Below are 576,716 nucleotides of genomic sequence, written 5' to 3' on the forward strand. Positions count from 1 at the left end.
CCAAGGGATTTCACTAAATTATTTCTTAAAAGTGGAATCCACAATTACCTCAAACAAAAAGCAAGGGCCAAAGCTACATCCCTGTAAGCTTCTAAATGCCTCCAAATACTGAGTGCTTATCTAACAGAAGAGTTCATAAAAACTGAGACAAATGAGTTGCCTCTACAAAAAAAGGATCAAGAGGTCTAGTGAGATGATTCACAGTTAAAGCCTTTGCCATGCAAACAAAGACCAAAACTCAGATACCCATATCCCATATAAGCAGCAAGAGGCCTAGCAACTTGTAATTCCAGTCTTAGAAGGCAGGCTGGTACTGAAGTAGAGGTGTATGTGCACAAATGCACACAGAAAGAGGGAGAGAGGGGTTCAAGTACTGGGTCAAGACTGAGAAGACTGAGTCGGACACTTGCCTTTGACAATTACAGGTATTTTTTAATTACAATTTTGTTTTGTATGCATGTATGGGGGAACACAGTACAAGTTGCAGGAGTTGGTTCTCTCCTACCACATGTATCCTAGGGATCAAACTCAGGTCTTGATGGCAAGTGTCTTTACCACTGAGTCATCTTTCTGACTCCAAACAGTATTTTTAAAGTTAAAAAAAAAAATTAAAAATTCAAAGCTAATTAAGACTGACCAAATGTGGTGTATATATACAAAATACTATCTGTTAAAGATTCAAATCTTGCAGCAAGAGAAATGGAGGACATAAGAGGAATAGCATAGAATAGCACCACACATTGTCACCCAGATTCAGAAACCACAAGTTGATCTCACAGACCAAGGCAGACCAGGGCTGAGGCTAGAATCAGAAGGATGAAGGAGGAAGGAGGCTGAACAAGATACAATTAGAAATGAAGATGTTCTTAAAACACTCTGGGGTAGGATAACGCTTTCCCTCAGTCTCCTGAGTTCCACCACGTTAGGGTCCCAAATAACACACAGAGACTTATGTTAGTTACAATGCTGTTGGCCAATGACTAGGATTCCTTATTTGCTAGCTCTGTCTTAAGTATCAACCATAACCATTAATCTATATATTTTATAAAGACTTATCAAGGATGCCGGCAGAATGCATCCTGTCTTCCTGGAGATCACATGGCGACTCTTGTCTTTACTACATTTCCCCCGAATCTTCAATTCCTAGCCCCACCTATCTTGCTTTCCTATTGGCCAACAGTGCTTTATTTATCAACCAATAAGACAAACATATACACAGAAGGACTCCCCCATCACAACTAGAGTTTATAACTCATTATATTTTTTAATGAACCAGCAAAGTTTGTATGACACATACTCAAGGAGAAATAATCTGATTTGGAGATTATACAATATATACATGTACTGAATTATCAAATGGACCCTACAAAATATGTTTACTTGTGTGCCAAAATGGCTTTTTTTTTTTTAAGAGACAAGGTCTTGCTCAAACTAGGGCTATGCTCAAGCTGCTCTGAACCTCTATTCCTCCTGCATGTACTCCCAAGTGCTGGCATTACAACTGGGACCACACACCTAACTTTTAAGTTTTCCCTGTTTATGGTGTGTGAGTATGTGCTTGCGCATTTGCATATGTCAGAGGTCAATTCCAGGGGCCCATTAGGAGCTTTCCATCTTGCTTTATGAGATAAGGTCTTTCACCAGGACCTGAGACTTGCTGATTATCCTAGTTCCTAGGCTGACTAGCCAGGGAGCCCAGGGACCTTCTGCCTCTCCCTCTCCAAGTAATGGAATTAAAACAAATTTATTTTACATGCATGGGTATTTTGCTTGCATGTATTTCTGTGTACCATATACATGTTTGGTGACCACAGAGGCCAGAAGAGGACATCAGATTCCCTGAAACTGAAGTTACAAACAGTCGTACGCCAACATGTGGGTGCTGGGAATCATACCTGGGTCCTCTGTGGAGCAGCCAGTGCTCTTTAACCACTGAGCCATCTCTCCAGGCTCCGTCATCCCCACCCTACCTTCTCAAACTCAGGTCCTCATGCTTGTGTGACAAGCACTTTACCAACTTCCTAGCCTCTGTTAAAGTCTGTTCTTGACAGCTCCACCTTGAGGGCAGGCTCACTGGAAGAGAGTGGCAATTCATCTTCCCCATGTTGCCTGCTCAGCACAATCCCTCAAAATTTTAACAAATCAAAACCTTGATTTGTACCATTATTAAAACTTTAGATAAAAAAAATTCCTAGTTGATCATTTATCTATTTGCAAAGAGGTGTAACATCATGCTGATTAATAAACTGACAAGGGATATAAGAAAAATATGAAACTTCTCTTGCTTATATTAAAAATCCTATCATAATAATTAGCTAGGGTTTTCTTTTACAGGGTTCTTTCTTTTTGGTCCTACATAAACCTGGGTAATTAACTATGCTAGAGCAAGGGTTAGTAAACATTTTCTTAAGGGGACATACAGTAAATATTTAGGCTTTCTGAACCTAGAAACAAACCTGGTCTCTGCTGCATCCACTCCTCAACTGTGCCATTCCATTTTCTCTGTGTATCCTACCATCTAGAGTGCCAATAAGTCAGGGGTCAGAAGAAGAATTACACATCTCATCTGAAAAGTCCAATTTTTTGGTTTCTAACTGGAAACAGAATACAAAAGGGACTGGAGTCCAGGCTTTTGTTTTGCACTACCCGTGTAATGGTCACACTATCCTTGCTCTTCCTAATTTGTGCAGCAGAGCAAAGCGGAAAGGACTGGAGAGTCTTTAAGCATTCTATCTAATTCAGAAATTCCATGTCATGTTACAAGTATAAAAGCGATTAAGTTGGAGCTAGAGATGGCTCAGAGGTTAAGAGCACGGGCTGCTCTTCCAGAGGTCCTGAGTTCAATTCCCAGCACCCACATGGTGGCTTACAACCATCTATCGTGGGATCTGATGCCCTCTCTGGCATAAAGGCTGACATGTAGATAGAGCACTCAAATACATAAAATAAATCTTAAAAAAAAAAAAAAGGCTATTGAGTCACCTCTGTGATTATTACAGTTTTCCACACTCAGGATAACAATCTGCACCACATTTTGAATACCAAAACCTTAGAACATTTACAGGCACTCTTAAAAAAATACATTGGGGGAAATTTATTATTTCGCTTGGACTAAAGTTTTTTCATTTTCCAAACCACTCGGTTTTAAATCTGTGAAAGTTCAGAATTCCTGACTTAGCCTTGCTAATCTAAAAAACACACAAACAACAACCAAAATCATGTATCTTTACAAGCTACTACTTAAGTCAGGACGTGGCTGTCAAGACATCCTTTCATCAGTCTTCTATTTCCTGAGCAACAAAAGTGGCTGTTTCCTGCTGCATTCTAATATATACAGCTTTGTCATGAAAGTTACCAAGAACGCACAAGCCAGAATTCTACTCACGAGGACTGCTCTATTTCACTGATTTTAGCTAAATGAATGTGTTTGCATACGTATCAAAATGTGGAATACATTCATGCTGATCACCAGATTACTGCTATGCTAAGCTATAAAGTAAATGCTCAGGATGGCAGAGACCATAGCATATATGGAGCTAGGCTTTTTAATGAATCATTTCATTGCTGTTTAAATATCAGCAAAATAAACAATCACCCCTTGCCATTTCAAAGGCAACTTTCAGTAAATACAATAGCTTCTACTCAAATATGCAAAGGTCAGGAAAGCCAAACAATTTACATTTAAAGCAGCAATTATGCTAGCTTTAACATAACAATTAAAAGGTATCTTAAAAGATATTTGAAACTAAAAACCTATTTCAAGAACTGAAAGCTTTTAAAAAATGCTCAAAACTAGCTCTGATAGAAAAGCTTTCCAAATAGCTGGTTACTATCAATTAGACTGCAAAATGTTAACCCAACAGAACTTGTAACATATACTGTATAAACCTGAGAATGTGGATAGCTATGCTGCATGCAAAGTGCCTGTCCTTCTAACTTAATAGTTTTCCTGTGGGGCTAAGAGATGACGGTGTATTGTTGAAGGAAGACAATTAAGTGATGAAGCCATTACCAGATAATTTGACCAACTTGAAGAATACAAAGCCTGTTTTCACTGGCAGAGTAGAGAAAACAGGTTCCCTTAGCTATCAACAATGGTACAACATATCTCTGTATGTGTCAAGTGATATCAAGGGCTTCTTATTTGCACATAGTAAATCTAAAACAACTAAGTCCACAAACAGAAAAGGCTAGAGCCTCAATTATTACTGGGAGATCTTTTCTATAAAGCAATGAAACTGTTGCTTTTAGAAGAGACTAATATTAAAGGTCTTGGTGTGTGTTTTATTTATTTAAAAATAAATAAAAATTTTAAAAAATTGCAAGTAAGGGGGACTGGAGAGATGGCTCAGTGGTTAAGAACACTAGTTGCTCTTCCAGCACCCAAGTGGTGGCCTGCAACCATCTCTACCTCCAATCTTAGGGGATCCAATGCCCTCTTCTGGTTTCTACTGGTACCAGGCACACACATGGTGTCCAGACATTAATGCTGGCAAAACACTCATACATATAAAATAGTTTTAAAAAATACAAGTTAAAGATTTGAAATTATGTATCTCAGTTGGATGGCACTCTCCTGGCATACATGGGATCCTAGGTTTGATTTCCAATACAACAAAAGTAAATTTAAAAAGTAAAAGCAAAACAAACAAGAAGCAAAGCTGAAACAGAAAAACAAGAAGAAAGTGAAACAGTATACAAAAAGACTGAAGTGAAAGCTTTTCATTTCCAAACTGAAATATAGCAATATTTTAAAAATATCTGGAGTTCTTTCAAAATGCCTTTTGGGAATGCCCCATATGACACATCTGTTTTTTGAATGGTGCCCTCACTAATCAATACAGGAAAGTAAGGCAGAGTCTCCTCAACACAATCTGTCATCACGAAGATCACTGATTTCTTTAAACCATTCTGGGTCTAGGTGCAGAGAGTGGATTTTGGAAACTGGTGGCTAGTATGGGAATCACTTCTAAGCCACCCATACACAGGAAGATTCGCTGTTTAGTAACTAAAACCATGAGGGCTGATGACATGAAAAGACAAACTACCTCAATAACAGCTCCCTGGCTAGTCCTGCTCACCTGAATGGCTGCGAAAGCCAATGCTGCCCAGATAACATGCATCAGGATCTCTTGTAGCTTCTTCACAACCAGAGCCTCACATCCCTGTAACACACAGCCTCGTTAGACCTGTTTCTAAAGAGAAAGCTGCAGACACACAAATTACTACTCATTGGCAGCAATGGCAATGAAAACAACTAGTGATTAGAGTAACTTATCGTACACAATTAAAGCAAAAGACAATGCATTAAAATATTTATAGTGAAACAAAATGTCATTACAGTCAAGTAAAAAGATTGAAAAGAAGTCTCCAGGGCAGTGACTAAATAATGAAAAGAACAGTTCAAACTCACCTCAGCGTAGAGGTCGGAGGGGTTGGCCAGGCTGCCATTGCAGCTTTTGGCAGTCTCTCTGCAGCAGCTAAGAGGAACACTCTGGTTTTTTGTTTCTTTGAACCAATCTGTATTTTCCCAGTCTGAATAGTTATGAATTCCACAACAGTGCAACTGGATAAGAGAGAGATTCCTTAGGTAACTTACGTAGGTGTCTGTGTTGAGCTCTGTGCACTACAGAGCTTTAACAAACTACTCCTGATCAGTGATCTCAGCAGAGCTCTCTACAGTGAAGCACACACCACATCTGTACAATCCAACCCGGAGCCACTACCCACATGAGGATGAACTCAGCACTTAAAATAAGGTTAGTATGAATGAAGAACTGGATTTTCAATCTCAGTGTAAATATGGCTGAGTTCTAGGATCTCTATGTGAAACCTATACTGCATAAGAGGTGGTTTCTGACCAAGGAAATGTTCCTATCTCTGGAAAAAGAAAAAAGAACGGGGCAGAGGACAGATATGCAGGACAGGAATGAATGGGAACCAAACTCAGGTGCTCTGCAAAATAGGACATGCTCCTAACCACTAAGCCATCTCTCAGTCCCCAAATACACCTTACACATTAAAATATCCAACTCTGAGCTAAGTATCATTTCCAATGGCAAAATGCTTAAGCTTTATTGAAATGTCTGTGACTTAATTTAAGAAAATAAAGCAACAAATAGGTATATATGATAGTTGAAACAAGACTGGCAAAAAGCAATAAACGGAGGCAGGGTTGCAGGAACACACTCTCGTACAGCTGTGGAGGTTCACGCAGCCCACATACACAGAAAGAGAAGAACTAGTTTCTGTGGACTCAGGCGCAAACAACCTTCAAGGAAGCTCACCTGTCTCTGTACATAGTCAATAGCACGGCTGGCAGCATCAGGGTTGGTCCCATTGTAGGTCTTATATACTTTCTGAATGCTTCGATCAACTTCATTCTCCACCTGAATCAAAAGAAAGATTCCATCCCTCAAAAGGGCTGCTCAAAGTAACATCAGTTACAGCATGTTTCCAAGTTGCCAGAGTACTCTGTACACTTACAGTAAGAGAGAGACTTCCTGCTCCAGTTAGATTCAAACTAGCAGCAAACAGTTCAGATCCACTAAATCACACAGGTTAATAGCCTTCAAAAAGACTATGCTAAAGAGGCTAGCAAAACAAGCCAGTCAAAAAGGACAAAGCAACTGTGCACTGGGGAGCTGCCCAACTTGTTGATATCAAATGTCTACAAAAATAATAATAGAATTTGTACTCGGCTATATCGAGAACAGAAGTTTTATAAATAAATGCTAATTAGTCTTAGGTATTTTAAAGCAGTGGCTTTGCTGAAATAAGTCATGTGTGAGTGAGTCACCATGGACAACATACCTTTGCTCTGTACACGTATCCCAAAACCACAACAACAACTTCTGTGACAAAAACCAAGAGCAGGATGAAGACAAACTGTAAGACAACATCGTCAAAAATTAAGTAGAGATTAAAATAAATAGTTCTAAACATTTTCTTAATAAGTGTTAAGCCAGGCGTTGGTGGTGCACGCCTTTAATCCCAGCACTCAGGAGGCAGAGGCAGGCGGATCTCTGTGAGTTCGAGGCCACCCTGGTCTACAGAATGAGTGCCAGTATAGGCTCCAAAGCTACACAGAGAAACCCTGTCTCGAAAAAAAATAAATAAAAGTATATGAGACAAACCTCTAGAAGCTAAGAAATGTGTTCATTCTGGTGCAGTTTTAAGAGGCAAGGCATCTACATCTACAGAACTTCACCCTCAATTCAAGAAAGAGACCCAGATGAAACAGCCCCCATAGTCTGACATGTGGTGAATGAAGTGTTTGTTAACTTACGGTGGCGAGTCCACATCGACTCTCCCGGATTGTAGCACAGCAGCCAATTAGGCCAATAATAAAAAGCAGGGCTCCTACAGCTATGATCACCACCGCAGGGAAGAGCGTGTACACGTCCTCAAAGAAGTGGTCATAGTCGTCATAAGTAATGAAGACATAGGCTCCCACATAGCAGAGAATACCAGCTGCCCCCTGTAAAAGCAGGAAGAAACACCAGTCTGAATGCCGTCACTGTAATTTTCCAACTCTTGTTTGGGTTGTATTTTTTTTCTTGTGTCTTGTGTATCCCAGCTGACCTTGAATCCCCTATGTAGTCAAGGATGGCCTTGAATTTCTGACTTCTCTTTCAAACACGGACCGTGGTGCTGGGGATCTAACCCAGGGCTCTGCACCTGTCATACACTCTACCAACTGAGCTGCCTTCAACCCAAGAGGCTATAGTCAAATGAGATTTTCCACCACTCTTAAATCAGTAAAGCTAAAACTTCCTGATTCATCATTTAAAATGCTTTTGTTATTGTTGTTTTTGAGACAAGGTTTCTCTGTGTTCCCCTGGCAGTCCTAGAACTCATTCTGTAAACCAGGCTGGCCCCAGAACTCAGATCCACCTGGTGGATTAAAATCATGAGTTACCACCCCTGGCAAAATTCTTTACTACATAAAATTTCAAATTTAGAAGAAAAAACCAAAAAACCAAACAATGACAAGAACTCACTTTAACTGTATTCTAAAAGTAGAGAAATGATAAAAGGGACAGAGTTAGAGCTTGAGCTCAGGCAAATTAACTCTTAAAAAAAACCTCTATTTAGCTTTCTTAATAAACTATTAGTAAACATGAAACCAAAAACATGTTGTCCTAGAGACAGTAAAGCAAAGAGCCCAGGCTTAGGCACACTACAAACCTTTCTCTGTCTACCCATTCTTTTTTGTTGTTGTTTTTTTAAGACAGGGTTTCTCTGTGTAGCTTTGGAGCCTGTCCTGGCTCTTGATCTGTAGACCAGGCTGGTCTTGAACTCACAGAGATCCACCTGCCTCTGCCTCCCAAGTGCTGGGATTAAAGGCGGGCGCCATTAACACATGGCCATCTACCCATTTTTTAACAACATGATCCTCAAACTCAGTAATCTCAAATGGATCTGAGATTCTACATTTCTAACAGGTTCCCACCAAGGCTAAGGCTATGGTTTGGGGCCGCACTTGGAGTCATGGGTACTGGAACACTTAAGAGGAAGGTGAGCACAGAAAGCCTTATTCCAGCTCTGGGACTCTTCTCCAGGGGAAACTTTATACATTCTCCATCACTTTTGGTTTTATGAGCACTGGGCCCCAGCTCTGTGCTTACTGCTTGCTACCTGCATATAGACAAGTAGGCACACAGTGCCAGGCTATGCTAAATTGTTTGTTTTAGGGGGCAGAACTTGCAGAGCTGTCACACAAGCATGATTACTTCATCTTTGAAAGACTAAACATATAAATCTTCAAACTAGCAAACAGCTTCCACAGTTAACATTAAAGATTACCATTCAATCCTCTGAACCTGAAAACTCAGTTCAGTTATGAAGTCTATTAGGTTCAGTATGCCTGGACACCACAGGTCTAATAATACATCATTACATTCACTGTCAGATCCAGAAAAAGGAGGTTCAAGTACTCATTTACACACTTACACACTTACACACACACACACACACACACACACACACACACACACACACACACTCAGTCACTCACAAGATTTTTTTTTAATGGGATGAGAACTTCAGGCAGTACTCTAGGTACTCCCACCACCTTATTGTGTGCTCGGTAAACTATTTTTCATAATTGAATGGATATACTAATTAAGAATAATAAAACGTGAATAATGGAGATACTATTTTTTAGATCATCTCTCCTCCACTGCTAGTTTTTTCTCTTTTCCTAGCTGCTTGTATTCTCACTCTCACCAAGGATTCCTTCAGCTCTAGGGTGCCGTCACACTTCATTTCTGCCTAAAATCCAGCTCACTTGCACTCAGCCTCTTTGCTGAACCTTGACGTCACCTTACTGCAGTGCTAGTCTTAACCTAGGCTGCCCTGAATCTTAATCCCAGACTCTCACTCTGCCCCTTGATATGTTCTTTATAAGAGCTATTGTTGCTAAAACTATGAACAGGGTGAAGCCTAACCGGTGCCCATTTTAGTGACTTACGCTGTTCTGTCTCTGGTTTTACATTCTTAAGACTCCATCACCTTTCACACATACTCTCATTTTACACCTCTGCTCCTGTGTGGGACTTTGTTTATGATCTAACAAATAAAGTTTGCCTGAAAATCAGAGTGCAAAGCTAGCTAGCCACAGAGGCCAGGTGGTCCACGTTTAATCCCAGCACTCGGGAGACAGAGGCAGTTCAAGGCTACCCCGAGCTACAGGAAATTGATCCAGTCTAAAGAGAAACAGCTCACATAAAGGTGATCTCAGCACTTTGGATCCCACACCTTTAATCCCAGTATTAGAGAAGAATATAAGGCGGGAGGACACAAGAGCTCAGTGCAGTCTGAGGAGCAGTGTGGTCTGAAGATGCAGTCTGAGGACAGGACCACCCCTTTGGTCTGATCGTTGGTAGAGGTGACAACTCTCTAGTGGCTAGCCGCTTTGCTTTTCTGATCTTCAGCTTGAACCCCAATATCTGTCTGTGGTTTTTTGTTTTCAATACCAGCTAGAATTAGCACTATACTCCCGTTTTACTAACTTGGATGCAGCGTACAGATCACCGTTTCCTCATGGAAGCCATTCTTAGCTGCTCACCCTTCAGCCATTCACATAGTGCCCTGAGCAAACACAAATAGGGCATTTTTTCTTTTTTTTACAATGGCTCAATTTAACTATTTCTTAATATATGTTTTTTACAATGGCTCAACTTAACTGTATTTCTTAGTATACCTCCAGGGCACAGATTTCGCCTGTTCACCTCTCAGCCCTATGTCACCAGACGTATCACTTCAAACAGTGCCTGGCACGACCAAGTATCATGTTTACTGAGAAGCCCTCACCATACCCTCCACCTCTACAGAAAGGACAGCTGGCTTTAGCTGGCTCTCATGTTTTCTCATCTGTCCAGTCAATGCTCAGTTCTCAGTTTACTACTCAAATACAATGTGGTAACTAATTCTGCTTACTGGATTCTGATAGACACCACCTCTAGAACACAATGTAGGTCATAGTCAGTAATCTACCATTAAAACAATGCTACACTAAGAGCTAATAGACCTGTTGAAATTCACCTACACATCTGCTTTTGGGGTACATCACTGTGGGATGAGAAAAAAGATGAGGCGTATGGACTCTGTAACAATGTCTTATCAAAACACTTTCTCAACTACACATACATGCTATATATTCACAAACATGCATATAAAATAACATTTTACTAAAGCAAATAATTCAGTCTTCAAACATGAATTAATCAAATTGTGCTCATTGCTTTCACCAAACTTTAAATAAGAACTGTTCCTATAGAGTTATTTCTTAAAAGGCTTGTGGGGGAGGGTTGCCTGTGTGGTGGCCATACTTTTAAGCCCAGCACCCAGGAGGCATAGGAAGGCAGATTTCTATGAGTTCAAGGACTGCCTGATATAAACAGTAGTTCAAGGTAGGTCAAACCTACAGTGAGACCCTGCCTCAAAATGAAGGGGTAGGGGATTAAGTGGAAATTGTGGCAAACATCTCAAAAACAAAACAAAAAGTTTTAATTAAAATGATTTTGGGAGGTGGTAGTGGCTGGAGAGAATATTGCACATACTACTTTCCAAAGGAGTTCAGTTCCTGTCACCCACATCTCCAAAGGATCCAACATCCTCTTCTGGATTCTGCAGGCCTGATCACTCGTGCACATATACTCAACACCCCCACTCCCCACGAACGCACATAATTTAAAAATAAAAAAACAACCAAGATGCTCAATGGTTAAGAACATACACTGTGTTTCCAGAGGACGACTAAGTTTGATTCCCTGGATCCAAACTGGGCAGCTCAAAACTGCCCATAACACCTGTTCCTGTCCTGGACAATCCAGTACCCTCTTCTGGTCTCCACAGACAACCACATCAAACGCATGTGTGCACACATGACACAATTAAAAATAAATCCCAGGGCTGGAGAGATGGCTCAGTGGTTAAGAGCATTGGCTGCTCTTCCAGAGGACCAGGGTTCAATTCCCAGGACCCACATGGCAGCTCACAACTGTCTAAAACTCCAGTTCAAGGGATCTCTCTCTCTCTCTCTCTCTCTCTCTCTCTCTCTCTCTCTCTCTCACACACACACACACACACACACACACACACACACACACACACACACACACAGAGAGAGAGAGAGAGAGTGAGAGAGAGAGAGAGGCAGGAAAAACACCAATGCACATAAAATGAGCCTTATATAAATAAATAAAAGTGTAAAAATAAATCTCTTTTTTAACTTTCTGTTTAAGTATAGTGTACTAACCAATTGTGTCATCAGGCCCAGCTAGTAAATGAAGTTTTAGCCTAGATAAATCTGAATCAAAATGTAACAAGAGGATACAATACTCAAAAATATTCAGCACGGGGCACTGAGGAACCACTTGTGTTTTAGAAATAAAGTGAGCTTTTAGCCTAAAGAGATTCCTATGAGACTCACACTTGGTATGTCTGGGAATGGGCCATGTGAAATGTCTCTTGGGCTGTCCCCCTCTCACCAGAGTGAGGCAGGCACTCCTCTGAAACTAAGCACAAGAATGTAGGAAAACAAACCAAAACTGGATGCAGAAAACCCAGTGAAAGGCAAGGTAAGTGGTCCTACCTGTAAATATTACTCATTATTTGAAAGATGACAGATGAGTCAGTCATGCTGCAAACCATTCAACAGGCAATGCTCACAGGAGAGGTGACTTTGTCTATTCTTCAACATCAGTAGGAAGTAATTTAAGAGTTAGACACACCAAGTAGATATTGTACTCCCTGATGAGGACAGTCTAACAGGGGTGCTTGTCTCTTTTAAATGATGTCTGGAAATACAGTGGCCAAGAAACCTAAACAATTCTAAGTATCTGCCTTAATGACATCCAACCATCAGCATAAAAAAAAAGAAAAATAGCCAAACAAGATAAATAGTAATTTGCATAGTCAGTTGCAGGGAGGAGCATAAGTAATTCTTACTAACGATGGGAACTTAGTAGTCACTCTGATTTTTAATGCAGATGGAACATTATTAGAAAACCTACATAAAGTTAACAGGTGAGCTTGCTTGAATCCCATTTTCAGGGTGGTGATGGAATTCCCAACAAAGCAGCTGCAGAGGAGAAGGGAGGGAGGAGGGTGCAGCAGCAGGGCAGGGCACTGTGGAACCTGGAAGCTGCTGCTGGTCACCGCTAAGAGAATCCGGGCCTATAAGGAGGATTTGTGCCAGGCAGTGTACTAAAAATAACTGCCCTTTTACAAGGTAAAGGGAAATTTAGGGGAAAGGTTGAGTTTTTTGGAAAAAAATCATTCTTTTACTTCACCCACGTTTTAAATTAAGCCACAGAAGTTTAAAACTTTAGGTGTTTTTCTGTTAACTGAACTGTTCCTCTATAAACTGGGCTATTACAAGTTTCAAAAGTGTGGCAATAATTCTGTGCTTTTAATCTTTCTCTACATCTACACAAGTGTGAATGTGTTCATGTAAGAAATTTCATTCTTACATAACATTGCTGCCTTGATGTTCACAAACCGGGGTTGGTGGGGTTTTTTGTTTGTTTGTTTTGGGGGGAGGGGTAAACTCAACTCTCTAGAGGAAAAAAAGTCCAGCCAATGAAATCCTAAAACCCACTAAACTATTCCCTCATTGTAATCAAGCACTCTGAGACCTACCTCTGGAAAGTGACAACTTAAAACTAAACAGACCTGTTTAAATTGCTCTGTTGTCAATTTATCCATATGGAAATTCAGAGCCATGACAATAGAAGCATCTCACAGAACATGTTGAATAAAAACAAGGCAAACAGAAGTCACTGAGGGTGTGGTGTGTCACAGAAACAGTGATCCTGTCTACAATTGCAAAAACGGGTCAATGTAGAGCAGGGTCCACCTTGACTTCCATAACCTCAAAGCCCAGAGCCTAATGATTCTGCTTCCCTGGATAAATTACTCTTTGAGAGTGAGTTTTGCCTCAAAGAATCAACTGATAAAGAACAGGGATTGGGGAAGAAAAAATAGTGGAGAAAACCTGGTGAAAAAGTGCTATGTACACTGAGCGTTGGTGGCGCATGCCTTTAATCCCAGCACTCGGGAGGCAGAGGCAGGTGGATCTCTGTGAGTTCAAGGCCAGCCAGGTCTCCAGAGCAAGTTCCAGGACAGGCTCCAAAACTATACAGAGAAACCCTGTCTCAAAAAAAAAACCAAAACAAAAAAGTGCTATGTACTCTAAACACTATAAAAAGCAAATTGAAAAGAAGGGAGAAATCAGAAATACTATATACACACACATATTTAATTCTGAGTTTCTTGTGCAGCCATATTAGATTTGTATATACCTCACTATTTTCCTGCAAGGAATTATCGGTAATTCTGTACAATCCATTTTTGAAAGAAACCTTCCTAAAACTTTACCTTCCTGTTGTAAACACTACCTTAGAAATCATGAAATCTTTGTCTCACTCAGGCTTACTGATAAAATGGCTCATGTCACTAAGTACAATTACTCGTCTATGTATTTCATTTAATCTCTTGCCACCTTTCCAAAAACAACAATAAAAAGACTATCCCGAAGACCCTCAGCTGTCTTTCAGAGATCAAGGTTACTTCTACATAAGACATTTTGAAGCTACTATGATAAAGACATCATTTTCTACTTGACATATTGGTCAATAATAAAGTAAAGCAGGATTCAACTTGTACCAGAGAGAGTACAAAAAAGTACAAAAGTTATGTTTTTGGAAAGCAATCCACAACATACACAAACTTCAGCATTTATACCTAGTAACACCACTTCTGGGAGTCTGTAAGTACACAAGATGGAAACAATGATAAGTACATTTGTCAAAACACCACCACAAAATGGCAACAAAAGCAAAAATCCAAAGCCTAAGAGGCATGCTTGCATTATAGCCTTGAAACACTGAAAATACAACTTAGTATGCTTATAGTACATTAAGGGAAAAACTACATATTTTAGCACAAAAACATTTGTAAGAAAAAGAAGATATTGTCTGAGTGATGAAATTATTAGTGTTAGGTTGTTTCTAATATGTTTAAGTGTTTATATATATATTTATACACCCTTACAGAAATATATTTAAAGTTATGTCTGAAATTAAGGCTGTACTGTTTTTTTTTCCAGATTATTCCTAGATCTGTCTGCCTTTAAACATATAAACTAGCTCTCTCTTCAATCCCTGTGCCTGTCAACTGCTCCCGTTTATCACTATTTTAGGTCTAACTTTGACTCAGCTGTTAGATATTTTCTAATGGATACTTCTTTCTGTACACATTCTTTGTCAAAGCCTACTTGGATTGCAATGTCAAGCTACTTATGCAATCAATATCACTGACATCATTGCCACTATTCTTAAATATTTTAATCCTTTTTAACTGTTATTTTGATGACATTAAAAAGGTCATGCTCCTCGACTGGCGTTGGTGGCTGGAATGCCTTTAATCCCAGCACTTGGGTGGCAGAGGCAGGCGGAGGCCAGCCTGGTCTCCAGAGCGAGTGCCAGGATAAGGCTCCAAAGCTACACAGAGAAACCCTGTCTCCAAGTACAAAAAAAAAAAAAAAAAAAAAAAAAAAAAAAAAAAAAAAAAAAAAACCATGCTCCTCAATCCTACTGTATTTTTACTTTTCATTTGGTTTTTTATACTCATTGTTGATCCAATTAATCCAGTGTATACCTACCTACCAGTTGAAAGCTCCAAAAGTTCAGACAGTAATGAAACTGGAGACAGACTAATGGCTACAGACAAACTGGCCATATTCAGACTTTCAGGCTCCAGGGGCCAGCTACAAATCATGGACTTTAAACTTTGTTTTGAGACCATTTTTTGCTTGAGCCCACTCTAACTGTAAAAAGTCAGTTATTACTTTGGGAGTCTGGAGTGCTTAAGCTTTATCATGTTAGTCTAGCTATGTGTTTAAATCAGTAGCAGCAACAATGTAAAAATGCATAATGTCAACTATAGTCTTCTTAGATTAAAAACAAATACAAAACCACAAAAATTTCTCATCTACTGACTCCCTACTGGTGTGAGCGAGGAGAGGAGGATCAGGAAGAAAAGATTTTTTTTCAAGCTAAATATTAGCTTTTATTATAGAAATTGACAATTTATAGTTGTGAAATCTGTTAATTATATGTTGATTAACAATTAAGATCAAATCTCTGAAGAAAGGCCCATCCGTTAATATAAGATATCCACCCCACCCGCAGTCCACAACTGCTTACTGACTGTATGATTTATACCTGTTTGGTGCCAAGTAAAATTGCGGAATTTCCTGGGAAAAACAAAAGACCCTAACTAGAATCAGATTCTATGACATAAAATTTATTGCAACACTTCAAAGAACAGTAAGTATTCTAAAAAAGATAAACATTCTTTTGTTTTGTTTTTGCTTTTCAAGACAAGGTTTCTCTGTGTAGCTTTGGCTGTCCTACAACTCTATGAAATCAGAGAGATCCACCTGCCTTTGCCTCCCAAGTGCTGGGATTGAAGGCTTGCACAACCACCACCCAGTCCTAAAAGATAAATATTATAAAAGAGATGGAAAACTTCATCCTCAAACTGCAATCACAGAACTCTCCTCCTGGCTCTAAGTTTTACCTAAATCAGCAGTTCTCAACTGGTGGGTTGAGACCCCTTTGGGGTTGGCATATCAGATATTTACAATTCATAACAGTAGCAAAATTACAAACAGTAGCAATGCAAATAATTTTATGGTTTGGGTTCACACGGCATGAGGAACTGTAGTAAAAGGCCACAGCATTGGGAAAATGGGAACCACTGACCTAAATGATTACCCAAGGTCACAGACAGGACTAAGAATGCTGCAAAGTCAAAAAACTTTTCACATCAAAAATAAAGAGAAGCTGGGAGGTGGTGGCGCATGCCTTTAAGACCAAGACTAGGGAGGCAGAGGCATGTGGATCTCTGGGTTCAAGGCCAGTCTGGTCTACAGAGGAGTTCCAGGGCAGCCAGGGCTACACGGAAAAACCCTGTCTCAAAAAAACAGGAAAAAAAAAAAAAATATATATATATATATATGCATCATCCTATCAACAAAGTTGAACCTCTTTCCTTAACAAACTGAAAAACTATTTTAATAAACAATCTGTTGGCTGAAGAAGTGTTACAACAACATAATCTTTTAGAACAGTCATACAGACAGAAGTTCAGGAAACAAAAGCAGATCAGCATATCCTATTTATATTTATATATGCCTCACACAGGAAACATCAAAACATACAATAGGGGTGTGTGCGTGTGCGTGTGCGTGTGTGTGTGTGTGTGTGTATTCAAGGAGGCTTGTGACAAGACTGCAAAACACTTAAATTTCTCTTTAAAATTTTTTTTATTTTAGAGTTGTCCTTTGTTTTGTTTTGTTTTTGTTTTTTCAAGACAGGGCTTCTCTGTGTTAACACTCCTGGCTGTCCTGGAATTCGTAAACCAGTCTGGCTTTGAACTCACTGAGATCCACCTGCCTCTGCTACCCCAGTGCTGGGATTAAAGGTGTGCGCCACCACAGCCCTGCAATGTATGGGTGTTATATCTGCATGTATGTCTGTGCACCACGTGTGTGCCTGGTGCCCACAGAAGTTAGAAGAGGGCATCAGAGTCCCTGGAACTAGAGTTTTAGAGATGGTTCTGAGGTACCATGAGGGTGCTAGGAACTAAGCTTGGGCCTTCGGCCAGAGCAACAACTACTCTTAACTGCTGAGACATCTCTCCAGCCCTTTTCACTATATGTTCTTAACCAACAGCATGAAATATAATCTCTATGTCTGTCCTTGGTGATTTTAACATGCCAAGTGTACCCTGGCTTTATGACCTAGCTGCAATAACAGGTGTGCAAATGTTCATATTTGCTTAACAAAGCAATTTTCCTTAGTTATAGACTTTCAAACAGGAAAGTACATTATTTTAAATTCAGGACACATTTTATGCAGTTTAACATCTTTACACAGATTACATCATATGAATAAATTATACTAGCACAAGCGCTGGACATTCTGGAATGCCTTTCTTCTCCCTACTTCACAAGTTGTTTTAGCATTACTTCTCAATTCAGATGAAACACGACAGACAAAACAGACACGAGATTAGAAAGTCTATAAGCATGGACAAAGATTTCTCTTATAGCCTCTGTAATGCCTAACATAAATATGTGCAAAGTAAATACCAGTTAAATAGTTTTTATGATAGGGTAGATAAAATAGTTTGTGTAACACAGGACTGGACTGAGCACCTAATAAACCTACCAGAGTGAGAGTGTGGTATGAGAAAGTATTGATTAAGGGCTGTGTAGCTGGTTCAGGGTAAAGTGTTTGAGAATCCACACAGAACTGACAAGTTCTGGTACTCTTTTGATGAGATGAAAGGCTGGCTTCCAGGAGCTCATGGGCTACCTAGTGTGGTTTATGCCATGGCAAACAACAAAAAGACCCTGTCTCCAACAAGGTGGGAAAGACTGACATCTGAGGTTATCCTCTGACCTCCAAAGGGGTGCACAGGATACAATCATGTGTGCTCATACAAAACCCAAAGACTTTGCTACACTAAAATTCTTCATCTGAACATGTTTCAGATGAAGTCTCTCCTGGGTCAGATCAAATGACTTCGTAAATTAAGAATCCTGCCTGACCTCAGTACAAAGGTGCATATTATACTGATAAACACTGTAACAACCTTCAAAACATAGCCTTTACTTCAAACCCACATAACCTTTAATAAATGCTCATGAATCAAGCACTAATACACTTATATTTAAAACTATACTACTCTACAAAAAAACAGAAGATTTGGAACTGGAGAGATGGCTCAGCAGTTAAAAGCACTGGCTGCTCTTCCAAGAACCGAGTTCAATTCCCAGCACCCACACTGCAGTCCTTAACTCAGTACTGGACAACCTCTACTGGCCTCCACAGGCAACAGGCATAAAAGTGTATAAACGTACATGCCGGCAAAACACCCATACACATAAAATTTTAAACCTTAAAAACATTTTAATGTTGCATTACCATTAAGACACAAATTGTACATCCTTTACACTTGTCAAAAATTATCATTTAAGCTATAAACCCCTAATATCCCAGGAATTTGCTGAAGAACAGGGTTTTAGAAGTAGCGGGTTCAGGCCAGTGCCACGAAGGCCGACTACCTTTGTTCCATCCTTAGGACCCCTATAGTAGGAGGAAGCAATTTCTGCAAGTTGTCTTCTGACCTATACACATGCATGTTGTGGCATGTACATATCACACTGGCAATCACGAGCATACACATACACACATACAAATAAGTTGTCTCAAACTACACTAAGTCTACATTAATAGTTTTGGCAGTCAGATTATTTAAAGCCCAAGTACTGGCATGACTATTTCCCTATTTCAGCCCATTGGGCAAACTGCCAAAGGAACCAGTATATCAAGATAAAAGGTTCTGCCAAAGCAATTAAACTTTTAACACCTACCAAAGACCAGCCAGTACCAATAGTGAGAAGGCAGTGTGAGCAAGTTGCCCAAGGAAATCTAAACTTGATAAGCTTGATGTGCTGAATGTGAAGAGGATCCCTCTTCCAGTCACGTATTTCTAGGCAGTATAGGGAGAGACCACCTATAAGAACACCCTCAATACGAACAGAAGAATGTACTATAATTTCAGGGCAAAAATCTGTTAACAATTTAATGTATTTCCTCCTTCATGATTTAAACTCTTAAAAAGATGAGCTAAACAGCACAGCTTAAGTGTCGGTACAGTATCTAACAATGTGAAAATCAGTACATTTTAGAGAAAAGAGCCTCTAATACTGTCTAACATTGTCCCTGAGCCCCATGCCCTTTCCAAATCTTTTCAAGTCACAAGTTCTAACACCACAGGCTCTAGCAATGTGAAGACCACCTGAGTTTGAACACTGGCCCTGCCACATATTGGGTGTGCTACCTGAACTCCCTCCTCTTGAATGCCCTCATTTGTAATATGCATAGCAACACTTCCAGTCAAATCACATTCAAGTAAGTTCTTATCACAACGACTGGCAAGCAGGAAGCACTCAACATTCTTAGAACTGTCAGATTCCAGTAGTTTGCCTACAAGCTAACACTGTCAGGAGATGTGCCTCCACAGCACTATATATTTTCCCCTATTTTCTGCTTGACTTCCTTCTCAAGGCTCACAAAAATTTTACTATTACTAACTCAGATAAAGGCATACTAAATAAACAGTATGATGCTGGCCTCAGCAAAACTCACTAGGACATTCACAATATAACTTTCACTGGAGTGAATATACTCATACAATTTCCAAAGATTCATAAGCACTCACTCAGAATTAAGAATTAACTGGTATTATATATGTTATTATATAATAAATCTTTTTGATTATTTAAAGAAAATGGCTCTTGTATTTTCAATGTTTTCTCATATTGACACATCTAGACTCTTGAGTATGAATGGTCTAGAAGTCACCTAATATTCTTCAAAACCAAATAGTTACTTCCATAAACCCACAAGGAATATCCATAATAATATCCACCTCAAGTCAGGTGTGGTGGCCCACACTAATCCTGGAACTTGGGAGGCAGAGGCAGGTGGATCAATCTGAGTTGGAGGCCAGCCTGATCTACATGAGTTCCAAACAGCTAGAGCTAATACTGAGACCCCCTCTCAAACAAGTAAAAAGAAGTAAAAAACAAAAACAGTATAAAGAAGTAAAAAACAAAAACAGTAAAAAGAAGTAAAAAACAAAAACAATAAAAAGAAGTAAAAAACAAAAACAAAGTTCTGTCTCTTAAGTATTTCATTAGCTACAAAGTGTTTTTCATTTGTGGATCTCTGAAATTTTTCCTTTTCAACAGGCATGCAATTTAAAGTATGAGGAACATCTGCTCTAAACTGGAAAAGAAACCTCAGGAATTCCAATGCCACACAGGTGATTTCAAGTAGCTCAGTCTGAGTCCAATCATGAGTCTCCAGCACAAACAACCACAGAGCTAAGTGCCTCATTATCCAGACCATCCTTTGTGGCAGTCAGGATATGAAAGGTTTTATTCTTTGTTAGGGGCAAAAGGAATAGGTAGATTCTTTCCAAAACATGTGCGTATTTTCCGAGATAGAAGCTGAATGGAAATGGGGGTGGTGGTGATGATACACTAAAGTATGGCCAGGGGAATTGTTCTTTGAAAGGTAACTTGAAACCAGCCTGAGGACATGGGGGTCAGTTGGGTCACAAATCACCAGTAGTGTGTGTGCCCATAACTAATAATTCATCAAATAATTTATCAGAAAACACCCAACACTTGTGAGTTATACTGCACTACACTACCTAAATTTCACTTACAATATCAGGGCAAACAGGTTTGAACCCTGTTCGACTGTTAAGCTGTTTTGTGTTCATTTTTTAAATAAAACAAAAAAAAATATGATGGAGGACATGCTTAAAAAGATTTTTCCTGGTGCAAAGTTCAGAAGGACTCAAGAGGCGGAGAGAGCCCAAGAACAGCAGGTTACTACAAAGTCCCTGATGAGATAAGGGCCACAAGATAGGGCGGTTGTAAACACTATCTCTGGGGTCCGGTACAAAAAAAAAAAAAAAAAAAAGCAATCTTTCATAAAAGTGAATCTGTTGCTTTATAAATCTCGTGGCAGCTGAAACACTTAAAAGGCTTTATAACTTCAGGCTACCCATCCCCACGACGGCGACTTTCTTGATCAAAGAAATGCTCTGCTGTCTCAGGCTGAATCCTTTCAGTTTTCTGGGCTGGTTACCAGCCAACCAACTCGACACAAAGAGCTCTAAGCCGAAATTCCTGGCCCAGGACTCAACCGGCGTCCCCGCGTAGCTGCTACACGACTTGGGGACTGCCACGGGCTCTGGGAGGGCTCAGACAAAGACAGTGGAACCCGACTCGCTGGGGAGTGTCCCATTTCAGGCCTGGCGTCCCGACAGACTCGGCACCGAGAGCTGAGCGTCCCGCACGCTGCCTCCGGCCTCGGCGACCCGCGGAACCCTGGCACCGTGCCAGCAGGCCCGAGGCCCCGAGACCTCCGGTCTGCACCGCCCTGGCCTCCGTCGGGGCCGGGAAGGACCCCAGCAAAGGGCTCCGGGGCTGCAGGACTCGGACGACCCCCTCGGCTGGCTCCCGCGCCCGCCCGCCCGGTCCACCCGCGCCGCGCAGAGGCCTCCCCGGGCCGGGGCCGCCCGCCAGCTCACCCAGAAGATGAGGTTGAGGAAGACCAGCACGGTCTTGGAGGAGGTGATGCCGCACTGGCCCATGGTGCCGGCGGCCGGCGGAGGCCCGGCTGGGCGAGCGGAGCGGAGCGGAGCTCACCGAGCGAGGCGGCAATGGCGGCGGCGGCTCCGCTGAGAACTGCTGGGCCCGAGCCGCGTTCCCGCAGACCCCCGCGCCGCCGCGCACCGCCCCAGCAAGCACCTCGCGGCTGCGTGCAGCCCGCCGCAGCCCCCCTAGGCCGTTCCCAGGCAACTAAGCCCCGCGTCTGCGGCCGCCTCAGCCAATCAGTGCCTAGGAAGCCGAGGTGGCCTCGCCTCTTAAAGGAACCGACGCCTCAGCCTCCCTTTTTCTGGCCTCTGACCGCCCTTGGGTGCAGATTCCTCTTTTTGGGAAATTCTGGTGGGCCAAACACTCCCCCTGTTTTATTGAGTTACTTTTACCCTATGATTCATAGACCACAGAACTCTGTCCTGTTAACCGCTCTTCCCTAGAAAGGCCCGCATCACATGGGGATTTTCGTGACCGCGTGACACCTAAGCAGCACTCCCTCTAAGTTGGGGAGGAATGCGGTGGACATCAATACACGTCTGTGGAGACTTTAGTATGCCAGAAGCTCTGCTAGCTCTGAGAAGTCACCAGAAAGGAGAGAACGCTAGCTCACTGGCAAGGCAGCCAGCCCACCCATTCAGCTCTATTCCAGGTACTACATTTTGGACTGACATTTGCAATTGCAGATACATCTTCATACATGGCGACATTTCGCTTTCTTCCCTCAATCTTGGATGAATCGTAACTATTAACACCTTTTAGAAAAACATTAGTATGTGTGCGCGCGCGCCCGTGTTCACGCTCGCACCCACAAGCATCCCACAGCACGGGGGTGGGGGGGGTGAAGGGTGAAGGTCAGAAGACCACTTATGGGAATCAATCAGTTCTCTCCACCATGTGGTTCACTGGTCATCAGGTTTGGTGGCAATGCTTCCACCTTCCCTGAGCCACGAAGGCCACAATTAACAGTGAGTGCATATCAGATTCTTTTAACTATTAGTTCATTGATGCCACCACCCCTCCCCCAGCTTTAGATGACAAGTACCACGACTGTCAGACCCCCCACCCCAGCTTTAGTACCATGACTGTCGGACTAATTTTACCAGTAGGGCAATTAAGTCTTAGAAAGGATGCCAAAATTGCCTACAACCACACATCCAAGAGTGATCTAATGCAGAAGTCACCTCAGCCACACACTATTCCTTCTGCCACAGTCCTGCCATTTACCCGTCCTTAATCATCTCATTTCCCTGTAGTCTCGCTGGTTCTTCATCTTCCCCAGGCATTCACAGGAATGTCCAAACACCTCAGCATCCTAGTTATATGCACCTTTCTCCAAGTGCCACTCTGCACATATTCTAGGTGATGCCATACCACAATAAGCAAGAAGACAAATTTTTGTTCCTGTGGCTTCCACTCCAGTAGAGGGAGACCATAAACAAAGAGGAAAGTGAGCATAAGATATGATGGTTGGTCTCAGACATGGAAAGTGGGCTGGAGAGATGGCTCAGTGGTTAAGAGCACTGGCTGTTCTTCCAGAGGACCTGGATTCAAATCCCAGTACCCATATGACTGCTCACAACTGTCTGTAACTCCAGTTCTGGGGGGAATATGGTACCCTTATACAGACATACAGACATATAGGTAAAACACCAATGCATATAAAATAAATAAATAATTTAAAAAAGAAAATAGTACAGAGTGACAGTATAGGCGTTGCTAAATCTACCCCTCCTCCTGAGGTTCCAGTGACAAACCCCAGTACATCTAAGCTCATTCTTGAGTTTGTGAGCCTTACCGAGCAATGGCAGCCACACTGGAAGGTCTGCACCCAGCATGGGTGATGACCTCCCCTCCTTCCCTACCTAGTCCTTCTCTAAGGTCACATGCAACTGAGGCAGAATTGCAAACACCTGTGTGGGAGGAGTGACTGAATGACCAAGTGAGGTTCCCACAGCCCTCCCCACTCCTCACTCTTTGAAGGCATGTCAACTGTCAACAAGTCCAACTGTGATGATCTTTTGTAATTGGACACAAATTACAGAGGACAGACCTGTACAACAGGAGGGTACACTTGGAGGAGAGTAGTCTGGGAGAGAACCATTCAAAGTGAGGAACAAACACGTGATAATTTGGAGAAGAGCCCAGAGAGAGAAAACGGCCAGTGCAAAGGCCCCAGGGCAAGAACAGAATCACTGTGTTCTAGAAAAAAGACCACCAGAAAGTCTAACATGCTGGAAATCAGCACAGAGAAATAAGTCAGCAAGACCAGGTCACCAAGCTGAGTGTGTGGTTTTGTTTTGTTTGAGACAGGGTCTCTATGTAGCCCTAGCTGTCCTGGAAGTCTCTATGCAGACCTGGCCCCAACCTCACAGAGATCTCCCTGCCTCTGCTGGGATTAAAGATGTGAGCCACTATGTCTGGGCCCAAGCTGTTAAGAAAAGATGCTCCAATCTCTGAGCAGACTAGTGACATCATCTGATTGAAAAATTTTAGCTACCTTTTTTGCCTCCCTGTGCATGTCCTAGTTAAAAGTTTTAAAAAGAAAACTCTTGGGTTTCTGGTAAACTTTGGATATCTTTGATGCACCAACCATTCATAAACCAGCCCCTCTATTGCCCTTCCTATTTCTCCTCCTTGCTTCAAACAGCTCTGTTGCATTTTCTTGTCCTTATCTCATCCCCTCCTAGTTACCCAAGGAGGTGACCCATCCATTCTCAGTCCCATGCTGCACCTCCATCCTATATGCTTCCTTCCCTATGTCTTCTTGTGCTCTGCCCCAGGAGAATCACCTGGACCACACAGACACACTTCATTAGACTCCCCAGGGTAGGTGTTAGGGAGGCCCTTGCTGCTGGGTCGCGTAACACTTCGAAGCCCCTAAGCATAGCAGTATCTCTCACATTTTAGAAAGAAAATCTCACTTAACACTTGATTCTCCCACTTAGTCTCCCTCTCTGCCCTTGCTTCGGTCTCTCCCCCCAAGACTCACCCTGCCCAGTGTTTCTGAATTCCCTGGGTGTGATGTTAGTATTCAGGCATCTGTACTGGCCTGCCCTTGGGGTCCTGACAGGAAATGTCCTTAGCTGCAACCGCTAAGAGCGCCACTGTACCTGTGCACATTCCCTCCATTCCCTTTTAAAAGGGCCCTGCCCACCTCCCATATCTCTGTCTCTGTCTCTGCTTCTCTCCCTGTCTCTATGTCTCCCTCCCCGCCTCTCTCTACCTCTCTTTTCTCTTCTCCTGCTCCTGTCCCCAGAGGCGGGTATCCCTCCTCCTTTTCCCCCTTTTCCCACTCCCTTTTCCCTAATTAAAAGCCCTCCATGTGAACTCGAGCCGCTTTTTTTTTTTTTTAATTACATGTGAGATCACTTGAGACTCAATGTTCAGATGCAGAGTCTGATTTGGGTTGTACATGTTTAACAACACCTAGGTGACATTGATGCAGCTGGACCACTCCCTGTAGCTAGTGGCTGTACATCTGGCTTTGAGTCCCATGCTTCCAACTTACTTTTTTGTTTGTTTGTTGTTTGTTTGGCTTTTCAAGACAGAGTTTCTCTGTGTATCCCTGGCCATCCTGGAACTCACTTTGTAGACCAGGCTGGCCTCGAACTCACAGAGATCTGTCTGCCTCTGCCACCCAAGTGCTGGGATTAAAGGTGCCACCACTGCCCACTTCCAACTGCACTGTGCCATCGCCCCATAGTACCATGGAAAGTGCCCTTGCCAGTGTTACCAGTGACAAATTACCCTCCCATGAGGCAGCCAATTTGCCACAGAGTTAGTCCTTACCAAAACAGGTCTTGAAATAAATCGCCATTGTGGAAGTGCTGGTAGGTTGAGGCCATTAAGAAGTGAGGAGGTGCCAGGGAGCCATGACACACACCTTTATTCCCAGCACTCATGAAGCAGAGAAAGGTAAATCTCTGAGTTAAAGGCCAGTCTGGTCTACAAAGCAAGTCCTAGGACAGCCAGGGCTACACAGAGAAACCCTGTCTCAAACAAACAAACAAACAAACAAACAAAACCCCCAAAAACAAAAGAGTGAGTAGGTCTTTAAGGGGGATTTCTTTTGAGTAGGTGATGATGGTGGCAGGGATGGAGGCCAACACTTCCCGTATGCTGAATAAGTGTTCTGCCACCCCAGCCCTTATTTAGTTTGAGATAAGGTCTCTCTGAGTTACACAGGCAGGTCTTGAACTCCAAGTCCACTGGCTCAGCCTGCCCAGTAGCTACGATGACAAGACTGTGTCACCAGACCCAGCTATTGAGAAGGATGAATGCCTATTTCTGTGAACCGAGTTTTTGTCTTGAGAAGAGGCTGCATGGCAAACTTTGCTTCTGACAGCGCTCACCCTTCTATTTCCTGCTGTGAGTTGGAAGAGCATGACATCCCAATAGATGGAGCTGGATATGAGACCACCTAGTCTTAAGACTCTCCAGCCTCAGGAACTGAGTCAAAAACAAACTGTTTAGCTAGGTGTAGTGGTGGGCCAGCCCTTGTGAGGCAGCAGAGACAAGAGGATTTTTATGAGTTCAAGGCCAGCACAGTCTATATAGTGAGTTTCAGGCCACCCAGAGCTCCCGGTGAGATGCTGTTTCAAAAAAGAAAGAAACATAGAAGAAAAAAATCCACTTGCTTTGCTGTATAAATTGCCCAGGGATGGGTATCCTGTTCCATCAACAAATGTCCTCCTTAAGGACATATATCCTGCATGAGAGCACACACCCTACACACCATAGAGCCCAGGTTCACAACAATGCTGCCGTCTCACGTAACACCATGGCCTCTTGGTGCCTCTGTTCTGTTGGGGAGGGCATGGTGCTGCTGCTACTGGTGGTGACGTTCCTCAGGGTTGCTGTGAGTATCAAGCTGGTTTCTACAGAGTTCCTGGTACACATGCTTCACAGCCAGCAGCATTCATCTTACAAGACCTAGCAGCATCAGACTCTACTGACTTCTCTGTTTTTGAAACTCACTCCTCTCTTAGCTTCTAGAAACACGTTTCCTAGTTCCGTGGTTGCTTCTTTAGCACCTCTCTTCCTCACCCCCCCTTGGACGTTGTGGTTTCCTGAAATTCAGGCTGAGTTCTTGGCTTTCTCCCCCGCCCCCACCCCACCCTGGAAAACTCTGGATGTGGCTTGATAGAAGTGTGGATTCTCTAGACTAGCCACACAGGGGGTCCTTTCTATCATTTCGTGTCACTGTGGCTAACTGACCACTGCATGCTCAGAAGAGATTCATTGGCTCACTCATCACATGTGCTGGCTACCTATGCTGCTGTCCCAGCTGTTGGGAGTACATAGCCATGAGGTGGTTAGGTCTGGGCCATGCCTCCTACCCCACCAGGAGCTTGCCATCCAGAGCAGATTCCACCCTATTATGTTCTGATTGGTTTAATCTCAGTTGGGAAGAGTGAGCAGGCTGTTGGATGCAGAACAAAGATACTGTGAAGGAGAAACTTGGCCCTGTACTCAGTAGTCTCAAATAGAGGCCCTCATTTCCACTGCAGTCTACACCCCCGCCCCCACTTGCTGAGTCTGAGAGTCAGCACTTGTCACTTCTCTTATTGACTCTTGGCTTACACTTTGCCCCAGTGAACTCCATCCTTGAATCCTCAGTGTGTGAGATAAAATTCCAGTCCCCTAAAGTAAGAGCCTCCCCCCAATTATAAAGCACTACTTGCTTGTAGTGATTATTGGGTTTATTAGACCAGCTGTGGCACCTGCATTGCACACAGACACGTGCACAAAATGCCTGCCTTTGAAGCTGCCCCACACTGGAACATCCTCCCCATTCCCCAGGACCCCCACTGTATGTTTGGGGAAGCCCAGGCAAAACCCCAGCATCCTACCACCAGAAAATGCAGGAGTTGCTGAGTCAGATGACCCTGCCCAGAAAGCTGGGCACAAGGGCAGGAAGAAAATGTTTACTATGGCAGTGTGGGCTTGGGAGAACCAGCTGCAGGTCCAGCTGTGAGTATGTGGGGCCAGCTCCACTGACTGGCCCCTAACCAAACTGTCGCTGTGGTCAGGCCTTGGCTAGTCTCTCTCCAGCTAAACTTCCTTCAGCTTCCAGTACTCTGGAAAATGATGTGACCATCTGGTGTACTTAACACAAACCCTCTGCCCAAGGCAGCAATGTCACCATTTATTTATAAAGAAGAATCTTGGCTGATGTGATGACTGATATTGAAAAATCCCAAAAGTAGAAGAAAAATAAATCAGCTACATATCAGAAAACAAAATAACTACTAACACTACCTCCCAGTCTTTTATCTTTTACACATTCTAATATTATTGTAATTATATAATTATATAAAAATGGATGTCGGCCAATGGCCTGCCCTTTAATTTTATTAAGTAGTAAACAGGCCAATGGGCACTTTAAAATTTTATTTATTTATTTATTTATTGTGTGTGGTGTGTGGGGGGTGTGTGTGTGGGTATATGTGTGTGTGTATGTCTCTGTGTGTGTGGTGTGTGTATGGGGTGTGTGTGTGTGGTCTGTGTGTGGTGTGTGTGTGTCTGTGTTTGTATGTGTATGTTTGTGTGTGGGGTGTGTGTGGTGTGTGTGTGTCTGTGTTTGTGTGTGTATGTTTGTGTGTGGGGGTGTGGTGTGTGTGTGTGTCTGTGTTTGTGTGTGGTGTGTGTCTATGTGTGTGGGGTGTGTGTATGGTGTGTTTGTGTGGTGTGTGTTTGTGTGGTGTGTGTGTCTGTGTGTGTGTATGTGTGTGTGGGGTGTATGTATGTCTGTGTGTGTATGTGTGGTGTGTGTGTATGTGTGTGTGTATGTGTGTGGGGGGTGTATGTATGTCTGTGTGTGTGGTGTGTGTGTGTGTGTGTGTGTCTGTGTTTGTATGTGTGTGTTTGTGTGTGTGTGTGTGTGTGTGTGTGTGTGTGTGTGTAAGGACAACCTGCTGGAGTCAATTCTCTCCTTCCACCATGTGAGTCTTGGGAATTGAACCCAGGTCACCCAGTTTAGGAGCTAACTGCTTAACCAGCTGAGCCATCTGGAAGACACTAGGGGCCCTTTTGACATTGAATCATGATGTTGCAAAATTCACTCTGAGACCTAGACAATCCATTTACAAGTGTTTTTAAGTGATAATGTTTTTTGAGTTTGTGCTGCATTGCATTCATGACTCTTAGCCCCACACGGGACATACCTGGTAGCCAATTGCTGTCTGCTACGCATCAGCATCTACCCTGGGACTCAGTAGGACTGAGCTGGCTTCTAGGAGTCCTTCGTCCACCTAGCCGCCGGTTTCTTCCTGGGTTTGTTTAGGCAGGTCATTTCCCAAGTCCCTGGTCCAGGCAGAGGGGAAAAAAAAGTACTCTAAACTGATTCTACATTCTGCCTTGATTCAAGCAGTGGTCTGCATTCATTACAGAAAATGTGAGAATGCAGAAAAAGCTCCAATCAGTGATCACTGTTGTTAAAAACTTGGAATAGGTCCTAAAAACAATAGCTGAGAGCACACTGATTGTTCCCAGTTCTTATGCATAGTTAACTGAGAAACTACCAATTTAGAAAAAAGGATATGAAGAGGTGTTAGGGGATTGGTAATATCTACCATTTGCATAATATATTATTCTTTGCCAATTAAAAAGCCTTAATGGATTTGGGTTTAAGATGCAGAAAATCACTTCACTTATTTCTTGGCAGTGGAAATGAGTATTGTGCTGTCCGTCACTATGCTGCTCCTCCTGGGCAAAACAGAAGGCTCTTTGTTCAGCTATTTTGCTAGCACAGTATCCCAAGTTCTTGAAAATTTTGTCCATTATTGGCAAGTGCCAAAACACAATAGGACTTGTTAATGTCTTTTGTGTCATCAAACATGGCGCAGATGCCGCTCAAGTTGTGGAACGAATCTTGCGGCTAGAGAAACACTTTTCCAGGAACTGAGAAATGAGTGGGACAGAGAAGCAGCTGAGATGGGATGACTCAGTGGGGTGGTAAAGAACATGAGTCCACATCAGCCTGCTGAGACTCGACTCTAGGTTTTGGCTTCTCAGCAAATTGTGTTTGACCTTAGCTAAGTCACATTAAACTCGCTGGGCCTCTGTTTCCTCATCTGAAAAGTGAGTAATATCATTTGCAAACGTTTTCTTCAAAAGGGGAATGAGGGAGTAGGGAGATTGCTCAAGGGGTAAAGTGTTTGATGTGCAAGCACTGAGACCTGAATCCTATCCCCAAATCCATGTACAAAAGGCAGGAGAGGCACACAAGCCCACAGCTGGGCATCAGGAGACAGCCGGTTTCCTAGCTAGCCAGTCCAACTGAATTGGTGAAAGATTCACCAATCAGTGAATCAGTGAGAGATTCTGTCTCAAAAATTAATGTGGAGAGTGATTAAGGAACATGCCATGTTGACCTCAGGTCTCTGTATACACACCCATACACGCATACATACACAGGCAGGTGCACACACACAAAATCTTAGACAGTTTTCTATTGCAGTGATGAACACCATGACCATAAACAACTTAGGGAGGAAAGGGTTTATTTCAGCTTACAACTCTCAGGTCACATGCTATCACTAAGGGAATTCAGGGCAGGAACTTGAGGCAGTAGCTGATGCAGAGGCCATGGAGCAGTGCTGTTTACTGGCTTGCTCCTTATTGCTTGCTCAGCCTGCTTTCTTAAAACACCCAGGACCACCAGCCCAGGGACAGCACTGCCAACAGTGAGCTGGACCTCCCACAGCAAACATAAATCAAGGAAATGCACCACAGGCCAGTCTCATGGTGGCATTTTCTCAACTGAGGTCCCTTCCTCCCAAATGATTGCAGCTTGTGCCAAGTTTACACAGAACTAGCCAGCATCCATGTGCAAGTACACACACACACACACAGTATTAAAACAAAAAAGGAATGGCAAGAGTCTGGCATGAGTGTAGTGTTCCATGCACATAACTCCAGCTACCCATGGGGGAATCAAAAATTCCAAGCCAGTCTGGGCAATTAAGTAAGAACCTATCTCAAAAATAAAATAAAATAAAATAAAAGGACAATGGTAATAGATGCAGCTTAGTGGGACAGCATCATGCACAAGACCCTGGGTTCAGTCTTCAGTATCCCCAAAAGAAAAGGGTGTTATAGTGACAAGAACAATACCTATTCCATACAAAACTATTTAATTAAAGAGAACTAAATATGTAAAAGTCCCAGTGCTGCTGAGAAGTCACTCATTGCCCAGAATTCAACAGGTCCACTGTATAACTAGAGTTGATCCATAGTCCGTATGGTTAAGATATCTTTATTCAGATAAACATCAGCCAAACGCAAGCCAGAGCATGTCAGGGGCAGCAAGGCAGCCAGGCCAGAAAGAAGGTGCTCCCATGTGCCTGCAGCCCCTTAAGAATCTAATAGGTGTCATCCTGACCTCACCTTGACCACGCCCTGACAGGCGTGGTCAGGCACCCCTTAGGTGGCCTGATTACGGTGTCTCCCTACACCACTGAGTTTGAGAAGTCGTTTTTTTTGTTGTTGTTGTTTTTGTTTTTAAAAAAAGCTTTACTTATTTTTATTTTATGTGAATTGGTGTTTTGCCTGCATGTTTGTCTATGTGAGGATGCAGATCCCTTGGAACTGGAGTTATAGACAGTTCTGAGCTACCATGTGGGTACTGGGAATGGAACCCAGGTCCTCTGGAAGAGCACCCAGTGCTCTTAACTGCTGAGCCATCTCTCTCTCCATCCCCTTCTCCTCCCTGCCCCGCCCCACCAGACAGGGTTACTCTGTGCAGCCCTGGAACTCACCCTGAAGACCAGGCTGGACTCAAACTCAGAGATCCACCTGCTTCTGCTCCCCAGCGCTGGAATTAAAGGCGTGTGCCACTGCTACCTGGCTTGAGAAGTCTTTATATCAGACATTTATTTTTTTAGCAAAAGTATTACTAAATTAAAACATATATTCAGGAAAGTCTATACTGTAAGTGAATAGCTTACTTTTTACCAACACAGTTATAAAAACACCACCCAGATCAAGAAATGGGGGGCAGAACCCCAGAAATCATCCTCCTTAGTCTCTCTCAGTCATTACCCACTAAGCAAGAGTAACCTCTACCCCCAATGTCAACACCAAAGGTCAGTTTCTGAACTTTACGGTGTGTGTACATATCCATGAGTATGTATGTATATGCATGTGAGCATACGTGTGCAGGTGAACATGAATGAGGAGGCCAGATGTCAAAGTCGGGTGTCTCCCTGAGTTGCTCCATCGTCTTCTTTGAGACAAGGTCTCTATTATACAGGGCTATCTTCCAGGCCAATCTGCCATCATCTTCATCAGATCAGCTTGACCCACTTGCAAAAGATTATTACAACTGGGGCTTGCCACCTGCAGACCCTCCACAAAGGAGGGACAGGGTCAGGTCATGGGACCCTTACCTGAGTATCCACCCACCCCTTCTAACCAGTTTTCTGCCATTCTGCCCTAACTGTAGGTGACCTCAAAGTCTCCCAGTAGGGGCTGGAGTATGTAGTAAAGGAATGGCTAGTCAAGAAATGGACTCCATCCACAGGGGAGTCATCACCCATGCTCTCCAGTATGGCTGCCTTAAGGTCACCTGTCAATCTATAAATAAGCCTAATAAACCTGGCTCCCCAGAGTGAATTTTGGTAGACTCAGAACTTATTTGTCACTGGAATTTCAGGAGGAGGGATGGATGTAGTTTTTTTGTCTCCTCTAGCAAGGGAACTTCAGCAGTACTCTCACACTAAACCGATTCAGCAGAGAAGCTGGCCAGCAAACCCTAGAGACCCTCCCACCTCCAGCTCTCCAGTACAAGGACCACACTCTCGTCCCCTGCACCCAGCTTTTCCCATGGGTGCTAAGGGTTGGAACTCAAGTCCGCACGCTGTATGGTGAGCACTTGGATGACTGAGTCGTCTCCCAGACTCGGCTTTTGACATTTTAGAAATGAAATCACTAATGAGCCATTTATATTCAACCTCCTCTATGCATAGCTATGTTTTACTATGTTCGTGAGATTCATTTATATTCTGCATGTAGCAGAAGTATGTTCATTCTTGTGAATGTTCACGTCCAGTCGTGTGCTTATATCACAGTGAATGCTATAGCTGGGGAACTTTGGGATTGTGTCTGGGTCTTAGACTAATTGGAGTAGGGATGCTACAAATATCTGTATCCTCCAATCATGAACAGGATATACCCTTCTAAAGCTAGGTCTTTTTAAATGTCTCTTGTAATGTGTAAACTTATACCTGTTCCATCAGATTTATTCCTAGATACGATAGCTTTTTTTGTTGTTACTGTAATGGTCTCAGTTTTAGAATTTACTTTGAAATTGTATCGGGTTAGTAGAAATGCTGTTGCTTCTGTGTATAGACAGAATAGCCAAGGACATTTGCTAAATTTTACTGATTTTAAAAATTAGTCTGCTGTTCTTAATTTTCTTTCATTTTTTTAAAAAAAACTTAAAAATAAATGAAGCTGTCATTAGGCTAGGTAATTATGTGCATAGAAAATAAATAATAGGGCTGAAGAGAAAGTTCAGTAGGTGAAGGTACCTGCTGCCAACCCTGACAACCTGAGTTAGGTCCCCAGGACCCATATGGTGCAAATTGTCCTCTGATCTACACATGCACATAGGCACGTTTATCAGGTGGAAGACTTTGTATAACATCCTGCCTTTAAAGCTGGGTGTGATGGTCCACACCTTTAAACTCACTACTTGGGAGGCAAAGGCAGGCAGACCTCTGTGAGTTTGAGGCCATCCTGGTCTACATATTAAGTTCCAGGACAGATAGAGCTACATAATGAGACTCTGAAAACTAAACAAACAGACAAAAGATACTTCCTTTAGCACTTGGAAAAATCTCATTGATGAAACCACATGACCTCAAGTTTTCTTATTATAAGGATTTTAAACAATAAATGAATGTTCCTTAATACGTATAGGACTGTTCATACTTTCTATTGTTTCAGGACAGCTAGAATTACACACAGAGAAAACATATGTCAAAAATTATTAATTTCCTTTCTTCTTTCTTCTCCCTCTCTTCCTTTCCTTATGACTTTTTTTTTAATAGACAGGGTTTTATTATGTAGCCTTGGCTGGCCTGGAACTCTCCTTGTAGACCAGGTTGGCCTTGAACTCACAGAGATCTGTCTGCCTCTGGCCCCCAACTGCTAGGATCAAAGGTGTGTACCACCACACTCAGGTGGTGGAATCTGCTATCTTAATGACTTTGAAAAGTACAGAACTCAATTATTAGCCATGTTCTTCAGGCTGTGTAATGGATCTCAAAAACACTTGGGAAGCTGAGACAGGAAGACAGATAGACAGTAAAGGTCAAGACCTGCCTAGGATGCACAGTGAGAAGTTCAAGACCAGTTTAGCAGTTTAGCAAGACTGTCTCAAAATAACAAATAGGCTGGGGGCTACAGAGATGGTCTCAGTGGTTACAAGCACTGGGTGCTCTTCCAGAGGCGCAGAGTTGGATACTCAACACCCACGTGGCAGCTTGCAATCATTTACAACTCCAGTTCCAGGGGAATCTCATGCCCTCTTCTCATCTCTGTAAGTACCAGGCACATACCACACACACACACACACACACACACACACACACACACACACACACACACACTCAAGCAAAACACCCACAAGCATAAAACAATTTATTTAAAAAAGAGATAGCGTGTGTGTGTGTGTGTGTGTGTGTGTGTGTGTGTGTGTGTGTTGTTGGTGTGTGTGTGTGTGTGTGTTTTGGTTTTTCGAGGCAGGGTTTCTCTGTGTAGCTTTGGAGCCTGTCCTTGCACTCGCTCTGGAGACCAGGCTGGCCTCGAACTCACAGAGATCCGCTTGCCTCTGCCTCCCGAGTGCTGGGATTAAAGGCGTGCGCCACCAACGCCCAGTGTATGTGTGTTTTTAATGGGCTAAAGATAGAGCTCAGTGGCAGAGTGCTTGGCTAGCATATACTCAAGTCCCAGTACTGGAAGAAATCAAATTTATTCTTCCTGCCCGAGCCCCTGTACCCTTTGATTGTCACCTCCTCCTTCCAGCCCCTAGTAATCACCATCCTATTCTCTTGCTCTGTAGTTTTAATTGCTTTAGCTTCCACATATAAATAATAGCATATGGCATTTGTTTTTCAGTGACTAGTTTATTTTGCTTACCAATTCTTCCCTGATTCTTTCCAATTGTATATATGTGCCACACTTCTTTACTCATTCCTGTTAGTGGGCTCTCAGGTTGATTTCATTTTTTAAAATTTCTTTTATTTATTTATTTAATGGGTATGGATGTTTAACTTGCATGTATGTCTATGCACCAGGTACATGTAGTGCACATAGAAGCCAGATAGAGGGCATTGAATCCCTGGAATTTCAATGTGAACTGGAGTTACAGACAGTTGTAAGCTGCCATGTGGGTACTGGGAATTGAACTTAGGTTCTCTGAAAGAGCAGCCAGTATGCAGGGATCCATGCAAGCATCAGGGAAAGGAACCATAAAGGGGCAAGAAAGAAAACTTGGTTCAGCTTGACTTAGGCTGGGTCAAACTTCTAGAGTGTCTGACAACAGATGGTTTATTGTCAGCATATTTAAACACAGCCCAATTTGGAAAAAAAGTTTCCATGCAAAAGCCATTTTAATTCCAGGTGCATAGTAAAGTTTATGGTATGCATAAATAGAAAGTCCTTTTCAAAGTACACGTGACCATAAGATGGGTTCTACTCTATAGCTTAAGGGCCTAGAATCTGGTGTGGTCTCTGACCAAGACAGCATAGATGTCAGGCAGGCTATAAAGTATGTGTGACAGCTCTCCTAGGATGTGGTCTGCTGAGCTAAAGATAAAGGTCTTGGGAGGGAGAGTCTGGGATAAACACTCTGGAGGATTTGGGTGAGGTCTGGCTCTACAGATAGCAAAGGTCACCAGGTCATTGACAACATCCATTCCCAGCCTGCTGGATAGAAAACAGCTATTTCCCCTTTTAAAAAGACAGCCCTGAATGAATAACATTCCTGGGCTTCCCTAGTGATCTGTGGGCACAAAGATCTTTGTGCTCCAACACCAGTGCTGTTAAGCTCGGAACCATCTCTGCACTTCCAATTTCATAGCGTTGACTATTGTGAAGAATGATGCAGTGGACACAGGATTGACATGTCTCTCTGACACGCTGGTTTCAAATCTATTGGGTAAATACCCAGTAATGGAATTGCTAGGTCACAAGGCAATTTTGATTTTGTATTTTGAGTCACCCCTATTCTCTTCCATGACAACTTGTATTGGTTTACATTCCTGCCAACAGCATACAAGGGTCCCCTTCTCTCCTGTGTAACAAGGGCCTCCCCAAGTCTCTGAGCATTCGTACTCCCTCCACTCCCCCTCCCTCTCCTCCAGCCTTTGGACATGATTCACACTTGGGCTAGTGAATTTTTACTGTCACTCGATACAACCTAGAATCAATGAGTAAGAGTCTTGGTGGGGAGTTATCTAGATCAGGCTGGCCTCTGTGTGTGTGTGTGTGTGTGTGTGTGTGTGTGTGTGTGTGTGTGTGTGAGTGTGTGTGTGTGTGTGAGAGAGAGAGAGAGAGAGAGAGAGAGAGAGAGAGAGAGAGAGAGAGAGAGAGAGAGAGATGGGGTTGTCTTAATTTTTAATTGATATAGGAAGAGCCACTCTGAGTATAGAGAGCACAGTCTCATGGGCTGAGCCCTGAACTGTGTGAGGAAAGCTAGCCAAGCAGAAGAAAATGAACAAGCAGGTAAGGATCCATGTGTCTCTCATGTCTCTTGACTGTGGATGCGATATGTCTAGATGCTTAAGTTCCTGCCTTGACTTGCCCTCAAAGATGGACTATAGCCTAGAGGTACCCTCAATGGCAGGCTGTAACCAGGGAGTGACCTCAGTGGTAGACTGCAACTTTGGAGTGACCTCAATGATGTACTATAATTTGGGAGTGACCCCAGTGAGGAGCTGTAACCTGGAAGTGCCCTCAGTAATGGACTGTAACCTGGGAGTGACCTCAGTGATGCACAGCTGTAACATAGAAGTGCAAGCCAAATAAACCCCTTTCATCCATACCATTGCTTTTGGTCAGGGTATTTCTCACAGCAACAACAATGAAACTAGAAGAACCTGTAAGTCCTCTCTTGACCAAAGCACCCAATCTCTTCCCAGTTCTCAGGGATCCTAAGGACCCCCATGCATTCTTCCATCAAATCACTTACCCACGGAACTATGAGCAGCTCTGGAGGAAGGATGTTTCCAAGAGTCTCTGTCTGCCATGCTGTTCCCTGCTAACCATGCCCACATCTACATGTGAAAAGCAGACATTACACCTCGCCCCTCACTCTGTGAAAGCCAGTAGCTCTCTTCTGTTCTCCAGGTCTAGCTCTGTTTCACTGAACATGGCAGGGAGTCAAGGCATGGTACCACTGGGAAAGCAAACTCTTTATTCTGTTGGAGCTGAAAGATGCCTGTTTTATCTGTGGAAGCACCCTGACCTTGGCACCAGGCTTTCCTGGAATCAAATTCTGGCTCCACACTTACTATGGGACCTTATGCAATTATGTAATCTCTCTGTACCTCACTTCTCTCATCTGGGAAATGAGGGCAAGAGTAAATAACTTGAATGACTGATGAAAATGAAAAGAGGTAACAAAAAGTATCAACACAATGCCTGGCACATAATAGATGCTCAAAAAATGCTTTTAAAGTTCTCAACATAAAGAATTTACAAGCCGGGCGTTGGTGGCACAAGCCTTTAATCCAAGCACTTGGGAGGCAGAGGCAGGCAGATCTCTGTGAGTTCGAGACCAGCCTGGTCTACAAGAGCCACAGAGAAACCCTGTCTCGAAACCTCCCCCCCCAAAAAAAAAGAATTTACAAATATCTGAGGAGGTAAGATTAGCCTACATTATTTAGTACAAACTGAACATTATCATGTTGGATTTCTATGTATTAGCTAAGAATAAGCTTGAGTGGATGAGATGGCTCAGCCTCCAAGCCAGATGATCTGAGTTCAATTCCTGCAACTCACATTATGGGAGGAGAGAGCTGACTCTCTAAGTTGCCCTTTGCCCTCCACATTTGTGGACCCATGCATATACACACACAAAGAAAGAAAGGAAGGAAAACAAGGCAATAAAACATGATGGGGAGACATGCTTCTGTGTATGTGTTTGTCTTACTGGATGATAAATAAAGTACTGTTTGGCCAATGAGGCAGCAAGTTAGGTGGGACTAGGAGTCAAGGAGGATTCTGGGAAATGTAGTAAAGAAGTGGTAATCCACGCAGGAAGTGACATAACAGGGAGACTCATTTGATAAACAAGGGCAAGAAGGAAGTCAGCCCCTTCTCTCTTCTTCCTGGTCTCTGCTCTGGAGTTGCCATGTGATCTACCGGCAAGAGAGGGTGCCAGCGGAAGGCATCCTCCATAAGTCTTATAAAATATATAGATTTATGATAATTAAGACTGAGCTAACAGATGAAAAATCCTAGTCTTTGGCCAAGCAGCATTTGTACCTTAATAGAAGTCTCTGTATATTATTTGGGGCCCTAACTTGGTGGGCAGAACTCGGGCAACTGGCGGAAAGCACCCACGTGGCAGTAGTGCTCAGGCGGCTTTTGGTAGAAAGATTTATTGTAACAAAAACATGTTAAAATAACCATTTGAAGGAGCTGGGAAGATGGCTCAGTGCTAAAGTGTTTGCTAAGCAAGCATCAGAAGCCAAGAACAGATCCTCAGCACACATGTAAAATTAGTCTGGGCATTGCTGTATGTGCCACCCCAGGTCTTATGGGGCAGAGACAGGCTGATTTCAAGGGCTTGCTAGCCAGCTAATGCAGCCAAATGATGGGCTCCAGGTTCAGTGAAGACACTGTCTCAGACAATAAGGTTGAACACAATAGAGGAAGGTATCTAAAGTCTGATCTCTGGCATACTCAGGATACAAGCATACTCAGGAGAGCATACCTACAACACACATGTGCCCACATGCAGGCACATTTGAAAAATATTTAAAGTTAATTATAAAGTTCCACAAGGAATGTAAGCAGTAGAGGGCTGGGGCTGTAGCTCAGTGGTAGAGCACTTGTCTCCTGCCCATGACACCCTGGATCCAGTGACTAGTACTGAAAATGAATCCTTGATCCTGACTTGTTTCATAGCACACTGAGCCACCCTGAGGCCACTGATAACATAGTGTTCTCGGTTTGTCCCTGTGCCAGCCACAGCAGGTAGATGGGGTGTTTACTTATTAGAGGAGCAAATGTAGAAGAGGGAGGGCACCCCCTATTGATCTGATGGGAGGCAGTACTTATGTCCTCACACAATGACCACTCCTCTCAGGTACAGGGACACACCTACACACTGGACACTGTCTTCAAAGAAGCACCCTCCCTAAGCAGTTGCCCTGACTCTGACTAATGGCCCCACAGTCTGGACAATGTGCCAAGGATAAAAACCGGGGTGGAGGTTAGAGAAATGGGTTCTTATTAGAGGAAGTGACCAATAGTGAAGGAATGGGGAGATGTTAGAAAGTCAGGAATATAGCTGAGCAGTGGTGGTGCACACCTTTAATCCCAGCACTCGGGAGGCAGAGGCAGGCAGATCTCTGTGAGTTCGAGACCAGCCTGGTCTACAGAGCTAGTTCCAGGACAGCCTCCAAAGCCACAGAGAAATCCTATCTCCAATCCCCCCACCCCCCAAAAAGAAAAGAAAGTCAGGAATAAGGTTTCTCACGGGAAATGAGGGTTTGTTTGTTCACGAAAGCAGTGTACAGAAGAACACATACCTGAGAAAGGGGTAAAAGAAGTAGAGAGACACAGGCCCAGGGGAGCCCTAGTGGCCAAGGGGGAGGTAGGGAAGTCAGGAAAGGACACTGCTCAGAGGCCAGGAGGTTCCTCCCGTGTTAGTTTCCTTTTCTATTGGTAAGTATAATAAAGCACCATGACTAAGGCAATTTATAGAAGAGTCTGGAGACGAGTCAAGATGGCAGCGGCTGCCGTTGCCCTCGGGCCTCTCCGAGGAGCCTGAGAGACCCAAAGAGGCTTAGAAGAGGAAGGAAGTGAGCTTGCAGAGCACACAATATGCCTGGATCAACTTTTTTTTTTTCAAAAAAGGCAGGTCTTTAGGGAAGATGCTTTTAAGAAGTGGTTTCGTGGAATTGGGGGGAAAAAGATGGCAAAATGGAGTGGCTCGCACTTGGCAGAGAGAAGCAGAACTAAAGATGGAGTGGCCTCAATGGGTGTAGGAGTCCCCGGCGGTGGACAAAGGAATATCGCCTTGCCTAGTAGGGTCAGTCCTCAGGCTGCCAGTGTATAGCATTGTAGATCCTGCCCCCAGACATGCTGTCCAACCACAGAATCACCCCAACTCTGAGCAACAACAAGATATCTGAGATGAAGAATGGCTCACTTTCCGGATTAAGTCTCCTCAAAAGACTTCTGTGGTCTGTGCTGCTGCTGGTAACCATGTTGATGTCCATGATTTGTGCTGCCTCAGGGGACCAGGTCAATGTCCGTGATTTGAGTTGCCTCAGGAAACTATTTCAAAATCCTTGATCTGTGCTGCCACCAGACACCATGTCCATGATCTGTGCTGCTTCCAGCTGCTATGGGCAAGGAAGCTTCTTTTGCAGTGGTATTGATGACTGTAGGCTCATAACAGAATGAGAGACATTGAAGGCTTCTGTGACAACGCCCCCACTCCCACCCCGCCCAGAAAAAAGAAACAGTCCAGACAGGAAGCTATTGAAGAGAGACCTTAAAAACTGATAAAGATGGGAGTGGAGAGGGAGTTAGGAGAAAGAGAAGGGGAGAAGAGGAGGGGAGAGGAGGACAAGAGGGAGCAGGAAGTTTGAGTCAGGGGAAGAATAGAGAAGAGCAAGAAAAGAGATACCATAATAGAGGGAGCCATTATAGGTTTAAAGAGAAATCAGGCACTAGGGAAATGCCCAGAGATCTATAAGGATGACCCCAATTAACAATCTAAGCAATAGTGGAGAGGCTACCTTAAATGCCCTTCCCCAATAATGAGATTGATGACTACCTTATATGCCATCCTAGAGCCTTCATCCAGTAGCTGAGGGAAGCAGAAGCAGACACCCACAGCTAAACATTGAGCAGAACTCCTGGAATCCAGCTGCAGAGAGGGAGGAGTGATGAGCAAAGGTGCCAAGACCAGGCTGGGAAACCCACAGAAACAGTTGACCTGAACAAGGGGTATCTCATGGTCCCCAGACTGACAGCTTTGAAACCAGCATAGGACCAATCCTGACCCCCTGAACATGGGTGTTAGTTAGGAGGCCTGGGCAATCTATGGGGCCTCTGGTAGTGGATCAGTATTTATCCCTAGTATACAAATGGACTTTGGGAGCCCATTCCACATAGAGGGATACTCTCTTAGCATAGACACATTGGGGTGGGGGGTGGGCTAGGCCCTGCTCCAAATGATATGACAGACTTTGAAGATCCCCATGGAAGGCCTCACCCTTCCTGAGGAGCAGAAAGGGGATGGGAATGGGGGGGGCAGGGGAGGGAGAGGGAACTGGAATTGACAAGTAAAACAAGCTTGTTTCTAATTTAAAATTTAAAAAAAAGAGTTAGAAAGAGATTTTCCAAGCAAGTGGACCCAAGAAGCAAGTTGGTGCAGTAATATCTAACAAAAAAATTTCCCATCACCTTGCATAAAGAAAACTATACATATTTTAAAGAGTTGTTTTAAAGTAAGTTGATGATTAACTGTCAGTACATGTTTTGATTTGTATAGCTAGTTAGTATACCTACATAACAGGGTTGCATTAACACTTCCTTGGGTAAAAAGGGTCACAAAATTAAAAAAAAAAAAACTGTGATAAAGATGCTGAAGTGTAGCCCTTCACAGCTGATGGCTTCTGGTGGGGGTGGGGAAGGACTCAGTCTTTTTTTTTAGGGTCTGGTCACTGGGAGTTTCACCATGCTCCAATGAGTGTATGGACAACACCAATAGGACTTGGTGGTTTTGGTGTGTGTGGCAGGGGAATGGAAGTGGGGGCCTGGGGGGAATGGGAAGCAAATGTGATCGGACTGCATTGTATGGGATTCCCAAATAATTGATAAAAATATTATATTGGGGTAAAAAAGAGTCTATGATTCATAGTTTCAGAGTGTTGGTAAGAGTCCATGGCCATATTGGTGGGAGCATGGCAGCAGCCTGGCAGGCATGGCACAGGGGCAGTAGCTGGAAGCTTACATCTTGACTCACAAGCAGAGAGAGAGAGAGAGAGAGAGAGAGAGAGAGAGAGAGAGAGAGAGAGAGAGAGAGAGAGAGAGAGAACTAGAATTGGTGTGTGCTTTAGAAACCTCAAAGTCCATCTCCAGTGACACGCCTCCTCCTACAAGGACACACCTCCTAATGCTTCCCATAAAGTTCCACTACCTGTGGACCAAGCATTCAAATATATGCAGATGTGACTATTCCCATTAAAACCACCATACCTTCCTACATTTCCATTTGCAATGATTGTCTTGACACAGAAGTTAAAATATGGCTCTTACATAGGCTAAGAGAGCAGGACACAGTCTCCCTCTATGAGTACATAGGAGAGGGAAGTTGCCTGCTTGGGTCAAGGCCTCTGGTGTTGCCAAGAACCCTCTGGCCATGGGTAAGGAGGATCCGTGGGACAAGGGGCCTAGCCCCTGGGGAACAAGGGATATTCTGAAAGCTCAGGTTTCTACAACCATCCACTAAGCAGGTACAATGATTGCTGGGAAAAGCAAAATAAGCTACATGGGCTGCAGAGCTGAGAAGGCTGTTACCAAGCTGAGCTTCCTGGGAAGCTTGGGTAGAGACTAGAATTCCCTGGAAGACAATGGGCTGTTGCCCTGCCACAGCCAAACCCAGATCTATGGCCCTGGCTCATGCAGACCCTGGGAGAATCCTATCTCTTCTGTGTTCCTGCAGAGGGGCCAGAACCATCAGGGCTGGTGTAGCTCAGTGGTAGAGTGCTTGCCTCATATGGAAGGCTCTGAGTTCAATGCCTAGCACTGCATACAGACACACACACACACACACACACACACACACACACACACACACACTTGATTCAGATTCAGTTACTTTTCCATTTTGCATGAAGTGGCCCAGCCTCACAGGCCCTGATCACTTCCCACACTAGCTTCCATTGACAGTTTTTGACTCCAGGGTTCCCAGGAAAACAGATCCCCCCCCCCACAATACACTTGGGGTTTATACAAAGTAGGCCTCCCTCTTTCTCCAAGGCTTTAAGCCCTAGGGGCAGTAAGGCCTTGCACACCTGACTAACATTGTATATGAGGAGTCTGCTGCAGTGCAGGCTGGCCTCCAGCTTGTTACACTGCCTCTGCCTTCTGGGTACTGGGACCATGAGTCCATGACTGACTTTTCCTATCTGTACACAGGATCACAGTCATCCCTCTTCCTCCCTCCTCTCAGCCCCAGGAGACTCTGGCTGTGCTCACAGCCAACTAGGCTTCTCACCTCTGAGCTCTGTTGCTCAGCAGAAATGAAGACTTCTGGGATTGAGGGAAAACTGACATTACCTAACAAATTCTGGCTCTTTAGCCTATGGAATCTCAATGGTAGAGAGCTCTGGTCATCGTGGTTGAAGTGGGATTTAAAATGCCTCGTGTCATGATCTGGAAAGAACTCCGGTATGGTTAAACGGCTTAGCAAGGAACACAAATACAGATTCCTGTTGGGCAAAAAGAGGAAGGGTAGGGGCTGGGGAGTGGCTCAGAGGTTAAAAGCAATGGCTGCTCTCCTAGAAGACATGGGCTGGGTTCCCAGCATCTACATGGAAGCTAATGACTGTAACTCCAGTTCCAGAGGATCCAATGCTCTCTCTGACCTCCATAGACACTGCATGCACGGGATACACAGATATACATGCAGGCAAAACACCATGCTCATTAAAAAAGAAGGAGGAGTAAGATTATATATTTATTTATATCTGCATCAAATAATGCTGGAAAAATTAACAAGGAATGATTGAAAGTGGCTATCTGTTAGAGACTCAAGGGGGCGCTTGGGACAGGTGTGGTGTGAGACTTTGATATGAGAAAAATATAAATGATTTTAAAAATTATTCTACAGTATCTAAATTGCATAGTACATAAACCTACTCAAGGAACACGCCACTGCAAAGATGAGTTAGAAAATGTCCAGTCTAGTATCTGCTAGGGCTCATGGCGTGGAAGGACAGTGGCTTCCCTTCTGGGTTCTAGTCTGTGCATCTGGCCTTCTGTCAACAGGCTCTGCTGCACTGGCAGGTCTGGACTTCTCTGCCGTTGCTCAAGCTTACCACTGACTCCAGCCCTGGGGCCAGAGGCATAACTCATTCCCCTGTCAGCAGGGCTGTGGGTGAGACAGTCTCAGTGAGGACTTGATACAGGAGGATTGCAATTGGCTTGCTTGGCCAGGCTATTGCTAGATGGGTTATTTAAAAGCCAGTGGCAAAGGCCTAGTTTGCAATGGAGACCCGTAGGCATGGGGGAGCAGACTGAAGGCACCCAAGAAAAAGAGAAAAGAAGATGAGACCAAGTTAACTATGGGGGCAGAAGATTTCTCAGCTTGCTGTGGGTCTCGTCTTTTGCTCTCTGGGCTTTAGTTTTCTATCTGTGGAGAAAAGGGTTTGGGTACTTAGTACTCTGAGGTCCCTTCAGTCTGTCAGTCAGCTTTCCATGGCAAATAGTGCTGACTCCATGCAGGTTGTCTTGAACATTAGCTAAACTCATGTGTAAAGAGCTTTGTCAACTGTCCTGTGGTGTGGGCAGTAAGGTGAGGTAAGGGCTAGTACATCTGTAAGACAGATGTAAACCCTTCCCAACCCCTATGTCAAGGTGTCTATGAGGGCACATGGGGCTATACAGCTCTGGGGTGGGGAACTGAGTTCCAGACTGGCACAGCGGGAGGCTGTGTTCTGTTACTTGTCACTGTGTGACTCTGTTGAAGGCCTTTCCTTCCGGAGCTTATGCTTTTTATCTGTGGGGATTCCAGTGTCCCGAGCAATCGCCTCGCCAGCAAGAACCACACAGGACATTCGGATCCTTCTGCAGTAAAGCTTTAATGCATCTTGAGAGGAGAGCATAAGCTTACCAGAGCGGAGACCCCGAGCCAAGAATCCCGTCCCCTAATAAAGGCTGGCAGCCGCCGCCTGGGACGTGTCACCCTATGATTGGCTGCAGCTCATCAGACCATATACGCCACGGAATAGGCAGAGATCAAGGAATGGAAAATTACCCAGCGCCTGCGCAATAATCTTGTTTACATTCAGTGCCTGCAGGCGCCATCATTGTAATGGAGAATGTAGGGACGGCTCCCTACATTCCAGAATGATAGGATCTGTCTGACAAGGCTGTAGTGAGTGTGAGGGTGCTTGGGTGAGACTGTGGGAGACCATTCCCAATCTCACCAATGTTGTGGAATATTACTTTAACGAGGCAAAGATGTGTTACATTTGTTTAATGAGGCAAAGATATGTTATATTTGTTTATGCTGTATTTGTTTAATTATATAAAGATGTGTTACTGTTTCACCTTGCCTGCCTAAAGCACCTGATTGGTCTAATAAAGAGCTGAACAGCCAATAGCCAGGCAGAGGAGGGATAGGTGGAGCTGATGGACAGAGAATAAGTAGGAGGAAGAATCTAGGATAGAGACAAGAGAGAAGAGAAGAGAAGAGAAGAGAAGAGAAGAGAAGAGAAGAGAAGAGAAGAGAAGAGAAGGAGATGCCCTGGGCCAGCCAGCCAGCCACCAGTCAGTCAGACAACCATGGAGTAGAACATACAGAATGAATGAAAGGTTAAAAAGTCCCAGGGAAAAAATGTAGATGAAGAGAAATGGGTTAATTCAAGATAAAGAAAAAAAAGCTAGTCAGAAATGAGCATAAGTTAAGGCTGAACCTTCATAACTAATAAGAAGCCTCCATGTAATGACCTGGGAACTTGTTTCAAGGTCCAAAGAAAGCATGCTACACTCCAAGTTCCCCACCTTGCTCTCCTCAGCCAGAGGAGGAAATGCTGTGCAGCTCATTAATTTGTGCACAAAAGGCCCTTGAGTGTGCTGGGAGGATTCTTCACCACACATTCCCACAAACACGATGAATCTGTAAAGCTCACAGACCGAAATGGTTTCAACCATGATCAGTTAAGGTCACTCACTGTCTTCCACTCCAACTTCTATGCCTGACTTCCTCTCATACTGAACACCATGGGTATTTTTCAGTCTAGCTAAATATAAATCTAAATTGCAGATGACTTAAAGGGATGGACTATGTAGTTTACAGTCACTTTTGTGTTACATTATTTCTGTGTATGTGACGTGTATTTGTGCACACACACACACACTCACAAATATATATATATATCACATGTGGGGGCCAGAAGGCAACCACAGGTGTTGGTCCTGGCTACACCAGGCTAGCTGGCACACAAGCTTCCAGAGATTCTCCTATCTCTTTGTCCCACCTTCCCTAGGAATACCAGCACTGCTGTACCCAACTGTATGTAGGTTCTGAGGATTTGAACTCAGGTCCTTAAACTTGTATAGTAAGTGCTTTACTCACTGAGCCATCTCTACCACAGCTGTACAGTTAAATTATTATTGGCCATTCTGGTTTGGAAATTGCTCCAGGTACAATCCCATCTTCTGGTACCCACCATGCCACAATGTGATGGTGCAGACCAGAGTACTGTAAGCTGTGGAGGAGAAAACAGGTTTGAAAGGTACAGAGACACAGGCTGGTCTATGGAAAATTCTTCACAGGATTCTCTTCTCATGAATGACCTGTCAAAACAGAAGCTCTCCTGTCAACAATGTATGTAGTAATGCAGTCTAGACAGTCACAAATGGATCATACATCTTGGTTCTTTTTAATGGGATTCATGTGCATGAAAATCTATCCGTGTTCCAGTGTCTATAGGGCTAGAATATTAGAGGCATCGTACAAGTGGCAAGTGCTTTTGTGTGTGTGAAGCTGGACGCTTCATGCATCCGATGTATGGAGCCACTTCTTAGTGTCACTGATGCATCTTGTCCTGATGAGGTCTGACAGTTCCAGATGTAATGACACACAAGATTGCCACCAACACAGCAAGACTGCTTGGGAAAAAACTTGCCCTGGTGGTGAGACTCCCACATGCACTCACCCATAAGTACAGTGTATGTACATGAGAGGGATTTCATTGCACAATTATGTGTTGCAAAGCAATGTAGTAGCAATTTAAGAATTTGTCTGAATTGCCCTGGTTAACGAGTGCCATCAATTTAGGGTATTTAAGATCGATGCTTAGCAAACGAAAACTTGAAACACCCTCAAGTCTTATAGTTCATGCATACAAGAAACTTAATGAGGACTCTCCCCAATTTGACAAAAATATTAAAAATATTTATGAGTTTTCCAATTAGTCATAAAGCCAAAGGAAATTTTGCTAAACCATCATTTATAAAATAGCCAATGGATTGACCATACTAGAGGAAACCTTGAATCACCCATAGTTTCTCTACAGGAAATATCAGTTTAAAAAGATGTGCCATATGATATGGCTTGGGCAGTATATGAAGCCACTGGCAGTGGGACCAAGATCTAACCAAAATGCATAAACTGACTTTGTGGAGCCCATTCTCTATGGAGAGATACCTTGCTCAGCCTAGACATGGGGCGGGGTGGGGGTGGGGGTGGCGGTAGGGGTTGGGGGTGAGAATGCTTTGGCCCTGCCTCAAAGAGGTGATGGGACAGATTTAGCTGATATTTTTAGGGGAGGCCTTACCCTCTCTGAGGAGAGGATGGGCTGTGGGATGGGGGGAGGGAGGGGAGAGTGGGAGAAGAGGAGAGAGGGGAAACTGGGATTGGAATGTAAAAATCAATCAATCAATCAATCTAGTTTTTTAAAAGTTGTGTTACATAAGGAGGTGACCAAAAGTGCTTGGCTGGAAGTGACAGCGGTGGTATTCTCATTATAAAAATGTTAGGAGCTGGTAGTGATGTATGCCTGCAGTTCAAGTACTAGGAGGCTGAGATAGGAAGATCATGAGTTCAAGGCCAGCCTAGGCCATAGGGAGAAACTGTGGCTCCAAAAGCCAAGGCTGGGAGTGTAGCTTAGTGGTAGAGAGCTGGGTCTGATCATCTGGCAGGGTACGTTAGGCAATAAATTATGCTGCTTATGAGTTTAAGTGTCTGCAGCTCCTGACTGTAACTTAAAATAGTCACAGTGTGCCGAAACCTCCTTCCTGTAAGTCATTTGGATATCTACTCTCATTAGAAGTATTTCTATCTGATTTTACATTGATAATTTTTATGATTTTCTTTGAGGAAGGCTTCTCAACTCTATAAGCTTAGAGCCTCATAAATATTGGGTCTACTGCCAATTCATGTCCCACAAGAGACCCCTGTCTCTCCAGCTATATCCTGCTGCTTGGGCCTCCTGTGGAGATTCTACACTACTCACTAGATAGCTGGCAAAGCTCACACAGTCTGAGCCATCCCTAAGCACAGTAGTGACAGCCTCCTCTAGAGGGAAGGAATCTGCTTGGGAGTTCCAGGTTACACACTCCTGTATTCAAGCTTTTAACACAGCCCCCACCTGCCCCACCTCACCCCACTCCACCCCTCAGCACTTCCAAGGACAAATGGTCTGGAATTCAAACTCTGCCCCTTCCCCAACCCCTCTTGATAACAGGGTTAAATTTTTATTCCTTTCAGAGTAAATCTGCAAACAGAGATTCAGGTTTGTGTCTGACCACCCAGGTCCATTCTTTAATGTTTTCAGTTTTCTTGTTGAGTCTCTGGAAATTTCCAGGAAGACAGGCATTCCCTCTGCAAATCGTCCTGTGGTCTGTTCTGTTTCCTATCAGTGTTTTTACCTCCTTTCCAGCCAGAGACTTTGTAATGAACTTTACATTTACTTTAACTTTGGAAAGTGACTGAGAAAATCGCCCTCAGGTCAGCCTGCTCACCCTGCTTGAGGGGCTAGGACAGCAGCTGCGGTGTAACAAGGTAAAATATCTCCACTCTTTCTTCAGCTGCTCTGGGCCACTCCCAAGGGTTCACTGTTCTGCAAACAATATATACCACAGTAAAATAAAGGGAAGGACTAGAGAAACTCGTTAAACAATATGTACATATGGGCGGAGCACAGTAGGGGAGAAAATACAGACAGCACACAGCTGTCTTGGCTGAGATTTAGTCCATGTTCGTGCACTCAGCTTTGGAACATGTTCCTGCACTCAGCTTTGGTCCTCAGCTCCCCAGCGCAGGGACCAGGACATCCCCTAATCTGCTTGCTGTATCTTTTCTTCATTCCACATTGGCCATTGTACACTGATGTTCAAGTCCAAATAAATCAAGATAGTCTAGGACTAGTGGGGCTAGCAGGCAGGGCGAGGCCTCTGTTGTCCTGACTTCCTCATTACCTTCTAAAAGTGCAGACCAGTGCCAACCTGTAGTGTTTCCTGCATGGGGGATGTGCCTGGGTTCACTCTGCTTGATCTGGTAGCCAAGAACCAGCACATGTGGGTGACTGCTTACGATGTGACTAGGAAAGCAAACTTGTAATTTGACCTAATCTTAATTCCTTTTTTCCCGTGATTTCTCAAGACAGGGTCTCTCTGTGTAGCTTTGGAGCCTGTCCTGGTACTCTCTCTGTAGACCAGGCTGGCCTCAAATGCACAGAAATCCACCTGCCTCTGCCTCCCCCGGAGTGCTATGATTAAAGGCGTTCACCACCACCACCACCTGGCTTTAATTATTATTATTCTTTTAATAAAATGGCACCAGGTGGCTCCTGGCTACCTTGCTGGGCAGTTCAAGTCTAAATCAGTCATTCTATACAATACCAGGCTCTCCTCCCCTTGGCCTGTTCCTCCAGCATCATGGACAGCACATAGTGGCCAGTTGGCAAGCTAAATTCTGTTCAGCACAGTTGCTGAGTGTCCTAATTTTGCAGCTTTGATCCCCTGGCCATCAAAATCTCTAAACCAGCAGATGTTGAGTTGGAAAACAACACCTTTTCAAGAAAACTAGGGGGCCTGGCAAGATTACTCAGTGGGTAAAAGTCCTCATGGCCATGCTTGATAACGCGAGTTTTATCTCTAGAACCCTCATGGTACAAGGAGAGAGCTAGCTCTTGTTTGTCTTCTGATTAATGCTCCCATAACAAATAAGTAAATGTTTAAAAAAAAAAAGGAAGCAGATTGAGAATTGATTGATTTCCTAGAGAAAGGAATGGGCCATAGGTGTGGCTAGTAGCAGATGACTTGCCTAGCATGTACAAGGTCCCGGGTGTGAGCCCCAGCGCTTGGCGGGTGGCGAAGAGTATTACCCTGCATTCCCACCTTCCTCATCCACATGCCACGTCCCAGAGGATGGTTATTTATCAGGCCATTCTACCCTATGCATATGATGGAACAGCAAATCCCAGAGCTGTCATTGGCCCTCTTGTGTGACTGTGAATTGTGTTCTTAGGAAAGAACAGTGTTGTATGGGTTGCTAAGATAGTGAGAGGTGTATCTGTTCACTTCCTTGCTGGTGGTGCTAAGAGAAGACTGGTGGAGAAAGACTTCATATTCCACTCCAGTGAATTTGCCCTTGTGAAGACAAATCCCTGCCCCTCAGTGCAGAAAATATGAGAACCTCACTGGTGGCAACAGAGAGACAGTCCAGTCTATCCTTGCATAGGTGCTCTCTGTCCCCACCTCTTGTTCCATACAGACAGAGAATGGTCTGTGTTAGCTGTGGTTTCAGTTTCAAAAGAGTGTGCCTATTATGCATACAGTAAGCAACGTAAAAGAATAAATCGTAAGAGGCAGATAGATAGAAACAGCTAGTAGATAGTGTGATGGTTTGAATAAGAATGGCCCCCACAGACTCCCATATTTGAATTCTTAGTCAACAGGGTGTGGCACTGTTTGAAAGGATTAGAAGCATTAGGAGGTGTGGCCTTGATGGAGAAGGTGTCACTGGGTTTCAAAACCCATGCTAAGTCCAGACTCTCTTTCTCTGTCTCTGGATCAGGATGTAGCTCTCAGCTACTGCTCCAGCACAGTGTTTCCTGCTGTGATGATTATGGACTAAGCCTCTGAAACTGTAAGCCAGCCCCAGTTAATGCTTTTTTTTCTAAGAGTTGTCTTGGTTCATGGTGTCTCTTCACAGTAATAGAACAGTGACTAAGACAGGTAGCAAACTCATCAAATAGGGCATTTACAACCTTAAGTAGAGATGACTGGAGTGGCCTGCCTGAGAAAGCAGGCAAAAGTAACATCAAATAAGGGACTTAAAACACCCAGCAGAGACCAACTAGGGAGGAAGCAGTCATCCTGGAGCTCCCAGTTAAGAGTCTCAACATTTACAGGATGGTGTGGGAGGCAGAGGAAGGTGGATTTCTGAGTTCAGATTTCTGGTCTACAGAGCAAGTTCCAGGACAGCCAGGACTATACAGAGAAATCCTGTCTACACACACACACACACACACACACACACACACACACACACTACACGTCTCTCCATCCATGAGCTTTGGGCCTCTGCCTGTGGAGCTAGATGCAGAACTCATTCAGCTCCTTCTCCAGCACTATGTCTGCCTGCATGCTGCAGACCCACCATGATAACAATGGACTAAACCTCTGAAATTGTAAGCCAGCCCCAACTAAATGTTTTCCTTATGAGCGTTGCCATGGTCATGGTGTGTCTTCACAGCAATAGGAACCTTAAGTAAGACACTGCCCACCTCTCTATTCCTGAGGTTGACATTAATTCAGGTACTGGGTGAGCCATCTTCTCCACCTGTTACTGATACTGCTTCCACCCACACTGGGGACTGTATGTAGCTCCTTTTCTTGTGTTGTGATCAAATGCCTGAAAAAGGCAACTTACAAGGAGGATGAGTTTGCCTTGGCTCAGCATTTGAGAGTCCTAAAGTCCATCACAGCAGGGAAGTCATGATTCTGGGAGCCTGAGGCAGCTGCTCACATTGTGTCTGCAGTCAGGAGGCTGCTCAGCTCACTTCTTCCTTTTTACTCAGCCCAGGACCCCAGCCCATGGGATGGGGCCACAGTTAAGTGTTCAACAACCCATAAAGCTCTGATACTGAGCCAACTTTCTTTCCTGGCCTTTCTAGGCCAGCATGAGTGCAATGGTCACACTGCAGTGTGGCATTTCCAGAGCCCTAGTGGGATTGTCACACTGCACTTTTGAGGGGTCAGATAGATGCAAACACTGCCTAGGCCTGTTCAACTGTGGGGAGAATCCTCCAAGGAAGCCAGAAGTGTGAATTCAGTGGAAATGTAAGGAGGGCATGGAGGTAGTGTGTGAACTGTTTCCACAGCTATGTAAGTGACAGGGCACCATGTCCCTAAGTGAACACACAAAGAGCTTCCAAAAGCAAAGACTTCTTTCTAGGGCAGCTTGTGCCCTAGCCTTCCTGTTTGTAGTTTTAATTCCAGAGTTCATTGTACATATGTATTTTGGTATGCTATCCCTGCATAAACATCAGTCAATCTTTATGTTCATGACTGTATCCTGGACAGTCTCTTTTCTTTTATAGCTATTGGACTCTCTGTTGGTTTATTGTAAAAGGAGTTTTTTTTTTTCTTTCCGAGACAGGGTTTCTCTGTGTAGCTTTGGAGGTTGTCCTGGAACTCGCTTTGTAGACCAGGCTGGCCTCAAACTCACAGAGATCCACCTGACTCCGCCTCCCAAGTTCTGGGATTAAAGGGGTGAGCCATCAACACCCAGCTTAAAAGGAGTTCTTAATTGGTCTAGATAATAAAAGGTTGGAGTCCGATATGGACGGAAATGCTGAGAGATCAGAGAGAAGGAGCAAGCCACAGCACACCTTACCTCCTAAGCATCTCAACAGAGAAGAGAGCAATTTCTCCCTGCTTATATCCTGTTTCTGCCCAGCTATGTCACTTCCTGTCTGTCTGTACAGACCACCAGGCCTCTATGGTTAGCTAGTGGCAAGCTCCATTCTCTGACCCCCAGACAAGCACCACCACAGTCTATTTCTTTTATTTAAGACTTATTTCTTTTTATTTTATGTGTCTGAGTGTTCGCTGCATGTATACCTGTGCACCGTGTGTATACCTGGTGCCTAGAAGCTAGAAAGGGGCACTGGATCCCCTGGAATTGGAGTTAACAGTGTTTGCCTACGTGTGTGTGTGTGTGTGTGTGTGTGTGTGTGTGTGTGTGTGTGTGTGTGTGTGTGTGTGTGTGCTCTATGTGTATGTCTGGTGCCCACAGAGGCCAGAAGAAGGTGTCAGGCCAGGTGGTGGTGGCAAATGCCTTTAATTCCAGCATTTGGAAGGCAGAAACAGGCAGATCTCTGTGAGTTTGAGGACAGCCTGGTCTACAGACGAGTTCCAGGACAGCCAGAACTGTTTCACAGAGAAACACTGTCTTGAAAAACAAAAACAAAACCAAACAAAGAAAAAAAGAAGGTGTCAGATCCCCAGAACTGGGGCTACAGTTGTGAGCCACCGATATGGGTGCTGGGAGCCCTCTGATTCCCCTGCTCTAGGTCCTCTGCAAAAGCAGCAAGTTCCCTAACTATTGAACCATCTCTCTAGCCACCAATTTCTCTACTTCCTTTTTTTTTTTTTTTTTTTTTTTTTGAGATGGACTCTCACTATGTAGTCCTGACTGGTCTAGAACTCTATGTAGACCAGGCTGGCCTCAACTCAGAGATCTAACTGCCTCTGATTTAGCTGGGCATGGTAGCACACACCTCTAATCCCAGCACTTGAGAGAGCAGGTGGGTCTCTGTGAGTTTGATGCCAGCCAGGTACAAATATTGAGTTCCTGGCTGACCTAAGTTAAATAGTGAGACTCTGTGTAAAAGTGGGATGTGTGTGTGAGACGGGAGAAATAGCTAAGTGGTTTAGAGCACTTGTTGCTCTTGCAGAAGACCCAGCTTTTATTCCCAGCACCCACATGGTAGTTCACAACCATCCAACTCTAGTTCCAGGGTATTTGTTGCCCTCTGATGTCCACCTGCACCAAGAACACACAGGGTGCACAGGCATGCATGTGGGCAAAACATTCATATGCATACAGTTAAATAAATTAGAAAATTCAAATCATAGCCAGGCGTGGTGGCTCACACCTTTAACCACACCTTTAACTCCAGCACTTGGGAGGCAGAGGCAGGAGGATCTCTGAATTCTAGGACAGCCTGGTCTACAGAGTAAGTTCCGGAACAGCCAATGATGTTACACAGAGAAATGTAGTGGCATCTTGCCTTGCCAGAGCACTTGTAGTGGTGGCCACACCCTTTGGGCGTGGTTTCCCATGCTCTTTTCAACACAAGAGAGTGCGCACCTGCAGCTCCTCTACCTTAAAGGAGTCACGTCCCCACCTGAAACCACGCCCAAAGGGTGTGGCCACTACTACAAGTTCACTGGCAAGGCAAGAAACTGTCTTGAAAAACCAATAAATAAAGGAAGGAAGGAGGAAGAACATTTGAGCCAGGATTTGCAGAGGCTGTGTCTTGACGTGCCCTGCATCCCGGGGTGGCTTCACATCTCTGGGGCCGCTGCTCTGCTGTCTTGAGTTTCTTTCTTACCATCTGGATTTAGTGTAGCTCATGTTTTGGTTTCTCCTCATTCTCCAAAATAAAATAAATCCTGTAGCCTACTAATTCCAAGAGATGTTACACAGATGTGTTTGTACACAGAAATATATAAATCAAAACAAAACAGTTGCTCAGTAAGCTTGTGAAATGCTGAGTTAAACCAATTTTTAAAAAAATTCTGATAGAAATAATACTAATATCGAGCGAGGATGTGGAATAACAAACTGCTGGGGTGAGTGCAAACATGTAAACAAATGCGCGCGTGCATACACACACAGTATGACCTTGTGTGCTCCTGTAAATTCTAAGTCTATGTGCTCATGAATGAGCATGTTCATGGCAAGTGCACACACATTCATGGCAAGTGCACACACACTCATGACAAGTACACACATGTTCATGACAAGTGCATTCATGTTCGTGACAAGTGCATGAATGTCCATGACAAGTGCACACATATTCATGACAAGTGCACAGATATTCATGACAAGTGCATGCATGTTTATGACAAGTGCACACATTTTCATGACAAGTGCACACATGTTCATGGCAAGTGCATGCATGTTTGTGACAAGGGCACACGTATTCATGGCAAGTGCACACATGTTCACAGCTATGCTCTTCAAAACAAAACCTGGGAAACCCGAGGTATTTACCAGCAGAATGATTCTATTTTTACAATTATTCTTACAAAATGAAAGTAATGAATTACTGACATACAGAAAGTGAATGGATTTTTCAAACACTATGCTTGAGTGAATAGGCCAGACCTGAAAGCCTACAGAGTGTTGTAGAATCCGTTACCAAGAAGCTTTAGGACAGGCAAGAGTCAGCTGTTGTTCCCGCAGTCAAGTGAGTGCAGGGTGGCGTGGGGTATGGTGAGGGAGAGTGGCGTGAGAACTGAGGTGAGTGCCGCCCATTTAGATGCAGGAGTGACTGAGACCGGTGTAACCTCTTGTCAAAATTCATTGAACTGAACACTTGAGATCTGTGACAGCACAGAATGTAAATTGTACAATGGAAGTTACTGTAAGACTCTGGGAGCGGTTGGCAAACAGACTTACTAGGACTTACTGGTAAGGTTTGCAGCTTAACCTGAGCCAGGCTTGTTGACAGGGTACGAGCAGGGTGATCCCTTCTCAGGCACAAACGGGGACCAGTGGCTCTACAAGAATGGCTGCTTGTTCTCAGTTGTCACAGAGTACCATGTGATTCCAGAGACTTGGGGTAGGGGTGGCCTGTCATGGGAACTGCTGCCTACCATCCACTTCCAGGGGCTGCTAATGGGGTTTTGGGAGTGTCTGTATAGGGGCTGGGCTGCAACAGTCAATATTAAGGGAAATTTCTGGTACCACAGGTGCTGCCTCTGCTGAGCTGAGGCCTTCTTCTGCTTCCCTTTGTCCAGTTTTGGGGTCCTGTGTAAGCTGCTCACACCCTTCACTGCCTCACAGAGCTGAGCTTGCTGCTGCTGAACTACCCGACCAGGCCCTACTGGGGGAGGCTGTGCTCAGAACCGCTTGGGTGGTTTGTAGGCTGTGCAGCAGTGATGGATTCTCATTTTCTCTGTTTTGAAACCTGCTGCAGAACAGCTGTTCTTCCAGTGATTTCCTCTTGTTTTTCAACACTGCTAAAGAGATGTTCCTATTTTTCTCTTTCTTCTGTTAATGCAACTGGTACACAGCAGGCACTTTATGAATGAATCAGGTGCCTGTAGGAATGAAAGATGTCTGAGAGTTTGTGTGTGTGTGTGTGTGTGTGTGTGAGAGAGAGAGAGAGAGAGAGAGAGAGAGAGAGAGAGAGAGAGAGAGAGAGAAACAGAGACAGAGACAGACAGAGAGAGACAGAGACACAGAGACAGAGACACAGAGAGAGACACAGAGAGAGAGACACAGAGAGAGAGAGACAGAGAGAGAGAGACAGAGAGCGACAGAGACAGAGACAGAGACACAGAGAGAGACACAGACACACACACACACACACACACACACACACACAGAGAGAGAGAGAGAGAGAGAGAGAGAGAGAGAGAGAGAATATGCAATATGCACCCATGTGAGTGTGAATGCCTGTATAGTCTGAGACCAGGCAATGGGAGGGACTGGATGAGGTTATGGGCAGCCAGTCAGGCAGTTGACAGTTGCCCCATGAAAGGTCCTTGCTGCACACAGGGATGACATTGCTGTGTGGTGGGGCTGACAGATGCTCTGTAGGAGATTAGGAAATAAGTCTGCATTTCCCCTGGGCCCTGATAGCATCAGTGGTTAAGAGGCCTGTCTGATTTCATTACAAATCTCTAGTTCCTAGCGCTGTGAGCTCAGCCTCCAGGCTCCCAGGTGTGGGAGGACAGCAGGCCACTGCAAGGGCATTTTGCCTTTAATTGTGGCCATTAATCTGACACCAACAGCTGGTCTTTCCTGCAGGAGAAGGGGAGGTGACAGGAAACCTGTCAATTGGGAGCCAGCTGACCCTGTGGCCTTGCTCTCCAGCAAGTTAGGGAGAGGGAGAAGTGGGCCCCTGTCTCCAGGGCCCCACTGTTCTGGCCTCACTGTTCGGGTATGGGTTTGCTTCCTTCTGGGATTTGTAGGAATCCCACGAACAGATCATGCTCTGCACCTATCCTGTTTTCCCAAGGACCAGCCAGTGTGGGGCAGCAGCTTTTCTAGTGCTAGCCCCTACCCCAGTGTCAGGAGTGTCCCTGTAGAAAGGGCAGGTATACCACATGAGAGGCAGGGTATAGTGAGGTGAGGTCTGGGGCACAACTAGAGAGACAGATGCCATGGTGAGGAAATGAAGAGGGGCCCGATTGCCTGTGTGTGTTTGCATGTGGGCCATAGGGAGGGTACATCTTTTTCTTTCTCTGTCACCCATAGAGCTCCACCCTGGCAGGTGTAAAAACCCAGAGATAGATATTGGGGTTCAAAATGAAAGATCAGACAAGCAAAGCAGCCAGACACTAGCGCTTACCTCTACCTCAGATTGAAATGGGTGATCCTGTCTGCACGAATTCTCAGAGGCAATATGCAGACTGCACTGCTCTCCACCAGGCCTTAGACTGCAATCCCTGAATTCCTGACTCCATCCACTCATTTCACTCCTGTCTTCCACCCCCCTAGTTCTGAGATTAAAGGTACAGGATCCCAAGTGCTGAGATCACCTTTGTGTGAACTGTTTCTCTTTTAGACGGGATCAATTTCATGTAGCTCAGTGTGGCCTTGAACTAACAGAGATCTAGTTGCCTATGTCTCCTGGCCTCTATGGCTTGTGACTAGCTTTATATTCTGAACCCTCAGGCAAGCTTTATTAAATCATAAATATCACCATAGGCAGGTTTGGGTTTAGTTCAGGGCAAGAACTTGCCCTAAAGCTCTTCAGCCAAGCACCCCAGGACAGAGTTGGGGGCAGATATCTATAGGAGTCACCCAGAGATCTGGTCAGAAGAGGGGTGAGCCAGATGGGGTCAAAGAGGAGGTAGCTAGATACAGGCCATGGAGGGTAAATAGGTCCCTTGTAGAGAAAGGGTGGATATGTGGATGAGGAAGGTGTGGACCCCCGAAGACCTCATAATGGCCCTTGAAGGGGCTGATGGAGATGCTATCTCAGGGGCCTGTAAAGAGAAGGGACTTGTCCAGGGTCACACAAGGAGTCTGTATGTTGGAACTAGGCCCTTCATGCTGTACAGGGCCTTTCATCACACAGAAGCCCAGCTAGGACCATTCCTTATTTTGTGGCATGGACAAGGAGAGATGAGACCAAGTCTGAGGGCCTTAGACACAGGAGGAAGATGTTTGATGCTGGGGAGACTTTTATCAAAGGAAAACTTAGAACCCTCCTCCAACTGCTCATTATAATGGGTAATTTGGGGGTAGGAATCAGGTGAGCCCAGTGTGAATATCGAGTACCCATTTACTTAGGGCAGATCAGATGGGCTGGGGCTCAGCAGGGAGAGCTACCACTTCCCCTTCCTAAGCAGGGTGATGCAGGCAAACTGTGAGAGGCTTCCAGCCTGTCTTTCTACACTGGTGTAGTGGGATCAGAGTGGCTCTTCTCACAGAGATGGCCTGAGGAAGTGCATAGGCAGCTTCCCTGGCATGAGACCTGGCTGCAGGAAGCCCCCTGAGCTGTCCTGGCTGCTGCAGGTCTTACCACTCATGACAGTGACCAGTGCCGAAGAACAAAACAGGCAGCTGCCAGGAGCTTGTCTAAGAGGAAGACCCTCCTCCCTCTTTGCTGCTCCCTCTCAGGACTTTCCTGGGATTCTGGGCCGGGACTGGTGCTACCCTGTAGATATGTCCAGCTTTCTTCCATCTCCGTGGTAATGAGCCGAAGAAGGAAGCCTGGACTCCCAGCCTCTCACCTGGCCTTTGTAGGCTTCCCCCTCTGGACTCCCTGCTACTGCTGTGGCCAGAGGGACCTTCCCCTTAGTGCAATCTTGCCACTGCTGGCCTCCTGTGGCTCACAGGTGCACCTGTCAGAACACACTATTGCCTCTGTCTGGAGTGTTCTCCACAGTTTACCCACATGGGGGAACTTGTATTTCTTCTTCAAAACCCAGCATGCCACATCTCTCAGAAGTTTTTTCATGCTGTTCTTTGGCTCCATCATTTCAAAGCAGCTTTCCTGCCCCCTCACGCTGCCTTCTCTTTCATGTGGGATTCTTCTGTTGTCACAGTTAACATGACCAACGCTGGCATTTTTTTTTGCAACCTTCTTGAGGACCAGCCTTGGGCCTGCCTGTACCGTCATACCCTGTCGTCATTTGTTAACTCAATTTGAATTTGTTTCTACTCAAAGATGCTGTGTGATGTAGGAGTTACTGTACCAGGGCCATGCTCTGTGCTCATTCCCCCTCTGAGCTGTGGTAGCCACATCTCTACAGTGAGGAAGCTACCAAGGTTTTCTGACCTGAGTTTCGGTCACTGCCCAGGGCCAGCTTGTCTACTGCACATTGAACAGAAATCTTGAGACTCTCAGCTGCCTTGCAGACCACCTGCCTCTCAGGTCAGCAGAGTCCGGGGATCCAAAGGAACACACAGCTTCATCTCTCACTGTGACCAGTACTCTTGGAGGGTTATGTGTGCAGCTTAAGGCTTCTTCCTTTTCCTAAGAACTGGCAGGATTTCACTGAGCTGGAATGGGAGGCCCAGGGCATGCTCTGATGATGCCAAGTAGGGGCTCCTTTGACTCTGAGTAAAGCAGTGGCTACATTTGTTACAATAAATAATAATGCAGGGCATGGTGGCACACACCATTAATCCTAGTTCTTGGGAAGTAGAGACAGGAAGAAACCTGTGAGTTCGAAACCAGCCTGGCCTGTATCATGAGTTCCAGGCCAGTCAGAGGTATGTAGCAAGACTCTGCCAAGAAAAAAAAAAAAAAAAAAAAAAAAAGAACATCTTTGCTGCATTTGTAAGATCACATTATTTGCACAAAAGATAAATTTAAACCACACAGACTTATAGGACAATATCCTCACTTACCTCTTAATTAAACGAGAGAGAAGCAAGCCAGGTCTGAGGACACCCAGCCCACTCAATTAATTAGCATTTATTACAATCAGAAAACAATCTAATTCAATTAAAATGTTTCCACAAAAGTAGTTTAATGACTTCCCCTGAAACAAAGTACATTCAACCATGATGTTTATTATGTCAAGGCAGTGTCACAAGGGGCTAAAATGCCAGCTTTTATGTGGGCGGCACTCACTGAGGCAGAGCACTCACTGAGGCAGGGCCAGGGAAAGTAGCAGGTGAGTGAGTGTTCTGGAGTGCAGTGTGGGTGTTGGGGGAATGTTTCTGGACTCAATGACCTTCTAACAACCAAAAAAAAAAAAAAAAAAAAAAAAAAAAGCAGCCCTGAGAGTTGCCTTCAGCCTTATTGCCATGCCACTGCAGCCTCCTTCTCCCTTCAAGTCCCGATTAGGCCTGATACTCCTCAGGGAAGGGTCATAATTGCAATCGGAAGGGGACAGGCCTGGGTCCATTTCTCCCTCTGATGTGCCGTGTCACCTTGAGCAGGAGGGACTGTTAACGGGGATTTCTGAAACCCAGCCAAGAGGCAACTTGGCAAGCTTGAGAAACTGCCACTCAAAAGCCACAAGCAGTTCTCTGACTCCCATGAGGTAGAGATCTGAGTTCATACTGCCTTTGTTCCAAAAATCCCTCCTTGGTCATAAAAACAGAAAGCAAAACCCACTTGGTTTGTCGTTCTGAGCTTATTATGTATTTCAACACTTACCTTTGCCCAGCACTAAACCTTGTTGGACCGTGTTCCTTTATCCCGATGAAACCCCCGTGGGCTAGGAAGCCCCGTGGGCTAGGAAACCCCGTGGTCAAGGAAGCCCCATTCAATCTAGGACCAGAGGATACTTGGGGACACAGGGTTAGTGGGGTGTGACCTTGGGTCCGAACCTGGGCAGCCATAGCTTCTCAGGAAGCTCTTCTTCCACCACAAAAAAAGCTCCCAGGAACAGGGAGGAGGGACTTTTGCAGTCACTTGACTGAGGCCTCAGAGTGATGTGCAGGGCTTTGGTGCTTTTATCTGAAAGATGTGAAGTCTTTGTCTCATGCTGTTTCCTGGTGTCAGCATCAGAAGCTGAATTAGGCCCCTCCATCCAGTTTAATTGCCCTGACCCAAACTTAACATATACACTGTCACCAGTGGTGAGTACCAGCCCTCAAGTGAGCTTTGTCCATTTGATAGATGATGGGATGCCAGCAATATGATCGTCATTTAAAAATAACAATAAAGACAGTCTGGGACACGGGCAGGCTGGACAGTGCATCAGTGGACGGTCATTCCTGCACTAGGACCTAGCAGGTCAGCTCTATCCTCCGACTGTCTAGCACAGCTGGTATTTATGACTGGAAACGCTACTCAAATGCTGTCAAGGCACACCATCTTAGTTTTTCATTTCTCTCATTTCCAGGAAGGTTAAACTGTCGGGTTTTCCGGGCTTGTCTGCTCTGCCTCCTGGTATCTTACGTTCCCGATAATTTACATGCCCTCTTTATAACTCAGGGCTTTAACCCGTAACTGTTGCATTTGTTCAAATACCTCTTCTGGTTGTTTACTTTTCAATTTGCTTTCTAATGTTTTCAGTGGGCAAAGGTTTATCATCTTCAGTCAAACCTATTGATCTTCTCTCAGATGCCTCCCATTGCTTTTTAGCTTAGAAAATCCTTTTTTGACACAAGATAAAACACATATTGACTTAGCCTTCTTTCTAGTTCTTAGGGACCCTTTCTTTTCTTCCCTCAGTGGCGTGTAATTCTGTTTGATCTATTTAGGTTTGTATTGGTCTACAGTAAGCAGAATACATACACATCTACACAGCTTCGAACAGCGTATTGGAGACTTTCTTTCCTATACAATGTCTTACTCTACATTCCACTTTGCCTGACCCGTCCCTCTAGGTTACCTATTCTGTTCTGTTGCTCTGCTTGTCCTTGTAACTATATGTGCTGGCTAGTTTTATGTCAGCTTGACACAGACTAGAGTCATTTGAGAGGAGAGAACCCCAATTGAGAAAATGCCTTCATAATATAGGGCTACAGGCAGGCCTGTAGGGCATTTTCTTAATTGTGATATGGGAGGGCCCAAAACATTATGGTTGGTGCCACCCCTGGGCAGGTGGTCCTGGGTTCTATAAGAATCTTAAGCAGGCTGAGCAAGTCATGAGGAGCAAGCCAGCAAGTGGCACTCCTCATGGCCTCTGCATCAGCTCCTCCGGCCCTACTCAAGTCCCTGGCCGCACTGCTTTCTATAGAAGTGAATTAAACCCTTTCCTCCCAAGTTGCCTATGGTCATGGTGTTTCACCATGGCAATAGTACCCATAAATACGATACTGCTATCACAGGATTTTATTCATCAAACATTTTTGAAGTTTCTTGAGTCTCTTAAATTCCACCAATTTCTATGATTCTTCTACTCATCCTTCCAAGTGGTTTGTAGAAGCATTTTGTAGTTTCTTCCTCTAGCCAAAAAAAAAAAAAAAACAAAAAACAAAACCAAAAAACAAACAAAACCCAACCCAAAAATAAAACCATTAAAAAACCCCAAAACAAACAAACAAAAAAAACCCCTACTGATAGTCTAAATCCAAATTTCATTAAGATATCTGAGAAGACAATCTGATAGTTCATCTCTGTAATTCTCATGGTACAGCTCTGAGAAGTTTTCTGGTTTCTTTTACTTTATTTCTTTATGTGAAACTTTTGAATTTCATTTTTTCAAATGGTGCTAGGAACCAAATGCTGGGCCTTGAACACAGTAGGTAAGTTCTGTACCCCTGGGCTATTCTTTCAGGCCCTCATATTTAACTATTCAGTCATGAGTCAGTTTGTGACTGGATGCCCAAAGCAGAAAGGATAATAAAATTCCCACATTATACCTATTACTATTTGTAGTGAGAAAGCTGTAAAGCACTCTGCAGAGCCCTGGCCATAGAAATATTACTTTTCTGTAAGTAGAATGCTACGGAGGATGTATGTGTGTGTGTTAGGCAAACAAGGAGATACACAGGCTGATAGTTTTATAGTCTTCATTGATGTCTGCCAGGAAGGGAGGCTTGGGGGGCATTTCTCACCACTACAGCAAGAAAGATGAAAAATAAGTTGGCCACCAGTTTTTTTCCTTCTCGTTGTGTCCAGAAGCCCAGGGGCCCTTGTAGAGGAGAATCACAGCAAGAGAATCTGTCTGGGTTGATGATTTGGGTTTATTTGTTGACAAACTTGGTACCTTCCACCTGTGGAGTAGGGTAGAGACCGAAAGTCTGCTCCATAGCTGTGTGTCACACCAATGCCTGGTGGTTGGCTGGCAGTTCAGCTGGGCCCTCTGGATCCACCTCTTCCTTCCCACCCGCTCTCTCTGCCATGCCAAGAACCCTTAGTTGGCCAGTCTCTCACTGGTGGAGTGTTGCACTCTTTCATGTTGCATTTGCTCAACTCCATGAAGCTGTGTTACTTTGTCCGTCTAAAATACCCGATTGGCCTAATAAAGAGCTGAACAGCCAATAACAAGGCAGGAGAAAGGATAGGTGGAGCTGGCAGGCAGAGAGAATAAATAGAAGAAAAAGAGAGAAAAAAGGCCTAGGAGTAAGAGGAGGAGGAGGAGGAGGACGATGACAGTAGGGGTCAGCCACCCAGCCACACAGTCAGCCACAGAGTGAGAGTGAAAGCTTGGGGCTCAGCACAGAGGTTTTTGGAAGAGGCTACTTGTCCTGTCTTTGGGAGGCCCATGAGCAAGAAGAGTCTCTAGGAGAAGCCAGGAAGCTCAGACCCCCCAGATGGGAGGAGAGGTGCCCATGACAGACTCTACACCAGCATCAGGCAGTGTCCGCTGGGCCAAGCCATGGAAACTGGGGTGATGACCACCTACTGCTACTGGAGTCAGCATGGGTCAAGAGAAGTGGGGAGGGGTGTGCCTGGGGGTGCTTACCTAGCATCATAAGGCAGAGAGGGGAGGGAAAGGAAAGAGGGGGACTCGAAGAGGCAGAAACCAGGTTATGAAGATATGGGAGAGAGGTTAGACACCCACACCGGCTGGAGTGGTGCAAGGTAAGGCTCTTGGTGGGCAGGAGAGTGGAAGGATGACTATAAGATCTGAAGTAGTTTTAAAAATTCTCTCTAAACTTAAACGATTTAAATTATGTACATGTGTGTATGTATATGTCTATGCATGAGGACAGGTACCTAAGAAGGCCTGGAGCTGGAGGTACAGGTGGTTGTGAACTATCTGACATGGGTACCAGGAGCCAAGTTTGGCTCCTCTTCAAAAGCAGTAAATGCTCTTAACTGCTGAACCATCTCCAGCCTTGCCTGGAGGTGTTTGGCCCTCCCTTTGACTATGGCTCAAGCACTGATGAATGAATTTTATTTATTTATTTATTTATTTATTTATTTATTTATTTTTTCGAGACAGGGTTTCTCTGTGCAGCTTTGGAGCCTATCCTGGCACTCGCTCTGGAGACCAGGCCTCAAACTCAGAGATCTGCCTGCCTCTGCCTCCTGAGTGCTGGGATTAAAGGCGTGCACCACCAACGCCCCGCCGAATGAATTTTATTTTTATTGTCCTAATTTTGTAATCTTGAAGCTTTTATTATTTTTAAATTATGTACTCTATGTGTCTGTGTGTGGGTGTTCCTGGAGATGGAGTTACAGGCAGTTGTGAACCAATGATGGGTGCTGGGAACTGAACTCTGGTCCTCTGCAAGAATAATATTAGCTGGAGAACATTTTTTCCCCCTCTGAGATAGGGTTTCTCTGTAGCTTTGGAGCCTGTCCTGAAACTCACTCTGTAGACCAGGCTGGCTTCAAACTCAGAGATCCACCTGCCTCTGCCTCCCAAGTGCTGGGATTAAAGGCGTGTGCCACCCCCCAGAACATTCTTAACTGCGGAGCCATCTTTTCATCCCCAAGTCCCTGGGTATGGCCAGCAGCTTCCACACACCTTCCAGAGAACAAATGAGCCATTGATTACTGGACGGTGAGTGCATATAGCAGAGGGTAATCTGGTGTTCTGAGAAGCCCTGTCATGCTCAGACAACCTGTTTCCTCTTAAAGAGTTTTGCACATTTGAGTTAGAGCTTAGCAACCAGGCCCCCGCCCAGTGTGAAATCCAATTTTTAAGTTTTAGCTGTAATTGCCTTGAGCTGCTTTTAATGACAACTTGTGATCTACCAACTGCTGCTCCTGGCTCCTAAGGTGCTAATGAAGCTCCTTCCCTTGTGGAGTGCAGGGTCATTTCGAAGGAAGCCTCATGGCTGGGGCTGGAGAGAGCAGGCAGCAAAGCGGAGGGCACGCTGGTGGGCTCCTCAGAGCGGCAGGGTCCCATGCATTCCACGTAGGACAGAAATCAGCTTCTCTGTAGCATGGGTTGGAAAGAGACTCTGCAGGAATGCTAATGACAAGTGTTAAGTGGCACATCTCCTCCAATCACCCTCTGCCTCCTTGGATTCAGGTTAAGCCAACGTGGACTGGCCTATTACCTCCAGGCCCTGAGTCCTTTCAGGTCTCCGGGATGGCTATTCATGTAGCATTGGTGTTAGGTCCCAGTCCTTGCACAGCATTCTCTGTGACCTCCAGGACCCAATGCCTACCTATGCCCCCGTCCCCAAGCCCATGCAGTATACAAAGCCTGTGTCCTTGGGCAATGTGTAGTCAGTTGTCTCTTCCTCCTGGATGCAGCCCAATTCATATGAAGTGTGTTCCCCAGCAGCATGACACCCAAGCCTGGCAGCTACCTTTCTGGATTAAGCCTTAAGAACAATGTTAGCAGATTCTAGCAAGTGGAAATAAGCATAAACATTTTGTGAAGACCATCCACCATGGCAGCAGTGGTGGAAGTTAGAGCTTAAGTTTGGTTAAAAGTCTACACGTTTGTACTTTCAGCTATGCTACTTCTTCAATAATATGGCAGCTGACACTGCCATTGCTGACTGCTGTCTTTTTCTGAAACCAGGTGGCCTGCTCTGTGACCTGTCTGCCTATTAGCTTGTCTGCCTTTGCAAGGATGTCTTGTGTGACAATGTGCTTTAAGGAACAGGCCTCGAGTGTGTGAATTCTGTAGATGTATAGGCTTGTTCCTGCACAGCTCTGACTTCACTGAAGAGCCAGCCAAGTCGGCTTGCTTGCAGGCCAAGCCTCTCTGACCAGGTAGCCTGTAGTGAATGGACACCAGGGGGCGATCTCACCCAGCAAACGGACAGCCATCTCCACTTGCTCTCCTTTTCTCAAATTAGAGACACTGAAGAAAAAAAGTGTCAGTAAGAGATGGAGCTGGGACACAGGGCATGCTGGCTAAAGGCTATCTATCCTTGCCTGTTTTAAGGACAGGCAGCCATCTTGGGAATGAGCAAGAGAACCACATCTGTAGCCAAACCCACACCAGCGTGTCACCAAGGACAAGTCACTGGAATGACATACACTTGAAGTCTGTTTTTTATTGTATATTAAACTGAATTTATTTACACAGTAACGTGAGGCCACAGAGTACACAGCAAAGTACCACAGCGAACCAAAGGGCGGCGCCACTGGTGACGTAGGGGACCTTGTTATTAATTTATACAACTGTAAAATGTGTAAGGATGGGGGTAAAACGCTGGAGGAAGAGAAACAAGATTTTCCAATACAGAGTGTGGGCAGTGTCGTGGAGAATTAGAGAGGTAAAGACTGCCATGATCCAAATCACTGGGACAAGTGACATGTTGCTTCTGTGTCTATCTCCCAACAAAACACCCTCCAGATAATGAACAGAAAACCCAGCCCAGTGTGTTCACACACAACTGTCTAGAATTGGTGAGGCATTGGGGGCAAGAAAGGAACAATTTGAGTGGGCTTCCTAAAGCTGTGTGGTTTAATCTTTCAACAACACTACACAGAAGCCATAGGGTTGGCTCAACATTTGAGTCACCAAGAGTTCAGACACACATACTAGCCACAAACCAATGGGCAAAGTGGATTTTCTGTACCATAACAATGTTCATAGCAAAATATATAACTCTGATTCTGCTGGGTTTAAAAAAAAACCCCAATCTCTATTAATTCCCTGAAACTTTCCCGATTTAAAAAAAAAAAAAAACAACATGGGGGTAGGGTAGGGTGGGAAGCAGGAACAGATGTAGAGGCTCTTGAAGAGGGAATGTAATATAGAATATTCAGAATGCACACCCCTGTAGCCCATCTAAGTGGGCAAAATTTCCAGCGGCAGCTGATGCAGAGGTCTCTAATTTAAAACAGCTGCAGGGGTAGGTGTTTGACAGCTGTGTAGCACCTTGGACAGTCTGGGTACTTTTACACATTAGGTGACGGTAATGCTGATGACAATTGCCTTCGCAGGAAGGTTCATAAAGATGGTACAGTGTGTTAAGAAATTTCCCAAGAGTTCTTTAGACAAACCTTTTGAAAGCACCTTCTTTTTAAGAAAAAAAAAAATCACCTCAAACCCAAGCTTTCAATATTACAGTCATGGTGTCCCCATGCCGACAGTCTGGGCAATAGCCAGTCACGGTGAGCAAGCTAGTTAAGAGTTCCTCCTTCTTAGATACCAGAGAATTTCACTCTGCTCCGGCTACTGCCACTCCCCTTACTCCCACCACCACAATCACCTTCTTTTTCCTATGTACACAATGGACTGCCTGAAAATAATAGAACTTTTTTTGTCCTTTTCTTTTTTGAGGATGGACTTACCAGTTGAATTACCCTGGTCATGAAATGTGTGCAAACTCCCTTCCTCTGGCATCTGCCACAGTTCAATCCCGTCATCTAAGAAGCAAGGTGAAAAGGCTTGGCTTCTTTGGTATAACCTGTCTAGGACCTTGCATTATGGCTCTTCGGACTTCCTTTGGGGCACTGGTTTTGGTCCATGGTGTCCCCACCTATTCACTGCTGTGAGTGTGGGCAGATGGACCCCAGTGTACACTTCAGCAGGAGTGGTACTTGGGTTTGTCTCAGCGCAACACTTTGGGCCTTTGAGGATATGAGCTTCAATGAGGTAAATCTAATAACCCAGTTTTATGGGCAGCCATCCTGTTCACTTATTAGGCTGGATCAGAATCTCAATCCTTATCCACTAGTGAGGGGAATGACAAGCATGCCAGAGCTGGCCCAGGGGGCTGAGTTCCTCTTGTTCTGTTTCCAAGTGTGTGTATGCTTTATATACTCACGATTACTTCAAATATAATGAAGCCTCCAAAATCCATCCCAGCTTTTGAGACTAGCCTGTATCTTTTCAGATGACTCTGGGTAAAAGCTAAGGGAAAATCCTGACTGCAGGTCACCAGCTAATGTCTGGTGATTTTCCAGTACTGGATAAATTAAACTTGGAAAGCTGAGTGTTAGCCTTCCATGACCTACTACTACTTGGGCTTCAAGATCTTTCATGGAACTTTGCGATAGCAGGAGTTTTTACTCTTAGACAGATCGATCTTCCTGGAGGTTTAGATTTCCATGTTCATGAATACACCCTGAGCTCAGAGGCAGAACTGGCACTTCTTACAATGGGAGGCTGCTCTGACTAGCTCTTGAGTGGTGTACTTCTCGGCCCTCAGCACTAGCAGTTTGGGAGTACGAGTGCACGTTCCCCAATGACGCATCCAGACCATCTCTTGAGAACAAATCCTGAAACCCACTGCCATCGCTTTGCCTTCCAATCTAACTCTGCTTTGGGGTTGGTGGTTTTCATGAATCGCATGCTGTTTTCCCACAGGTTTTGTTGCTCGTTTGCTCATTTAACTGCTGTCTCTTATGGTGAACTTTTGCACACTCTGTGGGTGTACACATCCCCAAAGGGCTCTCCTCTGTGGCACAGGAGGCTGCTGGTAGCCTAGGCCTTTCCAGGAAATAATTCTTCTTCCCATGGCTAGATGACTATGCTAACAAGGCACTCTGAGAGACATTTACTCTGGCCTGCTATAGCCACAGCTCTGTTTCTCTAGCACCCACATGTGCTGAGATTGCTCATGTGGCTAAAGGAAAAGCTCCAATAGGGGCTCAGTTGTTCAAACTCTTAACATAATGGAAGAATCTATGGCATAGACTTTAATAGAACAGAAAAAAAAAATCTGGTCAATGCAGCTGTTACTTGTGAAAACTTCAAGCACTACGCTAGTGACACTCCAGAATTCATAATATATGTATATATAAAAGGTGTGTGTGTGTGTGTGTGTGTGTGTGTGTGTGTGTGTGTGTGTGTGTGGCTGCAGAGGGTAGGGTTTCCTTCTAGTCAATGAATGGATTAAAATCGGAATATAAAGTATCTGTGGTAAAGTTATATTGACTGGATTTCATTATTTTGAGACATTCTCAGAGGACCACCCCCTTCCTGCCTAGAAATACAGTTCTCGTCTCTGTGCTGACCAAACCTAGGACACGCTCTTCCCTCCCCCTCACATTCTGCAGCCATCCCCCAGAGACAAGTCACACAGCCACCGTCTCCGGGAAGCCCGAGGCTCTTCTCTTGTTAGCTGGCTTTCATTTTTGCCCTTCACTAGTGTGGACAGTAAGAGACACATGGAAGGAAGAGCGCTCAGTTTAGCAGTGTGGTCAGACAGTGGTAGTGGAAGTGTGCGTGTGTGTTCTCCCGCATCGTGAAAGAAGGCTGGATCCAAGGTAACGGAAAAAAAAGAAAAAAAAAAAAAAAGAAAAACAAAAGGAAAGAAACCACTACTGACAGAACAAACAGAGGGGACTAGGGAATACTCTGCATTAAATATGTAACCTCATCAAATAGTCAACATTCAGATTTACACGGGAAGGCACCATGAGAGCGACATTGAGAAGGTATGTCTCCATTTGCAAACATTGTGGGAAGTGAAGGGCTGTGCCAGCTGATGTGGTCCATGGTCTTTATGCTGCCAGTTCAGTGCATAATTAGGCAGGGAGTTATGTGCACATGGGCTACGTAAGAGGAATCAAACCCCAGCCTGCCAGGCGTGATGCAGCCATGACTCATGGCTGCCCAACTCCATGGTCATGCTATCTAGAAGAGACAAGACTCTCTGTGAGCCAACTAGCCCTCTTTCCTGGGAGTTCGGAGTCCTAGCCAGGAACACAAGGCCATTCTCCATATGCAGCCTCACACGTATTATTCTCTTTAAAAATGCATAATAAAATACATTCACCTTTTTCGATCCTCTTTGATAAGGGTGAATCACATGAAAGGCTGTTAAAAATGTTAAGTCTAGAAATTTCCAAGGCCACTAAGGTGCCACCCAAGTAATACTGCACAATCAGTCTTGGCTTTAAGACAACCCTGCGCTGGTGGATTAGGGGCTCCCCGGGGTTCTGCACTGGCAGGGTATAGAGAACATGTCTGTCAACCCTGCCACAGGTTGCTTCCCTGGAGGCCTGGCCCCTATCTCCAGCATGTGCGTGCACACAGGCACACATGTGTATACGCTCACCATTCAAGTGACTCTTGGGATTTCAAGGTTGAAGTAAACAGATACTCACAGTTTTGAATAAAACAAGTGCATGAGCATACAAACACACACAGGTGGAAAGAACACTTGCTTCTTAGCGCAAGTATGTGCCACGGGAAGTAAGGTTTCTGTAGTTCTCACTCAGGTAAAGTTGCAACATAAACACTGTAATATACAGATTAAAAATACATACAAAAATTGCACATAATTATGGGAGAGCACAGGTCCCACGGGAACAGCTCTCAGCCATCCACTGCAGCCATCAGCCTTCCTGTGAGCTGAGCTCCAGGGCCACTGCAAAGTCTTAGGAGCACTCACTCTGGGAGGCAGTCTTTCTGAAAGAGACTGGCATCCTTAGGAGCAGGTCAGCCATCTTAGTGGCCTTCCCCTCCTCCCTTGTCTTCTGGCCATTCAACTAGCCAGCTTTGAGGTGCTTTCTGAGGCGATGTTAATGCTAAGTGGACAGCCATTTCAATTCAGAGATGTTGTCTACAGCATTTGGCAGGGTAGTTAATACTGGCTACTGATGGAAGGGAGGTGGCCAGTTACTGCTTGTGGGGGAAACTGACTCAGGCACCACCAGCCCGGCTGCCCTGCTGATCGGTCTGACAGTGGTCAAGAACAGTACTTTAAAGTCTGTTCCCTGAGGGCCCCTGGAGGATTGCACACACAAGGACATTATTTCCTCATGTCCTGCCAACTATTCATAAAATCTGAACTGCATTCCATCCTGCTGAGGCACTGGTGACACCACCTTTGGTCAGCTCTGGAATGGGCCACAGACTTCAGCAGGCTGGGACAGAGTAAAGGTAAAGGACAGCCAAGCAGTGGCAGTGGGGTTACGGCTGTCAGGCTGCTCTCTGTGCAGGGTACCTTTACTGAGAACAAAAAATGGAAATGGACGACCCATGATCCAACAGACAGGAATCTCTCCTCCCCCTTCACCTTATACCAGAACAAAGGCTTGTCTGTTGCCAGTAACTAAAACTAAGCAAAATGGCATGTCCTCCTGGGAAAGAGGCAGTTATTGATACTCTAAGGAAGAGGAAGCTGCTGTGTGAGCATTACTGGATGACAGCTGATATTGGTGACATGCACTGCTAGCTAGTTAGGAGAGGCAAGCGTCAGAGTTATGGAAGAGGTGGACACTGCTTACTAAGTTCACTCCACTGGAGCTGGTCCTTCATGAATGTGCATTTCATTTTTGACCCCGTATTTGTGGGGCTATTCAGATGACAAATGTTCCAAGGGAAGGTGATTGCACGGTTGTGCAGTTGAATTTCTGTACAGTAAGGAGACATTCGGCTTCTCACTGTGCAAAGCTGTGGATGACCTTGCTGAATGGCTCCCTCTGCTCGCGGACGAGGACGGCAAATTAGCGTCTCTCCTTTCCTTGAATTCTGAGTGAGAGCACTAGGACAGGGACATGAGGGCGACATGAAGAAGGTGGAAATATTTAATAAGAAGAACAATGTCCAGGCCACATTAACGGTGTTGCAGGATTTTTACAATATAACTCAGGGAGTCTGTAGTGGCAAAAGCCAGATATTGAGCACAAAGCCAATCCTCGAGGCTGATTCCCCCCTCTCTGTCCAGGGACTTCTCAGCAAACTTGATCATCAGCAGTGTGCGCTTGATGTCCAACCAGTTTTGGAGCAAGGCGTTCTTCTGTACTAGGGTTGTAGAGGTGGTGAAGGTTTGGAAGAGATCTTCCCGGGGGCCCCAGAGCAGACACTGGAGGATGCCTTTGGCGTCAGAAATGAGGATGCGTTCAGAAGGGTTGGGATTTAGGAGACAGCTAGCAAGCTGCTGCAGGCCCCAAGAGTATGGGGAGCGGAGAGGGATTCGAGGCAGATCTGTGCGTGTGTACTCCTTCTCCTTCAGCTCTGGGTTCTCATCAAAAGGGTTGGGCAGGTGTAGCATCTCATAGATGAGGATGCCTGTCTGGAATTCATCACACTTTTTATACTGGGTGGCTGTGATAATCTCTGGGGCAAGGCGGGACTGGTCTCGGAGGATCTGGGGATCCACCAGATGGCTCTTCTGCTTGGCCTGAGAGAAGTTGCTCACAATGAGCCTTGTGGGACAAGCCGAGGTGGGGCAAGGGTCTGTAGGTGAAGGGCCGTGGGCAGCTCCCCCAGGCTGGTGCTGGACAAGCAACAAGTTCTCTAGGCGCAGATCGCAGTGAGTGACATGGTAGGGCTTGAGATGCTCAAGGCCAGAACATAGCTGTAAGAGTAGCAGACACACTTGCCTCTCATACAAGTCAGGGCTCTTCCCATGATGGGCCAGGGAATCTCGCACAAAGTCAGCCACAGTGAGATGAGGAACCTCTCTGGTGATGACTACAACGTGGCTTCTCTGCTTCCTGTTCGTGACTTGTTGGTTCTCTTTCTGGGATGACTCTGTTTCAGAGCAGGACTGGGGATTTCCCCTGGCAGTTTCTGCTTTCACCTCTTCCTCACTGTTTTCAGTTTCATCCTCTGCCTTTTCAGGAGCATCAGGATCCTTCCAGGGAAGCAGACGATTAGGGACTTCAGCAAGGAAATGACCACAGTCCTGCTGGATATTAAAATGCACAGCCAGACTCTGCCGGACAGCCAAGCTATGGTAATACTGCTGAGATTCCTGAGTTTTGCTCTTACAGATCTGAAAGAGAGCAAGAAACATGACTTAAACTCGCTTCCATAACAGACTCGGGATATGCTGAGGATGGTTCACTGGAGGGTGGCTCATTAGGAATAAACAGTCGCATAGTGAAGTCTTCAGGGTTTTGGCAGCCAGACCTATGCTGAGTGGCCACTGCTGGTAGCACCCTTTGCCGTGGTGCCTACAGTCAAGGCTGTGCTCAGTACTTTATGTATACCACTTCCAGCGTTCACAGGAGCCCTTCCAAGTGGTCCAGGGTTTCAACCGTGGCACTGGGAAATTGCATGCACACACGCACAAGAATGAAACTTGACCCTTGTGCTCTCACCAGTTACAAAATCAACTTAAGATGAATTAAGACTTGGCCTCAAGTTATGACCTGAGGTTATAGAACCAGCAGAAGAAGGCAGGGAAAAGGCTTTAGGATGTTGGAACAGGAAAAAAAAATGCATATAAGACTCCAAAGGGATCCGCAACAAAAGCATAAACAGACAAATGAGATTACATCAAACTAAACAACTTCTGTACAACACAGTAAACAGTCAACAGACTGAAGAGATAACAATGGGTGATACATTTGAAACTACACATCTGATAAGAGGCCAATATTGAGAATATATAAGAAATTCAAAATAAAAAATAATAGCAACCAACCAACCAACCAAAAAAAACCATAACAATGACAAAAATAACTAAAACTCAAATAACCCAATTAAAAATAACTAGCAAAAGGCATACAATGGGATGGACACACACACACACACACACACACACACACACACACACACACACACACGGAAAGGCAAATCAAAACCATATGACCTCATATTACAATGGCTGTTACTGGGGCTGGATGGCTTACCAGTTAGGAACTAATTGCTCTTGCAGAAGACCTGAGTTCTGTTCCCAGCACCCATGCCATGAAGATCGCAACCACATATAACTTCAGCTCCAGGACGATCAGATGCCCCTGGACTCTGAGGGTGCTTGCACTTACATGTACACACTTCACCCCCCACATATACATAATTAAAAAGTAGCAAAAATAAATCATAGAAAAAAAGGAGAGCTGTTACAAAAAGCAAAGTGCTGGTGAGAGCATGCAAAAAAAGAACCTCATGCACACTGTTGGTGGGAATATAGAGGAGCACAGGCTTGTGGAAGACAACGGACAGCAGCCTCAAATAACGAAAATCAGAGTCACTATATGACCTCGAAAGCTCACTGCATGACCACAGGAAATGCAAATTATATTTCTTGTTGACTGGATAAATAAAATAAGGTATATACACATAAAAAATAACGACATTCTGTCATTTGTAATAACAGGTGGACGTAGAGTCATTTGCTGAGTAAGACAAGCCAGGCTCATATAAACCACAGTATGAGTTCAGTCAGCTATGGACCCTAAGGAATGGTCTCAGAAGCTGGGAATGAAACAGTGGCTACCAGAGGCTGGGGAGGGGAGTGAGGAAGGCCCCGACAACAGGTACAACAGGTTGGTGGCATGAATTCAGATGTTTTGTAGAGTATGGTGATTATAGATAATATGTAACTTATTTCAAAAAGGCCAGAAGGAAGGACTTTGAATGTTTTTTATCACCAAAATCTGCTGCATGTCCAGTGTATGTTTTTCTGAAATGGAAAGGATGAGGTCCAGATACATGTTAGCGGTGTTCAGAGCTGAGTGTGTTGCAATGCCAAAGCTTGTTCGTCTCCACCCTCCACCTAGCCAGGAGACAACAACAAACAGCAAAACCAATCTTCACTTACTTCCTGTAGAAATTTCTAGCCTGACTCTTTCTCATTTCCCATCCTCACCCCACCCCATAATACTGGGGATTGAAACCAGGGTCTTGTGCTCGACCAGCCCCACCAAAATGCTTTCTTCTAACTGGCCTGATTTTATACCAACGCCAGGCAGTAAGACCTTTCAGAAGGAATTCTATGAAGTAGGCATTACTAAAGAAGGAAGCTCTGATATCAAAGGACTATAAAAGCAATAAACAAATGAAATAACCCCAATGGGCTTAGAGAGGCCAACAGTGGAGATGCAGTCTACCAGTAAGTTCACAGACCACAACTGCCTACACCACACACCTCAGATACCATAGACTCCCAGTAGTATGTTCTCTTATTTTATGGATACTGTCAGTTTGGTACAGTGATATGGAAAAAAGGAAGTTTAAAAAGTTGTATTTTATCCATTTTACTTAAAAAAGAAAACTGCAACTCTCTTAGGAGATACAGATCGATGCCCTATTAGGAGAAGCAGCACACACTGATTCCTATTCATATAGATATTAAAAATAAAAGAAAAAAAAGAGCAAGGCAGTCTCCAGGGAAAACAGCATCTATTTCTCATTGCCTATGCTTACCATAATTAGAGACTTGTTATCACTGGTCCATGCCATGGAAGTACGTACATATATATCTACCGAGATAGCCAAAACCAAGGTCTTTCAAGTCTTCTGCAACATACTTACCTAATCAGTTTGAAAAATGCTTTATATTTATTTTTAAAGCAAACTTCTGGTCTTGAAATAGACGTCCTCAGGCAGAGTTCAAGTTCAAACATATATCTTTCAGAAAACATTATCTTTGGAAAGCTCTCAAAGTCTCCAGCACATGCAGTGTAATATATATCCTATATGCTCATCAATCACATGAATTCCTTCTATAATGCATCAATGGCAATCCTTCATGTTTATGTGTCACCAGGTATTTAAAGTCCTACACTAGCCATAATTTAGTTGTATGGGGGGTTAGATCCAGCACATGGTGCCATTAACTCATTGGCAGTTTATAACTTGCTCAGTATCATACTTCTTGACAAAATGGAGGTTCCAGGATCCCAACCCCTCAGTCTTTGAAAAGTCTATCAAATATCATCGAGCTGGGTTGAATGAGATTGAAAATTAAACTCAGTTGTCACGTTACAGAAAGGACACTCCCAAGGACTTAGCCCTGGGATTTAGCCTTGCTAATAGCTGAGTATCCTTGGGCATGGTCACTTAATTCCTCTGGGTCTCAGCTTGCCTAACGAAGCAAACACCACAAAGACTATGGAAACCTTACCTCACAGGCAGTAGGAGAGATTAAAGGGGATCAAGGAAATAATCTACACATGGCTAAGATACACAAATGTAATGTTGCTAACCAATCAGACTACTTGGAGATGTTAAAAAGGATGCAATCTTACAGAATCTTCATATTTTTTCAAAGAGAACAAAGAAAAAAAAATACTGTCTGATGTGTGAGAGTGTTCATGTCTCCCCTCCTTCTGTGCCCCAACCCCTTCTTTCCTTTAAGTTCTGAGTGCTACCTGCCACAGCGGGTGGGGTGGGGGTGGGAGTGGGGTGGTGGGTGGTGGTGGTGGTGGGGTGGTGTCTGACTGCTAGTCTGATGGAGGAGAGCTAATAAATGACTGGTAAAGGCTTTCTTTCCCTTCCTTCCTTCCTTCCTTCCTTCCTTCCTTTCTTTCTTTCTTTCTTTCTTTCTTTCTTTCTTTCTTTCTTTCTTTCTTTCTTCCTTTCTTTCGTGTCCCATGAAGAGTCTGGTCTGGACAGGAACTCACTATGGAGTCCAGGCTAATCTCAAACTTAGGTTCCCAAGTGTAGCTATCAGCTAAGGTCACACATTATGTTCTAGTCTTAGGAAACCAACCTACTTCTAAGAGAAAGTGGTTCAACCAAGTTTTTACTTTTTTCTATGCCAAATGACACTGAAAAAACCCCTCATCATCTGGTGGTTCAACATCAGAGGTAGAGGAGATGGCTTAACTGTGATATTCTAATTTTCTCTGCATGTATACACAGAGGTAGTCAGACATATTTTTATAAGGTCTTCCAAAGTTTTGCAAGTAGATAAGAACACGGATTCTACAACTAGAATTTATGTTTAGCTTCACAGATCAACCTGAGATAAAGAATCAGAGTGACTCGCAAAGAAGCTATGATAAATTGTTCTACTACTTTGGTTGCTTGGGAGGAAAATGGCCTGCCCAAAGAGCAACCCGAGCAGCAGTACTTCCTTATCTGTGCGTTCACACAGACAGGCTAGGGAATAATGGGTCAATCTAGTTTAAGGGCAAATGAAAATGAGAGAAGAATGGAGCATAAAAGAGAGGAAAGGTACTGGATTTTTAATTGGTTTATAACCATGAAGCCAGTTACAACCCAAACATGGACTTATGGAGATTTCCATAATAAGATTTCACACGATAGGTAGCTCATAAATCTTTATTATGGAGGCTGCAATGATGTTAATTTAGGCAGGAATATTATATTATTCTATGTACTACATAGTAGCCATTTTTCAAATATTAATAACTTGACTCCCTTAGATTAAAAAAAATACCTCAAAATGGTCTGACTTCAGATGATAAATTTCTAGTTCAAAAGTTATTTTGGAGAACAAACTACTCTTTCCAGAATAAATGGCCAAAGTTCTAACTGTCAGTGGTTTGTTTGTTTTTAAATTCTTCTACCCAGTATTTTCTCTACTCAGGGTCAAAGTAAAACGTTCAGTTTCTCGTTTTCATTTATTTCTTTTGAGCAGAATTCATATTCTTCCCTTCTAAAGGGCGGATGGTGAATAGGGGCATCTCAAGAAAGAGTCCTCAGAAGAACTATTCCCACAGGGGTCCTAGTCCTGTACCCCCAGTTCTGAAATGAAAACACAGCGGACGCAGAATGAAGATGCTATCCTATCTTCAGGAAGTTTCCACTCCCCACAAGAGAAAACTATGGGAAAGCATACTTAAAATGCTGCCAATTTTGGCTGATTCTTTGGTTGTCTGCATTTTAAGTGCCTGCCCTCCAGAGACACTAGAGGGAGCTGCAATATCAACATCCAGGCGCCTCTGCACACCACAGCAGAACAAAATCCAGTTGCTGAAGGGTGGCGCGTGTAGAAAAATATAGCATGGTCTGTCTGTCTGTCTGCTGCTGACTCATCAGGGGTAGTGATGTTGAGTTCATGTAACCTGATGAGACCAGCACACCCAGGCCAGGAGCCCATCCTGAGCACAGGGGCTTCACGCTCACCAGCTCACAGGGCACACCTGCTTGAGGTCCTCTCCAGAGGGGTCAGGGAACACCAAAAAGGACAGCTAGCTGGTTTGTACATGACCCCTGACCCCATCTTGAATAATGTGCTGGTGTAGCAGTTGGGGCTTGAAAGGAAAATGGGTACATGTTTGATAAAATACACAGGGGCGGAGAAATATCTGGTTGTTACCAACTAAGTGGGCCAACGAGTCTGATGATTTTACAGCATTTGTCACTGCAGCATCCTGAAGCAATCTGACAAAATTTCCAAATACAGGGATGGGGACACTTTAACCACTGACAAGTTATCTGCTGGAAAATGGAAAAACCAAACACAAAACCAGAATCAGGGTCAAATTATCCTCTCTCAAGACTTTCTTAGATCGGGGTCAAACACACAACACATACACAGCCCGGTCTCAGCAGGAAATCAAAGCTGGACAATGGTTCCTCGCACACAATCTGAAAAGATTGCAAACATTCATTTCAGTTCAGGGGCTCATTTTATGTGTTGCTCATGGCAACTGCTCTGCATACCTTTGAGGCAAATTTGTCATTATAAAGCATTTATGTTTGTAATAAGAATGTCAACCCAGACAGCTAACTTTTATAAAGTAGACTGTGGGGGGCTGTGACTGCACAGCCACATTATAAGCAGCCAGGAAGGAAAAGACACTCCCAACATGTGTCTCTCACTACAGACCCTTCCAGAATGTCCTCACTGTCTGGGACCTGAAAAGAAGACCTACGTCTCACTGCCCTTTTGGTGACAGATTTTACTCAGTTTAAGGAAATAGAGCAGAGACCGGGGGTAGGGGATGGCATGTGTATGATGGAGTTGGTCACTTGCTATTATCTCTTGACGCTGTGTCCCAAAGGTCGCTTGAACTGCTAAGTGTTCAGCACCACCTTGCAAATGCCACTGCTCCTGCATCTGCACTGTACCCCACAGTTATCTCCCAGAATCTTACACTGCCATCATTGGCCGATTATTTGTGTTGTCTTATCCTGGGAATTCCTAATATCTGGCACAGCCAACCCTGAACCCTTCCCACCCTCACTCTCTAGTCTTTGTTCCTGGCCAATGACTCCTCCACTACCAGGCTCAGCTCCCCATTTTCCACCATCAGGTTCACTCTGGATTTCTCTTCTACCTTTACTCCCTATGTCCAACTGATTTACAACTCCTATTGATTTTATCCCTAAACATTCTTTAAATTATTCTTTCTTCATCTCTGCTATAACTATTACCACCTTCCTAGACTACCACAAAGGTTTTTCCAATGGGGCTCCTTACTTCTCCTATGGATTCCTTTTAAAATAGCTTTTGCAAGGAGCAGAGCCATCTTTTTTTTTTTTAAATCTGTTACCACCGCCTATTTAGATACCTTAGCAGTCTCTTTACAGTTGTGTTTCCCACCTCTTTTCCAATTTGTTTTTACCACCTTGCTCTGTCTGTAGCCAGTCTTCCATTCTTGTATAACCCTTTCTGTCCAAGGCCCATTTTCATGCCTTAGGTGTCAGAGCCCTCCTCAGGTGTTACTTCTGATAAAGAGAAAGTGCTAAACACTCTAAACCTCTCCTGCATCTGGACATCTCTCTTACCATAGTTAGCTCATTTTTTGATCTGCCTTAAGAACAGACACTTGTACCTCAGGGTCCAAAAGGGAACAAGGCACATGGTACATGTTCATTTTACCTATACAAAACACCAAGAAAAAGCTACATTGAATTCAACATGGTTGAGCAGCTAGAGTACATGAACAGCTTTTAGGAAACAGACCGAAGTTGGCAAAGTAATGGAGAAGGGGCAATAGCAGACAAATCTAAGTAATCAACACTCACGAATGACCAGACTACACAATCAAGTAAAACTGGATCAATGAGAGCTGTCTGCTGAGTTGAGTCTGCCCCAGAGGCTCACTGACTTTGTACTGAACAAAACTACACAAAAAAACCGACAAGGCTCTTCATCATTCTACCCACTTTTCTATTCTTTCTCCCAAAGAAAGTAATAATTACAAAATGCAGGACTCTTCCCAAAATAGCCTACATTAGCTTTTATTTTTCCATTATGGGCCCAGTGTGCCTTCAGCCTACTTCCACTTCATCAGCAGGGAATCTCATTTCCTTTTCATACTATGCCTTTTTACAGTGCCTCAGTGAGCCTTCAGTGAGATGGATATTGTAGGGAATAAATTGTAGAGGGACAAAAATGAGAAACACTGAAGATCATACACATTATTCCATCTGTGCTGTTCTGTTGCAGAACACAGATGGGCAACTGCAAATGAGAGTAGGCAGAATGAAAACCTCAAGTTCTATTTGATACTGTAAGTATAGAGGTCAATTACTGTTGGACATTAATTCCTTGACCTGCTGAGCAGTGTCCTTTACTTCTAGCTAGAGGTAAGACCTCCCCAGACCCCTATAGGCAATGCTGTACAACAACATTCAAAATAGATGAAATGTTTAATATATGAAATCCTGTCTGGGTCCAAAGTACTAGGACTCCACACTGTTGAACCTGCTATGAGACTTGTCAGGTTGGCCAGGTATTTCAGTGCTTAAATTACTACAAAAACGTTCACATGGCTAAGAAACTCATTTGGAACCTAGAAGAGATATTTGAGAAGGTAACGGGTGTAAGGCTTTACCATTTGATTTGTGACTTAGAGTTTAGGACCCAGATTAGGAACTCAACTAATGTGAACCCCAACTTGTAATTCCCGCTATGTTCTCTCACCTCATTAATATTAAAGCTCTGACTTTTTTCAGATTAGGCAATTTATTTTTACTTCAAGTTTATATGGGTCCAAACTTCTTTTTTTCTAAGCAAGTTCCCAGCTGAGCATCTGACACGTCTACATGCATGGAGCCATGAAATGAGTGGACACTGACCTAGAATGGCTGGCTGGCTGTGTGTGTAGCTGGCCACCAATCCCCACTTCTGGTAATGTTTCAATGTTGGACATATTTGTGTTGAATTACGAAAGTGGGAATGGTTTCCCATCTAGATTTCTCCTTACTACTAAGCTAGTAATTAACTGTCTGTGTAGATAGTATGAGCTCATTGTAAATTCCTACTGATAACAGCTATTCCCCTTAATGCTTTTTCATTTAGTGTCTTGCTTTCTCAGCATCTACCCAAATAAGACAAATTGGGATTTGAGTAAAAAGTGCAATAAAAAGTGCCGGTCTCCACAATTCACCTCAACTTTATTGCAAGCTTTTAACAAGGCTGTGGTGTAGGTGGGAAAGCAAATATGCTGGCTGGGGAAACAGGAAAGTCCCCATGTCTACTGAGCTTTGTATTGTCTGGCCTTGAGAACAAGGACTTGCACTATCAAAAGAGAAGACACCCATCGTCTCAACTTTGGACTGCTGGAGGAAAACACTCAGAAAGTTAGTTGCATTTTTATATATGTGAAACATTGAGCATCTTCTTTAAGGTAACTTCATCCAAATTTAGCATAGTCTTTCATGGAAGCATTTGTTTGAAGATTATCTCATGAGATAAATGAGAAAAAAAAAATGAGACAAGGCAATAATCTACCAGGTATCCACCTCATCTCTTCTAAGCAAAAGGATTCTATGGAGAATTAGCTTCCTGATTCAAGTATAAATAGGGAAAGTCTGCTTAGGAGTCAGGGCATCTGTCATGAAACTGGTGTTTCTACAAATCTGACCATCCTCTCTGGCCTTGGTTTCCTTTAGTAAAGGATGATAAAAGCCCTAAACTGACTTTAGTCTACTAGGATGTTTGGTTAGTGGTTACTATGATTCTTTAAAAGACAAAGACAGCAATGGAGATTTTCACTTGGATAGCATGGGGGTTAGTTCAAGTTTAATTTCATGGTTAGTTTTATTTAGAGACCAGGGAAGTGAGGGGCTGGAGTCCAGCCAGTGTGTACAGCTCACCCAGACAGTCTGGTCTGCTGGGTGGTAGTCTGCCAAGACAAGAGAGTAAGAGAAGACATGACGGGGAAGGAAGGGGAGCTGAAAGTAACTGATGGTGTGGGAATTGACCATTTTCCTTTACTGAGACACTCAGCTAAAGCTGACTATATTCACCACCTCCCCATTTCTTACCCCACTAGCTTGCTGTGTTGGTATTTGCCCCCACTATTATTCATCGCATTTCCCCACCCCCCACAGTTTAACATTTTACTAATTCTTTGTGGATTTCACATCATGCTTCTCGATCCCACTCATCTCCCAGTCCCTTCCCATCTGCCCTCTTTCCTTGCAACCTCCCCACCCCCCTAAAGATAAAAGAGGACAAAATTTAAAGACAAGAGAAAGGTAAGAAAAGAAAAACCTCATTGTGTAAGCTGCAGTGTGGTGCGTCACATAGCCCTTTGGTCCATATACTGTTACTTGCAAGTGCTCACTGCATTGAGTTGCTGGTCTGGTTAAGGGGTCTGGTTTTTGCTACATCATCAATACTGGGCCTTTACTGGGGCTCCTCTTGGATATCCTGTTGTCTTCTATCATGGAGATCCTGTAACTTTGGGTCTGCAAAACCAGTCCCTTCATGTGCTCCAGCAGATCATAGATGGGGTGGATGTTGGGATGGGCCAACTCATAGCTCTGGTTTTGGGTGGTAGCTGGGTTGGTCAGCCTGCCAACTCTCCTTCTTCCACAATGCCAGGGTGGGCTCTCCAGTACTGCCCTGGCCAGCTCACCCTGTGTAGTAAGCAGCAAGGGGCGGGGCCAATTCTCCTGCTCTCATATCCTCGGGATTGGCTTGCCCACTCCTATACCACCAGGGCTAGCTCTACTGTGCTGCCTAGTTGGGGCACAGGGGACACTCTGCCTAGCGCTGCAACTGGTGAGAGGCAAGGCCAGCTGTCTCCTTCTAGCTACCCAAGGGATGGCGCTCCACCTACCACAGGCCTCAAAGGGCGTGGTGAGAACTTCTCTCTCTTGCCCACACCACCATATGGTAGGTGAGGGGCAGGGCTCAGTCTCTCACGCTTGCATTCTCGGGGTCGCCTCCCCCCACACCTTCATCAATGGGGTCAGCTCTACTGTGTTGTCCCGGGGAGATGCAGGGCCCATTTTCCCTAGTTCTGTATCTGGTGAGGGGCATGATCAGCTCTCTTGACTGCCACAGGTGGCAAGGAGTGGCAGGGGAGGGCATCTTTCCCTCTCCCTCACCACCACATGGCAGACAAGGGGTGTAGGGCCAGCTCTCCCACTCTTACGACCTCAAGGCAGGTTCGCCTGTACCTTCACCAGCAGGGTCAGCACTACTATGGCGGCCAGATGAGGTGCAGGGCCTGCTCTCCTGAGTGCTGTAGACAGTGAGGGGGGAGGGGCAAGTGGGGGCATCTCTCGCCTACCCACACTGTCATTACCAGAGACTGAACTCTTGTCTTCAGAAAGGCTCAAGCTCTCGGCCTGTGGGGCTTTGCCTTTGGTGACTACTGTTCCAATTGCTCCTGCTTTCAGTCACCTCAATGTGTGTATGCCTTTTCTCACATTGCTCTCTTCTACTAACAATAGAATACATCCCATTTACTCTGAACTAAATCAAGATTCTGGGGGATGAGTAAACCGTCTATCTAGGCTTCTCATTTCTTATGAGTCCCAAGCTCCAGTGTCTAACTTGCCTGTCATTTGCATGCTTCATAGACATCTCATCTTTCTGATTTGTGTTTCATTTAATGACACTGCCATTCTTTTGGGGTTGTCCTACCTAGAAATTTATGACTGCTGCCGTCATCTTACATCTAGCACTAACTATCCATGGCTCACACCTCCCCTCAGCTCTGAGCCACAAGTCCCTTCTTTTTCTCTGTCTGACTGCAGCATAGGTGAACTCACAATTACCTGGACTATTGCAAAAACATAATAGCGGCCTCCCTGCTTTCAGTCTTTTGGGTCTCTCCCACTAAGATTTTCTTCCAAAATCATTAATTTTGTATTAACCCCTATGTTTGAACCTTTATAATCTGACTTATTTAAGAGTTATTTGTGCTTTGTCTTCCCCGCTGTATTATAAGCTCTGGGAGGGCAAGGCTTTTGTTTTGTGCATATGTATTGCTATAAATCCACAGACTATCACAATGTTCTACACTGTTTTTTGAAAGGTCATGAAATATTTTATCAAATTCCCATTATTATATATTGTACTAGGTTCCAAGCATATAAGAATTAAAAAGCCATGGTTCTTTCAGTAGATGTCAAAACTAATAGTGGGTAAGAGACACATGAATGTTTCTTTGTTGTGTAATGGAATTACTGCTTATTTGTAAAGCATGATAATATTATGTACATATTAAATCCTGTAGTTTTTTTCTTAAGACAGGGTCTAGTTGTATAGTCTAGGCTGGCCTGAAACTCAAGATCTTCCTGCGTCAGCTTCCCAAGTGCTGGAACTAAAGGTATCTGCTACCATGCCCAGACATTCTGTAACCTTTTTCTCTTACAATGCCTTTATTATGGTTTGACTGTGACATGCCCCCATGGGCTCATGTATTCAAACATGGAGCCCTCAGCTACTGGAGCTGTTTGGGCAGCTGCAGAACTTTCAGGAGATGGGGACACAATGGAGGAAGTGGGTCTCTGTATGGAAGATATTGAGAGTTTATAGTCCAGCCCTGGTTCTGGTTCTAGATGCTAATCTAACAAGATATGAGCAAACAGCCTCACATTCCTGCTACCACCATTGCAAGCCCCTTCTGTTGTTATGCCTTCCCCCATGATGGGCTGGTACGTCCTCAAACTGAGAGCCAAAATAAATGCCTTCCCCTTTAAGTTCCTTCTGGATAGGAAGTTGGTTATAACAGTAGAAAACAGTAATTGATGGAGAAAACAGTGAGGAGGGGAAAAGCTGCTGTGAGGTACCTGACCAGATACCTCTTAGTCCTTTGGAACAGGTCTGGGAGGAATGTGGAACTTTGGAGCTGCAGGCTAGAGAAATCCAGGATTCTGTAAGCAGAAGTCAATGGGTGAGGCTGGTATAGAGTTTAGTGGGTCAGTCTGGCTGGGAGCTCAGGAGAGCAGAATGTGACCAGGCTCATGAAGTTTCAGAGGAGAACAAAGGGTTTATGGAGATGCCATTTATGTCACATGCTGGCAAAGAATCTGGTTATATTCTGGATATGTCCCAAAAAAGTGGAGTGAGGATGAATTCAAAAGTAATGAAGTCAATTTTATTGGAAATTTCAAGACAGCATAGAATATGGGTTATGACATGGTATATTTATTGGTCACTGGCTGAAAATGGTTAGAGCTGTGGAAAGGGAAGATAAGGAGGCTGGGAAGAGAGCAGCTCTCACTGCAAAGGAGATGAACACAGAGAAACTCAGCACTCTGCACTGGCACTCTGGTACTGTTTGGGAAACTGAAGCATGTGGGCCTCACTGGAGGAAGTGGGTAACTAGGGGGTGGACCTTGAGGATAACAGCTCAGTCCTGTTTCTAGCTTTAGTCTGTCTCTCTGTTTGCTCATGAGACATGAGCGAGTAGTATCATATTTCTGCTACCACAGCCACAAGCTGCCCCAGCCATAATGTCTTCCCTCCATGATAGACTGAAATCTCAGACAGTGAGTCAAAATAAGTTCCTTCTATCTTAAGGTGCTTCTTGTTAGATACTTAGGTACAGTGACCAGGAAAGCAATTAATGTAAGATTTAAGAATAAACTATGGTTGGGCGTGGTGGCATACACCTTTAATCCCGGTACTTGGGAAGCAGAGGTTGGCAGATCTCTGTGAGTTCAAGGCCAGCCTGGTCTACAGAGTGAGTTCCAGGGATATACAAATCTTGTCTTAAAAAAAACCAAACAAACAAATAAACAGAAAAAATAAACTGTTTTCTACTTTTCAAAGAGATACTAGACTTAGAAAGGCATGGACAAGGGCTAACGCAATGTAGCCAATATGTAACTAAACCATAAATTAAACCTAGTTCTTCTGACTTTGAAGCCTAATTCATAACCTCTTTCTCAAAAGGTCTCAAAAATTCTATATGGAAACCACTGTGGGGGATGCTGCTACAAATAGGGTATCCCAGGGCTCACTGCTGGCAATTCTGATTCTGTAGGTAAGGAATTGATAGGACCAAGGAAACGGTTGTTAGTGAGGATCCCTCAGGTAGTTATGGAATAGGTCATCTGTATGTAGATCAGAAAGCTGAAATTTCTCATTGAGTCATATTGTCTTCCAGGAAAAGGACATGCAGACAGAGGAAACAGCATGTACAAAAGTTGAGAAATACGAAGGAGGAGCAGTTTATAATTTATGTTAGAGGCTAGGACTACAGAGATGAGTAACCAATGATACCTAAGGGTATCTGTGCCTTTAGGAAACTCAACTAATACTCTACAACCAAAAATGCTCTAGTCTGCCCCATCCCCTGCCACTGAATATATCTATATCTATATATCTATATCTATATCTATATTATGATATAATCTTTTAACAAATCAAAATCACCTATAGTGGCCATCACTCTCACATAGGATTTGATTGTAAACTACTATTCTATAGGTCATTTTAGACAAAGGTGTGCTCAGACTATTCAGTATTCTATGACACTTTGCAATAAACATTCTTTTTTGTTGTTGTTGTTTGTTTTTTTGAGACAGGGTTTCTCTGTGACTTTGGAGGCTGTCCTGGAACTAGCTCTTGTAGACCAGGCTGGTTTTGAACTCACAGAGATCCGCCTGCCTCTGCCTCCCGAGTGCTGAGATTAAAGGCGTACGCCACCAACGCCCGGCCTAACATTTTTCATCTTATATAGTCTTTATAGTCACCACCTTTAATGGCTACAACATTTAATTGGGACAATGGACCCTAATTTATTAAACTATTTTCTTAATATCAGGAGCTTACTTTGTTTCTAATTTTGGCATCATCAGAATTCTTGAGTTTGCTACATTTTGTAGCATTCTTTTATAATCTTAAGAGAAAAAGATGCTTACATCTTTGAAGTAACGAGAAAGAAAATATCTAAGTATAGAACCCATCTAAATATTCTTAGGCTAATGTCCAATATTAAAGAATAATAATGAGTAACCTATAGAATGTGGACTACTTTCCAAGTACTGTTAACAACAATAAATTGCCTCATTGTATTTAAATGTACTCTATAGTTTATGAAAGCAGTTTCACTACATAGCCATGTGCATTATAACAATTTTATGAGTACGAATGGCAGCCAGCTTCTGCTGATGTAAAAACCAGAAAAGTTCCTTGACCTGTTTAACAATAGAGATAAATTTCAGAACATGGACCCCGATGACTCTAAAGCTCTTTATGCTGTATTACACTGTCTTTTAGTTTAAGATCAATATGAATAAAGCTATTCATGGTGAAGAAAAATTAGAATAAATGAGATAGGAAAACCTTCAAATTCAGTAAAAGTTCCAAGTTAAAACCACTCATTTTACAACAAAGACAAACATTGACATCTGCTATGGATTGAGCTGTCTCCTTGAATTCCTGTGTTGAAGCCCTAATCGCCAATATGACTGCAACCAGAGATAAGGGCAATAAGGAGGTAATTAAGTTTAAACAAGTTATGAGTAGGAGCCTGATTCGATGTCATTGTAGTAAAGAGACACCTGAAGGCTCACCTGCTCTCTCTGATGTCAGGCTGCACTGAAAAGGTGGCTGTCTACAAAGCCGTTAAAGCCTTCACCAGAAACCAAGTCAGCCACAACCCTGCCCTTAGGTTTTCCAGACTCCAGAGTTCGGAGAAAATAAATACATTTCTGTTAAGCTATGGAGTCTATGACAGTTTTTCTAGCAGCTTAAGTAAACTAACACTGTGGGGGGTGCCATTCCAACAATAATTAGGAATGTTCTAGAAGTAGCCTTAGGACTAGGTAGGTACGAAAAGCATTTAGAGATGCACGTTAGAAAAAGCCTGAATAAGCGTGAACTGATAGCTACGGCAAATATAGATGTAATATTTTTTAATGAAAAGGAAGAAGGTCATGGGGTGATGAAGAGATTAAGATTTTTGCTGTAGAGATGGTTCAGAGGTTAAGATTACTGTTCTTAAAAAGAACCTGGCTTTGGTTTCCAGCACTCATATTAACCAGCTCATAACCATCTGGAAATCCAATGCCTTCTTCTGGCTTCTGCAGGCACACACACACATGGAATGCACATAAACTCATGTAGGCACACACACACATCACTCAAACATTTTAAAAAAACTTTTAAAAGAGATATCAAAGCTGTTCGTCTGACTAAGGGTCCAGTGGAGCCCAGGATGGTCTCGAACTCCTGATCCTCCTGCCTCTGCCTCCTTCAGCAAATTCTACCAGAGTGTGCAGGAGGACTGAGACAGGGGAGGAATAGGGGAGATCAAGAAAGATGCCTTGATAGAGGGAGCCAGTATAGGTTTGGAGAGAGGTCTGGCACAGGGAAAATGTTAGGGGATTCACAGGGATGACCCCAACTAAGAATCTAGGCAGTGGTAGACAGGCTGCCTTTGATGCCCTTCCCCTATAATGAGATTGATGACTACTTTGATTGCCATTCCTAGAACCTTAATCCAGTAGTTGATCACAGCAGAAACAAGCACCCACAGCTAAACACTGAGCCATACTCCTGGAATCTAGCTTCGGAGAGGGAGGAGGGATGAGCAAAGGAGCCAAGACGGTACTGGAGAAACCTGCAGAAACAGTTGACCTGACCTAGTGAGAGCACAGAGATCCAAGTCATTAAACTGGGGAACCAGCATTGGACCGAACCAGGCCCTCTGAATGTGGGTGCCAGCTAGGAGGCCAAGACAGTCTATGGGACCTCTAACAGTGGAGCCAGTCTTTATCCCTAGAGCACAAATGGACTTTGGCAGCCCATTCCTCTATGGAGGGATACTACTGCAGCCCAGATACAGGAAGGAGGGCCTGAGTCCTCCTGAAGATGATGTGACAGACAATGATGGCCTCCCCTGGAGGGCCTCACTGTCCCTGGGGAGTTGGGGGGGGGTCGGTGGGGAGCATGGGAGGGCGAGGGAGTGGGGGGAATTGATATGTAAATAAGGGTGCTTCTAAAATAAAACAAAATTTAAAATATTTTTAAAGAAAAAGGTCCACTGGATAGGGCTGCTTCCTTCTAGGTATCAAATGATGAGCCTCTTCTTTAGGTTTGGAGAACTAGGGGGACAACAAATAGTGACGTGGGGTGGGAGAGCCTTTCTGGGGAACCATACGAGTGACAGAGTATCAAACGAGAGTATTGTTTTGAGACATATGAGTTAAGGGCGTTTAAGACTTGCTATACTTGGATTTGGTGCCCATCTTTCCTCCTTCTGATTTCTCATATTTCAGGATGGAATGTCTATCCTATGCCTGTGCACAACTAAGCTGTCTGGGCTTTACCAAGAACAATGTTGCATTAAGATGAATGGCACCTTAAGTCTCATCTGTATCTCATTTAGGTGAATGCAGATGATACTTTACATGAGGACTTTAGAGTTGATCCTTGGGAATAAGACTTTTAAGGTGATTGAGATATATTTGCCTGTGACAAAGATGAGTTTGGGGGTGAGGGAGTAGGGACTGGATCCTCTGAACTAAACTGTACCTCCTTCCAATGTACATGCTAAGGCTTTAAAGTGCAATGAAGCCATATTTGAAGACAGAGCCTACAAAGAAAGAGATACTTAAAATCGGTTACATGGTTGAGACTGGGACACAACAGGAACAGTGTCCTTTTAAGAAAAGACACCAGAGCATCTATCTGTTCTCTCTCAGTGACTCATCACGGTGTGAGGACTCAGAGAGAACAGCCCTTATCAGAAAATAACCAAGTCAGAACATGAGAGAATCAATTTCTACTGTTGGGCTATGGATTTCTCTTGGTAGTAGGAACCTTGCCTAGCACACACAAGACCCTAAGTTCTATTCCCAACAACACACACATACACACCAATTCTATTATTTAAGCCACTCAATCTATGAAATTTTGTTATGGCAGCCTGAAAAAGCTGACCCAAAGTAAATATTTTAATAGTTTACCATCACAGTGAATATGTAGGTATGGTCCCTTACCTTTCAAACTGGCTTCCTTTTGAAGTATTTTAAGAGGCCAGTTCTGCTCTAAATTACACAAATATGGAAAGGGATATATTGAGAAGACAAACAGTGGAAAGAGTTGTTTGGGCCAATTGTTAGCTTCTTTTGCTCATTTCTGCAAAAGCAGGGTTCTCAGAGTTCTTAGAATTTATTTCTTTAAGGTTGTATAATCAATTAGGTATTTCGGGAAATGCCCAGAAAGCCTTCAAAGAAACATTTATATTCAGCATTTAGTATAAAAACACCCTTTCCCAAACCTGCCAACAACTCCCTGTATATAATCACTCGCCACCTGTTCTTTTGAGATTGCTTTTGTATTATTACAAGCAAAGAAATCAATACTACACCATTGATTTAGGAAAGAGACAAGATTGCGTGGCAATAATACATAAGGTTAGTCAAGCCCCACTTCTCAATTGTTTTGAAAGAACAGATACTTTTATGCCCCTTTCTGAAATAGGTACTCATTCTGCATTGGTGATCTGTAGCAATAAAGACCCAAGATAGATAAGGTACTATAACCCCAATTGATATAATAGCGCTTGAGAGCTACACAGAATCTCAAAATGCCTTTTTGTACTCAATAGTAATATATTAACTTGAGTCCATATCTTCTTTCTGCAGTTTGTCCTTTGGTTTAATTTTAAAAGTGTGAGCTGCAGCAGAGGGTCAAGACAGTCAGCAGTGGAGGTGTTGCAGCTGCAGAGAGCCACCAGCTGAAGAGCTGGTCCAATATATATGTCTTGATAGGCAGGTGAGGCAATTGTTTACTTTGTCCATTAATTTACTAAGACTCCATCTGGTTCTTCTAAGCTAAATTAACATGAAAAAGTAATTTAGATATGTTAATGGGTTTTGAACCAATGACTAGAATCTGTAAAAGGAGGCGATGGGAATGGAGATTATACTGAATTTTGTGCTTCTAAAACCTGTCATTTGACCATCATTTGATGGTTACCTTAGTCCCATAAAGTACATGGCTTATCATTTTAAACATCTGAAACAAGAGGAAAAACCATCTTTGAGATCCAAAGATTTTTAACTCTCTTAATGTAGGGAAGAAGGCAAAAGCAGCTCACTTAGCCACACACTAGCACCAAAGACAGGTATTATTACTGACAAGGCTACAAAGTGGTGAAGTCAGGATCAGAAGGCAAATCTTTTGGAGATCTTAGTCCCTAACGTAGTTGGTACACTCATGAGACTTGTGAGTATAACCAGACAGGAATCCTTAATGTCAAGTGGTCTGTGTCTCTCAAAGTAGTGCACTGTCTGGAATGGTTGGCAATAAACAACAAGATAGACTAAGTATAGGCTACACAGCCAGAAATACCTGGGTTTTTAAAAATTATATTTATTGGGGTGTGTGTCAAAGTACTGGAGTCCACATTCTCCTTCCATTAGCTTGTCATCAGGCCTGTTGACAAGTGTACCTTTGCTCAATGAGCCATTTTGCTGGCCTGATAGCTCTACTCAAGCAAGTGAGTTATCTCACTGAGTAAAACCTTCCTGATATGTCAAATGGAGAAAAGGATTCTGACCTATGAGCATGGTGTGAGCATTAAATATTAGTTAACTTTGTCTATAAAAGTGTTTCCCAGGAAGCAGAGAAGTCACAGAGGAAGGTAAACAAGGATCTCTTACATGGTAGAGAGAAAGATGGAAACATGGAGTAAAAGATACACAACAAATCCTGCTTTTATAGGTAAACCACTGCAAACTGCCAAAGCTCAATGGCTACTTCTTTTAAGAGGAGTCTGAGTTAGTTGATATTCATTCTCAATTTGAAGGGATTTAAAAATATCATGGAAACATACCTCTGGGTATGACTATGAGGTTGCTTTTATGAGGGGGTGTTTGCAGGAAGGTTTAAAAGACTAGGAAAGACCCACCCTGAATGTGGCAGCATGTTCCTGGGCTAGAGTCCCAGACTGAATGAAAATGGAGAAAGTTAACTGAGCATCAGCGTTCACTTCTCTCCGTGACCAGCCAACCCACATACCTGCTATGTCTTCCCACCATGATGGACTATATCCCCTTCTACTGTGAGCCAAAATCAACCATCCACCCTTAAGCTTCTTGTTAGGTATCTGGTCACAGGATTAACAAATACATAGTCCTTCCAGACTTCTGCAGAATGGTTGTTTTCCCTATTCTCCTTAATGCCTATTTTTCATTTAAATAAAATACCGGTGTGTTAGAGTATACCTGCTAATACAGGAGGCTCACTCACTTTCACACAATGGAGGAACTGGAGGAAAGAAAGTGGGAAGGAAGAATGGATCCGCCTCAATAACAAGGTGCTGACTAAGATTAAGGTAAGGCTAGGCATGGTGGTGCACACCTTTTATCCCAGCATTCACACGGAAAAAGCCAGGGCTTCTCTATGAGTTTGAGGCCAGCCAAAGCTACATGGTGAGACCCTGTCTCAAAAATCCAAAAGAATGTTTGAAAAACTACTGCGTGGTGGTGGTGCACACCTTTAATCCCAGCACTCCCAGAGGCAGGTAGATCTCTGTGAGGTGAGTTTCAAGGCCGGCCTGGTCTATAGCATGAGTTTCAGGACGGCACAGGAATATACAGAGATACCCTGTCTTGAAAAACAAACAAACAAAGAAGATTAAGGTGAGATTTTCAGTATTTTCTTACCTTGACGGCATAGTTATTGAGTGGATCTTTTGCGTATGAGGCAGTGTAGTAAACTGCATCTCCAGCTTCACAGCATGGTTTGTCACTGGTTAACCTGAAATCTGACCAGCTGTCCACTCCAAAGCGGAGTTGGTCTTTCTGCCCAGCCATGAAGAGGTCTTCACATTTAACAGCCAGTTTCTTCAAGGCATCCGTGTGAAGGCTTCGGATTTTACCCACCACTTCCTCCCGATTTTCAAGTCCTCGATAAAGTGCTTGTCTCTGTGGCTTCTGGATACTTCGACCCTGTCTACAGGAGAGACCACGTCGGCTGGAGAGGGATTCCATACTGTTGGAAAATCTGTCCTTAACACTGAGAGTGGCTAAGCTGGAGATACTGTTTGCTGCTGAAGGAACAGGTCTCTCTTTGTGCAAAGGTCTCTCCAAGGAGTCATAAGTCTCAACGTCCAGTCCTTTGAGTTCACAGCTAATAGAAGACCCAGCACTGCTGGCATCCCAGTTGGGGTCAATATCATAGGTGGGATTAGCCACAACACAAAGACTACTTTCCATGTTTTTTTGAAGGTCTTTGGAGATTGGCTCTGTATTGGCTCGTATCATTTTCTTTGGCAGTGGGGGTGGTGTGGGTTGGGAAGCATTCAATACTTCTTGGTCTGTCTTCTCTCCAAAGGCAATGGCATCATCCAAAGCTCCCTTGGGATGCCGTGGATGCTTGGGAGGTATCATAGCTGCTCTAGATTGTCCTGCATTATTTTTAAAGAAAGAAGAAAAGAGAATTAATTGATAATTTCAATCTCATTTCATAATGGAAACAAGTAAAGATGGGTGAAGTAGGCATGGGGAATCTTAACAGTCAGTGCTTTCACTGAAAATGTGAAGCCAGGGAATGAACATCGAAGGTATGAATCCAGAGCTCAACTGGAGCAACAAATATGAATTATGTCTCAGCATTTCTCTGCCAGAGAAATGTGGCACTTGTCCAGGTGACGGGCTTTGTTTTAAAAAAGGAATCCAGATTCTCCAGTCCTGTCCCCAGTAATGCTAACATTCAAGACACAACAGTGCTAAAAAGGACAGACACTAGAAAAACCTGCATTGTGACAGCCAGATGACAGCATTTGTGGATCAAGAAAAATACTTGGGATCATTACTGAAAACAGAATTGAAACTAGCAATGGGACAACTGTACAGAGCCCAACAAAATATTATTCAGTTTCTTACAATATCATTCCAGTTTTACCTTGTATGTAGCACTTGCCATTACATATATGTACGTATAATGTATCCAATATTTATGTTTAGAGGGCAAAACACTAGGGTCCAATGATACTTTCAGTTTCTTACACAATGGAAAGAAGACACTATTTTTCTATTTTTTAAGTGTTTACTTATTTTTATTTCATTTGCATTGGTGTTTTTCCTGCATGTATGTCTGTATGAGGGCGTCAGATCCCCTGGAACTGGAGTTACAGACAGTTGTGAGCTGCCATATGGGTGTTAGGAATTGAAGTCAGGTCCTTTGGAAGAACAGTTAGTGTTCTTAACAACTGAACCATCTCTTCAGCCCATGACACTAGTTTTCATTTTTAGGTGGAAGCTCTGCCTCAGTTTCCCTCCTCCCTCTCCAAACCCCACCCCTCAGAAAGCCCGCCAAAGGGAGGCTCCTCTCCTTGAGATGGATGCTCAAGACCACGCTTACAGCATATTTAAGACCCTGATCCTAGCCCTGCCATTTAATTTTTCTCCTGCCTCCTCTGAGAGCTACCCAGGAGTTGCTTTGCTCTGTTATTTAACCTGATTTTATTAATTCGGTTGCATTCAGTTTATTGCATTGGTAGAGAAATCCACAAGCAGAGATTTTCAACAATACTTATCAAGTGTGTTTGCCAGTTTTTCATTGTTGTAATTAAGTATTGAGAGAACAGCTCTGGAGTGGAGACTTGAGTGCTTCATGGTTTCAAATGGTTCCATCTTTGGTTATTTGTCTCCTCTATTTCTGAATCTGAGACGAGGCTAAACAGCACGGGGGGGGGGGGCAGTGTATAGAGGTGGAGGCTGACCACATGACAGGAACAGGAAGCCAATAGGAAGGGGGGACCAGAGACCATGGGCTATGCCTCTAGGGATGCACTTCCTCTAGTCTTACCCCAAGGGCTCAAGCTGGACCTGGTCTTTGGGATATGAACCAAGTGTCTGCCATGTAAGGATGCTCCCAGCAGTCCTGTGGAGAGGCTTCCCATCAACAGCTGGTGTCACCTGGGCAAGCCAGGAAGTGTGCTACCTTCAAAGTGAATCCTCCAGTCCTGGTCAAGGATTCAGAGACAGCATCCTGTGTGGCATCCAGCTCCATTGATGAGTGACCCCCCTTGCTAGAGCCTCCCACCCAAATTGGCCCTCAGTTGTTTTAAAGATTTATTTTATTTTTGATTATGTATATTCGGACTGGGAATATAGCACAAGGGTGGGGTGTTTTCCTACCACAAGTAAGAGCTGGCATAAAAAACTTAAGTGTCTCTGTGTATGTTTATGTATGTGATTGTAGGTACTCATGGCACCTAGAGTTGGGAGATCCTTCCAGACTTGGAGTTGGAGATGTGTGAGCTGCCTGGTGTAGGTGCTGAGACAAGAGAAGGATGAACTCCTGACTTAGAGCGAGTGTATACAGGCCTAGGACAGAGGTCATCAGAAGAGCACTTGTTGAGTTTGACACTATTTTTCTAAACATAGAAATATATCATGAATCTTCCACAAAGGCTACAAAAATTAGTCATGTTATTAAAATGAGGCCTTTACTCAGGAGATAGAGGGAGAGCATAATGCCTGGTTATGGATTGCATTATGTTGTGGTCCTAACCCCTGGTATCTACGAATAGGTCCTCATGTGGAAATAGTCTTTGTTAATATGACAAAGTTGATGTTAAGGAAGGTCCTGATCAAATATGGCTAGTATCCTCATAAAAAGAAAATACAATATGAAGACAAATAAGGGGAATACTATGTGGTGACAGGGGCAGAGACAGAAATGATTGAACTGTAAACCAGGAATGCCAAAGATGGATGGCCATCATTAAATGCCAGGCAGATGTAAGAACAGATTCTACTGAGTGTCTCAGAAGAAGCATGGTTTTGTGGACAGAAGTTCAAGTCTCTAGACTCCACAATTGTCAGAGAATTAGTTTCTGTTGTATAAAGCAACCCATTTAAGGTACTATATTATAATAGTCCTAGGAAATAAATACATTTTGCTACTTTTAACCATACAGAGTACAGGCAAATGGGTTGTGTGATGTTAATACTATCCACCTGATCTCATCTAGAATCACCTTTGAACATGTCTGTGGATTTCTGTATTAGGCTAATGGGAATGGGCGGAACCACTCCAAATGTGGGTAGCACCATACCTCGGGCTGTGATTCTGAAATGAATAAAAGTGAGCCAAATCCTGCATTCATCTCTCTCTGCCTCCTGACTACAGATGCAAAGCTGCCTCCTATTTCTCCTGCCATGACTTCCCTGCCACGATAGACTGTCCAAACCTGTGAGTCAAAACAACCCTTCCTCCATGATCTTCTTCTGTCACTGTGTGAGGAAGTCAGAAATATAGATGCTTCTGAGGTACTAATACGTAATGGTTCGTTTTGTTAAAACCATGTCCTTGAAGAAATACCAAGGGCAAGAATCAATATACAAGGTGATTATAATTACATTCCATTTCTTACATATAGTACTTTGATCAAGAATACCTAGGAGTTTAAATAAACTACTACCTACGACATAAATATAGCAAACTGAAGGCTCTCCTTTCTCCACTAACAGCAGACAGCAGCATTTTTGTAAGGAAGAGAGCTGCATCAAACACAAAAATATACAGAGAGAATGTATGAGAGAGTGGGAGGTTCAGATAGGGAGGAAGAGGGGAGAAGGGAGGGGAAGAAGGATGACGTTCGGGGAGAAGTAGAGAATACATAGCTCTAGGGAGCACAGGTTTTTAAGACTTTACAGCTGGGATCTGGCTTGGCGCAGTGCTTGCCCAGCATGCACAAACCCTTGGCTTTGACCTTTATTAGCTAAATGACTAACTAAATTATCAGGAAGAAAAACTAAGGAGTAGACGGATTCACTGATGAATTCTATCAAATGCTTAGTATTAATTAAACCAAAGTATTACTACCAATCTTTTGCAAGCTCTTCCAAAAAATAGAAGGGAAGAGGGAACACTTTCTACCTTGAATTTTGTAGAAGCAATGTTATCTAGACAACCAAACCAAAGACTTCCAAGAAAACTAAAGATCAATATTACTTATGAATACAAGTGAAAAAAAAAAGACATTAGCAATAGAACCTAGAAACACTTTAAACATTATAAACCCATAACAAATTGGGTTCATCCAAAGAATGCAAGGTTGGTTTGACATCTGAAAATTAATCAGTATATTATGCTAACAAAATACAAAAGAAAAAACAATCTCACATGATCTTCCGAAATTTATGGAAAATGTATCTGATAAAATCTAATGCCTTTCCATGACAATACCTAACACATTTTCAACAGAAGGGAACATTTTCAGCCTGATAGCGTGTATATCAAACCAAGGGCTAACATCATACTTGATGACAAGAGTCTAGGTGCTTCCTTCCTAATGTCATTATTACGAGGACTTATATTATTCTCTCTTATACTTGAGCACTAGCCATGGAAATCTGGAAATAGTGACAACTACAACAACAACAAAAACATTCAGATTAGGAAGAAGTAAAACTATCCTATGTATAGATGATATGATCTTGTATTTTGAGAAGCCCAAGGAATCATATGAGTATTTATTAGAAGTGATATGCCAGGGCTCAGATGGTAGAGTGCTTGCATAGCATGCAAGGAGTCTTGGGTTCAATTCCTATAACATCACAGAACTGAATGTAGTGGAAAATACTTCTAATTTCAGCACTTGAGACATGAAGTCAGGAGGAACAAGGAGTCAAAGCTACTCTCAGTTACACAGTAAATTTGAGGCCAGTGTGAACTACATGAGAACTTGCTGTAAACAAAATGAAGAAAAGAGTATTATCAGTTTAGTGAGACTGCAAGATACAAGGTCACTATACAAAAATCAATTATAATGACTATTCTAAAACCGACATTAAGAAAATAACACTATTTGCAACAAAGAGACTAAAGTATTAAGGGATAAATTTAATTAAGCAAGAGTTGTATGCTGAAAACTATAAAACATCACTGAAAGAAATTAAAAAGTACCAGGATAAATGGAAATTAGTTATGTTATTAAAAATCAGTCACATTATTAAAATGACTAATTTTATGCAGTCCACTTAAGCTCATGGATCAGAGACTTTAATATTGTTAAGATGGAAATACTTCCCAAATTGACCTACAGATTTAATGTAATCCCTATGAAAATCTCAGTTGGATTTCTTGTGGAATTGATGTGGGGACCCTAAAATTCACATGGAAACATAATCGGCTTAGGGGTGGCCAAAAATAGACTAGCTCATTATAAAATTATAGTAATCAAGACTCTTGATTACTAGTAGCTACTATAGTAGTACCTAGTATAAGAGAAAAGATATAGATGAGTAGAATTGGTTTGGAGAGGCCAGAAAGAAACCTTTATGTTAAGGGGTCAATTGATATTGACAAAGTTTGTCCAAACAATTCAATGGAGGACAGAACAAACAGGGTTGTGACAAGTGAATCCATAATGCAAAAAAACAAAAACAAAAATTAAAGTTGGACTCCTGTTTCACACTATACACAAAGATAAACTAAAATGCATAACAAAATCTAAATGTAAGAGCTAAAACTATGAAGCTCTGTATTATTCACTTCTGGGAATCAAGCCCAGGGTCTCAAGCATGCTCTACCACTGAGCTATATCCTTACTCCAGAAATTTGACAATAGAAATAAATGGTTGCGTCCTCGAGTTGGGCAATGGTTAGTTCTAACACCTAATGTAAAAAGAGAAAACAAAACAGTTTGGTAAAAGTGAAAATAAAAACTTATATGCTTCAAAGTACATCTTCAAGAAAGTAAGAAAAAAAAAAGCCAGGTATGGTGTCACACCCTTGTAAATCTGGTACTCTGAAGGCTGAGGATAGCATTGCTATATAGCAAGACCTTGGATAGACACCAAAAGAGAGGAAGAAGAGGGAGGGAGGAAGGACAGGAGAGAGAGAGAGAGAGAGAGAGAGAGAGAGAGAGAGAGAGAGATATGATCAGGAGGAAGATGAGAAGGAGGGGAAATCAGAATAGGGGAAACATGTTCAAATGATGTATCTGGGAAGAAATTTGCATTTAGAATATATAAAGAACTCTCTTAAAAATCTTTAAAAATGGCCAAGAGATTCACATAAACATTTCTCCAAAAATGATATACAAATGGCCAATACATACATGAAAGATGTCTAACATCATTATCCATTAGATAATAATAAAACCCTGATACTTCACATCTACTAGGATCTTATAGTAAAAATAAAAAATAACAATAATAAAAACCACAGGCAAGTAGTGGTGAGGATGTGGAGACATTTGGATGATCATACATTGCTGGTAGGAGTCTAAGATAGAATGGCTGCCTTGGAAAACAGCCTGGGCGTTTCTCAAAGAGTAAAACAAAAGAGCCATCACGAGAGCTAGCATATGCACTCCTACAGAGATACCCAATGGAAATAAAACATGTCTATGCCCAAACCAGAACACATGCTTACACTGTATTATTCATAACAGCTCCAAAGTGGAAACAACACAATTGTTTACCATCTAATGAATGGGCAAACGATATGTGGTATAGCCACACAGTTGAATGAAGTTTCCCACTTCTCTCATATTGGGTTATTTGTTCCCTCTCTGGTGTTGGAGCACAAACCCAGTCTCATACATGCTGGGATACTGTGGTGCTGAGTTATATCCCTGGTCTTCCACACCCATCTGTAAAACTCTGCCTCTGGGGAGTAAGTGTTTAAGTCCATCCCCACCTAAAATTGATTGATGCTCAGTGATGCCTTGTGGATAGCGCCCCCCCCCCCGCCCCTCTCTATCTATTTATCTACATGTATCTACTCTCAGGTCATAGAATTCCCTACTGGGTTGTTCACTGTGTCTTATTTTTATATAGAAGATGAAGCAAGAATCTGGCTGAGAATGAGTGGCTAGGTAAGTAGAGAGATAGATGTAGATAGAAAACACCACCCAACATTTTCTTTTGGACTGCCATTTCTATCCATCTCTCCAAATAAGGTAAACCAGTGATAATTGTGGATGTGAGTAGCATCGAGAGTTCCAGAACTACCTTTTTTCCTTTAAGGATTATCTAAAGATTAGGGAAGTAAGGCAAGGTGATTCACAGAGTTCTTTAGTGTTTTTTAGGGAGGTGGAAGAGGACTGAGCATGCAGTTTGGTGCTACTTTAGGAATAAAGACTTTCTACAAGCTGGTCAAGGTTCTTTGTCTTATCTACCATTATTTCTCAGCCACTCTTCAACATGAATCACTCCTGTTACTGTACCTTAAAACTCAGCACTTCTGCTTTATTACAGAGACTGTGAACTGCCATGCGTGCTGTAGACCAGACCTGGGTTCTCTGAGAGAGGAGCAGATGCTCGCTCCTAACTGCTAAGTTATCGCTCCAGTCCACATTCTGTTCTTTTAACAGGTCCCCCTCTTTCTAATATTTATTTTAGATTTATGTTCAATGATATGTGTATGTATATGAGTGTAGTGTGTGCAGAGGTCAGAGACATCAGATCCTCCTTGGAGTGGAAATTACAGGTGGTTGTGAGCCACTTGATGTGGGAGCTGGAAACTGAACTCAGGTCCTCTGTAAGAGCATTCTTAACCCCTGAGCCTCTAGAACCCCTAGTTTTATATTTTTGCCTTAGCAAAGGCGTATTTTGTCTTTGGCCCAGCTCAGAACTTTTCTACTGACACCTTCCTACTCCATTCTCTGCTTCAAAATGGAAGGCTTCCTGTATTCTCTCAGCACTTCTGCTTTATTACAGTGTTTCTAGTGTTTTTGTATACTCTTTCTGAATCTCAGTGGTACAAGACAGACTGAACGGAAGGACAGAAAACCAACAGAACTGATCATTATTCCAAATGGACGGAGACAGCCAAAGTAGCAGGACATAAAATAATTCCAGGGCTCCCTCCTCCAGTAGCAGCACAGGATCTTGTGGGAGATACGGGAATTTTCACAAGAGAATCAAGAACTTAGCCACTCTAAACGAAACCAGGAGCATTCCACAGTCCTGTAAGTAGGTCAAACTACCTTCTAAATCTCAAAGTGCTTTGCATTTTTGTGCTTTATTTCCTCCCCAAAAGGGTGGTAGTGGTGGTGGGGGTATGTACACAAATTCCAATCATTTAGATCAATGTCCTAAAAGTTTGGTATCTTAGCTGCTTTTATTTTAAACGTTTAATCCTGTACATTCCCCTGAAGTCTCCAGGATCCAGACACCAAAGCTCAGTTTTCAGCAGCAGACGGAACACCACATACTCTACATTTTTGTGGCATACCAGCTTTCTAAATGGGAAGGGGAGAAAAAAAAAAAGACTGCTTCTAAATCTTGCCTTGCTATAGCTAAAAAGGTCCTCTGGACACTGCTTGACTGAGCCAAACTCAAGCCTTCCTCGATTCTTCTCTAGACTCTGTACTCTAGCTGTAATCTCTCTCCACTTAAATGTGCCTTCAGACGGGCAGATGAAGAAGGCCCTGTAGCATGTCACTCTGCAACGCAAATGATGATGAAAACGAAACAGAAAGGGAAAAATTTAATGAGACTAATTCATTAGGATTGAAAATGATTGACATAAGGTTCTTATAACTTATAGGAGTTGCCCTTTGACCACAAGTCGTTCCTTACTCTAACAAGATAGGAAGGCATGGTTTCCTGACCAACCTCTGCCTCCAGCCATTCCACACACAGCTCCTAGGACCAGCTTTTAATCCTGAGTGCAACTCTTCTGAAAAGCCGACAGTGGCTCTATTAGCAAAAGATGCACTGTTTGTGACCCAGATTCCTCTAGGAAGAAGCTTTCAGGAACCCCTCAGTACTGGCAATTAGCACAGGGACTCAGAAGGGTAGCCACACATCAAAGGAGGGCAGCCTCATGTCTTTCTCTCCAGAAGATCAGGTGTTTGAATGCTATGACAGTGTTCCCAGCACCTTACCTGGAACTAGAGTCAGATGGAATTAAACAGCTGTTAGCTAAATGGCAGTATTAAAGTCCCAAGTAACAGAACATATCTCCCAATTTAAAGCACAGTTTCCATTTTAATTCCCAATCTACACCGCATCTCAAAGTAAGTAATATACATGAGGATGGGAAAGGAAGGAATAAAGAGACAGTCATGTCCAAACACACACATATATATGGACTTTATAGACCAGCTTTGTCAGATGAACAGAGCCTCAAGTCACCTGAGGCCAGCAGGCTTCCAGAGCTAGGCAGAAAGGACCTCATCTGCCAAGTGTTCTTACTGTGCTGGGTGGGCTGAGCACAGTGAATGGAAACAACAACTGGCAAGCCACAGGGCACAACACTTCATGTCAAATAATAAAACTGGCTGACCTCCAGAGACCACTTGCATGTACCCTCAAATAGGTAGACCACTTTAAAGAATGCCAGTGGGTGTAGCAGCTGACAGGCCCACTGTTTACCCAGCCTCAGCACAGAAAACCTTCCTAAAGCCACAGATCATTTATTTAGGGGTAAGTTATCTATGTAATTTGAATACTGTACTCTCTTAACTAATTCTCAGATATGGGAAACTATTTTAAAATACAAATGCAACTAACTTAGGAACAAAATCCACAATTTCTTTTAATAGAAATAATTATACCAAATGCTAATTACAATTATAGGGGTTATAACAAATGTTCAAACAATGGTCAAAGCTGTCAACTTTAGCTTTATTTTAGTTTCAGATAATCTTAACTGCAATTCTTCTAGAAAATATTTTATGTGTTTTTTATTTATTTATTTATTTATTTATTTATTTATTTAGTGTGCGTGCGTGCCCATGCACACATATACACAGGTTTGGAGCTCAGATGACAACTTTGGATAGCTGGTTCTCTCCTTCCACCATGGGTATTCCAGGGATTTAACTTAAGTTGTCTGGCTTGGTGGCAAGTGCCTTTACCTGCTAAGCCATCTTGCCAACCCTTAACTGGTTCAAATAATTTAACACCACAATGTATGGAATGATACCTATTCACTAACTATTTATTGAGGAAATATGCATTGTATATTCCTAAGAGCTGGCATTTTGGATGGCTTACTCCATAACCACAGCATCAAGACCAGCAATATAATAAATGCCATCCTTTTATGGATAACCACCCTTCACCTTTAATACTGACAACACAGGCAGAATGCCTTTAGGTGTTTTGTGTTGGTGTTTGAAGGGTGCAGCTTTAAGCTCAAAGTAACTAAAATGAGTAATGTGCAACAGATTCTTATGGAGATCCTTAGGAGACAGAGGGAAAATTCATATAGTTCCTAAACTAGGAATTTATATATTAAGTCCAATATTAGAAAATCAAGCTAGATTAATAAAGCATATAAACTATGACTTGAAATCTCTTACATGAACTTTCCTGTGAACAGTCAGATTTCTTTCATCTGAGAATCTTCAAAAGTCAAACACAACAGTCATTTTTAGCTCATTTACTCAAACACATTCTTAGCAACTCCTGTGTGTTTTAGATAACATGCTAGGCTGTAGGGATACAGAAAGAGGAGCAAGCCAAAACTATGTGGAGTAGAGGGAGACTTGACTGAGCTTTTTAAAAAGCAATGTATAGAGTACTTAGTTACAAAGTGAACGAAGGAGACCTAAAGTTATCAGCTGGGTTTCAACAGGGTACAACTTCTTACGTACTTGTGATTCTAGCAAGAAAATAAAGTAGGCAGACATAACCAGTGATCCTTCTTCAAGACATTTTAAGGTACACATGAGAAACAGGAAAATATTAAATTTAATAAAAAGAGATACTCTATCACTTCTTTGGGAAATTGTTTTGGGTGCAGACATGCTGTGAAATCCAGATTGGGTCCAATGAAGTTAGTAACGGCCAGTTCATCCTGTGATCCATGTGATCATCATCCAGAGTGAAGTCACCATTATGTTGTGTGTCCAGCTCTAATGACCTACTTTACTCCCCTGAGACAGGGCCTCTCACAAAACCTGGGACTAGGCCGGCAGCCAGCAAGCTCCAGCAAGCTTCCCACACCATCCCTATAGCACTGAGGTTACAGGCATGTGTGGCTCAACTTGGCTTCTTATGTGGGTACTGGGGATTTCAGTTAGGTTCTTACTGTCTGCACAACCAGTGCACTTTCCCACTTAGCTATCTTCCCTGCTCCCCCTTGGGCTTCTATTTGTTTTTTAAGAAAGGGTCCCAAGTTTTCCAGACTAGCCTTGAATTACTGACCTCCTGTCTACTTCCCAAGTGTCAGGATTGTAGGTGTGGGTCAGAAGTACCATTAAAAATAAAAAGTTATTAGAGCTTTAAATCACAAACAATTATCCAAGGGGATAGTTTAAAACGTCATAAAGATGATTTTCTGAATTTCTTAAAAAAAAAAAAAAGAGCTCCAAATGCCACCTACATACTAGTTCCACCAGTGAAAACAGCAATAAACCCAAATCTTCAGCTTCGAGAGCTGATGGAATCAAACTTAACTATTACTCCTCCAAAGCAGAAAAATTAAGCATGTATCAAACCATACAAAGTCAAGCCAGAGCTGCTACTTAAGCACTTAAAGAAGGCTTAAAGCTAATTATTATTCTAGTTCTAACTTTGTCATGGATTTTTCATTTTTTGGTAGTTGATAAGCCCATAAAAATAGTTAAAGTGTAAAATCCACCAGAAGTTCAACAGCTTCAGAATGGCTGCACTAAATTCAATGAGATGGCTAGACATGAGTCTGGTTAATTTTGGTGTGTAATGTTTTTTTACTTGCAAGTCCCCCCTCCCCCTTTTATTTAAAAATAAAAAGAATGAAAAAAATCCCAAAGGAAGACTGGATAACATAGGCATCATATACTTATGACAAAGAAAAGAAATTCACCTGTTTTCCTCCTCCTCCTCGTCCTGGACACTGAACCCAGTGCCTTATGATTGCTAGGCAAGAGCTCTACCACTGAGCTAAACTCAATGGAAAGTCATCTTTTTCACAGGACATCTCGGATTTTTGGATTCTAAGTAACCATAATTTTTTAATCCTAAATTTTGTGACTGAAAGTTGATGATTCAAAAGTTCCGGCCTTGCAGGGAAGTGGTGCCACCCACCTTTAATCTTAGTACTTTGGAGGCAGAGGCAGGTGGATCTCTGTGAGTTCGAGGCCAGTCTGGTCTACAAAGTGAGTTCAATGACAGCCAGAGCTGTTACACAGAGAAACCCTGTCTCGAAGAAACAAAACAAACCAGAAGTCCCAGCCCTCCAGTGTTATACAAGAATTTAATGACCGAGGGTGTGAGAGTCATGAATGCCTAAGGCTCTCTGGACTCTAACTTGGTCCAGCCTTCCTGCCTTCCTTTCCTAGTCTAACAATGAGCTAAAATAATTAAACTTAATGTTATCACAGAAAAAAAAAAAAAAAAGAGAGGGAGGCTGGGCATTGGTGGCTCACACCTTTAATCCCAGCACTTGGGAGGCTGAGGCAGGCAGATCTCTTTGAGTTCGAGGGCAGCCTGGTCTACAGAGGGAGTTCCAGGACAACCTTCAAAGCAATATAGAGAAACCCTGTCTCAAAAAACCACACACACACACACACACACACACACACAAAAAAAAAAAAAAAAAAAAAAAAAAAAGGAGCTGGAGAGATGGTGTCTCACTGCCTGCTCTTCCAGAGAATCTAGGTTCAATTCCTAGCACTCACATGGCAGCTCATAACTGTCTGTAACTACAGATCCCCCCCCTCTACCCCCCCTCTCTTATCTCATGTAGCCCAGCCTGGCCTCAAACTTTACATTAGCTGAGGATGACAATGAAGTCCTGCGCTTTCTACCTCCACTTACCAAGTACTGGATTAAGGCATGTGCCACCTTGTCTCACTTTTTCTTTCTTTCTTTTTTTGAAACAGTCTTATTATGAAGTGCAAGTTAGCCTCAAAGTCACAGTTCTCCTGGTTTGGGCCCACAAGAGCTGGGGTTGTAGGTGTCAGCTGCCACACCCAGTTGCTAATGGAAACCCTGAAGAAGAGATGCCGTATGCGATTATTCCTAAAGACTGATACATTTTACTGAGGCCGTCATGAAAGAAATTTTGGCATAGCAAAAATATCTATAATATGTAATGCCTGATATGCTATTTTAGGGCACAAAGTAAGTAAAAACTTCATCTTATTATGTACTTGTAAAATACGAAAGAATGAGAAAAGTCCAATAAGCTATTCAACTATAAAATCTACTGAAACTGAAGTTAGAAAAAGACTTGAGGATTCTGTTCTGACTGAGTCTCCCAACAGGAGATTAGAGCACTTCTCCTATTTGTTTCAATCTTTTGGACTTGTTAATTAAGGAACCTAATATTTTCAATTTTCAAATATACTAGCTGATTTTTGGTATGTTTTTCCTTAAAGTCACACAATGGAGGAAAAAGACAAAGAAGAGAGATGAGAAACTAGGCCCTTCAGAGACATAGTCCAGTGGTTTCCAAACAGGGGCCAGCGGCTCATTAGAATCTTGCTGGCACACTATCTGCAGGTGGTCCATGCTGCTCACCTCCTCTTCCCCACAGATCGGCAGGAAAACAGTGACAAATCTCAAAAAAACTTATTCTGATCCAGGCTTCCTTTTCCAGAAAGAACGAAACTCAAGGAAGAAAGATAATTCAAAAGTCACTGGGAATTCCAGAGACAATGAGGAAAGTAGAGATCTGAGGACGTTTTTTGCAAAAATTCTGAAGCAATTCTGCTTAACCCTCCTTGGACATTCTCCATTACAGTAGGTCTGTGACACAGGACTCATACTTCTAGTCTGCTTACTCAAGCCAAAAATCCTGTTCTTCACATTATCCTACCTCATGTATATTTTGCCCTAAAATATTCCTCTGATTTGTTCACTGTTCTCTCTCCCCATCTTAACTTAGGCTCCCTCTTCTCTTTCTCTCACATAGTTCCATAGCAATGCCACCTGTTACCAAATACCACAGTCTATGTGTACCCATTTTAAATCATAAATGTCATCTGTCTTCTTGAAGCCTCTTGATGGGTCACTACCACAAATAACAAAAGGTCTAAGATTTCAACTTGAAATACATCTTCTCTAACACCCCACATTGCAGCAACGTTAAATGGCTGTGGCACCAGGCTATTTTGTATTTCACAGTTTTGTTCACTTATTGCCTGTTTGGAACATTCTCTTTTTCCCTCTGACAACAAGTTAAATCAGCTCAGGAATGATTTCTAGGAAGGTTTCTTTTGACACTCTTCTTTGTGTAACATCAAAAATATTCTGTGTGTGTTTCCACAATCATATTTATCACATTATACTGAATTCAAGTTCCGTTCTTTCTCTTCAGGTTGGCTCCTGCAAGGCAGGGATCACATCAGCATCCTTAGCACATGGCACAGGGCTCATGGTAGCAGGCATTTAAAACAAGCCTAGTAAAACTGGAATATTAGTTTTTGAAGTAAATGTAAATTTACAACTCCAAAGGTACAAGTTTTGATCCAGTACATAAAAAGGCAAGGTTTAAATACTTTTTATATAACATTTGCACTTACCTAAGTTGCTATATGTTGCACTGCAGGAGTTCAGGTCTATAGGATGCGAAGTGTCATCTTTTTCTTCTTCCCTTTCCAGATCAGCTGGGGGCAATGCTGGTGTGACCGAAGTGCCATCTTGCTTTACAAAAAGAGTTTTTGGATCCTGAGGAGAAAATTCCTCTGCCACTTCATGGGTCGCTCGACTGAAACAAACCAGACAGCTCATCAAATTAGAATTCAAAAGTTCTGTTAAAATTTAGATTTATAGGGCAGGGTATTGTGGTGCATGCCTTTAATTCCAGCACTTGGAAGGCAGAGTCAGAGGGATCTCTGTGAGTTCCAGGCCAGAGTTCCTAGTCTATATAGCAAGTTCCTGGACTGCCAGAGCTAACTAGAAAGAATAAATAAATAAATAAATAAATAAATAAATAAATATTAAAAATGAGATTTATGGAAGACATGTTTCCCGCTGATGGGAATAGCCCTATGACCATAGCAGTGGGTCATCAGCTGAGCAGAGACCAGATTCATACACTGGTGGAGGGAGGGTAGACGTAAATGGAGCTGGAGAATGAAGAGGCAAGGGACAGAACAATTAGATGAAAACCTAAGGCTTTCATACATGAAAGTCTAAATGCTAAATCTACAGTTTTTTTTACAAGAGGAGGGGTAACAAGATAAGAAGAACGATTAACTGGCTAAAGAGAGAAACACTCAAGAATTTAGTAAATCAGCTGGTGTATGTTTATTACGTTACTTAATAGTACTCTACTACTATAGAAAATGCCACACTTTACTTTACTTACCACATAGTATTTGCTACATGTTAAAATATTTACTGAGGTGTTCAGAAAGAATTAGGAATAAAACCGTGCTTATACTATGCAAATGAGGATGTCACTGTTTTGGTAAGTTAATGCCAGGCAGACAGAAGCATCGGTTTTCATCTATGTGGATGAAGGAGGGAAGTCAAATGGAAAGGAAAGTTTAACCTTTTGGCTGATCTCATTTATGAATATGAATCTGGAGCATACTGCTGGTCACGAATCAGTTAAAAGACCAGTCTTTCTTTTCACCCACTGCCAGCTCATTTACCTTTGGCTAACTCTTCCCTCTACCTAAACTATGTTAGTTCTGTGGCCATGAAGTACAAAGGGATCAAATGGTCACTAATTGCTGGAGCATAAAATGGATGTCAGCAAATCTCATGCTGCTGGCCAACGAAATACATTCAAATCAGATGTCTTTGAAGGTTTCAGGGTCTGAGAAGTATTCGGAGACTATCACACCTTCACCATATTCTTCATGATTTTTTTTATGGGCAAAGATACACGAGGATAAGAAACATTTGGAGTGGGGCAGCATATATGGGTGTATGTGCTTGGGACAGAGGATGACACCGAGGGTCCTCAATTATTTCTTTTACTTTTTTGAGACAGGGTCTCTCACTAATCCTAGAGCTCACTGATTGGCCACACTGGCTCTCCTTCTAGGGAACTACTAAATTTGACAGAAGACATAGGATGTTGAAGCATTAACATTTTTTCTCTCAAAGGAGGGATGATATTTTCACATCACTTTATATGTACTGCCTTGAAATTAGAAATGGTTTCTATTAACTTTTGCCTAGCAAAGAATATTTTCTTTCTCTTTAAGTATGTGCATAACTACTCAGTAATATCCAGTCTTGACATGAAGTAGTGCCTGAGAGTGTCTTGGAAGTGTCACTTCACTTTGTCTTTACTGAGGCATAGAAACCGAGCTCCCTTGTTACTGTCTCCTTATGCTGTGCATGTCATGAGAAATCAGCTTTGTGTAGAAGGCCTCGTTTCTGCGTTGATGACTAAGGCAGCCCATTGAGAAGAGGCAGCATTTTTATACAGATTTCCCTGTTGACTGCTTCTGGAGAAATTCGTTCCTGGCTCTCTCCTATCCTCAGGAGCTAGAGCCCATAATAGAACTTCCAGTTCATTGCACACTGATAGTATAAAGAAAGACCCCCTGGTTCTGCTGACTTGGAAAGAGTATTTCTGAAGTTGCATAGCTAGCAGATTTCAAGTCTTATATTTCTGTCCAGACATTTGCATAATTTTTATAATAAAGGATTGATAAGAAGGTACTCCTTCAGACTGCTCCCTTGTCTGCAGTTAATATATGTCCTAAAGACACAAATAAAGATCTTACAGAAGCTTGGTGGCTGGAGAGGCCATGAAGTTGGCACGGTACTTACCATGCAGGAAAAGGACGTGCATTCAGATCCCCAGAACTCATAAAAAGTTGGATACAAGGAGGCACGTGCCTGCAAGCCCAGCACCGGGGAGGCAGAGGAAAGCCCCCGGTCTTGCTGGTCCTCTCTGTGTTTGGTGGTACAGGTCTGTAATCTCAGCTACTTCTAAGGCTAAAACCAAAGGATTCCAATTCAAGGCCTGTCTGGGCTCCAGTGTGACAACAAGGCTAGCTCCAGCAACTCAGTAAGACTCTCAGAATAAAAGAAGTTCAAAAAAGGCTGAGGATAGCTTGTAGGAGAGTGATTGTCTAGCACTCCCTAGGTCCTGGGTTCAATGCCAAACAAGTTGTTAGGGGCCCCTAAGTTCTGAACTTGCTTTTGGTCCTTTTTCTTTTCTTGGAGTTAGTTTTTTTTTTTTTTTTATGTATTGCACACATGAATGTAGGCGTGCATGCCCTTGCTTGTGCAGGTGTCTATGGAGGCCAGAGGCTGATGTCAGCTGTCTTTTTCTACTACTCTCCACCATATCCTTTCTGAGCTTGGAGCTCATCGCTTAGGCCAGATGTGATCCATCATCCAGTGTTCTGGTTATAGTTCTGTGCTTGCCATGCTTGCTTTTCTACACTGGTGCTGGGGATCAGCTACTGTGAAAACCACTATAAGAGCAGATGCTGTTAACTACTGGGATCTCTGGGTCTGCTCCACATACATAATACAGAACTTTGCTCTAAGATTGTAGATAAACAAAACATAGATGCTAATAAAGCAAGAAATATCAAAGACTCACCCACTGTACTCACTCACACAATTCCCCATTGAAGGACATTTTCACAGGGTCTCTTCAAGTCTGTTAGCCATGCTCTGAAACCAACAGAGCAGAGGCCCCTGAGCTCTAAAGAGTTCCAAGCTGTACAAGCTATACCAAGGCACTTGAATCCTGCACTTCAGTAACACCCACTGCACCTTAACCTTTACTACAGGGGTTTGGTCTTGGAAATGTGCCAAATTACATTGGGGTAGCTAAGCAAGTGAAAGCTAGACTTATTAACCCTTTGAGGACCAGGGTAGCACAGCCTACATTCCAGGTTAGTTTTCAAAGACACTTCTTAAATGAATTGCACTGGCATACTAGTTTTCCAGTTAAAATAATTATCAACTATAAAAATCTATTCAAAAGTGTTATGAATCTGCAAATGGATCTTGAAATGTTTAATCTGCATTTACAGTGACAGTCTTAGAAGAAATAAGAATTTTAAAAAGTGCATCAATGATATGTCATGTCTTAATGCTTGACAGAAGAAGAGCTCTTTGTATTATTAAAATAAAAGAGTGGAAAAAAAGGGAGGTTCTAAGAGTTGAAGTGGAGGTAGTAATATGAAAACTGAAAGAGTTGAGATGGCAGGAGGCAAAAGCAACTCACTCCTAAGTATGAACAAGATAAAGACAAACTGCCAGGAAAGAAGAGAGAAAGCTCTCCTCTTGGTCTCTGGGTGGGTACATTAATTCTATAAAAGAATCTAGATAATTTTTAAAGAAAATAAATGATCCAAATAATCAGGAAATCTTCGATATTCTACACAGGCTTTATCTCCTAACAAAATGCCTCACCAACATTTCACTGGGAGATGTTTAAGGTGATGGAAAACATGTATGGAAATTAGAAGCTGGTGTTTGTTTTCCTGTCACTTTGATCTTCTGAACAAATGGCACCACGAGGAAGGAGATAACAAGAGATGATGAAATTTCCCCCATTTCATTCAAGAGACAAGTGGGAAAAATTCTACAAAATGAAAATCATAAGAATATAATTTGAGAATCTTACTACATGCTAACAAGTATTGAAACAGTAAAATACTGACCAATGAGGTATTTTTTCAAGGTAAGTAAATTTCATGCTCATTTTTATAAAACAAAACTATGTTTAAGTAATGAATGGTCCATGAAGAAGTTGGAGCTTTTTATATTTCTAATTTTTAAATTCCTTTCAAAGAGTTTCTAGTCCTGTAGCAGAAGGTAGAAAGTCTGTAATAACTATGGTAATGAGATAAATCCTTAATCTTCAGGTTCTGTCAAAATGACTTAGCCTCTTTGTCACCATCAGCAATCATTCTATTTTCATAATGGAAGATAATACAAATCTGACTGCACAGCTAGTTCTTGAGTCCTATATCCTCAGATAGAAAACATTCAGGAAAAAAACCTGGATCAATAGCAAAAACATACACTTTATTTTCTTCTCATTATTCCCCAAACAAAACAGAAAATTACTAGTCACACACTTACATCAGGCTAGGTTATGATTAGTGATCTAGAAATCATTTAAAGTCTATAAAGAGCATGGCTGGGACACTTCTGTAAGACCAGCCCTCAGGACTTGAACTGAGAGTTCAAGGCCAGAGTGAGTTACATAATGAGTGTAAGGGTCACCTAGGCTACATGGCCAGATTCTGTTTCAAAAACAAGAAAAAACTGTCTCTAAGAGGTTATATGTAGAGCAAACCCTATATCATTTTACAGAGATTTAGGCATCCAAGGATTTTGTTTTGGTATCCAAGAAAATCTTGAAACAAAACCCCAGCAGATCCTGAGGGGTGACTGTGCTTAAAATCTTTAACCGACTTTTCATTAAAGCCTATGTTTTTTATTGCAATTTGATATGTTTGACCCAACACTTAAAAACTGCCAAATTTTCTACAGAGACTATTCCTCTGAATTTGTAGGATGAATGTAAGGAATTCAAAAGAAACAGATACATTGCTACAGATTTGTCTGTTATCTAAATAAATCCCTTGACAGTTAAATCTCACCAGTCGGCAATATTCATACATAACTCAAATTATAGAAACAATCTCCCATGCGAAAGCTTGCTTGTGTTACCCAGGTGGTAGGCTTAATCATTATAGCATCAAATGAAATAATCTTTTTTTCCTGATAAATTTGTTCAAGGCATATTTTTATAAAAAATTGTTAAATATCTGAATGTACCTTTTAAAAGGCAGATCAAATTTCCCATCAGAACAGATTAAAGGCCTTTCTGCATCTAAACATTTCCATATTTTAGTTCAACTTTTAGTTTTAAATTCAACCACTTTTGTTCAGCTTCAGAAGGGGTAGTAAATGAAATCAGAATTCTACAGAGACTGTCTGTCTCTTGGGCAAGCAGCATTTTACATTTTATTAGCCAGCTCTCTTCAGTAGCTACACCTGTCTCTATGTGAACATCAGAAGGAATGTTTCATGGTTCTGTTTCTGATCTCCTGAACTATTTACTTCTAAGGTTTTGAGGGGGCTATGTCCTTTGCAGAAGTGGGATCAGCATCAACTGTCAAGGAGACATCATGACCCATACCTTTAAAAACTGTTAGCAGGAAAGAGGGGGGAAATCCAACTATTTCTTTTTGTATCTCCACCTGTAGGACCCCCCACTATGGTGACATTTCTTAATCCTACCTTGGTTTCCAAGTCATCAACTTGATTTTTGCCAAAATTTCCCAACTACTGGCATTCTAAGGTGGGAAAACATATCTGTTGATTACTATCTAGTAGGTCCAATTTTGCACTAAGCCTCCGTAGCCTTTGAAACCGTCAAACTTCTCATCCTGAACCGAGATTAACCTTTAACTGAGACAGGATAAGGTTTTTGCTACTGAAGAGTGTGGCCAAACACAAGGAGTTCCTGTTTGCAAATATGGGATACTGCAGCTAGGTGCAAAGTCTTGAAATAGGCTCTCATTTCTGACACTGCACAGGGTTCATTTAAAAAATAAAAAATTAAAAACATGTGATAGCCATTTATAGTGTTTTCAAGGCACAAGACTGCATACCAGCACAGCAGGCAAAAACACAGGCCACTGTAAAACACTGTCACATTCACAAAACTAAGTAAAGTCACAATTTTAAAATCCTGTGGAATACAAAGTCAAAATGGCATCTGGGCAAATTAACAACAAATAAATTAGTTTTGGAAAAGAATACTAAAATAAAACTGCCATTCTCAATGACTGTAGAAATCACTCAGCATCTCCATTTCAGCCTTGGTTTGCTTTTGAAGAATGGGATGAAAGCGATATATACATTTCCTGAAAAGGTAAGATCTCAGAAGAGAATGCTCTGCTCTCACCAAGGACACTAGCCTAGGGAGGATATGGGGTCCTGGACTATCTCCACATGCCCAGAAGCACAAGAAAGGCCTTTCCCCTCACTCTTATCTTCCTTTGCTCCATGAGTCAGAGCAGGGAGAGGAGTTTGTACACCCAACAGATGCAACGAAAGAATGAGTGTTGATGGAGACCTACGGCCTCTTGGAACAGACTTCTACTCAGTGCTGCACGCACTGTGCACTTTCCATTTAACTCATCAAAATGTCAATTCCTCTCGTTTCACAGAGGAGGAAACTGAGAAAGAAGCAAATGGCCTGAGACTATCTGAGTACAGAGGTGGCAGTCTGGGAACGTGAAGTGATGCTGTCCAATTCTGATGCCCATGTTCTTCTCTTCATAAGGCAAGGGGTGGGGTTGGGGGTTGCACATTGTACAGATGCAATAAATGTCTGATTGTAAGAGTGCTTTGATAGGAAAATTGCTTTAATTGAAATAGAAGGAGGTGAGGTGTAGTTCATGAAGCAAGGAACAAGGCCATGGGGGTGTGGCAAAGGTGTTAAGAGGGGAGAGGAAAAATAGGGCAATGGAAGATGTGTGACAAAAATGTAGAAGAGGGACCACTGTGGAGAGAAAGGGACCAGCTGGAGAGCATGGGGATGAGGACCAATAAGAGCAAACTATGTGAAAATATAATGAAATCCATTACTATGTTAATTAAAAAAACTAATAAAAATAATAGATAAATTAAAGAAAGAAATATGAAGCAATAATGATTACAGATGTGTTCTATTTTGAAAAACCCTAAACAAGCCCCAAAGAGTAATTATTTACATTGCAAAAGTATTTCTTCAAGTAGAAGCTGCTCTTGCATAGAATGTTTGCAGATACTTGTCCTCCTAATAATAATCACCTCCACATTTACTCAGTGCTAGGCACAGGGCTTAAATACTTATCTAACAATAGCAATAAGAGGCAGGCTTATTCTCGTAACAGCAACAATTATTAACAATAGTAGCCAAAGCTTATGAAGTATTTGTAGTATTTATCATGTGTTTTTTCTAAGCCATGTTTCTCAAAAGTGACACTACTGACAATTTTTGAGCAAGATAATTCCTTCTGCTATGGAGAGCCATGCACATGGTAGGGTCACCCCGGTATTTCTTGGCTTCTTGGCTGTGATAACCAAAAGAATGTCTAAAAATTTTGTCAACTGTGTCCTAAGAGTTATCCCTTGCCACTTACATAAACTCAGTCATGTTATACAATAATCTACAGGGTAGATTGTCCTCTGATGAAGTGGCCTTCCAAAGGGTCATGTTCATCATGTTTAAGAAACAGAAAGCTAAAATTCCGAAGACATTATGAACAAGGAGATGAGCAATTGGAGATAGACTAAGCTGGCATGCAGACCCTGAACAATGGGGTTTGCCCTTAGGAGTACTGGACTGTCTAAGGAAACAGAGGACAAGACACTGGGTAGGGAGAATTAGCAAAAATACTTCAGTGAACGAGGTGAAAGATGCTGCAATGCAGACAGGTAAATGCAGAAATGAGAAGCAGATGTGGTATGTATTTTGGAACTTTAGTTGATAGGACTTAATATTTTTAATCCTAAAAGATAATAAGATAATTCAGTTTTCTGAATAAGCAAATGGATGGACAGTGGGCCATTTATAAGAAGAGAGGACTTGGGACGGGACAGATCTATAGGGAAAACTCAAGAGCTCTGTCTTAGATATGTTTATCTGAATATGTTCAAAATAGACTTTTCAAGTGAAGACATGCATGTAAGTTATGGCGAAAATGTGACTGGTAGAGATATAAATTTAAGAGTCATCAGAATATGTATGGTATTTTAATTTGATACCAAATGATATTTAGCCAGTAAGACTTAAGAATTTTTTGGGGGGGTGCATGTACTGAAATAAAAATGAAATGACACCTGGAATTTGCTTCAAAATAATGGGGTAAGGGAAAAGGTGAGGTATGAAAGAGACATGCCATATAAATTGATTTTTTTGTTAAACTTTTTTTTTCTTATGTGTTGTGGGTGTTTTGTCTTCATGTCTACCCACTGTATGCATACCTGGTATCCACAGGGGCCAGAAGAGGTGGGTCAGATCCCCTGGGATTAGAGCTATGGTTGTTTGTGGGCTGCCATGTTAGGTGTTGGGAATTGAACCTGGGTCCTCTCAAAGAGATACCAGTGCTTTGAGTCACTGAGCCATCTCTAACCCCTAAATTGATTGCTTGAAAAAACAAAAAGTCTCACTATATAGCCCTGGCTAGCTTGAAACTCATGATTCTATTATCATTCTGACTCAGCATTCTGAGTCTTGGGATTATAAACTATACTATGTCTAGAAAATGGAAAATGTAGCTATACTGGTAAATAGATGTGTGCATGTATTTACTTTTGCATATGGTTAAATTTTTCTACTCTAAGCCAAGCAGTGGTGGTGCACACCTTTAATTCCAGTACTTAGGAGGAAGAGGTAGACATATCTCTGTGAGTTCAAGGACAGCCAGGGCTATAGAGAAACCCTGTCTTGAAAAAACGAAAACCAACCAACCAACCAAGCAAGCAACCATCCATCCATCCATCCAAACAACAACAAAAAAAAATCCTCAAGCTTTTAGACACCTATATATAACACAGACCTAGACAGCTTCTTACTCCATAAAACATTTGCTATATGGGATTGGTGGTGGCATTAACAAGAGGTCTATTGTTTGTTGGTTTGTTAATATTCTGTAGTGGAATGCATTTACATTTGAAGGATATTTCCAAATGACTGCCCATGTAACATTATAAAATTATGCAAATGGATTTTGGTATAACTGAGAACAGAAAGTTCTTGGGTAGGCCCCACACTACAACTAACATTTAAGAAATGCCATTTGGCACTCTGACACAGTTCCAGAAAATGACTGATGTTATCTCAACGGTTATCAATGTATCTCCCTTCCCATATGTAAACCAGATGAGGCTGATTTTCTCCATATTCTTTAATTAAGCAGCATAACTCCACAGATTAAACACAGAAGCAAATAGGGAAATATGCCTATCATCTATTAAGCTGGATGCCAGACTATAAAAGATTTTTAAAGTTTTTAATGAATTATCACGTTTTAATTGTTTTGGTTTTCATTTCTGGTGTAAACTACTAGATATAGCCTATACAAACAAGAGCCCCTGTGCTTCTCTGTTTTTAAGAGAGAAAACTTTCTCCGTCAGTGGTGCTAGCAGCAGTAGTGGGATCTTGATTCAACTTACATCTTTACACACCTTTTCCCTCAAGCTGGCAGGGATTAAGAGAAGTTAACGTGATGATTGTTTTGATTGTGACCAGCTGGGAATCTGCACTGCCCCCTTTAGAGAGTGCTATCTTTCTTACCTTTTCTGAACTTAGTACTCAAAACATAGGGAATAACGTTGTGGCCCAAGCACTGGAATTGACAAATCTGAATTCTGACTTCACCACTGACTTGAATTTAACTTCTGGGCTAGGGTTTCCATTCATGTTCAACAGGAAAAATGATGACTACCTTACAGAGATGCTATTCGACAAAACAGATTATCTCTAAAACATCTGGTGCAATATATAAAACTAGGAGTTGACCTCTTTTCCAAAGTGTACCTAAGTAACCAGAACTGAAGGGCATCCCTGCAGCCTGATTTGAGGGAGTCATATACACCTTTTCTGAAACAGGTTTCCTTTGTGAGCGCCATCCTCCTGCCTGTTCAGTCTCACCCTCTCTCTCATAGGCTCCAGGCACTCCGACTCTCTTTCCTTCCAAGGCCCTAGTATGTATTGTTGTCCTTGGAATTGACAGCGTAGGATTACTTTTTACTGAAAACCATCTTAAAATGGGTCATTTTATTTTTGAAAAAAACTTTTCAGAGTAGAATTTTTTGTTTTGTTTGTTTTTTTCTTTTTGTTTTTCAAGGCAGAGTTTCTCTGTGTAGCCCTGGCTATCCCGGAACTCACTCTGTAGATCAGGCTGGCTTTAAACTGAGAGATCCACCTGCCTCTGAGTGCTGGGATTAAAGGTGTATGCCACCACTGCCCTGGCTTGAAAGCTCGAGTTTTATCACAAAAAAACATAGTTTGTCTCCTGAGGAGTGATAGCTTTTGGTCTGCCAACTGTCCTTTCCGTGGTCAGTAAAAAAAGGGCTAAATTTCCTAACTGAAACTGCAACCCATTTCACAAGTGCTTTCCTTCAACTTGGTATGCCCCCGAAATGTACACATATACTTCCATATCAGCACACAGTTAAAAACAAAAGACAAGTAATCAAGGGTTGAGATTTAACCAAATTTACAACTTAACCTTAAAATAAAACTGATTTTTTTTCCTTTTAAATTTCCAGCACAATTTGGTGTCATAGCTTTGTTTGGGCTACAGTGCAATAGTTTTACCTAGATGTGTTTTTGCTCTGTCAGTGCAAAGGTCAACAGAGTGACCTGTGTTGGTTAGCTTTCCATCACAGTGACCAAGTAATCTGAGACAATCAACTTATAAGGAGGAAAAGATTTGTCATGGTTTACAGTTTCAGTCCTTGGAACCACTGTCTTTTAGCTGTTGCCAAGGTAGTATCAGGGTGTGTATATGCAGAGAAGCTGCTTATGAGAGAAGGGGGTAAGGAAGGGGTGAGGGAGGAGACAGAGAGGGGGATGAGAAACAGACAAACTGAGGCTGGAGTCCCAATATTCTCTTTAGAGCCTTTTTACTGCCTCAGTGACTCTCTTCAAAGGGCTTCCACCTAATGACTTCATCACCTTTTAGGAGAACTATGTGCTGGCCACTCAGATTTAACACAGGGACCTTTTGGCATAGATCCAAGACCCAAACACAGTACAGTGTGAAGATAGTGATACACACAGTGTCTATTTGATCTTCCATGGATTCTAAGTGTGTGCGTGCGTGCGTGCGTGCGTGCGTGTGTGTGTGTGTGTGTGTGTGTGTGTGTGTGTGTGTGTGTGTGCGCTGTGCAAGTGTTGGGAAGGAGAGGGAGGGAGAGAGACAGAGAGACAGGGGGGCGAGAGGGATAGCCTTGAACTCACAATCCTGCTGCCCCAGCTTCCTGACTGATGAAATTAGAGATACATGCTGCTACATTCAGCCGTCTTATTTGTCCTTTAACATCTGGTTCCAATTTCATTTCTGAGAAGTCGATTTAAGCTGATTTAATCACTAGGTGTTTTGTGCTACTTTATCATTTTGTGCATGGAGCACTTACCACATTGAGGACAGAGGAGCTACTAACACTTTTAAACATCTAATATGCCAGGCCCCGGGCAGCCTACTTTATGTAGTCTCATGAAATGTTCAAATTAATTCTGTATGGTAGTATCACTATGGTCCTATACAATGAAGGGCCAGAGAGTCAAGGCTGAAGTCATACCCAAGTTCATTATTTCAGCAATGTCCTTCTCCCTATTTGTTCTAAGGCTAATGGCACATATTCAATTTATGTCTTAGGAACAGTCAAATAAATGTCAGGAATAGTCTAATGCCACAATGAAAGGCTCTACAAGTCTCATCTTTCAGGCCCTGCAGTCTAGCCATCAGAAGGGTATTTTTCATTCTTCATTCTTTACAGACAGTTTAGATTGGGCATCTTCATTTACTTATAGGAAAAGTGTATTTTCATTTCTTTTAGCTGTGTGTTCCCAGGCATGGGATGGTAATTTAATAATCATACTGCCATCAAGCCAGAAACACAAATGTTGACATTTGATTGTAATGTTTTCCCTCTCAAAGTTGCTTCAAGTAAATATCAATGACAATCCAAGTAAATGAGGTAATTATTTTAAAAGCAAATGGAGTATAGTTTTCAATATACATATTCATGCTTTAAACTTTCCACAGGGCTAAAAATAACCTATTGGATACTTCCTTTTCTACTCACTCTGGGACACTGTGAAATGAGAAAATTTAAATTTGCCTCTAAGAGCAGTTTAGTATCCCAATCATGGCGTTATTTATGTACTGTTAGAACAGTTGCAAGATTAATGAATGATTCTACACCATCCTGTTGGGTGTGCAAAGTCAGGATGCACCTCAGACCAAGTGAATCAGAAACCCGGGAGTTGCCAGCAGTGGTGGTGCACACTTTTAATCTCAGCACTTGGGAGGAAGAGGCAGGTGGATCTCTGAGTTTGAGGCCACCTGGTCTACAAAGCGAGTTCCAGGACAGCCAAGGCTACACAGAGAAACCCTCTCCCAAAAAACCAGAAAACAACAACAGCAATAACCTGGGGCTGGAGAGGTGGCTCAGAGGTTAATAGCACTCGCTGCTCTCCCAGAGGTCCAGAGTTCAATTCCCAGCAACCACCTGGTGGCTCACAAGCATCTGTAATGAGATCTGGTGCCCTCTTCTGGCCTGCAGGCAGAACACTGTATACATAATACATAAATAAATATTAAAAAAGAAAGAAACCCTGGGAGTAGACCCTGTCAGTGTTTTAACATCCCTCTGGATAACTGAAACAGTCAAATCTCAGTATTAACGAAGCAAATCAACTGTGTCATTTGGATTCACAGACAGGTTTATAAAGAAATTAAAAACTCAGCACTAAGGGGTCTGCCACATGGAGGGCTTAGGTTGCCTCAAGTCCACATATAATATAGTACAGCCATAGGAAAGAGTCACAAAAGAAAGGCTACACCAGTATTTGGCTGTTTTCCAAGGTCTGGATACATTTACCACAGCCATACTTAAATAGAAGTAAAGTCATTTATTGATCTGCAAGAGCTATATGCTATTCCCTCCTAGGTAACTCTAACTGTGTGCTATTTAAGTGGCTTCCTTTCTAAATGAAACAGGAACCCGAAATCCATGCATTACTTTACAACTGGAGCATGACAGGCTATCACTGAGGATGTAAAAGGGAGCACAAGAATCAACTGATAAGAAGGCCATTCCTCCCTGGAAATCACTGACAACTCCATGTAGGTATGAGAAAGGATCATTTTTAGTAAAGAACATGTAGAAAACTTCCTTGCATTTTGCTAGGAAAATTGCAGGCACCGAGTGTTCATTTTCACTTATATATTTTTATAGGAAACTGGTGAGAAAATCTGTCCTATCAATCAGAGGTTGTTATCTTTGCCAGAGAGGAGGCCAAGCTGGAGAGAGAAAGTTTACTGTGTGTCAGGAGGGAAGATGACTCAGAAGAATGAAGTATTTGGGGCACTTGTTCAAGACTAAAATGAATAAGGATGAAAAAGAAATCCTACTTGTCACAAACTTTGGATAAATGTTTAATTGACAGTTAATTAACTTTGTTTATAATAGTAACAAGAAAGATAAATAGCATCCCTACACATAAACATTTGTATAAATAAAAGCAGATATATATGTATACATCATGTGTGTGTACAGTGGATGTTCATGTGCACAGTTCTGGACGTGTGTGTGTGTGTGTGTGTGTGTGTGTGTGTGTGTGTGTGTGTGTGTGTGTGTGTGTGTGGCACTGAGGCCAGGTCCTTACTTCTCCAGTCCTTGGTTTGATCTCATGTTCATTAATGACATAGCATTTTAGGAAGAAAAAAGTTCTACAGTGAGACAGATCAAAATGTGAATTCTAGCTCTTCTCAGTACTAACTTATGATTCTGGTCAGTTCTTTAATTTTCAGTTCCTCATCTGATGAATGGAGTCAATTTATAGGGTTTTAGTAGGATTTGAGAAAAATACTTGGGACATACCATGTAGAGAGCATGTGATTAAAAATAGTTACTGAGGTATTAAAGAAAACTAATGCCTAGAGAACTCACAGCCTGCTTGGGTGATGGGAGGAGTGTACCTCTTGGCCTCAGTATCAATAAAGCAGCTTTTCTTATTTCTGCTACATGTTAAAAAAAAATCTACAAACTGCTTACTCTCTGCTCTGTACTTTCTCTACAACATTTGAAAAGAGGATTGAAAAGAGACAGCAATAAAAAACCAAATATTCACTTAAGATAAAGTAATACATCTGAGGATAACAAATTGGTAAAAGCCATAAAGAGTTGCTTGGAGTTTTATTTCATGCATAGGAGGGAAGGAACTTTCATTTTGCTTCTTCCTTATACCATCTCAGCATCCAGAACATTATACATTGATATTACAGTGCTATGGATTTGCTTTTCTATGTTGAAGCCCCCTGCATTTACCAGAATGTGATGTACTACTTTAGCTAGAGATTCAGGGCCATAAACCTTGTTCATTCAGTGCAGTGAGATCACTTTGATAATGTTCTAATTTTGGAATGTAGTTATCAAGATGGATAATGACCTTGCAGCACTACTTATAAACGGAAATGGCTTTTGTGCAATCTTAAAAGATATAAAAGAAAACTTAGCACCTGAAAATGTATTTAAAATATCTTAATATTTTCCTATATTCCATGGGTTTAGTTTACATACCTGCAAGCTTTGTCAGGAATCTGAGATGGAGAAGAATGGCTACTTTTCTTCTCTTCTGAGTTCTGGAATAACACATCCTCTGTTCTTCCTTTCTCTGCCCCAGCCTTGCTTTGATCCACACTCAGCTGGCCTTGGTCAGGGTCACACCTGTACATGAAGACAATAGCAGGCTTCTCATTGGACTCTCCTTTTGCCTCTGTGAACCAGTGATGGCGCTGGACTGGAGGCGGAGGCAGCATGTGGATGACTGTTCCATCCAGGCCCACCAGCTTCCCTTTCTCTCGCTCTTTATCTTTCTCTTCTTCCTCATCTGCTTTCCGACGGCGGAAGAAGCTTTTAAATGATATCCAACGTTTAGGTTTTGCATCAGCTGCTCTCCTGCTGCCTTCAGAATGCAAAATTGATTCAGCTTCTGTTGATCTAGTAGGACTGGTTGGCTTGGTCCAATTGGTAAAATGCCTCTGCAAAAGGTTACTTGCATGGTAAGGGGAGGAAGTAGACCGTGGTGGGGGAAAGGGAGGTGGTGGCTCACTTTGGGTGCTGGCCACTAATTTGGAAGGAGGAGAAGTGACTGTCTTTGTGAGTGGATCTTTCTGAATTTTGGTGGTGGGGTTTTCTGTGGTCTGATGTGCTTCAGTTTCCCCACTAGATTGAGATGTAAAGAGAGATTTGGGTCGGACTGGTGTATTTTTCGGTATACTTTTTGTAGTATCTGCATCTGGAGGAATGGCATAGAGCTCTTCCACACTGCAAGCCTTAGGGCTAGATTGAGGTGCTTCTGGAGGAGTCTGGGGGGGCTGGATAGAAGCCACAATCTGACAAAGCACGGCACTTGCTTTCTCCTTGGTGCTGCCACTACTGCCTGCCACCTGAGACCCCAGCACGCCTTCTGTTTTGGCCACAGGCTCTTGAATGGGTCTCTGGATTTTTGCTGGGGAGCTGTGGCTGGAACTATAGCTTCTTTGTGGAGAAGACTGACCTCTGTTCAGACAATTGTTAAACTCTTGAACCTTCTGAGCTACTGAGCCTCTTTTACGCTCTGTGCTGTTGGAAAAGCCTTTAGCTTGGGGACAGTCTGGGAGCTTGCTAGTGGTGTTATCAGACACTTTGCTGTCAGTTTCTATTTCTTCATAAGTATGGCTTATTACACTTGTGGTTTTTTCTTTCACTGAGAGTTCTCCACTTGTTCCCAGAAAACTTTTATAGATGGCGAGATTGTCATAAGCATTTGGATTAATAACAATGGGAACTTTAATAGCGTTTTTGGAACTCCGAGCATAGGATGGCTCATCGTGAATGATAATGGGGAAAGGTGGCATCCCAGCATTGTTGTAACTATTAAACTTTATTTCAGACAAATTAGGCGACTTAACAGGAATGGTTTTGGAGGAAATGTTTGTAGCCGTGGGTGAGGTGGGTGCTGATTTATGGCAGTTTTTCCTTGGAGGGACATTTGGCCCAGTTCCCCCAGTACTTAATTCTATTTTAGGGATCTTTTGTCGTGGGCTGGTGCTCGAAGTCCACACCTCCTGGTATCGGATTGCACTAGACTTTTTGCAGTGGGAATTTATTTGTCCTGGTGTCAACGCAGGTGATGTTACTGGAGAGTTTGGAGTAGAAGATGAACCTTTTATCTTGGGGCACCCAAAGTGCTCACTGGCCATGGCTGCCGACACATCCACAACAGTATATGGCTTACACAGTGGCTGTTCCAGATTTACCACTCGGTAGGGCTTTGTTTGTTCTTCTACTGGGACGAGGCTGATGGTGACTGCCTGGCCAGCGATATCTGTGGAGGCTTTGCTTTCTGGCTTCTCAGTTTGTACTGCAATTTTGCCATCCTTCTCCTCTAAGCGGAGAGCGAGGACTGCTTTGTGTGTCTCTGGAACTTTTGCTGAGCTTTTGGAAGTCAGTGGCGAGTCCTTCTCCTCATTATTACCAGGTGGACTTTCGTTATTAGACTCGGTTTCTGCCATGTCTTTAGAATCTCCTGGGTTACCAGGCGATAGCCCCCCATTACAAATCTTCTGGGATAAACTGCTGGCTGTTTCAGAACGTGACTCTTCTGTAAAGGAGGAATCTGGCGATGTGGTATCTGATGATACCATGCTCTGCATGCTTCCTTGACCATAGGAGACCCCAGAATTTTCCTCATAACCATTCAGTATTTCGTCATAGCTGTCGTCATAGTCTACAGCACAGATTCTCTGCAGAGACTTATTACGTAAGGGGATAGTATTCCATTTTTTGCTTACAGAGAATCGAACAGGAGACAGAGTGTTTGCCCTGAAGTTAGCAAAGCGAGGTTGCCCTCTCATGCGAATCTCCATGGCTAACAGTTCTTCGTCACTCTCGTCCCAGCTCTCATGCTCCTCTTCCATGTTACTGAAAAGTACATCTTCCTCACTCTCCTCACCACTTGAAAACTCGGGGTAGCAGAACCTTCCCCCTTCATTACTGATGACCTCTGTGCTCCCACTCAGAATAACATGCTTGCCCTGAGAATCCTTTATGCTTCCTATCATGCAACTTGGTGGGATCTTTCTTTCCAACGATCGTTTGTAGCAATCATTTATTCTTCCTAAGAATGTTTCTCTGGAGTTTGTTTCATTTCCTTTTATCTGAGGGGTTGCATCCAGACCTGCGATCTCCTTTAACACTTCAGTTAGTCCATTATTGTTATTGGATATCTTCTTGGCACTGTCATTATTGCCACACTGCTGAGGAACATGGCCCAAACCTTCAGTATCACCTTCAGAATTGTTGTTAAGTGGTTTCTGGCTCAAAGAAGTCTTGTTTTGGTTCCATCCCAAGATGACAGGTTTGTTCTCACAGTGTTCTTGGATGCTAAGCTCACCATATACACTTTGCCCATCTGCCACCATCATAGTGGGCTTCACAGCTATGGTGGGCTTTTTAGCCACAGGGGGCCGGAAATTCCCGGTGTTCCTGACTCGATGGTTGTTACTATGATTGGCATTGGTTTTCACATTGCCATGGGTGCTGGGCGTCTTTTCAGAGTCTGGAGGGAGCTGGTGCAAGCTTTTAGGTTTAAAGCAATTCTTGCATTCACCAGGTTTCCAAACGTGTTCAGTAAAGGTGTTACAAGCAGACATTTTTAAAAATAGAACTTCCCAGACAATACTGTTTCTTCAGTGCATAGCAAGACTTGCTTTTGCATCTGTTAGTTTTCACCTCCTTGTGTTGTCATAGCAGCTCTTCTAAGTATGATCAATCTGTGGCGGGGTGGGGGGGGAGAGAAAAAAAAATCTCAATGCAAAAGGCACTATGAGAGCTACCATTATGAATGATGTGGAAAATAACTAGCTTTACTTCTAAACTTTTCTCCAAAAGATTGAGAAAAAAAAAAAAAAGCTAATCTGGGGCTTTATAATCTTCCTTTAGTTAACCAGTTTTTTGGAAACTTAGCCTTCTAACTATAATGTATACATGTATATACAATTTTTGGCTTGATACAGATAAGGGAATAATACTGTGACCTCCTTTGGTGTGTGTGTGGTATGGAGTCAGGGGTGGGTGTGCTGGGAGGGAACCTGGTACCCCAAGCACAAGAGGCAAATGTGCCACTGAGTTACACTCTCAACCCCCTGCATTTGCCTTTGATACTGCTCTTTCTGTGTCAATCATTTTGCTTAGTATTTCTTAGTCCCTATGGGTTCTTCTTTCATCCACCCTTAAAATGTTAGCTACTTTAATAGACTCTTCAAAGTCAATGTATTAAAAAAAAAAAAAAAAACCCATCTGTCTACTCCATTTCTCAAATCTAGACAATGTATCTCTTCTAACCAGTCCTCCTTCACACACCAAACCACTTTTATTTTATACTTTAGCTAACGGTACCACCATCTACCTAGACAGCCATGTGTCATACCAAACGTGACCGTCTTTACTTCAAACTCTGAATCTTAGTCTCTAAGTTAGTTTTTCCAATTTTTATCTCCTCACATTTCACTGGACCCCATTCTTGCCATTGCCAGGCACTGGCAGCAGTTCAGATACTCATCATCTCTTGCCTAGATTACTGGAATAGGTTACTAAGTGAGGCTGTGGTCTCATCTTATTCGTTTTCTTTTTGCTATTTCAGGTATGATTCTCAGAGAAGCACACCAGTCTCACCTGGAACTTGATAGAAATGAAGTTACTTTAGGTCCAAGCCCAGGCCTATTAAACTTGCATCATAATCTCAGGTGAGCCCACTGTTCTACTACACCATCAGATGTTATTCTTAGTCAGTCTTACCTAATACATTGTCTCCTAAGTTAGTGTGCACACTGGGGGCAGCCAGGTGAAGAAAAAATAACAAGGGGAACTCTAACCTTTATCTAGTCAATCTCTAGGAACAAATTAAGAATCCGAATTTTTAACAAAGTATTAGAACCTCTGATCTGTGAGATGGGATCTATGCCTCTTATCATTCCTGCTTCATCTTGAAAATCAGCTCTTACAGTACTATTCAATTGGGTTATTCATTTCTTCTTGGATTATTGAAGCCCCCTTTTGTTTCCACAAAAAAGGCCTCCCTCCCTTCCTCCCTCCCTCCCTCCCTCCCTCCTTCCTTGTGTGTATGGTGTATGTAAGCATTTGTGTGAATGTGGACACACTTCTTGTAAAGGCCAGAGGATGATTTTGGTATCTTTCTCAGTTGTTCTCCACCTTATGTTTTGAGATAGGGTCTTTCACTTGGCTAAGCTGGTTTGTCAGCAAGCTCCTGGGATATGTCTCTCTGCCCCCAATAGCACTGGGCTTAAAGACACATGCCACCACACCCCTCTTTTTAACACGGACACAGGGCATCTGAATTCAGTTCCTCATGCTTGTTTGGCAAGCACTTTATTGACTAAGCCATCTTCTGAGTCATGGGCTTTTCATTTTTAATTGTCTGTACAATACCACTTTTTATACTCCTTTAAAGTCATGGTCACCTCTTTAGTTCTGTGATAAGGAACAAACATTATGATTAAATGTCCTGGTTTTAAAGTTCTGTATGGCTCAGCTCAGTGCTGTAGACCTTCTAGAATACCACCACAGTCCTATGCTTCTACTTGGAATGAGAAGGAAGTATGTTAGAAAGAGCAAACCTCCTGACTTCAAGACTTAGTATAAAACTACAGTAATCCTAGTCTTAGGTTGGACAAAAGTACAGGCATTCAATATCAAATATATGAAAAGACTGAATTGATTACTTACATGCCATCAAAATAAAAAATGTTGAGCTGGGATGTACCTTGTGATAGGAAGGTTGTCTAGCACACACAGTGTTCTGGATTCAGGACACATACACTTGTATGAGAATGAGGATTTTATCTAATATTAAAAACAACTTTCAAAACAGAGGAGATTTGGGAGTATGAGCAAAGCCAGTGAAAACAAAAGATGGATTTCAGTAGATACACTGCTGCAGATGTGTGTTTATATATAGGTATTGTGGAATATTAGTTGAAGATGTGTTACATTCCTTTATGCTGTGGAATATTTCTTTAACGATGCAAAGATGTGCTGCATTCTTTTATGTTGCATTTGTTTAACTCTGTGAAGCTGTCTTACTTTGCCTGTATGAAACACCTGATTGTCTAATAAAGAGTGGAATGGCCGGCCAATAGCTAGCCAGACGAAAGGATTGGCAGGGTTGCCTGGCAGAGAGAATAAGTAAAAGGAGAAAAGGTGAAGGGGGAGGAGTGAAAAAAGCAGAGGAAAGGAGATGCCAAAGGCCAGCTACCCAGCCATCCAGCCAGCAATGGAGTAAGAAATAATAAACAAACAAACAAACAAACAAAACAAACATATAGAATAGAGAGAGGTAAAGGCCCAGAGGCAAAAGGTAGATAGCATAAACTAAGAAAAGCTGGCTAGAAATAAGCCACGCTAAGGCTGGGCATTCATAAAAAGAATAAATTTCTATGTATTTATTTGGGAGCTGGGTGGCAGGCCCCCAAGGAGTAAAGAGCAAAAAATAAAAAAAATCACTACATATAGGCAATATATAGTTTATAGATATGTGACTCTACATATCGTTTGTCATATAGATACACAAATTTAAACCACAATAAGGTACCACTATGAACTTAGTGGAATGATTAGTGAGCATGTGTTTGTGGAGGTGGCATATGAGCAAGTGGAGCAATTGTGGGAACTTGGATGGTTCAGTCTTTTTGAAAAACAATTTGGTAGTTTCTTGTAAAGTTGAACACAAACTTGCTTTGATACCCACCAATCCCATTCTTCGGTATTTACTAGGAACAATGAAAACTTTTATTTACACTAAAACAAGTATACAGAGACTTACAGACAAAACTGGAAACATTTCAAATGCTATAGGGTGGTAACTACATAACTGTACACCTTTGTCAAAACTCACAAAACTTCAACACTAAAAAAGGTGAATTTTATTATATGTAAGTTAAACTTCTATAAACTGAGCTACAAAAGACAGTATGGGCTTGACAGAAAATGGATGTTGGAGGGAAGAATGAGAGACAAGAAGATATTTAAAAGGCTGCTATAAGCATGTTAAGATCTGATGAGAATCAGGTCTAGGGTGTGGCATTACATCAGGGAAGGCACAGAAAGGTACATGAAAATGGCTGGAAGCTGGAGTCAAGACGTGCTGAGGTGAGGTTTATGTATCCCAACAATGTGTATAGATGTTTACCAAGATACTACTACTGGAGGAGGTTCACTTCTGTGTGAAGATGCTCAGTGTGTACTAGGTGAGCCTGTGCACACAAGCAGGCTGTTGATTTTACCAATCTAGAACACAGGACAGGGTCTCATCTGCTTGGGGATTATTAGTGCACATATTTTCTGGGCTAAGGCTTTGTGGTGAGCCAGAGAGAAGAACATAACTATCCCTTTCTCTCAGAAAAAGGTAAATAAAAGTTACATTCAAGGTGACGATGAGGCAGAAGCCAGAGAGAGAAGACAACTACTTCACATGCTGCTGAGAGGTACTGGAAATTGAGGATTTATGTGTCCTGTTAGACTTGACAGTACAAACTCATGAGTTACTGAAGCATGAACTATGTATACTCTGGTGTAGTAGTAAGGATGGAATCCAGACTGCAGTGGGTTGGAGAGCTGACAGACAATGGTGGGTAGGTAGCTCTTTGGAAAAGTTTGGGTGGGAAGGGTTGGAGATTCAGGAAGGACTTCTTGATTTTAAGACAGGAGAAAGTGGATAATGTTGAATGGCAATATTGTGGGAGGACAGAAGACGCAGGAAAGAGAGCACAATTCAGATCTTTGAATGTTAAAACTGACAAAGCCCCCCTTTCATTCTTTTTGTCTGATGGCCCAGGGGTTCTTAAGACCAGAAAAGAAAATGACTCTCCTAAGTTTACAGCAAGCGGGAGACTAGGGCCAAAACTGAAGGCCACACTATCTACGTTTTCTTTATAAAATTTGTTTATATGGTGTGTGTGTGTGTGTGTGTGTGTGTGTGTGTGTGTGTGTGTGTGTGTGTGTGTGTGTGTGTGTGTGTGTGCGCGCGCGCGCACCTTTGGAGGTCAGTGGATAACTTGCAGAAGTCAGTCCTGTCCTGTCTCCTGCCCTACTGTGGGTTCTGGTGATTGAACTCAAGTTGTCAGGCTTAGCAGCAAGCAACTTTACCTGCTGAGCCATCTCAATGACCCAACAATATATTTAAAACTGCTCTTCTTTGTCGTTGTTAGTTTCCCCCTTCTCTTTAGTATAGACTTCCTGGAGAACTAAAAGAAATAAAACAACAACAACAATAAAGAACCCAGAATGAAAACAGAAACCTTGTGTAATCCTATTATTCATAATTAATTTCTATTAGAAATTTGCATTTCCTGAGTCAGCAAGTTTTCTTTGTTTTAAGAATGTCAGATATACTTAGCACTATATGACATTGAATACCAAAGTGTAAAACATTCTGCCTAATATCTTGTTAACCATGCTAACCCACTCTTGATAGGGGACGAAATATTTTCTTTGTAAGTAGTACAACATGTTCTCTCTTTCCCCAAGATTAATAAATATGAAAAAATTCTCCAAGTCTTAATACAAGTTAAATCAAAAGATGGCTGCTGAATTTATTAGCAGCTATCACATTAACAAAACTGCCAAATGAGGTTGATCAAGAACAAAATTAACTCATGCCAGCCCTGTGTGGCCTAGAAACCCAGCTTGGAATTGCCATTACTTTGAAAGTTCTGTGTACATCTGTATTTATGCTGCCATAAAACCAAGAGATGAACTGAGCAGACACCTTTAGTAAGCACCAGATGGAGCTGCTGTCTAAGCCACCAAACCTGGACTTTGAGGGCTTCATTTTAAACACTAATAATGTTTGGAGACAAAGATGTTCAGTTAAAGGTGCTGTCAAAACTGTTTTAATGTAATGCAGACTCTTAGCAAGAAGCTATACCACATGCAGGTCTATCCAAAGCACAATCCTCTGGCTTTAAAGCCTTTGTGGAATGACTTAAAGGGCAATCGATAATACCGAGCAGCTTTTCCCGCTCAACAATGCCACTTGCCAAACAGGAAATTTGAGTCACCCAAGTTATGTTTGAGACACTGAAAAAAATGTCTCCTGAAGCACGTACACAAGGAAATACAACAGCATGCTGGTGTGCTCTATTTTTTTTTTTTTTCTAAGTCTGACACAGAATAGCAAAATGCAGCGTTTAGTAAGGAAAGCTCATCCATCGGCTTATATATTCCTTATGATCTTTTAATTTAATTTTTTTCACAACAATATATTCTGATCATGCTTCCCCTTCTACCAAATCCACCCACCCCCTACCTACCCAATTTTATGTTTTCTCCTCCTCCCTTCCCCACTCTCTTTCCAAAAATAAGACAAAACAAAAATGAAAATCAAACAAAACAAAAACCAATTAAGACAAGGCAAAACAAAACCAAACCAACAAAATGAAACAAAAAGCACCCTCTCAAAAAACTCAAACCCCATGGAGTCCTGTTTTATGTTTCCCTGCCTTGGAATGTGGTGATATACCCCCAAAACACGCCATTGGAGAAAAGGGATTTTCCCTCTTCTAGCAGTTATCAACTACAAATGGCTTCTTGGTTGGGGTGGGACTTCTGTCCACTTCTTCTCAGTGCTGGGATGACTCCAAGGAAACAGACACAACAGGACTGATATACATCTGAACTCACAGAGACTGTGATGGCACATAGGACCTGCACAGGCCCAGAGCAAATACAATTCCTTATAATCCTAAAGCAAATCCTCTAGATGAAATGGTTGATGGAAGAATTTAATGGCTGAAGCTGTCCCCAAAAGCTAGCCAGGATCCCACAATCTAGAATTCTGTTTAATAACTTTCAGGATGAAATCCCTCCCAGCTACAGATAAAGCTATTCAAGAGTAGCTGATTTTACTTTGAATCATGAAGGCCTTTTAAGAACCTCCTATTGCTTTATGCTCTCTCTGCTGCTCTATGATGACTATAATTAGTTTGCTTCTTGTCCAACTGTTTCAAGTAGATTTGACACAAAGCAACCAAATTCACACAGGATTTCACTCTTGGATTAAACTGAAGCATCAAGAGCGAGAGCTCCTCAAGAAGGACACAATTCCTGTCCTTAGAGAGGGCCTGTGTAGGTGGTCTGTTAAATACCATACACATCGCACTCCTTAAAGATAACTAAAGGAAATCTGTTAATAATAAAGGAGCATAGGGAATAGACTGCTAAGCTCCTTCCTCAAACCTGCAACTCCTGAAGGCCACTAGTGGCAGAGACAAGAATCTTCACTGCTGTACACTGGCTTTTAAAGATACACTTCGAGGAGCTAGGTCACATGTCATCCCACAGTAGCCAGTCTCTAGGATTCCAGGGTAAAATTTATAAAGCAAGGTTCTCATTAGGATATGTAATGGAATATGTGACCCACTTATATTTATATAAAAGCAAAGGAAAATGTGACAAGTATCCTTCGTCATCGTTCCCAACCTTTCCTTCTTCCACAGTAAAAAAATGCTGATCAGACACTGTACCAGATGCCAGAACCTTCAGTATACGACTAAAAGGGTGGGAGAGGAAGTGAAAGCAAAGCTGCAGGAAGAGGTTTGCAGGAGATAGAGACAGCTTCAATGTGGAACACAAACAGAAATTCTATGAGAAGGACCTTCTTGACTTGACTTGACCTGGTGATGATGATGACGATGGCGATGATAAAACTACAGTTTCCAGCCACCAAAAGAATAGGCATCTCTTAAGACACTCCTATCCAAAGAAGAGGCCCACCACTTCCAGTTGTTCTAATCACAACAGTGTGCTGGTCTTACCACGTGGTAGTTACCCCAGGTAAGAACCAATGAACAGCAAATGCATTACAGCTCAGCAATGCAAATGCATTACAGCTCAGCAATGCAAATGCATTACAGCTCAGCAATGCAGCTCGGTTCCCAGCTAAATGTCAAAGTTTAACTCTTTGTAGTATGATTAGTACTACTCCTGATTATAACTTGATAGCAACTAGTTTTAATACTAAAGTATTAAAGTACCAAAATGTTCTCTAAACTTTCGTCAAACCTTTTCTTGGGCCATTTATCAGAGCAAGTTAAAATGTTATCTAATAATAACCAAGGGCTTCACATTTTATTGTGTTCATGGCCTGCCTCTTAGATTAGTATGCCTCTCTAACACTGTTCCATTTGCCATGACTCTGTTTACCCTTCACCACCTTGCTCAGATGTTACCTCTGTGATGAGTTTTTTTTGACTCCTTAAATATTGTTATATTGTACCATACTATAAATATTTAAGTCCTGAGAAGACAGGACTGTGCTATGTCCTTTTCTTATTTATATCAATGGACTCCTTAGAAAAAAATAGACCCTAAGTAAGAGCATGCTGAATAAATTCTAGTAAGTACCAGAGTAAGTAAGTAAGTAAGTAAGTAAGTGCCAGAGTCACTGTGCCCACAAACATATATTTTCAAATATATATCATAATTCTGAAATACTTTGTGATAAGCATATTATTTGTCCTGATTTTAGGATGAAGAAACTGGGATTTGCTCAAGAACTACACAGAACTAGTAAAGGGAAAAGGCAGGGTAGATGAATGCATTATTAATTTGCTAACCATCTATGAAGGGATGTTAACTATTTGACAGTTTTTATGAAAATGAATTAAAATAACATAAAATGCTTAACTCTTTGGTTGATTGGTTATTTCCTGTAATTAAATATACATCCAGTGGATATATGAAGGGCAATGATCTCTTCCAGTTCCCTCTAAGTGCACCTATACTGCATCTTGACTTAAAAGCTGGGCATTAAAAGTACTTCTACAGAAATACTGTTAACTCTACTGCTTAGGCTTCAGGGATCCTAGATGGTTTAAAGTTTCAGCTGCCTTATAAATTTATTTACTATTTATTGCTTCTACACAGAAAATTTATTCCAAATTATTTGCACCTGCTTCCTCCCAAAAAACAAACAAAAATCAAAACAAATTTAGCAACCCATTTTCAGACATGTGTTCTGCATCAATTTTAAAAGATACCATCCGAATATATCAGGAAAAAAGTTCCTGAGCAACAGTGGAACGTAACACTGCTGCACTGTGAGAGGGCAGGAATGGGAAGGAAACATGAGCGATAGCAAGCAATGTGGTTACTACATCTCTAATAAGGTTAGACCAGACATGCCTGAACTAACGCAGAGAGAGGCAGTGTGACCAATGAGGCCGGATTTGAGAGATTAAGTAGTTAAGCTTTATCAACAATGGGACACTGGGGAAGAAGGAATGAAGATGACACTAAGGTCCTTCTTGGTCAAATCCCAGGATGATTTCCCAAGAGGCACAATGAAGCTGTGAATAATCAAGCTCTGAATGGAGATATCAAAGATATCTTAAAACCAGGTCAATGATTAAAACACCCCTATCTTTAATTTATGTTTTTTTTTTCAAACTTGACTCTTAACCTTGAGTACGTAAGAGTGATAATGAAATATACAGGATGCTGAAGTGGATGGAGAGACAATGAAAGTGACAATAATAGTGACAGTCCTCTAGTCAGTGTTACTCTAAAGCAGAAAAACAAAACTGGGGCTGAGGAGCTGAAGTATGGGGTTGGTGACGGAACATGAGAAACAGGAGCTGTCACCAGAGGATTCAAACACTCCGGATGGACACGGACACATGCCAATGGGTTTGCTGGGCTGTTCTTAAGAAAAACAGCCACAGCCTGGACTTTGGGGGAGGTACTGTATTTTAATTGTCAAGAAGACAATCTGACAGAAGAAAAGCTAAATTATCACTGAAGATAATATGCCGGTAGTCTACATGACTGAACTATGAAAGAGCAATGCCCCTTCAAATATAGTGTGACAGGCAGGATGCCCACCAGTCCTGAAGAAGTACTAGGCTCACAGATCGTATGGTTAATCAGATCACTCTGTATCATTTCTATTGCTATTTTAACCACCTAGCCCTATAAGAACACTTAGAAACATAAATGAGTAAGATTCAAAGTTATTACTAATTCCTATGTAAGCCTATCCAAGCTGAGTAGACTATCTATGCTTTATGGATCTTATCTTCTTTTTAAATAAAGAGGAACGTAATTCTTTATATTATGAAATAAATCAGAAAATGAAGATATACAACAGCCCTGCCACTCAAAAAACAAGAACAAAAACAAAAACACAAACAAAACCTTGCTACTTGCCCCTCTTGCTCTTTTTCCAATTCTCAGACCAAGCAGCACAAACCTTTAATCCCAGCATCTGGGAGGCAGAGACAGGTGGATTTCTATGAGTTCCAGGTCAGCCTGGAACAGAGCTAATTCCAGGACAGTTAGGGCTACACAAAGAAACACTGTCTCAAATAATAAAACAAAACAAAAAAGAGGTGAATGTTACATAATCAACAGGCTATTTGGAAATATGGATACTGTAAAATCTTTTCTAAAGTTTATAATCTATTCTAAATATTATATAAATGCAAATTTGGGTTAAAGTACAGTTTGAAATTATTCATACAAACTTAAAGCAAAAATGAAAGTTGAAGTCAGTCTTTTATTAATCTGAGACAATTAAAAACATTTCTCATATATAATAAGTACTTCTGGTATAGAAATAGTCATCTGGTACCCAAAGTCAATCTTTGACCTCCACAATAGTGTACCCCTCATGTGCACACATGAATATTATACATGCATGTATCACATATACATACAAAATAAATAAAAAGGCTAGGGATGTGGCTCAGTGGCAAAGTGATTACCTAGCTTGATATGTGTGATGCTCTAGGTTTGATTCCCAACACTGAAATAAAAAAGAAAGGAGAGGGACTCTTGTTACTGGAGTTTTCTTGTACCACAAGGTACTGCTGCCTTTCTCAGCCCCAAATAAGCATACAGAAGCTATATTAAAACTGTTAGCCAATGGCTAAGGCTTCTTATTGGCTAGCTGTCTTTTTTGGGGGGGTTGCTTTCGAGACAGGGTTTCTCTGTGGCTTTGGAGGCTGTCCTGGAACTAGCTCTTGTAGATCAGGCTGGTCTCAAACTCACAGAGATCCACCTGCCTCTGCCTCCCGAGTGCTGGGATTAAAGGAATGGGCCACCACCGCCTGGCCCTAGCTCTGTCTTAATTATTAACCATAACTACTAATCTATGTATTTCTACATGGCCTTATCTTACCAGAGAACGATTGGTGCATCCTATTTTCCTGGTTTCTATATGGCATCTCTTCAAGGTCTCCTCTGCCTACCTTTCCCAGAATTCTCCTTGTCTCCTAGTTCTGCCTATCTTCCTGCCTCTATTGACCAAACAGTGTTTTATTCATCAACCAATAAGAGAAACATATATATAGACTCTAGTTATCTTTTTGGGTGATTATGTCCATTTGCAAATATTTAAGGGTACTACAGGCCTATACCTCTTGTTCCTGTCTTCTGAAGCATTGGATGCCAACTTCTAGTTACCTACAGACCTGCCTCCATAGACAACTGATTAGCTTTTCTCCATGGTATACACTACTGGAAAGCTTTCAGGTCTAGTCAACTCTTGAATGATCCCTCTCAGGCAATATTCAACCAATGGCCAAATCTTATTTCTCTAACTTATCCTTTACTTTTGACCCACCTCCTGCAAGACACATGAGTCTGACATTTGCTTTTTTAATAGACTACTGAGATGATATATTGCTGTTTCCTAATTTCTCTAAAATAGATCTCTAGTACCTTATTTCTCCCTAAAACCATAAGGAGGTCTCAGCTGTCTATACAATACACTTGAATTCCGCAGAATAAAATGTAACAAATGTTTCAGATACTATCCTTTCATCTTCTTACAGCATCCTCCCCTACAGGCCCACTAATGCAACACCTGCTCAAAACTCTACAGACCCAGTCAAAGTGAACACCCCCATGAAGTCACTCATCTTCCTCTTAGATTAAGTGTTCTTTTCCCTAGTTCCCTATCACATGCCATTCATGGCTATTTGTATACTTCCTTCCTTCATTAGTTTTAGGTACCTGAAGGCAAGAGACATTTCTCACTCAGTGATGGCATTGTTCAGTTTCTTAAATAGACAAATAAGTGATGTGTTACTATTTGGTTTTATGAAGACAGAATTATTCACACAGTGACAAGGTACTACCAACAACAGATGGGGAGAAAAAACATAAAAAAACAAGCTAGAGAAGTCAAAAGCATTTCAGTACAGGGTAAACAGCTCTATATCCCTTAATGGCATCATGATATTCTAGAATAGCTTTGCGTTAGATGTTGACACTAACTATAGCAGGACAGCAAAAAAATGTTAAATTATATTCTGTACACTATGTTTAACAAGAAACAAAACAACAAAAGTGGGAATATGTTTTGGAAACATTTTCATACAAATGGTTTTATTATTTACATCTATTAGATTAGAAAATAAACTCATTAGAACAACCTTAAAAAATAGGAGGAAAAGGCACTCTAAATTGTATTTTGAATAAAATCAGGAAACAGCAGCACCAAGTGATTATTCTAATTAAAATGTTTTAATATTAAAGACCTCAAACTCACAAAAGTTAGCCAATTTTTTTGGGGGGGCTCTCCAAAGGCAGAGAGAGAGAGAGAGAGAGAGAGAGAGAGAGAGAGAGAGAGAGAGAGAGACAGAGACAGAGAGAGACAGAGAGACAGAGAGAGACAGAGACAGAGAGACAGAGACAGAGAGACAGAGAGAGACAGAGACAGAGAGACAGAGAGAGAGAGAGGGAGGGAGGGACATAAAGTAGTCACCCATGCTCCTGTCTTAATGTGTGAATGGGTTAGAGAAGAGATGAGGATGTGGGGAACAGCATCAACAAAAAGGAAGATAAAAATGGAGAGTGAGAGATAGATGACCTCAGAATAAACAAAAACGTGGGAGGACAACCAAGAGAAGTGAGAGGGAAAACAAGCAAAAGGCTAGAACAGGAGCAGACACATTTACAAAAAGGACAGTGCTTCCTTCATTTTCCCCTCTCTTGACTTTTCTTTGTCCTAATTGACTTCAGGCTGATGCATGCACTCTGAGATGCATGCTGAATTCCAATGAAGTCCTCCTACACGTATACTTTATACCAACACAATCCAGTTAAAAGGATTTTAATTGGTGTGCACCATTCCCTGCAATTTCAACATTTAAAAAATGAATAGTCTCACTAAGTACCAGATGGTGACATGTACTAATTAATCAGGACTATTCAATGAATGAGCATATTAAAATGAATGCACCTATTAGACATGTGTTGCTGATGCTCTACCCTGAGGAAGCTGCTTCGTAAATGTGCGCCCACGGAAGGTGCATACTTACTGTGAAGCTCGCAAGTATCTTTCACAATGATTTGCAGCAGCAATACCATCACACTTGTGTTTCCCTCTAGATCATCTGATATTTCATGTTAAGCAGCCATGAGCCCTGCTATCCCTCTATAAAATGCTCAACCTTCTTAAGTAAGAGCCAGCTAAATACCCAGGTCTACAGTTTCCCTGCTGTAGAGAAAGCTCTTACAAACTAACTCATCAAGGTTGTTTTTAATGGGATAATGGGTGAAAGACAGATAAATAGTGTTCTTTATTCAGCTCGTCCTCCTCAATTTCCCAGGTTGTGGGACCTAGAGAATCACTAACTAAAGGAGTAGCAAAGTACAATGGAACCCTGAACGATAGTTTGCCATGCTTGGATTGTCCTCAAATACTGTTTGCTTTGGGCAGAAATGCATAACCTATATAAGTCTTAAAATACTTGTAGGATTTCCTTTTCAAAGAGTAAGAAATCCCAGCAGTCATGTGTTTTCTTAGCTCCATGAGTTCATGACTCTTCCGTTTTATATTATCTTCTGTCACTATCATTTCAAACATATTCTAATAGGAAATGGCTCAAGTCTCTCTACATTTACAGGAGATGATATTTTCTGATTTGCTAAAAGCACTAAAAACTGAGCAGCAGGTTAGATAAGGAGGCAGCAAGGCACAGACAAAACCATGGAGAAGGTACCTTGAGGCGAGTTTATTGTCTGACACACAGCAATCAATGACAAACCTTAATCATCTCCCACAGAAAATAAGGAAATGATAGAGAAAATTTGTTCCTTGAAAAATCAACTCAAAGAAGAAACTAACTGAAAAAGTCTAAATATGATCCCTTTGGAGAATTTAGGGATTATGATAAAATGCATGATTTAGGAATGCCTCTTCAAAGTTGAAGGCAACATACACTGCCTTCTAAAATGAGCCTAGAAGACAGAATTTTGAGATACTGGTGCTTGTTTATGATTTATGACAATGGTTCTTGCTTAAAATGAAAGTATTACCCCAAAGAATCCTTAGGAGAGGGCAAGCCAATAATAGAAACAACAAAATTTGCAGTTACAGAGCAGAAAACCTCTCTAGTGGCAAAGGCAATTTTTATTTTACTATTTTCCTTGGGCTCTTGCTTAAAAATCAAGAAGTAGAGTTTATACAACATTCAAGAAGAATTTAATTAGTTGGAATGTAATTAAAAGTAAAATGACATGAACATTTTCATGATGAGGTTTCTATGCAATGATTGAATAATCTTTAAAAATTCCATTACTATGGTTTAATAATTTCTGATAGGCCTATTGCTTTAAAAGTTTTGGTCATATTAGGCAATTTAAATGAAAAATATTTTGGGATAGTATTCAGCATATGAGCAGGTTTTTGTAAGAATCTCATGTTCTGGGGCTGGAGAGATAGGTCAGCAGTTAAGAGCACTGGTTGCTCACCGAGATGATACTGGTTTGATTCCTAGTGTCCACACATCAGCTCACACCATATGTAACTCCGGCCCCAGGAGATCTGACTCCTTCTTACCTCTGCCGGCACCGGGCAAAAACAAAAACCCCCCACAAGTTAAAAAAAAAAATCCCCACATACACAAAATTAAATGAAAACATATTTAAGAAAAAACCCTCATATTTTGAAATAAAACACAGTAAGACAAGATATCAAACCCAATCATAAATCTTAGTTCAAACACAAAAAGGAATCTTGCTGGGAAATAGACCCCTGACTCAGTGAAGGGAAACCAATGACTTATGACAACACAAGTGGACCAGTCAACTTCCAAACTACTATGATATACAATCTATTACATAACTCTGATAAGTACAATTGATTAATGCTCCATAAATCTACAAAGGAAGGAAGGGAGGAAGGAAGGAAGGAGGGAGAGAGCAAGCATGATGCCCCGTGAACACAGCGGGCATGACTGATTTAATGTGAAGAGTGCTGAGCACACTACCCACTATGAGGGCACAGCCAGCTCTAACCAGAAGACTGCATTAATATTAAAGCTTTGTCTGATTTGAAACAACACAAAAGTCAAAAATAAATACCAACTCTGACAAAAAGCAGATGAATCAGATGTATATGGGGAACAGTGTGGACTAAATGTGACATTTAACACAGTTGTGGTTGGAGATCCAACGCCTGTTTCTGCAACTCTGAATTAGTCATTCATGCCTTTGGCTAAATGTCAGGCTACTTCCAAGGTGCCTGTAATTCCTTGGAAAGAGGCCATGAATATATTAAGATAAAAATGGACACTGAATTAACTTTTCTCTGATGATAAAATAAAATAGTGAAAAGACAAGATTCAGAATATGATATATTCCTTGCAGTACTTCCAACCTAGAAAGAGATAGGACCAATCATTTCTTCTTGGGGAGGAAAAAAGAAAGAAAAAAAATAATGATGCTTGGAAATAGAGAAGCAATAGAATTAAGAAATAAAGCTTATCAAATTATATAATAAAACCTGGGGTTACTATAGACACCTTAAAGTGTGACAGTGATAAAACCTCTTTGAAGAATGTGTTCTTGGCACTGCCAGAGAAGCTAGTAAGCAAGGGAGACCCTAAGAGAGACATACATGGTCCCCTGGAGAAGGGGAAAGGGACAAGATCTCCTGAGCAAACTGGGGGCACGGGAAGAGGTGGGAGGGAACTAGGAGAATGAGAAGTGGAGGAGGACATGATGGAGCAGAAAGTTGAGTCAGGGGAAGAATAGAAGATAACAAGAATGGAGATACCATAACAGAGGGAGACATTTTAGGTTTACAGAGAAATCAGGCACTAGGGAAATGTCTGGAGATCTACAAAAATGACAACAGCTAACAATCTAAGCAACAGAGGAGAGGCTACCTTAAATGTCCTCCCCTGATAATGAGATTGATGACTGACTTATATGTCATCCTATAGTCTTCATCCAGCAGCTGGTGGAAGTAGAAGCAGACACCCACAGCTAAACATTGAACTGAACTGGAATCCAGTTGCAGAGAAGGATGAGTGAAGAGAAAAGGGGTCCAGAGCAGGCTGGTGAAACCCACAGAAACAGCTGACCTGAACATTGGGGAAATCTTATTCCCCAGACTGATAGCTGGGATACCAGCACGGGACTGATCCAGACCCCAGGAACATGGGTTTCAGTGAGGAAACCTCAGAAATCTATGGGACCTCCTGTAGTAGTTCAGTACTTATCCGTAGCATAGGTGTGGACTCTGGGAGCCCATTCCACATAGAGGAATACTAACTGAACCAAGACACACAGGGTGGGCCTAGGCCCTAAAGGATACAATAGACTCTGACAACACCCTATGGAAGGCCTCACCATCCAGGGGGAGCAGAAAGGATATGTGATAGGTAGGGTTTTAGTTGGGTGGTGGTAGGGGAGGAGGGGAGAGGGAACTGGGATTGTCATGTAAAACAATCTTGTTTCTAATTCAAATAAAAAAAATCTGCAATAAATAAATAAATACATAAAAGAATGTGTTCTTGGACCCAGAGATCATGATGTTTAAGAAGACAGGGGGGTGGGCAGACACAGGCAACAACTATCCCATGTTCTCTTGTGGTGGTTTGGATGAGAATGTGTCCAAGAGGCTTAGATGTTTGAACACACAGTTCTTAGTTGCTGGAGCTATGGGGTAGTGATTAGGAAGTCTGGCCTTGCTGACAGAAGTATATCTCTGGGATGGGGGTGGGGGTTTGAGATTTTTAAATCCTCAAGCCACTTCCAGCTTGCCCCCCTCTCTGCTTCATGCTTGCTGCCCCACTGCCCCGCTATCATGGACTCTAACCCCCGGGAACCATAAGCCCAAATAAACTCATTTCCTTAATTTGCCTTGGTCATGGTGTTTTATCACAGCAACAGAAAAGTAATTAATACATCTCTCATAGGTAGGATCTCCACAACAATGAAAAGACTTGAGAGGAGAAGAGGGACTATTTGGCAAGAAGAAGGAGACTAGAGTAGGGGAGAAAGGTATGACAATTAAAGCAACATGGATACTAAAAGATTTCAAAAGGCAGCACAAATAAATTGATTCTTTTTCCTTTCTACCCCTCCCTCCATTTTTTTTATTGGAAATAGATTTTTTTCATACAAAATACTCTGATTATGGTTAACTCTCTCCCAACTCCTCTGAGATCTTCTCTGCTTCTCCCCCATCCAAATCCACACCAATTCTCTCATCAGAAAACAAACATCTAAAGAATAAAAACAACAAAATAAAAGACAAACACAAGAAACACATATAGACACAGAGATGTTCATACACATAAGAGTCTCATAAAAACAAGGAACCAGAAGCACACACGCACGCACGCACGCACGCACGCACGCACGCACACACAAAGGAACTGGAAGTTTCAAGAAAGAAAGAAAGAAAGAAAGAAAGAAAGAAAGAAAGAAAGAAAGAAAGAAAGAAAGAAAGAAAACAGAAAAAAAAGCCCCTAGAAAGCATGGTAAGACAAAGAACCCCCAAAGATGTCATTGAGTTGGTTTTGTATTGGCTTCCTCTCACTGGGCATGGGGCCTGCTCTTAATGGTTTGTATCCCTAGTGAGACTTGACTGGAGAGAACTAGTTTTTCATTTGCTAAGGGTCATCAAGTGGAGATAGCTTTTGGGTTAGGGATATGGGCTTGTGTCCACTTCTCCTTCCCCTGCAGGACACTAGCTGATGCGGACCTATGTAGGCCCTGTGCATGCTGCCACAATCCATGAGCTCGGTTGTTTGTCAGTCCTGCTGTCTTTAAAAGGCCTTTATTCCTTGGTGTCCTCCATTCCCACTGACTCTTACATTCTTTCTGGTTCCTATTCTAGAGGGTTCTATGAACCCAGAGTGGAGGGATTTGACAGAGAGATCCGAGTCAGAGTCAGGACTGAGTGTTACGAGGGCTCACTGTCTGCATTGTCCTACTGTGGGTCTGTTTTTGTTCTCATCTACTGCATGAGGAAGCTTTTTTCTTTCTAAAAGAATTTTTTAAAATTTGAATTACAAACAAGATTGAATTACATGACAATCCCAGTTCCCTTCTCCCTCCCTTCCTCCCCACCACCCCCCAACCAAAACCCTACCTATCGCATATCCTTTCTTCTAATCTACACCTGACTCAACCTTTAACTTTAAGTTCTTTTTTTGTTTGTTTGTTTCTTTTGGTTTTTCAAGGCAGGGTTTCTCTGTGGCTTTGGAGGCTGTCCTGGAACTAGCTCTTGTAGACCAGGCTGGTCTGGAACTCACAGAGATCCGCCTGCCCCTGCCTCCCAAGTGCTGGGATTAAAGGTGTGCGCCACCAATGCCCAGCTCTTAAAAAATTAAGGAATTTTTTAAGATTTTATTTTCCTTAAAAATGAAAGGAGAGAAAATCTGTTACCTGAAACTTATAACAATAATCTTAAATTGTTTGAACTTGATATATTTGTTACCAACTACAGAATTACTAAGTGCATAGCTGCTAACAACAGAGTTTCCATATCTCAGTACTTATATAGCGGGATTTTAATTGGTCTTTGGGGGATGGGGGAAAAGAAACTAACACTGAGATAATATAGTTACTATGCTGAAAACTATGCTAACTCACCTATCCTTTTAACAATCCCAAATAATTTTTTCTAATTTATAGATGAGAAAAATGAGACCTAAGGGTATAAAACCAGGAGCATATATGAGAACCCAGGCCTGTGTGACTCTAAACCATGCTTTATATATAAAAAAAATGGCATCTGTAAAATGTATCACACCAGAGGTAACTTGTATGGTTCTACTTATAATAATCCCCTAAAGTTGGTAAAAAAGGGAAAAGTACAAAAAGAAACAAGGAATGAAACCATTTCAATACCATGAGAATGACATGAAATACATTGGACCCCACCAGAAAAACTTTGTGGCATGAGATGATGGCTTGGTAACCTGAGCTGCTACTGAGCATGCTCTTTGTTCTAAAACAAGCAGATTCTCAAAAACGATCTTTTGACTGTTGGATATAGTTTTTAAATTATGAGGTGAATTTCAAATTGTAAAAATTAAAGGCACTATACCAGATTCACAGATAAAACTTGGTGCTCTTTTAGTAGAGGGCCTTTTAAACTTTATTAAGTCTAAATACCTGAGTATCTTGTAAAATGTGGATTCTGATCCAGTAGGTCTGGGGTAACAGACCATACATATCTTGAGTAGCAGTTTTTAGAATATATAGCATATGGATTTGATAGAAATCTGGGAAACAGTAGCTGTAAAAATATTTTTTTAAACCACCTTTCTTGGGGCCAAGCATATATAGTTCGGTGGTAGAGTGACTGCTTGCCAGGAATGAGCTTCACCCTAGGTCTTATTTATAGCATTGGGAAAAAAACAAACTGTTTCTACCAATCCCTAGATAAGTAGTAAAAGCACAACTCAAGGAAATTTTTATTACACTACATTGCATACTCTCTGACACTAGATCAAGTATGAACACAATTCTGAAGAACCGAGTTACAAGACTGACATTATCAGACATCAAAACTTTCTACAGGGTCTGAAGAAATGGCCCAGCAGTTAAGAGCACTTCTTGTTCCTAGCACCAACATGGCAGTTACAGCTGTGTGTAACTCCAGTTCCCGGGGATATGATGTGCTCTTCTGGCTTCCACAGGCAACAGGTGTGTATGTGGTACACATATATACATACATGCAGGCAACTCACACTCATATAAACTCACATGCATTTGGGAGGAAGAGGCAGGTAAATCTCTGTAAGTTTGAGGCCAGCCTGGTCTACAGTACTTATATAGCGGGATTTTAATTGGACTTTGGGGGATGGGAGAAAAGAAACTAACACTGAGATAATATAGTTACTATGCTGAAAACTATGCTAACTCACCTATCCTTTTGACAATCCCGAATCATTTTTCTAATTTATAGATGAGAAAAATGAGACCTAAGGGTATAAAACCAGGAGCATATATGAGAACCCAGGCCTGTGTGACTCTAAACACCATGCTTTATATATATATATATATATATATATATATAAAAATGCCACCTGTAAAATGTATCACAATGTATTCCAATGTATTCCAAGACAGGCTCCAAGGCTACACAGAGAAACACTGCTTCAAAAAAACAAAACAAACCAAACCAACAAATAAAGACAAACAAACACATACAAACAAAACATTAAACTTGATTAAAATTTAAACAACACCACAAGACTTGCTATAAGGGTACTGCAGTCAAGATAATATAGCACTGGCAATAGAACAAACAGATCAATAGAGAAACACAGGGTTCAGAAATAGATCCACACAAATACAACGAACTCATTCACAAAGAAGCAAAGGCAATACATTGGAGAAAGTATATTCTTCAATAAATGGTGCTGGGATAATTGTACAGTCTTATGTCAAAAAAAATATCTTGACACAGACTATATAACCTTCACAAAGATTAACCCTAAAGGAGTAACAGAGTTGAACGTAAAATGCAAAACTATTCCAACATCTAGACAATAACAGGAATAAATCTAGTTAGCTCTGGGTTTAATGGTGACTTCGCTATGACACCAAAAGCATGGGCCATGAAAGAAAGACCTGACAAACTGGCCTTAGTGAACTAAAAACTACAGTTCAGAGGAAGATATCATGAAGAGAATTAAAACATAAGTCAAATACGGGTAGGAAATTTTTGCAAAAGACACATGAAAAAGGGCTATTACCCAAAGTTCATAAAGAACTCTTACCTCTTAGCAATAAAAAAAAAAAAAAAAACAATCCAATTTAAAAGTGGGCAAAGGTTCTGAAGAGGCAAGAAGACACACAGAGGGTAAGGAAGCATAGGGAAGTGCTGTGTTGTTTTGTGCAAAACACTAAGACGGCACCACACACTTATTAAACTGGCTAATGCTCAACACACTGACAAAGCCAAGAACTAGGCAAGGATGGGAAACAATAGGAATGCTGGTCACTTTGAAAGACAGATTATTAACAAAAAGAAACAATCTTATCACATAACTTATTACTCCTTGATATTTACACAACAGAGTTGAAAACTCAGGTTTAAAGGACCTGTGGTAGACATATATCACAACTGCCCAAACTTAATGTAGCTAAATGTCCTTCAGTAGGTCAATGAATGAATATATTTTGCTAATCCACTTTCTAATTTCACATTCTATAACAGAGTACCCCAAATTGGATAACTTATATATGTATATAAGGAAGTTTGTCTATCCAGCTCCAAGTTCTGGAGACAGAAAAGTTCAGGGTCAATGCTTCACACTACTTCATAACACAGCAGTTACAACAATAGGAGTAATGTATGGAAGAGCTTCAAGTAGGTATACTCAGAAGACTGGGGGAGAACAAAGGAGCTGACTCATGCCTAACAACATACTTGAGATTAATCCACTCTCAGAAGAATGTCATTAATCCTTCTTAACAATACTATTCCTGGATACCAACATTAACAACTAGTTTTCAACATGGGCCTTCACATTCAAATCACAGCATCCATGTAAGACAACACTGGTGGCAAATGCAATTAAATAGCCAAGCCAAGAAAAGAGACGAGGAATTTTAGATGTACACTATGAAGCAAAAGAAGCCAACCTCACAGGGCCATATACTACTGATTCCAACATTATAGAACATGCAAAATTATGGAGAAAATAAAAGGATCAGTAAAAGAATAGAAAGGTAGAGTGCAAGTTAGTTTTAGAGTATTGAAACTATTCTATATAATACAATAATGGTTATCATGTCATCACACACTTATCAAAATCCTTAGACTATATAATACAGAATAAACACCTGAACTGGGTGATAAGATATCATGCGGACTCACTGACAAATAAATGTACCACACTAGTGTGTAGAATGTTGATTCTACAGAAGACTGTATGTGTGTATCAAGGGGGTTAGGGGGCATAAAGAAAAATCTCTGCATCTTCAAATTTGTAATAAACTGAAAGCTGCTCTAAGAAACAGTCTATGTGTCTGTATCACATCCCTCCTCTCAAGGTTCAGGCTCATCAAGAAAGAAGTGGAAAGATGTAAAAAACCAGAGGAAATGGATGCCTACAGTAAGAGTGCTTTCTGGACACAGCAGAGACGTTGTACAAACGAAATGACAGCAACCGTGACTACATGCACAAGAAGATCAAATGATACAAAACCACAGCATAAAGCAGGGAGGAATTGCCACCCTTAGCAGAGGAGCTATTGGCAACTGAAGTACTACTGGGAGAGGGAGATTTTTCCTTCAGGGATGCAGTCTTTGAGAGGCTATACATGTTCCAGTAGATATACATTATATACATATATGAAATTCTCAATCACTAAAAATGAAAAAAACAAACACATATTTAAAACAAAATAACAAAATGATAGACTCTGGAACAATTAAAACCTATATTAAAATAACTTATCTTGAGCCAGGCATTGGTGGCGCACACCTTTAATCCCAGCACTTGGGAGGCAGAGGCAGGAGGATATCTGTGAGCTTGAGGCGGCCTGGTCTACAGAGCAAGTTCCAGGACAGCCTCCAAAGCAATACAGCAAATCTCAGGGCGGGGGGGGGGGGGGGAGACAAATGATCCAAAATACCAGAAAAACGGGAAAAAAAAGAAGGAAAAAAACTTATATTGGTAAGATAGAGGAATTTGATTGTGAAAAACCAACTGGTGAAAACAAGAAGAAATGTCCCCTTTAAGGCATGAAAATTATTAAATTATGCATGTCTTTGACCTTCTGCATTACCACTTTGTACAGAGATGAAAAACATACAAATCATCACACTTCAAATCTTTTAATGTGATATTTAAATTGTTCATGACATACAAGATATAAAAACTCCAAGATTTCCATAAACCTTAATCTAACGAGTGTAGAGGATTTTCAATACCCAACTAAAGTCCAGACATTATATGCATTTTGTCCCGAGCATATTTTTTTACCCTTCAGGAAAAGACATCTTCTATAACAGAAGCTAACAGATGGTGAGGGCACTGACTCAAGTCTAATTTGAGTTGAATTCAAGTTTGATTATCTGGAGACACACAGGCAATATACCTATATTAGTATCAAATGTCTAACACTGATAAAAATGTTACAGAAGTATGATCTACTAGAAAGCTTTCTGGGACCTAAAAGATCCCCTCCAGCCAACTAGTTTCAAATTCTGGCAAAGTTGCACATCCTTAATCTTTATGACAGGCTGACGATAATCAGCCCGTCTTTTACAATATAGTAAAAGAGTAAACGCACAATACTTTAATTTTTCTTTCCATTCAGAGTGGCAGGTAGAACAACAGCCCTCAGAGTTGCCATACCCTAAAGCCAGAGTGCATGAAGCCATCACTTTCTATAGTTTCTTCTCCCTTAGAGCCTTCAGAAGAATGCCACCCCATTAACCTTTATTCTAGCCCACTGGGACTTGATTGAGATTTCTGATATCTATGATTACAAGATAACACATGTGTCTTGCTTTAAACCAGCACGTCTGTGGCAATTTGTTAGGGCAGCATTATGTATAGGGCTCATTCTCAGCTTGGATATCCAGCCTGTCTATTGGTTCCTCAGCCAGTTGTGGGTATCTTTCTCGATTCCAAGGCAAATAAGGATTACCAATGGTAATTTGAGTGGCACTTAATAAGTCACAAAGTGGAAACTACCCTTATACCTATTTCTTATGTTATATCATGGCAAACGATGCATTATTTTTCAAAACCTATATTCAACTTAGTCTTCACACACAGGAGAAATACTCATTAATACATCTCTCACTGAAGTTATGAATAGCAGACTGAAGTAGAAGTCAGTGGTTTGGTCTCATAGACTATACAATTAAAGTTGTTTTAGATCTCAATGTTCCAAAGGAAAGAAACACTACATGAGTAATTGTTTTTAAACTCATTGACAGTCTGTCATGCCATGATTTTGCACTGATTCTATCCTTAGATTATGTCTTTCTTTACCTTCCAGGAAAAGGTGCCTTTAAACCGTGGCAAGATGGAGACACAGGGTAATTAAGAGACAGAGGAAGGGAAAGGAGCACCCGATGACTAGGATCTTGTTTATATTTCCTGCTAGCTGAAAAGTTAACTGTTTTGACAAATTTCTTCTGTGAAATTGTCGGCATTGAGACAATACTTCCTTTTCTCAGAGATAGCTGAAAGACTGTTAAAAGAGTCAATGAACAATGATTAAAGCACATCACCTCTGAGTTTAACCGTACTAGCACCCTCTCTCATACCTACACCTGAAATGATGAACTACATAAATCACCTTATAATTTCATCTACAAAAGGAAATTCTTTAAGGCAAGAGAAATAACTACACAAGCTTGTACTTTTCTCCATAATTTAAACCTTGGCTTTAATCTTTCAACCCAGTTATAAATTACACCCTTTGAACAATATAATTTCAATACCACAAAATCACATACACACATATGACTCTTGAGAAGCTCACTTGGAAGTACACTAATTGACATTTACTCAACAAATTTCAACCTTGCTTCACAACAGCTGGCTTTGAGATTCTTTCTGTGATACAGTGGCGGTAGTAGCCATTATAGACCTAAGAACAGGTCTCTATTGGTGGGGGACTCCTCTAGTTAGAGCCAACTGTGTTGCTATGCCCTCCCCTGCCTGTGACAAAACCAAAACACTTCCGATGACCAAAAGTAATAAAGCTTAAAATAAGAAGGCAAATCACTGTAGCCTGACTTTTAGTCATAAGAGAGAAACACTTAAAAGGGTGTGGGATACTTTGGTTAGCCACCAAAGTTTATCTCATGTCAGAGGTGGGTTATCTTTTGACTTTTCTACCCTCAGTGAGTATTATAAAAGATCAAGCTGGCATTTCATAGCTGGTGTGCCACTTACTTCCCGTTTAAATATCACCTAGGGCTGTTTATATGGAACAAAGTTAGGTCTCAATAGATGAACAGATTATAGAGGGTATGAAAGCTCTAACATGTTTTTAATCTGTTAGTTCACAAACCCATGTTCTCCAAGGCATGGAAGCTTAGTCCATTTTAAAACTTATTAAAATAATATAAAACAGAATTTCTCTAGTTGTATTCATAAAACTTTTCATTAATATTTACTCAGTTATTCGTCCTTGCAAGATTAAGATTATATACCTTTTGTGGGGAAGGGGGTTGAGAAAGGGTCTCACTGTACTCATGGCAGTCCTGATACTTGTTATATAGTCCAGGCTGGCCTTGACCTAATAAGTGCCAGGATTACAAGAGTGTATCATCACCCCAGGCAGCTTTGACCTACTATGTGCTAGGATTAAAAAAGAGTGTATCATCAGCCCCAGGTAAAGTTAAGATATTTTCTTTTTCTTTCTTTCTTCCTTTCTTTTTCTTTCTTTCTCTCTTTTTTGTTTTGTTTTTCATGACAGGGTTTCTCTGTGTAGCTTTGGAGCCTATCCTGACACTTGCTCTGGAGACCAGGCTGGCCTCGAACTCCCAGAGATCCGCCTGCCTCTGCCTCCTGAGTGCTGGGATTAAAGGCGTGCGCCACCAACGCCCGGTTGGTTAAGATATTTTCTATATGATAAATATTTTTCTTATGATCAAGGATGAAGAACTAATAATTATTAGGTGTGAGGATATCTGAACTAAAATATGTAATTTAAAAATAAATGTTTGAAGAGATTTCTCATTTTTATGATACAGATAAACAGACTAGACAAGTGAACACCCTGAGGTTGTGTTATTACAGTTGTTAATGTGGTTACTCTGGTACTCTGGCCCCAGATGCTCAGTTCCCAAATTCTCTTTGCACTATTTTTTCTAATTTATAATTTCTTCAGATTTCTCTGGTATAAAATTGTAGGTTCTAGATAACTAGTATTCAAATTCTCTAGATTCAAAGCCTTTTTTGAAGATAAACAAAAAGAAAAATTGTCCTTGGTTCCAGATACTTTCTGTGGGACCCTGAATGGGTCAAAAGATAAATCAGGTTCCTAAAATTTTAAAATTATGTTAATTCTGCTACTATGTAACTTTTTCTCTTCTGGATTCAACAACACAAGACACATACATAGTCAGAGAGACTCCTGACATAATTTAAAAATTGAGTCAACCTCCCTCCCCCATTCTAAGCTAGGGTACCCTAACTACAGTTTGTGTGACCCATGATAGCTATGAATGTGGGCTCACACAAAACTGTAAACTTACTCTAAAAATTTTGAGATTTTTAAAATGTGTATGTTTCTTTTGTGTGTAACTCAATTGTGTAGTTATCTAGAGTAAAGTCTGTATATGACAATGCTATGCTGCAATGTCACACAAAATAAATGCATATGTGCTCTTGCATATGTGACTTCTGGTTTGCATGTGTGCACTGCTGGTACATTATTTTGCAATTGTACACAGTTCAACTGGTACTATAAAACACTGCATACACTCATGGTGACTCGGCAATTGCACTGCCTACCATGCCCATTGGTTCTCCACTTTGTGCCAGGGGCTCAACATCTGCTATTTCCTGTCAATTAACTTTCACAACAGTCACTTAAAAATCATTATATTTTTAATTCTAGCATGGCTTCTCTAACACTGCAAAAGAAAACAAGTCCCCAAAACAAAAATTATGGAGGAAGGAGGAATGTTCAAAGAAAAATAGATCAAAGACTACTTAGTCAAGGCAATTAGTAAGGTACTTTCTTTAATTTGCAGGGAATTTGTTCAAATTTTCAAGGACTGTAATTTGAAAGGCATTGTTTAAAAAATGCTGGCAAATTTATGTGTATAAATGGCTGCATCATAAGGACAAAAGAGTAGAAATGAAAAAAATAGTTTTCTCGAATTTTTTCTATAGCTAAGTGGCAGCATATTTAATAGCGAAATAATTAAGATCACTTACTGATGGTGAGCTTATTAGGATATAAATGAAGAGCATGGCTTAATTTTATGATCTAAAAAAAACCTGTGTTTTTAAAACTAGTTTGTCTGCCGGGCGTTGGTAGCACACGCCTTTAATCCCAGCACTTGGGAGGCAGAGGCAGGCGGGTATCTGTGAGTTCGAGGCCACCCTGGTCTCCAGAGCAAGTTCCAGGACAGCCTCCAAAGCAATACAGAGAAACTCTGTCTCAACCCCCCACCCAAAAAAAAAAAAAAAAAAAAAAAAAAAGCAAAAAAACAGTTTGTCTCAGCAGACTGCAGCCAGGGGAACTGAAGAAACTGGAAAACCAATCAAAGAAATTTAGGGAGTATGAAGCAGTAAAAAAAAAATCTTAATTTTTGTTGTTCATTGGCATCATTACTGATGGTACCTTAGTGATAAAAGAGAAGGACTTATAAAATTAATAAAGACAATGCTATTTCTGCCCCAAACTTATGAGTAATGAAGTACTATTACATACTACATTAAGAAAATTTATGCACAAAAACATTAAAAATACATGACATCATGCAAATCATTTTTGAGACTGAATTTCACAAGGGCCAAGAGACTAAATTATTGCTTATTTCAGAAATGCCTCAAAAGTGTTAGCATTGATTATAGCTACATTTACTTTATGGAAAATGGCCAAATCAAGGACATACAATAACAAGAATTTATTATTTATAGCATGTTATCAACCATTATATATGTAATATATAATATGTATATTATATATATACATACATACAGAGAGAGAGAGAGAGTGAGAGATGCCAGGACTTGACCATTAAAACTACCTTACAAATTTAGAATTTGTAGTGGATTTAACTACTCATTTAAATGAGTTAAACAGAAGTCTCCAAAGTAAAAATCAACTGATCAGTACAATGTTTCAAGTCATAGCAGCATTAAAAAAAACAAAAAAACAAAAACAAAAACAAAAAACCCTGAAATAATGGCAGGCTCAAATCAAGGCAACTAATTTTATGTGTTTTGACATGTAAATTAAATACAGTCCTGTGAATAGCAAAGATCATACAGCTTTGCCTTTTGATCTGATACAAGAATTTCAGATTTTTTGTATCCAAGATAACAGACTTCAAGATTGCTGAGAAAATAATGAGTATTTTGGTTGTTTGTGACTCCAGTGTCCATTACCTGTCAATTTTCAAGCAGAATGCAGAGAGCTGTGGTCTGACATTCAACCTAAAGAAAAATTTAATAGTATCTTCACTAGATGTTCATAGGTCTAGTGATCATTCATCATATCTTCCAGAGATGAATAGCCTTACTTCACAATAATACCTTATTCATATCATCACATTTTGGCAGCACACCTACATCATGAGCAATGATTTTCAAGAATGGGGCACAGTGACAGTAAAACTGAGAACCAAAATATCTGATGAGCACATTCAGAACTCATGGAATTATGATTTACTTCCCCAAGCCTGAGGCTGATGCGATACTTTCTCAAATACAATGTTAACTATCTGATTTCATGTTACCCTCTTCACCTTTCATAATAAAAATACCTTAAAAGGCAGTTTTATTACTTAGACATGTTCATTTTCTTTATTAGTGATCACAAACTTAGGATCTGTTTAGAAATTTTAAGACCTTCCAAATGATGCATTCATAATTAGCATGCGAGGATTTTTTTTGCTTATTTGTGGTAGTAGGAGACCATGAAATTGTGCACAGACCTTTTTATTTTCCTCATGAGCATTCACTAGTTTGTGTTTTTAATGTTAGCTAAAGAAAATTATTTGTCTAATTAGTCCAAAGAAACCAAAATAGTAGGATGCCCCTGTTCTAAATACAGCATGCTTTTAGCTGGTGGAAGCTAAACTGAGGACAACTTATGTATCTGTTCTTTTTAAAACTTTACACTAGTAAACAGACCTATTACAAGAAACAACCAGGGCAGTGTTATCTTTAAAATTCCTGTGAAACCTAATCCATCCGTTCAGAGTTAATGCCACAAGCCAATCATTTTAATATTTGTGTGTTTTATGGGTATGTGTTCATGAATGCCTTGGCTTTTGTGTGAAAGTCAGAGGACAATGTGTGGGAGTCAATTCTCTCTGTCCATCATGTGAGTTCCAGAAATAGAGATCAGGTCACCAGTCTTGGCTAGAAGCTACTTACCTGCTGAGATTGGCTTCCTATAGATAGCTTCTTATGTAAGAAACAGTTAATCTGAGAACATTTTGAGCTCTTTTCAAAACCCTAGCCTGAGTTATTACCCAAATGGTCCCTATGAAGATCCACATAATATTTTATTATTTTACTATCAGTATAAGAATAAAAAATCTGGGAGTTTTAAGGGCTTTTTTAAGTGTATAAAAGAGATGCATCGAGAAATCACTATTCCTTGAACTTCATGTACTTTGAAAGCTGTACATTTTCATTTATTAAATACATGGAATGACCAAGAAACTTACCAAGTACAGAGGAGTTTTATCCTATGTATTTGAACAAGAGGAGACAGTCATGAGGGCTGGGAAAAGACTTAGTTGATAAATACAAGCATGAGAACCCGAATTCAGATCTCCAACACCCATGAAAAACACCCAGTGCAGGTGGGGATGGGGGATGGTGGTGGTAGTGGGGGGGGGACTGGATGGGGTTGGGATTGGGGGGTAGCTTATTCAGCTGCCTGGTGGAGACAGAAGGATTCCCAGGAGCTTACTGCCCAGTCAACTGCTGAGATCTGGGTTCAGTGAGAGCTGCTGACATAAAACATAAGGTGGAGAGTGATACAGGAAGAAACTCGATGCTGATCTGTAGCCTCCACATGTACATGCAAACTCTTTCCCCTCTTCTCTCCCCTCCCCGACAAAACCACAACAAAGAGAAGACTTGTAGTCATCAGGCTTTGGGTAAAATAGGAGTCCTGCCTGAAAAGAAATTAGACTAGTAGGGGAGTAGAAGTATACAAACAGCAAAACACAGGGAATGATGAAAATTTTAGAATAGAGAGTTTTTAGCAGAAAGAATAAAGGTAGGTTTTATAAATATTATAAATTTGGGCTTACATGGTGGACAGGATTATTTTTCTTTTTAAGAAGGCCTTCTTACTTACAGTAAAGTCCACCAAGTTTAAGCTGCAGTTTGTGATTTTTACTTGTATATAGTTGCAAAGCCAGCGTAATGATGAGGGCACAGAACCCTTCCTTAGACTGCCACACCAAACAGTGCTGGGGTGGAAAGAGATCAAATTTCAAACTCTGGAGTACAGTTCTTAGTGCACGTACGTGTATAGCTTTAGCAGAACAAGCTTTTGTTTTCTTGCATTTTCTCTGTTTATTTCTGTTATTATTTCCCTTTCTTAAACTTGCTTTTCCATTTTCATTACCGTTTTGTGAAACTGAAGCTTAGACTGCAGATTGGCAAATATTTTCTGGAGAGGCTGGATAATAAGTATAGGCTTCACAGGGGATGCAGTCTTTGCATTCAGCTCTGCCTTGGTAAGAAAGCAGGTAGAGATTCAATGGAAATGCCTGGCCACAGCAGCATACCCTGCTCTCTACCCTACCCCACCCCACCCCCGCCAGCCTCACCCTTCATTCTGCAAATAGCCTGCTGATCTCTGAGTCAGATAACTGAAGAAACAGTTTTTCTGATTTTTAAAAACTTTATGATTTTGACATTTACTTTATAAATCCCAGCAACTTTAAGGCCATTAACACTGGTCTGTGTGTTTGAAGACTGAACTGATATTTAGCATTAATAATCTACTTTAAGCTAATTTTTGTTCACTGTGAGGTGAAAGAAAAGGTTGTGTTCCCCACCTGACACAGCTGATTGTCTCAGCACTGATCACTGATGGACCTCTTTCCCAGTGACTGGCCTTGACATGCTTGTATAGGAAATGAATAACTGACAACATAAAGATGCGCCCAGTTCTGGACTCTATTTCTTTTCTACTCAACTATTTGTTTTTCTTTACACTTTCTTAATTACCAATGATGATGGTGCATGTCCTCCAATTTTGTTTTCAGTGTTGCTTTGGCTTTTCTAGTCCTGTATTATTATTATTATTATTATTATTATTATTATTATTATTATTATTATTTTATAAATTTTACAATCAGTTTATCAATTCAACCATTATATTGAAATTTTTCCTCTTATGTAACACAGGCATTTAAAGACACAATTTCCTTTAGATTAAAACTTTCACATATTTTTACAAATTTTGGTATGTTCTGCTTTCATTATCAGTTGAAATATTTTAATTAGTTTGTGACATCTCCTTACCTTTTCTAACCTGAAGCAGGGTTTCATTTTGTACCAGACTTGGCTGTCCTGAAACTAGTTCTGTAGATCAGGCCTGGCCTTGGACTCACAAAGATCTGTCTCCCAAGTGCTGGGATTAAAGGCGTGCGCAACCACATCCTGGCAATAATTTATACTTTTCACAGATCATCTTGCTGCTGACCTCTACTTTTTCACTGGGGTCAGAAAACAAACTTTAAGGTTTATTCTTTTAAAATTTGAGACTTGTTTTTGGCCCACATGAGGTTATATTCTGATAGCATACCAAAAAAGAATACACATTATATCATTACATGGTGCAGTGTTAAATGAACACCAGCTAAGGTGAGTTGCTGGAATATTATTCAGATAATTCATTCAATAAAGTGGTGTTAAAATCAAGTGTGATTAAAGTCTATTTTGCTCTTTAATTTTGTCGATTTTTGCTGCATGCATTTTGAAATAGTTACCATGTTATTGAGCACACATAGTATGTAGTTTTAGGCTCAGATTGAATTCCAATTTAATTTTTTATTGGATTAAGATACTTTTTGCTATTTTTTATTATTTTAAAATTATGTGTGTGAAACTAAGTGCAGGAGATGGAGGCCAGAGTTGCTGACCCCCCTGGAGTGGCAGTACAGGTCATTGTGAATCACCTTGTGTAAGTGCTGGAAAATGAACTCAGGTCCTCTGGAAGAGAATTATGCACTTTTAACTGCTGAACTATCTCTCCGGGCCCCTTTTTACTGAATTTCTATCACTATATTTTACATTCTTTATATAAGTTGTCCTTAAGGATTACAGAATATATCCTTAAGCTTTCTAGGTCCACTGTACTTAATAATGGGATTATAAATAATTTATGGGATTACTTCCCATAAAATACAGGCATGTAATTACACAGGCCCACATGCACCTCCCAGCATAAATCTCAAAATATGATAGAATTTTGGTTAAAAACGACTATATAGACTATCAAAAAAATTAAGAGAAACATTTAAAATGAGGTCCCTACCTTTCTCCCAGATACCTAGCATTTTTCATGTTTTTCATTCAAGATTCAAGCTTTTGTCTAGAATTATTTATCTTCAGCCTGGATGGATGCTTGTAACATTTGTGCAGGGTGAGGCTGATGCAGATCTAATGGTACTGAATTTTCCCGGCTTTCCTTGATCTGAAAATCTTTATTTTGCTTCTATTATTGAATACTTCCACTGAGTATAAAGTTCTAGACTGATTATTTTTGTTTAGTGTTTAAGAATGTTGTTCTCTCTTCTTCCATCCTCAACGGGTTTCTGATTAGAAGTCAAACATCCATTAATCATGTTAAATAGTTCCTTCATATATAACACGACATGTTTCTCTGTAGTTTTCAAGATTTTCTGTCTTTCAGCACTCATCATTTGACTAGGACACAGCTTGGGTAGGGCTCCCTTGTGTATATTTGGCTTGGCTTAATTAGCATTTTGTAGTTGCAAATTGTTGTCTTTCGTCTGATGTATGAAAATTTTACCCGTTATTCAAGTTTCCTTTATGTTCCGTTCCCTCCCTCCTTTTATTAATATTACAATTCATGTACATTTGGTCATTGAGTGCCATCTCATGGCCTTTTGAGGGTCTGTTTATTTCCCCTTGCCTTGACATTTTATTTTTATTTTATTTTATTTACTTGGATAATTTGAACTCCTTTCTTTTTCCTCTGTTGTTTTATTCAGCTGGTAAGACCACCCAATGAAATTTTCATTTCAGAATTAGTATTTTTCAGTTCTAGTATATGCACTTGGCTTTTTAATTACTTTCATTTTTTTTTTCTGTTGAGATTTTCATGCAGTGAAACATTTGTTGTTTTACCTTGCTGACAATACCTCTAATAGCTATGTTAAAACCCTGGTTTAATTCCAACATCTGGCTCATTTGGGGGTTGAAACTAACTGATCATCTTTCAACAGCTCCATTTCCTCAGTTCTTTGTATGTCAAGTAATTCTGAATTTTATCCTGTGCTTTTTGATTCTGTCATTTTTCTCTATTGAGTAGTTTTCTTTGTTTCAGCAGATGACTATAAATCTCACTGAAATATTTTTTTTTTCACTCACACAGCAGATGTTTTGCTTTTTTCCAGACAGATCAGAGTCTATTTGGAGCATGTAAAGTTCAAGACTCAGTCAATAATGTAGGCAGAAAATAAAAGACAAATGAGCATGAGTTTATTGTCTTCCAGGGTGCATTTCCTTAGACTTCATAATCGCTCTCTTTTGGTTCACAAAACCAGAAAGGCTACAGGTTTTAACACGATCCACTACCACCCATTCAGTATCTCACAGTCTGCAGGTGGTTTGTGGCTCCAAGAGAAATGAGGTGGTAAGAATGTAGAAGTGTAGGATGTACAGGGTCATTCAAGGAGAGGCCTAATGGTAAAGAATTATATGAACAGTGATGCAGGAAATAACGCTGTAATACAAGGGCAGGATTAAATTATTTAAATTGTTGAATGCCAGCTAGATCTAGGAACACAGCCAATCAAATATATATTTTAGGCAGAAGGGTAATATAATTATATCCATTATTTTAGAATCAGATTAATATATTTGTATGATAAAAATGAACTGCAATATGGAAGGCGACCGTATTTAGGAGATTAATAGGGAGGAAGTTCTAAAAATGCAGGTGGAAGGTAATGAAATCATAATTAGGCCACTGGCAGAAAGATAGAAAAGAATGAAAATGAGATGATTCAACAAATGACTGAATGACAGACTTAAAATTCTTTAATAATCTCTCAACAGAAGATTAAACTTTGCTAATACTATACAGGGAATATACTCATTGTCTGTTTAAATAACAAGTGCTATTTTAAAAGCAAACCAATATAAAAAATTCTCTTTGTAAGCCAGATTCATCTTGTTGGTGAAATTTATGGATTGTGGTTTTAAGGGGTTTGGTATCAGATAAGTGCCCTTTAATATGTGGTAGACCTATATATGATAGACCTACATAGAGCAAATTAAAAGGGAGCCTTTCCTCCATATTTTCTTCCCAGTAGAATGTAAAGTTGCAATTAAGCAAAATGTTACAGGGTTGTCTATGCTCCAGGTACATCGGTGTTCACATATATGTAACAGTCTGAACTGTGAAGACTAAAATCCTTTTTATTGTGATCCTATGAAAGTGAAGGTGGCTTTCACACTGTCACCACCAGAAAAGGAAATACCCTCCAGAACCAGTATTTAGCATAGAAAGTGCTCATTATCTTCAAAGCACTCTACTTTTGTTAACTAATTTTTAAAAAACCCACTAAATTATCTTAGAATTTGATACATTTATCAACAAGGAATTCTTTCATTATTACAACTGTTAAGTAACTTCTTTTGAATCACACCTAACTACTGTTTCTTACACATTGTGAATGTAGACATCAACAATGTCTCCCTCCTCCACAAAAAAGAATGAATGCACTCAAAGAGATTAACAATTTAAACATGACAAAAGTAAAATATAATTGGAGTTTTATTATTTTCAAAGGAAGTAAAGGCTCTGGGTTCAGTACTCACTGTTACACCCCTACCACCACCACCACCACTAGAGGCTGCAACGATGTTGATTGCCACTTAGAATATCTTACTCAAATACAGGAAATAGCTCATTGCTTACTGTATGATAGGAGCTGATAGATACTTGACAAATATGGATATATATATATATATATATATATATATATATATAATGTATATATATGCATCACAGCAAAAACCTCACTAAAATCCACAGAAGTCAAGACAACAGTGAGAACCAGTTAGTCAGCTACCAAAGTACTCTAAAACTGCAAACAAGGAGTCCATGTTTAACTGTTGGTCAAGCTGTATCGACTTTCCATCCACATACTTCTAAGACTACAAAACAAATCAGGTTGTAAGAGGACAGTTTTTTTTTTTTTGTTGTTGTTGGTTTTATTTTTCTAAGAGTGCTATGGCAATAAGTATCAAAATATACCCAGTATGAGACAAAAAGAAAAGCAAACAAAACACATTAAAAATTTACATGTCTTTTGATATCACAATTAAGTTCTAGGAATTTAACTAAGAAGTCAATGATCTGTTCAAAGATTTATCTGCATGTACAAGTAAGTGTGCTACTTATAACAGAGAAATGAGAGAAAGGCATCCCGTAACAGGGAACTGGTTACTTAAGAGGATACTGTAACATGCCAGAATATTATATAGTTATAGAATATAGTGGAAGAGGCTACTTAATTGAAAACTGTTTATAAATTACTTTTTAAGTTAAAAAAGACTAATAACAAAGTATGTAAAATCCCAACTTTGCTAAAAATAACCATAAACCTAATTTTAAAGATTACAAGACTAATAAATAACAAAATGTTAAACAGAAATGCATATTTTGCATCATAAACATTTTATTCAATAGTTCTTGCTTTAATAATTAAGAAAATAAACTATTAAGTTACTAAAAACAGTTGGGTATGCCCTTTACCCACACGCAATGTGCTTTTGATATTCTAGATTTAATGGTCAAACATCAACCTTGCTGTCTTTGCAATTCTGAATGAACACAGCAAAGATCATTTTGGACATCTATCACAGTCAGTCACATGGGGTAGACTGCATTAAATTGTTATGAGTTTGGGGACTCTAATGATCGCTCTGTTGCAAACAGATACTAGAGTAAGACTATGTGTGTCCTATATAGGATTTGCTTTTTAGAGGTGAGAGGGTAGCACATTACCAAGGTTTGATATTAAATGTCTTCATTATTTGTGAACAGCCAGATGGTTGGTAATATGCACAGATATTTTGAAATATAGGCTGACTGGTTTCAATTAGCTTTGAAGTGAGACAGATGACAGCAGGGATCTGCATTGCTAAGCCCAAGGGGACTGACAGAGTGTTCTTACAGATGAGGGTTCCATCAGCTAGAATTCACATTGATGCAATATGGCTAATAGATCATTCTGAAATACATGTGCTACTGAAAATCTCTGCTATGAAGCATCTAACAGGGTAAACATTTTATGCCCACTATAAGAAACTAGCTAATGTGACAGAAAAAGGGAAATTAAAACAAAACGGATTATAGCCTATACACTTATATTGTACAATGCACTAGGAAACAGCATGAAGGATTTGAACAGCAACTAAAATACTTATTTGAAAACCTGTAGTAGTTTTGGGCCAAATCAAAGTTTCTGCTTAAAATCATCAGTAAATGAGCAAATGTTGTCTTCCCAAGCTTACCAGTGTACTGCCAGTTTTATGTCACTCCCCAGTGTGCAGCTGTGTTGCTCCTAATCATTCTCCCCTGTACTAGAACACTCAGGAAAAGATGCAATAAGAATGGTACTATTTGGGCATGTCAGCCTAACAAATCCAGGCAAGAAAGAAGAGTGGAATCAATGTCCTTGAAAAGACAAAAATAAGGTTGGGCATCTAAAATTTATTCTCTGCCAAGTATGTTTAATAGACTTTCAGAAGGTGATTTGACTCTAAGTCCTCCAATGAACTTGAATGACCTGTTTAAACATGGAGTAAAGCAGAAGTAAAAACTTAAGTTTAGTGTTTAGTTTTCTTTCACAGAAAACCAGTTCATCAGTGCTAGTGGAGAATGTTGCAGGAGGATCATGTGTTTCAAGTCAACCTGAGCTTTAAACAAGACCTGTATCAAAATTCAAAACCAAACAAAAAGAAATCAACTCACGCTTTTTTTCTCTGTTAGGAAACTGTTAATGAAATGCCTGACAGTGAGAAAATTAAATCATTTTTAATGACTTGTTTTCTCCCTTTGTTTAACTATATACTGTCAAATATTATTATTCTGTAGGTCTATAGGATATTATACCAGGTATTTAACATACATTACTGCTAATCACTAGTTATTCCAATAACTAGTGATTCCAATTTTCATTTTATTTTGGTTTTATAGAAGAAATGGAAATGTCAAAAAAAATTAACTAATTTTCCCAAGGTCACACAGCCCAGGTCCTATTCTAAAGCACATGTTCGTTAATAAAATGGGAAAAATCCCTTCTAATCAGTTGGCCTCAGTGACATTCTCTCTCTCTCTCTCTCTCTCTCTCTCTCTCAAACAAAGAGAAGCAGGAAAGCTCCTTTGGAAGCCTACAGCCATGAAGCAAAGCACAGAGTTCTCATGAAAAAGAGGTGTGTCTTACAGACATTACAGAAAGAGTAAATATTACGAAATAGTTTGAAATTACAAACTAAATGCCACAAACAGCTAATATTATAGGTAAAAATAAATCCAGAATAAGGATGGGAGCTATGAGTAATAAGGACAAATGTTTAGCTGGGCATGGCAGCAAATCCTGTAATCACAGCCATCTGGGTGATAGGAAGTGGAGTGAGACCTCAGCTACATAGCAAATCCAATGACATTGTGGACTATAGGAGACCCTCTACCCAGCCCAACACTACCCAGCCCAACCGCACCTATTTAGCCAAAAGAATGACTAGCTAGACCTTTGATAGTACCTTTCTAGCATCTTAGAGATGTCATGTTTCTGGGTTTTTTTCAGCGCTGCTGAGCTACTCTGTTTTAGTATGCTCATCAAAGACTGAAAAAGCAGGGGGCTGGAGAGTTGGCTCAGTTCTGCTTTTGCAGAGGGGCCAGGTTCAGTTCTAAGCACTCACATGGCAGCTCACATTTATCCATGATGTTCTTGGGGATCTGAATCCTTCTTCTGGCCTCTTGCATGCACAAGGTATGCATATGGTGGATATACATTGATGCATGTAAATAAACACTTATACATTTAAATAGATTTTTTAAAATTGAAAGCAATGATTTTTAAAATGTATTATAGCCAGTTTATTTTTGACTTTGAGGATTAAGCAGGGACTTGCCCATGCTAAGTACTTTATCACCTTGTTACAATCTTTAACCCAATGATTTTCATTGTAATGCAGCTTATAGTTACTGACGGCCAGTACTAGTCTAAAAGAATAAAAATTTGCCCACAGCCAACAAAGCCTTTGGGAAGAACAAGTGTTTTTATTCCTCTTCTATTATTTGATTAATATTATATGTTGTTGGAGCTGGAGAGGTTGGGCAGGAAAGAAGATTAGACACTGTTCTTGTAAAGGACCAGAGTTTGCAGTTCTCGGCACCCGTAATAGGTAGCTCACAACTTCCTTAATTCTCCAGGGGATCTGCCCCTAGTTTCTAAACTCTTCAGGTACTTGTACTCATGTGAGTTATAATAATGGCTTTTACTTCACTTGCTAAGTGAACTTTAAAGCCATTGCTTCATTCTTTCAACCCAATCTGGAAGGAACCTGGTTTCACCTATCTCTTACTGTCTCAGCTTTAGCTTCTATACAAGATCAACAAATAAACTGTAGCACATGGCTAATCTTAAATGACCAGGGCCCAAGATATGTTCCATGGGAATAAAATCCATTGTAAGGACAAGGTTTCCTCATCCAAATTCAAAGTTTTCTTTGTAATTTAACTAATTAAGTATGCAATCTGGATATTATCACAGGAAGTGTGTGTGTGTGTGTGTGTGTGTGTGTGTGTGTGTGTGTGTGTGTGTGTGTGTGTGTGTGTTAGTATGGTGGTGCACATCTTTAACCCCAGCACTCAGGAGGCAGAGGCAGGTGGGTCTCTAGGAGTTCAAGGTCAGCCTGGTCTACATAGTCAACTCCAGATAAATAGTGAGACCCTAGCTCAAAACCCAAACCAACCAAACAAAAAAGATTATTATTTATTTTTTTGTCAAGAAAAAGATGTAGAAATAACTTACTTGTCTTATGCAGCCACTACTCAAGTAAGACTAGTCTTTTAGGAAAAGCAATAATGCATCTGGTCATAGAGAAAATGTTTCAATTTATTAAATAATTGCCATTACTACTATCCTATTACATATATACACACACATACAAACAAACCCCATATAGCTGACACATCCTTCACTGAAAATAACAACTCTGAAGGTTCTGAGGGGTGACAATGTGTGTATTTTCAAGGGAAAACTATAGTCTCATGCTAGAGATTTCTAGGCTTGTTTTATTTACTATTTATATTTGTTATGTCTATCAAAAACACTAAGTCTGAATGACAATGAAGATAGGGTTAAAACTATATCCCTTTGGATAGATTTTAACAACATACATTGCTTTATTTCTGAAACAGCTTTTTATTTACAATATTAACAACAGAAATGTTACCAAACAAAACTGAAAGAGTCCAAGGCATTACCTGGTTTCTAGTCTCCCACTTTTGCTTTCTCCATTTTCTAACTCTGCAAACTAAACAGTCTTGCACTCTCCCACAAAAATCACCAAGAAAACACAGGCTAACCCGGCTAACACAATATGGAAAGTGGTTAGTGATCCACCTCGATGTTCAAATTGTTCAATAAAACACGCTTAATTGCCTTCCCCAGTACACTGCAGCTCTTTTAGAGCAATACGGCTGTTGACCTTGATTTATCTCTAACTTACCAGATGGGCAAAGTCTGACTCAGTTGAATAAGCTCTTTAAAAAAAACAACAACACGGTTTTAGAAGGGTCAGTTAGTTTCAAACAAAAGCTTTTCATTCAGTAAGCATGTTCCATAGAGACACTTCCTCCAGGGATAAGCCAGTGTTTCCTGCTGGGCTCTAGCATACAAAGGGGCAAAGGAAGCCTTAAGTTAATGCACACACTACCTAATGGATTACCCAGAGTCCCTAATTTCTGACAGCACGTAGAGATTTCTGTACACTGCTATGTCAGTATGTCTTAAGATTTTATTTTATTCCCTACTATTTGTAGGGAAATGTATTTAAAAACACCCAGTGAAATCAAGATTTTTTTTTTTTTCTTTTGTTCCCACTGATCATGTCCTTGGTCACCTTTCATACCTAGATCTCTCTAGAAGTCAATGTATTGCTTGTCTTTGCCTGTAGGCCTTCTCCAACTGTATCCATATATTGCCACTAAAATAATGTTTCTCAATTCACTTTACAAGAGAATTTGCTTTCCAGAAAGCTTACAGTGGCTCCCTATTTATCAAAAACCCAAATACCTTAGGTTGTGTGTATCTCTAGATTATTTCCCCAACAACAGTCCTTTTTTTTTTTTTTTTTTTTTTTTTTTTTTTTTTTTTTTTTTGGTATGCTCACAAAGGGCCTACAGATAGTTGACAATATAACTCATTGACTGAGGTTACATATAATGGTTCTGTAAATAGCCAAGATTCCAATAGTTGAAAGATTTCTGAAGCTATAGGTGACTATCCATTACAGCCTCATCTGCTGTGGGTTCTGGTAGTAGCATTTTTCCATAAGATATTCCAGCCCAGAAATATACAAGTGTTGCTGGCATAGAAGCTTGCAAAAATATAATTTTTTCATAGTCAGGGTATCCCTTTTCTGGAATAATTATCTAAAAGATCAAAAGTGTTTCAGATTTTAGAATTTTTTGGGGGGGTGGGGCAAGGATAGGATTCAAGTTTAAACACAAAATTCACTAATGTTTCATTTATATTTTATATCCACAGCTGAAAGGTAACTGTATATGGTATTTAAATAAATTTATACACACACAAAACCCCCAAAGTCTCAAGGTTAGAATTTTCAATGTAGGACATCACATCAAAACTCAAAAAGCTGTAGATTTTGGAGCATTTCAGATTTTGAAATTTTAAGTTACTGATGCTCAACATGTATGTATATATGACTTACATGTATGGCAATCCTATGAATAAAAGAAGCAAAAGAGTATAATAAAGATGATGTTATAGAATTTCAAACACTTAACAATGTTTAAATTAAAAAAATAAGTACATTTACTATATTCTATGATCAAACCAACAAACTAAATAAAGGGAGAAGCCTCTTCAATGAGAAGACACTGTAAATGTCCATTTCACAAGAGACTGTAGCCAGCCATGACCTTAATAAATGTTAGGCTCAGCTGTCTCTAAAGATTTCCTCTAATCTACAAAGACAGCTGAACCAAACTTGTGGGAACTCACGAACGCTAGACCTTGGAGCCTCCATGGGACCAACCACACTAGGCCCTTTGCACATGGGAGACAATTGTGTAGCTGTATGAGAGGATACCATGTTCAGCCTTAATGCAGGAGGGATGGGCTTGGACCTGCCTCAACTTAATGGGCCAGGCTTTGTCAATCCCCCATGGGAGCCTTACCCTGTGGGAGGAGTGGATGGGGGTGGGCATAGGGGGGAAGTGGGGATGGGATGGTGGAAGGAGGAGTGGAAGGGAGAACTGTGGCTGGAATGCAAAATGAAATTAAAAAAAACTTAAAGAAAATAAATGCTGGCCAAGGTCATATAAATTAAGTCTCTACTCTTAGCATTAGGCTTTAATTATTTAATCAAAGCTGAAATAAAAAAAGACATCAATATATTTCAATTCCATCAAGTTTGTAACTACTGAAAATAAAAGGATATGTGAGTAATGTCAGGATCAGAAAATAGAAAAATAGCTTTCTTCTCCGTGTGTGTGTGTGTGTGTGTGTGTGTGTGTGTGTGTGTGTGTGTGTGTGTCTGCATCCCATTACTGGGTATTTATTCTGAAGTATTTCAAGTAAAACAAATGTACATAATAACATCATAATAACATCAATATACATGTTAATAAACAAGACAAAGAATATTTTGAAACTGGCTTCAAAGATAATTAGCTACTCCAAAGGATACTGGGGAACTGAGGACCAAAATGCCACTGACTTTCTTTGCCACTTTTTCTAAGTAGCCCTATAAATATAAATCTATGGGAAAGCTCAAAGACCAGAGTAAATTGGTCTAATTAAAAGGTATCATGGGAAGTTCTGCATAAATATTCTTTGGGATGTAGAAAAGGATGCTGTAAGAGTATACTATTTTTTACAGGTGAAGATGGAAACTGAGGATAAATTCTTCTTAGTAGAATTACAATATGACAACCTGCTATCTCTTTTGATTTTCCACTACTTTACAAAGAATTACCATTCCTATTCTACAGGCATGGAAATTAAAGATCAGACAGCTATCTTTAGCCTGATTCGGGTCTAGGTCATACTCCTATGCTGCAGAATATCTGAACTTTGGTCTCAGCTATAGCTAACTAAAGAATATGTTTCTTTCTCTTTTTACCACTCTTTAGAAGTTTTCAATTTTTAATGATTCTTACTATGACCTGGGATAGTTTTCAAATTACAGATACTTGAGTAACATTCCTATAGATGCTAGCAAATGTGAGCTAGAGCTCAAACACTTGCATTTTTAAGAGGCAGCTTAGAGGGCTGATTTGGGTAGTGGGGGTGAGACGAGGTGTAAATCCCAGTGGTAACAATTTACCTAGTGTGAGTGACATACTGGGTTAGATCTCTACCCCTGGTGAAGGTGGAGGAGGAAGAGGAAGAGGAAAGAGTGGTGAGCAGGAAAGAGATAACAACAGAAGTGGTTTTAGTGCATCTGATATGCACCGAAGAGTGAAAATATGTACTTAGAATCAGATTGGGGGAGGGGAAGAGCATGATAATGTTGAAGAAATGTCATTATGCAAAATAGCTGTGCATGGTTTCATACATCTACATTCTGATAAGTGTGTTGGAAAGCGTTCTCACTGTGTGAGCATCATAGTGGACTTACAAAAATAGACTCACTAAATAATGCCATCTTATAGGACTATTAGGAGGCATCGGTCTGTCATTGACAAGAAAACATTCAGCACACCATTACTGTACTTGTTTTTTCAGCAAATCTCTTCTGGCCTGCAGATAGACATGCAGGCAGAATAGTGTGTACATAATAAATAAATAAATAAATAAATAAATAAATCTTAAACAAATTTCTTTCTATCCACTATGTTTTGCTGGCACACATTACACCTACCCACTCTCTATCAGTGAAATCCCTGAGTATGTGAAAGGGTTGATATAATATAATAAATACAAAAGCACACTGACCCCAAAGGAAAATTAATAGTGACTGACAGTATTCTACTGATAATCAAAAAAATAGACCATTTACAGATATATACACACTCACCCATACATGTATACAAGCATGTATACCGCACATTAAAAAAAAAATTAAATGATTTTTTTGTTGTTGTTTTTAAGAGTTTTTGAGACAGGGTTTCATGTAGCCCAGGCTGGCTTTGAACTCTCCATATAGCTGAAGATGACCTTGAACTTTTGATCTTAGTGCCTCAACTTCCAGAATGATGGAATTGCAGGCATGTATCACCATGCTTGATTTATATGGTGCTGGGAACAGAAACCAGGGCTTCATGAATGCCAATCAAACAATCTATGAACCTAGATACTTTCCAAGCCCAGTAAATATTTCTTAAAAAAAAAATCTTCACGTGAAATTTAACCCTCACTCATTTCCCACTAGGCCCCAACCCCAGGCCTGAAAGAAGTTACACTGGTTAATTTTACCACACATTTAGAAGAATTCACAATAATTCTGGAAATCTATTCTAAGAAACATAGAAGAAAGTCTTAACAATACATTTTATGAGATCTGTTTTCTTTGTCTTATAAATCAAAATAGTATTTGTTAATTTTTTTAAAGATTTATTTTATTATTTTATATGCATGAATGTTTACCTGCATGTATACAAATATATGCACCATGTATGTGCCTGCCTGGTGCCTACAGAAGCCAGAGGTGGGCACTGGATTCCCCTTGGACTGTGAATTACAAGCAATTGTGATCTGTCAGGTAGGTGATGGGAATTGAACCTGGGTCCTCTGCAAGAACAAGAACTCTTTACTGAACTAACTCTCCAAGCCAAACAGTATTAAGAAAACCAAACTAATCAAAATTATAGACTAAGTCTCTCAAACAGAAACACAAAATTTTCCTAAGAGATATTCCAGTGATACACAAAAGGAATAACATATCACAGATAAGTGAGAATCATTTCAGTAATAAAAATTAAATATTAAATTATTACCCTATCTAAGTCACCATACTAAAAGCTCAAAATGAAAACCTATGATATAAATTCATGCAAAAACTTCATTTCACAAACACAATATCTATCATAATGAAAATGCTCAGCACCCTGGGAATAAAAGGAATTTCTTCTTCAAGAGCATCTGTAAACAAACCAAGCCCCAAACTCAGTCAGTATCACACTGTATTGTAAAAGACTGCCTTCACCCTACTGAGAAAGAGAGTAGTTTGTTTGGAAAACAAACAAACAAACAAAAATAAATAAATAAAAAGTAAATCCTTGGATATACAACTAAAAAAACAGGTATAGGAACTGCATGTTGATAAGTCCATACTGATGAGGCAGGCAGGCACACTTTAATTCTGTTATTTGAGAGGCTGAGAAAGAAAGATTATGGGTTCATAGACAGACTGAGAAACATGAAAAGACCTGTCTTAGTACATGTGTGTTTACGTACACACACACACACACACACACACACACACACACACACACACACACACACTACTAAAATACTAATAAAAGTTTAACAACCTAAATAAATGGAAAAACATACTATGTTCTTCAATCAGAAGACTCAACAAAGATGTCAGTTTTCCTCAAAATGATTCATAGATGTAACAGAATCCCAATGAAATTCCCCGTTTTTATTAAACAATACATCACAGGCATTTTTCCATGTGAACAAATATTCTCCTATAACATCATTTTAATAGTTCTATACTCTTTAATTTGCCAGATATATTCTAGAATTATTATTCACCAGCATGTTTAAAGTGTTTCCAATATTTCTCTGCTACAAACAGGGCTAAGTACCTATTCTAATTTAATCTTTGCACATATCTTTCTTATCTCAAGATTAATTGTTGGAAGTACAACTTTTGATTTAAAGGATATATATGTTATATATGGATAATGAATATGTACTCCTAGTTTTTCAATATACATTGTCAAAACAGTGCCTAGAAAAAAATTATCTTTGAATTTTGACTTAGATCTAAATTTCCTCTGGAAAGCTTTCTCAGATTAGCCCTTTCTCACTGTTCAATCTGTACAGCTATTTGGCCTCATTAAATTATTTTATATTTATGGACTATATAGGCACTTACTGCTTTAATAAAATATTATGCCTGTAAGTGATATACTAACTATGTCTTTGAGGAAATATTAAAGAGGAAAAAATACAGAGTAATAAACCGACACGACATGAAAGGCTAAGGTAATAGAGACAAGTGGGTAATTAGAGTTCCTATGAAAGCAGCCTATGCCAGTGCTCTTAGTGTGTCCATTAAAAAGCAGTAATTGCAGGTAGGGACTGCATTTTCTGTATTATCTTTGGAATTAGTCACAAAGTACGTTCTCTGAAGACTCTTCTCAAATTCTGAAAATCACATCTCACTTATAAAGCATGAAATTTCAGGCAATCACCTTCTGGTGAACAAAGGGTCTAACAGTCATTTAGGACCATCTATTGAGCCTTGTTCCCTTGAGACAGGAAATCATATATATTAATTAAGAATTAACCAAATTGTACATTTCTGCATTTGAAACACCCCAAAATAATTAGCTAGTATCAGTCATGTCCAACATTGTGAAGATATTTCAATGAAGAAAAACTAATTAGCTCTGTTAATGATGAAACTCACAGGACAGAAAAGTAGTGGGCACCGTGACTGTGCTGCTATTTGATTTCAGAATTACCTGCTAATATCACTGCACAAATTTTATTTCTATGCCTCAAGTATACAATTTTAAAATATACAATCCATGTATTTCTAGACCCCGGCAAACATTAAGCAAATGTAATAAAGCAGGAGCATATTTTACATAAGCATATGTGTCAAACTAAATTTAGGCTAAGAGAGAATAAACACAATCCATATCTGATTTATATTTGACAAATACACAGATATAAAACCCTGCTTTGAATGCCTACATGCTGTTTCCATGGCAACTGCATAAACATTTTTCTCACAACACACAGTCATCTTCATTCTATACATCCCATTATTCTCCCCTCCCCCAAACCTGCCCCATTGTCAAGGGAAAAGCCTGATAATTCCCCAGGAAAAATCAATCAATAGTTTTCTTAATCAGTCGCATTCGAAGAGTAGGTGTCACAGTCCTTTTTATGGAAAAGCAGTTTCCACCAACTCTCTAGCTATGTAATAGAAGATGGGGAGAATACTTGCTTTAGGAAAAGGGTGAGTACACATTACAATGAATAACTTTGGAGAGATTTGAGAGTGTACACTGGAAATTCATAGAAGGCTGACCCAAGTGATCACATACAACTCCTATTTCTGTTTTCCATGAGTACATTGTACAATGGAAGCTCTGCTCTGGGGGAAACATCTTTCTTGCAACAGAGTTTTGGTGGTCACAAAAGAAGTTCTTTTGCTAATTTCCTAATCTGATGTAATTTATATAGAATGGCAAGAAAAAGTGTACTGATTTTAAACCGTAACAAAGGAAGAAGAGAGAGGACCACATTGACTCCTTTCACCTTGTTCTCTTGAATTCGAGGAAATTTCAAAGGCAGTAGCAGCAAATGAGAGATGCCACAGTGGATTTTGGCCCTCAAATTAAGGATTTCTTAAAATCCTTCAAGGGATAGTGATCAATTAACATTCTTAAGTGCCCAGATATCTCTAGCTGTTAGTCCTCTCTGGCAGGCAGAGCTTAAAGAAGAGGGTGGGGGGCGAACCTAAGGAAACCTACTAAGGATTTGTTGGTACTTGCTGTTCCCTCCTCTGACCATTCCTGACACTAAGAGAACACTTACCTCCATTTTGTTATTGTATGTACGATTTCCTCATATAGGCTACACATGCCTAGCCCATCTAATATAGTGCTCTTTGGACACTGGGATGTTTAATAAATGTTGGTACATTTTCAGTGTATGATGCTCCAGTCAGAAGACTTAACTGTGTTGCAATACATCCTCTATCATTTTAAAACTCTTTTCATCTTGCAGTCCCCATCCCCCAACTTCTACAAAGCTCTATTTCCCACCAACTCATTTATACGCAAGGCCTATAACAAAGTATGAACCAAGGGGCCAAATTTGGTTTAACTTTTAAGTGAATGGCTGTTAAAGACTGGCCTTTGTTTCAATGGGTTATATCTGCATTTTTGTTAAAAACATGTTCTCTTCCTTTCCTTCCCTACTTCTCTGTATTTCTAAATGGTTTATTCTATCCACAGATTTAGAGGGCTTTTTTTTTTAAATTTTTTATTTTTTATTTTTTCCAAGACAGGGTTTCTCTGTGGCTTTGGAGGCTGTCCTGGAACTAGCTCTTGTAGACCAGGCTGGTCTCGAACTCACAGAGATCCACCTGCCTCTACCTCCTGAGTGCTGGGATTAAAGGCGTGTGCCACAAACGCCCGGCTGATTTAGAGGGCTTTTAAACAATAATAAATGGATTCCTTTAGTTTCCTAGCTGTTCTTGAATCATCTAGTGTGAACTCTCCAATTTTGTCCCAATCAATTTGTTAAATTGTTCTTAGTTTCTCTTTCCAAATAAATTTTGGTGTGTGTGTGTGTGTGTGTGTGTGTGTGTGTGTGTGTGTGTGTGTGTGTGTGTGTGTGTGTGTGTGTGTGTGTGTGTCTGTCTGTCTGTCTGTCTGTCTGTCTGTCTGTCTGTCTGTCTGTATTTAAGACAGGGTCTCACAGCTCCAGCTGGCCTCAGATTCATTATGTAGCTAAGGGTGGCTTTGAATATTCCCGATTCTCTTGCCTCCCCTTCCCAAATGTTTGGAATATAGGCAAGTGCCACCATGTTCATCTCTCCAAAATTAGAATCAGCTTAAACAAGATAAATTCTGTGGCACAGGCCTAGCGACTAGGTAAGATGAGGCAAGCGGGACAGACAGTTCAAGGCATCCTGGCTCGAAATAAAAGATGAAAAGAGAGCTGGAGTGTAGCTTAGTGCGAGAGTGCTTGCCTAGGATACTCACAGGCCTTAGGCCCAAGTCACATTCCCAGTATAACATTCACCCGAGCATGCACACCATACACACACACACACACACACACACACACACACACACACACACACACACACACGCATACATGCACACATATGCACATATACAAAACACATACTCATACACCTGTGTGCACTTGTTAATAAATACAAAAAATTCTTGCTAGGATTGACTGGATTTCATTTAGTCAACAGAACAGTTGAAATCATAACAATATGACCTGTCCCAAAAGTTGAGCACAGAATATATATTCAATGTGGTCTCATTTGATTTCCTTCATGAGTGATTATAGGTTTTCAGCATAGACTCAATATCTGTTTTCAATTTATACCCAAGTATTTCATATTTCACGGCACTACTGTTTTATATATTTTCAACTTCTAAACAGCAGACAGAAATTTGATTTTCATATGATGCTGAATTGTGAGACTGAGCTATTATAATTATTGTTAGTTTTACACTTTTTTGTAGATTCTCTGGGATTTTCAGTACAGAAAATTATTTGATTTGCAAAAACCGAGACCATGGTGTTTTCTTTGGTAAGCTGGCTATGGCATCCTTGCCTTGTTTCCAACCTTAGGAAAGAAGCATGAAGACAGAGGTTCGCTTCTAAGTATGCCAGCTATAGAATATGCATATGTCCTTTACCAGGTTAAGGAAATTCTTCTAACCCTGGTTTTCTGAGACTATAGTTTTTTAAAATTACGATCTGACATGGTATCTAACTATTGTTGTTGCTGTTATTTGAGGCAGGATCTCACTCTGTATCTCAGGCTAGCTTTGAACTTGTAACAATCCCCATATCTCGGCTTTCAAAGTCTCTGGGATTATAGACATGAGACACCAAGCCCAGAAGTACCTAATTACTAAGATGCATAATCATACCAGAGTTGTTTTCTTTTAATTTGTTGAGATAGAGAATTGCATTGATTTTTTTTTTCCTGAAGAGTAAAGGAACCTGAATTCTTGGGATAAATCCCACTTAAACACAACGTAGTATCAATTTTACTTGTTGTTGGGTTAGATTTTCGAGTATTTGCTTGAGGATTTTCTGTGCCTGTGGCTTTAGTTATCTTTTTAGTCATCTATTTAACATGTTTAGTATAATACTGGTTTCATAAAGTGAGTTGGAAAGTGAGGCTGGAGAGATGGCTTGGTAGTTATCTACAATTTGTTCTTGCAGAGAACCAGGGTTCAGTTCCCAGAACATACAAGATGACTGACAGCCATTAGTAGCTTCTATTCCAGGGGATCAGTAACCCTCTACTGGCTTTTATGGGCACCAGACATGCAGGCAAAACAATTCATGTATGTAAAATACAAATTTTTAAGTTTTTTTAAAAATTGATTAAAAGGGTTTTGTCTTCTTTTGTTAGCAAAATTTGAATAAATGATAGTTCATTACATATTTTATTTATTTGGATTTCTAGCAAAAGGCACCTGGGCCTAGAATTGTCTTTAATAGGAAACTTACATCAATTGCAATTTCTTCTATACCTACAAGATTCTTCAGGGTCTATCAAGAAATGTTTCCTTTTAAGTTATTAATTTTGGGCATAATATTTTATTAATAGAATTCCTTTATTGTCCTTTCATATGTGTAGGATTTGTGCTATTTCCTCATTTATTCTTTTCCCCATTAATTGGGCCAAAGGGACAATTTATCTGTCTTTTCAAAGAATCATTTTTTTGGTTAATTTTATTACCTTGTTTTCTACTAATTTCTACTAATTTCAGTAATTTTTATTCTTCATTAATTCTTTCCTTACTTGCTCTGGGTGTAATTTATTCAGCTTTTTCTATTTTTATAACATAAACACTTAATTCTTAGTTTAAGTCCCTTTTACTTTGCTAATTAAGCACTTAATGCTTGAAATCTCACCGCTTCAGCAATATCACAATTTTGAGATGCTGAAGTTTCATTTTCATGAAATCAAAAATGTTTTATAATTTCCCTTTTGAGTTCCTCTTGGACCCATGGGTCATTTAGAAATAGGCTGCTAGGGCCGGAAAAACTGAATTGATATTGATAGAGTTTATTTAGGATTCGTGAAGCCCTAGTTTGATCACTAGCACTAAAGAAAGTAGGTGATGTGGCACATGCCTGTACTTCAAACACTCAGCAAGCAGAGGCAGGAGCATCAGAAGTTTAAAATCATCTTTGGCAAGGTAAGGCAGGGAAGTTCTAAGCCAGAATGAACTATATGAGACCTTATTTTCTACAAAGTTAAGGATTTTTCAGATATTGTGCTGTTACTAATTTACCACTGATTAACACAATCATCTGCTGGTAGACAGATACTCAGGTGGTTTCCATCTTTTGGCTCTGGTGAGTATTTCTGCTATGAACAATTGTGTAAAATGCTTGAGACTGGTTTTCAATGCTTTCAATGCATACCAAACATCAGAAGAGCCGTGTCATATGGCAATTCCACACTTACCTTTGTGATGAAACACTAATCTTTTACACAATGACCAACATTTCATATTTCTATTAGCAATACATAAGGCTCAAAGTTCTTTATGTTCTTGCCAAAGCTTATTTTTTTTTGTCTTCTTTCATCACACATCAAAAGGAATGATAACTGAAGTACCTGTTATTATAGCTATCCTCACCAGTGTGAAGTAGAATCTCACTGTGGCTGTTTTAGTTTGTCAATACCTGCCTGATAATTGGGGGAGACTGTGTAAGTGTCCAGGGGTCTTGGTGCCTTTACATTCTTGGCAGATGTACAGTGGAATACAGATGAAAAACCAAGCCAAAAAAAAAAAAAATCTATCTGGAAATACAGATACTGATGGCATTTCCTCCTTTTTGCATCAAAACAAGGGCTGTGTCTTGTTTCCCTTTTGATACAAGGTATGCAATGACCTATCAGTGTGTGCTATAGCACTTAAATGTGCTTTTTTGCTTGTTTGGTTTTGTTTTTCTGTTTTATACAGCAAACCAATAGAAGGAAACAAAGCCAGGCCTGATTCCAAGGAAAACAAGTTTCTTTAGTGATAAGCTTCTTTTCATTTTTATAACTGGCATTTTTTAGATGGTTATGTTGTGATGACCAAGTACCAGAATTGTTATTCTTTAAAAGATACAAACCAGAATTATGGGGTTTCTTTCCTCCTTTATGTAGCTCCTAATACATAGACATTTCTTCAGAATTAAAGTATTATTGGGGTTGGGAATGAAAAGACTGTCTAATTGCAAGAACTTTTGCATATATGCAATTTTTCACCATTTAAAAAGATGGAGGATGAGTTGGAGAGATGGTTTAACAATTGCAAGAGCTGTCTGTTTTCCAGAGTATCTGGGTTTGATTTGCAGCATCTACATAGTGACTTACAACCATCTTTAAGGGGACCAAATGCTCTCCTCTGCCCCTCACAGACATCAGCATGCACAAGGTGTACAAGCATGCATGCAGAGAAACCATCTCATACACATAAAATAATGAGAGAAAAAAATTAAAATGGAAAATGAATTTCCCTTTCAAACAGAAATGAAGTGGCATCTGCATTTATTGTGCTCTTCCATCACTCATATGTTTAGAGATATTCTGACTGTAATTAGCTTCAACATTTACTGCTAATTACAGTTGGCACAATGAATTAAAAGATGAAAATGTGTTCTTAACATCCACATTAATCATCTTGGTCACAACCACTGCAGGTCCTGACCTTTACCAACACTCCTTACCTGAGAGCTAGGCACTAAGTGAAGTCACTTCTAAAAAAAAAAAAGAAACTAAAAACAACAACAAATACTGTCACATCAACTGAAACCTTCAAAAACCTGTCCAGAGAAACCTGCAATTTCAGAGTCATTTTACCATGTTGTTCTCAGAGGTGAACTGTTCCCACACAGCGTGACTGCAGTCTTACTGCACAGTACTGTTCTGCACTGTCTTGCTGAGCATGCAAGCATGGAAGCGGACTTTCTACATGATACATTCATTCCTTGGTAATTTACTCTACTGCAAAGTATTTCTGATACAATTATCTCAACAGTATAGAATTTCAAAAATGTAATTAAGAGTAGATATGGATATGGTTGTTTGCCAACAAAAGTCTGAAAAAAATGCATCACAAAACTAAAGATCGAAAAAGTCACATTCTTCCAAATCACAGCAAGATTTAAGACATCAGTGACAAGAACAAAGCCATAACTATTCAAGAGCATATCTACACTACTGACTTAGGGTATATCACTGACTTTTTTCTCTATTTGCACAAAAATAAAACATTCCTTTTATGATATTCAAAGTACAAACTAGATGCAAAACATTAAAAAAAAATTCTGTAATGATATAAGAAATGTACAACTGGCCACAGGCCTGTTACTCAACATTATTGACATTTTGGTGATTATCTTTCACAAATGTCCACAATTAATATAATAATCTGTAGTTATACATACTGAGTATGTACAAGCAATTCATGAAATAAAAGAATAAGTTTCTGATAAAATAAAATAGATGCTGCAGAAAGACCAACTATACACCTTCAAGAGAGTTTTACTGATTTGCAACAACAATGCTGTTAATAGCAATATTATCTCTTTATATGCAAACTAACTATGAAAGAAACAATTCCAGTATGACGCGGTATGTCCTTCTTGTATGCTATGAATATGTGTTGCCTTTATTGGTTGATGAACAAAGCTGATTTGGCCAATGGCCAGGCAGAATAGAGCCAGATGGGAAATCGAAACAGAGTTACAGAGACAAAAACAGTGGACTCCAAAGCCACAGAGAAACCCTGTCTCAAAAAAGTGGAGGAGGAGGAGGAGGAGGAGGAAGAGGAGGAGGAGGAGGAAGATGCAGGGAGAGGCCATGTAGCAGCCAGGGAAGCAAGACATAAGGTAACAAGCTACGGAGCCTCATGGTAAAATATAGAATAGAGATAGAGATGGGTTAGTTTAATTGTGAGAGCTAGTCAGTAAAATGCCTGAGCATTGGCCTAAACAATTATAATTAATACTAGGCCTCTGAATGGTTATTCAGGAACTGGCAGGTGGGATGAAAAACCTCCATTTACACCAGTAGGTTGTGTTTAAATCTTTACAAAGCAGAATAAAGTCAAAGTAGATTAAACTTGCGGAGTTCGGGGTATAGAGTCAGGCAGACTTAGCTCTACCTTTAACTAACCATTTGATGGTGGTCAATTCAATTAAGTTCTTTGAGAGTAAGTTTTTCCATAAAAATAAAATAGAATTGGTGAGTAACACCCAGTCCAGCATGGTCAATGAGAGTTAAGGATAACACACATGTTACAGCATCAACATTTAGATTTCTCCCAAGTTCTTAGTTGACAATGTTTTGGTATTTGGAAGTGAGGCCTTTGACAGGTCAGGAGGGCAGTGTCCTGACTAACAGATTAGTGCCCTTAGACAAGAAACCCTAGAATACTCATTTGTGCCTTCTGTAAGGATACAGGGACAAGAAACCATTGACGAACCAAAACAGACACTCTCACAAGAGTCTAGTTCCCTGAGTGCCTTTATCATAGACTTTCTTGCCTTCAGAAATGGGAGAAACAATTTCTGTTGTTTAAATGTCATCTAGAGAAAGGTGTTTTCTTTAAAAATAACCCAAACAGACCAAAGCAAAGTGTGTTGGTTTGAATAAGATGTCCTCAATGTGCAGAGAGTGAAAGATTTTGGAACACTACTAAATGTGATGTCTTCATCAAATTCCTTCCCTCAGGGTTCAGGGAGCTATGCAGAAGAGGAGGCAGAAGACTGTAAGAGCCAGAGGGGATGGATGACTCCAAGGAAACAATGTCTTCCAGATATAACAGGGCTGATGCACATATAAATTCACAGACTGTGTAGGAGGAACAAGGCCTGCATAGGTTCAAGTCAGATAGGGTCCCAGTACTGAGAGGGAGAAGTGGACACAGGCTCTTATCCCTAACCAAGAAATATCTCCAATTGACATTCACTTGGAAAGGAAAAATTAGCTCACTTCAATTTAGTCTCACTGTGTATATCAGCCAAGCTTAAGAGTAAGCTCCATGCTGAGAAGCAGATAGCCAACACAAAACAAACAGTGGTATTTCTGTAGACTTTTTTTCTCCCATTATTTTCTTCAGGCATTCAACATCGAGGAAGTAGATTTAGTCATTTAACCTCATTTACTAATAGAGATAACTCAAGCAAACAAATGGTTACCACTCAAAATCAAATGACAACCAGTGAATAAAAGTTACAGTTAGGGGCTAGAGAGATGGCTCAGTTGTTAGAGCATTTGCTGTGTAAGCATGAAGAAAGATCTACATTCAAATTCAGAGTGCCCACATAAATGCTGTGCAGGTGTGGCAGCCCTCCTGTAATCCCAGGGCATGGGAGACAAACACAAGGCAAACTGGCTGGCTAGCCTTGATGAACTAGCAAGATCTGGGCTCAAGTGATAACCCCTGCCTGTGGAGGTTAATTTTAATTATCAACTAACTGACACAATGTAGAATCACCTGGGAACACAGTTTCTGGGCCAGCCTCTGGGCATATCTTTGTACATTAATTGAAGTAGAAGACCTACCCACTGTGGGGTAGCATTATTCTCTAGGCAGGGAGATCCTGAACTGGGTAAGAGCAGAGAATTCGAGATGAGCATAAGAATGTGTGTTTATTTTCTCTCTTCTGTTGTCTGTGGCTATTTCAAGTCCCTGCAATGATGAAGCTTAAAATAAACCTTTCTCCCCTAAGTTGCTTTTGCCAGGGTATTTTAATACAGCAACAGAAATGAAACAAAAGCACTGCTCAATAAGTAAGATCTGTAGAGTCCGGAGGTAGACACTGATGTCAACTGTGGGAACGTGTACACAAACACACACTTGTATGCCCAGACCACATACAAAGTTACGTTTAGGACACCATGAGAAGCTGAAAATATATTAATCTTTATAAACATGCATTCAAACAATTTTGGCCTAAGATCAAGAGTAAGAAACTGATTATTTCAAGTGTTTCCAAATGTGTTCTCACCCCGTGCTTGCTATCTAACAGTCTTTTAAATATCAAAAGAAGAAAAACTTCACAGTCTCTTCAAATATCATTTTTTTCTATTCTGGATGCTGGTTTTTTTTTTTTTAAGGTAGAAAAGGTCAATAGGAAAATAAATATAAAATTAAAATTTCAAACATGAAGGAAGAGATCTGCTATTAAGTAAGGAAACTAAAGAAAAAAAAAACTCAGAAGACAATTATGTATGAAAAGAACTACTAAATCTTTAACATTGGGCTTATTTGTTAGAAAAGGGAAACATGTTTGAATAACAGATAGTATAGGCCATATTCCTTTCAAATAATAAGCTTATGTTTCTTGTTAAGAAGTTAGAGTACAAAACCCAGTAATTCTTTGAACAAACACTAAGGACCAAAGAAGCATGACAAAGTTAAATAAACTGTGAGATAAAAAGGTTTCCTAGCTGGGCAGTGGTGGTGCATGCCTTTAATCCTAGCACTTGGGAGGCAGAGGCAGGTGGATCTCTATGTATTAAAGACCAGCCTGGTTTACAGAGCAAGCTCCAGGACAGCCAAGGCTATATGGAGAAACACTGCTTCAAAAAGACAAAACCAAAACCCAACACCTGCCACCGTGCCCCACCAAAAAAACCTAACAGTTTCTTCCAGAGTGTGGCAGTTATATGGCCAACATTCAAACTCAAAACGAAGACCTTTCAAGTGCTCTAAAACTTTTGTGGAACAACATGATAGAACTTTGGTTACCATTTAACTCTGAAGCACTTCGTTCATTCTGGTGACCAAGGTAGTTTAGCAGCGAGTGTTACATTTCTTTAAAATTTCAAAGTGATTCAAATCTTCTCCTGAATGTCCTTTCTTCCTTGCTTCTCATTCTTGTATTTTAAAGGTACCAATGTTTACTACAAGAGAAAAAATATGTAAGCTGAAGGGAAAAGTAATTTAAAATATATTGAATACATTCTTTGTCTTTGGGAGTCAGATAATTAAAAAGTAAATTCCTTATTTAGGTGGAGACAAATACAACTTCACACACTTGAGAACTTCCATCATACTTACAAACCAAGTATACCTTAAAGACCCTAAAGAAAGTTTTGAAAGTTTTAAAAGTTTTGAAAAACTTCATTTGATTGTCCTGACACTCATTTTACAAGAAACATGTTGGTATTTATTGACTGGAAAATATTTGCTCTAACTATCTCCAAATGTATATATTTAATTAGCCAGTTAGCATAAACAGGCCAAATCCCCAATATGGTTTTTGCATAACATTAATAAAAGAAAAATGACTAGATGAGAAACTGAAAGATGAATATTATTACTCTAAAATGATTCCTGGGGCTTGAGAGACAGCTTAGCAGTTAAAGGCTAAGCTTATAACCAAAATGTAAATTGATTCCTGATTATGCTTACATAGTATAAAATTAAATCCTCCAATACTTTTTAAAATTTCAAAAAGCACTTTTAAAAGGAGAGGTTTTGGAAAGTACTCTATCACATGCTATCTAAACTGAACACAGCTATCTTGGAAGGTCTCAAATTCCAAATCTGATCAGAAATCTGCTCAACAGCTTTCATTAACAATATTATTTTCCACTATACCCTAGGAGTGTCCTCTATCACATATGAAGATAGGGATTAGTCAATGAATTAAGAGGAATATATACGTAGATTTTTGAGTTCCCTGTTTTCTGGGGGATTTACAGCACCAACTCCCAGAGCTTGCACACAGTTGTACAGGAGGAACCTATAAATGTAGAATTTAAAATCTTTATTATGAAAAAATTTGAAAAAATTATAAAAAAATTATGAAAAAAATGCTGTGATCCTTTAGCACAGTTCATGTTGTGGTGACCCCACCATAAAATTATTTAGTTACTACTTCATAACAATAATTTTCTACTATTATGAATTGTAATGTAAATATTTTTAGAGACCAAAGTATGTCAAGGGGGTCGTGACACACAGATTGAGAATCACTGCTTTAAAGTATTCAGAGGTAATGGATCATAAAGTTAGTAAGTTACTCTTAAATGATCCAGGAAATAACTTATTTTTATAACTTGTTTGTGAAAGTATATTATAAAACATAAAATTATAAATAAACCCTATCAGTTCTAAAATAATTGAAGAATAAGCATTTCTATGGACAGTTATTTTCACTGTACTATTTGATGATTTATGACACATGTTAGCATATTAGATATCAGCACAAATTACGCAGCAAATTCTTTTTACTTATTCATTTTTCAACTAGCCACATAAAAATAAATTACATACTTAGGGACCCACTATGGTTGAAGACAGTATTTTAAGTAAAGACAAGAACTTTCACTATGAGGTTAAAGTTCTAAAGAAGAAGAAAAAAGGAGGAGGAGGAGGAGGAGGAGGAAGAGGAAGTCAAATTTCAGATGGTAACAAATGCTCTGAAAACATAAAATTGGGTGTTAAGTATAACTCATAAGAAGGAGGTGCATTATTGGTTTGTTTAAGGTTTTCACGATATGGCTTCATTTTGCAGTTCTAGGCCATCTTCCAAGTCCTAACAACTATCCTTCTGCCTCTTCCTCTTGAGTGCTAGAACTATAAGCATCAGCCAACACATCCTTCTGAAGATGCAATCTCTGGACAGTGCATTAAAAATAGCCTTCCAATTAATTGACATACAAGTTGGAACTGAGGAAAATGAACCAAACCTAAGTGGAAACCATTTTATAAGAACTTTGTATGCAGGACATCCATGTTACAAGATAATAATGAATTATTCTTTCAAAAGTATAACTTGAATAAACCTCATGGACATAACACCAAATAAAATAAGCCTGAGTAGCTGGGAATACAGGCACATGCCATCATGACCAGCTTCTGATATTAACCTTTGGCACTATATTCTCTCTCAAAAGTTTTACAGGTTCAAACATGTTTTATTTTACCATTTAACTTAGTAATGGGGAATAGTTTCAAGTAAAAATATCACAACTGAAATACAATGCATCAATCTACAGGGGATCCAACCTCTTACTGGAAACTTTAATCAGACAAAGCAGGGGTTGTCAAAGCCATAAGCTATGAGCCAAACCCAACTTGCCACCTGTTTATTTATAGTCGGCAAGCTGAAAATAGTTTTTATATTTTAAAACAATTGAAAAAAGCAAAAGGAGAGTATTTTGAGCATCAAAATTATATGAATTTCTTTGTCTATAAATAAGGTTTCCTAAGAACACAGCCAGCTCCTTTGTTGACGCATCATCTATGGTTGCTTTTGAACTATATAAGGAAAGGGGTAAGTAGTTATGACAGCATAGTAAGTTAAGTGCCTATGAAGCCTACCTTTATCATTAATGTTTGCCAATTCCTGATATAATCTAAGTTCAATATCTCAAACCTCTAACATCACAGGAAATATATTTTAAAATACCAATGACCTTCATTGTTTCTTTCTGTGGGTTTTTGCTTTAATTTGTCCTTCTTGTTTTGTTTTGTTTTGTTTTTTGGATAGAGTAAGAGAGTGGGAGACACAGACAGAGAAATAGAGAAAACATGAAGTTGGGTTAATAGGGAGTGGTGAGAATGTGAGAGAAGTGTGTGGGGGAAACACGATTAAAATATGTAAAAAAAAAGAAACTTTAAATAAGTAAAACTCTTGATCAAATAGCTTATTGTAGTCCTTACCCATGTCACTTTATTCATTTATATTTTATGAAAACATTAAGTACTATTTTTATATTTGTAGTTATTATCTAATAATATGAAGGCAGTTTTATATTCTCAAGGAAACTTTTTTCTTGATTTATACAATTTGTTAGGTATGATACATCAATTTTTTCTGGCCAGTTCTAATTTAAAGTTGTAATGGGTTCTTTGAGCTGAAATATAAATATTATTTTCCACAGTAGGTACAAGATTATTCATAGCAATAATGAGGAAAACATAGTTTCTTGAGAACTTTGGAATTTTGCAAAGGTGTTAAAACTCATTCTAGAATGACCTGACTTCTGCTTATGACCATGAGAGAGTAAATATGCCCGAATAACCCTCCCCCCACTGTACATGACCACCACACAGTACAGAATACAGGAAAAGACCATTTCAGACAGAGGTATGAGGACCATGAATGTGGAGAAAAAAGAGACAGTTCTCAGGTTGTTCCACTAACTACAACATGGTGAGGAAGAACCCAAAAGAGACTTGCAATCCTGCTGACTTAGGAGAACAGGCCAGTAGGCCATGCGGCTGGAGATTCTGTAGCAGAGTTCCTGTAATGGGAACCAGGTTCCCTGAGTGTCAGCTAACAGACACATAAGAAGGGTAGTGTTTCTTGGAAAGATGAGATTTCAGGGAAAATACAATAACCAGAGACTAAAAACACAAATGATTCTCGAAGGTGACACTGGGCAGAAAAATCTACAAATTCTCTCTAGTATGATGGGGAAAACCTTACTGAAGATAGAAAGCAAGCAGGAGGACCCTAAGTGGGACACATCACAGAAACAGGGCAAAAGTACCTTAGGCAGAAAGTACCATTCTGCACATGTGCGGAAGCCATCTAAGACTAGAAAGTTTAGAAAGGAACAAACTATTATGCAATTAGCAAATTGTCCTTTAGGGAAAGTCTAATGTTCTTTAAAGAAACAAAATGTAAAACTTTGGAATATAAAATTCACAGCTAGTTGTCATTTAATGAAACTACTGGATATTCTAAGAGGCAGTAAAATTGTGATTCATAACCAGAACAGTATCAATCTGGAGAGAATAAGAAATAGAGAATTAACATGCAACAGCATATAAAGGAATACTTTAATTATGTTCTTTATATAGTCCAGGATATAAATAAAAACAGGAATATGCGTGTGTAAGTGAAATGGGATTTTCAAAACAGAACTTCTAAAGATAAAATTTTTAAGATTTAAGATAATGCATGAAGTGGAAAAGCAGTAGTTTATAGTCCAAAGAAAAAAGATATTAGTGACCTTATGAACAGAGCAACAAAATTTACCTAAAAGGAAGTTCAGAGAGAAAGAAGGGGAAAATTCTTTTTTAAGGGCAGGGTGGAGAGATGGCTTAGGAAGTGAAGGCACTTGCCACCAAGCTTGATGACCTGAGTTTGATGGACAGGACTCATATGGTAGAGGATTCCATAAAGCTACTTCATGAAGTTGTCCTCTGACCTCCACAAGTATGCCAGAGCTCACACAACAAAATTCAAAAGCAAAACAAAAACTGATGCAGTAAAGAAAACATTTTCTTGAAAACCACACCTTATGAGAAGTGGTATAATATCATTTAGCTGCATACTCTACAAGAAGAGACATATTGTATCCATAGAACAAGAATTAAAATAAGTAAACAGAACAAAGAATAAACCAATGGAATCCCAAATGAAGCAAGCGAGGTGATTAAATGGAGTCTAAAAGTACAATTATTTTAAAAGAAAGATTAAAAGAGAGCAAACTAGTGAGGTGGCAGATTCAATATAAATTATAATAATATATTATCTTCCGTTTGTTCATTTTTATCAAGATAGGACTAAATGCAAGGCCTTGTACATGCTAGGCAAGAGCTCTAGGTCTACCACAGATGTATGTGCATTACCTGTGCTAAATATTCAATTTAAAAGGCATATGAATGGGTCATGGTAATACAGGAAAGAAGTTTTAGGCTTCTAGAATTTGAGTTTTAGGTTTGCCTGGGCTATAGTGCAAGACCATTTCTCAAAACAAAACAACAAAATCCACAAATAAATAAATAAGACATATGAAAAGTAAGACCCAAATTTAGATTACCACCCTCCACACCCACAAAATAAGGCAACAGGTTAAAATTAGAAAGCAAAGAAAACCCCTCAATCTTAAATTGAGAGAACCCCATTTATATCAAACAACAATAATTGTCAGAGATAAAGGGCATTTTATAGGCTACAAGTTAATTTATTTTAAAGGTGGAATAATCCTGAATATGCACGCATACAACACGAGAGGTACAAAATGAGTGAAGCAAAAGCAGTCAGAATTCATGGACATACGAGTAAAGACAGCACATTCCCCAAAGGCACAGAGAGGGAGACCTGGGCAGAGTGGAGCATCACTAAACACTTTGATCCATAGCAGCACAATGACCAGAGCATTTCTTAGAACTGAGTACCGGCTGAACAAGGAATAAGGCTGTACAAACTGAAAGAATGGAAACTACATGGAATCAAGCCAGAAACCAATAAAAGAGAGATATTGCAAAGTTCCCAAACATTCAGAAATCAAACAATATATTTCCAAAATAACCTACAGGGTAACAGAGAAAAACATTTGAAATTAGAGAATAATTTTGAGTCAAATAAAAGTGAAAACCTAACAATAAAAAGCTGTGGGATGCTTCTCAAAAGATGTTCTGAGCACATTTGTAGTTTTCTCTACTTTTATTAGGCGGTTAAAAGTCTAAAAACAATTATCTAAAATTCTATAGGGTGAAAAAGAAAAAAATTAAATCAAAGTAAGTGGACAGTAACAACAAACAAATAAATGAATAAATAAATGGCCACCTAAAAACCAGACAAAAATCTATGAAACTAAAAACTAGTTCTTTGACAGAATATCAATGAAACTAATAAATCTGTGGCCAGGCTAAACAAAAGGCAGAAATCACTGATGCGAAAAGATGAAAGAAAGAAACATTTAACAGTGATGAGGGTGGCTTCAGAAACACCAATTAGAAGCCATAAGGTAACTTCAAGTGAAATGGTGAAAGTTCTCAATGCAAAAAAAGAAAAAAGACTCATGCTGAGTTGCCAAGATCTAACTATGAACAAAACATGCTTTGTTTACAGTTTGGCAACTGCTATGCTTTCAGATGCCCACTGGAGGTCCTGCACAGCACCCCCTACAGTCATGGGTAAGGGGCACTGCTACATAAAGAAGCAGCTCATGGGATAACATAATAGTTCTACACCATTACTGCAATGTTGACTACAGAAATCTAGGATTGATAAAACGCCAAAGAACTAGATTCTCATTCATACCAATATTTGTTTCTTGGCTTTGATATTGTTATATAAATTGCATAAGATATATTTAATAAAGGGAATAGTATTAATAGGCCTCTATGCATTATATCTGTAACTTCCTAATGAACTTCATGAATTCTTTTACAAGCTTTACTTATATTATCTATATATGTAAGTAAGGATCTTTTTCTAGAAAAGAAAGTCATAGTATCTTTACCTACAATAGATAAAATATGTCAAATCGGATAGGCAACATACTATGTGACTCCAACTATATAATATGGAAAGATGTAACTATGAAAACAGGAAGAAAGAAAACAGTAGAAGAGAACAGAGGGATGACTAAACAGGACACTGAGCATTTTCAGGTAGTGAAAGTTCTCTATTTGTCATTACAATAAAGTACATATCATAATGTGTCGTTATATATTTGTCCAAGCCCATGGAATCTATGACAACAAGAATGCATCCTAATAAAGCTAGGGATTTGGACTCTGATCTTTTTACAGTCTTTCATTGTTCTTGTAGATCTGCAGAACAGCTACTTTCCAGAATACCAAATCTTGAATCAAAATGTTCTGGCTGCGTATAGAAACAAGCAAAGCTGGCAAGATAATTTACAAAATTTTCAATGCAAATTTATTCATATTCAAGGAAAACAAACTGCAGTTTATGGGCTTTGGGGGTTTTGTTTGTTTGTTTATATTTGGGGTTTGGAGCTAGATTTTTTTATTTACAAAAAAGACCCAAGAGCAAGTAATTATCTATTTCAATACCTCTCAATTGCATCCAGCAGAATAATCTTTAAGTATCTATGAAAATAATCTAATTTCACATTGAGAAATAAAAAAAAACAAGTGTGGCATAGATGATGCCCAAATATTGAATTAGTATCTTGAATATTTATACTTACTTGATATACTTTTTCTCTGATAAATTTAAATAACAGCAACTACTTATAAAGTGAGCTACAAAATATAGGTCAATAGATCCTGCATTTGTTTATTGTCTGTTTCTGAAAATAGGACTCAACCCATTTAATTCTTACAAATGTACAGTAAGAGATAAATGATGTCATGAGCAATATGAATGATTTGATTGTTAAGTATATCTGAAAGAAGACGACCAATCAAGACTTTTCTGTAACTTCCATTGCCATATCCTTGCCCAGCTCCAGGGACAGACCTGACTTAGGTGGAGAGGGGACTGAGCTCAGCGTGCTTAGTATCTATAGTTGAGTAATGGAGGTGGGGTTATTGGGGTAATTGCATACAAGGAAGCAGGGCTATCTATCTATCTATCTATCTATCTATCTATCTATCTATCTATCTATCTATCTATCCATCCATCCATCCATCCATCCATCCATCCATCCATCCATCCATCTATCTATCTATCTATCATCTTTCAAGACAGGTTTCTCTTTGTAACCCTGGCTGTCTTGGAACTCACTCTGAAGACCAGGCTGGTCTCGAACTCATAGACATCTGCCTGCCTCTGCCTCTCTCTCCTGGGATTATAGGTGTGCACCAACACTGCCAGGCTGAAGGAGAAGGTTGATGTATACAGCTGCACAGGAAAATGGGTTTAGCTAATCTCAGTAGCAGTCTCTGTAGGGAAGCAGTTTTCAGACTGTAAACAACTGAAGGAACAAAGCTATGGTGGACATTTTCTACATATACTATCAACATTTGCATATGGTCCAGAACAAGGCTTTTCCATGCCCCTGGGCTTCACCTCTAGGCGAGGGGCCTTTGCCACTGTCCCGTGGGTCAGAGGCTAGAGTCCATAACATGGCTGCGCCCACGTTAATAACACACACTCACTTGGGACTTTATTGACTCAGTTTCCTCTGCTTCCCACACTCCATGTTAAACTTTATAACATCCTGTTCAGAAAGGAAGCTATGCATCAGATAAACTATTTTGTTGCTTTGGTGTTTAAACACACTAAAACACGCATACACATAGAAACAAGAATCCCATTATTCCCTCACCGCCATCCTCAGATTTAGTAAATATGATGACTTAAAAAAAAAGATTTAAAAGGAGGTAGGGAAATGACTCAGTTGATACAGCACTCCTAGTGCAAGGATATGACTTTGCTCTCCAGAACCCATATAAAAAGGTGGGGCATAGTAACATGTGCTTATGATCTAGTATTGGGAAGACATAGAAAGGAGGATTCCTGATCATCTAGTCTAGCCTAATTGATGAGCTCCAGCCCAATGAGAAACTCTGCCTCATAGGAGGTGGATAGCATTCCTGAGAATAAAACCCAAGGTTGTCCCCTGGCTTCCACATACAAGCACAAACATATACACATGCAATTGTAAATACTGCCCCCCCCACATGTACATACACATACACATGCACACTTAAAAATAAGGATTAAACAACCCCATATGTTCACTAAGAACTGTAATGATTTTTTTTTCATTTTTTGGTTTTTTCAAGACAGGGTTTCTCTGTGTAGCTTTGGAGCCTATCCTGGCACTCGTTCTGGAGACCAGGCTGGCCTCAAACTCACAGAGATCTGCCTGCCTCTGCCTCCCGAGTGCTGGGATTAAAGGTGTGAGCCACCAACGCCCGGCAAAAATGTGTAGCACAGGCTGGCCTCGAATTCGTGATCCTCTTGCCTCTGAATCCTTCAGCAAATCCTACCGGCGTGCACCACCACAACCAGCCTGTAATCATTTTTATAAAGTACCCTGCCACAAAAAGGAAATCACATGCAGAGAAATAAATCTGTATTAATGCATAATCAACTTTCAGGTAAAGTACATTATTCAATGCTATTAGATTATCAATGAAATAGGAAAACACATTTCAATATTTTTTTATAAAAATAAATACTTTAAAAGTAAAAGCCTTTATAAATTAAGACTATTTCTTCTAAATTAAAAGGCTCCCAGGAATGGTGGCACACATCTTTAATCCAAGCACTTGGGAGGCAGAGGCAGCAGGTGGATTTTTGTGAGTTCAAGGCCAAACTGGTCTACATAGCAAGTTTTATGCCAGCCAGGGTTATATAGTGAGACCCTGTTTCAATAAAAAACAATAATAATAATGGCTACTATCATTAATTAATTAATTAATTAAAAGATATATACCAAAGGAATTTTTTCTTGAGACAAGATTTCAGTGTGCATTTTAAGTTAGCCTGGAACTACCTATGCTATCCATGTTGGCCTTGAATTCTTATGCTTCAACCTCTAAAGTGCTTGTATTACAGGCAAGTACCACCAATACTAGCTTTCAAAGACATATTTTAACCTGAATGAAGAGCTGTCTGGAAGCCTATTTGGCATGCAGCTAACTCTAGATCAAGAAGTCTTTAATCTGAAAGTAAAACAAAAGAAACTCACATATATCACAGGAACAAGTCCAGTCATTATTAAAAAGTCTGATCTCTCAGCTAATTATCACAATTATTTCATGACCACTAAGTCACAAATGGCTAATGAGAAACTTATAGTAGTTCTTAAGACTGTCATGTCTTAAGACTGTAAAGGAAGACACAAACAGATTACAGCAGAAACAATTCAGTAAGATTGTCGGGTGTTTGAAGCTTCCAGAAACTACATCCTCAGTTATCTCAAAAATTAAAAATTAACTCCCGTGAAGACACCTTTTCATTTTCTACTGTCAGGTACCATACAACAATAGTCTAAAAAATAGAACAATCTTGTACACACTTTCTAGCCAAACAGAAAGCTGAAAATTACAAGGTAGCACTATTCAAGTCTGCACTAAATGCCATTTGCTTGAATTCCATGGAGCTGTGATGGTGATGAATGGAAGGAGGCAGAGCAGGGCATGGGGAAGGAAAGAGCATTAGTAGCTTGGCAAGACAATGCTTAAAAGGACTCTTAAGGAAACCCAAGTTCAGGAATGACCCAGCCCATTCTTCATCTTAAGCTACTTTCTGACTCTGTTTGTAAACAGCTGTCCTTCACTGCTTCCCTTACCAGATTAGCAGCAGCTTCGATCCACAGGCCACTTACTATGTCTATAGAATACATGTAGTTTCACATCTTTAAAGACTTCAGTGAAGACTAATATGTAGGGATGATGAAGCATCTCCAGAGAAAGCACCATTATTTCAAATAATCAATTCCTTCTAAAGTAAAGACAAATTTGGACAAAAAAAAAAAAATGGAAATGAAAAATCACTCATGTGTCCGCATTAGTTTTAATAAAATTTCCTTTTCAACTAAACACAGTATTACTTACAGAAAGTTACCAAGATAAACAATTTACTATTCCCTACAGAAAGATTAATGGCATGCACACAGGTCATAGGAATATAAGCAAAACATATTAAAGAGGCAATGAGAGAAGGAATTCTCCGTAAAGATATACTTTTGAGTTAACAAGTTTTCGGCTACAATTTATATGCATTTCATTATAAAGTATGGTCTTCTTAAATGATTTTGGTAAAGATAGAGCAGCCCCGGTAATACACTACTGATAAATTCAAGGTCACTAAAAGTCAATTAGTCTTAATCACATCTAAAACAAACAAACAAAACAAAACAAAAAACCGGATCAACTCAGAAACACTAGTTTTTACTACCACGTTCCCCCTTAATTTTCTGTTATTTATAATCTGTTCACATTACTACTTTCAATGTAAGAAACATTTGTTTCTTGTTTAATATCTTTTAATAAACCACCAAAAAAAAAGAAAGAAAGTAAGTAAGTGATGGGGAGGTCCTTCTGTGTATGTGTTTGTCTTATTGGTTGATAAATAAAGTACTGTTGGCCGATAGGAAAGATAGGTGGGACTAGGAGTCGAGAAGGATTCTGGGAAATGTAGTAAAGAAGTCTTGCAAACCAGGCAGGAAGTAACATAGCAGGCTGACTCAGAATATAAGCAGGGACAAACAGGAAATCATCCTCTTGCTCTTCCTCCTGCTCTCTGCTTACGAGCTGCCATGTGATCCCAGGAAGAGGATGCCAGTGGAATGAATGTGTCCTCGGTAAGGTAAGTCTTATAAAATATATAGATTTATGATAATTAAGGCTGAGCTAGCAAGAAAGCAAGAAATGCTAGTCAATTGGCCAGCAGCATTGTAAACTAATATAAGTCTCTGTATGTTATTTTGTGTGGCCACATGGCAACAGGTCTCAGGCAGCTGACGTAAAGATTTATCGTGAAAGAAAGAAAGAAGAAAAGAAAGAAGGAAGGAAGGAAGGAAGGAAGGAAGGAAGGAAGGAAGGAAGGATGTTAAACTCGAGACAGTTACTAAGCCACTCTGTCTAGGCCCAGCTATGAGACCCTAAGTCAATTCAGTTTGGTCACAGGTACAAAGACAGTGATAACATTTAACCTAGTAGAGCATGAGGATGCTTTCAAGAGAACTTAGAAATGTTTAAAGTGATATACAAATGTGAACTCTGTTTCCTTATTTGTTATATGAGAAGATTCAATGAAATGATCTCCAAAAGCTTCTCATCTCTAAGAAGTCTTTGGTATTTATTTGGAAGCACCTAAAACAAGTTAATTTTATATGACACTAAGAAAACAATTAAACTCAAGTTACAAAAATGAATCAGAAAGCCAAGTAAGAGATGTGTACAGGACATAAGTGAGTAGGAAAATTGGAGTTGAAAAGACTCAGACTGGCCTCCTATCTCAATGCCCTTCCCATTGTAGCTATGTCTGTCATAGTTGTTATGTATGCTCACTATCAAAATCTCTTCACAGGATCAAGCAACTTCTAACTTTATGGTTATAACTTGTTACGAGGAAGACCTTACTTCAATGATGTAAATATACTGACGAGATGGTCCAATTACTAACAGTCAAATTAAGAATGTTCAAAAGTCATAAACACTAAAGGCCATAGATGTTTAGACTCAACTGCCTAGCTACTTGGCTCTTGTGATGCTAACTCTTAATCAAATAGGCATCATGTTACCTGTCTAATCTTTCTAGGAAAGAGTTTTAATTTTGCTTTTATGATATTGTGATATTGGGTCTTTTTTTTTTTTTTGTCTTAAAGATAAGGGATAATACCAAGTAACTTGGCTAGTATGACTTCAACAGGATAGCCCATGTTAAGACAGCACAACAGAGGTTGGCATATATTAAGTGCTTGTGAATATTAGCTCACCTTTCTAGCCGTCCAAACTTTCTGGGAATAGAGGGTGCTTTTCTCTCCTTTTAACTCCTTACAAAGTTTCCTTAAATGAAATGTCCTATCTCTATCTATGGCCTGGTCCTCACCTTCGATAATCAGTAGCTGAACAGCAAACTTAAATAAATTGAAGAGCACTGTGACATAACAGAAGGCAAACATGGTTCATAGTCAATAGATCTCAGTCTGAATCCCATTGTAACTAAGAGATTTTGACTTTAAGCAATTTGCCAAGCCTTACAAAACTCTCATCGTAAACTCAGACCTTATCTAGATTTTTATCGTTCTGTCTTTCCTTTTCACCGGCCTCTTGCAAACACTGTGAAAAGGGCATGTCTTCTTTATCTTTGTCCTTTCTGTGTTACTATGGCAAAACTCAAAATTAGAAGATTTAATGCTAGGATAAAGCAGAAAATTGATAAAAAGGAATTCAAGACTGCAAGAAAAATGGTACATTGTGAAAAGAAAAAAAAAACTTATTTAACTGGCTCAAACTCTTTCCATCTCTTTTTTAAGCCAACAGATCTCGAATATTCTTTTCCTAAAGGAAGATGAACTGAGGAACATATGTAAGTGAAAGATGGTTGGATTACTTTTTAAAACTGAACATTATTTAATTTACTATTGGCAGAATCAAATGTCTGCTTTTTCTACTTGAAAAACCTTGGATGCTCTTTGGTTGGTTTCGATTTTTTGAAGATAATGAGGAAAATTAGTAGATAAAGCAAGCACTTTACTGTGGCCTTAGTTTTATTTATTTCTGAAACAGACTCAAACTATGTAGCCCTGGCCAGCCTGGAACTTGCCCGTAGACCAGGTTGGCCTCAAACTCAAAGCCATGCTTCTCTCTGCTTCCTGAATGATGAGATTAAAGGTGAGAGGCACCATGCCTGGCTGGACCTGTTTTTTTAAGCCATAAAATAGCAAAGAGGTATTTTATCTGGTTAATAAAACAAACAAAACAATATAGGTTAGGCAATTAAAAGACAATCATTTTCTCTAATATAAATAAAAATCATTATTACTTCAAAAATGCATTCAAAGAATAGTATGCCTTTGCTAAAGATGTCTTAAGATTTATTTAAGACATCTTTGTGAGAAAGAAAACTAAGATTTCTGAAAGTTCCATAGGAGAAAAATTCTTAGTCTGGGGAATTTAATCAGTTAATTGTTCGGACTGTTAAAAATAGGAAATAAATAAATACCCAGAGGTTGCATGTAATCAATTGCAATTTTACAAAAATCTAAGGCTAAATAAACTTCTTAACTTCCAGGGAAAAGGGTAAATGAAAATTTTTTTGGAACTAGGAGAATTCGGGGTTGGGCTGGACAGGGTGGACAAAAACTATGAACCACATGTGCTAAATGCACAAACATAAATCAAGTTTCACATATAATTTTATTTGAGTCAGGAAACCCTAGTCATGTATGGTGTGTATCTCTAAAAAAGTTTTTAGTAGATTCCATTTAAGGTTACAAAATTTAAGTTTTAGAATTTTGGAGTCCTTAAGAAACTTTGAAACCCTGTAATATAAATTGCTAATTAAATAATAAGAAACTAACTAAGAAAGGTGAAAAAGAACTATGTAAAGCTTTGCTGCACTCAAAACTGAAATACCCCATGTCCATGATATTAATCTTTCTTATCTGCAGGTTCTACAAATACAAAATGGAATAAAGAAAAAGAAACTACTTAAAGGATTATTTTAAAAATGAAATAAGATGCCAGGAGGTGGTAGTGCATGCCTTTAATTCCAGCACTCAGGAGGTAGAGGCAAGTGGATTTCTGTGAGTTCAAGGCCAGCCTGGTCTACAAAGCGAGTTCCAGGACAGCCTCCGAAGCTACAAAGAAACCCTGTCTCAAAAAAAAAAAAAAAAAAATTGAAATAAGATAATGTGAATTAAGAATTTTGTTGTGTCTAGTTCACCCTCCCCCAAAGTGCTCAAGAAATTATATGAACTGAAAAATAGTCCTGAGCAAACTCAGGAAACAAAATCTAATAATAAAGATATATTTTAGGTGAAAACAATGTTGGCAAATTTAAACACATACTCAGTATCTAGTACTAAGTACAAAGCAATAACATGCTATTCAAAGTGTTGTCAAAAAACCATATTGACCAGTAACCTACAAAGTCTACCCATCTTCTCCACTGTGAAAATCAATAGTTTAAAATGAATTTTTTTTTTTTATTCTGTCAAGCACTAGCAAACGTTCAATAACAGCCAATCACACACAGACCAAGTCCAGGTTCATTCCTGGAGTAAATGTTGAAGCATGACTTGTAAATTTCTCAATGACCCAGCTCATGTCTGTATCTTCAGTTTCATTTCTCATCTCCTACTCATTGTACTTGAACCACAATGAATCATATGTCAATCCCAAGTATCTGTCCTTCAGCTGTTCTCTTTAGCCATGTATCACACATCCCCTAAGTTAGTGGGGAAACTCAAGTTCAGGATTACCTTTCCTCTGCAAACCCTTGGTTATAGCATAAATCTCTATTGGTTAGCCTCACTGCAACAAGCACCCATTAAATGGAATGAAAAACAACACAAACTAATGCCAAAGTAGTAGGGAACATGAAACCAGTGAGAAAGAAAACTAAGATTTCTGAAAGTTCCATAGGAGAAAAATTCTTAGTCTGGGGAATTTAATCAGTTAATTGTTCGGACTGTTAAAAATAGGAAATAAATATTGAAGTACAAAAACAAATCCCCAAAAGTAAATGAATATATCAAAGTCTGGAGCGATGGTGAAGAGCAAAAATGAACACAAATACAGCTCTCCTTATGGAGAGGCTTAGTCAGTGGCAAAAAATAAAAATATGGTAATCTTAATTGTCTGTTTATTGGGAATTTTAACTACAAATAATTTGATTCTGAATGCAGTAAAATGAAGTATATCGATCCTTAAATACACTCCATATTACAGAATAATAGACCATGATATAGACCATGGTACTTACCACAGTATTTACCATGGAAGGCAAAAATTAAGGCCATTTACAAAAAAGGAGAAGAAACAATGCTTTCACAGAAAATCTACTGCTTGCAATGAAAACAGATACTATTCACCATAACCTAAAGTCAAACAAATAAATCAACTACTTCAAGTTGAAGCATCTCTAAGTGTAGAACTTTCAATGTTTATTTTAAACACTGCTTAATAAGGTGCCCAGTGCAAATCTCCTATACCAAGAATAAAGGACATTAAGAAACATATGCTGGGTGTCATAGTGAGGTTTCTAATGCTGTCATCAAAACAAAACAACAAACAACACATGACCAAAAGCAGCTTGAGGAGAAAAGGGTTTATTTCAGCTTGCAGCTTTTAGTCCATCATCCAGGGAAGTCAGCATAGGAACTCAAGGCAGAAACCTGGAGGCAGAAGCAGAAGCCATGAGGAAAGCTGGAGGAATGCTGCTTACTGGCCTGCTCATCCTGAATTCTTATAGCACCTAGGACCAGCAGCCTGGGGATGGGGGAGGGGGTATCACCACACACAGTGGACTGCAACCTCCCACATCAATCACTAATTAAGAAAATACCTACAGGCTTGCCTATAGCCCGATCTTATTTTCTCAATTGAGAATTGGTCATTTTCACAATTGAGAGTCCCTCTCTCCAAATGACTCTAGCTTGTGTCAAGTTAATATAAAAGTAGCCAGGACACAGGGTCAGAGAGATGACTCAGCAGGTAAAGATAGACAGAGTTAGATTCAAGGGACTTTCAGGATTGAAGGAGAACTAGTTCTTGCAGAGATGTCCATTTACCTACATATATGTCTGTGACCCCAACCCCCCAAAAATGTAATAAATTTAAAACACAATTTTAGAGAAACACACATGCTGATAACTACATGATCACTTCGGAGTGTAAAACTCATATGGGTTTTGCCTTCTTGCTTTTGACACTGAAGATGCCAATTCTCTTTCAGCTTTGCAGAAAACTTTTTATAAAAAGATATAAAACTGAAAGTAACTTTCAGTGTAATAGGATATGCCAGAAGGTAATACACTTAAAAACACCGTATTGATACGAACCCAAATCAATGAATTGAGAGGTTAAAAAATCCCTTTGAGCTACTGCATTCAAGCATATTGACAGATACAAATGCTTTCATCCTAGCTAATTATGAAATCTCCTTGCACATAAACACCATTTTAAAATGAATTTCAGTAAGGGGATGGGGAATGAGCACATTACAAGCTTGCTAAAGAAATGCCAAGCATAAAAGAAACTGGCAGTCCACCAATGTGACACTGACTACATGTTATGCTCAAATACACTGTGGATGATCATTCAGATGCTGCCAGTCATGTCATCTACGTTCTTCAGTATTCTATTTTATGAAGCCTCTCCTCCTGACACAGGGCATATGGAATCATTCGCCTGAGGTGAAGCCATAAATTACTAGGAATGAGTCACACATTTCTTATGGTCATAAACTTTTTGAGTATAAACCAGGACTGATGTCTGTAATATACAAATGTGAGGGTGGTTTTATTTTTTTTTAAAAAAAGGTACAATTTATGTACCAACATAGCTACATCTTGTTATTGTGGTAGTAATAACAAACCAAGGTGCCTGTGAAATGGGAAGAGAGCATTAGGTTCTTCTGAGCTGCTGATCTTATGTGTAGATCTGTTTAAAGATGTCTTAGTCAGTACATGCAGCTGATTCATGAACACCAAACACAGAGAGCTTATCTCGGGACTAACCAAAGGTTACTCAATGCATGTGTTTCCTCCAAAAGATGTATCAGAGCTTTCTTCAGTAAGTAGTACTGCATACTCCAGCACACTCCTTGGGTCCATTTTAAACAGCAAAGTCATTTACATGAAGCACACACTCACACACACAAAAATATGAATACAGATTGGGGAGATGGCTCAGCGGTTAAGAGTACTTACTGGCTGCTTTTTCAGAGGACCTGGGTTCAATTTCTAACACCCACATGGAAGCTCTGTAACTCCCAGTTCTAGGGGACCTGACACCCTTACGCTGACATACATGCAAGAAAAACACTAATGTACATAAAATAAAAATAAATACATCTACAGAGCAAGTTCCACGAAAGGCTCTAAAGCAATACAGAGAAACCCTGTCTTGAAAAACCAAAAATAAACTAATTAATTAATTTAAAAAATGGCATTAAGTAGACCTTAAAAAGAATAATTGCTTACTGTGTAAGAACTCGAACAGAAGGCAGAATGTCATCTTGTTTGACCTCAGCTGAGAGTTTGCCATTAAAGGTGATACAAATTTTCTGTCTTTCTAAACATGCATATGAATACCTCCAAAAATACTGTAAGCACAGATTTGAGGGTTATTGGTACATTTCAGTAAATAGGTGAGTTTGAAAACATAGAATCTAAGTGAGAGTTGACTGTGCAAGGATATGTAGGCATATGTGAGTATGTGCCATATCTTCAAATTGAATGCCCCAAATACATCAACTTAACCAAATTCATCACCTACCCTTATGCCAGATATGTTTTCTGCCACACTCATACTTCAGTAACACGATCATTGTACTCACTCAAGCTATTCTGTGTGTCACTCCATTCTCCATATTCTAGTTGAGCACCTAATCATGTATTCTTCCTGTAAAATAGCTCCCAAAGTTATCTGATGTGCTAAAATTATCACCAAGGACTTCATTAGCATTTGAACCATTGCTATAATTCTGATTTCATGAATTCTCTAATACTCTAAAATCACAGGCTATAATATTGTTAGTATTTTCTTTCTAAAACCTCAACCTAGCCATAGTCCTTGCTCCTTTAGAACCACATGACAGCTTCAAATATTTTGTTATGGAATGCATGCCCATCCATGATTTGACTCCAAACCACATTTGTATACTCATATGCTGATGCTTGTCTAGACAAACTAACTATATTGCAAGCTCAGGGATACTCTATGCTTTCGGAAACCCTGTATACATGCTGCTATTCTGACCCGGAATATCAAAGGTTCTTTTTTTTTTTTTTTTTTGGTTTTTCAAGACAGGGTTTCTCTGTATAGCTTTGGAGCCTATCGTAGAAATCGCTCTGGAGACCAGGCTGGCCTCGAACTCACAGAAATCCACCTGCCTCTGCCTCCTGAGTGCTGGGATTAAAGGCGTGCACCACCAACACTAGGCCTCAAAGGTTCTTGTTGTTGCTCTTTTTTCATTTTCTACTTGTCCTAAAGCCTATGATGATATTATTTCCTTGGCATGGCCTTTCCTGATCAAGTTTCCACCACTTTCCAATTTATCCATTCTCTTCCCTGTGCTTTCACAGTATTTTTACCAACTTAATTATGGAGCTATTAAATTTAGCTATCACTAAGAAAGGATATAAGTACAAAAGATTGACTAAAGATTGACTAATATTGTTGCCTGGTGTTGTGGATTCATTACATTATCTTCTAGTCCATGTCAAATTTTTTTCATAATAAGTAAAAGTTATTTGGTTAGAAATAAACACAATAGGTAACTGAAAATCGGGCATAACTGCAGCATAAACAATATGGCATTGCTGTTACCCAACACAGGATATTCATAGCAACTCATCTAAGCTTAGTAAAAAAGGTTCAAGAAGGCCATTGAGTTCAAGGCTCTTTGTCTTTGTTCATTATGTGTGAATTTGCTACTTCAAAATAAGTCTACTGCAGATTCAGGCATTACCTCTGTATTCATGGAGAACAAAGGATGGGCCCAGTCACAGGATTCTCTTTTTAACAGGAAAAACAAAAGGATTTTTCCAATATGCTCAGCCAATTTGGCCTGTCATTGTCCACATGTGTAAGGGAAGTCAACAGTATCTTGATAGCCTAACTTCCTCAAGGGTGGAGACCGTTTCCATTTCTTTCTTTCTTTTTTTTTTTTTAACTGATCTAGCACCTCCAAAGGGGCAACTTGGTCTATGGACTAAGTAAATCTAATGAAAGAAACTGCAGCAAGTACCAAAAAATCTTCTTTCTGACTTTTCTTTTAAATATGACTTTAAAAAATATTGCTAGTGCTCTATAAATAGGAAATTATTACCATTCTAGTAGTTTGCCATCTATCACCATGAAATAATACGATTACTGCTTTCTCTGTAGAGTACTAGACAGAATATTAAAAAGGAATCAGGAGGTTTGAAATTCTGTCTATACAAAACAATCTTGCTGACTCTCAGTTTATGTAAAAGACAATGCTTATTTCTCAAGGTAATTTTAAGGATAAAAAATACAAACAATAGAAATACACATAGGATGTATAAAACGCTGTAACGTGTGAATTATAAACACATGGCTGTTAGGTTTGAAAGGAAACCTACAGCTCTTTTGTTGCCTGTATGAAGCATTTGGCACACCAACAGCATGACTTAGTGATTAAACACTAGCAATGTTTACTATGGATGCTACATACCTAGATGAGTTCTGAGCTTTGGACTCCATTCTTTCATGTTACAGGAAACTACACCAGCTATACCTTATATCCACTTCATTCAGGAAAAAAAATGTTTTACAAAATAAAGTAAGGGGTACCAGGCAGTGGTGGTACACGCCTTTAATCCCAGCACTCGGGAGGCAGGGGCAGGCTGATCTCTGTGAGTTAGAGACCAGCCTGGTCAACAAGAGCTAGTTCCAAGACAGGCTCCAGAGCTACACAGAAACCCTGTCTCGAAGAAACAAAAAAATAAAAAATTAAGTAAGGGCCTTGATGCAGTTAAATATAAAAGCACAGCACAATTTTAGATTAGGATATGAAAAAAAATAGGGCAACAGAGAACTATTAAGTTCCAATTCATCAGTTAACAATAAATGAACAGTACTAAAGTAGACCGAGGTTCTAAAGCACTGCTAGGTTTTATGAAGTGAAAAGGGAAACCAGCAAAACCATGAGTACAAGTTCTCCTATGCCCTTAACACCCTTGACTGGCTAATAAAGACTAACTCTCAGAGTGACCTTGTGGCTCATAATGGCAGTCAGAACCATTCCTATAAACAACAGTGTCAATGGTTTATTCTCCAGGTTTTAACTAAGCTATGCATCTCTTCAACTAAAAGAATGTTATGTTAAAATAAGCATAGTGCTTATAACATAAACGAGAGGTAATGCTAAAGAAAGAAAAAGACAGTTCGAAACCAATAAATTCTCTCTCAAGTACTATACTGAGGATTGAGTCGGCTTCACTGGATTTGGAGACCGATGCTTTGAAGCACAGTCCTCTCTGTCCTTAGGAAGTCAAGAACTTAACTTTTATTACTTACATGTATTCTGGTTCATCTAAGAGGAAACTATTCTCTGTGCAGGCTATCATGGGATTATGTAATGTTCAGATGAACTCATCTTAATACAAACACAGTCCTGAGATAGACTAAACCAGCACAGCACTACATAAAGAATCATGAGGTCACTACAGAACTGAAGAACTCCAAACCCTGATCAGGCTTATCTGACAGGTGTATCCACAAGAGGAACATGTTTCAATAAGTCAAAAGTGTCAGGAAAGTGCAATTAAGCACATGACAGAGTCAGAGCCACCCAGTCTCAACTGCATAGGCTTTTATTTTTAAAAAAAGAGAAAGAGAAAAGGGTTTTCTTCCTATTTTATCTGTATGAAGAGATCTGACAGCTACAACTTAAACAATAACCCTTTTTCCTACATTGCAAATCCAAAGTACGTGGAATAAATAATACATATATTACTTGTGAATGTGTTAATATTTATAAAATTAAATGTTGTAGGTGATACATTTAGTGTAAAAGTTATTTTACTATTTAATTTCATAGATGAGAGGGGAAGTATATAAACTTAAAGACACTGCTTTTTTGAAATACTTTTTATTTTCTAATTAAAAACTAAGAAGAGGGGGCTGAAGAGTTGGCTCAGCAGTTAAGAGTACTCTTGCAGAGGACCTGGTTTCAAATCCCAGCACCCATATGGTGGCTCATAACTGTAACTCCAGTTCCAGGGTATCTGATGCCCTCTTCTGACTCCTAAGGGCACTGCACACACATTGTGCACATACATACATGCAAGCAAGATGTTCACAAACAACTAAGAGGGGCTTAGGGCATTTGCCTACAGTGTGTTAGATTCCGATTCATCAAATAGCAAAGAAGAGAGGAATGTGGGTAGGCACCAAGTGAATAAGCTACAGTAAGTGGAAAGCAAATAGGCCACTAGGGGAAATAACAAGTTAAGGATGCCTTATTTTCTTTGGCAAATGAGCTACATTCTCATGTAAAAATTTCTGAAAAACTAGACAGTTACTTTAAACTAAAACAAGTTTAACTCTTAACAGTTCATGGAAACCCTCATGAATTAAAGGGACCACATTTTTCTTGAAACTGAAAAGAAAAATGAAGATATTACAAAGGAAGGAGAGAAGGACATGCCCCTCTCTCTCCCCATCTCTTTAAACCTTGGCTCAAGCACTAAAGTAATACAGCATAAAATATACCTAAGGAGACTGATTAGAGTCATCAAAGATCAAAATTTCAGCTTAGTCCCAAATGACCAAAATTAGACTTAACCAGAAGCAACCAGGTGTTTTTAAAAAGGCAGATCTAAAAGGATCAGACTGTGCTCCATAGTCATTCCTACTTGGGATATTAGGATATCAAATTGAATTTGAATTTAAATGATTTAATAGTTGCTACAATTAAGTCTGGAGATGTACACAGAATGCTAAATGTTCTGTGTAGCAGCTGACTTGAAATCTCAAGTTGGAAAAACTACTAGATTTTTTTTCTTTTTAAAATATTTATATTTTAGTTTTAAATTATGTTTGTATGGGGAAATGTACACATGAGCGTAGAGTGGGAGGCCAGAAGAGGGTATTGGGTTGCCTGGAACTGGAGATAAGAGAGGGTTGTGAGCCAACCAACCTGGGTTCTGGGAATCAAATCAGGTCCTCTGCAAGAGCAGTATGCACTCTTAACTGGAGCCGTCTCTCTGATCTCTCTTCGAGGTTTTTAACCTAGAAAGTCCTTGTAATAAATATCTTACAGGAAGCAAAATGCACAGGATTCCAAGACTTCATGCTTTGTAAACTGTAACAAGACAACAAATAGTAGAGGGTATTCATTACAAGTGTATTAGCAGACAGATGTTCAAGAGACTGCAATTACTCCTGCTCCTCATTTTCTGTCTGTGATAAATTTCAAGCAATTATTGAAGAGAAAATAAACAGGGTGAATCTGGATTATTAAAGAAAAGGTTTTTTTTTTTTTTTGGAGGGGGTGTGGATGTTTAAAAAAAATCCTATGAGCTTTTGTTTGTTTGTTTTATAAGAAAGGGTCTCACCATGTTGGCATTAAATTCATTATGTAGACCAGGTTGGCTTTGAACTCACAGAGATCCACTTGCCTCTGCCTATAGAGCAGTGGTTCTCAACCTTCCTAATGCTGCAACCCTTTAATACAGTTCCTTATGTTATTGTGACCCCCCAACGATAAAATCATTTTCATTACTATCTCATAACTATAATTTTGTTATACTGTTATGAATTGTAGTGTAAATATTTTTGGAGATACAGGAATGTCAATGGGGCTGTGACCCACAGGTTGAGAATGACTGTTCTAGAGTAAAATTATTTCATTGCAGACGATGGTGATGCACACCTTTAATCCCAGCACTTGGGAGGCAGAGGCAGGTGTCTCTCTGAATTCAAGGCCACCCTGGTCTACAGAGCAAGTTTCAGGACAGCCAAAGCTACACAGAGGACCCTGTCATGAGTAACAACAACAACAACAACAAACAAAAGCTTTCTCCTATGACTGAAAAATATAAATGAGGCAATATAGATTCTCAATCTTTTTCTACTTTGTAACCAGATACTCAAAGCTCAGTGCATACAAGGAAACCTTTTTAAATGGTAATAGGTCTTAAAATGGCCAGTAATCACTGCAATAATACTGTATGCCACACTTTCTTAAATTGTGACAAAGAAAAATGAAACTGATCTTATGTTGAATGATTGTTATGTTCCTTCCCCTTTATATGATTTCAAGATTAGTGTGAGTTTTATATTGTATTCCAAACACTTTGCTGAGTGGAGAATAAGATTTGAATAATAGAGGCAAGACATTTACTTCTCTCTTAATGAGAAATTGTCAATTTTTGATTATTCGACATTTATTGCATTCCAAATATTTACTGACTCTACTGAATTCTAGGTACTTGAACTGATTTCTCAGTCACTTAAAGAATGCAAGCACTGTAATTTTTAAGATCTTAGGGCACTATTAATCATATTATTTCACAGAGGTACTTTCATCTTTGTTACTATGGTCTAGGCTTTCTAATTTTAAATATTAAAAACTCAGCCATCCTGGCATGGGGGCACAAACCTGCAATTCTAGCACTGGGAAGGACGAAGCAGAGAATCATAAAGTCAAAGCCAGTTGAGACAATACAACACAATACAGCAAGCTCTGGGCTAACCTGAGCTATATAGTGAGACCTTGTCTCAACAAAATAAAGTAATTAATAAGAACAGTCAGCCATTTTAAAATGGGCAAAGAACTGCAGTGTTACTATTTGTTAGAGATTCTACTTATTCTCAGTTGCAGCTGAATAAAGCTAATGTACAACTAAGATATATTCTTGGTTTAGAAGTGATTAGGAGAAAATAGTCATAATCATTTGTTTTTCTAGTATGAGAAACATAATAATGTCAAGAGTATTTTACCTCAACCTGTCTGCCTGTCATATTTATTATTTCTGAAGTGTCATATCTTTTGTTTAGCATCCTTAATTCCAACTTTAAAGAGTACCACTAACTCCTTTATCATAACTCTTACCAGACTCTTGACTGCTAAATGGGATATAATGGTTCAAATGGCCCTTTAAAAATATCCTTTCTGGAGGACTGGAGAGATAGATGATGGGTCAGCAGGTAAGAGCTTGTACGGCTCTTACAGAGGACTCGAGCTCGGTTCCCAACACTCATGTCAGACAGCTCACGTTGCCTATAACTCCAGCTCCAGGGGCATCGAAAGCCTCTGGCCTCCACAGGCAACTGCATTTACCTGCACATACCCACACAAAGATACACGCTCATCTACACAATTAAAAATAATTTCAAAATAAATAAAGTAAGATATCCTTTCTGAAGTAAGCACTATACTTCCTCTCATTTGTTGTTCCTGGGTTGAATAATGCCTATGTGAAATTGTATAGAGGGCAAGAAGGACAAATAGGAGGGTGAGAAAATGGAGAATGGGATGGCTACATTCAATATACAACCTGTATGAACAACTCTAAATTCAAAATTTATAATCTACATTCTTTGAAAAATGAATGAGAACAGATAAATGGTATATATGGACTTTCTTTTTGTTTTTTTTTTCCTTTTTTTCTTTAAATTAGAAACAAGTTTGCTTCACATGTCAGTCCTAGCTCTCTCTCCTTCCCCTCCTCCCCTGCCCCCCACCAACCCCTACCCCATCCCCCCTCCGCTCTTCAGGGAAGGTGAGGCCCTCTATGAGAGATCTCCAAAGTCTGCCATATCATCGGAGCGGGACCTAGGCCCTCCCCCATGTGTCCAGGCTGAGAAAGCATCCTTCCATGTGGAATGGGTTCCCTACATGGACTTTCAATAAATTTAATTTATTCAACACTGTCCCTGTCCTCAATTAATGTACTATAATCAAAGTCAAATTTAAGTTCCTTTTATGACTCTAAAACCTCCCTCCTGCATGTTGCCTTGGTGTTAAGCAGGTATGAGAAATGCACCTCCAGGCCACTGGGCAGCAACACCTAGGCAGAATGCAAGGCAGGACATAAGAGGATTTAAGAAAATGCCTGCTGACACCCTGCATCGATCCTGCCTCCCTTCCCACCTATGCCACTGGATCCCTCAGGGAGCAGCTAAACTTTCACTTCCATCCATGAAAATTCAGTGGGCCAACAAAAAAGAAGTAACTTCTAAAACTCAGATCAAAGTTCTAAAGGTTTCCTGAATAATTTTTATCACAAATAAATCTGTCACAATCTTCTCTAAATTGATTTCTTATTACCTCAGTGTTTCCCTTTAAAAACCTTCAATTTTCATCAAAGTCTAGGGATCTTGACATAATCATATATTTAATGATTTCTTCCTCTCATCCCCTCAACTCATAAAGGGCTTTTATTGAAAACTTTTAAAATAGTTTTAAAGATATGTGAAAATTCAAAAGCATCAAGAATTCATATCAAGTATGAAGATTGATCCAGTTAATAGCACACTGCCAATATAACATCCCATCACTCTAAAAGCTTAGGTTTCTCATTCTTCCAATAAAGATACTCTCCCAAATATCAAAAACACAGCCAAGTCAACACATTAACTTACTCTGTAACTGGTATGCCCATTCAACTTTTACTAATGTCTTCTGTAACAAAAGGATCTGGTCAGTCAATATGGGTTGTATTTATCCATCATGTTTTTGTAGCCTCTGTGTACCTGGAATAGTTCTTAAAATTATTCTGGATTTTCATAATCTTTTAAGTTGGAAGACTACAGGCGAGAGAACCTCAACTGCAATTCTCTAACCTTTTTTCAATACTAGATTTTGGCTATTCATTTTTTAGGGAGATGTATCAGAGAAATAAAACTATATTTCTACACTCCATCTCTTCAAGTAACACATCAGCTTTTTTTTTTTTTTTTTTTTTTGAGACAGGGTTTCTCTGTATAGCTTTGGAGCCTATCCTGGTACTCACTCTGTAGACCAGGCTGGCCTTGAACTCACAGAGATCCGCCTCCCTCCCCCACACACTCACCCCACCATCCCCTAGTGCTGGGATTAAAGGCATGCGCCACCAATGCCCGGCACATACAGCATTTTTATACTGATTAGAGAAGGATTTTCCAAGTTCACTCTGGCAAATTCTTCTTTCCTTCATTAATTTTAGCATCTATTGTTATTTTATATACAAACTGGTGATACTACAATGGCTTCTAAATGATTTTTCTAATTCCTTTATTCTGTTTCTTTGCCCATTAATTTACTACATTATTATAAATTTTTGATGAGTTATAGTTTGCCAATGACTCACTTGACACTCAAAGAGGTACTCATGTGTGTCCTATCAGGGTAGCTTTTGTTAATGTAACCCCTTCCTTCTCTGAGTCCTTTCTAACCTTCCGATGCAGGTTATGTAGCTAATACTTCTTGTCCCAGTTTTTCCCCTGCCATAATCATGGAATCAGCTGTTTCTTCAAGCCCAAGCACAGATACTTACTTCTGTTAACTCTGTCTCATGACTTTCATAATTATTGCAGAAGGAAGGACAGTATGAAGAAATCCAAATAGTTACTTTGTTCAAAGTGGTATCTTAACAGATTTCTTTGTACTCACTTTGCCCCATTTTTTAAGATAAGTGTATTTTCTCACTAGTATCATTTTCCTTGATCAGCAAGGCTGGCTCTGTTGGAGGAATAGTGTGGCACGTTAATAGGCAGACTTCCCCAAGGCCAAGTTGCCAAAAGTAAGGAAATTCTGAGGATTGGTTTTTTTTGTTTTTGTTTTTGTTTTTTTCATTTTTCGAGACGGGGTTTCTCTGTGGCTTTGGAGGCTGTCCTGGAACTAGCTCCTGTAGACCAGGCTGGTCTCGAACTCACAGAGATCCACCTGCCTCGGCCTCCCGAGTGCTGGGATTAAAGGCGTGCGCCACCAACGCCCGGCTCTGAGGATTGTTTTTATTCCTACGAAAGGAATAAAAGGCAAAGACCATCACTGGGTGCTTTTCTCAGGAGTCACTGTCTTTGGTTTTTGAGGCAGGGTCTCTTACTGGAACCTGAGGCTTGCCGATTAGACCCATCTCTACATCCTAAGAACTAGGATTACAAGTGCATGCCATAGCACCCAGATGTTTGCATGAGTTCTAGGGGTAAAACACAGTCCTCATACTAACACGTTAAGCACTTTATTTCCCCAGCTTCCTTTCTTGGTTTTCATGATTATATTAGTTTCTTGTGGCTATTGAAAGAAAAAATTACCAAAAACTTAATGCCGGAGCTGGAGAGATGGCTCAGCAGTTAAGAGCACTGGCTGCTCTTCCAGAGGTTCTGAGTTCATTTCCCAGCAACCACATGGTGGTTCACAACCATCTGTAATGAGGTCTGGTGCCCTCTTCTCACCGGCAGGCATACATGCAGACAGAACTCTGTTTACATAATAAATAAATAAATCTTTTTTTAAGACTGCTAATAAAAAATACTTAATGTCTTAGAAAACAGAAATGTTTCCTTAGATACTAAAAGAGGAAAGAAGGTCCCCCCTACACACAATATTGTCTATAATGCCTCAGAAGTCCCAATGGTAGAAACATTCCTTGACTCTTCTAGCAGTAACTAGAGGCAAGACCAGAGCTTGGCATCAACAAAAAAAATAAGGACAAAGAGACAACTGCCAGTTTTCTGGAAATTATTCTAAATAGTGGATAGGGTAAAATGGAGAAGAGTTAGATTGCAGGGAGAAGACTTAGAACAAGACAGGAACTTATAAATACTCTAACCTGACCACCTCATTTTATATAGACTATTTTTTTTAATGTAACAATGGAATTTATTTCACAACTTAAAGCTTCTCTGAATTTGCCTGTTCTTCCAACAGTAAGTGATGGATACTGTGCCAGGTTGGTTCTGCAGATACACTCCTTAAAGGATGCAGTTCATTCATTGTGGGTGCATGTGGCTTACTGAATAGACTCACATATGAAAAAGGATACTGACTATAGTTTTATTCCTCATCCCCGGTGGAGGGAGACAAACATTTCCATGAGATCTAGTGTATAGACCTTTCTGTAGACTTAGCCTTAGAAGTGGAACTGGTAGGTCCCATGCATCTCTCTGTTCCTGGATACCCAGGCCAGGCCTGCACACCACACATGTAGTGGTGGCTTTATAAATACCGATGACATGAATGGATAGTGCCAGATCACCCCCCAACAGTGACAAGGGGTACAGGAGGGGCAGGGCAGATAGAAGTAGTCATTTCAACCACTTGGTACCAGCAATGATGAGCTTCAGACCACACCACTGTTGCTGTGGAGAAGTGAAAAGCCCTATGCCATCTTCAATGACAGGCAGGTGACACCCAGGCTGAAGGAGACCCTTTCCTTCAGAACTCTGACTCCCACTGCTTAACCTCCTACAGAGGAGGCTTGCCAGTGAGGACAACTCCAGCTTGGAGCCTCTCTATAAAAAAAAAAAAAAAAAAAAAAATCAGCCACATCAACACAAACACACCATGACCTTCTACCAACCCTAAAATGCTAGATTTCCATTTCTTTCCTGCTACCTCCAGCATCACCTTGTCAGAACTCACTCCTCTTTCTCAGGGACCTGTCTCCATCAGGAACATTCAATTTGGCATCTTTGGTGATGCCAGGCTCTGGTTCTGTGACTTGCTGGAGTCCTGATGCCCCAGGTGAGTATTTTTTTCTTTTTAAATAATTTATTTTTATTTCATGAGCTTTCATGTTTTGCCTGCATTTACGTAAGTGTAAGGGTGTTGGGTTGCCTGAAACTGGAGTCACATGCAGTTATAAGCTGCCATGTGGGTACTGGGAATTGAACCTGGATCCTCTGGAAGAGCAGCCAGTGCTCTTAACTGCCGCTGCCCCCGCCCCGCCGCCAGATGAGTATTAATCATAGAGGAAGCACCCAGTCTACACAGCAGGGCCACATTTCCTTCTAGTCCTCTCAGAAGATTTGTCAGTGTTATCACAGTGTCCTATGTCTGGAGAAGAAGGCTCTTTGAGCTCACTGCAGAGTATGTAGTAAAGAAGATCCAGTGGATGGTACCTAACACTCCTGCTGAACCTACTGGCACCAGGATCTATCACCATCCTGGCCTGAGCCAGGCACCCAACTGTAAACTCTACTGCATGCCCCATAGAAATGGAGCCCAATAAAGCTGCTCCCTTGCCACAGGACCAATCTTCTTCCCCTTGGGGCTCTTCACCACCTACAGTGAGTAGTTAAGCCATCTCTCCCCTTCGGGAGCTTTCTGGGGAGAATCTGGACATAAGCACTGTTAGGTCCCACGTCTCAGATGTTTCCTACCCCACCTCCTCTCTACCCTACCTTCTCCCAGGAGGCTGCTGCCAGGTTGGTGTCTTCCTAGTAGTCACAGGATGATCAAGCTGTGGTCTCCCAGAGAGAGCAGAGCACCAAGTGAGGATGGGATGGGGGAGTTCCAGTCCATTTCTTTAATACCCACAAATGTCTGGGAACCGAAGGTCAAAGCATTTGGATGTGTAGTCCTCTCAGGCTGGTGAACAATGCACTCAGTCACTAATGGTGGGAGTTTAGCACAATGTCCCTTTTGTTCCCGAGCTCATCTTTACCACCTCTTCTCAGGCAGAGGCAACTCAGTTCACCAGTGAAACATTAATGAGGACATGCACTGTGGAGGTACAATGGGGTTTGTTCTGTACAGGCAGAGTCAGGAGGAGGCTCGGACTCCATGTAGTTCAATCTCCAATCTCCTACAGTTACAGAAGTGCTTCTGTGATATGGCAGAGCTGGCTGTCAAGTCAAGACTGGCACTCCTCCAGCCATCAAGCTCTACATACGACTGCAGGTACCCTAATTATCCTCTTGCACAGCCTTTAACGTGGAGTTGGGAGAAAGAATAAGGATTCAATTCAGCCCTCAGGACAAGAAGCAACTAGGGAGGGTGGGGCAGAAAAGGCAGTAAGCTAAATCAAAGAAGGATCAGAGACCTAGCAGGATGGTGGAGTCATTCCAGAATCCCAGGAGCCCTAGACTTGATCCAGGAGGTATATGGATGAAGTAGTTCAAAAGATGGGGTTGTCAGTGCCTCTCTGTCCACCAGCATGGTCCTCAGGACTGAGACTGTAAGGAGGTGGTGGCTATGTCGTGGTGGGTTTTAGAGTAACATCATTGTAGGGTAGTGAGCCACACCCTCTCTGGGGGGGGGACTGGGAGGGGGATGGTGGGATCTCTGATGATCCATCATGGGGTCCTGCTCTGGCTCTCTGGACTTGTGACAGAAGAACTTCACCAGGCCACAGATGCACAAGAGGGACACCATGACCATGAAGACAAATGACAAAGATCCTAAGGGGGTCATTTCTAGAGTCCCCTTAAAGCTCTTTTAGATTTTAAAGGAATAAAAGGAACCAATAGATTTCAAGTATTTCAAGCCTAAATTCTGTTGGACTTCAAGGAAATTCTAAAGGACACGTTTTCACTGTTTTTCACAAATCATTTGATTTGCTTACAGCCTATATAGCCTATAAGGAACAACAAAGGGCAGACCACAGGCACCAAATACTTTCCCTGTGCCATTAGAAATACAAGTACATCCAGAAAAACAATAGTTGTGGCCGCTTAAAATCCTAAGAAATGGTTGTATGATAGAATTTGGTATTTGCATTTTGAACTGCTTACTCATCCTTACATAGACTACATGAAGGTTGTTTTGTCTTGCTCTTAGCTGCTTTCCTCTAGCACCTGGAACTCAGTTTCTAGGTTGAAATACATTATCGTAATCACGGCCAACCAAAGGCATCCCAATTCAAACTCTACTTAACTTCATGCTTTACCTGCCTATTGCACTTCAGTTAATAGGCAGCTAAAAGAAGAACATGTCAATAAATCTAAGCTTACAGATTCTATGGCCACCACAACCTCACACTTTAAGGCTTTTTGTTAAATTTGCTGTCTTCACACTGTATTATACACTATAAAGGTGACATGTACATGACTTTACAAATGACTTTACAAAACTCAAGTTTCTGGATAGAGGTTCTACATGCTCCACCTAAAATATTCCCCAACAGCCCATCTTAAAGATTTCTATTACTTCAGATTTCTTTAATTATTTCCCAAAACCAATGAAGAAAAGTAAATTATTTTTACTATTAAGTCACCACTGACCTTCATGCTTTTCAACTAGCACTGGAGGACTGGAATCATGAGTAAGTGAAGTCCCAGGTCTGATATTCAGTCTATAGCAATAAGTACATCATGACTTACTGGGCCTTAACTTCTTTTAAAAGGAGGAGACTTGACAGGATAATCAGTAAGTCATTTTAAGTATCAACAATGAAAACTTTTAGCTTCTAATATGGATATTTTCACAAAGTATGAAGGACATTTATAAAAGTAATGCCAAAATAAAGTTGCACTGGATCATGAAGGAGAGAGTGAAGTAAGCAATCAGTAAGTACAGATATTTGAGTTAAGAAGTTAGCACCATAATAAGAACATTCTCTTGGACTCTGGTAAACAGCTTCCCTCAGCCCAGATATCATTTATCTGAGGACATTTATTGCTATGTAGCCTAGATTATGGCTGTACAAAATTTATTCTCCATAAAAGCATTTCACAGAACTGGAGAAATGGCTTGGCAGTTAAGAGCATGTGTGTACTGTTCTTCCAAAGGACCAGAGTTCGCTTCCCAGAACCTACACTGGGCAAATCACAACTGCCTACAACTCCAGCTCCAGGGGGATCCAACACCTCCAGCATTCATGAGTACCTAATTCACGTGTGACTATAAAGATGCACACACATACACACAATTTTAAAAAAGATGAAATAAAACATAATTTTTTTGTTGTTGTTAGAGCAGTGGTAGCACATGTCTTTAATCCCAGCACTCAAGAGGCAGAGGCAGAGGCAGAGGCAGAGGCAGAGGCAGAGGCAGAGAGGCAGAGGCAGAGAGGCAGAGGCAGAGAGGCAGAGGCAGAGAGGCAGAGGCAGAGAGAGCAGAGGCAGAGAGGCAGAGGCAGAGAGGCAGAGGCAGAGAGGCAGAGGCAGAGAGGCAGAGGCAGAGAGGCAGAGGCAGAGAGGCAGAGGCAGAGAGGCAGAGGCAGAGAGGCAGAGAGAGAGGCAGAGGCAGAGAGGCAGAGGCAGAGAGCAGAGGCAGAGAGGCAGAGAGAGAGGCAGAGAGAGAGGCAGAGGCAGAGGCAGAGGCAGAGGCAGAGGCAGAGGCAGAGAGCAGAGGCAGAGAGAGGCAGAGGCAGAGAGCAGAGGCAGAGGCAGAGGCAGAGTGGATCTCTGTGAGTTTGAGGCCAGCCTGGTCTACAGAGTGAGTTCCAGGATAGCCAAGGCTACACAGAGAAACCCTGCCTCAAAAAACAAAAACAAGCATTTTGAAGAGGCAATAAAAATTTTGTTTATATTTGTCCTTGTAAGTCAGACCATACAAGATGTCAACTAATTATGCCTTTTAGCTTTTACATAAACTTCCCTACCTCAACAGAGAGGACACAATTTATCAAGGGTTCATGTATATAAAATGTAAAAATCCTATCATTTGGCTTTTACATTTTGTATACAGAAGATGAGCATTTAACTGGAAAAACCTGATGGAAAATATTAGATTTTCTTATTTTACTACATGCTTCATAATACTTAGTGAGTACTAGGAACACAGTAACAAATGATCGTACACAAAACATAAAACAAATCAAATATTTAAGATATAAGTATTAACACAATATAATTTAACTTTTCAAGGTATGCTACATTTAAAATGTCTATTTTAATAGAAGCTTTCATCTATCAGAAAAAACAGGGGCATGATAAACACACCAGTGTGACTTAATCTCTCTGAGGCTCTCTGACCTCATTTGTAAAACTGAAACCAAGTCTATAGAGTTGCTATAAAGTACTGTGTGGAAAGCGTCCACTACCCATGTGATCTGTTATTCCTCAATGTAACTTAGACTTAATAGAGATAAGGCCATTTCCACTTTGCTTCATTGTCAACATATCCCTCACTTCTTTTTAAGTCCCTGATCACATTCTAGTTAATAATGTATACTTCTCTCAAATATCAGCTTCACTTTAAGTGGGTAAGAGAAAGAAAACCTTCAGTGTTTTGAGGATAGAGAAAATCTGGTTCTGATAGTTCATTGCTTTTTTAATGACAATGAAACCTGAGGTTTATGAAGCAGTAGATAGTTGTGACTGATCAAGTATTTCTGTTTTACCTCACATATTCTGTTACCACTGGCATTATCCCTTAACTAAATGCTTATTTATGCTACCCAAGTACTTTTCTAGTCCTGTACCCGACAATAAATATTGCAGTGCAGGGAAAGCCAAAATATTGGAGGAGATATTGTTAATGCTGAAACTTCTGCTCAAAGCCAAGACAAGATTAAGATTAGATCCTGTAAAAGTTTTACATTATAAAAGAAAAAAATCATTAAAAGCTCTCCTTTGAAAAGATAAAGAATTCTAACTTAAATGTTTGAGTTTCAGCACAAACAAAACTACAAATATCACATAAAAGGGACAACTTTTTACTGTCTGTGTGGTATATCCGTATGTTTGTGTAGGTATATGCATGTATGAATGTAGGTGCACATGCAAACATGCATGTGGAAGCCAGAGGATAATATCAAGTTCATTTTACAATCTCTCTCTAACTCATTTTTTGAGACAGGGTGTCACACTGAACCTGGAGCTCAAGTATTCAGATAGGCTTGCTGGCCAGTGAGCTCCAGGGATTTGTCCATGCCCAGCAGTATTGACGGGACAGAACACGTGCTGCCACATCAGTTTTGACTCGGGTGCTAGGAACCTAACCTTAGGTCCTCATGCTTATATGGCAGGCCCATTCCCAACTGAGCCATCTCCCCAGCCATTTTCCTTTTAGCCTCTTTCTATTTGTTTCTTTTTGCAATGGTGGTGATAGAACACAGACCTCATACATGCTGGGCAAGTGCTTACCATGAAGCTACATCTCCAACTTATTTTTTACTAGAAATATGCATATATTTACAAATCATGTTACAATTTTCATTTGATACTAGTAGTATAGTACTCAATTAGCAAAAGCCTATAATGGCAGAAAAGTGTATCATGATAAAGATAGACTACATCTTGTCTTGTTTATAGGGGCTTACCCCAAAGTGCCAAAAAGTTAAAGGAGAAAGATTGAAAAGCCATCACAATTATCCTCAAGTCTCAGTGGTTCATACAAAGTTCAGCTGCCACCATTATTTTTGACTCTCCTAATTGAAAAGAAGCAAATGGGAAATCTTTACTTCTGCAGGGACAAAAGAATGACTTATAAGGCTGCCATAAATTATAATTCATATATAAACTATGCTTCCCAGTAAGTAAAACTCCCTGCCTTTACAATTCAAAAACAAAAATCTGCATGTAGAGGGTGGCAAATGTTAAATATATTATATGTATGAAAATGAGTAGCTGAGGCTGGGAGTTGGTGGCGCATACCTTTGATCCCAGCACTCGGGAGGCAGAGGCAGGCGGATCTCTGTGAGTTCAAGACCAGCCTGGTCTACAGAGGGAGTGCCAGGACAGACTCCAAAGCTACACAGAGAAACCCTGTCTCCAAAAACCAAAAACCAAAAACCAAAGCAAACAAAAGAGTATCTGATCAGATTGAAATTATATGCAAATGTAATAGTGTAATGAAGAAGGAAGTGGTCCCATGGCAGAGGAGTCACCACATGCTGGTTTCTATCATCCAGCTACTCCCTATACATACCCCATTTAGGTCACCAAGAGAGTTCACATACATACCCTTTTCTGATCTGTGATCCAAGTACAAAATAGTATCTGTATTAGTTACTTTTTCTCATTGCTGAAACAAGGTATCTGGTAAAAAGCATCTGAAGGGAAGGAGGGTTTATCTCGGCTCACAGTTTTAGGAGGCAGTTCATCATGTGGGGAAGGCATGGTAGAAGGAGAATAAGGCAACTAGTCACATTACATCAGCAGGCAGGAAGCAGAGTGAAGAACAGTGGAGTTGAGGTCGCCTCTCCTTTTTCATTCAGTCTTTCAGTCCCAAAGCCCAGTCAACAGAACAGTGTTACCGCCATTAAGGGTGGCTCTTCCCACTGCAATTAATGCTATTTAGAAACCCCCTCACAGACAAGCCCCGAGTTTTGTCTCCTAGGTGACTCTAATTATGGCCAAGTTGACACTAATCATCACAGTATTTCACAGGACTTCTCGGCTAACTTGCGTCTGTATATTTTTGATTTGCCATTAAAACCCATTAATGTGCTTGATATAAATTCAGTATTATTTGCCCTAGAGGAAGAGGACACAGTAATAATCTAAAGCATAAGAAAATTACAATTTTGGAGGGGTGAGATAAAGATGGAGGAGTATGAGGAGGAATAAGCTTAAAATACAACCTATACACAATACTTGTGGTAGTGTGAATATAATTGGCCCTCATAATCTCATAAGGAGTGGCACTATTAGGAGATGTGACTTTGTTGGAGTGGGTGTGGCTTTGTTGGAGGGAGTGTGTCACTGTGCAGGCGGGTCTTGAGGTTACCTGTGCTCAGGATACCACTTTGTATCTCAGGCAACTTTCTGTTGCCTGCAACATGTAGCACGCTCAGCTCCAGCACGTCTGCTCCCTGCCATGATGATAATGGACTGAACCTCTGAAACTGTAAGCCAGCCACCCCAATGAAATGTTTTCTTTATAAGAGTTGCTGTGGTCATGGTGTTTCTTCACAGCACTAATAACCCTAAGACAATACGTAAAAATATAATTTTAAAAAATTCACAATTTTGTACATGAGTGCATGCACACACACACACACACACACACACACACCACACACACACACACACACACACACACACACACACACACACACACACACGTCTGCATACAGAATAATTAAAGAACTTAAGCCATGATATATGACTAACAAGGTCTAGTCTATGTAGCAAGAATCTACTTAGTGAGGAGGACAGGACACAGCGGCTATCTTCATATATGTGAATTTTCATTTCAAACAGTGCAAAGAAGAGAAGCCAAGGCATGAAAGTTGTAAGCAGGCTAGGGTTGGTTCAATAGACTACTTACTCAGCTATAATGCTACCTACCATAGTGTTAACACCTGAGATATATTTAATCTGTGTTATTTTCCTCTAAGGACATATATAATCCAATATCCAATAGGTTTTTGTATTTTAGCAAAATACATGTCCTCTGTAGAAAAAAAAAAACAATATAGATAAACTTGTGTGATGTCATGTCCCATAAGTAAAGATCATAAGTGTTTTAATACGCAGTTTCCAGCTATATGTGTATCTACTCATCTCTCTGCAACCCTTTCATCACCTTGTCCTAAGGCATATATACACAGTCTTAGATTTCAATTAAAAAATTACTATCTCTGGTGGCTGTGGAGATAGCTCAGTGAATAAACTGCTTATCACACAAGCCTGAGAGACCAGAGCTTGGAACCCCAGAAACCACATAAAAATTGGCAGGGTGTGGCAGCCCACCTGTAATTTCAGCAGACATGAGATATAGATAGGGAATCACCAAAGCAATCTGGCCAGCCAGAATAGCCCAAACAGCAAGCTCCGTAGTTCAGGAGACCCCTGTCTGAATATATAAACCAGGGAGCAATCAAAGAAGACATCCCAATGTCAATCTAAGACCTGCACGCACTAGCACACAACTGCACATGTACACCCATACATATGCAAAAAAGCATATGCACATGCACACACATATGCAAAAATCTTTATTTTTTTTTTTTGTTCTCAGGTCAGACTATATCCCTTTGACAGGCACTTACAAGCCTCTACCCTACTAGTTGTCCCATTTGCAATCAAATAATACATTGAGAAATTAATCACTATTAATATCTGTCTTCACAATAAAATGTAAGCATTATATCATACTCACTACAGATTCCTTTGTATGGTATCTTGAACATAACAAGCAATTAAGGAATAGTAACTCAATAATTGAGTACATAGTAAAGTAATTGTATATCTATTAAGACCACATGTACAGCTATGGAAAATGTTTGAGGTATCTTAGGAGGAAACATAAGGTGCAAAAGAAGATAGATACCAAGTTCCTACTATTTTTGTTTCAAATCAGAGCAGAGCAAAAGGACTGCTATTGCTGGCTACAGCACTGTGATGGTCTTTACTATTTGTTGCTGTTGTTGACTTTCTTCTTTTGTAAACAGAATCTGTTTCAAATGGAATGTGTCATTAAAGGTCAACAAAAAAAGCAGGGTCAATAGAAGGTTTTTATTAAGAATACCAAGTATCTTCTTCTAACAAAATACACACCACCACTACCCATTTTAAAAGATTTACTTATGTTTGTGTGTATCTAGTATGTATGTGTATATGCAACATGTGTGATGCATCTTTTGTTCAGGTGTCCATGAGAGCCAGAAGAAGCATCAGAGGCCTGGAGATAGAGTCACAGACAGTAGTGAGTCATCTGATATGGGTGCTGGGGACTGACATCAAGTTCTCTGGAAGAGCATCATGTGCTCTTAACCTCTCAGTCCCACATAATTTTTTTTCTAGAGTATACATACTTTTTTCTTGTCACTGAGATTGCTAATATATAAATTTCACATAAAAAAAGGCTAGACTGACCCCCTCATCTTCCATGAATTTGGCTTCACAATGTTAGTTTTCTCTATGTTTTCCCTAATACTACTGCTACCAAGAAAACTCCAAGTCTCTATGTATACCCTAGGGTTACTGCTAGCAAGAGAAATCACTTGGTACAGGATCCAACAATAAAATGCATGGCTATTACCAGCACAGTGCAATTATTTTATATATAGTTCTTTTCAGCACTGACCTCTTCAAGAATAAAATGCTTGGTCACATCCATTTCATATCTCCAATGTTTATTATGAGGCTTGCATGTAGTCAGCCCCCTAGAGAGATGTTTACAAAAACATTTAATAGTTGCTACAAAACAATCTAGAAAAATAATTCCACTATTTTAATGGAATTTTATTTCCACTGGGGTTTTTCAGGATGGGGAGGGTTAAATGGAGCAAAGAGACTATCAACACCAACAACTGGTGCTTTGTCTGCATTTCACTGGTTTCCATAGCTGGGAGTAAAACCACCTCATTTAGAAGCTGGTTGAGCCTCTTATTTCTCTGTACCAAATTTTAAAACTCACAAAGCAGACAATGATATCCTTATGGACAGGAATCAAATCTTATTTATCTCCAAGCTTCTAGTATCTAGTTATGGAATATGAGTACAATAAATTTTTGTTCAATAAATGCATTATTAAATTTATCCACAGTGCATTTGTCATACTGTTTTTCACAGTGTCTAAAAATAATTTCTAATACGGTAATTCATAATCTCCATAGGAAAACAGTGAAATATATGTCTGTTGGAGAATGTATGACAATTTGGTGCAGGGCAAAGATGTATCAAATTGAATACAGTTCCTGAGTCCCACACATAATGAAACCTGAAGATAACATGAAACAGGGAAGTTAGCTAGAACACATTCTCTTGAAATGCTTTTCTTAATGTGGCCATGGCATGCAGGTGGAGGTGAGCAGCTAAGTCCTTTTATACAAAGAAGGAAAATGAGCAGTGATGGGGCCACTGGAAAGTTGGAAGCAGTGAACCTCCCCCTACAATTTGCATTTTCTTGGCAAGTTAAAGTCTCCAGGGAGAAGTGCTACCTTTCAATTTTAGCACTAATGGTAAAGAGAAATTTCTAAGATCTTTGATGTACATTCCCTCAATAATACACAAATCAAAATTTTCAATTTAAAGATGAATGATAGGTTTTCCCAACTGGGATCTCAAAATCTAGCTCTGCCCTACCCATTGCTTTTTTATTTCTCTCTCCTTCACACTGATTAAGATTCTTCAATACAATTTATTCATCCTGAAACATATTCAACTTAAATTTTACTTACGCTATATGAAGATAGATTAGTTTGAAGAATTGAGATCAAAATGGGCAAAAAATAAGGTCACTCATTATTAAAAAAATAACTAGTACAACTTGTAATTTTTTAAAAAATCTAGCACTATATAATTTTAAATTTTTTTTCACTAAATGTTCTAAAGTATAAGAGAAATCTGACCTCAAAATACTCCCTGCAACTACAGGTGCTACAGTATCTCCATTTATTAAGTCATTTTAGGCTGTGATCTTGGAGTACTTAGTATCCCCACCTGCTTCCCTCATTTCCACTGTAGACTTTACAGAACAACATAATAAACATCAAAATGACTGGACTATGAACCCAGATAAGGAGACTCAGTAACAAACATTTCAATTACTCGCTCATGATGACAAGTCACAAAATTTTGAATCTTGCTAATCTTTCAAATGGAAGAGTAAAAACAAGCAGATTTTAAATTAGCAGACTTAAAGGACCCAAAATGTCTCCAAAAAAACCCCAGAAGTCTCAGAATCACTTTAAAATTAGACTCACTTCCTAAAAATGAAGAATCAACCTACATTTTCTCCTGCCATAAACAAAGTAAAGGATGGAAAACTGCCCTGTGACCCCGCTTTGTTCAGCCTGCACTTGCATCTAATGACAAAATTCTCTGAAAGCAGGAGAGATTCCCTTCATCACAAAAGCTTTCACTTTGGATCAAGGTGCAACAGTCTTCGTAAGGACAAGTGGCTGTGATGGTAAGAGTGCTCTGAAACTGACATTCTGACATTTTCCTCCACGTAGTCTGGATTCTTAATCCTATTCTACTTAGAAAGGGATTCAACACATGAAATACATAAAAAATTATTGGTGACAAATGAACTCATTCTATAGGTAGACAAAACAAGGTCTACATCATGTACTGTGCTTTGAAAAGCTTCAGAAATATAATAAGTATGTTCAGGGCTACTTAGCAAATATATTATCTGAATATCATTTAAATTTAAAGGAAGCCTTTGGATTCTCAAAGAAAATCCAAACATTCTTAAGGAAGCTCACTGTTTTCCATAGTAATTAAAAACTGTACTTTGAGGAAACCCAGATTTTAAAAACAAATGTTAGGCTGAACTGCTCACTGCATCCCCAGACTCCAGTTGTAATGCAGAGATCCATTGCAGTTAGAGTGGAGGCGCATTTAGTCCGAAACCAGCCACCAAGAACCCGACAAATCACTCTAAATTCCAATGCCAATAAGACAACACAAACCTGGCATTAATAGATTCTAAATATCTGTCTGAATTCCTTTGTTAACTTGTTTTATATCAATAAGGCACAAATAATTGTAAGACAAACTCATTTTATAATATATATAAGCATACATGACACTAATATTAAAGAGTAGAATCTCATACTAAAAATAATAAAGTACATCAACACAACGTTAAATATTTCCATTAACAGAAAAGCTATAGATTGGTTTTGGATTCTTCTATGTAAACCCTAAGAAGTAACATCCTGTGCCACATGGAAAAAAAAATCTATACAAATGCTAGAATTTTTTTTCTTTTGAAAAAAAATCAATCATTAAACACTTTAAAAATTATAAAAATACAAAGATAAAATAATTAAAGTTAAGAAAGGTAATCATGCTTATACTTTCAAGTTTGAAAACCACTGTAATATTATGAAGAAAGAAACCCACCTTGGACACTGTTCCCTCAAACTGCAATAGTTCACACTGCCTTCAAGAATGCTCTGATATCACAAAACAGCTCAACTCCCTCACAGCTGCTCTAGGACCACTAACTACTCTGTAGTCCCAATGGAGATGAGTCTAATCTGATAATGGAACCTTCATTCTCCAATAAAAGGCTCGAGATCACTTTACAGTATACCACATGGACTTTAATCCACTGATTGGCCCATTAGTACATTCACATTCTTAAAAAGCTTTCCCAGTATTATCCTCAATTTCTTTTTCAATGGGCAGAAGGAAAAAACAAAAAACAACTTGTATCTCAAACAATTATGTACAATGATGTTAGCCATACTGCTATTGCAGGGTTTCTAGTACAATTACATACTTTAATGTACTATAAAGTGGTATGATAAATATATATCTAAAGCATTTCAAAAAATAAGAGAAAATTACATAAGAAATAATAATAAAAAAGGAGAATTGATAACAGATCCATTTTTTCAAAATAAAAAGATCTCAACTGAAATTCAAATCAGATAGCTAAGATTCTTTATTCACCATTAAAAGTGCCCACTGTAAAATTACCTTTAACTGAAACAAATATCACCCAAGTAGACAAATTTAAAATATAAATTAAAAAAATAGAAAAGCAATGTATTTTCTTGCTACCTACTGTATAGTAGGCATAATGCCAGAGATAAAACACAAGAAGTCTAGAAGTGGGCAGTTTTACTGATGAGGCAAATGAGGTACTGAAATGGTACCAAAAATTGCTCTTTTCTGGGGCTGAAGAAAGGGCTCAGCAATTAATAGCACTGGCTGCTCTTTCTAAGGACCTGGTTGATTCTCAGCACCCACATGGTGGTTTAAACAGTCTGTAATTCCGGTTCTAGAAGATTCACCACTCTCTTCTGGTCTCCCCAACATTATTTTATTTATTAGCAGCACTACATTTTACATAGCTTATTACTTTTAATTACTTCATGCTTCTAGGTAATATTTTCCAATGTCTACTTTGGCAGTTCAAAGAGACCTGCCAGCATGTTAAATACTCCCACTCCAATCATTACACTCTAGGAAATAAACCCTACATCCATCTTATCCCTTCCTGGGGAATCTTTCACTAGGCTAGACATGATGGCTCTGAGATCCTGAATATACAGTTAATACAGATTCTAGTTTTAGAAAGTAAAATAGGAAGAATAACACTGACACAAGGCTGGCTGCCATCAAACATTTCACAGCAAGAGTTAACTTCTCAGACAATGAAAGAGGTTTTCCACAAGAGCAAATGAGGCGAAAGTCTTGCACCCACTTGTCTATAACCACAAAGCTTCCAGGGCAGACAGTCAGTTTCCTTCATGTTTGCATTCCAAGAACCATAATGAGCATGCACAAAAACCTGACCATTTAGAGCTTCAGAGATAAATGGTCCAGATGGCTGGTGGGCAGGCCTTATTTGTCCAGGAGGGCTTACCCTCACTATTCTCTAACCACAAAGTATCCTTTAGGAAAGTTTACTAACACCAAAGGCTTTCCCACTTAATCGTCTCTTATGAACAAAGGATCCATCCTAACCTACCCTGCCTTTATCTTATTGGTAATAATTTGACATCTTACCCAAATCAGGGCCCTCTTATCTCCACCTTCCCCAGTAGACTCCTACATCTACTATATAAGGGCTGAGATCACAGCCTTGAACCCACCACAGAAGACATAAAAACAACTCCTCGGTTCAATTGGGTTGCCCAATTATATATATGAAAAAGGAGTTGGAATCTAGGAATTCTATTTTTTTTTCCTTTTTTAAAAAATTTAGACTAGAAACAATCTTATTTTACATATCAATCCCAGTTCTCTCTCCCTCCCATCGCCCCCATGTCCCCCACCAACTCTCCCATCCCATCCCCTTTCTGCTCCCCAGGGAGGGTGAGACCTTCCATGGGGGAACCATCAAAGTCTGTCACATCATTGGGGCAGGGCCTAGGCCCTCCCCCATGTGTCTAGGCTGAGAGTATCCTCTATATGGAATGGGCTCCCAAAGTCCATTTGTACACTAGGGATAAATACTGATCCACTACCAGAGGCCCCATAGACTGTCCAGGCCTCCTAACTGACACCCATGTTCAGGGGGCCTGATTCAGTCCTATGCTGGTTTCAAAGCTATCAGTCTGGGGACCATGATCTCCCCTTGTTCAGGTTAGTTGTTTCTGTGGGTTTCTCCAGCCTGGTCTTGACCCATCTGCTCATCACTCCTCCCTCTCTGCAACTGTATTCTAGGAGTTCGGCTCAGTGCTTAGCTGTGGGTATCTGCTTCTGCTTCCCTCAGCTACTGGATGAAGGCTCTAGGATGGCATATGAGGTAGTCATCAATCTCATTATAGGGGAATGACATTTAAGGTAGCCTCTCCACTATTGCTTAAATTCTTAGTTGGGGTTATCCTTGTAGATCTCTGGACATTTCCCTCTTGCCAGATTTCTCTTTAAACCTATAGTGACTCCCTCTATTAAGGCATCTCTTTTCTTGCTCTCCTCTATTCTTCCCAACTCAATTTTCTTGTTTCCTCATGCCCTCCTTCCCTCTCCTCTTCTCCCCTTCTCTTTTTCTAACTCCCCCAGCCCCGTGCTCCCAATTAGCTCAGGAGATCTTGTCCTTTTCCCCTTATCTGGGGGACCATGTATGTCTCTCTTAGGGTCCTCCTTGTTTCCTAGCTTCTCTGGCAGTGTGGATTGTAGGCTGGTGATCCTTTCCTCTATGTCTAAAATCCATATATGAGTGAGTACATACCATGCTTGTCTTTCTGTGACCAGGTACCTCACTCAGGATGGTTTCTTCTAGTTCCATCCATTTGCCTGCCAATTTCAAGGGAATTTAAGAATTCTTAAGCAGTGTGCAAAGGAATATAAACTCTATGGACATTCTAAAGGAAAACCTGGCAATTCTTAATAAACTTTATAAATGAACATCCAAAAGCCCTCCAATTTTAATCTTAAACGCATGTCTCCTTAAGATAAATGAAGATTATCATCAAAGTATTGATAGAGTATAGTGAGGTATGGCAAAGAGACCCTAGAGTCTGCCTGAACTTTTGCCAGCTCAGAATAAAGAATGCCAACATAATTATCTAAATTTGCTTTTATGGTTGTCTACAAAGAGACAATAATCCTTTTATAGACAGACATTTCAAACAAGAATGTCAAAGCAGTAATGAACCGTGCTTAAGGTCTCAGAGCACACTACCTTGTGTAGGACTTTGCTCCTTTACCATCTGTAAATTTACAATTTTCTGAAAATCTCTCAAACAGGAAAGTAAGCTCTGATTACAATAAAAACATATTCAACTTCCTAGTACAACATTTTGTGGCCTATGGCTCTACCCCATCTGCCCGAGGTCCCACCCAGTGAACTTCAGGAAGCACCCTACAATCTCATGTACAGAAAAAGACAAAGAAGGAGAGGGTCCCTTAGGAACCTTTTGAATGATATAATTTTAGAATCTACAAAACCATGCATATGAATATTGAAAAGCCCACACCCACATTAGATGCATTCTATTCTTTCCCTAAACATCTCTCTTTACTAACTCTCACGGTCACATCCATTTACATCTGATACTTAGTAGCTCCAGTTTTGCTTCCCCAGACTGCAATGTAGTCAAGAATCCAGCTTCACCTGAGTGGAGGTCTACAAGAGAACTCAGGTTGCTACAGGCAACAGCATGAAGCTGCATCCCCAATCTGAAAACTAATGCTGAATTCAAAAGCAAACTATCTGCACAGATCATGTGTGTGTCACAGACAGATCCTGACATACATTTTTAAATTTCACAGTAATGTAAAAATGATACCTATCCTATAGGCAACTTAGAATTCTTATCTTTCCCAGACTAGTATGATATCCCCTCATGATGCTGGGCGGTGGCAGTGAGCCACAGCTTACAGCCAAGCAATGGTTTGCGATGGTTAACTTAGTATGTTTTCACATCCCATCATGTCACAAAATGAGCACCCATCTGCATGCAAGAGCTGTTCAACATTGTTATAAGTTTTGTGTTAGATGATTTTGTCTAACTGTATATCGATATGTATTCTGAACATATTTTAGATTCTTTATGCATTCTAGATATTGATCCCTTATTAAATATATGATTTGCAAATATTTCTCTCACTTTATAGGTTACCTTTTTACACTGTTGGTTGTTTTATTTGTAGTTGAGGTTTTTAATTTTAATGAAGCCCAACTAATCCTTATCTATTTTACTGCCTATGTTTTGGTGTGCTAGCCAAGAAATAACTGCCAAACCCAATGACATGTAGTTTTTTATCTATAGTTTCTTCTAAAAGTTTTCTGTTAGCTCTTAACATCCTGGTCTTGAAGTTGTGTTGGGCTAACTTTTATATACAATATAAGGCAAGGTTCCAATTTCAATTTTTATCTTTGGATAGTCAGTTTTCTCAACACCAATTATTGAAATCACAAACAAATAAACCTAACCTTTCTCGTGAATGGTCTTGCTACACAAAAATCACTTGACATACAAAAAATGCTTATCTCTGGGCTTTTTTTTTTCTATTCCATTGCTCCATACATGTCTTTATACCAGTACCACAAAATTTGGATTATTATAGCTTTGTTTTAGTTTTAAAATTTTTTATTGTGTATGTGTGTGGGATCCTGTGTGAGTGTGGGTATGCATGTGTCATGGTGCATATGTGGAAGTCAGAGGACAGACCACTCTAAGAAGTCAACGCTCTTCTTCCACTTTATTGATGCGGGGTCTCTCCTGTTTTTGCTACTCTGCACATTCCAGGGCGATTGGGCCTGTGAGCTTCCAGACAAGTGTATATCCACCTCCCATCTCCCCATAAGAGTGTTGGGATTATAAATGTGTGCCATGGCATCTGGCTTCTAAAAATAGGTTTGGGTGATGTTTTAGAATTACTATTGCTGTGGTAAAAACACCACGACCAAAGCGACTTTGGAAGAGAAGGGTTTATTTGGCTTATACTTCTATATTGAAGTTCATCACCAAAGGAAGTCAGGACAAGAATTCAAACAGGGCAGGAACTTGGAGGCAGAAGCTGATTCTGAGACCATAGAGGGGTGCTACTTACTGGCTTGTTTCTTGTGGCTTGCCCAGTCTGCTTTCTTATAGAACCCAGGACCACCAGGCCAGGGGTGGCCCCATCCACAATGGGCTGGACCCTCTTCCATCGATCACCAATTAAGAAAATATCCTACAGGCTTGCCTATACCCAATGTTCTGGAAACATTCTCTCAAGTGAGGTCCCCTCCTCTCTGATGACTCTAGCTTATGTCAAATTGACAGGGGTTAAACTCAGGTTTTTCAGGCTTGCATGGGAAGCACTTTATCCACTAAGTCATCCTGGGTACCCAGTCTTAAGTTTTGAAATAATTGGGAAGTATGTGACTTCCACTTAGTTCTTCTCATGGGATTTTATTTCAGAACCCTTGAAATTCTAAGAGTTTAAGATGAATTTTTGATTCTGAAAATTCACAGGAATTTTGATAGGAATTATACTGAGTCTATAAATTACTTTGTATAGTAACAATGTCTTCAGATCCATGAATATGCAATATGTTTCCATTATATAAATAGAAGATATAAATGGTGTCCTTAATTTCATCTGACAGTACTTGGTTTTCAGTGTTTAGCAATTTTCACCTCACTAGTAAAATTTACTAATTGTTTTTGATTTATCATATTGTGGCACTGCTAATATACAGAAATATATTATTCTGTGGGATAATATGGACAGTATCCATCAAACTGCTAAATTTGTTAGTTCTAACAACTTTTTGCATAATCCTAGAATTTCCTACCTATAACATTAAGTTCTTTGCAAACAAATAATTTTTCTTTTTCCTCTCCAGTTTGGATCATTTTTATTTTCTTTCTTTCTGATTGCTCTGGTTAGCATTCCTAATAAGATGTCCCTGCTTTGCCCCTGATGCCAGAGGAAAAGCTTACAGTTCATGGGGCAGCATATGGTTGGCTTCGAGCACTGCATAAGTGGACTTCATTAGATGAAATACTTTTCTTCTATTCACAGTTTTATGATAACTGTTTTTATCATGAAAGGGTGTTAAATATGAACAAATTTCTCTGCTAACTGGGATGATTACATGATTTTGGCCATCATTAGACAACCTGTGCAGCTTTTTACCATGCATCTCAGACAACCAAAAAGTTATTTAGTACACTCATTTTGCCTGGATCTCCTCTTCATTTTTGAAACAAAGTACTTAAAGTAGAATTTGACAACATAAACCTGAGCTTTAAAAAAGGATTTTTACAAGGATATCAAATGGATAACAACTTTTAAAAAGAGCACATTTTAAAACTCAGACTGAGAATCATTTCGAAAATAAAATTTAGCAAAATGGATCAGGGCAGAACAACACCACATCTGATATCACTGAGGCATGACAGAACTGATGTAATACTTGTAATGCATAATTTATTTAAATACATTTTAAAACCTCTATGTATATATTGATAATGGTACATATTATGAATTAGATGTAGTACTTCAAAGGAATCCATGGGGCTGAGAAGATGGTTCAGTCGGCAAGAGTGCTTGCTCTGCAAACATGAGGACCTGAGTTCAAATCCCAAGCACTAATGTAAAATGTGGAGCATAGCTATATACTTCTGTAAACCTACCATCAGGGAACAAAGACAGAAGGATCCAGAAAACTTGCCAATCACCCAACCCAGCAAAAACATCAAGATTTAGACTCAGTGAGACCCTGTCTCAAGGAAATGCAGTAGAAAAACGATAGAGGATGACAACCAACATCCTGCTCTGGCTTCCGAGTGAGTGCACAAGGACCCAAGCATATACACAAACCATGTGCGCAATACACGTACACGTACACACACACACACACACACACACACACACACACACACACACACACACAGAGAGAGAGAGAGAGAGAGAGAGAGAGAGAGAGAGAGAGAGAGAAAGAGAGAGAGAAATCCTTATACTGAATGAAGTAAAAGCTGAGAGAATGAAATAGCAAAGAAAACAAGACTTTCAGAAGTGCCTTTCTTTTTCATAAGATTAACTTAAACAATACAGTTTAATACAGAAGGACTATGACATAAACAGAAGCTCCAAGAATCAAAATTCTATGCTGTGCAGTTGTCCCTTTCCTTACCGATACTGGTAAATATGTTATTAAATCAACCCTTTTGACATGACAAAAGTTTCAATGTCATCCCTCCTGAGAACACATGCTGCTGTCTTGACTCAGGATTCAAGTTGGAGCAACAGGAAACTGTTGTGCTCTGCCCTGGCAGCACATTTTAACTTACTTTGTAAATCTGCAGTCATCTCTGTCCCACAATCCTGCAGAAAGGTGATTTCGTGAAGAAAGTTTCAGTTTGCTGAGTTGACAGTGACAAGCCCTTGGGGGAAAGGCCAACTCAAGCAGGATGGAAGCAGATGTTGACAGTCAGTTTTTTTTACCCATTCATTGCTTTTGTGACTAGACATTACCAGCTCTGACACCGGCCCAGAAAGCAGTGGGTAGACTGAAATAGTCATTTTTCAAGAGGTTAAGAACTGTATGGTTTTCCCTTCCTCCAAAATAACCCTACTAGAAACAGAATAAAACAACATGGAAAATATCAAATGTACATAAACATCAGTTCAAACAACACATTGGAAGATTTTACTTTCCAAGAAAGGAAGGCAGGCAGGCACACACACACACACACACACACACACACACACACACACACACACACACACACACACACACACAGAGAGAGAGAGAGAGAGAGAAATGAAAGGAAGGAAGAAAACATTAGTACAAAACAAATAGAAAATGCATTCATTCTTTGGTTCCTTAAAAAGCATTTCCTATGATCACTATTATGGTAGACTCTGTTTCAAATCCCAGGAATACAGCAGTAAAACACACTGTCCCTTGAGCCCATAAGAGATAAATGTAAAATAAATGGCAATCAATTAGTGATTAGGTGCTAAGAAAACAATACACAAGTCATGAAACAAACCAGGTTGGGGTGTACTAATTTCTAGTGAGCTGACAAGGAAATCTCATAGAAAAACAGACATTAAATAATGAGAAAGATCCAGCAAATCGGCATGCTGAGGGAAAACTATTTGCCACAGTGGTTAGGTAGAAGACAACTTCAATGCTGGAATAAACTTTCCATACTCACAGAACAGAAAAGAAATCCAGCACTGTTCAAGTTTTATGAATTCTGGTGTTTTTAAGAACAGCAGCAAGCCAGGTAATGGCGCACACCTCTAATCCCAGCACTCCAGAGACAGAGGCAGGTGGACTCTGAGTTTGAGGCCAGCCTGCTCTACAGAGTGAGCTACAGAGAGATCCTGTCTCTGGGTGGGGGTGGGGGTGGAGGACACGGACGACACAACACGACTACAGCAGCAAGCAAGATCTCAAAATACCACAACCATCTCAAAGTCATCACTTAGGGGGAAAAACAAAACTAAACTACGACAAATGAGCTCCTCATACAGAATTTTAGACAAGAAATTTTAACAGAAAAGAGAAACATGAGTGACTCCAAGGCAAAGGTCTGTGGGTCAGAAAAGATCAGTGTGAGGGTCCTGGTGAGTCACTAGTGTCATTCACACCAAAGCAGCAGCATCCTGAGTAAGATCCATGTCTACAGCCTGCTTCAGTTCTTCTTGACAACTACCTCTTGGGTACTCCAGAGGTTTTTCTTATTTAATGTAAACCTGCGGTACCACAAAAACATCCTCCTAAAATAAATGTTTAGACATCCTAGAGAAAATTTCCCTATTTAATACCTTTACTAAATTATGAAAGAAATTGAAATATTTCTTTCAGACAGGCGTGCCTCCACCTCAGCATCCTCTTGCCTCAGCCTCCACCACACCTGGACAAATTAAGAACACTATTCTCCCTCTTTCTTGTAGAGCTATGGTTCTCAACCTTCCTAACACTGCAACCCTTTAATTTAGTTCCTTTTGTTGTGGTAACTCCAACATTAATAATAAAATTATTTTTGTTGCTACTGTTATGAATTGTAAAGTAAATACATGATATGCAACCCCTATGAAAGGGCCGTTGGACCCCCAAAGGGGTTGCAACACACAGTGCTAGAGCAAGCACTTTTGGCTTATAAGCATCTATAATAAACAGTGCTATGCCTTAAAAATAAAATATGACTACTGAAAACATTAGGCTTGGGATTAATTAGAACAAAATATAATGACATATACATATGAAATGCCAGGGTGAAACCTATTAGTCTGTTATACCAATTTTAAAATTTTTAAAGGAAAAAATTAGCTCATCTTACTTGAAAGACAGCTATATTTTACAGCGCTGAAGGATTCTCAGATGCATGCTCACGTTGTATAATATTAATAAGACATTTAATGGTGTTATAATGTTAAAATTTCCAAGTTATGCTATTTTCTATAATAGTACTTTAGTTAGACACTGACCATTATTGAGAATAAGCAAAGGGGGAAAATGGAGATAAAAAGCTTGGTTTAGCTGAGGTACATGTTTTAAAAAAGGAACACTGTCCTCAGAAAACTGACTGGAATAGTACCTCTAGCATTCAGTAGCTATGTAATCTCCCCAATCATAGAGTTTTCCTCCACAGAAAAATGAGGCAATACCACCTACCGCACTAGATTCATTATCAAATGAAATTTAATTATTAAATGAAACAAAACCCATGAAAAATTAATGGAACTTAGGCTTACTATCTGACAGACATGTATATCAGCAAGAGAAATGAGAGTAAGCAGAAGATAAAAGGAAAACTAATTCTAAGTCCTAAGTTTTAAGAACCTTAAAACGTAGTAATTATAAGTAATGGTACTTACTTATAAACAAAAGCTCCAGCTAGATCTTTGCCAGCCTAGAATTAAAACAATGACAGAGAAGGAGCTAAGATCTTGCTTCAGCACTGAATCTGGACTCCGGTTATAGAGTACTTCCACATGTACATACAAACTGGTCTTCACAACAAGACTGACTCAGGAGGAAACGGAAGTCACCGAATGTCAGCCGGACAAACTGGAATCATGACTAAAACCTATGACACTTCCTCCTACATCCCTTAAACAGTGACAAAGCCTTTCTTGCACATAACTTGAGTAAACAAAGAAATATGCTTCAGCAAGCAGGTGTTTTTTCAGCCAATAATCTAGTCACATTCAAGGATATAATCCCATGCTGTATTTAGTAGAATAAACCAGCTTCTTGATACAAAAATGTTTATTATAAGAATAAATTTCCAAAGACAAGTTTTTTAAAATGTATTTTCCAAACTGAAACTTTAATTAATATTAGCTTAGGACAAAGTAGACAGAAGTGCTTTTATTGTGTTTACTTTATTCAGAGATTTCCACTATATAGCTGGGCACTGAGTTGCTGAGTATGCTATCATAATAAAAAAGTTTACTGTTTGTATCATTAATGGCTCTACCATCCATATACATTCCTTAATCGACCCTTTAAATTTCCCTTCCTTTCATACTCAGAATTTAAATAAATTCCTTTGCAAATAGGTCAATCAGTTCCTGTACTTAGTCAAGATGATTCACTTTCACACAATAATTATTTTACAAATACTACATTATTAAGTAGCTAAAGGGACAATTAGACTGGAAAATTGATTAAAAGAAAACCTGGAGACCAGCCAATTGAATGATAAGCATTTAAATAAGTCACATTTTACTATACATATTTAAAAGTCACTAGGAAAATAGACATCTGTTTGATATTTGTGTGCATAGTTGTACAGATAGGAAAGAGTATCTACTTACAAAAAAAAAAAACTTGAAAAATAGGTATCTTAAAGATGAAAAAGTGAGTAGTAGTCACAAGAGACGTTCAGAAGGCGATGTGAGAGTTTGAACTTAATTGTCAAGAAAAGGTAAAGCATAAAAGTTCTGGGCCAAAGTATGAAAACAGTATCAACTTAGAGAAGTCTTTCTGGACATACAACAAAAAATCAACAGATTAAAAGGAATAAAGGCTCAGAATAATGAAGCCTGGTAGACCTACTGAAAGATTATTAGAAACATTATTTCCTTTAGATTACAGGAGGACTCGGACCTCAATGGCCGAGTAATGAGTAATGAGCAGTGCTGAGCACCAAAAGGAAGTGGTACTGGGTCTCACTCCCAGAGACTACTTTCCTCCTCCCTGGAATCCCAGAACACCTTGGGTCCACTTACGGGACAGTGTATGAACCACCTGGCTAAAGGGAAGATGAATGACAGGTACTGAAGATGATAAGGGGCCATGCAGAGAGCCTGGACATTTGGTGACAGGAGCAAACTTGGTAGTGCCAGTAGGCTGCAGCATCTGAAGGGAACTGCAGGGAAGATGCCCCATCCCACCCCCCACTTGTCCCACATTCACTATGCTTTGAAGCAGAGCTGCATTCCTACCTCAGGTGGCATCATTCAGAAGTCTCTGTGTGACCTTCAGCTGAGGCCTTTCCTCTGGCCCTTTGAGATCCTCTCACCACAAACTGGGGAATATGAAAGCCTTGGTTCTGCAGTCTCCCTCAGCACATGGCCACTCTTATCTCCTTTATCTGGTCCTCAGCCTGCTCTGGATCCATAATACTTCAGTGTCCTAAGCACTGAGACCACCTCTGTTTCTGAGCTACCTGACAGCAAGGGCTTGCTTGTACTTCCTTAGGTTCAGCCTCTTGTTTATCCTAATTCATCAAAAATAGTAGAGAATTTTATTTTAACCCTTGAAAAACAAAAACAAAAAACCCGACTAATCAGAAACTCTTTCTCTAGCCCAGGGCCTAAAGCAAACAATAGACTATCATTCTGTTACAAAAGGTAATGAGGTACTGAAACATTCCACAACATGGGTGAACCTTGAAACTTCATAGAATGGGAAAGAATTGTCCAGAACAGATGAGTAGACAACAAGCCAACAGGGGTGAAATGACCACTGTCTATCATTTAGTACTCTTAAGAGTGTTGAAATACTTCAAAATTAGATTTAATAATGGTTGTACATCTCTGAAATATGACAAAATTATTAAGTAGTACACTTTAAGTGAGTCAGTTTTATGATCCATAAACGATTTCTCAGTACAGATGTGATAGAACTAAACGATCATGCTTAGGATGCTAGTGAGTTGAGGGTGGTGCGGAAAAAGACTAGATTGTAATGCTTTCTTCTGAAGGATTCTAAAATACCAGAATCTAAAGACACTGAACGATCCTGAAAATCAAACTGGCATGCTAACATTTATCTTTGCAGAAGGGGAATTTCCATGTTCACAATGACAAGAATGGCTTAGAGCAGCTGGACACCAAGTAGAAGACTAGACTATAGGTTTAATGGTCCACTTCAAAATTTTTAAACGAAGGGGAATTTTTTTCTTTTGGAGACTGGGTCTCATGCATTCATCTGTCTAGCCTCAAGCTCTCAAGGTAGGGAAGACCTCCTGCCTCTTCCTCCCAGGTGTTGGCATCACGGGCATGAACTGCCATGATAGGTTAACATTGAGCTGGGGAGTCAACCTAAGGCTTTGTGAGCATTAGGTAAGTACTCTACTAAGTTACAGCTCCAGCCTATCCCCACCCAATTTTTTTTTTTTTTTAATAGAAAATTTGGAAATGAAGAGGACTTGAGTCAAGACAGGTAAGAAAACAGGAAAGACTTTACAATTAGCTTTAAGAGCAGAATGTTATCTTCAGAAACTTTCTGTAAAAGGGAAACTTTGTGGGGAAACCAATTTAGCACACAAATGGTTACACCTTATTACATAAACCTACAAGTAGAGGGAATTATAGAGCATAACTGAGTGTAAGACAGTAGAGTTGTATGAAACCACTTCTCACTGGCCTTTTTAAAATAGCAGTTGTTTTAATCTGACTTAACTAATAGTGGATTTATCTTTAAAACATATCAGATTAGGGTGCAAAGGTGCATATCTTGGATTCCAGCACTTCAGAAACAAGAAGCAGATAGGTGGATCTCTGAGAGTTCAACCCAGACTGGCCTACAAAGGAAGTTCCAGGTCAACCAGCACTATATAGTGAACTGCCAATAAATAAATCTTAAAGACCATTAGGTTAAAATGCCAAAATTTTCTTTAAGCGTGTCAGATCAGCAACATACACTTAAACTCAGTTTTCAAGAAGAGAAAGAAATTTAAAAAACAAACTCCAGTGCTGGGATTGTGACACCAGCCCAGTCACAAAAATCTTTGACCTAAAGTTTGTCCTGCCTACAGAGTGTTCGGGAACCAAAATTTAATAGAATCCTCAGAGACCAGAGAGACTTCATCCAGCAACTGATGGGAGAAGATGCAGAATCCCATAGCCAAACATTAGGTAGAGCTCAGAGAGTCCAGTGGAGGCAAGGCAGGAAAGATCAGAGGATCCAGGAGGATCACGGTCCACGAGAACACAGTCCACAGAATCAAACTGATCAGACTCACTGGAGCTCGAAGAGATCAGTGAGCCTGTCTACATCTGACCTAGGTTCTCCGTAGGTATGTTAAGGCTGAGTAGGTTGGTGTTCCTGTGGGGGTCCTAACAGTGGGAACAAGGACTGTCTCTGACCCTTTTCCTCATCCAACCTTGATGTGATAGTATGTGCCTGGTCTTAATTGTAGCTTGTTATGCCATGTTTGGTTGATAACCCTGAGAGGCCTGCTCTTTTCTGAGGGAAGACAGAGCAGGGTGATTCTAGGAGAAAGGGGAGCTAGGGAGGAGAGACTAGGGGAGAGAAGACTGCAGTTGGGATGTAATATATGAGAGAAGAGAGAGAGAGACAGGGGGACGGGGAAGGGAGGGAGAAAAGGACAGTCCAAAGTATCTTAGCAATGGAGTTAGTTTATTTCCCAAATAGCCCATAAACTAGAAATAAGCAGACTGCTACACAGAACTATGAACAAGTTTTGCTTCCTATTAAAACACTTAGGAAAAGACATTGAATGTCACCTTAACTTTTTCAGAAGCAATTCATTCTCATTATAAAATGTATTTAAAATGGCAAATGCATTCATAAATATCTCACCTTAGGTTTTTTAGACAAGCCACCAAGAAACATTGAGAGCACAAGTTCTGGATTAGACCTGAAATGAAGAAGGAAAAAAGGACATGGTCAATAAAACTAAATCTGAGCTGGCACTTTAATTCTTCATATAGTAAAACCTTAACTTATTTTTCTCCCTAATTCTTTTGTGATCATTTGTTCTTTAGAAGCCAGTACCAAGTCAAGAATTAAGAACTCTTGGGGTGGGGAGCTAGTTCAATAAGTTAGAGCATGTGCTGGCTAGTTTTATGTCACCCTGACACAATCCAGAGTCATTTTCGAAGACAGAACTTACATTGAGAAAATAGCCAACCACACTGGCCTGTGGGTAAGCTTGTAGCTCATTTTGTTATGGATAGCTGATATGGGAGGGCCCAACTCATTGTGAGCTGTGCAACTCTGGGCTGGTAGTCCTGGGAGCTATAAGAAAGCAGGCATGAGTAAGCCATGGGGAGTTAAGTCAGTAAGTCACTCTTCCATGGCTTCTGTTCCAGTTTCTGGCCCCAAGTTCCTTCCCTGGCTTCTCTCAGTGATGGATTTATAAGCTATGAGGTGAAATAAACCTTTATTCAAGTTGCTTTTGGTTTATGGTCGTGGTGTTTTATCACAGCAACAGAAACACTAAGACATGGCACTTGCTGCACAAGCACAAAAACCAGAGTTTGGATCCCTAGCATCCATATAAAAGAGTAGAAACCCCAGCATGGGGGCAAAAATAGATGGATCCCAAGAGCTCAGTGCCCAGCTAGCTGTTAGCTACAAGTTCTGTGAGAGTCCCTCTCTCAAGGGAATAAAGCAGACTTGATAAGGGCACACAGCACACTTCTCTGGGGACGGACAAAGGAAGACACACACACACCCACACCCACACCCACACGGGGGGGGGGGGGTGCAACTGACTTTTTGAAAACTAGGAAGTGTAAAAGCAAGCCAATAACACATATTTATAAAAGCTAAGCAAAACAGAAACTTAAAATTTAATAAGTCTTATAAATATTAAACACAACTTTTTTAAAAGATTTTATTTATTTATTATGTATACAACATTCTGCTTCCATGTATATCTGCACACCAGAAGAGGGCACCAGATCTCATAACTGATGGTTGTGAGCCACCATGTAGTTGCTGAGAATTGAACTCAGGACCTCTGGAAGAGCAGTCAGTGCTCTGAGCTATCTCTCCAGCCCCGAAACACAATTCTTTATACTGATTAAAAAAAATATCAAATTAAAATGAGCTATCCGTCATCTTTTGTTAAGGAAGTTATAGTTATTTTTTTTTAAATGTTGGCCAATTGTGTTGCTCCAGATCCTAAAATTCAAGGAAGATGACTTGATGGGTAAAGGTGCATGCTGTCAAGCCTGATGACCTGAGTTCAGTCTCTGGCATCTCCATAGCAGAAGAAGAGAACTGAGTCCTGTAAGTTGTCCTCTGACTGCACACATCCACAGTGGCATGCTTGAGCTTCCTACCATAAATAAATAATATAAAAAAAATCTCTAATGGCTATCTTGATATACTGTTCTGAATCATGTAAACTAGTAAAAATCTTTCTGGGAAGCAATTTTTCAATAGTCAACAAGAGCCTTAAAAAGTTCAAGTCCTGGGCTGGAGAGATGGCTTAGCGGCTAAGAGCACCCACTGCTTTTCCAGAGGCCCTGAGTTCAATTCCCAGCAACCACATGGTGGCTCACAACCATCAGTTATAAGATCTGGTGCCCTCTTCTGGTGTGCAGATATACATAGAAGCAGAATCTTGTATACATAATAAATAAATAAAATTTAAAAAAAAAGTTCAAGTCCTGGGGCTAAGAAGATGGCTCAGTGGGTAAAAGTACTTGCTCTGCATGCCTGAGGTCCTGAGTTAGAATCCCAGCACTCACATAAAAAAAGGGTGGCATGCCTCCATGTGCCCATGACCCAGCATTTGGGGCAGAAACTGTCTCAAGGGAGTAAGGCCAACAGCAACAGAGGAGGACACCTGATATCCCTCTGGCTTCCACATGCATGTGGACACACACCTGCATACTCACTCACATGCATTTACCATATGCACAGGGACAACACACCAACACTCAGAATTCAAGTCCTGTAAACCAGAAACTTCATTTCCATCAATCTTTTAAATAAGCAAGAGTATGGTAGGAAATGGGGAAAGGAATGGGTTAGGGGAAGAGTTAACCAATATTGAGGATATATTTAAAAATCCTACAGAGACCTACCACTTCATAAGCTACTTAAAAAATATAATTAAAAAGAAAATGGAAGTATCCCACATGGACAAATAATGTTGCTCCCAGAAGCTATAGGTTATTAAGATAGAAATCCCAGCGCTGGGTATGGGGACCTTCTGGAGTTGTTGGTAAATGGTCCCAAAACAATGCAGTCTATTAGCATTGCTCTTGGTTGCCTACCAGAAATAAATGGGAAAGCCCTACTGATCAAGAACCAAGACATCACACACTACCATTGCAAGACATAGAGAAATCAATCTAGAACTGAGCTGGACACCCCCTCCCTGCTGGCTAGCTTTCACAGTACTAGTGGGCTGCTGGAGGAGGAAAGTCATCAAGTCTTACCCACTGGAACCTTGTAGGCTACAATGCCAACCTGTCAGGCAAGATGTACCCACTGTACAACATTGTGTGACTGTTACCAAATTTCTGATTGGACTTGAGGCCTACTCTGTGGGAAGGAAATCATATCTGACACTGTAAACCTGGTCAAAAGCCCATAGCTGGGAAGGTCATAGGCCCGAGGAGGAACCAACTCTAGATGTTGGCTAAGAAACATTTGTCAAGTTGTCCTCTAAATATTTATGTTTATAAACACAAGCTAGTGCTGAGCTTAGACTTGGTCAAATAAACTTCTTTTTGCACTGGGCAGTGGTGAATACAAAGATCAAAGTGATGAGACTAAGTGACTGCTGAATGTTCAGCCCTAAACAGGAATAAAAATCTATGGGCTTAGCAAACATCATGGAATAGTGAGCGGAAAGAACAGAAGAGATGGAGGAGGGGAGTAGTGCCATGAAACTCTATCTTCTGGAGATGACATGGCTATTGAGCCCATAAACTCACAGTTATAGTTAACTGCACAAGACCTGTGCAACATAGGACCTGGCAAACATTCCATCACACCTGGGAGAGGAGCTTATGAAGCTCCCTCCCTACCTAAAATGCCACAGGCATTTATTTAGAGGTTGTTGACAGGAAGACAATATCTCAGTAGTGTAGCCACTGTTAAGCCCTTACTAAAATCAATAACCTATCCACCCATGCTCATGTAAGCAACTCCAATTAAACACATGAGTCATACATTTTTTAAAAAGTGCAAGATGTGTGTGGGGTTGGCCACACCTCCAGTTTTGAGAATCTATTAAAAACAAAATCCCATTTCCTAGGCCTTGAACTGTATATATGTAAACTAACAAAAATAACCATTTGAAAGCAACAGTAAATGTAGTGGTTTGTTTGAATGAAAATGGTCCCCACAGGCTCATCGGGAGTAGCCCTATTAGGAGGTGTGGCCTTGCTGGAGGACTTGTGTCACTTAGAGGTGAGCTTTGAAGTTTCAAATGCTTCAGTTAGGCCTAGTGCTGCTCTCTCTTCCTGCTGCCTGCCAATCTGGATGTAGAACTCTCAGCTGTCTCTGGAGCACCACATATGCTTGTGTGCTACCATCCTTCTCATCATGGATTTTACTAATACTCTGACCTGTAAGCCAGCCCCAATTAAATGTTTTCCTTTATAAGAGTTACTGTAGTCATGGTGTCTGTACAGCAATAGAAACCCTCAGACAGTAAGCTTGGTAACATAGCAGGTTCTAAATTAAAGTCTTGAAGACGTTCCTGAACAAATGGGCTATGGTTTTCCTGGTTCTTAAGAGACGTACCACACAATGATGATGATGATAATGATATGGTGATGATGATGATGCCAACAATGACAATGACAATCACCAGGATGCTGACCCCTATTGCCCCATCTTGCAATTCTTTCACCAATACTTTTTCTCCAACTTGGCAGCACTTGTTTCAAAATGCCAAGTATCAGCCTGAAGTGCACCTGCTCAGTTGTCTAACTGAGAGCTCTGGTCTCTTTCTAACACCTTATTCACTCTGGCTCTCATGATGTTAGCCACTTCATCTACTTGCTTGTGTCTGCCAATTACTACCAGTGACAGCACTTGAACCTGCATACATACCTGCAGACATTTTGGCCATGGCAGCTAGCAAGGGTCCAAAATAAATACTTTTTTAACTTATCAAAACCCTTAGATTTAATATGCTAATTATCAGTACACAAAGTAGTAGAACCACTTCTGCTTAAGTTCTGGGAGCTTTTATTAATATAAAAATGCAATGCACTTGCAAAATCAAACAACCCGTGTGCATTTACAGTTGAACTAGTCTTTTCATAGCATTAAGGACATTAAAAGAACTAAGACATTTCCCGTGCTGATTACTTTGGTTTCCTCTTTACTGAGTAAATTTATTCTACAAATAGTAACAACTGATACTCCATTCAATCTAATCTAATTCAATGCTATCTAAATATTTGCTCAATATATTAGAATATGATACACATTTCATTGAAAGACCTTTACTAATTAGAGTATTGGGAAATAAATAAGTAACATTGGTGAACAAAAATGAAGCCATCATAAAACCTAAAACCACCCCTATTCAAAATCATCTTTGAAAGAAACTATTAGCACCTCAAATCTTTATTGTCACCTTTAGCACTAGATATAAACACAAACCAAAAGAACCGTTTTTACTACATAGTTTCAAAATTCCTAACTAGATGCCTAAAAAATTATTACTTGCAGCTGGGCTCGGTGAGTATGCCTTTAATCCCAGCATTCATGGCAGCAGCAGGTGGATCTCTGTGAGTTCATGGACAGCCTGGTCTACATAGCTAGCTCAAGAACAGCTAGGACCAGGACAGAGACCCTGTCTCAAAATAAAAAAAGAAAGAAAGAAAAGTACCACTTGCTTTCGGATGGCTCAGTAAGCTAAATAGTCAATGTCTTAATTAGGGTTATCACACCTGTCATGAAACACCACGACCAAAGCATCTTGTGGAGGAAATGGTTTATTTGGCTTAAGCTTCCACATCACTGTTCAACAATGAAGGAAGTCAGAACAGGAAGTTAAACAGGGCAGGAATCTGGGACAGGAGCTGATGCAGAGTCCATGGAAGGGTACTGCTTATGGGCTTGCTCCTCATAGCTTGCTCAGCCTTCTTTCTTATAGAATCCAGGAACACTAGCCTACTGGTGGTACCACCAACAATGGGCTGGGCCCTTCTACATCAACCACTAAATTAAGAAAATACCCTGCAGGCTTGCCTACAGCCTGATCTTATGGAGGCTATTTCTCAATGGAGGCTACCTCCTCTCCAGTGACTCTTGTTTGTGTCAAGTTGACATAAAACTAGTTTTGCACAATCATAGAGAAAGAGTTTTCTCTATTTTTCCATGATTTTACTGTATTTCAAGGATGTGCATCAATTCTTGCAATAAAACCCGAACCTACACAACAACAATTGTCTGACATATTTCAAGAGTTCTCTGAAATAAAAGAGATGTGCAGAGATGTGTTCCCCACTTTCACACATAGATGATGCAGTGTTTTGCTGTTGCTGATCTGCTATATTTAGATGGCTTTGAATTAAATTATACAGCATATACAAATACAATCTTGAAGGGTCCACATAATTGCTTCTGACAATCTGCAAACAAAAGCAGCTATTCACGGAAAAGATGACAGACAAACAGAATCTGACAGGCTAGTTATTTACTGCACATTGAATTTGTAGGCCTCCATAGCCATTAAGCAAAATTAGTTTCATGATGTCAGCCAAAAAGCCTCACAGGCAACAGTTTGATGTCATTAAAAAAACTAGCATCCTCAATCTGTTTGCTCATTAGAAGCCTCTTGGTGAACTAGAGAGATTTTAATTGCACTGTTGCTCTATCAATATTTAGTCCAGCCTTGAACACTAACAAATTCCTACAGTCCCTCCTTTTCCTATGCCTATGTGAATTTGGATACAGTTGAAAAAAACTTCCATATCAAACACTCCAGTAGTTCTCTAACCAAAGGAAGCAATTTCAAAAGTACAAATACAGTGTTGTTTATCCCACTTAAAAAACAAGTATCAGAAAAAAAATTTTGATCTTTGTGGTGGTCTGAATGAGAATGTCCCCCATAGGCTCATATATTTGAATGTTTGGTTCTTGGTTGGTGGACTGTTTAGGAAGGATTAAGAGGCATGGCCTTGTTGGAGGAGGAGTCACTGGAGTGGGCTTCAAGGCTTCAAAAGCCCACACCATTCCCAATCTCTCCTGTTTTAGGCTTGTGGATCAGATGTAAACTCTCAGCTAAATGCTCCAGCATTATGCCTGCCTGCCTACCTGCCCCCCTGCTTCCTGCCATGGCGATCAAGAACTAACCTGAAATTGTACAAAGTTCCCAATTAAATGCTTCCTTTTATAAGTTGCCTTGTTTGCCAGTGATGGAACACACCTTTAATCCCAGCACTCAAAAGGCAAAGGCAGGCAAATCTCTGCTTTCAAGGCCAGTCTGGTCTACAGAGCGAGTTCCAGGATAGACAGGATTACAGAGAAACCCTGTCTCAAAAAACCAAGACCAAACCCCACCCCCCAAAAAAAGGTTGCCTTGTTCATAATGTATTTTCAAAACACAACAGTAATTAAAACAACCTTCTTCTGTTCCTGCCATTTCTGAATTCACTGTACATTCATGTTGTTAGGCCTTTGCCTTTCTACCATCTCCTCAAACACTGGTCGCTACCCCACCCCAAAATTCTCATAATTCTTGCCCTATATACTTTCTTGTAGCTACCTAACCTTTATTTATCAATATCATTAATGTTTTCAAAAATCATGGGATCAATCCCAGCACTTTGGAGGCAAAGGCAGGTAGATCCCTTTGAGTTTGAGACCAACCTAGCAAGTTCCAGGCCAGACAGGGAATACACAGTGAGCCCCTAGATAAATGTGAAATAGATAGATAGATAGATAGATAGATAGATAGATAGATAGATAGATAGATGAATAGAGGTTTCTGTGTAACATTTTCATACATGTATATAACGTATTTCAATCTGTTCGCATCCCCTCCTTGCTTTTGTGTGCCCTGCCTGCACTCTTCCCTTGTTCATTTCATCTTCCGAAATAGCCCCCTTTCTACTCTCATGTTAAATAAATAGTTAGATCCTTCATATAAGAAAAATGCGCAATACTTGTTTTTCTGAAACTGGCTTATTTCATATAAAATGGTGATCAAGTTCCACTCATTTTAATACAAACAACATGATTTCAATCTTCACCTGGCCTGTGTACTTTTTTAAGAACGTCTATGAAGTACTTCACAAACTAGTTGCAATTGTCTCTGACATGTAAGGCAAGCTCTCTACATACAGTATCTGAACATTTCCTGACAAAGCTAACATTAAGATGGTATATTACAGCACATCTTGAAGTGACCTGATGGTCTAGAATACCTAGATGCTTCATAATGTAGTCTGGTCCTGTCACTGCCTCCACTCCACCAGTTCTAAGGTACCTATTGAAAACATGATCTACCACCATCACTGCAACCCAGCAACTAGACAGGAAAGCTTAACACATAATAAAGCATGGAAGATTCCTTTAAGACCATGATCCAGTACTAGGGTTATCTTGGCTGGGTGATGCCTCTGTTGTACAGACTGATACTCTTACACCCTTGTTCTTTATATCCAAAGCAAAGGGCACTGCCCTTTACATAGTATACTATAGTAGATTTTTAGTTCTTTGCCAAAATAAATGAGGACATACCAATGAGTCAAGAGCCATTGGAATCCTGTCAAAGATAGACACTAGCCAGATTTGCAAAAATCCAGATCCCTAAAAACTACAGAAGAAAAATGGTCATATCTACCTGCTTTCTATGCTGCCTTTAGCTTCTGGTAAAATAAGTTCTTAATTTGATAACAAGGGAAAAAATCTTCAGTATGCTGCTTTGTAGAGTATATAACCCTATTGTTTTAAGTTTTTAAGAAAAATTTAAATATTAACTTCCTATAACCATCCACAGTGATCACAGAACTCTCATCAGTATCTTAGTCAGGAAGACAAGTATCACTAAGAAGAACATAAGCGATTAATTCAAAGGAGAAGGAAAAGGTAATAATGAGAAGAGTCAATTAATTATAAACAGCATGTCTAATTACAGGTTTTGCTAGGGGCCTCAAATACTTTTAATTAGTTTTACCTAGTATATTAATTATATAATAGAACACCATGAGAGAATTTTCTAATCATAGGAATTTACTGAGTATGTAAAACCAGAATTTAAGTTATCTTTATAATTTAATAATTAAATGTTCAATAATACATGATAATTACTTTGAAAGTCATCGATAAAATATGTATCACATTAAAATCAAGTTAGAACATTTCTAAAGAAAGGACAGAATCATTAAGAAAAAGCCATAAGGGAACAGGTGTGAATCTGAAACACAAATAAATGTGTAGCTTTAATAATAAGAATTTTGGCAGGTGGTGGTTATACACGCCTTTAATCTCAGCATGGGAGTCAGGGGGCAGGAGGATCCCTGTGAGTTCAAGGCTAGCCTGGTCTACTGAGTGAGTTCCAAGACAGCCAGAATAATTACACAGAGAAACCCTGTCTCAAAAAATAAATCAAGCAAACAAAACAATTTTTATTTTTGGCTTGGGATTTTTTTTGTTGGTGTTGTTGTTGTTTTGAGACGGGGTCTCTCTAAGTAGCCCTGGCTGTCCTGATGCTCATTATGTAGACCAGGCTGGCCTCGAACCTGTCTCTGCCTCCAGAGTGCTGGAATCAATGTGTAAGACACCATGCAAAGTCAATAAGAATTCTGAATTTTAAAATGGTAATATAACAACATTTTAAAACTAATTACTTCCCAGGACGGAAATCATCTTTCAGTCCTGCCTGTAGGGTGTTTCAGAGAGACTTAAGATTGAAGTGTTGTCTTTTTTCAATTTTAAATTAATGTGTGTTTCTACCTATGTGAGTTTATGTGCATCATATGCAGGCAGGTGGCTAAAGAGGCCAGAGGGTGTCAGATCCCATGAAACTGAGTTACAGGTAATTAGGAGTCATTTGATGTGCATGCTGGCAACCAAACTTGTGCTCTCTGTAAGAGCAATAAACATATTTAATCATTGAGCCACCTCTCCAGCCCTTCTAAAGACCTTTTGAAAAAGTAATATGAAAGTCTAGTACTGTAGAGGGCTCCTAAAAATATATACATATAAAAAAAGGCTTTTAGTGGAATTACCCTCCAATTAAATGGGATGACAATGTCCCTACTAGATATCATAGGCTGACAAATAAAAAGCTCAATGCCAGGAATGAGTTACTTCTCTGAGTTGTTGGCCAGTGAGAACCCATAGATAACCCCAGAACAGTACAGCCTATTGCCATTACTCTTGTTTATGCTCTAGAACGTGATGGTAAGATCCTACTGCTGTGAACACCATATACTTGAGTCACAGAACTTGACATCAAGTTGTTACTGACCTGGAAGTTTCATTCTTACTAGATAGCATTTACAATGTGTAAAATACTAGGAATGTTACAGAGGGGAAAATAACCAACAATCTTATCCAGCTATGAACTCTGTGATCTACAAAAAACATCCCACTTGGCAAAATACACTCGCCGGTTCAATAGTGGCACTAACATCATAGGCGTAACCACCTACTTTCTAAATGGATTTCAGCCCCATTTCAGAAGACAGAATTAATACCTAGCATCTTCATTAGAGCACTGAAACACACAAAAAGATTTTTTTTTCAATGCTGGATAGAACAGCAGCAACAGAAGCTTACCTAGTTTCAGCACTGTCCCATTAACCCAACATTAATCTTTGATTAATAAAAAATTGGCTGGGCAGTGGTGGCTCACGCCTTTAATACCAGCACTTTGGAGGCAGAAGTAGGTGAGTTCGAGGCCAGCCTGGTCTACAGAGTCAGTTCCAGCACAGGCTCCACAGCAACACAGAGAAACCCTGTCTCAGAAAAACCAAATAAAAAAATAATAATGATGATGATGACAATAATAATATTAATAATAATAATCAAAAATGCTGAGTTTTTCCCTACACTAAAGCATAGTGTTAACAAAGTCTAAAGCAAGAAGAATCATGTATTTATTTAGGACAAATTAAGGAAGACTATCCAGATTTGGAGGAAAGTAGAATGTTTTTGTTTGTTTTAAGACAGGGTCTCTCTACATACCCCTAGCTGTCCTACATACTCAGTATTTAGACCAGGTTGGCCTTGAAGTCACAGAGATACGCCTGCTTCTCCTGGGGTTAAAGACATGTGCCACTATGCCCAGCTTAGAATAGTGTTAAATTAGAAACAAACTAGAGCTTAAATCATAGTGTATCTTAATTATAATAAGTTTAAGGAAGTAACCGTGAAAATCATGTTTTAAGATCAATACATTTGGAACTGGAGATGGTTCAGTGGTTAAGAGAGCTTACTGCTCTCACAGAGGACCTGGGTTCAATTCCCACATGGCAACTCATAGCTGGCTGTAACGCCAGTTCTGGGAGATCCAATGTCCTCTTCTGACCTCTGCAGGCATCTGATGCACTATAAACTCACACAGGCACACACATATACACATAAGAAAAAAAAAAAAGATAAACCTTTTTAAAAAACGATTAAAAACATCATAAAACCATCTAGGACTATAGTTGAAAAGAAATGGAAGTAAGAAAACCAACTCTGAGATGATGACAGATCCAAACAGAATAGAATAATATTTTTAAGGACAGTAAAGAAGAGCTAAATCTGATCTGGCCAACAAACTCCCTTTTTATTTCCAATTCAGTTTATACTGGAAAAAGGCAGATACAAGTACGGTAATTACTTTTCTAATTTGTCTGATGGAAGAAGGGGAACCTTCAGAGTTCACTTTTGAAGTATAGATCATCTTTTTCATCTAGGTTACAGAGTGTCTCAAATTCAATCACCAAGAAAATTATCCTTTTCAATTACACTAATTCTCCTGGCATTTTCTCCCAAAATACCTTAAGAGCAAATTAGAGGCACTCATTTAGTCTTTATTGCTGCTTTGATGGCAATTAGCTTACCTCCTCACCTCTAGGTGCACTTACCTACACCCCTACATTCATCCACCTACCCCTACCTCCACAGAATCAAGGCAAAACACAATCAAAACACCTAATTTCTTCTGACCTGGAAGTGGGACTAAAAGAGAGATTACACACTTTGCCAAAATTAATGATACTAGAATAAGAGCTAAAAATGTTAAAACCTAATACCAGGCTTCATTATATTTTAATTTATTTTTTCCCTTGAGACAGGGCCTAATGAATCCTAGGCTATCGTCCACCTTATCTTCCTGCCTCCTGTTTATGCAATGCTAAGGATTAAATCTAGGGCTGCATGAATGGCAGGCAAACACTCTATAAACTGAATTACATCTCCAGGTCCCTAGTGTTAAATCTCTAGGATTATCTTCATATATTCTCTACCTTGAACTCAATAAAACCCCTACCAAAGGAAAAAAAAAGAAAAGAAAAAGAAAAATTCTTAAATAATGAAAGACAAAAAAACAAAAAACAAAACCACTTGAAGTTTCAAATAGTGTTTCACTCTCCTATTTTTACTTATTTATTTTTACTCCAGTGGGGCGAAAGCAGCTAACAGACACGCCTAATAAATGAGTAGAAGCTTCCCTACCACCATCCAAGGGGGACCTCAATAGCATTAGTGCTTAAGACCTTCAACATCTGAAGCCCAACAATCCCTTCCCACATCATTTTCCACTCCCTCATCTGTCAGCTGTTTCCACCCACGTGCAAAGACACCCGGTTTTAACTCTCTCTGTCTCATCTTCTAGTTCCGAAGCTCATTACACCTTTCTTCATAAACCACTTTTCTCTGGCCTATGTGAGAAATTAAACTCAACTTCCCTCAGGAACCTGAGACCCCGAAACATAACCCCCTCTAATCACACAAGTAAAATGACTGTCTGTCCTTCACAAAAAACCTCTACCGAATTTCTCAGAAGGTGAGCTACCAAGATGGCTCAGCAAGTTCAAAGCGATTGTTAAGGTCAGCCAGCTACACACACACACACACACACACACACACACACACACACACACACACACACACACACACACTTTTTTTTTGTTTTGTTTTTAGTTTTTAAGCAAGACAAAACAAAACAATTCAACTTTATACCATACAGATTATAAATAAAAATAGAAGTCAGCTTGCATCAGGTAAAATTCTAACAAAATTATTTACCTCAAAAATAAAAATATGTTGGCAAACTCAGTACTAACTGAATTAGGCACTCTACAGATCAGAATGAACAAAACCTAAAGACACTTGAAATTTAGTGCAGAAACTGTAAATCCCAGAAAACTGTATTTTTGCCCTATATCTTCCCTTCCCTGTTGCCAGCCACCTGTTTCTGATGTTCTCACGCAGAGGAAATAGCAACAATGCCATTCTTCTTCCAAGTCTAATCAGGTTTTGGCAAACTTAAGTCAAGATGTCAGTTAAAAATAGAAACTCAACCCAAAATTTAATTTGGCAAATATCTACTGAAGTACTGAGCATACCTCCTTTGAACGGTACTGGATTTTCAATTTTCATTTAGAAACACAAAAGACTAAAAATTTGTACATGGAGCCAAATAAATAATAGTTCTCAAATGAATAATACATGATTTTAAATTACGTACTGCTCTGAGTATGAAACCTCACATCTTCCCACTCTTGCTCTGTCCACAGTATCCTCACTGTATATGCTACTCACGCATTAATCATGTAATAATAGTCTTGGCAGTGCTCAGTAACATTTACTTTGTTTTCTTAATAGCCTTGAAGTAGAACAGGAGTGATGCTGGCGATATGGATATAACAGGGAAGCTTCTGGGTGCTTCTTTTGGATGAAAAAAAGAAAAATCTCTAATAAGGAAAAACCAGTACATATAGGGTCTGGGACTACCCATGGTTTGGGGCATCTAGCAATGGTTTTGGAACTGTTAGCCAACAGATGAGGGGGTTCATGATATAAACTGCCTGTGCCAGCTAGATTTTTATGTCAGCCTGACACAAGTTAGAGTCATTTGAGAGGAGGGAACCTCAATTGGGACAATGCCTCTGTAAGATTGGGCAGTTGCAGGCCGGGCGTTGGTGGCTCACGCCTTTAATCCCAGCACTCGGGAGGCAGAGGCAGGTGGATCTCTGTGAGTTTGAGACCAGCCTGGTCTACAGAGAGAGTGCCAGGATAGGCTCCAAAGCTACACAGAGAAACCCTGTCTCGAAGAAAAAGAAAAAAGAAAAGAAAAGAAAAAAAAGACTGGGCAGCTGCAGGCAAGCCTATAGGGCATTTCTTATTTTGCTATTGACAGGGAGGTTAGGGATATTGTGGGTAGGGACATCCCTGGGCTGGTAGTCTTGGGTTCTAATAAGAAATCATATTGAGCAAGCCATGAGGAACAAGCTAGTAAGCAATACTTCTATAAGGCCTCTGCTTCAGCTCCCGCCTCCAGGTTCCTGCCCTGACTGCCTTTGATGATGAACTAACTGTGAACTGGGAGTGTAAGCAAAATGAATCCTGTCCTCCCCATACTGCTTTTGGTCAAGGTGTTTCAAGACATCAATAGCAACCCTAACTAAGACACTGCCTATAGCTTCTTTGGTTCTACATTAGCAGTTGAGTAATCATAGCACACCAACTGGCTTTTTACCAAGCTTTCCCAACTCCTGGACTTTTCAAAAGAAACTGGATAAAATTTCCTTACCTATTCATTTGTAAATGAAAATGACAGAGCTTACAGAATTTCTTACCAGGCTGTTGTATCCAACTAACTTTTGAATATTTACAATATTTGAAACCAATTAAAGTATTTTTTTGAACTACTAAACAAAGCAGAGTTGACTCAACAACTCAGGTGAAGTAAACTGTGGGACTTAAAATGTATAATGTCTAACTCAGCAGCACTCTAATTAATTGACTACTACTCAGCATGGTATTGTCATAAGAGGTTGGATAATGACAGAAGCCCATTTGCATACCATTGTTTGGACTACAGGATTTTCAAGTAAGAAAAACTGGCTAGAGATGATTCAAACAAATGTAGCTTAAAGTTTTATAATAGAAAACAATTGGTTTTTATTTTCAAGCAACAAATAAAAGGACTAAGTTCCAAATTAAAATGTCAATGTACCTAGTCAATAAATATCCAATCAATTAAACAGAACTATGTGATGGCCATGCCATTCACAGCAATTATTTAAATTTTCACACTCCAAACTTAAGATAAGTAGAGCTGTCAAACCTTCCTCTTCAACCCCACCACCCCTGTTATTACAGTCTGATCCAATACTGCCCAAGGTCAATGTCACAAAGAAAACTGTATTTGAATTGGATGCCAAGGTTGCTTTGCTCTGTAGAGGAAATGGACAAAAATGTCATGTTGTATAAATATAATCCATAGAAAACTCTGAGGCCCAAAAGGCAGCTCTATAAAAGGGTGGCAGCTGGTCAGGTCACTTCATCATAGTAATGGTAGAATCGTTTACTTAGATGTTATCTGAGACTTGCGATTTCTTTCACTAACAGCATCATGACTGGTTAACAGCATTTCAGATTTCCAAAGGACCAGGCTTACAGTAGCAGAAATGTAGAAGTAAGAGTTCTGGAGTAAGTCAGAAACATCTAATTTGAACAATAATTTTCAGCATTCATTTTCTATTGATGTGCCAATTCATTTACCTCCCTAATCATGAGTCTCATCAGTGAGGACTATGACGGAGTTATATGTTCGCAGACCATGGTAACTAATGCACACATCACGGGAGCATCTGACCCTTAGAACGTCAAGTATCAGCTAAATACACATAGACAGGTCAGGAATATATTCCTCAAACTTTACTCCTCAGAAACACTTACCAGGTAGGAACTGTCCTTCTAATTTGCCTAAAATCACAAAAATAACACTCATAAGAGCCAGATGTGGACCCAGGTAGTAAGGATCCAGCATCTAAGCTCTTAACTACCACATTGTATATAAGAATGAGCATCCCTGGTATTCCGAAGAATGGCTCCAGATAAGAAAGCATTTAAAACCTTCCTCATCAATGTGAATTCTAATAGATTTTTCAGTTTAGAATAATGTTATTGATAGCAAAAGGTTAATAAGATGGTTTTAAGTTAAATACATGTTTAGGACACTTAATTTCAATCGTAGAAGAAAAGATAATCCAAGTTCAAGAATATCTAGCCTGGCTTTACTCATACCCATCAGAAGTGGAACTAAATAAGGAAAGTAAAATGTTATGGAACAAACATCTCCCTACCAAGAAAATAACAAAGAATTTCGGTGGCATCACAACACTGAGTCTCTAAGCCAGAAGAGCAATTGGTCAAACTCTCAGATTCTACAGAGTAGAAACTGAAGCCAAGAGACAAATATAGTGTCTAGAGCTAGTCATCCAACATGTCACAGCAGGTGAAAGAGGACATTTCCCACACCATTCTGGTAGACTCTTCTGAACTGTAACTCAGTACCTCATTAAAAAAAAAAAAAAGTCTAGTTAATGCACCATAGAAACACACAGGAAAGTAGCAGGTGGGAAGAGAGTTCCTCCAAAGTTTTGATTTGGTTTGTTTTTCAGTTTTTTGAGACAAGATTTCACTATGTAGCCCAGGCTGGCCTTGAATCAACTGGTCCAGGCAGACCTATAACTCATGGCAATTTTCCTGCCTCTGCCTCCCAAGTGTTGGAATTATAGACATACATCACCATGACTGGCTTACCAAAGATTTTTAAAGAATCTATTTGAAGAAGACTAGTAAACATATTAACTGAACAAAGCACAGACAATAAATCTGTAAATACTACTAGTGTTCTTCTCATCTGTTTCTCTGCTTTCCTTTTAAAAACTTTATTATCATCGTTTTTTTATGTGTATGGGTGTTTTGCTGGCATGGAAGTCTATGCTTTTGGAAGCACTGGGTCCCCTGGAACTGGAGTGATAAAAGGCTGTGAGCTGCAGTGTGGGTGCTGGGAATCAAAACTGGGTCATCAACGAGAGAAACAAGTGTTGTTAACCACTGAGTCATCATCTCTCTAGCCCCTTCTGTGATTTCAATACGAAATAATCCTGTAAGAGAAATTAACCCCCTCTTCTATATATCCCACAAGAAAACTACCCATAAGGACTTGTGATATTTTTATGATCTTTTTCTACAAAACACCTGCCCTGTTCCTTTAAGTTATATTAATAAATTAAAAAATGTTCTCTCCCTGGGGGAGCAGGGAGAGGCAAAAAGTCAACAAAAAAACACTTTCAAAATGTTGAATTACCACCCATGTATAAAACAGAATTTGTGTGCTCCTAACTCCATTCTAAAAAAATAGGAATTCCTTATACTAGGTTACAAATATTTGTATTCAAATATACCTTTTGTTTAAGGCAAAACACAGATGGGTTTATTGTTCAAATTCAAAATGATCACATATGGAAAGTGATTTTATCTCTGTTTAACAGCTAATGTTTTTGACTCCTCTTCTGCCAACCCTGCTTAGTGAGCACAACTTTTTAGAAATGAACTATGATGTCAGGTGTAGTTGTCCGTGCCTGTAAACCTACCACTTAGGCAGCAGAAGCAGGAGGATCAGGAATTTAGGCCCATCCTGGTTTATACCACAAATTACAGGCTAGCCTGAACTACATGAAATTCTGTCTAGGAAAAAAACAAAAAGAGAACAGAACAGAACTGTATTATGGTTACAATAGAAACTGAATTTGCTGGTGCTCCACCTATCAGCAAAATTAACTTAAATAACTAAATTAAGTAGAAATGAAGAGGCGGACTGGGGAGATGCTCGGCTAATAAAGTGCTTGCCATATAAGCATGAGGATCTGAATTTAGATCCCCAGCACTCAGATAAAAGCAGTTTAGGGCTAGGGAGGTTGAGATAGGCAGATCCATGGAGCTCAAGGCCAGCCAGTCAGCATATCTTATCAGTGAACTCCAGATTCTCAAAGAATAAGGTGGAGGGTGGCTGAGGAATATGCCCAACCAACATTGATCCGTGGCCTGTTCCCCCGCCACACCACACACATACCCACAGACTCATATATACCAGACAAATATACAAAAGAAAAAATTGGGGAAACCTGAGAATTCTCCCCCAAAGCAAACAATTACCTTTTTTCTCTGTAGCAAAAATAAATTAAAATAAATTAGCAGTACTGAAGAGAAAGGTACAATCATTCCAGAGAACCACCAGACTTGGCTAGACATAAATATGGAGGAATCAATGAATCAAAAAGCCCTCAGCATTTGGAGTGAGAGCGGACTGTGTGGACAATAGCTTCCTTGACAAGCCAGTAAGTCAGAGGAGAGCTAGCAGAACAGGAAAGAAGGAAAACATTTTTATCCTGCTCAGATGGATATGAACAAGCGAGCATAGTTAGCATGTATTAGGTATATGCATCTGGATCCCAGGTAAAGCAAAGGTATGAAATCTCAGGCTCTTGTAGGGGATTGAAACACCAAGTAGATTTGCTAGAAAAAAAGCAAAAGCCTGAGGGTAATATATATGACACAGCAGAATATAACTAAGGAAATCCTTATCTAAAGACCTCTTCAGGTAATTGCACTGTCTGCCTCCTTGCCACCCATTTAAACATTCCAAATAAAGATGGAAGTTTCACATTTGGGACCCTATTTTTAGAAAGACATAATTTAATACTAAGGTAACAACTCCAGAAACCTTTTCTTCTTACATCAAAGACCACTTGCAATTAACCTTCTCTCTACATCTACATAAACCACCAGTTAGCACATACACCTTTAACACCTCATCTTGATCAGTATTTTCTATTAAATATCACAACAATTCTATTTGTATACTTCATCCACTGCTAACATCCTTTCTCCTATCTTCTAAGTTTAATTTTGGTGTGACTTTTCTGAGTTGGCAAGTGTGATGCTTCATTGTTATCTGGCTTGATTTATTTACAATTACCTAGGACACACTTCTGGGTGTCTATGAGGCTATTCTGAGAAAAGTTTGGGAGTTTTTGTTGTTTCTTCTTTGGTTTTTGTTTGGTCTTGGTTTTTGAAACAGTGTGTCACTATATAGCTCTGGCTAGCTTGGCTGGAACTCACAGCGATGATACTCCTGTCTCTGCCTCAGAAGTGCTGGTATTAAAGGCTCACAACACCATGCTTGGCCTAATTCTAGAAAAGTTTAAGAAAGGAAGGAAGATCCACCCTGATGTAGGATGGGGCTGTAGACTGAATAAAAAAGAAAAAGCAAGCTGAGCATGAGCATTGTACTCAGTGGTGGTTTGAAAGAAAATGGCCCCATAATGAGTGGCACTATTAGGAGGTATGGTTTAGCTGGAATAGGTATGTCCTTGTTGGAGGAAGTGTGTCACTGTGGGGTTGGTTTTGAGGGCTCCTATGCTCAAGTTATCCCAGTGTGGTACACAGTTCACTTCCTGTTGCCTGCAGATCAAGATACACATCTTTTAGCTCCTTCTCCAAGATCATGTTTGCAAGCATACTGCCATGTCTCACCATGATAATGGACTAAGCCTCTGAAACTGTAAACTACCACAATTAAATGTTTTCCTTTATAAGAACCGCCATGGTCATGGTGTTTCTTCACAGCAACAGAAACCCTAGCTAAGACACTCTCTCCCTGCTTTCCCACTGTGTACACAATGTCTCTGTCTCACATTCCTGTTGTCAAGACTCCCCCAATTGACAGGCTAAGCCAAAATAAACCCTTCACTGAAGCTGTTCTAGTTAGGTTATTTTGTCACAGCAGTGAAAAAAATAATATACCAAGATAAACCCTACACATTACCAAAAATTAATCAGTCATCAGACTATTCAAATCTTTTCTGAATAGTTTCAATACCCAAGGTACCTGAATATTTCCTGCTGTTTGAATTCTTTTTTTTAAAGATTTATTTTATGTGTATTAGTGTTATGACTGCACAAGTGTAGTACAAGTGTTTAGTGCTCATAGATAGAGGCCTTAAGAGGCATCAAATCCCCTGGAACTGGAGTTAATAGAGGGTGCATACTGTCCTGTAAGTGCTAGGAACAGAACCTAGGTCCTCTGCAAAAGTAGCAAGTGCTATTAACCACTGAGCCATCTCTCCAGCCCCATACTTCCATTCTTTTATAGTTGGTCTAGATATACCAATTTACCATTTTCACAACTTCTTTCTACATATGTGACTTCTTTTACCTATTCTTTTTTTTTTTTTTTTTTCCAAGACAGGGTTTCTCTGTGGCTTTGGAGGAGGCTGTCCTGGAACTAGCTCTTGTAGACCAGGCTGCTCTCAAACTCACAAAAATCCGCCTGCCTCTGCCTCCCGAGTGCTGGGATTAAAGGCGTGTGCCACCACCACCCAGCTACCTACTCTATCTTTTTCATACCACATATGTACGGTATTTTCTTGAGAAAATTTTGACCTAATTATGCAATTCAATTTTATGTTGTTTTGTAGAGTTGGGGATCAACCAAGAGCCATATACATGCTAGACAAGTACTCTACCACCAAGCCACACTCCATTCTGCAATTTAGCTTCTTAATATTAAGTAAAAAGGGGAAAGAGAGACAATTAAGTCATTTTTGTATTATACCATGTGTGTGTACATTTTGGAGGTTAATGGGCAAATTTTAGTTAGTTCTCTCCTTTCCCATGTAAATCCCAGGGATTGAACTCAGGTCATCAGCCTGAGTAAATTCCTACTGTGTCACTAAATATGTGTGTGACTGCAGGTAAATTATTTAACCATCTGAGCCACAGTTCCTTCATTTGTAAATGGATATAATACAATCCTACCATGTACTCTATCACCTTTTCATATTAAAGGGAAAGATATATAATAAATCTAGGGAAGTGGTAAACAGTATTTTATAACCAATGATTACATATAAAATTTTCTGTTTAGACACCTAGACATTTCCTACCAATTTTTTTTTTTTTTTGATTGCCAAGCCAAGCGTGGTGACCCACACCTTTAATTCCAACACTGGGAGGCAAAGGCAGATGAAGCACTGCTGGTTCCAGGCCAGCAAGGGTAATTCCGTGAAACCCCTGCCTCAAAACACAAAACCAACTAACCACTAAAGGTACTTCCCAATTCTGTCTTTAATTAAAGAGCATTTAAATCACATTTTTCCAGTTTTATCGTAGGAAGAATTAAGGGGAACATATAATGGATATCTGGCCTACAACAACAGAGACCTGCTAGGGAAGTCAAAACTTAAATCATACTGTATTAGAGCATCCTTGTATGCCCTAGAAGATAGGAGGGTTGGAGATGGCTCCATCAGTAAAGTGTTTAGCACACAAGCATGAGGGTCTAAGTTCAGATTCCTAGCACAGCACAGATCTTTAATCAAAGTGCTGGTGAGGCAGAAAGAAGACGGTACCTGAGCCTGCTAGCCAGTTGGTTTACCTGAATCACTGGGCTCCAGGTTCAATGAATGACTGTCTCAGAAAAAGGTGCAGAACAATTATAGGAAGTACCTAACATAGACCTCTAGCCTCCTTACATCCGTATAAACTAGTATATGTACCTGCCACACACATACACACTCCTGATTATAAAAGGAAGGCTACTGTATATTACATACAAGTAGTTATGGCATTTTATTTAGATCCACAGTTCCACAAAAAAAATGAGGGTTAGTGTTGTCTTTTTTCTTCTTTTTTTTTTAAAGGTAGTAGGATGGAGGTGTTAAAACAGGGACCTAGAACTCAGCATATACCCCAGGCTTGTTCAGATTCACTCACAGCAATCCTACTGGCTCAACTGAGGGTGTATACCACCACTCCTGGTTCATGTACTATTTCATCACCGATTTGAAACCTAGGCTAAACTTATGATGATGATAGGTATATATTACTTTCATAATACCTGTAACTTATTAGATGGAGTCACTGTGTTGACAATTTTGTATTCATTATTAATCCTTATAATAACCCTATGATGTTGATGCTTTTATTCCAATTGGAAAAAAAAAATCATGCTCCATAAATAAAACCTGAAGCTTGGCAAAGGGGGAATTCAAACCCAGATAATAATGAAGATTGTCTAATATGGAATAATACAGAAACAAGTTATGTGCTTACATGAGATACCTAATACTTCAGCAGTCAGAGTTATTTGGGTATCTGTGTGGGAGTGGAGCATCATATCCACTCAGCTATACAAGCAAAAGCAGGAAAGGGGCATGGGAGAAAGGTTATATTTCATAATAGAAAATTCTAGAATTTTCAAATATTAAAAATTATGACACCATCAAATTTAGCATGGCTTGCTTTGGGGACAATTGGAGTTATGCAGAATAAAGTTTCTCCACATGCTTTCTACCTGAAATACAGTGATAGATGAGAGCATTAGAAGTTGATGGCATGTACCATTATATATACAACTTACTTCATGGACACAGACAGATCTAGATAGGATTCCCACAGCACCAACCATACCTCTAAACCCCCTCAGCTTACTTAGGGTAGCAGATCAGAATGAAAATGAAAAATATATATATATATGAGGTAGGGATATAGGCTAATGCTAGAGCACATGCCTAATATGTTGGAGGCCCTGGGTTCAATCTCCAGTATCACAATGAAGAAAAAAGTATGACTTTCTCTGTATCAAGCAAATATTAGTATTTATTGAGTATCACATATGTTCTAAGCCCTCTGCCTATACTAGTCCAGAAATGATTCTATTAATTAGGTACTGAGTTATTTCCATTTTATAGATCGGGTAGCTAAGACACAAATAAGCAACTTGCTCAAGACCACACATGAGGAAATGACAGTGCCAAGATTCCAACGAAGAGGTTTCACTGCAGATTCAAAACTCTTATAAACAGGCGAACAAACTGCCTCTCCACTTTTCCTGAGGCATGACAGGTAAAGTTCAGCAATTTCTTCCAAGATGCTACAACCAAAGAGAATTTTGTCTCTGTAGGGATAAGTTCAAATGTTTGCTAGGATTGGATATGGTAACACAGACCTTTCATCTCTGCATTCCAGAAGCAGAGATGAATGGCTCTCTATGAATTTGAGGCCAGACTGGTCTACATAGCAAGTTCCAGACCAGCCACAGCTGTATCATGAGACTCTGTCTCAAGTAAAAAGAAGTAGTAGTAGAAATAATAGTTAGCTAGGACTGTGATGGTTCCCATGCCACACCCACTTCAGTTTAAAGTCATAAGGATCTTAGATCCTCAACCCCATAGGCTCAGAAGACTCATTTATGACATTTCTCCTTATCCTTGGGTAAGCTGAGTAGTAAGTATCCTCTTGGTAACCTTAGCAGCAAGTGATACTGCTTTTGAGGTAGCCCAGTCCGGGGCTATCAGCATGGGACTACATAAAATCAATAAACCATCACATAAAAATGGGAATACAACCTCTTGGTCCTAAACAAGATCTGTGCATTAAAAATCCAACCCTCATATATATCGCTCATTTAACAGTATTTACTGAAAATTTGACTATATACCAGGTATGATTTTCTTTTTAAAGACATTTTCAAGTATCTTCGAATTGGCCTTGAACTCACTACATAGTCAAGGATAACCCTGAACTTCTGTGTGCCACTACACCTGGTTTATGCAGTACGGGGGAATAAAGCCAGCACTTCTTGCATGACAAGCAAGCACTCTAACAACTGAGCTATGTAATCCATCCTACTATTCAAATGATGAAAAATAAACACCTTTGCAAAAGAGGCATGAAACTGAAACTCTAACAGTTCCTAAATTTTAACAGGTCAGGAAAAATATCCTTATATTTTGAAAATTCAGGGTCATTGGAAGTAGGCTGAACACTATAAACAAACACACCCTATAATTCACTTATAATGTGTTTTAAAAATAATTTGCAGTAATATTCTTAAACAACAAACTACTATTAATTCACTGTCAACTTGATGGAACTTAGAATCATCTTGTGTAATGGCTAGTCTTAGTTATCAACTTGATTGCATCTGGAATTAACTAAAACCCAAGCTGTTACATACACCTGTGAGGGATTGGATCATTTGAATTGGAAAGACCCACCATAAGTCTGGGCCACAACTTTTGGTAGCCTATACCAGGGAAATTCTTGCTCTTTGCCTGCTTGCCCTCACTCTCACTGGCAAGTTCATTCCCTCACCAGCATTAGAGCATACTTACTCAGGATTCTTTTTTTTTTCCCCAAGAGATTATTTTTTTTATTAGTTCAAATTAGAACTTATTCAGGATTCTGAGGGAAACTGATGACCAGCTGCAGCTAGCCTTGTGGCCTGAACAACTATGGATTATTGGATTTGAGAAATAGCCATTGTTGGAATAGTCAGGCTACAGCCTGTAAAACACTCTGATAAGTACCATTTAGATAGATAGATAGATAGATAGATAGATAGATGGATGGATGGATGGATGGATGGATGGATGTTCATCCTAGCAGTTCTGTTTCTCTAGAGAATCCTGATTAATACATCATGGAAACAAACCTCTGGTCATGCCTCTTTCTAGATTGGATTAATTGGGGTGGGAAGATTCATTCTAAATGTGGGAGGAGGGGGGCTAGACTGAATTAAAAAAAAAAAAAAAAAACCAAGCTGAGCACCAGCATTCACCTCTCTGAATTGGGCACAATAACACTATTTTGTAAGGCTTACTTCATTCAAGACAGGTAAAAGCAAGCCACTTTATTAAAATATTTTTTTAAAATCACTTACAAATGAGACAGATCCGAATTTTCAATTGCTGCAGATGACTCAGTGAGTAGGCAGTTATAAACCCTTCTAGCTGATGCTAGAAAAAGCTAATGTTTTCATGAACACTTTCAAATGCTGCTCTGAGTGGATATTATTATTGGCTCTGCATTAGGCTGTTGTTTAAAGTATTTCTGAAGTGCTGCATACCTCACAGAGGAAGACGACCATGCTTCTCTCTTTATTATAGAAGAAAGCCAATTCCTATTTGTGGCCTTTCTGAAGACTAGAATTATATTCTGAGTACCTAAAATACTGCTACTCCAATGCCACCATTTTGGCCTCCAATGAGTTTGTATGTTCCCTATAATAGAACAAACTACAGTTTATCAATGTTAAAGGATTGTTTATGCAACAAATTAAAAATTGAATTAAAAGCAAAGATTGTTTAATATCCCTCTCTTGCCAGAAATGATAATGCATTCCTGTGATCCCAGTACTTGCAAAACTGAGGGTAGTTTGCAAAATTTCAAATGCAGTTTGAGCTACACAAGACTGTATCTAAGTAAAAAAAAAAAAAAGATTAAAATAAATAAACAAAAAAACTTTACTTTTCCATTATGAAATGCAATAGACAAAAATTTCTTATAATGCCCAATTCATTTTTTAAATTTTTTAGATTTATTTATTTATGTTTATGGGTATTTTGCCTACATGTATGTCTGGGCATCATGTCCATGCCTGGCACCTTCAGAGGCCAGAAGACAGAGTGAAATCCCCTGATACTATAGTTATAGATGGTTATGAATCACCATGTGGGTGCTGGGAATTGAACCTGGATCCTCTGGAAGAGCAGACACTGCTCTTAACTGCTGGGCCATGTCTCCAGCCCCACTCAATTCAGTTTTGAAAAGAGAATTAATTTTTGCTTTTTGAGACATGGTTTCAATATAGCAGGGCATGATCCTGAGTATCTGGTCTGACCTCCACCTTGTAAGTGCTGAGATCACAGGCATGTGCAATGCAGGAGTTCACACAGAACTCTACCATCCAACCTACATCTCTAGCCCTAGTTGTTATTCTTGTAATTAATAAGACTATGATGCATGTGCACACAGAATGTGTATGTGTTCATTTACTACTTACTCCATGAAGGTATCCCCTCCAAGGAAGGAGCCACAGAACTTATTTTTCTAAGGTCTCAAGCTACAGGTGTACTTCCAAACTTAGTTATGTGAATTCCTTGAAGATGGAATTCTTCTTAGAGAATATTCTGAAAATTATAAGTAGAATTTCCATTTGGCTTTTAGACAACTGCAACTTTAACACAGATGTGTGACATGAAGTTCTACAAATATGCAAATATAAAATTTTATTGAGGCAAAGCTTTAAAAAAAACTCTCCTGAGGCACAAAAATGAGCATTCAGCATCCATAGGGCAACTTGGCTTTACTGTTTTACTCTCATATAATCCTCCAGAGTACCTGTGAAGTGACGGTTTATTGCATATTATAGGGAAAATTATATGTTCTAGAACTGGGCTAACAGTACCCAAATGTAGCCACTTGGTACTTAAAATGCAGTTAGCCTGAACTAAGATGGGCTATATTTGAAAAATATACAACAGAAATTAAAATCAAAATGTGGAAAAAATTTTTATTAAGATGTATCATAAGTCAGTCAGTGGTCGTGCATGCCTTTTAATCCCAGCACTTGGGAGGTACAGGTTGCTGGGTCTCTAGAAGTTCCACGATAGCCAGGGCTACACAGAAAAACCCCTGTGGGGAGGAGAGGGAGGGTGGCTGGCAGTGCTCCTTTCACCCCAGCACACGGGAAGCATAGGCAGGCAGATCTATGGGAGTTCAAGGCCAGCCTGGTTTACAGAGCAAGTGCCACGACAGTGTCCAAAGCTACACAGAGAAACCCTGTCTCGAAAAACCAAGAAACAAACAAACAAAAAGAGACATAAAGCTTTGCTTCATCTATTTGTACTATTTAAAATGTGAGCCATAGAAACTAGAAATTACCCATGTGGCCGATATCAGTTCAGTTCTACTAGACAGCACTGGCAAGAGATTTAAGACATATATTTTGAAACTATCAAGGATAGTTTCTACACTACTAATATATCCTTGTCAGTTCTTATAATTGTCAGTTCTTAGCATCAGAGAGGTGGGATTTTTTTTTTTAATTGATAAACCATCAGGGGAAAAAAGGTTTATCAGATTATTTAAGGAACTACTTCAAACATTCATTTAACTTATAAAGTACAATTTAGCAGTGTTAAAAAAATAAAAGAAAGAGAAATACTATTTTTCTAAACGAAAAGAATCCCCTACACTAAGCATGAATTTGTATCTCCTAAAGCACGCCAGCTACAACATGCCTGTCACTGGGTGGCTAGTTCATCCTACTGATTATAACAGACACATAAACCATATTCCTACTTTATTTAGTATAATATCAATTAGATATTTTGGGATGAAAGAGTCAAATTATTAGTACTAGTTATCTCTAGATGGAAGGCAGACCCTCCCCTTTTTTCTCAATGTTCCATTTTAGTCTGTATCTTTTTCTGCAGCAATAACTCTTTTTATCTTAAAAGTTATTAATTCAATTCCCAACAACAACACTATGAAGTTTACAACCCCTTGTAACTCCAGCTATAGAGGACCCCATACCCTCTTCTGACCTCCCTGGGCAAATGCATTCATGTGTACATATCATCCCCTCCCCTGCCACACAAGTTCATTAATTAAAAATAGAAACAAATTTTTGAAAAAGCTCATTCACTATGTATACTAGGCTGGCTTCGAACTCTTAAGAGATCCACCTGCTCTGCCTTCAGTGCTGAGACATCTCACTCAGCTTTTTAAAAAGCTATTGATAGGCTGGGCAATAGTGGTGTTGAATGCCTTTAATCCTAGCACTCCAAAGACAGGTGGATCTCTGAGTTCAAGGCCAGCCTGGTATACAGAGCAAGTTCCAAGACAGCCAGGGCTACACAGAGAAACCATGTCTTGAAAAAACAATAAATAATAACAATAATTTTAAAAGGCTATTATTTTTTAAATATGTGGTATAATATATAATGTCAAACTACACTTCAGATCTTCAGATAAAAGAATGGAAGAATCAGAGGGAGGCCTTTGTGTACAGCAAGACTCAGTCTGGCCTGGTCAGATAGCAAATCCATAAAAATACAGGCCACGCAGACCCAAAGAAGATAAGAGAAGATTAGCATTCAGTCCTTTGTAAAGCTCTGTAGTTGCCGTTTGCAAAAAAATATAAAACATAGTGTTTCTGATGACAAGATTCTTTTGCTAGACATTTGCAATGCAGAACTAGGGAAAGAACTACAACTTGCATTTATAGTAGGAGTCAAATTCTGCTTACACGTTTCATTTAAAAAAATACATGAAATAAAATTAAAGAACTGAAAAGTTCAAATCCCTAAATTAGAAATTACTATATTTATTGACTATTTCTGTGCTACTGCTGGTGTGGTTTACAGACTCGAAGACACTACCATTCTACAAGCTTCATTTGTAAGGAAAGATGCACAAAAAGTGATTTAAATATGTTCTTAGCAGCATAGATCAGAAAAGGTTATCAAAGGGCAGGTTCTCCCTCTCATCGCTTACCATGCTAACTTCCTTGTGCAGTCTGGAAACCCACAGCTATTTTAACTTTGAAATGAACAGTTCCATTATGATCCAGGATTTTTTTTTTTTTTAATATTTGGTTTTAATGTTTACCACCATGGTTACCACGGTCCCCAAAAGGTAGAGATAAGAAATGGGTGGCATTAGCAAATGCTTTCTACCATCTCACCAATACCTTACTTAAGTCTTCCTTCACACAAACTCCCATAATTCCACCTTCTCCCCACTCAAATAAAACCCCATGTACTGCCCCACACCTGTAAGAAAGGCAGGTTTTCCTCCTTTCAGATGTCCATTATTCTACCATTTAAGAGTTGTATCATGTTCTTCTCTTGTTATAAGGTAACCAAATCTACTTTGAAAATTAAAGTAGAAGCACTAACTTTAAACAATGAAAGGTGCTACAGCCAACCACATGTGGATGAAAAATGGAAATACACTGGAGGACTACAAAGTACCATTTATTTCTAAATATAATACTTATACCATGTTATATATTATTTAACAAATACATGATACTAACTATACTTCCAATGGCAGCTCATTAAAACCCCTCTTGGACCTTGAGTGGCTGCAGAAAAATGATCAGGACACAGAAGAAAACTGAGAAAACCATTTTCCCAAATGGCAGACATGAGAATCAACTCCTGGCAAGCCAGGCCCAGAATTCATCCAGCTAAGGACTCAGAAAGCAGACCTTTAACAAAGCCCAGGTAAGCATTTAGTAACAATCTGCTAAGCAAATGAGAGAAGGAAAATGGCAAGAACAAAAAGAAGTAACAAAGTCAGCACCCATGAATCCAGCACATCACTGTAACTGAACTGGGATAGTTCCTATCAGTGTTTTCTTGTGGTACACAAATAGGGTTTCTTTTCCTTTAACTAACACTCAGCACATGATTTTCTAGAAAACTAAAAACTTCAAAAATCCTAGTCTCAGTATTTTAGAGTTACAGTTTTACTTATATTTCAAGTATTTGTTTCTGTGCATGACATACATGTTAATGTCATTCATAACCCATTAACATAGATATGAACATTGCTGCCATCTTTCAAATGCAGACACTGAAGCATTGTTAGAAAACTAAGTTAAAGTAATATAGGTAGCAAATAGCTAACTAAATCCAGGCAGGTTTGACCACTAAAATTAGAATCCTTTACTACTCCTGGAGGGTAGGTTTATGAGTTACTTGAAAGACAGTAATTGCATGTTTACAAAGCCTAAAATGGGAGAGTTAATGCAGATTTATTTTATTTTGACCTAAGTCTGACTTGCGACTAGAGTTTTTAGTATCTTATATTTTCTTGAACAAGGTAATTAAATCTTCATGTCTGAGCCCATAAGGGTCAAGTATCTTATGAGATCCCTTCATTCAACAAGTGATTATCTACCAAGTGCTAGGAACTGAGCTAACAGTTTGCACTCCACACAGAGAGGTTCATTGCAGTCATCGTGGAAGTATGCTTAGGTTTCTCACAACTAATAAATCCAACAAAGTGGGATATAAAAACAAGCAACAGCTTTGCCAACCATCCAGTGGTAGAACTAAGAATGCAGTCCTGTGATTGCCTTAACCTACAAAGTACTTACATCTTCCATTTTTCTTATAGTTCCTCAAGAGTGACACACCTAAATAATTACTGGGTAGGTACCTTGCTTCAGGTGATGCCACCTTTTAACAGCTGTCAATGAAGCCTACCCATTTTTACTAGAAAGGAACTGAAATTGAGATGTTTTATTATAACTTCAGTTTACTAGACTGCAGGCTTAAATTACTTTTACATTTATAAATTTGTATTTTACACATTTGACTCTAATAATCCAATGATAACAATGAATATCTATGAAGATCTTTAAAAGACTCTGAAAGTTTTTCAATAAATAAGCTTCTCCACAAAATATGTTGATTTTTATGTAGAAATATTTGGTTGTATCCTGTCTTAAGCCAAAACCTATTGATTGTAAAAAGGTAGCAGTGATCCAGAAGTTAAAGTCAAGTGCAGGACTGGAGAGAGAGCTCAAAAGTCAAGAGCACCTGCTGCTCCTCTAGAGGACTCAGGTTCAATTCCCAGAGCCCATGTGGCAGCTCACAACAGTCTGTAACTCCTGTTCCAGAGAATTCAACACCCTCTTCTAGCTTCCTCCAACACCAGGCACACAAGAGCTGCACAAAGATAAACACAAGCAAGATACTCAATACACATAAAATTAAAAATAAAAGCCAAATGCAACAGAAACACTCCTAACCAACATAGTGCAATGAGTCTTAATTGAAAGCCTCTGATTATAGGTACAGTTATCAAGCCAAAGACCTTATAACAGAAATGGAAAAATGAGACAAGGGTCTCAGAAGCCAAAGGCAAAATGCTATGAACTTTTTGCTGGCTGATAATTGCTAGTATGTACATGAAACCTTGATATATTTCTAAACTGACATATGTTTACACCAATGTTCAAATGGAGTTTGGGTTCATCCATTTGTCCTTCCTTCCTTCCTTCCTTCCTTCCTTCCTTCCTTCCTTCCTTCCTTCCTCCCTTCCTCCCTCCCTCCCTCCCTTCCTTCCTGAGACAGAGGCAGAAACTTCCACAGTTTACCCCAAATACATCTCTGTATCTTGAAGATACTGAGTACTGGATAAGTATTTATTAATGATGGATATGACATTCATCCTATTATGACTACATACAGTCAAATGGCTCCTCCTCATCTCTCTGAAACAATTCATAGGTAAGTCTTTGAACCTCTTCCCTTCTTTAGTGTGTATACACATCTCTTGGGTGATCTAATCTATACTGAGAACCGCCAAGTATACCCGGCTTGGAATATTCTACTGTGAATTCAACTGCTGAATTGCCATCTCTATTAGGCAGAAATAAAAAGAGACATGTGAGATTTTATGCCTAGAGTTAGGAAAACTGAGAAAGCCTAGAAGCAGTGACAGAACAGTAGCAATAAGCATACCTACTCATCTTGACTTCAAAATACCATTCTCTAATAAAAAGAACCAGGGCTCACTGAACAAATGACTGATTCTAAGGCTATGGAAGAAAAAAACAAGATGAGTCTGAACCAGCAAGTAGTGCCGTATCACACAGATGGGCACATACATTCATAAAGGATAGGAGCACCAAAGGACACAGAGGTCAACCTAAAAGAGCTCACAATGATAGTATTAAATTATAACTGTAAGTATAAAATACTCATGAATTTAAACTGATATACATGATAAAGGACAAATGGACAAACCTTCCGTACAGAATCCAAGTTAATAAATGTAGGAAAATAACAGGCTGGAGAGATGGCTCAGCAGTTAAAAGCACCGGCTGATCTTCCAGAGGACCTGGGATTTAATTCCCAGCACCCACATGGCAGTACATAACTGTCTGTAACTCCAGTTCCAGGGCTCAAACCCCAATTCTGGCCTCTTCAGGCACCAGGCACACTCATGATGCAGAGACATACATGTAAGAAAAACACCCATACACATAATAAATAAATAAATAAAAGTATTTAAAAGTAACAAATACATATAGGGAAAAAAATCAAAAGTATCTTTAAAACAATACAGCAATAATAAGCAATATCTACTGAAGAATGTTAGAATCAGTGGGCAGAAATAAGATAGTGGCAAACTTTCCAGCCTAATCATGAAGCCTGAGAACGGTGGCACATATCTTTAATTCCAGTACTTGGGAGGCAGAAGCAGATCTCTATGAGTTTGAGGCCAATGTGGTCTACATAGTGAGTTTCAGGCCACCTGGGGAGCCACAGTGAGTCCCTGTCCTTAGTTAATTAATTACCAGTCTAAGTATGGTAGGGAGTATCAGAATTCAGGGACAGCTGCCTCATCAGGTAGAGGCACTTAGGGCCAAGTCTTATAACCTCAGTTCAATACCAGGATCCCACATGGTAGAAAGAACTAACTCTCAAAAGTTGTCCTCTGGGCCTGAAGAGATGGATGGCTCAGTGGTTTAGAGCACTTGTTGCTCTAGTAGAGCACCCAGGTTCAATCCCCAGTACCCACATGGCTCACAACCATCTACAACTCCAGTTCCTAGTGACTTATTCTGGACTCTGTAGGCACCAGACATGTACATGGTACCCACACATGTATGTAGCCAAATACATCTAAAATCTTTTAAAATATTCTCTGTGTATGTGGGGGGGATGGGTACACATGTGTGTAGAACCCAGAATTCAATATCAGGTTGTCTTACTCCATTGCTTCCCTGCTTTTTTTTTTTTTTATAAAAAATGTATGATGTTATACCAAAGGTAGCAAAAGCAGTCAATAAAAGGAATAACTGAGGAGTTAAACATCACTGAAATTAAATCTACTATTATGTAAAATCCACTATCAAGATAATAAGACAAGCAATAATCTGAGAAAAATATTAGATATATCTTCTGATAAAGAACTTTTATCCAAAGTAGACAACAAAAAATTAAAAGTCAACTAGAAAAGGAGTAATCCAATTGAAAATGGGTAAAATAATCTCCACACATCGACTGAAGCAGGCTGGGTCACCAATGAGCTCCAGGAGTCTGTCTGTCTCTGCCCCCTACCCTCTTTGCCAGGATCACAGAGCCACATGCAGACTAGATGTGCCTGTCTTTTATTTTATGTGGGTTCTGGAGATCCACATGCAGGCCTTCACACTTGTACAACAAGCATTTTACCAACTGTGCTATCCTCCTAGCCCTGACCAGTATTTTTGTAAGTATCAAGGTCATAAAAGACCAAGAAACCACCACACAATAAAAGGGATAAAGAACTAATAACTACACGAGACAGTTGAGGCATCATAGCAATGTTAATTTCTTGGCTTGATAAGCTATTCTGAGTGTTTAAGATGTTAACTTTATAGGAAACTAGGTGATAACCTAATTTGTTAATGGTTCATAATGGGAACAATTTTACCCACTGTCTGGAGATATTTCTGATTGTCATAAGTTGGAGAGATGATACTAACATTTACGGGAAGAAATCTGGGAAGCTGCTTAACTCCTAGAATACACAGGTCAACACCCAAAACCCTTAAAGAATTATTCAGTCGAAAACATCAGTAGTGCTAAAGTTGGCAAATACTAATAGAAAAGAACAAGTTCATTTCTAATCACCTTTCATTAATTCTCTGGTTGGTGTAAGGCACCACCATCGCTTAAGTATTCCCTTTTTAGCAGTGCTGGAGAACAAACCCAGGGCCTTCCATATGATAGGTAAGCACACTACTACTGAGCTATACCCTAAGCCCCAGTTTAATTAAAAATTATGCTTGTTTTTGAAACAGGTCTCATTATGTAGTCTGAAACTTGCCAGGCTGGCCTGAAACTCACAAGAGATCCTCCTGCCTCTGTCTTACTAGTATGCTGGGATTAAAGGTGTGCCACCAAACCCAGCTCATTAACTACACTTTTTAAAGAAAGCCTCCTAGCTGGTCTTGCTTCTATTCTGTCTTGTTTAGATGACTATCACCACAGTAGTCAAAAAACAGTAAGTCTAGTACATCAATCCTCTGCTCAGAACTGTTAAGAATCCTAAACTCTTCCTCTCCCCCCTCCCAAAAACAAAACAAAACAAAACAAAACAAAAAACCCCAAAGTCTTTGCAATGTCTTGCAGGCTCTATGTGCTTAGGATCTAGTTTCTCTGACTGTCCCTAGCTATACTCTTTGATTCACACGATCTCCTAGGATCCTAGGATCCAGCCAGCATACTTCTCCCTCAGGAAACATGCAAGTTTCTTTTACTCTTTTAAATATCCATTCACTATCACCATTCACTCACTTTCTCAGACATCGTTTCTAAAAATGTACTCTCAGGCGAGTGAGATGGCTTAGTGGGTAAAGGTGCTTGTCACCAAGCCTGACAACCCAAGTTCAGTCCCTAAGGCCAGGCCCACATTAATTAATTTTAATTAGCTAATTAACTACAAGTTTAAAAATATTTATAATGTACTTTCAGGCTAGGCATGGTGGTACATGCCTTTAGTCCTAGCAGTCAGGAGGTTGAAGCAGGAGAATCCCTATGAGCTCAGTAACAGCCAAAGCTACCTATCAATACATTTCCTCAAAGAAAAAAGTAAAAGCCTGCTTGCTCTCTTTGGCATCCCTCCATCCCTTTCTTGTTATTTCTCTCAAGCATGACCACCTTCTAATATAACAATTTCTGTCTAGTTCACTGTTATAATCTTTTTATCTAGAACAGTACCCAGCACATACTTGATGCTCCACAAACATTTCATAAAGATATACCTCAAAAGTTCCAAATTAAGTAGTTCAATGCTTTTCCTCTACTTTCTATGTACTGTTATGTTTTCCATCTCATCCCTTTACTCCAGAAGAACATGGTTTGGAGAATAATGAGGCAGTATCTGAATACTCGTCCCATTACTTGACAGTTTGGGACTAGTCATTTAACCTCGCTAATCCTCAATTTCTTCATCTAAGGCAGGGGTTCTCAACCTGTGGGTCTTAACCCCATTGGGGGTCAAATGACCCTTTCATAGGAAGTCACTTATCAGATATCCTGCATTTCAGATATTTACATTATGATTCATAACATTAGGAAATTTCAGTTATGAAGTAGCAATGAAAATAATCTTATGGTTGGGAGGGTCACCATAACATGGGGAACTGTATTAAAGGGTCGAAGCATTAGGAAGCCCGAGAACCACTGATTTAAGGGAATGACAAAGGCAAGCATATAAGGATTATAATACACTGTGTGATTAGAACATAGTACTAAAGTATACAGCAGATAGCAGGTACTCTTACTAACTCATTACTAACTCTTCAGCTTTATGCTCATTCTATGCTTTCAGAGATTGGATTTATAGTGGTATCGATATCCTTTCATGCCCTTCATTTTTCTCCAATCAGGTAACCCCTCCAGGTTATCTGCTCATGATCTATTATGGACTTCATAATTCTTCATACATCTCACAGTTTTGAGTATCCTATCTGTCCTAACTATCTTTAAGTATCTCTACCAAACTGTTACCTATAAAGCAGCTGGTATTAACCTGGGCTCTGAAACTTACCAGTAAGGCTTGAATTCTCACTGTGCATCTTATGAACACGGAGTACAATGATAAGATAAGGGTCTCATGAATATTGAATAGATTCTCCAGATATAATCAGAAATCCAACAGCCATGTCAATAAATCCAAGGTCTACAACCTCAAACAGTTCCTCAGCATTCTTCAGTTCCCTGGCCATGTGCCTATCTGCCTCTCTGCTCTCCAGTCTCTCCTGTGAGTTGTTTTAAACTAACATACTCTCTTCAAGCTCTGTTCTAACAACTCCCTTTCATTCTTAATGGCTAATCAAAATCACATAAGACATGCTGTCAATTCTTTCCCTTCTATCAGTTTCAAACTTACTTACCCTGCCATCCATCAATCTTTACCTCCTCTTTTGCTCGATGAAAACTAATTCTTTCCATTTGTGATGGCTATTCTTGGTTGTCAACTTGAGTACATCTGAAATGAACTAAAACCCAAACAGGCTGAACAAGCCATGGAGAGCAAGCCAATAAGCAGCACTCTTCCGTGGCCTCTGCCCCAGCTTCCCACTCCACGTTCTGCCCTCTTTGAGTTCCTGTCCTGACTTCCTTCAATAATGAATAGTGATGTGGAAGAGTAAACTAAATAAAACCTTTGCTCCCCAAGTTGCTTTTGGTCATGGTGTTTATCACAGCAATAGAAAGCCTAACTAAGACACCCAAGACCAAATTCTCTACCCAGGATGTTCATACTAGTGCTCATTTCCTTCCTTCCTCTCTCCTTCATCCCTTTCTTCCAATTTCTCCTCTATGCTGGCCTCTCCTCCCTCCCCCACTTTTTTCTTTCTCCAGTGATTCTTCCCAGTTCCACATAAGCATGCCCAAGACACTTAATTTATAAAAACATTTTAAGGCAAACTTCTTTAAAGCCTCAGCATCTGGCTTCCTTACACTTTCTTTCAGAGTCCTTATTTGCAAACACTGTACTTGCTTGGGCTTGGTGACAAACACTGGTGGTAATCCAAGTCCTGGGGAGGTAGAGGCAAGACGATCAGGAGTTCAAGGTCAACTCTGGCAACACAGCTAGTAAAAAGCAAGCTTGAAGCCGGGCGTTGGTGGCGCATGCTTTTAATCCCAGCACTTGGGAGGCAGAGGCAGGCGGATCTCTGTGAGTTCTAGGCCAGCCTGGTCTCCAGAGTGAGTTCCCTGTCAAGGAAAAACACTGTAACCTCAATTAGCTAAACTATTAGCTATCCTGTGTCAACCTCCTCAGTGAATCACAATGTAGCTAACTGCTCTAAATTACTTTCAAACAACTTAACCTCCTAGTCTCAGAGACATCAAACCTTATCTTACTTGCCATTTTCATGGTAGAACACAGGTTGACAATTCTTAGTCCTTGAAATATTCTCCTTTCTTAGCTTTCTGACAAGCCCTTTCAGTTTTTCTGTTTTTTTTTTTTTTTTTTTTTTTTTTTTTTGTGTGTGTGTGTGTGTGTGTGTGTGTGTGTGTGTGTGTGTATGTGTTTTTTCATCCTTGGTCTATCTCGAATAGAAGATGGACTTTCCCACTTAGCTACTGGTCCTATCTACCTAGCAGCTCCTAACACAAACACAGGAATCATCCTTAATCTTCAGTCTATTTATTCATTTGTTTGTTTATGAGAGTCATTATCACTGCACTTATTTAGACAATAGAGGATAATTTAATTTGTAGCAGTGGATTCTCTACTACCATGTGCATCCCAGGGATGAAAGAAAGTTGGCAGCAAGTACCTTTACCCACTAAACCATCTCAAGGGATTCAATCTTTTTCTATTCTATAATCTATTTGTCCTGTTCTACTGATAACACTTAACAAATCTCTCCTACACCCACACCTCCGCTACTCTCTATGCCATTCCTCACCAGGAATAGCTTCTTAACTGGTCTTGCTTCTAGCTGTGCCCCTTCCTAATCCAGCTTCATTTCTCTGTCAAAATGATAGGTCTAAGCTAGCTCTGGTTGTATTGCAGGATGGTTTACTGGAGGTGGTGGGAAGGTATTTTGTTTTCGTTTCTTGTTTATGTATGTAGGTGTTTTACTTCTGGTGTCCTCTGACACCAGAAGGGAGCGTCAGATCGCCTGGAACTAGAGCCACAGATGTTTGTGAGCCACTGAATAAGTGCCCAGAATTGAACCCAGGTCCTTTAGAAGCACCATCTCTCCAGCCCTCCTTTCGTTTTTTTCAACTAAAATTTCACAGCCTTCAAAGAGAGGTTAAAATTCCTAAGCTTGGTTTGCAATCAGTAATTTTACTTCATTTGACTCTGTTCTAAAGCTGTGTTGTTGATGTATAGAAACAGAGCTAGTCTTAATTGAAATGTGCTGAAGTGTAAAAATACCACCACATTCTGAAGACTTTGTATGAAAAGGAGAATGTTAAATGTCTTAGTATTACTGCTTTATATGGATTATATGTTGAAATTACATTATTTTTAAATGCTGGATTAATTTATATTATGAATCTCAATTTTTTTAAGATTTTATTTATTTATTATGTATACAACATTCTGCTTCCATGTATATCTGCACACCAGAAGAGGACACCAGATCTCATAATGGATAGCTGTGAGTTACCATGTGGCTGGGAATTGAACTCAGGACCTCTAGAAGAGCAGTCAGTGCTTTTAATCTCTGAGCCATCTCTCCAGCCCGAATCTCAATTTTTATTTTTTTTTAAACACAGCTACTAGAAATTTCAAATTATATACATGACTCATGTTTGTGGTTTATTTTTCAATACAACAGCACTAGGATAAAAAAATGTTTCTTCTTTTTGAACTTAGTTGATTCATATATTATTCAAGGTTAGCTTGAGTAACTCACTAAGATTCCAGAACATCCCCCATAGCCAAGAATCCAAGTCTTGAATCAACAAGCCTTCCACTGTACTTTCTTCCCTCACAGGCACCTGTGCACACACCTGTCATATAACACACCATATGGTAATTACCAGGTACCAGATAGCTCTCTTCAGAAAGTACAAGCTCCTGGCAAAAAAAAAAAAAAAGATCATTCTACATATATTCAGGTCCTACCACCATGCCTAACACTTTAAAAGACACTCAAATACTTGTGTTTTGTCCAAATATGAATTTGGCCTGAAAGTTACTAGAACATTACAACTCTCCAAGGAAAACTAGCTAGCTGGGAAGAAGCTCTAATAATGGAAAGAATGGGGAATAGGAATCACAGTAAAAGACAAAGAAGAAAATAAAGTTCTTACGGTGAAAATGGGGATTTGCAAAAGTGATATGGAGCCTCAAACTCACACTTGGCGTGCCAGGGGCCACAGTTTGATTCCTAAATTGCTTTAACAACCCATCCAACAAAAGAGTATGACTTGGCAGGTTACAACACAAACAGCTAGAGCCCAGCACCTGTTCCCCTTAAACAGCACATCATTACAGTTAAAAACAACAACAAATCTCTCTCATGAACCAAATGCTAATCTCATGATGCTTCACCATGGAGCAATTTAGAAGAGTTATTATATGAAATGTGCCAAAGCCTGAATTTATGGTTGATGCTTATTTGGCAAATATGGTTGGCACTGTTAGCTGTTAAAAGGCATGTATGCAAATAAGCAAATAAAAGTTTTTAAGCTCTCAGACTTAAATATTTTCATTACCATAAATGTACAAAGATAAATGTTTATATGCATACACATATAATGCATTTCAGGAACGAACCTTTTAATGTGACTGTCAGAAACAGTTACAAAGTGGCATTATTTCTTTATGGGCCTCAGGACAGACTCTTAAAAATGAATTCTGACAGAATGTTAATGGGGTACAAATACTACTGCAGAAGTTTCTCTGCACTGCTACTAGACAAAATGAATAGTCAGTACCCTAACAACTCAGAATAAGCTTATCTTTTCCTCTCACCAAAACACTTCTCACAACACTGGAAACCAGCCAATCATAAATGTCCGTCCCTACACAAAAGGTGGAAGAAAGGAGGGCTGCAAATCAAAAAGCTTTACAGAAATTTCTCCCACATAACATAGTCATGTTACTCTCTCCAAAATAGACATGATAAAGTATTTTCTCTTCTTCCCCTCTGACATCTATGGAGGGGATGTTTGTTTTTTCACATAGTTTGTGAGCTGGTCATTGCCAGAAATCACTGGCAATGGTATGAATTCTGCTTTCACTGTTAACTGTTAATCTCTCTGATAAGGCTACTAACTCCTATCTTGGAAGCCAAGGAAATGTACCTCACCTGCAATTATAGTTTACTGAAAAAGCCACCAAAGACGTGCCAAGCACTTTGAAAAGTAATTAGGGTAGCCAGTGAATTGAAAGATCTAAACTTCTCTTGAGATTACAAAAGAAGCCATCATGAAGTGGGTATCCAAGATTGCTCATGGAAAGTTTTACCCTTGTGGATAATTCAAGTTTGGGCTTTCGGGTTTTTATTTTTATTTTTTTTTCCACTTTGCAGAGAGCAGTATGTGTTCTCTTGACTACACACTTCATTTAGCAGGGGAGGTAAAGAAGAGACACTGTGGCGGAACAAAAAAAAAACAAACAATAACAAACAACAATAACAAAAAAAAACACCAGGCCGCCAAACAGACTACTCAAAGCAATTCCAATTCAGGTGAAAAGGCTGTTCATGTACATCATCCAGTGACCTAAAAATAGTCTTTTATGTAAGTCGCCAAGTATTTAATTGAAAGTGTAATCTTACCACATTCAACAGAGGGAAAGAAAAATGTACTAGATTTTCTATAGTAAGGCCAATAAAGATGAAATCATAGTTTTCCTCTAACTCATCTCTACCCTTCAACGCCAGCCTTCCAATAACTCCATTCCACGGATCTTTAAAAAGAGGACTGCAGAAATGAGACTTGGGGGAAGGGGGGTGAGGGGAACTCCTCTTTTCTATTGCTCTCAGCAGTCATTAGTGTAGTCCAAGAACGAAATCGAGCTCTCTCACGGATGGTGCGTAAGATGGGAAAAAACGAGAAGGGGACCCAGTTCAGATGGTCAGTTCTCTTCGAAGGAGGAAAGGAAAGTCTCAAGAATGCCTAAGTCAAAGGGCAAAGAAGGGAAAAAAAAAAAAAAAAACTGTCTAATCCAACCTTTCAAAATCCCAAACCCCTAAGCAACCCATTAAGTCCGCGCGTTAGGGGCTCACCAGCCAGAGCGTGAAGAGAGCAGGCACAGAGCCACCGGTTCCGTCCTGACTGATGCTGCAAGGCTGAACCCTATCCTCCCAGGTCTGGGAGTGGGATGACCGTACATACTTGGCAGAAGCCCTTCCTGCCCCAGCCTCCCGCGTCCAGCTCCTCTAAGGCTTCACTTTCCCCTGGAACCTAGCAGCCCAGCCCCGGGAAGTCCCTAGCCGCCAGGTTCCAACTTTCCCTCCTCTGGGGGGCGCCGCGCTACCGGGACCTTCTCAGCCAGGGTAGCGAGGCCTGGGCCGACGGGGGGCACGAGAGGGCTCGCGGCCCCCGCGGGGCGCGTGGGTGGCCGGGACGCTGCAGCCTGCGCCCTGCTGGACGCACCGGCTGCCGAGCCCCTGCGGCGCCGCCCAGTCCAGATTCCCCTAGGTCCGCGTCCTCACCTCGCGGCGACCCTGGCCCCACAAGCCAGCGCGCGTGGGAAAGGGACCGGAGGGTACGTGGGCAACCCTGCCCCCGTTACCTGAGGGGAAGCACACGCCGTTGCAATGATCACCATTGCCGCCCGTCCCGTCCCCTTTCTGGTGATCGCGGCCGCCGCCACCGAGCAACTGACACAACTAACTAACTACTCGCGGCCGCGGAGTCCACAGCGCGCTCCCGGCCGCTCGCCGTCCACCCAGCCTACCAGTCTGCTCGCTCCTCCCAACCCCGCACGCCGCCCTGCCGCGCGCACCCTCGACCGCTTCGGTTCTTGAGATAGCGCGCGCGCGCGCACCAAAGCTCGGCGTCTCGGAGCTCTCCACTCCGCCCCATGGGAGGAGCTGCCAAGAGGCCACGCCTCCCGGCGTGCCAATATCCGGAGAACAAGACCTAGAGAAGGTCTGATTGGCTAAGGGGCGGGGCCAAAACTAGAGGGCGTGGCAACCGGGACCTTGAGCCCACGTGATGGGGAATTTGGGTTCAATTAAACGCCAGTGGAAACTAACAGCGCAGTTTTGGACCTTCCCGGGGCCTAATCATTTTATGTCAGCCAGTAGTCAGTACAGAATAAGTGTTCTCAAAGGCTCCAGTAGACAATAATTACCAATTTAAGTTCCACTAGTTTTTGAGAGCCTTAGGTATGGCAAAAACTACATTTCCCAAAAACCTTAGCGAAAGTGAGTCTCACCTTGCGTAGTCACGTAGTCCTTCGCCGCATTGGGCAAAATAATCCCTTCATTTCTCTGAAAGTATCGGGTATAATATTTCACGTCTCTCCTCACCGGAACAATTCTAAATACCACCACGATAAGAGAGGTTACCTATCTGGAGGTGACTAAGTGATTAGGTAAAGAGTAAGAAAAGACACCAAAATTAAGTACTGCGGAGGAATTTCTGTCAAGCTGTGAGACGACGGAGTGAAGAGTGAAGGCGATTGAGAGGGGCTGAGGGAATTGTCCTCTGTGCAAGGGACTTTCATTAGTCCCCAGGCCCCTGCCTGCCCCTACCGTCAGCAGGTTAGTAAGCAAGACGAGCATGGGGGTAACCACAATCTTCCCCCTTTGAAGATCATCCCTCTTTTGCTGCTGCTGTTATTGGTTTGTCTTGGTTTGAGGCCCACTGAATGGGGGCGCCTCACTTCCGGTTGGGGGAAGGGAGACATGCTGTCATAGGGGAGGGGGAATATAACTCACTTCCTGTGGGGTAGGATGATGTTTGGGGGGTGTCCAAGCCACTTCCCGTGCTGATGACAGCCAGAAAAGGTGTTGGTTTGTGCCATTCTCAAAGTCAGTTCCTGCTGCCTTGGGGGTTGTTTTCAGGTCACAAGTTCGGTTCTTCCCCCAAGTTGTTATAATCACCAGGCCACGGTCAGAATTTATGTATTTTGTCTTTATGTGTTATTTCTCCCCGGCAAGATTTTCTTTATGCTTTCTCCAAAGAATTCAAAACACCTTGTTAAAATTCTCTGCAAGACTACATATTTTGTTGTGTGACTCGTGTGGTGCCCGCTCTTGCACCCTAGTCAAATGTGTCCTTAACTGAGTGAAGTAGTGGGGTCGCTGCCTAGACATGGAAGCAGGAACTCTTTACCCACTCTTTTGAGGAGGTAGTTTATTAGTTAGAGGACCAAATGGTTCACATAAATTACGAGGCATTTTCATGTTTGCAAAGGGAGAGAATATCGTAGTGCAGTACTTAAATTTGATGTTACATTAATAGATGCAATCAGTATATTACATATGTAGACTTTAGGACTGGAGGATTTGCCCCATGCCTGAGAACAGCATTATCAACCTGAATATTGTTTTCATGTAGCTTATGTGTGGCATTTATGAAAGATGCATTTTATTGTGTTTTCCCCCCTTTGTAATTTAATCGAACTTGTCACTGATTTCAAACTGAGTTTTGTTTATGGTTTTAAGACATGGCACAAGGATGATGGGTTCAGCTCACATGTTGAGTAAGGGGGAAATAATTCACAAAGAACAAAAGGTGAATAAGACAGAACTTTCTGTTTTCCTATATTCTTTTTTCTTTTTTTATAAGAAACGGTATCTAAAGTGCAAATAAACAACAATTTTGATTCCTTGGCTTTTCTTGTCAAGCAACACAGCATATGAGTGTATTTTTGCTGGCAGAATCAGTCTATTTAAACTTCATTTTGTAAAATTCTCAACCTTCTTTTTTAAATTTGAGATATCTTGAACCTAAAATTATTTTGTCTTCCAATATTAACATGCATGTATTTCTAATTTAATTGCTTGCACTTAAGAGTAGAAAATATTTTAAACTAAACATGAAAATAATTTTTTACCTTAATATTGGCATAAAAATTAATTCTTAGTCCTAAAAACATATGTATGACACATATATGCACTCACAGAGGCTGTGGAAGCATGAGCACAGGTCTATACTAGATGGGGGCCTAGAGCTAAAAAGAGAAGTGGACACATGCCCCCATCCCTAATCCACAAGCTTTCTCCAATGGATAGCCACTTACAAATGAAAAATTAGTTGTCTCTAAAGGAGTTTCACTGGGGAAACCAACCACTCCTAAGGATAGTCTCCATGCCCAGCAGTACATGGCCAAAACAAAATGAACTCAATACATCTTTGTAGTTTCCGTGCTTTTTTTTTTCTTTATATCTTAGAGGTCCTTTGTGCATATGTTATGGCCAGTTTGGAGATTTTATGGGTTCCTGTGTCTGTGAATGTGTGTGTCTCTGCATCTATGAGTTTCTTGTCTTCCTCTCCTCTCTTTGGCTTCGTTTCTTATTTTGTCCTATTCTGATATGTTATTGTATTTTATTATTAAGGGGTTAAATTCGGATGGGAGGGGAGAAACTTGGGGGGGCACTAATCAAAAAAGATTTCTTGAAAAGCTATTTTCAATAAAAGAAGAAGCAAATTGTTCTTAGACTGGAAGTATAGCTAAATGATAGAGCATTTGCCTTCTGTATTTAATATGAGCCCCTGGATATGGGTTTCTATCACCAGTACTGACGGGCGAAAAAATAAAAATAAAATCAGCCTAGCCAGGTATGTTGGTGCATCCCCCTTAATCTCAGCACTCAGAGGAGGCAGAGGCAGACAGATCTCAGTGAGTTCCAGGCCTGCCAGACATACACAATGAGACCCTATCTCAAAAGTAAATAATAAATAAATCTGTCTGATGGGCTAGGGATGTGGCTGAGGGGTGGAGCACTTGCCTCATCTGAAAGGACTTCCATCCATTTCATCCCCAGAGCCACCCACCACCAACAAAAATTCTGAGGTGCTAAAATCAATAGGTAAAATACTACAAAATTTTTACAGTAGTTAATTTTTTAAAGATAAGGCAAAATATTGTCTATGGTTATTGATAGAAAGTTAGGGACATGTAGCACTGCATCAAGTGGATATTAATTGAATAGAGAGAAAGTATTCACTGTCTTCTAATGAATGTAATATACTAGATGTAACCACCCTAAAAAATTAAAGCATAGTGTTCAGAATTGAAATATGGAAGGATGATAGAGCTAAATGAGAATGAGAGAAAATAATGTCATGATAGTAGTTGAGGTACAGTACTGGTATTGCCTTTTGGGAACAGCTTTGGAAAGCATGGGAGTTTATTAAATTGATCCTGAAGATATTCATGGAAGACATGCAGTGTAATGGAAATAAGACAAATTGCAGTGGAGAGACTTGTGCAGCTTGAAGAACTGTCTATTGAGAAGAAAGCAATATAGAAAGTACATATCAGGAAGATGTTTTGTGATAAGTGACAGTTATTCATTGGTCCCATCAAAGAAGAATTATTAGATACGCTGGTGAAAAATAGAGAAGGAAGCCTGTGCAACCCAGTCCTCCTCCTTTTTAAGAAGTGTTTCTGTGGAAAGGTTTATCTTCTTCTCTTCCGAGGGATTGTCCCCCTTAATGCCTGGTGTTGCTCTTTTTTGTTTGTTTGTTTCTCACATGTTCCTAGTGTTAAAATTGGTAAAAGAAAAACCATTTGTAAGCATACTGTTGCTTCTTTAAGATAATAAGTTTTAGATTTTCATTTCACTACTTGCCACCTATGATACAGAAGTTGTTGATTATTTTTAGATTATTTGGAGTAAGTAGCCATTTTCTTTTCCTTAAAGCAGAGGTTGCATGTACTGCTCAGAGCAGTTTGAAACATTACAACAGTAAGCGAATGTTCTCAAGTCCATTGCACCGAAATTTGATCATCCACAGAGATGCTACATAATGCAAAGCCTCTTTTCAGCCTTTTGGTTACCCTGTCCTGTAAAACTGATGCTAATGTTTTATAATGGGCAGCTTTACTTGATACCTTGGTGTTTTTTTGTTTCTGCTTTGTAGTTGAGAGTTAAAGGGGACAGTCTAGCAGTTTAAATGGTTTTACATTTATTGCTTTGCTGTCTTTTATTTCTGAACTTTTGTATGTATTGAAATGAGAATTCCTTTTACATGGTTTCTCATAATTTCAACAAAACCTGAATACTGCTGTGTATCCGTCATGTTCTAATTTCAAGTACAGGAAATAACAATACCCATATTCTCTTGGAGCTTTCTTCCTAATTGATGGATCAAAGCTAGAGTTTTGCTTACTTGGTGTTCTTGGGTGAGATATATGTTATAACCACTGTTCAAGTTGGATTAAGATTCCTAAATTTGATATCTCTTGATCTTGATTTCTAAGTCATTCTAAAATTCATTTTTAATATTTCCTTTATTGTTGCATGTATCATGGTTTTTCTGTTTTAATTTGCTTTGTACTAAGTATGAGTGAACAGTAGGGAAAATTGGAGATCAGACTGGCCTAGATTCAGAGCTAGTCTTTGTATTTTATTAGCTTCATCACCTTGAGCAGTTAGCTTCCATGAAACCCAGTTTCCCTAATCTAAATAAGAAAGGGGTTATTACTGCTTGGTGTAGTCCTGGTGGTAAGAATTTGAGGAATGCGATTATTTAACCTAGTAGTTTTCAACTTTCCTAATGCTTTAACCTTTTAATAGAGATCTTCATATTGTGGTGACCCTGACCATAAAATTATTCTGTTGGTACATCATAACTGTAATTTTGCTACTCTTGCTCAGGATAGCTGATATGCGATCCCAGAGGGTTCAAGACCCACAGGTTCAGGACCTCTGCTTGAACCCTTAGGCCTGAGTCAGCTATGCTGTCTATTGGGATTCACCCATTTTTCTCTTTTAAGCTCACATATAGAATACAATGGTAGGTTCATTGACATTCTGCCTTCTGTCAGCATGCTCACTAAGTAGTCAAAGTTTTGTTTGTTTATTCTGAGAAGGAAAAATATCACTAATCTCAATTGTTTTACAAAATATACTTAATAGATAAGTTTCAAGAAAAAAGTTATGGAATCGCTAAAGTCCTTTAAATTGTTTTAGAAAGACTATCAATTTGTTTTCCCAAATACTAAGTAAGGCCCCTCATACTATGTCTTTCTTTACATTTGAAAGGGGATGATGTCTGAGGGGGGTAAATTCTTTAATATACCCAGCCTTTCTCAGTTTGCTCTTGTTGTACTCTCAGATACTTCCAGTTTTCCTGGGAATCCCCATGTAGTAAAGTCCTGCCCTGTGCTCTCTCTAAGTACCACCTTCAAGAAATATTTTCTGATATCTGTCCTTGTCTCCCTCTACTCCCAAATCATCTGTATTCTGTCTGTTGATCCTCCAGACTATTCTGTGCCTTTATTGTTGCACTTAATATCTACATTCCTGAAGTTTACTTTAGTTGTTATTATTATATAGAGAAAATGTCCTCCCAGAGAAGGCTGTATAGACTGTATCCTTTTCATGTCTGGGTTTGCTATCATACCTGTAATAATGTCACTCATAGGCATTGATTTAATATTTATGGAGTTTAACTGGCACTAGGGTTGTAACGAAATTAATATGTAACTTTTATCTACTATTTATGCTCAGCATGAAGGATTATGGCCAGTATACAGTAGATACTCATATAACTTAGAATGTGTGGCTAAATCATTATGCTCCCATTTATAAGCTTTCTGTGGTGTTACTGTCTAAATACCTGATATATGTTCATAACTATGAGAATTGATCTATGCAGTCAGTGTAATTGGTAAAAAGTAATTTGTAACTAAGTAAATGATGGGAAGGTCAGCACACATGGTATTGGGAGAGATTTCCCATGCATTTTACATGCATGAAGCACTTACATGCATATGAACATTTTGGTCATGTTTTTCCCCATTACCTTCTATTATCATCTCTCCTAATCCCCTCTCTCTATCCCAATAGATAGTCCCCTTTTTATTGTCATGTATTCTCCTCACCTAAAATACACAAATGAGAAAAACAAATGTGATACTTGCCTTTCTGTGTCTAGTTTATTTTATGATCTTCAGGGGAAACAACATGATTCTGTTTTCTCATTAATAAGTAATATTTCATTATAGATGCTTAGGAGGAGTGGGGGGAGAGAATGAATCCAGGAGTAGTACAGCTGAATCATGTGGTAGTTCTGTTTTGGGGTAGGGGGGTTGTTTATTTGTTTTATTGTTGTTTTAGGGCCAAGGTCTCTCTATGTAGACCAGGCTGGCCTTGAATTTACAGAATTGTACCTGCTTCTGCCTCTCAAGTGCTAGGATTAAAGGCGTGTCCCACCATAACAGGCTGTCTTTTGTTTTTTGCTTTCTTGATGTTGGCCTTGCTGAGAAGGATGACATGGAATTTCTTTTACATTTCCCTGATGACTGAAGAGTTGGACATTTTTTAGCATTGCTCTGATGTTTTTTTCTTTATGCCTGAATAAAATTCCATTGTGTATATATACCACATTTTCTTCATTTATCAGTTGACCATCTAGATTGGCTCCATTGTTTAGATATTTTACATAGTGTAGCAATAAACATGAATGTGCAAGCATTTTTAATTACATACCCGAGAATGGTATGGCCAAGCAGTGGAATTTTTAGAGGAGAGAGAGAGAGAGAGAGAGAGAGAGAGAGAGAGAGCATCCTGTGTGTGTGTGTGTGTGTGTGTGTGTGTGTGTGTGTGTGCATCCAGTGTCCCATTTGTGCTTTTGCAAAGCCAGAGGTCAATATCAGGTGGCTTCCTCTACCACGCTCCATCCTTTTTTTTTTTTTTTTTTAACCTATATTTTATTTGACAAGGTTTCTCACCACACTAGAGCTAACTCACTATTTCAGGTAGTCAGCAAGCTCCTGACCCACCTTTTCATGTTCTTCCTGCAAGGCCACCACAATGGGCTTTTATGTGGATGCTGAGATAAGAACCTCATGCTTAGCAGGCGTTGGTGGCGCACACCTTTAGTCCCAGCACTGGGGAGGCAGAGGCAGGTGGATCTCTGTGAGTTCGAGACCAGCCTGGTCTACAAGAGCTAGTTCCAGGACAGTCTCCAAAGCCACAGAGAAACCCTGTCTCGAAAAACCAAAAAAAAAAAAAAAAAAAAAGAACCTCATGCTTGCTTATCAACCACTTTATCCACTGAGCTATCTTTTAGCTGTGTCTTAGTTTCAGTTCCTGTTGCTGTGATAAAATACTCTGACAAAAGCAACTTAAGTGAGAAAGCATTTATCCTGTTCACAGTTCCAAGTGACAGTCCATCATTGTGGTAAGTCACAGTGGCAGGAGCTTGATAAAACTGCTCATAACACATCCACAGTCAAAAGTAGAGAACACGAGTTAACACAGGCATGCAAGTGTTTCGCTTTTTCCTCTCATATGCAATCAAGAAACTGCTGCTGCTCAGGCAATGATGGAAGGAATGCTTCTTGATATAATTTTGACAGGTCATATGTGTCTATTAGTTTATTAATTTTTCTAGATTTTCTAATGTGTGGAATAGAAGTTTTGAACTATTCCCTGATAATCCTCTGGATTTCATTGGAGTCTGTTTTAGCTCTTCTTTTTCACCTCTAATCTTATTAATTTGGGTTTTTCTCTTTCTTTTGGTTAGTTTAGCTATGGATATGTTAATGTTTATCTATTCCAAGAACCAACTTCTTTTGTTTAATACTTGGAATTTTAAAAATTCCTTCTCTGGTTTCTTCAGTGACCCATTGACCTTTCAAGAGTGTATTGTTCAGATGTATTTGTGTAGTTTCCAAAGTTTTACTTGCTATTGATTTTTAGATTTATTCTACTATGATAAGATCACAAAAAATGTTATCTTTTGTATTTAAGGTTTGTTTTATGATCTAGAATGTAATATATTTTAGGGAGGTTTCCATGAGCTGCTGAGAAAAATGTATATTATGGGTTTTTTTGGTTTTTTTTTTTTTTTTTTTTTTTTTTTTTGGTTTTTCGAGACAGGGTTTCTCTGTGGCTTTGGAGGCTGTCCTGGAACTAGCTCTTGTAGACCAGGCTGGCCTCGAACTCTCAGAGATCCGCCTGCCTCTGCCTCCGGAGTGCTGGGACTAAAGGCGTGTGCCACCAATGCCCGGCATATTATGTCTATTTTAGATGGAATATTTTGCATATTATCTGTGGAGTCCATTTGATCCATGCTCTAAAGTTTTTGTCTGGTTGGTTGGATAATTGAAGTATCCCAGGCTTACCTCAAACTCATTATGTAGCTGAGGATGACCTTGTATTCTTGATCTTTCTTCCTCTACCTTCCGATTGCTGAAGTTAACACCTACCTTCTCTTCTAGGAGGTTCAGTGTGGCTGAATTTATGTTCAGGTCTTTGATCCGTTGGAATTTGAGTTTTGTGCATGGCGATAGATAAGGATCTGTCTGCAATCTTCTACATGTCCGAATTCACTTATGCCATCACCATTTGTTGAAAATGCTTTCTTTTTTCCATTGTATTGCTTTAGCTTCTTTGTCAAAAATCAGGTGTTCATAGGTGTGTGGGTTAATATCAGAGTTTTCAATTTGATTCATTGATCAACCTGTCTATTTTTTGTGCCAATACCAAGCTGTTTCCAGGACTATGCCTCTATAATAGAGCTTGAAGTCAGGGATGGTGATGCCTCTGGAAGTTCCTTTATTGTACAGGGTTGTTTTGGCTATCCTGGGTTTTTTTGTTTTTCCATATGAAATTGAGCACTGTTCTTTCAAGGTCTGTGAAGAATTATATTGGGATTTTGATGGGGATTGCATTGAATCTGTAGATTGCTTTTGGCAAGATTGCCATTTTTACTATGTTGATCCTAGCTGTCCAATAGCATGGGATAGCATCCCATTTTCTGAAATATTCTTCAGTATTCCAATGATGGTTCAAAAATGTGCTGGAGCTTCATGTTTCTGGAGCTTCCTTTGCCATTGAAGATTTTAAGTTTTACTCCTTTGTGATGTGGTATTATAGAAGAGATTATTTTGATATTTTATATTTGGTAAAATGTAATCTACTTTGGAGAAAGTTCCACAAGCTGCTGAAAAGAATGTGTTCTGTAGTTGTTAGATGGAAAGTTCTGTAGATGTTTGTAAGTCTGTTCACCTATAATATGGTTTCTGTGTTCTGAAGTTTCTGTATTCATTTTTTTTTCCTCTGAATCATTCAGTATTATTGAATTGGAACCTACCAGTCCTACTTTGTCTTCTACTGTTTGTATTATAAAATTGGATAGCTGCCCTTCATGCATATTTACAATTATATCTTTTGTTTGTTTTATGAAACAGAATATTTCTGTGTATCCCTGACTGGCCTGGAACTCAGAGAGCTAGCTAGCTACCTGCCTCTGTTCCTGGATGCTGGGATTAAAGGTATGCACCATCACATTTAGCTCAAGCTATAATAACTTCTTGATGTATTGTTTCCTTTATCAATATAAAATGACTTCTATCTCTTCTGACTTTGACTTGGTCTGCTTTATCAAATATGGGTATAGCTACTCCTTGCCTCTTCATCCCATTGCTTAGGATATCTTTTATCTTTTTGTATTATTTCACTTTTAGTTTGTCTACCTTTGCCAGTGAGTTTTCTTTATGTACAGTGAACAGATCTTTATTTAAAAGAATACATTCGCCAGGCATTGGTGATACACACCTTTAATCCCAGCACTCGGGAGGCAGAGGCAGGCGATCTCTGAGTTTGATGCCAGCCTGGTCTACACAGTGAGTTCCAAGACAGACAGAGAAACCTTGTAGGGGGGGGGATAAATAAATACATAAATAAATAAATTCATCCAACCTGTGTCTTTTAATTGGAGAAATAAAAAAACGCTTACATTCAGAATTATGATGGAATGACGTGCTAATCCTGTCATCTCATTTTTCTAAAATTTGATTCTTTCCTGATTTTTATTTGTGCGTCCACTCTTGTAGTGGGAATAGTGCTTTTTCTTGATTTTATTTGTGTGTCCACTCTTGTAGTGGGAATAGTGCTTTTTCCAGATTTTTATTTGTGCATCCACTCTTGTAGTGGGAATAGTGTTTTTCTGTGCTTTCACCATACGTTTATTTTTCTTTCCTGTGCATAAGATATCTTTAAGTGTCTTCTGCAATGCTAGTTTAGTGGTCATTCCTACGTTTACTTTTCTTTTCTTTCTGAATGGTAACATTGCTGGATATAGCAGCAATGTTTTCTTTAAGGGCTTGAAATACTTTATTACGGGAGTTCTTAGCCTTTAGCGTTTGTTGAAAAATCTTAGTCTAGGGAGTTTTCCTTTATAATTGAGGTGGTGGTTTTTCTCTATAGTTTCAGTGTTCTTTCTTTTGTATGTATTCATTGTATCTTAACTATAAAACGAGGGGTCTGAATGCCTCTTGTACTTGGTAATACGTATCTTCCTGAAAAGTTAGGGATTTTCTGCTATTGTTTCGCTGAATAGATCCTCTATGCCTTCAAGCTCCATTCACATCAGCATCTTCTACCCCAATAAATAGAACTTGGGTCTTTTAATGTCACAGAGGGTGTCTATTCACTGTTCATATTTTATCACCAAGATTTTTGTTACGTTTCAAAGTGACATTTTTAAATGAATCTCACACCCATATCCTATATTAATTTGTTCTGTTGTTTCTCTGTATTTTCCTGGAATTTGTTTCAAAAAATTATTCTTTAAATTCGTTATGTAGCATTTCATTTATGTCTGGAGGAAGATAGGAGTGACCTATGTGCAGTCCCTCACTGATGCTGCCCACTGTTTTATCTCTCTGCGGTAGGAGTAAATGGCCAGCAGTAGGTCCTCAGGTCCCTGCTATAAAACACCTTGGCTTATTGGAGGCTGGTTGTCAGTTTGGCTTTTATTGTCTCAATTCTTGGAGTTAAAGTAATTGCTGAAGTTTAACTGGTGTAGTTCAGTGGCAGAGCATCTAAATAACATGTTCCAGTGTCATCTGGAATCATCCATATTGATAGAATGGAGGAAACAGGTAACAGAAACACAGACGAGTAGAGGCAAACCAGATATAACAACAACATTCCACAACTCTCTACAACAATGAAAGTGGGAGCAGAAACATGAAGATGAGAAATGCTAAGCAAAAGAAGAGTTAAAATATCTAAAAGGTGAAAAGACAACAGGAATAAAGTAGAAAGGGAGGGCCAGAGAGAAAGAATGAAGAGAATGTTGCTATTGGAAGGAGAACAAAGAAAGCATAACCAAAAGGGAGAAAGAAATAACAAAAAGAAATATATATTTGAAAAGAAATAACTTATATCCATGAACTAGGCAATGAATACAAAACTTAAGAGCATGTTTGCACTAGGGCAGCAGGGCAGCAATGTAAAGGCAGATGCCAACTACAACATCCACAGCTCTACAACAACAACAAAAGTGGGGCCAGAAACGTTAAGATGAGAAATTCGAAACAAAAGAACAATTAAAAATTCTAAAATGTGGAATACAGCAGGAATAAGGTGGAAAGTGACCCAAACATTTTATTTTATTTTATTTTATCTTATTAGTGGGGGGAACCAATGGGACACACACGCAGAGGGTATAGGACAACTTGTGAGAGTCAGTTCTCCCCTACAGTGTGGGCTCTAGAGACCTAGCTTAGGTCATCAGCCTTGGTGGCAAGTGCCCTTACCCACTAGGCCATCTTGCTGTCACCACCACCCCTATTGTTCAAAAGATCATTTTTCTGTGTACCTTAAAACAATAATAAAGGTCCACAGAACATATTACTAAATGTTTGGCAATAGGTTAGGATGACAAGTAGTAACTGAAAATTAGGTTGAACCCTGATATATCAAATTGGTTTATGTTACCTACACATAAATATTTGTGTGCAAGATTTTACTGATGGAGATAGGGAACACATCTTTAAAACTATTTTTGAAATACGTTTATTGATGACAATGGTATATATTTGTGTTTATATTTAAACATTTAAATTTTGGATAAAACTAGGCCCCTTCTTGCATCTCTTCACTTTTAATTGTAATATCCTGCTTCACAAAAAAAAAAAAAAAAAAAAGATTTTTTTCAAGGGTGGTGGCACACTCCCAGCACTTGGGAGGCAGAGGTAAGGAGATCTCTGAGTTTGAGGACAGCTTGGTCTACAGTGCAGAGTTCCAGGATAGCTAGAGCTACACAGAGAAACCCTGTCTCAAACAACAACAACAACAGCAAAAAAGATATCCAACTATTTCACTCTTGTCTTTCCCAGCCTCAAAATTCATTTCTCCTACTGCTTTCCCATCTCCACATGTCCTTATTTTTCTACTTTATAGTTTTAATTTCTTTTCTCTTGACATAGACCTTTAATTTTTGCTGTGAGTGACATCGCAATTACTACAGCTTTTGGGGGAAGCATTGTATCAGTATTAATATAATGTTCATACTGTTGAGCCAGTAATTCCATTTATACTTTATTCTGAGAAAATATTGCAACTAAAGAAAATATGTAAGACATAAAATATGAATAGCACTGATTCTTATATCATCTTTTTGAAAACCTGAGCAGTTAGGAAGATAACTGTCGATAAAGTAAGTCTTTTAACACCTACATAAAAGCTGGGTGTGGCAATGCACACCTTCAGTCTCAGATCCCAGCCCTGGGGAGTCAGACAGGAGGATTCCTGGGACTTCTGAACCAGCCAGTCTTAATTGAATGGGCAAGCTTCTGGTTTCGAGAGAGACACTGTCTCAAAAAATTATGTGGAACATAATTGACAACTATTGTCAACCTCTGGCCTCCACATGTGTCCACATGTACATATATACCCATCCCTACATACACAACATAATAATAATGACAGTAAATTCTAAAAGTAAAAGCACTTAAGTATCCAACAAGTGCTTAAGTAAATATTTATGCATCTTCTCATTTTCCCCAATAATTTCTTTTGAAATGCATTCAAGGTTATACAAGACATTTTTACAAAAGTAAAAACAAAAAAAATTAAATATAGAAGAAAACAAATAGAAAAACTGTCATTAGTATATATTTCTGAAAGTTATATTTTCTGTATTATAGTATGACAGTTACTGATATCAGAGACAGTATTAAAACAGTATTACAGGGGCTGGAGAGATGGTTCAATGGGTAAGAGGATCCAGGTTCAATACGCAGCACCCACCTGGCATCTCACAACTGTCTGTAACTCCAGTTCAAGTGTACCCACACCCTCACATAGATACACATGCAGGCAAAACACCAGGGCTCATAAAATAAAAATAAATACAAATTTTAAAAAAACAGTATTACAGAAAGCACTGTTACTGAGAAATACTGCTCTAGAGTCATATCCTAGCTGTACACTTACTAGTATGTGATCTTATAAAAGAAAGAGGTAGTAGTGGAGAGCTGCCTCAATGATAAGGGCACTTAACAATAAGCCTGATGGCCAGGATTCAATTCCCCAGACCCATCTGGTGGAGTGTGCATCAGAGAGAGAGAGAGAGAGAGAGAGAGAGAGAGAGAGAGAGAGAGAGAGAATAAAATAATGAAATTTTAAGAAAAGTAAGGAGGTAATACTATGTCTATAGTAAATTAATCTGAAGTGTCTGTACATAGTAATCCCTCCATGGTTTTGTTACCAGACATCTTACATTTAATTTTCTTGTCCTCATAAGAACTTTATGGGGCTGTTATTTTTCATCATTCATAAGAAAAAATTTGGAAGAATGTTTAAATATCTTGATTGGGTATTTTGTCAGATTGACAGAGGGTCTCTGCTAGAAGCAGAGAAGCCCTAAGTCTTGTGGAGATGGCATATTAGTTATTTTTCTTGTTGCTGTAACAAAATTGACCAACTTGAGGAAGTAAGGCTTTGTCTGGGCTCAAGCTCCAGGATAGAATCCATCATTTCAGGGAAATCCTGGTGACCAGAGCTTGAGGCTACCCTCAGACTGCATCCACATCAGGAAGCCAAGAGAGAGACTAAAAAAGCAAGCCTTTTTAGTCAGTCTAGGACCTCACCCATGAAATATACCTCCAGCCTTAGTGTAGATCTCCCCAGCTCAGTTAACCTAATCCAGAAATTCCTTCAGGGGCATGCTAGAGATTTGTCTCGTGTGATTCTAGAGCCTGCGAATTTTTAATATTAATCATCATAGATGGGTGGACATATGGTATTGTAGAATATTACTTTAACTTGGCAAAGATGTGTTACATTTGCTTATTCTGTATTTGTTTAACATGTAAAGGTTGTTACTTTTGTTTATGCTACATTTGTTTAATATGTAAAGATGTGTTGCTGTTTCACTTTGCTTGCCTAAGGCACCTGATTGGTAGTCTAATATAAAAAGCTCAACTGCCACTAAGTAACTAGGCAGTAGAGGGATAGACAGGGCTGGTAGGCAGAGAGAATAAATAGAAAGGGAAATCTAGGAGTGAGAGAGAATGAGAGGGAGAGAGAGGTTGAGTTCCCACAGAAAAGCATAAAAAAGCAATACTCTAAATTTATTTTCTCCTCAAAGTGTTTGCTGCACAGGGTCCAGAGCTATAAGAAAATTAACTTACGGTACCTTAAGCTAATAGTCTTAAATGATTTGTTAAAGCAGCAGTACAAAACTCTTGCAGAGGTATAGGGAAAATGATGGGAAAGTCTAGAATAAATGTAAGTAGAAGGAGGAGAAAATTAGAGCATACTTGTAACAAAATGATAATGAAGATACACACAACACCTCAAGCTACATGTAAAATAGTTAGAGCTATTAGTAGGACTTTACAGCCTTGGATGTATATTTTAGAGAAGAAAAATGCCAAAAATCGGTGATTTAATTATGGGGGGGCGGATAGCAAACCAAACCCAAAAAGGTTGAAGAAAGGAAACAGTAAAAAAGTAGAAATAAATAGAAGCAATGTTATATACAAACCAGAAGTTGTTCTTTGAAAAGACTCAGAAAATGTATAGACCTCTAGCAATACCAATCAAGGAATGGGAGGTTAAATTGCCATTATCAGGAATGAAAAGGAAACACATCTTTGTTTTTAGTTGTTGAGATAAGCATCACTGTACCTCTAACCATGATCCTCAGAATTATAGACATGAGCTACCACATCTGGCTGAAAAAAACGATATTCTTTTACAGATACTATAGCTATTCAAAAGGATAAAGATAGGAACATCCTCATATGAATAGATTTTAAGTTTTAGGTGAAATGAACCATTTGTTAAACACATGTCACCAAAATTAGTCCATGAAAAAATAGAATATCTGAATGCTTTTTTTTATCTGTTAAATTTAACCCATTTAAATTTTTCTGAAGAAACTCCAGCCTAGATGACTTTATCAGTGATTTTTTTTTTTACTTTTCCCAGAAGCAGTTAGTGCACTGAAGTGATGGCTATATTGGTGAATTCTTTAAAAATGTTTAGACCAGGCATGGCAGCACATGCTTTTAATGCCAGCCTTTGGGAGGGCAGGGGCAGGCAGATCTCTGTGAGTTTGAGGCCAGCAAGGGCCATATAATAAGAATTTGTCTCAAAAAGCAAACAAAAAATGTTTTAAAGAGAAATGAGCCTAGCTTTACTCTTATATGGAATATAACTTGTTTTATTAGATTGACAAAGCCTTGATGCCAAAACTGGGCAGTGATGTTTTTATGAAAACATTTATAGTCCAGTCTGTTTGTGTATTATTTGGGGGTGCAGGTATCTAAAAGACTCTCCAGACAATTAAGCCAGTGAAGGACTTACAAGAATCTCACAAATAAATATAAAAGACAATCAGAAGAAACTATTCAAAGGTTTATAATGATCATATTTGTGTCAGATAAATGCAGTTGTAAACTACAACAAGAAACCATTGCATACCTATTATAATGGCTAAAATTAAAAAGACTGTTAATAGCTCAGGGAGTTGGTGTATGCCTATAATCCTGCCACTTAGGAGGCTGGGTCAGAAGGATTCTTTCAAATTTGGAACCATCCTGGTCTACATAGTGACAGACATGTTATGGCTATATAGTGAGACCTTGTCTCAAAAATCACCAATAAAAATAAGACTGACAATTTCAAGAACTAGTGATGTGGAACAAATACAGCTCATGCTTCTGGTAGGTTCATGAACTGTAATCTACATGGAAATTAATTTGGCTATATATTCTAAAAGTTATAGCTGCCCTCCAGCCTCACTATCTCTCAGTGTACTAGTCAACAGAAACCTGTGTATACATTCACCAAAAGACAGGAATGGACATGGACAGGAGTGTTCATGGCAACAGCCTAAATGCCCATCAGTGTAGAATGGCCTAGCATACACCTTCTATAACAAAGCAGATATCATCGTGTATATATGTGAACAAAAGAACCCAGACAAAAAATAACTACAAAGCACATGAATTCAGTTCAAAAACAAGCAAAACAAATCTGTAGTCTAGGTGTCACGGTGCTTACTTTTGCAAAGATAATGCACAGGGCGGGCATTTGGTGAGGAATTTCTGCCTTGTAATACTCTCTTTATCCCGATGTGGCTGTAGGTTATACTTTGTACACTCAGTGAAAAACCATCGAACTGAATATTTATAATTTCAATTGTTTCAATTTATATAGGTTTGCTTAACCCTCTAACTGCTCAAGTGACTTTAAAGATTATTTTTCCATGCATTCCCTATACACAAAACAAGATGGGCATGCTTCTGCTCCCATTGCTCCATCAACAGACTCTGCTCTTAGATTGCTAGTAACTTTTGTGTTGTCCAACAACATAGGCATCTTGCACAGTCTCGTTTACTTAATGGGAAGCACGTGGGTGTCTCTTTTTGTTTTTCTCCATTGAGATTGTGTAGCACCTTTTCCTGCTCATCTGCCTACCTCTGTTCATGTCCTCTAGCTCACCTTTATAAGCTCCTCATTTATCTAACTGTTGAGTTCCTCAAAACACAATCCTCTTTTTCTTAATCTGCCCATCATAGGTCATGCCTCAAGTTCACAATTTAAAGTTTTATTTGTCTCTCTTAATGGAAATGCCTAAATGTCTTTTATCTCAGACATTTCTCTGAGCGTCTGTGTATGACCTCCAACTTGAAATTTTGTCTTAAATAAATATATCAGATCTTTTTTAAAAAAAGATTTTATTTATTATGTACACAACATTCTGCTTCCATGTATATCTGCACACCAGAAGAGGGCACCAGATCGCATAACGGATGGTTGTGAGCCACCATGTGGTTGCTGGGAATTGAACTCAGGACCTCTGGAAGAATAGTCAGTGTTCTTAACCTCTGAGCCATCTCTCCAGCCCATATATCAGATCTTAAACTCCTGGTTTCTCTTATTTCTAACAGCTCAAGCAATATTATCCCAGTTAAGAATCTTGGAATCAGAGTCCTGACTTAGCCCATCTGGCAGAGGTGTTTGCTGCCAAGCCTGGCAACCCGAGTTTACTCCCTAGGACCCATATTGTGGAAGGAGAGAACCAACTCCCACACGTTGTCCTCTGACCTCCACATGCATGCTGTCATAAACCTCACCTCATGACATAATACATATACTAAATAAATGTAACTTTGACTTTTTTAATTTTGATTTTTGTTTTATTTTATGCGTGTGGGTGTTTTGCCTGCATGTGTTCACCACTTGGGTGCCTGGTGCTCATGGAGGCCAGAAAAGAGCATTGAATCCACTGTGCCTGGAGTTACAGGCAGTTGTGAACTGCTATGGGTCATCTGTGAGAGTTACCAGTGCTCTTAACCAATGGCGCATCTCTCCTACCCCAAATATATTTTAAAAAGAAAAAAAAAAAAAAAAAAAAAAAAGGAAATCTTGGGAGCATCATTCCTGAGACTTATCAAGTACAGTTACATATCCCATCCGGACTGCTGCATAGTTGTACTGGTTCAGATTCATCCTCCTCTGCTCCATCGTCACTGCCGATGTCCTAAGCCCCTGTTATTATACTGTGATAGGCTATTGCTGCAGCTTCCTAATGGTCAGTCTACCTTCATTCTCATTCATCCAGTGTTTACACTGAAATCAGAATGATCCTTTGAAAAGCATAACTGTCATGGAGCCCTTGTGAAGGCAGGGTTAAATGAGGCAAGATGCCACTACACCCTTGTGATGACTCCATGGGTAGAGGTGCCTGCTGTCATGCCTGCCGACTTGAGTTTGATTCTCAGAACCAACATGGTAAAGAAGAGAACCAATACAGATCTTTAACATAGCTACGTGTGTGCATGACTTGGTTCCTGACTATCTGTCTTTGCTGCTTGCCTCTCCTGCTCGTTTTCTCTCCAGCCTTTCTCTGGAGCACCAAATTCGCTCCACATCAGGTCTTTTGAAGTGTTGGTTTGTTAGCATCGGGTCTAATAAGCTTGCTCCTCGGTGTGGAAAAAGACCTACTTAAGCATTTGACTCTCGGTGATGTGTTACTTCTTCAGATGGGCCTCATCTAAATGACATCTATTGTTGCTCTATAGCTTTCTATTCTTTTTCTTCATAGGATTTTCACAATTTTAAAATTGTTTATTGACATATGCATTCAGTGTCTCACACGTCAAGTTGAAATTTTCATGAAGGCAGGTACTATTACTTACTGTGTTCCTGGCATCTTATCCATGATCTGGTATAAATTATGTGTTAGAAAACATATGGTAAACAAGAAAATGTATCACGGCACATTGAACTGCACTTTGGGGAGCATTTTACAGTTGTGTCCTGTGCCCTGATCATAAAGAGATTATTTCCTCTGCTTCAATCCTTTTCAGAAGTGCTCTCTGAAAAAGGCACTGAGTAATCATTGTGATGCCTGGAGACAGTTTTTGATGATCAGCCAGTCTTACCAGTGCAGAGCTAAATTGGCAGTGTGGGCAGGTTTTATTTAAGCCTCCACAAAGGAACATACACTTGCCTGCGTTTCTTAGAGTGGAGCTCTTTTAAAAACTAAGGGCAGAGTTGAATTCTCAGTAGCAGTGTTGGCTCACCATTTGTCTTCTTTTTCTAGAATGCAGTTCTTTAGAAAACCTAACAGCCCCAAAAGGAAAGGTGATCTAATGTATTTGTTTTCTACTAATTCTGACAATATTGTTTATGTTAAGGTTATTATAAATATAACATGATGCTACCATTGTAAGTACGTGGCATATCTTTCATGAGAATAAAGCAAAAATGACATTTCACAATGGTAATGACTTCATATATTTGTATGATACACAGATTTAAAAAATAGCCTGCATTTTCTTAGATACTTTGTGTTTACATTTGTTGTTTTTATCTTAGAATTTTTTCTTTGTCATTTTAATTATCTCATTGACATTTTCATGTATTGTATCATTATTCACATACACACAGCCCACCTTCCCCCATCCACTCTTCTCACTTTGTTGGTGCCATTTCTTGCCCCAAATAAGTTCTTCTTTCTGCTTTCCTGTCATATATATTGTTTCCCTCTTTCTCCTCTCTTACAGTCCCCTTCTTTCATGTACACACACACACACACACACACACACACACACACACACACACAAATGCAGGTGTTTATAAATTTCAATCTGCATTTTTCTTACGAGAGAAAGCATGGAGTATTTCTGATTTATTTGCTTAATGACCTCCAACTGATATGTGCATATCATAATTTCACTCTTCTTAGTAGTTGAATAAAATTCTATTGTGTATATGTACCACATGTTCTTTATCCATCCACCTGCTGGTGGGCATCTAAGCTGGTTCCATATCTTAGCTGTTGTGAATAGTTCAGAAATAAACATGGGTGTGCAAATGTCTCTGTGGTGTGTGGATGACTTAGAGTTCTTTGAGCATATACCAAGGAATACTAGAGCCTCATCGTATGGTAGTTCTATTTTTAGTTGTTTGGAGTTGGGGGTGGGACTCAGAGGTGCTCCATACTGATTTCCATAGTAGCTACACCAGATTACATTCCCCCCAGCAGTATATAAAAGTTTCTATCTCCACATGCTCAGCAACACATTTGTTATTGTTTTCTTGATGATACCCCTGACTGGGGTGAGATAGAATCTCAAAGCAGTTTTAATTTGCAATTCCCTGGTGGCTAAGGTTGTTGAACACTTTCAAATATTTAATGGCCATTTGTATTTCTTCCTTTGAGAACCGTTAGACCTAGTTTTTAATTAAATTACTATTTTTAAAGCTGGTTTCAGTGAAATTGAATGCTTAATTGTACATATGATAGGAAATCATAAATATCACAGTTTGAAATAGCTTTGTGACTACTAGCATCTCTCAAAATCCTTGGGGGGAAAAAAAGGCCAGTTTACTAAAAGGGTGTTGTTATTATTAACTTTTATTATTATTTTTTGCATGCATATCTGAATTGCATCACATGTTTTCTTGGTGCTTGCAGAGGTCAGAAGAGGGCATTGGATCCCTTGGAACTGGAGTTACAGACAGTTTTGAACCACCAAGGGGGCTCTTCAGATTGAGTCTGGGTCCTCTGCAAGACAACAAGTGCCCTTAGCCACTGTTGTCTAAACCCCACTACCAGTTTGAAATGAAGAAAATTTCATTTCAAGAGGAAATGTCTTTTACTATATGTTTACTACTTATCATATATCTTAATGAACACTAAGTAGTATATTCTTATTTATTCCTAGGGTCTAGTACTATAGTTGGAAACTGTAAAGGAGAAAACATGATCAGTATTTCTGTGACTAAGAGCAGGTTTCGGGCCCTGGTCGGGAAGGAGGTAGAATAACAATTTTGAGTGCCTAGAAAAAAACACAGCTTCAAACTTTAATATTATTCATCCTGCCTTTAACAAAATTATTCTTCTCTCTGAATGAAATATTTTTAAAACTTTAGGTATTTATTGATATTTTCAAATTTACAAGAGATTCATAACTGTTCTCAGGTAAGTAAAATTGGAAGCCCCTGAGTTTATAAATACCTGCTGCTGGGTATTTATAAATGAGTTTCTGGAACTCATAATCCTCTGGTTGCTACTGCAGGCTCTTTCTTTGGGTTTTTAAAATATAAAATATTGACTCTGGAGCTGGTGAAGTTACATCTCTAATACTGTAGCATTATACAAATGTGATCCATTTGGATTCCAGAGGGAGTGGGGGACTTCAGTAGAAAGCACTCTGTCATAGTTTTAAAGTCTCCTTAAGTCAGTTGCCAATTTAAGCAATGAAATAGAGTGCTTTTGTATCCATTTCGAAAAGGAAGAAAAAACAATCTTATTTTGTCAGAAATACAATGTCAACTGCTGATCATTTATTTACCAGCAAAACAAACAACTTGCATAGGTCTCCTTTGCAGATTTCTTCTCCCTGGTGTTTAATTAATATTTTTCTCTAGCAACACATGATACTGAGGATAGTGCACAGATTTATTTATTGTACAAAGAAGAGTTGGGTCAATTATTTCCTTCTAACTTTCCGCCTTTACTAGTTACATGTCTTCTTATATTTTTTAGCAACTTTGTCTAACAGCACCCTTATTGACAAAGAATGGATAGGTTTTATAATCTTTCTGTAACTATGTCCACATCAGTAGAGTTGTTTTCTTCCTATAAAGAGTTTAATGTTGAGCCAGGCATGGTGGCACATGCCTTTAATCCCAGCATTTGGGAGACAGAAGCAGGTAGACTCCATGAGTTTGAGGCCAGCCTGGTCTACATAGTGAATTCCAGGGATATGTAGAGAGACCCTGTCTCCAAAACAAAATGGAAAAAGAGAAAGAGAAAGTTTAATGTTTACTTAAGTAAAACCTTATTACAGCAGAAATTGCCACTCAGTTTTTTAAAATTTTTGGTACTGGGAAGTGAACTCTTCACACATACTAGGCAAGTAAGTGCCAACGAACACATCATCAGCCTTTTTTTAATTTTGAGAAATCATCTCACTAAATTGTTCAAGCTGGCCTTGAACTTGGGATAGTTCTGCCTCTGCCTCTGAGTAGCTCAGATTATAGGCCTGTACCAATAGACTCAGCTGCAATTCAATTTTTGGTGTCTGTCCTGTAATAAAATCATACTGATGCAAGTGATCTCTATTTATACCTTCCTGTGGAGAACTGACCTCTAGATGACTGTTGGTATTCCAAAGTGAAAGACTAGGAAACAACTAGTGTAATTGCATCCTTGTCATTAAAACTTAGAGAATTCTGGGCTGGTGAAATGGCTCAGAGGATTAAGGCACTTGTCATCATTCAGGCTGAGGAGATGTCTCCATTGTAAAGTGCTTGCTGCACACATATGAGTGCCTGAGCTTGGGTCTTCAACACCCACATAAAAACCAGGCACTGGAGGACAGAGATAGGTGGCTGTGTAGAACTCATTGGCCGGCCAGCCTAGCCAGATCAGTGAGCCCCAGTCCCAGTGAGAGGCCCTGTCTCAGAAAATAGAGTAGAGTAGTGACTAAGGAAGATATCGCTATTGACTCTGGCTTACACATACATGTGCACACACCTATACAAACGTGCACATACACACACAAAAATTATGCGAAATTCCAGATAGTTTTCAAGTCAAGTAAGTCTATATGTGGAGCACTGTTTATAAAGCAGTACATTTAGTATAAAGATTGTGAGAGCTTTTCCACCAATATACTTAAATCATTTGTTAATTTGATTTTGGTTTTGTTTTTTTCAAACTCAGCTCCTATGGAGAAAAGAGGCTTGTGTCTCAGCTGGTATATGAACTCTTAGCAATATTCCTATTTGTTGTCTAGATTATATATTTCTAATAAAGATAAATTCTGCTGCTCTGAAGCTACTCAGCTAGGTCACTGTCTTTTGTGCACGTTTCTCTTTGTCTTCCAAGCAGAGCACATCTCCCACAACTTAGAGTCCTCTTACCTCCATAGTGCTAACATGTTTGGGAAGTTAGCCGGAGGAAGGTTGAAACACAACTGCACTGTGAGATCTCAGTGGGTTTTACAGCTTTCTGACCTGACTTGGTGCATGCACGGGTAATAGTTGTGAGTGGCATTTGCTCTCCAGAGCTTTAGAGCCGACTGAAACTGAAACGTGTTAGAGGAAGGAAGATATAGATGTTTTAATTAAGAGGTTGTAAGGGGGATCAGAAATAGCTGGTATTCAATAACCTGCTTATCTGAAGGCCTAAACGTACTTAAATATAATTCTGTGGAAAATAATGTTCCTGGTATGAAAATGTAAAGTAAATCTGATCATAAGTAGTTCTATAAATTGAACCTTAAACCTTCTTAATAATTGGGTTATTTTCTGAACGTAAGATATTTGATGTATTTTATTCTTTAGTTAAAGGGTGGGATCAGGGTTACAGGGTTTTTTAGGGAGGATTTTTAAATCACTTTAGTGTGTGTGTGCGCGCGTGCGCACGCACTCTCGCGCACAACAGTGTACAGGTAGAGGTCAGATAACAGCTTTCGGGAATCAGTTCTCTCCTTCACTATGTGTTTCAAACCCTGACTGTCAGGCATGGTGGCAGGCATCTTCAACTACTGAGCCATCTCACCTGTCTGGGGCTGCCTTTTGGTTTTATTCTTTTTCTCTCTCTCTTAATACATTTTTATTACTTAAAGCAATTTTTAAATTTAAATCATATTTTAATTATATTCTTCCAATCCTCCGAGTCTTCCACATCCTCTCCCCTCTGTACACACCCAACTTTAAGTTCTTTCTCAAAAAAGAAATACAACCCCCCCAAAACTGATAAAACAGTACCTAAAAAGAAAAGAAAAATAACAAAAATACTAACTGTAACCAAGTAAGTCACAAAAAACTGTGGAGTCCATCATGTTTGTCAGCTACTGAACATGAGACCTGTCTTGGAGTAGTTGGTATAACCAGTATCACTCCATTGGAAAAAACTGATTTTCCCTCTCCCAGCAGATATAAGTGGCAGTTCAGTTGTTAATCTTTACCCTAGTAGCTAGGTTTCATTCCTTTTTTTATTAATCCATTCATTTGTTTTTTAAAATATAACAAAACAAAATATACGATAAAACAAAAATTTTACAAACAGAAGGAAAAGGGCAGACAAGAGAAGACCCCAGAGTCTGAGACCCACTCATTCACACACACACACAAACTGGAAGCCGTAGTACATACACAGAGGATGGAGCACAGACCTGTGCATGCTGCCCAGTCTCTGTGAGTTCATATGAGCTTTGCACATGTTGGTTTAGGGCCTTGTTCCCTTGGTGTCTTCCTTCCCTTCTGGCCCTTACATTCTTTCTGCCTCTTATTCAGTGGGGTTACCTGAGCACTGAGGGGAGAAATCTGATGGAGACATCCCATTTAGAGCTGAGTGTTCAAGGTCTCTCACACTCTACATAATGTCTGGCTGTGGATCTTTATATTTTTTCCCATCTGGTACAGGAGGAAGCTTTTCTGATGATGGCTAAACAAGGCACTGATCTATGAGTATAGCAGAATATCATTAGGAGTCATTTTTTCAGTATTTTTTTTCTTTTTTTAAATAAGTATTACTTCATTTTCCCTTAGGTCCCTAGGCTATTTAGTCTCAGGTTCTTTGTTACCCAAGCAGTGTTGGATATGGGTTCCATCGTGTGGACTGCACCTTAAATCAAATCAGTTATTGGTTGATTACTTCCACAAGCTTTGCCACCAGCAGGCAGTACACTGTTGTAGACAAAAGGTTAGTGGCTGCTCTTTTGATAATGTGATGAATACCTTCCAGTACCAAAGACACTGGAACATAAGGATGAAGACTCTATGTGGGTACCAGCTCAGCGTCTCCATGTTCAGTGAGGTGGAGGTGTTGTCTTCAGCAAATGGGACTTGTCAGTTTGTGGAAAGCAACCTCTAGTCTTGGCAACAGCCTGGGTTGTTTTGTGATTCCTTGGGGCTGGGGGTGGGGGTGCTTTGGCCAACAACTTAACTAGATATAACCTAATCCAGGTAGTTTTGGAAGTTTTGGTAGTTTTGGTGACAAGTTGTGTCCAGTTGGGGTTCTGTTTCCACCATTACTGGATGATTTCATTTAGATTGTCTTCATATATGTCTATGTTTTACGAAGTTTCTACTGTATTGGGTTTCCATACTATCCTTACAGCCCCTTAATTTTAGCTGTCTCTTCCCAAATTCCCTCCCACAACTCCCTTCCTTCCCCCTCCCCACTAAATACTACATTTCAACCTCCCCACATCCATCCATAATTATTTATTCTATTTACTTTTTGTTAGTACTCATGCATCTGTACTGTGATGTCCTTGGAGTTCTGACAGGATATGCCCTCAACTGTAGCCACTGCCTACCTCCCATCTTTTTCTGTTTCTCTCCCTCTCTGTCTGCCTTCTTCCCTCTCTCCCTCTCTTCTCTCTCTCCCCCTCTTTCCTCTCTCCTCTTTCCTGCTGTTCCTGTCTCTGGAGGCTGGGCTCTCCCCTTCCCTTTCCCCTGTTTATGATCCCTTTCCCTAATTAAAAAAAAAAACAAAAAACCTCTGCTTGAACCCTATTGCATGGCATCTTTCTCTCACACACTGCTTTTCTTAACTTATAACACCTTTCCTAACAAAATCTGTCTGTCTCCCCAATCCCTTGTTCTATACCTACATTATGTGGTTCTGTAGATTGTAAGTTGGTTATGCTTGACTTAAAAACTAATATCCACACATAAGCTAATACATACCAGAGTTGTCTTTCTGAGTCTGGGATACCTCATTCTGGATGATTTATTTTTTATTCTAGTTCCACTCATTTGCCTATAGATTTCAAGATGTCATTTTTAAACAGCTGAATAATATTCCATGTGTAAATGTACCACACTTTGTTTATCCATTCTTCTTTTGAGAGACATCTAGGTTGTTTCCAGGTTGTGGCTATTATGAATAGAGCAGCAGTGAACACGATTAAACATGGTTGTCTCTGTGGTAGGGTGAAGCATCCTTTGGGTATATGCCCAAGAGTGGTATATAGCTGGATCCTGAGGTAGATCAATTCCCATCTTCCTGAGGGACTACCACACTAATTTCCATAGTATCTGTACAAGTTTGTACTTTCACCAGAGAGATATGAATGTTCCTCTTATCCCACATCTATGCCAGCATGAGCTGTCACTTGTTTTATTGATCTTAACCATTCTGACAGATTTAAGATAAAATCCCAAAGTAGTTTTGATTTGCATCTTCCCTGATAGCTAAGGATGTTGAACATTTTCTTAAGTGTTTCTCAGCCATTTGAGTTTTCTCTTTTGAAGATTCTCTATTTAAATCTATATCCCAATTTTAATTAGGTTATTTGTTTTTGATGTCTATTTTCTTGAGTTCTTTATGTATTTTGGATCTTAGCCTTCCATCAGATATGTAGTTGATAAAAATCTTTTCCCATTTTGCAGCCTGCCGCTTTATCCTTTATAACAGTGCCCTTTGCCTTACAGTTTCATGGGGTACTATTTATTAATTGTTGATCTTAGTGTCTATGCTAAGTGTTTTATTCATAAAGTCTTCCCCTATGTCAGTGAGTTCAAGGCTATACCCCACTTTCTATTAGTTCAGTGTATTTGGTTTTATGTTGATATCAGCTTGGAGTTGAGTTTTGTGCAGGGTAATAAATATGGATCTATTTGCTTTCTTGTACATTCAGACATCCAATTTAACCAGCACCATTTGTTGAAGCTTCTTTTTTCTTTCCCCAGTGTTTATTTATGGTCTCTTTATCAAAAAGCAGGTGTCCATAGGGGTGTGGATTTATGTCTGTGTCTTTGATTCCATTGATTGATGTGTCTGTTTTTATGCCAATATCATGCTGTTTTTTTTTTTTTAACCTTGCTGTTTTTATTACTATAGCTTTGTGATACAACTTAAAATCTGGGATGGTGATACCTCCAGAAGTTCTTTTATTATTCAAGATTGTTTTAGCTATCCTGGGATTTTTGTGTTTCCATATGAAGTTGAGAATTGTCTTTTCAAGGTCTGAAAAGAATTGTATTGAAATTTTATGAGAATTTCATTAAATCTTAGATTGCTTTTAATAGGATGGCCACTTTTACTCTATTTATTAATTCGCCAGCCAGATCTTACTTCCCAAGGGGATAGATTTGTGAGATCTTTCACTCAAGAACAGATGCAGGATACCAAAGATGCGAATGCCGCAAGAGAAGATTTAGTTGTTGTTAATGTATTGCTTTAAACTTTTTGTGTTATGTTTCATTTCAACATGCCAAGATTCCTTTTCTTTTCTTTCTTTTTTTTTTTTTTTAATTATTTTTCTTGGTTCCAAAACAAAGGTTTATAGGACTAAGTTAATATGAGACCAAGTTTGATTGATTATTCAAATGATAAAATAATCCTTTAAAGCATTCATGGTTTGTAATGGCATTTTTAAAAAGCATAATGTTTATGCTTTTAAACAGAGAAGTTTCAAAAAAAAAAAAAGGTGAAACTCTTTTATAGGAAGCTGGGCACAGTTACTCTGGAAGCAAAGACAGGAAGATAGTGTAAGACCCCCGAGAGGGAAGATCCTCACTCAAGTCTCGGGATGATGTGACCCTCCCCCCAAGAACTCACCGGGACGTCCTTGCTGCAATCCCACAAGGTTTATTGACAGGAACCAGCGCGCTGGGGCCGAGACTCATATCCCACGAAGGGGTAGAGGAGTTTCGACCCCGAATGGCTGGGAATAGGGGTTTTTAAGGGAAGATTCCACAACCCAAAATACCAAAAATACCATTGAGGGAAGAAACCCCAACCACAAATACCAAGAATACCAGTGAAAGGTCCCGAGGGAAATCACAAGGGGAAACTCCCTGTTCCTTAAGATTGTTTGTAAGATTCTAATCTAACTTTTTATGGCTAGCCTTTTCCTGGAACAGAGTTGCTGAACCAGCTAGCCACCCTATATCCTAGGCCTTACTTTGTCTGCTGAGGGGGTCTTCTTTATCCTGGCCTTTCAATAGCAAGTTCAGGGTCAGCCCAGGCTGGCTGCTGAGTGAGTGCAAGGCCAGCCTGAGGACTTAGTGAGACCCTTTCTCAAAATATAGGTTAAAAAAAAAAAAAGCCAAAAGGGCTAGGAATTAATGTAACTTGGATATACTGCATTTGCCTAGCACATAAGAGGCACTCAGTTCAATACCTAGTATCTTAAAAAAAAAAAGATATCACATGACTGCAGTTGATAGTGGAATGCTAGAATGATTTTAAACAAGGAATGGCATTCGTGATTACATTTGTATTATAATATGGTCAATGAATGCTCAGTGTAAAAACAGATTAGAGGCTTGTCTGACAGATAGGAGGCTGTTAGAGTAATCAAGGCAAGAAAAGGCTTTAAATGTGACAATAATGAGACCTAGAAGAGAAGGTCAATCATGGAGGGTGGGAGCTTGGTGAGAGACTGTTTATGATGGAAAGGTGAGGCAATGTTGAAAAGGACTTCTGGGTTTCTTACCCTGTAAAAGAAAGTACATGGGCACTGGAACAGATTTTAATAGAAGAATATGGTTTCCATTTTTTGTGTGTTCATTGTGAGTTTCTATAATACATCAAAGGGATACAATCCATTTCAGATACAGGCTAAGAATTTAAAAGAGATGGATTTACACATCAGCAATACAAGTTGCTGTTGAAACAGTGAAACAGGGAGATGTTACTAGGAAAACATACAGAAATAGATCAGCAAGGCTGAAATAATATGTAGAGAAGGGAGCAAGAATATAGATAAGAAGTATATAGGAGTGGGCTGGAGAGATGGCTCAGTGGTTAAGAGCACTGTCTGCTCTTGGCAAAGGACTAGGGTTCAATTCCCAGCACCACGTGGCAGCTCACAACTGTCTGTATCTCCAGTTCCAAGGGATCCAATACCTTCACACAGAGGTCTATACAAGCAAAACACCAATGCACATTTAAAAGAAGAAATATATAGGAAACGAAAATATACAAGAAATAGTGGGAAATAAATTTGAAGAGTCATTTACAACAACAAATGCTATTTAGACACTAGAGTAAAAATTAAGTGGTCATTGGACTAGGGAGATAGCTCAGTTGGTACAGTACTTGCCTTTGCAAGCATAACGATCTGAGTTTGATACCCAGAATCCACAAAATTACAGAAGGGCGTGAGGGAGCATAGTAATGTAATCTTAGCTCTGGGGAGGCAAAGATGGGATTTCCTGGGGCTCACTGGATAGCCAGCCTAGCTTAATTTCTTGGCGAGTTCCAGCCCACTAAGTGACCCTGTCTCAAAAAGCAGGGGGAAAGGAAGAGTGCACTGGGGAGGTGACTCAGCCTCTTATGTGTATGTCATCAAGAATAAAGACTGGAAAATGGATCCCCAGAACTTACATAAAGTTAGATTATGAGGTAGGATTCATCCGTCATCCCATTTTGCCTATAGCAAGATGGGAGGCAGAGAAAGAAAAATCTTGGAAGCTAATAGACCAGCTAGTTTGGTTTATGAAGTGGTGACCAAGATACAGTGACTCAAATGAGGTGAAAGATAAAGACTGGCACCCAAGGTAATCTCCACATACATGCACCATACTCACATATACAAGTTCTCACGCAAATGAATATACATATACACACAACACAGATACACATCAACACACATTAAAGGGGTGTGCTGGAGAAATAGTTCAGAGATTAAGAACACTTGCTGCTCTCACAAATGATCAGGATTTGGTTCCTAGCACCCACTTGACAGCTCACAACCATCTAAAACTCCAGTTTCAGGAAGATCTGACTCCTCTTCTGGCCACAATGGGCAACATAGGCATATTGTGCACATATATACATACAGGCAAAACACTCGTATACATAAAATAAAATAAATAATTGATTTTTAATTATGTGTATGTGTTTGTGTCTGTGTACATGAATGCAGGTGCCTGTGAAGGCCAGAAGTATAGGATCCCCTAAAGCTAGAGTTACAGTGCTGTGAACCACCTAACATGAAAGCCAAAATTGGTTTCTCTGGAAGAGCAGCAAGTGCTCTTAATCACTAAGCCATCATTCCACCCTTAGTTAAAAAGAAAAAAAGTGGACAGTATCTAAGGAGTGTCCACACCCATGTTTGTCCTCTGGCCTCCAAAGACACAGGCAGACACATGCATTCACACACTGGTGTCCATGAGGCACTTCAGAGCGTAACAGTACCTGAGACTAGAGATAGAAACCTGATCATTGTAGGTTTCAGATTGGATAGAAGCAATTCCTAGAGCAGACCTTTAAGTAAATAAGTAAAGGGGCAGTGGTTAGGATGAAGGTGGAAATTAATAGAAGATTTTCTTACAAGCTTTGTTTGGTTTTGTTCTCCTTTAGAACTGCAAATAAAAATAATAACACTAATCTTTGTTGCCAGAGAGTAAGAAAAGCAAGCATGGTGCCTTCTATGGAAAAGACAGATACATGAGAAATCACAGCACAAAATTATGAGATTCCTGATACTAGAGTGTAAGTGCCAAGTGTTAGATGGATGAGAAAAGCCAGCAGCCCAGGGAATCAAGAAGTCAGCTGGTAGACTCAGTAGCACATCCTCCCATTTTTAGCTTTGTTAAATCTGTGTGTCATCGAGCCACATTCACTGTAGGTTTTGGTTTAGTGTTGCTAATGACACTACTTGTATATACTTTCCTTGGCTAGTCTGATATATAATCTTCATTGTCTTCAAGCATGTTCTCTAGTCCGTATTTGCATGCCAGTCCCACAGAACCATCAGTTTCATGGCACATTTCCTTTCAGAGTACAGTAAAGCACAATCAAAAGCAAAATTTTCTTCTCAGTTCATATGCTGCCTCAAAACTTCCCCAGAGTCAAGAAATAAATACATTTTACATTAGGAGTCAAGATTTACTTTGTATAATTCATGTTGCCAGTAACCTTGAATTAATTGTCTCAATTATTGTTTTAGTCTATGAAATAAAAAACAGAACATTGAGCCTGGGGGGTGTAGTTCAGTTGGTAGAGTGCTTGCTAGCATGCACAAGCCCTGGGTTTCATCTCCAACACAGTATAAATTTGAACATAGCTGTGGCTTATACCTGTTGTCCCAGCACTGGGGATTGCAAGAGAATAGCAAGTTCAAAGCCACCTTTGGTTATACAGTGAGTTTTGGAATTTTGTATTGTATGGCTCAAGCTAACCTGAAATTTGCTGTGTAGCTCAGACTTTCTTCAAACTCATAATCCTCCTGCCTCACTCAAGTGCTGGCTGGTTTTCTTTTGCTCATTGTTAAGCTTCTGATACAAGTCATACATGTTGCATATGATAGCAGTTTAATCTTTATAATATCCTTGTTTTCATTGTAAGAATATAATGTAGCCCTGATATTGTTAGCATTTGAGGTCATTATTAATAAAATTACCATAAACATTCTCGAAGTTTTGTTTTTTTCAGACAGTATCACTTTGTGTGGCCCTGACTGACCTGGAACTTACAGTGTAGACCAGGCTAGTCTCAAACTTATAGAGATCTGTCCACCTCTGCCTCCTGAGTGTTGTATCTAAAGGTATGTGTCACCATACCTGGCATTCTCATACATTTTTTTCCTTAGGTATATGTGTTCCTTTCTCTAATGTATATATTACTTACACACACACACACACACACACACACACACACACACACACCTCTAGGATGTAGTTGGTAGTTTTGCTGGTTAGTGTTAATGTTAACTGTCAACAACACAACCTAGAAGACAGTCTTTTTTTCTTGAGTCAGGGTCTCTCTACATAGCCCTAACTATCTTGGAACTCACTATATAGACCAGGCTGGCCTTGAACTCACAAAGATTCACCTGCATTTGCCTTCTGAGGGATTAAAGGCATGTACCACCACATAGAGGGATACTCTCTCAGCCCAGACACACTAGGGAGAGTCTAGGCCCTGCTCCAAATGATATTACAGACTTTGAAGATTCCCCCATGGAAGGCCTCACCCTCCCTGGGGAACAGAAATAGGTTGGGATAGGGGATTGGTCAGGGAAGGGGAGGAGGAGAGGGAGAGGGAACTGAGATTGACTTGTAAAAGCTTATTTTTAATTGAAAGAAAGAAGAAAAAAAGAAAAAGTCCTGCAAAAATAAGTAAATAAAAAATAAAAATAAAAGAATCACTAGGAACTTTAAAAAAAAAAAAAGTACCCATCATTCTTTCAGAGGACTTAGGATTGTGGTTGGGGTTTTAATATTTATTTATTTATTTATTTATTTATTTATTTATTTATTTATTTATTTGGGTTTTTCAAGACAGGGTTTTTCTGTGACTTTGGAGGCTGTCCTAGAACTAGCTCTTGTAGACCTGGTTGGTCTCTAACTCACAGAGATCCGCCTGCCTCTGCCTCCCGAGTGCTGGGATTAAAGGCGTGTGCCACCACTGCCCGGCTAATCGTGTGTATTTGTGTATCAGTGTGAGTATATGTCAGAGTGGGGGTTGCCTGCAGAAGTCAAAGGTGTCAGATATCCTGGAACTGGAGCCATTTGAAATGGTTGCTAAGATGCAAACTTAGTCTTCTGGAAGAGCAATAATTTTAACTGATGAGCCATCTTTCTACCCCCTATATTGAGTCTTTAATATATTCCTATTGTTTGTAAAATGGCTTCTAGTTTGTGTCAGTAAAATTTATGTTCTGACACCTAAACAGATTTAGAATTTATGTAATCCTTCATTAACATATAAGAAACTTGATCTAGACTCATTTATTGATTCCACAAGCCACGACTCAGTTCAGAGCTCTTGGTCACATCCTTCTATAGTGGATGTTGCCCATGATTGTTGACCAAAAATTCAAGGTACTTCTTTTCCCCCAAAACTTTAAGTGAATTTGTTATTAAAAACAGTTATACATCTTTTCTCAGTGTTTACATTGCTACATCTTGATTATAATGATCAGTTTTGCCTTTCAGATATTCTAGTGTTATTAATCACAAGCTATATTAGATAGGGAGACTTTGTGGCAAAAATCAATGACTCCAGAAAGATATGACTGTAAAAACATTGTAATGATAAAAGAATACCTAAAACTCCTTTTTCAAGTAAGGTAATTTGGAATCAAATTTCTGAAGGCAGTGATACAACAATGGAACTAGAAATGAATCAAGAATATTACATTTAAGATTTATCTTAAGATATAGTAGCAAGAAGGAAAACAACTTATTTATAAAAAGTGCATTACATTTTAGTGGCCAGGCATGGTGGCACACTCCTTTGATCCCAGCACTCGGGAGGCAGAAGCAAGAGGATCTCTGTGAGTTCAAGGACAGCCAGGGATACACTGAGAGACTGTCTCAAAAAAATAAAAGCTTATATTCTTAAAATGTATATATATGAGGTGCTTTGTGTACATCTATGTATGTGTACCATGTACATGCCTAGTGCCTATGGAGACTAGAAGAGGGTATTGGTGCCTCCTAAACTGAGTTACAGATGGTTGTGAGCTACCATGTGGATGCTAGGAATCAAACCCAGGTCTTCTGCAAGGGCAGCAAGTGCTCTAAGCGAAGCAAAAATCTCTCCAGCCCTATTATTACCTTTCTTACCCCTGAAATATTCATGTATATCTATTAAGGTCAGCTTATTAGAAATTTAAATCTTTTAAGGAAATGTGAAAACTCATTTCCACAATTAAATCGGGTTTGTTTGTATGATAATTTCAGTATGCTTTCATGTAATTTTATTGGAATACTTAATAGTTTATAAATTGAGCTATCCATATATTTCTAACCAATAAGAGAAAAGTCTTATTCTGTTGCTAGATAATGGAGAAGAATAAAAAGTCACAATATTTCTCCCATCTTAAAATTCGATATCAACCAGGTAGATGAACTTCTTCTGTTTCTTGACCTCCTATAACATAAAGCATTAATTTTTATAAAACTGAATGCAAACCTTTTGAAGTGAGTATAAAATTTAGCTGATTTTTTTTTAATTGAGTGCATAACCTTTGGGGGAAATTTTTAGCATAAAATATGTCTTTTATAAACTGACCTCATACTTTCCCTGCTAACTGTGTCTGCTTCTCATGGTCCTGTAGGCCTGGTTGTAGAACGACAACCTACAAGTGTACCACTAAGTTGTCTTTGGCAATAACCTAGAACCCCAACATAGATATCTTTTACTAGAAATGAGCATTCAGAAAATCTAATTAAAGGAAAGTTCAGGAGCCATAGAGAAGGCTCTACATATAAAGGTATGTGGCCTTCACACCTCACAAACTTGAGTTCATTCCCAGAGCTCACAAATGGGTGGGGAGAACTATCTCCACAGAGCTCTTCTCTGACTTCCACACATGCACCATGGCATGTGAACCCACACATGCATTATTATTGTTAATAATAATGATTTTTTAAGTGTATGTGGGTGTGTATATGTGCATGTGTATGCAGGTGCTTTGGGGGCCAGAAGAGGGCAGCAGATTCCCTGGAGCTGGAATGAAAGGTAGCTGAGAGGGGAACAGAACTCAGGTCCTCTGGAAGAGCAGCCAGTGTTCTTAACTTCCTAGTCATCTTCTAGCCCAATAAGTAACAACTTAAAGGAGGAATTTTAGTTGAATGTATATTCTTGGGATGTAGTTTGGTTTGATTTGGGTGAAGCAGGGACATGGTGAGGCAGGACTTGCTATGTAGCTTAGGATAACCTGAAACTTTAAATTTTCTTACCTCTGTGTCCTATGTATGCTCATATTTCTAAGTGTATTTTCATGATAGATATGAAGTTAAATTTTAATTTAAAAAAATAATGCTTGGAGCTAAGAATTTAGCTCAGTTAGTAGTATATTTGCCTAGTGTGCATGAAAACCTGGGTCTGAACCCCAACACTAGAAACTAATCATGGTGGTATATACTTGTGTTTTGTTTTTTTGGTTTTGGTTTTGGTTTTGAGACAGGGTTTCTCTGTGGCTTTGGAGGCTGTCCTGGAACTAGCTCCTGTAGACCAGGCTGGTCTCAAACTCACACAGAGGTGGTACATACTTGTAATGTGAAATATTAATGCATATTTACCAACCTCAGCTATATTATAATTTTCAAAATTAAATATTTTAAGCAAATGCCAAATTCATTGTCATGTCCTGGGTTTCCATAATTGATTTGTTTGCTTTTTTGTTTTTGTTTTTGTTTTTCCAGACAGGGTTTCTCTGTGTAGCTTTGGAGCCTATCCTGGCACTCGCTCTGGAGACCAGAGATCTGCCTGCCTCTGCCTCCCGAGTGCTGGGATTAAAGGCGTGTGCCACCTACTCCTGGCTCCATAATTGATTTTTTTAACTCCAAATTTTGAATCTTGGTATTTACCAAAGCTATAGTATGCTTTACATTTCTCCCTGGCAATGGTGAGCAACCAGGTGAGGAAACTGCTAATGAGCCATACCACCTGCTGTGGCCTGCTGTGATTCAAGGCCACAATATTTACTAGATTAAATGCACTGACTGTAGGTTTTCTTTTAGGAAATGCTGTTTTCTGTTTTTTGGATTTTGTTTTGTTTTGTTTCTTGTTTGAGAATTTCATATTTGCATTTTGGTCAAATCCACCTAGATGGATTGTTTTTTGGTTGTTTGTTTGTTTTTACAGGATATTTTCAGTATGGTTTTACTAGGAAGGTAAAAGCTCAGAAGTTCAAGTTCTTATTAACTACATAGTGAGTTGAAGACTAGCCTGCAATAGCCTGCAATATTACATGTGGCCCCATCCCAATAAATACATAGATAGAGATAGATAGATAGATAGATAGATAGATAGATAGATAGATAGATAGATAGATAGATAGAGTCTCCAATTGTGATGGTGGTTGTTGAGTCAGGGTTCCTTCCTGTAGCCCAGATTGGCCTTGAACTCACAACAGTCACTCTGCTACAGCCTCCTGTGTACTAGGATGACAGGCATGAACCACCTTACCTAACTTTCCACTTTATTAAAATAACAACACTATTTCTGAAAATTAGAACATTAAAGATTGGAAATTAATTATTTATAATTCTGTCACCTAATTTAACTTGTTGGGAACATTCTGGTGCTTGCTCTGATCTTTTTTCTTATGTATCTTTATAATATACTTCCTCATAAATATTTAATTGAAGACACTGTAGCAGTTAAAAAGTAGCTTTTGTGTTCTTGTTTGCAGAACATATGAACTGTTTTATTTCATTTTCACAGCATCCCTTTGAGGACAATAGCCTGTTTTACATTTGGGGGTAAGGGACGCAGATAGTCCTCCGTAAATCCTCTCTGTTGGTACCACAGTAGATTTCAATTTGTGACAAAAGGACATAGTAACATAAGCAAATGGATGTGTTTAATGTAGAAAGAAGAGCTAGACAAATCATTCTGCTGCCTCCAGTTCTCTGGGATCTGGTAGACAACCCCAAAATACATATTCTATCAGATTTTAGTAAATATGGAAATATGACAAATCCTGAAGTGACCAAATTAGTCTTCTTATTCTTTTGTTAGAGTTAAAGCTAATGTGGTTTTGATCTTTTGCCTAAAATCCATAGCTTATAAACCAGAGAGATTCCATCTGTGGGAAAAGTGAGGCCTTGGGACAGGCAAACAAATATTCTAGGGAACTGGTCCCTAGGTGCTTTCAATACATGTGATTTAAATCTTGTCTCTATTTAGTCACTTGTCTTCTTTAGAATTTAGAAGCAAAAATAATTGAGGGTATATGCTATTAAACACATTGCATTTGGGCCTGTTTTTTTTTAAGATTTATTTATTTATTATGTATATATGTTCTGTCTGCATATATTTCTGCAGGTCAGAAGAGGGCACATGTCTCATTACAGATGGTTGTGAGCCACCATGTGGTTGCTGGGAATCCAACTCAGGACCTTTGAAGAGCATTGAGTGCTCTTAACCTCTGAACCATCTCTCCAGCCCCAGGGCCTGTTTGTTTTTGAAGAAACATTTTTATTATAGTGGTAGTGAACAAAGTACTGTTGCCTCCTTGTTACTAAGTTTGTTAGTTTCTTTATCTTTTGGTAAGGAAATCCATATTACCCAGTGTCTCTGGAGTGTTTTTTCAGGTTGTTGTTGTGTTTTGTGACAGGGTTTTAAGTATTCCAGGCTGGCCTCAAAACTTGCTATGTAGCAAGAATGACCTTGAACTTCTGCTCGTCATGTAGCTATTACTAAATGCTGGATTACAGACATAAGCCGGCATGCCCTTTTTATGAAGTGCCTGAGATTGAATAAAGAGGTTCATGCATGCTGGACAATCACTGTACCAGCTGAGCCCTGAATTGGCTTTTGAAAGAGGAAAAGATTTAGTATTCCCTGTCTATAAAAGAAACATTTTCCCAGGTCTTCATTTCAGTTCTTTAACAGCTGCAGAACCGAGCTGGTGAATAGAAGATAGAGGAGCATGTTACTTGCACCTGCCAACACCTTAGCCCTAGAACTTTGGCTAATGTTTTTACTGGGACCTGTGTTGCCTTCCTAAGACCCTAGCCTTGAATCATATTATTTTGGTTCTATCTACCTTAGCATGAGACTGGATTTCTTGATAGTTAAATGCTCCAGGCTAACTATTCCTTGACAGTTTACTCAGCTGTTCTTTGTATCCTTCAGCTTTTCAGTGCATCTATAAATGCACTATGATAATTAAAGGTCACCTTAGCTGGGGGCTGGAGAGATGGCTCAGAGGTTAAGAGCACTGACTGCTCTTCCAGAGGTGCTGAGTTCAATTCCCAGCAACCACATGGTAGCTCACAACCATCCGTTATGAGACCTGGTGCCCTCTTCTGGTGTGCAGATATTCATGGAAGCAAAATGTCATCTACATAATAAATAAAAAATTTTTTTTAAAAAAAGGTCACCTAAGCTGTTTACTTTAGTCATTGGATTCATCTATATCGCTGTATCTTATCCCTGCTCTGCTCGTATACTTAAATATATACCTTTCCATACATGAGCTGCTGTCACCTTTCCTTTTTAGCTATTTGCTTGTCTCTAAATTGTGAAGTATAACTATAAAAAGACATGTTTGTTATTATTTTTATTGTATTTACTTCTGCCATTTTACAGTATATGCTAGTTTTCCACTGCTGTGACCAAGTATCTGGGAAAATCAATGTAAAGTAGAACGATTTTTCCCCCCTGTGGTTTTGGAGGATCATGGTTGCTTTAGCTCCATCACTTGGGCCTGAGATAAGCTGGATTTAGTGGTGGATAACATAAGTAAAGCAAAGCTGCTTGGAAGAAAGGAAACAGGGAAGGAAGATAAACATGAGGACCAGGAAGAGGAGGAAAGGACCAGAAAAAAAAAAAAATATGCCATCCCAGGGTATATCCTCAATAACTAGGCATCGCCTTCTAATGTTCCCATCATCTCCTAGTAGTACCACCTGCTACAAACCATTCCTTCAGCCCATGAGTTTTTGGTGGAATATTCTAGACCCAACCATAGTGCCAAACAGTGAGATATGATAAACTACAACACTGTTTTACAAATCTCATCATGTTCCCTTTTGATAATTTTTAAATGCCCCCTCCTGTTTTAAATGGAGTTTCTGGAGACAAAGGTTCTGTCCCACCAGGTCCCAAAGCCCTTTAGTCCCAAATAATACACAAAAGCCTCAAAACCACTATGTAACTTATCTTCTACCCTCTACCTTCTAAATGTTAGAGTTACAGATGTGTATCATGCTTAACTTTAGACTCCCTAATTCTGATAAACCTTCCTTAAGAAGCACCAAGAAGAGGGGCTGAAGTGATGACTCAGAGGTGAGGACTTCTGGCTGTTCTTCTAGAGGTCCGAGGTTTAATTTGCAGCACAGCTCAAACATCTGTAACTCCAGTTCCAGAGGGTCCTGTGCCTTCTGCTGCCTCTGCTGGCACTGCACACATGGTGCATATATACTAGCAGGCACAGCACCTGTGCATATAAAATATAAATAAATCTTTTTAAAAAATGAAAAAATAGTTATCAAGAAGGGGGTGAAAAATACACATAGCTTCACCAAATAAAAATACTGAATTTTTGTGCTTTGTGTCATTAAAAGGAGGTTTGTTCTTTTTTTTTCTGAATATAAAATCAAATGTCACTGAAAATGTGATACATAGATGTTTAGTTACATGTGGCTCAATATTAGGACACAGTGCCTAGCATTGATGAGGCCTAGGTGTAATCCCCACCTCTACCAAAGAGGCAGAAAGAGGTAGATGATCTGCTATAGGGAATATGGTCATACCAACATCCCTTTTTTCTTTCCTTTTCTCTTTTTTCCTCATTTTTCTAGGGTTGGTTGTTTAGTTCCTTGGTTTGGGGAGTTTTAATTTTTTTGTTTTGAGATAGTGTTTCTTGTAATCTTGGCTAGCCTTGAACTTACTGTATTTACAGATAAGAGTGACCTTGAATTTCTAATCTGTGCTGAGATTACGATCTCCTGTGCCAGCATAGTCAGTTTATGTATGGTCAATTCAAGACAGGACTCCATGCTTGCTAAGTAAGCAGTGTATCACCTGAGCAACATCCTGCCCTCACATAGTCTCTTTACTGCTTTAGTATACCAGGAAATGAGGAAGGTACTCCACACTAAGGAAGGGATGCCAAATTTTACTGTGGGTCCAGTTGGTCTTGGGCATTTACTTCCTTGTTTTCTGCTAATAAAAGCGGTGTTTAGATAGGCAGGGCAATTTGAGAACAACAGTCACCATAAAACAGCCAAACAAATGGACCATAACCTGCAAAGACAATACCATGTTGTAAAATAATAAGTTTTGCTTTGGCAGAGGAAAGTGGTAGTTTTATTTTCCCTGTTATCACAGTGCCTTACATAAAACTGATACAAAACACTGCTTCTTTCCTTTTGTGGGGATTTTTTTCTTCCAGTAGGTTTTGTGTCTTAATAATAACAGGGTTTCACCAAAGAGGGTTCATGTTAATGTACAGGAATTCACCTGTCTAGAAAGAAACTGCGAGTGTGGAGTTTCTTTTGATTATGTAATTTTGTTTTGTTATTTTTTTCTTTTTTAATACTTGATTCCAATGTTGGCAAAACTGTTAACTTCATAAACATCCTAAACAAGATGGCAGCTTTATGTTTGTTTCTAACTCTGGCCTCTTATTTTCCTTTCCTTATTTTCCTTGGTTTTGAAGAACAACATCTCTAACCTGACAGAGACAGCACACCATAAAACATGCTGCCCACTGTTGGTAGCAAACACAGTCTTGATCCTGTAGTGAATAGAAGCAACACAGGCTTATTGTAAATGCATGAGCTACAGGCATTGTAGTATATGGCAACTGAGTTGTTTTTTTTTGTAGCAAAATACTTGTCTACCTTCAAAAATATTGTCAGTAATGTATTTTCAGTACAGCCCACTCTTTATTACTAATCAGATCATCAGACCATGGTTAATGTATATACAGGTCACAGTTTGTAGATGTGACCTGTATATACATTTTATTCCTAATTGTTTTGGGTTTGTTTTAAACTTCCAGGCTGGCTCCACTTTCACAATATATCAAGAATCTTAATCACTGCACACCTACACTAATATTTCCTTCTAAGCCTCCATTACCTTTCTGGATCTTGTAGAAGCTTCCTACATGATCTCTACCCCTTTCCCTCCACCTGCCCACAGCCAATGTGATCCCGTAAAAACATTAGATCTCGTGCCTTATTTACTTATAGTAGCTTCCTTTCTCAGAATAAAAGCCCAAACCCTTAATATAACCTTCACAGTTTGGTATTGTAGTTAGCTCTCAAACTACTGCTTCTTGCCTCTGGCTCAGTCCAACTCTTAAGAGTCTAGAAATAAAGAGCCCTATTTTCTACCTGTTCTACCCAGCCTCCGTCTTTCTGTTTTAGGCTTTGGTTTGGTTTTGGTTTTTTGAGACATAGTTTCTCTGTGAACAGTCCTGACTGCCCTAGAACTTGCTTTGTAAGCCAGGCTGGCCTTGAACTCACAGAGATCCACTTACCTCCGTCTCCTGAGTGCAGGGATTTTGGTGTGCACTGATGACAGTTCCTGTCCTGCATAGTCCTGCAGCCATTTAGTCCCAAATAAACACACAGAGGCTTAGATTAATTATAAACTGTTTGGCCAATGGCTCAGGCTTCTTATTGGCTAGCTCTCTCTCAATTATTAATCTATTTCTATTAAATAATGTATTGCCATGAAACTGTGGCTTATCTGTAATGTTCTAGCATGTTACTCCTTCAGCAGCTACATGGCCTCTTTCCACCAGCTCCCTCTCTGAATTCCTCTTCCCAGAATTCTCCTAGTTTGGTAACCCCACCTATACTTCCTGTCTGGCTACATTCTGCTTGTCCATTGGCCAAAACAGCTTTATTCAACCAATAAGAGAAAGATATATTCACGGAATACAGAAGGACCTCCTCCTTTATCTCTTCTTTTCTGTCTAAATAAAAAGGAAGATTTTAACTTTAACATAGTAAAATTATATCTAACAAACCAGTTATTAAAATAAGAACTATAGTTAACAATATTTAGTTCATTTACATTTGGCAAAATTTAAAGAAAATATTTTATCATCTGTCTTATCTTTGTTAGTCTAAAGTCTTATATGTAACTTACCTTTTATCATAACTAAGGAAAACCATAACCATAGCTATCTGTCTTAAGGACCTCCCCCATCAATGCACTACTATGCCCAGCTTAGTTTTTTTGAGGCAAGATCTCACTGTGCAGCTCAAACTCCTTATATAGCCGAGGTTAGCCTTGAACTATTGATCCTACAGCTGCCACCTCCCAATTTCTGAGAGGTGTGGTACACCTGTCTCTGTTTGGTTTGTGTTTATTTTGTTTTCGAGTGTTATGTCTGTTCACCATGTATGTGTGTAAGCTGCAGTGTGGGTGCTAGGAATAGAACCTGGATCCTCTGCAAACAAGAGCTCTTAACCACTGAGCCATCTCTCCAGCACACCCTCCTCCCCAGTTATTTGTTTATTTTGTTCTGTTTTGTATGGAGACAACGCCTCAAATTTGTGATCCTCTTGCCTCAGCCTCTCGAGTGCTGGGATTTAGCAGCATATCCACCACACCTAACTGTGCCATCTCACTCTTTGTTCTTTTTCCTTCTCTCTCTCTCTCTCTCTCTCTCTCTCTCTCTCTCTCTCTCTCTCTCTCTCTCTCTCTCTCTTTTTTTGAGACAGGGTTTCTCTGTGGCTTTGGAAGCTGCCCTGGAACTAGCTCTTACAGACCAGGCTGGTCTCAAACTCACAGAGATCCGCCTGCCTCTGCCTCCCGAGTGCTGGGACTAAAGGTGTGCGCCACCACAGCCCATCCTTTTCTCCTTTTATTTTTTTTTCTTCCATTCATTTATTTAGCTCATAAATAAAGTCATGCACAATTATGATACACAATACAGTATGTTCACAATGGCATGGCTAAATTAAGCCAATTAACATGTTATATCACACATATTCATCATTTTTGTTTTGAGAACACTTAAAGTATACTATCTCACAACTCCTTTTCTCTTTTTAACACAGGGCCTTTGACATGCTCAGCAAACCCTCAGCTACTGAGGTCCAAGGCTGGCTATGCCCAGCTCTCAGAGCATTATTTCGGCACTTCACATACCCATTGCCTCCTTCTACCTCAACCCTTCCAGATTGCCTGTTCCTATCATTTTTCTTCTCGTCCCCATTTAAAACCCACAGCAAAAGAGTTCTTTACTGAATTTCATTTAACTGAACCCCAGTTAACTGCCAAGTAAGATTAGCAGTGTTCTCATCCCCACTGTAAAACATACTGATTAATGCCTACAGCCTACTGAATGTTCCTAGCTAAATGCTCACAGCTGGTAGAGGATGCCAAAGCAAGCCTTTGTACTTTCACTTCCACATAAATGTGTATGCATAGCAAAGTCAGTTGTATTTATGCCCAACCTGGTTATATGCCAAAAAAATATAAATTATATAATTGTTAAATACAGTATTTTTTAAATGAATGAACTTTTTTTAAAGCAGCTTGAGGCAAGTAGAATTCTGTGTTCTCACTATCCCCACAAATCCACAGCCAACCCCACTGTCAACATCCTGCTCAGAATGGTGCATTTGTTGCAATCAGTCCCAAATCGGCACATCACCATAATTCACATCAAAGTTTACTTTTGGTGATATATATTCTGTGAGTTTTGACAGATGTATAATGATATCGTTCCCCCTACTGAATTACCCTACAGGATAGTCTCAGCTCCCTAAAAATCCTCTGCATTCTTTTTTCCCCACACCAAATCCTGGCAGCAACTCCTTATTTTTATTTCATAGGATATCAGTAGGTAGACTCATGCAATAATATGTATGTAGCCTTTTCATATTGGTGTCTTTTACTTAGTAATATGTATTGTTTCCTCCCCACTTTGTTATGGCTTGCTAGCTCATTCTTTTTTCCTTTTTTTTTTTTTTTTTCTTTTGGTTTTTCAAGACAGGGTTTCTCTATCTAACAGCCCTAGCACTCACTTTATAGACCACGCTGGCCTTGAACTCACAAAGATCCCAGAGATCCACCTGCCTCTGCCTCTGCCTCCCGAGTGCTGGGATTAAAGGCATGTGCCACCATGCCCAGCCTCATTCTTTATATTATTGAATAACATGATATTGTCTAGCTACACATTACTTTATTTACCAACTGAAGGACATTTTGATTATATCCAGCCTTGGCAGCTGTGAATAAAGCTCCTGTAAATACCCATGTCTAACAGGTTTTGTATGGACATAGTTTTTAATTCAATTAGCCAAATACCAAAGATCATAAATGCAGGATCATATAGTAAGAGTATATTTACTTTTGTAAGGAACTTAAATTTTCTTCCAAGTCTACCATTTTACATCCCCATTAACAATTGAGGATACTATTGCTCCGTATTCTTGGCAGCACTTATTTTAGTTGGTGTCTTGGGTCATGGCCACTAATATTTAGTAGTAGTTTTAATTAGCAGTTACTTTAATGACATATGGCATTGAATATCATATGTACATATTTAACATCTGTCTATCTTCTTTGATAGAGTTCTATTCTGCCAGTTTTAGTCCAGTTCTTTTATTTTTTTGTTGTTTTTTACCATGTGTTTTTTGCAAATATTTACAAATATTTCTCTCAATTTAAAACCTGCCTTTCATTCCTTTGACATTTTATTTTGCACAGCAAACATTTTTAATCTGAAATTATTATTAGTTACTTCAGCTTCCTTTTGATCATTGTTAGCATGGTTTGTCTTCCTTTACCCCTTTCCTTTTGTATGTGTCTTTATATTTGAAGTGGTTTTCTTTGAAGGTAATACATAGTTGAGATTTTTTTTCCTTTTTTATTTTATTTGTTGTTTTGTGGGAAGGGTGAGGGGTATGGATGTGGGTACATGTGCTACAATGCACATGTAGAAGTCACAGGACAACTTCTGAAGTTTGCTGTTTCTATCATAGGAGACAGTCTCTCATTGTTTTGGCCACCCTGCATACTCCTGGTTAGCTAGCTAATAAGCTTCCAGGGAGTTCTGCTGTCTCCACTCCCATCTGTCTTCCTGTAGGGGTGCTGGGATTATGGATGCACAGCAGTGGAGCTGGCTTTTTGTGGTTTCTGGGAAATCTAACTTGGGTCATCAATGCTGTGTGAACCGTCACTTTTGCCCTTCGGGTGCACATGTTCACATTGTGCATGTGGAAGTCAGAGACCAACCTTCAGGGGTTGGTTCTGCCTTTCACCGTGGGTTCTAGGATTGAACTCATGACATCAGAGTTGCTTGACAAGCACTGAACCTCTCCCAGGTCCAAGGAACATCTTTAAAATTTCACCCAATTTCCTTTGCTCTCACTATTGTGCGTGCTGTGGTGTGTGTGCCCGTTTGCATGTGTGTGTAAGTACCCATGTAGATGTGTATACATACATGTGGAAGCCTAAACTTGACCTTAGGTGTGCGCTCTCTCTCTCTCTCTCTCTCTCTCTCTCTCTCTCTCTCTCTCTCTCTCTCTCTCTCTCTCTCTCTCTCAAATTGAGACAGTGTCTCAGTTGAACCAGATCTCACTGTTTAAGCTAGTCTTAGCTTCAGCTTGCCCCAGGAATCTGTCTCATCCTCCCAAGTGCTGGGGCTACAAGCAGCTGCCATGGCTACTAGCTTTTTACAAAGATCCTCACTCTTGGTGAGGAAAGTGCTATACACCCTGAGTTATAAAAAGATGAAGAAATAGATGGGCATGGTGGCACATGCCTTTAATCCCAGCACTCAGGAGGCAGAGGCGGGCAGATCTCTGAAAGTTCAAAGCCAGCTTGGTTTACGGAGTGAGTTAGTTCCAGGACAGCCAGGTCTGTTAACACAGAGAAACCAGATACCCCAAAACCATGTTCGCATTACGACTTGATTCCCCAACTTACTACACAGAGAGAATGTATATGTTGCTTAGTTAGTATGATTGATATAATTTTCATTATAATTTTATATCAGTTATTTAGAATATCTTAAATTAGCTCTTGGCTAAGTAAGTAGTGTTACAGAAAATTTTTAGGCTTCCAAAGCTAAGGTGAAGACTTGGCTCAAAGCATAAACCTCAAAGTAATAGTTTTTAGGACTAGTGCCAGAAGACTTGGGTAGGTCCCTCTGCCAGGAAGTGTCTTGCATGATATTTATGTAAACTTCAGCAAAGAAGCAAATTCATGTATTTGCTTTGCCTTTGTATACAGTTCCTTCTCCTTCCAGACTAGCATTCATTAAATGTCTTAAATGCCTTGCATGGGATTTGAAGTTCACTATGACCTCTGTACTGGTACATTATCAGGCATTTGAGGACTTTTGGCAGTCAGTGTCTTAGTAGCCATGATTCAGTTTGAGTCAACCCCTCCTTCATGGACCAGATGAAAGCTCATTCCCATGGGATCTGAGCCATGTTCTTGAGAATCATTTTATTTTCCAACTTACTGAACTACTTTAGAGACCTCTGGATTTCACTGGGCTTTTCTTCATTTCCTTCTTTTGTTGATCTTGGCCCCTTTATCTTCCACCCACTTTATTACTCATTTCTTAGGGGCCTGACTGCTCAGTAACACTGAGAAAATATATCTAAAGCCATATGGGTTGAGTAATACAAACTTAAGAGAGTGGGGGGAAAAGAAGAAATGTGTGTTCTCTGAACTTCCTTTGTTTATGTGGTCTGTTTATATGTTGTTAAGGTTGTGTTATCCAGCTGTCTCCCTACATTTCAAAAATGACTAAAGATATCTGGTGAACACTCTTAAGAGGGCCATGTTGACATAGTGAATTAAAAAAACACTTCATTTATTCCCTACCAAATAACGACTCTCCTTTTGAGATGAGGGAACAATGCCAAAAAGCTTCAGATGCCCAGTTTCAAGGCTGAGAGGCCAGTGACTTCTAGGGACACTTTTAGAAATAAATCAACCAAGTCCTTATTAGGTTGGAGGTGCTATGTGACTGTTCCTTCAGTACAGTTAGGCTGTGGTATCTAACTATCTCTTTTTGTGAGGAAGAAACCAGATAACATTAACATTGGTGTTAGTAACCCTGAAAGCCCATGCTCTCATCTGGTCTCATATAATATGAGTTAAAATTTAAGTACATTTGAGTTAGGATCATTCTAGAAAACAAGTGGAATTGTTTGTATTGTCAGAGCCTTTCCACTGTAGGTACTTCGTCTTGAAGAAGCTGAAAATGGTTCTCAAGCCTTCCAGCACATCACATGAATGAATGCCTTCCACGATCTCTATGCTGTAATTCATAAGATAAATCCAGAGAGATTTTTTTGTCACATTCAACTATTTATAGATCTTGGTCTGCTAAATAATAAATTTAGAAGTGAAATTAAGTAAGAACAAAAAATAAAGCATCAGTTTTAGTATTTGGGAAGTAAACCATTGAACATTGAGAATGGGGGTTGGTGTCTCCTGCAGTTTCTTCTTGTTTCCCCCTGAGCGGGATGAACATTGGCTCATTGTGGATGCTGTGGGCTTGCCTTTAATCGCCCCTCACTAGAGCCCCTTAACAGCAGCACTGAGAGGACTGCCAAGGGCCTTCTCAGTGAATTCGCATCATTTATTTCCCAATTCACCCACTGATTGAGGCCTTCTCTCTTGAGTGCTTTGCAGTTCCACTTAAGTGGCTGATGTTTGGGGTCACTATTGAATGTTTTGTGTGAATATCACTTTCATGATGAATTGGCTGCTGCTGCTTTTAGCTGTATGGGGTGAAGCCCTTGGTGGTAAACCTTGAAAGGGAAAAAATCCTTCTCGGTAGAGATATGCTAAATGAAATTACTCTCTTTATCGCTTTGTCCTTTTATCCTTGCAGTCCGATAACCTCAGGTTCCTGTGATTTATTTGTTTTCTTCAATTAAGCTGAGCTGTTTCCTGTACCCAGGTGCATGCTATTTATGTTGTGGGTTGTGACAGTGAAGTGGTGCATGTTTCTGACCTGGAAATGTGGTTTCTTTGACTGAGAACCACATCAGTATGCTTTCCATCCTCTACTTCCTTTGCACTATTTCCTTTTGGAAAGGTTTGGTTTGTCACCATTTAATCCAAACATGATTCATGTGGGACTAAGGGCTGGTAATGTTGTAATAATAATACTGTATATATAGTAATACTCAAAACACTTTCTGTCTTAGCCCTTCTCTGTTTCTGAAGTTCTTTCAGCTTAATCCCTCTCAGTAACTGTAAGTTAAATCAGTTTTGTCTTGTCTATGCTGATGAAATTTTAGCTTGAAGTGGTTGGCTAAATATCTTACTCAAGGTTGCAGTGCTTCTGAGTTACTCCACCTAAAATTCTCCACAGGAAACGAATAATTTTGAAGGGCTGGGGAGATGGTACAGTTGATATAAGGACTTGCTGTGCAGGCCTCACAGTTGACCCACAGTGCAAAGAGAGCCTCTGACCTCCACATGCAAACCAAACATGGGCTTAAGTTCACATATGTCATGCACACATAATAACAATAAATTAAAAGTTGTTTTACTTTCTTATATCACTTTCTAACATAGTCCCTTATAAGACACGGCTTCTCAGGCTGGAGAGATGGCTCAGGGGTTAAGAGCATTGACTGTTCTTCCAGAGATCCTGAGTTCAATTTCCAGCAACCAACATGGTGGCTCACAACCATCTGTAATGAAATCTGGTGTCCTCTTCTGGCACGCACTGTATACATGATAAATAAATCAGAGAGAGAGAGAGAGAGAGAGAGAGAGAGAGAGAGAGAGAGAGAGAGAGAGAGAGAGAGCTTCTCACTGAACCTGGAGCTCATTATTTCAGCTAGTATGGCCCACCAGTAAGCACCTTGACTGTCCTGCCCGCCCCCTCTCCCAGCACTGGGTTTTATAGGTACTGCTGGGCTGTACCTAGTTCTGTACGTGAGTGCTAAAGATTAAACTCCGGTCCTCTTGCTTGCACAGCTGCCACTCTTACTTACCCACTAAGCCATTTCCATAGCCCCCAACTTGTTTTTAGTCTGTTTAGTTGATACAGACAGTGGTTAAAAGCCCATTAACCACAGAGTTTAAATTGATACGTCCAAGTCAGGAAAACAAACATTTAGGTCAGTTTCTATTCTGTTGCTGATGTAATAAAGCTAAGAAAGGCAGGCCCTTAAATTAGTGGAACTTGAACCAGAAGTAATTAAACCATTAATTTTTTTTATGATTATCTCTTCCTTTCAGGGAGATGGAAAGCTTGATGACTAGTTCTACCCTGCCGCCCCTTTTTGCAGATGAAGATGGCTCCAAGGAGAGTAATGATCTGGCTGCAACTGGGTAAGCAGCTGCTTTGGGACATTGGACTTTTGCAGAGGCTTCAAAACACAGTTTCTGACAAAGTATGAGGTGCTAACGAGGCAGTTTTATACCATAAGAGTAAGGTGCATTTATTGAGCTTTTCTGAGAGAGCTGTTATAAACCACTTTGTAATGTGCCTTCAGCTGCCTGCCAGTGCTCTGTTCCCTGTAAACTGGTGCAGCAGTGCACAGGCCTGGTGCAGGGAATACCTATCACAGGGGACACTCTAAAAACCCAAATGTATTTTCTCTGTAAGCTGCCAGAGTTACTCATTTTTTTCTCAAAGATTAGTCTTGTGTGTGGTTTGTGAATGTATGTGAGCAGGTGGAAGTGGGCTGTGCACTAATTTTTGGTCTAGGGAATTAGCCAACAAGCCCCAGTGATCTTCCTGCCTCCACCTCCGTCAGTGCTGGGGGTTACAGGAATGCACAGGGCTATTCCCAGCATTTACATGGTCCTCAAGCATCTTAACCACCAAGCCATCTCTTCAGCGCAAATTCTAGTTCTTTAGTATGATTCTTTGTTCAAGGTGCTTAGAAACTAAGGCAGGAGAGCTGGCTTAGTAGCTAAGAGCAATGGCTGTTCTTCCAGCACACATGGGTTCAGCTCCCAGCAACCACATTCCCAGCTCAACAACCTTCTGCAACTCCAGCTCCAGCAGATCTTTTGCCTTCTTCTGGCCTCAGAGGGCATTGTGTGCATGTGGTACACAGATATACATACAGGCACAGCCACCCATTCACATAAAAATAAATAATTTTTAATTAAAAGAAAAAAGATGCTTTGCTCCATTAGCCAACTTCTTGTTTCTCCCATCACTTTTTCATGGAACTGTTAGACAAACCTGTAAAGGAATTTAGAGAAGTTAATAGCAGATATACCTCTTACCTTGAAATTCTCTGTTCCACTGAGCGGGGAGGGTTTGTTTTGATTTGGGTTTTTTGGTTTTTGGTTTTTGGTTTTTGGTTTGTTTGTCTGGTTGGTCTGGATTTTCGAGACAGGGTCTCTCTATGTAGCCATGGCTGTCCTAGAACTCACTATGTAGACCAGGGTGGCTTCAAATTAGGATCCACCTGCCTTTGTCTCCCGAGTGCTGGGATTAAAGGTGTATGCCGCCAATCCTGACTTCACTTGAGACTTTATCTTTTACTGATACGTAGAAGCTGTTTGCCAAAGAAAAAAATGTATTCACTAGAAGATTCAAGTGTTAGCTAATCCCTAAGATGAATTATTTTAATATTCTTTAAAGCCCTTTAAAAAATAACCCCTATTATGTAACTCTATTTTTTCCCCTCACATTCATTTTTCAACCTCATTAATATCTCTGCCTTTTGACCTCACTGCTTAAATGAAATTGTTCCCCAAGACTTTTCTAAAGGCTGTCTGGTTACTAGATTAGTTCATTCAGGAAAAGTGTTCAGTGTGGCCAGGCAAGGTGGCACATGCTTTCAGGGTCAACCTTGGGAGGCAGGCAGATCTCTGTGAGTTCACGTCCAGCGAGGACTACATAGTGAAATCTTGTCTTAAAACATTTTTCCAGTTGCATACCAGAGAGTGTTCACAACTTTAGATCAAAAGCAAAGGTCAAAAGAAACAACAAATTTAGTCTTTTTATTTTATTTTTTGCTTTGGATTGACAATATTTCACTATGTAGCCCAAGCTAGCCTGGAACTCACTCTGTAGACCAGGCACTCCTTCTGCCTCTGCCTCCTGAGTGCTGGAATTACAGGCATGGGCCACTTCATCCTTTTTGTTTGTTTGTTTGTTTGTTTTGGTTTTTTGGTTTTTTGAGACAGGGTTTCTCTATGTTAACAGCTCTGGCTGTCCTGGAATTCGCTCTGTAGACCAGGCTGGCATTGAACTCACAGAGATTCCCCTGCCTCTGCCTCTGCCTCTGCCTCTGCCTTTGCCTCCTGAGTGCTGGGATTAAAGGCAAGTGCCACCATGCCTGTCTGTTTCTTCATCCTTTTATAGCTCAAATTCTGTCAGAAAAGTGGGACATTAAACAGGATAAGTCAGTAAAATGCCTGCCATGTGGATAGGAACTATGGATTGAGAAATAAAGTAGGAAAGAGTGACTAGGAAGATTTAGAAGTGTAGTTTTAGACAGTAGCAAAGAAAGCATTTAATGAGAATGAGATTTGAATAATGTGCTCCCTCCCCAAAAGAAGTCAGGTCACTGGCATGTTTTTATCTAAGGAAGAATTTTATGGACAGAGGAAGCAATTAAGGCAAAAGCCTGGAAGGATGTCTCTTGCTTTACAGACATGCCCAGAAAGACAGTGTGACTAAAGCAGCAGATTGAAAGGTGAGGAGAGGCAGAGGACTCTGTGCGTTCTTCTTTAGTGACCAATGAACTGCCTAGAGATCTTATTAAAGTGCAGATTCTCATTTAGGAAATCTAGGTAGGGCAAATATTCTGTTTCTAACAAACCCAAAGGTAATGCTGTAGATGCTGACAAGCTGGTATTCTGGGTGGGAAGGGCCATAGGTAAAACCATAAGATCCTTTAGCCTTTACTCTGAACACTGGAGATTTGAACAGAATGGTAAGATCTGACTGACTAATTAATATTCTGACTGTTGTGCTGCCAGTGGGCAGAAAGGAGCCAGGGCTGGAGCAAGGAGACATGATGACCTGAAGAGCATCACTCATAGCCTTGACAAGAACATTTTTGGTGAGATTGTGAAGGGGGAAAAAAACCTCATTAGAAGCCAGCCAGTGGTGGCACCTGCCTTTAATCCCAGCACTTGGGAGGCAGAGGCAGGTGGATATCCATGAGTTTGAGGCCAGTCTGGTCTACAGAGCAAGTGCCAAGAGAGGCTTCAGAGCTACACAGAAAAACCCTGTCTGAAAAACAAAACAAACAAACAAAAACAACAACAACAAAAAACTCATTGGAGTATGTTTCTAAGTTGTGGGAATGGAGTTAGTGAGAAGTATAGAATTCTATATGTATTTTGATAGTAGACCAAACAGGATTTGACTTCGAGACCAGAGGAGCAGTGTGAAAAGGGAAAAAAGAACAAAGACAGTTTCAAAGTTTTGGCATCACTAGCTGGAAAGATGGAGTCACCACTCACTGCAGTGGGGGAACTGAATAGTTAGGGGAGGAAGCTTAGTCAGGAAACTATAAAATCGAGGTGCTTGTTAGAACTCTCAGCTGGGATGTCAATCAGGCAGTGGCATACCAAGTTCTGATGTTCCAGGAGGTTTAGGCTAGAGAAAAAGTTGAGATCATCAGCATCTAGCTAGTATTAATACCATGAGACTAGATAAAAATCACCAAAGGAATGAGCATTGTGTGGAAAAGGGAAGGGGGGAAATCACCTAAAAAGGCTGAGCTCTGGGTGACTCAAGCACTTAAAAGCAGACAGAGAAGGAACAGCCAAAATCACAGTGAGAGCTGAGAGGCAGTAGAATAAACAGACACACAAGGGAGCTAGAAACTGATGGCTGTCCCAGATCCTTCTGGTAGGTTGGACGAGAACTGAGAAATGACATTGGATTTCACAAGATGTTTACTGGTGGCCTAGATAAGAATTGTAAGCTTGCATCTCCTCTGAAATGCATTTCAGAGAGGATGGAAGAAAATTTAATTCAGCAAGTATGACCTGCTCTTTCTAGAACGTTAGCCGTTGATGGTAGGAACAAATGAAGACCTTCACTGGGAGTTAGGTAGAAACAGTGTCTTTGTTTTGTTTCCTTTTGCTTTAAGGATTATACAAGCACACTTTCAACAGAATATTCCAATCCTGTAGAAAGAACTGGTGATACCAGACAGGGCAGAATTGCTAAAAATCTGTCCTTGAGTAGCCAGGGGAGTGAGATCAAGGGTGGAAATGGAATGCTTGTTGGCTGTAGCTAGGAGCATGCACAATGGACACCTGTGACTATTCCCTTCAGATACCTGCCCATGTCTGTTAGGGATTTGTGAGATTGTTACTCTTTCCCAACCTGATTTGTGTATTTTGCTGGAAGAAAAATGTTTGGAACTTAGGAAGTTTTAAACCGATGATGGTTGAAATGAGTGATGGTAAAAGCAGGAGTAGCCTAAAACAGCCAGATTAGTTGAAATATTTGCAAAATAATGCCTGCTAAGATCAAACTAGATCTCTGGAACATTTCTTTTTCTAATGTGTATATCTCATGTGTGTGAGTGTTTGACAGCATGTGTTCAGTGCACCACATGCATGCCTGGTGCCTGGGAAGATCAGAAAAAGGATTGAATACCCCGAAACCAGAGTTAAGCATGGTTGTGAGCCACCGTGTTGGTGCTGGTAATTGAACCTGGGTCCTCTGTTAAAGCACAAGTGTTCTAAACCACTGGGCCATCTCTCCAACCCTAGGGCCACTGCATTTTAAAGAAAATGGTTAATGTTGACTTCATGGCTGCTTTTTTAACATACACTTATTAAAGGACCTCAACAATCTAGAAACCTCCTATATAAATCATTGGAGTGTCTCCTAGAAAAAGTCAGAAAAGTATCATTCCTTTCAACCACAGTATAGTCTGCCTCTGCTTTCATTCATTGTTCCATCCACTATAATTGATATTTGTTCCCATAATTCCACTGAAACTATATTCCCCTAACGCTGCCTAACCTTCAGGGATCCAAATTTAACAGAATGGTTTTAGCATGTCTATTTGTTGATGTGTTTGTTTTGTTTTGTTTTGTTTTGTTTTGTTTTGTTTTCTTAACAGTGTCTTACTTGGTAGCTTGGCTGACTTGGAACTTCCTATTATAGATCAGACTGGCCTTGAACTCACAGAGATCCACTTGCCTTGTCTCCCAAGTATTTCGATTAAAGGCATGCCCAACCTCACCCAACTAGCCTATTTTATTTGATCCTAATGCCGTTTTTCTTGGTTACTGCCCTTTTTTCCTTGAAGTCTCCCTATCCTTTCTCTTATAGCATTCACCTAATTCTTGAGTCTCCTTTCCTAATATTTCTAACACTTGCTTTTAAAATGCTATCATCTTGAAGATGTTCTGTGGGACCTTTCTTCTCAGTGCCTTTCTGGAGAATACCTAGCAATTGTTCCCATGGATGGCTGCCTTGCAGCTCTTGATATATATATGTATATCTTTCATACATTATGTCCCAACTGCAGTACCCCTCCCTGCACTCCTTCTATCCCCCTACACACACACACACACACACACACACACACACACACACACACACACACACACACACGTGCCCCCAGATCCACTCCTTCTCCATTTCCCTTCAGAAAAGAGCAGGCCTCCCAGGGATATTAAACACACACGTCATAACAAGTCACAAAAAGACTAGGAACAAACCTTCGTGTCAGTGCTAGGCAAGGCAACCCAGTAGGAGAAAAAGGGTCCCAAGAGCAAGCAAAAGATTCATAGACACAACCCACTCCCATTGTTAGGGGTCCCACAAGAACCTAGCTCAGACCCATATAAGCTTTATGATTGTCACTTCAGTCTCTGTGAGCGCCTGTGGAGTCCCAATTAGTTGATTCAGTGAGCCATGTTCTCCTGGTGTCCTCCATTCCCTCTGACTCCTACAGTCTTTCCTTCCTCTCTTCTGTGGGGTTCCCCAAGGTCCACCTAATGTTTGGCTGTGGGACTCAACATCTGCTCCCATCAGTTGCTGGATGGAGTCTCTCTGATGATGATTGGGCTAGGTTCTGATCTCTAAGGATAGCAGAATGTTATTAGGAATCATTTCATTTACTTTTTTTTCTTAAACCCAATTGTGTTTGGTTCTGTCCTAGGTCTCTGGGCCATCAGGTGTCAGGCATGGCCTATCTCTTGTGGTGTGAGCCTCAGGATGGACCAATCATTGGTTGGCCACTCCCACATGTTCTGTGCCACCATTGCCCCATCACATCTTGTAGGCAGGACAAACTGTGGGTCAAAGGAAGGTTTTGTGGCTTAGTTGGTTCCCAGTCTCAACTTTCCTGGTTACAGAAGATGGCCAGTACAGGCTCGGTATCCCTCCTTCTGTATCTCAGGCAGTGTTTTCAGTGGTTCATGGGAGAACTCCACTTAATTATAAGGATTTCATCATCTCTATTCTGTCCATGATTAATAGTAATTCCTAATCACCTGCTAGAAACCTCGGAATTAACATCGGACTCTTGTTTTCCTTTACTGTTTATGCTCATTCATTCATTCATTAAGTTCTCTCCAGTCTCTACCTTTTGTTTCTCTTAGCTTTTGCTCCTCTGTTCTTTGTTCTGCTTGTGTTTAGTCTCCTTCGTGTGTTGCATAGCTCTTAATTGGACTTTCTTTTCTTAGACCTTGTTTTTTCTGCATAGGATGATGTTTACCTGATCAGTGGCTATTCATCTTTCAAGACCTCCTTTGTGAAACCTTTCTTAGCCTCTCCACATACAGAAAATTCATCTGACCTCTCCAGTGCGTCTTAAGACACTTTTTGTAAACATCTACTGCAGTACTTACATTGCATTTCAATTAGTGCTGATTGTCTTATGGGGTAATAACCAAATATTACTCTATTGTCCATTTTCCTGCCTCTCTTACCTTTCTAGTACTCCCCTTAAAAATAAATAAATAACTTACTAGAACATGCAGGTCTCAACCATCTATCATTTGTACCCTCCTTGTCCACTTCTTAGAAGAACTCACTAGGCATGGATTATTAGAAGGAGAATACTATACATGCCTGGCTAATTAACAATTTATATTTGGGCTATGGTTGTACACTTGTCTAGAATGTGTAAAGCTCTGTGTTTGATCACCAGTACTTTGTAAAAAACTATATTTAAACTTACTGTACTAGCTAGTCAAGTGATCCAGTTGTTACTCAATCTATAATCTAAGAAATTATAGCCTATATTATATTCTGTAAGAGTTATTCCTATGCTCTTTAAGAAATGGCTCTTTTATGATAAGGCTCAAAGTACCTGGACAGCTCCTACTCCTATTCATCTGGTCCATTACTAGTGTTTCCTCTATCACATGGGAACACATGAAAGGTAACATATAATAGCCAAGCTCTGTTGCATGCTTAGAGCTAAAACATAAAGTCTTTGTTGGAAAGAGAGGCCATTGTTTTAGACAGAGATCAGAAACATCATTATATTTTACACAGATTGTGGTGTTGGAAATAGTAATTCAAGTACTGATGTGCTTTTGTTGGCAGGAAAGTTTGTCTTTAGCCTGATAAGAGTTTTGCTACTGTTCATACTAAACTTACGTACTTCTGTCTGTTGCTCAGGTTAACACACCCCGAGGGTCCATATGGCAGCACAGCCACATCATCCACCAACAACCCGGAATTTGTGGAAGATCTCTCCCAGGGCCAGCTGCTTCAGAGTGAGTCTTCCACTGCTGCAGAAGGCAATGAGCAGAGGCATGAAGATGAGGTAAGCTAAAATCTCCTGTCACTGTCCTCTGGAGCTTCCAAAGCAACAAGCATACAAGGGGTTGTTGAGTGAAGTGGTTGCCACCTCACATCTTAGTTTCCTGGGCTGACACTTGCCCAGTTTTCTCACGACTGTCTCTAGTTATTTCTAGAGACATATCAATGGTTTTAATGACACAGAGACAAATAGACTCTCTTTATCCACAGTCTAACTAAATGTAGCTACCTCTTAAGAAATGTTCCACAGTGTGCAGGAGTTGTTTTGTTGTGTTGTTTTTGTTTTTAATTTTTTGTTATTATTGCTGTTTTGATACAGGGTCTCAGTTCACCCAAGCTGCAAGCTAGTAATGCTGATGTGCCTACTGTGCTCGGCCTTGACAGATATTTGTTGTGCAAATGAATGATTTAATTAAGTAACTACTGAGAGGTCTTCACACCCTTGCTCATGGCTATGCTCTGCTCACAAAGTCACATGTACCAAAGGATTCAGACCACTTACTGACACCTTCTCCCTCCCACAGGGTTCATCTTTCTCTGAATCACACCAAGATTCAGTATGGGTATGAGCAGTCATGTCCTTGTTGGACCTCCAGACTCCCTTATAGATAATTGATCACTTTGCACTCTTTTTATTTTAAGACAAAAAAGAATAGCATCATCGATTTTTGTCTTTTATGTAAAATAACTAGTTTGTTCATTTATCCAATTAGCATTCTAAAGATAATAATGAATACTAGCAGCTTTTCATTGACTGATGTATTTGTTATGGGTGTGTGTTGGGGGTATTTGTGTGGGTGTATAATGCTGGGGATTTATGCTAAGCACATTTCCACTGAGCTACATCTCTAGGCTCCTTAGTAGCTGCATGTTCCTAGGTTTCCAAAAAATAAACAAAAACTGGATACCTAATTTCTAATAATACTATTTGCCAAATGGAGGACTATCACTATTCACATATATTTGGAGGAGTGCTGTACTGCAATTAATACATAGAGGCTTTTTTGCCCTTTTTGAATCTTGTTTACCTTTCTCTTCTCTGAAATAAGAATTCCTGTAACCATGATACATTAACTAATAGACTATGTATTTATTAAATTATGGAGCAAAAATATGGTATGCTTAAGTCTCATTTAGAAGGCCAAGAAGAAAGGCTGCGTGAAAATATCAGTGATACAGCAGTATTGTTTTTTTCTTTTTAAGCATTTTAAAAAGTTGATTTGATCTGATTTATCTAAAGACTTCTAGCTCAAAAAATAACAAAAAGCCTTATGACTTTATAAAACATACATTTAAGGAACAAATCATCGGGCCAAAGAACTTGTCCTCATTTTAGATATGCTACTGATATTTTCCTGAGACCTAAGTATTAGTTTAAATATCTGTATGTTATTTGCTATGGGACGGTAACTGGTCTTTAGTATCAGGGAGGAACACTTTCATGAATTATTTTTAATCTGAATGTTGCAGCTCTTCTTTCACTTGGTACATGTGACATCTTATTCTGGTCTCCTGTGACAGCATCTGCTTCTCTGGCACAGTGCTGAGTGTGTTGCTGAATTTCTCATGTAGAAATCCCTGTCAGGAAGTGTAGAGTAAGGCAAAGCTTCCATGATCATGGTACCCCATTCTCATCTTCTGGGATTAGCACCAAAATAGCCCTTTATACACCAAGGGTGGTGATTCATGCCTGAAATCCCAGCACTCAAGAGGCTGAGGCAATAGATTACTATGAATTTGAGGGTACCCTGCATACATAGTGAGTTTGAGGCCAGAGAGACCCTGTTTCCAAAAATAAAATTTTAATAGCCCTTTATTTTCTAGTTTGTAGTATGATGCCTTAAAGCGATGGTTCTCAACTTTCCCAATCCTGTGACCCTCTAACACAGCTCTTCATGTAATGGTGACCCAACCATAAAATTATTTTCATTGTTATTTCATAACTATAATTTTGCTACTTTTATGAATCATAATGTAAACATCTAATATACAGGACATGCCATATGCCACCCCTGTGAAAGGATCCTTCAACTTCCAGAAGGGATTCTACCCACAGATTGAGAACTGCTGCCTTAAAGAGTCTGCAGTTGAGATATCTAAAACCCCTTACTTAGCTTTGCAGTCCTGTACCTGACTGATCTGGAAAGCTTTGAATATCCAGGGCCTTACAGGAAAATGCAACTATGATCCTCTTTTGATGTTGGTGTTTGTTATTACGGTTGATGGGTTAGTGGAGTGATTATTGCTTGGGTTTTGTTTTTCATTTTTGCTTTGTTTTATAGCAAAGAAGTAAACGAGGCGGTTGGTCAAAAGGGAGAAAAAGGAAGAAACCTCTCAGAGACAGCAATGCACCCAAATCCCCCCTTACAGGATATGTTCGATTCATGAATGAGCGTAGAGAACAGCTTCGGGCAAAAAGACCAGAGGTCCCATTTCCAGAAATCACAAGGATGTTGGGCAATGAGTGGAGTAAACTTCCTCCCGAGGAAAAGCAGGTGATGGTTCTTGCTTCTGGTCCTTTGCTTGTTTTTATTATGTCTCGAACAATTTGGAGACTGGAAGATGGCTCAGTGATTAAGGAAGATGTTGAGACCTGGAGTATATATAGTAAAGCAGGTTAATCAATGCCACCCACTTAGCCAGTGTCACATCTTGGAGAATTCAGACTGCTGGCCTTATGTACTGGGGTTGAGAGGATGTACCCTGAAATCTATGTCTGCAGTGTCAGAACGGGGCCTTTGCAAATATAGCTAAGGTGAGGTCAAACTGATTTAGGTTGGCCCTGCCCCAGTTACGTGTTTATAGAAAGAGAGAAAGAAGACAGGCACCCATGGAGAGGGGCATATAAAGAAGGAGGCAGAAACAGGAATTATGTTTCTATAAAGCCAGGAACAACAAAACCACCAGAAACTCGATGGGGAAGGAAAAGAAGACCAGAATAGCAAAATCCTTGTGGTTCTTCTCTCTAGCACAGAGAGCAGAAGCTGTCCGAAGATTTGTTGGAGGTTGTGAGCTGAAAGGATTCCAGAATCCACCCCCAACTAAAGCAGCTACATTTTATTTAATGTGTATACTGAGTTCACAGAAGAATGTTTTGAAAAGTGGTTCAATATTAAGAAATTAAGAAATCTATCAAAGTAATGTATTCCATAGAGCTAAATGAAAGTCATGAATAAAAATGAGGGAAAAAATCATTTGCCAAAATTCTTAAATTCACATAAGAATTTTATTTAAGAAAAAGATCTTATCTATCGCTTTACCAATTGTTTTAACTAGAGTTCTAGCAAATTTAACCACTACAGAAAATAAAGCAGAACTACTTGATCTCCCTCCTCTAAGACAGAAACTAACCGTGTTGCCAAAGTGAAATGAGAATCCCTTTGTTAGAGAGATTGGAGGGGAGTTAAGCACAAGATGGCCATGCACTGGGTGAAAGGCCACTGCAGGAAGGGATGATGGCCACTGAGGATGACAGGCTTTGCACTAAAAGCCCCCACTTCCCAGCATCTGAAAGATCTATATTTCTTTTATGTCTTAAACTCTTTTATGGCTTGCACTCTTTAAAATGGATTCCAGAAAGACTAAAACCAATTTGAAAAATACTGTCTTGGGAATTAGTTGAATTCAAAATTTTTCAAAGAAATGAGATTAAATTTCAATTTGAAGCTTTGTGTTTGTGGTAAGCAAGCTAATAGAAAACAGTTTATAACATGGGGATCATCAGCTGGATATGCCAGGTTATTATTTTCCTTTTTATCTTCATTTCAAAGTTAATGCATGCTCTAGGTTTATTTTTTCTGTTAATAGCAAGTGTGTAAACAGAAAGCAGAAGTAACAGAAGTTCTGTCATGATAACCATTGCTGGCTGATTAGGACAGGGTTTTCTATGTTTGATCAACTTTTTATGTTGAAATAGTTTCAAATGCACAAAAAGCAACAAACATAGAAATAGTATAAAGAACATCTAGAAATCCTAAACAGCTTCTCCTATATCTAACACATTGCATCCCTTTTCTCCATCCACATGTATTTGCTCTTTAACACACAAACACACAAATTTTTTCCTAAATCATTTAAAGGGAAGTTGCATATATCCTGGCCTTTATCCCCAGAATACTTTTGTATTTCCTAAGAATAGAGATCCTCCGATAAAGTCATCAAGTTCATAATTTTGTGTTAACATAATGCCGTACTCTACACTCAGATGTTGAAGTGATGTCATTCCTGCCAACAACATCCCTTCATACAGATGTTAAGCTAATAACAAGCTGTGTTTTAGTCAAATATTTGTAATTTTCTTCAGGTTGCTTTGTCTTTAAAAGTAATTCCTTGATGTTCTTAGAGACTATGAACCTTCTCTCTCCCCAAACCTGACCCCTCCTTTTTCCCATACCCCATGTGCCTGTTTGTTTGTTTGTTTGTTACTTTTGAAGAAACATTCTTCATTTTCTGTTTGTCTGGTATTTCCTTGTGATTAGGTTGATGTTCTGCATTCTTAGTCAGAATAGATGATATGTACTGCTCAGAGTATCACTTATGTAGGCATACCATGTCCTTTATTACTTGTTTGTAATGTAAATTTTATTGGCTCGGTAAATATTTCATTAGCAGTCTATGGAGCGATATTTTAAAGAAATGTGTAATTTGTTACACATCAAAAAATTTCCATATTGCTGGAATTGTGGCCTTTAACCCCGAGCTCTCAGGTAAGTGGAGCTCTTAAAAGTTCGAGGCCATCTAAATAGTGAGTTCCAAGCCAGCAAGGCTACACAGTGAGACCTTGTCTCAAAAAGTAAGGTACATGCCTTTAATTCCAGCACTTGGGAGACAGAGGCAGGATCTCCGTGTATTCAAAGCCAGCTTAGTTTACATAATGAGGCCTAGAACACCCAGGTCTATGTAAAAAGACCCTGTCTCAAGAAAAAAACAAAAAAGAAAGAAAAAGAAAAAAATTTCCCCTAGATTTAATATCTACAGGTAAGTTTCACCTTATCTAATCTTTATCGTTATGTTTACAAAATGATCATTTTTCCAATTCCAACACTCTGCACACAGTTACCAGTTGGCCTTCAGCTTTCTGATCTATGCAGGGGCCTTATTTGTCCCTCCTCTTAAACATTTGCTTATATTGTTTGTTATTGGTATGATCATAAAAAATTCATATCATCAAGTTTATTAATGGTATAAATGTCTTTTTCCAGCAGTTTATAATTTATTACCACACTTAATTATTTGTTCCTTAAAATCATCCCAGATTTAGCCAGTTCCTTATATCTGTTGTGGGGGACAAGAGTTCTAACATAACCTCTGATTCTGATTCGTTCATTTACAGGCAGTACCTTTTATACTTTTTTATACCTAATTTGATGAATGAAATGGACAAGGCATTAAGCAAAACAATTCTGGAGATCAATGGACTTGTTTAAATAATTAATAGCACAAAATGATCAAAGCATACAGCTAAAGCTCTCTTAGAGTCATCTCTTTTAGGCCCATAGGATGAGATCATTCTTTTCATGTTCTCCAGCGCTAGTGTTCCACTCATCTGGCTTTTAAAAAGGCCAATGGGTATATGAGATCATTCCCTCAAAATGAGTTGATAGTAGAGAAACACGCTAATATTCCTTCCCTTCCCCTGGGAGCATGTGCCTATATAGGGTTCAGACCTCTGAAGAACTCTGGTGGCCATGTGAAATTCTATCTGTAAGGCTAGGGAGATTGTTGACTGTAATCTTCATGAATGTTTTATGATGGTGCTCTCAATAGAACTTACCTTCATTAAACTAGGAAAGGCAATACACAGTCTAGAAAGTCAATCACTCATTTATTCTCTAAATGATGTGTTTTACTTATTTGTTTTATGTGTGTATGTACATGTGCAGAAGTCAGGACAACTTTCAGACACCAGTTCTCTCCATCAACCATGTGGGTTCCAAGGATCAAACTGAAGTTGTCAGGATGGAACAATCATTCATCTTTTCTAATGAGCTACCTCACCAGCCCTTGTTTATTTTATGATTGAAAGATTTTATTCTATACTATGACTGCTTTCAGATTCTCCTACAACATACTGACTGTATACTTTTTTCATGTTTTAATTTACTCTTTTTAAAAAAAAAAAAAAAAACAATTGAGCTGGGCGGTGATGGTGCACGCCTTTAATCCCAGCACTTGGGAGGCAGAGGCAGGTGGATCTCTGTGAGTTCGAGATCAGCCTCGTCTATAAGAACTAGTTCCAGGACAGCCTCCAAAGCCACAGAGAAACCCTGTCTCAAAAAACAAAAAAAAAAACAAAACAAAAATTGATGTTTCACCTAACATCTCAGTTTCTTGAAAATAATACCACACTTCTTTCCTAGCGCTACCTTGATGAAGCAGACAGAGATAAGGAGCGTTACATGAAGGAACTGGAGCAGTATCAGAAGACCGAGGCCTACAAGGTCTTCAGTAGGAAAACCCAGGACCGTCAAAAAGGCAAATCTCATAGGCAAGGTATCAGAACCAAGTGCATACATGGTGGAATGTTATGAATCTAACTATTAAGGTGGCAAACATGAAAGATGTGTTTCTGTCACTTCTCTATTTTCCTGTATTCACTTACAGAATTCACCCTAGAATTTTACCAAAATCACATCATTCTCCTTTTGACATTTTGATTGGCTTTCCATATCTAAGATCAACAATCTGTTTCATGGACCAAAACTATTACTACCTACTGCCTTTCTTTGTCTAGTTTCCAAGTTAGGCATTTCTCTACCTTTAAACGTCTGTCTACAAACCATGTGACTAACTTGTCCCAAGACTTTCTGTGCTATTCCTCTTGGCCTCCATGATCCCCTTCATTCCTCAGTTAATCCTCAGTTAATTTATTCATGCATGAATTCAAAAGGAGATCTATTGAGCTTCTTCTGTTAAGTACCAGACTCTCCTAGGCACTGAGGGAGTGATAGTGAATGAGACGGCATCTATGTCTTCACGGGATCGTTTTCCTCTGTTGAAATGGTACATCACATCCTCACAAGTCTTGCTCCACTTCCCCTCTCCAGGAAACACTGCCAAAGGCACACCACCCACACTGCTTTGTCATCCCTTAGCCACAGCGGCTTCTCCACACTTGCACATCTAGGCTGCTAAAACCTTTGGCACGTGTTTCCTACCTACTCTCACACCCTGTTCTCTCAAAGGTAAGAACTGTCTGCTGTTTTCCTATGCTAATTGTGTGATCTGTAGGTTTGGGGTTCCATTTAACTTTTGTTGACTGACAGTTAATAATGTCATGAATGAAAATATCGTATGTTGTGAAAGTCCACAAATACCAGCAAGCTTAGTCATTACTTGGGCTTTGCTATTGTTTTCTTTTTCAATTTAATGTTTTCTTTATTCTTTTTCATTTTTAGATGCAGCCCGACAGGCCACTCATGATCATGAGGTAATTGCCTTCTGTCTGCATTCACATATATGTATGTATGTATATGTATATGTATATTTATAGTAATATTGCTGTTTGAAATGCTGTTACTTCTTTTTTTTTTTTTTTCATGAATGGTAGAGTTTTTTTATCCCATAATTCAGACTGAGTTGCTTTGGCTCAGGGGTTCTTAACATATGGTAGACACTTATGTCATGAATCTGCCTTTGAACTACAGTCCCCAACCCCAATCTGTTCCTGTAGTCTAAGAATTTTATTAGTTTTAAATGCCAAGAAATGGCTGGAATTCAGAGTAAGACACAGAGATGGAAGCCGGCTAGAGGCTGCAACTTGGCCGTAGTTTATCATCAACAAATGCTGTTGTCCGCTTCAGAAAGGTGATACTTAGGAACTCCAACATTTGGTTAAAATGATCCTCAGTTAGTCCCTGTACCTCCTTCCCTGTCCTCATCTCATGGGCATGTGCTTGTTTATTGGCCTTTTCCCTCTGGTTGCTTCAACCCCAACAGTAGGATTTAAGCCTGTATTTTTGTGTGTGTTTAATACATAAGCTTGTATGTTTGACTATGCTGCTTTTATAAGCTTCAGATGTAGATCCAGGCTGTTAAATATATGGTTACCAAAAAAGTAAAATCCATGGTTATTCTGTGCTTTAAAATGTCAGGGACTCATCTTTGCTCACCAAGTCATATTCAGACGCAGCAGTCAGGGTCTTCCTTAGTCACAGCTTCTCATTTCAAACACCTCAAACATATTTACTGCTCACCATCTTCCAGGCGCTGCTCTCCTGTGCCTCGTATCTGTGTCCCTCTTGTTCTTTTCACAGGATAATCTCCTTCCCCATACAGTCTTCTCTCCATCTTCCGGTTTCTGCTTCTCAAGGTTAAAGTCATCCTTCAAGCCCTCTTAAGTTTCATTTCCTCCTTGGCTCCTTTTAGTTCTTCCAGTTTGCTTTAATCTTCAAAGTTGCTACACTTCTCCCATATTGTTAGCTGAGCTGGCCTGGTCTAGACTCTTCCAAGCACTTCTGTTGTTCACATTCTGGATTATGTGTGATCTCCCTGAGAGGGCATACCTAATCTAGTCTCTACCTTTCTACCCAATGCCATGCCACTTAGCATGATGCTCTTACATGAAGAAGGTATTCTGTAAAAATGCATTTTCCCATAAAAATCCAAAGATTACTGAAAAGCAGTGGGAATTTAAACAAAATGGTTTTCAAGCAGTTGGTAAAGTGCTTATTATGCAATCATGAAGGCCTGAGTCAGATCCCCAGCACCCATGTCAAAAACTGTGTACAGTGGTACACGCTTGTAATGCCAGCTCTGGGGAGGCAGAGATGGGTGGATCTCTGAGTAATGGTAGCCACAGAGCCTAGCCTAGTTGGCAAGTTCCAAGCCAAAGAGAGACTCCATCTCAAAAAACCATAGTGGCACCAGGTGATGGTAGTGCATGCCCCTAATCCCAGCACTTGGAGGCAGAGACAAACAAATTTCTGTGAGTTCATGGCCTGCCTGGTCTGCTGAGTGAGTTCCAAGACAGACTCCAAAACTGCAGAGAAACCCTGTCTTGGAAGAAAAACAAAAATCAAAAAACAAAAAACATAGTGACTGGCTCACTCTTAAGGATAACACCAAGGTTGGCTTCTGGTGTTCACATGTGCTATGGTATTTGGATTATTTCAGCAGATGTATGAGTGAGTTAATAAAAAAAAAAGAATGTGTCTTATAAAATACCTAAAATATCATGGATTCTAAATACGTACTAATTTCTCTTATGAGGAATGTAATAGGATTCCAGTAGAACAAGCTTCCAGTCAGTCTTAGAATAATACTAAGGCCTCAGACATATTCTCAGCTGCCCCATTTTGCCAGTATGGGGGGAGTGACTTGCCTAGGATAAGAGAGTTTATTTAACTTAAGTTAGAGGGGGCTGGAGAGATGGCTCATCAATAATAAGCTCTGGCTGCTCTTGCAGAGGGCCTGGCTTCAATTCCCAGCACCCACATGGCGGCTCACAACTGTCTGTAACTCCAGTCCCAGGAGAGCCCTCCTCTGGCCTCTGTAGACCCCAGGCACACACATGATCATGGCCATACATGCAAGCAAAACACCCATACACATAAAAATAAACTAAATTTAAAGAAATAAGTTAGAGGCAGTAGAGTAGTTTCTGTATCCCAGTTAGCCACTACTGACAACATAGTGCCATGCTACATGGAATAAACTAGACACTGTTGAAGGTAAACCTGGGGTGTGGTATCAGTCGGATGCTAGTAAAGACGGGGTTACCAGTTTCCATATTGTAAAGCTGATTTTATTTCTGAATTGACTGAGATTCCCTAAGTCATTGTTGCCTGGACAGAAGCAGCAGAGTACATCTGAGAGCTGACAAATGCGCTCCTGGAAGCCGTTCTGCATAGCAGAAGGCACTGCATCCTGGCTCATGATAATGAGACTGGTCCTCAAGTAAAAGACACTTGAGAGATACGTGGCATACTCTCTGTAGTCCTGGCTCTGAGCCTTGCCCTAAATCACAGCTGAAATAGATTGCATTCAGAGAGCCCTCTGTTCCTTTTCCTTCCACTCAGTCAGTGTACTAAATGGAAATCCAAAGAGAAGAATATTCTTGTCTTCTCAGATCAAAAACCCTGCTGGGCAGTGGTAGCACACACCTTTGATCCCAGTACTCAGGAGGCAGAGGCAGGCAGATCTCTGATCAGGTTCATAGCTAGCCTGGTCTACAGAACTAGCCCTAGGACAGACAGAGCTATGCAGAGAAACCCTGATTTGAAAAACCAAAATAAAAGGGGGGGGGGGGACTAGTAGGAGTCAGTAAGCTTTGCTCTCTAGAAAATGTCTTCATCTCATATGAAGACTGAGCTAGAAACAATAATTTTGTTTAATTTATGAAAAATGACAAAATGACACTCAGCCTGAACAAATTAGACCCTTCAATGAGGAGGTAATCAAATCCTTATGCTTTTAATCCCTTGAGCAATCCTTAGAGCGCTTAAGTATACCCAAGCCCCCAGGAGGAGCCTCTCAATGCCGAGTAATGTACTCAGTAATGGAGGAGTGCTGGTGGTTTTTATTACCACTCTTCCTTTAAGTAGAATGTCTCTGTTGCATTCGGAGACTGAACAGTGTCGTTTAATTGCTTTAATGTTTCTTATTTTGTACTCTTAAGAATCTGTACCAAGGGGCAGTGGATATTGTACCTGGCTGCTGCTAGCCTCTGCCCTTACATAATGAGTTGGTTTGGACTGTTCTGGCAAGGAATAGAATGGAATTACCATTCTGGGGAGAGTAAAGACCTTGAGAAAAGCCTTTTGTGCCCTGGTTATGGGAGCCAAGCATCCCTTATCATTCTGAATGTCAAACACTGAGACCCATGGTGAGGTCACTGTGCAGCTGAGTAGGAAATTAAACAAGGTAAGAGAACTAAAGTTACAAGGCTGTGCTCTAAGTCACTTGTAGATTTAGAATTGGACCTATGGTACTGTGTGCATGTTGGGACTGTGTTTGATGAGTTTCTTGTCACAACCAGGTAATAAAGTTAAAATATACTGTAAGCCGGAAGTCTATAGACAGCTACTGGAAATGTGCCTAAGATCCTTTTCGGAACCAGTCTCTGTTGACCATACATTTAGTCCTCATTGGAATCCACTGGGACCTGCTTGGGGGAGAGGTGTGCTTGTCACAGTGTGGCACTTTTGATGGTAACCCTGCTGTTTATTTTTACATTGTTCTAGGAAAAGTTGCTTTCTCCATAAGGAAAACAAAAGAATGTGGTAAAAATTAAGCACTCTAAAATGAAATGTTCCTCAAGTAAACACATAATTTTACAGATTTCCATCCATTTTTTTAGAGAGATCTCACAAGTGCTGTGATTACCCATGTGAACCACAGTTTCCCATCTTAAATGCCTATCTTGATCTGTTCCAAGCAATAGGCAGTTCCTCCAGTCCGTCCCCTTCCTAGCAAACACCAATGGGAGATGGGATCCCTGCTCTCAGATTTCCTCACAACTGAAATGCTTAGCTTTTCTATTGGGCATCAAGTCGTTTCTTTATTCAAAGATAAAAGTTAGTGGTAACAAGTAGAAACCATTTGGGGGGGGGGTATTTTTTGGTATTTTTTAGACAGGGTATAAAACCCCAACTGGCCTGAAACTCAGAAATCCACCAGAGGCACCACACCTGGCAAAAGGATACATTTTATCCTTCATTTTATACATTAACTCTTACCTTAACATGTTTTTATAGAAATGAATTCTGGGTCTTTTCTTTACTGCTTTCTTATTGAGAGGTTTTGGAATCTTCAGATTTCACAATAGTGTCCTCACTTTCTACTCTTCTCTTTATGTTGTACATATAAAAAACATCTATAGCTTATATTCATTATACTTTCAACTTCAAATTCATTACAGAAATGTCAGCCAAAGAAAGTTGAAATATTGGCTCTGTTCTTTTGTTGTTGTTATTTTTAATTTTTTATTTACTTTTATTTATGTACATTGATGTTTTGCCTGCATGTATGTCTATGTGAGGGTGTCGGATCCTCTGAACAGGAGTTACAGACAGTTTTGAGCTGCCATGTGAGTGTTGAGAATTGAACCTAGGCCCTCTGGAAATGTAGCCAGTGCTCTTAACCACTGAACCATCTCTCCAGCCCCTTGGCTCTGTTCTTAAAGCTCATGGCTGGAAATATTTTACAGTAGTTTATGATGGTTTTTATCTTAATGGTTTATAGGTGGATTAATTGGGGCTTTGTTTTCTTTTCTGTCTCACATAATCCTTGGATTTCTTATTGGAAGAGCCTGATTATTTCTGGCTTCTTGGATTTGTTTTTCCTGTGTCTGAAGAAAAGTCTACAGGAGCCCCAAAGATAAACTACTCCTTCATAAATAGATAGAAGTACCAACAGAATGCCAGCATTATTGTTCATTACTAGCAGATCTCTGCTTAGAATTTCTGTTCTCCATTCAGCAAATTTTGATTGCATACTCCCATCTTATATAGTGCTTTAAATGCATAACCAATAAGAACAACTAAAACACCCTCTTTCAATTCCTGACCCAGCCACATTTACAACTCTGTATTGTAGACTATTCAAAGCCCAATGCTAGGAACAGGCTTCTGTTGTCTTCATTAGTGAAATGCATGTGGATTTGTTTAAAGTCTTTCACTACCTTGCAGTCATATACCTAAGAGATCTGATACTAAGTGCTCCAGTTCTGTGAAGTTCATTCTAATAAGTGAATACATCCCCTCCCAGGCTCTCCTGGTCTGACTTCTGCTCACTGTTTCTCCAAGGAAGATGTGATCCTTATGCTTTGGGCACTATTGTCTATTTAACTTCTGAGAACTAACTTTTGTTCTTGATTCATAGAAAGAAACAGAGGTAAAGGAACGCTCTGTTTTTGACATCCCTATATTTACAGAAGAATTCCTGAACCACAGCAAAGGTGATCACTGCAGTGTTTTTGTGTGTACCTTGGATCTTTGACAGGGGATTTAGCTCTCGGGGGTTCATTGCTCAAAAGCACTGACTGATAGCCCTCCTTAGGACTGGAGAGGACTCTGTTACAAAGAATGTCTGTTTTTTAAAAAGAAAGTAAAAGAAAAGAAATTACAAAGCTGATTCCATTGCAGGACAGATGGGTATCCATAGCTGTGCTTAGCCATTCTTCCTCGATACCCCTGTGAGGATCTTCAGGCTTCTCACTGCACAATTTTAAAAGCAAATTTTAACAAAATGCTGGGAATTGCCACTGTTTGTTGCAATCTTCTGTATAGAATGTGTTGCTTTAAGAATTAAAATAGCTCTGGGGAGCCAGGCGTTTCATTGTTGAAATTGCTATCTGGAGTGTCATAAAGAGAATTGGGAGATGAGGAGGGAGCTAATGAGAGACAGCTAGAAAGAACTTCCTTAGGAGGGTTACCGAGACTCCTCAGAGGCGCCTTCTCTTACCACATGTATTCTGGGGGGCATGTGTTCTCAGCTCGTGAGGCAGAGCTGCGACAGCTTCGTAAATCCAACATGGAGTTTGAAGAAAGGAATGCAGCCCTACAAAAGCACGTGGAGAGCATGCGCACAGCAGTAGAGAAGCTAGAGGTGGATGTGATTCAGGAGAGGAGCCGGAACACTGTCCTTCAGCAGCACCTAGAGACCCTGCGACAGATGCTGACCAGCAGCTTTGCCAGCATGCCCTTGCCTGGTAAAGTCATCCTCTCCACACTCTTTCCGTGACGGGGATAGTGGGCCGGGGTGGGGATGGGGTGCTGTTTATTGGGAGTCCCAAGAGGAAAGCGGGGGCAGGTTGTCCTTATTGAGACTTTCTTTTTATTTCCCCCTCCAGACAGGGGGTTCTCTGTGTAACAGCCCTGGCTGTTCTGGAACTCACTCTATATAGACCAGGCTTGCTTTGAATTCAGAGATGTCTGCCTCTGCCACCCAAGCATCAATAGAAAGGCAGGGCACCTCTAATCCTAACACTTGGGAGGCAGAGGCAGGAGGATATGTGTGAGTTTTATGCCAGCCCTGTCTACATAGTGAGTTCCAGGATACCTAGGACTTCATAGTGAGACCCTGTCTCAAAAAAAAAAAAAAAGGATTTTTTTTCAGTGAGACATATTATAGAATGTCCATATTTCTTAAAATCATCCAGTCTTTCACTCTCTGACCACTTAGATTTTTGTCTACTTCTATTTTAATATTACATATTCTTTACCATTAAACCTAATTTGATATTCAGAACCATCAGCTGATCAAGTTTCAAATCCTAAGGAAAGCACTTCTATGTATATTTGCCTCGTATTTAATTTGTGTTTTAATGGAAAGGAAAACAATACTAGTATTTCTTACCTACACTCTCATTTTAATTATGGTCATGGCAAAAATCTGGCAGTCTCAAACTTTTGACCATAATATTATTTTCATTGCTGCTTCATAACTGTATTTTTGCTACTGTTATGAGTCATAATGTAAATATCTGTGTTTTCCGATGATCTTAGGTAACCCCTGTGAAAGGGTCATTCGACCCCCAAAGAATTGAAACCCACAGGTTGAAAACCACTGGTTTAGAATATGTATTAGTTGTTTGTTGTTGCTGTGATAAAACACGACCAAAAGAGACTTACAGAGCCGGACGTTGGTGGCGGACGCCTTTAATCCCAGCACTTGGGAGGCAGAGGCAGGTGGATCTCAATGACCAACCTGGTCTACAGATCAGGTTCTAGGACAGCCAGTACTGTTGGACAGAGAAACCCTTTCTCGGTAGGAGGGGGGGATATGCTTAATAAGCCTGTATTTCTCATCTAAACCACCACAGACTATGAAGATCAGCATCCTGTCTTTGAGGTCTAAAAGTCTCTCTTATGCAATTAAAATCTGTCTCTTAATGTGGTTACATTAGTGTCGTGATTTTTTTTAAACACGGATTTGTTAAATGTCATATAACTGAACTGCATGGGGAAAATTTTCTTGTCTTCTTGTCTCATTTCAGGGAGTGGAGAAATGCCAACAGTGGACACCATCGACTCATATATGAACAGACTGCACAGTATAATTTTAGCTAATCCCCAAGACAATGAAAACTTCATAGCTACAGTTCGAGAGGTTGTGAACAGGCTTGATCGTTAAGCACTGGTGAGTACACACTGATAGGATACTTGCATGCCAGTCCATCTTCAAAAGTGGGGTGTCCTCAGACCATCAAGATTGCTAAACTCTGGAACTGCACTAAGTAACTGATGTAGAAACTTAACTTAGGTTCCTGTTGTATAATTGTTAGATGTCTTTCTATGTCAGGCTTGCTTAATGGAAGCAACATGATTTTGTTGTTGGAACTCAGTTCTAGCCTTGCCCCTTACTGGTTTCCTAAAGGGTCTTGAAGACTCGGAAAGTTTAATGGAAATCACCCAAAAAATAGTTCTCAGAACAAAATAAATAGCATTTGCCTGTTTATCTGTCTTTTCCATGATGATATTAGTGCTAATTTATAAGCAGTTAATGGGAACTTGTATATTTAATCCTATATAAGTAAGAATTATTCTTGTTCACCACTCAGTAACAGTGTGACTGTTGTATGTTAAATGTTGATATAAACTAAACTTCAATGAAACAGTTTATGTCTTGATTTTAAAAGGTTAAAAAAAAAAAAAAGAAAGAAAGAAGCAGACAGTAGCACACACCTGCAGTCCTAGCCCTCGTGAGGCTGAGGTAGGAGGATTGTGAATTCAAGACCAGCATGGGCTAGCACTAGTAAGGCTGCCTAGAAAAGCAAGCGACAGGTAGCTCAGTTGCTAAGTGTTTAAAGCATAAATATGAGGACCTGAGTTTTTATCCCAAAACCCACATAAAAAAGCCAGGTGTGATGATGTACTTTTAATCCTTAAACTGAGGAGAAAGAGACAGTGGATCCCTGTAGCTTGTTGGCCAATCAGCGTAGCCTAATTGGTGAGTTTCAGGCCAGTGAAAGACCTGTCTGAAAAAAAGAAGGTCGATGGTTCTTGAGAAATGACAGCCTTGGATGTCCTCTGGTCTGCATGTACACCCACATAAATACCCATGTATATATGCACACAATAAAACAAACAAAAAAGCTAGGAATGTAATCCCAGCACTTAGGAGATAAAGGCAGGAGAGTCACCAAGGGTTCAAGATCAGCCTGGTCTTCATAGTAACCTCCAAGGCTAACATACCAAGACCCCATCTTGAGTTCTCTATGAGTTCAAGGCCAACCTGGTCTACATAGAGAATTCCAGGACACTAGGACTACATAGAAAGACCCTGTCTCAAAGCAAACAAACCAAAAAAAAAAAAAAACAAAACAAAAAAACAGGCCAGGTGTTAGTGGGGCATGCCTTTAATTCCAACACTTAGGAGGTAGAGGCGGGCGGATCTCTGTGAGTTTGAGGCCAGCCTGGTCTACAGAGCGAGTTCCAGGACAGCCTCCAAAACAATACAGAGAAACCCTGTCTCAAAAAAAAAAAAAAAAAAAAAAGTGAAGGAGAGGGACTAGGAAGGTGACTCAGCAGTTAAGAGTACTTAGTATTTTCCAGAGGATCCAAGTTCAGTTCTCATCACCTACACAGCAGCTCACAACTGTCTATAACTCCAGCTCCAAGGGATCTGATGTCCTCTTCTGGCCTCTGTGGACAGCTACGCTCATGTGTATACACATACACATACACACACACATACACACACACACACACACACACACACACACACACACACACACACACACACACACACACACACACACACGTATATGAATGAAAAGTCAACAAATAAGTAGCAGCAAGTGTTCCATCCTGTTGGAGGAGAAGGCAGAAAGTACATTTCCAAAAGAAAACTGCCCATGCCCATGAAAACTTTTTAGAACTAATGGGTAGTCATCAAATATCATGTCTTTATAAGACAGTGTCTCAATGTTTAGCCCTTGCTGGTTTGGGACTTGCAATGTAAATCAGGCTAGCCTCAAATTCATAGAGCTCCTCCTGCCTCTGTTTCCCAAATGTTGGGATTAAAGGTATTGCCACATCTGGCCAGATAATATTTCTTAAATGAAAGTGTGTTTTGTTTTCTTTCGGAGGGTATTCTTGTAACATACAATCTCCAAAATAGGATGGTCCTTGGTCTGTTGATTGTTTCTTACCTACTGACTAAATTCCAGGTGGAGATTTTAGGGTTGGACCACATAATGATATAGCCTTGTATTAAAAACAAGCAAGTAGCAGAATGCTCCCTGGGAGTAGAATGAGTTGGCATCTCTGTCCTCCAAGTACAGGAGCACCCTCATCTGCATAACCTGGACGCTGGCTTGGTTTAGTGTTTGAGCAACACACGTGAGAATACCTAAGGCCTCTATTTCTCTATCTAATAAGGCAGCATTTGCTAGCAAAAACAAAGACAATAGTCTTTATCCATCTTGGTTGAGCCTCTGGATGATGACCATACAAGACAATTCATTATACTTTAGCTTTGGTCATGCTTAGATGAGAACAAAATTATCGTCCTAGCGAGCAGCCAGATGGAATGGACTTACTTCTAAGAGATGGCTGGACTCCCTACAGAATAAAGAAGTGGCATCGCACTGCCGCTTACGAAGTGAACAGCTTGTAAATCTAGGCCTGGGAATCGCAGGAGCTCATCTTCCTTCTCACATAGTGTTTTCAATTAGCACTCTTGTAGGCTTAAAAAGAGAGAGCTGGGAGACTCAGCATGGAAGATTACGAAAGAAATCAGTAATTGATGACATGGAGTCTCCTCACCTAAGGAGAGGGCAATGAATTTGGGTATGAAGCCAAAAGTGGCTTTTCACTTTGAGCATATGCTAGTAAGGCTCTCCTAAAGCTGTCTACCATAAGGCTATAAACTGTAGTGGCTCCTCTCTGAAGAGTCTTTGAGAAACCCAGACCATTACCAGTCTCCTTGATTTTAACCAAAAGTATTTTGTCCTTGAAAAAATGAAAATGTGTACTGTTCTATTACTACATATTCTTACAATTTACCATGCAAACATAACCAAGCCCCGTCCCACGCCCACAGCTGTCAAATGAAACAATTAGAAAGACTGTGATTAATACTGGCTTGGTCTCATTATACAGATATGTATAGACAGACAGCTTAGACCTGATGTCCCTAGCACTCATGGTACAATTAATTACTCTGACATGAGCTTGGCAAAGGCTTCAGTCCACTATCAGGAGCCAGTGAATAAAGTGAAGCTAGAAGCCACAAGTTTGCAAGTTTTACAGAACATTATCAGAGCTGGAAAGGGCCTCTGTGTGTGTGTGTGTGTGTGTGTGTGTGTGTGTGTGTGTGTGTGTGTGTGTGTGTGTGTACGAAGCCAGAGATCAGTGTCTGGAATCATCCTCTGTCACCCTCAGTGAGTCTGGATCTCACCAGTTTGGCTGATTAGCAGGCCAGTGAGCTGTAACAGTCTATTTGCCTCTGGCTTACCAGCACTGGGGTTGTAGATGTGTACCACCACATCCAGCCTTTTATGTGGGTCCTGGGGATCCAAATTCCTGTCCTTATGCCTGCACAGCAAGCACTTTATCCACTGGGCTATTCCCCCATCTCAGAAACCCAGCATTTTGTTATGTAGAAACTGAATCCCAAAGAGATGAGTTGGAGCATTTGAAAACACCTGAGTAAATGACTTCAGAAGCCAGAGCTAAACATGGCTGTCTGAACTCTCATTCAAGGGCTTCTGAAGTATACCCCTAAGGTGACAGGGGTGGAAGCTGGGCTAAGATACTCAAAACTTACAGCAAAGCATTAACATAAGTACAGTGATTATGATGTTAGTGACTTTTGGCCAGCCATTTTAATTTCCTTTTATAGATATACAATAGTAGAATTACCCTAGCTGTCACCTTTCTGTGGCCAACTAGCACCTAGAGACAAAAATGGAACCAGGAGGATCTTCCTGTTGAGAGTTGATCACTTTTATGACTTTCACAATCCCTGTATTGCCCAGTTTCTATTGAACTACACGTTCAATAGAACTTGGCTGTTTGAAGATTGAAAATATTCTTTTTTTATGTATTGCATTTTCATTACATTTGTGTGTGTCTGTCTGTGTGTATGCATGTGAACATGTACATGCCACACTGGGTATGGAGAGCAGAAAACAACTTATGGAAGCTGGTTCTCTTCTTCCACTATGTGGGTCCCAGAAATTGAACTCAAATCACTGGGCTTGGCAGCCTTACCCACTGAGCCATCTTGCTAGGCCAATCACTGTATTTTTAATCAGTAAAAAAATGTGTTGATATAATTCCTAAACACATATCCTGTACAGGCAGATATCCTTAGCTTTATTCTTAAAGAAAACTGGTTTTGATTGGCCCCACATTCTGTGGACTGAAGTGAGTTGCTAATTTCCCTCACAGATTTGCCTAATTGTTGCTTTTTGATGACAGATGCTGGTTCCCTTGGATCTAGGACTAGCGCAGGCCATATTTATCATTGAAATGTTGTCTGGAACATCTCACTGATGCCTGCCTGAAGCTTTATGAATTCTGTATTTCATATTTTCCCTGGTATAACCCTCTCAAAAGTCAAACAAAGCATTTTTAAATCTATAGCCCTAACTTCTTTTGATCAGCAGTTACCTTTTTGTTGTGTGTGTGCCCCCCCCCATTCTACAGATCTTAGTGCTGCAAGATGTAATGTTTTCACTTGTGCAGAATGAGAAGCCATCACAAATGTTTGAACTGAGTGGAGGAAGAAGACTACAGATCCCTCCCTGTGAAAGAATTGTCAGTAAGTGAAATGCCTTCACCCCAGGAAGCTGTGTGAGGAGCAGCAAAGATGCAAGTATGAACTCTATAGAAATGCCCTGTGTGAAGCTTTCAAAGTGTACAGCCCCTCACCGACTTCCAAGTCTTCTCAGATTCCTCTCATTTCCATTTCTGCTGACGTGGATCTGCATACATTCCTCTGACAGTGGTGACCCTGTGACTGACATCTTCCCTCTGCAGCAGAAAGGAAGACTTCTCATTGTTACAATTCCACTCGTTTTCTTACCTAGATGTCACTTTTTTAAATGCCTCTGGGGCTTCCCTTCACTCCCACCAAGTTATATATCTCCATTTTCTGACCGCTGGGCTTTGTTGCTCAGCATGGCTCTGAAGGAGAATTCTCATTGGATGGACCCAGTCTTCTCCCATCACTGCCCTGCTGTGACTCCAAAGAAGGGAGCTTCTTGTTGACGGTACCCTGTGGAGTGAGGCTGTGTTTCACACTCCACATGGTGCTCAGTGGGTGCCAGCCCTCAGCAGGCTCTGTGATTTGCTGCCCTGAAGGACAATGCTCCCTCCTTCCTTCCTGGTCCTGCCTGCTGCTCTCTGAGCATTGCTCCTGCTCAGACATGGAGTCCTAGCCACAGCTAGGCTCTTCAGTCCCCATCTGTTGGCAATGTCTTGTGGAGCACTTTTGCTGAGGAAAAGGTCATTGGTAAAGAGGGAGGAAGGGAAAGTAGTACATGGTTGGAAAACAGCCCAACGTCTAACTAAGTGGAAACTGCACAATTCTGTCTTCATTGTAAAGATCCTGTGCATTAAGGTGATGGAAACTTATTTGGAAGTAGTCTCTTGAGCTGACAAAAGGGCACAGTGGAATCCTCTTGTGTTTTGACTTCCTTCTGTAGCCACTAACTGCCAAATCTATGGAATCTATGTGGAAAAGACAAGCTTCCTTCCTTCTCTCTCCTTATTAAGGGATTTTTGTTTAACGAAAAAACAAGCAGGTTTTGTTTCTCTCCTCAGGGCTGGTTTTGAATTTGGGGTTTTGCTTTGGTTTGGGTTTTGGCTTTTCTTTTATGCTCTAGAGCACAAGGCTAAAAGTGGCAGCTGAGATCTTTGGAACCAAAGCAGAGTGTACTGAGCCCTTTATCTAAGTACTCTGCCACCAAAGGCAGGGGGATGAAGTATGGGCCCTCAAAGTATGCCCATAAGCCAGGGCACCAACCAGAGCCCCCAAGCCTGTGGCTGCACCATCCTGTCTTCTCAGCACTGTGTTCTCTTCTGTGTGCTTTATTAGATAGTCCAAAGGAAACAGCAGTAGTAACAATGGTGACTTATGTGAACACATCAAACCTCATGCACTTAAGCCCACATACCGCTCCTTTAGGAAAAGATCCTTTCATTATTGTTGCATCAGCTCTGCTTCCCGTGTGCTGTCCTGGTTCCCTGCCCTCATCTCCTGTTTTTGTCATTTAGATTTCTTGCCTGCTAAGCCCATGTGGAACTCACTGTCTGTGGCAGAAGGACACCCAAGCTGGTTCTGGAAGTTTGTGTCTGCCTTCTGCCAGATGCTTCCTGTCCTTTCTTCCTTCCTCCTCAGTGCTATTTCTCTTTGTGTGCAGTGCTGTACCACTCCCATAGCACTGATTTTATGGCCAGATAAGGCTATGACTTGGTCCAAAGTTCATCATTCCCCTCTTTCTAGATGTGATACCTCGTCTTGTCTAGACGCATTTGCATAACCAGAATTCAAGAAGTCAGCAAGAGAATCTACTAGGTAGAATCCCTGTCAAAGCCGTAGCTTGCTTTTAAATATTTTCTCTCCCAGTAGCTTGACACCTGCCTGGAGGGTGGCTGCGATTCAGTCTGGTTGTATAGAGCTGACCTGGGCCACCTCCTGTCACCTCCAGGCTCAACAACACAGCAGGTGGTAAGGGTGCAGGCTGGCACAAGGATTTATTTTCGGGTAGGTGCATAGTTCATTCTGCACCTACATACTCTCCTCCAGAAATAAGCAGTTACCTATTCAGTGTTACACATTTCCTTCTTGCTTTTTATTAAAACACAGGAGCAGCTGGGGAAGGGAGATGAGGGGTTTTATTTCTGACAGGTTTTAGAAAAAGAAATATTGTGTACATGTGTTTGGAACTGTTGAATTGCCAGGTTTCTGTACAAGTGTTTTGTAATTAAACTTTTAGATTTTCTTTAAGAAATTGATATGCTTGCTTGACATTTGTCTCATTAAAACTTTTCTATGTTGAACCCATGTGACCAGTTTTGCTTGGATCGTAACAAAAAAAGTTCTACTTCTGCTTTTCCTCTGAAAGACTTTGTCAACTCTCCATTAATCAAGGCTGCTAAGCTTTTAGAGCAGTCACACATTCATTTTACTAATTGCTTATTCAGAATGTGTCTTCACCTATTTGACAGTGCAGCTCTTTCAATGTGCATTAGAACAATACAGTGAGTTCTAATTCATTTTATATGGCAGTAGTATTCTGGAGGCAACTTGAAGGATGTTTTTAAGTCAGTGACTCTGAAGTCCCTTGTTAGTTGATCTTTTGACTGAAGAAATGTTGTGCTTAAATCCCTGCTTCTTAAAAATAACCACACTTACCAATCAAAATATTTTTAAAGGAGATTTGTGAATTTCTACCATGCTTTTAAAATCTTCAGGATGAGGCAGCCGTGGCTTCCAGAGCCCACCCTCCTCCCAGGGGCCAGGCAGGTGTGGCACTGGGCAAGTTTTGCATTGTGTCACTTCAGGCTTCCCCTTCTGACATCACAGTGCCAATGCTTCCTTACATTGTTGTTAGAAAGCAAGAATTAGGTAAGAGAAATCACCGCCATACTTTGAAAAGTGCCAGGAATCATCACAGCATCAGAGTTAGGACCGTGTTGGTTACATTGAACAGAAACCCAAGTCAACAGTGGCTTAAATAGAAGTGTGTCTCTCCCATAAAGCAGGATGACAAAAGAAGCCAGTCCAAGACTGACACACGGGTTCCTGTCTGTACCACACATAGTGTATCTCTCAAGGTCACCTTGTGTTCCAGCATAGCTACTTGGCCAGCAGCCATCCCTTTGAAATTCCTGGCAACATGATGAGGGAGGCAAGGACAAACCAGCAAGCCTGATTTTCCCATCTTCCCTGGAAATCACACTCAACACTTCCCATCACATCATTATAGCTGGCTATTAAGGAATCCTAGAAACATCATCACTGTGTGGACATTATTGCTCAATAATAGGAGTTTTAGTAAGGGAGAGGAAGAAATGAACATAGAGTGGACAACAGAAATTCATATGTTAATGGATGATACATTGTTTGTCCTTTGTTTCTTCACTACTAGAAAATAACCATATACTTCTTAGAACTGTATTGATTTTTTTTCCAAACAGCTGGGAAACAAATTGATTTCACTATGAGTTGGCATTTCCTGTTCACACCTTAGCTTCTCTCTGAGCTTCAGCAGCTGGTGACCATGCTTGGTAAAAGTCAACAGAAATAGGTGGTAATGCTTGCCCAGGTCCAACACTTCTCTAACAGCTTTGATGAAGGATTGTTTGGTGGAAAAACTAGAACTACTTCCTGCTCTCTGAAACGTTTCCTGCCTCACCCCAGGACTTCCAAATCGGGGCCTTTTTCTTTGAGTTGTTGTTGTCCTTTATCACAAGACCAGCACTCAGATGTGAACTTTATAATGCCTACAGATATAAACACTAGCTCACATGCCAGCTCACGGAAGAGGGGTTGAGAGTCAGAATTATATGATGAACTTGAACTAGATATGGTCTCGTGGGAACATGTGTCTGGAGAGACTCTGGCCAGAAACAGGAATGTAAGTTCCCAAGAGGAGCCTGGGACATAGGGATGGCACTGGGAAATCAAAAACAGGCAGTGCAGATTCCTGAAGATTTTTCTGAATGTCTGCAATGCCGGGTTAGTGGGAAGCTGTGAAACTGATATAAGTGTTCTACATGTGACCCGAAAACTACAACCAACTCACAAGAGCATCTCCCCACTTCACTTTAGTTTATTGTGGGAGGCTATAGAAGTATTCATAAGATGTGTTACTGGGCCGAAAAGATGGCTCGGTGGCTAAAAGCACACACTGGCTGTTCTTCCAGTGTTAGACCCCCGAAAACTGAAGTATTCGGGGTCCCAGGCCACGTTCTCGGTCACCCCAATCACCAGGCGGATTCGAGAGCTTGCTGCAAACTGCACGAGGCTTTATTGTAATTTAACGAGCTAACCCCATGTTAGCTCGGGTCTTTCACCCACCCGCCATGGCAGACAGCTAGAAAAGACGGCTCCTTGGGTCTCCCAAAAGATCTTATAGGGCAGCGTAAGGGGAGTGTCTAGGGGTATCTTTTATAAAACAAGAACTTTACATTGTCAGGCTTTGCTTAGAAATAATTCTAAATTGAAGCTCTTTACAAACATTAATAAAAACAAACATTTGAAAACTGGTTTTAAAAGAAATTTAAATTCCCTTAAGGTTTTTCTGTAATATATAGAAGCATTAACATTTTAAATCTTAATTGAAAAACTTGTTTCTAAGATGGTACCTCTAATTTTCATGTGGTCACCTTTAGTCAAGATGGCGGTTTAAGTATTTTTTAACTTTAGCAAAATGGCGACCAGTCAAGTCATGTGACCAGTTACAAAATGGCCGTAACTTGTTTTGCTTAACATGCTTAAGTTTATACCAGGAAATAGAACATTTTTAAAACAAGTATACATAATTTACTTGAGAAATAAACAGGACTTTTAAAAACAAAATCAGCTTAATATGGTTAAAATTTTAACTTATATTACCATTTTTAAAATTTATTTGTAGACATGAGAAACCATAGCACAGTTTACATTTTTTTTTCACTTGTAACAACCTTTTCTCTGACCTTCGACAACTTTCCTCTGACCTTCTGCAATTTTAACCCTCTATAACTTTTACCATTTGCTTTAACTCTCTTTAACCTTTTATTTTATTTCTCTGACTTTCTTAGACATTCTTAGACAATTTTTTTTCTCTTTATTACTTAAGTCTTTTACATTTTTTTTTATTTTTTAGTTAACATAAAAATTTTGTCAAAGTCCCTTTTATAGTTCTTAATAACTTTAAGGCCATTTAGATGTCCGGATCAGGCCAGATAAGTTCATACGCTCGAGCTCCATGTGCTCAAGGCAGAGAGACCTGGGGTAGGGGTGCTGCTGGTAACCCCAGACCCTAGGCCAATCCAGGTGTGGGAAAAAGACTCCTGCGGCCCCCCTGCATACCATGTGTGTAGAGCACAAAGAATGCCGGGCAGCTAGGCAAATGGCAGGGACCCACGGGACCGGCAAGTGGGGATAGGGAAAGACTCACCTACATGGGCCAGGCTCAGCTGTAAGGGCTGCAGCAGTGGTTCGAGTTCAGAAAAGCAGCATCGGGGGACTCCAACATAACACATTCTAACCCGTGACACATGGCAGAACTCCTTTCCCGTGCCATGTGCTTAGGGCAACAAGAAAAGACCCCTGACCCATGCATGCCACAAATATGAGACATGGAGACATTAGACAGGACAGACATTAGACAGGACAAACCGCGGCAAAGAAATGGTGCCCCAAACCAAAATTACAACCAAACCTTGGACTTTCATCCAGGGTGGAACCAAGGTTCTCGCAAGTCTGCTTACCCTATGGTTCAATTACAAATTCTGCGCAGATCAAATACAAATTACAAATTCTGCGCAGATCAAATCAAGCAACCCTCGGACTTTCATCCAGGGCAGGACTTCAGGGTCTTCCCCAGAAGTCCGAATTACAAATACAAATTCTGCGCAGATCAAATCAAGCAACCCTCGGACTTTCATCCAGGGCAGGACTTCAGGGTCTTCCCCAGAAGTCCGAATTACAAATACAAATTCTGCGCAGATCAAATACAAATCATGGCACCAAACAAAACAGCAAGAGACAAAACAAGAAACATAGAACATTGAACATATATAAATTGCGAGCTCTAATCATCTTACCTCCAAGATCGAATCCACTCAGGTGAAGGGTGGTCGCAAATCCCGGACGAGCCCCCAAAATGTTAGACCCCCGAAAACTGAAGTATTCGGGGTCCCAGGCCACGTTCGCGGTCACCCCAATCACCAGGCGGATTCGAGAGCTTGCTGCAAACTGCACGAGGCTTTATTGTAATTTAACGAGCTAACCCCATGTTAGCTCGGGTCTTTCACCCACCCGCCATGGCAGACAGCTAGAAAAGACGGCTCCTTGGGTCTCCCAAAAGATCTTATAGGGCAGCGTAAGGGGAGTGTCTAGGGGTACGCACAGGCTTACGCACAGGCTCATGATTGGTGTGCCTCCAGGCTTAGAGGACTTGCCCTGTGTTGATTGGTCAACTGGTTGTTATGGCTCATAGGCCCTCCCAGGGTGGTTGCTATGCTCTCTACGTCATTGTCGTGCGCTTGTCCGTAAAGCACAAGACAGGCATCTGACCTCTAAGTGACTAAGGTTCCTTGTCACGAGACAGGCATCTGACCTCTACGTGACCAAGGCAGGTTTATGGCAAGCACGTGTTCGGCTGTTATGGCTGCCAAAAGGAAGCTGGTTCCTTCACCAGAAAGATTAGATTCCCAGCTCCCACGCAGTAGCTTACATCTGTCTGTAGCTCCAGTTCCAGGTGACCTGACATCTGGCTTCCTCAGCACAAGGCATTCATGTAGTGCACAGATATGCATGCAGACAAAGCACATGTTCACATAATAAAATTAAATATGTGTGTACATGTATGTGTGATAAAGACAGGACAGACATGTGCTTAGGTAGCTCTGACATAGGGCATCTCAAATTAAGAGTTGCAAATGAGGAAGTAACTCTGTGTATGTGTGTCTGTGTGTGTCTGTGTGTGTGTGTGTGTGTGTGTGTGTGTGTGTGTGTGTGTGTGTGTGTGTGTGTCTGTGTGTGTGTAGAGGTCAAGGGTAGGGTCTTCCTCAACTGCTCTCTACCTTTTTTTTTTTTTTTTTTTTTTTTTTTAAGATAGAACCTATCTCTTCTTGAGCCCAGAACTCACTAATTGGTTGGTTGGATTGGATTGGATTCAACAAAATGAAGTCAACAATGACTTAAATAAGAAGTGTGTAGGGGGCTGGAGAGATGGCTCAGAGGTTAAGAGCACTGGCTGCTCTTCCAGAGGACCCCGGTTCAATTCCCAGCATCCACATGGCAGCTCACAACTGTCTATAACTCCAGTTCCAGGGGGTCTGTCACCTTTGTACCAATGCACATAAAAAATAATGTTAAATATATTTAAAAAAATAAAAAGTGTGTGTCTCATTAAAAGAAAAAACAAAAGAGAAGTATGCCAAAAAAAGCCAGTCCAAGACAGACATGGAAGCCCTGTCTATATCACAACTTAATTGTCTTTCTCAGGATCATGCAGGGTTCCAACATAGCAACCAGCATGCTCTGAATGTATATGTCTTTCCCTTCTTCCCAAAGCTAAGGTTCCAGACAGGCCCATCACACCAGGACTTGTACATGGTTCTAGGAAAGTGAGCTCAGATCCTCATGCAGGTATTTTACCAACTCAAAACATCTCCCCAGCCCTAAGATAACTATTTTCCTTTAAATGCTCTGACAATTTAGAGAGATAGATCTGTGGCTATAAGCACTGGCTGCTTTTCCAGAAGACCCCAGTTCAGCTCCCAACACCCACATGGTGGCTCACAACCACCTATACCTCTAGCCTCAGGTATAGAGCCTGAGCTCTAGCTCAGACTCCTTCTAGTCTTGAGCAACAGCCATGCGGCTGATGCACTGACATACATGGAAAGAAAAGATCTGTATACAAGAAATTGATTTTTTTTTACCTTCTTTGAGAATTTTATATAAATCTAGAATACAATTTGGTCACTTTCACCCAGATATCCCCTCTCATTCCCTCCCTCTCACTCCTCCTGAACCCCTCCTTCTCAACATGTCCCCTCTCAGGCTCCCTAGACAAACCTTTACTGCTGAGCTATACTCTCAGCCTCATGTAGTTTATTTTGTTTGCTTGTTTATGGAATGATTTACAAGTTCCTGTGTTACTCCTTGCACAGGGACCCTGCTCACTCTGACTGTTCCCATTTTAATATATGTGCTGCTAACATGTGAACTATAAAATTTTTATGTGAGTTAAACTAGTTATCCATATACAACATTTAGAATAGGGCCTGTCATAGAGTACAGGACACTCAGGCAAAGGAGAAACAGCAGCTAGACACACTATAACCCAAGTAAGCAGTCTGTTCTTCTTTTCATACGAATTTTATCATATAATTCCTACCACAACTTTATATTATAGCCGTTTTATAGTTAAGTAAATGAAGACTAGGGGTGGGACAATAAGTAATTTGCATAGTAATGCAACTAGAATCAAGAAGGGTTTTTTGTTATTTTTGTGGGGCTTTTTTGTTTTGTTTTGAGACAGAATCTCACTATGTAGCCTTGAATTTACAGAGATCTGCTGGCACCTGCCTCCTGAGTGCTGGGATTCAAGGCCTGTGCAACCAAGCTGTAGTCTTTTGTTTTGTGACAGGGCTTCTCTGTGTAGCCTTGGGCGTCCTGGAACTCATTCTGTAAACCAAGCTGGCTTCATACTTAGATTTTCACCTGTCTCTTTCTCCAGGGTGCTGGGATTAAAGGTGTGAGCCACTACTACCAACATTCAAGCTGTGGGATTTTTTTAAATGACTTAAAATAGGATTTTATACATATTTAGTTCTAACTCCACATTCCACCATAACCACGCTGTTTTTTTTTTTTTTAAGTGTTTTTGTTTTGGGGTCAGTTTGTTTTGAGTCAGAGTCTCATATAGCCCAGGCTACTTAGAATTCACTAGGTAGTAAGGATGATCCTAAGCTTGTGAGAGCTGGGGGTATAGGTGTGTTCCACCATGCTGGGCTGTTCCAGAGATACTTAATGAGACCAGTATGAATTCAGGGCAGCATCAGGGCCTGGTGGGTCTGAGAACTGGACATGATGTTGAATGTTTGTCACTAGCTGTTCCAGGTCCCAGACCCCTAGGGTTTATCTGCCATTGGGAGGAGAGGTCTGTAAAGTACCCAGCCCCAGCCATGGGCCAAGCATGAGAAGTGATATCAACTATAGGAGAGGAAAAGTCTCAAAAACTGTCTTCTGGGAAAAGAAACTGATTTGAAGGAGCCAGTAAGACCGTGGGAATCCAAAGGTCCCAGTTCTGAGTCAGGAAAGGAAGAAGGAAAGAACTGGTGTGGCTGGAACAGTCAGAGTGAGGGCGAGTGACTGTGGAGTCTACAATCGTGCAGATCCCGTGAGGAATGGCAAAGACCTTAAACTTGAATGTAAGTATCATGTGACCAGATTTCAACACTAGTGAGGAGCAGATGTATTTTCAAGGATTCTTCACTGATGTGAGAATTTCAAGGAAGCAAGGGAAGAATCAAGAGCCTAGTTAGAAAACCCTCACAGAGAGGTTTCTTTCTTTATTCCCAGCCCTTGGAGGCCAGTTGAGTTTGAGGCCAGGCAGGTTTACATAGTGAGTTCCAGGACAGACAGAGCTACCTAGTGAGATCCTGTCTCAAAAGAAAAAAGAAAGAGAAAGAAAACTGGCACAGGAGTCCAGTGAGAAGTGACAGCGCCTCAGGTATGGCAGTGGCGGTGGAAAAGAGCCAATAGATTGAATTTGGTTTAGAATTACAATGGACCAAAGGTGCTAAGGAATTGTATATAAATAAAGAAAAAGAATCAAAATATTCCATGGGTATGCCTCAGTCGTAAACCATTTGCCTAGCATGCACAAGCCCTGAGTTTGTGCGATACCCACACACACACACACACACACACACACATACATGCACATGTACACATGAGCGCTCGAGCACACACACACACACTAATTCCTGGTTCTGGGGCTTTAGCAGTTGGGCCAAGGACAGGGTGCTGTTGCCTGAGATGGCAGACTTAGAGACAAAATATTGTGAAGGAAAGATCAAGAATTCTGTTTTGAGGCTGGGGGTGTAGCTCAGTTGGTTGAGTGCTCGCGTGGTGCATGAAGTTCTGGGCTCCATCCCAGCACCACATAAACTGCATGTGCTAATGCATAGCTGTAATCCCAGCTCTCTGGAAGGTGAAGCCAAAGGACCAAAGTTCAAGGTCATCCTTGGCTAGAAAGAGAGTTTGAGGTTAGCCTGGTAAATTATATAGTAGGACACTTTTAAAAGCAAAAAAAAAGGGTCTGTACTAGGATGGAGAAACCCACAGGAACTGTTGGCCTGAACAAGGGAGAGCACATCGACCCCAGATGCTGTCCAGGAGGCCTGTACAAGACTGATCCAGACCCCTGAACATGGATGTCAATAAGGAGGCCTCTGCACTCCAGGGAGCCTCTGGTAGTGGATTAGTATTTTTCCCTGGTGCAAGAAGGGACTTTGAGAGCCCATCCCATATGAAGGGTTACACTCTGGCCCTGGACACATGGGGAAGGGCCCAGGATCAGCATAGGAAGACTTGGTGGACTTTGCTGAGCTCCCGTTGAGGGCCCTACCCTGCCTGGGGAGTAGTGGGTGGATGGGGTTGGGGGGATGGGCTGGGGGTGGGGGAGAAAGTTTGGGGGTGAGGGGAGGGAGAGGGAGAAGGGACTTGAAATAAGCTTGTTCCCTAACTAGAACTAATAAAATAAAATAAAATTAAAAAAAAAAAAAAGAAAAGTGTTTTAGACTAGTTAAACTTGAGATTAGCCCTGAGCAGCTGGCTTAAATCTGTGCTATCAGTTGAAAAAAAAAAAAAAAAAATTCCTTTCAGCTCTTAAAAGCCTGTGGTTTCCCTGAGCTTCTAACTTCAGGTCACTGTTTGCTAGCATTCCTTCCATGCTCAGTGCGTACACGCACGTAGGCTCACTGGAGCTGCTCACTGAACTATGAAATTAAGGAATGGTCTCCTTTTTAATTCCTCAAGCTCCTTAGGAAAGGAAAATTTAAAACCTTGCGTCTGCCTTTGTTTAAGATTGGCCAAAAGCAGCTGAGTGTTATAGGATATAAAAATCATACCATAAAGCTGATGGCTAGAAAAGACTAGGAAGCAATGGGAAGCGTGTGCCGGGGAGACTGGCCAGAAGTATATTTGGCATCACTGAAAGAAGGGTAATATGAGAAGACATGGGAGATGCAGCCCAGAGCAAATGGCTGCTGAGATGATTTTTACCCTCCTCAGTCAGCCGGGCCTGTGCAATGGAATGTGAGATGATAACCTATTTATCTCCAGGCTGGATGCTTTAAGTAGCCTTCTATTTATGAAAAGAAGTTCCGGGTTTTTTTTTTGTTGTTGTTGTTTTTTTTAAGGCAGACTAACATGGTCACTGGATTTTACTCACCACTTGGGAGAATGAATGTTTTAGATGTAGTCATTCATCCCATTTGAACATTTCTCTGTGCTTTGGGTGAAAAGTGGAGGAAGTTCCTCTCCTCTGGGAGCTAGTTTATAGTACAACAATAAATTTTAAAAAAAGAAAGAAAGAAAAATACAAAGACTAACTACAATGGGGTCTGATAAGTGGTCAAACAGCTGTGAACCAAGCGTTCTGAAAAAATACAAAGGAAGGATTCAATGGTTGTTCAAAAAAGAGCTTTATCACTATAACAGCTTTAAGCTGGGTACTACAGCAAGGTAGTTTTGTTGTTGTTTTAAAAGAAACTAGAAATAGCCAGGTAGCTCTGTGGTAGAGCACTTACATAGCAACGTGCAAGGCCCTGAGTACTTCCTAGGGACTGCAGACAGTGAAGTGTTAGGCAAGTAGGCTGTAATGAGCATCAGATGCCATGCTAAGGGACTTTACTTTTAATTTGTAGCAGAGAAAAAAAAAAAAACAACCACAGCTGTTTTCGAAAAGCAGTAACATCAGAAGATAATAAACTAACTCAGAAATTCATAGCCATTTTTTTCTTTTGTCATGTATCCCTGTGGCAATCCAATGAAAGCTATGAACCAGCCCTTCTAAAAGCAATGTTTCCAACTACACTTACAAAACAAAAACGAAAACTAGCCAGACATGGTGGCATGTCTTTAATCCCAGCACTCAGGAGGCAGAAGCAAGCAGATCTTTCCGAGTTTGAGACCAGTCTGGTCTACAGAGTTCCCAGCCTGCCAGGGCTACATAGCAAGACCCTGCCTCACAACAGCAACAAGAAGTTAAGAAATCCACTATACTGAAATATAGCTATCAAAATATTAAAAATATGTAATACAGACATGTCTGCGCTTCCTAACAAAGCCCTAAATAACATGACTAAAACAGGATTAGTGGAGAATGCCTGTAATCCCAAATAAAGGTAAAGAAAGAACAAAACAGAGCATGATTTAGAGGTGGGAAAGATGGAAGGAGATGCTTTGATGAATAGGGCCAATATATGATGAGAGAGCTTAGAGGAAGGCAGGCTGGGGCAGAAGGAAGTGGCTGGAACTGAGGGGTTTTTGTGAGTGTTAAGGAGGCATCTCTGTTAATGGACTAGTGCTGAAAAGGTAAGTTTGGACATAGGGTTGACTTAGAGGAAGCTTAGGCAAAGTCACCTACCAACCTCTGCCACCCCTGGGTAAAGATGTCATGTTCTATGCTTTGCCCTGCTGCTCACCTTGACTATTTTTCCTTTTCCTTGACACCGGAAGAGCATGTGGACAGAGGTAGATTTTCTACTGGCTTAAATCAGCAGGCCTCTCTACATCGGTTACAGATTGTACTCAAATAGGTTTCCTGCCAGAGATTGAGCAAGGGAGCCGTGCATCTGGAAAGAAGACACTAGACTTCCTTCTGGCATGGCAGTATCTGTTTATCTTGACTGATTTTATAGCAAATGTGATTGGGATATTTACTGTTTGTCTGTAAGAACTGGATGAAAAGCTGGGCATGGTGGCACAGGCTTTTAATCCCAACATTTAAGAGACAGAAACAGGATGATCTCTGAGTTCAAAGCCAGCCTGGTCTCCATAGTGAGTTCCAGGCCAGCAGGACTACAGAGTGAGATCTTGTCTCAAAACAGAAAAGAGCTGGGTGAATATAGTAGGACAAACCAAGCACACTGCAACAACTAAACACTAACAACACATAGGAAAGGCTAGAGACTACAAAAAAAAAAATTACCAATTATGGACCTGCAAAGAGGGGTTTCACTCTCTGAGGACTTGACCCACAACTAAATGGGGCCAAGATTAATCATTCCTTAATCTTCCTTCTAAACCAAAGGATCTTTCTTGATGATCATGCCTATTAAGGCACTAAAGACTGCTGCAGGATATGTGGTAATGAGCTCCAGGTATTTAATGAGAGACAAGTACTGTTGCTGCAAGCTCTAGCATTCAGTGCCTCATCTGAAAACGAAGACGACCAACTTGCTCTGCAAAAGGAGGTCTCATTGAGACCTCACATTGAAGAGGGTAGAGAGGAAGCTCCCATTTTGAGATTCTATGTTGCTGGGAAACACAAAATCTTCTGGGAAAGGCCTTTGTTTTTGTTTTAATTAGGTAAAGATTTTACATGCAGGGAACAAGTAGCTGACTCCGGGCTCTGAGCTGTCTCCAGAGGAAGAAAGGTTAAAAAAAAAAAAAAAAATCAATGCAAAGGAACAAACAAAGACATTTGATAGCGGTAGGCCTCTTTCCCAGTCCCTGCCTCACCTGAAAGTAATTGCCTGATCCAAAAAGAACACCTATGAGGGAACAGCATCACTTCCCTCTAGTTCCTGTCTGTTCTGTGTCAGCACCTAGTCTCAATTCAGCAGGAAAGACCGGATGCAACCCTGGCCCTCTCCTCACTTGACAGGAGGAGGCCTTGACCTGCCTACGGATGCCGCCCATGCTGTCTCACATCCGGGACCTCATCACTGGTTCCTGCTTTGCTTGCTCTGGTGTCTTCTTACAATCCCAAGAGACAAGAGGACTGTGGAGCCAGAAAGGGACCCAACCCCAGTCTTCCAGGAAGAACCCTTTTGGGATGCCTGAACCTCAGCTTGTCTGTCCCTGTCTTAAAGTCATGCAGTACAAAACAAGCCGGTTCATTGTGTTCTTGGATATAAATATTGATTCTGGGTGATGTTAACATTCTGTTCATAAAAGAATGTAACATATTTCTCCCACACCATATTAGACTGATGTGTTGTTTGGCCAAGAGAAGTGGAGATTTCTGGCTTCTGCAGAAAATGTGGACATTTAAATGCATGCAGCTTTCAGAAGTCGGGGGTGAAGTCTCAGAATAGCAACTAGGGCTTTTGGCTGGCTTCAGCCCCTCACTCCTCCATCCTTGGCTTGTCACTTTGGCATTCCTAATCTCTTGTAATTAGGAAGACCCTGTCTTGGACTTCCACATCTGCTTTCATCAGGAAGGCCTATAAGGTCAGCGCTCAACATTTTAAATTTTCTTCCCTTGAGGAAAAGATCTGGGAGGTCTCCTGTTTTTCTTCCCCACTCCACGTGGGAGGGGAGGGCAAAGGCTTCAGACCAGAGGTGGTCCATCTAAGCATTACAACCGAGGCCAGACAAGCCCAAGAATAGGATGTGCTGGCCGCCTTGGCAAGGCAAATTCCCCACATTCCACAAGCGCTCTTCACGGGAAATCTAACTCATGAGAAAGTGGAATTTGTGATGTGTATGCGTGCGCACTCGGGTGCCAGCACATCTCACACAGACAGATCCCTGGCTCTCTGGTATTTCGAAAGAGTGGTAGAGCCCATTTCCAGATGTGTGGGAAGGCAGGCCGGGTCGCAGTGCTGTCAGAGGAGGGAGCGCCCTCTGCCGTCCCAACCAGGAAGCACTGCGGTGGAGGGAAAGGACCCGAGGGGTCTGGAAAGCTGATCTCGGTTAAAACCTCAGTCGGCTCACCGTAGCCTGCCGGAGGCCTGCACCTCCTCACCCTTCCCACTGCGAGCCTGCAAGGCGCTGGCTGCCCTCAGACTAGCTGGTTCTTTTGATGTTCTGTAGCTGTGAGCCAGCCAAAAATGAGGATTTGCAATAAAACTCCAGCCTCCCGCAGCATCTGCTGAGCTAGTTCCGAGGTGAGCGGCAGTGGCGCTGACTTCTGCCTGCGAACCTGGCCGGCAGCCCCAAGCCAGGAGAGACAATAGGGGCAGCGAGCCCACGAGGAGGCCTCCGGCCGAGAGGCAGCCCCGCGGCCTCACTGTGCCCCTGGAAGGAGCTGGCAGAGGCCTGGCTGGCTCCGAGAGGCTTCCAGAAGAGTGGAAGCTGCCATGGCTCAGCTCAGGCGTCCTGGCATCTCCACCGGCCCGGAGCTGGCAACCCAGACAGAGGGGGCCCCGCCCCTCTGCCCTGTTTCCTGCCAAGAAGGAGGCTCTGCAACACTGCCAGAGCCGATTCGCTGTGTGTTTGGGGGTGGGGGGGAGAAAGGGAGAGGGAGAGGGAAGGGGGGGTAGAAAGTGTGAGAGGAGGAAGAGGGAGGAGAAGAGAGCGATAGAGGGAAAAGAGGGAGAAAGAATGGGGAATGGGGGAGAGAAAAAGGGAAAGGAGAGAGAAGAGAGGGAAAGGAGAGAAGGGAGAGAGGTTTGAGTGTGTGTGTGTGTGTGTGTGTGTGTGTGTGTGTGTGTGTGTGTGTGTGTACTCCTGGAAAGCCAGGTGCAGATGGCTACTGAACCAAACTTATTGGACAACCTTTCAGTTTTGCAAGAGAAAAAAGAAGGCATAAGACAATCAGTTTCTGTTTTGAGGGGAAGGTTTTTATTTATTTATATTTGGCAAACTGAGTTCCTCTCTGCTGGGAGAACCGAAAACCCAATCCACCAAGCAGCCCCTAACAACAATGCCCTTTTCTCTCTCTGGGACCAATTTCCAGACAGCACAGCAGTCCTGACAAGGTCAACAAGCCGAAGCTGTGAGCGCAAGATCTTTATCTACGTGGGAAATAAGAAAATCATTTGACTGATAAAAGGAAATACAATAAATAGCATCTAAATTCCTGGCTGCGTTCCCCCGAGCCCCTCCTTTGCAAGAGAAAGTGCCAGGGCAGGAATACAACTGCCACTACAGCAGGTTTAAAAATAGCACTCTGCACACAGCCCTTCCTACCTTCCAGAAAGACTTCATTACCAGGTCCTCAGCCCTGAGCCTGCAGAGCCGCTGGCTGCGGGCGCTTTCTTGCCCCTGCTCTAGATTTTTCTTCTTTGGAAGCATGAAGGCAGCGGGTGTGATACATTTCCCTCCCGCTCAGCTAGTTTCAGTCCTAGCACGTCTGGCGCACACAGCGGAAGTCCATTGTATTTAATGGGGTGTTAACTCTGTTTATTCTCTAGGACTTGTGCGGTAATTTTACACTCTGCAAAACTAGCAACTTGAACCTGAAGTGCTTTTCCTCCCTTCCGTGCCACTCCAACAGGCCTCTGTCTCCAGGTTCTTCTGCAGGCCTAGAGTTCCCCAGCTGGTTCAACCAAAGTTGCTTCCCACTGTTAACACTGCTGTGGGCCGAGACAGGCTTGCCTCTCTTACAGACTTGTTTTTGCCATCTATTAAGTGGGGATTTGGATCTTCCTTGTGTACCTAGAAAAGCTGTTGACACTGGTCCTCTAGTTCCCAGCTGCTGGGTCACATGTGTATCTCCTGTTAAGACTGTTAATGTAAGTGACCAGATGATCCCAGCTAGACTAAATCTCTGAGTCTCCATCAAAACAGACAAAGCAGGGGCTGGAGGGATGGCTCAGTGAGTAAGAGCACTTGCTGTCCTTGCAGATGACTCCATTTGGTTTCCAGCTCACCACTGCCTATAACTCCAGTTCAGAGGATCCCACATCATCTTCTGACCTCTAAGGGCACCGTACACACATGGTGCACATACATGTCACACATTGCCACTACCGCCCGGCAAGCTGTTAGAATCTTCAGCCCCCAGACTCTCACAATCTCCACTGTGGTTTCTCACTAATTCTGCAGTTGACTCTCACCTAGCTTTGGGTTTGGGCTCAGACCCTTTACAATGTCTTGTATATCACCAAAAGGAAATATTTTCATTTTTACCCTTTTTTACAGGGTCTTTCTGTAGCCCGAGCTTGACTCCAATACACATAAAAGTATAGATACAAGGCCGGGCGTTGGTGGCGCACGCCTTTAATCCCAGCACTCGGGAGGCAGAGGCAGGCAGATCTCTGTGAGTTCGAGGCCAGCCTGGTCTCCAGAGCGAGTACCAGGATAGGCTCCAAAACTACACGGAGAAACCCTGTCTCGAAAAACCAAAAAAATATATATCTATCTCTATATCTATATAGATATATAGAGATATAGATCTATATATAGATCTATATATAGATATAGAGATAGATATATATAGATATAGAGATAGATATAGATAGATAGATACAAAAGTTTAAAAATAAATAGATCATTGTTGTAGTAATAAATTATGCTAGCTATATATGAGTTCTACCTTCTATTATTCTCAGAGCTGATTCACAAACCCAGGACCATCCAGGTCTCCAACAACAGGGACATCATCTGGACCATCCAGCATCTCCTCCCACATGTGGACATCCTGAATCTGCCTCTCTGGAGTTCCTAATCTATTTCTGTCTCCCTCAGGCCTTTTCTGTCTGTTGACCTGGAGACACCTCAATTCAGTTTGTCCAAAACTAAGAACAAAGTCTCCCTAAACCCGCATCTTTTCCTGGATCTGATAACCTAGTGAAGAGGGTCACTGTCCACGGGTGCTGTGCACACTTCCCCCTGGTTCTGCTCAGGACTCTCTGCCCTCATCAGTTCATTCACAGGAAGGAGTTCTCCCATGCAGCCCTTCCTCCTCCCTGCCATCCCCACCCCAGCTGTTAGAATCTTTTTTTTGGGGGGGGCGAGGGACAGGGTTTCTCTGTGTAGCGTTGGAGCCTGTCCTGGTACTCACTGTCGACCAGGCTGGCCTTGAACTCACAGAGATCTGCCTGCCTCTGCCTCCCAAGTTCTGCGTGCGATTAAAGATGTGTGCCACTACCGCCCGGCAAGCTGTTAGAATCTTCAACCCCCAGACTCTCACAATCTCCACTGTGGTTTCTCACTAATTCTGCAGTTGACTCTCACCTAGCTTTGGGTTTGGGCTCAGACCCTTTACAATGTCTTGTATATCACCAAAAGGAAATATTTTCATTTTTACCCTTTTTTACAGGGTCTTTCTGTAGCCCGAGCTTGACTCCAGTTTACAACCCTCCTGCCTCACACTTCTAAGTGTTAGCATTACAAGCATGCACATAAGCTAATAGCAATATTTTTTCTTTTAAATTTTTTTCAATATTTATTTATTTATTTATTATTTATTTTGTGTGGGGTCAAGAGCATGCACGAACCATAGCATGTATGTGGAGGTCAGAGGACAACTTCTAGGAGTCTTTCTACTATGTGGGCCCTGTAGTTGTTTTTTGTTGTTGTTTTTTATATATACTCTTTGACTCTAGGGGGACTGTCTACCAGTTCCCAAATAAATATAGGGGATAATACAGACTTTTTCTTATTTATGAATACCCAGTCGTAACTTGGCTTGTTTCTAGCCAGCTTTTCTTAAATTATCCTGTCTACTTTTTGCCTCAGGGTTTTTACCTTTCTCTATTCTGTATGTCTTCTTTATTTCTTCCTCTGTTACTGGCTGGGTGACTGGCCCCTGACATCCTCCTCTCCTCCTTTTCTCACTCCTTCCTCTCTCTCTTCCTCACTTATTTATTCTCTTAGCCTGCCAACCCCACCCATTTCTCTCTCCTGCTTTGCTATTGGCCATTTAGCCGTTTATTAGACCAATCAGGTGTTTTAGACAGGCAAAGTAACACAGCTTCACAGAGTTAAACAAATGCAACATAAAAGAATGCAACACATCTTTGCATCATTAAACAAATGTTCCACAGTATAAATGAATGTAACACATCTTCAGCTAATATTCCACAACAGGACCCTACTATCAAACTCAAGTCATTGGGATAACAGCAAGCACTTTTGCCTGCTGAGCCATCATGACAGCCTACAAAGCAATATTTCTAAGATGCAAGAATCCTTCAATCATTCTGTTTCAAATAAAATAATAGTTGTGGCTTTTGTTTTTACTTTTGTCCCCTGTGCTGGACATGGAACCCACAGCTTTGCTCATACTAGAACTTCTATTCTACAGGCCAGCCCTGCTTTTACCTTTGCCATTGCATTTAAGACTTTGGAAAATTCTGTGTTGTGCAGATGAACTGAAACCGGGTTACATTAAAGGAGCCAAGGCCACTCAAGCAATCGCACCTTACAGATTCAGAGTATAAACTCAGGTCTATCTTATACTGCAAGCACTTATTCAAAGTATTTAAGGAACACCGGTACTGAGGAGGATGAGGCAGTAGGATCAAGAATTTGAGGTCAACTTTGACTACATAGTGAGACAATACAAATGTTTAAGGTAGTGAGCTCGGTACTTGGGATGCAGTTGGTGAATCCATGCTGTTTCCTCCCTTTAGAAATCTCTCTCTCTCTCTCTCTCTCTCTCTCTCTCTCTCTCTCTCTCTCTCTCTCTCGCTCTCTCTCTCTTTCCCTCCCTCCCCCCTTCTCTCTCCTTCCCCCTCCTCCCTCCCTTTCTACCTCCCACACATATACTTGCTTCACAGGGTCTTGTGTAGCCCTAAAAGATGACTCTGAATTCCTGACCCTCCTGCTTATGCTTCCCAAGTCCTGGAATAACAAGGGTGCACAACTACACTCAGCTAGAAGAGGCACTGTAGAGCAGTGGTTCTCAAACTGTGAGTCACGACCCCTTTCGGGGTAGCATATCAGATATTTACATTATGGTTCTGATAACAGAAACAAAAATTATAGTTATGAAGTAGCAACAAAAGGGATTTTTGGTTGGGGTCACCACAACATGAGGAACTGTGCTAAAGGGTCACAGCATTAGGAAGGTTGAGGACCACTGCTCTAGAGCAAAGTACTGAGGCTCCCAGGCCAAAGCGGGCAGCAGCTTTACTCCTCTGATTCATCTTCTATTGCTCCCTTCTGCCCTGTGAGGACACATTTGACCACAATCTATTTCTAACCCCCCTCCCTTCTTTCACAACTTTGTGGTTTTTGGAAGCTTCTGTTCCACTGCTGAGTCAGGCTTTTCCCTATCTCTCCATATCTGCAAGCACAGGGTCCCACAATACCTGCTCTGTGCTCCTGGTCCTGAGCCATATGCTCTGGCCTCCCTGCTGCTGATCCACATGTTGCCTAGGCCTCTCTGGGCTGAGTGGAGTGGAGTGTGGTTATTCAGGCCTGTCTCCCTGTCTTTGCATTCTCCGACCTTGACATTGTGTCTGGGACACAGTAGGTGCTCCATACAAGTTTGTTTAGTCCCATCTCTCATCTTTATGACTGATGCTTCATTTCGACCATTATGCAAAAGTTAGAGTGATTCTGAAGACTTGCTGACGTCACCTCTTCCCTCTGTGACTCCATACCCACTTTGCCACTGAAGCTACTGGTAGTGAGGCCACTCGAGTCCTTTATATGAACACATCTCCCAACACCCCACCCCCAGGGCTCATCTTCTGGACCTCAGCAGTGCTCTCTAATATATTAAATATTATAGATTCTACTCTCCGACTTGGATTCAAAACAAAACTAGATTTTTTTTTACTCTGGACTTAGGTGCCCAGAAGGGTCTAGCCCCAGCCTACCTCCCAAGACCAGCTTCTATTTTAGCCCTAGGTCAGAAATGGGCAAGAGAGTTTCCCTGAACCAGATCTGGCTACCTGCTCTCTACAACTCACAAGCAGAGACTGATTCTTCTTCATTTATCTTTAATTTTCCCTTCTTGTTTGTTGCTATTTGTTTGTTTGAGATGCCTTACTATATAGCCCAGGCTAGCCTCAAGCTCCAGCTCTCTCAGCCTCTGAGTACTGGGATTATAGGTGTGTACCACGATACCTCTTGATTCTTCTGCATTCTTCTTGGTTCTTTAAATGATTGGGAAAATGACAAAAGAAGATACTATTTCGTGATACATAAAATGATGAGATTTGACATTTGAGTGTCTATAAAGTATGGAACATAGCCTTGGCCATTTGTTTACCTGTCACTGTCTGCTTTGTGTTGCAAGGGCAAAGTTAAGGACTGGAAACAAAAATCCTTACGCCCTACAAAGTCCAAACTAGACGCTTCTGTTTTAGAAAAAGCTTTCGAGCCTGGCTCTAACCCAGTCCCCTGTCCCTGAGCACACGCAGCATCTTCTGATTCTTTCTTTTTCAGTCCAAATCTCTTCAGCATCTTCTAGGATCTTCTACTGCCCTGTCCAGAAGTTCCTCATGCTTATCTATGCCCCTCTAGTAACACCTAGAGATGGCAGGCTTACCCTCGGGGGCCTTGTACTGGTTGTTGTCTGCTTTTCTCATACATGTCACATGAACTCTCTAGCTTGGGACCAATGTGAGGACAGGGCTGGTGTCTTACAGTCCCATAACTGGAATATATCATCACATACTTCTGGGCCCAGCACAATGCCACACCGTTTAGAAAAGCATTCCCAGTCCAGCAGTGGTGGCACATGCCTTTAATTCCAGCACTTAGGAGGTAGAAGCAGGCAGATATCTAAATTCAAGGTCAGCTTGGTCTACTGAGCCAGTTACAGAGCAGCCAGGGCTACAGAGACAAACCTTGTCTCAAAAACAAACAAAAAGGAAGGAAGGAAGGAAGGAAGGAAGGAAGGAAGGAAGGAAGGAAAGAAGGAAGGAAAAGAGAGAGGGGCGAGGAAGGGAATGAGGGAGGGAGGGAAGGACGGAGGAAGGGAAGGAGGGAGGGGGAGGGAGGGAGGAGGGAGGAGGGAGGGAGGGAGGGAGGGAGGAGGGAGGGAGGAAGGGAAGCATTTTTTTGAATCCTCTCCTCTTCCAGCACTCCCTTATGTCTCAGAAGGGGCTGCCCCAAACAGCACCTGTACACAATCTACTTACATATTCTGTTCCTAATTTTTGCTTTTGCTTCATTGTTTTCTTTCTGAGCCAAAGTCTCACTCTTTAGCCTAGGACAACCTGGAATTCACTCTGTAGCCCAGGAACTCATGGTGATCCTCCTGCTTTAGCCTTCCAAGGGCAGGATTACCTGTGTGAGCCACAATGCCTAGTTTAGGTGTTCTATTTCAAGGAAGATTCTATTTTGAGGTTTTGTTCAAGCTCCCTCTACTTTGTCCCTACAGGGTGCTGAAGACAAGACAGAGGCAGATAAATTGCAAGGACAGTTTTGTAAATCTGCAAGGGACTGATGGGAGTGAAGACTAGCGGGCCAGACCCTGCCTCCATTCTCATTGACATCAGCTTCGCTATTTCAGCTCTCTTCCTTGATTTTATCATCTGTAAAACTGTTGAGTGAGAGTTGGTATCTAAGATTAATCACTAAGATGGCTCAGTGATTAAGAGCACCCAGCTGCTCTTCCAGAGGACCTGGGTTTGATTCCCCTCAACCACAGGGCAGTTCACATCTGTCTTGTGCCATCTTCTGGCCATGTATGTCCAGGCAGTACATACATGGTATACAGACATGCAGGCAAAATACTCACACACATAAAATAAATTGTTTTTAAGTATATAAAAAAGATATGTACTTGACACACTAAGATTCTCTCCAGACTCGAAGTCTGAGGACTAACTTTTCCTGGAAGTCTTGGGGTCAAGAGAGTGGAGGGCTCACCTCCCAGGGGGAGCAGTTTTGTCAGCCCCAGCCAGTTCCTCTGAACTTCCAAAAGGAGGCTGTGTCAACCAAGCCTCTTCAATCCAGTGCTTATCTGAGAGACGACAGGCTTTGTTACTTCCATTTGACAAGCAGGGAAATAAGAGCCAGAGAAAAGTGGTGTTTCCCAGGATCCCAGGGGAGCCACCACACCATGGCTCAAGGGTCATAATACCTCAGTGATTCTGAAACTCTGATGTATAACTCACCTTGTAAAACAAGTCTTATTTGGTGTCTCTGGGGTAGTAAAGAGGGTGCTGCCATCCTTAGACTCCACTCTTAATAGTCGGATAGTGGACAGCCTGTGCAGCCATCCATGACACTCCTGACACACACATCTCAGAAGCAGCAGAGGTGAGACTTCAATTTAGGACTTCAGACTCAGGTGCTGTACTTACAAAGCTGAGCTAGGACTTGTCTAAAAGTGCCTCCCTGATGGAAATGTGGCTCCCTGGGAGTCTAGAGGAAGCTTTGATGGGAAAATTTACTGCTGTCCAGGCAGGCCTCCTCAGCTATGGATCGAGGATCAGACACAGAGAGACATCCCAGAAGCCTGGGGTTCTGTGGAGGCCAAAGGCCCACACATCTAGCCTCCTCCCAAAGGAATGAGGAAAGGCATCCAGGCCACTGGTCTACAGCTTCCAGAGTGGTTAATGAGTGGTGTCCTCACTCACAGAATAAGATGGGATGAAGCTTGTGAAAAGAAAGGTAAAGCTGAGCTTGGGAGACCTTAATTCCCAGTTCCCTGGTGGCCACAGCTGAGCAGACTCAGGGCCTGTTTCTGTTTGATTGGAACAGTCTGACATTTTGCAAGAAACCCTTAGCACTTGGGGTTGCCTTCTGGCATTGACTAAGAGGTGCAGGTGCTCCTGTCTGGGGCTGAAGTCACAGTTGGGGAAGTCAGCATGACAAGACACATTGTGGGTGGTGTTGTATACCACAGGATGCTAAGCAAATGCCAGGGTTCTGGGTAAAACGGGGGGGGGGGCGGCTGCAGTAAGGGGCAGCTCTAGTGAGGTGCTGGAGGGACATCTGCAAAAGGAAAACTTTTGTTGGAGAAACAATAGAGACTATTGGGGAACTAGCAGCAGAGAGCTGGGCATTGTAGACAGAGTGGGTGGGAAAGACAGCAAACTTGAAGGTAGGAACCTGGGCCCAAGTTGGCCCTACTGCTCATCAGCCATAAACACTTCTGCAGGCCTTTTTTCCTGTTGTCTCATAAATTATGTGGCATAGTGAAGTTAGGACATCTCTGCTGGGTTACTGTGAGGTTTGGGTGTACTTGGAAGTGCTTTACACTGTGTGTGTTTGATTCTCTGGAACTCAAGGTCATATGTGTCTACCTTTAGTCAGGAGATGGGAGCCCCTACTTGGCTATGAAGTCTGGACTAGCTTGATCAAATGCCTTCCTCTTCTGGGGCCTTGTTTTCTCCATATGATGAGTAAACACAATAAGTAGATAGATAGATAGATAGATAGATAGATAGATAGATAGATAGATTTAATTAAATGATTTTTTTGAGGCAAGGTCTCACTATACACCCCTGACTAGCCTAGAATTTGCTTATTGGACCAGGCTGGCCCCAAACTCACAGAGCTCCATCTGCCTCTTCCTCCCAAGTACTGTGATTAAAGGTGTACACCTCTAATTGGGGGCTGGAGAAATGGCTCAGTGGTTAAGAGCACTTACTCTGGCAGAGGACCGGAGCTTTGATTCCTAGCGCCCATATCAGGTAGCACATAACTGTCTGTGACTCCAGTTCCAGGGGATCCAATGGCCTATGGCATCCTCAGGCAGATGCACACACACACACACACACACACACACACACACACACACACACACACACAAATTAAAAGGAAATCCTGTTTTTAAAAATGAAATTCAACTTCAACTGGGTGTCTTGTATTTTATCTTGGAATTCTAACCATCCCTCCCCTAGCTAACCTCTCTCTAGGAAGAACTGCCGAAGGCTCAAGAGGGAAGGTTACAGAACCTCACATCTTTTCTCCTTTTTATTTTATTTTTTTTTTGCTTTTTTGTTTTTTGTTTTTTTGTTTTTTTGAGATGGGATCTCATTATGTAGCTAAGACTAGCCTGGAACTCATTGTATAATTCAGGCTGACCTTGGATTCAGACAACACTCCTGCCATATGTGCTATGATTATATACGTATATATGATGCTTCCTAGGAGCTATGACTATAGGCATGTGCCACCGAACTAGATCAGTGTCCTTCACAGGCAGTCCTGACAGCCACCATTCTGCTTCCTTCCTGGCCAGAAGTCACCTCCTCCCGGGCACCCAGCATAGCATGTGCTCCAGACAGTTGGTTCCCTGGCTGTGAGGGCAGGCTCACCCTCTTGACTCCTGTCGGTGCTATTCATTATGGCCACTTGGCCTCTTTGCCTTTGCTGATGAGCACCTAACGTGGTTTATTCCTCTCTAGATCCCTAAGCAGGAGGAAAAGCCGTTTCACTTGCAGGGACCACAGGTGCTGAGCACTGCTTCTGGGTGTGTTTGGAAAGTTAGCCCTTGAATGGGTACCTGGGTAGAACCAAAGTTCCCCTTGGGGTAGATGGGCCCAGGGACAGGGGAAGGCCTGGAGGGACTAGTTGAGCAGGAACACACAATCTGCTTGTCTTCCTGCTAGAGTGGTGGTCTTTAACATCACACTCAGGTTTCAAACTGGAATTTATACCACAGTTCTCCTAGGGCCTTTATTTTTTGCCTCCATAATCATGAGAGCCAGTTCTCTCTCTCTCTCTCTCTCTCTCTCTCTCTCTCTCTCTCTCTCTCTCTCTCTCTCTCTCCTCTCTCTCTCTCTCTCTCTCTATCTCGTGCACATGCACACGTGTGTGTGTGTGTGTGTGTGTGTGTGTGTGTGTGTGTGTGTGTGTGTGTAGGGCTACACAGAGAAACCTTATCTCAAAAAAATAAATAATAAAAATAAAAAGAAGTTGAAAGGGAAAAAGCAGATAGGGAAGTAGAAGTAAGCAAGAGGAAGCATCCCAGCCAAGGCTGAGGCATCAAACACAACACCAGGAAGGGTGGCTTTGTCCTTATGACACAGAGAAGCCCAGGCACTTATCATCAGAGGTAAGAAGGCTGGGGCACTTACCCTTCTACCCTCCCAACCACAGGGACATACTACCTGTCCACGTGTTGACTACTCCACTTGGAGCAGACTGAGTGGTTCTGACTATCTGAGCCATCCTCTCACAGAGACACAGGGCTGGCTAATGGGAGTGAAGGTACAGAGATGGACAAAGGCAGAGGACATGAAGAGGGGCTTGGACAGGTCAGGAGTATGCTGGGGTGTAGCTCAGGAGGGCAAGGGAGGACATTCTAGGAGGTATTGCCTTTGAGTGACCCACTCCAAACACACCTCTTTGAGTCTGAGTTCCCCTCAAGAAGAAATAGGCTCCCTAAAACTGTGACAGGCTATGCCCATTCCACCCCTGCCAGTCTGCAGTCCCAAGCTATTTCTGTCTTCCTCCAGTAACAATAAACCTATTGTGCATACTTCCTGACTAATCCCCAGGGTGGCCAGAGGAGGGAGAGGCAGATCCAGGGATGGAGGGCTGAACCTGGGCCAAGAACTAAGGCCGAGCCACTGAGCCAAGCCAGGGGTGGGAAAAGCTATGACTCCCACGCCAGCCACTGTGCCCTTAGCCCATTCGGTGACTCCTAAGGTTCTGCTCTGCAAGACACATAGAAGCTAAGGTCCCACAGCTCATGGACAGCACTCAGACAGCAGGTGCTCCCTGCCACCACTGGGTAACCCATTCCAATTTTGTCTGCCCTGCTCCATTTCTTCACATGCCAAACCTGTGCCCTACTAGGAACCTGTTTATTCTGACAAGGGAAACTGAGGCACAGGGAGTAAGTGGCTGATCCTAATGGCTATAGCAAGGGATAAAAAGTGGTAAGTAGCAGACGTCCTGCTCAGAGCCAAGCCTGTTAAACCCTATCCATGAAGGTCTTTCTGTGCCTCTGAGACCTTGCACCCTGGGAATCATACTGGAATTGATAAGAGCTTGTGGCATCAACCCAGGATGGGGTGGGTCATTGGACAGGCTATGCATGTGCTCTGGCGCTAGCAAAACAGGGCACACCCTGAATGAAACATTTGGAGAAATGACCCATCTTGAAAAAAAATCTCTGCAGAGTCATAACGGAAAAACTTGAACATTATAAGGTTTCCTTCATCTTATTTGTGGTTCAGGCCTAGCTTTGTTTTGATCTCATTATGGTCACTAGGCGTACCTTATTTGCTTCCATGTTTACAGCCCTGCCCAACTATGGCTCACAGGAGGACTCTGTGGAGGGGCTGTTACTGCTGGCTAGGCTCACTCTTTTTAACTCAGCAAAGATGAGAGGCAAGCTTTCCATTAGCCAGGCCCTATGCATCTTAAGAAGATGTGGACGTGCACCCTTCCAACTTGTTCTTGGAGGAGATCACATCTACAGACAAGTGTTGTGGACTGTAAAATGCTGAGCACTTTGATCGATGAAGTTGAGCACCTTGCCAGGACAGCTAGAAGCCCAGGGATAACAATAGTGCTGAGTGGTCACATCCTTCCAAATGTGATATGGCCTACCTCTGAGGACATTGACTTCAACGCATGAGCCTTGGGGTGACACTCTATCATCAAAACTCACCATTGGGATGATTAGAACACAACAATGCATCTACGTGGACTGGCATGTAATTTGTGTGTAGCAGTGGTGGTGAGGGGGGTGCCCCAGTGAGTAGAAGTCAAAGGACAGGCTGGGGTGTTGCTCCTTCGGAGCGGTCCACCTTGTGTTTTGAGACAGGCTTTCTCATTGGCTTGGAGCTCCCCAGTTCAGCTAGGCTGGCTGGCCAGTGAAGCCCAAAGAGCCCTTTGTCTCTGTCTCCCCAGTGTTAGGATTAAAAGGGTGCTCTTTTAACCGGTGCTGTGGCTCAAACTTAGCCCCCCCTACACACACACTTACAACAGTGTCTCCCCAACCTGCCAAACACATAACTAAATAAAGTTTAACATCTCTTTCCCTTATGCAATCTTACTCCACCCTTCCCCTCTTCTGTTTGTCTTACGTGCTTATTATGCTTATTATGGAGACAGATATAAAGAAGACATCTTGCTTGCCCTTAAGAGGTCAAGGAAAGAAGAAAATGAGCAGAATTCCAAACTCTGCAGGAACTCCTCAGCCCTGTTCCTCTGGCCAAGGACTTCTCCGTGTAAGGATGGAGGAGACATGCCTGAGTAGACTAAGAAACTTATGCTTCAAGACATATTCCAAGGTCTTCTACCTAATTTTGTGCTCAAATTTGGTGTTTTCCGTTCGTTCCTTCCTTCTTTCCCTCCCTCCTTTCTTCCTTTCTTTTGGTCATTTGTTTGTTTGTTTGTTTGGTTTTGGTCAGGTGGAGCAGGGGGCTCACTATGTAGCCCTGGCTGGCCTGGAATTCATGTAGACTAGGCTGCCCTCCAACTCACAGAAATCTGCCTCCTAAGTGCTTGGGTTGCAGATGTAATAGACCACGCCCAGGCTACCTAAGCTTCTTACTCCTGCAACCATGAGGCACCCAGCAGCCTTCTAGATCTGACCTGCCTCCCTGGAAGATCTCTACCCAGGTTTCTGTCATCCTTAAACCCCCTGCTTCCAATTTCTTCAAGGATTGCTGAGTCGGCCATGCTCCAGCAGGGAAGGGCATCTCTGGTATGTAGGGCTCTATTCCCTATCTGAACAGGACTTGGTGATCCTAGAAGGCCTGGCCTGTGAGTCCTCTGAGGCTGGGACTTAGAGCTTAGTAAAGTGCTTGCTGCCGACCAAGTTTGATACACAGAATCCAAGTAAAAAGCTAAGCATTGTTGGCCCACACTTGTAATCTTGGCACTGAGGAGTTAGAGACAAATAGATCCCTGGGGCTCCTGGCCAGCTGACCTAGCATAATCACCAAGGCCCGGGTACTGGTTAGAAACTCTCTCAAAAAAGCAGGGTGGATGGTACCCAACAAAGAACAACATCCAGGGTTGTCCTCTGGCCTCCATACAGACACAGACACACACGCTGACACACACACATATATGCACCACATATGTAAGAACAGGCATGAATGCACATATGCCCACCATATAGACAGGAACATGCATGTATGTGCACACATACATACTTCACACATACAGGAACATGCATACACATGCACACACACACACATACTCCATATGCACACATATACACAGGTGTGTACCACACGCACAGGAGCATACATATATGCATGTGCATATAAACACACACCAGTGTGAAGAAAAGAGCTCTTAAGGCAAAATGCAAACTAATAAATATAGAAAAAATAAAAGTAGAAAAAAATCAGTTTTTTTTTTTTTTGCAATTACAGAAATACTTGATTCAAGCTAGAATCATTAATGTTCATTATGGTTTGAATTTGAATTGTCCCCCAGAAAGCTCATGTGTTAAAGAGCTGATTGCCAGCTGATGGGGTTTTAGGAAGTGACTGGATTATGAGGGCTTTGGCTTCATCAGTAGATTCATCCACTGAAGAATGCATGATTTGATGGTGTTTCTGGGAAGGGATAGAGAAAGCAGAGCAAAGAGCTATGATCTTGAAATATACCTTCGGCCTTCACCCCTTCTTTTCTCATTCTCTCATTGCTTCCTGTCTTCTGTGAGCTATGTGGCTCCCCTCTGCCATGTCCTGCCATCCCACTGTTCTGCCTAGCCACAAGCCAGAGAAGAGTAGGGCCAGTGATCCTGTAAGACCCCCGGAAAGCTCAGGCTTCCAGGATCTTAGCCCAGGACGGCGGCCACCCCAATCACAGAATGGAGGCGAAAGCTTGATGCAAATTGCATGAGGCTTTATTGTAGTTTAACGAGCTAACCCCATGTTAGCTCCGGTATCTGATCCAACCGCCATGTCGGATGGCTAGCAAAGACAGTCCGAAGCCGCTGCGTACAGATCTTTATAGGGCAGCGTAAGGGGAGTGTCTAGGGGTATGCACAGGCTCAGGATTGGTGAGCTTGCCCTGTGTTGATTGGTCAACTGGTTGTTATGGCCCATATAGGCCCTCCCAGGGCAATTGCTATGCTCTGTGCGTAATTGCTGTGCGCTTGTCCGTAAAGTACACCCAGGGTCGTAAAGCATAGCACCACCAGCTAACTTCTGATTGGTTCCTTGTCACGAGGCAGGCACCTAACCTCTAGTGACTAAGACAAGGTCATAGAGCATGTGTTACTGTCATGGCTGCTGAAATGGGGAGCTGGCCCCTTCAATCCCAGATGGAAACCCTGGAAACAGTGAGTCCTTAAACATTATTTTCCTCAGCATTGTGTCTCACGAGAAGTGACTTACACAGACGTGAAGACTGTTAGGTGATGTTGTGATGGGAAACAGAATATTTACATAATCTCAACTATTTCCTACAAAATGCTTATTAATTACGTACAAACAGCTAAGTCCAAAATGCTTAGTAGGCAATTGTAGTGAAACTCAATGCACTATCTTAACCAAAGGATAAAAGTTCACGTGGCTGGGCTGGAGAGATGCTGCCCTTCCTCCAGAGAACCCGAGTTCAAGTTCCAGCACCTACATGGTGGCTCACAACTGGCTGTAGCTCCAGTTCTAGGGCATCTATGACCTGTTGCTTACCAGGGCACACACATGGTGCACAGACACAGATTCAAACAAAACACCCATACACATAAAATGAAAATAAAATAAATCTCAGCCCAGGGGTGGGAGCACATAGATATTTATTCCTGGCACTTGGAAACAGGCAGGAGGAGCTCTGTGAGTTTGAGGCCAGCCTGGTCTACATAGTGAGTTCCAGGACAGCCCAGGGTTACATAGTGAGACTCTGTTTCAAAATAAACAAACAAATAAACATAAAAACTCTGCATCACTAGCAATGGGGCAGGTTGAACACACGAATCCCAGCCCACCACCGCACTTCAGAATCAGAAAAACTCAAATGGAAGGAAAAAGAAGAAAAGAGCCAGCCTGTAATCTTTACAAGTGTCAAGGTCATGAAAGTAAAGATTGAGGAACTGCCACTGACTGAAGCCGACTAAAGACACCTGACAACTAAATCAAGGAGTGATCAAAGGTGAGCCTTCCCAGGGAAAGGCCATTATGGTGAAATTGGAAAAGGGTCTATGGAATAGATGCTGTTAGGAACACAGTGACACAGTGTCCTTCCTCACTTCATTTGGTTCCCCTGCTGCTCCCTCCCATGTCTGCTTTGTGCCGTTCTCCTAGAGACATATGCACCAGAAAGAAGCAGTTTTTAAGGAAGACATTCTAAAGCAGCTTTGTTTGTCATGGCCCCCAAGGTCCACCTGTGCTGCTATACGCCGGCTGGCCTAACAGAATGCCATAGGCTTGAACACCAGACTTCTTGTTCCCATGCTTCTGGAAGCTCAAGTCCAAGATCAAAGGGCCAACTTAGTTTATGATGACACCTTTCTTCCTGGCCAAGTCATGGCTGCTTCTTTCAGGAGCCTCACAGGGCCTTAACTCTGGGCGTGTGCACCCTGGGTCTTTTCCTCTTCTGATAAGGACACTCACTCATGATACCCTTTAACCTTAAATCCTTAAACGACTGTCTCCAAATATAGTTCCCTGGATATCAGAGCTTCATTATACAAACTGTGAGAGGCCACAACACAGTCAGTAGGATGACTCAAACACCCATTGACAGTGAACTTCGGGAACAATGGTGTTTCTATACAAGGGACCACTAAACCGCAAGAACTACGAGTCCTGCCAGATATGGACAAAGTTTCCCACAGATTCCTGAGCAAAGAATCCAGACTAAACAAAAGCCTCAAATACCATATGATTTCACTGATATGAATATGGTCAGAGTTTTTAAGGTTTCAGTGTGGTCCTTCACAGCCCTTACAAGCCAGTCTTGGCCACTCATCCTCAATACACCAATTAAAAAGACAACAGTGAAAAACAGAGGGAGGAGATGCATTCAATGTGGCCACACTGGACAAAGGGGGAACAATAAAGAGGTGCAGTAACCCCAAAGTCCTGACATGAGGATTAGGTTTAAATAGAGGGCAAGAGGTACCCATAGCTAAGCAGTCCCGCTCAAGGTGTGATCCCGGCCATGTTGACCCATCGTCTCTGCTCCAGACTTTCCTGAAAGGTGATCTGGGAAGTGGTCAGAACTGCATGGAATCTCTTCCTGGGAGACAGCTTCCTTCCCTGACTGCCACCAGGGAACTGCCTGGTTCCTTTCCTTCCCCAATTATTTCCTGGGGGAATCCTAACTCCTTGGGGGCCTTTGCTTCAATGGTATCATAGCCAGTAAGTGACTCTGAGGGTTGTGTGTGGTTGGGCATCCAGGGAGGCTCCAGGAAGGAAGTGACCATGAACCTCTGCCAGTTTTTACCCATTTCTCACAGTTGAGACACTTCGGGGGCACTGCAGGGTCATCCCCACACTATTACTGCATGTCTCACTCATAGCTTCACCACGGTTATAGACTAGGTGTCACTCCTGGGGAGGTGGGTTGGAGATGATGCTTAGAGACTACTTTTGCTAAAAAGCATCAGCTCCTCTCTGGGACCCACGAGGTAACCAAGAGCAGCTAAAAAGCTGGCCTTCTTGCCCTCAGTATGTCTGCCTCCTTCTGTGTGGCTCAGATTCCTGCTCGATTCTGTAGACACGATAATCATTAGGGATGTCTGCCTGCCTGCCCAGCCTGTCTTATCCCTCTTCAAGCCTGAAGGCCCAAAGAGTCATTGCCCTAAACCTACAGTCACCTTGGGTTCCAGGACCAGCAAAGCACCTCAGATCTTGACAGTCCCCTCTGATGATGAGTTACACCCTGGAGCAGACCATCTGTAGAAACCAGATTGCTCTCTTCTCGGTGACAGCCATTCACAACTTCTCCACTTCTTGTGTGACCACCTTGCAGGATCTGAGCAGAGACAATGATGAATAAGGAGCACTCTTGAGACTGCTTAATGATGCATACCTCTTGTCCTCTGCCCCAATTCTTCCTCTATTTAAACCTAAAGCTTGTATCTGTACCCCCCAAAAAAGAACTTGGGGGACACTGGACCCCTTTCTATTTCTCTTTCCAGTTCATAGTAATTAAATATTTCTCTGCTTTTCACATGCTTTGTTTCTGTGTGTGTGTGTGTGTGTGTGTGTGTGTGTGTGTGTGTGAGAGAGAGAGAGAGAGAGAGAGAGAGAGAGAGAGAGAGAGAGAGAGAAATCCACCCTGCTAGTATATAGCAGTCCCTCCACTTGGCACTCCAGCCTCAGATTAGAGAGTAGTAGGATGGTTTGTGTATACACACATAGTAGGCCCAAGGACAACCTCTAGTGTCATTCTCAAGAATCAGATACTGCTTTAATTAATTAGTTAATTTTAAGGAATGATTTTTTTTTTGAGGCATGATTTCTTGCTAACTTGTAGCTAGGTTAGCTAGGCTGGCTGGCCAGAGAGCCTCAGGAATCTGCCTGGCTCCACCTCCTCTGAGGCCTTCTTGCCCTCAGAAACTGGAGCTCTGAGATTACAAATGTAGGTAACCACACCAGGATTTTAAAATTTAATTTAAAATTCTTATTTTAGACAAGTTCCAACTACTCAGCCCTGGTTAGTCTGGAACTTGCTATGTAGACCGGGCTGGCCTCAAACTCAGAGTGTGCCACCACACCCGGCTTAGGGTTTTTTTCACATGGGTTCTGAAAATTGAACTCAGGTTCTGTAGTTTCAAGGCAAGCACTTCAGCAACTAAGCCATCTCCCCAGGCCCTTGTCTCTTGTCTTCTTAGTTGAGAGTCTTGGCCTTTAATAGCTGCAGCATCTTTCCAGCCTGAAGCCTGTGGGTTTTGTTTTATATTTGGCTGAGTTTATATCCCTCTAATGAGCATTAGTAAGCCTGTGTATTCAGCAAAGCCCTTGGGAAGTAGCCTTTATTATAGTATCAACCTTCCGAGTGCTTACTAATTTTTTTTTACATTTTTGTTTTACTGAGGGAAGGTGCACATACACCATGGGATGTGTGTGTGGGGGGGATAATCTGTGGGAGTAGGTTCTTTCCCTCTTCCACTTGAGTCGCAGGGATTGAACTCAGGTCTTCTGGCTTGGATACAGATGCTTTTTACCTGCTGAGCCATCTCACTAGCCCCAGGCACGGGGCTTTGGGAGACACAATCAGAGGAGCAAGAACATAATGACCTAGAACATGCATCCTCTAGTCGCTATCCATATGTCTTCTAGCCAGAAGAAAGATGTTTAGTAAACTCCCTTCCAATAAAACACTGACAGCCAGAGTTAAGAACACCTGAGCAGAGAAACAGCTGACAGCCTTGGGCATTCCCAGAGAAGACCCTGTCAGGGTCAGAAAGTTTCTCTCCTGCAAACATGAAAGCCCATGGCTCTGTCCTCCTGTGCATGTAAACGAGAGGTCAAGGGCAGAGCTGGTTAGTGAGTCACTAGAGGAAAGCAGAGAATATCACAAAATATGCCCACATCAGGGCTTGCTAAAAGCATCTATAGGCCTGAGCCAGGAAGATGGCTTAGTGTGTAAAGACACTTGCAGCCAAGCTTGACAACCTGGGCTTGATCCCAGGATTTGAATGATGGCAAGAAGGAACTAATGAAAGACCCCCGGAGGCTCAGGCCCCCAGGATCTCAGCCCAGGACTGCAGCAACCCCAATCACTAGGTGGAGGGGAAAGCTTGATGCAAACAGCAAGAGGCTTTATTGCAGTTGTTTAACGAGCTAACCCCATTAGCTCGGGCCTTTCATCCATCCACCATGGAGGATGGCTGGGAAAAGACCACGAGAAACCACGGAACAGAGATCTTATAGGGCTGTGTAAGGAGAGTGTCTAGGGGTATACACAGGCTCAGGATTGGTGTGCCTCCAGGCTTGGAGGACTTGTCCTGTGCTGATTGGTCAACTGGTTGTTATGGCTCATAGGCCCTCCCAGGGCGGTTGCTATGCTCTGAACGTCATTGCTGTGCACTTGTCTGTAAAGCACACCCAGAGCCGTAAAGCATAGCACCACCAGCTAACTTCTGATTGGTTCATTGCCAGAGGCAGGCATCTGACCTCCTAGTGACCAAGGCAAGGTCAGGCAAGCATGTGTTAGGCTGTTATAGACACCAAAATGGGGAGCTGGTCCCTTCACTGACTCTTAAAAATTTGACCTCCACATACATAGTCTGCTTTACATACATGTACATACTTAAATAAAAGGATAAAACTTTTAAAATGTAATTAGTATCCATAGGGGTTGGGGTGTAGCTCATTGGTAGAGTTTGCTTAACATGTGTGAGGCCCCATAAAACAGGGCCTGGAGAGATGGCTCAGTGGTTAAGAGCATTTGTTCTTGCAGAGGACTTGAGTTTGATTCTCAGCACCCCTGTGGCAGCTTACAACCATCTATATTTCCGGTTCCAGAGGACCTGACACCCTCTTCTGAACTCTGAAAACACCAGGCACACACATGGTAAACAGATATATATTCAAGCAAAACACTCATGTGCATAATGTAAAACAAGCATATTTTAAAAAACAAAGCTGGGTGGTGGTGGCACACGCCTTTAATCCCAGTGCTAGGGAGGCAGAGGTAGGCGGATCTCTGTGAGTTTGAGACCAGCCTGGTCTACAAGAGCTAGTTCCAGGACAGCCTCCAAAGCCACAGAGAAACCCTGTCTCGAAAAAAAAAAAAAAAAAAAAAACTAGTTAATTAATTTTAATATATATATAGACTATATATATATATGCCTTATTTATTTATTTAGTTTTTTTGTGTGACAGAATCTTCCTCTGTAGTTCTGGCTGTCCTTGGTCTACTATGTAGATCAAGATGACCTCGAACTCAGAGATCCTCCTGCCTCTGCCTCCTGAGTACTGGGATTAATGGTGTGCTCTACTACACACAGCTTTAGCTATTTAAAATGACAAAACCATGGAGACAACCCTGATGTCCAACAACAGGAGCCTGGATAAACTATGGGCAGCCACACAATACTGTGTGACACTGGGCAGGAAGGTGCTAGGCTGTTAATGCCCTTGACCTGACTTGGGTGTGGATGCAGGACGGTAAGACTTAACACCAACCAATGTGAAATTGGCCTCTGATTCTTGCCAGGGCTGATGGGTAGGTGTGAGTCAGGAGTGGAATAAGGTACCTTGAGTCTGGGTAATTGGCTGAGGGCAGAGACAGAGACTGTTCACAGGCCACCTGAAGGAAAGCAGAGGGCCATTGTCACCAGGAACCTGCAGCATGGCCCATGGTGTCTGTTCTAGTTTGCTTTTCTGTTGCTGTGATAAAATGCTCTGACCAAGGACTGGAGAAATGACTCAGAGGTTTAAAAGCACTTGCTGATTTTGCAGAGGACCAGGGTTCAGTTCTCAGAAACTGTAAGTCAGCTCCCAACTGCCAATGACTCCAGTTCTAGGGGACCCAACACCTTCTTCTGACCTTTGCCAGGCTCCATCAGTCATGTGTCACTCATACACATGAAAGCAAAACACTCATAAAATAAAATCTTAAAAAACAAACTCTGAGAGCAATGTAGGGGAGGAGGGGTTTTGTTTGTTTGTTTTTTTGTAGGGTAGGAGGGTTTTGTTTTGTAATCTTACACTTTTGGGTCATAGTGTATCATAGAGGGAGTCTGGCAGGAACCTGGAGGCAGAAACTGAAGAAACAGTCATGAAGGAATGCTGTTTACTCTCTTGCTCCCTGGCTCACGGTCAGGTCTTACACAGCACAGGCCCACCTGCTTGAGGATACTGCCCATAGTGGCACCTACATCAATTAGCAATCAAGAAAATAAATGTTCGCAAATAAATCTGATGCAAGCAATTCCCCCACTGAGGTGCTGTCTTCCCAGATGTGTTGAGTTGCCAGCCAAGACTAGTCACCACAGGACAGGATTATATCCCTAGGGTAAGACTTTAGGACTCAAGAGAGGCTTGATAGAGGGCCAAACTCAGCCAGCTGCCAACCTGGAAGACCTGACCCTGTCTCTCATTTGAACTCCCTTCTTTAGGGATCCAAAAACTTTCCTATTCCAGTGGGCCCTCCCAAAGTTAAAACCAAAAGACAGCTCAAACCTTGTTGGGGGTCAGCTGCTCAGCCCAACATCCTCAGAAGGGCTTGACTCCAGAGACATGGTCTCCCGTGAGAGAAGACCAGACTAGGGACAGGCAGGAGAGTCTCCACACTCTACCATGTGGTCTCCACCATGGGCCCAGAAGCAGTAGAGCTACGAGCCTGTAAACTGAAGGCTCTAAAACTGAGGGCCAAAATAAACATTTCCAACCTGGAGTTGATTTTCTAGGGTATTTTGTCACAACAATGGAAGGCTGTGCAACAACTCTACCAGGGAGAGATGATCCCCACTTTCTGAAGAAACAGAGGTTTGGGCAAGAAGAGGGTTCTGCTATTGTTGTGGTGGTAACTCACAAGTACCATTCCATCACTCAGTGCACATGAAGTCAGAACAACCTATGGGAGTTGGTTCTCTTTTTCTACCAAGTGGATTTCAGAGATGAAATTCAGGTGCTCCTTCTGGCCTGCAAGCACCTGTACCCGCTGAGCTGTCTCTCCAGCAGTAAACATGTCTCTCCAAGCCTGAGCTCTGCCTGTGCTCCAGGCAAGGAGAGTGAGCCTCCTCAGAGGGGATAGAAGGATCTGGCTCCAGTACCCTCTTGGCCTGTCACACAGCTCTGAGGCTCCCAGTGTTCCTGTCTTGCCTTCCCCATGACTCCCCAGCTGCTGAGGCCTGGCCAGAAACTTCAGGGTTACACTCGAAGATGCCAACAGAAAGGAAATTGTGCTCAAATTTGACACACGATTTTCTTGCATTCTGTATTCTTCTTCCAAGGGAGACCAAGTGTGACACCCATCAGCATGGTTTGTGACATCATGTCTCAGAAATGGTGAAGTGATATTCCCACCTCTGTCCCAACCAGGGACACTGGACACATTTGATGCAAAGGGTTAGATTCATTCTGGAAATGGTCACTAGCCATCTGTTACAAGCCTTGCACTGTGCTACGGTTGGGGAACACAGAAGGGAATGAAACCTACCTGGACTCATGAGATGCTCAGAGACAGACAGTCTAAGGATTAGGGGGTTATTAATCAGGCTCAGGGTAATCTGGGATTAACTCCTCAGTAGCACAGTAGCAAGAGGGGCCATAGGCTCCCATGGTTGATTCAGGGAGTTGGGGGCCTTCAAGAGACACATAGTCTCCCTGAATGAAGGTAAGCATGGTGGTGAAACTGTAGACAAGACAAAGGGGACTGGAGTGCCCTGGACAGTGAGGGTGGAGAGAGAGGCATGATTCCCTGAATCACTTTCTGCTTGATCTGTGTCTGCCCTGCTAGCACAGCCACTCCCTTGTCTGGCACTGCAGCCTCATCTGTCTTTATTCTAGCCCACTAACACACCCTTAGCTGGTGGCTCCCCACCTCACTTCCAGGCCTCTGCTCATGCTGTCCTCTCTTCCAGCAGTGCTCCTAGTGCTCCGACTCCATCTCTTCTGTTCCTGGTAAAGGGCTGAATGTCCAGCTCCACTCTCCTCTCCTCCTCACAGACCGCCCCTCCCCCACCCTGCCCCTCAGTTAGCATCTCACACTATGGCTCAGCAGGCTAAAACACTTGCTGCCAAGCCTGAGAGCCTAAGTTTGATCCCTGGGACCCCACATGACATAAGAAGAGAGCCAATTCTTGCAAGTTGCCCTTTGACTTCTACACACATACATCATGGAACATGTGCATGCATGTGTGTGTGTGAGTGTGTGTGTGTGTGTGTGTGTGTGTGTGTGTGTGTGTGTATGTATATACACATGTACACAGACACATAGATAGATACTCACAGACACACAGACACACAGACACACACACACACTGTAATTTTTTTAAAAGATTTATTTATTTATCTTGTATACAGTGTTCTTCCTACATATATGCCTGTATACCAGAAGAGGGAACCAGATCTCATTACAGATGGTTGTGAGCCACCATGTGGTTGCTGGGAATTGAACTCAGGACCTCTGGAAGAGCAGCCAGTGCTCTTAACCTCTGAGCCATCTCTCCAGCCCCTGTAATTTTTTTTTTAAAGATTGTGCTCCAATAGTCCCCACAGTCTAGGCTCAGCTACCCAACCCAATACACTGATTTAAGAGACAAGGTGGGGGCCAGAGAGATGGCTCAGCTGTTCATCTGGGTCTCTGTATCCCTGAACCTCCCAGGGTCTCTGAGCTTGCATGGGGTAGCCAGGGCCATGTGTGTGGCCAAAGTGACCAGCTGCATTGGTCCTTTGAGCATCTTCCTAGATCAGTGGCTAAGCCAATTTGCACCTTCCCTCCTCCCTTGGAGTCAGAGGATGGATTCTACCGGCTTTGTATAAAGGGATTAAGGCTTTAGCTTGCTCCATAGAGAGAGAAGGGCTGTAGATTCTGAGTCCTGTGGCAGCATGACCATGTTCCCATGTGGCCATGTGGACTGAAGAAAACCCGATTTGCAGGGCAGCATGGGCTGAGGCTGGAAGGGTGAGGTACTTGTAGCCTATGTAAGGAGCTGGGTACACAGCCATGCCACACAGGCCTTCTGCACCAATCGATGCTTCAGGTGTTTAGGGGCAGGGGGAGGTGGGCAAGGCCAGAAGAACATCTGAGACCAGATAGGCATGACAGTGATGTCAGAGGTCTGAAGCCCACATGCCACTTCACAGACAGATGCAAGCCCAGAGAGGTCACAACTTGTCAACAGTCACACAGCAAAACAGCATGGCAGACACTGCCCAGGCTCAATTTTTGATCACTCCAGCATAACCCGATTGTTGGCAGGACTCTGCTCTGTCCAGTCCATTTAATGTCTCTTTGCCCTGCCTCTCAGCCCCAGAGGGTCCTGCTGATGGTGGAGCCTGGCATGGTCCTTCACATGAACCTGTTCATCTGGGCAGGGGTGCATAAGGAGATGGAGTAGGTTTCAGCTAGAACCCAGGTGGGGATCCCAACAGATCTGGCCATGTGTCATGGGACACAGGATGTTCTCAGATAAATCCTTTTTGGTAAGGGTCTTTTAGTCTAGATGTGGAATAGCTTTTAATAGCCCATCAGGAGAGCAAACTGGCATGGATGTAAAGAGATAGTCTGGTCTATCTGGGGCAAGACTGGCTTTTGGCCGATTTCACAGACTGTGTGCAAGGCCTGGTTGGGAAGAAGTACAGGCAGAGGGGTCTTTAGATCACAGAGGAACATAGATTTACTTAGCTGTGTTCTTAGAGCCTACATTGTAACTTTGAGAACAGAAGCACTGGGCAGAGGACCTTGTAAGGAGGCCAGAGAAGGAGGGAGACACAAGCTGTCTGTCCCCAGTCCTCTTCAGTTTCTGCCACCTGCCAGAAGACAATCCCATGCTGAGACCTGATCAGACCCTGCAGAAAGTAGAGAGACAAACCTCGTCATAGTGCCAGCCTCTGCCTCTGGCCTGCACTTGATAAGCCAGCCCCTTCCTCCTCCAAGCCCTGGCCTCCAAACCCTGTGGCTGCCCACAAGTTCTGATTTTGAGTGGCTGGCCTGGAAAGGGCCCCAGAGCACCTCAGCTGCAGAGTGACACACATAGAGGTAAAGGGAGAAGCCAGGGGAAAAGGCCCCTGAATGTGCTTCTGACTGACTTAGCCTCTGAATCCCAGGGGCAGCCTACTGTCCAGGTGACCATCATGAACCATGTTCTAGGGTCAAGTTCTTCACTTGGGAAAGACATTAGAATAAGAAAGACTGGGCCAGTGAGTGGCTCAGTGGGTAAAGGAACTTGTCACCAAGTCTGATGACCTGAATTAGATCCCTGGGAACACATGGTAGAAGGAGAGGACTCCCACAAGTTGTTCTCCAACTTTTACATGCGCATAGGGGTATACACACACAAAAACAAACAAACAAAAAACAGAAAAGCCAAAAAACAAAAAACAAAATTTTTGTTTTGTTTTTAGATAGGATCTAAAAACTTTGTAAATCTGGCTGTCCTGGAACTCAATTGCTATTTAGACGAGGTTGGTCTTAAACTAACAGAGATCCACGTGCCTCTGCGTCTGGAGTGAGTATTATAATGGACAGTTTCTTAAAAATAAAAAGTAAATAGAAAGACCATAGGAGACAGCCCCTGCCCGGTATTTGTGGGGGGCAGTGAGGACAATGGGGAAGGACACGCCTGCAGAAAGGTTCCTGGTGCTGTCCATAATTCCTGTCTACAGCTCTGCCCATTGGTGTTTGCTTTGCAGGAAACAGAACATGTTCCCTGGTCTGAGTGGGAAGAGGGAAGCAGGAAGCAGCTGGCTGTCCCTCAGGCCCAGGGCCAGTCTAGACAGGCTGGGCAAGAATCTGTTCACCACAGCTGCCTTCCCAGGACTGCTCTATAAGGGACCCAACACCTAGAGGTCTTGGGGACATGGCTTTTGGTTTACTTCCTGCCTAGCTTCTATGGACACTGGGTGAACTGGCCTGTCTGGGACCTACAACTTAAGGCTGGGAGCCACAGCCCTATTCCTGACCTCTGGGGGGGAGGGGGGTTCAGCTCATCAGCTACTGTTTTGAAGTGCATCAGCCAGTTGGCCAGGGTGCCAGCCAGAGTCACCTTCTAGTCTTTTCAGGTCCTATTGCTTGGATGGGGAAACTGAGACAGAGATCACAGTGACTTGTGCCAGGCTTTTCCTAGACAGTGGTAGTGCTAGAAGCGGGCCAAGGTACCTGGTCCCCAGCTCAAGGATGACAATGAACCTGTCTTTGTCCCTCTGGGCTTCCCTGAGCTGAGGTAGACTTTGGGAGACCCTGAGCCTCAAGTTTCCTAGGACATCTCTCTGGGCTGAAGTAAGGCAAGTGGAAGAAAGGGGTGTGGCCTTTCCTGACACAGAGCTGAAAGGCCCAAGGCTTCTCCCTAAGTTGGCTTGCTGCACTCAGGTCTGGGAATCAGATGTGGCTGGCCAGCTGAGCAGCCACTGGAAAGCATGCCAGTTCTCCATCTCAGCCCTTCAGCTGTGAAATGGGCTCATAACACCCTGGCCTGACCCACAGTGGGAGCTGTGCCATCCACCTGCCTAAGCTGCGGCTGAGAGGGGCCAGAATCCATATGTGTCTGGACAGGTGGCAGCAACTAGGAGGGGCAACCGAGTGCTGTGTGCTCTCTAGGAGATGCTGGGCATGGGTGGTCTGGCTGGTGGCCCCCACATTGCAAGACCCACCCGATCTGATCTGCAGCCAAGCTACAAGTCTTTATAGGAACTGCCCAGACTTTTATCTATCCACAGGACAAAGGAAACAGCAGGTCCTTCCAAGACAGGCTAGTGGGTAATGGGAAGGGCCATCATTTATCTTCCCAGCCAGCCATGGCCATGTGTGTGTGGGGGTGGTGGTGGGGATTCTGTCACTGTCTCCAGCATGATTTTTACCCTAGTCCCCAGTCTGCCTCTGCCTCTTTAAGTCATTTAGCATCTCTTCCTGTTTTTTTTTCCCTCTCCTTTTCTTTCTTTCTTTCTTTCTTTTTTTTTTTTCTTAATGCTTTTCCTCAGTTTAGGCCCCCAGGGCCTCCTTGACAAGCAGAAAAGGAAAGGCACTCATGGTCCCCATCCCATCAGCCCCTGGGCTGTCCCCTGCCAGCGACAGGCTTCAAGGTCAGGCTGAAGCTGGGTGACCTTGAAAGCTTCCTGCAGCCCCTGGCGTGCCTGCTCTCCCCAGGCTCACTGAGCTCCATCACATTAAGAAACTGTTAAAAGTGCATGTCTGGTTGGCTGCCTCCGTGGCCGGCGATCGATGGATGGCGGATCTGGAGGGCTAGTTCAGTTCAGGGACAAGCCTCTGTAATAGGAGTGGACCTACCCAGAGGATCCAGGCCCAGGGGACCACCTGGCAGCTCCTCACCCATATATCTCAACACAAGGATGGCCATGGGAGGAAGACAAAATGGTCAGGGTAGAGAGGCTATGCACTGCACACTGTATCTCTGAAAGGTTCCTCCTGTTGTTGTGCTGTTGAGTGTGCACAGCAAAAATCACACTGAGCCAGGACCAGGCACCAGGCCAAGTGAGCCAGGTGGATGAACTCACTTAATGTCTTCACAGCAGCCACACAAAACAGGGATACTACTAATCTTGTGTTGCAGCTGGGGAAACAAGACACAGAGAGGTTAAATAACTTATCCCAGGCCACACAGCTGTTTAAAGGGCAATAGAACCCAGGAAGTAGCTAGGGATGGCTGGGGTTGCTCCCTGGGAGGAGCCAAAGGTAACATCTTCATAGCAATATCGAAAGAGAGAGAGAGAGAGAGAGAGAGAGAGAGAGAGAGAGAGAGAGAGAGAGAGAGAGAAAGTCAAATTAAGGGTCAGAATGGTTATGGCAAGACTCTAGGGGCACACAGTAAATGGGCAAGGAAGTCAGGTGCAGCAGGAAGACAGCCCAACACTGCCACCAGAAGTAGGAAGAGGTCCCTCTTAGGCACCTCCTACTCATATACCACATTCTTGACTATGCTGGGGAAAAGAATTCCAAGACGAATGGAAGCAAAGCAAAGTCAATATGTTTATAAGGATAAGACACAGTATGTGTTAGACTTTGGATGGGGACTGTGGTTCAGGAAGACACTCAGCAGGATCACTGGGTATTCATAAGTTTTTTAGAAGAATTATTAACACTATGGACAATCAGGGCAAAGGCGTGGTGGGGACTAGAGACAGCCAGCATGGCAGGGCCTCTAAAGAGAGTCAGAGCCTACATGGCAGAGGAAGCCTCTTCTTAGGCCTTTTGAGATGAGGGAGGCTGCCAGCAAAATCCTGGAGTCAGACTCTGGAATTCCCAAAGAAGGGAGTAGCATTTGGTACCCCTTGGATGTACATTCACGCTCAGAGTGAGATGTCATTGCACCAGCAAGTGGGCTAACTCAGAGACTCACACATGGCATCCCAGCAGAGTGATGTCAGTAGCTGTATGGAAGCTGGAGCAGAGGCTGGGGTCTAACACTACATTCACACACTACAGGTTTTAGATTTAGGTTTAAGCATGGGGAGGAGCTTCTGAAGAGAGGCATCTTTAGGTGTCTCAATAGTAGCTATAATGTTTTTGTTGTTGTTGTTGTTTTGTTGTTTTTTTTTGACAGGGTCTCCTGTATCTTAGGCTGACCTCAAATTTTCTGTGTAACCAAGAATGACCCTGAGCCCCTGTCCTTCCTTCATCTACCTCCAGAGTGCTGGAATTATAGGCCTGGGCCACCACACCCTGTGTATGAGTTGGTGGGATCAGTCTTGGCTTGACTTTCCCCTCCTTATCAAAGCCTGCCCCAATGACTGCTCTTCACACTGCTCCTTCTCAACCTCCCATCCTCAGTCTGTGCTCTGTTATATCCCTCAGATGTGTTACTCTTTGACTCTAAAATGAACTTCCTTGCACTGTTTCTCTCTTCTCCACTGAAGTCTAACTTTTGGAGGCTTGAAACCTCACCGCCTTGCTCAACATGGCCTCTCCCAGCATGCAACCTGTGATGCCTAACACAGTAGGTGCTGGATATGGATCTGAGCAGTAAACAGAAGAGATGGCTGCTGGGAGTCTCAAAGCAGAATAGGCTAGATTTTCATGAGGACAAGAAAACGAAAGTGTGGGAAGATGTAGGCCAGAGCTTCGCCTCTTCCTTGTCCTTGTGGGGAATCTAAAAGCAGGTCACATGCTCGTACAGGTTTAGCCTCCCCATTGTACCTATGTCCTGTCCTCTTCAGCAGCTACAATATTAGAAGATATGGTTTCTGTATCCAGGATGGGTAGATGGTGCATCCACAAGATGCACCTGCCTTATCAAGCCCTCTCTACAGATGGAGCTTGTGTGAACAAACTAGTGGCATTGTGCTTAGGACATGGTCTCCTTCACTCACCTTCTAGCTTTGGACTGTCCTTGGCCAGATCTCATGGAGGAGGAAGAGACCAGACAGAGGTCCATAGAGATAGCAGGGGCCTTGGAGGCCTAGACAGTGTAAAGACTCCAAGTCAGTCCTTTACTCAGCACCTACCATGAATTTGACATGTTTCTGGAAGATTCTGTCACATGGCTCTCTGTGTGTCCTGAGGAGACGACTGTTCTGTTCCAAGTCTTCTCTGTAATATCAGAGATTTGGGGCACACATGTACATTCATTCACCTTCACCCTACGGAATGGGGTACACACAGGGAAAGCTCTGGTCCCCCACTCATGGTGAAGATACAGGCACAGATAAGTGTCAATCACTTTAGTTATTGTGACAAAATCCCTGAGCAAATCAACAGGAAGAAGGAAAGGTTAGTTTTGACTCATGATTTCAATCCATGGTCAGCAGGTGCAGTTGCTTGTAGGCTTGGTGAGCAGAGCCTCATAGCAGGAGGATGTTGTGAAGAAAACCTGCTTGTCTTATGGTGGGGACCATGGTGTGCAGAAAGGGTACTACCACATCCTGGAGTATCTGGTTGCTTCTTCCTTGTACAGGCTGTGTAGCACTCCCTGGGGACTTCTTTATCTCGCCAGATGTCAGCAGTGTAGAAAATGAGGTTAGGTTTGGGAAAAAAAATGATTCTGAAGTCCTGGTATCAGAGGGAAGGATGATCAGATGAGGGAGTGGTTCCTGAGAGAGAGGTCCCAGACGAGGAGGAAGGGATCTGGGACCATGTAGTATGGGATATATGCAGGAATACAGATATTCATATACAATACATATATTGGTGACAACAGGAGTGGGAGCTAAAATTTTTGCAACACTTTCTAGGAGCCAGCATCATGCCCAATGTTTGGCGGGGCTCATCTCCAACATTTGGGAATGTCAGCAGTGGCATATACACCCACATTTTTGACTAATTGTTGAGATTTTTTGACTAATTGTTGAGATTTTAGCAGTGTGAAACATTTTGAAAGAGGGGGCTGCAAGCTGAGAGGTGAGGCTGTGTTATGCCTGAGCCTCTGCCCCTGGCCACTGGAGATTGTCTGTGTCTAACCTGGGCAAGTGCCACTGAGCCATGACTAAAGTTGGCCACAGCAAGCTAAGCAGACAGATTGTAGACCCCACTCCTAAATTATTCTAGAATCATATTCTTAGTGCCCTTTCTGAACTTCACTTTCCCTACTCTTTTATCAAATCATCTTGAATGTCTCTGGGCCAAGTGATCTTTTGTGATTCAGGTGCCTGAAACTGAATGAAAGCCTACCCTCTCTGGGGGTGCAAAGAAAGAGCTGGAGAAGGGGGTGCTGGAAGTAAGCACCCAGAATAGAGAACAACCTTCCATACTTATGCTGGGAGGGGGGACGGGGCGGGGCAACATGGGTGATGTAGCAGCCAACCCCCCACAGCGCACTGAAATAATTAGATGAAGGATGACATCAACAAAAGCATTGGAGGTTGCGAAGAGAGACCACCAATCCAGCCTCATCACTGCACTTTTGGTCCTCAGTTTCTCCTTTGAGAACGGAGGGAGCTGGCCCTTCAGCTTGGTGAGGAGTTTCATTCCTGGACGGCTTCCTAGCAGGAAAGATGAAAGTGGATCTTTCTTTCCTTCCCCAGAGTCTGGATTGGTGTCGCCAACTCCCACCCTCTCCCCTCCCCCATCTCAGCCCGAAGTTATTAGTTTAGGTTCATTTAGGATGAGCTTAGCAACCTCACACCCCTGGAACCTGGAAGCTTGGAGCGCAAGCTGTCTGGCAAATGGAAATTCAATTGCTTTAATATACAGACTATTTTGCTGCAGCCGAACTCGAGCCTCTTATTAAGAATCTGATGGAATTTCTAAACAGGGAGAGAGGCCCTGAGGAGGGGGCATCGCCCAGCACACACCAACATTGCTCTTGACATATTTATGGCTCCAATAAAATCTCCCATCTGGTATATTTTAAAATAAAATTGAAAATTTATCACTTTCCCGGAGTCGGTTTGTCGTTCTCCCCAGGAGGAGATAGCCAGCTCGAGATTACAGGCGGGCGGCTGTGGGCAGGCGGTGAGAGGTTAGGCTGGGCTTGGATTTAAATTTCAATACTTTCCCTATTACAGCTGTCTGCACTGGGAAAATTACTAGGGAGAAGCTGGCCAGCTCCTTCTGTTTCTCAAAGCATTGGCTTGACTCTCTGCTGGGCCCACAGGACGGGTTTGCTCTTCTACCCTGCTCTACAAGGTCTGGAGGGACTCAGCTGGAAACTCAACCTTGTCCATACAAGCCCTGCAAGAGCCCAGAAGTCCAGAAGTCAGATCTCCTTGTTAGGGAGAGAGAGAGCAGGGTCAGAGCTTTAGTTAGACCGGTCCAGGAAAGGGAGTCAAAGTTCATTCTAAAACTAAGATCAAATCAAGTATAGTGATGTTTGCCTATAACTTGGGAGGTGGAGGTTCAAGATCATCCTCGGCCACCAATCAAATTTAAGGCCAGACAGGGCTACCACAAGACCCTATCTCAAAAATGAATGAATGAATGAATGAATGAATGAATGACTAAATATATAAATACATCTGACCTGGGCAAGTTGGCTCATGCCTTTAATTCCAGGGCTGAGGAAGCAGGTCTCTGCAAGTTTGAGGCTAGCCTGGCCTACATACTGAGTTCCATGACATACAGTTACATAAAGAGACCTTGTCTCAAAACCAACCAAACAAACAAAAATAGGTCTGGAGAGATTACTCGGTGATTAAGAGAACTGCTGCTCTTCCAGAGGACCCAAGTTCTGTTCCCTGAACTCATATCTGGCATCTTAGAACTGTCTGTAACTCCAGGTCTAGGGGATCTGACACCCTCTTCTGGTCTGCAAGGGCACCTATATACACACAGAGATACTTAAAAGTAAATAGATAAATAAAATAAATGAATCTTTAAAAAAGGAAAAGATATAATTGAGGTCTAATGTGAATCTCTTTTTCGAGACAGGGTTTCTCTGTGGCTTTGGAGGCTACCCTAGAACTAGTTCTTGTAGACCAGGCTGGTCTCAAACTGCCTCTGCCTCCCGAGTGCTGGGATTAAAGGTGTGAGTCACTAATGCCCAGCTTTCTAGTGTGTGTCTCATGTCAGGCACATGGCTCCATCTGTAAGTAACAGTAGATCTCAGGTATGGCCTGGGATCAAGTTCAGCTTATGAACAAAACAAACCTCATATTTCGTCATTGTAGAAGTCAATCCATATTTCTAAACCTGTTTCTTCTCCAGTTGAACTGTATTACCTGCCTGCAGCTTGACACACATTTGACCCTCACCATAGTCATCATATATAAATAATATTTAATAAAAAATACATATATATGCGTATATATTTGAATTGGTTTCTTATGTGTCCCATGCTGGTCTCCAACTCACTAAATAGCCCCAAATGACCTTGCATTCCTGTATGGTCTGCCTCTACCTTCTGAGTGCTGGGAATGTAGGCATCTCACAATAAAAACAAGAATACTGCAGAAGTTAGGGAACTGTCCAACCTTGCTTGGGTCAGGGTTACTCATGATTCCAACCAGTTCCCAGGTTCCAACAAAATGAGGAAGCAGTGACAGACTGCACTCTCCGGGGTTAGAATCCAGATTAGAGACATCTCATGCCATGCCACCTGCCCTACAACGAAGGTTTCTCTTTCCTCTCACAGCGGATTCTGTCTACAGGCACCAGGCTACCAGATCCTGTGAATGGCCACACCCCAGACCATGGATCACATTATCTAAGTGAGTCACTTCTCACATGCCAACTCCACCCTTAAGGCCACACAGTCTTTTCTTGAAGTGTTAGACCCTTCCTTTCCCCAGGCTGCCCAGTCTGACTACAGCCTGTTCTATGGACTGTGTCAACCACATGGGATAGAAGCCTCTTCCTCTAAAACCTATGAGAAGGGACCTCCTGTCTTCCATGTGGGCCTGAACGCTCCTCAGGGCCCCCACCATCCTGATGTTTGTTTGTTGTGTTGCTATCTCATCCAAAAGACAATCTGCCTCAGTGTCTTCCTTGAATGCCAAGTCTGAAACCCTTCATCCAGGCCTCTGTTCTTTTTTTTACTTTGGTATCTGTCTTAGCCAGTGCTCTCTTGCTGTGAAGAGACACCATGACCATGGCAACTCTTATAAAGAAAGCATTTAATTGGGGCTGGCTTACACTTTAAGAGGTTTAGTCCATTATCAGCATGGCAGGAAGCGTGGCACCACTCAGGCAGACATCGTGCTAGAGAAGGAGTTGAATGTTCTACATCCAGATCTGCAGACAGCAGGAAGAGTGCTTAGACTCTTGAAGCCTCAAAGAGCGCCCCCCCTCCGTGACACACTTCCTCCAACAAGGCCACACCTCCAAATTCTTTCAAATAGTACCACTCCCTGGTGGCCAAGCATTCAAATCTATGAGCCCTTCTTATTCAAAACACCACACTATCAGAACACTAATTTTATTCTAAGGACAACTGACCAAGCTAAAAGACTACACTTCCCAGCTTCCCTTGAAAAACCAGGCAAGGTCTAGAGATACTGGCAAAGGAATTGATTGGATAGGGCTGGGAGGGGGGGCAGAATTCTGCACTAGGGAGACAGATAAAGAACCCTGGGGTCTTTACACTTTCTAGCTTCTTGCTGATTCCCTAGTGTGGTACGAATAATAAAAACCCAGAGACAGATATTGGGGTTCAAGCTGAAGATCAGAAAAGCAAAGCAGCCAATCACTAAAAAGTTCTCACTTCTACCAAGACTGGGGTGATCCTGTCCTCAGTGCGGCTGGAGACTGAATGTCTTGTGACTGAATGCCGAATCCAGACTGAGACCCTGAACTGTCTTATATACCTCTCTAGTGCTGGGATTAAAGGTGTGTACCACCAATGCCTGTCCCCTCTATGGCTGTGGCCAGCTTTGTATTGTGCTCTTCAGGCAAGCTTTATCAGATCATAAACAATACATCATCACACCCTGGAATGAAGACAGGCTGGGGCCCAGCAGCCATTCTGGAAAATGAAGTGACACTGAAGACAACCAAATGTAGAGAATAAGGCTACTGGAGATTTCGGGGAGCCTTACTTTGGGGCACGCATTACCCAGGTTCTCTCTTTGGATTCTAAGTCTCTAATTTAAGAGTAGACTCAAAAGAAATCTCAAAGACAGTTTTACTAGCGTTTAAAAGAAAAACCCATTGCCAGGCATAGAGGCACACGCCTTTAATTCCAACACTCCAGAGGCAGAGGCAGGGAGATCTCTGAGGTCAAGGACAGCCTGGTGTACACAGAGAGCTCCAGGACAGCCAGGGCTACATAAAGAGACCTTGTCTTAAAAAAAAACAAAAACAAAAACCAAACCAACCAACCAAACAAGCCCAGGGAGAAAAGCTGAAAATCTCAAAACTGCCCAGAGAAGGAAGATGGAAAAGAAAAGAGAAAGCCATTCCCCTTCTCCACCAGTGTGTGTGTGTGTGTGTGTGTGTGTGTGTGTGTGTGTGTGTGTGTGTGTGTGTGTGTGTAAGGGAGGTGGATAACTTCATAGAACAGAGTGAAAAATCCCAAAGTATCAGAGAAAATGTACTGAGGCTCTTGCCAGCATCTGATAGACAGGCAGAAAATGAGAAAAGAAACGTTATGCCTATTGAGTTGTGCAGACCTAACAACCTCATGACAGCCTTGTAGTAACCATACAGAGGGCACAGATTCTGGCTAAGAAAAGCATATTATCTCATTAAAGGGACATACATTCTTTCCCATGTCTTTAGCATGGCTCAAGGCCAATCTGATACCCGAGTTGTAGCTGGTTGGCCTGGTGACTGATCTGCCAACTGGATTAATTCTTAGGGAAGGACACAATGTCTCCACCCAGAGGTAGATTCCAATCTTTAGGCTAGGAGGAAAAAGAAAGCTATTGTGCTGGGCAATGTAGCCATGACCCCATCCTAGACTCCCACCTTCCTTTCCTCCACCCAGTTTACAGGGAGTAGTTTCTGAGCTTCCTGGAACCAGCTGGTGATTGGCAACGGCTTTGCTGTCCAAGGAGACCACCTTCTGAAAAAGTAATGGGATGTAACAGTGAAACCCAGCTACTCTGTTTGGGGGGCTAAGGCTGGATCTCTGCCCCCAGCAGGCCAATCAAAACTAAATGTCCTGGTGCTCTAGAGCACAGGCTAGCACTCAGGATTTCAGTCCCTGAGTATCTAAGGTAGGCAGGGCTGGGTGTGTGTGTGGCTAATTTGGGGACAAGGCCAGGAAAACTGTCTGAGAGAAGAGGAGATCCTAGAGACAATTAGGGCCTTTGTGGGTAGGGTTTGGGTCACAAATATAAGGCTGCCACATGGAGCCCTTCTCATAAAATGCAGGGGTTGGGGCTGAGGACTGCTCAGTGAGTAAAGTGCCTGCTGCCTAGTGTGAAGACCTAAGATCAATTCCTCACCATCCAGATGGCATAAACCTCTGCTAGAAGACAGTAGAGGCAGGAGGACCCTTACAGCTCCCTGGCTAGCCAGTCTAACTGAAGCAGTGAGTTCCAGGTTCAGCAAGAGACCCTGTCTCAAAAATTACCCTGTAGTAAAATATGGTGGTGCACCCCTTTAATAGCAGTACCTGGGAGGCAGAAGCAGGTGAATTTCTGTGAGTTCAAGGCCAGCTAGAGCTATATAGTGAGGCCTACATATATGTCTATGAATTTGCATACATGTGTCTGGATGTGTGCACAGCCAACAGACCACACACATATACACACGTACAGATACAGAGAATGCAAGCAGCCCTGCCCCTCCCTTCAGTTGTGTAGAAGCTCCTTAACCCTCAGTTATAAAAAGTCCCAGGTGAGGGCCTTCTTTCTGTTCTCAGGCTCCCTATTTTTCTCTTTCCATTCTTCCTCATTCACTATCACATTTTTCTCTTTCCGTTCTTCCTCATGTTTTCAGCCATTTTGAGACTCAGAAAATAGTGGCAGCCTCAGAGGCAGCGGCTGCTGTCCTGGTCACTGTCCTGTATCCTATAGGTGACTGTTAATGCCTTGCAAAGGGCAAAGTTTCATGGTCTATTTTTGGAAAGAGATGGTTAGTAGAGCTGGAACCAGGCCTCTTACATGATAAGCAAGTGTTCTCCCTTTGAGTGACACCTTGGCAGTCTGTTGCTTTTTTACAAGAAGTCCTCCTTGGATAGCAAGGCCCCAGCTGAGGGCAACTACCCACCACCCAGTGCCAGGCAGGACAGGGACTCCCTTCCCCACAAGATGGATGGAGGACATGAAGGATGGGTCCAGGGTGGGGTCATGGCTATGGTGTCCAGAACCCTTGACCGAGTGAGGCTTATCTTAAGGCTCCCCCACCCCACTCTGTTGTTGAGGGCCCAGCATTCCTAGACCTCAGTCTGTCTGTCAATGCTATAGGAACTGGATCTGGCCTCTGGAACCTTGTTCAATATTTGGTTTCTAAGATTCTTCTCATCTTACTTACAATCCTATTGCTGTGATAAAGTATCTTGACTTACAGAAGAGCTTGTTTGGGCTTATAGTTCCAGAAGGAACCCTGACTACTGCCCTTTGTAACCGGGAATCAAGGCCATAAGCAGCTGTCTTGGTGGAGGGATCAGGAAACCGAGAGCCCAAGTCTCAACCACAAGCAGGAAGCAGAGTCAACTGAAGAGGAAGGAGGATTTTACTCTCAAAGCTCACCCCCAGTGTTGTACTTCCCAGCAAGTCTCTCTAAACACCACCACCAAGTGCTCAAATTCCTGAGACTTTGGGGGACATCCTCCTTTAAATTATCACACCATTTTTCAAGGAAATGGCTGGGAATTGAGGAAGATAGTAGACAGTCCCCTCTTGCCAGGAAGCAAGATTCATGCCTGCCCCTCCCCCTAGCCCAGAACCTGTCCCAGCATGTGGGATGGCCAGGTGGAAGAGCCCCCCAGAGCCGCAGTGCAGCAGGTAGGAAACTGATGGGGTGAAAATCTCCCTCCTGCTTTGGTACAGAAGAAATGCAACATCTCAGCTCCAGAGTGGTCACAAGCCCAGGCCAAGTTTTTGCCTGAGGAGGTCATTTAAGTGGCAGTCCTCTAAGCCTGCCCAGGGGCCTGTTTGCACACAGTGTGGAAGCGCAGGTGGTCCTCACAAAAAACTGGAAGCTGTCTACTGGGATTTCAGAAAGATTCATCTGCAATGCTGATGAAGCATCTGAGAATGAAAACAGGGTTTGATTTTCACAAAGGCCAATTCAGAGGCACATTTCCTGTCCAGCCCAGGGTGCCAGCATTGTGTGGGAGACCCTGGCTCTCAGCTGGCCAGGGACCACACAGGTCCTGCCAAAGTCAAAAGGGTACACACACATGCCTACTAGAAAACTCCCTGTATACATGTGTGCATATCCACACTCAAATAGCTGGTCCAGTCTGTGCCTAGATCTGAGTCAGGAAAATGCATCTATTCTGTGAGACTATTGAAGGGTTGGGGGTGGTACTATGACAGAAGAGCCCACAGGCCAGTGGGGGAGTTAGTGCACTCTGAAAGAGGGACTTCTAGCCCAGTCTTGGGAGGTCAGGGAGGGTTTCCTGGAAGAGAAAATACCTCATAGAGTAGCACAATCCAATGTACTAGCTACCAGCCATATATACCCATTTACATTCAAATTAATGAAATACTGAAGGAACCAGCTTCCCTTTTAGCAGCCATAACAGCCGAACATGTGCTTGCCATAAACCTGCCTTGGTCACTTAGAGGTCAGATGCCTGTCTCATGACAAGGAACCCATCAGAAGTTAGTCACTAGAAAGTCAGATGCCTGCCTCGTGACAAGGAACCAATCAGAAGTTAGCTGGTGGCGCTATGCTTTACGACCCTGGGTGTGCTTTACGGACAAGTGCACAGCAATGACGTAGAGAGCATAGCAACCACCCTGGGAGGGCCTATGGGCCATAACAACCAGTTGACCAATCAACACAGGGCAAGCCCTCCAAGGCTGGAGGCACACCAATCGTAAGCCTGTGCGTACCCCTAGACACTCCCCTTACGCTGCCCTATAAGATCTTTTGGGAGCCCCTAGGAGCCGTCTTTTCTAGCTGTCCGCCATGGCGGGTGGGTGAAAGACCTAACATGGGGTTAGCTCGTTAAATTACGATAAAGCCTTGTGCAGTTTATAGCAAGCTCTCGAATCCGCCTGGTGATTGGGGTGACCTCGAACGTGGCCTGGGACCCCGGATACTTGAGTTTTCGGGGGTCTAACAATACAAGCTACAAATTCAGTTCCTCAGGCTAGGGAGGTGGCTCAGTGGGTAAAAACACAGACCTAGCAGTGTATATGTGTGCTATCAGTGCTGGGGAGGCAGAGGGAATGTGTGGAGCTCACCTGCAAGCCTGTCTAGCTGAATTGGTAAGTTCCAGGTTCAGTGAGAGACCCTGTCTCAAAACACAAGGAGAAAAGCAGTAGAGGAAGGTGTACCCGATGTTAACCTCTGACCTTTACACACACACACACACACACACACACACACACACACACACACACACACACACTTTTCATTTCCTCAGCCACTAAATGGACAGCGGCTACCTCATTGGATAGCGAGAGGTAGAATGTGACCTGTGGCACAGAAAAGCTTAACAGTAGGTTCCATGTGGTCATGGAAAGATGTCCCTGTCCCAGGGAACAACTTCAAGGGTTAGAGAGGTTGTAATACTAAGCACAGGTGTGAAGAGGATGGCGGCACAGAGCTCCACAGTGAGAACTCGGATGGCAGAGCCAAGCAAGGCAAGGTCAGATTTCCTTGTTTGAAGTGCCTACTTGGAAAAGTGGCCTTGGCAAGACTGGAAGGTGGTACCCGCTGGAAAGGTGCAGCTGTCAGCATCTAGGGCAGTCGACCCAAGAGGAAGACCTGGCTTGGGGTTATGCTGGGAGGGCCTGTGCACGAGAGCACAGGGCTTGGCTTGAGTGGGGAGTAGTTGGGTGGCCCCTGTGGAGAGAAGGTGCTGATGTGGCTGGCTTGGGCTGGTGGAAAGGGTTGGAGCTCTGTTGCAGCTGTGATGTGTGTAAAGGGAGATGAAAGCCATGTAGGTGGCAGGTGGGTGAAGGTACCTGGTCCTTGGGGAAAGTCGGGGCTGGAGATACTGACTGTAGTCATCAGAAAGAGATGGGGGTGTGATTTCCGCAGTGCTAAGCTTTACAGAGTTCTCAGCAATACAACAGATCACCCTGGAAAGCAAAGGCCAGTGGACAGCCATGTGTACAGAAGAGAGGGACAAGTTCCCCCTCCCTGGGGGGGGGGCATAGTGAATGTGCCTTTGGTTCTGTCCCTTGGGATGTGGGAACTATGGATGTCAGTCTAGGCAAGGTTGCTGTAGGACACAGGGCAATGTCTGGGCACAGAGGGGACAGGAGAAGAAGGAAATGAATGTGTTAGTGAAAGAGGGAACAGCCATAACCACCACTCCTGTCCCCAATCCCACAGGCTCCTCAACAAGTGTGGCCTTGTTCCTTTCTCCTGGACATATGGGTCTGTTTCTCTCTTGAAACTGTTGGGCGGGCTGCAGAGGGGTCACATGGGATTTCTAAGGGCAGGCCATAAATGCTCTATGGCTTCTGCCTTATCTGGGACGCTTCCCTTGGAGCTCAGCATGTCTGTACTTACTAGAACAAAGCCCTGTGCCCTGAGGAAGTCTGGGTTGGGTGCAGAGAGAGCCCTTAGGAAGGTTTTCTGGAGGAAACCCAGCCTAGCTTCCAGTCAGATGAGTGTATGGACAAGTTTCTGCATGATCTTGATCCCAGCCACAGAGGCCCCAGATGTCCCACAGCAGAACAAATTGTCCCTTCTGTAACCTATTCAAATGTCTGACCTACAGAATCCAGGAACACAAGGAAAGGCACACTGGCTACACCACTATGTTTTGGGGTACAGTGACTAGGAAACAGGCAGGAAGCAAACAGGCCAGACTGTGGGCAGTGGTGGGTCCTAGCATTAACCAGATGTGGGGTGGAGACTCAAAAGCCTGGGAGAGGGGAGGGGTGACTTTGTCTGGCCAATGGATCAGGCAGATGAGTGGATCAGGCTGAGCAGGCCCTGATGCTCAGGGACTGGGCATATGAGGGTAGGGGTTTGGGTGATGTTAGGATGTTGGGGGAGCTCTGGCAGGGATGAGAAGCTACCCAAAGGCTCTGGTGGTGGTGGTGATGATGATGATGATGATGATGGTGGTGGTGGTGGTGGTGGTGGTGGTGGTGTGTGTGTGTGTGTGTGTGTGTGTGTGTGTGTGTGTATACATGCATGCGCGCACGTGCAGCCTTCCAGCTCCCTCCTCTTAGCCAGCTGTCTCTAAGCCTTGGTTTGCAGATCTGGAAAATGGTGTACCTACTTCTCCCAGCTTTGCAGCAAACGCCAGGGCAAAATAACATCTCTTCTTTTTATCATTTCCCTGTTTTTTATTCTCTTTTTTTTAATTAATTTTTTTCTTATTTATGTGCATTGGTGTTTTGCCTGTATATCTGCATGAGGGTGTCAGGTATCTTGGAACTGGAGTTAAAGACAGCTGTGAGCTACTGGTGGTGGGTGCTGGGAATTGAATCTGGGTTCTCTAGGAAGAACAGCCAGTGCTCTTAACCACTAAGCCATCTCTGCAGCCCCAATTTTTATGCTCTTAACGAGGGACCCTTCCATGTGTATGACTTAAGTGTTGATGAGTTTTAATAAGGGACAAGATTATTTGCATCATTCTGTAGACAAGAGATGGAAGTAGAAAGGTCTGGGAGGAGCCAAGGCTTCCGAGCACTGCTTTCTGCGTGTGTGCCCTAAGTCTTTCTCAACTATCTGCCCTCTCCTGGATCTGAGCAACTAGGAGGGCTGGCATGCTGGGACTCAGGCTGGAGTCTGGTGTGGACCTGTGCTGGGTCAAGCAAGCTTCCCCAGCCCTAGCTCCTCAACAACCTCTTGAATTCTAGAGACCCAGGGACACTGTAATCCTGAAAGTAAGATCAGTTGTGAGGACCTTACAAATGTGGAGGGGACTCTCTCTCTGTCCTCTTCCCTGCTGGTAATACCTGCCCTGGGTCAAAACAGTACTCAAGATCTCCCCCCCCACACACACATACACCATGCGTGTCCTAGTCTCTTCCTGGGCTTTTGGCTGCTTGCTCACTCCTCACCCCCAAGCCTGCAAAGCCTTGGATCTGCTGCTCTCCTCAGCATCTGGTTCCTCCTCAGGATGCAATGCTTGCTGTTGCCCCTAGCAACTGAGTTCCAGGCCCAGACTGAACCTCCTCCCCTCTCCTCTGGACTTCTGCTTTCTTCTTCCTCCCTTCCCCCAACCTTGGAGCCAGTGCCCAGACCCAGAACTCCCTCAAAAGATCAAGTACCAGCTGGGTGATCCAGCCAAGGTCTCTGACCTCCCTGGCTTGCTAGGTGACCGATGAACATGGTCAGTACTCTACTGGCCTAGCAGATTTGGAACTAGGCAAGCAGGAGACTGACTGCTGGAGGTATCGGGGTGCACTACACTTTCAAGTGGAGCTCTCTGCACACCCCAGGCCCAGAATCAGCACCCAGAGAGAAGGGAGTTGATTCCAGAGGTAAAGAGAGATATTTGAGAGAGTGAGCTCCCAGGGCTGGAGGTATGCAAGAGGAGGCTTTACAATGATGGTGGTGGTATGGCCCAGGGCAGTAAGACCCACAGCCCTAACCTGCCTGGCTGTCTCTCTTAGCTATAGTTATTTTCTTTTCTGTCCCCATAGCTCCCTTTTTCTCCACTCTGTCCCCTCCCAGAGGCTCCACACATCCCAGTGGAGTCCCAGAGAAGATAGCATTAGGGAGAGGCTCTTGGAGAAAATGACATCATCGACCTTGACCTAAGGGCAAGTCCAATGCTGGGCACAGGGAGACATAGCAGGGCTCTGCAAGGCAGTGGACACCCAACCCAGTGCTTTCCTGCCCAGCAACTTTATCTTGAGACACACACAGCTACCCTGAAGCCCTGTTCCACTCTCCACCCTCAGGTCTCCTGAATGGCCCATGGTGTCCAGCTGTATCTGTGTCCCCCTCCTCAACTTCCTCACACTCTTGCCTAGGCCTCTACGCCCCCTGTTCCTCCCCTGGGGAATGCTCTTCTCTGCTTCTCACTAGGATTCAGCTGAGAGGTGTCTCCTCCAGGAAGCCTTCCTTGACTGCCCAGGTTGCCTGGGGTGTGCCTCTGCTAGTTTCTTGTCCCACGCTGGCTGTCTGGCAACTTTCTCACCCTGCTCAGGAGTCACAGCTTGTTTACAGTTTTCTCCTGAGGGCACCTGGAAGGTCCTCAGGCCAGGAATTTTGTGTCTAGTGTTTGCTAACAAAAACTAAACAGGAAGACTAGCTTAACAACACCCTGCCTCTCTCTGGATCTGTTTTCCCATCTGGAATGTGAGGGAGCTGGGCCAGGGCCTGTGGTTCCTATTAAATAGCAAGGGTGACCAACTCTGGGCTGTTAGCAGGGTCAGAAGACTGTCTGACTCAGCTTCCTGTCCAAGTCCCAGAACTGAGCAATGGGATCTTGAACAGTGACAAGTAGAAACTATGGGGTCTGGAACAGCCTGAGACAGCCAGCCCTGGGCTCTGGGGTCCCTGGGACTCTGCTGCCCTCCAGTGGCTGGAGGCCCCTGGGCACTTAGAATCCTTAGTTTCGGGCTATCCACAGATATCTAAAGTAATAAGGAGTGGCAGGAGCATGTTGCTGTCACTCAGAAAATTAGGAGCAGTTACTAGAGCAGAACTTGGGTATCCCAGGCCCCAATACTTCCAGTCTCTGGATGGGGTACTGTTCTTTTGCAAGAGTCAAGCCTGGGGATGGTCCCTGCACCTGTCAACCTACCTCAACTTTGGTGACACTTGCCATGTGGTAGCCCATCTCTGCGGGTCATTCTCAGCAGAATCTCTGCTGACCCTTTGTGAAGTGCTCTATGATACCTGCTCAGGGGTCCTTCCAGATTCAGAAAACAGTACTGGGGGTTAGAAGGGTGCCTTAGTCCCCTCCCTCCTTAATTAATCAAATACTTAAAATAATGGTGGTGGTCATGATTGATGGACAGAGCATAGCTAATTACCCTGGAGATTAAAATGACTGTTTCTGTTTAAAAAGGCTGCAAATGAGTTAATTATTTCCTTTGCTCACCTCTCTAACCTTGTTACACTTCTAAATGAATAGCAATATTGATCTTGGAACTGATTTTGGTGTTCCACCGCCCGAGCGGGTTTAATTAGGGTTTGAGAACGCTGCAGTGCCTCCTCCTCTGACCGGGGAAATTAGCCTTGGGTTTTACTTACATTTCATAGCCGTGTCCTCCACACAGACAGAAGGGCTGCAGCAAGGCAAGCGACGCCTGCCAGATTGCCGGCTTGGCGCTGCCCTGGCTCCCAGCTCTTCTCTGTCCGGAGAGTTTTGCACTGACCCTTGCCTGTGATCTCTTGCAAGATTCGGCAGGAAGGCCCTTGGGAGCGGCTCATTTTTTCGTCTCCTCTGTCACACCTGCAGGCCTGCAGGCTTGGATGTGATAGCGAAGGGCCCAGTATCACGGGGTGAGGAGGGGGCAGGCCAGGGACCTGGAGCTGTCAGGTTTTCACAGCTCTGGACCTTGATGGCAACCAAGCTGAATAAACAGTTCTCTGTACCTGCTCAGCTCTTCACAAGCCTAAGACCCCCGGTGTCCTCCATTGTCACCTCAGGCTCCCTCCAAGTCTCTGCTCCTCCGTGTGCTGCCAGAGCAAAGGCTACCAGCCCAGAGCAGGAGACCAGCATGCTAACCCTGGATTAATTACTGGCAGATGGGTGACCTTGAGCTAGTCAGATGACCTTGAGCTAGTCTGGCATCCCTCCTCCGAATCTGACCATCTGTTTCATGTCACTTCCTGTCACCTCCCCCAGCATGAGCCTTCAAGGGCACACAGGTGGGAGCTGGGCACTAAGGGGGTGGAGAGTGATCAGGACAGACATGCTGCAGGTACACAGGACTGGAGTCTATTCATGAAACCGGCTCCATCTTATTTGAAATGAAGCCCTCCGCTCCCCTGTGCCCCTTTGCCATGGCTCCTTCACTGCCCCAACCGCAGCTCTCTCCTCTCCTTCCCATGTTTGATGTCTCTAGCTAAAGAATTACCACAGAGGCCATCTGCAACCTAGAGATGCCACAGAGAGCGGAGGGTATGGGCAGGGAATAAATAAGCCTGCCTTCCGTGCTTCCTACTCCTCCTCTTCTGCCACCATGCCTCTGGCCCTGTGCTGTACTGTTCCCCCCCTCTCCTTCACAGCTATACCCCTCTTCTGAACCTTAAGAGATGGATTTTTTAAAAAAAGAACAAAATCATTTATTTGCAGAAAAATGGTTGGGACCAGAAGTCATGATAAGTGAAATAAGCTTGACTCAAAAAGACAAAAGACAGTATTATACACTTTCTCTTCTTTGTAGCATCTCTCTCTCTCTCTCTCTCTCTGTGTGTGTGTGTGTGTGTGTGTGTGTGTGTGTGTGTGTGTGTTATATTCCTAAGGTTATGTATATGGCATGAGAGTGGAAGGGGAACAAATTGGGAAGAAGGATTTCCAACAGATGGAAAAATGGGGAATAAATGACATTTAAGGGAGGGTAAATATGATAGTTATATTACCTCCATGTATGGTATGAAGCCAATTATATTATACATTTGCTGTGCAGTAGTGAAATGATTGAGATAAAAAGTCCCAGGGCATGTCCTGAAGCTTTCCCCTGCCTCCTTTGTCTTCCTCCTCACACTTATATACCTGTCACCCTCCCCTCCCTAGGGGAAGCCCCCTCTCTTAGCGCTGTAGAGAAGATGTGTCCCAGAGAGCTGATTTAGCTTAGTTCTGTTGGGTCCCTCCAGGGAGTGACATGGTCGGATGAACACTTGGGAAAGGGTGCTCTGGCTGAAGTTTAGACAACAGCAGCAGAAGACAATGGTGGATGGGGGCCTGTGGAGCAGCAGTTAAGTCTAAAATAAAATATTCAGACCAGCTGCAGACCAGCCTTGCAAGGAGGGGTTTTAGGCCAGGGCCATTTTCAAGTTGGTTGATATCGGTGATGTCAGGGAGAAGCAGGTTTCCAGGGAGCATTCAGTCTGTGGGGTTGAGGCTGAGATACCTACAGGGACATTCAGGAGCAATGGCATCGAAGGAAAGTAGGTGATTTGCCCAAATCGCTAGAGCCCAAATGTGGTCTTTAGCTTTGGGACATGGAGGCCATCAGTGACTTCATGCTAGGGTTGGCTTATGATGCATGGATGAAGGTCAGACAACCAAGAGGACATGGGAGAGGAAGGAGGAGTGTTAAACTTAGCAATTCATACCTGGTTTGCTGGGTAAAATTGACACCAGGTTCACTGCTTGTCAATTGGAGGGGAGAGGAGGACCAGGACTGACTAAGCCCCAACCTCAGAATAGGCAGCTCCCTGAGGTAGCTTACACTTTGATCCCTGAGCCTGGTCACACACTGAGTCTTGATTCTGGTCACACTTTAAGCCCTGGCCCAGGTCATACATTGAGTACCCAGCCTGGTCACACACTGAGTCCTGATCTATTCACACACCAAGCCTGACCCTGTTCACACACTGGGCCAGGCCTTGATTATACATGGAGATGAAACCTCATTGCACATGGAGTCCTGGTCCTTGACTCTGTCCAGGACAGTGTGTTTACTGGCTTCTGGGGCTGAAGACTGTGCAGTAAGGCCCATCTTGCTCCCATTCTCCTTTCTCTCCCTGGGGATGGAAGGGAGCTAGGCATGTCAAGAAGGGCTGGCCTTCGTACCACCTCAGCTTTCTTACAGTGTGAATGCTTTTAGTGGCCAATTTAAAAAGGTCTCACAATCACCCTAACACAGCTGCATAGAAGCCCTTTAGTCACCGCTGTGGCACCAGGGCCTCCCAGGCCTGCCAAAGCTCCCAGTTACAGCAGAAATCCTCAGGACAAGTGGCCTCTGGGTACAACTGTTTTCTGTCTTGCTTGTGCTGGTCCCTTGTCACCTGCTTGCTCACCTGAGCCTACTGGATTCAGACAGAACACTATGTTCCCTGGTGAGAGCAGCATGATGTGAAAAACATCTAGAATCTGCAACCAACTACCTACACATCAGGTCTTGGGGTCTGCCCTTCCCTGCTGTGTAATCACAGGCTCTGAGTTTTGGCATCTGTATGGTGGGGGTGAGATCAGTACTTAGCTATGGGTCTATCATAAGGACTGACAGGAGCTTGCTCATCACAGTATGAAGTTAGGTACTTGGCATGTGAGTGCTTGAGCTGGGTTGGGTGTGCGTACCTTCATACTGGGCAAGAGAGGCTGATGGGAGAGTGCCAGGCAGACATTTGAGGGAGGGAATGTGGGGAGGGGATGAGGGGAGGCTCTGTACCTCCCTGTACCTCCTGCCCTCGACTTGCTTCCCCCCACACAATTAGCCGCTCTTGTCTCTAATTGATTCCTTTGGTACTCACAGGACAATTAGAATTTAAATTGCCTTTTACAAAGGTCACAAAAACATGATCAAAGAGGAATCTATTAGAGGGGCTGGGAGGCCCCTCCCTCCCAGCCTCCCAAAGCCTGGGGGTGGAGGCCAGGCCTCAAGGAACCACCACCACCTACACCTACCCTTCCGTCACCCCAAAAGTCTCCCCCAGGGCTTTCTGTTTCCTTCCTTCCCACATGAAGGGCAGGGAAGGACAATGCTAGTCTCCAGCTGGGCCCCTTCTTGCCCCTTCCCCATTTCCACCTTCCCTGTTAGCTTCCCTGCTCTCAGCACAGGTACTGCTGTCCCTAGTGCTGTTGTTCCAGCTGTGCTTCAGGTGTCCTGGTCCTGTCCCTTGACAGCTTGTGACTGTAAGGACACTTTTTATCCCCTCCCAGAAGCCCATATATCTTGTTCCCTAAGGGTGGGTGGCTCCCCAGAGAAAATTCTTGACATTCCTCCCATTCTCAGATCTTGTCTTCTCTGCATCCACTAATTTTTCTGCCATTACATGGGAGCTGGCCCAGGATATCTGTTCCTTGGGTCCTTCAGCCCCCACTGTGCCCCCACGCTCTTCATGCTGCCGATGGGTGAGGTGGCCCCGTACCTATGTAGGGTCCAAGACAACTCTTCCACTCCCTTCACTGCCTCCCACAGAAGCCTGTACAGACCTGGTCTCACAGGGAGCAGGGCTTCATGTCACAGGTCCAGCTAATAGATTCAGAAGCTGGCTAGAAGGGAGCCCAGGTTCCCACCACAAGCACTCCCTGTCTCTTACCGATGAGATCAGCTTCCCTGAGCCTCAGGGCTGAGGGGAAATGTTCCGGGCTCTACCTTTCCATCTCTGCATTTTCTTTCTTCCCTGCTGCTTTAGAGTCTTGTCTTGTCCACTTAAGCTTAGTTGGGCTCTGGCCAGGTGTGGTGAGGCGCTCCTCTAATCCCAGCACTTGGGAGGCAAATCTCTGTGAGTTTGAAGCCAGCATGGCCTACATAGAGAGTTCCAAGCCAGCCAGGCCTATGTAGTAAGTCCTGTCTAGAACAAAACAAAAAATCAGTAGTCTGGTGGAGGGGCAGAGGGCTGGATGGCAAGCCTGGCAGTATTTTGGAGGCCTATCTTGGCCCACCTGCTGGGTTTAAGGGATGGTGAGAAGCCAGGAAGAACTGGCTTTCTGGACGTCTCTAGAATTGTCTCAAAGTTTTATCAGCCTCCTAGGCTGTCTCCCTGAGAAACAATGTCAGTGACCTCCCAGCCAGCCAGAAGTGGGTACAGCTACTTCTGGTGGTCTTCTACTGTTAAGTAGCCCACTTGGTAATTCCATCACATTTTGGAAAGGGAGCTGGAAGCTTCTCACCTCACAGCAAACCTCACCTTCCAACACTCCTATGCCACCATTCCTTAAATGAGGAGACACTCAGAATAGCTGAACATCTTGTTCAAGGTCACATAGCAGAAGACAGACATAGCTGGGATGCATATCTAAGCTTGCCTAGTTCAAACAGAAGCTCTGCAAGGCCCGGCTCCATGCTGATACCATTCATCAAGGGTACCGGTACCCTCGGCAGGATGTCACTGGGGTACTGTAGGCAGGATGTCACATTGGGAGGAAGGTGTCAGGAACCTCATGTGACTTTAGGGAAGAACAGCAAAGCATTAGTATTCCTGGTCCCTCTGTTGTAGCCCAAGGTCAGAAGACAGCATTGTTCTTCATTTAGAAGCAGGCAGTGGGGCCTTGGGATGGAGAGGATTATGTAGATAATCTAGCCTGATTAGCAGGCCTGGTGGAACTTCATTTGGATGCCCAAGGAGCTGCTGCGGGCCTCAGGCTGCCAGTGCAGTCAATGATGTTCTGCTCTCTGACCCAGCGTGACAAGGGTCTGCAGCCCCCTGAGGAGGATCACATTTGAGTGGAGAAGCAAGATGGGAGGGAGGCCAGGCCCATTCAGGAGCCCCGGAGGGGATGGGAGGGGACACCCTCTCCTCCGCACACCATATATTCCAAGATGGGAGCCTAGCAGAGCCATCTGACTGCACCTCATCATAGAGACTTTCAGTCCTGCTGTAAGCAACAGGCTGTGGTTAGAGATGGGGAGAGGCTGAGGTGCCTCAGAAGGGGAGACTGCTCTCATCTAAGACACCCTGAAGGGCAAGATTTTAGTTCTTACAGACCCTGGGCCCAGAGGGACAGGCTTTCAATGCCTGAAGAACAAGGTCTCTCTGGGGTCATAAATTCCAGGGTCCTGGTGAGCAGGTCCACCAAGCTGTTGTGACAGCAGTGGTTAAATTAAGTACCCTTGCAGAGTAGGGCAGGGTAGGCTTGCACAGTGGTATTTACAGCCTCCCCACCCCATTTGCTGCCAATCAGCCTGGCTCTCCCAAGCCTGTCCTGTGAGGGAGACCCATGCTCCTTCCCCAGGAACTGCTCACCATCAGGGAGCCAGCAGGGGCAGTCTAGCCTGGGCTATAAGGATGGGGATGCCTTTGTGACTGGGATTCCTCCCCAGAGCCATACCACTGCCATCTGGGTCCCCAGAGGAACAGGAGTTGAGAGAAGACATGAAGTCACGCAGGATCTACTCCTGTGCTTTACTACCTCTTTGCCTTTGCTCAAGCTGTCACCTCCTCCTACAGGGACTGCCCTGTTGTCACTTTTTCTGATCCTCTCCATCCAACAAGCCCCAGATCAGAGTTGCATCCTGTTGCTTCTCTCTGGATGCTGCTAGATGTGGGGCCCTGGGCCTTCCCTTCAGTTGGAAAAGGCTGGTCTGTGATGAGCATGACACAGGGTTTTGCCCTGCTGGAACCTCAAATGGCCTCATCTATAAATTGGAACAGCAGCCCAAACCATTTCCCTGCTACCTCACTCCCATGCTCTCCTCTTCTCACTGTGGTCCTCAGTTCTGTGTGAGGGAATAAGGGTGCCTAGAATGGAGTGCCAGACTGACGTATCCTAACTGAGTCACTCTGGTTTTTGGAGGCAATGGAAGGTTGCAAAGGGGGTTGTATCTACCTCAGGGACCACAGATGAGGAGGGTTTTATGGGCAAAGGCAAGGATCAAGGTGAGTCCTGAAATCCAAGCCTGAGGTGCAAATGGTGAACGTGTGTGTGTGTGTGTGTGTGTGTGTGTGTGTGTGTGTGTGTGTGTGTGTGTGTGTGTGTGTACTGTGTGGGTGCTAGATGTATATTGTGCAAATGTGAGTGTGTGTATGTACCTGTGTGCATTTGTGTGTGAGCATGTGTGTCTAATGTATGTGCACACGTTTATATATGTATAGATGACTATGTGACTTACATAGGATTGTACATGGTAAATGCTGGGAATGTCCCTTGAGCAGAGGTTATTAGTTGATCCTCTATTTTCCCATCCAAGACCATGCTCAGCCCTCTCAGGAAACAGTTTTGAAAGAGTCCTGGTCTCATTGCCCCAAAGGCAACAGGGAGCTGGAGGAGAGGGAGAAGGTGTTTAGGAAATAACCAACATCCAGCTGTCAAGAAGGGCCTTCAGGGGGGCTGCGCACTCCCAGCGTAGAGTGGAACTGGTCCCAGACTCATCCCAGGCCTGTCCTGGCGCTCTCTGCCCTTCAAGTGACTGTCCCTCTACTCCACCCCTCCACTGGTCAGCACATTGGTGCCTCTGCTTGCTGTCTGCTGCACTGGACAGATGATGGCTGGGAGGCAGGCAAGTCTCACTGTTCCCATCCTGACTCCTTGCCCCGATGGGCCAGTTGTCTCCATTCTAGCAACATGGTTGGGCCTGGTCTGCAAAGCAGAGTGGTTACAACTCTTGTGACTCGGCATGCCTCAATTTTTAGGGTATTCTCTGGTTTCCTCCACATCATTCATTCCTGGTACCTGGCCCTGAACAGCCTTGCTGGAGATATGCCAAGAAAGCAAAGGAGGTCCTAACGTAATAAGATCTCCCTTGGGTTGGAGATGGGTGGGAGGATCCAGGCCCCGATTTTGTGGGTCTCTCTCTCTCTCTCTCGGTGATGGGGGGCCAGGAGAGACACAAAATGAAGACTTACATGAAACACGATGAAACAGTGGGGAAATGGGTCAGGTAGGGTTCAGGGGCATGAACAGATCCAGCCTTATCGAGTGGAAGTGCAAGGACAAGGTAGGGACATATCTAGATCAAGAGGCGGGGCAGTGGGGGAGCTCCCTGTCTAGGCTGATCCCAAGGCTCAGGACAGCAGAACTGGGCAGATGCAGGGAGAGAGAAGGGGAGCAGATGGGTGGCACCCTGAGACAGTGAACAGGGAGCAGGGACTGCTGCCTGAGGCAGGGCCAAGACGGCAGTGCTGGACATCAAAGCCCTAGGTATATTCCCAGGATGCTAGTCTCCCTCCCATGGAGAGACAGATGTCCCTTTGATGGTGAGAAGAAAGGAAGTTGTACAGGCGTGGGTGGGAGGGGCAGGGGAGATGGATCTTCTTCCTGTGGCAGCCAAGGAACTAGAGAGTCCATCATAAATACCATGTCCTCGACTTCCTATGATCTGTGAAGCCACATCCACTGGTTTCCAAGGGAGGGTGGCACTGGTTTCCAAGGGGGAGGTATATACTGCTGGTTGGATGGGGGTGGTTAATCTTGCCGTGGCTCAACAGCTGCATGGTATACCTTATGGCTACTTCTTGTGACCTTGCAGTGCTCAGTGAGGTGTCTCCAGAATGCCTTGGGAGCACATATGTGTATACTCCAGTCTTCCTGGTCTCTCTAGTAAGGAGAAGGCCCATGTCCCTCAAAGTTCCTGGGTTGCTGTGTACCCCCAATTGTTCTCCAGGTTCCTGTAGTGTCTCTGTTTAGCTCATCTGCCCACACCCCGCATAAGGCTGTAGGACGGTTTTGTAAGAGTTGCCACGAAGCAGGCTATTGACAAGACTTAGCAGATAAAGGTGCCTGCTGTTCAAGCCTGGCCACCTGAGTTCAATCCTCGAAACCCACATAAAGTTGAAAGGAGGAAAATGATTCTGTAAAGCAGTCCTCTGTTTCCACAGGAGTGCCATGGTATGAGTGCCCACCCATATTATTATTCATGCACTAACTCAATACATAATAATGTTTTTAAAAGTCCCACAAAGCACCCCTTTCTCCAGCCACATCACTGTGACCTGCTGGCAAATGTCACAGGAACTGTGCTACCCGGGGTGAACACAAAGTCAGTGGCACCCTGGGGATGTGAGGTGAGGACATGGACCCTGTTCCTACCATCCTCTGACTGGTCCTTGTCTATCACATTCCTCTGTGAAGCCCTCAAGAGGCTCCTACCTGAGATCTTCACAACCCATCAGTTAGAGCCTGTGGCCAGAGCTTGGCAAGAGCAAAAGTAGCCAGGTGCATCATCCAAGAGCCTGGATTGAGGGGTGGGGTGAAGGATGGGGCTCACCTAGGACCTCCCCTGAACTTTATTACTACTCTCCAGAGAGGACACACTTGGGGAGCCAGCCATAGCTTCACTAGAAACCCAGGGCCCCTGGGGAACAAGGACATTGGTGCCTGTGAGACAGCATTGGCTGCCTTGCTGAAGCATGGTTTGGGGTCCCACTGCTGCAACTGGGAGTGTTTTCAGGAGAAGCTATTCAGAAGAGCCCTGAAGTCGTTCAACCATTTCTCAACCCATTAAGTTCATCAGACTTTCTCACCAAAGCTCTTTGAAAAGGATCTCTGTGTGGAGAGGCCCCTACCCATACCCCATGGAAGGCAGGTCTTGTGTGGGGACCTGGTGTCCTGTTACACTACAGTTGTCTTGTCTTCCCTAGTCCTAAGATTCTTCTGTGTAGATCCATGGGGTTTTGGCTCTCTACACCCCCAACTCTGCTGTGCCTTGGTATCTGCTTCTGGAACCCCACCTTGGTGATACCAGATCTGTCAGGCTTTGTTTGTTCATATATCAGCCAAGCCAAGCTTTTCCAGAGATCTTTGGTGCCCCCCATTCTCTTTATACAGATAGCAACTAGCAGACTGCAGTACACTTAATGGCCCACTGGACAGGCCCAGAGCCCTAGGGCATAGGGCCCAGACTGGGCTGTGTTCCTTCTTCAAGACACTCCATAGCACCTTCCATGTGGGCCTAGGCTCCATCAGCCACCTGGTGGATAGAGCCAGCCTCCAGTCACACTACTAACCCTTTGGGAAAGAAAGGAGGAAAGAAAGGAGACGTGGGGGATGGGTGGACATTGGAAAATAAATTTGCAAACCCTGTCTGTGATGGTGACATCCCAATGGCCGCTGCTGATGTGGAAAAATAAAAGTTGCTCACTTGTTTTCGTCGCCTTTTCTTTCTGAATGATTTGATGTTTTATTCCCCCCCATCAAACTCTCTATTCTCTGCTAATGGCAGAATAATAAAAAATTATCCCTCATAGCATGCGAGCGAGAGGACAAGCTGAGAGCCCAGGAGAGGGAGGAAGGAGAGGAAGAAAAAGGTTATTATAAGCATGTCAGCCTTGTTTATGGCCCTTTATCAGCTGGGGAGAGGGGAGAGGGAGAGGCACCGTCAGAGCACACTCTAAAGCGCTGCCAGCTTGGTTGGGGGCTGTAAATAATTTTTATCTTCAGCTGCATTTAGATGTTTTAAAATACACACCCGCCAGCCATCATGGGGAGCCAGCTGAGCCTGCAGGGGCAAAGCAGGGTGAGCATGCCCGCCTTTTGGCCCCTTTGAAGGGACCGTATTTGACAGCCAAGGCTTTCAAAAGCAGCTTTCCCAATAAAGGCCACATCCCAGGGAGCCTCACACAGGGAGTTTGGGAGGCTGGCCTGGCGGCTGCCAAACTCTTTCACTAGCCCACAGCTAATCTAACAGGGCAGGATGGGGGTGGGTGGGCACAGGGCTGAGCAAGAGGCCAGAAGGACATGGCCACCCTGGGTCAGCACTCCGTTCATCCTCAATGCCAGGTACCCCACCTCTCTCCTGGGCTAGTGACTTTATCCATACCGCTGCTTGCAGGTCAACACATATTGAGGAACTTGGATTACCTCACTTAACTAGTCCTTTGATGTTTCAGTACTCTAGAGACCAACCTTCTTGACTTTTGGAGACTGATCACATTCTGGGTTTGAAGAATGTACTCTGGAGACAGTGTACACAGAGGTGAGTTCTGGCCTTGAAACCTAAGTAAGTGGCTCCCAAGGGCTCAGCCTCTACTTTTTTTTTTTTTTTTTTTTTAAATAAAATGGGAATAACAATGACTCTAGCTTTATATGGCAAGGGTAATGAGATGATGATATAAAGACTTTACTATCTGATACACAGACAGTGCATACTGACAGTGTCTCTATTTTTAATTAATTAATTATGCAATTATGGGAGTGAAGATCAGAAGGAAACTTGTAGGAGTTGGTGATCTCATTCTACCATGTCAGTCCCAGGCACTAAACTTAAGTTGTCAGGATTAGCAGCAAGTATCTTTATTCACTGAGCCATCTCACTGGTCCAACAATGTCTCTTGTAACTTACAGTGTACAGCAATTGGAATAGTAAATTCCCCTGACAATTCTTGAACATTTCAGTGTGTCTAAAACAAAACCAGGGCCTTCCAGACACCCAACTCCGTCTTCTGGGACCCCATGAGAAAGGCAGGATGGAGGTGCTGCGCTTAGAGCAGACACAGTTCCTGGGAGCTGGCTCCAAGAAGAGGGCTTCTGAAGGAGTAGGAATACAGGGGAGCAGTGGAAGGAACCTGGCCCTTATGGAGAAGGGGATGGTCAGAGGCCAGATGGCCTGAGGGTCTCTCCATGCTGGCTCCCAAATGAGTTCAGAGAGGGGTTTGGCCATTAGAGCTGCAACTAGGTAGATGGCCGGTGTATCACCAGCTCCTGCATCCTGGGATTCTGTCCTGAGTGCTCACTCAATGCTAGCTCTGTCTGGTAGATGTGTCATCTTCTCTGTGCCTCCAGACTCTCAGGACTGACTGCAGACTTTGAGCATGGTGGAGAGACAAACCACCAGGTTGACCACAGTGCTGGCTATGGGAGAGAAAGCCCCTTGAGCTCCTCCAGTAAACTCCTTCTGGTTGGAGTCAAGAGACTGGAGAGATCAGGGTGCCTAGATGCTTGGCCAAGTGTCCAAATATGGACAGAGCACTGAATTGGGTAGCACCAGCCCTAGAACTATATTTGGTCTTGTATAGTATCTTAGTGTTACTATTGTGTCTTAGTTAGGGTTACTATTGCTATGAAGAAACACCACGGCCAAAGGATCTTGGGGAAGAAAGTGTTTCTTCAGCTTACACTTTCCATATCACTGTTCATCATCAAAGGAAGTCAGGACAGGAACTCAAGCAGGGCAGAAGCTGATGCAGAAGCCATGGATGGGTGCTGCTTACTGGCTTGCTCCTCATGGCTTGCTCAGCCTGCTTTGCTATAGAACCCAGAACCACCATCCCAGGGATGGTACCACCCACAATGGCCTGGGTCTCCCCCATCCATTGCTAATTAAGAAAATGTCAGAAAGGTTGCATATAGTCCAAGCTCATGAGGCATTTTCTCATTTGAGGCTCCCTCCCTTCTGATGACTCTTGTTTGGGTCAAGTTGGCATAAAACTACCCAGTACACATAGTAGCCACCAAACATGAAAAGAAAAACAGGAGGAGGAAAGGAAGGAGCCAGTGCAGTGTTGCTGCCATGCCTGATAACCTGAGTTCCATTATCAGAACCCACAAAGAAGAGAGAGAAAACTGAATACCACAAGTTGTCCTCTGACCTCCAACATATGCTACGGCATAAACTCAGCTCTACCCCCAACAAAATAAAAAAAATTAAAACAAAATTTTAAGAAGAATCCTTTAGGAGCTGAAGATATGGCTCAGCACTTAAAAGCGCTTCCCTCTCTTTAAGAGGGTTTCACTTCGGTTTCTAGCACCCATATCTGGTGGTTTACAACCACTTGTAACTCCAGCTCCAGGGGATCCAATGCCATCTTCTGGCCTCTGTGGGCTTGTGCACAGACTCAGAACACACACAAATACATACACATTAATAAAAAATTTAGCCAGGTGTGATGGTGCACGCCTTTAATCCCAGCACTTGAGAGGCAGAGGCAGGTGGATCTTTCTGAGTTTGAGGTCAGCCTGGTCTACAAAGTGAGTTCCAGGACAGCTTGGGCTACACAGAGAAACCCTGTCTTGAAAAACAAAACAAAGAAAGGAAGAAAGAAAGGAAGGAAGAAAGAAAGACAGGGGTGAGAGGAGAGAGAGGATAAGGAAGAGAGGAGGATCCAACTGGGGCATAGTACCTGCCTCTTCTTGTCTTTGCTTTAGTCAATTCATTATGTTATAGACCCAATACTACCTGGGCCTGGCCTGTAAATCAGTCATAGCCACAAGAGAGAAACAGATATGTAAGCAGCCAGCACTGAGCCAGCTCATATGAAGTCATGATCCAAGAGCATGGGGAGGGGATGTGAGCATCAGGTAAAGAAGCACAAAGCAGGACAGACTTGAGCAGGTTTCAGAAGTAGGCATCAAATCTTTCTGAGAAGACTAGGTAGGGAGGAAATGTCTTACAAAGAGTATGGCATGAACAGGCCTGAAAGATTTGACCCTGTGGATTACTGGGGGAAATAAAAGGCAAGTGTGCAGGGCTGGGTTGGTGCCATCTACTGTGTCCTAAGAATAGATCTTGAGAGTGTCAATTAATGTTTCTTAAAACAAGGGTTTGCTCTGGGCTGGTATATTTGAGAAACATTGGGCTAAATACCCAAAGCACAAGGTACAAGATCAACAAATAAAAAATGAACTACATTTGTATACACTGGCAATGAGTAATAAAATTAAGGTGGCAATCTCATTAACCTTTAGCTCAAGAAATAATAAAATTCTTAGGAATAAATTTAACCAAGTTTCCCTAAAACTACAAAACACTATAAGAAATTAAAGGAGATTGGAGTAAGAGGAAAGGCATTCCACGTTCATGGATTGGAAGATGATATGCTAAGAGTGCAATATGCCTAAACTGGTTTACATCGGCAATCCCATCTCTATCAAGATCTCACATAGTTTTTTGAAGACATTGACAAGACTATACTAAATTATTAATGGAAATGCAAGGAATTGCTGTAGGGATGTAAAATGGAACTGACACCTTGGAAGAGTTTAGTGGTCTTACAAACCTAAACATACTCTTACCACACAATCCAGCAGTTTCGCTCCTTAGTATATTCCCCAGTGAACTAAAAACCTGTAAAGGAACTGGGCCAGCTGCAATTTATAATCCCAACCACTGAGAAGGCTGAGTCCAGAGGATCACAGGCCTGCATGGGCTGCAGACTGAGTTTAAAGCCATTCTGGGCAACATAATGAGACCCTGTCTCTGAAAGTAAAAACAATGTGACTTGACTGTTGCACACATGCATGCAACAGCAGCTATGGCTACCTGCACAAGACCAATATAAGATCGAGCCAGTTAAGATTCCAGCATGGATGGAGGAGGAGCTCCCAAGGTCCCATGCCCATTGACAATAGTATCTGCTAAGGGAGTGAGAGTCACTTCTCTTTGGAAATGAGGCCACTGCTAGGCTGATTATACTCCCATGTGCATGCTTGCAGCACTGATTGGACTCCATGGATGGGATATTAATTTTAAAAAGAATAAAGAGAAATGAAGTGAAGAGGGGAATGTGCTGAGGGTTCTTGGAGGGAACTGGAAGGAGGTAGTGTGGGATGGATGCAATCAAAATATGTCACATACACATTTGAACATTTCAAAGAATAAATTTAAAATATTAAAAAATGAAAGTAGAAAGAGTGCTGAGGCTATGATAGAGCACTTGCTTAATTTATGTGAGCTCAATCATTAGTACTGCACACACAAAAATCAGCAACAACACAATACAAACAAAACCTGGGCATGGATGATTATAGCAGATTTCTCTATAATTAAAGAAATGTATCTCTCAGTAGATGAGAGATACAACCAGACAATGGAATATTTTTTAGTGTTAAAAAGAAGTGGTCAGAGAAGCTGAAGAGATAGCTCAGTGGTTAAGAGCACTAGCTGCTCTTCCAGAGGACCTTCCCATCACCCACATGGCAGTTCACAACTGTCTGTAACTCCAGTTCCAGGAGATCTGGCATCCTCTTCTAGCCTCCATGGGTACCAGGCATGCATGTGGTACACAGACATATATGCAGACAAAATACCAATATATACAAAATAAAAAATAAGAAGTAAAAGAAGTGCTGGTGAAATGAGATGCCTCGGTGGGTAGAGAGGCACTTGCTGACAATCATGATGACCCAAGTTTGATCTCCAGAACACACATGGTATAAGAAAAGAACCAACTCCAGTAAGTTGTCCTCTGACTTTGCCATGGCATGTCGACAACCTCTACCCCATAAATAAACAGATGTTTAAAAAGTGAGCAATGAAGCCATGTAAAATCATGGAAGAATGTCTAATGCATGTTGCTAAGTGAAAGAAGCCAATTGTAGAGGCTATAGACTTGATGATTGCAACCAGGTGACATTATTCTGGTGAAGACAAAACTGTAAAGACATAAAAAGGACAGTGCTTGCTGGAGGTTGAGGGATGAGTAGATGGAGCATGGAACTTAACAAGTGTGAAACTATTCTGTATGGTATATGATGATAGAGATATGTCAGTTACCAAAATTCGTATAATGTCCAACACCAAGAGTAAGACCTTAATGTGAATTATGTACTCAGATGTGTCGGTGTAGGCTCATGACTGTAACAAACGCACTGGCTTGAGATTCTGATGATAGGGAGGTTGTAGTGTGTAGGTAGAGGTCATACGGGAATTCTGTATTCTTCTAATTTTGCTGTGAACTTGAAACTGCTCTGAAAAAAATAAAGTCTATTTAAGGGACCTAGAATAGCCAAAATCATCTTAAAAAATAACCAAGTTGGCAGACTCATATTTCCAGACCTCAAAACTTACCACAAAGCTGCAATAATCAAGACAGTGTAGTACTGGCATGAGATAAGACATATGGATCAATGGGACAGAAATGAGAGTTCAGAAATGAACTCTCACATTTACAGTCTATCGATTTTTCAACAGAGAGCCAAGAAAATTCAATGGGGGGAAGAATAGTCTTTTCAACACACAAGCTTGGACAACTGGCTATCCACAACAAAAGAATGATGTGGAACCCTTTCCCAGTGGCATATACAAAAATGATCTCGATGTGGACCAAAGATCTGAACACAAGGTTGGAGGCTGGGAAAGGTCAAGCTATAGGGCCCAAAGACAGAGAGCACTGGATTAGAAGCCAGTCAGGGTATCTAGGTCTCCACACTGGCTACTGTGATCCTTTGGCCCTAGACTTCTGAGGTTGGCAAATGTCAGTAACAGATGCTGAGGTGACTCCATTGAGGCAGGAACTACCTGGAAAACATTTTCCATCTCTCCTCCAATTTCTCAGTTTTGAGAGTAGACACTGGTGTAAACTTTGGAGTGGAATGATTTTGCAGAGGGTATTACTCTCCCTAAGGAAAGTAAGAGCAGTAGCATTCCAGTAGCAGAAGTGCCAGACGGAAATAATGGAGAGTAGTAGGTACAACATCATCTTTTGTAAGATCCCCGGAAGCTCAGGCCTCCAGGATCTCAGCCCAGGACCGAGGTCACCCCAATCACCAGGCAGATTCGAAAGCTTGATGCAAACTGCATGAGGATTTATTGTTGTTTAACGAGCTAACTCCATATTAGCTCTGGCCTTCCATCCACCCACCATGGTGGATGGCTAGGAAAGACAGCTCGAAGCATCTGCATAGAGATCTTGCAGGGCAGTGTAAGGGGAGTGTCTAGGGGTACGCACAGGCTCAGGATTGGTGTGCCTCCAGGCTTGGAGGTTTTGCCCTGTGTTGCTTGGTCAACTGGTTGTTATGGCCCATAGGCCCTCCCAGGGTGGTTGCTATGCTCTGTGTGTCATTGCTGTGCACTTGTCTGTAAAGCACACCCAGAGCCTTAAAGCATAGCACCACCAGCTAACTTCTGATTGGTTCCTTGCCACGAGGCAGGCACCTAACCTCCTAGTGACTAAGACGAGGTCAGACAAGCTTGTGTTAGGCTGTTATGGCTGCCGAAATGGGGAACTGGTCCCTTCACTGTAACTTGCTTGCTGCAAGATGAGCCTCAACTAAGAGTCCTGGGGGCTGGAGAGATGGCTCACCAGTCAAGAGCACTTGCTGGTCTTCCAGAGGACCTGAATTCAGTTCCCAGCATCTACATGGCTGCAAATGCCTGTAACTCCAGTTCCAGGGGATATGATGCCCTCTTATGACCCTCTCTAGGTGCCAGAATACATGCAGTGCACATACATGCATGCAGGCAAAATACATATATTCATAAAATAAAAATAAACCTTTAAGAAAACCGCAAACCAGAGTCCTCCCAGGTTATAGCCACAGCCATTTCTCTAGCTGACCATAGGCCTGTGAACGAGCCCACTTAGGAATCAGCCCAGCCCAGCTCAGCCCAGCCCGAGGCTGCCCTTGTAGACGGTGAGCAGAATAAATGTCTCATTCAAGACACTAAGCTTTGGGACTGTCAAGTAACTATTATTTATAGTTTCAAAAGAAACTGATAGAGCCCCAAATTGGAGCCAACCCAGATGACCATTGATGCAGGGTTAGAGGTATAAATGGTGGTCCAGCAGGACAGTGGAGCACCCCACAGTCATTAAAAAATGAGTTCGATTGGAATATAGTGACCTAGAAGAAGTCCATGATATATTGGTGAGGGATAAAGCAAGTGGCTGATCAATATATAAGTCACGACCCCATTTTGATTCTTAAAAATGTCTCTGTGTGTGAATATATAGAATAGATCTACCTTAGCCAAAGTTGTCAGGGATGCCAGACTTCACAGAGGTTGCCTCTGGGGGAGACAAGGAGGAATTTGATGGTTTTGGGGTTTGTTTGTTTTTTTTTTCTAATTTTTTTAATTCATTTAAAAATGAGCAATAAAGGAATGGGTTGCATTTGGGCATTTTCACACATGCTGTTTCTGTTGGCCCTCCTCTCCACTCCCCCACTTTGTCCCCTGCTCCTCCCTGTTGACCTGCCAGCCCCTTCTGTTTTCTCATCATGTCATCTTGTAAGGATGATTATTAAGTTTCTGCTTTTTTTTTTTTTTTTTTTGAAAAGCTGTAACCAGTTTTCAGTGACTGTATTTGTGGAAACTGAGGCTGAACTGCCTCATTAACCGTCTCCTCTTTCTCTTCTGGCTCCCTGGCTCTGGGGCTTCTCCTGAGCTGAGTGCCCCTCCTCATGCAACAAAACTCTACAGGCTGAGCATCTCACGCCCAGGGAGCCCCTCCTCCCACACCCTTGATGGCTCTCAATCCTTCAGGTATTTACTTTGGGTGTGTTAGAGCAGGGAGAACTAGGGGGAATCAAATGTCTCAAGGCACAGATTTAGGGAAACTGAAGCACAGAAGGTACTGCGACATATGGAAGGCTTCTTTGAGACCTCAGCTGAGCTGATGCAGGGTACAGGTCTCTGTTTACCTCTGGAGTCCAAGGCTCCCATTTCTCTAAGACTGGCCCAGAGGGTTGTACAAACTCCCTCTTTCTGAGAGATGGAGGAGGGGCTGTGAGGAAAAGTGGAAGGGCCAGAACCCAAGGTGGAGAGACAGGCATCTGCACCAGCCTCCGCCTGGAGCCTTTAACAGCAGTAGATAAAAAGCAAGAATAAAGGAAAAAGAGCAAAATGTCACACATGTTCTGCTGCCATTAGCCACCAGAGAAGGGAAATATCCCATAATTAGGCCAGGCCTTTGTTAGTTTTTGTAGAGGGGAGACTGAGGAGGATGGCTGTGGGTGGGGACTGTCCCTCAGGGTGCACAAACATCTTAGGGCCAGGGCTCCATGACCTTCCCAGCCCCCACCCCATTCCTGGGCTTGATGTGATTAGGTGTGGGCGGGTAGAAAATGAGGACAGGGATGGGATGAACTCCCCCCTAGGAAGCCTGCACGTGCAGCTCGGAGGCCTCCCTGCTAAACTACCAAGCCGTTGTTTGTTTATGTTTCTCTCATTATTATCCAAGTCACAGAAACACCCGGGTAATAGCTGTAAAATTACACACTCGCAGCTAATTCGGGTACGACTCTTGGCATAGCAGCCGCGTTTTAAGGAGAAATAAACAAGGCCTGAAATAAAAGTCGGCAGGAATACAAATCTACAGCAATGAGCAGGCAGCATCCCTCAGGGCGCATGTCCGCGTCATTCTCTTCCCCCTACCAATGCACAAGGGCACGTGACAGGCACCAGGCCTTTTCATGTCTCTGCTGCCTGCAGGGCTGCCCTAGGGCTCTCTCTCACCACTTGACTCCCTCTAGCCAGGTACTGGATTGGGCTAGCCTTGTCTTTGGAGAGTCAAACTGCCCTCCCTATCTTGATTCCCTTTCTCCTGTAGGTGGGGTACCTATAGTCTTTTCTCTCTCACTTGGGAGAGATTCATTTATTCATTTAATGAGCAGCTACTTGTGTTGGGCACTTTGCTTTCGACTGGTGAGTGAAACACAGAAGTTGATTCTTTCCCAGGACTGACATCTGGTGCAAGAGACAAAATAGAAAAAGTAACACAAGAATAAACTCATAAAATAGAACAATACCCCGAATTATTAGCTACAGGAAAATATTCACTAAACAGTAAGCCATGTGATTGGTTCTGAAGACATGGGTGGCTATATGCAAAAGTAGCCTAAAGATGTACAGATGTCAGTCAGGACAGTAGTTTCCCAAGGTGACTTATAGGAAGAACCCAGATTTGATCCTCTTTTGTTGACTATGAATAAGATTTACTTATGTTTGATATCTTAGGGACTGGAGAGATGGATCAGCAGTTAAGAACTGACTGCTCTTCCTGGGTTCAATTCTGAGTACCCACATGCTGGCTCACAACTGTAACTAGAGTTCCAGGGGACCTGGCAGCCTTACGTAGACATACACACAGGCAAAACACCAGTGCATATTAACAAAACAAAACAACAACAACAACCAAAAAAACCAAAAGCTTGAGATCTTGGTTCCATAAATGTATACCTCAATAGTGGTTTTAAAATTCCTTAAAAAAGGAGCCCAGAGAGATGACTCAGCAGTTAAGATCCCTGGATGCTGTTTCGGGTGATCCAGGTTCAGTTCCCGGCACCCACATGGCACCCATAATCTTTTGCAACTCCAGTTCCAAGGGATCTGATGCCCTTTTTTGGTTCCACGTAAAACAAATCTCTAAGTTTCTTAAAAAATGCTCTGTAATATAGCTTTTTTAGATAGCTTTTTTTATGATAAGCCATAAAAAGCCTTTACAAGAAAGAAAAGATTACACAATAGGTTAGGAAAAGAACAGCCCAGAATGAGAAAGAAATGCTCAGATGGGGATTTTAGAAAGTCCTTGGTTGCGGGAGGGGGGCATGAAAAGCCAAGCTGAGGGAACACATGGGCAAAAGACCCTGCCTCAGGCAGGAAGTCCAATGCTGCCCTGGGAGATGGGATTGGGGTGTGAACTGGCCTGTAGAGACAAGCAGGTGTGGCAGTGTTATACCCAAAGTCTGGAACCCAAATCACTACCACAGGACAGGAAGCGGTGGCTGCAGAGACAGCAGTAGTAGTGGTAGCAGCAGCAGCAGCAGCATGAACAGGAGCAGAGCAGGAGAGACCCTGAGCAGAGAGGGAAGGGGGTTTTTATAGAGGAGAAGGCTTGGGGAATTCCAGGTCTTCCAGTTTGTGACTAGCTGCCCACCCCCCAATGGGGACTTCCCAGACTGAGAGGATTTCAAGTCAAGGGGAATCCTGAGCCTGTAGGCTTGGGATTGGTCAGTTTTGTGAGCTCAGGGATTGGCTGGTTTTATGTCAGGGGCAGAGATGGCTCTGATTCTAGGGCCAAACTGTGTTTCTTCCTATTTTTTTTTCTTTCTTTCTTTCTTTTTTTTTTTTTTTGTGCTTTTAGGCTCCAATTTTAGGGCCTGGGTGAATTTATTTTATGGGTTCCAATTCTAGGGGTAAAGTGTGTTCTTTTGGTGCTAGTTTTAGAGTTAGAGTGTTTTTCCCTGGCTCTAGGTTTAGGGATAAAGTGTCTCTTCCATTGGCTCAGGGGCCAGGGAAAGGATGAGGAGAGTCAAAGGAAGACTGTGGCAGAGTGAGATCTGATTCTGGGTTTGGGGAGGTCTTCCTGAGTGGCTCGCAGGATGGGGCTTGTGGAAGAGAGCAGGGAGGCTGCTGCTGCTGTCCCAGAAGGTGCTCCATTGGCCTGGGAAACAACAGCCATAGAGTAGGCTGATGGAGCTGCATTTTCTACAGGACAGGCAGTTTTGGGACACTTGAGACACAGAGGGCACCTGAGGCTACAAGAATGGCCAAGGTTGCCTAAGAGTAAAGAGGGGGAGGTGTTTGGAAATGTGTAACTCCCAGCTTCACTCTGGCTGAATGCAACTCTCTGGCATCACTAGTTAGAGTCAAAGTTCCTGTCACAGCTGGTCAAGAGGTTGAAATTGGAGAGTCAAGTGGGTCTCACTCACTGGAGTCTTTTGGGCAAACACTGTAGGGCTGTGATCTAATCCCTTGAGAACCTGAGGCAGAGGTTCTACTTACCCATGTCATGACTACCCTGGGAACTGTTCAAACCCTGTGTCTGTACCCTGAGATGTTTGGGCAGGGGGGTAATCCACATAATAGTTGGGACCCCAAAGAGACTCATAGAACTTACCCAAAGATGAGAGAGCTGGGGTGGCAGGGATGGGAGCAAAAGGGGGCAAGAAGCGAAAATGGTGGCCTAGGTGGGGAGAACAGAGGAAGCAGGGGGCAGCTAAGGAGTCGCCTATCCCTCTAGGTACTCCTGGGCTGTGGGAACTAATTAGCATAGATCAGTGGCCCTTCATCCCATCCCCAGCCTCTGACTGAATCCTCCATCCACACCATGTAATATGAGGAGGTATGTATGAAGACCTTGTGTTAGAGGTAAGGACACAGGCACTAAACTTCCCTCTTTCTTCTGCCTTAAGAAGGGGTGTAGATGAAGCTGGGAAACGCAAGGACAGGGTTTACCTGGATCCCCAACTCTGAATGGCTTGGGCCTCCCTGTCTGAGGAAGGCCTTGTGAGGTGGCTAAGCCCCTTCAATTACAAACTTCCCTGCACCCCCACTGCTTGTCCACCAGTATGTGTTGGAGGACATGTATTTTTCACATTCCTGTGCATATAAGAGCATACAGTAAAAACATGCACAAGTTGAGCATGGTGGCAACACATTTGTAATCTCAGTGCTCTTGAGGCCATGATAGAAGCTCAAGGTTGTACCAAGTTCCAGGGCCAACCTGAGTTACATAGAGAGACTGTCTTAAAACATCAATAATGAGAAATAATAACAAATGCCCCCCAACAGGGGCTGGAGACATGGCTCAGCAGATAAAAGTGTTGGCTTCTCCCAGATGACCCAAATTTGATTCCCAGTACCCGCATAATAGTGTACAGACACTCATAAGTCCAGTTCCAGGGGATTAGATGCCCTCTTTGGACCTCTGTGGGCACCAGACATGTGAGTGGCACACATATAGGCATGCACACAAAATACTCATACTCAAAAAGAAAATAAGCAAATCTTTAAAATAAAAAAACCCTTAAACATACACCAACATTCATGATGTGTTCACGTGTGACCTGTGTGCACACAGGTGTGCAAGCACAGACTTGAGGGTTTTTGGGTGCAGCTCCTCTGTGCTCATGATCTGTCCCGCACGATCGTCTCACCAGCAAGAACGACACAGGACACTCGGATCCTTCTGCAGTAAAGCTTTAATGCATCTTGAGAGAGAGAGCATAAGCTTACAGGGCGGAGACCCCGAACACCCAAAAACCCATCCTTATATAGGCTGGCAACCGCCGCCTCGGATGTGTCACCTCCTAACTCGCTGTAGCTCATCGGACCATATGACGCCACAGAAGAGGCAGAGACCAAGGGATGGAAAGTTACCCAGCGCCTGCGCACTAACTTGTTTACATTCGGTGCCTGCCGGATGCAGGCGCCATCTTGTAATGGAGAATGCAGGGACGGCTCCCTACAATGATCCTACAGATGAATTTGTGGCCACTATCCTGGGGCTGAGTTTCAGGTGCTCTCTGGGGGGCCTCAGCATGACAATCGGTCTCCAATCGTCCCTCATTTTTATTGGGCTGTTCAGGAAGCCTGCTGTACACAGTAGTCATTGAGAAGTTGGGTTATGTTGGGGCAGAGGCCTGCGGTTTTCGGACCTAAAGAGGAAAAGCTCCTGGGACATTGTCCTTGCTAGCTCAAGGCTGCTGAAGAGCCACCACTTCAGCAACACCTAGCTGAGAGCAGCAACACTTGGCCACTTATGAGGGCAACTCAGCAGCATGGTAGGGCCTGAAAACCTCTCCCCAGGAAGCAGTGCTTAGACCCTACTGCCCCTAATACACTCCATGACCTATCACTGTTGTGTGTGTGTAGTGCACAGAGTCTGTCCCAAACAAGCTCAGCGTCATTGAGCAGTTGTGCTCATTTGAGCTCTGAGCATCTCACAGGGCGAGATGTATAAACAGTCACAGCCAAATGCTGACACAGAAGTTGGTGCAGACAACTGGATCACCCCTGCCCCGAGCTGGGTACTACCAGGCAGAGTCCAGTTTCCCATTTGACCCTCGTTTCCTTGATGCATCTGAACAGGAACCGGGAGATGGTCACCCCAGGAGCGGTTTAGATATTTTATTTATTATTTTGAAAAGAGAGCACATTTGTATGTTTAAAAAAACTAGAAAAGCGGGCCTGGAGAGATGGCTCAGAGGTTAAGAGCACTAGCAGCTCTTCCAGAGGTCATGAGTTCAATTCCCAGCAACCACATGGTGGCTCACAACCATCTATAATGACATTTGGTGCTCTCTTCTGGTGTACAGGCAAAGCATGCAGATAGAACACTGTATACATAATAAATAAATAATAAAAAAAACTAGAAAAGCTAGCCCAGAATAAAGTAAGAAATCTTTCCCGTCTGCTCTCCCTACCAGCCACTTCTTCCCCGTCTAAGCTTGCTTTGGCTTCCTGTGGGTACAAACATGAACAGATTCTGAATGGACTTTGGGGATCTTGTGGTGTGGGGAGGGCCCAGTCTTCTGTCCCTGCCCACCCTCAAACCCAGGGCTGCAGCCCTGACAGCATGATAATCGATAGGACACGTTCAAATATTTATGAAACCCTGGTGGATTTTCTCAGTCTGGAGTTGTAGTTTTCATGGAACTTGGCATTCGGAGCTGGAAGGTCAATATTTTCCCTGGGCCACTGACGACTGACTGAGATGTGAGCCTTCCTGGCTTGCTTCTGGCCCCTTGGGCCTGTCTGTTGCTGCCCTGTCAGCTTCTTGTAGCTGGTCCTTGAATTTTCTGCCATGGGAAGCTGGTGAGAAAGGACACAGAGAGGCCAAACCTCTCTGTGGGAGCTTTGGGGTGGGCAGAAGTGCCGCACAGACTCACTGTAGGGATTCGGGAAAGTCAGATTCCTTCCTAGATCCTGTCAGCTGCTGTCCAGAAAGGGAAGTCCGGCCAGTCTCTGAGCTTCCTCCCAGGTTTCCACAGGATGCTCTCTGTCTTTCCAACATACCCCGGCACAAGGCGGCACTGGATTGCGCTCTTTCTTCCTCGAGGTATCAAACATTGCTGCTTGTTGTTCAGGGAGCCATTTTCTGGAGCTGAGGAAGCTGTGGTCCGAGATCCTGGGCATCTTTGGAACTTGTCCCTACCTCATGGCTTCTTGCTGGGGACCAAAGGAGAGGATGCTACAACGCTGATGGCATCCAGTTTGATCAGGATTGAGGGATGGCCACCTGCCCCGTTGATGGAAGGTTGTGAAAACCAAGCTGACAGTTCCATAACCCTGAGGGCAGAGCCAGGGCAGCCAAGACCAAATGAGCTTGGCTGCAATGGGGCAGGGGAGGGGCAGCCAGAAGGACCCAGTCAGGATAAACTGCATTCGGCTTCCTGGCCCCTATGCGGCCTTCAGAGGCGTGGTGAGGAGAAGGTATTTAATTTTGTACTTGGGTAATTGGAAGGTATTCAGAGATTACTATGCTTATTATTTTCACCACAAAGCTCAAGCAGCCTGTCACCCTACCACACAGGTCCCCTTCCCCTGAGCCAGCCACACTCCTATTGTTAGTTCTGTGTTGGGTCCCTCAGAGATGGCTCCACCCATTACATGGTGAGCCAAATATCTGCATGTGGGCAAAGCTGTCTTTTGTTGTTGCTTTGTTTTGTTTTGTTTTTGAGATAGGGTCTTACTCTGAAGATCCTATCTAGGCTGACCTGGAATTTACAGAGATCTTTGCTTCTACCTTTGGAGTGCTAGGGTTAAAGGTATGAGCTACCTTGCCTGGGCCAAACTGTCATTTTTAAAAAATGACTTAAAGGCTGGGCGTTGGTGGCACACACCTTTAATCCCAGCACTCGGGAGGCAGAGGCAGGTGGATCTCTGTGAGTTCGAGGCCAGCCTGGTCTACAGAGTGAGTTCTAGGACAACCAGAGCTGTTATACAGAGAAACCCTGTCTTGAAAAACATACCAAAACAAAAAATAAAAAATAAAGTGTCCGTGGCCCTAAGAGAGATTCCAAGTCTAATGACTGAAGCAGGGTCTCCAGGTACAATGAGAAGATTCAGGACCCAGGGTTCAAACCTCACCTCTACCCTCACTGTGTCCCCATCTGTATGCTGAGGGATTGGGCCTGTAAATCCCTAATGGTCTCCTGGCATCTTCATTTGTACACCCCTTAGGAGAAGTGCTTCTGGAGGGTCCCTGGGTTCCAGGGGACAAAGAATAAAAGAGTGGGATACCCTGGGGAGCAGGAAGTGTTGAGAGAAAAGGGTTGTCTGAGATCAAGGAAGTCCCTTGTCCTTCTCTATCACATGTACAAATAGAACTTAGAATAGAATAGGCAAAGAGTATCCTGGAAAAGCCATCTAGGACTGGGTTCCCTAGCCTCCTGTGTAGCTCTCCCCCATGCTCTAGATCCAGTTGTCCCACAGTAATGATGGAAGAAAGGAGACTGGCCCTGTCCTTAGTGAACTCTTGTCAGACCTCATGAGCAAATTCCAGATCAAGTTACTGGACTCTGGAGCTGCAGGGATTCAAGAAGAAAACACTCTCGGGTGCTATAGCAGTCTGAGAATGAGACTTTGCAATGGGCAAGTATCTTCAGTGTCACAGTAAAGGGGGTCTGCACTGAGTGGGCCTCCTAGATTTGTGCTCTAGCACCAGGCATACCTGGGTAGAACTCTACCACCTCACCTATCAGATGGGCAGCCATGAATGACTGACTTGGCATCTCTGCTCTCCGGTCCCATTGTGAAATGAGAGTAATAATGGGTTCTGACCTAGAGGGCTGTGGTGAGGATGTTAAATGTGTCTAATGGTGTCTGGCACAAAGTGAGCACTCAACAAACAGGGTCCATTTTTGTTACTGCTTCCATCATTGTGATTAAATGATGGGAGGCTATGAAAAGTGGCAGTGGCGGTGGCAGTAGAGTGGGCAGTTCAGCTAGCCATGAGGGGGTACCAGGAACATCTAGAAGGAGGCTTTATTTTTTTGTGCACAAGGGGTTGTCCTTAGAGTTTCAAGGTGATGGTTGCATAGTTCCCAGTTCTGACACCCATATCCAAGGGACAAAATGTTTTTAAACTTAAGTTCTATGAAACAAACCGCAGGGCAAAGAATCAGTACACAGCTGGTAGAATTCCAGGGAGCAGTGGCAGGATCAGGGAAATGGTGTGGGGCTGGGGTTGGAAATCAGGACATGACTGTCTTTTCTGACCATGCAGAAGGCCAGCTCTTCCAGCAGGTAATGGGCGAGGACCTCAGCCAGTGAGTCAAACACATATCTTCAGGGCTGGTGTTTCTGCAGGTCTGGGCCTCTAGTTCCTCATCCATAACTACCAGAGAGTCCTGACTGTAAGTCACTTCTGAGAAGAAATTAGGTATGGAAGATGAGTTGGAGGGTCACTTGAGGGAGGGACCTCCAGGAGAGAAAGGTAAACTGTAGTCTCAAATAAACCAGACCCTGTGTCCCCCACCCCCCGGCAGAGGTGTCAGCTCTACTTCCAAAACAGAGGCTGACTGACTGATGAGAAGACTCCCGAGCTAGCCTGTCAGCAAGTGCCCCCTGCCACCTTTGCATGGCTAATTTGCATAGCATTTGCACAAATCTGCATAATTTAGGAAGCAGCCAGTACTCCTCTTGGGCAGTCAGCTCTCTGTGATTTTATGAGCTTTGAAGTAGCCCTTTCTTCTTCTGCCCACTCCCCCTCTGCTTTCCTTTCTTCTGCATCTGGCCTGTCAGGTCCTGTTGCCTCTGCCCACCTCTCTGGGGTGGTAGGTTGGACCTCCAAGGCTTTTTCAGTTCCCAGAGAAAGGCCCATGCAACTGTTGAGAGCTGCCTCTGAGCCTCAGTCAGCCCTCTGAGAGATTACAGAGTTCACCAACAGTGGGTCAGAATCCAGGACGAACCCTCTTTTCTGACAAGAGTGGGGAAGGGGCAAGATGCATCTGGGTTAGCAAGGCTTTTAGGTTCTGCCCTTGATAGTAAGGCTAGGATTGTGCCCTGAGCCTCAGAGACTAGCTGTCTAAGCAGTTGTCTCCACTGTCACTCTGGAGGGCTCTGATCCCGTCCTCTCAACACGTTTATTCTTGGGTCCATGAAGACTCTCTTGGGTATGAGTAATATCAACTTTACTCCACCCCGTTTAAGCAAAACCAAAAAAGGCTGGCTATGGTATAGTTCAGTGGCAAGATATGTTCTTAGAATGAGCAAGGTCCTAAACTAGAACCCCAGCCATGAAAAAGAAAGAGAAAGACAAAAGGAAGGACAAGGGAGGGAGGGAAGCAATGTCTTGTCTCACATAGTTGAGCCATAAACGGACACAGGACTTCAGGTACAACTGGCTTCAGGAATGCAAGCACTATCATAAAGATGTTTCTTTGCTGTCTTTCCCTTGGTGGTGACTCGAACTCCCAGCCTTCACCCCCAGAAGCTCTACAGTAACATTCTATTGGCTCTAAGTCCAGGAGTCGCACCTTTCCAGAATCAATTTTATTGATTTCACTTAGGTCATGTGCCCTAAAGCACATGTGACTGCTCACTGGCCAAACTCAGGTCACATTTCCAGCTGGAGACAAAGACAGAATCAATCCCAACACAAGAACTGAGAATGGGGAGGACAGCTCCCTAGAGAAAGTCAGGGACCACTCTTAGAAAGTGGGGGTGGGGTGGGGAGCGCATTGGGTTTAGGTGCCCGGAAGTGCTTCTCTAGTGAACGAATCTGATTCCAAGTGTGAAGAACCGGAGGTGGGGTGAGGCAGTGAGACACTCATAGTGGAAATTCTCTTTCCTCAGTGTCCTAAGGCAGGACCCAGGCAGAATTTAAATCTAGCCCCACAGGTACCTTGTTACAAGGTAGGGCATGATGCTTTGACCCTCTAGTGACCTGAACTAGACTAGACTGGGCTACCTGGCCTCTGAAAAGCAAAGATGATACCTGTCGTGGTATATGGTGGCCAGGTATCTATATACCTGGCCACAGTCTCTTCTATACTGTCATTGAACTCTGAAGGAAGAAGTACAGTGTCTTAGTTAGGGTTTCTGTTTGCTGAAGAGACACCATGACCACAGCAACTCTGATAAAAGAAAGCATTTTATTGGGGATGGATTACAGGTCCAGGAGTTTTGTCAATGGTGGGAAGCATGACAGCAAGCAGGCAGACATGGTGCTGGGAAGATAGCTGAGAGTTCCACGTCTGGATTGGAAGGAAGAGAGTGAGACACTGGGCCTGGCTTTGAAATCTCAATGTCCACCCTCAGTGACAGTTCCTTCAAAAAGGCCACACCTACTCCAACAAGGCCACACCTTTTAATAGCACCAATCCCTATGGGCTGCCTATGGGGGCCATTTCATTCAGACTGCCACACACAGCAAGCCTATCTTTTTAATTGGGGGCATTATAGACACACGAAACTCCTGTTTCAACACAATTCCTCAGCAGTGGTCCAGACCCCTCCCATACCATGAGTGTCAGAACTGCTGAGTCTCCAGCAATGCCAGGGGCAAGCTTGGCACTTGTCCTGATCTGCAGACCCCCAGATGTCCAGTCTAGACTCACTCTGAGCTCCTGCTGTGCCCACTCCATGCTGCCAGACAACCTGCTGATCCTGCCATCTTTGCCCAGGGCTGGAGTGGGCTCCTACTTCTCAAGACTGCTCCCAGGGAAAGTCATCTGCTTCCTGGGCACTCCTAACTGCCAGTACTGGGCTAAGAGCTTTGCTTACTAATCTTCAACAGTGCCACCACGAGGCTAGGGTTTTCATTGTCAGCTGCCTTCTTGAGCTATGAATTAGGATCTGAGATCCTGGGGTGGGGTAAGTCACTTGATTAAGGTGGTACACTGGCAAGTAGTAGGGGATTTGAGATCTCAAGGGTCTTTACACTGTATAGCACCCTTTACTCTGCCTGGACCTTAGTCCCACTGTCTGTACCTGTGCCCCATGCTGTCAGAGGCAGATGAGTGCTAGGTAAGTTTTTAGAAGGCTTAAGCAGGTGCCCTTGATTTTTTTAAACATAATTCTTTATTGATTCTTTGGGAATTTCACACCATACCCTCTAATCCTGCTCACTCCCCTGTCCCTCCAGATCCTCCCCTCACCCCTGCAACATCCCACCCACAATCAATTAGAAAACGCCAAGCAAGCAAAACCCTCTTTGTTCCTCGTCTTTCCAGCCCCTCTTTGTTCATCCCAGTGGCATCAGGAGCTGCAGTGTGTCACTCAGTCTACTCTTTTTTATGAGGAGCAGGTTTGAGACAGGGTTCCTCTGTGGCTTTGGAGGCTGTCCTGGAACTAGCTCTTGTAGACCAGGCTGGTCTCGAACTCACAGAGATCCACCTGTCTCTGCCTCCCAAGTGCTGGGACTAAAGGCATTCATCACCAATGCCCGGCCACTCAGTATACTCTTTTGTCCAATCATCCCCACCCACAAAATGCTCATTTCAATGAGTTGTTGGTCTTGTTCAAGGCCTCTGGCACACCATCATCACTGGTCTCTCACTGAAACTCCTCTCAGATATCCTGCTGTTCCCTTAAGTCATGGAGACCCTGCAGTTATTGTTCCACGGGACCAGTCCCTTCACATGTTCCAGCAGGTCATACGTGGGGTGGATGTTAGGGTGGGCCAACCCAAGGACCAGGATGTGGGTCTGGGTAGCAGCTAAATTGGTTGGTCTGGGCCACTGGGATCTCCCTGCTCAGGCGAGGGGCAGAGCCAGCTTTCCTAGGCCCATGCCATCAGGGCCAGCTCTCCCACATCCATGGTGAGGGGTGGAGCCATCTCTCCTGATTTAGGGGCCAGCTCTTCCATGTGGGGCAGGACCAGCTTTCCTGCTGCAGCTATCCCAGGGCCAGCGAGGGGCAGGGCCCGCTCAGCACAGCCCTTGGATTTCATCACGTATGGTTCCTATAGCCTCTGCGGGAGCCATGGACATCATCACAGACCCCTAGCTGCAGTAGAACCATATACCCAAACATGGCCCTTCATAATGTCTGGGGCCTAGATGTCACATGGCCCCAGTGGCAGCAAAGCCCTCTGACACCCACATGGTCTCAGGTGGAGCTCCAAACCCAAGGCAACTGCATAGCCCTTGGTGGTAACAAGAGCCACAGACATCAACTCAGACCCTGGCTGTTGCTGGGCCATGGACCCAAACATGGCCCTAGGCAGCAGCCCAAGCCTGGGCAACATCCCATGGTCCTGTGTGGCAGCATGGGCCTCCTAGATCAGCATGCCCCCTGTGGTGACATGGCCCTTAGACATCAACATGGCCACAGGTTGTAACCTAGACTCCAGGCATCCATATGGCCTTTTGTGTTACCATGGGCCATGGACATCAACTCAGACTCCTACTGTAGAATGACCATGGGCCCAGACATGGGTCCTGGTAGTAGCCTGGTCCCAGATGTCACCATAGCCTTGGAAGCATGTGTCCTTTAAATCCTTGTCCTTACTGCCAGGGATCTGGGATCCTGTAGCCCCCAAGGAGTTGGGCAGTGGGTATGTGTGAAAGAAGAGGGTGATCTGGGCCGTATGTCATAGAGAGGAGGCTGCAAAGGATAAGGCTTCTGGTGAGTACTAAGGTGAGAGGGAGCAGAACAGCCTGTCCTGCCCTGAGTAGGACTTCAGATGGAAGGGTAGGGGTTTTGATACCAGAGGGAGCAGGACATGCATGGGCCCAAGCAGAGGCCATCTGGATAGGGAAAGGGGACAAGTATAGATTCTCTGAAGCCCCTCTTCAGGTATCCCCTGCAGTGCTGATACTGGGCCCCACTTATCCAGGCACAGCACTTCCAGTACTCCCAGGCAGGGGTGCTGGGTCTGGAGTTGTCCCCATCATGTCTTCCCCTCATGTTCTACCCTGTGTCCTGTCCCCCACCCAACCACTATTGCTAACCGCTTCCTGCTGCCTATGGTCTGAGGTACACAGAGGGCACATTGCAGCTCTTGGTCAGACTTCAAAGTGGGGCCTCTACAAGCTTGCAGAGAAGAAACCTGATTTGTAACTGGTGTTTGCTCCTACGAAGGAAGAAGCTGCTTTATTTGTTTTTAATTTTAAAATTATATCTATTTATGTAGTGTGTGTGTGTGTGTGTGTGTGTGTGTGTGTGTGTGTGTGTGTGTGCGCGCACACACACACAAATGCAATTGCATTCACATACAAGCACATGCCTCAGTATGCATATAGAGATCAAAAGATCTCTCCTTCTACCATGTGTGTCCAAGAGGTCAGTCTTGGACCAACAAGTTTGGCTGTTAGTGTCACTATGCCCTAAGTTGTCTTGCCAGCCTCACAACCTGCCTTGATGATGGAATTTCTGGTGAGCTAGTGGTGGTGGTGGGGGACGGTATTGTCCCCCAATTCACTGTGATGTGGGTTGCCTGTCTGTGTATGCTTCTCACTGCCTCAGGTTTTCAGTGAACACAGAGTGAATTCAGTAGCCTGGGGAGACTAGCTCCCCATGGAAACTGTTAGTGCTCCATTGTAGCTAACCATGGTAGCTGCCCAGAGCAAGAGCTGAGGAAAAAGAGGCAAGGGTCCCACACTGGAGCAGGGATCGGGCCTTGGCCACCTGCCACACAGCCTGCACCAGGAACCACTAAGCCTCATTGTTGAGCTGGCTCCTGCAGCCATGTGGGTCTCCCTGGGAAGTCACTTGGTCCTTCTCGCCTCCCTGCCTCCTGAAGGGCAGCTTCCAAAGGATATAGACACTGCCTCTCAGTAGATATTTGGGGGCCCTTCCCCACTCTGCCTGGTAGCTTCTGGTTCCAGGCCCCAGGTGGCCGTGTGAGTTTCTTTCCAAGTCCTCCGTTCCACAGATGCCAGCATGCAGAGCTGACTGATGGTTACCCAGCAACACAGCACATATTTGGGTCAACCAGCCTGGCCCTTGCCCTCATCCTTGATTTACTGGGATCCTAGGAAGCATGCAACCCCATTGGCTTTGCTCTCTTTTAAAATACTTGGGCACTTAGTAAAAATAACTTTTCTGGGCAAAACCCTGCAGCCTATCCCTTCTGCAAGGCTTTCTATTTAGTGCCTTGATGGGCGAGTGAGCCATTTAGGTAGACATGGACAGTAAGGCCCAGGTTTCATGCTCCTGGTTTCATGGTTCTCTGATGATGGGTTTCAAAGAACCCCACAGGTGTCAGCCTTATGTTCCCAAATCTGACAAGGTACTCACAACACCACACCTCAGAACTGCTCTGCCCAACCCATTGTGGTCCTCTTCAGATCCCTGGCCTGCACCACCCTCTGTCACCCTCCCTGCTAGATCCCTGTTCAATCTTCCCTATTCAGGAGCATTCCTTGTCCCAGGAGTCCTCACACTGCATACCCCACTCTTGTGATACTCCTGAACCCCATCTCTCCCACGAGTTTCTCAGTGGGCCTCTGTTTCCTCCAACTGAATCTCCACTCGATAGTTAGAAGCCTGTTAGAAACACAGATTTGATCCCCACCAAGTACTTACACAGAGCCTACACAGCTTCCAACCCCTGCCACCATGCTCCCCTCAGCAGGGCACATATGCCACCTTTCTTCCCAAACTCCTACCATGCCAGGCATTTGTGGCTGTTTAATACACACACACACACACACACACACACACACACACACACACACACACACACACACACACACACAGGCCGCTGGGCCCTTTTTAGGCCTGCACTATGGGTGACACCACTCTCTGTCCTTTTAGTATCTGGATGGCTAACCTTCTTGGATGCTCACTCCTGGAATTCCTGGCCTGGCACCTGCTGCCAGGTACTCACTCAGGGAGACTTGCCCTCCCACTTGTTAGATTGATACCCCCTGAGGGCCTCTTTCAGTCTGAACTTGGTTTTCCCATGGCATCTGTCACTATCTAAAGCACTTTGTCCCCTTCCTTATCTCAACTGTGCTGCTTTGCCTGATGGGATGCAAGTCCCATGAGGCTGGATACTTGCACTGCCAGTCCTCAGTGCTCTGAGGACAGGTGAAAGGGAAGGAGTGCTTGCAGAATGAAGGAAGGACAGAGTTACAACTAAATAGGAATAGCAACCACTGGGTAAGAACACTTGCCTGAACCAGGCACTTTTAAAGGCATCTGTGATATTCTAGAATCTTCCTGACTTTCTGCTCCTCAGATGGCAAGAAAACTAAGGACGAAGACGCTGAACGACTTTCCTAAGGTGGTGATTGAACCAGGCTAGTGACATGAAGTCTCCAAGGAAAGCTGTGGCAGCCAGGGGATACCCCGGATAGACTTCCACAGGGAGACTCCCTTGGCTTTGGCCCTGGGACTCCAGGGTGAGTATAGACTGGAGTTCTCAATTCTGCAATGGAACCAGAGCCTTAGTCTGGGGAGGGAGAAGAAACAAGTGAGTGACTGTCTTCTGTCCCTGCCACTGGGTCCCCTCCTGTTGTCTGTTATGTGCATGGCCCCCTGACAAAGTAGGTCACCAGAACTCCTCTCACAGCTGGCTTCACATCGATGCTCCAGCCTGCAGCTTCCCAGGAGCCCAGCTTAAACCCCACAACTTTCTTCTCTGCTGGCTGGCTTTGCCCATCATGTCAGAGGCACATGAATTACTTTCTGACTCAACCTTTCTCATGTTCCTTGTCACTCTCTCTTCTTATATTGTCCCCCAGACCCTCATTTCCCACTGTCCTGGGCTGTCATCTCCTCCAGCAGAGTCCCTGGGGGGATGTTGTATATGAAATTATTTTGTGAGATCCAATAAAAATTTTAATCAGGTCACCATCATTACAGGAGAGGAAGTGATGGATGGTCCCTGATGCGGATGATGTAGAAGAAAAAAAGAACCTGTCAATCCAGACACTTGGGTGTACTTAACAAGCACATGCCAGTGCCTCCCTGCCTGCACACCGGCACCATGCTTTTGCATGCAGGTATATACATTATCAGATAGTCCCTGCCACCCTGACCGTGGATATCGATTGGTTCATAGGCTCAAATCCTGCTCCACTGGGAGATTGCTGCCTGGTGGCTGCTGGTGCTGGGCCTGCAATTGATTCACTCACAGCTGAGAGATGCCACCTCAGACAAGAAGCCTAGTGCCCACAAGCTCCCTCTCCAGGGACTCTGACATCTGTGAGTCCTGGGCTACAACACAAGTACAGATGGCTGCCCACAATTTGTCTGGATATATAAGGTCATAGATAATGCCTAGGGTCTTGGGTTGACAGAGCAACTCAGAAGGCTGGGCTTGGTTGTGGAATTCTGGGGGACGATCTGATCTTTCCCTTTCCTCTCCAAGCTCTGTGCTCCCTGAAAGACCCTAGTTCACAAGGGTGCCCACCTGCATATGCCCTACAGGCTTTGAGTGTGCACTTTGATGAGCCCAGTAAAGGCCCTTGAAGCCAAAGATTCTGGAGGAGAGCAGGAGTAGGAGGTCCCTCCTGGGTGCTCCCAAGGCCAGTGGCTCCACAGCAGGGAGTCCTATGTCTCCTTTCCCTATAACCACCATAGCCTTCTACATGGCCTTTGAGGTACATGTAATGAAATTATGATAGGCATGTAGTCATGGTCCAGTGTGAGCAGAGGGGCCTCTGTGTCTGCCCGGTTCCATGAACTCCTTTCCTCCAGGACAGGAATGTGGGGATGAAGATGAAGACAGACACCCAGCCAGGCACTCAGGGTGGAGCAAGCTCTAGATGGCACATAGCAAGAGAAGACCTCTTAGGCACTCCTTGGGGATTTTGGATGCCCTCAGACAGAGTCTTGCCCAAGGCGCTTGAGGCTGCCAGAAATCTGTCTCAGTATCACTGAGATCTGGAGCCCATGAGGAGAACCATGATCAACGAGGAAGATGGCCTTGCTCAGGTAATTTCCTATTCATGACTGTGGAAGCAGCTACCTCTTGGGAGAGGATGGGAGGGGATTTCGTCCTGGGATAGGCACAGGGACTGCATTCCTGAAGTGACTAGGGTAGGCAGTTGAGACCCCCACTGGGCTTCCTTTCTCCTCTAGTCCTACCCTTCTTGGAATCCAGTATGATGTCAACTCCATAGCCTCTCTCTCCTTCCTCTCCTTCTAGATGATTTCCAGGCTTCCACCCAGGCTTTCGGTGGACTCCACTGCAGGAATCTAGACCTTCAGCCATTCCTGGCCTCTCTGTCTGTGAACTCTGGTCTGAGTCTCTGGTCAAATCTTCATAGCGACACTCAATACACTGAGCAGTGGTATTCAGAGGAGGGGCTGAGAACCTTCTACTCCTGTGAATATGCAGAGAGGAAGAATCCCCCCCCCCCCGTGAGGGATGAGCCCTCACTAGACCTCCAATCTTCTAGTACCTTAAGAATTCAGTTCCCAGCCTCCAGAATGCTAAATCAGTGTCTGTTGTTCATGGGTGACCTAGCCTAAAGTATCTTGCTATGGCAGCCATCACAGACTAAGACACCATGACACTATAGAGAGAAGTGCAGAGGCACATGAGAACTGCAGCTCCCAAGGTGGCCACGTGCCCAAAAGAGGGAAATATCCCAGGAAAATAATTATCCATGTCTCTGTTTGGCAGCCTAGAGCTCTGATGGGGGAGTGTGCCCTCTGCAATTGGCTATGACTCAACCAATGAACTCTTTTCCCAAAGCTCAAAAATGGCTTTTGGATAGTCAAGAACATCTCCCAAAAAATCTTTATTGAGTACCTACTGTGTGCTGGGCACTGAGCTACTATCACCTTATTTAAAGTTCAAAGTATGTCTGTCATGGTGGGACCTATAACCCCAGCTACTAAAGATCCTAAGGCAGGAAGAGTGTCAGTTTAAGGCCATTTTGGGCAACACAGCAAGACCCTAGAAAGAAGAGCAAGCAAGCTAGGTCAAATAAACCTGACAGAAGTTGAGTATGGTGGCACATGCCTACACTTACATCATTTGTTGGGATGTGGAGACAGGATGATGGAGACTTCATGGAGGCATTGAAGTGGCTCAGTGGGTAAAAGTGTTTGCCACTAAACTTGATGAATGGAGTTCAATCCCAGGACCCACATGGTGGAAGGAAAGGACCGACTCCTGTAGGTTGTCCTCTGATCTCCAGAAGTGTGCTATGCAAGGACACACACACACACACACACACACACACACACACACACACAGAGAGAGAGAGAGAGAGAGAGAGAGAGAGAGAGAGAGAGAGAGAGAGAGAGAGAGTGTAATGGAAAATTTAAGGCTCAGAAGTGATGTGCCTGCTCCACATGCACTGTGTGGCGGGCTCGGTTAGCCCTGCTCACACCATGCTGGTCCCATTATGTCTACACCAAGCTTTCCAGTTTAAACATCTGCACCCTTTGCCAGAGGGTCTTCCTGTGGCCCAGGAGCTGGCTGAATCACAGTCAGGTATCCCAACAGTGTCAGGAGTAGCCTCACCAAAGCACACTGAGACGGAGAACAAATGCTTAGCCCCCTCTACCACACCATAGTGGGACAGCTCAGCCAAGCACCCTGTAGTCCTCCAGATGTTCTCCAAGGATCCAGTTGCCATAGCAACCTTCCTTTCCCCATTTTCCTTCATCTTCCATCCCAGAACTCCCAGAGGTCACTTTCCCAAATCACCACCTATACCCAGGCCCTTGACTTAGGGTCCACTTCAGGAGCACCATGTGTGTGATTGGTGCCAGACTGGCTCTGACCGTGAGAGAGGAGAGGATATTTTCAGTCCCACAAAGTAAAACCTGGCCTCTGATCACAGGTCTTCCTGCCAGGCCCTTGTTCCCTCAGGATAGTCTACACTCTTTCTCTGCTTCCTGGGCAGGGGGGCTGATGTCTGGCACCAGTGTAGCCCCCAGCTGAATTGCTTCCTCAAAGGATAAGATGCTGACGGTGCCTTGAGAGCTCAGCTTTGCATAGCAGACATCTTCCCCTTCTTAGCCCAAGGGAGCTACAGCCATGGGGACAGCAGTGCTGCTCACCATGGTTACCAGCATCGGGCCAGACTCTTCTCCACTTTCAACAAAGGGGCCTTTCTGCCAGGAGGCCTCCCAGTGCTGTGATAGGGCTATGGTACATAAAGGGCAGAGCAGGAGCAATAAAAGGAGGGCTCCCTGAGGTCCTTGTGGGTTTTGGTGGGGATGTAGGGGCAGAGCAGTGAGGCCTGTCACTGGTGCAGTCTGCTCAACCTCTAGCTTGTGATGTTTTTCTACGCAGGGAGGTCAGACTTCTCCCTGCCTTCCTACCTTTGCTCAGTCCTATGCTGGCGCAGGGCTCTCTGTCACTGTCATTAGAAGGCCCCCAAACAAGGTGATGTGTTGAGGAGAGCACGAGAGTCTCTCTTCAAATCTCTGATCCTTATTGGCTTGTGACCTTGACCTTAACTTTTCTGCCTGTCTTATAAGTACAGTAGTAGCAAAATGAAAGGATAAGTGTTCACTCCTTGGGCATAAATCTACTGAACACTTCCCAGGGGCTGAGGTTCTAAGAGAGGAGAGGTCTAGGACTCCTGGTTTCTCTCTTCCACAGTTTAGAATGTGGTTTGGTTTTTACATTTTCTTTTATGTCTAATTTCTGTTTATGGAAGCTGAGATTGTTTTTGTTTGTTTGTTTTATTCAGGTACTGACAGAAAGATGTCTTTTCAAGTAAACTTTCTTCATAAGTAAATTGATCAGAGAATAATAGTGTGGCAGTTTGACAAACACTTCTGAGATGGGACCTGGGGGTGTAACTCAGTTGGCAGAGCATGCATGAAACCCTGGATTTGGTCTCACATAGCTTAAACCAAGCATGGTGGCAAGCAATTGTAATCCCAGGTGGACACAGAAGGAGCAGGAGTTCAAGGTCATCCCTGGCTACATAATAAGTTGGAAATCAGGCTGGAGAGGTGGCTCAGAGGTTAATAGCACTGGCTGTTGTTCCAAAGGTCCTGAGTTTAATTCCCAGCAACCACATTGTGGCTCACAACCATCTGTAATGAGATCTGGTGCCCTCTTCTGGCATGAAGAGACACATGCAGGCAGAAACCTGTATACATACTAAATAAAATAAAATAAAATAAAAAATAAGTTAGAAATCAGCTTGGGCTACCTGAGACCCTGTTTCTAAAAGAAAACCATGAGATGGATTCTCAAATGAGTATAGGCTGGAAATCTATGTGCTGATGTATAACCAGAATGGAGTGTGTCTGATCTCCATACCTCACAGATGTTGAGTGGCAAGGCCTGGTGGCTCAGTGATCTTCTGTAACTCCTAGTGTTTCCCAGACCCCAACTGACCCTCACACCTCAAAATCACCTCCCCTGACCAACCTTAGCCTGCTGACCTCTTCCCAGGCTGTGCTCTGGCTAAGAGAAACAGAAACCTGGGAGGCAGGATGCCATCCCAATGGGACTTCCCCAGAAAGCAGAGTCTGGACCCTCTGCTGCCCGTGTGCCTGAAGCCTGAAAGCCTCTGCCAGGGCCTCTGTAAGAGCCCTGACAGTGGAGAGGGAGGCCGGGAGGACTTTAATCACCATGACTGTCACGCCCTGAGCCAGCCTCCCAGCTCCTGCCAGCCCCTTGGGAGCTGAACTATTGTCACATTTTCTTAGCCCTCTCTCCAATCTCCACTTGCCCTTTCTCTGTGCTCGGCCATACATCATCCTTAAAGGTTGGCGTGAACCAGAGGGAATGAGGCAGGAGGGGTGCTTGGGGATGTCCCTAGGAAGGAGGTTTGCTTTGGCCCCAGTGCAGCTGTCTGGGGCTCCAATGAAGAAGGGTGAGTCTGGCCAGCTGCCCACCAGGCAGGACCAGCCTAGTGTGAGGCTGGTCATCACAAGCAAGTCACAGCCACCACTCCTACCCTGCTGCCTACTGTGCATTCTGCCTGCTTTGCTGGCTGAAGTCTCATTCTGTCCACCTTCAGACTCATGCACCACAACAGGCCCCAGTGGTGGAGTGAGGCACCGAATTCCTCCTGTACCCCAAGTGGGATTCTGAGCACTTATTTGAATATCATCCCTTTGCAAGACTTTTCTTGTACGCCAACGTTTTTTTTTTTTTTTTTTTTTTTTTTTTCTGTTGTTGTTTTGTTTTGTTTTCCCAGCTTCTTCATTAGCGTTGTAACCAGAGATCACAGTGGCCCAGCCTGGCTCCACTGCCTGCCTGACCATGCTATCTTGGCTGTTTAGCCATGTTCAAATTCTGGTCCTTGGTTCCCTGACTGGTCTCACTAGGGATGTCCTTATCTTGAAAATCAAGAAGACAGAGGCTGAAGGGCTTCTCCATGTATCTTGGCTGAAGCTTCTCTGCTCCCTACCCAGAAGCCTTCTCTTTAGTTTTCAGCTATGAAAGGCTCCCACACTCTCCCTTCCAGCCAGAACTCCTTTGAATCCCAGTTCTCTGTGGACTTTCTGTGTTAGTGTAAGTACAGGGGAGAGTGGTGCTGGATACCAGACAGATGTGTTAGCCCAGAAACTTCCAGGGGTGGCTGCCCTGCTTTCTTCCATCTCAGTCTCCTTGTAGGCTTGCCTCTGGGCTTGACAAGCCCAGTTTTTGTTGATGTTCCCCAGGGACCTTGTCAGCTATTTCTCAGGGGCTAATGCATCTCTACTCTATTGTGATCCCAGATGGATCTCCCTCCCTTCCTTCCTTTCTTCCTTCCTTCCTTCTTTCTTTCTTTCTTTCTTTCTTTCTTTCTTTCTTTCTTTCTTTCTTTCTTTTCCTTCCTTCCTTCCTTCCTTCCTTCCTTCCTTCCTTCCTTCCTTCCTTCCTCCCATTCTTCCTTTTCATAGTACTGGGGATTTAGCCTAGAGCCTCTTGAATATGAGTAAAGTTCTCTACCATTTCTATGTCTTCTCACTGCTTATTTAGAAAAAGGATCTCACTAAGTTGCCCAAGCTGGACTTGAATTCACTCTGTAGCTCAGGCTGACCTTGAACTTTCAGTCTTTCCCAGCTTAGCCTCTCATGAAGCCAGGATCATAGGCCTGTACTATCAGGCCCAGCTCCTAGAGGATTTATGAAGGCAATGATGTTTAAAAACCTTGGTGTACAAGAAGAGTCAATATGTTTGGCAATCCTGCTTCTGCTTTCTTAAGGGACAGGGCCATTTTCCCTCTTTACTGAGTTGGGTCAGTATTTGTTCTCGTTGAGGGAGAGCCATGTTCTTGCTGGGGGAGCATCTAGCATAGCATGCTGTCAGATCACCATCCCAAGAGGCACTCTGCCCACCTAGAACCAGGCATGAGATGGACGGGACCTGGAGGACATCCATTCTCTGTTCACTTGGTCAGTCTATATGTATTTCTACCGGCCAGTACTGGTATAAGGTAGGGCTCCCGACTTCTCTGAACACAGGGATGCCCATGCAGGAGCTTAATATCCTTAGGTGCCAACAGTGTGAGCCCCAGAAGGAGCAAGTTCTGGGCTTATAGAGGGTCACATAGTGTGGGTGGAGGGTGTTCAAGACAGGGCAGGTTTTTGATAATTGTGTGTCCCAGAGCCTGTGCCCTTCCTGGCAGCCCTAGGCAGACTTGTCCCAGTCTACTGGAGCTCTTGATACTCAAGGGTGTCAGGATACTCAAGGGTATCAGCAAGTACTTCTTGGCCTCAAAGCCTACCCCTCACCAATCACCTGGTGACACTGGGTCTGTTCCAGGTCTGTTTTCCCATTTGTAAAATGGAGTTAAGAGCATCTAATTCCACAGGGAGATGGTAAGGACTTAATGGGTGATGGAGCTGAAATCTTGCATGGAGCCCAGGCAGTGCTCAGCACACACAGCTAGTGTCTTATGCCTGTTTGGCTCATTCAAAGCCCTCAGGGAAGAGGCAGGAGTGAGCAGCTGGGCAGGCAGGATTGAGTCTTCCTTTCACCATAGCCTTCTCTCCTGAGTTCTTCCCTGTCACGTGAAGGTTGCCAGACTCTACTGGCAGGGCCAGGGATGAGGTTTGAGAGTTTGTTCCCTTATGAGATGCATGGTCACATTTGGAGTCTCCTACTACCCTGACCTTCTGGGGAAGGTGACCTTGAAGGCCAGCAGAACAGTGTAAACCAGGTGAGGGGCTAACAGCTCGTGGATCCAGGATTCTTGATGCTGCCAGACCCTCTGAAAGCCTGGTCTTAGCACCGCTGGAAATTCTTAAGCTGGGATTTCAGTTTAATTACATATTGATTAAATGGAACAAAGGCATGGGGCTCCAGGGAGCATACTCTGGAGTGCCTGATGGAATTTGAATCGTGCCAGGTCCCTGCCTCTCTCTCATATCCAAACTCTCCCCGCAGAAGAGGACTGACTCCCCATGGGCTCTGCTGGCCTCACAGACCCAGCCTGAGCAGAATAGCAGGTGGCCCTTGGCCACAAAGCATGGAGTTCACTTTCCTGCCTCTGCTCCTGGAATCTTACTCACCTACTGTTCCAAGCCTTAGTCATATATGTGACCTAGCCAAGGTCAGAGGCAGACTCCTCCCTGTGGGACTCCTTCCTGTCAGACTCCTCCCTGTGCTCATCACTCCTCTCCAGAAGGTCCTGGATAGCAAGGGCACCTTTCTCTGTCTCCAAGCTCACTATGACCCCACACTGAAAAAAAAAAAAATACTAAGCCCTATTTAACAGGATTGATTGGTTGTCTGCCTTGTACATATTCTTGTCTAGGTTCTGGAATTGAGTCTACTGTTGTGTCTGTCCTTCCTGGAATCCCAGTCTTATCTGGGGACCAAGCATGGTCTTTATGGAGAGATGATATCTGACCTGTAGCTTAGGGAATGAGAAGAAAGGCAGGGCTAAGGCATAGAGGGAGAAGGCCTTCCAAGGGAAAGAAACAGCATGTATGAAGAGTCCAGACAGTGGTGGGGGCACTTTGTTGAGACAGAGGAGGCTGGGCCAGGGAGGTAACTAGCAGAATCCATCACACAGGCCTGCGGTTGTCACACTGAGGCGTCTCCACATTCCAAGCACTCTTCTTTCACAGTATAGTGTGGGGGATTACCGACATCAGGGAACAGAGTGTAAGACCCCCGGAAGCTCAGGCCTCAAGGATCTCAGCCCAGGACCTCGGTCACCCCAATCACCAGGTGGAGTCGAAAGCTTGATGCAAACAACATGAGGATTTATTGTTGTTTAACAAGCTAACCCCATGTTAGCTCGGGTCTTTCATCCACCCACCATGGCAGATGGCTAGGAAAGACAGCTCGAAGTGTCTGCATAGAGATCTTATAGGGCAGCGTAAGGGGAGTGTCTAGGGGTACGCACAGGCTCAGGATTGGTGTGCCTCCAGGCTTGGAGGGTTTGCCCTGTGTTGATTGGTCAACTGGTTGTTATGGCCCATAGGCCCTCCCAGGGTGGTTGCTATGCTCTGTGCGTCATTGCTGTGCACTTGTCCATAAAGCACACCCAGAGCCGTAAAGCATAGCACCACCAGCTAGCTTCTGATTGGTTCCTTGCCACGAGGCAGGCGCCTAACCTCCTAGTGACCAAGGCAAGGTCAGACAAGCACATGTTCGGCTGTTATGGCTGCCGAAATGGGGAGCTGGTCCCTTCAAGAGTTGCCAGTTGGTAACTCTTCGCTAACTGATGACTTGTTCAGGAAGGAGCTTGTAAACCAGTTCTAGCCAGTGACAGGAAGGACATGTCTGAACCACCCAGCTCTGAGGCCCACTTGGTTTTAGAATTCATGTGGTTTCTTTATTGAATAAGCCAGAGTATTTTGTTACTTCCAGCTAAAAGCCACCTGACTGACTGATCCACACAGACCATGGTGAGGACTTGAAACATCACTCTCAAAGCAGCCAGGAACCATGGAAGAAGTCTAACATGCAAACAGTTTCCCTTTAAAAAATTATTGATTTAGCAGGGAGGTGGTGGTGCACAACTTTAATTCCAGTACTTGGGAATCAGAGGCAGGAAGATCTGTGAGTTGGAGGCCAGCATGCTCTACAGAGTGAGTTCAAGATAGCCAGGGCCTTTACATAGAGAAACCCTGTCTCGAAAACAAACAAAACAAAACAAAAGAAAGGATTGATTTTTATTGTCATGTACATGTATGTGCATGACATGCGTGTGTCAGGGGAGCACACATGTGAGGGTCAGAGGACAAACAACTCTGTAGAAGTGTTTCTCTCCTTCTACCTTCACATAGTTTCCAGAAATCGAACTCATGTTGTCTTTCTTTCTTTCTTTCTTTCTTTCTTTCTTTCTTTCTTTCTTTCTTTCTTTCTTTCTTTCTCTTTCTTTCTTTCTTTCTTTCTTTCTTTCTTTCTTTTGTGTGTTTTTCGAGACAGGGTTTCTCTGTGGCTTTGGAGCCTATCCTGGCACTTGCTCTGCAGACCAGGCTGGTCTTGAACTCACAGAGATCTGCCTGCCTCTGCCTCCTGAGTGCTGAGATTAAAGGCGTGCACCACCAACACCCGGCCGAACTCATGTTTTCAGGCTTGCTCACTGAGCACTGTTAACCACTGAACCATCTCCCTGGCCCTGAAAAATAGATTTCCTAATACAAATATCTTCAACAATATAAAAATAATACAACTTGCCTATATGCCTAAGAAGTTAAGCTTAGTAAATCTATAATGTGTTTATTGACTCTTTGAGAATTTCATACGGTGTATTTTGATCATATTTATCCTTTACTCTCCCCCTAACTCCTCATCTCCCACGACTTCCCGATTTTGTGTTCTCTCTCTCTCTTTCTTTCTTTTTATAACCTGCCAAGGCCAGTTTGTGCCAGCCATATGCTCTACCTATTGGGCCATCCATTGGTGTGTTGTCACCCTACCAGGAGGCACACCATTAAAGAAAACTTCTCTTCTCCAAAAGCCATCATCTGTCAATAGCTCCCCAGTTATGGTGAGAACTCATGATACCGTCTCCCCTTAATGGTAAAATGCTGGCCAGCTTGCTCTTGTGTGGGCATGTGCAGGCAACTGCCGTTGTGTAAGTACATGTGTTTAAGAGTCCTGTCATGACCCAAAGACACTGTTCTGCTTTGGCTGTCCTCAACCTTTGCTTCACATCTTCCTAACCCATTTTTTTCTAGGAAGGTGATGTAGATGTCCCATTTGTGGCCTAGCGTCCCACTGCCACTTAGTCTCCGCACTTGGGTCAGTTGTCAGAGTCTGTTAATCCCTATCCACAGTATACAGGGACTTCTCTGATGATATCTGAGAGCCACACTAGTCTATGGGTAGGGAGATAGGAACTTACAGTTTAATATTATGCCCACGTAGACCATAATACTAGTTGGTTCAACCCTGTGGTCTGTGAGCTCCTCAAACCTGGGTTCTTGGCTAGATTTATAGTACCAGGCATGAGTTTCCTCCTGTGCAATGGGCCTTAAATCCAAGCAGAAAGCAGTTGGTTACCTCCATATGTTTGTGCCAAGATAGTAAATTTTATGCATATTTTGCTGCAATAAGAAAAATGGAGAAAAGCATGTCAAATTGGGTGCAAAGTCAAGATTGTCTAATGCAACAACAAGCTCCCCATCAGGGAGGTTGCTAAGAAGAAAGCCATTGCCATGTCAAATGGCTGGGAGTGCATCCCATAGCCAGGCTAGGTTCAGCATGATAAACTTTCAAGTTTTTTGTCCATTCTAAAGTTCACAGCATTGTGGATCACTTTCCTACTTCCCTTGGCATTAGAAGATGCTTGGCCTAGGCTGGGGAGATGGCCCAATAGGTAGACTGCTTTCCATGCAAATGTGAGGACCAGAGTTCCGATTTCTAGAACCCATATAGAAGGATAAAGGCTCGAATATGTGGAAGCCTTCTCTTATCCCAGCACGTTGGAGGCAGAAATAGGAAAGCCTGATGGCAAACTGGACAGCTAGACTAGCCAGAATTAGCAAGTTCCAGGTTCAGTGAGCAACTCTGCCTCTGTAAATAAAATGGAGAGCCGTTGAAGAAAACACTTGTCAACTTTGGGCTTGCACATGTGTACACACACACACACACACACACACACACACACACACAGATCACATACACATATTAAAAAGAGGGAGGGAGGAAGGAAGAAAGGGAGGGAGAGAGGGAAGGGAGGGAAGGAAGGAAGGAAGGAAGGAAGGAAGGAAGGAAGGAAGGAAGGAAGGAAGGTCATTCCTGGGCTTGTGTGAGATTCTCCAGGATGAGAGGGATTTCTACCCAGTACTCCCTGCTCTCCTTGATTCCCACTCTGTCTTCTTTCATAGCTCTCATCACTTTCAAATATTGCCATAGGGTCAGCTTTAGCTCAAGCGATTATCATCAAATATTGCCATAGCTGACTTATTTATCTTGTTTATTGTCTGTTTCTCCCACTCAGCCTCTGCTGTCCAATATGGGGGCCACTGGCCACAAGGGGCTGTTTGGTCACAGGAAATGTGACTGGTAAGAAGTGCCACATGCTATAAGTATAAAATACACATCAGATTATGAAGAGTCGGTGTTAAAAAGTAAATAGAAGACCTCATTTTTAATTTTAATAACACCGCTCACTGGAGCCTATGTCTATAAAATTAATCTCATCCCATTCTTACAAAGTAGCTGCTAGATATTTAACATGAACTCAATATTCCACAATGTATTTCTGCCGGAGGACATTGCAAAAGGCCAGGGGTTGATAGACTGTGGCGTGGGTGTCATATGTAGCAAGCCACCTGTTTGGGGGTGGTCCAAGAATAAGAATAGTCATTATATCTCTAAGGGATTATAAGAAAACAAAGAAGTTAAACATACTCAACAAAGATCACACGTGGCTCACAAAGCCCAAACTGCTTTCTCTGGCACTTGACAGGAAATATCTGTTGCTGTTGTTGCTGCTAGTCTGTAACATGGACCAAGGATTGAACTTCTGTCAGTTTTGTTTTTCATTGTGTCCCTAGTGCCTCATGTGGTACGTACACTGTTGGGTACATAGCAGGTGTTGAGTAAGCATTTGATAAGTGGATGAGTGAAGGGCTGAAATTACCTGATGGTTGTTGTCCCTGCTGCTCCTGAGGGCATATGTGTGCCCAGGTCTCCTACATCCTACCACCCTACAGGACAGGGGACCCAACCATGAGCTGGGAGTGACCTGTGGATGACACTCTGGGCTGTGTACTATCTCTTACCATCTGTTTCGAGGTCAGAGCCGCTAGTGACTCTTCCAGCTGCTGGGGCTTTGGGGTGGAGGATGTGGACAGGAACTCACCCACTCCTTGACCTCACAGCAATGCCAGTTGTGGAAGAGAAAGGGCTGTGTGTGGGAAAGGAAGTGAGTCCGGGCTGGAAAAGCGGGTTCAGAGGATTTAGTCTTCAGTGTCAGATCTTCTCCTGGGTGCCAAGGAGCCTGTACATGGAAAGCAAAGTGACTAGAGCCTACAGAGAGAGTCCTGATTAACACTGGGTCCTGACTTCCTGTGGAGGGGGCTGTGGCTCTGGTGGATTAGAAACCAGAACTTGTACATTATGTTTTTTAAAGTAGATTTTGTGTTTTGTCTCCTTTGTGTTTTACCTTTTATATCTTTTGTAATGTAATTATTTTTATTTTTAAAATTTTATTTTATTTTTTGTTGATTTTTGAGATAGAGTATATAATCCTTGCTGTTCTGTGTAGAACAGGCTGGCCTCGAAATCAGAGATCTGCTTGCCTCTGCCTCCTGAGTGCTAAGATCAAAAGCATGTACCATCATGCCTGGCTTGTTATATGATTCTTGTTTTGATTGTCATTGTTTGTAGTTTTTGAGACAGGATCTTGCTAAGTAGCCCAGATTTGAATTTATGAGAGACAGGAGTTAGACAGACTCCCTGGTATGCAGACAGAAGGAGAGAGGTCATGGCTAGGTAACAACGATGGTCAGTTTCCAAGACTGCCAGCATCCTCCTCGACCTCCTGACTGGAAACAAAAGCCTGGCAGCTTCTGTCTCCACCAGTAGGTCCCTGCTGATGGACTGCCTCAACAAGGTCAAAGCCTGCTCAAGATAAGTCACACACAGCTGCTGACCAATCAACCATCCATCTTCAAACTGACCAACTCTAAAGTAGGGGAGGAAGCTCTTCATAGGCTTCTAACCCCAGCCCTGGAGAAGACACTGGATTTCTTGGCTTGTCAAGTCCTTCTGCTTTGCTGAGGGTCTTTTTCTCTGTGTGTGTCTGCATGTGTATTTTTCCTCCGCCCCAATAAACACCTTCCATCAGCTGCTGCTTCTGTCTGTGGTGCTTGAGATTTCTCTGCTGTAACCTGTTGTAGTTCAGATTTTTCCTGCCTTTTAGTTCTTTAACTGGCAGAGAAAACAAATCTAATCAAGAATCATAGATGGTATTATTTCAAGACTCCTAGATGGCATCACTTTCTATTCTACAACTCAGCCTTCTGTGTGCCAAACTTAACAGGTGTAGGCCATCACATACCCAGCTTATAAAACTCCTAGGGATGGTTCAGAGGGCTGAGGCACTTGCTGTACAAGCCTGATGACTTGAATTTGAACACACATGAAGGTGGAAGGAGAGAACCAATTCCACAAAGTTGTCCAAACACACACACACACACACACCAAAAATGATTCTTTTTCATTCTTTGTATTTTCTAGCATGTATACTTAGGTGAAAAGAATGGGTTTTGGCACCTGCCTTTTCTTTTCTTTTCTTTTCTTTCTTTTTTTTTTTTTTTTTGGTTTTTTGAGACAGGGTTTCCCTGTGGCTTTGGAGGCTGTCCTGGAACTAGCTCTTGTAGACCAAGCTGGTCTCGAACTGGAACACACAGAGATCTGCCTGCCTCTGCCTCCAGAGTGCTGGGATTAAAGGCATGTGCCACCACCGCCTGGCAGGCGTCTGCCTTTTCATACACAGCCCAGAGAGAGGATGCAGAAGTCCCCAAGAAATGCTCAAAGCACAGGGTTAAGGAAGGTTTGCTCAAGCAGGAGGAGGGGGTTTACTGGAGGCCTGACCTTTGCAATCAGACTCACTTTCCAGAGGGACACACTTAGCTTTTCTGGAACTTATTCTCTCCTCTGGTATAATGTCCCACAGGGATGGGATTAAGAGGGTCAGAAGCAGTGGCTGAGTAGAGAGAGGCCCATAACGGGCCTTGGATGAGCGACTTCAGATGCCCTGGAATGGAAATTGTAAGTGGTTGTGAACAGTCTGATATGGATGCTGGGAACTGAACCTGGGTCCAAGCAAGAGCACTAACTACTTTTTTTCTCTTTCTTTTGTCTCTCTCTATAGTCCTGGATGTCCAATGTAGCTCACTATGTAGACCAGGAGGGCCTCAAACGCAGCCTCCTGAATGCTAGACTTAAAGGTGTGTGTCACCACGACTAGTACACCAAGAACTCGTAACTGCTGAGCCACCTCTCCAGAATTTCCTTTGAATTTGTCTGCAACATGGCTTCCATCCTGGGTGGTGTTCAGCTGCAATCTTCAGCTCAGCCTCATTTCTCTCTCTCCAAACCCCACCCTCTCAGAAAAAACACCAAAAAGTCCAGTTCCCCATCCCTGGTGGTTGTGGTGGTTCCTCCTCTGAAGCTGCTAGCTGCCCAATCCCTGCCTAAAGTGTTATAATTGGGCATAAACCCAGTTTGTAGCAGACACATCATCACCCCTCGCCCACAGGGTAGTTAAACTCCCACCTTTAGATCGGTCATGTGATTTTTTTTTTTCCTGCCCCTTCCCCAGCCTCTATTTCTGGGGTCTGGAGGAGTCACCCGGGAGTTGCTTTGTTCAGAGTAAACCCGGTCATTTACCTTTTTAATTCAGCTTGATCTAGCTTACTGTGTTGGAGGAGGAACCTATATCAGAGTACAGAAAACCTATTCTCTTGGTACTGAAACTTGGGAGTAGTTAAGCTTTCCCTGCTGGGTGGACCTGGTCCCTGGGGCCATGTGGGAGGCCACTCTTCTTTTATCTCTTTCTCCACCAGATGAGGTCAACCTTTGACTTGCAGTAAGTCACCCATTTCCAACCTGATGCCTACAGAGGTCTGGGACCTCTTCTGGGTCAGGACCACTCTGGATTAAGATTCTGAGGATTCTTGCCAAGCCATGGCCATACTAGGCAACCCTGATCCATTTCCGGAGCGAAGACTGTCTTTGTTCCATGGGAACTTTGTGGAGAAGATGTCCTACCCAACGGCAACCCCACACCCACCCACCACTCGACCCCAGGCTATAGCAATGAATGTGCTGCTCCAGTCTTCAGTCTCCTACACAGGCTTGGAAATGGGCAATTTAGGGATAAACCCAATCCTCAGTCACTCCTGGGGTGTCTATTGAAAAATTTATCCAAATTGTGGCTGTCTCATACCATATGACAAAATCCAGGGTTTTGGGCTCTGTACTCCCACCCCTCCCTCTTCCCTGTTCTCTGTCTGTCTGTCTACCCCTGCCACTCATGTGTCCACTCCGAGATGGGCTTTCACTCTCTCACTCGCCCCATCCTCCAATAAATCTCTTGCACTAACTCTGTTGTTCCTGGTTTGTTCTCTTTGTGGCATACCTTTGCAGGGCCTACCGAAAGGTACCAACTTTGCTTTCCTGGCATTTGGCGTGGTCATGCTGGGATTCTACCCACAGCAGATCCGTTCTCTTTGTTTCTGTCTGCTCTATCACCCTAAACTGTGTAAATGTCCCATACTTACATTTTTTTTTTTTTTTTACAACATGGGAGTCAGAGCCAGAGAGTCCAGCTGCTTTGTGCCCAACACATGCCCATTCTCCCTTATAGCGTCTGCTGATCTGGCCCTCAATAAGGTATGTACAGATCATTTGTCTGTGACTGAATCAGATTCCAAATTTTAGAGTCCAATTATTCCTACGTTACTTTGCACATGGACACAGGTGTGCTTGTCTGGTTCCTGAAGCTTACTTCACCCATGTGGACATCTCTCCTGCTCACTCCCCTCTCCCAGCAGCCTGGGAGACCTACAGCTTAAGCTCTAGCCTGCTGTATTCTCCACATGGCTCTGGCTCTTGCAGCCCATGTGGACACCTCCCCTATCTTCTGCTCCTTCCTGGCTTTCTCTCACCTTGCAGTCAGACTGCAGACCCACTATGCTATCTCTGTTTCTGCCTGCAGTCCTACAGCTCGTTTCCACTCTCAACTTCCTCTTGGGACATATAGGAACACACTTGCACAGTATTCCACTTTGCAACTCTCTCTCTCTTCCTCCATAGACTTAGATTTTATTACAACAGCCTGGCCTCATTACAAACCAATGACCAAAATTGGCGAACTTGTGATTTCCAAGTTCTCACAAATTGTTATCTGCTAGTGCCACAAAGGGTCCCCAAATACCTTATACCTAAACTCACTCTGCTACACTTCCAGAGTCCCGTATCGCTAAGGTTTTCCTTCCTCACTCCTAAAAATCTTCTTTCCCTATGATTTCCTGCATGCTGCTCTATAGAGGAAACTTTTATTTCAGGATTTGTAAGTTGCTCATCTGGCATGGTTTAAAATCTATATAATTTGTAACAGAGTCTGTTTCCCGCAGAAAGTTTTGTTTGTCTCACTGTTAAAAAGTTCTATTTTGTATGTATGGATGAATCTGTGCCTGTATGTTTGCCTGTGAACATGGGAGCCACACAGAATTACTTGAAGCTCAGCTGGGTGTGTGAATGTATGTGGTCACTGCATGCTTGTTTCTGGCTGGTCTTGGATGCCTGAGTTTATGTGTTCCGTGTGTCTTGGTAATACCTCAGCTGTTGCTACTGCAACTAGCTGCCTGGGCTCAGAATTTGCCTCTGGGCTTCCTGGCCACTGAATCCGATGCTATGACTGAGATTCATACGTCATTTGGGTATAAATAATATTAAACTTATTTTACGATGTTCTACCTTATTTTTTTTTAAAAAAAAAAAAACAAAACAGCTAAGAAAACAGGTATGGTTAAAAATCTGTAACCAAAAGTTAACTTAAAACTTGTAACTCCAAATTGGAACTCCTCTGGGAAACAACATGTGGTTTGCCACCATCTTAATTAATACAGCCATGCGGGAAGTCAGCATTTTGACTAAGGTTGGAGAAGGGGGGTGTCATGTGACTTTATCGCCATCTTGATTAAAGGTAACCACATGGAGTGGGCCTACCAATGAGACAAGGAGGTCTCCAAGATATTTTGGATTAGAAAGAATTTTTGTATGATAATTTCTGTCCTGGCCTAAAAACAAGGTTTATGAAAGATGGGACTTAAAACAATGCTGGTTTAATGAGGTGTTAAGGCTTCACCTCCATGCGTTCATGCACAGGGATGTATCTTACTGGCAGCCAGATTTTGTATGTCTGACTGTGTTTTTACTAACATTGTTAAGCTATAGGTAGTTTGGTAAACTAAGTCACACAGAAAACTGTTGTGTTTATAATGGTGTAATATAAAAGGATCAGGAAAGACCCCAGTCTCTTTGTGGACTGTGCTAATGAGTTAAAAGTATTATCTTGATGTTAAAACAGCTTCCATTCAGAAGTTATTATTTGTTAAGGCTAATCTTAACAGGGCTAAAGCTATAAAATCCTAATCTTACAAGACATCCTTATTAACCATCAGTCACCTTGTAAAGGATCAACTTCTTTGATATGTTCAGATTTAGCTTCTCAGATATTCTAAAAGTGAAACCTAAAACAAGTAACTAGAAGCAAACAACATTTGTCTAGTTTAGATATATCTAACAGATAATTGTCCTCAAACGCTTCAGAGATCTAAAAATATGGCACTTAAAATGTTTAATAGAAAAGCTTTTTGTGATAGAGACATGCCAGCTTCTGGCAGCACCCCTATCAGCTCCAAAGGAAATGGATGGACACAGAAGAATTTCCATCTGGAGTTTGCTTTAAATGTAGAAAAAACTGCCTTTCACCTCAACTGTTGCCAAAACCCTGTCCAGACTATGGACAAACAGGACACTGAGGAATTAATTGTCCTGCTTTGCCAAGACAAGGTAGGCTGGTCCCCCCAAGTTCCTCCTCCACAGGAAGGTCTATCAGATCTTCTGGGCCTGGCAGCTGAAGACTGATGCTGCCCTGGGACCTCTGTCCCCAACAACCATGGAGGAACCTGGGGTAATTGTCTAGGTAGCTGGTAAGTCCCTGTCATTTTTTAGCAGATGTGGAAGCTGTTTCGCTCCTGCTTACTCAGGTGAAATTTATCCTTCTCAGATCTGCTGGTTTTTGATGACTAGGGTACTAATAGCTTTATCAATTTAACAGCTCTCCCCCAACCCCCAGGGCTACAACCACTTCGGTAGTTCATTAGTTAAGTAGTTCTTGTTAAAAATACAGACAGGTTTGTCTTGTTCTCCATAGTAAAGGATAAACAGGTTTCAGATACAACTTCCCATTAAAGGAACATGGAAAATGACTTAAAGTATGTAAAGATGCTTCGGACTTCTGCTCCCTTTTTATGCTATTATTACACTGGAATTTCGGAGGTTCAGAGTTTTAGTGTTGATAAATGGAATCCTGATAAAGTGATAGAGCATTGGCTATTTACTATATAGTCACAAACTCAAGATTTGAAAATTCCTCTGGTTGTCTTCTAAGTATAGACTTAGAGGTGCGTTTCATCAGGATAAAACCAGCCTCTCTAGACATAGGAAGAATGTTCATGCCTTTTAACCCAAAGCCATGGCCTTTGCTAAGACACCAAGGTGTAAATCTGTTCCACCTGTAAAGCACAGACACCTGCATGTTCCCAGGAAGAGTGCTGCTACTGTATCAACGGATCTGGTCTGGTGGAAACTAATTTCCAGTCACTCCACAAATTGTCTGAAGAAGTTCGTCAATTCAGGCAGGGCACATCTCTGTCCCATTCTTACTGGCAGTCTCCACTCTTCCCAGGGGTAGCCCTGTTCATAAGGCTGTTATTAACATTTTTTTCTTCTTCTAGCAACTTGCCTTCTCCACTTCCACCCAGAACAGATTCCTGAGGTCTCCAGGATAGCAGTTAACCAAATGTTTCTTCACCCATACCTCTGGCTGAATTCCCGACTCCCGACTCCCCCTCTCCACATTGTCCCATGCCAACAAGAAGTAACAAGATTTGAACCATAGCACATATATCCAAGAAGGTTGGGATGTTCAACTGGATTCTCCAGCTCAACCCTATTTCTCTCTCTTCAAACCCTGCCCTCTCAGAAAAACCATCAAAATGTCCAGTTCCCCATTCCTGGCAGTTGTAGCAGCTCCTCCCCTAAAGCTGCCAGCTGCCCAATCCCTGCCTAAAGTGTTATAATTGAGCACAAACCTAGCTTGTGGCAGACTCGTCATCACCCTGCACCTACAGGGAATTTAAGCTCCCTCCTTTACATCAGCCATGTGATTTGTTTTTCCTGCCCCTTCCTCTGCCTCAGTCTCTGGGGGCTGGAGGAACTACCTGGGAGTTGCTTTGCTCAGAATAAACTTGGTCTTTTACCTTTTTAATTCAGCTTGAACTGGCTTACTGCATCAGCGGAGAAACCTATTATCAGGGTACAGAAAACCTATTAGGTGGTTCCTGCAGATGGCACAATGAAGGAGACCACCCAGCTCTGCTGGGGGAGGGGCTTAGGGGAGTCTCTCTGGAGGAGGTGACTTGAACACTTTAAAAATTATTATACTTATTTTTATTCTTTCTGTGTTGTGTGTGTGTGTGGGGGGGGGTTATGTACATAACGTGTATGTTTGGAGGTCAGAGGACAAGCTTTGGGAATTGGTTCTCTCCTTCTGCCAAGCGGGTTCCAGGGATTGAACTCAGATCTTCCTGCTTGGTGGCAAGCACCTTTATATGCTGAACCATCTCAAAAGCATTTGCCCAACATAAGTATAGCTGGGGGCTAGCGAAGTTGGTAGAGTGCTTGCCTACCATGCATGCAGCCCTGTGTTACCTCCAGTGGTGCATAAGTCAGGCATGGTGGTGTATGCCAGTAATCGATACGCTCCGGAGGTGAAAGCAGGGGATCCAAAATCCAAGTTCATCCTCGCCTATACAGAGTTTGAGGCTAGGAGGCCAGCCTGTGTTACAAGATCATGTCTTTAAAGAAAAAAGAAAAGAAAAGGAGTAGAGATGGGTCAGGAGCAGCATTTAGGCAAGTGCTCTGTGGCTGAGCCTCACTCTCCCAGTCATGCCACAAAGTTTTCGGGCCGTCTGAGTGTACAGGGGTCAGGGAGTCTATCCAGAGGGGAATGTAGATGAAAGGGTTGGAGACAGAACTGCACTTGAAGTTCAGAATCCTGCATAGGTGGACATCTGTAGGGGCAGCAGGGGAGGGAGTTGGGTGGGGAGGATTTGAATGCTGAACTCCAAGTGGGGAATAACATTGGTCAAGTGATGGGAAACCTTTGGGGGTGGGAGGGTTTTGAGTAAGAGACCTATGGCTCAGGGGAGTGAAGGTCTTGCTCAAGCTCCACAGACTGAGAGAGCTGGACCTTTGGGGCAGCCACTGCCTGCCTTTGATAACAGTGTTAATGACTCTAACTCACTTTAGTCCATTAACGAGTCTTTATTGAGCTGGAGCAGGCGCCAGGAGTGCGTGGGTGTGAGCTGGTATGCAGGCGCCTAGAAGCCCTGCCCCCACAGGAGATGGTCATGTGAGCCTCCCTGAACAGAATCTGAGGCCCAGGTGTTGGCCCCTGCCCCTGTCACCACCCCTGGGCTGCAGCACCTCCCAACATCCCTTCAGACTGGTGAAGCCTCTATTCACGGGGTGGGTGATTGAAGTGTGGTCACTGTGGACACTTGGGACTGTCAGTCTTTTTCAACATTTCCTACTTTTCAGCTCCCATCTCCCATTGCTGCCACAGGTAAGGCAGCATCAGGAGAGGTTACTAAGAAGCCCAGGACCCCTGGCTGAAAGTGGGGGTTGGAAAGTACCAAAAAGAGATGCTATCCAGAAGTGGTCCCAAGCCAGCACAGAATAGAATAATTCATGCATATGTATGAGACCTCATGACTACACACACACATACACACACACACACACACACACACACACACACACACACACCCTGAAACAAATAATGCCCATGGGGTTGGCTGAGTTAGGCTTAAGACAAGGCAGGAGTCCCACCCTTCCATTCCTCTGGCCATATGGTCCTGGTTTATGAAGCTGACAGTGCTGAAGGGACAGAAGGGGGATTCTATCCTGCCTTGATTGGTTCAGTTCTTGTGGCACCAAGCTAATTCCCATCTGCAGTAAGCCTCAGCTTTTCCATGAGCATCGTGGTATCAAGTCTCTGCTTGAACCACCTCCTAGGACTGTGCAGGAGCCAAAGCCAGACCATCACTTCAGTGGATTTTCAGGGCTGCCTACAGAGAAGTTTTAAGAGGCAGGAGTTGCCTGGGCTTTTGGGTGGGGTCCCAAGAAGTTTTGAAATATTAATCCCATTTCACAGGCCCAGGAAAGTAGAGAGACAACCAAGACCACACTTCCAAGCCCTGTAGCCTGATCCTTGCCCCCAGGAGATGTTGGAGTCCCTGTTCAGGGCTGCTTTTTCCACAGCCTGGATACCGTGGTGCTCATTGCTTCATCACAGTTTTGAGTGTCTTGTTTCCTTTCTTTTCTTCCTCCTCCTCTTCCTCCTCCTCCTCCTACTCTTCTTCTTTAAAAAAAAATAATAATAATTGAGACAGTCTTAACTCTTACCCCTAAACAGGCTTCAAACCCATAGCAATCCTCCTGCTGCGTCTTCCTGAGTGCTGAGATTATAGGCCCCTGCCAGCCTGCCCAGCTGCAAGGCTGGCATTTGTTTTTGACTGTATGTTGGGGTGGCCTGTGAGCAGGCTGCTGTCTGCTTGTGAGTATAGAGCTGACAAGAGGTGCTGGCAGAGTGTGGAGACTGTCAGCAGAGCAGCCGCCTGTGAAATTAACATGATATCAAAAGCGTCAATGTTTATTTACTGGAAATATCTGGACAGGATGCAGATCAGGCCTGCAGCTGGTGCCTGAGGGTGAGGGTCACCTCTGCTGGTCCCTCAGCAGCCACTAGGCCCTGCTGGCAGAACCAAGCGAATCCCTGGCTGAGACCTCCATTCTTCCTCGCCCGATGAGAAGCAGCGCTCGGAAAAACAGGGTATCGGGGACATTTGTTCCATCATGGTGTCAAGTTCTAGTGCGTAGTGTGGGGCTTTCTGAGGCCTGTGCTCCCTGGAGGACTAAAGGATTGAAGCAGAGGGAACTCCTGGCCCTGCAGCTCAACTTTCCTTTCTCCCCAGCCAGGTAGGGTCAGCTAGTTTTCCATGAACCCTTAGTCTTACCTGATTGGACCAGATTGATGTCACCTGACTCAATTCAGCCAATCAGAATGTATCTTGTAGGACTTTGAAATCGGGGAGCCTTAGAGATTTGTTAGAAGCTGGAAGCTGAAATTGAGTTGTCTGGAGAGCAGTGGAACTGCTGTACAGAGGGAACAGGCTCCCAAGTGGGGACCCCATCCCCCACCCTGGTGGTTTCCAGATTGGGAGAGGAAGGCTGGAGATTTAAGAGATTTCCCTTTCTTTCTTTCTTTCTTTCTTTCTTTCTTTCTTTCTTTCTTTCTTTCCTTCTTTCTTTTTCTTCCTTTTAAGTTTCTCTGTGTAACAGTCCTGGCTGGTCCTGGAACTTGCTTTGGAGACCAGGCTGGCTTCTAACTCATGGAGATCTGCCTTCCTCTGCCTCCCTAGTGCTGGGATTAAAGGCCTGAGCCACCACCGCCTAGCTGAGATTTTTTTTTTCAGTTGCTGTGCCTGGTAGCACACACCTTTAATCTCAGCACTGGGGAGACAGAGGCAGGCAGAACTTTGTGAGTTCAAGGCCAGCCTGGCCTGCAGAGAGAATCCCAGGCTAGTCAGGGCCACAAGGTAAGACCCTGTTACAAAACAAACAAACAACAACAATAACAAAAAAACATTATTGTTGTTATGGAGTGGCATATGCTACAGTGGGCATGGAGGTCAGAGGACTTTGTATGAGTCCGTTCTCTGCTTCCAACTTTACACGGGGTTCCAGGGACTGAACTGCTTTCCCAGCAAGTGAGTATCTTGATTCACCCAGCTGTCTTGCTGGCTCCAAAGACTGGCAGATCTTTCTGCAATCATGTTTCTTAACATGTCACTGTGATCTTATGTTCGTTCCAGGGACACTGGCCCTGGGACAGAGCCTGGTTGTGAGCAAGATGATATGAAACGGAGTCATTTAGGAAGGATGAAGAGGCCACTCACCTATGGTATATACGGTAACTAAGTCAGGAATTCTGCTGTGTCCACTGAGAGGCAGGCTGGGGGACCACTGAGGAGAACAGAACCAGTGCTCCATTTCTTGGGACATTCCCAAGACAAATTCCCTTGCTGGCCTGGTCTCCTCCAGGGTCTGTCTGTAAGTTGGAGGCAGGACTTGTTGTGACTCACACACCTCCCCCAGCCTCCCTCTTGTCAAAACCGAGTTCAGACATCCCAGACAAGGGTTCTGAGCTGCAGAAGGTTAAGGCAGATGATCATTCTCAACAGAAAAGACAAGTGGATATGACCAGTTCAAAGTGGGTCAGGTGCCCTCTCCTAAACCAGCATGACTAGGGCAGGGGGTCCTATCAGATTGCAGGTCCCACTCATCCCACAGGGGGTGGGGAGGCACACCTCACAGAACTGAAGCTGTATGATCAGACAGAGCAAGTGCTGTCCATTCTGTTTCCCTAGCACAGGAATGGGGTGCAGTGGGATCAGACCGAGAGGAGGAGCAGAGAGAACTAACTGACCTACCTCATGGCTGACAAATGCACAGTGATGGGCTCAAAACGGATGTTACCCTGGCTTGGACTGACTTTCCTCTATGACTGAATTACATGCCTAGTATACTGATATGGTAGGGAAAGTCCTCTGCATGTATTCTGATCTTGTAGGGGTGGGCCTGTTCTGGGAAATCTGTGTTCTCACCATATATTCTAGGTCTGCCTGGGTAATACTGATTTAGGCAATGAGAGTGCCTGAATGAGACCAGCGGAGTGGCTGTCGGCAGTGTGGGACTAGGCATGGCAAAGTGGTTAACAGTAGCCTCGAACATTGTCTGCACATTCCAAACACCTGTGGCCACCTGTGATCCAGGCAAGAGCCAAGGGTGTGCGTGTCTGTTTAAAGGTGCCTGTGACTCCAAAGGGCGGCTGGAGCCTCGCTGCAGACTGTGTGTGTGTGTGTGGGGGGGGAATCATCATTCTCATTCTACCCACAATCCTACTTCAAGACTTTGTCCTTCCCACAGCCCAGAAGAGGAAGCCTTGACTGCTGCCTGGTCTGTCCTGTCTGATTGGACCTAATCCTGACCTGACAGTTCCCTCTGGGAGTCTACAGCTAAACACAAAAGCTGGTGAGTTGTCCCCGGGGACTGGGGAAGCTGAGGTTGCCATCTCAGGGTAACAGGCTCAGTCATGCATCCCCTGACTGGGCAGCTCTACAGAGAGGGACAGGTGACTTGAGCTCTGTGCAGCCACAAGCTGAGCCAAGGTGAAAGAGGAAGCACATCCCTGTCCTGGTTGGCTAGGCTGGACTAGGCTTCCCAGAGCCTCTGTTCGACAGGAATACCCTCAACCCCACCCCCTGTCAGAGATATCTGCAAATGGGCTGCTGTTCTAGCAGTCGAGTAGTATGGGAACACAGACAGCCCTGGTAGTTAACACAGAGCGGCCTAGGGCTCTTACTCCATTTCCTGAAGAGCCTACTGTAGGACAGCAGCTGGCACCTACTGGGCACATCTCACAAGCCTGGTTCTTTTCCTGGACATGCTAGCCAAGTTTGCCAACAGTCCCATAACGGGGAGCCATGATCTTCATTTCTTTTTTTTTGCTGAGAAGAGCCGTAATGTGCCTCAGGGTGCCTGCAGATTAGTGCAGAGCGGAGGCTTAAGCTGATGTGCCAAATCACTTCCAACTGATCTCACCAGAAGCCAATTATGTAAAGCAGAGCTGAGGGCAGGTCCTGCTGTGATAAAGGAGTGGGGGGCTGCTGCTTGCCTGTCCCCCAGAGTGAGATAGGACAGGAGAGCAGGGCCAGGGGACTGACCATTGAGGGAACTGCTTTGGGCCTGTGTCCCCGGGAGATAGCAGCAGTAGAGGAAAGAGGCACAGTCTATGTACAAGGCTCTCAGGACGTGGGAGTTATGGTCCCTCTGCTTGATTGTGGTCCCATTCAATAACTAATTGACAGGCCACAGGGCGCTTTGTGACCCACAGGGTGCTCCCACCTTGTCCTGTGTGATTTCTCACAATGTTCAGTACTTGTATCTCCCTTAACTCTCTCTCTCTCTCTCTCTCTCTCTCTCTCTCTCTCTCTCTCTCTGTGTGTGTGTGTGTGTGTGTGTGTGTGTGAGTGTGTATGTGTGTAGGCCAGATGTCAACTTCGAGTGTCATTCTTAAGGAAACATCAAATTGTTGTTTTGAGATGATATTACATTAGGCTAGGTAGGGATCAGTCTGTCTCGGCTTCCACTGCACTGGGTTACAAGTACCTCATTACTTTAGTTTTTTTTGTGCATGTTCTGGGGATTAAAATCGGGTCTTCATGATTGTATAGCAAGTGTTTTTTACCAACCGAGCTATTTTCCCAGCCCTCTCCCTACATTTTTCAGTGTTTCCCACGAGCCACTGGCTGTCCTCCCCCCTCCCGCCCCCAAGCTCCCCAAGGGTAGAGACTCTGCTTATCGTGTTCTCCTAATACCCCCTGTGCTTCTCCGTGACTGGTGGAAGTAGGGACTCAGTGGAGAAGGAAGGAGGAAGAACTGTTGCAGAGCAAGCAATGTCCCATTTTCTAGATGGGGAAACCTCAAGGAGAGACTAACCAGGGTCACACAGGAATGACAGCTGGGTTGAGCTAGTACCTGGCTCTGTGGACCATCCGGGATGAGTATAGGCAAGGTGTACAAATCCAGATTGGATGTGGAATGGGAGGGCCTAAAGCCTCCTCCTATAGCCAATGCCTTCTTAGGTGGGGAACAACCTCCCCTTCTGGCAGGAGCAGGTGAATCTTCCTAGAGCTAGAGGCAATGGTCATGAAATAGAGAATGTGCTAGCATGCAGAGCTTGGCCTACGAGCCTGGTAGAAACCATGCTTGCTTTTAATGGAAGGAGAGCATGCAGGCTTGTCCAGTCACAGGAAAATGACAATCAGGACGGCTAACTTCACCCCAATGGGACAAATCTCTTCTTTGTGTAGGGCACCTGGTGTTGGAAGAGCTCTGACTGTGTGGCGGGGACAGACTCTCCTCATGTGCGTATGAGGTTCCTGCATTAGTGGTCCATGGTTGTTCTACACATTTCGAAAAAAAAAGACTGGGCACTGAAAGCTGTGGGACTCTGCACGAATCATAACAGTAGGGGCAAACATTTATTGGCCACTTATTCTGTGCCAGACCCAGCTCTAAGGGCCTCGAAGGCACGATCTAATTCACTCCTCACAAGCTGAATGGGCAGCTTGCCACAGTCACACAGCTGGCTGGTGGCAGAGCCAAGATTTGGACCCAGCTCTCTTGGCTGTAGACCCTGTGCTCTTAAACCCCTACACTCAGCCCAACTTCCTGATATGCTATGTTTCGATGAGTCAGAAAACTCAAGGTCTGGTCTCACCTGGTCCCCATGTTAGCAGATCCAAAATTAGGGAATTCGTTTGTGGAAGGGCCTAGATCACGAACTGAAGTTTGCCATAAAAAATGTGTGTGTGTGTGTGTGTGTGTGTGTGTGTGTGTGTGTGTGTGTGTGTGTGCGTGCGCACGCACATGTGTGCAGGTATATACAGTCAGGGGAGAGTTGGGGAGCCATGGTTTCTCTGGCCAGGATACTCACGTGTTCCAAGCTCACCTGTTCAGCACATTGTGGTTCATTTTCATCTGGTTTCCTGAGCCACCTTTATCACTTCAGCCCTCAGCCTCCCTACCTTTTAAGAATGAGGGCCATGGCACACAGGTCCAAAAGGCAGTGTATGTGTGGGATCCCCATGATCATGTCCCACCATAGCCCCTCCTAGCATACCCAGGCAGCTCAGGCTGGTTGCCTAGGAGACAGGGCTTGGAGTGCACTCATTGGTTGTCCCAGGCTCTGAGGGTGAGAATGAAGAGGCTCTAGGCTAAGGCTACCATGTATGCAAGTGTGTGTGTGTGTGTGTGTGTGTGTGTGTGTGTGTGTGTGTGTGTGTTTGCGCGCGCGCGTGTGCGTGCGTGCGTGCGTGCGTGCGTGCGTGCGTGTGTGTGTGTGTGTGTGTGTGTGTGTGTGTGTGTGTGTGTAAGGTTTTGTGTGGATGTAATCTGCTGTCCTGTCAATGTGGGAGAATGGGAAGTTGTACAGATGTGAGTTCTTTGTTGTGCACGTGTGCTTGCTGGTGTGGGGTATGTGTGTGTGAAAACTCACTTTGAGCTCTGCCTCCCCTAGTACTTCCCTCCTTAAACTGTGAAATGTGTCACTCTTGTCCTCATTGCCCAGGCAATGCTCTATCGAACATCCTGCCTCAGTTTACCTAGCCATCACCCCATACCTGTCCTCTCCACAGAAATATCATACACCAATAGGAAGGGAGATTCTAACACAGGGAGATCTCAAAAGCATCAAGTAGGTTTTCATTTTAAACCAGGGGACTTGGAGCTGAGGGTCTTGGGACCCTTTGAAAAGCAGCCCCCGTCTCTCATTCTACATGAATGGTTACTGTACCCTAACCTGCCACTGCGGGTAGGACTCTGGACTTCATAGCTAGCTGAACATACAGTCCTCAGGTGAGACCCCTCATGGATCCCCACAGGTATGCTGAGAAAGCTGCTTTTGAGGGGCCCAGTTGGGGCCTGGGAACCTATTCTGACAGTCTCTTCTGCTCACGTCCTCACTAAAGGACAGGTCACCCAGCCATCTAATTCACACCTCTAGAAGTCCTTTCCGCCTGGGTGACTACAGAGACCCATCAACCCTGCAGTGTCCCTGTCCTTTCCAGCTGCCCCACACAAGAAAAGCAATAGTTGTCCTCCTGGCTCTTGGCCAGCCAGATCCTGTCCCTGACTCTGGCTGTAGGGCCTGCTCCCTGCTTGGGGCTCTACCTGCACTCATCGCTGACCAGAAGACCCTAGCTGCTTCTCACAAGCAAGCTCATCTGGCCCCCACCTCAGCAGTATGGGAAGGGGAGGAAGAAGGGCGGGACTCATCCCAGGTGGTAGATGATTAGTAGGTTTTGGAGGAAGACGACACAGGAGTGGGTAAGGAGACCTCCAAGGTATGTGAGAGACTGTTCAGATGAAACGCCTCTAGGGCCTCTGTACTGAGCAGCATTTGAAGCAGTGTGGGAAATGGGCCAGAAGGGGCATCAGGACTGGGGCAGGTAGAAGGGCCACAGGTTCCCTGTTATTCCAGGTAGCATGCTACCCTGCAGGTGAGGATTTACGGGCCACATATAGTCCATCTGCTGGAGAGGTTGTAATTGTTGCTTCTGCCATCATGGGCAGGTCAGGCTTCAGTGTGATGGGATCTCGATGTTCAGGGAAGAAGCTGGAAAGAGGTAGATGGCCCTGATGGTGTTGGTTTCTCTCAGGCTCTTGGGAAAGACAGGTTCAGAGATGTTTAGGAACTTGTACAAGGTCACCCCACAAAGCACTTTTAGTGCTGGGCCATGGACAGGGCACAGCAGAGACAACGCCTGGACAGCTTTGCCCTCCGGCAATGGGTGCTGCTGTGGATGCAGTTCCATTTCCACCCAGCTTTGTTCCATGTGTCCTTGGAGTGTCCCCTTATGAGGCTGTGGAGCTGGCAGGTAATGGAGGGCCAACTTTACTGTGCCATGTCTCTCTTTACGACGCCATATTTTTTTAACGAGCTATGTAAATGTCTGCAAGTCAGAACAAAGTCAGGGCCTCCAGCTGCCCCTCCCGCCACTTGCCTGACCTTGTATGTCTTGTGGGAAAGTTTTCCCGGGGCTGTGGTGGTGGCCTCCTTGTGGCCACTTCCTGGTTCAGCTTGAATCAGAGAAGGGGCTATTGCTGAAGGTCCCTTTGTGACCTTGGCCCTGTCACACCCCTCCCTGCACCTCATCCACACAATGGGAATGCAGAGCGTTTGATGCTTTCTGCAGCATCATGGTGCCACTTTGCAGTCCCGGGCAGCGGCTGGGCCTCTTTGAGACTTTGGTTTCTCATTGTCAAAACGGGTCGACTACCACTTCAGTGCTGCTGAGCCCTGGGCTCTGTGTGAGCAAGAGATGGTCACAGAGAGGAGCGCACCCCCTGCCTGACCTTCCCTTTCTTTGGCTTCCTCCTCTTGTTCCCTGGATTATTCTGCAACACCGTTCCCAGGAAGGTGTCCCCACAGTACAGAGGGGCTGGGGAGCAAGCAGGGAGCTGATGAGGATGCTCAGAGAACTGGGCTGTGGCCCCTGTTGGTGTTCCCCATGGGTATGAAGGCTGAATTCAAAGGAACTGGGGGAAGGGAAGAGAGGGTCTGGGATTATGCTGGGGCAGCCCTCAGTCTCTGTGTCTCCAGAGGCCTCCCCAGCCCTCCCTGGCATAGTAGCAGCCAGGACTGGGGATGCAGATTATGTCATAACGGGAGGCCATAAATCCCTTTGCAGGCTCAGCAACCAAACTCCTGAGGAGAGCCCTGACCACTAGGACTGCACTACATGGCTACTGTGTCCCCAGCTCCCAGCAGATGCCAAGGCCAGATTGCCAGGCCTTTGGAACAGCTGCTAAACCTTGTATTCTGATCAGAGTTCTATATTCTATAGAGGTGCCAGGTGGTCTAGGAGAGTTACCTGGTACAGATATTGACCATGGGTGTTCACACACACTGTGTTCACCTACCCACACTGTAGCATGCTTGCCACCCACACCTCATTCATCCATGAAAGACAGAGTGCTGGATGTGGTGTCGCTGTGCCCACTTCATGGATGGGAAGCATGAGTTGGGAGTGGTTCAAAATGAGTCCTGGCTTTCAAACCAACCTGGAGATGGGCCCAACAGCCTTCCAGGTTTACCTCTGAAAGGGAATATGTTAGAACTTCTTTGGAGTGGGATTAAAGAAGAAGATGGGATGGCTTGTAGCCTAGTCCCCACACACCCTTGTTAAACTGCAGCTGTCAGGATTACTACCCCTGCCCCTACCCCTGCCAAAGCCTGCTACAGAAAGGACATTGTACCAGGGGACAGCAAAGTCAGTCAGTTTCAGCTCTCTATGGTCCCTGCCCTTATCATCACTTTCAGAGTCCTACTCCTGAACAAACTGTAGAGGCCTCCACATCAACGGATGCACCCTCCTACAACAAAGGGACTGTAGTTGTTCCTATAGAGGGTAACTTCTAAGACATCTAGCACCCTTCATTTCCTGCTTGTCTTCTAGTATGAGTATGCAGCTCTTCCTGACAGGCTCCATTCTCCTCCCCTTAGCTGAGGAGCCTGTGACATACCTGAACAACAGAAGGAGCCCATACGTTCATGTGGAACATTCTAGCCTAGGCGTCAAGACACTTAATGGCTTCTTTACACTGTGATAGAGGGACACCTCCAAGAAGATGTTATGCTAGTCTGGACAGACCAGGTGGAAGCAGGGGCCAGTTGTCCACAGTCTCAACCTCCCTTGATAAGGTGACAGACATGGTCACAAACTGCTTTGGGTCTTTTAGTCCTGTCAAGTCTCCCTGGTAGACGTCCCACAGGGCAGAAATAGGCCGCTGTCCTGCCCAGGCTCTGCCCTAGTTCCAGAAGGGCGAATACTAATACATGCTTGTGGCTCCAAACCACCAAGTTTTATGGGTAGCTGTGCAGATACAAGAGATTCTACCCCTACCCCCACCCCAACCCTTTGCCCTTCTGTGACTTCTTTACTCAAATTTGGCCTCTGAAGCTCCTTAGCCACAGCTGATTGGACAAAGGATGAACACCTTACTCTGAGGCAGCCAAGACATTGGTTGGTAGGTGACCAATAAAATTTGTTTCCTTTGAATGAAGAGATAAGAGACTCTAATAAGCCACACTAGGAAGGAGGCTGGAGCTGGGGATTTCCTAAGAGCAGGTGGGGGTCAGGGAGTGACTTTCCGTCTTATATGGGCTGTTGTGTCAGGAGGGCACGAACTCCCTGGTGGGTCTGTGCTGTCCTTGGTTTTGTGGGTTTTTTTTTCTGCCTCCTCCCCAGGCTGGCCTTGAACTCACTACATAACTGAGGATGACCTTGAACTCTAGATCTCTAGCCTGTACTCCTGGGATTACAGGTATGTATCGCCACACTTATCTGTGGTAACAGGGATTAGACCCAGGGCTTTGTTTGTGCTACATAAGCACTCTATCAACTGAGCTACATACCAGCCTCTGTCCTCTTGTGTCACAGGGACCCTGACACCAGGGTCTCAAAGCCTCTTGACCAGCTAGTGACAGAACTTCCCCAAGGACCCTGACGCCAGTCAAAGGCCTATCCTGCTTCTTTCCTTTGCTGTCTGTAGCCCTCATTCGTACTCACAAACATGGTCCTGTCCTTCAGGGCCCTGGGTTTGCTCGTTCTGTCCAAGCAGGGAGACTGGTGGCCATGTTCCTACCTCTCTCACAGTTAGGACTCCAGGAGCCCAGTGGAGGGGATGACCAGCTTGGCTTCTAACCAGTTCCACCAAGTCCTACAAAGTCCCTGACACGCCAGCTCCTGGGTTCAGCCCTGCTTGCCCATCAGGCTAATCACAGCAATCACCAGTGTTCCTCAAATCATACAACATGATCTTTATATTCCCAGGTACCCTAAAAATAGGATTCTAGGCACCGTTTAGTACAAGGGTCTCAGTGGTGATAGGATTTGAACCAAAGTCAGCCTGACTCTAAAGCCTGTTATTTACCTGCCTCTGCTGTGTGACTCTGGTGGGTTACTCTCCCTCTCTGAGCCTTATCTGACATTTCAGGGGTAAATAGGAAGAAGAGCTTGTTGTACCGTCTAGGGCTTATCTCCTGGGTGTCAGCTTGGTCTGGTCCATTTGCTTTGTGAGGGTGGTCTCATCATCTTTCTGTCATGCCCTGCTCCTGGAAGTGGCTTTGGTTCCGTTCCCTGGAAAATGGGTGGACACTCAGGATTCCAGATCTTGTCCTCTCTACTCCAATTGCTTCTTACCACTTCTTCCCTTGGTCCCAGGTAGAAAGGTTAGCTGGGTATAGGACTGCCCCCTGCCACATTTGGGATGGCAGGACATCCCTGCAGGGCCACAGGTGCAGACCAGGACCCCAGGATTATGATAGGGTGTAGGGGGCCTCCTATATGTCTCTGGGTTCAGCCTCCAGGCCAGTGCCTGTGCATCCTTGGTGGGGGTCTCCACTGCTCCTGTGTCCCTTCCAGAGGCTGCTGGGCATGGAGACGTAGACTCCTCAGCCAGGTATCCCAGGATGCGCCTTGAGCCCTAGCAGTGGTGTAGACTAGTGCCCTCTTCTACACAAGACACCTTCCACCATGAAAAGAAGCTGTGCCAAGACCTATCAGCCTTCTAGCTTCCAGACCAATCAACCCTGTCCTATGACCCTGGGCACTCCTCTCCCAAACTCTTTCCAACCTGATGGCAACCTAGGAATTTTCTCAAGTCCCCAAGTTTCCTTGGGAACCATTTCTGTCCCAGGAGCCAGGAGTAAATTAGCACCTGGTCCTATTACTCTAGCAGCACCCGAGGCATCCCAGAGATCATGTGACAATTCCATGTGCAGCCTCTTGGAGAGGAAGGATGGTGTACTTGCTCAGCCTCCAGACTGGGCGGCAGAGAGCCTGGGCTCCAGTCTCTCTCAGGAGATGGCAGGCCTGCAGAGCTCTTGAAGCATCATGCAATATGACTAGCATCTTGGATGCAGATCACTACATGCCAAGGACCCTACATAGCCCAGCCTCTCTGGTTGCCCATTGAGTTCTCTTGTCCCTGCATGGCTGAGAAGCCCTGACCCAGGCTGAGAAGGTGGTTGCTCTGAGAGTCTGGAAGCAGACCGTGGTCTTGTCACTTGGAGGCTGACTGGCTTCAACTAATCTACTGGTATCCCTAGTCCTTATTCTCTGTGTTTGCACAAAAGCTACATTGGACAGTAATCAGCATTACCACCACTGTACCAGTCATCAAATATACCTCTTCCTCATTGATCCGTCTCACCTACAAAAGCGGTAAGATCAAGGCTAGGGGTGGTGGCACACATCTTTAACCCAGAACTCAGGAGGCAGAGGCAGGTGACCTGTGAGTTCCAGGCCAGCTAGGGTTACATAGTGAAACCTGACTCAAAAAAAAAAAAAAAAAAAAAAAAAAAAAAGGGTATTCTGCAGGTGAGGAACTGAGACTCTGAGACTTGGAGGATAATCCTGCCTAGCTGGTGAGTGACAGAATTAGAACTTGAACACAGACATGGCCTTGGACCTCAGAACCTTGTAACTACCTGTCTAAGCTTCCTCTGGGAATCTTCACTGAGTCCTGTAGGAGGTCACCAGAGAGCTCAAGCCTTGTCCAGGGCAGTCCTGGGCAGTGGTTGGGAGAACAGGCTGGGGCAAGGCTGGCCATAGCCTTAGACATCAGCCCAAGCTGGGAGCAGAGCCATGGCAATGATGCCTGAGAAATGAATGAATGAATGAATGAATGAATGAATGAATGAATGAATGAATGAGTAAAGGACTGAGTGTTAATTCCAGGCTCTCTCACCAGTCATGCTGCTCACTCCCAAGCCTTGGCTTGGAGGTGGGAGCCCACTGGATGAGCTGCATTCTGGCAGTTTCTTGATACTGAGGCCTGACCTCCCTATTGCTCTCTGTCCTTACTCAGCTGGGTCTGTGCCCTTGGTCTCTGCATTGCTAAAGCTTTCCCTTAGCCAGAGGATGAATGGGAGACAGGAAACCCTGAATCCACATAGGGCTGAACAGAAGCTGTCCATAGGAGGACATACCATCTTGGAGTAGAGAGGCCAGGTATCCCTGGCCTATGTCCTCCCTGCCCATAGACATGAGATGTATTGAGTACTAGGTCTGATGACTGAGCTGTGGTTAGCTTTTCAGACAGGGCCCAAGGATTCTTTCTAGGAAAATGACAAACAGACACTATCTTGTCACTCTGTTGCCCAGAGCAACCCTCTCCATGGCTGAGTTGGGAGCATTTAGATTTGGCTTGAACAGTAAGGTTCAGGTGGAGGTTACTATCTGGCTCTCCTAGTCAGCTCATGGGCAGTTGGGTCCCAGATCTAAATCCAAGAGACACTGCCAAACCCAGGATAGACCCAGTGCATGGCCCAGTGAAAGGACTGATAGAGCTGGGTGACAGCCTGTCTCCAGAGTGCCCCAGAATGGCCTCCTACCCTGAGGACTCTACACAGGGAGTAGCAGATAGTCAATAAATAGTTGTGGAGATAAGACTTGGAGAGAGCTGGTACTCCCAATATTGGTCCACAGCCAGGTCAAAGCTGGTCTCTGTCTAGGGGGCCTCCTGGCCAGAGGTAGAAGAATCTACCATGCTCTGTGGAGCTAAAACCCCAACTCTCCAACCCAGACAGCATCCTAGGAGGAGCCTATGGGAGCCCCAAGAGCTGACCCCCTCCCCCAGTCCTGAGCCAAGGGGATCCCACCCCACAGTGAGAGAATAATGACCATAATGAGAGCAGTCACCCACACACATGTGCACAGCGCTTTACAGATTACAAAGTGTTTCACATACATCATCTCATCAATTCCTCACAACAGCCCTGTGAGGTAGGCAGGGCAGGGATAATGTTCCCATTTGTACAGATGTGGAGACTGAGGCTCAGAGAGAGCCAGTGACCTGCTTGAAGTCACACAACAGTGAGCAGCAGAGCTGGGACCAGAGGAGAAGACTCAGGCCTGCCTCTGGCTCCTGACTCCACTGACTGTGCTGTTCCCCCAAGAGGACCCCAGCCCGTCCTAGTTTCAGCCACACCCGAGCCTGGCCCCACCTCCCCTTGGCAGTGCTGCCTGGCAGCCAGCAGACAGACCCCACCCACACTGGGCTATCCTGTCCCCTCCCCTACTTCCTGCAAAAAAAGCCAGCTAGAGCTGGGTCCTGGAACTCCAAATGATGCCTAGCAGAGTGGGCCAGAGGGTGGGGCTGGAATCTCCTTCCCTGTTTTCCTGAGTGATCCCTCCCCACGGGGGAAGAGAAGAGAAAGGAGGAAGAGGAGGAGGAAGAGAAAACAAGAAACTGAGTTGGAAGGCGGCCCCGGGGCCATCAGGACATCAAAAGTTTGCATTCCGACTAGCTATAGGAAATAGTTTTTTCTTTTTATTATTTCAAGTTTTCATAAAAATCCATAATTATTGAAACCCAAGTTACAGAGGAAGTTTGTAACTTTTTTTTTTTAATTGAATTATTGACTCTGCCGCGTGTTGGTTCCTCGGCTTTGGATTCGTCTGTCAACTCTGGCCCCTGTGCAGGTGGGGTCCTCATGCCTGGCCTTCTGAAGTCCTGGTAGAAGGAGAGCAGGCGGTGAGGGCTGGCGAGGCAGCAGGGGCACGTGGTGGGAGGAGGGGAAGAGTGGGCGAGGAGGGCAGGCAGGAGGTGGGAAGGCCTGGTAGTGAGTGGGCAGCAACCCAGCTCCTTCCCTGCCCAGTTCCGTTTCGGGTCCCTGCGCCCCAACCCCGCCCCGTCCTCATATCATCTTCATGTTGAACTTGCGGGGTGCATCAGCAGAGCTGATGCCTGCGTCCGATTTCCGGGGCACATACTCAATTTCGATGTTGTGCTTTGTGTTGCCTTTGCCCCGGCTCCAGAGAAACAGCAGCACCAGGCAGAAGAGGACAACGCCCAGGAAGGAGATGAAGCCCATGGTGGTGGCGATGATGAGTGTCTTGATGTCGAAGGGGAAAGGCACGGTGGCGCGGGTGCTGTTGGCCTCTCCCTCGCCTGGCTGGTTGGAGATGAAGGCGAACGTCTTGTTGGGCTGATGGGGCCAGTCAGGCGAGTAGCTGCGCACATGCAGGTGGGCAGGCATGGAATCGTTGCCACCAGCATTGGCTGCGATGCACAGGTACGTGCCGTTGTCCTGTACCTGGGCGTAGCGCACCTCCAGCGTGCCATCAGGGAAGACTGTGAGCCGCCCATTGCTCTTAGCTGAGACCAAGTGCTTGCGCGGTGAGAGCCAAAGGATGGCTGGTGGAGGGTCGCCATCCGCCCGGCACACAAACTGCACCGTGTGGCCCTCATCTACAAACACCTGCTGTGCCTTGCGGTCCCGGATGTGGGCCCGGCGGCAGGTGAAGTAGTTGGGCAGGAGTACATCTGGAAAGTCCTTGAACTCCTTGCCCTGCACGAACTCAGGTGTGGCGCAGGTGGGTTGCTGCCTGTTGAAGTTGAGCCGCCAACGGCGCCGGAACACCCACAGCAGTCGGCAGTCACAGGCCAGTGGATTGGAGTCCAGGATGAGCGTCTCCAGGTTGCCCACTGAGTGGAAGGCCGATTCCTCCAGGGTGGTCAGCTGGTTGCCAGAGACATTGAGCACTCGTAGGTAGTTGAGCCCACGGAACGCATAGGGCTCCACCACGGCTAGCTGCCCACCCACCAGCTGGATCTCCTGCAACCGCAGCAGCTCATGCAGCATGGAGCCCTCGATGGTACCGATGGGGTTGTAGGAAAGATTGAGGAAGCGGAGATAAACCAGATGGCGAACGGCCAGATAGGGTACCGCGGTCAGGTTGCAGTGCGTGATGGACAGGGATGTCAGGTTGAGGCCATAGAGGCAGTTGGGGGTCATGGTATCCAGGTAGGGCCAGTGGGAGATCTCTAAGACTTTGAGTCGATACAGCCTCTTGAAGGAGTAGTCCCTGATGGCGTTGATGTTGAGATGTCGTAGCCGCAGGACAATGAGGCCATGCAGGTGGGAAAGTGCCTCAGTGGGGATGGAGGTCAGATTGCATTTCTCCAGAGTCAGCTGCTCCAGGCTGTTGAGGCCGCTGAAGGCTCGATGGGAGATGTAGACGAGGTCGTTGTCGCCAACCTCCAGCGACTTGAGGTTGTATAGGTCTTGGAACATGTAGTCCAGCAGGATGACAATCTTGTTCTCACTGATGTCCAGCTTGGTCAGGTTGCTGAGGCCGGTGAAGACACCCAGCGGGATGAGCTTCAGGCGGTTGCTGCGAAGCCCCAGCGTCCGCAGGTTGAAGAGGTTATTGAAGGCGCCAGGCTCCACGGCGCTTACGATGTTCTCATTGAGCTCCAGCTCCTCCAGGTGTGGGAAGCTGGCGAACTCGTCCTGGTTGAGTGTCTTGATGCGGTTTTTGCCCAGGTCCAGCAGGCGAGTCTCGGTGGGGATGCCCTCGGGCACCGCTACAAAGCGCTTTCGGTGGCAGAGCACTGCTCGGTCCTGCGCTGAGCACTCGCAACGGGGCGGGCAGCCTGTGGCAGAGCCTGACAGCACAGAGCCCAATACCAGCAGGAGGATGGGCTGCCAGCAGGCCAGGAGGGGGCTGGGCATGCTTCTCACGCCCCCCGCCAGCATCCTCTCGCTCACCTGCGGCCGGAAGAAGCACAGGACAAAGGTGACAATGAGCAGGCAGTGCTTGGCTGGACCCCACCTCACCCCCATCCCAGATGGAAAAGTTGCAGAGGCAGAACAGCTCTGTCTCCTTTAGGGGTCACAGACAGTTTACTCTAGGCATGTCCTGAGTCTCAACTCACTCAGAGCCCCATCAGCAATAAAGCCAGTCTTAATTCACAGAGGCTTAAAGGGCTTAAGGCCAGGTTTCTGGGAATAGTCCTGAAGGTGAAGGGAGACCACACCTGGGCCTAGCCCAAAGGGCGAGGGCTCCTTAGGCTTCTAGGCACTCTACCCTGGCAGTTACCATGATACGTTCCACCCAACTCTGCCACTTGATTCCTGGCTGGCCTACAAACCCTGGGTACCTGTAGAAGGCACCAAATCTGTTCCAAGGTGGGGCACCTGAAGAAGCCTCTGCACCTGAAGATCTCACCTGGCGCCCTGTGGGTCCTGTGAGCCCTTGACTACCTCTTCTACAAGGACCTAACCCTGATCAGATCAGCTACTCAACCCAAGGCATGAGTGCTGCCTGCATCCTTCCTAGAATGTTGCTTTACTAGACTGTAGAAATCCTGTTTTGAAGACCCAGCTGAACCTGAGAAGACTTACCTGATTCCCAAGATGAAGGATTCACCCTTTAGAAGTCTATCCATTTGCCTCTCTGGGTTCCCATCACCTCTCCCCACCACCAGGCTCCTCTAGTTACTGGTCTGACCTCTAAGACGAGGATAGGTAGTCTTACATGTGCCCACCCACACTGTAGCACTGAGCGTATAAGACTGGTTAAAGCTGGGTCCCAAGACATGCTGAACTCGGTGGGAGGTGACAGACAGGGTGGGAGACTGCCGGGGGTTGCAAGTGGAGTGAACCCTGCATAGCTCTGCCCTCCCTGGTGCTGCCTGCCTTGCCTTCTGCTCCCTCTGGGGAAACCAGCCTGGAGATGGGGTGGGGAGGAGCCAAGAGGCCTTCAGGGATGCAACAATGCAATGGCCGGCTGCAGCCTTCTGCCACCAGTGGGATGAAAAAGGCTACAATGCTCATCACCCTTGCTTCTGGCCCTAGTGGCTATACTGCTGCAATCCCGTCCTATACCCATGGCTCTGTGGAGCTTACTGCAAGACTGGGAGGCCAGGTCTGGGAATCCCATCTGTGCCCAGTTTGGGCTTTCCCCCACCCCTTGACACAGCCTCTGCCTTCAAGCCACAATTTGTCATAGCCATCATCCATGCCAACTAGTAAGGCAACTGAGGCTCTGAGAGACTGTGACTGCCACTCAACCAGTAGCAGGGACCAATTTGGATCAAGCTCTGGCTCCTCACACTTTCAAGTGCTCTGCTGGACTTCAGGAACTGACAGGTATTTCCTGGTTGTTGATGGACTAAGTGACTGATTAGCCAGAGAGAACTCATGGTGTCAGTGACATGTTATGGAATCTGCACAGTTTTGTTATCCCAAGGGTCTTGTCTCCCTCCCTCTCCCTCTCCCTCTCCCTCATTCTCTCTCCAGATTCTTCTGTGTCTGAGCATCTCCCTACCCACCCTGCCCCCACAGGACGGTTTTCCACAGTCACACACGCTCCAGTGACCCACCAGAAAAGCAAACATCCTGACAGGCGATCAATAAGTAATTGGGCCAGCAGCTGGGGCTGGTGTGGGTGTGAGGCCGGGGACTTCAAGAGGTGAACAGGACTTTTAGCACCCATCTCAGGCCTGGGCTAGCCTGGGAGCTGCCAGAGGAGGCTGGAGAAGAGAGAAGGGAGGAATAAGGCCGCCGGGATGTTGGCAAAGCCTTCTTGCACACATGCACAGCACCCGTGTGTACAGCAACCACCCGCCTCATCTCCCACCCCACAGCGCCGCGCTGGAGCCTCCACTTTGTCCTGCACACCCTGCCTCTAAGCCGTCTCATTTTGGAGAACTGTCCCAGCTGCCTTTCCAGCCTTCTACCCCAAAGACCACCTCCTCCATGAAGTCCGCCCCGGGTCACTAAGATGTCAACACTTGCCTACGACACAGACACACTTGATTCTTCCTAGCAGTGGCATGTGACTGCTGTGTGGCTCACCCCATTCCAAATGACAGCTGGACCAACTGAGAGAAAAGTTAAGGCACAAGAGGATGATGACAAGCAGCTGGGAACAATGCCTGCCCTGCATAAATAGAGGGGAGCATCCTGGCGGCTAAACAAAGAGGGAAACACGCTCTCCAGCCACCATGTGATGTATGTTCAACTCTGGGCCACACTGCCACTGTCCCAGCTCCATCTGTCTCACCCGCCATAGTGAAGTGCTCAAGAACACACACTGGTGAACGTTCTTTGGGAGGCAACTCGTGATCAAGAGGAAGTTGTTGTAGGTAGTGGAAACCCCTCTGCCGGGGCTGACCTTAGTGCAGGCCCACTGAACAATGAAACCTGGGGTATGGGCAGCCTTGCCTTGTAGAGCTACCACCCCAAGCCAGGTAGTTCACCACCGAGCAACGGCCATGCAACATGAGGTCAGGAGAGCTCCCATGTACACATCCTCTGAATTGTCTTGTGTGAGCACGTGTGTGTGTGTATGCCCATACATGTATGTGCTCATGCGTGTGGAGGCCAGAGGTCAACATCACATGTCTTCCTCTACCACTTTTCACCATAGTTTTTGACACAACATCTTTCACTGAGTCTGGAGCTTACCAGTTCAGCTAGACGGGCTGACCAACAAGTTCTAGGGATCCCTGTCTCTGCTTCCCCAGCACTTGGATTATAGGTAAACATCACTGTACTTGACATTTTATGTGAGTGCTGGAGATCTGAACTCCTGTTTGCGTGGCAAGCATTTTACAGACTTAGCTATCTCCTCAGCGCATTGTTCTTCGTCTTTTACAGATGGCTGTCCCGGAAGGTAGGGAAACCTAAGGCTCTGAGAGGCGATGATGCCTGTCCACACCAGCATAACAGACAGCAGAGCATCTTGGCTATAGCCTCCTACACTCACATCCCCACGGGGGTCCTTGCCATTATAACATGTTGGGGGGGTCTGAAAGGGTCGCCAGGGCTGCTAAGCAGGCTATGCAACTCATCTCCAGGCAGTCTAAGGCTGCCCCTGTACTTTCCACGGTGCTTTATGTTTTTTAATCAGTGTTTTAATTCAGATGCTTGACCCCCTGAAGGGCTTCTCATGAGGGCAAGAATTCAAAATTGGAACAATAAACACAAAGAAAATAAACATCAAAGACAAGCAGGTGGCAGGCAGAGGATAGCAGTGCCCAAGGCATGATGCCCAGATCCTGTAGCGGCCTGAGTCTTCCCCAAAGCAGGGCTGGGGAGGCAGCTGAGCCATCAGTTTAGTTCAAGATGAGCCTCTGAGCTGTCCACAGTAGGGATGGGTGGGTTGCCAGCCACCACCCACACCTTCCCTCATGTCCCAGGGCAGATATGGCCTGGCTCAGACAGTACTGCTTGACACTGGCCATTTGAAGTCCTCTGTACCAGCCTGTTGGATGCCCTGGGCAATGCCTCCTCTTCCTGGCCTATGTACCTCACTGAACAGACACTGGGTTTCAGAGTGTCAGGGAACTGACACACAAAACGCTAAACAGTCAAACATCCTGGGCTGGGGACAGAGAGTGAGCTGAAGACCTGAGCTGAAGTTTCATCAGGGCTGGGAGGATCCCTGTGAGGGTGGCCCTGCGTTGCTCAGCTCTCCTGATTGGAGAGTCACACTGGGACTCTGGTGGGGAGGACAACTGGTGGCAAAGGAAAGGGTGTGGGATTGCTTGTGCATGGGATGGGGTTATGTTGTCCCATAGGCAGCAGCATCTGGTGGCACTTGGGTGCAGCTCTTAGCCAGGCCCATAAGCCAGTTAGAGGCCTGTTCAGAGAAGGGGAGGGACTAACACTAGGTAGCCCCTTTATACACTGCCTCACAGACCCTGGAGACGGGCCTCCCAAGAGGCATTCCTCACTCATTTTTACAGTTGAGAAACCGAGGTCCAGGAAGGGAACTCACTTGTGCCAGCATGAGGCCATGGCCAGGAGGTGAATCTTAGGAGAGCCAGCTGCCTGGTGTGTGTGTGTGTGTGTGTGTGTGTGTGTGTGTGTGTGTGTGTGTGTGTGTGTTCTATTAGTGTCTCCTGGGGAAGAGAGAAGCTGCTGGTCCTCAGAGAGCCATGTTCAGGTGTTTAGCCCTGAGGTAGATGGGGATACCTGCTATGTGTTCAGTGACTGTCCATGAACCCATGCCCTTGTCTGGACTCAGGTCTCCCCTCATTTGGGGTGAGCTGCAGCATGGGTGGATGGCTTAGTTATGCTGGGCTCTCTGCATCAGTATTTCATGTGATCCCACTTAGCATTCCCCAGGGATGGCAGTCCCCCTGTGTCGCCCCTGCTCCCCCCAGGAAGGGTTTTTGCACAAAACTTTTGCTATATGAGGCAGGGCCTGGGCCCTCTGAGCAACAAAGCTTTGAGATTCTTAGGCTGGTAGGTGGCCTGGATACTTCCTCTCTGGGAACAAGGCTGGCGACCTGAGGTCATGATGCCTTGAAGCCCACTGTTCCCACAGCTGGGTCAGTGGCAAAGCAAGCTGGCTAGGGAATCCCCAAAGTGCTCAAGCCCAGACTCACTGTCAAAATGGACCATGTGACAGACCAAGTGCATGAACAAGAGAGAGGAGGATGACAGAGTAGAGGCCCATGGGGTTTCATAGGATGAGGAGGCAAAAGAGAAAGAGAAGCAGGAGGTGGGTGAGAGGTTGGCACAGGGACAGGGAAGTGGCAAAAGTCAGGGAGTGGTCCAGGCTTGGTGACATCCCAGCACTCCAGAGGCAGGGGCAGGTAGATCTCTGTGGGTTCCAGCCCAGCCTGGATGACACGGTGAAACCCCTCAAAAAAAAAATGGAAAAAATAAAAACTAGATGGGGCCAGAGCCTGTATGCTAATCCAGCCATTTGGCTCCCTCCTCACATTGCATGGTGTTCAGTTGTAAGACTGGGGCCTGTTAAGCTACCCCATTCTCACCACCACCCCTCCAGTGGGTTTGATCAACTAACCATCTTCAGGTGGGCGGACAGACTAACAAAAGCGAGAGGCTCAGGACACCAGAAAACAGATGCCAGGCAAAGTCTGGGCTTCTCAACTGGAGCCCTGCTCCCAGTTGCTGCCTTGCTGGCGTTTGTCATCAGCCTCAGTGTTGCTGGGTCCATGTTGTAGCATGGCAGCACCAGTTACATGTACCTGTTCACTGGCAGCTAGAACCAAGTGGCTGGGTGGCATGGTGTCCTTCTAGAGACACTCTGCATCTACCTGCTAGTTCCTCCCCCAACCCATGCCAGAGGTCTGCCCAGGCTTCAGCACCCAGCTGCTGTGTGGGTGTGGGCATCCCTCCCTTCTTGTGGGGCTTTTCTGGAGCATTGCTGCTAGTGCTCCCTCCTAGATTTCTCTGTGGCTCCCAGATGAAAATGCTGAGCTGGATTTCATTCATTTCTGTACCCCTAGCCTCTCCCACCTCAACTAGTCAGTCACACGGACTGCGGGGACAGCCCCTGAAACACTAGCCAGGATTCAATCCTGTCCGCTAACACTTAGTCTAGGCTCAAGAAGGGATCCTGGGAGGAGAGAGGTGAGGAGGACAGCAAGGGTAGGAAGGAGGAGGTGGCTTGTGGCCGGGTCAAGCTGAAAGCATGCAGGACTCCTGTTGGCTTTTCTCCTGCCCCAAATCCTGGCCCAGTCCCCGGGCTCCTTCAAGACACTTCACTCTGGCTGTCCTGACTCATCCCTGCTGAGGTGTGAATGGCTGATAATGGTATAAGGAAGGAGCCGCTAATGGGGGAATGTTGTGTTAGTCTGCAAGGCTAGGCTAAGAGCCCAGGAGCAGGCCACCTGGGCACAGGGGAGGAGACCCTGAGAGGAGGGTCAGCAACTAGGCTGAGCTGCAAGAGCACTGATGTCTTGGCAGGCTGGAACAACCCAGTATGTCCCCTCCTGGCTGGCACTTGCCTCTAGCTATACCAACCTCCCCCCCCCACCCAGGGGAGAGAAAAATCAACTTGAAAGAAAATTGAGGTCATGTCCTTTGTTGTGCATAATTCTTTATTTTCCTCTCTCTCTCTCTCTCTCTCTCTCTCTCTCTCTCTCTCTCTCTCTCTCTCTCTCTGTGTGTGTGTGTGTGTGTGTGTGTCTGGGAGGATACTAGAGAGCATCAATGTGTATATATGCGACAGAGAAAGAATCAGCATGAGTGTGTATGTGACACACAAAGACAAAACACGGAGAACACCAATGTGTTTGTGTGTGAGGGAGCACCTGGCCTGGTGCCACCAGCCTTGTCTCTCTGGCACACTGAGAAATATAGTCTCCTCCTAAGTGTGCTCACCTGGTCTGTGGGCCAAGGCTGGCTGGAGGGCACCAACTGGGCTGCTCACCCATCAGCCTTTTAGGACAAGTGATGTTGGGGCATCCTCCAGGCACCCTGGCTGTCCTGCTCCCTGGGTTGCCCTGGTCAAGCATCTGGCCCCTGATGCAAGGGAGGGAGGCCCCTGCCCACTGGACCAAAGCACAGCGCATCTCAGGAGCTGCTAGCCTTCCGGCCAGCCCACAACCTCAGGCCATTTGAGGGATAAATTATGAATTTTAATTGTCAAAGCATCTTAGTGTTTAAAGGCTTCTATATATAGGCTCTGCCCTACAGGAGTGGCTAAGAGAGGAGCAGGGATTGGGCAGGGCCTAGAGAAAGTCAGCTATGGTGACAAAGGGCTCATGGGCTGTATCCTGGATTCCAGCCAGGGCACCTTGCCTGGCTGTATGATCCTGGGGGAGGACTGGACCACTCTTGGAGCTTGCCACTTACTTTACCAGGTCACCTGGGCTGGGCCAGCCTGAGTAGACAGCACTCCCTTCCATGAACAGGAGCTGTCCCTTAGGTGAAGAGATGTTGACAAGAGTCTATGGGAAGTGATGGTGCAGGGAATGCTAGAAACCCATACCCTGCACCCCACATGACCCTCCTTCTGAGCTGAGACGCCAACCCAGGCTCTCAGGGACAGAAAGGCACCCCCGAAAGTCCCCACCCCATCCTCCTCAGGCAGGGGTACTCCTGTCCCTACTCATTCCTAGGGCCTCTCCCAGATACCCCAGCCTGCTACCACCTTGTGCTTGAGAGGGATGGGCATAGACTCACAGATCTGAGCCAGGCTAAAATAGAGGGAACAGAGAGGAGTAGGGGAAGGAGAAGGGGTTGGGGTTAGGTAGCAAGTTAATCAACATGGCGATGGTGGCTGAGAACCCTTCTAGAGGGCCCCTGGCACCAAGCATCCTGTGGAAACCACAGTTATCCACCAAGGCTGGTGGAGTCATTTTGTGGGTCAAAAATTGTTAACAGTTGGGTGAGGTGGTGCACGCCTTTAATCCCAGCACTTGGGAGGCAGAGGCAGGGGGATCTCTGTGAGTTTGAGGTCAGATTGTTCTACATAGTTCTAGGCCAACCGGGACTATATATAGAGATCCTGTCTCAAAAATTAACAAAAAGAAAAAAGAAAAGAGAAAAGAAGAAAGGAAAAGGGGCAACACAAAGAGGTTCTGTGAATCTGTTCAAAGTAACAGCATGGGGGGAACTCTGGAGACTCTAACTCTGGCTCCCTCTCCACAGTGTCTTACAAACACAGGGACAAAGCAAGGCAGCGCTCACACAGGCAGGCAACTGGTGTCATCTTCACAGTCAATTTAGGAGGTTGATATAATTATCCTGTTCTCCTGATGAGAAGACTGAAGCACAGAGAAGGCATATCATTTGCTGAAAGTCACACAGCAACAAGGGGTGGAGGTGGGATTAGTTAGACCCAGGCTTGTCCTGACAACTCATTTAGAGACCTCCAAGGTCTTGAAGTGCTCTTACCCCTTGAGACCATAATGTCTTCTTTTGCAATGGGGCTCGCAGACTTCATGCTACCCTCACAATGCTGGGCACAGAGCTTAGCATATCAATCCCACTGAACTGATGAGGAAACAGCCTGGGTTGTTAGTTCAAGGCCCTGTGCTAGTCTGAATCTAGAGGCATTACATCTTAGAGACCATCATATGGATGAGGAATGAGGCCTAAGAGAACCGGGGACTGCCCATGGCCCACAGTATCTCAGGCTGGGCCTAGAAAGGCCCACCTGCAGCTATCTATCTTCTTTGCCATTCCAATGTGGCCATGCAACTCATGGTGGAGCTAGGTCATGCATGGGTGAAGATTTAGGATATTTGTGGTTCACAAAGAGGGAAAATAAGCCCCGGGTATATTATAAAGCAATGTCTGCTGGAGTTATTTATGTCATGGTTAGACAAATTCTAAACGAAAACACCACCCTTCTCCTGGCATTGGCGGTCAAGCCCTTTCTGTTTAGCAGAGTCCTGCACAGTCCCTTGAGAAAGCCCATTCTTCCAACATGGTAAACTGAGCTCATGCCAGGGACGTGGTAGATTCTGGTCAGACATAGGCTATGCTGGGCCCTGCTCAGTCAGGCACAGCTGGGTGACCACAAAGCTGCCCTTGTATAAACCCACATGTGGTGAGGAGAGTAAGAACCTTGTAAATCTCTAAGAACTGTGTCAAGGCTGAAGGCTTCAAGTGTCCATGGCTGGTGCAGAGAGCAGACCCTGACAAAAGGGAGGTGGAAGACCCACCTTGGCCCCACTGTGTGCAGTCTGTCATGGGAGGCTTGCAAGAAGAGGCCTGTCTGGAGGCTATCTCTCAGCTCTAAGATGTCCACACCTTGGATCCAAGCCAAGGGACTAGAGATAGCCAGGCCCACGCTATAGCTGCAGGCCTGCTCAGGACCAAGTAGAAAAGGGATGCTGGCCAGGCCCTGCCCCCTTCCCAGGCCGAGAGTGATTCTCTGCAGAGGGAAGCAGAGGAGGTGGCAGGGAGAGATTAATTCCCTGAAATGGAAAAAAAAAATAGAAAAACACACACACACCACACACCCTAATAACATGTAATAAGAGGTTGGAGATGAGGAACAATGCCCTGGTAATGTCACCCTGGCGGCAATCAATTTGGGTGTCACATGAAATAGGCATAATTATTCCGGCAGCCCTGGCGCTTGTCTCTAACCAGCTCCAGGGGCCCAGGCCCAGGCCTGGGCGGGGGAGGGGGGGTGAAATCAATTGTGGGTACACCAGGCTGACAGGGGGAATTACTCCAACTTGGCCTGCCAGCACCTGGTTCTTAGCCCCTCTGGTGGGTCTTGTGGTTTAGGAACTCTTGGATGCCCAGGAGCCATCTTGCTTGACGACCCTTCATTCGTGGCTTGGAGAGGGCCCCCAGGAAGTTGTGAACGCCAGAGGAAGGAGCCCATGTGTGTTTTGTCCAGCAGTTGGCCACCACATTCTCACTGAGCACTCACCAGTGCCAGGTCTCATATCAATGCCAGGGTGCAGGAAGGGGGAGCTCCAGGAGCTGAGCAGGGAGAGGGTGTTAAAATAACAAGCACAGGCTCCCTGTAGCTCCCAAGCCAGGACAGGCCTTTCCCATCCTGAAGTGTAAGTCTTACTTGCCTCCTCTTTCATTTCCACTTCCTTGGGGAGCCCCCCTCCCATCACTCCTGCCCATGCCCAAGCTCAGGACTTTTACAGACAATATCCCCATTTCAGAGGAAACTGAGTTTCATGGGATAATAACCACTTAGTGAGCATCCATCCCACATTGGATGCGGCCTGTCTCAACCCCCCTTCACACACCACAAACCTTGAATCCCAGAAATGCAAATCAAGGCTATAATGAAATCCCATTTTACACTCATTCAATCAAGAAAAATCAAGACAGCCGATAGATAGCACGGAGTTAGTTGTCTGGGGATGGGGGGTGATGGGAGCACTCGTCCCCTGCGGGAGAGGCGTAAAGTGGTCCGACCAATTTGGAAAACACTTTGGCACAGTTCCTGGGAAAGCCGAACACGAACATGCCCTGCAGCCCAACAGTTCAGGGCACTTCCCACACTGCCTCAGGAGACAGGATGAGGGGGTTTGTGGCAGCACTATCTGTAAGAGCCAGAAAGAGCAACAATCCAAATGTTCATCAATACGAGGGCCAGGAATACATTGTGTTACGTTCAAGTGACAACCAAATCCATCAGAGAAAAATGAATGGGTACTGAATATCCACTATCATTTGCAAGGATATGATAATGAATGAAAAAGCCAATTCCAGAGGACTGCCTGTTGTTTATATTCTATATAGAGTTAAAGAATAACTAAAGTGCCACAGTTCTTATATAGCTAAATATATTATTTTTATTTTGGTGCTGGGTACTGAACCCAGGACTTCATGAACACTAGGCAAGTGTCCCCCCACTGAGCTACATCCTCATCCCCAAACACAAGAGGCAAGAGAAATTTAAATACATAGTGTCGAGTGGGAATTGCCTCAGAAAAAGGAGCAGAGGACGAGGTGTGGAGAAGCATATAGGGACAGGCAAAGGCTGAAGTTGGAGAGTTGGATCACATGTTCAATATGTTATTGTGAGCACTACTACTATTTATTTTATTTTGTTTTATTTATGTGTGTGTGTGTGTGTGTGTGTGTGTGAGAGAGAGAGAGAGAGAGAGAGAGAGGAGAGAGGGAGGGGGAGGGAGGGAGGGAGGGAGGAAGGGAGGGAGGGAGGGAGGGATTGTGTAGCCTTGACTGGCATGGAACTTACTATGTAGAGCAGACTGGCCTTGAACTCATAGAGATCCACCTGCCTCTGCCTCCCCAGTGCTGGGATTACAGGCGTGTACCACCAGGCCCTGGCAAAGTACTACTATTATTAATACAAACATATGGGTCAACAAATGAACAGGCTAGTCCTGGACCAGTGAGAACAGCCGCCACCCATGGTCAGAAGGAGAGCACGTTAGAGTGAACCCACAACTGCAAGATGGGGGCTTTGGATAGGTCACTCCACCCTTCTGATTGTTTCCTCGGCTATAAAACTAAATCTCGGCACCACCTCCAAGGAGAAAACCGGAAGCACATCACTGACGGGAAGTGTGAGTAGCTAGCACTAATTAGGCACGCACTGTGCACCCCACACCGCCCTAAGTGCTTTGCCTGTGTTAGTACATTTCATTGCCACCATCTCCATTGAGCTAGCGACCACAATTAACTCCATTTTACTGGAAAGGACATGGAGACCCAGAGAGATTAAGTAAGTTACCCAAAGTCAGGGAATGAGGCAGTGGTGGAACCGAGGCTTGAACCAAGCCCTGGCTGCACAGTCAGCTCTCACAGTGAAGTGACACCGGAGAAGCTGAATGCTCAGACAGAAGCGCAGCTGGCCCCGCAGCACTCAAGGCTACTCGCTTATCCATTCACTCACATAAACAAAGTCAGAATCAAGAATGCCTCAAATGTGTTTGGAAATGACCCCACCTTCTCAAAGCTTTCTTCAGAGAGCTTCCTCTCACTCTAGAAACCCCTGCTTCCCGTGTCTCTGCAAAACCTTCAGGTACCCTCTTCTCCTAAGAGCCAGACTCCATCAGCTCCCACAAAGAACCCCCCCACACACACACACTTCTTGAGCACTTTGCCTTGACTCTCTCCTGTCTCTACCTGGGACATCTTTAGTGCATATCTAGCCCTACCCATCCCTGCAGCTAAGGACTCCATGTCCCCTCCAGGTTGTCCTTGCCAGGAGGTCCTAGAGCCTCTTGATGTCTTTCCCATGCCCAGAGGTTTGCTAGGTATTCAAGGTAATCAATAGGGTCTAGCCAGGAGTGCAGCAAGTAGCTCATCAGGATGTACAGGATAAATGCATGAATGAGAATGAACAGGCTGGTGTGCCAACCTGTGTAAATCAATGGGGTACTTAGAGCAGCTAGGGGAGGCTTCTTCAAGGAGAGGGCCTTTTGAAGAGGGGTGACAGACCAAACCAAGGGAGGGTACAGGCATATGGGGAAGAACTGGTAGGGACAGAACAAAATACAATCAGTGGTCATGCTCTGGGAGGGGAAAGTCACACACAGAAAAGCCTGACCAAGATCCTAGCCCACAGGGCCAGCCTTCTACTTTCACAGGCACCTAACAGTGGCCCAGCTGAGCTGTCACGAATACAGGTACTCCTCAACTTTTTTTTTTTTTTTTTTTTTGCTAAGCAATAGCCCATTCTGGAGGAGGATAGTGACCCTTCTAGAATTCTGAGCTTTTTTTTTTTTTTTTTTTTTTTTTTTTTTTTTTTAAGCCATTATCTAATGTAGGAAATGTGTGTTTAGAGACAGGGACAGAAGAGATGACCCCCCAGGACCAAAGAGGACGGAGACAGGTGAAGCTGTCTCTACATTCCGTTCAGTCTTGCAGGACCCCTCCCTCCACTCCCAAAGCGACAAACCTGTGTGCAGCACACACCCATCCCGTAAAAGCTGCTTGCTTCCTGAACCCTCACTCACTCCAGATCTAGGGAGCATCACAATCTTGTTGGAGCCCTACCCAAGGCCATCTCACACTCCAACTAGGGCTGGGGGAGGGGGTACAGAGACAACAGGAGCTCCACGGGGTCCTGTCCTTCTTTGGCTGAGTCTCCTCAAGGAGGCAGCTGGGTGTTGCCCTCAGATCTTCCGAGACCATGTCCCCTTTCCCTGGCACCTTCGGCGTGGCCCCAATGCCTTCTTCACCTCTCCCTTTCTGTCATCTCCGTCTTGCCTCTCAGCAAACCAGGTGCCAGTACCTTCCCAGGGGCTGAGGACTCTGCACCCCTCTTGGCCCACACAAGGACAAAGGGCCAGGAGCAGAGGAATACCCACCCCCTCACCAGCGATCCTCAGTGGGTCCAGGGAAGCCCCAGACTGTCTGCCTGCTTGGTGCCCTGGACTCCCCTGGCACTGAGGCCCCGTGCTGGAGTCGTTGGCATAATGGCCAGCAAGGCTGAGCCCAGAACTGGGAACCCGGAGAGAGAGCCGGGCGCCCTCTGGCTGCCCAAGCCCAGCCAAGGACTGAGGAAAGGCTGGGCTCGCAGAAAGGGGCTGGCCCAGATGGTCCTACCCCCACCTCAGGCCTCTTGTACTCCCACCTACCAGGGCAGAGCTGTTCCCATCTTCCATGTGCCCTAGTCGCCACTCCACCCACCCATCACAGGGCCTTTGAGAACAAAGGGGAGGTGCCGCGACAACAAGAGCTGGTCAGGGGCTGGGCAGGGACCCCCAGCAATAAGAGACCCAGGGGACTGCCCACCTGCCTGGCCCCACCCCTCCTCAAAGTGGGTCCCACCTAGAGAGAAACATCTTCTGGGGTGTCTTAGAGGGCAGGAGGCCCAAAGCCCACCCAAATAGGGTGTGTTTGGGGACACATAGGAGGCCCCTTTCTCACCTCCCCCTTCTCAGCAGGCTCCCACTTCCCACCCATTTCCCTCTGAGTGAAAAGTGGGGCAGGAGGAGGTGAGAAGCCCGGCTGAAGGAAGACAAAGGGGGAGCCCCGAAGGTTCCTGGGTCTTCCTCAACCGGACTTCCCCCTCCCCTTCCTTTCCCTCTCCACCTCCCTTTCACCCGGGAGGAGCCAGAAAAGAACCAGAAAGAGGCTGAGAAGGCTCCTGTGGAGAGAGAGGGGCAACCCTAGCTGGAGCCTGGGGAGAAACTGTTCCCTAGCCGCGTCCCCAGGCTTGGCAGTCAGGCTGGAGGGTGGTCTCTGGTCCACTGAAAGACTAATCCGGGGCTACGAGAGCCATATCCTCTGGGTGACCAATGCCCAGAATGGGAGGATGATGTAGGGAGCACCAGGGCAGGAATTGGAAAGGAATGGATCTCTCCTTGACCACGGGTCCCAGCTTGCCAATTGGGATCTGTTAGGGCCAGTGGAAGAGAAATAGGAAAACCATTTGAAACTTGAGGATCAGGCCTGTGACCCCAAAGGGGGTCTGGGTGGTACAGTATGCCTTATGTAGCCCCAGGGGTGTGAAGCCTGGGCCAAAGGCAGCTCCCAGAGGCACTCAACGTAGGACTGCCGACTAGGGCTCGGCCACGGTGGAGGGGCTCACCTGCATCTCGGGCGCGCTGTCGGTCCGCTCGGCTCGGTCACCAATCGCATGTCTCTCTTGCCGGCGCGGCCCCAGCCCCAGCCCAGCCCCCCTCCTCCGTCTCCTCCTCCAACACCTCCGCCCGGTCCACGCGCCCTCGCAGGGCTGGCCGTCCGTCTGTCTGTCCCACGCGGGCGGGAGCCCAGCCGGCCCCGGGGCAGGAGCTCGGGAGTCGGGGGCGGAGGTCGCGGCCGCGGCGGGCTGAGGAGCTGGCGCGCTCAGGACGCTTGGCGCGGGCTCCGGGAGCCTAGCTCTGTCCCTCGGGCCGGCCGGGAGCCACCGCCGCCGCCGCCTCTACCGCTGGGGCCGGGGTCCAGGCCGGGCGCTCTCCGCAGCGGGGCCGGGGCCAGGGCTGGGGCCGGTGGGCAGCTGCCACGCATGCTGCTCAGAGCCCCGCGTCGGGAGGGGGGCCCGAGCGGCGCGGGTGAGGACTCCGCGCGCTCCGGGACTGGGACGGGTCCAGGTCCGGCCGCCGCCTGCGCTGCCGCCCGCTCCGGCTCCCACGCCGGCTCCCGCTCGGGCTCCGCGCTCTGCCGCGGCGTGGGGAGGGAGCGAGAGGAGCGAGCAGCGAGCCAGGGAGGGAGGAGGGACAGAGGGAGGGAGGGAGCTAGTGAGCGAGCGCAGAAGCCGGGCGGGGGAGGAGAAGGCGCGGCCGCAAAACCTGGGTGGGGGTCCTTCTTTCAGAGAACCGGCGAAGATCGAGGAGCGCCCCAGCAGCTGCCCAGCACCCAGGGGGCAGAGAGAGTGGCAGCGGGGTGCAGACGATGAGCGCTCCCAGGCCGGCGCCCCCGCGCTCCCGCCCTGCACCACGCAGCGCCCCTCTGGGTCCCAGGCTCCGGCTAGTCTCAAGCCAGCCCGGCCTGCGGTATTCCCAGGGAGCGTGCACCCATTGGCGTTTGATTGTCTCTCTGGCCACATGCGTATGCATGTGAGCGCGTGTGTTCACACGTGTTAACTGGGGTCACTGCACACGACCGTGTGGACCGACACACACACGTGGACAGACAGGACTCCCCACCTGGCCAGGGTTGTTTAGAGGACAGCGTGAAGAGGGTCAGGCCTTGACCCCTCCTCTCGAAATGTCTGGGAACCCCGTCCCCTCTTCCTAGGGATCTTGGGGCGAGGCTCGCAGAACGGGAAGCATAGGAGGGCAGGGTGGAAGCCGAGCTGGTTTAGCGGATCTACCCGGAGGCCAGGTCTAGAATCCGCCTTAGCGTTCGGATCCCCACCCCGTCGGGTTTCCTGTCCAGCAGAGGGCAGCAGGCCTCTCTGGCAGGCTCCGGAAGGTGGCACTCCACCAACGAGCCAGCAGAGGGCAGCACAGAGCCTAGGTCTGGGCTTAGGTATTCACCAAACTCCCTAAAATAAATAACGAGTTTGGTAGATCCTGGCCTGGGACCATAGCTTCAGATGGCCCCAAAGAATAAGATCTTTACATAGAGAGACCCAGACCCTTCTTGGAACGCAGACACAGAAACTAGCCTGGCAGAGTGGCCTGGCAAAGGTTAAGGAGTAGGAGGGCAACCCATTAGAAGAACCTCACATCCTTCTACTGTACACCCCTTTCCATCTGCTCGAAGCCAGATACCCCTTAAAAGTATGCCAGTTTTACTGGAATAACCATCAATGAAGATGCCACAAGGCAGAGGCCCCTTCTCCCCATTAGCACCTCGACACTCCTGATAGCTTGTGGGGATGCCGGCAGGCAAAGAAGGAAGCTGAGCTGGGAGGGAAGACGCCAGCCCAAGGCCTGTTTCTTTCTCGGGTGGACAAGGATCCCGCTCCCAGTACCTTACACTCCTTCCAAGAAGCCAGCCTGGGGATTTCGGAGATGCCTGGTTGGCCTGGAGAGGTCAACCCCAAGCCCCCACCCCCAGCACTGTCTTGATTTCCACAGATCAACCTCACATACAGTCCAAAGAGTTGCACAAACCTGTTCCAGCGAAACCGATTCTGGATCCCTCTCAGCCTCACTGCCACACCACTGCTTGGGACATTCTGTCCTGCCTTCTGTCTATGTCCATCCTTATCTCAGGCCTAGCTAGAACCCCTTCCTCGCAGGTGTCGGCGGCGATGCTCCATGCATCTTACATTCTTCCTCCAACAACCTCGGGAAGAGACACTGTTACTCCCCTGTGACAGAAAGCAGGAGCCCCAGGCTCAGAGAGGTTACGTGACTTGGCCACGGTCACACAACTTGTAAACCGTGGAAAGGGAATCTGAATGGCTTTCCAGGGCTGAGTAAACTGGTGGGAGGCAGGCTTGGCAGAGGGACTTACTGGTAGGAGGGGAGGTGGGGCGGCCACACATGAGTCCCCTCCCTTCCAGAGCCCAGCGCAGGCGGCTCACGGGCCCCCCAATTCCGTGATCCTCGCACCCCCTTTCCAGTCTCCCCAGCTCCCCCATCCCGGCTGTTTGTGAGTTACGGGTGAGCTCCCGCCCTCCCGCGCCGCCTCCTCCCACAGCCCGACAGGAATAGACGCTCTCTAGCTCCTGCGTAAGGGCTCTGCCAGACCCGTTGCGGGGCGGGGGCGGGGGCGGGGGCTATTCCTGGTGCGGCGACTGACGCAGGCAAGGCGCGGCCACCGCAGATCTCCGCCCCCGACTCACCTGCTCCCTGCCTCAATGATCTGGTCGGAGAAATGGGGGAGAGTCCATCGCCCCCATCACAGTCTCCAGTTGCTGGATGAGGAAGCTGGTGTATCAAGCTGGGGTCTTGTGGTGCCCACCTACTCATCGACTCTAGTTCTGGGGCTATGGGAATGACACCATTAGCTACCTCAAAGCCTTACTCCTCCATTGTAAGCAGCATCCCCACCTATCGCTTTCTCTATGTCTCCTGAAGAAATGACCCTTCTCAGGTCCTCCATCTTACTCCACCAGTGGAAGGGATGGGAAAGGAGGCTTGGGGAGGGTGGGGGCATTACGGCCTAGAAGAAGCCTTTGTAAGGGTTCAACTGGGGCCTGGTCTCTGACCCATGACATTCTGACCCCATAAGGGAGGAGGCTAACACTGGACCCCTCCCCCCTTAGCTATATGTCTGGCAGGATGGCCCTCAACAGTGTTCACAGGGCCACCTGTGAAGCGTCAGGATGGCCCAGTTGGGGGACTTCTTTGCTATAACCAGAACTACATCTGTAGGTCTTTGTTGGTCAACCTCCTAGGTAAGTCTTTCTTCTGGTTTCCATTGTGTTTAAAGAGCAAATGAAGAACCATCTCTTCTATGCCTGCCTTTCTCCCAAAGCCAGACTTAGGGGCCTTAGGCAAGGCCTATCCCCCCTGTTGTTCTGTTCTTCCACAAGGAGCTCCCAAGAGCAGATGGGAATGAAGCTGATCTTGGACCCCAGGTACAACTAAGAAAATTCTAATAATATAGGAGCCGGTGGCTTCAAGGAACCAGCCTCCTGAAGCCTGAATTCTGGCCCCAGAGCAGGGGCTAGAGCAAGCTTTTCAGGGTGTGTGGAGGAGGGGACGCATGCTCCAACTCATATCAGCCAATCTGTAAGCCAGGCTCCAAGCTCTGTTTTCATTCTCATTTCAAGAATGGCATGGCTGTCAGCTGTGGTGGCTCACACCAGAGATCCCAGCACTCAGGAGACTGGGGGTGGGCAGTGCTACACACAAGTTCCTGAGACCCTACCTCATTATAAAATAAAAGGATGACAAAGAAGGATTGACATTGCAGATCCCATCACGCAAACAAGAAAGCGGACGCTTGGGTGTATTGCTGCACTGTCCACAATTATTCTGTGCACCAGAGGCCAAACGGGGCTTTGGAGTTGTTTGCTTTCAATATCCAAGCCCCAGCTACGTTCTCCTCTCATTCTTAGAGGCTGAGTTTTCAGGAGGCAGGGACCTAGCAGGGACAGGCTTCCCCTGAGGCACAGACTAGAGAGGATGGCACACACAAACCTGCCTCTGTGTCTGCCGGTCCTGCCTGCTTGCATCCCAGCAGCTCATAGGGTTTTACGATGATGGTTATTTCTGAAGGCACTTGAAATTAATGATGGCTCTAAAATGGCTGGGACAGCAGAGTCATTGCTGAGACCTCTAATTAGCAAGAAAAACGGAGCAGAGGAGCTAGGAGGCAGTGGGAGCTGGGTAAGCAGCCGTAGGCATGGAATAGGGGGTAAGGGGTGGGGGGAGCCCACATTCAAAACCTTTGGAGCTGGGGTGCTCAGGTGAACCTTGTATTCTGTTTTAGGCCACATTTTACCTTGCTGTGTGACCTTGAAGGGGAACTGCCTCTCTCTGAGCCAAAGTACCCTCAGTTATACACCAAGGCCTCAGGGGTCTTCAGCCCCGCATATACAATGGGGACAGTGGGATAAGGCCTGATAGTTCCTTAGAGGAACATTCTAGGCTCCTAGAAAGCTAAGTTCTAAAATCAGGCCCTTGGTTCCCCTGGAAGCTACAGAAGGGGCCCCAGCCAGCCTACCCCATGCCCTGAAGCCTTTTATGCCGGGGCTACTGAGGCCATTGGCATAATGAAGTCCTAGAGATCCAGGCTGGAGTGAAGTGGATTGGGACATGGCAGTTCATCCATAGGTCAGAGTCCTTTGATGGTGCAACAAAGGTTTAGGGACCTGAGGGAGCTGGATGCAAAGTCCCTGCTTGGAAGTAGCCCTATGGCCAGGTTTTGGGCTCTTCTGACCACAGGGTGCTCTAGGATCCCAGATAGTCACTTCTCTGTTCACTCAGGGCTGGGACTGTGGTACCATTGCTGGAAAGGCTCCAGAGTGGGTGATATGCTACTGTCTAGAAGCAGGGCAGTCAGCAGCCCTCAGTGGGTGGGGCATGGCACTAAGCATCCATGGGAGTTTGGGAGGCTCTCAGAGTCCTCAGCAGAAGCCCTGGCAGAGTTGGAAGGCTGCCTAGCCTGGATGTAGCATCCATGGGGGCCGAAAAGTAAGAACTTTGTCTGAAGCCAATCAGTGACTGCCCTGCCCCCTTCAAAGCCCCTAAGAAAAGACCCACTGATGTTCCTAACCTTGGCTTATCCTGGAATGGGAGGAGCCAGAGAAGTGTTCTCTCCATTGGGGATAAAAAGATTAAATTGAGAGCAAAAGAGTATAAAAATATAAATAGCTATTTGTATAAAGGGACCACTCTCCAGCTCTTTGGGACCCTGGGCTCTGTGCTTGGCAGAGCAGCTGCTCCTAAGGGCCTGGGCTTGGTGATCCCCAAGGAGCACAGGAGGGGAAATTTGAGCTAATGTGTGCAAACAGGCAGCACTGTTAGCAAATCCATTCATTAAGCACTCATCTTGAGTTCTGATGTGCTGGAGACTTGTCTATTAACTTATCTCAGAACCTGTTATTATCTGAGGGTTAAAGGCAGTGTAGTAGATTTAAAGGCAGTCAAGCAGCCTCAGGTTCTAGTTCTGACACTCGCTCTAATGGTTGTGTGACCTTGGACAAGTCACTTCTCTTTCCAAATTTCAGTTGCCCTGTAATAGAAAGACCTAAGATGACACCCAGTAGCTCCTTACAGTCTCCCACTGTGTCATCCCAACCCCCCTGACTGCAGATGGACCAACTGATTCACCCCCTCCCTTCCCTGGTGTCCCAGGGCTTCACACATGTCGAACAAGTACTCTAACTATTGAGCCACACTTCCACTCCCTGACTCACTTCTGATGGGATAGGATGTCACTTTGGATATAAGCATCCATCTTTGATGTTCTCTCTTCATAGTTGCTTATTATTCTAAGGGAATCAGCTGCCATGCCACCAGAAGCTCTGATAAGAAGCCCACTTGGAAAGGAACTTATGTCTCTAGTCAGCACCACAAGATCCAAGACCATGGAGTGAACATAAAAGCAGGTGTTCCTCGAGAAGAGCTCTGGGAAGATCACAGCTCTCTGAATACCTTGAGTGGAGCCCCTAGAGACCCTGAGTCAGAGATGCAACAGTACCTCCCTTGGATTTCACTCGCACACACACCCTAACCATCTATGAAGTCGTACCTATTTGTTTTAAGCCACTGCATGTGGGATGATTTGTTACAAAGCAACATGTACCTAAGGCATATTCCACCTGTTACATATGTGTAAACATTCCTTGCTCCCACCGTGGCTGGGGACACGGGAATAATTCAGGCAAAGTGCCTCCTACCAATGGGGTGAGGAACTGCACAATAACTTGGTGGCACCCTGATAAGGTTGAAAAGGTGCATAGCCTATTACTCAGCAACTCCATGCTGGGTACACATCACAGAGAAACAAGAAGACCAGTACAGAAATGTCCACCCTGATGTTTTTGTAACAGTAGGGGTCAGAAGCATTGGATATACCTCTCAACGTCAGTAAGACCAACAGAGTACAGTGTGATCACACAACGGATCAAATGATGATGAGGACAGACACAAGAGTCACACAAGTTGGTGCAGACAATCCCACGATGCAGTGTGGAGGAACAAAGCAAAGATGCAAACAAGGCGGCAGCATTCTATCAAATTCAAAGGCAGACTCTACAATCTGAGCACACATATCTACACACACAGGGAGAGGATACACACAGGAGAATGACCAGCACTTCCGAAGAGTGCCACTTCTCAGAGAGGGAAGGGCCAGCCCTCTCACCTTGTGCTCAAATACCATCCACCCCACCCCACCCCACACACAGTGGCACCCTGCTCCTAACTGTGTTAATCGCTCATTCAGCAACTCATTTGATCCCTCAACAACCCCACAGGGGCAATCCTATTATTTGTTCTTATGGGAGAGACTGAGGCATAGGGTCCCCAGGGAGATAACCCTGGGCTTTCAAATCCAGAGGGTACCTGGGGCTTAGTTCTCACTCTGCTGTTAACGCAGGGAAGACATGGCCTCTAGCTATTCTTTGGTCACACGGACACCTTTCCTTCTCTTCCTAAATATGTAGGCTGAGATGTGGCAAAATCTTGATCAGTTAGTCTGCGGTATTTGTGGAGCCCTCAAGCCCAGTTACTAGACCTGTGGGGGAGGCAAATCCAGGGGAGAGTGGACAGAAGAAGGTGGGAATAAGGCCATCCAATTCAAGACAGTTCAAGTTTATGTGGGCTCAGTTCACAGGCAGATCAAGGCTGAAGTAAAGGAGTATGACATGCATTTGTGACAGGGTAGGGCCTCGTGTAAGCTTCAGCCACATCCGTAGAGAGACTATCATCATCCCAAGTTAGCCAATGGGGAAATAGCAACAGAAAGGCCTAACATCTTCTCCAGCCCACACAGCAAACATGGCATTGAAGGGACATACTCTCACTCCATTCTCCTATCCTCTTGTGATGGCATGTAGATGAGGGTCCAGGCTTTGCTGCCCACAGGGCTATCTCAGTCTACATCAGGGAGCGTTGAGAGGATTTAGGAGGAAGCGAGGACAGACTTCCTGGGCAGGGATGAAGAGGCAGGTGCTTCAGTGGACTCCCTAATGACAAGGCACTCAGCCACCCATCCTTCTATCCGTCCACTCATCCACCCACTCGTTCATTTATCACTCAACAAACATTTGCCACAGCTTTCTCTGTGCCTCCAGAGCCCATGGTCTAGCAAACAAGATTCAACTCAGTGTGATGCAGACTGTGTTTGCACACACACAGAGCAGGCACTGGGGAATCGGGATAGACGTTCAGGAGGTGGTCGTGGCTGGGCTGACAGTTGTGTATAGAGATGGGGAAGTGCTCCACACAGACAGCAAGGGTGCAAAGACCCCACCCTCAGGTGGGGAAGGCCACTGCTAGCCAAGAAGATCCTATGGGGTGCAAGGCTGAGTTACCGCCACCTCTCTCAGTCTGCAGGTGGCTGAGTCCCTGGGCTATGGCAGCCCTGTGGGGCAGGCTGGGCCCTGCTCCAGAGGGATTTAGAGCAGGGGAGTTCAAACCATAACGGCGCATGTAATTATGTGCAAAACTGAAGGAGGGCTCCTTAATAATTGATGGTAGGAGAGAGTAAATATCGGCAGAGGCACCCGGCTGCATCGCCCCGTCCCGTCTGGCTGGGGCCCAGGGCAGCCGCCGGGCTGCTAATATGCCTATAAATTATTGAACTTATAAAGAAGAAAGCAGGTGTCATGTCGTACCCATAAACAGCTTGTTAGCTAAGACTAACGAAGGGGTGGCGGGTCCCTTGGCATGGCATCAGCTCCCCCATCCTGATCATAGAGGGAACCAGAGACAGAGAGACAGAGTCCAGTTTGTCCTATATCCAGCCTCCCACCATCTGACCTACTGTGGCATCTGGCAGTGCTGGAAGGGGAGAGGAGGTCTAAAGACAGTCATGGGTGAGAGCTAACCAAACTGTGGGCAGTAGGCAGACATGGCCATGCATCTGCCTCAGGGGTTGAGGAGCAGGAGAATTTGGGAGGCCTACAGAGTGCACTTCCTAAGGAAGACACTGCTGACTGTATTTCCCTGGCAAACCACCTGCTCTCTCCAAGTAGATTTCGATCTCAGTTTCCTGGGACAGTCTACTTTGGTAGGCTATGAGGAGGGTCCTAGGAACGTACATGTATGACATTCCCGGTGCAAAGCTGGCTTCAGGAATGGGTGCCCCTCCCCATCTACCTCCACTGCACAGAGCCTCCTAATTAGATCAGACCTAATGAGGCTTCCCTCTGCCAGGCTGTTTACGCTCCATTAAGACCCGAGTCCAGGACAGCAGCCGGGGAGGCACAGTGAAGTGGGGGAAGGTGCTGGTCTGCCAGCACCTGGCCCACCCAGGCTTTACTAGCCAAGGCACCTCACCCCAAGGAGGAGAGAGGGTGAATGGAGACAGGGCCCTGGAACTACAGCTGCCAGAATTGGCTCCCAGGAGTCTGATAGGTGCCCATGGTATGCTAATCTCTGTCAGGTGAGGCTTCCAAATCCTTAGCTAGCCACCAGCAAATAGGGTATAAGCCTGGCACCTCTTGGGCTGACAACCCTTACCCAATTCTGATACTCCAAAAAGGCATATCTCTCAAGTGGAGGGAAGAAGGAAACCCTAAAAGCTCTTACCAAGTAAGCCTCAGGCTGGCTTCTTCTCTCTGGGGAGGGGGAATCCTCTTTTGTGCTATTGTCTGTAGACTCGGTCTGTTCTCAATATCTGCTTTATAGACCACATAGAGGCCCCATGGCCATTCAAAGCCAGACATAACTGAAGCGTCTGGAGTCTGGGCTTCCTGATTCTCTCCATTACAGCTGGACCTCAAGTTTAGCCTTGGTCAGGTGTACAGCATGGTAGGGTGGCAAGCCAGGAGCTCCCTTCCTGCCTGGTTATCCAGCCCATGCCCAGTGGGGTTGTCACAGGTTGGGGTGGTAGGAGTCTGTGGTACTGGCTAGACTGGCATAGTCAGAGAAATGCTGGGGGAATTCTCAAGGTGCAGTGCTCTCTGGGCTTTAGGGATAGCTGTCTACCCTAAGAGGGTATCTTTAGTTGGGGACCACAGGTCATTTGTGAGAGATGGGAACCCCATCATTCTAATTTCCAAGCTTCTATCAAACGGCATGGAGAGTGCAGAGAGATGTGAAAGAGTGGCCACCAGGGGGACAGCAAGGCAGGGCAGACTCTGAGCAGGTAGCAGGTAGACCTAAGTCCTTGGATAGTGGGAACAGGGATGGCCACAGGTCAGAGGAGACCCGGATCTCTGGAGCATGCTGAGGCAGAGGCAGCCTGGGGCAGCCTCCAGATCCTCTTCCTTTTTTTCCAAACAAGACTTTGATGGTGCTGAAGAGAGAAGCTGGAACATGGGGGCAGAGACCACATGAATTCACCGACAGGAGGGAGGCCAGGAACCTCCTGTCTGCAGTCTCCATGGGATCTGCTCTGCCTGCACAAGTCTACTTACCCCCATCTACCAAAGCAGCCATTCTATCCCATCTGCTATTGGCAATGTATGAGAGCCCCACCCAGTCCCCAAGCCCCAGGAGTCACAGCTCTGGTCCAGAAGCAGCAAGTCAGAGAGAAATTTCCAGGGAGGCTAGCACTGTTTTTCTGGTGGGTTGAAGATCTTTCTGCATTCCCACCTCAACCCCTCTAACATGGAATAGGGGCTGTTTGTCAACAAGGCGATGCTGGCTGTGATGACTGGGTGAAGCTTCTAGAACATGGACTTTACTGCAAAGCACTCGGATAGTTCTTTCTGTGCCTGTCTTGTTGAGACCCCAATGAGATGGCTTATGGTTGAACGGATGGTTGAACGCAGGGGCAAGCTGAGGCCTAGCCAGGCTTATTTATTTATTTATTTATTTATTTATTTATTTGTTTTATATACAGGTTTTCTCTGTATAGCCCTCGCTGTTCTGGACTCACTCTGTAGACCAGGCTGAACTCAGAGGTCCTCCTGCCTCTGCCTCCAAGAGCTGAGATTAAAAGTGTGTGCCACCATAGCAGGCTCCTAGCCAGGCTCTTGCTGGCCACTTTGAAACTAAGGGAAGATGCAGTCAGGCAGAGGAATGGCAGCATCCATATCATGAAGAGAGATGAAGTGACTTGCTTTGGAGAAACCAGGAGCAAGCCCTGACCCTGGCAACTGTCATGGAAGTTTGAGCTTGGACAGAGGTCCCCGGATGGAATCCTCCTCATGGACTAGGGGGCAGCCTGAGATCTCAGACGCCATCAAGGCTCCCTGGAGTCTCAAATTTAAATATGGGTGTGCACATTGAGGCGGTGTGTTCACACCACCTGCTGGGGTGTGAAATCAGCCAGAAATACCTGTGCTGTTGTGGTAGCTCAGCAGGCAAGTGGGGAAGATAGGCCTGGTATGCCCTCAGGAAGTCCCAGTGACTCAGACTGCATCCCACCCCACCCCCTGCTCCACACATCCAGACACCCTCCTTCCCTGCCTCACACATCCGACACCCTTCTCCCTATGCACATAATCTAAGAACAGGCTTGTCTAGGAGCCTCAATCCTACTCAATCCAGAGCAGAATAAGGAGGCTGCCTCAGACAACTCAGGGGGCCAAAGGGTCTGGAGTAAGGATTCCTGGCTGCAGGCTTGCAACCAGGAAGCTGTGGTCAAATAGGCCCCAGCACACAGTGGGATAGGTGGGATTGGCTGAGGACTCGCTCACCACTCTCCCAAGAGTCATTCAAATAGTAGGTAGACTTCATGGTTACTCTTTTCACCAGTGGCCAACTCTTTGCTCTTCAATTTGGCTGTGGTATTTTCACGTCGATGAGTTGGAGGTGGTGAGGGGTGTCTGTGTGTGTATCATAGTTGGAGATAAATACCAGCTCATGTCTGAGGCATAGCAAGCAGAAAACATATCTGGGGTTCTTATATGTGTCTTCCTGTCCCAGCCTGCTGGTCTCAGACAAGTGCACGGTTGCTGCCTCTGAAGGTCCTCCCTGTGTGCCTTCCTCCTTCTGTGCCCCGTATGTCTCACCAGTCCTGGAGAGCTAGCTTCAGACCTACTTGAGAGGGCTTGGAAAGCTTTCCTTAAGCCAGTGGCTAGCTCTGGGGATGGACAAGTAAGCTTGGAGCCTTGCTGCTAAGCTCTTATTGTGGTGGGGGCATTGACCATTCTTACTGGGGTGGGGAGTTGAGGAAGCTTAGGGGTATAACATACCAAATATCCCCTCAGAAACCCCCCTACTATCTGAGGGCCCAGGAGGCCCTAGCACAGCCCTAGCTTGAATGAGTGAGTATACAGGAGGACCTCAGTTTCCACATCCACCTGTCTTGCCTGCCTCCCATGGCAAGGTGACAGAGAGGACATCGGTATGAGCTTGCTGAGGGAGCAAGGGACAGGCATCCAACTGCAGACTCTGTCACCTTCCAGCCCTATCGATAAAGTAGTGAGTAACCAAGGCTCTGGCCATCCCTGTGTGTGCTCTAGTTGTGTGTCTATGAAACGTGTGTGAACCAGGCACATGACTTGGAAAAGACCTCACCCGGACACACAGCCCCCAGCTCCACCCCATAGTGGCTTGCAAGGGGACATCCACCTGGATACATATGTGCACCTAGAGACTAACACACACATGGTCTCACTCTGTTTCTATCCCTCCTGCTTCCCAGTATTCTGCTGTCATGGCAACCAGTGAGCTAAATTGGGGGGGGGTAGTGGTTGGGAGGGGAAAAAAAGGATTGAGGGACCTAGCTTTGGCTTAGAATGAAGCTGGAGGCTTAAGTTCCTCTCTCTTCTTTCCATCACAAATATGGGTCACACCTCTGTGGGCAGTGGCGGGTGACACAACTGGATAGAACTGCTTCCAGGGACAGTCAGCTCAGAGACCACCACCTCACTGTCTTGGGAGTCCGTGCCACACCTAGAAAACCCAGGCGTCTCCTTGATGAAGGTTAGCATAGGAGCAGCTCCCTCCACTGAGCTCCCAAGGCTGCTCTGTCCACAGGGAAAGGCTAGCGTTTCGTGTTGGTGGGGTCAGCAGATGGCCAGGGAAGGGTATGCTCTTCTACATGGGGCCAGAGGGCAGACAGGCTCTGTGACCTTGAGGGCACTGCCAGACTCTCAGTCTGTGTCCTCAGGTGCTAGGGCCCAGCTAATGGCAGGGCAGTAACTCTTCACGCTTTCCACAGCCCTAGGAAGAAGGTATGCTGGCATCCCTACCACATAGTGAGGAAACAGGGATGGGGAGGCAGGGAAGTCACTCAAGGTCACAGAGGAATGAATGACAGTCAGGGTACTTATCTCCTGAAGAAGGCAGGGACCCAGCACCCATGTTGTCTAACTACCCGTATTACTGACAAGGAGCTGAGAGACCAGTCTCCCCAGTGGCCAAGCTTGTGCCGGTCCTGAGGTGGGCAGGGTAGGGATGGTCAGCTAAGAACACCAACCCCAAGCTCTCAATCTGGGGCTTGTCTATGCCAGACCTGGCCAGTTGGTAAGAGGAGTGAGAGCTAAGGGCACCCAGGTTCTTTTGTGGCAGCACAGGCCAGAGCAAAGGAGGATCTGACAGGCAGAGAGTGGTCAGAGCTTCAAGGAGGAGAGAGGGAGTCCTGTAGGGAGGAATCCAAGGGCCTTCCCAAGGAGCCTGTGGGAGGGATAGGACCCAGCCTGCAGAGATGGGCATGGCTATCTAAAGAAGTGAGAAGGGCAAGAACGAAACAGGAAGGCTAGAAGAGCCTGGTCTGAACAAGGCCTGTGGAGGGGCCATGATGGTCCCCAGTGGGTCTAGAGGCTAACTCAGTAAGCATGAATATTCTCCACAGGATCTCCCCACCACAGAACACCTTTCTAATCCATGCTGAGATGTCACAGGGACCAGGTGGGGCAGGACAACTCACAAATACAATGGCAGTACTAGTGGTGACAGGCATCTTTTTCCATTAGTGAGGCCTTTGAACCCAGGTTCCACAGGACAGGCCCACTGGCAGCCGTGGGTCCCAGCAGCTGTCGGGCAAATGGCAGTCTTGCTGAAGGCTGTTCCAGGTGACCCAGGGAAGGTCCTGGTGAGACCTTGTACTCCATGCTGGCCCGCCCCATGCCCTTCACTTCAGTCTGCCCTCCCCCACCCCACTTCCCTGTCTCTCTATCATTGTTCCTGTTTTTTCAGCCCTCAGCACTTTTCCTGAAAGAGAACAGCTGGGCTGCTGGAGTCACAGAGGAAATATTTTTTTGACTACTTTGCAGATTCCCCTCCTCTATGAAAACTGATGCCACCATTGCAGATGGATTGACAGACAGACAGGAAGGTATCTACTTCCCTGCCTCCTCCTGGGGTTCTGTTCTGGGAAAGGAATGGTGGTAGAGGGGGAGGGGCTTGGTATTGGGTCCTCAGAGCATCATCAATCCCATTTTACAGATGAGGAAGCTGAGCCCCAAGACAACCTAGATACAGTAGCCATGAGTTTAAGAGTTAAACTCTTAAAGCAAGCATTTAAGGAGAGCTGGCTGTGTGCCAAGCACAGTGGCTGATGTGAACACACAATGGCCCTGAGTCAGGCGCATTGTTGGTGACACTTAGCAGAGAGGAAAACAAGGCTCAAATGTGCACGTGGCGATTCTGAAAAAATGTCCCTCCTCCCTAAGTGAGACGATGCCACAGTTTTCCACATTCTTACACTGGGGTTAGGCTACATTCCCACATTGATTGATTGCTGTAGTGTGTCTGGCCTGACCCTGACTCCCAGGGCCAGAGTGGGAGAGTGTACAGAAGGCCAAGCCTATCTCAGCCTCTGGTCACCCTCTTTGGGTCTCAGTGACTTTACTATGAAAAGGGGAACCAGGGTACTCTGAGTATCAGAAAAACAAGTGAAGTGGGCTTGAGCCACAAGTACCATGTTGACCTGCCTTCCCAAGGGTCACCCTCCTCACCTAACCATGCAGGATTGGAGATCTAAGGCAGGGCCCTGCTTCTGGGGACTCTAGTATGCTTCCCATTCCCCTGCTAAACAGAGGATCTGAAGAGAAGGACAACAGAGACCAGGACTGGGACTTAAACCTGCTGTCACCACTAATGTCCCCAGAATCCTGTAGGCTCTCAGTTATACACCCACTATTGTAGGTCTTTGAATTTGGTGTGTGTGTGTGTGTGTGTGTGTGTGTGTGTGTGTGTGTGTGCGCGCGCGCGCGCGCACATATGTGCTTGTGGAGGTCAGAGGTCAACCTCAGGTGTTGTTCCTCAGGTGTTGTCTACCTTGTATTTTGAGAAAGGGGTTCACATTGGTCACAAGGCTCACTGTCTCTGCCTCTCTTACTTTGGGAATGGGAAGATGTACTTCCATGCTAGATTTTTTAAAAAATGTGGGTTCTGGGGATTGAACTTGGATCCTTGCAATCACTTTCCTGATTAAGCTCTCACCAAACTTGTGGTAGACCTTGATATGTGTAATAAAATCCAAAGCTGGGAAGGGGTAAGAGTGGTTCAATGAAAGAGAATATGCATAGCATGGGCAAGACCCTGAGTTCAATCCTCTACACTGGAAGAAAACAAAACACACACACACACACACACACACACACACACACACACACACACACACACACCAGGAAAGTGCCTTCAAGAAACATCTGAAGAATTCCCTTCACTTGGAGCAGACAAGGGAGATGCAAGGACAGAGGCCTGCATTTTCTCTAGATGCAGAACCTTCCTGGGCTGCCCAGCGTGTAAGTGTTTTAACCACACAGTAGGCATGCTTTTGGCCAACATGTGGCCTATGAAATTGCTCATGAATCTAAAACACACAGGCTATGTAGTGATGCCCATGTTTAACATCAGTACCATTCTTTGGTATGACACACGGGTCGGCTAAAGACCTGTCTGGAAGATGGGCTTGGGGAGAGCAGAAACCAGGACACAGCTAAGGAAGGACATGCAGTGGGATGGCTAGAGAGGAAGCTGGGGACAGGCAGTTGCTAAGTGTTTAGCCAGCTGGTGCCAAGAGCATGGCTGCAGATGGCTCCAGTGGAGAGGTCAGAAACCAAGGCAACCAGGAGGGTGGTAAGGGCTTTGTGTGGCAGCTCCCAACACAGCTCATGGTGGGGCAAGGGGAGAACAAGGAGGGCAAAAGAAAGGTCTGGAGGGTTTAGTTCCAGCCCTGCTTAGCCACAGGTAACTCTGTCTTCTCATAGACAGCTATAGAGACGAGGGTGCCCATATGGATCCTCATGATATTAGATGGGAGACATGTCTGCAAACTGTGAAGTGGTGTGCAGACAAAGAGAAGGGCCATGCCTTCCCTGTAGCTCCACTGCTGAAGCACCAGGAGGCCAATTTGCTGTTTCCAGTGTGGGGTGTAAACAAGTGCACTGTGTGTGTGTGTGTGTGTGTGTGTGTGTGTGTGTGTGTGTGTGTGTGTGTGTGTTTAAGGCTTTTGGAGGCCATGCCGTGGAGCCTAAAAGTGAGGGAGGATTTCAAGAAAATCTTGAGTCAAAAAAAATTAATATGTGTCAAAAGGAATAGGGAAGCTTAAATGGCTCCCAGGTGGGACACAGAATAAGAGTCCTCGCTGTTATTTTTTGATTGTCTCCATGCTGGGTAGAAAGGCAGAGGGTCACCATGGCAACTCTGGGCATCCAGCAGGGGGCAACCTGGACCCTGCAGGCTCTGTCTAGGTTGAGCAGTGTGTCAGCTCATTGGAGTTCAGAGGCTAGATCTGGGTCCAATCCGAGCAGGACCCTTTCCCTGAATCCCAGTTTCCTCCTGTTCTGGAGTTCACTTGAAGGGTGAGAAAAGGACTGACAGGAGTTGTGTAGTGGTCTCAGGATGGGGGTACAGCAAAGGCAGTCTGCAGGGTTGTCACAGAGAGGAAAAAGGCCGTGTGTGGACAGCACAGAGAATGGGATAAGGGGTGGTGATGGGTAGGCTGTGTGTACAGGCTTGGTTCTGGTAGCTGTCCTCAGCCACCCAGAGCCTCTGCTGAGCTGGTGTTTCCTGAACTGTGTCTAGAGTACATTTGGCTTCAGTGGTGGGCTTCACAGGTCAGGGTCAGCCAGAGACGCATGGAGAAGGAAAGCCTTCATTGGAAATTCAGCTCTGATAGATCCATCCATGCGTGGACACTCATACACAGAAGCATTTCTTTGTCTGGAAGTGCAACTGCACATATACATTTGGAGGCCTGAGGCTGGTGTCAGGGGTCTTCCTTGATTTATCGAGGCAGAGTCTTTTAGTTGAATCCAGAGGTTGCCCATATCTAGCTAGATGGCCTGCTCTGCGGATCCAGGGAATCTGCAGGGATTATGGCCTTCTCATGGGTTCTGAGGATTCGGAATCACTCTCACACTTGCATAGCAAGAACCTCATCCACAGAGCTATCTCCCTAGCCCCACAGAGGCCTTGTTTAGGGAACAAACTGAAGGAAGGGTGAGCTCTCTGTTTGTGGATTGTAACTGCAAGCTCTGCCTCTGGCACCTCTGCATCCCAGGGCGTGACAGTCAATCAATAGGTTCTGAGTAAGTGAATGAATGACAGAGACTGAATGAACAGCATTCAGAAAACTGCATGGGAACCTGGGAGGCAGTTAACACCTTCTCTCCACTAATTTGCAGGCTGGTATTGAAAGAGCTAAACAAGCTAATGAAACCCAACTGATCTAAAAATGGCAGGTGGTAGTGTTGCTGGGAAGCTAAAGGAATCTTAGAGTTGCATGACCTGGGCCACACCCAGAACTATGGACAAGCAAGATCTAGAAAAATAAACTGGCCCTGGCTCCTTTTGAAGGTCAAATAACCAAACCCCAAATGTGTTATCAAGTTGTGGTTGGTACTGGGACTATCTTGACCCAGGGTTTATTTCAGTCATGATTGGCACTAACAAGCAAGGGTCCTATGCATATTCTCTCTCTCTCTCTCTCTCTCTCTCTCTCTCTCTCTCTCTCTCTCAAGATTCTTGAAATCATATTCTGCAAACAGCTTCAAATGGAGAGCAAGCACACCCAAGCTTCTGTGTGCTCTATCAGCAGAATTCCCCCAAATAAAAGATGGCGGTACCAGTTTGGTCAGTGCCATGCTGGCATCTTTACCTGATGAACTAGTTAGCTCTGTCCAGTCTGTGTCCAGGAAAAGGGGGTTGGTGTTTTTAGGTCTTGAAGTCTTTGGGTCTCTGGATTGATCCTCAGGGTTTCTGGGCTGAGGTTGAGCAAGAGAGGCCTCAGGATGCTTCTTAAATTCTAGAGAAGTCAGGGAAAGCCAAAGTGGAAAATCCAGAATCCATTTCTCCTTCATGCCAGATCCCAGGAGGCTCACGTGACCCCTGAAAGGCAGGCACAAATAGACCAGAGAGTCAGTCAGCATGAGGGTGGGTTGTTACTCACAGACTTGGACTTCAGGACTTGATGGGACAGCAGCATCCTTCACAGGGCCACCGTGGGGATCAAACGAGAAGGCAGACACCAAGTGCTCCATCAGTGGAAAGTGCCAGAAGGAGCTAGTTCTACTCCTGCTGCTGATGGGGATCCATTATATAGAAGAAGATCTCGTCCCAGAGTCCCTGTGGACTCAGAAGCCACCCCAGGCTTCCAGAAGTGCATTGTGGTAGTGATAGCTAGTCTCTCTCAAACAAACCCACCATCTCTTGCCTGTGGCTGCAGCTGGGAAAGGCACGTGGAGTGTGTGTGTGTGTGTGTGTGTGTGTGTGTGTGTGTGTGTGTGTGTCTAAAACAAGTAAATCATTTTCCCCGTGACAATATCTCTTCTGGGTGACATCTGCCACTCATCTACCACAGACGCTCAGTCTCTGTCCTCCCATGACTGAGTTCCTTTGGGGCAGAGCAGGGTCTAGCACACAGAGTCTGGCCGGTAAGGAAAGGTCAAAGGTAGGGAAAATAAGTAAGGCCCTCAGTCCTACTGCATTCTACTCAGTTTGAGGAGAAGTGCCCTCAGAAGCTTAAGGTCAGAGGTGGGGATGGGGACTGAGCACATTTCTGATGGAAGACTGAAACCCAAAGAGAAGGAGTTGCCCAAAGCCACAGGCCTGTGACTGTGGGCGAAGGTCTAGAGTCAAAGTGGCTCTGGATTCCAGGTGTCTGGAAAGCCCATTTTCTGTTCTGTCCATGTGGGCTTGAGTGGTCCAAAGTCCCAAGTCATTGTCCCTCCCTACCGTTCCCTACATACCAGGCCTTCCTTACTCACTGATCTTAAACTCTAAGGCAGACCTATGCCAGGGAGGGTGGCATCTTCCTGTGAATTGAGAGGCAGGTCCCCAGCCAAGTGGGCTACCCAGACCCCTAGGCCCTGGTGGTGTTGAGTAGAACATTTGTTGAATGGAATCGGATTTACTGTTCGATTGCAGGAGATGTAATTTGATCTGGGCCTTATGAAGTCCTTAATAGAGTTAAGGTATTACCAGGATCTGCTGCTTTTTCATTTGTTAAAAGAGGTTCTGAGCTGGAAAAGGGACTCAGCAGACTGAGGCACCTGTCTGTTCTTCCTGCCCCAGCTGCCATCATGCCATACCCTGGGGAAGCTGCCATCTGTCTTCATTCCAAAGCTAAAGGTCTTCATCTCTGAAGTAGGGATTGTCAATGTTGATGATTTATCTGAGGGACATGGCCAGGACAGGGAAGGGAGGGAGGTGGGTCCCCTTGGAGTTGGGAGCCCAGGGGAAAGGAGCTTCCATTCATTAGGTACATTCTGTGTGTTTCCTTTCGTTCACTCAATGCTCACAGCATCCCTGTGTGGCAGGTGCCTGAGGCCATCATGAAGAGATGTTTACCAATTCTCTAGGTGATTTTTTTTCCTTTAAGCATGTGGTTAAGAATTGTACCTCCTTGTCCCTTTTGGAGTTACATGTGGCTCATGACATGCTTTGACCAAGGAAACTTCACTGGAAGTTACATGAGTCACAAGAGAAACTGGCCATGCTTCTTCCTGCTGTCATGGCAACTGGATATACATGTTAAAATAGTGCATAGCCATCAGCCTGGGGTCTTGAGTGACAATGAGAACCAGCTAATCCATGTAACAGGCTGAGAAAGGAGCTGGTGTTGTTTGAAGTCTTAGGAGTTTAGTCATCTAGTTTGACTGGTACAGTGCCACTATGGTCCCCCTTTTCCAGATGAGGAAATGGAGGTTGAGAAAAGTTCAACAACATGCTGTGGGAGCCAGGATGAGAAAGCAGAAAAGACAGGATTTAGTCCCAATCCATGTGATGCCAGGACCACGTTCTTTCCAAGCTGTGCTCTAGTGGCTAACCTAGACTGACCAGAGGTACTCAGACAGTGTCCCTAGGCAGTGGGGACAGGGTCTGACACTGTCTGCATCTCCTCATCTTCTACTCTCTGCTGAGCACTATGTCCTACAGCCTCCACAGTGGTCTGCTGGGGACGTAGGATTGTGAGGTCTGAAGGTCAGAGGTCAGAGGCTGGACACCCTAACAGTGCTGCTCCTTAGGAGGGTGGCTCTGATGAATTGCAAGTCTTTTCTGAGCTGCAGTCCTTTTAGGTGTCAAATATTGCCATTCCCCCTGGTTATTTCAGAAACTAAGTGAGATTTTGGCACTCCGTAGGCCTTCACACCCAGGCTCTGTTGTTATCAGAGCCAGGCCCATTGCCCCTTCTCTCTGTCCCACGGCTTCATGGGAAGAAAGCCAGATATGCCTCCTTTGGCGTCCCTGGACACACTTTCATCTCATGGAGACTGGGCAGCAGTGTGGCCTGACTTGCCTGGAGAAGTGGGTTGGGTCATATCTGGCCAAATTTCCTACCTGTTGGTCACCTCAATCTTTCCCCTGGGCTTGGTGATATGAGGTCCCATACCACACCCTGATCCAGGTGGACACTCCCTCCGGATTAGGGCCCTATCTCTAATTCACCTGTTGCTGGAGCCATGTCCTATCATACGGAAGCAAATGACCTCTGCTTGGGCCTCTCCCTAGGTACTTGTGAAGCCCCCAGGTTGGTACTGTTAGCCCATTGCAGGGACTAAGGTTTTAACAGTGTAGCCTACATGTTCTAACTTTTAGATGTTCTTTATGTCACTTTCAACAGTGCTGAGCAAGCAGGGGCAGGAATGAGAGAGTACAGGCCTCAGAAAGGGTCCAGGGAATCGACAGAGGCATCAGGCAGGAGGCAAGGTCATGTGATTTAGGGAAAATTATTTACTCAAGGCCAGAACTAGTGATCAGAAGGGATCTGAGACCCTGCTTTGGCCCTGGGCTGAGCCCATGGGAAGAGTGGCTCCTGATCCATCCTCAACAGCCCCAGACAGCCAGCTGCTCCCTCAGAGCAGTCAGTCTGACTCTGCCACCCTCCTTCCTCGCCTTCTTCCACCCCCTCCCCCTGCCCTTTTTCCCTTCCTAAAAACACAGAGAAATGGGATTCAGAAGCCTACACTGCCTGCAGAACATGGTTCAGCCTCCCAAAAGAGGAAATGCCAATGTGCGGGTTCTCATGGCAACTCCAGCTCCACCCCCTGCAGCCGCCCAGTGCCCATATGGTGAGATTCGAGCAGGGCGCATTGACTCAGCCGGCCCTGGGTCTGACTGCGGCTGCCATGGGGGGCATGTTGGATCCCTCAGCTGCCCTTTGGCAGCCTGTGCAGGGTGCCAGGATGTGGGCAGGTACATAGGAGCTGCCTTACCACCAAGACTCTCTGTGGCCAGTAATGAGCTGATGCTTTCCAAGGTGAGGCTCACCTGCCTCTGCCTCTGCTCTCTGATGTAAACCCTGGATTTAGGGAGATCCTGGTGAGGTATGGGAGGGCATAGGGAACAGAAGTGGAGCCAAGGGCTATTTTTCTTGTCCCTGGCAATGGCGCCACAATCACCTGCCCCACCCCACCAAGCAATGGTAAAGGTGCGCAGAGCCCCGATCTGTGAGACATGGAATGGAGAAGCAGCTCAAGCCTTTGCTGAAATGCTCTAGGGCACCACCTTTCCCTAGCCCCAAACCTCCCATGCCCACCAGGACAGTGCTTGCCAGCCTGCCTTGTAGACAACCCTGCTTTTCCAGGCCAGCTGGCATTTCCATGACTAATGTAGTGGAAACTGGTGGCTAAGGAGCAGTCTTCCAGGGCTTGGCACCTACCCTGCATACTTTGCTTGATTCTGTGGTACCAAAAACAGAAGAGAAGAAGCAAGTCCCTGGTACTTCCCACCTCCTCCTCACCTGAACCCAAAGTGGCCTCCTCAGACTTCAGCTAGGCCTGGGCTACCTGGGTGGGTGTGGCATAATGGTAGGGCAGGTTGAGGAGGAGGAGTAGTGAAGGTTGATCTATCTGGTCCTCTTGCATCCATTCTCTCTGGAGACTACGAACCCCCAAGCTTTCTGTTTGAGTTCTGCTTACAACGTTCTTATTTCTCACCCTCCTAGAAGACATTTCTATGCAGGTCAGAGCCAGAGAACCCCAAAGGCGGTGGGCCAGACCCTAAAGGAGCACATAAATGGGTCATAGGCTGTAGAAACTACACAAGGTCGAAAAGCAAGTCTGTATCCAGTAGAACTGAGAAGCAAAAGCCCCTGTCTCCCCGCCTAGGCGGTTCTCAGGGTCTCAAGCCACTGCCTCCAATTATGCCTCCTCTCCCCTGAAAGATGGATGGATGAGTAGATGGGGCAGGGAGCAGGGACTGTGGAACAGATGGGCTTGGAGGCTCCGCAGCGGGGGCTTTGAGGGAGGGGGAGGAGCCCCGGAGAACCTGGAACTCTTACAAAGTTGCGAGTTAAAACATTCTTCACACTCCCGCCTCCTTTACTGTTCTGATGAACCAAGACGTGACAAAAATGTGTCAGATTTTTAAAAAAACCACACACATACACAAATGCCAGGCCTGTATCTGCCGCCCGCCCAAGCTTGGCCCATCTGCTTCTTGGGGGTGGAAGGGAAGGGGCCTTAGCAGTGGCACCTCATTCTGGACGCCTCAGTCCTGGCTCAAAATGGCCCTGGCCATGGTGGGAGGCCAAGAGGGGAAGGCCCATGTCTCAGCTGGGCTCACCATGGAGTCCAGTCTATGTTCTACTCTTCACTCTGAGTTGGGTGTAGCCTCCCTCTCACCTGCTTCAGCTGGGGGATCAGAGCTTGGAGAACTCTCCCTCAATATACAGATGGGAAACTGAGGCCCAAAGAGTCAGTTCACTAAACAAACACCAACTGGGCACAAATTTGCTCTCACCTCGAGCCCACCAGTCAAAGTGTTGGCCAGAAACACAGACATGCTCCCTGGCAGAGCAAGGGCAGAGAGGTACAACTCAGCAGCCAGAAAAAGCGTGTAGATAGACTGGGGCTTCTGAGGAAAAGACAGCTGGGCAGGCAACAGGGCCTGGAGGGACACTCAGCTGGGCCTCACTCTACTGTGCTGGGCAGTCAGCTTCAGCACCCCTGAGTTGTGAGCAAGCAGGGATGAGGGTCACTTCGGCGGCTACTCTAGGTTGGGTTGAAGAAGGTTGTCAGGGGTCATGGGATCAAATGTGAGCATGGGCACAGAGACAGCACAGACAACAGTGGTGCAGAGGACAAAAAAGAAACTCTTCAAGGCTGGAGGTCTGAAGGAGGGGAAGGGTAGGGACTAGACTCTGCCAGGCTTGGCAGGTTCCTGAGGGGACTGGTGGGAGCACTAAGCACTGCTGGAGAACATGAGCTATTGTGGTCAGGTATGTAGCGCTGCAACACTTCTCAGAGCTGGGCATGCTCCTCTGGGGTATCCCTTTCTTCACCCTCACTCTGGAGTCCCGTGTGTGTGTGTGTGTGTGTGTGTGTGTGTGTGTGTGTGTGTGTGTGTGTTTTCAAGACAGGGTTTCTCTGTGTAGCTTTGGAGCCCATCCTGGAACTCACTATGCAGGCCAGGCTGGCCTCGAACTCATGGAGACCTGCCTGCCTCTGCCTCCCGAGTGCTGGGATTAAAGGTGTGCGCCACTACCGCCTGGTTAAAGATGCTCCTTCTTAAGAGCCTAGTTCAAATGCCTTAATGCCACCTCTTCTGAGAAATGTTCTTGAACTTGCTGAGACAAGCAGGTGCCTTAGGCCCAACATGGAACCTTCCCGTCCTGAGGACTCCCAAGCAGGGTTCCTCAGGGACCCTCATCAGAGCAGTCATCCTGTCAACCTGTCAATTCCCCTTGTCACTCTTATCTCAAAACCGTCTGTCCAAACACCATCCTAGGTATGGATATAGGGTTTCAGAGAGGACAAGGACTTTATCTCACAGCAAACAGCAGTCAGGTTTGGGGTCAGATCAGAATGGCATCACCCCTGTCTGGGTTCTAAAGCTGTAGGGTCCTGCAACAGAGCAGCGGGTAAGCTGGACCTGGTGGGCTGTGGTGTGGCGCTGGACAAGTGAGAAAAGCTGCCTGCCCATGGCCAGGAAATTTCTAATCGAAGTCCTTTGGATCTGTTACTGTGTATCCAGGCAGCCTAACCTTGAAAGCTGGAGGGCAGAGAGGCTGTGGGCAACCTAGCAGCAGAGGCTCAGCCTCCTCCAGGGAAGTGCTAGGAGATGGAGACAACTTAGTAGAGAGCAAAGGGGGCTTGGCAACCGGACCAAGCATAGGGAAGTCCTGTAGAGTCAGCACCCCCTCTCCCTGGGGCTGGGGGTGGGGCGGGTATTCAGGAGCAAGCTCCTTTCTAAGCAGCAAGAATGGGCTTGGTTACATCTCCTGGAGGCTCAGTCTCCACATTGCAACATGGGATTCCTGTCGGTTCTAGGTTCTACAGGATTCACTGGGGGTTAGAGATGAGCCCCAGAGGATGTTCAACAGAGCAGAGTCCCACTGCCCCAGGGCTGAGGAGGAGGTGCCTCTGATCCCACACAGGGCCCGTGTGATGACCTGAACACCCAGAACTCCCCGAAGCACCTTGAGGTCCTGGATGAAGTTCTGCCTGAACCCCACCCTCCCATGGAGAACTATGAGCAGTAGCATCTCCCGTGTGTGTCCCCCCCCCCCCAGGAACCACACAGAAATACATGCTGTGGCTGGGAGTGCTCAGGAAGTGTGGCTGGAAGGGGCTCTCTCCTCAGTGTCAAGTGGGAATGGAAGGAGGGAGAGCCTCGCCTCCCTCCTCACTCCCCCAGCCCTCAACATTCTCCCTTCCTACTCATTAGAAATCCATCTGAGTTAATGGATTAATTAAACGATTTAATATATGCACAGTGTTAGAACAGAGCTTGACACAGTAGAAACTGAGCATTAGTAGTCAATGACACTACTGCGGTGGCGCTCCTCCTTCATATACTAGTGCCATAGACTGGAAAAACTGCTAGCAGTCATATACTACTTAGTATGAATTAGTTTTGTTTAAAAAAAAAACACCTTATTTTCCAGCTCACCTTAATCTGAGGCAAGCCAGTTTTGGGCTAAGAGTCATTTGGGGGTTTGTTGTATGGGAGGCAAAATAAACAAGGCATGGGCCTCTGAGTATCCAGTCTCAGGGTGACATCTCCAGCCTAGATGGAAGATGGGGTGAGTGGCCTTTGGGGACTAGGGTGTGCCCCCAGTTCTCCAGGCGCAGGCTATAGGAGCTGGCATGCACAAATGTAGGGACAACATCCCCTATGCACAAGTGCTCCCAGGGCAGGCAGAGGGAGTGGGGAGGGGCTCTGGGGGCAGCTGGGAAACAAGCTCACTGCCTATACCCCAACGTGCTGGGCATTGCAGCAGATAGAATAGGCAAGGGTGATTACGCAGAGAGGAAACAAGCCTTCAGCCGGAATGCAGAAAATGAGATGGACAGGGGTCTGATGAGAATGGAGATGTAGGGTGGGAGAGAGCTGAGTGGGTTTTCAAACAGTTCTGGATGGAAGGCTGGACAGCATCAGCCCCTCACCCCCATCCCATTCTTCAGGGGTACCCCAGGCTGAGGGGTTGGTCTACGTCCCAAGATGACACTAAGAACACAGAGCCAAAGGGAACAATCCAGTGAGCCTCTGGTTGACAAGGTTTCATGAGAGTGATGGGTGAAATTGAAGCATGAGGCTCCATGGTCAGACTTACAGAAGTTCTTGGACAACTTGGGAACTGACAGGAAAGTGGGAAGGCCGGGGTCCAGTAGGCAGATGTTGGCTTCTCCTAGCCCAAAGCAGCACGTAGAGCCTCCTTGGGTGGGGAGTGCAACTGTAGATGGAAGTCCACCCACTCTGCATTTGCTGGCACCAGATTGTAAAACAGTTTTGAAGCTGACAAACCCATTCTTGGGTGCATGCATGTACCCTCATGATCACACAAGTGCACACACATGTCAGACAAACATACATCCCATGCTGGGAGAAGGCAGGTGCCACACAGGCCTCTGGGTATAGATAAACCAAGGCCCTGAAGGCAGGCAGCCATGTCACCACACGCGGAAGGCAACAGCTAGCTTCTGAAGAAGGCAGACGGTGTTCTGGGGAGGGGATCAACTCAAAACCCAAAAGACATTTTGGGGATCTTTCTCACATCCATAAACATCAAATCCTAGGTTAAGGAACCCCCCCCCCCTCTGCGTGGCATCTGGAAGACCTCCCTTATATCTAGCTTAAACCAGACGCGTCATTCTTTCATTCAGCAGACACAGGTGACACCCATGATCATGCCCTGACAGAAGGAACACGAGATTGGCTGGGTCCCCTGAGGACTGTGCCAGGGAGAGTAAGGCAGAACTTTGGTGCTGCAGGGGTGGAGGTGGGGAGGCTTCCAGCTGAGAACTCCCCTGGATGCAGTCTCCCAGCTAAGCAGGCTGGGCGGCCAAAAAGCCCCTCACCCTCTTCTAGCACACTGAGTCTTCTAGCTGAGCGGAATCCCCACCCCAAGCTTCCTTCAGTCTCCCCTCTACCTCTTATGGCAGACCCTCCGCCCACCCCACCCCCGCAGCATCTTAGCCAGACTCCACTTTACCATTGATACAAGGTCGTCCTCTTTGCTCTGGGTCCAGAGACCTAGGCTCACTGGAGACAGGTTACAAACCCGTCCTTCAGATCCCAAAGGCTGAAATGGAAGGGACCCCAGGGGTGCAAGAGTGTATGTCACTCTCTGCATGTCATATGCAGAGTGTCAAATGTGACTCACTAGTGCTGGGACCTGGTTAGAGGAGATCCTCAGGGCCCCAAGGTACGGTCACTGGGCAGGGAGTCCCAGGAAAAAGCTGGGTAGGGAGTGCTACCACAGGGTCAGCAGGACTAGAGTCAGTCTTGGCCTAAGACTGCAGCCAGGATGCACTGAGCATCTGTTGGGAGGATGGGGGAGGCTGAGGAGCCCTTTCTGGAAGAATGAACCAGATCTATCCCCACCTACTCTCCAACCCGGTGTGTGTTGTGTGTGTGTGTGTGTGTCCAGCAGTTGGATCAGGGAGGGAGGAAACTTGTTGAAAGCCCTGGGAAATGAAAGAGAAATCCCCCAAATCCCCGGCTGCCGTCACTAATGGCTGAAATATGCTCTTGAAATATGCTCTTGACAACAAGGCGAATGGCCTTGGAGCCTCTGGCAAGCCCTGCCACCAGGAGCTGGGACTCCAGGCCCAGCTGAGAGAAGAGGTCGAGATCTTGGCTGATCTGGGTTTTGTGGCCCAGCCATGAGTCCCTATGGCTTTCCTGATGTCTCTTTCTCGGAAGTGCCTCACAGATTCTTGTACAGCTGCTCTGGGAAGCACCAAGAGGGCATGCAAGGGTGGTTTATTCACCAGCAGGTTCTCAGAGATGGGTGGGCGAGGCCTTGCCAGCCTAAGCTGTCCCCTCAAGTCCCATGTCTTTCCACAGTGTCAGCTACCAAGAGGTCCCCAGCAAGTCGACAGGGCCTGTCACCAAGACTTGAGAGGGCCTTGTGAGGCACCAGAGAGAGCCAGACCCAGGAGCAGCAGTCCCTGTAGCCTCTGGCTATGGTGGGAGAGAAGGAGGTATCCCTGTAGGGCTTCTGGCCCTGCCTGGGCTCTTGTGTCCTGACATGGCCATAAACTCCCGCTCCTAGGACCCATACTGCAACCACCTGCTTATGCATGAGCATGAACTCACATGCAATGGGCCCATGTGTGCACCTGCTTGGGTCCCATGAGCATGGGCAGGGCTTGCTTGCTGCTTTTGTGGTCACTCTGGGCCCCATGGATGTGAGGGAAAGATTTCCAAGCCTTAAAAACTGCTGGGAGACAAGAACCCTCACCACCTGTTCAGACTGTGACAGGCCTATGTCCCACTGTGACCCCACATCAACACTTCCCTCCCAGGCCTTTCCACCACCATTCCCTGCATAGCATATAGCCCAGTTCTATGCTGAACCCTAAGAGCTGGAGTTCTGCCCCAAGCCAAGGACTTCAACATGCCACAGAAGAGTTGAGGTACCTGCTACTTACTGCCTATGTGGGACTCCAGCCTACCTGACCTTAGTCTCTATTCTGCCTCACAGCAGATGCTATGAGCTGAAGGGCTTTCACAGCTATGGAAGCAGCCACGACCCCAGCTATCCTCCAGGCCGGCTCTAGCTCACAGCATCTGCTCCCTAAGCCCAAAGCAGTCACAGCATGCCCTGACTCATCCTCTCTATGGCTGGATCAGTCTCTAGGCTGGGGAACTGCTCACCCATGAATGCTGACCTGTCCATGCAGAGAAGATGAGAAGCAAAGCTGGACCACTTCTGGATTGCCTACAGTGTGTTCAGGCCCACTCTCCCTGGCTCAGAGTCCTTGCATAGACTCTTCCCTCTTCCTGGGGTGTTTGTCCATCCCCAACAGTCTGAACACACTTGCCTTTCCTTAACTGAAGTTCAAATGTTTCCATTTCTGAGCAGCCTTCTTTCTCCAATCCATCCATCCCCACTCAGCACTAGCATAGCCTGGGCCAGTTCTCCTGCCTTGGTCAGGCCTGCTCAAGATTCTGTCCCCAGCAGGCTATGGGCTCCTTGAGGGCACGGCCATAGACCTTAGTGCCTGGTACCCAGCGAGTGTTGGTTAAGTGAGTGGAAGATGTGGACAAAAGAGCACCCTGATCAAGCCCCGGCTCTGCAGAGACCTTAGCTGCCAGTGTCCTCCAGATCCTTAATGTTACCCACCAGCCCCCGTCCAGCATCACCACAAACCTGGGGAATCTGAGCTATGATCATGGCCATGTTCTCAAACTGTTTAGTGCCCTGGGGGTGTGAACACATTGGAATACATGGAGTACTTGATTTAGGACTGCCTCCAGGTTGGGGGCTAGGGTGCAACTGCCCACCCTGGAGATCCTCATGCACAAGGAGATGTTCCTAGATGAAGCGATTTGGGGCAGAGGCAGGCAGAGGCTCACGGGAGATTTTGGGGCCCACACAGCCTGCTTCCTGCTGCCACAGCTTAGTTCATATGGCTTCTTTGCACCTCAGTTTCCCCTATCTGGGAAACAAACGGCGAGTGGGGCAATCAAATGCTTGTCAAATGCTTCTAAGGTAGCCTGGCACACAATCACTCAAAACACAGCTGGGGCTGGAGATAGCTCAGGCAGCAAGATGCTTTCCTAGTAAGCACAAGGCCTGAAAATCGACCTAGGCATGGTGGCTCTCACTTGGAATCCCATGTGCTGGGGAAGTAGAGACAGGCAGATCCTTGGGGTTCAATGGCTGGCAAGACTACTTGAGAGCTTCAAGCCAGTGAGAGATTGCCTCAATATATATGGATAGTGCCTGAGAAACAATATCCAATGCTATCCTCTGGATTCTACATGCATGTAGACACATGTGTCTGTCTGTCTATCTATCTATTTATCTATCTATCTATCTACATACATACACACACACACACACACACAGAGAGAGAGAGAGAGAGAGAGAGAGAGAGAGAGAGAGAGAGAGAGAGAGAGAGAGACCTGCACTGCTGTTTTGTTTTAACACTGGTCCTGGTGTCAAGCCCTGAATAGGCCACAGCCAGTGGCAAGGAGGAGGCAAAGTTGGATGGCCAGGTGAGCAACTCAACCTGTCTGTAGTGGTTGGCTTGGCTTTCTCTGGTGCTGGAACTGAAGGATCTAGTCATCTGGACAGCAACCTATGGAGGGAAGCAGTGTGGCGAGAGGTTGCTGACCCCGTCACTCTCTGGGTTAGAAGAAGAGCAGAAACCTGGAGCAGATGGACGGGGAGGCTGCAGGTCTAGGAGTATTTATGCCCCGCAGGGGAGCCATGCTTGCCTTTCTGAGGAAGGGTTTACAAGCCTAAGTGAAGCCGACTCAAGGGAAGGGAGGCCATCTTCCCTATGCCAAGTACAGTCTGAGTTGATGCCCTGTCACCTCCAGCAACCCAAGAGGCCACAGGGGTCTTAGGCTGAGCAGCCAGGACTTACCCAGAACTGTAGAAGCTGCTCTTTAGGCCAAGTAGTGCTGGAAGAATGGGGGTAAGTAGGGTAAAGGTTCCAGGAATGGGTAGGATGGTGGAAGCTCCGGGTGAGCTCTGTCAAGGGGCCACAAGTGTCTGTTGGAAGAGAGTGGCAGAACAAAGTGGAGACGAGGAGTTGGCTTTCTTCAGCTCATACTCCTCACTTCTCCCTCCTTAAGCCCCCCCCCCCCCATTAGTGTGCCAGTGTGACATTAACAGCTGACATTCATAAGCCACAGAAGCTCTTCTTGTCTGGGCTTGGCTAGGAAGAATTGCTAATTACATCACAAATAAAGAAATACTAATGAGAGCCACCATCCTGGGACCACCTGTTTGAGGTGAAGAAATTGCTGGGGCCATCTCTCCACTGTGAGTGAGGAGGCAGGAGGGGTGCTTGCTGCAGGTGTGGGGGCAGCTCACTGTGGAGAAGAGAGATTCAAAGAGATCTGGTCATCCATTTCCTAGGCAAGGTCTTCTCTACCTAGGGCCCAGAGCTGGGTTTGCACCAGAGAGGGGATCTGCCCCAACCCCCATTTATCGGGACTTCAAGCCTGTCTCTGTCTCTGCCTCTCCAGGTCTCAGTGTCACCTTCTGCCATGTGGGTAGAACAATTCTAGACCTGTCTGCAATATTGTACAAAGGAGGGAGAGAATGAGGGTCAAGAGCCAGGTCTCAGGAGGGATCTCTATGGGCAAATGAAGGTTTATGGACTAGGGCAGACAAGGGTTGAAGCAAAGGTGCCAGGGCCACCAACGAGGAGACAGGTATGTCCCAATTTAATGAACTCTCAGAAGCTAATACCACTAACACCTTCAATCAAGTACTAAATTGTGATGACAATTAAATAGACACTAGAGGCCCCACAACAGTGGTAGTCTGCTGCCCCTGAGCCTGGGAGCTGTGAGGGCCTTCAAGACTTCCAGGCCGTACACAACCATGACCAAACTCACCTGCAAGGAAGCCCTTTGCTTGAGAGAACCTAAGAATGCCATATGTGGAATCAGAAAAACAGGCTCACTGAGAAGCTTCCAAGATGGCTGGACAGCAAGCATTTGAAACACAGATGCTGGATAGTCACATATGAACTGGCATGATCAGGGTTACTTAATACATGTTCATGTCATATGAACATATACAGATAAGAAAGAGGCAAATGCCAGACACACACACTCAGAAACATACCCCCAAACACACAGACACAGGGACACACACATATATATGATCTGGTGTCCAACACACACACACACACACACACACACACACACCTTCTGAGACTCCAAGCTGGGCTCTCACTGGCCCTTGAGGTCCTTTCTGCTGAGAAGGAAATAAAAAGCCTCATGCTGCCTGTAGGTGCATGTGGCCTCTCTAGCTCTGGCAAGCCAAGCAGCAGTGATTAGGCTAGCCGGGAGGCGAAGCCCAGCGTGGCCTGAATATTTCACGGGAGATTTTGCTTCACAGAAAATCCCTTCTTCGCCTCTGTGCATGTCAGGGTATAATTACCCATTAAGTGGCCCAGCAGAAACCTGGGTGTCGGCACTGCCTCTGGCTCTACACAGCCATGGGAGCTCCTGGCCAGGCCTGTCCCAGCTCTCACCTGCCTGAGCAGAGAGGGCAATGCTGGACATCATCTTGGAACATGGACCCTAGCTTAGGGTCACCTCAGTCCTGGACTCAGGCCTTCCAGCTCCCAGGTGATAAGAGGATGGAGTTAACTACTGGTCTTCCCTGTCTCACAAGTCTGCAGGGGATGCAGAGTGAGATAGCAGTCAGGCACTGGAAGGAGGGGAACACTGAGGCTAGGCCTGGTGACCTTGATCCTGTCCTCAGAAACTCACTTCCTCCCAACCCATAGAATATGTTCCCAGGGATGATGTTCAGCTCAGGTGGATCCCCTCCAGAACGCCCTCTAGGATCTGCCCAGGTCAGCAGCCCTCCCCTGTCTCAGGGCATCCAGAATTTACTCACCATCACTGCCTAATAATCAAAGGGCTGACACAGGAGGGGTGACAACACCAGAGGGCCTATGTCCAATGCATCCAAACTAAACAGGGTTCAGACCCAGCAAGGACAAGCTTCAGAACAGACCCAGGAGACTGAAAACAAGGTTTCAAATAAAGACCCGTGCACACATGTTCACAACAGTGCTGTTCACAACAGCTCTGAAGGAAAAACTACTCAAATGCCCCGGATGAGCAGATAAACAAACGTGAACTGCAGCTGTGAAAATGAACAGAGCACTGATGCCCACCACAACTGAGAGGAACATGAGACAATGACGCTGAGTGCCCGGAGCTCCTGTCACTCCCGCTTGAAACCTGAGTGTGTCAATGGTTGCCAGGGAACATAGAGGACCATGGGAAGCACTGCTCATAGGGACAGGGTCTCTTTTGGGGTGAAGATAACACACCTGGAGTTAGATAGTGGCTGTGGTTGCATAATCTTGTGGGTATCCTAAAAACCACTGAACTATCTATTTCAAGATGACAACTTTTTTACGGTATATGAATTAAACCTCAGTTTTTTTTTTTAAACAAGTTGTTTAAATGGGACAAACCATACACACATGGGGCCCTTAATGTTTTGCCTCTTGCTTACATGTTTGTCTCCCTCCCAGGCATGGAAACTCCTGAAGGGTGGGGCCAAGGCACAATCATAGTCCCAGAGTTGCCCACCAAGGGCAGGCACTGGGCCAGAACAGTGACACACCAACACACTACCCAGGACACACGTGCAGTGATTCCCGGGCTGACGACAGTCCAGAGACATGGCTCATGAGGAACTTCAGTCCATGCCCTAAAGTCAGGCGACAGGCTGGGGACACAACACCCAGTGGTGACACAGAGGGGCAGATTATTTCCTGTCCTGTGGCCCTCCAGACTCCCAGGGCCTCAGCATCACTAATCTGTCCCCTCTTCCTTTTCTAAGTGAGTGACCCCAGCCCCTTCTGCCCTTCTGTTCATACAGACTCCCTACGAAATCTTGCTTAGTCCTGCTCTCAGGTTTCAGGCACCTCCTCCCTGCCCATGAGTCTCACTTTCTCACTTCCTGCCCCACCCACAGTGTTTCCTCCCCTGAGCGCACACAGCACTTTTGGGACCTTGAGTGCACCTGACTGCAGGTTGGCCCAGGACCTGGCAGGCCTCCAGCTAGAAGCAAGGTGGCTGGTGACCCATCAAGGAGCACCAGAGCAGGGGAGGGGAGCAGACAGGGGAGGGACAGGTGACAAGGAATAGGATAGTGGAGAGAGAGGTTGTTTTTAGTCTCAGGGCGCCAGAAGGACTAAGCCAGAATCTAAAGAAATAGGGAGAGAGTTGGGCATCAGTTACCTTTATACATACGATGGCACCTACAGACACAGGTTAGTCATGAACAGAGAGAGGTAAAGGGAGGAGAGAAGTGCCTCCTTCTGTCCCCAGAGCACAGTGGCAATAACAATAGGATGAGACAACTGTACCCAGGGCTGTCTTAGCTGTCTTTCAGTTAACCCTGTTCCTATGGCTACCTTGAACCTTGAGCCTGACTCTGGTGGCAGACTGAGCCTTAACTCTCCAGGCAGGGCAGGTGGACTGGCCCTCAGAGAACTGGAGGAGATTCCAGATGGCTCCCTCTCTCTCCTCCCCCTCCTCAGGGGTTGGATGACAGATCTGAACTGTGGGTGTTGGAGATGGGTCTCGGCTGAGTGACTGCTGACAGCTGGGCCCAGGGTGGATCATGGGTGACTTATTTTCTGACCTTCCGGGGACCAGACACAAAATAGGCCTCCTGGTACTGCATGTCACAGGTACCTAATGGATGCCAGCTCCCTTTCTGAGCCCCACCCTGGCCTCTCAGAGTTGTTGCTCCCCCTTCCCCACCTCCCCTCATGTGGTCAAATCACCTCCCTCTCCAGGCAGAGCCTGGAAGGCTGTGAACTGCCAGGCACACTCCCCAGCCTTTCTTAACCCAGATACACCTCGGCAGGCACCACTCAGTACCCTCAGCTGGCTGCCAGCTAACCCCTCAGAGGTGTTAGCTGATAATGAAGACGTTAGCTGTAAGCTGAAGTGTGGTTCCCTGCCAGGAGTATTTTGGTCTTTCTGGGTTGGTTTTGGAAATGGGAAAACCTTGGAGACCTAGCCAAATGGCAGACTTGAAATCAAAGGGTGTGTAGGGTACAGTTGGTGATAGAGCCTTCCACCTGAGAGGATCAGATATAGGCCTTCTAGTTTTAGAAGCATCACAAGAAGGTGACCCCACTAGCTGAGGTATGAAGCACTTCAAGCCTCAGTTTCCTTGTGTGTGGATGAACAGAATAGCAACCTCACAAAACCGTGTTGCCACACGACCTCAGTGAAGCTAAGGCCCTGTGCAGGGCACAGAAGAGCACCTTGGTCCCTGACTTCCTTCTCCCTCTTTCTATCCAGTCAGCCTGCTCGCCCCTTGTTCCTCACACTGCCCCCATCAACCACTGAGTCTACTGACCCAATTCCTGTAGTCTCTTCCTGAGCAAAGGTCAATGGGATGGGAGAGCGATGGATATGAGGCCTGGGCACACTGGCAGAGGCTGAAGGTTGCAGCGCAGGAGGAGAGGGCCTTTCCTCGCCGACCACCTCCTGTTGTGGTCTGAATGAAAAGTGTCTCCACATATTGAACACTTGGTTCCCAGTAAGTGGAACAGTTGGGGTGGGGGGTAGTGGGCCCCTTAGGAGGTGCAGCCTTATTGGAGAAAGTAGGCTACTGGGGTGTGCTTTCAGGAGTCATAGCCTCATCCTACTTCTTTCTTCTCTGTTTCCTGTTAGTGGTTGACATGTGATCTTTCACTTTCTGTTCCTGCTGACATGCTGTGCCGATGATGTCCCAAGATTTTGGACTGTCTCTCTCTGGAACCATAAGCCAAAATAAAATCTTCCTTCCATACATTGTTTGTGGTCATGGTGGTTTTTTTTTTCCCCACAGCAACAGAAAAGTAACTAGTACAGCTTCCTACCTCAAACCATACACTTTAGATACACCAGTGGTTTAAATATAGTTAAATCTTGTAAACCAACTAGAAAATATAGGAAAGGTTTTTTTGTTTGTTTGGTTGTTGTTTTTTTTTTTTTAGCAGAAACTTTAGTGGGAAAGAGTGACATATTAGACTATAGTAAAATGCTGAACTTTTGAGGAATTAAAATAAACCATATATCTAAATGAAACAAAAAGTATACAGGAAACAATCTATGAAAAACTATTTGCGATGCAATCTATTTTCATACATAGTCGCTAATTCTCTCCACAGCCAGGTCCCTTTCCTCCAGCTTCCTCTTCTTCTCTTATGGCTACAGATTGGGTATCCCTAATCTGAAAATCCAAATCCCAAACTTCTGAGCTGCTAACATGATGCTGCAAGCAGAGAAGGCCATACCGTGGTACTGGGGATGTAGAATACTTTCCTCGGCCTGCTCAAGCCTTGGGTTCAACCCCAGCACTACGTGAATCAGGGATAGTGACACATGCCTGTAATCCTAGAACTTGGGAGGTAGAGGCAGGAGGATCACATCGTGATGCTATTCAGGCCACCCATGCCCCTCTCCTGCTGTGTGTGTTTGTGTGTTTTGTTAATTGTTTTATGTGTAGAGTTTTCCCTTTATGTATTTCTTTGTACTGTGTGCATGCAGTGCCCTGGAGTCCAGAAGAGGGCATCAGATCCTCTGGAACTAGAGTTACAGACAGTTGTGAGCCACCATGTGGGTGCTGGGACTCAAATCTAGGTCTTCTGGAAGAGTAGACAGTGTGCTTAACCAATGAGCCATCTCTCTCCAGCTCCTCCTGCTATTATTTTCTTCCTAGCACTCTTGTACACATATTGTCTTTCATGCCCCCATTTGCTTTTCCTCCATTAAAGCATGAGTTCTATGGAGAAGGCATTTGGGGTCAGTTGGGTTCACTGTTATGTTCCTAACCAACCCAGTGTTCAACCCAAACAAGGCACCTGGAAAATATCTACTGAATAAATGGACGTTGGCAGAGAGAAATGGGCAGAAGGCCTGACTGGAGGCAACTCACCAGCCAAGACTCAGAAATGGCCAACGGATACATATATCATTTGCGATTGGAGAAACGTAAAGTAAAATTATTTTCTCCTATCACATTGACAGGAATGTAAGTGGCTGCTAATGGCAGTAGCTGGGAGGACAGCCTTGTGCACAGTCTGTGGGAATGTGAGGTAGCCCAACCTCCCCAAAGTGTATCTAGCTGTATGGAACACATCAATGTGGAAAGATACACATTCTCTGACTTGGGTAGACCACTTCCAAAATCATCTTGAAGGTCTCACAGTGCAAGTCTACACAGATGTACAAACCCAGAGCTTCCTTGGGTGAGGTTTATAAATAGCCAAATGCGGGAAACCACCTAAATGGCCCCGACAGAATTAATAATTGATGAAGAATTTACAGACCATCTACACAGTGGAAATGAAAGCAAAGATTTCCATGGATAAAATCTGGGTGGTCCACATGTTTGGCAAAATATATATATATATATATATATATATATATATATATATATATGGTGATGGAGACACGCTTCTGGTATGGCCGTGCAATTTTGCTTTTAAAATAGGTTTGTAAGCACATGGGAGAAAGCTCAGAAGGACAAGTATCAAATACCTTAGCAGTGGTTAGTTAGTCCCTGGGAGGAAGGGCTCTGACTGTATGCTTTTAATTAGCCAGGTAAGCGGCTGGGTAGGAGACGTTCTCCTTTAATACTGGAAAGATGCCTCCACCTAGGACAAAAACATCCTGTGCGTCTCCTGGGTAAAAGGATGCAGAAGGATGCCATACCAAGGCCCCCATTTCCCTGCCCTGTCTCATCCCTGTGGCCTCTCTCTTTCACCTTACACCTCCTGCAGACTGGGTTCTTTCTATTCCTGATTCCTTTCACAGCCCCACACCCGTCTCACAGCCCTGTTCACAGGGCCCACAGGCCCAGCTAGCCCTGCCCCGTGACCTCCTCAGTCTAGCTCTGCTGTTAGGAGCCAGAAAGGGAAAGCCAAGAATCCTGCTACACTGTTCAGGACCACAACCGTGATCTTAGTCTCAGAACTCTGCCCTCAGGGCAGTTTTGAAGGTGACCTAAGCAGACCAGCTGTTTCTGGCTGCATGATGGCCAGAGCAGGGGATGGATGGGCCATTCCTTGGACTGAGGGAAGCCCCCTCCCCCAAGGGAGGAGCCCTATAGAGAGCTGGGGATTTCCAGGTAAGAGCTGTCAGGTGGCTGTGGTACCAAGCATTCAAAAGCCAGAGTGATAGCAGAGGAGCTGCAGGAGCTAACCCTCCTACGGTGGGAGTACTTGGCAGGTGTTCATGGCATCCAGATCCTGAGAGCCAAGCTGGGCCTCTCTGAGCAAGCACCTGCTGCAGAGACTTGAAGCCCTAGATTGGGTATCTTGCTGTGGCAGGGGTTCACTCATGAGTTCTGTCTTGTTCGGGACCTGGTCCTCACACTGAGCCTTCATACCCCAGAACAACACAGGCACAGTGAGTTGCCTTGCTCTCTCCCTACCTGGGTCAGATGGCACAGGGAGTCAAACAGAGGATCTGCCAGAGGCCTGGGGAACAGCAGCCTGCAGGTCTCAGCATGCACTGTAGGGGAAAAATGGGGAGGTTAGTGTGACATAGATGGGCTTCCAGCTACCCTGGAGTGGGTGGCTCTGGATAGATCCCACTACCTAGCCCACAGGGCTCATGACACACGTTATAGGCCTCTGGACATCAGCCGCCATCCCCATCTCGTAGCCCACTCAAGTGCAAGGACCCACCCTGAATGACCATATCTTAGAAGCAGACTTCCTGTCCAGCCCTTTCTTCCCCACTGTCTCCCTCGGCAGTCCAAGGGTCAGGCCACCTTGGTTTTATCAACACTCACAATACACAGAAGGACAGCCCCTGCTCCCCAATCCTCTTTACCATTCCCATGCTGCCTGTCAAAATCTGTCCCTTGCCTGCTTGAAGCTTCACTAGTTCATCTTCAGCCCTTAGCACCCAGGATGCCTAGCTTCGAACCCACTATCGCACAACACTAACAGCAAGCCCCCCACGGCTGACCACCAGTTTCCCTGCCTTGGTCTGTGGGCCTGTGGCTCACCAACATCCTCTTTTGGGGCTCACCTTCCCACGCTGTGTGGCACCCCCACTCTCCTCTTAGTCATGGTCCCAGCACTGTTTCCCTTCCACTCCTCTCCCAGGTCATCACACCCATGCCTCAGTCACTCCACCTGTTCCCCAGTGGTACTCAGAGCACGGCCCCCGAGCCCGTCCTTTTTCCTCAGCCCAGATTGTCTCAATGCTCCTCCTCACCTGGGCCTCAGCCCAAGGCAAACCTCACAGAGCTGTTGACCGCAGCAGAGTGATGAGGGTGTGGAGGCCTCCATGACATACTGCCCTCCTCCACACGCATGCCACCTGTCCCTGTTTCAACAGTTTTATAGAACACTGTCTCCCAGGCCCAGTAACTGAGGTATAATTAATGTGCAGTGCAGCTTACCTTTTCTAGGGCACAGCTCTGTGAGTCCTGACAACTGTGTGCAGGCATGTGGCTACCACCACAATCAAGGTAGGGAACAATTCAACCCCACGGGCTGTCCTTTTGTAACCAATGTCTCCCTAACCGCTGGCAACTATTGACCTGTTTCTGTCCCTGCAGTTTGGCTTTTTCCAGTGTCTACAAATAGACATGGATGTGGAGCCTCACGTCTGGTTCTATTCACTTAACACAATGCCTTTGAGATTTATCCGTGCTGTCTTATGTCAGAATCTTATTCCTTTTTATTGCTGAGTAGTATTCCATTATTTATCCACCCACCCGCTAAAGAGCACTTGTGCTATTAACCAGTTTTTGTAGACTATGAATGATGCCACTATAACTATTCAGACGGGTTTCTACATGAGTGAAGCTGTGCCTCTTGGTAAGCACCTAGCAGGAGCACCGTGAGGTTGGGCAGTAAGTTTCCTTTGTAAGAAACCACCATGATTTTGTTTGCAAAGTGGCTGTACTATCTTGCATTTCCATGAGCAAACTCTGAGTGTTCCAGCTGCTCTGTGCCCTCTCTGACACTTCGTACTGTCAATATGTCAAGGCGTCAGTGTAACAATGGTGTAGTAGCATCTCACTGGGGTTGTAGTTTGTGTCCTTCCCCTCCCGTGCCCCTTCTCCCCCCACCTCCTCCTTGTACTGATGGCTGTGAGCATCTTCTCTTATGCCTCATTCATTTTCTAGCACCAATCTTACAGGAAACTTTCTTCTTAGTTTAATTATTTTGTGAGTGAGTGTTTTGCCTTCATGTATGTCTGCTCATCATGTGTGTACCTGGTATCCATGGAGATCAGAAGAGGCAATCAGATCCCCTGGATCTGGAGTTGCAGATGGATGTGAGCCACCATGTGGTTGCTGGGAATCAAACCCAGGTCCTCTGGTGAATAGCCAGTGCTCTTAACCTCTGAGTCATCTCTCCAGCCTCTACTTTAATTATTTACATATTTGGTTCCCATTTGCCCCATCAGTATCTGGTGCTGAATGATGGTGGCACTGGTATCTGGCATCCATAGCGTCCTGTGCACTGTTCTACAAATACTTGCTTATTTAAGCCTCATAACCATCCTAAGAGAGACGGATGCTGTCTATAGTCCCACTGTTTTTGTTCCTTTTGTGTTTCTGGGGATACAGCCTGGGTCCCTGAACAGGTTAGGCAAGTCCTTTACACTGAACTCCCCCCCCCAAACACTCCAGTATTCTCACTCTGCATAGGAGAAAACAGACAAAGAAGGAATCAGCTCACGGTCACACAGGTAACAAGAGGCAGAGCCAAGCTTTCATTCTGGTGTCCAGGACTCAGAGTCAATTATCTAAAGCAGGACATTACATGGACCACAACAGCCATGTAATAAATCAAAGGCAGGATGAACAAACAGGAAGCCACAGCCTTGGCCTTTTTTGTTCTGACAGTGACCCTGTAATGGCCTTGGGAGCAAAGTGTGTTTCCACCAAAAGCTCAAGCTGTCTGCTCTATATAGTTGTCTGGGCCACAAGACATGCTTAGGTCAATAGGTTGTGAGCTGAAGCAAGGAGTGACACTACTGTACCACAAAGCATTTCAGAGCTTTCTATGACCCCTACCATTGTCCTGTCCCCAACTCCCCACACAGTGACTGGAGGCCACATGGTGAAAGGCAGGATTACAAGGTAGAGCTTCTGGTGGTTGGTCCCCAAGCAGCTGGGTGCACCCCAGCTCCCCCAGTTTCTGAGGGGGAGAAGCAGGGAGCTGCTAAGTTTCCAAGGCCCTTACTGTGTGGCACAGGCCCTGGAGACACATGACAACAGCTTGGCCTCCCAGGATGGCTTTCTGGGTGGCAGAACTAGGTCCCCCTGGAACCTCTAAATAACTGAGGTTTGGGGGAGACCACCATAGTTGTCAGCTATGGGGTTTCTTCTGCCTAAGAAAGGATCTCACAGGCCCCACAAAGGCGCTCCCAATAGGGGTATCCCCACATGGAGAAGGGAGGTAGGAGCTGAAGCAAGGTGACAATGCCATGACCATCGGACCTCTACTAGAGTCTGAACTTGACTTTAGAAAGGCCAGGGCACCCTGGGAGTGGTCATCTAGCCTTGGGCCTGGGGCCAGCTCTTAGAAAGACTCCAGGACCCCAACTCAGCTGCCCAGAGTGGATCATGGAGTTGGGGGGACCCACAGGGCTTTGGTACTGCTAACTTAATTGTAGGCTTATATTTCAAACTCATTGGCACTTTACTTGGCAGTTATCACTTTAGATGTGGTGTGCTCCTGTGGGAGCACAGAACAGGGGAAAGAGGCAGTCCCCCGACCCCAAGATAGCATGTTCACAAGATAATATGCACACTGGTGGCACTCAGGGGAAAGGACTTAAAGTTCATATGTACCCTGCCACTTCTCACTTTTTCTAAGAAGCAAGACAAGAGTGCTGTGGAATAACCCCTCCTCAAAATAGCAGGTGCCATTTGGTTCCTCATAGGCTGTTAGAAAAGACTCTTCTGTTATGAGTTCTTCAGCAAACTCGGCTTGTCTCGTGACTGGGTGCCCATTCCCAAGCATGCATCCACAGGCCTACCTGGCTTTGAGCTCCACCAGGGGTGCTGTAAACCATAGCATCATTTGTAAAGCTCGCTGCAGGGTTCTGGGATGTGCTGGGGACTGGGTTGGAGTGGAGGTTGTTTAAAGATGTCCCTGGAGCAAGGGGGGGGGGTTTGAGTGGGGACCAGGGGACCTGGACACAGGGCTTCCAGAAGATGGCTGTGAAATGACAGCTTCTGTTGGATGTGGCCATTCAGGCTGGGAGGACCAAATGGCATCCTAACACCTCTTAAATTTTATTTTACGTGTATGGTTTTTGCCTGTATATCTCTATACCACATGCATGCAGTACCCTCAGCAGTCAGAGGAGGGTGCTGGATACCCAGGAGCTGGAGTTACAGAAGTTGTGAGCTTCCTTGTGTGTGCTGAGAATCGAACCTGGGTCCCCTAGAAACGTGACTGGTGCTCCTTACCACTGAGCCATCCCTCCAGTTCAGCATCCCACCCCGTTTTTGGTGAAGAACAGACTGCTCTGGACAACAGAGACACCACCAGCAGCAATGGTCATTCTTTCCTTCCCTAGGCTTTCCCTATTGGGTGGGGAATCCAAAAACACGTGATTAGTGATGTCTGTGAGCATTGGCATTTTCACTGTCTGTTGGCCTGAGAACCCTTACAATTGAGAGACCTCACAGCCACAATTGAGATCACAGGATGTACCCAAATGGGCACAGGTCGGGGAGCTGTACCTTGAATTCACCATGTATTCTACTTCTGATTCCTGGCTAGGGGTGTTGAGAGGAGTTTTTCCTGGGGTCAGGTTTTGGGACTAGCTTGGGGCTAGAGCAGCCAGACTAGGTCGGCTTAGATCATGTGCAGCTGAACACTTGCTCAGGGAGTGGGGGTCTTCACCTTGGACTTCATGGTCTGGTTCTCAGAGACTGGGCCATGATGAATGAATAGGCAGGCTTGAGGAAATGCCTGACCAGAGTGGCCTCAAGAGAAGCCCCAGAGGACACCCTAACTGCTCTCCTTTGATTTTTTCTTTCCTAGCAGATTGGACTTTAATTCAGTCTGGCAACAGTTTGAGACTAAAAGCAGAAGACAAAGGTTCAAGGCCAATGATGACAAGATTCTTAGGGGGACTGAGGGCATAGGAATGAGGATGATGGTGGAGGGACAGGAGGAGGCAAAGGCGATGCCAACACAGAGGCAAAATGTGAAGCCATTGCCAGCACTGTCATCGCCACCACAGATGTTCCAATGAGCCCCCATGTTAAGCGTACTGACTCACACTGCCCACAGACACCCGAGGAGGTGGGTACTGTGATTGTACCGCTCTCAGAATGGAGGACAGAAGGACAAAAAGATGAACTGTCTCAGAAGAACAGAGGCCACACATCAAACGCAGACTCCATGATTGTCCTTAGGAGTCCCTGATGATTCTAGTTGGTCACATGAGAGATGAGAGAAGGCCATGGCAGGAATTCTGTGTGGGGGAAGTTGGGTCAGAGTTACCAAAAAAAAAAAAAAAAAAACCAAACAAACAAACAAAAACTTCTTTGCACCATTTAGTAGCTCTCTGACCCCCAGTAAGTAACATAATGTCTCTGAGTCTAGTTCCTTATAGAAAAAACAAGCTTCTTATGGTAATAATGGAGAGAGAGGAGGGGAGAGGGGACATACATACAGACAGACAGACAGACAGACAGACAGACAGACAGAGACACACACACAGAGAGGTGATACATACTCTACAAAAGTAGAACCCTCCTCAACTAGGCCATAGTACAATGTCACACTGTCCAGAACCTCTAAGCATGTGCATAGAGCATGCACATGTGTACATGTATGTGCTCATATGTCTGTGCCTTGCATAGGTGAGCACTCATATACACCACACATTTCCCTCCCTAGTCCTCTCCCCTATTGACATGGTGGCCCCAGCCATTCAGTCACCAAGCCCAACACCATGTTTTCCCTCTTTCCCTCTCACCATCACGTTCTGTCACCATGGCCAGTCAGTTCTAGAACAATCTCTTCAAGCTCCACCTCTCCCTCATTTCCCCCTGGCTCGTCTGGCACAAGGGTCTTAGTGGTAGCCAGAAGGACCATCCCAGTCACACCTAACCTTGCCCCTGCTCCCCTGAAAAAGCCTTACAGGAAGTCTCTCCAAGCCAGACATGTGCCTCAGAGGCCCAAAGAAGCCTGACAGACTTGACTAAATAAAGATGTAAGGCCTCTACATGGCCAAAGATGCCAGAAACAGAGCTAAAAAGACAAACGGCTGGCTAGGGAGAATATTTCCAACACAAGCAACAGACGAAAGTTTGACCATTCCTAATGTGCTAAAAGCTCCTTTATATCAATAAGAAAAAGGCAAAAAGAAAAGAAAAATGGGCAAAGGATCTAAACAGTCAACTCACAGAGGAAGAAGCGCTCGTGGCCAATAACCACATGAAAAGATGGCCTCGTTGGGAAGGCACAAAGTGAGTGCTGGAACCACAGCGAGGCGTTTTTCTAGATTGGCAAAAATTAACAAGACCAACTGTGCTGGGTGTGGAAGGAGGTGGGGCAGCTGCTCCCCTCACCAAGGATGGGCAGAAGCGGCCTTATCTTTCAGAAGAGCAATGGAGCTGTCAAAACAACGTCTGCACCCCCTCCCTGCAGCTCCACCCTAGAAATCCATCCTAAGGAAATGTCTCTATGTGTCAGCGAGATACATACACAGGATATTCACTGAAGCATTGTTTGCAAGAGTGAAGAATTGGAGACAACCTAAGTATCTATCAACCAGGGACTGGTTACATAAATTACACTATGTCCAAACAATGGAATATTAGGCAACGATTAAAAAGAACACTAAATACTTGTGCTGTGATGTTGACAGATGCCCTCACACACTGGTAAGTGACAAATGGGGCTTGTAGAATGATGTACCGATACGCTTCCATTTCTTTTCTAAAATAATACATAATAAATATGTTTGTAAAGGCACAGTTCTAGAAGGAGACACACCTAACCAATGGCAGTGAGGTATTAGCAGAGAAGGCTTTGGGGAAAGGGGGCCTTTTCTGCATGAGGACACTTCTACCTGGCTGCAGCTCTTTTGTGTCAGCCAACTTTGCTTTTTCTCTTGCATGTCTGCTCCTACCTGTGTGCCTCACCTAGTTCCCTTTCCCATTGCTGCCCCAATGTCCCCATCTTCTGAAGTCCCTCCTGAATGGACCCCCAAAGACCTTCTTCAGACCATTGCCACAGTAGAAGTGGATAGAGGCCATGCGCACGGTGTCCTGGGTATGACTCACCCCTCCATGGTAGAACCATCTACAACAAGCCTGTCATAGCCTCTTTCATAGAAGAAGAAACTCAAGCACAGAGAGGTTGCAGGATCTGCTCATGATCACACAGCCAGGAGTAGGAAAACAGGTAAAGGAACCCAGACACTGCCCTGGGTAGCTTTCCACCTGGCTCATCAGCCCAGGCAGGGATCCCTGGTTCTGAGAGTGCTGTGCCTTAAGGCTTGCCTGAAAACCCCTGATGCCATTTGTCCTGATCCTTCCCCCACAGCTGGGTGTGGTGGGAGGATGCACAAGGAAGTTTACTGAAGCAGGAAGCCTGCAGCTACCCTAGAAAGCTCTGGAGAGGAGAGGGGTTGAACTCCATAACAAACCCACTAGGAGGGACCCACTGAGTCAGGACAGAGGAGAAGCGATGGACACAAAAGAGGGGATGATGGGTATGAAGGAACCTCAGCTGCTTCTTGTGTACCTACTGTGTGGCAGGCTCAGGGGACCACATGGCTAGGAGAGCAGGGATAAATGATATCCCCCACTCCTCACGTGGCTTCTGTGTCAGAAGCGAGTGCCAAAGAGGTAGGCAAGCAATAGCTGTGAGATGGTGCCCACGGGAGGTGCCTGATGCTGTGCCTGCAGTCAGAGGCCACGAAGGAGGCATCTGGGCCAGTGTGGAAGGCTGCTGGGGGGTATGTGTAAGAGGATGGGGAGAGGCCCTCTCAGAGCTGGAACACCAGAGCCAGGGCTGACTGGGAGGATAGGCATGTAAGACCTCAGGGAAGAGCCCTGGTTCTGGCTGGAAAATAGGCAGAATGGTAGCCAGATGGGGATATGGAGAGGGGTGATGGTGGAGAACTCTGAGAAGGGAGGGAGTCTTTTGATGAAGGATCTGAACTCAGCCCAGGGCCTTGACTCTAGCACCCATGGACCAGGCTTCCCAGACTGCAGAAGGTTAAAAGAGACAATTGAGGATGAGTGGACCATCTGGATATTCTTGCTCCCCGGGGTGCCTGCTGTGAAGAGTGAGCTCGGGTGAGCATGTGCCCTTTAAGGCCCCCACCCCAGGGAAAATGTGAACTGTCTATTTAGGGAGAGAGCTCAAGATAATATGATCTCAGATTCTGTCCCTTAGTGTGACATTGGAGGCAAAGCCAGTGATTTTGAGCAGGTCCACACACTCCTCTCTCAGAGCCCCCTTTCTCAGATGGGTGGCTTGTATACTCCTAAATGTTCAGGGATGGGCATGGGTGAGGGAAATAGGGATGGCCGGATGCAGAGGCATGGAATCTAGGAGGCAGAGGATGGGAACAAAAGGTCCCTCAGCTCTGGCTAGTGCCATGCTCTGAGCTATGGTCGGATAACTCCACGCCCCATCCCTGCCCAACTCCAGCTCCTCTCACTTCCCCAGGCCCAAGACCAAGATCTGAATGTGAGCTTGATGGCCCAGACTCTCTAACCAGCTCCCAGGCCCTGCTGTGTCCTCCTTTGCCCATTTGTGTCCTCTGGGTGGTAAGAAGAGGGTACCTGACCCCATGCTCTCAGAGTGAATATACTCCAGTGGGCAGACCTGAAGGCCACAGGCCCAGCAACACCAGCCTGACCTGGCAGTATCCAGATGAACATCACCACACAATACCCTGCCTGTCCCCAAGTCTTCTAGGAAAGGAACACACATGGCTTCTTAGTAAAGGTGTCACTATCAGCCCAATGCCAGGCATGCCGCCAGCCCTCCCACACAGGAGTACCTTGGCTCACTGGGAGCTGAGGGTCACAGCTAGTCCTGAGGAAGAGTCATTTTCCTGGGGGCCCCAGCCTCTCACAGGTGCCTTCCTCTTCCTTTTCCTTTCCTTGCTGCTCCCACCTCCAGCCCTCCCACCTGCTCTAAGCCAATGCTTTAAACAGAGATCCATGGACCACCCCAGCCCCCAGACCGCCCTTACCCCAGCTCTGATCACTCAGCTCTGTTGTTCCTGGGTTGTTTTTTTTTTTCTCGCCTCCCCCACCAGCCCTGTGGGCAGGGACCGTGTCTGATTCATCTAGGCCATTCTGAGCAGGGTCTGGCATGGGAGTCCTGCCCACAGGCAGCAGAGCTGGCAGTGGGGACAGACAAACAGGACCACTCAGTCCTCCTACCCGAGCACCCGTTCCTCTGCTGGAAGATGCAGCATAGTGCTTGGCTCACATGGGGCTGGAGCCAGCGCAGTGAAGACACGGAGTCCTTGGGACACCTCACCAACTGCCCACTGCTTAGCGGCAACACACCCTGCCTCTGGCCTGACCAGTGTTTTCTGAGTTGTTCTTCTCTGGCTAGGCCTTTCCAGTGTCCACTCCACACAACTAAGGTGGCATTTCCAGACTGCTGTGACCCAGCCATGGGCAGATCTCAGCAAAGGTGGCTCCAGGGGGAAGTGCTTCCCTGAATACATAGCAAAGAGGACCAGCCTTCCTGAAACAGATGCCCAGACACAGTGCTCTACAGGTCACCAGGGCCACTCAGAGCCCCAATCCATTTAGCCTTATCCACTCCCCTCCACATTAATCCACTTCCTCTGTCAGCACAGCTGGTTCAATGCTAACCCAGGTCTGGCTGGACATACAGAAGGTACCACCCTCAACACTTCTGTTGTCAGGGTGCTGGAAACGCACCTGATTTTTTTTTTTTAAACCTGCTTTGCTGACTCTCTTGTCTGATAATCACATGGCTCAGTGTTGGCTCTTTGAAGGTGGGTACCCCCGGTCCCTCAGGCCTCGGGCTCAGACCTGACCCTCCCTCAGCTCAGAAACAAGCACTGAATGGGTGACTGGCCTGAACAGACATCACTGCTGAGGGCAGCTGTGCCAGGGCTGGGGATGCCACCACCTTGAGCCCCTACTTACTTAGCCAAGTCCCCCACTGCTTGCCAGTTGCTCCCAAGCACGGGGTCAAGTTGGCTTGCTGGCAAGACACACAGCTCTCATTTTAATTAATTAAAGAAAAATCTAATCACTGCATTAAACTTCTCATTACTCCACTTGAATACCCGTTAAGTAAATTTAATTACCAGAGGATTGGGTTTCCAGCCTCTTTCATTAGCTTCTGATAAGCCAGGGAGGGAGGAGACAGCTGGGAACAGAACAATGCTCTTCTTAAGCCACAGAGGACAGGGTGGCCACTGGACAGGGCCCCCACCGTCAGGCTTTGGTGTTTGTCTCCTGGACACCAGCCTGGACCTGGGCCCGGGAGCCCCTATTCCCAGGCTGCCTCTGGGAGGGTGAAGGGCTGGCATGTGCATGTGTCTGCAGTCAGGAGAGTGCTTCTTGCTCAACCCCTCATGGTTATCTCTGCCCCACCTCTTTCCTGAGGAGTCCAAGGCTGCCGAGAACAATGCCAGCAGCACAGCTTAAAAATAAGAAATCTGGACAACAGATAAAAGGAGTGAAGGCAAAGCCAGGACCAGGTTTATTGAATGTTTGTTTCCTGATGGCTTAGTAGAAAAAGCCACACCTTGTCCATGAGCTCCCTAGCAGCCAAGGCAAACAGAGCAATAGACTTTGGCACTGATAGAGTAACCAATGGAGGGTTTATGAGGAAATGCTCACTTCATCTCTGTCCTCCTACATGGAACATGAACCCTTGGAGGTAACCACTGGCTGGAAAAGAGGGGACCTGAAGTGGCCCTTGAAAAATGGATGAGCGTGAAGAACAAAGGGAAGACATAAGAAGGGCAGGAACAAGAAGAGCTGCTGGGCAGACAGAGGGGACAGCACCCAGACTCCCGGGGTCGGAGAGGCCTGCAGTAGCTCACTGCTCCCCTTCTCCAGAGAAATACCCTTCAAATGGGCACCCCTTGCTTGAGAAATGCTGGGCTCTGTGGATAGCTAATGGCTGACCAATGCAGAGCGGAGAGCCTGGTTCCTTATCCAGACATGGTTCTGAATTAGGCTGCCGGACCTACTGGACTTTACCCAAGATCATACCCACAATAGACTCCCATTTCTGCCTCCACCTCCCTTTTTTATCCCACCCCCTTCTCCCCAGACCCTGTCCTCTGAAGATCTCATGTGTGCAAATCCTTGGCTCAAGCCCTTCATGTGGGGATTCTGACCAACAAGCTTCCCAGCAGATCCTTCTAAGTTTGAAGAAAATACGGATGTCTCAAACATCCCCCAAATAGGAAGGATGTCCTGAGCTCTCGCCAGATGCCAGATGTCGGGTGGCTCTCCTGGTGAGGAAAGTAACTCAGAGCAGAGGTACAGGGATTTGTCTGAGGACTCACAGTTCATATCCATTTGGTTTGGCTTTGAGTTGTCCATTAGGGGTAAATTCTGACTACAATAACCATTTGTTATTTGTCTCTTTCAGTTGTAAAGTCTCCCATCTCCTGTAGCAAGGTTTCAAGGTTTCTTTGAGAAACAACTTTCTCTCTGCCCTGGTTCCCTGACTGGGAAAGGTTAGATACTGGCCCTGTATACCAGCAGTGTCTTCAAGGCCTGTGGACCCAGTTAAAGGCTCAGGATGGTCCAAATCCCGCCAATGAGGACCAAGAGGTCAATTCTAGAGCTTTAATTTGCTTTAATCTTCAATCCCCAGACTTAAATCTAGAAATATATTGGCCCAGATTGTGTCAAATGCCACTAAGAATGCAGCCACCACCAAGAAAGGAACATAAAGGACACAGTCAGAAGCCAGAGTCCTTTCACAACGTTGGAGCTGCTGGATCAAGCTTTGCCTGAAGCCCACCCTACCATGAAACACTGGCTACATGAGCTGATAATTTCATTTCACGGAAACAGGATTTCCACAGCCTCTACTTATAATTCTGATAAGGAACATTCAAAAAAGTGTCCTTTCTCCTCCAAGACCAAGATCACTCAGGTGCCCCTAGGGGCTGGGGAGCAGGGGTGATTGGGGTCCACCTACCACAACTGTGTCAGTGCTTGACCGAGTCCTGAAGCACAAGGAACCCTCAGACCAGGTGGGGACAGTTCTCAGCTTAAGGCTGGTCAGGGCCCCAAGAGTTGGGCAGGAGGCGGGGCAGCCCACAAACTCAAGACAGCCAGGACATTGCCTTGGGACCCCTAGAAAAGAGGAGAAACAGGAGTGAGCTGTAGGGGTCTTACGAGGAACAGAAGGGCTGGGGGGTGGGGGTTGGGAAGTGTGACAGCAGTGTTGGACTACCAGCATAATCCAAGGTGAGTTCAGCCAGGCTTGCCTTTGCTTCCTTAGTCTGGCATCCTGTTCCTGCTCCTAGGTTCCCTGAGTGGGAGGAGGGCTTCTAGTCAAGGGTTTCCTCATGAGAGAAGGGAGGGAGGAATCAGGGCTCCTCGAACCCTCCTGTGTGAGCAATCAGAAGGCCACAGGATGTACCTTTACACTATGGGGGTCATCCCAAGGACCCCCCCCCCGCCCCAATTCTGCCTCATCTTCTCCAAGCAGAGACTCTGGCTGAGAGACAGGGTGTAGTGACCACACACAGAAACCCTTCCAGAGCTGCTGGCCTTTGGCAAGTCATCCCTTCTTAAGGATGCTGGCTTTGAGCTCAGAGCTGTTCCATTTTGTCCTGGAGCTATCTCTAAAGACCGAGGAGGCCCAGAATCATAGGGTCATAGCTCACTGGGGATCTCTAGGCTCCCCAGGAAGTACCTCCAGACCTGCATGCACAATAGACTTTTCTGCCCTGAGACCAAGGATCTGCATGTGTGCTGTCATGTCCAACGTGGTGGCTGTCAGTCACCCATACATATACATATGTGGATAGTGAAGCTAACTGATTGATTGTGTGTTGTGTGAGTGAGTGAGAATGAGAGAGGGAGAGAGAGAGAGAGAGGGAGAGAGAGAGAGAGAGAGAGAGAGAGAGAGAGAGAGAGAGAGAGAGAGAGAGAGAGACAGGATTCCTCCTGCTGTAGGATCTGGGGACAAAACTCAGAAACTCAGTTTCACAACAAGCCCTTTTAGTTACAGAGCTATATCCCTGGCCCACTTTGTTTTATTTTCATTAACTTACATTTTAATTTACAGGTCCCTAGTGGCTATCATACTGGACAACCTAGCTGGATCAACTCTTGTCTATCTGAGTCACAGTCAACAGAAAATCTGAGGTTCAGAGAAGGGAAAGAATTTGCAAAGGCAAAACCAGAATCCAGCTCCCTCAGATCCACTCTCACCCTTCCAGGAGGCCACCATCCTTCTCATGGGTGGTCTCTAGTTTGCCCATCACAGCACCATAAGTGCCTCACAGCCCTAAACCCCATGCTGCTGCCCCAGGATAGTGTGCCAGGCTACTCTTTGAAAGGCTCCTCCTTTCCAAGCAACTACCCCTCGCCTATCTGTCAGATCCCTGACATAGCAGCCTGGAGAGATGTCCTTGAGATTGTCTGGGAGAAAATGTTTCTGGAGAGAAAAACCCTTTGGGAACAAAGCTGGCCTCTACCTAAACATTACAACCAAGACAGCAAGGAGACTCCCAGTTCCTCTGCTCAATAGAACAGTACTCAGACAATAAAAATAACCAACACAATACAGCAAAGATCCTCTGATGATAATGGGTTGGAGAACAAGGAAGCCAAGAGCGTGGGGTCAAGGCACACAAGGCTCTGTGGAGCCCACTCACACCTGCTGGCTCCACTTGTGCGTCCAGATCACAGACCCATGTTATAGGCGACAGCTGAGGTCTAAAGTAGCCACTCGTGGCTCTGGCTCCACCTGAATAGCAGCAGAGTTGGGAGCTGAAACCTGGGTTCCCTCCTTTAAGGAGGGACCTCTCCACCAGGCTCCCCTGCCATGATAGCAGCATTAAAAAGGAAGGAGTGACTCCTTTAACAGGGAGGAAGCCATCCACCAAAGGTCAAGAGCCACTTGTGCCACATTTTAGTCCTGTCTTCACAGGAAAAGCCCAGGAACCGCCACGGCCTTGGCATGGTGGAATTGAGATACAGTGGGAATTTTTTTCTTTTTGTCTTCTCAATTTTATTTCATGGAAAAATACATAGCAATTAAAAGCTAGAAATTCAAAAAGTAAATGTATCAAAAAAGTTCTTGAAAACACAAGGACACACAGAGAAAGATGAAAACTTAAACCAACGGAAGCTACTACTGTATCTAGAGACCTTGACTGTGAATGCAGTCTGTCTCCCAGTAGCGAGATGCAGGCAGCGGTGCCAGCAGCTTCCTGGCCTGAGGCTACACTCGAGCAGCAGACTGCTCAGGTGAACCGCCATCCACACCTGACTCCCTCCCTCCCTCCCCATAGTGCACCAGGTAGTTGCTGGCATAGGTGACCTCAAAGGCCACGGCTTCCAGTCAGACAGCATCAGTCCACAGGTAGAGCATAATGGAGGCCAGAAAGGTGAAAGTCGTCACATGGCTAAACAGAAAATGTACCCCCATACCCGTGAGCCTCCTATGCATGCACAGCTTCAGGCCAGGGCTTCCTGAGCCTGTGTTAAAAGGGCAGATGATTCTCAACACATGCATGTGTGCATGCGCGCGCACGCACACAGAGTTAATGTAGTTAGCTTCATCATCTGTTCATGCCTTTATTTGTTTCTGCCTTCCTTGTTCATTTACAGCATGCTTCTGAGGAAGCACTGAGTGCTAGGTGCAGTGTCGGTAGCAGCAAAGCAGGAGGGCATGAGGGCATGAGATAGATGAGTCTGTTACTGTCATGAAGCCAGATGTTGAGCAGAGGAACAAACAAGACACTTCCTAAGGCAGCCAAAGGCAATGGAAATCACAACATCCAACAAGAGGAGGGCAGCAGGAGCAGGGCTGGGTTGCTCTAGCCAGAGGGTCGGGGAAGTCTTCCTGAAGGGGGGCCCAACTGAACTTATGTCTCAGGAAGTGAGGCTGAGAGGCGGCTGAGGCCCTGAAGGCCAAGGAGAGGGCTTTGCCTATCATCCTAAGTGCTAGGAAAAGCCACTGGAGGGCTTTAACCAGATAAATGCAATGATGTTTTTCTTCATTGTTAAAAGTCCTTTTGAGCTGCCAAATGGAGCCGGGGGGGGGGGCAGTGGGCAGGCTGTCACAGTCACCCAAGGAGGAGGAGACAAGGCTGGAGAGTGTGTGGGGGAGGCTGCCCGCCTCAGCAGCACCAACAGCAGTTGTCTGATGCTTGGGATGAGGAGGCGGGGTAAGGAGACAAGAGGAAGAGGGTGAGTCCAGAGCCACATCCAGACACATGCTGCTCTTACAACCAGACCACTGACTTAAAAATAACTGAAAAATCACAAGCAGATGCGATACCCATGGAGCCGCCTACCCCTCCTAAGTCTCAGATCCCTGGGGGCGCATCTTCCTTCCCGAGTCCCCTTTCTGTTCCCTCATCGTGTGCAGGAAACACAGGAAGAGACACAGTGGTCCTCACCCTCAGACTGACAGGAGACAAGCCAGTCCTCAGACAGGATCAGATGGGGTGGCTTAGAAGAGCCCTAGCAGGGGCTTGCTCAAGACTATGCTGGCTGAGCCTGGGAGAAGGGACTGGCAGAAGTGATGAGGAAGAGTGTGGATGCTTAGGGCAAGGGGCAGTATGGGGTAGAACTTTGAGCTCAGCAATGGAGCATCCTAGATCAAGTTCCTGCCCTGCTCTGCCCTTGCTAGGTGTAGGGTCTGGGTTTGGCTATCACATTTCTGAAGGCTCTGTTCCCTGGTATCTACACACACACACACACACACACACCACCACCACCACCACCACCTCCACCACCTCCACCACCTCCACCACTACCACCATCATCATCCTATCAAAAACTGGATGGAGAGTCAAGAAGACAGACATCAAGAATTGGTATCTATTAACTATCAGCACCCAGCCCCATTGGTTACCTATAGAGGCTAAAAGGCCAACCGGGCTTGGGCTAGTTAGCTTCCAAGCTATTCTAAAGGATGCTCTAGAAATGTTATGCAGAACCCTGAACAGCCAGAGGCAGCCAGAGGAGCCTGTGTAGTTTGCTCCAGTCTCACAGGGATAGATGTAGATCAGATAATGACAGACTCCAGCAGGCACAACCAGCGCCTGTGTGACTTCCTTATGGACAAAACAACCATAGGGGCTGGGAAGCCCAGTGGTTAAGTAGTCAGTTCCAAGCCTGTGAGTGAGCACATCACACAGGGAGGCTCTTATGGAGGTGGAGGGATGGTTGGACTGGCTCCCTAGAAGCTTGCACAGGTACCATCAGGTCCTTCTGGAAACAAGTTGATAGACTCAGACGGATCCAACCCAGGAAGGTCCAGAGGAAAGGGAATGGTCCCTTGCTCAAATCCCTCCACTTGTTATATTAATAGGCAAATAGACAGGAGAGTTTCCAGAATCTGCATGGGTGCTGTGAGTAGCTCCAAGAACCAGATGCAGAGTTCTTGAGGGCACGGTGACCAGCCTCTCCAGCTTCTATTAAACTTACGTTTTTAATTTTGTTTATTTTATATGTATTTTTATATTATTTATATTATGTGTTTTCCATGCTTGTATACCACATGCGCTTGATACCTGCAGAGGCCGGAAGAGGGCATCAGATCCTCTGGGACTGGAGTTACAGATGGTTGTGAGCCACCATGTAGGTGCTGGGAATAGAATCTGAGCCCTCAGAAAAATCATCTAGTGCTCTTAACCATGGAGCCATCTCTCCAGCCCCTACAACAGCTCTTGAAATGGTCCAGCCACCTCCAAAGTGCCATGCCCTATCACCGTATCAAAGGGTCTACTCAGAGAGATATTGCTAATGTCCCTAGCAGAAATCTCTGGGGCCTGGACAGGACTTCGGGTTTCTGACAAAGCAGTATGGTATTCTAGGCAGAGAGAACAGATAGGGCCCAGTGAGAAAGGATTGTAGACTAATGTCCTTCGTGAAGATGAGCGAGTTCTGTCCCCAAAGGCTATAAGAGAGTCTGGGATGCCCATGCATGGGTTCGGATTTGCACTAAGTAGAAAAGTTGCTTCCTGTCATGCATTTCTTAAATTCCATCTAAGTACAAAATCGAGGCTAGATTGTATGGGTCAAAGTGAGTGTGAGAGAGACAGAAAGCAAAATAGTGCTCAGGACAGCAGTCAGTCACATCACTATACTCTAGAGCACCTATTCTGCGATTCAGTCCTCACCCACATCAGGAGCAAATAGGTTAAAATGTATCATCCCATTCAGCAGATGGGAAATTGAGTCCCAGAGAAGAAATGGGATCAGTTCAAGGTCCTATAGTACATCAGCTCCAGGATCCCTCAATGTCATCTCATCTAGTGAACTTCCCAAGTCCCATCCCCAAAGTTATCCTACCATGCTTGCCTGGAAGAAGCAGGAACCTCCCCATACAGAAGGGCTCCCCAGCTGCCAAGTCCTTCATCCAACAGGTCATAGGTTGCTGGGGATCCCAGCTCAGAAGACCCCTCTTCCAGTGTCCATGGACTCTGGGTTCCATCCTTGCCTGGGAGCACTCACTCTCAGCACTCAGAGAAGAGAACAAGCCAGGACTCTGTAGGCCTGGAGCTGGGCAGAGAGGGGACAGGCCATCTGTCAGCCTCCACATGCTTGTGCGCCGCCAGAGGGTCCAGCCGCCCAGTGTCCTCCAGCACCACATGGTTGAGCCAGTGCTCTGGCCCAGCCAGGCCCCATGATGGATGGCAGCTGAACACAATGAGCCTGTCCCCAGAGCATGCAGGTTTAAGCAATAGCCTTTCGGCTGAATATTTAAGAAGAAAATCCTGTTTTTTGTTTTTTGGGTTGTGTGTGTGTGTGTGTGTGTGTGTGTGTGTGTGTGTGTAGAGAGAGAGAGAGAGAGAGAGAGAGAGAGAGAGAGAGAGAGAGGAAAACCAGCAAAACAAGAGGAGGAAGACAGAGAGGGAGAAACCTACCCCATCACTGCAGTCAAGGTCACAGGCACCAGTGCGGGGCGGGCATGGGCAAGGAGTCTTTAATCTGGGAGTTCAGGCTGAGGAAACTAACCGCTTGAAGCTGGAGTACATTACTGCCCTGAATGATCTGTCGGCTTCTATTAGGCTAAATATCTCTGTATAATGGGGAATTATCCTCCGAATAGGCAAAGTGCCTGCCTCTTGGGGGAGGGGCCATTGGGGCCGCACATGTGAGGGCTCTCCCACAGTAGGTGGTACAGGGGACAGGATCAACCTGAAGCCTCCCCCCATTCCTCCTGGAAAGTCACCGGCAGCAGCTCCTTTGCCTGTCCAGTGGGATGTGTCAGGTACCAGTCTCCCTTCCTCTCTTCCAGGCTCTCCTTTAGCTTCCTCCCTTAGCAGCCTAAGAGGACAACAGACAAGTGTCGAAGCCTGACACTGCCTCTGGTGACCTGGGGCCTCTTTAAGCCTCTGTTCTCTGTTAATGGACCTAATTACACTCACTGACCATGCTGGTAGCAGGTGTGAAGCTGGTGCCAAGCACAGAACAGAGGGGACAGCTGTGCCCACCAGTGGGAACCTTATTGTACTATTCCTTCTCATTGGTCCACCTAGATGGCATAGCTTCCTCCAGTAAGCCTCCTGATCCTCTCCCCTGACCCTAGCTCCTCCACATCTGCAGTGAGGCTCTGTCTGGGCCCACCCAAGGGGCCAGGCAGTTCAGAACCCCTCACTGACAATGCAGCCCCTGCTACTGCAGGGCACATGCTGGCCCAGAAGGGTCATTCTGGAGGTACATCCAGGCAAGATGCCAATGGGTTAGAGGACCCAGCAGCCGACTCCTGCCTTCTCGACCCCACCACTACAGCAAGGCCTGGCACACAGCACAGATTTACAATTATAAAGCAGGGGTTGAAAGGCGCTGAGGACAGATATGGTGGCTTGTCAGGCAAGGCTGAGACCCACAGAATGGTGGCACTCACAGAAATGGAATAAGCAGCTGAAAACTGGCCAAGAAGCCAGAAATGCCAGTGCACAGGTCTGCAAGAAAAAGGAGGTGGCCAAGCCATAGCAGCACACACACACACACACACACACACACACACACACACACACACACACACACACACACAGTATAGTGAAAGGTCCCAGGGGAAGGAGAACCTGTGCATGTGTGGTGAGTATCGGGGCCTCCATGCCTCCCTCAACAAGCTATCCCATGCCTCCCAGGGGAACAATTCAGGGCCCCTCTCTGAAGATACAGCCCCTGCTATTGCAGGGCACATGCTGCCCCAGGAGGGCTACTCTGGAGGCACATGCAGGCAAGACATACCCAATGGGATATACACAAAAGAAGGTCACCCCCAGAACACACAGAGACACACTGTGTTGCCCTCATGCCTCCACCCCTACCCAGGCAGGTCTAAAGTTCCAGCACAGAATCCCTGCATTCTGGAAGAACTGCTTGCTCGCTCATTCATTCATTCATTCATTCATTCATTCATTCATTCATTCTGCTAATTCCACCAATGCTTTGTGAGAACAAAGAATACAAAACACCTAAGATACAGCCATAGGGCTCACATGGCCTAGTGGAGCCATACTAGAAGGTACAGACAATTCTGGGGTGGTGTGAATGGAAGCCCATTCCCAAGGGCTTGGCAATGTGGTAAGGTAAAGGGTGTCCACTTCACAGTTAGATTCAGGGAAGGGCTCCAGGGAAGGAATTTGAAGGGGTTTGGAGGAGGAGACAATAGGGAAGGGCTTTGCAGACAGAAGCAAGTTGGAGCAATGGATCAGAGAGGAGCCCATCCCCCTCCCTCAGGGTCTAAGGGGTTTAGCTCTTATCCGCAGAGCCATCAGGAGCATGAAGGGTTTTAAGTGGAGAATGACAGGGACCAATTTGTGCTTCAGAAAGATCTTGCTGGATGCCACCAGGTGGAGGATGGATTACAAGGGAGAAGGTGGCAGTGTGCCAAGCTGAACCAGGAGCGGAGGGCAGGCGAGGGTGGGGCCTACGTATGGTGGTAGGTGAAGGGATGGAGGGGAGGGGCGGTCTGCAGTGAAGTAGCACTTCCAACATCCTGTGCAATGCAACAGCCGCAGCAGCATGCCCTTGCATACCCTGGGTGCCTGCTGTCCAAACAACACAGTCAAACCTCGCCAAGCCCTTCCAAGACATCAGCTTTTTGGATGTCCACAATGCTTAGGCGGCACACACAAGCCAGAACAAGCATTTATTAGGAGCCTATTATGTTCTAGGCATCATTCTAACCTCCTCAACAGCCAGGGAAACTGAGACCCTGAAGCCCTGCCCAGGAGTTTAGGAGGCCAACAAAAAGTCTGGCTTAGAGATACTGTCCAGAGCATCTCTAAGGGGTGGATGCAAGGCAGAAGCTGTGGAATGAGGTACCTGGGGAAGGGTGGCCCATACACAAGCCTGGACTGAGCTCCAGGCAGAAGGGAGAATGGGAAGGTGGAGACACTGGCAGAGAAGTGTGGCCATGGTGGAGGGTCTGGACTCAATGGGCTAGAGCTGAAAGGATGCCAGGGCCACAGACCAGGAATGTGAGGGTCACTAGGTCCACAGGGGAGAGTATGCAGGAAGGGCCTAAGGAACATGAAACTGGGCTGAACCCCATAAGGTGGCCATAGGGAGATGGGAAGTGGAGACACAGGAAGCTCTGTAGACCAGCACACACCCCGTGGGCTGTGCTAATAGATACCCAATGTTTTGACCTTAGGCTACTTGCTCCACACGCCATTGAGCCAGCTAGGAGCACTCAGATACATTCTGGCCTGGTAGGAGCCACCATGATGGGCACCTCCAAGGTCAGCTCCACTTCCTTCAAGCCCAGCCTTGTCTTCTTGGACATTTGCTGCTGAAGACCTGAAAGTCTCCTCCATTCCTGGGCTCTCCTCTTTATCATCAGCAAACGGAGAGACCTTACCTCTAGACCTGCCAGTCTAGTGCCTGGCAGGTGCACACTAAAAATGACCTTCTAGCCCATCCTGGTAACTGGGTCTTATGGAACCTGTTCTACAGCATCCCCACTACTTCAGACACACTGTTTAATTAACTGCCATTGCCCTGAGTTTAACAACCAGCCAGTTGGTAGCCTTGTGACCAGGCTAGAATACTGTCCAGGAAGTAAGTGGGGCAGGATGAGCCCAAAGTCAAGGTCACAGTGTCAGAGGTCCTGCTCTTACCACACACATCAGCACAAGTAGCTGGCCCTCTTGGGAGTCTGGGAGGACAGCTGAGGACAAGATACACTCAGGAAAGTCCCTCTGCCTTCAATCCTGCCCTCGGATCTCCTTGTAGCAGCCGCCCTATGAGCCACTTCCCCCAACATACCCACCCAACACCTTGGAATCCACCTCACTTTGTGCCACGCCTGTCCCAAGCCAGAGCACTGAAGAGAAATGGAAATAAGTCAAAAGAAGGAACCAGTTCTGGGAGAAGAATCGAGCCTAGAAAGCCTCATGTGGTGGTGGCTTTCAGCTGACTGAGGCTCTCCTAGTGGGCTGTCCTGTCACTATGATGATGGCTCCGTATTTACACTCCTAAAAAATAGCAGCTAAAGCGTTCGGGGCATGCCTTAGGGTTTCTGTTGCTGTGACGAACAGCACAACCAAAAGCAACTTAGGGAAGAAAGGGCTTACTTCAGCTCACAGCTTGTGTCCATCGTCCAGAGAAGTCAGGACAGGGATTCAAGCAGGAACCTGGAGTCGGGAGCTGATGCAGAGGCCATGGAGGAACACTGTTTGCCAGTTTCCTCCTTATAACTTGCTTAACCTACTTTCTTACACCATCCAGGACCATCCACCCAGGGGTGACACCACCACCAAGGGCTAGGACCTCCCCTATCAATCACTAATTAAGAAAATGTACTACAGGTTGCCTACAAGCCAGTTTGGTGGTGGCATTTTCTCAATTGAGGTCACCTCTTCCCAAGTGACTATCACTTGTGTCAATTTGACATAAAACCCCTTAGTACAAGGTACTTTCTCTATGCCAAGCTCCATGTGAACAATCTGTGTACAGAGATATCAGGGTGGATTCAAGGCCAAGTTTGCCCTCTTCTAAAGCTATCAGTTTGGCTAGGAGGTGGGTGGAGCTGCTGCATCTTGGGGCTAGGCTGAGTGTTTACCACACTGGATACAGATCTCTAAGTTGAATTACTCCAAGTATTTTTCAGCATCACTCCAAGTGGCTGGAAAGTGGAGAACGGTGGGGAAAGGAACCTTCCAGGAGCAGCCCGGAGGCCACAAAGTCAGAAGTTGTAGTGGCATCTTGCTTTGCCGGTGAACTTGTGGTAGTGGCCACACCCTTTTGGCGTGGTTTCAGGTGGGGGGGGGTGGGCATAACCCCTTTAAGGTAGAGGAGCTGCACTCTCTTGGGTCTCAGAGAGCATTGGAAGGGCAGAGACTACATCTTCTTGAGCAGGAAGGCCGCAGTGGTTATTTACTCTTATCTGTGTAAGTTGTTCTCCAATAAAACACCCATTTATCATTTATCTTGGGTCTGGTGAACTCATTCAAACCCTGCCTTCAAGAAGTTGCATAAAGCTGCAGCAGCAAGCCTAGGACTAGGTTGTAGGGAGAACGGAGAAGATGATATAAAGAGCAAGGTAAAGCGAAAGAGGTCTCTCTTTGGCTTCCAATGGCTCTCTCCCCTCTCCACCCCTGCTTCAAAGCATTGCATCTCCATGGAGGGGTGAATACCCAAGGGATGGCGTCTGGTGCTGCCAGTGGAGCCTGAACAGACTTGGACAGGGACAGAGTGTTGTAGGAATAGGCAAAGAAACGAAGCTCCACACAGAATGAGTAGAGGAAAGCCCAAGAGGACAGATGTCACAGTGCCATACCAGACCATCATTCCTTTGAATCCCACAAGAAAGTCAACATCTAGAACTATTGGCAATGGGAGGTACAACCCTGGAGCAATGAAATCTTCCAAATGACTCACAAATGGAAAGACTCCTCTTGCTGAGAAATGTTAAAGGGCCTGGTCCCACTCAGAAGACACAGTTTCTTGGTGCATTAGTGGATTTTCAATTCCTGCAAGGGGTCTGAACATGAGATGAGGAACAATGGCAGCCAGAGGTAGAAGTCTCGGGTTCTAGCCTCCCTCCCCCAATATGCTGTCTGTCTTGGGCTCAAATGCAGAACAAGGTGCCCATGCCTATAGAGAGGAAGGGGTTGCCCTCATGCCTGGACTTCCTAGAAGCAAAGGAGGAAATGTTTGTGGGGATATCTGGGCCACTGGGAATGATCCTTCACAGATCTAAAATTCAGGGCCACAGTGTCTAGTGGAGGTGCTGCATCCCTTTACCCTCTGTGGAAGGTCAAACCTCAGATCCTGGATCCTATGGGGTCTGCAGACAGGCTCTGCCTAGTCCCAACCCCGGAAGCACAAGATCTGCCCATATGCCACAGACCGTGGAGGAGGACCTCCTGCTCTACCCACAGCCCAGTTACCATTCCTAGGGAAGGCCGGATTCGTAACCTGAGTCCAGATGCAAAGGAAAGGAAGATTCAATAGGAGGTCTTGCTGGGCAAGGTGAGAGCTTGGAAGGTCCCTCCCAACTCTAGAGGACGGTAAGGGAGAATGGGACAAACATTGGAATCTAAGCTAAACCACTGATCTTGCTGGACAACCTTAGAGAGTCCTTTACCTTTTTCGAGTTCCAGTTTCTCAATCTGTAAACTGTGACAATAGTAGCCATCACTCAGCAGCCATTGTGTGAGAAGCTGTGGGATGACTGTCAGTGTCATCATCGGGCTTCTGTCCAGGGATTTAAGATTTGCTAGTCAAGGCTCAGAGTATGTGACATCAGCCTTGGACATCTAATAAGCCCCATGGGATGACAAGCAGAGTGTGCACAGGGGACATAGATGAAAGAGAACATCGACTCTGGTTATACACTAGGCTCTGATTTTGGCCACACACTGAGCCCTGACCCAGGTCACAGACTGAGCTCTGAGCCTAGTCATACATTGAGCCTGATCACACACTGAGCCCTGATCCCAGTCACACATATGGCCTGATTCTGGTCACAGACTAAGCCTGCCCCTGGCCCAGTGTCCCTGACACTGTGAGTTCTAGTGTAGTCACCAGTTACTGTGACCAGATTGTAATAGGAGCCATTGTTAATCTAGGAGTCTATAAGATTTCTCATATTGTATAAAAAGCTGTTTCGTTTACCCTGCAGGCCAAGAGCACTCCATGTGGGCTTTAGGGGACAGTATACTCTGACCTCAGTGGAGGCCCTGAGTGAAGCTTGTGGTGGCAATAGGACATGGCATTGTCAGCAACATTTACAATGCCACCTCTTATCCCTTCTTCTGAACTATCTCATCCTGGCTGTTACTAAGTCCCCTCCTAGTCACTGTCTACACTATCTCTTTACTTCCTTCTGCACTGCTGGCTTCTACCTGATGCTTTCCCTCATGTTTGTGTGCATGTGTGCACTCATGTAGACACACACAGAGACCAGGATGTAACATAACACCTATCACTCCTGCCTTGGTCATCCACCCATTTCCTTCAGAGTGTTGCTCCCATCTTCCTTCCACAAGCCACGGCCTAGAGATGCTTCTCAGCTCTTCTGAGAAGCCAGGAGGCTGGGGATCCTTGGTGCTCAGGGAAAAAGGACTCAGGGCTCACCCTGTGCTGGGGACAGAGCTTATGGCAAGCTCGGGATATCAATGGGGCCCAATCCTATTTCTACTCATGTTTGGGGCCACAAGGACCTTTGCCTAGCTCAGTCTGAGGACAAGGACTCTGGGTAGAGCAGGCAAACTCCACTCCTTCTCTAGATCCAAGGAGACTGGGGGGAGTCTTGGAGCTGCCTCGCCCTGAGCAGTGGAAGAACATTGTTGGATCCTTCCTCACAAAGTGAGGTCAAGAGCTGATCTGCCCCTATCCTCCCAGGGTTCTGAGGCCTGCTATCCAAGGGCATTCTGTGGGATTTTAGGGGACAATATGATCTGAGTTCAGGGATGGCCTTGGGTGAAGACTAAGGTTAGCAATAGAGATGCTGGCCCCAACAACACCAATGCCACCTCTCACCATCTTCTGACCAAGCTGTTCTTCTCATGCACCAAATGTAGGGAAGGCTGTTAGAAGTTGGGGACTCTAGGTCCATACCCTGGCTCTAAGCTTTGGAGGCTGTGTGGCCTTGGCAGGAGTATGTCACCTCTCTGACCTTCAGATCCCTCATCTGAAGAATGGGAGCTGAAAACACATAAACTTCACAGTGGCTGTATCTAAGACACTTACCATCTCCCTAGAGTGAACTGCCAGTCACTCACCCTCCATCCTCCCACTCCAGGCCTCTGCCTCTGGGAAGGTGGGAACTATTTCAGCCAGAAGCCTGGGAGACCCTGCCACTCTCTAGGCCAGCACACTGAATCTCTGCCCCACGCTGCACTGACCACACTTTCCTGGTCAGGCCCACCTCCACCCTCCAGATCACAGAGTTTCTCACCCTGTGCCCCTGTGGACATCACTCAACCTTCCCTGGAAGACAGACCTAAGTTAGACTAGGTCCTTTCCACATGTAAAACTTAACTTCAAGGGGCTCAGCAGTTAAGAGCACATACTGCTCTTGCAAAGGACATGAGTTCAGGTCCCAGCACCCACAGTAGACAGTTCACAACTGTCTGTAACTCCAGCTCTAAATGATCTGATGCCCTCTTCTGGCTTCCATAGTCACTGCACCAACACGCACAAACCCACATTCAGACATACGCACATTAAAAATAAAAACAAAATATTAAAAAGTTGACTCTAACAACTTCTCTTATACTCTTTACCCAATACAGCCACACCTTCCTCCCTATCCCCATATCCTCCTGCTCTCCTCCATACCAGGGCTCTGTTCCTTTGGTGTACACTGCTCCTGCCACAGCTGACTATGGAGTAGGACATCTCCTCAGAGAAGCCCTCCAAAACTGTCCTGTCTGACTCCCTACCTTCTCTAGCATTCCATGGTCACTGTTTGCAGTTACATCCTGAGGAAAAGCTCCTGGGAAACAGAGGGTTCCATTCCTGACCTGTGCCCAGCACCAGCCACTATCATATGTGGCCACAGTCATCACTCACCCTGATCCTGAAGTAGACAGAGTTCAGAAGGGTCATGTGACTTGCCCACGACCACACCATCAAGAGCTTGGAGCCATGCCAGTACTGAAACAGCAGAGGCTTTTGTCCTGACAACAGGGAAGCCTCCAAACAAGTGGGGACAGAATGGGATCCTATTTTAAAAGGTCCTGGGCAAAGACTAGGCACAGGGCTGAAGGCAAGAGCTAGTTTACTGACCTTCAGAGTCCTAACCCACTGTGATGCTCTGAGTCACTGGAAAAGCTCCTCCTGCCTCCAGACAGACTCAGGAAGAGGCAGGGTTGTTCAAGTGCCTGGAGGACCCTGGCTATCAGGCAGTAGGAAAGGGTATGGTCCCAGCTGGAGGTAGTTCTCTCTCTCTCTCTCTCTCTCTCTCTCTCTCTCTCTCTCTCTCTCTCTCTGTGTGTGTGTGTGTGTGTGTGTGTGTGTGTGGTGTGTGTGTGTATGAGAGAGGGGGCCTCCTAGGGCCACCGACAGTGATGAGGGTGTCCAGGGCACAGCACAACAGGGCCCAGAAGGATGACATGGTAGAGGGAGGAGCCCTCTACTAGTGGCCAAACTAGTGTACGATGAGACCAGTCCTGCCAATTTGACAGCAGTGGCACCAACTTGTTCAGAATCTGTCTTGCGCGAGGTAATTACAGTTCTTCCTGCGTAATGAGATGGTTTTTAAAGGCCATTCAAGAGAAATTTCCTATAATGAGGTGAAGGGGTTTACAGTGTTAGACATCAAGGCAGCTGGTAATTGGAGGGACCCAGGCTGAGCCCTGGAGTGAAGTGTTGGGAGTTTGCACATCTAAAAGGAACAAGCAAGCCAGAGGAGCAGGAGGCTGGACGAGGAGTCCTGAGAGAGAAGTTTCTGCCATAGCAGTAGCCTAGTATGTGCTGTGGAACAGATTTGTACTGAGGAGGCTGGAATCCTGTTGGGCAGACGGGAGTGATGGTCTGGGCGGGGCTTGTGGAGTGAAAGTTCAGAGGGGAAATGAAGCTTTCAGGGACCAGCCAGGCTTTCACCTGACTATGCAAAAACGGCATACAGGAAATTCTATTGCTTGAAACCACGTGTCAGTAGCAACTTACGACAACCCAGGAAACTAATGCAATGGCCATTCTAATGGTAGCCACTGTCCAGAGGTGGGAATGGCGGCCATGAGAGTGAGTGAGTGTCCCGTTTCCAGAGGTATGCAAGCAAAACCAGCGTGTCTTCAGCAGGCTGAGCATTCTCATTTAGTCTCTTATTTGAACTCACTGTGTGCAGCTTAAGGAATAGAACATGACGGGGTTATCATCTCTATCCCACAGATTTGAAAACTGAAGCATATAACCTACCCAAAAGCACAGATATTTGGTTGGAGCCAGCAGCAGGCCTGGTCACCAGGAGTCAGGACAGCCAACCTTTGGATCCCTCCCTACTGCAGACTCTCTATTCCAGGCTTCCTTTTGAACCTTCTCTGCCTCTAATTTAGTAGTGGCTCAGCAACCTAAAAGGCATAAACATCAATCTCCCAGAACCCAGTGGTTCCCACAGAATGAATCCCACAGAAAAACCATCCCAAGCCACCCTGCCCTGGTTTGAATGAAAATGGGCCCCATAGGGTCATATGTTTGCATACTTGGTCCCCAGTTGGCTGTTTGGGGAAGATTAGGGAGTGTGGCCTCATTGGAGGAGGTGTGCCATAGAGGTGGGCTTTGAGGGTTTAAAAGACTCTTGCATGTACCAGGCAGTGGTGGGGCATGCCTTTAATCCTTGGCACTCAGGAGGCAGAGGCAGGTGGATCTCTGAGTTCAAGACCAGCCTGGTCTACAGAATGAGTTTCAGGACAGCCAGGGCTACACAGAGAAACCCTGTGGAATAGGATAGAATAGAATAGAATAGAATAGAATAGAATAGAATAGAATAGAATAGAATAGAATAGACCCGGCAACTCCCAGTACTCTCTCTGCTGTGTGATTGTGAATCAAGATATGAATCTCTCAGCTCTTCTCACTCTCTGCCATCATGCATTCTGACCCCCTGGAACTATAAGCCAAGTTAAACACTTTCTTTTATAAGCCGTTTGGTCACGATGTTTTATCACAGCAACAGAAAAATAATTAAGATATACCCCAGGCCCTTCAAGTGACAGTGTTGCAGGCCTTTAGCTTTGTGTGTATTTTGGTAGAAGCATCAATTCCTCAGAGGGCACTATGCTAAGGGAGAGGCTATACCGGCCAACAAATTTTTACTAAGCAACTACTGTGTGCATAATGGAGGTGCTACCAGGAGAAGGCAGGAGCCTGCCTTTCCTTGGAGGCAGAGGCTCATGTAATGGCCAGGAGCAAATCTGACCTCTGGCTGGGCATCTAGAACTCATAGAGGGGACAGAGTTGATGTCTTTGGGCACCTTAGGCTGGGGCAGTAAGCAGGGCAGAGCTCCAAGACAAAGACAAAAGAATGAGGAGAGTATGTCCTGAGAGACATCCGTTGCCCCTGTAGAGATGACAGGAGCTTACTGAGGTCCTGCAGCCCACCCTCACAGGGCAAAAGTTCCGCTGGCGTCTGGAGAGCTTTGCAGAAGCATATAATAAAACAGCAGGACTGAGGCAGCCTTGCTACCTAAACAGCCTCGCCAGCCCAGGCAGCCTGGCCCTAAATGGTAGCTAATTGGCATTGAGTGGCCCAGGGACCTGAGGAACAGACTTTGAAATCACCTGGTGTGACGTGTCCAGCAGGAACAATGGGCCACCCAGCCAGCATAGAGTTGCAGCTCCTTCTAATTAGGTGTCGCTTTGAACACGGAGGCATCAGATTAATGAGGTTCACAGCACTCTCTCTTGCAGCACCATGGCGGGCTGCCTCTGTTCTCTGATCACAGTTTGATGCCAAGACCTTGTTCTCTAAATCAAAGGTTCTCCCCAAACTCCACTTTCTGCCATGCCTTGGGTTTGTGCTACCATCTCTGCCAGGGAGTTAAGCCTTTACCTCTTTTTCTGCCATGCCTTCCCTCCAAAGACAGGCTTGTGTGTCACTGGAAGAGATTCTACAAGGCCAGCAGGGATCCCTCCTGCAGCCCGAGTAGGGCACCAGACATTGCTGCGGTGGCCCCATTTTCCAGTGCATCCAGCTCAAGGACACACAGCAGGCTGGCCCACCATACCCCCCAGCTGAAGGCCCCTCCAACTCTGCTCTTGGCAGCTTGGGGCATGTGCAGCCTTGGGGGATCTACTGGCTAGCTTCCCACTGTTGGCATCTGTTCACCAGCCTTCAGAGGGGTTGAAACATCTGCAAGAGCCAGCATGCTTGGCCTCTCACTCTGGCAGCTTACCTCCTTCCCTGCCCCCTCTGGACCTTCCTTACCAGACTCTCTTCCCTTCTTCCCCCAGGATGCTCTTCTCTCCTCCATTTCACTAACACCTCTAACCCCTTCAAAGCCCAGCTCCTCTTGGCTGTTTGCTTGTCAGTGAAGATGGTGGCTCTTTATTTACTTCTGCAGGAACTTAGAATCACTAATCTGTTCCCTTGGACAACCACGCTATGCCCTGTATCCCACTGGTTAATGTTACTCTCTTTGCTCATTATTTCTCCCCCATGAGACTGTGGCCTCCGGCCAGGAGCAACATTTGTGTCACCTCTGTGTCCCCTGCAGTAAAGACTGCCTGACAAGGAAGATCCTATCCTCTCATGACACAGTGGGACAATAGGGAGAGAGACACCACTTTGTCCTTAGTTTCCCCATATGCCATATAGGAATGAAGCCCTCAACCTGATTCCTTCGGGGGCTGCTGGACCATCCAGAGGGACACCAGAAAAAGTCTGCATGGTGGGAGGTGACACACTCTAGGGAGAGCATAAGAAATAACAAGAGCCTTGGGGCAGGGGTGAGTCAATGCCACTTACTCTCTCCAAGCTAAGTTTCCCTGCTTGTAAACAGGGCTGGCTTAGAACTCACAGGATGTAGGCACTGCAAACCACTCTGGCACTTGGGAGGAGTATCAAGAGTTTTAGGCTGGCCTAGGCTGCATAGCTAGACCCACTCAGTCAGTCTTGCCCTCTGGAGCACACACCATTAACTGGCTCTATTCTAGAGCTCAAGAAAAGCCAGGCCTATAGAAGGAGGGGCACTGCTCAAGCCCCAGCAACCCACTGGTGCCAGAATCTGGCCTCTGCTGCCCCACAGGCCAAACAGCCCTTCTAAGCTGTGGCAGGGACTGCTGTTTCTGACCCTTGCTTACCTCTGGGCCTCTGTTTCCCCTTCTGAGAGGCAGGCACATAGCCATGTTTTGTGGATACCTTTTGCTGGGTCAGGGTGGTTCGAGATACTCCCTGCTCCCTGGCCCCTTCCCAGAATTCAGGTAGAAATTCCTTCTATTCAGACAACTCTAGACCCTTGATGTCCTCCCCCCCCCCGTGCAGCTTCCTGGCTAGCTCCCCCACCTCTAGAAGGTTCTGGCTTACCCCAGTACACCCACCCCTGCCATCTTTTTGGTGATTTAACCATGCTTGGTGGCCAGTGCCAAGGCCCTCTGCTCTCTGTCTAGTCACCCCTGTGACCTTGGCTCCATTTCTTCCTGATTCTCCCCCAAGCCACAGTCTGGCCCAATTACCCTTGGCCCTTGGTCAAACTTCCAGCTCCTTTGTCAAAGTTCCTCCTCTCCATCACTCCTCTTGCCCAGGGTGAGAGCTCATGGCAATTAGTGTATTTAACACTCAAATTCTCCCTAGCAGTTTCTTCATAATCCCCTCTCCAGAGACAAATGAACCAGCCCCCTCTTGGCTCCCAGGGTGGGGGGAAGCCACATGGCTTTGGAGAAAATGATCCCCAAGAAGACTCTAGGGCTCTGGTGGCCAGTGGTCCCAGCACCATCCAACTCCAGCCACTGCAGCTCACTATCCCTCATCCCCACACTCCTCTACATATGATTTATGTAGAGCCGAGACTACATATCACTTTCACAGAGGAAGCAGAAGCCAGAAAAGGTGCGTGGTACCTGCTCACACATTTCAGCACTCCTTATCCAAGAACAGCCGTACTACAAAAAGCCCCTCGCCTGGCTGGGAGTTGGTGGCGCACGCCTTGAATCCCAGCACTAGGGAGGCAGAGGCAGGTGGATCTCTGTGAGTTGGAGGCCAGCCTGGTCTCCAGAGTGAGTACCAGGATAGGCTCCAAAGCTACACAGAGAAACCCTGTTTTGAAAAACCAAAAAAGAAAGAAAGAAAGAAAGAAAGAAAGAAAGAAAGAAGGAAGGAAGGAAGGAAGGAAGGAAGGAAGGAAGGAAGGAAGGAAGGAAGGAAGGAAGGAAGGAAGGAAGGAAGGAAGGGAAAGAAAGAAAAGAAGAAAAGAAAAGAAAAGAAAAGAAAAGAAAAGAAAAGAAAAGAAAAGAAAAGAAAAGAAAAGGCCTCTCACCTGCAAACCCTCAGTTCCATCATGGCATCATTTTTTTATGTCATTCATCTTGGTGTCTTTACGGGACACTTCATCCTTTCCATCAGTAGTCATATGCTGGGGTCTAGCCCTTGCTGGGACAGATAGCACATGCTTGTAATCCTAGTTACCTGGGAAGCTGATTTAGGGAGACCACAAGTAGTTCAAGGCCTGCCTGTCTCCAAAGTGAGTTCCAGGTCACCCTGGCAACTTAGCAAGGCTATCTCGAAGCAACAAGTACAAAGAAGGCTGAGGATGTAGCTCAGTGCACATGCTCAGGATGTGCAAGGCTCTGGGTTCAATCCCCAGCAGTTCAAAAACGAAAGAGGGAGGGGAGGAAGTCCACTCCCCTAATATTGCTGAGTTGAAAATAAAACAATCTCAGGCCAAACATGGTGATGCACAACTACCAGCTACCAGCACTCAAGAGGCAGAGGTAAGGGGGTTGTGAGTTCCAGGTCAGCCTAAGCCATACAGTGAGACCCTGTCTCAAAAACAAATAAAACAACAGCAACAATTTTGCCCTCAGGTTATCTACAATTTGATTATAAGTAACACTTATGAAACAACAACATTAAGGAGATGGAAGAGGAATCCATGGAGGAAGGGACGCTACGGTGGCACTTGTAACCTTGTCATGTGCTTCAAGTCCATTCTGACTGAAGTGGCAGTTGTATAGAGCTATGACAAAAGTCTATAGAAAATATACACACCAGAGAGTGCCTGTCTAGCTGTTGAGATCTGAACAAGGTTTGGCTATGGACTGTACAGGGTGCTACCAGCCCCGTCCTCTGTTAGAGGACTGTGAGAGGTGGCCCAAAGAGGGGACAAGTCACTGCAGACACCTCTGGCTTTTTTGATGGCCCCTCTCCTGGTTTCAGGGAAACCGTGCCCCTCTGGCTGTCTGTGTTGGCTCTGGATGTGTTTCCTTCATCCCTCCTGTGGCTCCTCCTCCCTCAGCTTGGCACAGCTCTGCCACTGTCCAGGGCTAGGTTCATGTTCCCTTCCTGGTTACCTTAGAGCTGTGTTAGGCCCTTCAGCACCACGAACTGTGGATGGTTCCCATGTTCTCGCCTCACTCCAAGCCCTCCTGAGCTCTATTCTTGCCAATACAGCAGTTGTAGATGAAGAAATCATCAAAAACAAACTAGACAAACTGGACTGGACAGATGACTCAGTGGTTAAGACTGGTTGCTCATACAGAGGCCTTGGGTTCAGTTCCCAGCACCATGTGGTGGTTCACGTCTGTAATTCCAGTTCTGGTGGCGCTGACATCCTTTTCTAATAACCACCAGACATGCATGTGATACACATACATACATACATACATACATACATACATACATACATACATGCAAAACATCCATACATGAAATAAATAAAAATAATAAATCTTTAAAAAAACAAAAACAAAGCCTGTCCCTCCCAAGTTTCTGGCCTTTCAATTCTCTGGTCTCAGGAAAAGGCCAGAAAATATCAAGCAGGAAGTGAGGGTCTTTCCTTGCCTCCTTCTCTGCCCTACGTTGCTTCCATGGTGGCTCTAAAATCATCTACCTCTCTCCAACCCATGATGCCCTTCAGGCAGAATCCCCCATGTCTTTCTATACACCCTCCCCTAGGTTCGTGCAGCAGCTTCCTTCAAACCATGAATCAGTAGCTTCCCCAGCTGACAAATCATGAGCTTGTCACTGTCCCACAGAAGACATGCCTGGTCCCCCTGTATGTGGTCCTCTCTCCCATCTCATTGCTTCCTTCTTTCTGCCCAGGCTCTCTCACAGGTGTTCTCTATGAAGGAATCCCTCTGTACCCTATCACTACCCACCACCTGAGGGGCTTACGCACACTTGAGCACAATTGATACTTGGTCATGCTAGATGAGCATCTCCCAGCATCCTCTCCTTCCCCAAGTGAGGCTGGCTGGTCTGTGCCCAAAGAAAGGTACATATATGTGTCTCTAAACACCCACATACTTCACTCTCCTCCAAACAATAGCTGATACCCAAATGACTTGATGGCACAATAATTTCCACCTCTTGGCTGAGAGCTGCCTCCTGCAGTAAAAGCTGCCTGTTTATAGCCCCAGGAGGACAGCAGCTGTAACATGCTATAGTGGTCACTGGGTGGAGTCCTCTGCTTAGATACCCAGGAGTTGGATACCAGGGGGAAGCTTCCCTTGATGGATGCAGCCAAGATCCTGGGATAAGAATGAGACTGACCTGTCTGCCCAAAGGGGACTGTGGAGTTAGGCAGGGTCCCAGGCTTTGCACCTGGCAACCTGGCACACAGCAGTGTGGAGTGTGGCCATCCCTTCCATGCAAAGCAGGCATTGGGAATGAACAAACAGTGCCACTTGGCATGGCCTGGCCAGCTGGGGGATGAGTGCCACTATAAGAGTTTAGCTAAGTTGCACTGTTGGTGAGTGGGGTCCTATGGAACATCACAAAGCAGGGTAGCACATGGTGGGCAGATATGTGGACGGCAAGATACCTACAGTCCCCCAGTATTGGGATCAAGCCCTATGTGGAGTAGAGCTCCAAGGTTAGACCCACACCAGCTCCAACCTTGTCTCTGCCCCAGCAGCCTGGGTGGGCTGGCATGTTCCCAGCCATGCTCAGCTGCAGACTCACCTCTCCAGGAAGAATGATACAGGTAAGATGACTCTCATTAGCAGGTGCCTAGGGAACACTTAGCCCATCCTCTCCTTGCTGGGGCCTGAAACTGGTCCCTGCTTCCTTCTGAATCAACACACATCCCACTGGATCTCAGTATTGCCTGGCCCATAGCTTTCATCCACCTTCCTCTCACCCAACTGTCCAATGGTGGGTGCTGGCCTCTTCCTTGCCAGCAGACAGCCTACACACCTGCTAGGCTGGTGTGCCTAGCAGGATTCTGGTGTCTTACAATCACTTGCTTTAAGGAAGGGGGCATGCCACAGGTGTGTCCAACAACAATGGCCATAAGCATTTGCTTCATGCAGTGTCATTTACCAGCAACTAACTCATTTAATCTCCACAGTGAAGTTCTGAAGGAAACTCTGATGCCTTTCTTTCTGTCTTTTGTTTGTTTGGTAGGTTAGTTTGTTTTATTGTGATGTGTGTTTGTGTTGGTGAGGGCATATGGGCTATGTCCCCCAGCCCTCCTCTCTTTTTACTTTTTATTTTCGGGACAGGGTCTTATAACGTAGCCTGTGCTGACCTTGAACCTTGTCTACTCCTTTCTCAGCCTCCTGAACTTTGAGGCCTTCAATGCCAGGCAGACACCGTTCTTAACTTCATGTTACTGATGGGGAACTGGAGAATCAGAGGGCAAGCGATTTGTCTTAAGCCACAAAGGAGTGATCTCGGAGTCCCATGGAAGGCTGAGAGCTATCCTGGGGGCTGGTGATGGAGCTCCATGATCGTGGAGAGCAGCACACACAGAAACACTTGCGTGCAAACACACACACACACACACACACACACACACACACACACACACACACACACGGCAATGCCACACTCATGAACACACCCTGACTTGTGTGACACACGAGTGAAGGACCATGAGTGCCACTTTCACACATGCCAGCCTCTCTCCTTGCCTCCTCCCAAGGCACTGCAGACAGAGTGAAGAGGGGAGGCTTGGGTTGCCCACATCTGATGTCAGGGCTGTCCTTGATGTTGAATTTCAGTCCTGATCCACCCATGTGACAAGATCCTTTATCTAGATGGTGACTTTGGTCCTCAGAGAGGTCTTTAACATTTCTGCCAGATCACACATGTCAGGGTATCTAGGAAGCTGGGACAAATGCCCTCTCACACTACCCCAGGGGGCCTCCAGAGTCCTTTCCCCTATTCCTACTTGCTCTGGGCAGGTCAGAAATAATAAGATAATGATGAAGGGAAATTAAGGAGAAGTGGCAAAAGAAAAAGGTGGGAGAGATGCTCCTAGAGAGGAGAAAGGAGGCGGCGGGAGGGCCAGAGCATCATACTGAACTGTGGCACGCGCTCAGCAGCCGCACAGCCCTCAGCTGCCCCTGCGGCTGCCAGCGAAAGGAGCACAGCAAGGCAGGAGTTAACGCTCTGCCGTGGAGCAGAAAATGAGGTTCCAGTTATTAGTTGATTTATTGCTCTGTCCTCAATCTGCGCTCGGGTCCTGGAAGGAAATGTTCCACTCGAAAGCATTAAGCGTCTTCAAAGAGCAGAGGCATTAAAAATTGAAATCATAAAATAGACACGTAAATACAGTGGAGGTGAGAGGGGGCAGCCCCAAGCAGGCTGGGGCTGGGGGGGCGGTGAGCAGGCCAGGCCCAGATAGTACTGGACCAGGCTTCCACATGCATGAAAGAGCCACCGGTGTCTAGAGGCAAAGGCTGCCCTGTAAGAATGCCTCCACTAGCACCTGTTTCTTAAGACTCAGGACTGCTCTACCCCAAAACAGGACTCTCTGGGGGCCAAGGGTCATGTGCTCAGCAGGGGCCTGCTACAATATCAATATCAAATATCAGGGGAATAGAGCATGCACTAGGAAACCCCAGCCCAGGAATAAATTCAGAGTCCCTTGACAGGCTAGGGGATATGCTGGGAGATGATGATGGGACTCCATGACCTTGCAGCACAGCACACACAGAAACACATACACGCAAACACACACACGGCAATGCCACACCTGCCCTTGAACCTTGCCCCATAGCTTCATCCTTCCTCTCACCCACCTGTTCAACTACTCCAGGAAGCCACCCTGGCTGACTGGATGGGCACTGGCCTTTTCTTGCCAGCAGGAAGGAGTTTGAAGCTGGTGTGTCTAGTAAGATTCTGGTGTCTTACTAGGTCCTCAATGAGGTGAACACAAGGGCTCCTGATCTCTCATTGATCCACCACACATCGGGCTAGGGCCCAGTGAGCTGAAGCAGTGAAGACTGCCCCCAGACATGCATGTTAAAAAGCCACATGTATGTGTGTACAGAAGCAGGTCCACAGACCATGTGCATGTGGACAATTTTCAAAACACATGTACACATGTATGTGCCAACAGTGGTACATGTGGACAGGCAATACACCCCCATACACATGGTCTCATGTACACATGACAATGTACACTCATGCGGCCATGCCCACAAAGCTGTAATTCACACATCTACATATACATACGAAACTCCTAGGCCCAGTATCAGGCCCCAGAGACACCGGTTAGGAGCCAGCCTGTCATATACCCATAGACAGTAAGAGTTCGGGGACCTACCAGCATCAACTTTGGCAATAGGGACCCTTTGTCCTTGGACACTCTTGGAACTCCCCAGAGTCAGGAGGCCTGGCAGACCCTGATTCTGGACTACGGGACCCAGACAAGACCCAGGCTGTGTGCTCGGTGGCTATAAGGACCAAAAGCAGGCTCTTCCTCAGCCAGTAGCATAGCTGAGGCATGTAGCAACCTTACCTCCTCAGTTCCAGCAGCAGGGAGGCTGGGTAGGGCAATTGCTAAAAGGAGCCAGGGAACTATCAAGGCCCCAAACTGTGTCTGGGATACAGAGTATGGGCTGGCAAGAGCTGAAAAGAAGACCAAAGCCTCAGGAGTCAGGACAGTGGCCAGGAAAAGGCAGCAAGAATGACCTGGGAAGGAGATTGCCACAACAAGCATGAGGACCTAAGTTCAAATCCCAAGAAGCCACATAAAAGCCAGTCACACAGCACTAACATCTGTAATTCCAGTGCTCCTATGGGAAGATGGGAGGCAGAGAGACAGAAGAATCCCAGAAGCTCACAGGCAAGCTAGCCTAGTACATAGTGGAAAAGACCAGAGACGCTGTCTCAAGGCAGAAGATGAGGACTGACATCAAGAGTGTCCTCTAACCTATACTTGTGCTCCATAGCACCCATGAACTACATACTCTCCCAGAGAGAGAGGGGGGAGGAGGGAGAGAGAAAGAGGGAGGGAGAGAGATCTGAGGAGCAGTGAGACAGAGTGCCAAAAGTTTGCCTCCTCAAAAGTCATATTCAGTGGAGTCCAAGGCCCTAGCAGGCCAAGTGTATTCTCAGAATTGGGAGGCTTGGATGTGGGTATTGGAGGGAATCCACAAAATCCTCAGTACGGGAGACCTCTCCACTGAGACCCATCTCCTGGTAGTCATTTCAGAAGGCACAGTGGACAGCTCAAGTCCCTCCTGCTTTGAGGACTCAACTCTCTTGTTGACATAGGTCTGTCCTCTGTGAAGCCCTCACAGTCCAACAGCCCCAGTCCTGGGGCTGCTTCAGAGATCAGAGCTGGAACCACAAGGCTGATGAAGGAGGGCAGGGGAGAGAAAGGGAGAGGCCCCATTCTGCCTGCTGGCTACCCCAGAGCTCTAGCAGTCTGACACTGTTGAGGAACTCCTATCTTCCCACAGGCTGTGGGCTGAGATTGCTGATATAGCTGCTTATTGCATGAGTGTGTGCACGTGCACGCGCAAGCACACACATACACACACACTGTACCTTCACATAGTCACACATGAACATTTAGGCACAGTCACACAAATAAACATATATTCTAACACACTCATAAACCTGTTCTACATATATGACATGCACAAACACATCCCATTTTTTTTTTTGGCAGGTGTGGGGTGGGGGGTTGAGACAGGGTTTCTCTGTGTAGCTTTGTAGACCAGGCTGGCCTCAGACTCATGGAGATCCTCTTGCCTCTGCCTCCCGAGTGTTGAGATTAAAGGCATGCGCCAACACTGCCTGGCTCACAAACACATCCTTTTATACTGCCCACAGGCACACACTCACATACATACACATACACACATGCACTCACCCTTGCACATTGACACCCATTATAGGAAGATCTCATCTCTGAACCACTGTGTAATCCCACACCCTGACTGGCTGAAGACAGAGCCGTGAGCTGGGCTTGGACTCAGCGAGCTCAGCCCAGAACTCACTGCCACAGCTTGTCTCCTTCATTCCCTCACTTCTGAAGCATAACAGCCACTGCCTCTAGGTTGTGTGGGACCATAGCTTCCATCACCAGCTCTAACATCTGTAACCCAGCATCCCCTCCCTTCCCAGTCACAGGGCTAAACACATCCCCAACTTCACCCACCCTTCCACTGCAGACACACTCTTGGCCTGGGCACCTTGCTCCCCCATGCAAGTTTTCCTAATTAGGAGCTTGTTAATTATCTTTATGCTTTCTATAGGAAATAAATAGCAATTAGAGAAATAAGTGGTATTATCATTCTCCAGCAGACTCAGCAATCGTAGCCTGGCTCATCAAATGCTACCCATGGCTGGGCCAGCTGCCTATCTGCTCCCTCTCCTGTCCCCTCTGCCTCACACGTGTGGAGCCCAGCGCCCACCACCAGGCCACCCTGGCAGCAGGTCGTCTCTTGGAATCAGTGTGAAGAACCGTAAATTGCTGAGAAAGGGCCTCCTTCCCCGTGTGACAGAAGGTTAGAGTGTTTAAAGCGAGCAGTGGAACTGTTTTTATTAATCAGAACTGCTATAAAGAAAGCATTTTAATTAACATAATTATCCCGATTGAGAAAAGCAGTCCTTATCCCATAGATACTTTTCAGACTAAAGATGCAAGCTGTCACAATCAGTCATAATTAAGGAAAGCCTGCTATTTTCCTCTCACCCTCCCTTGCCCTCTGGGCACTGCTTCTCCCTGGGTTAGACCTCACAGGGGACACACACAGGGTGACACCCTCCACCTCACACTCTTGTGCCAGCTGCATCTCCAGCTGCCTCCAAGAAAGATCTCCTCACTAGGATCCTCATGCTGGCCTTGACTGGCATCTCAGCCTCGTGGGAAAGGAAGATGAGACCCCTCAGGAAGGCAGTGGCCTCCACGGCCAGAGAGAGAATGCTAAGAACAGAAAAGACCAGTGGGTCCAAGCCTCCACACCTGCCTGATGCTCACATCCACCCCAGACCTACCTCCCAGGGCTAATCTTGCCTTGAATCTATTTCTCCACATAACAAGCAGAAATCTGCCCACATCCATATCTAAGTGTATAGCCCTCCTCAGACCATTTAACTCCCTTCAGGGGTTTCCTGGAAGTCTGACCAGAGCCCCCTTTGGGTGTAGCTCCCACCACACTTCCCCAAAGTGCTATGCCTCAGCCATGCTGCCCTTACATAATGTATGGTGCCATACATAAGGAGCAGCCAGGCCGCTCCTTACATACAGGAGCTTCTACCACAGGGCCTTTGCACACACTCGTTCCTCCGGTTGTGGCATTTGTTTTTCCAGCCCACACTTGCTACCCTCAGCACACATTCACCCTGTAGGCTCAGTCCAGGTTATCAGCTTAAGAAGCCTCCCACCCTTTCTTTGGGCCTGGTTGGTTGCCTTTCAGATCCCCTCATACCTGTACAAGGTAGATGCATCCTTGTAACTCTGCCCACACTCTATTTACTCCCAGTCCATGAGTCTGTAAGCTCTACATAGAGCCAGAGACAGTGTTGCTTTGTTGATGTTATTTGCGTTTAATGGTTTTTCTTCTTTGAAAGTTTGATTATATTTTTGCTTATACCCTGTTGTTTACTCAGTGTTTGGCTTGGGCTAACCCCAGGCCTATCCTGGTCCCAGGAATGACTGAACAGGAACCAAGAGCAGGAGGAGGCACAGGAACCACCCCATGCCCCTCTTGGACTCGGGCTAGGCTTGGGGCTGCTTTTAGGACAATCTGAAGTTTGGATTTTTGCTCCTCTGGACTTCGGCATCTCCATTTGGGAAATGAACAGCCTGCAGCCTGTTAATCCCCTCTGCCTCTCTCAGCCGTGAACCCCCCCCCAAAGCTGTAGACCTCCCTCCACCTCCCCTGGCAGAGCTGACAGATCCACGGGCTCACCAAGCACCTGGCACCTTCCAAGGCCACCCAGAAAGGGTGAAGCTGGGTGCTGTCTGATCCCAGTGCCACCACCCCCAGCGTCAGGATAACACGTTTGCAGGTGACACCATGGCCATATTTCACCTGCCACCCTGCAGCTTCCTCCCTGAAAAGATGCTTAGTTTTTAGTACGTCTTAAACAGGAGGCTGCAAAGTGTGTTGTCAGCGCTTTTTAAATGGCTTGTTAAGGCCTCCGCAAAGCTCAGCGTTGGCCGGAGAAGACAGCTCACTCTGCATGGCACAGCCACCTCAAGTGCAGCCTTGCTGCCACACAGCCATGCTGAGCCCCTGCTGTACCCCGTTGTCAGTGGGCCCAAGAACAAAGGCATGCTCTGAGCCCACCCAGGGCAACTATTTAGGGGTGCAGAAGGCAGACTGTCTGGTGAAGAAAAGATAATAGATCATTGTGAATAAGGGCCAGTCACCAAACCTCTCTGGGCCTCTAGTTTCCTCATCTAATAGAATGGAGATGCTAACTCCCATCTCAAGGCTATATGAAGAGTAAACCATGGAACACATAGTGGATAACATTTGATTTTTAAGATGTAAAAATTGTTTTGTTGTTGCTGTTTTTTTTTTCCCCAGACAGAATCTCATTATGTAGTCATGGTTGGTCTGGGATTCACTATGTAGACTAGGCTAGCCTCAAATTTACAGAGAGCTGTCTGTCTCTGTTCCTGAGAGCTGGGATTAAAGACATGCATCACCATTTTTTCCATAAAAAAAATCTTTTAGTGAGATAGTTGTGTGCAGAAATGTAGTCTTGTGGCAGAGGCTGGTGAGCAAGTAGGGTAGAAGCCCACTAGTCCTGAGCTAGCTCTTTGCTGGGAGTGTGGGGTTAATGGCCTGGCTCGCCCTTGGGCTGCAGGCTGACATTTCCACACCAGCCATTGCATGAACACCCAGTGGTACTCAATAAGGCAGGGTGCATCTCCCAGGGCAAGAGCATACAGCACAAGCAGCAACACTGTGATGGCATCAGGAAGGGTGGTCTGTGGGGGAGCTTCTGCCCACTTGGGAGCTCAGTGTGTGTGTGTGTGTGTGTGTGTGTGTGTGTGTGTGTGATGAGAGCCTCTTTAGCTCAGTGTGTGTGTGTGTGTGTGTGTGTGTGTGTGTGTGTGATGAGAGCCTCTTTAGCTCAGAGTGTGTGTGTGTGTGTGTGTGTGTGTGATGAGAGCCTCTTTAGCTCAGTGTGTGTGTGTGTGTGTGTGTGTGTGTGTGTGTGTGTGTGTGTGTGTGTGATGAGAGCCTCTTTTCTCCACCCACCACTTCAGCTGTGTGATCTAGGAGCCATTGCTTCCGTCTCCGAGCCTCACTGAAGAGGTTATGGGTGGCACAGCCACACAGCAGGGTGTAGCCTGAGGCAGCACGGGGTAACCTCACTACCGACCTTCCTAGGCAGCTGTGATCCCAACAACTGTTGTTGTCTACTGAACACTGGTGGTCACTGCACTTCTGGGCACTAGAGGACAGGCCTGGGCAAGCTTGTCCTGTCTCTGAGAAGCCCTCAGGGTGAGTGGGATTCTGTGACCAGGAGGAAGGTGGCAAATACCAGGGTAGTCATGATATCTGGGGCAGGGTCTGGCATACTTTGCCTGGCGGGTTGTTACACCCTCACTTATCTGCTACAAAGAGGCTCACTCTTCCTCCTTAAGGAGAAACTGAAGTTAGGAGCAGAGCCGGGACCCCAGTCCTCTGAGGCCACAGCCAGCAGACTGAGTCCCTGGGGCATCGTAGGGGGCCAGAAAAGATTAGGCCCAGAACCTGTGGCCCTCTACTGGAGCCATCCCTCTCTAGGCCTCAGTTTCTCCAGCTCCATCCTCTCCCCCTGGGGACCAAGGGGCTGTAGACAGGCTAAGGAGGAGCCACAGCCTGATGGCGCCCTCAAGGCAGCAGTGAGGTAAGTAGGGGCGCGGGGGCGGAGGCGAGAGAAGGAGACAGATCTCGGGTGCGGCTCAGCGCTGTGATATTTTTCCCCGGTTATATTTTTAGATGGACTACTTTCTCTCCCCTCCCCCTGCCTCAGTAGGAGGAGGAACACAGAAATAGCCGCTGTGCGTGTCTGAGCCGGGCTATATATAGTGGGCACAAAACCCAGCTGCCCAGGGCTTCTCCCACTCGGGGCCCTGAGCAGGAGCAATGGGGAAGGGGAGGCCCCATCCTCCTGTCCAATCACCATGTGCTTGCTCAGTGCCGCCAGCTTCCATAGACACTCAATTCTAGAAGCCCAGCACCCTGGGGCACACTGCTGTTTCCCCGGTGACCCCTCTATGCTCCCAGAGTATCCTGGAGGATCCAAGCGGCTCGATTCAGGAAGGACCGGCAAGTGGCTGAAGTGGGCAAGAGACTTCAGCTGGCTGGCCAACGAACCTGGCCTCCTCTGCCCTGGGAGTCCTCTGATCCTCCAGCCTCCTTAGGGGAAGGCATTGTTCATATCCAGAACATCTCCTCAGATGTGTCTGTCTAGACCCTGTTATTTCGATGGGAAAGCCAGAGGCTGGGACCGGCCTAAGGGTGTCTTCCTGCGTCATCTATAAAGTGGGGATGGGGTGAGCACAGGCCACTGCAGAGACGATGAGGCAGCACACAAAGTGGCCATTTCTAAGAAGAGGTCCCGGAGTATCCAAGTCAGTGACTACCTACTTACCCCCTTGACCAGAGCCCCACTCAGCAAGGTGAATGTCCTGTGGTCAAGCTTCTGCCTCCTACAACCCATCTCCAAGGTCTCCAAGGTGGCCATGGCCTCCTGAATAGCAGATACTAGATTGGTGGTGGGTAGGCTCCCGTGGCCCATGGCTTCAGAGTTGAGCTGGAGGCCAGGTCTTCTTGGGGGCCTCACTAGAGACTACCTATGACTATGTGGAGTATCGTGGCAGAGAGATCCACCCCACAACCACATCATGAGGTTGCTGCAGGATGTCTGGAGCTGGCTTGAGAGGTGCTCATTCACAGGTAGGTCCAGTGTCCAGCTTCCTGTCACAGGGCCCAAGCAGAAGAAGACTTGCACACTTAGGGGTGTCAGTCTTCCCACCTGTGATTGCAGGCTTTCACAGATTTAAGCACACCCTCTTGTTTAACCCTTACACCTAAGGGAGCAATGCTCATTTTACAGGTGGAGAAGCTGAAGACCATGGCAAGATAGGCCTGCCCAGGTCACACAGAAAATGATAGGCAGAACCTGCGAGCCCTGTTTCTCAGGCTGCCCCCTCAGAGATAGAGTCTGTGCTTGGCAGAGCTAGGAAATCCAGGATTCCCATGCAGTGTGGACTCCTGTGTTGAACAGCTGGCTTGAATATTCCTGATCATGGCCAATAGCCTGAGAGTGCCAAACCTAGTAGTTCCAGCATAGCACAGCTAGGAAATGCCAGTGGCCATCCACCTGCCCTGCTGCCCACCCCCCTATCCAAGCCTTCGAGCCCAAGTACAGACCATTCTTTTAACTACACAGTTCCCCTTGGTTTGTAAGACTTGGCTGAGTACCAAGATGAAAGCCAGCCACCTCTCAATGGTATGTGTGAGACTCTTCACTGTCATGTGACTTCAGCCAGAGCCCAAAAGTGCTCAGTGAAGCATTATTCCAAGTGTCCAGTTGATTCTGAGCTGCCGGTCCTGAGTAAAAGCTCCCAAGTCCTCTACCCTGTCACCGACTTCCTGACCACACCCATGGCAGTGGATGTTTGAGACTAGGAGAAGCCTGCTTCCTCGGAGTGCTCACACCATCCTGGCAAGCTGTAAGCCATGACTGACCTGGGAAGGAGGAACTCAGGGCCATCTAAGAGGAAGTGACATGGCCTTGTCTTCAGGAAGGAACTGAGGTGCACAAGCACTGTATGAGCAAGCATGGATAGCCACTGAAAATGGATGAAAGACCTAATCATGTGATCAGCAACTACAGAACTCCCAGAAGGCAGCAGATCGAGATTCAC

The 576,716-nt window shown here is 43.7% G+C and overlaps 4 protein-coding genes, 1 long non-coding RNA gene and 1 pseudogene across 17 annotated transcripts in view; 2 read left to right on the top strand and 4 right to left on the bottom strand.

Annotated features, from left to right (window-relative positions):
• Nucleotides 1-21,923, bottom strand: part of Tspan3 (tetraspanin 3) — a 25,917-nt gene extending 3,994 nt beyond the window's left edge. Inside the window, exons 1-6 of the mRNA XM_027415026.2 lie at nucleotides 21,694-21,923; nucleotides 7,289-7,480; nucleotides 6,814-6,888; nucleotides 6,288-6,389; nucleotides 5,414-5,566; nucleotides 5,082-5,165 (exon numbers count right to left, since the gene is read on the bottom strand). Coding sequence (XP_027270827.1) covers nucleotides 5,082-5,165; nucleotides 5,414-5,566; nucleotides 6,288-6,389; nucleotides 6,814-6,888; nucleotides 7,289-7,480; nucleotides 21,694-21,756 — 669 coding nt within the window. The 5' untranslated portion in view covers nucleotides 21,757-21,923. The remainder of the gene's footprint in view (nucleotides 1-5,081; nucleotides 5,166-5,413; nucleotides 5,567-6,287; nucleotides 6,390-6,813; nucleotides 6,889-7,288; nucleotides 7,481-21,693) is intronic.
• A 44,312-nt stretch (nucleotides 21,924-66,235) lies between these two features.
• Peak1 (pseudopodium enriched atypical kinase 1) lies at nucleotides 66,236-276,513 on the bottom strand. Of its 10 annotated transcripts, none has more exons than XM_027415022.2 (8): nucleotides 275,733-275,927; nucleotides 235,521-235,578; nucleotides 180,707-180,861; nucleotides 152,950-152,997; nucleotides 122,114-125,349; nucleotides 107,389-107,573; nucleotides 92,630-93,372; nucleotides 66,236-72,887 (listed from the first exon to the last, which is right to left on the bottom strand). In XM_027415022.2, the coding sequence occupies exons 5-8, from the start codon at nucleotides 125,227-125,229 to the stop codon at nucleotides 71,724-71,726; spliced, it is 5,208 nt and encodes a 1,735-aa protein (XP_027270823.1). In that variant the 5' UTR covers nucleotides 125,230-125,349; nucleotides 152,950-152,997; nucleotides 180,707-180,861; nucleotides 235,521-235,578; nucleotides 275,733-275,927; the 3' UTR covers nucleotides 66,236-71,723. The 10 variants fall into 10 exon arrangements, with proteins under 10 accessions (XP_027270823.1, XP_035299608.1, XP_027270819.1 ...); XM_035443717.1 differs by lacking the exon at nucleotides 152,950-152,997 and adding an exon at nucleotides 190,960-191,075; XM_027415018.2 differs by lacking the exon at nucleotides 152,950-152,997 and adding an exon at nucleotides 190,924-191,075.
• Nucleotides 72,883-81,476, top strand: LOC118238688. The gene is made up of 3 exons (XR_004769621.1): nucleotides 72,883-74,385; nucleotides 80,208-80,271; nucleotides 80,786-81,476. It is a non-coding gene; the product is annotated as an uncharacterized LOC118238688 (long non-coding RNA).
• On the bottom strand, nucleotides 237,347-242,126 carry LOC113834323 (annotated as a pseudogene).
• Nucleotides 276,514-276,572: 59 nt separating the features above from the next.
• On the top strand, nucleotides 276,573-353,957 carry Hmg20a (high mobility group 20A). Of its 4 annotated transcripts, XM_027415024.2 has the most exons (11): nucleotides 276,573-276,708; nucleotides 285,321-285,404; nucleotides 324,518-324,610; nucleotides 331,854-332,001; nucleotides 334,280-334,492; nucleotides 338,357-338,489; nucleotides 339,395-339,426; nucleotides 344,820-344,895; nucleotides 345,433-345,648; nucleotides 346,936-347,078; nucleotides 351,596-353,957. In XM_027415024.2, the coding sequence occupies exons 3-10, from the start codon at nucleotides 324,522-324,524 to the stop codon at nucleotides 347,070-347,072; spliced, it is 1,044 nt and encodes a 347-aa protein (XP_027270825.1). In that variant the 5' UTR covers nucleotides 276,573-276,708; nucleotides 285,321-285,404; nucleotides 324,518-324,521; the 3' UTR covers nucleotides 347,073-347,078; nucleotides 351,596-353,957. The 4 variants fall into 4 exon arrangements, with proteins under 4 accessions (XP_027270825.1, XP_027270824.1, XP_027270826.1 ...); XM_027415023.2 differs by lacking the exon at nucleotides 285,321-285,404 and having other exon boundaries at nucleotides 276,575-276,708; XM_027415025.2 differs by lacking the exon at nucleotides 285,321-285,404 and having other exon boundaries at nucleotides 276,575-276,708; nucleotides 351,635-353,957.
• Nucleotides 353,958-479,745: 125,788 nt separating this feature from the next.
• Lingo1 (leucine rich repeat and Ig domain containing 1) lies at nucleotides 479,746-481,599 on the bottom strand. Its single transcript, XM_035444505.1, has one exon. The coding sequence runs from the start codon at nucleotides 481,588-481,590 to the stop codon at nucleotides 479,746-479,748; it is 1,845 nt and encodes a 614-aa protein (XP_035300396.1). The 5' UTR covers nucleotides 481,591-481,599.
• Between the last annotated feature and the right edge of the window lie 95,117 nt (nucleotides 481,600-576,716).

The sequence above is a fragment of the Cricetulus griseus genome, chromosome 4 (assembly GCF_003668045.3).
Source record: "Cricetulus griseus strain 17A/GY chromosome 4, alternate assembly CriGri-PICRH-1.0, whole genome shotgun sequence".
Lineage (NCBI taxonomy): Eukaryota > Metazoa > Chordata > Mammalia > Rodentia > Cricetidae > Cricetulus > Cricetulus griseus.

What these genes read in the sequence shown, in the direction of transcription:
- Peak1 (XM_027415020.2), bottom strand. Translation starts at nt 125,229, where the DNA reads ATGTCTGCTTGTAACACCTTTACTGAACACGTTTGGAAACCTGGTGAA. An exon ending in TGCAACATATAGCAACTTAG is followed by an intron (nt 93,373 to 107,388) that starts GTAAGTGCAAAT and finishes AAAATAATGCAG; the next exon opens with GACAATCTAGAGCAGCTATG. An exon ending in TCAATAACTATGCCGTCAAG is followed by an intron (nt 72,888 to 92,629) that starts GTAAGAAAATAC and finishes GCTCTCTTTCAG; the next exon opens with ATCTGTAAGAGCAAAACTCA.
- Hmg20a (XM_027415024.2), top strand. Translation starts at nt 324,522, where the DNA reads ATGGAAAGCTTGATGACTAGTTCTACCCTGCCGCCCCTTTTTGCAGAT. An exon ending in AGCAGAGGCATGAAGATGAG is followed by an intron (nt 332,002 to 334,279) that starts GTAAGCTAAAAT and finishes TTTGTTTTATAG; the next exon opens with CAAAGAAGTAAACGAGGCGG. An exon ending in AGGCAAATCTCATAGGCAAG is followed by an intron (nt 338,490 to 339,394) that starts GTATCAGAACCA and finishes TTTCATTTTTAG; the next exon opens with ATGCAGCCCGACAGGCCACT.
- Lingo1 (XM_035444505.1), bottom strand. Translation starts at nt 481,590, where the DNA reads ATGCTGGCGGGGGGCGTGAGAAGCATGCCCAGCCCCCTCCTGGCCTGC.